This window comes from Copadichromis virginalis, linkage group LG22, assembly GCF_057382275.1.
Source record: "Copadichromis virginalis isolate Kocher_CV1m ecotype Utaka linkage group LG22, C_Virginalis_male_GT1.1, whole genome shotgun sequence".
Classification (NCBI taxonomy): Eukaryota; Metazoa; Chordata; class Actinopteri; order Cichliformes; family Cichlidae; genus Copadichromis; species Copadichromis virginalis.
In genome coordinates, this window is record NC_140638.1 from 6,015,411 (window position 1) to 6,501,631 (window position 486,221).

Here is a 486,221-nt window from a genome sequence, read left to right on the forward strand (position 1 = left end):
GTTATGCTCCAATCACTCCATATTGTGGCCAATCACATGCGAGGATATAGGATAATATCATTATGTGAAAAACAGAGAGGGTGAGAGACGCGACAGTCAAGTGGAGCATCTGGCTGTGCGAAAGCAAAAACACATAAATATGCCTGACACCCGTAAATGAAGCAGCATCTGGCTGCAGTTTAAAGACTTTTTTTGTCTCGGTCTCGGTCTTGGTCTCGTCTCGACTCTGTCTCGGTCTTGGTCTCGTCTCAACTTGGTCTTGGTCTTGTCTTGGTCTCGATACCCTCTGGTCTTGGTCTTGTCTTGGTCTCGGATTAGGCGGTCTTGACTACAAGTCTAGTGGCACAAATAATTTGTGTGGCATCAGATTTGATGCAGAACAGCTGATTGTTCTGTAAATATTTTGAAATGTTTATTTGAAAAAACACCCTGGCTGCATTTTTAGGTAAACAGCTGCAAAAAACTTTGCTGTTTGCATAACTCAGTAACTTTTTTGAAGAAGTAACTATATAATTAATTGCCCAACATTGGTCATTATTAGAGATGGCACGATACCACTTTTTTATGTCCGATACCGATATCATAAATTTGGATATCTGCCGATACCGATATGAATCCGATATAGTGTTTTTTAATCAACAAAACTGTTTTTTTAAATATCTTGCTGCATTTTGTATAAGTTCATATTCAAGTTTAAGACAACAACTACACTAAAGCTATTCTGTTATACCTGTATGCAAAAAAAAATATTTCATAGTTCAGCAATACTGATCAATCTAATAAACTTAAACCTACACCATCCTCCCTATTCTGGTATTTTAAAGAGTACTTAGCGTAAATATTAAGCAACCTAACTAATAGGGTTCCAACTCCCAGCAACAAAAATAAATAAATAAAAAATAGGGAACCACCCCTCACGCTCCACCTCATGATGCTTAATCGACGTAATCAACCTTAATTTGATGCAGTGTGAAAAAAAATGCACAGAAATCAATTATTTTTCAAGAAATATTAAATAGATTCAACATCTTTCTTCAACAAAATTGCAGACTGCACAGATGGTACCTTCCCAAAGGAAAAAGTACTATAGCTTACTAGGTGTATAAACATATATAAATAAAACCATGTTTTTTTGCACAATTTTATATTGTTGTTAATAACAAATTAATTAAAGCAACAAAACAACCTGAAGATCCGGTTGGGAGCCGAAAGAGCCGGTTCTCTAAAAAGAGCCGGAAATCCCATCACTACGTTATACATCAGCATCGTTGTTTGTGAGCAAATCAAAGTCTGCTGCTTGTTTAATTACTTTAGTTTTTCAATGACACAGTGTGTGTGTGTGTGTGTGTGTGTGTGTGTGAAAGAGAGAGTGTTTACAACTGAATACTAATTAAAAACAAGAATTTTTTGACCTTCACTGAGGAGGAGAAACTATTTTTTTTTTCAGAGTCTTTGTCTGAGAGCTACTACAGTAAAACTAAAGGTTTGCAGTGCAAACACTTTATGTAAACTGAATTTGACTTGCAAATTAAAACCAAATAACTTTTTGTATTATTTGCAGTTTCTCCATCTTGTTGCAGCAGAAAGGTAGAGGAAGAACATTATATGTAATATATACATTAGGTGAATGTGCAGTAGTAGCATGCATGCAGAAAGCAGGTGAATTCTGGGAGAGGCTCTCTTCATGCAAAGCTGAGATGGTTGAGCGATTCTTTCTAAAGCTGCACTGAATCACACACAGAGAAATCTTTTAAACATCTTAAGTCTCAAACAGTTTAAATAAGCATTTAAATTTGAGATTTTTTTTTTTTAAATCCAGTTTGAACATGTAAAATACTTACTTTCAGTACAGCTCTGAAAAAACAGAGACAGTAATACATTTATTTATTCAGAACATATGAAGCACATGAGAAAAAAAAGTAGCCATTTGCACCACTTGCAAGAAACATTTCAGCTCATTAAATATCAAATATTTACACTTTATGAACTTTATCACATGGGAAGCAACAGACATGAAACATATCAAATTATAAGAGCATAAACATCAAAATGTTGGAAACATGTTGAAGGTAAATGTATTTCATATTTCTCACCTTTATATTTTCTCCTCCAGATGAAGATTCCAGAGAAGCAGACAGTCAGGAGGAGCAGGATTCCCATAATCTGGACAACAAAACCAGCAGGGAAGACTGAAGAACCTGAAACCAACACATTTACATTCTGTAGTTCATCTCACTGTTAGACCAACATTCATTAAGACCACAACAGTCCTAACCAAACTGTATTACAGTTTGATGTTTAGCAGTTACACTGAGCCAGTCATAAACAACAGATGAATGAACACAGTATCACAGCAGGTTTGATTCTTCCATGTTATAAACAGATCACATAAAACCAGAAAAAAAAATCAGGGTCACAAAAACCACATTAAAATTAAAGTTTGTAGTTTTTACCTCCAAGTGATGATGATGAAAGACGAAGATCAGTGTAATCTGAGCTGTGTGTGATCCTCAGGCCTGCTTCTGTTTATTTTTTCTTTATTTGCTCTTGTGTGATTGCCGAGGGCTCCCTTTGCTCTCTGTTTATTGTCTGATCTTTATTTTCACCTGTGCTGCGTTAGTGGATCCTTCAGACCTGTTTGTGTTTTAGTTCTTGTTAGTGTTGTAGTCACAGAGTGTTATTGGTCCTTGAAGGGTCCCTGTTTCTGTCCCTGTGTTAAGTTCACTCAGTGTTTCATCCGTTTAGTTTTACGTCAGCATTGTCTCGTCACAATCGTGTTTCCCATTCTCTGATTACCTCATGTGCATACAGTCTCCTATCCCTTCAGTTTTTGTTTTAGTGTCTGTTTGTCTTCACTTGTGTGATTTCTCTGAGTGTATTTTAGATTTACCAGTTTTGTTTTGTTTTTGTTTTGTTTTTTTACCTTTTTTAGGTTTTTGTTGAAAGTTTTGAATCAGCAGTTTAACTTTGTACTAAAGCCCAAAAATTAAAGTTTTTTTTTTGTTGTTGTTGTTTTTCACTCCTACATCCTCCATTATTGAGATCAAGTACTGAATGATTAGTCCTGTTGCTTCCTAATCTCTATCAAACACCTGGTTTGTTTTAAGCATGTGTGAAAAGGGCTTCTTCCAGTTTCCTCCTTTTACGTGGAGCCAAATGGAAAACCCAAATAAGATCAAATAAAGGTGTATTTATAAAAGTTTTACTCACTTCTTTTTCCAATTTTACCCTCATTGGTCCTGATCGCTGCTTTACCCAGTTTGGTGACGATGTCCTCGTTCACACCAGAGAGCTGAAACACACATCTGTATCTGTGCCAGTCTTCAGGTTTGACTGATGAGACATCCAGGTCAACACTCATCTGGAAGGTCCCATCATGGTTGGAGAGGATCTCTCCTATGTTCACACCTTCATGAAGCTCCACTCCATCTTTTTTCCAGATCATCTCGGCTCTGTTAGGATAGAAACCTGTAGCATAGCAGCTGATGGCAGAGGAGGAAGACTTCTGGAGGAGAGACACTGATGGAAGCTCTGAGGGATTGTAAAAAAAAAAAAAAAATCACCGTTCATAACAGCATACTGAGTTTACCATTTTCATTTGATGTATTTTGAATGTTTTAGACACACAAATTAACATAAATGCCATTTAAAGAATAATTAAGAAAATGGTGGAATTACAAGAAGTACAGAACTGAGTGAAGGGAGTGCTGTAAAAAGCTGCAGCGATGGTGATTAGAAAAGTTAAATAAACAGAAATTGGGAAAAATGAAAAGTGTAAATGTGATAAAGTGGTAATAAATGTATGAGAAGATCAGGATGTGGCCTGTTAATTAAAAGTATTACAATAAATCAGGTCATGTGATTTTACCTGTCCTCATCAGAGAGCTCCTCCCATAGTTCACGTACTTCTTCAGCCACTCAGGACAAAGCTTGGAGAGATAGTTCCTCAGATCACCTGAAAAAGATCTGTCACTGTCCCACTTGTGTTTGGTGATTACAGCCTGCATTACTGGAGCGATCCATGTCTCTGTCCTCAGGTCAAATAATAGGAAATCTTCTCCATCATAGCCATACTGATGATAGCCGTTAACTTCAGCCGTTTCATCGTCCCATTCACAGCCGTACATCAGCTGGTTAATGTGAACACCTGAAACCAAGAGGGGCAGGAAATAGTTGATATTTGCCCACAGATGAGGGAGTTAGGTTGAAGAGCTTCAATAAAAACTACATAAATAGACATAATCAGCTTTTTAAATTTGGCTGGTTAAGCTTCCATTAGGGCGCTAACAAGCTAGCTTGTGTCTGTAATAGAGGTGGATGCCTCGAGACCACTTTTACGTGGTCTTGGTCTTGTCTTGGTCTTGCTGTCTCTGTCTTGCTGTCTCAGATCGACATAGTGATTGTGTACCCATGACACACAAACCAACGTTCGATAATGTGTCGTGCACAAAAGCATCAGCCCTAAGAGCCGTGCTTAGAGAGTGCTTTGTAGTGAATCAGAAGAGTCGACTCCCATTGAGCGAGAGCCGGCTCCTCACTTAATTTCCTTTCGCTGCTCAGCTCTCACACAGTGGCTCAGCTATGCTCCAATCCCTCCATATTGTGGCCAATCACATGCGAGGAAATAGGATAATATCATTATGTGAAAAACAAGAGAGGGTGAGAGACGTGACAGTGTAAAGACTTTTTTGTCTCAGTCTCGTCTCGTCTTTGTCTCGATACCCTCTGGTCTTGGTATTGTCTTGGTCTTGGTTTAGGCGGGCTTGACTACAAGTCTAGTCTGTAACAACAAAGGTCTTTAAAACCTGGAGAGATTTTATTCAGTGTCAGCAGCTGGGTTAATAAAAAGCTTCATTTTAAGAGTAAAAAAGTGAAACAGAAACAAACCTCCAGTTTGGTTGAATCGCTGCTTCAAAGTGTCGATGTTGCCTTTAAAGACCTGCTGGGTGTTCATGAGCCTGTTAGTCTGGCGGGACAAATACTCTGGATCATCTTCTGCAGCTTTCTCCATCCACTGCTGCTTAAACTCTGCTTTCTCTGTGTTGCTGTCATAGTGAATCATCTGAACATCATCAACCAAACCAACAGCTACAAACTCTGGAAAGTTTGAGACTCCAGAGGAAGAAGTGTAGAAATATCTCAGAGAGCGAGTCACTGTAAGAAAAAATTACTGTTTCAGCTTTTAGACTCAACAGAAACAGTGCATGCAGTTCATATTTCATCTAATCATCCTATTATCATTCTAACAGTGCTGAGTTAAGGGCAGTTTTTATAAACAAAACAAAAACTATGGCACAGTCCAACACAAAGGTTTTTTTTTACTATGTTTGAGACTAATACCGATGTAATTATGAATCAAATAATCAATAACTCATTATTGGCTCTTTTCAAATGTTGTAAAATTAGAAAATATCAGATTGTATTTTTGTTCAACTTTATTTTGAGAGTCTAAATTGATGTGATTAATAACAGATGATGAGTAATGGATCATGTTACACTGTTAATGATGTTGCCGACACACCCTGAACTGTGCAGGAATCAGGAAGTCCTTTGGTGTCACTGATACGTTGGTGTGATTAAAACTCACAAACCTTTTTGGTGTTTGTGACTTGAAAGTGATGCTAATCAAGCTTCCTGAAGCATTTCCCCAGAACTAGCAGAGATATTAATGGCTTTTATTTAAACGTGGGCAAACGCACCTATTAATAGCCTTTTTAAAAATAATCTTAAATATGTCCTTCTTAGCAAAACAAAGTTTAAAAAACTTTACTGTAAGTGATACAAATGTCTAACTCACGTCCCACCGTGCCGTGTATTTCCAGGAGAAGCAGAAAAATAAACAGTTTCATGGTGACCTCTCGATAATCTAACAGCTAATATCTTATTATCTATGTGGGTCTGCATGGAGACCCAAAGCTGAGGTCAAAGCTGCATCATCAGCCAATGAAAACCATCCTCAGTGCCAACGTCACTAATATCTGGGTTAAAATAAACCACTGATGTTATCCGCAGAACTGAAAGTAAAGTCTGCCAAATGTGATGAAATAAGGAGGCGGGGAGAGGCCGGGTGTTTCTGCCTTTGCTACAGAAGTATGTTTAGTTTATGAGTCATGCTGCTCAGACTTTTTGCAGGTTAAAGTTTCTATTGTTTCTATTGTGTCTGTGTTGTTAGGCTCCCTTTAGAGTGAAAACATTGCCAAATAAAATGTCACCAGAGGACAAACACAGTGTTTTTTTGACACTACAAGGACTAAAACTGTGGTGAAGTGCTTCCCTCAGTGGTTCAAAAGGAAAACAGGTTATACATATACACTGACCGGACACTTTATTAGGTACACCTGTTAAACAGCTCATTAACACACATTTCTAATCAGCCAATCACAAAGCAGCAATCTGATGCATTCAGTTGTGTAGACACGGTTGAAACGTCCTGCTGAAGTTCAAACATGGCATCCACCTGTTTTAGGGCGGAGCCTTTAGTTACCCAACCCAAGCGAAGACTTGTTAAAGAAGTTAAAGAACTATTTGTGGCAAAGCAGAAAAGATAAGAAACAGTATTTCAGTCTCTTAACCACAGAGGCTTCCACCAAATCATCAAGTACTTTAAGTGGCGTTATTCAGTACTGGAAAATCAGACACTGGAAAATCACGCTGCCACTCCACAGACCAGTGCGTGAAGCAAACTGGTAATAGAGTTGTTTCGTATTAATATTTCTGAATTCATCGAACCCTCCCTTTATCATGCAAACACAGTACAGGGCATCATGTACTCCAGTTTTATACGTGGAGAACTGATTTGTACTCTGTCACATCGTTGTAGTGGCAGCCATCCTGTTCAGCCATGTTTGGAGTGAATCCTGTAAAATGCTGCTATTCAAACCAATATCCCTTGTTCAGAATGTCCACTGGCATGTTTTACGTGTGCTACTGGAAAACAAAGTCTCCATGAAATACATAAAAAAACTAATTTTGTTTTTCAGCTGCCTTCGCTGTCTGCTCCCTCAGTCTTCCTGTTCTTATACAACCTCTCTGTCCTCTCTCTCTGCATCATCCTCACTCAACTAGGAACAAGAAAATAACAAAAATATCATCTTAGAACAATTAAGATAAGATTATTATTATTATTATGATAAGGGCAGGTTTATGATCCATAATTGATAACAGTATAACACACTGCTTTATACTGAAGCTACAACTTTATGCTGTTCGGTGAATTTGACCACATGTCCACTCTGTTTCTTTTTGCTCTCTACTGTCTTCATCCTGCTCTCTCAAAAGTTAAACGTTACAGTGAATAAAAGATATAAACTCATCCATATACGTTTATAGTAATATTCAAAGTGAATACAGACTGATGCTGGACACTGACAGGTAACATCATTTTGACCTACTGTCACTTGGATCTGAAGCCCAATTCATCCAGAATTGGAACAGAAATCTTTAACAAACTAAAATTATAAAGTACATCATCTCCTTGGCTGAAAGTAGTGATGCACCCACCTTTACATACTCAGTAATTCAATATTTGTGGTGTCAGGTTGGAACATGACTCATATTCACAAAGATTCTGTTCACTCATGTTATTGTACTCTCCTCTCCACACTCTGAATAATCGACATTATGCACGACCACAACGTTAAACTTTTATTTCGATGTTCAAGTGTAGAAACAGTGCAGTAGTCTAACAGAACAAAGACTCTTTCCCCTGATTCTGTAGATCAAAACACAGCTGACCTGAAACATCCAACATGTTTCAGGTCAGCTGTAATCTTTACAATAAATCCCACATGAGGCACACACACACAATGTAAACCTGATTTTTGGCAGCTGCATTGACCATCTAACAGAACAAACAGTAATAAAATATACACATACATTTCTGTGTAGTATATATGATACAGTTACCATTAAAGTCATGACTGTTCATCACTGTCACATGTACCAGGGTTTGAACAAAACATAGAAATGGCAATAATAGAGTACAGCTTTTCTTTGCAATACCTTAATTATAGCTTTCATCAGCGTATTCATATTTTTATTAAAGATGAAACAAATTATTTATGACAACTTTTATAAATCTTAAACTCAGTATTTCAAGACACCTCATGTTGATGCTCATAAAAAAAACTGTGATTGTAAAGTGACTGTAAATGAACTGATCTGCAGTTAGTTCAAAGCACAGCAAATCACAGAACTGATATTTTCAACTTATTGACCTTAGATCACGATGCCTGCAAAGGTGCAGTGGTTAGCATTCTGACCTTGTCAGTAAAAGGTTGATGGTTCAATTCCAGCTGAAAACACAAATACCGTTTGAGGTTGTGTCAGGAAAGTCATCCAGAGTTAAACTAAAATCAAACAGGCAGAACTAACTGCTGTAGCAAAGCAGCATTAAAACTGCATAATGTTAATACACACTCAGACCCAACACTGAGGAAAATAAACACATAATTCCTACAGATGTCGTTTTTCTTCTTCAGGACCATCTTTACTTATTATTGCATAAAAGAGACCTGCAGTATAAAATTATACTTAAAAAATTTAAATTGTTTTTTATGTTTTTTTCAGTGTTTTTATTTATGTAGTTTTATTTTTATGTGTTTATGTTATTGTTATGTTATAATTATTGTTAATATTATTATAATTGTTGTTGTTGTTGTTATTAATGAATTAATTATTTTATTTTTTCATTTTTATTCTGTTCTCAATTTTAAGCACTTTGTTCAGGACTTGCTGTTTTAAAGCACTTTATAAATAAAGTTAGTTTGGCTAAAAAGTATTTTTTCTCACAGAAAATAGTAATTCTCTTTTTTTCCTGTGACATAAAAGTAAAAATTTGATTCCTTTGTGTTGTTTGTTGTGTATGTTTCAGTCACAAGTTGTAAATGGACTGATTCTTATATAGCACTTTTCTACTCTCCCAGAGTACTCAAAGCACTCTATACAACAAGCCACATTCACCCAATCACACCGATTCTCAAAAGCACTTTATCTGTACTTAGTGCTTTTCTAACTACAGTCACACTCCGATGGATGCATCAGAGAGCAACTTGGGGTTAGTATCTTGCCCAAGGATACTTGGCATGCAGACTGGAAGAGCCTGGAATCGAACCACCAACCTTGCGATCAGTAGGTGACCTGCTCTACCTCCTGAGCTACAGCCCCCCCAGCCAGCCTGTCCTGGCTGGAAAAAAAAATGTCCATTACAGTAGAAATGTTTTCTCAGGAGTTCAGTGATGCAGAATCCTCATCAAGTGAAGTTAGTCCACCTGATCAAAGTGTCTCCTGTTCAGAGAAAGATTCAGCTTTCATTAACGAGGAGTGAATGAAAAATTCTTCATGCATCAGCAAATGCAGTCATTGTGAAAAATGAAGGATTTCTTTAAATGCATTCAGTACAACACAAAGATGTGGCACATGTGATGTGTTCAGAGACGTCACTTACCTTTGTTGCAGATTTCACTCTTTGTCAGAATTACTCTAAAGAAAAAAACATTCAGGTCAAAAACTCAAGATGATGGAAGAGCTGTCACACAAACACATGGTCATGACCATCTCCACACAAACTTTCCTCGTCTATCATGTCACTAGTGATACAGTTTAACTAGTTACTTGTTCCTCAGTATAATCTGTTAGATGGCCTCATTATTCTTCATATATGAGGTTTTAGTGGAAGCGACTGGTTCTTACTAAGATAAGAAAGAGCATAAAAATGTCTAGTTTGTTATATCTAGATCTTTGCGAGTGGTTGCCATGTTCAGCATGTATGTTGCTCCCTCTGAGGATGTTGTTCTGTTTGGATATGAGCATTTCAAAACAGTAACCCGAAAACAATCGACTGTAGGAGAAGAAACGTGTGATATGATGGTGATGGAATCTACAGCTGGTGAGTCAGACCAGCTGAACAGTTCAGAAATGTTTTTAATAAAAAACATTTCTGATAATAATAAGTATAAAACTCCATGAGTAAAAACCTGCAGTACCACACAAAGATTAAGACTGTGTGTCACATAGAGCCTGTACTTACTTGTCATCAGCTCAGTTTTAATGGTTATGTCTGAAGAAGGTTTTGAATCTGAGGAGGAAAAATACAAAATGATTATGTTCAACTAAAAAAATAATATGATCTGTTGATGTTGATGATAGTGTTTAATACAAACAGCATGAACACAAACGCAGGCACGAGGAGAAAGTTTTCTCAGTTGCAAGAGGGTTTATGGTTCTGTTTCTGTCACTAGAATATTTAACTTTTTAACATATGTGAGCACTGTTTCATTGTGTAGGTCAGAAAATTTTGCAGTGCTTATAAAATATAATTATGTGAGCACTACAGAAATCTCAGTTAGTGAACATGGAGAAAAGTTTATTATGCAACATCCAGGAAGAAGAAGAAGAAGAATGAGGATGTGTGGTGGTGAAAAATGACAGAGAACAGAATAAATGAAGATCCTGAGGAGTTCAGGGAAACGTTGAAGCTAAGAGACGGATGAGCATTTGCAGACAAACAGATTAAAGTAACAGGACCTGCAGTGATACACAGATTTAGTTTGTTACTGTAGAATATTACTGAACATACTGAACAGAGACAGGGCCGTCTATGTTTCCAAGGTACCTGTTTTTAGTACTGATGCTTTAATTATTTTGTTCTGTTTAGTGCTGTGTAACTATAAACAGCAACTATTATAACTGACTATGAACACATGGTCTGAATATCTAACCTTCTGCTTTCATATTTAGAAAATGTAAAAAATAAAGCCACTACGTTACTATTTTTATGAGGATGCAAACAAATCCTCCAATCCAAGCACAGACACACCTGAAGGGCTCCTTTCAGGATCATCTTCAGGTGAAGTCTTCATGTCTACAAAAATCAGACCAGACAGACAAAATCAAAACATAAGAACTTCAGCAACCAGCTGAGCTGCTCTGTGGTGATGCTGTTGTTAATTTCCAACATACTGCCTTGTTTCCATGCATTTAATTTTAGTCTCTAATTCACATTCAGTGAAACAGATTTTAATGTGAACAGGTTTCAGCTCAAAATGTCTACATGGGAATTTTACTTACAAGGTTTAGAAGGTTTAGCTGTAAATAAAAGAAAGAATCACATGTCAGTGATCATAGCTGTAAATACAGGAACACTGATCCCTACACCACTAACTCAAACTGGTTTACAAAGCTCTCTATGTTACTTTACCTTTTACTTTATTTACTATTGGTTCCTTCTCTCACTGTGATAATACTGTTACAGTCTCATCACTCTGGGGCTTTAAGCATCATTGCTGTACCAGGACCTGAAGCTTGTTTTAATGTGCAACCTGGAAAAACACTAAAAATACTGAATTCATCACTTTGGTTCACTCACCAGTTTTCTTTTTGTAAATAATGAATCCGATTAGTGCAACACCAGCAAGAACAAGAGCAGCAGTGACAATGGGTACGCTGATGGGGACGGCAGTGGGGCTGGAGCTGGGGCTGATCGTGATGCTGGGCACTTCTGTCGAGGCTAAAAACAAACAAACGGAAAAAAAAAACGAAGAAGAACAGTAAACAACTGATTTATTAATTTTAAATATTGTTTTGCAAAAAAAAAACCACTAAAATTTTTGTTCAATGATTAACAAAAAATGTTGAATGAAAATAAAGAGAAAGACAAAACTGAAATTTGTGTCCTTAATGTCTTTAACTTCTTTGACTTATACTAATACTAAACTAATATTATATTAAATCCAAACATTTAAAGTGTCAGTGCTACAACTGCAAACCATGATTGATTAGTTTATTATATATAAAAATTATTTGTGTTTGTGGGTTTTTTTCTGTTTTAGACTGTTTATATATCATGAGTTCATACAGGAGGTCCATTCTGGGCTATAAAATGAGTAAAATTAGATTTTGAAAATAAAGTCAATATTTTATGACACCCATCAGCTCAAACACAAAACAATACAAACAACACATCTTCATCATTTCTGATAATTTTCTTACCTTCATTTGTCCTGATGGCTGTTTTATCCAGTGTGGTGGTGATGTTTTCATTTATACCAGAGAACTGAAACACACAGTCGTACCTCCTCCAGTCTTCAGCTGCAACAGATCTCAGATCCAGGTTAACACTCATCTGGAAGGTCCCATCATTGTTGGTGAGGATCTCTCCTATCTCCACACCCTCATGAGTCTCCTCTCCATCTTTCCTCCACATCATCTCGGCTCTGTCAGGATAGAAACCTGTAGCGTGGCAGCTGATGGCAGAGGAGGAAGACTTCTGGAGGAGAGACACTGAGGGAAGAACTGGAGAGTAAAGCGACACACAGGTCACAGTTTCTGTATTAACAGCATGCTAACACATATTAATGTACATATAGTACCATGTGAAGGATATTACAGAGTCAAATAAAGACTCTGTAATATAAAAATAAAGAAATAAGGAAAATATTTGAAGGGAGCGCGAAACACATTGTAAAAGGCTGAAGGGATGGTTTTGAAATTTAACGAATAAATTACATTTTGATTATTGTTTAAAAAAACACACGAGATTAGCAGACAGAGGAAGAGAGAAAATACACTGAACTTAACTATGTTGGTCATAAAATAGTTGTATTACTTAATAAAAATGAGGTAAATTATCACACTAAGTCTGGTCATGTGATACCTGTTCTCATTAAAGAGCTCCTCCCATAGTTCAGATACTTCTTCAGCCACTCAGGACAAATCTGAGTGTAATAGTTCTTCACACTGGTTATAAAAGCTTTGTTACTGTCCCACTTGTGTTTGGTCACCACAGCCTGTTGTTTAGGAGCGACCCACGTCTCTGTCTGCAGGTCAAATATTATGAAGTCTTCTCCATCATAACCAAACTGCTCATATCCGTCCACCTCATTCGTCACATTGTCCCATTCGCAGCCGTACATCCGCTGGACAATGTGAACACCTGAAAGAAGAACAGAGACGAAGACGACAGTGAACCAGAGTGAGATCCAACATATAAACACAGAGACACAAGTCAACAGAGACTAAAACACCTGACCTGATTCAACACAGCTTCCACAGAAGGAGGGTTTCAGGACAGAGAAGCCTGTTCAGCAGTGAGTTGCTACAACTGGTTACAATAAACATAATGATAAATATCCTTAAAGACAAGCTATGTAAGATGTGAGCTCAGTACAAATACTGTTTTCAAAATTTTAATGAAAGAGAAAAACATCATTTGACTTCACAATTCTTCATTTCTTCTTACTCTTTCGGTCACTCTCTTTTTATTTTTTTTTTTTATTTTTTTTTGGCCAGGCCCCGCCAGGTAGCCACCGGGAGCGAGCTGGTACATACCTGAGTGCCCAGCCCCGGACACCAAGAACCACCAATGCACCGACCCCTGAGGGCATCAATCACCGGCAGGGAGTGTGGTGAGGGGAGATAGGCCTTGGAGGGCCTGGGAGTTCCCAGAGAGGTGGAGTCTAAGACCCGACCTGACATATAGACACAGACAAACAGGCACACACAGACACAAACATGCATTCCCACCCTCATGCACACATATACAAACACTCAGCACTCACCCACGGTCACTCTCTTTAAGGGTCGCCACAGCAGATCCTCCTTCTCTACATCCATGAACTTCCTCCAAGGTCTTTCTCTTCTCAGCTCCACATTCAACATCCAAACCATCTCAGTCTTGCCACTTGGTCACTCCCAATAAAATCATCCTCAGCTCTGTTACCTCCAACTCGGTGCCTTCATCTCCACACCATGCATCGCAGCAGGTCTCAATACCCTCTTGTAAACCTTCCCTTTCAGTCTTGCTTCTGTCTTTATGCAACAGATCACACCCTGCACTTCTGTTGTGCTCTGCCTGCTACTTTGGATGGTTGACCCAGGCATTTAAATTAATAATCATCACTGTTTCTGCTTCTTGCATCCTCTCTGTAACACTGTTCTCCCTGTCATTCACACACATGCACTCTGTGTTGCTTCTACTGATTTTCATTTCTCTTCTCACCAGCGTATAACCCCACCCCTTCCACCTGCTCCCTGCTCTCACTAGAGATCACAATACCTTCTGGAAACATCATAGTCCATGGAGACTTCAGTCTGACCTCATCTGTTAACCTGCCCATCCCCATTACAAACATGAGGGGGCTCAGAGCAGATCCATGATGTAATCCCACCCCCACCTTGAACCCAACTGTCACTCCAACCACACACACCACTGTCCAGATACATGTCCTGCACCACCCTCACATACTTCTCTGTCATCCTTGAGTTTCTCATGCAGCACCACAGTTCATCTTTTGACAACTTATCATGTGCTTTCTTTGCAACACCTTCTGACCTCCTCTAAACTTTTCCATCAACACTGAAAGAAACATCACGTCTGTGATGCTCTTTCTCAGCATGAAGCCATACTGCCGCTTCCCAGTTCCCCAGACGTTAAGCAGTCTGGTTAAAAAGTCCACTGCTGTCTCTCCTAAACATCCCCATAACTCCACAGGGATGTGATCTGGACAAACTGCCTTTTCACTCTTCATCCTCTTACAGCTGCCCTCACGTCTTCTTTACTCATCCTCTGCACTTCCTGATTCACTAGCTGCCCTCCATCTGCCCTTTACATTCATCGTGAGTCATCCTGTATTTAAATCTTTAATCTGAATGAAGTATTTTTAAAGTGTATGTATGCAAATCTGTTTATGACTAAAATAAATGCTGAAAACATTAACAGCAAATATCAGTAAAAAATACAATAAAACATGAACAAACCTCCAGTTTGGTTGAAGCGCTGCTTTGCGATTTCAATGTTGGCTTTGAACACCTGCTGGGCACTTACAAAGCCCCCAGTCTCTCTCTCCCAGTACTGCTCATCTATATTTCTGTTCATCCAGTCCTGTTTGGGCACAGCTTTCATGGTGTTGCTGTCAAACTGAACCATCTGAACTTCATCAACCATCCCAACAACCACAAACTCTGGGAAGTTTGGGACTTGAGAGGAAGCAGTGTAGAAATACTTCAGAGAGTGCTTCACTGTAAGAAATGTTTAATGTAGTGAGACACGGCTTTAAAAATCAGCATATTTTCAAAATAAAAAAACTATAGTGTCTCCTCTATAAATACAAAAAAAAATATGAATCAATGTTTTATCTTTTCTGATCATCTTATTTTAAAAACTTTTACAATTTGTTTTGTAAAAACTGGTGTTTGTGGGTCATTTTGATTTTTGATTTTTGATTTTTTTTTTAAATATTGTGCAGATTACAACTGTTTCTTTCCCTTTTTGCTAATATTACACTTCTATACCTTACACCATAAAACATTATGAGCAGCTTAAAATTTTCTTCTTCTACAATTAGAAATTTAATTTCCACAAAAAGTAATTTGTAAACCATCACTCATTTAGGTTTTGATGTTTGTAGCTGTTTGTAGGCTTTCTGCAAACAGCTACAAACACCAGGGACCCAAACCAGCCCTCTCACAGCCTGTTTTCCCTCCAGCATCTGGAAAGAGGAGACGGAGCATCAGCTGCAGAACCAGCAGGATGCTGGAAGGCTTCTTTGCACAAACTGTGGGACTGATAAATGTACTTTGGCCCCTCCCTTTACAAACCATAAACACACACTTAATCTGACCTAATTTAATCCCTCTCTGTGAGAGGACTGCTGCTAGCTGAATCAATCTGATTATTTACACTGGAGTTTGCTCAGAGTCTCTGCAATCTGCTGCTTCATTGCTATTTATCCTTATTTTAGATTTGTTATCGCTGTATTTTATTTGTTTTACTGATCATTGTACTGTAGATGCTGGTGAGAAGCAACATCTTGTTGAAGCATGTGTATTTCTGTTAAAAACAACAACAACAACCCTGCGAAATAAAAATAAACCTTGACTCTTGAATATATGCAAGCCGCGAGTCTGTTTACAGTAACACCTGAGCCACCTGAGAGCAACACTATCTCTAAAGAACAGTTTCATTTTTATGAAGCTTACCTGCAGACACAGACGCTGTCCAGTAAAGAAGCAGCATCATAAACGTCCTCATTTTCAATTCAATACTCGCAGTATAAGAAGAAAAAATTAATACAACCGTTTATTGTTTGAATTTTGCCACAAAATGAAACTACAGCCTCTGAGTCCGCACGTGCAGTGACTCCTCTCTGACCAATAGGAATTCAAAGCTGGATGCGCCTCACCAGTAACCAGGCAAAATGAGAGAACCGAGGTTTATTTATTTACTAATTTATTTTGGAAAGTGGAGAATGACAGAAACAAAGAGCTAGTAGCGCCTAATCTGTGATTTTGATCAGAGACCTAAAGTGACGTAATGATTAAAGACACATACCAATCATGTATATTTGTGTCACAGCTGTTATCACATATTTTCTGGAGTTATTTGTACTTAATCATATTCTTACTAATGCCATTTTAAAAGTAGTTATGCTCATGTTTACACAACTATGCAATTAACTTTGAGTTCCCAGAGTAATCCAGATACAATTATTCATCCACCCACAAATTTAGCTTGCAACCTTTTCCACCTGATTTGGGACAAGAGATAAGGTACACTCTAACAGGTCTCGCCCAGAGAGAGAGAAAGAGCAACCATACACTCTCACATCCACACCTATGCTTCATTTAATCACCAGTTAACCTAAAATGCACATTTTTGGACTATAGGGTCAAGTCAAATTAAGTTGTAAGAGGTTATTGATTTGTAAGCAGTATTAATACTGCGTTATGTGGTTGAGGTCCATCAAATACGGTTCAGCAGTTTAAAGCTTGGCCAACCACAGGGGTCACCACCTCTGTGTAACCTGAGAGTTTGTGACATGAAAGCCTGCACACTGAAAACATGAGAAGAGGTCAAGATCAGATACTGCTGACTCTTTAACTAGAACATACTCAGAGGTGTCATGTTCTTGTAACTGTTGTATTTCATGAGCTTATAATATGATTTAAAGTCTAGAAAAGTCAACAAAGCTGTCAAATATAAAAACCAAAGCAAAAAAGAAAAGATTTTATTTCTAAAATATTGGGATAGACAGACCAGAGAAAAACACGTAGTGATGAAAAACGTATACACTTAATAACTTTGGGTAAGGTTAGACACTAAATGCTGCAATGTGAGGAGAAAGCAGTCAGAGTAAAGGTGTCCAATATTCAGAGATTCTCATATTTTATCTCAGAAAAGCAGCAAAGTAACCAGTTTAACCAGATTACAGAGGCTGTTTTCAGCATTATAACATGATGATGATGAACTAGAGCTTTAATTATGTAGAGAAAATGAGCAGGTTTTTCAAATGAATTCAGAGAATGTGAAATGTCAAAGAACAAATGAACAAAGTCAGTGATCTCATTTAGCTTCCAGCAACATCACATCTTTTAAATTTGAGATTTGCCTCTTTATCTTTTCATTTGCCTGCATATGTAAACTTACAGCTTCTGTCATTCTTTAATTTCTCCTGTCTTTAAAGTGGGAAGAAGCATATTGTTTTCAAACCAGAACAAAGGAATCCACCTAAAATCAGACAGAGCTCTGATGCATTTCCTGTTTTTATTTTGAGAGGTTATAAAAACACAACACCCTTCTGAAGCATGAGTTTGTGTTTCTTTGTTACCTTCCTAAACTTAGATTCACACAGCATCACCCTCACACAGATACATGCTGGTGTGTGTTGTCACTGTGACACACCCAGCTGGTGCTCTTCTGGGCTGTGACTTGCAAACAAAGAAATGACATAAGTTGAAGCTCCAGCGGAAAACTTCAGCAAATCTGATCATTCACGGTGTTAGAGCGCCACCACTGGACTCAAACAGCACTCCATCTGTGCTGTTCTGAGAAACCACGTGATGACTCTGTTAGGTTTTGTTTTTGTGTTTATGAAGCTGGATCTGGTTTGATTTGCAAGCGTTGGCACACAAACAAAGAGGCTGTTATCTAATTTAAGCGCCAGGTAGTCAAGGCTTTTTGTCTTCCTGGTTTTGCAACATTGCTGCAATGATAAAGAAATGAAGCTAATAATGATTAACATCAGAAAAACTTTAGCAATGTAGAACTATGTATGAAAACACATAAAACCACAATATTTAAGTATTATTGCCTGAATCCAAGGGTTACAGACATAATATTATACATTTGGAATATAAAAACAAAGTTGTATGTTTGTGGATTTTAAGACTTTTTACTAGTTCTGTTTCTCTTGTCCTCGTCTGATATTTTTTATTTGTTTTTTGAGTAGGATTTGCCACAATATCCAATATATTTATCTCTCTCTCGCTCTCATTTATAAGATTTGGATTTTTGAGATGTGAGTCAGCAGCAGAATTCAGTGGGTGGTGTTAATACACCTGACTGTAACAAAGAAGGAAAAAATGTCTGTTTGTTGTTTAGACTCCGCCACACTCAAAATAAAACTGCCGCATGCGCAGTAGCTCCTCTCTGACCAATAGGAATTCAAAGCTGGCTGCATCTTAACAGTAACCAGGCAAAAAAAGGGAACTAAGGTTTTCTCTCGAAAGTGAAACCTATCAGGCAGAATGACCTCAGAAACAAAGAGCCAGTGGTGTGTAGTCTGTGGGCCTCGTCTTCAACCACTACCTCACTGTAGGCCGTCTATTTGCTTCACAGCTGTTATCACATATTTTCTGAAGTTATTTATATTTAATCACATTCTTACTAAATCCATTTTAAAAGTAATTTAAATTATGCTCGTGTTTACATTCATATACAAATAACTTCCCCAAGTAATCCAGATACAATTATTCATCCACCACAAATTCATCAGGAAACCTATTCCAGCAAAATCAGCTGGAATAGCTGTGTGTTCTTCTCTTTCTGCAATGTTGCTGCAATGATAAAATAAGGAAACGATCAATTCCTAAAATCAGAAATGTTGAATTTTTTTATGTATAAAAACAAATAAAGATCAATATTTAAGTATTATTGTCTAAACCGAAGGTCTACGACTGAATATTATGTATTTACATATAAAAATTTAAATATAATGTTGGATTTTAAGACTTTCTGTTATTTCTGTTTCTCTTGTCCTCATCTGACCTCTGCCCTCACAGACTCTTTCTCACAACTTGCTGCCTCTCATATGAACTCACTTCAAGCTATAATCCCACTTTTCATGATTAAACCACAAATTCTGCACATAAACCTGTCTAAGCATCAAAGACTATCATTAAGCTCCGCTGCAGGACTTCTTTTATTTTTAAGAGTAGGTTTCTCCACAATGTGCTGCTGGGTTTGGTTTGTCAGATGGCGCCATCTAGCAATGGGATTGTAGTACTGCTGAATATAAAAGTAAGCTTTGTCTTTAAGTGTTTTCTTACCCCTAAATATATCTTTGATCAAATCCCTTCAGGCATATAGGAAAGTCAGCTTTTGCAGATGATACACTCATCAGGAAGAAGAGAGGAAGAAGTGTGCAGACTGTTTAAAAGCAGCTGCAAGAAGCAGTGAAGTAGGTACAGATATGGGCTACTACATGAGGATTTCAGCTCTCCATAGAAAATAAAACAAAATCATGTATGTAAAAAGGAAACATATAAGCAAAGATTGCTTCATCTATCTGCATGTCATTGGAATTTTTAGGAGTGCACTTTGATGTAAAGCTTACATGGACACAGCACATTAACAGGAATGAGAAGAAAATGTAAAAAGAGTTTAAATATAATACCTGGTGGAAACGCAATGGGAATCACAAAAGGTCATTTTAAAAAATGTATATGCATATATATCAGTGATAAGATGTAGTTTGGATTATGGAGCTGTAACATTGGGTTACTATCTGTTTGTATTGAGGCACAATCAGTTTCGCAGCCTTTGGTGAACCGAGCAGAGATCATAGACCTGGACTCTTCAGATTTAATGGTTCTGTTTCTGTGAGCAGTCACATCATCAGTAAACACTAGCGGTAGTTGCTGTGCTTTCAATCATGAGCTGTTTTTCTTTTCCAAGCTCTTCATTTCCCATCATTGTTATAACATTTGTTTCATTTTTTTAATGATTTATTTATTAATTCATTTTATTGTTTACATTTCTGTGTACGCCGTTTTAGATGTTTTCTGGGAAAGTCTTCCTGTTCTTGAGTGTAACCAGTGTTTTGTACCATGTTGTAAACTCTCTGTATTTACATTAAATAATGGTTCTCATGACTGTAGACCATGACAATGACATACATACTCATCCAGTGTTACTGGCTTCTTTCTTGTAACCATGTAAATAATTCTGCCATCATTCACTTTAGTTGTCTTCTGTGGTCTTTCAGGCCTTTTGTTGTTGCCGAGCTGGTCAGTGCATTCATTCTTTTTAATAATCCATCCATCTTCTTCCACTTTATCCGGGGCCGGGTCGCGGGGTCAGCAGCCTAAGCAGAGAAGCCCAGACCTCGCTCTCCCCAGCCACCTCCTCTATCTTATCCTGGGGCATTCCAAGGAGTTCCCAGGCCAGCCGAGAGATATAATCTCTCCAGCATGCCCTTTTTAATAATGCACCGGATTATTGATTTGGCCACTTGTGCGTTTTTGCTCTCTCTAAAACGTTTATTTGGGTTTCTCAGCCTAGTAAAGTCGCCATAACTTGCACCAACATCTTTTTGTGCTCACATTTAAAATTGGAGTTATATTATCCATGCTTAAATAAAAGCTAATCAAAAAAACAGTAGTTTGACTTTTCAGTACACTGCAGACCAGCTCCCACCAGGAACAAACCTGACAACAATCTGCTGGCAAAGCTAAAGCTACATGATTGTGTGTGGAGCAGAAACAACTAAGAACAGCTGCGGCTAAACACACACCTCAGGGCATGGTCATGTAAAGTTAACACTTCTTTTGAGAAGATTTTTAAGCCAGTTGTTGGACAGTCACATCAGCAGGTGGAGTTTTCTAACTTCCAGGAGGATCAATGTTTCTTGGATTATAACCTGCGTTGTTGCAGCATCTGCTCTTCATGTGAAACATCCAGCACACAGAGCAGCTGTCTCAAGTAGATCCAGTGACATCTCCACCGAACTTCTAGTATGAACGACGGCCTCCAAGAGTTTTGCTCTTTAAAATGTCTGAGTTCTCACCCTCCTCTGACGTATCACTTTCATGTAGGACTCATGGCAAATATTAAGTGAATGAAGTTTCATTTATTAAAATTGCACAAGTGGAATTGGATGCTTTTGACTGGAATTCCCTGAGATCCCGAAAACGTTATATTTTTTAAAGGACTAACCAAAGTAGATGCAGAAAACAACGATGTGACAAAATCATTAGAAAAATTTAATGATTTTTTTAAAAGGGAAAAACTGTGAGATATGACAAAAAATTACACCACTGTGGTCTAAAAGAATCTCAGTCAGTAGGATTCAGTTTAAACATGTCCTCAGTTGCCTGATAAAATGATTAAATAATAATAATTAAATAAATAAATATAACATAGAATCCCTCCACTGTTTACTGTTCCACGAATGATTTTATATATAAAATCTGTACAAGTTCTGAATATTATATCATTAATATCATTAATATCATTAATATCATTGTGCAAGGAGTTCATTAATAATCCCAGCTCTATGATGTCTGTAATCACAGAGCTTAACAAAATGTGTCAAATAAATTAATTTGAAGGAGAACGTTCTTGAAAAGAAACTCTTAACATTATAAAGTTTATAAATTATAACAGATCCAAAACAAAATGACAAAAGAAGCATAAAAAGAAAAAAGGAACCAGCTTCTCATCATAGACAAATGTCCCAAAAATGTCCTTGTGTTTAAATAATTTAGGATCTACATCTGTGAATGTTGCAATTTCTGAGTGAAAAACACAAAATGACTGATTCTGTTCATCTGGACGAAGCGTTTTCAGTGGGAGAAACGTTTCGTCGCTCATTCAAGTGACTTGTAAACTTATAACCTTATAAACAGAACATTTGCATAATGACTGGAATTAGCACCACTGACTAGCAATGGGCCACAAGGTCAGTTTTATGATTGCAATTAAGTCATGACCTTTGATCTGTAGTCACGAGCACCATTCACAGAGAGTCGGGGCTGCAATCACACCCTTAGGTCCTTCCTCAGTTCAGAGATGGTTGTCTACTCTTTACTGCTCTCCTGTCAGAACAGAAATATTGAGTCTGTTTAATGCAGTCATTCATTTTTTGCTTCATACTTTTTGGATTTGGAACATTTATTTTACATTTATAGACATTTATATAATAATAAATAATATTTAAAAGTTTTTAGAGATGATATTAAATAGTGTAGTTTGGTGTGCTGTACTTACATTAGGATTTAATTACTTTTGAGTCTGAATCTTCAAGTCACAGTATCAGAAGCTTAAAAAGAAGAATTATATTTTCAGATGAATAACAACATTAGTTATTTCTGTCAAGCTGACGTCAGTGACTCTACAAGTCTTTTTATATTCAGTACACAAATCACATCCAAATATCTTTAAACACATTTAAAAAATACTTACAGTTTGCACGATTAAACCCTGAAAACAGACATTACCACAGTTATTTATTTAGAAATTAATCAGACAATAAGTATTTTACATAATTTAATTAGTAAGTGCTATCTAAATTATTAAATATTCCCAATTTATGATTTTTTATATCGGAACAGGGCATGAATTATATTAATTTATTAGAATATTAATACCAAAAAAAGTAAATATTTTACATGAATATCATTCATAACGCATAAAAATATATTTTGCTCATTACCATTTTCTCGTAACTTGAAATAGATTCCGATACAGACGGCCAGGAGAAGAACCGCAAGACCTCCGATAACACCACCAACATGAAACCCTGAAGGACCTGAAACCACAATATTTACAATATTTCTCTCACAGACCAGTGAGTAATCAGACTATGTTCATTACATTTACATGACATTAGTCCTTTGATTATTTTAAAAGTATTGCAGGACTTAAACAACCTGATATGTTCTCAGTATAGATCAGTGAATAATGAGTTTTAGGATGAGTTTAGTCAGAATAACTGAATCACAGTTACTGTTTGATTCTCAGCAGATACATCATAATGACTGACCCAGTGAAAACTGTGTTACAACTAGGGATGGGGTTCTGACATAAACGGTAGTAACCAGACCGAAAAGCAGCGCACATTTCGGTGCTTTATTTCGGTGCTTTTTTTTCCTGAGCTGTGATACACTTCTAGCCAATCATTTTACGTTTCCGAGGATAGTAGGCGGGCCCAGGTACGTACGTTCTTTTAGAGCAGAGCTACAGATTAAAATGCCCAAGGCGAAGCGGTCAAAAGTCTGGCTGTACTTCACAGCAAAAGATGCAAACTCAGCAGCCTGCAACAAGCGCTTTAAGGTGATACTGTGATACTGTCAAAGGAGGTAACACCTCAAATCCGATGAAACACCTGGCGACGCATAGCGTTTTTTTTAAAAGCCCAGAAATGGACCGTATTTGATAGCTTGCTGCGAGAACTCACACCGAGCACATCTACTGCGGGTGTGGTGCCTGTTATCGGACCCGGAGTTAGCAACATCCCCCAAAAACCCGAAGAGGAGAGTCCTGGCCCCTAGCCCTGCCAGTGTAGCAGAAATGATGACGGATGATGATGCAGCAGCAGCCGTTCTTCTCTGCGTGAGTAGCTTAATGTTGTTCGTGTGTAATTTACGTTGAGTAGGCTAACCACGTTATTACATTAATGCAGTAAGGTGAACTAGCAAACATCATCATAGCTACATGCGGCTGTCTTCTTGTTTGATGGCAGATTCTCCCTTCACCCTGGCCAAAAAGGCTAAAATGACCAAAGAAAAAGTGGAAAACAGTTAAACATGAGAGGTTTTTGGACAAAGTTTGTGTTTTTTCCATTGTTTAAGCACTGCTTCCAGCCAAGAGTGATACCATATATGACCCATAGCTGCAGAAAAGGCTAACATTGTTATCTTTTTACAAAAAAACAGCTGAACATGAGAGGTTTTTGGACCAATTTTGTGTTCTCCATTCTTTAAGCACCGGTTTGAGCACCGTTTAAGCACCGGCACCATTTCAAAAGTACAGGTTTGGCACCAGTATCGGATAAAACCTAAACGATACCCATCCCTAGTTACAATACTGCATATATTTTTTCATGCTGTGAGAAAACAAGTTATACATAAACATCATGGAAAGTTGATCCTTTATGTAAAATATCAGCATCAGATCTAACCTGTGCACAGTTTAGGATCCTTTGTGAACTTGATGAGAAACATACTGTGAAAATACTAAAATACACAAATGTAAAAAATAAAAATAACATTTTCCCAAAATGCATAGTGAGAATTACAAAATAAAGCTGTGTATATATTATTGGATCTTGACCTTTTGTCCCATTAACTCTGAAATTATTTATTTAAATCAGATTGTAATTAAATGGCTGATTAGTTTTTGTGACCATTTACTGAACCACTGTGGTGATGACAGGTTACAGTGTACATGGAATAACAAAACAGGCCAGAAGAAAGATAAATATATTTTTAAAGATTAATAATCTCCCTTTGAATTCAGTCTTACCTGTATTGGTCTTGATTTTTGTTTTGTCCAGTTTGGTGACGATCTCCTTGTTGACGCCACTGAACTGAAACACACATTCGTGCCTCTCCCAGTCTTCAGGTTTGACTGATGAAAGTTTCAGATCAACACTCATCTGGAAGGTCACATTGTTGGGGAGGATCTCTCCTTTGTGCACACCCTCATGAAGCTCCTCTCCATCTTTCCTCCAGAACATCTCAGCTACGTTAGGAAAAAATCCCGTAGCGTGGCAGCTGATGGGAGAGGAGGGCGTCTTCTGGAGGAGAGACACTGAGGGAGGAACTAAAGAGTAAAGAGGTTTTTAGTTTGTTATGTCTTATTAACTGTACTTTAATATTACTGTTTCTGTTGTCATAGGGAAAAAGACAAGGAACACCCCAGATATGATGGATAGATAGGCTGCCAGAAGCCAAGTGTGTCCACAAAGTTCATACTAGAAAGTGTAATGTTCAGACAAGTTCTTTATTTAGGCTGATAAGAGCCTAAGAAGAACAAAAAAAAGAAAGAGTACTAAGAATACAACGAGGACACCAAAAATTAGTAAGGAATAAAGAGTTCCCAGAAACAGTACAAGACGATAAACAATAAACACAACAGAAACTGGAACTAAATTCAGGGTAGAAAACATGAAGGAAACACACAAAGATGAAAACTTAAAAAAAGCCGACTAAGAATCAAACTGAAGACATTTAATAATAAACAGAATTTGAAAGACCTTCTGGGTCAAAGACCCAGGACCATGACAGTTTATCCAACATAAGCTGCTCTGCAACCCTGGAGCCGATCCTAGCTGTCAATGTGTAAGAGGTGGACAGCTCACCAGTGTATCACGAGAGTGCAGAGTAATAAGGAAGAGATGGAAACTGAAAATAAAAGCATGAAATGAAACTAAGAATCTTAATAGAAAGGACTAAGATGATGTTAGTAGAAAAACAAAGAACAAATAGTCATGAATGTAAAAAACAAAACACAGTGGTAAATATATAGTGAAGAGAGGTGATGAGAAAAATTAGAAAACTTTTTTTTAAAATTATTATGGACACCGACATTGAGTCATATGAATATTGTGTCCATTGCTCTAAATCTGGTGATTTTACCTGTTTTCATCAGAGATTTCCTCCCAGAGTTCACAAAGTTCTTCAGTTTGTCAACACACTCCTGTGTGAGGAAGTACTTCTTGTATAATATGCGAGTTTTGTCTCTGTCCCAGTTATGTTTGGTTATAACAGCCTGAGGTGCTGAAGCAATATATGTCTCTGTCTTCAGGTCAAATGCAACATAATCTTTTCCATCATAACCAAGTATCTCAAATCCAGTCACCTCTTCTGTGTCTTCGTTCCACTCACAGCCGTACATCCACTGCAAAATGTGAACACCTGAAAGATAAAGAACTGTAGTAAATGAGAGATATTCGATCTTTAGATGCTGTTCAGCAGACAGCAAACCTCAAACTGTTGTAAAGAATCAGTCCTTTTTATTCAATGTTAAGAGAGCCTCAGTGTTTTTAATATAGACAAAAAAGCACTGAGCTACCCTATGTAAGGAATAATCAAAGACACACAACAAAACACATCCTTTTTATGAAGTCAGCACATCAAATCAGTGTTTCTGGAGCTGCTATTTAGTCCACAAGACACTCAAAACACCTCTGAGAGAGCATGCTCTTGGCAACTGGACACTCTAACGTTTGCTTTAATTGTTTTGATGCATACTCAATCAGCCAGGTGATGAAATTATTTCAGTGTTTTCCGTGGAAGAAACATTTCTTCCAGATGAACAGAATTAACTTTTTAGGTCTTGCTTTAATTAACTGTGTATAAAGATTCACTGTGGTCTGGGTCAAAGGAACCCAGCAGCAAACCCTTTTCTTTCCCATCATTATCTTAGCTGCATTCCTACAGCCACCACAACCAATTTTAGGGTTTTGCCACCTGCTAAATCCCATTTCAACCCAGTCTCTACTCTTTTTCCTGCTTGGAGGCAAAGTCATCCTCTACAATGTAAGAACAGAAAATAGAGATATTTTTAAGTTTCTCTTCTTTTTCTCTGCTCATTTTTTACTTGACTCATTCAAGCTAAGTGCATTTATTAGAATAAAATTTTAAACTAAAGTTTGTTTCTCATTTATTAATATTATTTTATTATTACATTAATATAACACAATGTTCAGGTAGCTTTGCACAAAAATAGAAATGTTCTCCAAAGACCTGCTTTTTTACTTTCTTACTTTAAGTACATTTCACAGTCTTTACGTTTTTACTTTTACTGGAGTATTTTTAACACTCGTATCTGTACTTCTACTTAAGTACTGAATGTCTGTACTTTTGCCACCTCTGCCACAGAGACCCTTAACTGTTATCACCTTTGTGTTAACATTATAATATCAAAATTTAGCTGAATTTTCAAATTCATGCTATGGCTGCACCAGTGAAAATTCACAACAAACCCATCAATCATAGAACATAGAACATGCCCTGAAAGCACACTTGGGTTACACAGGTGGACAATGATCTAAAACATACCAGTAAGTCTGCCACTGAATGGCTAAAACAAAACAAAAAAAATAACTAAAGGAAGGTTTTAGAGTGGTCTAATCAAAGTTTGGACTTAAATCTGATTGAGATACTTAAAGAGGTCATTTGTGCTCAAAACCCCTCCAATGTGACTGAGCAACAAACAAATGATTGATTCCAGTCGTTGCTGCCATTTAGGGATGGGAATCAAGAACACTGGTCCCAGTAATCCAATTTGGATTTGTTGGTCAGCTTACCTATTGATCCTGCCAGTTGGTTTCATTTGCACTTGTGCTACAATCAGCTGATTTCAGTGTGTAGGAGGAAGAAAATGGCAGCCTGCAGAATGGATATGGACAATCTTTTTTTTTTTTTTGCACAAAAGGACGTGTGTGATGGTAAAGTGCAAACTGCCTCCAGGACAGAAACAACTGCATTATGCTGCTAACACAATTTCAGCTCTTTGCAAGCATCTGCATGGACACCATGCTAATGCTAAGCTAGCCAGACAGCATGCTAACGCTAAGCTGTCCAAGATGTTAAAGCTGAATGCAGAACTCAGCCAGAGCCTGAACTTCAACAGTTAACAAACTGGTGAGCAGTCAGACTGCAGCCCCGTTTTCTACCTGTTCATCTTTAGCAGAATCACCGTGACGATCACTTTGAAGTCGCTGTGTGCTGGTTTTCATCTTTACTTTGTGTTCATGCCCAAATTACTAAGACAAAGATCACGTGTGTGTTGTCATTAGGATAGTGATTTGTGTTGGTGTGTGACTGTAACCTATAGGTTTATACTATTAACTGATTATTATATGACAGCATGTTTCAGAACATTTTACAGAGTAACACGAATGGACTGTAACAAGTAGTATAACAAATTACTTTCTCCTGTGAGTAATTAAATAATGTACTGCATTACTGTGTAATATGTGTAATACATTACTTTTTAAATAAGGACCACAACTCTGATCACAACAAATAGGTCAAATACCTCGAACATGCACAAACAGTTCACCACACAGCCTGCAATGAATTTGTATGACTGGAATATCTTTGAGAACCCAATGAGAATCGATAAGGAACTGAACTGATAAGTGATATCAATGATAAAATCAGAATCACTACATTCTCATCAAATCCCCTCCTTCCTGCCAAGGATTGCACAACCAGTTATCCAGTTTAGGAGACAATGACTTTTTCAGGGTCGTAGCTTTTTCCCCCCTTAATATATGAAATCATCATTAAAACTGCAGTTGTATTTGCTCGGCTTATCTTTGTTTAATATTAAAATTTGCTTGATGATGTGAAACATGTAAGTGTGAAGAATATGCAAAAACAAAAAAATCAGGAAGTGTGGATTGTGTACACACACAAACACACACACATATACACACACATCAGCACTACATAACATTATATCTTCCTGAGAATCAGCCTGTCCATTTATGTCCTCTCCAATGGACATTTGTTTTTGATCTATATTTTTTTACTTATTTGAGCTGCCCCACTAAGTCCTGATGCTCTTAATAGAGGACATCATGTGCTTTCCATTGATATCTCATGTGTTTAAGTGGCCTCATTTAGCTCCAAAAGGGAAAGGAAATCACCAAAAAAGTTATTTTATCTCAGGAGGATCTTTAGGTTTCAGTGTTTTTACTCACCGCTAGTCTGATTCAAACGCTCCATTAGCCAGACGACGTGTGCTTTGATCGCTTGCTCATTGCGTATGTTTCTCTGTCTCTCTCTTTCCCAATATTCAGGATCTACAGTTTTCTCAATCCACTCAGTCTTGGGTACCATCTTCTTCAAGCTGCTCTTATAATGCACAAACTCCTGACCATTTACAAATATGACTTCAGTTAACTCAGGAGATTCATTCCAACCAGTGGCTGCAGTCTCAATGTATGTCATAGTGTGTCGCTCTGAAACAAACAAACAAAAAGCAAGTTGCCTTCAAGTTAAATTTGTACTTAAATATTTCTGACTAATAATTACCATTCAGCTGGGAAAAATGCAACAAGATGCATTCAAACACTCTGAGAAACATTTCAGACAACACATATTCTTTTGTTGTTAAAGTGGATATAAAACTGCACATATAAAGACTAGTAATTTTCATCACGGAGTTCTCAAAAACTGACATAGATGTAACTGTCTGTGGAGCTGGATTTAAGCAATAAGCGCTTAAAGTTAAACTTTTTGGATCATGTTTAGCTGTACCTTTTTGCCAGCACAGAACGTGACATCACTGAGTTGGTTGGTCGGTTGCTGCTTACATTAGTTTATATTAGCTAACTAATGAACCAGTAATTCAGTGGGAAACAAGTGGAATAAAAATAAAAAATAAAATAAAACTGATAGAGATTATCATTAAAATTAAGTGAACACATCCAGAGGATAGCCACACTAACACCAACAGGTGAATCTGAGAGATTTTGTAGGTCACTTTAGATCTCTAAGTCAGCTTTTGGTGGGACTCAACTGAGGTGTCAGTCAGTTGTCTCCTCATTGCTCTCTATTTAGCTACAGAGCAAGTGTTCCAAGACATCCACCAGTGGAGACTGTGTACCAGTATGAACCAGCAGATGCCTTTACAAAAAAGGGTGTGAAGTTTAAAACAAACATAAATCTGGGTTTTACTTCTTTCATTTCCCCTCCACCTTTATTATCCTATGATCACTGGACTGATGTTCTACTGATAAGGCTCAAGGACAGTTGGCCATCCACAGTGACCGGTTGCGGGTGAAGGAAGGGAGACAGGACAAAGGAATGCTGTGGAAGAGATCCAGAGATTAATAATAACTGATAATAAATGTAGAGAGGTGTATAAATACATAGAGTGAAAAGAGATAAGTGAAGAAGAAACACTCAGTGCATCATGGGAAGCGCCCAGCAGCTTAACCCTATTGCTGCATAACTAAAGTAGGATTAGTTAGGTATCTGTCTCCTGGATCCAAGTTGGGAGCTGTTTCCACACCAAGGCAGACATTTTGAGAACAACTTTGCCAAAAGTGTGGCATTGAGAAAAGTCACACCATCCCTCACCATCCAGTTGGTAATGGTCAGTGTGAGGAATTTAATCACACTGTGCACAGTGTACTATGCACCCTTCCTTCCACAGAGAAAAGAGACTGTCTCTGTTTTCTACCACAGGTTACCACATCAGTTGCCTGATAAGTCACCATTTTTCTTGATTTTTAGATCAATTGCCTGTTACGAAGGATTCATGAGCCTGTGGGCGGCAGCACTCATGACTGGATTGTGGAACACCAGACCCAGTGTAGCCATAGGTTTTAAAGGTGTCACTAAAACACTGCAGCTAACACGCTGATCAGCATGTAAGGAATCATCTAAATTCCCCTGCAAGACAGTTTACCTTAAAGGGTTGGCATTAGAGACCAAATTTGGTTGCAGATGGCCGAGGTGGTCACAGGTATGTAAAAAATTAGGTTGGAGCACATCTGGGGATTCCTTTTCTGTTGTAGTGTGACGACCCTGGTGCTCATGGACCAGATTCACTTCCCCTGGTGGTTGTTTTGCTGTTTAATGCTTATTGGTGGTAATTAGGATGGGAGCTGTAATTTGGAGTCTGGTGGAAACTCAATAACACTTTTTCCTCCGTTTTGTTAATTCAACTATATCATCTTTCATATCTGTTTCTATAACTGGGTTTATTGGCATCTGTGGAGAATTGAATTGTACAGGGAAACATGTTTCTTTACTGTGCGTATGACAATAAACACTGAACTTGTAAGAGATGGGAAGGTATGCTGCGTTTTGGATACATTAGACTTCATCACACAGAGAGTCGCAGGAAGTCGCTAAACACAGAGACAGGTCAGTACTGTCATCCTGACATCTTGCAGATGAGCAAACTACATCAGCGCTACTTAACGCCTCTCACAGAGAGAGGAGGAAAAGCAGCAACGACCTCGTGCTAATGAGCAAAGACGCATCTCTGGTATGTACCGGATACCACGACCCACAGCGATCTATACCATTACGTCGCTGTGCTCTGCGAAGGGTTTTCTGAAAGTAAACATGAAAACTTTGAAAGCACCGCGGATTAGGAGCCATAAGACACACAGACTGAGCTTGTTTACCTGCTGCTGTGCTGTATGTTCCCACGACAACGAGAAAAATGAGTGTTTTCATTCTGGGTTGTAGCGATGAAACTGTGTTTTTTGTCTGCACCGAGCTCGGCAGTTATGACTCAAGTAGGAAGAATGTAAGAGGCGTGAACATCTGCCGTCTTCAGAGCCAATCAGAATTCTCCTTGAGCAAAACATCCTCTGAAGCTGTGACTGATAGTGAAACTAAAGTGTTTATTTATTTGCTTGATTGTTAATTTGTTTTACGGGTAAAATAATGAAACCTTCAGGCTTCATATGGGTATTATATACATCATAATATATATACTGGATCAGGTACATGGGTGGATATTGTAATGTGTAAGGAATCAGCAATTTATCTTGTTTCACAATCTCTGGCTGTTATTTGTAGCTGAAGGGAATAAATACAAATAGAATAAATACACAGCTGCTTAAGACTGAATGTATTCCTTATGTGTTGGAACTGGAGTCAACCAGTTCATTTGGAAGTCTGTGGCTGCCATAAATGCAGCTCACCACTTCATGTTACTGGTAGGGCCTTTCTGTGAGGCTTTGAAGCTTCTAATCTTTTTTTGGTAAAATCAGGAAGAAGCCCAAAGACATGCAGCTTGTGGGGACAGGTTAATTGGATAATCCAAATTGTCACTAGGTGTGAATGTGTGAATGAATGTGAGTGTGAATGGTTGTCTGTCCTTGTGTGTTAGCCCTGCGACAGACTGGCGACCTCTCCAGGGTGTACCCTGCCTCTCGCCCTATGACAGCTGGGATAGGCTCCAGCGCCCCCCGCGACCCTGAAAAGGATAAGCGGAAGCGAATGGATGGATGGATGGATGGATCAGGAAGAAGCCTCAAATACTTCATAAGCCCTCATTAGTTCATCTCTAGCTCCTATCCATCCCTCCATTCGCCTCATTTGTTATCATCCCATTCACAGCTGTACATCCATTGGAAAATGTGAATACCTGAAGGAAGAACAGAGAGAAAGACGGCAGCGAACCAGAGTGAGATCCAGCACCGTCTTATGTTAAAATAGAAACACACCAGTTAACAGAGGCCAAAACTCCTGACCTGCACCCAGTGCTGGAGGCCAACACAGTGTGGATTTTAGAGAGACTCTTGGAATAAAGAATAACACAGGTCAAATTCTCTGTCACCACAGCTGGACAGCACAAAAGCACCTCCACAGAAGGAGTAGAGTCCTGTTCAGCAGAGAGTTTTTAAATGGTGTCATTAAACCAGAGACCAGCAGGACCAGGACACTCTGAGTCCTCATCTAATCTTTAGATTTTAAATATATATTTAGTTCCTCTGTTATATTAAAGAATATTTTTGTTTGTTTTAATTATCCAGATAAAAATTTTACAGTGTAAATGCAAATTCCTTGTTGACAGTTTAACCAAAAGGCATTTCCAGTTGAAATTGGCTGATATATCCTCAGCATAACCATGTATAATATCCACAAAACTTAAAAAGAGGTTGTAAACCAACACTCATTTAGGTTTTGATGTTTGTAGCTGTTTGTAGGCTTTCTGCAAACAGCTACAAACAAACATCAGGGACCCAAACCAGCCCTCTCACGGCCTGTTCTCACTCCAGCATCTGGAAAGAGGAGACGGAGCATCAGCTGCAGAACCAGTAGGATGCTTGAAGACTTTGCACTAACAATCCTTATTTTAGATTTGTTATTACTGTATTTTATTTCTTTTACTGATCATTGTAGCGTAGAGGCTGATGAGAAGCAACATTTTGTTGAAGCCTTCGTACTTCTGTAAAAAAACAACAACAACAACAAAAAACAAACAAACTGCGAAATAAAAATAAACTTTGACTCTTGAATATGTGCAAGCCGAGAGTCTGTTTACAGCAACACCTGAGCCACCTGAGAGCAACACTATCTCTAAAGAACAGTTTCATTTTATGAAGCTTACCTGCAGACACAGACGCTGCCCAGTAAAGAAGCAGCATCATAAACGTCCTCATCTTCAATTCAATTCTCTCAACATAAGAAGAAAAAATTAATACAATCGTTTATTGTTTTAATTTTGCAACAAAATGAAACTACAGCCTCTGAGTCCGCACGCGCAGTGACTCCTCTCTGACCAATAGGAATTCAAAGCTGGATGCGCCTCACCAGTAACCAGGCAAAATGAGAGAACTGAGGTTTATTTATTTACTAATTTATTTTGGAAAGTGAAAAGCTTCAGGCAGAAACAAAGAGCTAGTAGCGCCTAATCTGTGATTTTGATCAGAGACCTAAAGTGACGTAGTGATTAAAGACACATACCAATCATGTATATTTGTGTCACAGCTGTTATCACATATTTTCTGAAGTTATTTGTACTTAATCATATTCTTACTAATGCCATTTTAAAAGTAGTTTAAATTATGCTCATGTTTACACAACTATGCAATTAACCTTGAGTTCCCAAAGCAATCCAGATACAATTATTCATCCACCCACAAATTTAGCTTGCAACCTATTCCACCTGATTTGGGACAAGAGATAAGGTACACTCTAACAGGTCTCGCCCAGAGAGAGAGAAAGAGCAAACCATACACTCTCACATCCACACACTCAAAAAAATCTGTTGTTGGATGAACACAATTTAATCATGGCACCCTTTTTGCACACAATTTAACCAAGTACAATAAACCCTTTTCGATCATGTCAAACCAACACATTTAGCATTTGGTGGTTTAATGTAATCAGATTACGTTGGATCAACATACTATACTTACATTGATTTGAAGTGATTTATTTAAGTATGTAGAGTGAAATTTGTTTTAATTCATTCTACACAATTTAAAAAGTTTAGGAAAACAGAATTAAATCTTGTTGTTTCAACAACTACTTTGTTAATCAAGGCAATGATTTCACTCATTTCAACCAAATTATTTCAATTAGATTTGTTTACATTTGTTACACATTTAGAAACCCACCACTTTACAAAAAAAGTCACAATCAGATTATGATAACATTATCTTTATTAACTGGATTTAGTGGACAATATAAAAGCTTACCATTTTTGTACACCTGCAAGCATATACTTCAAAAGGTAAAATGTTAGAATACTTATTTACATAGGTAATATGTTGGAACCAAAGCTTCCACAACTAAAAACAGATGCAAAATTTGCTCAATATATCGACTGCATTTTAAAAAATTAAACTAAAAGATAAAAATACATCTCCCACTTGGCAAGTTAAAACATGTGACAAAATCGAATTGTGTGAATTTGGAAAAATAAAATAAAATAATTAGAAATATTTTGGGGGCAATACAACAACAACAAAAAATTCCATAGGTGATGAAAATCTATATTTGTTTGGTGTATCTCATTGAAATAATTATTAGTTTGACCAATTTTTATATTTCTGTATTTATTTTTTTAATTTTGGTTGCAGTCCTCCACAGCTAGCAATATAGTTTTGCTGTGTTTTAAAACATGCTAGCAAGCAAAATGGAAACAATAATACAGTGAACTTAACAGGTGGCAGTGGTCTTAAACTTTACAGGACCTTGATACATAAACACAACATAGTACTTCTGTCAGTACTTCTGATCCATTTTGAGCCATCTATATAAGGACAAACAAAAATCATCTGCAGTGCTGTATAAAAGGTGAATTGCCCAACAGAGAGAATCCAAAAACTTAAAAAAAAAATGTTTTAAATGAAAGAAAAAAAATATAAACAACTCAAATATTAACATTATATATTGGAAATCACCATTGCACCAATGAACCATTCAAGACCTATCAGTCATTTTCAAGTGCTCTCACCCCATAAGCTTGTTTTTCAGAAACTGTACCTTTGAAGACAGCTTTTGTCCATCAAGATTTAAAAGTATCTTCTGGAGGACTTCAAAGGTGCATTTAAGTTCTGGTGGGTAGCTCAGGTTCAAACGGTATATGAGTCCAAGCAACAGAGCACATGCTTGTGCAATGTTACCCAAATCAGTGTTAGCCTCCACACCCTCAATCACGACACCAACGTCCTCTGGGTCATCTTCAGGTTCAGCACCCTCCTTCTGGATGACGTACACCCCCATCACAGTTTGCTCCATGCAGCTTTTTGCCTCGCTGTCCGTATCGTACATGAAAAAGTATAAGACAACAAAGTAAAATTTAAGAGATTGTTTAAACAACTGTTTCTATGCTGTTCATAAAATCCAAGTAGTCAAAGTAATAAACAGAAAATTACACCACTAAAGTAGTTGTTAGTAATTACTCCAATACATAAATTATAAAATACACCTCTCATGTCAAAAGAGGTGGCATAATTGACCTCTCACCGGCCCCTCCCCCGAAAGGGCCATTGTCCAATTACACATTATAGCAACCGTTACTGTGTCTGACAAACATTAACCTCAAGCAAGATGGAGAAGCGGTGTGCCCACCGATACGCCGAGAGATTGTGTCTGGAGGAGTTGTGTTCTTTCCATTCACAAAGTCAAAAACAACGTGAATGGATTAAACAGTGTGTATGGCCCCATTCCCAGGTAAATGTACCGAACATTATGAAGCATGTCTGCTCGCACATTCGGGTACCCATTGGTGCGCAGAGGAAACCATTTGTTTGTCGGACGTAGCAAGAGTAACTTAGGGGGACAGGACTCGAGAAAAGGCTAACTCAGCTGCTAAAATAAAACAGGTATAGAAGTGTTAGTACTAAACAGCTCAAAGTTCATAGACATTTCTATTTACAAATACTGATGACCATAACAATGAAAAAACAACAGGACTTGTTTTAATCCAAGTACAGATTCAAAAGCAATATAGTCTTGATGCATGTTAAATGCATTGTATGTTTGTGTATCAAGTTTAAGTAGGCATAAATTTCTTTCCTTCCAATACCAAATTCCAGAAATTCTTTATTGCAACGCTTAATACTGTTTGGTATTCAAGACATCCTTTCCCCAATACCAGGTGTCTTGTTGCTAATCTCAAAATTTTAATTTTAATGATTTGCATTTGAGGCAACGTCACAATTTGTATGAGAATGTTACAGACAACATGCTGTCACAATGGCTCACCAAGTACTCCTTTATTAACTTCTCATAGTCTTCGTTTAGGTGGATGCACAAAGACTTCAAGATGCATGCTCGTCTGGTATGGATGTTGTCATGCTGGAGAGGAGGAGGAGATAATATGAGCCAAAACCAGTCTGTTTTTCTTAAAGCTAGGGTAATCAGTTAACTTGCATAATTATTCTTTAGGTTAGAACCTGGCATGTACCACTTGTTAAGCAAACAAACAAAATTGACAACTTCATCTCCAAATAAAAGTTATTTTTGCTGCCTATGACAAAGTCTACTCAATCCTAATACAAACCTTGGAGATGGCAAGCATGAGACCTCTTATTTTCTTTCCACGTGTCCCTCCTTTGGTCAGAAAGATTTCCATTAAGCGTGGCGCGTATTGGTCAAGCTCGGCAAAGAAAGTAGATAGCAGAGGCTTTGTGGTGATTCGCAGAAACTCCTTCTCAATCTGCAATAGAGAACAAATACATTGATTAAAAACGCAACTGTATATTTCACTCACTTCACATCTAAGCTGACTAAAGCTGCTTTTAGAAGACCATGCAGACATCAGTGCTGTCTGTGTAGGACATGAATCAGTCTGTGTCAGATACTGAATTTGAAATTTCCACTAAAGTCACAAGTAAGAGGCAAGTGGAACCAAGATCTAGGCCATTTGCTTTTTGAAGTTTGCAAAGACTGCTAAATTGCACCAGTGGTAGTTCACTCTTTGCAACACAGTATGCTGTTCTAAACAGATTTTTCAGGTTTATTTTTAGTATATTATTTGCAATTGGTGTTTGTTCTGGGAAAGATATTGCAGACTGAGCAATAATCCATTTCTAATGGGGGCCTTTCTTAAAATGACTGGTCCCAGTAACAAAGGCGCTTGTCGACTCAGAAATCGAGGGAAAACCAACAACACACCCGGCAGAACATTATGTTATTTACACGGGTGCACATAAGTGGTCCGCATGTGCGCATTCGCTGTCAAAATAAAAGACGCGCAACAGATAAGAAGTTGCAACGCACGTTTGCATCCATATAAAAGGCACTGTTTTTGTCCGCTAGAGTGGGATTTTCACGGCACATTCTGCACCACATCTGTGTGTTCATCATTTGTTTGAAGCCAGCTCACCTCCTGCAATCACTTTTGCGAGAATACGCGCTTCTTTTGTGGTTCGGACTCCTTCTGACATTTCTTTGGAGGTGGAGGAAAACCAAAGCAATTGCTTAAAGGAGCTTCTTCGACATATTTAAGAGTTCTAAACAAATATGTCCTCCTCCAGAAAATCTTATGTATGCAAACACGCGTTGCAACTTCTTATCTTGTGCGCGTTTTTTATTTTGACAGCAAATACGCACTTGCGGACCACTTATGTGCAGCCCCGGTTATATAGCTCGTCATGTTGCAGCCACAGAAATTCTTTTGTCCATGAAACCATAAAGCTGCACTTTCTTTTTGCCTTATAGTCTGATTTGTCATAACTTTTCCGTTTTGTGGTAAGCTTTTCTTTGGCTGTCACTTCTTCACCCTGACCTGTCTTATTTGGCTAAGCAGAACTACAATTAATATCCTGCTGCTTTTACACACGCACTCACATAACACTCAGCGATTGTCTGCGCGATCAACCTCTCACATGTTTAAGCTGCGGGAGATTTCACTTGTCATGTTTGCATAGTAAGCTAACGATTGATAAGACGATGTCAGAGGAATTGGTGCACAAATTATCATCACTCACAGATCAGTGCTGTCGCTCTCTATACACAGGTCGCGCTATTGCAAAGTGAAAGCAAAAAACAAGCGCAAATTCAAACGCGATTTCAATATGTCACATATTGACAGTGGCTCACCGATGCCAATGACATAATTACCCAGCTACATTTCCGAAAGAATGCAGAAGCATTGACATATATTTTTCCTTCTTATGACAGCCCGACGGGCAGGGCAGAGATAGATTTTGGTAGCCCGACTGGAAAAATCGCTAGCCCTGGGACGTCGGGCTAGCCATTTTGCGAGCCCTGTACAGTGTTTCAATAATTGTACCTACTACTCTCCCTGATGGAACAACGCTTGCACTGCCACATACAAGTCACTGAAAGAAAAAAAGAAAAGCAGTTTTAAGGATAGTTTTATTGGCACCTTTTTTTCATTTTGATTAAATCATAAAACTATCATAAAAAATATATGATGGTAAAAGGCTTACCATGTATTAAAGAGGAGGCACAAACAATCAGAAAAAGGGGTCAGCTTTCTTTGTGGTGTTACTATGGTAAAGAAAACAGAAAAAATTATTTTATAAAAATTCCACAGTGGATTTTTTTTTACTTTGTTGCAAATGTATAAAAAAAATACAAATACATATAAATACCTCTTGCAATATAAAATTCACAGATAAATATCCAATCTGTTGCTAAATGTAATAGCAGTGTTTCACACTATGCAATAAAGATGCTGGTAGTTGCGGTAAAGGTCCCACAGGCAATTTTCATAACTATCCGCCATTGCCTTTTCCTCTGACCTCGTGTTTATGCTCTTTTTCCCATGCACTAGCATCAAGTCAATTCGAAGGATGCAGCCCCTGAATCTGGACACAGCTAATATTTAGCAAATCGCGCATGCTAGTTTAACTTGCATTACTGTGAGAGGCCGAATGCTTAAAATAAAAGGAGAGAGAAAGAAAGAAAGAAAGAAAAAATGCAAATGATAATAAAAAAAGTGAACAAAGACCATGTCTTGCAATAACCGTCATTTAAAACCAAAGTGAATGCTAACAGAGCTAGGTAGAAGTTCAATGAGACAACCATACTAGCTTTAGCTAACTTCATTTACTTTGAAAGTGAATTACAAACGTGTTAAATATTGAATTAAACATATCAATAACCGCTAAAAACACTATAAGACTAACTGCAAAAACGGGTAAAAAAAAAAAAAAAAAACAATGAAGTGGAAATGCTAATAATAGTATAAATATACCCAGAGCGGATTATAAATCAGGTATTAGACGGTACCGATTGGCACCGTCTAATACCAGATTTTCACTGTATTTGCTCCACTCCCGCTGTCTAATGACAACTTACACATTTGGAATTAAAAACATTGTTAAACAATTAATGGACAAAACAACTTCGTTTGACTAAGATATTTTGAGTTATTTATTACTTACCTGTATTGTGGAAGATTCCGCAGAGGGAAATGGCAGTCCACTGAACACATATAACTTCTCCGCGTTCCCGCCTCTTCACTTTTGGGAAGTTTGAGCATGCGCACTAGGCATCGGTTTTAGAGTTGTTGATTTAAAATAATTACATTTAATTGAACTGAAGAATGCAAATCTAGTTCATTAAACTTTTTGTTATTTTATGTTAAACCAACAACTGATAATGATTTAAAAACCTAAACTCAATATGTTCATGTTAAATAGACAAATGTCTATTGAATTAATCAAACAACTGCCTTAGTTGACTTTTTTGAGTGCACCTATGCTTCATTTAATCACCAGTTAACCTAAAATGCGCGTTTTTGGGATCAAGTCAAAGTGAAAGAAGTGTAAAAGAATTGTTCCACAAACTAGCATCCAACAATATACCAAAGTAAAAACACGTTTTTACAGGTAAAAGTCTTGCAGTCAAAATCACGCTTAAATAAAAGTCACAAAGCACCAACATAAGTAAAAGATTTATATTTATTATAATTGAAGTTTAAGAGATTATTGATTTGTAAGCAGTATTTATAGTACAAATACTGCTTACAAATAAATTTTAGACAGTGTTATCTGGTTGAGGTCCATTAAATACACTTCAGCAGTTTAAAGCTTGGCAAACCACAGGGGTCACCACCTCTGTGTAACCTGAGAGTTTGTGACATGAAAGCCTGCACACTGAAAACATGAGAAGAGGTCAAGATCAGATAATGCTGACTCTTTAACTAGAACAGTCTTTCTCAAAGAGTGGTAAGCGTACCACTATGGTCATAATTGTCGTACTTCAAGAGCCATATATTTTATGAGGTGGTACTCACTGTGAAAAGTTTAAGAACCACTGAACTAGAACATACTCAGAGGTGTATGTGCTTGTAACTGTTGTATTTCATGAGCTTATAATATGATTTAAATTCCTGAAAAGTCAACAAAGCTGTCAAATATAAAAACCAAAGCAAAAAAGAAAAGATTTTATTTCTAAAATATTGGGATAGACAGACCAGAGAAAAACACGTAGTGATGAAAAATGTATACACTTAATAACTTTGGGTAAGGTTAGACACTAAATGCTGCAATGTGAGGAGAAAGCAGTCAGAGTAAAGGTGCCCAATATTCAGAGATTCTCATATTTTATCTCAGAAAAGCAGCAAAGTAGCCAGTTCAACAGAGGTTGTTTTCAGCATTATAACATGATGATGATGAACTAGAGCTTTAATTATGTAGAGAAAATGAGCAGGTTTTTAGGATGAATTCAGAGAATGTGAAATGTCAAAGAACAAATGAACAAAGTCAGTGATCTCATTTAGCTTCCAGCAACATCACATCTTTTAAATTTGAGATTTTCCTCTTTATCTTTTAATTTGCCTGCATGTGTAAACTTACAGCTTCTGTCATTCAATAGTTTCTCCTGTCTTTAAAGTGGGAAGAAGTATATTGTGCTTCTGACATGCTTTTCACACCAGAACAAATGAATCCGCCTAAAATCAGACAGAGTTCTGATGCATTTCCTGTTTTTATTTTGAGAGGTTATAAAAACACAACACACCTCAGGTTGTGTTTCTTTGTTACCTTCCTAAACTTAGATTCACACAGCATCACCCTCACACAGATACTGGTGTGTGTTGTCACTGTGACACACCCAGCTGGTGCTCTTTTGGGCTGTGACATGCAAACAAAGAAATGACATAAGTTGAAGCTCCAGCGGAAAACTTCAGCAAATCTTCTGATCATTCACGGTGTTAGAGCGCCTCCACTGGACTCAAACAGCACTCCATCTGTGCCGCTTTCTGAGAAACCACGTGATGACTCTGTTAGGTTTCGTTTTTGTGTTTATGAAGCTGGATCTGGTTTGATTTGCAAGCGTTGGCACACAAACAAAGAGGCTGTTATCTAATTTAAGCGCCAGGTCGTCAAGGCTTTTTGTCTTCCTGGTTTTGCAACATTGCTGCAATGATAAAGAAATGAAGCTAATAATGATTAACATGAGAAAAACTTTAGCAATGTAGAACTATGTATGTATAAAACACATAAAACCACAATATTTAAGTATTATTGCCTGAATCCAAGGGTTACAGACATAATATTATACATTTGGAATATAAAAACAAAGTTGTATGTTTTTGGATTTTAAGACTTTTTCACTAGTTCTGTTTCTCTTGTCCTCGTCTGATATTTTTTATTTGTTTTTTGAGTAGGATTTGCCACAATATCCAATATATTTATCTCTCTCTCGCTCTCAATAATAAGATTTGGATTTTTGAGATGTGGGTCAGCAGCAGAATTCAGTGGGTGATCGTAATACACCTGACTATAACAAATAAGAGAAAAAAACATGTCTTTATTGTTTAGACTCCGCCACAGTGAAAATGAAACTGCCGCATGCGCAGTAGCTCCTCTCTGACCAATAGGAATTCAAAGCTGGCTGCATCTTAACAGTAACCAGGCAAAAAAAGGGAACTAAGGTTTTCTCTCGAAAGTGAAACCTATCAGGCAGAATGACCTCAGAAACAAAGAGCTAGTGGTGTGTAGTCTGTGGGCCTCGTCTTTAACCACTACCTCACTGTAGGCCGTCTATTTGCTTCACAGCTGTTATCACATATTTTCTGAAGTTATTTATACTTAATCACATTCTTACTAAATAAATTTCAAAAGTAATTTAAATTATGCTCATGTTTACACTCATATACAAATAACTTCCCCAAGTAATCCAGATACAATTATTCATCCGCCACAAATTCATCTTGAAACCTATTCCAGCCAAATCAGCTGGAATAGCTGTGTGTCCTTCTCTTTCTGCAACGTTGCTGCAATGATAAAATAAGGAAACAATCAATTCCTAAAATCAGAAATGTTGAATTTTTTATGTATAAAAACAAATAAAGAGGCAATATTTAAGTATTATTGTCTAAATCGAAGGTCTACGACTGAATATTATGTATTTACATATAAAAATTAAAATATAATGTTGGATTTTAAGACTTTCTGTTATTTCTGTTTCTCTTGTCCTCATCTGACCTCTGCCCTCACAGACTCTTTCTCACAACTTGCTGCCTCTCATATGAACTCACTTCAAGCTATAATCCCACTGTTCATGATTAAACCACAAATTCTGCACATAAACCTGTCTAAGCCTCAAAGACTATCATTAAGCTCTGCTGCAGGACTAGCTTTCTCCAGAATGTGCTTCTGGGTTTTGTTTGTCAAATGGCGCCATCTAGCAATGGGATTGTAGTACTGCTGAATATAAAAGTAAGCTTTGTCTTTAAGTGTTTTCATACCCCTAAATATATCTTTGATCAAATCCCTTTAGGCATATAGGAAAGTCAGCTTTTGCAGATGATATACTCATCAGGAAGAGAGGAAGAAGTGTGCAGACTGTTTAAAAGCAGCTGCAAGAAGCAGTGAAGTAGGTACAAATATGGGCTACTACATGAGGATTTCAGCTCTCCATAGAAAATAAAACAAAATCGTGTATTTAAAAAGGAAACATATAAGCAAAGATTGCTTCATCTATCTGCATGTCATTGGAATTTTTAGGAGTGCACTTTGATGTAAAGCTTACATGAACACAGCACATTAACAGGAATGAGAAGAAAATGTAAAAAGAGTTTAAATATAATACCTGGTGGAAACGCAATGGGAATCACAAAAGCTAATTTTAAAAAATGTATATGCATATATATCAGTGATAAGATGTAGTTTGGATTATGGAGCTGTAACATTGGGTTATTATCTGTTTGTATTGAGGCACAATCAGTTTCGCAGCCTTTGGTGAACCGAGCAGAGATCATAGACCTGGACTCTTCAGACTTAATGGTTCTGTTTCTGTGAGCAGTCACATCATCAGTAAACACTAGCGGTAGTTGCTGTGCTTTCAATCATGAGCTGTTTTTCTTTTCCAAGCTCTTCATTTCCCATCATTGTTATAACATTTGTTTCATTTGTTTAATGATTTATTTATTAATTCATTTTATTGTTTACATTTCTGTGTACGCCGTTTTAGATGTTTTCTGGGAAAGTCTTCCTGTTCTTGAGTGTAACCAGTGTTTTGTACCATGTTGTAAACTCTCTGTATTTACATTAAATAATGGTTCTCATGACTGTAGACCATGACAATGACATACATACTCATCCAGTGTTACTGGTTTGGTTAGATGTTTTAAATTATTTCTTGTAACCATGTAAATAATTCTGCCATCATTCACTTTAGTTGTCTTCTGTGGTCTTTCAGGCCTTTTGTTGTTGCCGAGCTGGTCAGTGCATTCATTCTTTTTAACAATCCATCCATCTTCTTCCGCTTTATCCGGGGCCGGGTCGCGGGGGCAGCAGCCTAAGCAGAGAAGCCCAGACCTCGCTCTCCCCAGCCACCTCCTCTAGCTTATCCTGGGGCGTTCCAAGGCGTTCCCAGGCCAGCCGAGAGGTATAATCTCTCCAGCATGCCCTTTTTAATAATGCACCAGATTATTGATTTGGCCACTTGTGCGTTTTTGCTCTCTCTGAAATGTTTATTTGGGTTTCTCAGCCTAGTAAAGTCTCCATAACTTGCACCAACATCGTTTTGTGCTCACATTTAAAATTGGAGTTATATTATCCATGCTTAAATAAAAGCTAATCAAAATAACAGTAGTTTGACTTTTCAGTACACTGCAGACCAGCTCCCACCAGGAACAAACCTGACAACAATCTGCTGGCAAAGCTAAAGCTACATGATTGTGTGTGGAGCAGAAACAACTAAGAACAGCTTCGGCTAAACGCACATCTCAGGGCAGGGTCATGTAAAGTTAACACTTCTTTTGAGAAGACCTTTAAGCAAATCGTTGGACAGTCACATCAGCAGGTGGAGTTTTCTAACTTCCAGGAGGATCAATGTTTCTTGGATTATAACCTGCATTGTTGCAGCATCTGCTCTTCATGTGAAACATCCAGCACACAGAGCAGCTGTCTCAAGTAGATCCAGTGACATCTCCACCGAACTTCTAGTATGAACGACGGCATCCAAGAGTTTTGCTCTTTAAAATGTCTGAGTTCTTTCATGTGGGACTCATGGCAAATATTAAGTGAATGAAGTTTCATTTATTAAAATTGCACAAGTGGAATTGGATGCTTTTGACTGGAATTCGTTGAAACCCCGAAAACGTTATATTTTTTAAAGGACTAACCAAAGTAGATGCAGAAAACAACGACGTGACAAAATCATTAGAAAAATTTAATGATTTTTTTTAAAGGGAAAAACTGTGAGATATGACAAAAAATTATACCACTGTGGTCTAAAAGAATCTCAGTCAGTAGGATTCAGTTTAAACATGTCCTCAGTTGCCTGATAAAATGATTAAATAATAATAATTAAATAAATAAATATAACATAGAATCCCTCCACTGTTTACTGTTCTACGAATGATTTTATGTATAAAATCTGTACAAGTTCTGAATATCATACATTGTGCAAGGAGTTCATTAATAATCCCAGCTCTATGATGTCTGTAATCACAGAGCTTAACAAAATGTGTCAAATAAATTAATTTGGAGGAGAACGTTCTTGAAAAGAAACTCTTCTTATAAAAGATAACATTATAAAGTATATAAATTATAACAGATCCAAAACAAAATGACAAAAGAAGCATAAAAAGAAAAAGGAAACCAGCTTCTCATCATAGACAAATGTCCCAAAAATGTTTAAATAATTTAGGATCTACATCTGTGAATGTTGCAATTTCTGAGTGAAAAACACAAAATGACTGATTCTGTTCATCTGGACGAAGCGTTTTCAGTGGGAGAAACGTTTCGTCGCTCATTCAAGGGACTTGTAAACTTATAACCTTATAAAGAGAACATTTGCATAATGACTGGAATTAGCACCACTGACTAGCAATGGGCCACGAGGTCATTTTTATGATTGCAATTAAGTCATGACCTTTGATCTGTAGTCATGAGCACCATTCACAGAGAGTCGGGGCTGCAATCACAGCTGCACCCTTTGGTCCTTCCTCAGTTCAGAGATGGTTGTCTACTCTTTACTGCTCTCCTGTCAGAACAGAAATATTGAGTCTGTTTAATGCAGTCATTCATTTTTTACTTCATACTTTTTGGATTTGGAACATTTATTTTAGATTTATAGACATTTATATAATAATAAATTATATTTAAAAGTTTTTAGAGATGATATTAAATAGTGTAGTTTAGTGTGCTGTACTTACATTAGGATTTAATTACTTTTGAGTCTGAATCTTCAAGTCACAGTATCAGAAGCTTAAAAAGGAGAATTATATTTTTAGATGAATAACAACATTAGTTATTTCTTTCAAGCTGACGTCAGTGACTCTACAATTCTTTTTATATTCAGTACACAAATAACATCCAAATAACTTTAAACACATTTTAAAAAGTACTTACTGTTTGCACGATTAAACCCTGAAAACAGACATTACCACAGTTATTTATTTAGAAATTAATCAGACAATAAGTATTTTACATCATTTAATTAGTAAGTGCTATCTAAATTATTAAATATTCCCAATCTATGATTTTTTTATATCATAGGAACAGGGCATGAAGTATATTAATTTATTAGAATAATAATATATTAGTAAATATTTCACATGAATATCATTCATAAAGCATAAAAATATATTTTGCTCATTACCATTTCCTCGTAACTTGAAATAGATTCCGATACAGACGGCCAGGAGAAGAACCGCAAGACCTCCGATAACACCACCAACATGAAACCCTGAAGGACCTGAAACCACAATATTTACAATATTTCTCTCACTGACCAGTGAGTAATCAGACTATGTTCATTACATTAGTGCTTTGATTATTTTAAAAGTATTGCAGGACTTAAACAACCTGATATGTTCTCAGTATAGATCAGTGAATAATGAGTTTTAGGATGAGTTTAGTCAGAATAACTGAATCACAGTTACTGTTTGATTCTCAGCAGATACATCATAATGACTGACCCAGTGAAAACTGTGTTACAACTAGGGATGGGGTTCTGACATAAACGGTAGTAACCAGACCGAAAAGCAGCGCACATTTCGGTGCTTTATTTCGGTGCTTTTTTTTTCCTGAGCTGTGATACACTTCTAGCCAATCATTTTACGTTTCCGAGGATAGTAGGCGGGCCCAGGTACGTACGTTCTTTTATGCAGAGCTACAGATTAAAATGCCCAAGGCGAAGCGGTCAAAGTCTGGCTGTACTTCACAGCAAAATATGCAAACTCAGCAGCAACAAGTGCTTTAAGCTGATACTGTGATACTGTCAAAGGAGGTAACCTCAAATCCGATGAAACACCTGGCGACGCATAGCGTTTTTTTTAAAAGCCGAGAAATGCGCCGTATTTGATAGCTTGCTGCGAGACCTCACACCGAGCACATCTACTGCGGGTGTGGTGCCTGTTATCGGACCCGGAGTTAGCAACATCCCCCAAAAACCCGAAGAGGAGAGTCCTGGCCCCTAGCCCTGCCAGTGCAGCAGAAATGATGAGGATGATGATGCAGCAGCAGCCGTTCTTCTCTGCGTGAGTAGCTTAATGTTGTTCGTGTGTAATTTACGTTGAGTAGGCTAACCACGTTATTACATTAATGCAGTAAGGTGAACTAGCAAACATCATCATAGCTACATGCGGCTGTCTTCTTGTTTGATGGCAGATACTCCCTTCACCCTGGCCAAAAAGGCTAAAATGACCAAAGAAAATGTGGAAAACACTTAAACATGAGAGGTTTTTGGACAAAGTTTGTGTTTTTTCCATTGTTTAAGCACTGCTTCCAGCCAAGAGTGATACCATATATGCCCTATAGCTGCAGAAAAGGCTAACATTGTTATCTTTTTACAAAAAAAACAGCTGAACATGAGAGGTGTTTGGACCAATTTTGTGTTCTCCATTCTTTAAGCACTGGTTTGAGCACCGTTTAAGCACCGGCACCATTTCAAAAGTACAGGTTTGGCACCAGTATTGGATAAAACCTAAACGATACCCATCCCTAGTTACAATACTGCATATATTTTTTCATGCTGTGAGAAAACAAGTTATACATAAACATCATGGAAAGTTGATCCTTTATGTAAAATATCAGCATCAGATCTAACCTGTGCACAGTTTAGGATCCTTTGTGAACTTGATGAGAAACGTACTGTGAAAATACTAAAATACACAAATGTAAAAAATTAAAATAACATTTTCCCAAAATGCATAGTGAGAATTACAAAATAAAGCTGTGTATATATTATTGGATCTTGACCTTTTGTCCCATTAACTCTGAAATTATTTATTTAAATCAGATTGTAATTAAATGGCTGATTAGTTTTTGTGACCATTTACTGAACCACTGTGGTGATGACAGGTTACAGTGTACATGGAATAACAAAACAGGCCAGAAGAAAGGTAAATATATTTTTAAAGATTAATAATCTCCCTTTGAATTCAGTCTTACCTGTATTGGTCTTGATTTTTGTTTTGTCCAGTTTGGTGACGATCTCCTTGTTGACGCCACTGAACTGAAACACACATTCGTGCCTCTCCCAGTCTTCAGGTTTGACTGATGAAAGTTTCAGATCAACACTCATCTGGAAGGTCTCATCATTGTTGGGGAGGATCTCTCCTTTGTGCACACCCTCATGAAGCTCCTCTCCATCTTTCCTCCAGAACATCTCAGCTACGTTAGGAAAAAATCCCGTAGCGTGGCAGCTGATGGGAGAGGAGGGCGTCTTCTGGAGGAGAGACACTGAGGGAGGAACTAAAGAGTAAAGAGGTTTTTAGTTTATGTCTTATTAACTGTACTTTTATATTACTGTTTCTGTTGTCATAGGGAAAAAGACAAGGAACACCCCAGATATGATGGATAGATAGGCTGCCAGAAGCCAAGTGTGTCCACAAAGTTCATACTAGAAAGTGTAATGTTCAGACAAGTTGTTTATTTAGGCTGATAAGAGCCTAAGAAGGGAAAAAAAGAAAGAGTACTAAGAATACAACGAGGACACCAAAAATTAGTAAGGAATAAAGAGTTCCCAGAAACAGTACAAGACGATAAACGATAAACACAACAGAAACTGGAACTAAACTCAGGGTAGAAAACATGAAGGAAACACACAAAGATGAAAACTTTAAAAAAAAGCCGACTAAGAATCAAACTGAAGACATTTAATAATAAACAGAATTTGAAAGACCTTCTGGGTCAAAGACCCAGGACCATGACAGTTTATCCAACATAAGCTGCTCTGCAAACCTGGAGCCGATCCTAGCTGTCAATGTGTAAGAGGTGGACAGCTCACCAGTGTATCACGAGAGTAATATAAATGCAGAGTAATAAGGAAGAGATGGAAACTGAAAATAAAAGCATGAAATGAAACTAAGAATCTTAATAGAAAGGACTAAGATGAAGTTAGTAGAAAAACAACAAACAAAAAGCCATGAATGTAAAAAAACAAAACACAGTGGTAAATATATAGTGAAGAGAGGTGATGAGAAAAATTAGAAAACTTTTTTTTAAAATTATTATGGACACCGACATTGAGTCATATGAATATTGTGTCCATTGCTCTAAATCTGGTGATTTTACCTGTTTTCATCAGAGATTTCCTCCCAGAGTTCACAAAGTTCTTCAGTTTGTCAACACACTCCTGTGTGAGGAAGTACTTCTTGTATAATATGCGAGTTTTGTCTCTGTCCCAGTTATGTTTGGTTATAACAGCCTGAGGTGCTGAAGCAATATATGTCTCTGTCTTCAGGTCAAATGCAACATAATCTTTTCCATCATAACCAAGTATCTCAAATCCAGTCACCTCTTCTGTGTCTTCGTTCCAATCACAGCTGTACATCCACTGCAAAATGTGAACACCTGAAAGATAAAGAACTGTAGTAAATGAGAGATATTCGATCTTTAGATGCTGTTCAGCAGACAGCAAACCTCAAACTGTTGTAAAGAAGGAGTCCTTTTTATTCAATGTTAAGAGAGCCTCAGTGTTTTTAATATAGACAAAAAAGCACTGAGCTACCCTATGTAAGGAATAATCAAAGACACACAACAAAACACATCCTTTTTATGAAGTCAGCACATCAAATCAGTGTTTCTGGAGCTGCTATTTAGTCCACAAGACACTCAAAACACCTCTGAGAGAGCATGCTCTTGGCAACTGGACACTCTAACGTTTGCTTTAATTGTTTTGATGCATACTCAATCAGCCAGGTGATGAAATTATTTCAGTGTTTTCCGTGGAAGAAACATTTCTTCCAGATGAACAGAATTAACTTTTTAGGTCTTGCTTTAATTAACTGTGTATAAAGATTCACTGTGGTCTGGGTCAAAGGAACCCAGCAGCAAACCCTTTTCTTTCCCATCATTATCTTAGCTGCATTCCTACAGCCACCACAACCAATTTTAGGGTTTTGCCACCTGCTAAATCCCATTTCAACCCAGTCTCTACTCTTTTTCCTGCTTGGAGGCAAAGTCATCCTCTACAATGTAAGAACAGAAAATAGAGATATTTTTAAATTTTTCTTCTTTTTCTCTGCTCATTTTTTACTTGACTCATTCAAGCTAAGTGCATTTATTAGAATTAAAATTTAAACTAAAGTTTGTTTCTCATTTATTAATATTATTTTATTATTACATTAATATAACACAATGTTCAGGTAGCTTTGCACAAAAATAGAAATGTTCTCCAAAGACCTGCTTTTTTACTTTCTTACTTTAAGTACATTTCACAGTCTTTACGTTTTTACTTTTACTGGAGTATTTTTAACACTCGTATCTGTACTTCTACTTAAGTACTGAATGTCTGTACTTTTGCCACCTCTGCCACAGAGACCCTTAACTGTTATCACCTTTGTGTTAACATTATAATATCAAAATTTAGCTGAATTTTCAAATTCATGCTATACCAGTGAAAATTCACAACAAACCCATCAATCATAGAACATAGAACATGCCCTGAAAGCACACTTGGGTTACACAGGTGGACAATGATCTAAAACATACCAGTAAGTCTACCACTGAATGGCTAAAACAAAACAAAAAAATAACTAAAGGAAGGTTTTAGAGTGGTCTAATCAAAGTTTGGACTTAAAGCTGATTTAGATACTTAAAGAGGTCATTCGTGCTCAAAACCCCTCCAATGTGACTGAGCAACAAACAAATGATTGATTCCAGTCGTTGCTGCCATTTAGGGATGGGAATCAAGAACACTGGTCCCAGTAATCCAATTTGGATTTGTTGGTCAGCTTGCCTATTGATCCTGCCAGTTGGTTTCATTTGCACTTGTGCTACAATCAGCTGATTTCAGTGTGTAGGAGGAAGAAAATGGCAGCCTGCAGAATGGATATGGACAATCTTTTTTTTTTTTTTGCACAAAAGGAGGTGTGCGATGGTAAAGTGCAAACTGCCTCCAGGACAGAAACAACTGCATTATGCTGCTAACACAATTTCAGCTCTTTGCAAGCATCTGCATGGACACCATGCTAATGCTAAGCTAGCCAGACAGCATGCTAACGCTAAGCTGTCCAAGATGTTAAAGCTGAATGCAGAACTCAGCCAGACCCTGAACTTCAACAGTTAACAAACTGGTGAGCAGTCAGACTGCAGCCCCGTTTTCTACCCGTTCATCTTTAGCAGAATCACCGTGATGATCACTTTGAAGTCGCTGTGTGCTGGTTTTCATCTTTGCTTTGTGTTCATGCCCAAATTACTAAGACAAAGATCACATGTGTGTTGTCATTAGGATAGTGATTTGTGTTGGTGTGTGACTGTAACCTATAGGTTTATACTATTAACTGATTATTATATGACAGCATGTTTCAGAACATTTTACAGAGTAACACGAATGGACTGTAACAAGTAGTATAACAAATTACTTCTGTGAGTAATTAAATAATGTACTGCATTACTGTGTAATATGTGTAATACATTACTTTTTAAATAATGACCACAACTCTGATCACAACAAATAGGTCAAATACCTCGAACATGCACAAACAGTTCACCACACAGCCTGCAATGAATTTGTATGACTGGAATATCTTTGAGAACCCAATGAGAATCAATAAGGAACTGAACTGATAAGTGATATCAATGATAAAATCAGAATCACTACATTCTCATCAAATCCCCTCCTTCCTGCCAAGGATTGCACAACCAGTTATCCAGTTTAGGAGACAATGACTTTTTCAGGGTCGTAGCTTTTTTCCCTTTAATATATGAAATCATCATTAAAGCTGGAGTTGTATTTGCTCGGCTTATCTTTGTTTAATATTAAAATTTGCTTGATGATGTGAAACATGTAAGTGTGAAGAATATGCAAAAACAAAAAAATCAGGAAGTGTGGATTGTGTACACACACAAACACACACACATATACACACACATCAGCACTACATAACATTATATCGTCCTGAGAATCAGCCTGTCCATTTATGTCCTCTCCAATGGACATTTGTTTTTTATCTATATTGTTTTACTTATTTGAGCTGCCCCACTAAGTCCTGATGCTCTTAATAGAGGACATCATGTGCTTTCCATTGATATCTCATGTGTTTAAGTGGCCTCATTTAGCTCCAAAAGGGAAAGGAAATCACCAAAAAAGTTATTTTTTCTCAGGAGGATCTTTAGGTTTCAGTGTTTTTTACTCACCGCTAGTCTGATTCAAACGCTCCATTAGCCAGACGACGTGTGCTTTGATCGCTTGCTCATTGTGAATGTTCCTCTGTCTCTCTCTTTCCCAATATTCAGGATCTACAGTTTTCTCAATCCACTCAGTCTTGGGTACCATCTTCTTCAAGCTGCTCTTATAATGGACAAACTCCTGACCATTTACAAATATGACTTCAGTTAACTCAGGAGATTCATTCCAACCAGTGGCTGCAGTCTCAATGTATGTCATAGTGTGTCGCTCTGAAACAAACAAACAAAAAGCAAGTTGCCTTCAAGTTAAATTTGTACTTAAATATTTCTGACTAATAATGACCATTCAGCTGGTAAAAATGCAACAAGATAAATTCAAACACTCTGAGAAACATTTCAGACAACACACATATTCTTTTGTTGTTAAAGTGGATATAAAACTGCACATATAAAGACTAATTTTCATCACGGAGTTCTTAAAAACTGACATAGATGTAACTGTCTGTGGAGCTGGATTTAAGCAATAAGCGCTTAAAGTTAAACTTTTTGGATCATGTTTAGCTGTACCTTTTTGCCAGCACAGAACGTGACATCACTGAGTTGGTTGGTCGGTTGCTGCTTACATTAGTTTATATTAGCTAACTAATGAACCAGTAATTCAGTGGAAAACAAGTGGAATAAAAAAATAAAATAAAACTGATAGAGATTATCATTAAAATTAAGTGAACACATCCAGAGGATAGCCACACTGTTAAGTTTTGTATTGTTGATTGTCATTTATGCTTAGAAATATTTAACCATATATGCTTAGAGGTGTATAATCAATTGTGTAGTGATAGGATGTGTGATCTTTAGCAGGCTGCAAAGGCTTGGTGTGTATTCCACACTGGAATGCACACCTACATCCTGGGAGCATGAGAAGAGGTCGTACCTTGTTTTATTGTTTTATGGCAGGATAAACGTGGCTGTATCTGTTTTAGGCTAAGTGCCTTTTGTTTAGATGAACTGTTGGACTTCCAGACTAGCAGGTTTAGGGAAGTCATTTATGGGGTCACACTCTGACACCCCCCCCCCCCCCCCCACACACACAGTATTCTTTGTTCACATGTATACCTATGTAAGATGTTATATGTTAATGACCCTATGCATATTCATGTAACCACAATAAAAGGAGTGCTATGGGGAACCTGGCTGAGAGTCTGACGGAGGTCAAGTGGTGGAACGACACTTGGCTCCAGGCAGGTCTCCCTCATGCATGAGTAACAAGAAGAACTTTGCCTACTTCGTGTCTTGCTTGCTGTGTAATTATATTGTCCTCAACGTTCCAGCGAATAGGTTCAAGCTACAAACCTATCACACACTAACACCAACAGGTAAATCTGAGAGATTTTGTAGGTCACTTTAGATCTCTAAGTCAGCTTTTGGTGGGACTCAACTGAGGTGTCAGTCAGTTGTCTCCTCATTGCTCTCTATTTAGCTACAGAGCAAGTGTCCCAAGACATCCACCAGTGGAGACTGTGGACCAGTATGAACCTTTACAAAAAAGGGTGTGAAGTTTAAAACACACATAAATCTGGGTTTGACTTTCATTTCCCCTCCATCTCTATTATCCTATGATCACTGGACTGATGTTCTACTGATAAGGCTCAAGGACAGTTGGCCATCCACAGTGACCGGTTGCAGGTGAAGGAAGGGAGACAGGACAAAGGAATGCTGTGGAAGAGATCCAGAGATTAATAATAACTGATAATAAATATAGAGAGGTGTATAAATACATAGAGTGAAAAGAGATAAGTGAAGAAGAAACACTCTGTGCATCATAGGAAGCACCCAGCAGCTTAACCCTATTGCTGCATAACTAAAGTAGGATTAGGTATCTGTCTCCTGAATCCAAGTTGGGAGCTGTTTCCACACCAAGGCAGACAATTTTAGAACAACCTGTTTCAGCAACTTTGCCAAAAGTGTGGCATTGAGAAAAGTCACACCATCCCTCACCATCCATTCGCTTATCCTTTTCAGGGTCGCGGGGGGCGCTGGAGCCTATCCCAGCTGTCATAGGGCGAGAGGCAGGGTACACCCTGGAGAGGTCGCCAGTCTGTCGCAGGGCTAACACACAGGGACAGACAACCATTCACACTCACATTCACACCTAGTGGCAATTTGGATTATCCAATTAACCTATCCCCACAAGCTGCATGTCTTTGGACGGTGGGAGGAAGCCGGAGTACCCGGAGAGAACCCACGTAAACACGGGGAGAACATGCAAACTCCACACAGAAAGACCCCGGCCTGATGGTGGAATTGAACTCAGGACCTTCTTGCTGTGCGGCAACAGTGCTAACCACCGTGCCACCATCAGTGGCGTGTCTAGAAAATTTTTGTTGGGGGGGCCAGGTAGGGGCACAGATTTGGAGAAGGGTGGCAGATAATGTTTAAAAAAAAATTCTACCAACCGTTAACCATAATTCAATAATCCTATAAACCTAATAACCAAATGCACTTTTAACTCTTATTAGAATGAGATTTTAACCACTACGGTGCAAAGTTTTTAGATACTGCGTTGATAAAGTACAAGAGATACAATCAGTGCTTTGTCAGTGTTTACTCAGCAGTCAAGGACAGCAATATTTGCATAGTATTTTTACTGACATATAGTGCACATATGTTTTGGGCAAAAACATTTTTGAATATTAAAATACGAACACTTGTAACAAACAATTGACAAATTAGCCAATGCCAATGCAAAACTTTATCTGCCTGTTAAAAAAAGAAGATAATCTTCTCACAAACTGGTGTTTGATTTTGAAACAGGAAAAAAGTGGGGAAACAAATGAAAAGACTAACATTTGAATAAAACCTGAAAGCAAGTAAATACTTTCTATGCTGCCTTATGGTAAACTTTGGTAATATTGATAAAGAACAACACTGGCTGATGATGAAATACAGTCAGCTGGCATGGTGACACTGCCAGTATTAACCTGCAGGGCTGGACTGGGACAAAAAAATTGGGCATTTTTACTACAGACCGACCCACCAGGTATTAAAGCCATAGAGACTTTGAATGAAAACAAACCCTGTTGTGACAGTGATGTACAGTCTTTTTGGTATATGTATGATTTCTATACATTTTACGTCAGATAAAAACTTTGGTTGTAAGATTTAGATAATTATTTAATAAAAGCGAGATATTTTAAATGAGAATAAGAAAGAAAAGTATTTCTTTGTGCCCACCTTTCCCTGTTAAAGCCCTACCTGGCCCCCTGGCAAAACTTTCCTAGATCCGCCCCTGCACAGTTACCAGCTGTCAGCTACATAAAAAAAGGATCCTGGTGTTATTTGTCTCTCAGAAACAGTTCATAACTTCAACTCATTCATGTCACCTAAAAGGTAAACCTGTTTCTCCATCACCTGTTCAGCTCTGATGATTCAGTAAGGACATCTCCTGGTTTCATCTTCATGTTTCCCTCTCACCACATATCTAAACAGACATCATGACCAGCAGCTTTACAGCTGTGGCTCCAGCAAACATCAGCTGATACTAGAAATTAATATTAAATACATTCTAACAACAGCTGATCAAGCTTAAACGTGCTGCTGTTGTTTAGCGCAATATCTGCTGGTTTCCTCTTTCTGGCGCAAAGTGAGCGATAAATAAATGAGAGAGAAAAGCCGATCAGCTGATGATCATTGATCAGTTTAATGATTGAAGTAGCAACAGGAGAGGGAGGGGGAGAGAATGAGAGAAGAGGCAGCTGTGCAGCATAAAGACAGAATAACTCCAGCTTTGTGTCTTTTTTCCATTCTAGCTAAAGTCCGGGACAAACTGCGTCTCTTCTCAGCTCAATACAAAACGTGTAATATTTTCTCTGAATGAGGGACCATTCCATTTTTTAAGGAGCCGTTGGCAACTCTACTAACCTTATGAATAAAATAAAGTTCACTATCAGTAACCTCATAGCACCCACCCAGCTGTATATAAACTCCGTCAAGCTGGCTAGAACGCAGTATGAGTTATTGCAACTGACAGTAAAAAGTCAGCACAACGAAAATAAACTCCACCTAAACTTGGTTTATATCTGACCCAGATAGACTGCAGGTCATAACTTCTTACCTGAAGTTCAGTTCACCTGACACTCGGACTGACGGCTGCCTCGGGGCTCTCCTCCTGCCTCCCCTTCCCTCATCCACCTGCTGGCCTCTGTGGAAGCCCCGTCATAGCCACCATCATAGCCCCGTCATAACTGAGTTATTTTTACACATCGACCTGCATCTGGCCAATCCACCACCTCTCATTGTTCATGCCATTACAAAAAAAATAAAAAATAAGTCACCGGGCATATGCCCGATGGCCAGTCCAGCTATGTTAACCTGCAACCAAATTTGCAGCTCCATACAGCAATGTTACGACTTAGATTATATCTTATAACTCATAACTCTTATGTTAGCTCCCCTCTGTAGCATACTGTCTGAAATATTCCACGGCTGCAATAATTCTTTAAGTGTTATTTTTTTCCTTGGTATTCTAATTTCACCGAAGTTTACTAAACTCAACAAACTTAATATTACTTACCGGGACATTTATTCTGTCCTCATTTTCTTTCACCGAAAAATTGTTTCCTGCAGTGACGTCTTTCGCGCTTGGCTCTCCTACCTTTGCTAACGTGATGCACATAGCGCAGAAGCCGATGCTGCATTCACTTACACTCGGATATCTGAGCTTCACCGTGAAAACATAATCGGACATTTGATATTTGATTGAAGTTTATTGTTTTGCCTTTGGGGTGGCACCTGGGGTGGCCAGTCTGGTTGGGGGGGTGGCCTGTGCCCCCCCAGGCCACCCCGCCGGACACGCCATTGGCCACCGTGCTCCCTCACCATCCAGTTGGTAATGGTCAGTGTGAGCAATTTAATCACACTGTGCACAGTGTACTATGCACCCTTCCTTCCACAGAGAAAAGAGACTGTCTCTGTTTTCTACCACAGGTTACCACATCAGTCGACTGATAAGTCACCATTTTTCTTGATTTTTAGATCAATTGTCTGTTACGAAGGATTCATGAGCCTGTGGGCGGCAGCACTCATGACTGGATTGTGGAACACCAGACCCAGTTACGCCATAGGTTTTAAAGGTGTCACTAAAACACTGCAGCTAACACGCTGATCAGCATGTAAGGAATCATGTAAGTACCCCTGCAAGACTGTTTACCTTAAAGGGTTGGCATTAGAGACCATTACAAAATTCAAGATATTTGGAGTCCAGTAGTCTTTAAAGTGCTTAAAACCCAAGGAAAGGGGGGATCAGTTTATACAGTCACCACTGTGGATGACCTTGTCCTAGTTCCCTATCAAAGCCTGATTATGAGGGCTTGCTCCAGGCATTTTCCACAAAATTTAGAAATACACATAGTTGCAAAAAGTTCAGTGACCAATTACCTTTCCTAAATGACATATGCAAAAAATAAGAGTATTGTCAATAGGGACCAATTCCCAGTTTTTACATGATCAAAATTATTCACAAAAGGCTTCAATAAACAGAAAATGTGTGCCGACAAGAGAACAGTGCACAAAAATGAAAAGATATTTGAGCTCGACGCTTTAATGGGTTTAACATGACTTAGTCAGCACTCCGCACCATACAGGTAGTACAAGCACACCTGAAAACACTGACCAGCTAACAGTTTTAAGCATTTGGGCGCAACCTCGGTAGTTCACCAATTCACCTATTGCAAACGTCCAAGTTTCTATCAAGTTTCATAAATCCATCGGCAACTATTACCTAACTAGTCTTTTGAGTCTCCACATTCATAGATATTGACATTTTGTCTTAGCATTTGAATGAAAATATCCTGGTAGGGTAGCTTAAAAGTCAAAACAAACAGTAATAAGAATGTATTTCGGACTTCTCTCGAATAAGTGCTCAGAGAAACTACATGATAAAGAGTAAATAAAATAAAGAGCTATACAAATCTACAGGTATCATTTAGCATGTTACTGTACATGTTAAGGTTTATGAGTACAATTAGAGAAAGACTGAACAAATATGGTATGTTTGGTTAGTTGTCAGGTGAAAGTCTCCTCCTCCTTTCTAAATTCCAGTGCAGATTAAGTTTTAAAGTTTCAACAGAAAATACCAAAGTGGAAATGTTTGGCCTTAATGCACAGCACCATGTTGAGGAACGAATAAATAAACACAGCATATCACTTGTCAACAGGGTGGTGGAGGAATGATGATGCCAGCTTGTTTTGCAGCCATGGGAACTAGACACGTTGCAGCACAGACAACTATATGTTCACAACCACATCATGTCCAATTACGAACCACAATCTAACTTCTTTAGACTGTAGAAAGAGGGAAAAACCATATAATTAAATCAGGTGATTTGAACATGGAACCTCACAGTCAACAGTGCTGAGCACTGTACCTCTGTGCTTTCAAACTGGAAAATCACACAAATTTAATAATTTGTTTGTCTTTTGTCTGCGATTGTAAATGTGAGTTACCAGAAAAAGCAATCCATTTAAAAATAATCCTGATGGACATTTTTGACGGATATGCTGCAAGAAAAATGCTTTGGGTGGCAAACAGTCTTGGCCTTTGCCTACAGCAAATTATTGAGCTGATGTACAGATGGTATGTTACTGTTTTTGTGTTATTTGTTTTTCACAAAATTAAGTCAAATCTTTACATAGAGCTGTGGTTTTAAGTCGTCATGGTCTTGAACGAGGGAATTTAAAATATATGGGCCTACTGTTCTACTGCATGTTTCACGTGGAATTCCAATAAAATTGATTCATGTTTGTGGCTGTAATGTGACAAAATGTGGGAAAGTTCAAATGGGCCGAATACTTTTGCAAGCCACTGTATATTAAAAGATTACAGCTATTTTACTCATACTTATATAAAAGTTATTCAAAATAATAATAGTTTGACTTTTCATTACACTGCAGACCAGCACCGACCAGGAACAAACCTGACAACAATCTGCTGGCAATGCTAAATTTGTATGATTGTACACAGACCAGTAAAATCTAAGAACAGCTTCAGCTGTTCTACAGGCAGTTATAGCATAAAGCTTGATTCATGCTTTCCTCATGGCATAGTCACATAAAGCTAACACTTCTTTTGAGAATATTTTCAAGCCAAACGCTGGACAGTCACATCAGCAGGTGGAGTTTTTCCTACTTACAGGAGGATCATTGCTGCTTGGATTATATCCTGTGTTGTTGCAGTATCTGCTCTTCATGTTTCTTGCTGGGGTTAATTTTTCTCATCTCACTTTTTCTCATCCTTGAATTAGTTTGTGTTTTCTTCAACAATTTGAAAATATTGCTCGCAGGTGGTTTCTTAGCCATATGTCATACACATGAAGTATTCTATATATTGTTTAGAATAAGTAGCAAGTATATTAAGGATGCAAGCTGATCAAACTAACATGGTCTAACTAACATGCATGGTCTCACCCTGGGGTGAATTTGCAGGGTGAACTGTCCTTGTAAATAATGTAAAGAACAATAGCTACTCTATTATACAATACAAAATTATACGAGAGACAGATACACAGTTCAAAGTTAGGAGGAAATTTCAATATCGTGTTAAATTCTTGAGTCGCCCTTATTCTTATTTCTTTATATTTTCCTTTCAAAGAGCCAGACTTTGTTTTAATTTTTAACTAGTCTTTATCAGTAACTCTCCAGGCTTTTAGAAAGTCTTTCAAAGTGTTTCTTCTTATTCCCAAAGAGCTATGAGCTGAAAACTTACATCTCAGAATATCTTAGCATCATGTGCAGTGTGCCTAAAAAACTGTCTCTAGTTTATGGTCTATAGTCTCTGTGTAATATCTTCACAGAGAACAGAAAAATCAGCTTTTAACATCCTTATAAAACCTCATAAAAGAAATGACAAGAAAGCTGCCCAGGAGTCTTTGTTAAAGACGAGCATACCGAATGTTCACTTTCACACTTGTTAGAATTATACAGACTCTCTTTTTGCCTCATATACTGAATTTATACTTTTGTTTGTATGTTTGTTCATTTTTCCATAAATCATTGCACCTATTCCTAATAAAGTATTTTAAAAAATGACACATAGCTCATGACTTTTTCAGAGTTCTTTATATTTTGAGATGAAATGTGAGATTCATCATTCATAGTGTGATTTCTGTCAAATTGCTCATATTTTTAAGGACAAAGCCATGAAAGGTGTTTTAAATAAACAGATAATGAACTAACATATTATAACTACTTGTAAAGTGGATGAAGCATTCAACACAACAAAGAGTGAACCAAGGGCAGATCTGCAAAATGAATGTACATCAGCATCTGAACTAACCTACAGTATTTTTAGCAGTCACATACAGTGGTATGCAAAGGTTTGGGCATCCCTGATCACTTCCATGATTTTTCTTCATAAATCTTTGGTTGTTCGAATGTCATGGTCCTGGGCCATGTTGGCCCAGTATTCTTAGTTTTCATGTATTTTTTTATTTTTTTCCTTATTTAGGCCATGCTTCCTGGGTTGATCTGTTACGTTGTTCCTTATGTGTTTTCCCCTTGTGACTTTTATCCCCTGTGTGCCCCTCTATGTATCTGTGAGCCCTCGTCTCCCCTCCTTGTATTTCATTCTATGTTTTCCCCAGCCCGTTATGTCTGTGTTCTCCCCGTGCTCTCTCTCCTCCTGTTTGAACCTCTGTACTTCCTGTTTTACTTTGGGACTCCCGCGCCTGTATACGTCATGTTATGTTCACCCTGCCCTGTCTCGTTATGATTATCAGTGTCACCTGTGTTCCCCATGTGCTCCCACTTCCCTCGTTAACCCTCGGTGTATTTATGTCTGCGTCTCCCTCAGTTCTGTGTCGCGTTCTCCCTCATGCTGCGTGGATTTCCCTGTGTCTCTCTGCGAGTGTTAGTTTATTGTTCCCAGTTTAAGTTTTGTATTTCCTGTGATCTGCCTTCCAGCATTAAAGCTGTGGTTTTGAGTTTATCCCCTGAGTCCGTGAGTTTGCATTTTGGGTCCTCATCCTGCCTGCCACACAGCGATCATGACATTGAATCAGCAATTTCAGTTAAATATATCACACAGCATAATAACACAATGATATTTGAGAAGTGAAATGAAGTTTTTAGGATTTACAGAAAGTGTGCAATATAGGTACTTAAACAAAATTAGGCAGGTGCATAAATTTGGGCACCCTTATTGTTTTATTGATTTAAATACCTTTAGCACCGATTATTGGAACACAAAGTTTGTTTGGTGAATCCAATCATGAGAGAGAGTATTTATGGCGGCCAATTGCAAGTTTTTCTCCTCTTTGCATCTTCTCTGAAGAGTGGCAACATGGGAGCCTCAAAACAACTCAAATGACCTGAAAACAAGGATTGTTCAACATCATGGTTTAGGAGAAGTATACAAAAAGCTATCTCAGAGATTTAAGCTGTCAGTTTCCACTGTGAGGAACATAGTGAGGAAATGGAAGACCACAGGCACAGTTCTAGTTAAGGCCCGAAGTGACAGGTATTAAACCCCGATTTTTTTGTCCCCATGATAGAACAGAGAAAACCGACTCATAGTGTATTAAAACATTTATATTTCTTTTTATTCAATCATCTTCCAGAAGAGAGAGACCCCTGCACAGCCCAAATGCCAGTTGCAGGATCTCTAACATTAGAATCATAAACTGTGTCTCATATAGGTATTATTTTGGTTATAAGTCCAAAGTTTTATGCCCTGGAGGCCAAGAGTTGTGTGTAGAGAAGAACATTAGCTATGCTTGGATTGCTGCGTCCTTATATTTGTACTTTGGTCACAAGGACAAATAGTGGTTCTTACTCCTTGCGTTCAAATGATAAGTTGCTGCTGTCTGTTCCCCTTGTCCGCACAGAGCTGGGTAAGAAAGCCTTTGTCCACTCTGCGCCTTCTTCGTGGAACATGTTACAGAAAGACTGGAAACTGACTGAACTGTTGTCTTTAAATGTTTTTAAAACTAAACTCAAAGGCCTACAGACTGCCTCAATAATGTGTAATTGTTTTGTGTAATTTTAATTTTGTTTGTTCGTATGTATTTGTTTTGAAATGTGCTGCCACTTGGCCAGGACTCCCTTGAAAAAGAGGTTTTTGATCTCAATGGGACATTCCTGGTTAAATAAAGGTTAAATAAAAAAAAAAGACTTTATGTTTATCCTGCAACCTAGACATCTGCATTACTCACACTCTCACATAACACATACATATAGGGCCTTGGGGGTGGGCACGTTTTACAGCATCCAGAGGATGGTCTGTGTATTCAAACCCACCTCTGGCACTGGTGCCCTATCCTCAATTTTAAATGCATATAGACACTGAGGGTTTTCGGGAGGAGCCGTGCTGCTCTCTGGCAGGAAGCACCATGCCCTCCTATGTTTTAAATGCACTTTAGAACAGCACACAGCAACACTATATATGAGCAGTGTTGGTTTGAGGTCTTCACTCAGCCCCGTTCTGTTAGCCGTCAGGGCTGGGGGGCTGGGAGGAGGTGCTGGCCGTCAGACTGGGGTCTGGGATGCGGGGCCTCCCTGCTACTGCAGATAAGGAGGCGGTCCGCTTGCCTCCACCCCAGAGAGAAGGGTTACATCTCCTGGGTCTAGGTACGGCTTGCTCCTCTGGGGGCGGGGGTACCTGGACCTGGGATATAGAGTATGTTTGGGGAGTGCGACTGTCTGTGCAGTGTCTATTTGTGTCTGTCTACACGTCAGGTGAGTGTCGAGTATTTGGTTGTGTATATGGGGGTGGGAAAGCACGTTTGTGTCTGCGTGCGCCTGTTCGTCTGTGTCTATATGTCAGGTTGGGTCTTGGACTCCACCTCTCTGGGAACATCTCAGGCCCTCCAAAGTACGGAGGCCTATCTCACCACACTCCCTGCCGGTGGCTGATTGCCTCAGATGTTGGTGTGTTGATGGTTCTTGGTGTCTGGGGCTGGGCGCTCATGTATGTACCGGCTCACTCCTGGTGGCCGATTGGCGGGGCCTGGCGCCTGTGGCCCGGCTGGGCCCCTTCCAGGGGGTGGGATGCCCTCAGGCCTCTGGGCCTCAGGTGACCTCTCGTTTGGGTCTCTACTCAGCTCTTCCCAGGAGGGTGGCACGGTTCCCCCCCCTTTGGTGGTCCTCCTCGGGTCCTTGTACTCTGGGGCCTCTGGATGTCTGGGGCCTGGATCTCCTCCATACCTGCTTCATACCCTGGTGGACAGGGCTATGGCTCCCCACACTCCCTAGCAGATTGTTACATGGAGAAACCTTTGGAATACAAGCATGCTGATCCACACAGGTGTGCACAGACACAAACTGCACCTTTCTGGTGGTGCTGCTACCTCAAAGCACATTGTGTGCTGTCTATCTTGCGTGCTGCACAATAACATTTAATATTTAGTATCTACTGTTATCTACTGTTAGCAAGTTTATTGTGATGGTGTTGTATTTATTATTTTGCTCTTTTTTGTTTGTTTTCTCTTCTGTTTTTTTTTCTCCATACAGGTGATCCAGGTGTTTTGTTTGTTTTTCCTTCTTTTTTACCCCCTTTCTCACCATCTCTTCTCCCCTCTATTTTTCTTTCATTCTTTCTCCCTGTCCTATCCCCCGGTCATGTCTGTCCCGTCTGTAACAACCGAAAATAAAATAAAATAAATACATAATTACAATAAAGGTCAATCAAGGTCAAGGACCAATATGGAAAGGACATGATGATCCACTTGGTAAAGTAAATCCACTTGGCATCTTTCTTGGCCTTCAGACAACAATTCTGATGGCTAAAGATCCGAATGGGACAACAACAAAAAAAAAAAAAAAGAAAAAAAGAAAAAAAAAAAAGAATGCTATGCCGTTGTCAGAGCTTTATCAGTGGGATTGTACTAGTTTTTAATGTGAAGGTTTTATATTAAGCTGAAGTTCATAATTTCTGGTGTGTAAATTGTTTCAAAGTCATATTATGTTTTATACACACTAAAACACACTATTGTGAAGTTTTACAGTCACAAACATATTACAATAATGCAGATTTTCAACCTTAATTCTATTAGTTAGAGATATAGTTATGATAATGGAGTTTTTTTTAATCATAAAATACTTTCAAAGCATTAAAAAAAAAAATTCAATTTCTCTCAGAGTTGGAGTGGAAACAGGTGTTGCCAGCCTTTTTTTCAATCTTTGGAATATTTGTTCTGTGTCAGTGATGTCAAATTTTGTTGACTTCTCATTTATGTTTTAGATTTAATAATTAGTTAGCATTAGATGATATTGCGAATTATTTAAAGCAGTTTATAGTTTTAAAACATGGACTAAAAAGTATTTAAAGAAAAACTTAAGACTTATATATTTAATTAATATTCTTATATTTTGATGTTTTTAATTTATTTCTTGGGTGTTTGACATTGACTACTTAATGTTTTAGTGAACAGTGAAATGCACAATATTATATTTTTTCAACTCAAAATACTAATTGGGTTACCAAACTTGCTAAAAATGCTTGAAAAGAGTTGCCTTTTTTAAGTTGGAACTAATTAACAGTTTTTACAGCTCACAACTATTCTCTTACACAGCATTTATTTATTTATATATATAAATAAATAAATAACTCAAACTGGGTTTAGGAAGCACTTTATTTATCAGAAGTTAATTTGTCCAAGTTGCAACAAAATAGGAATGTCATACTTTCTACAACAAAGAATCAAATAATCCTAACCCAGCACACAAACTATGATTAACAGATCTTAAGGAAAAATATCAAAAGAAGCCAATAAAATAACTATGAGAGGAATGGAGTGGGAAAAATTCAAACAGTTATCTTAATAGACTAGATTATGTCATTTTAAATCATTTTAGGATATATACACACATTGTAATTTGTAAGAGAAGAATACATTTAATTTAAACTCACACCCTTTTAAGAATATTTACACACCAAAGAGAGATTCAAACTGCTATTTCCCACGTGTGGGACTAATAAAGCTTTTCTTACCTTATCTTATGATAGACTCATATTCTACATGACCTGTGTGGTGGAGCTGTGTATTTTTTACTTATCTGTGACAAAAGTTGAGAGTATTAACTCAACAACATCAATTTTAACAAGGTTAACAAACAGGAAAAACAGCTTTTTCTATATATTATCTTCATGTCTACCACAGACAAAGTCTCAGAAACCCATTGAGAGAACTGAATCATGTGCCTAGTTTAACTTTACCAATGAGGATTAAACAAAATATTTAATTTGAAATATTTCTGGAGATAAATTTAAAGAGATTATCTGATATCTAATTTTTTTAAAATTTAGTTTATTTTTTACGGTGGACTCAAATTATTTTCATGCTGTGGAGTTGATCATTTTCTGCTCTTCAGCAGGCACCTGTCAAGTCAGAAAATGACAGAAAAAAATATTGATTAAATACAGTGCAGTCACTCTGTTTTTACTTCATATTTTAACAGAGATCTTTTTGATTTAGTTACAGAAGATGTGTTAGAGTAATATCTGTTCTGAAAATATCTAATGCTGACTTTAATTAGTACCTAGAGAGCCTGCAGCAAAAAAAAAAGTGATGCACAGGCACGAGACAACAACAAGAATTTCTTTAACACAGTGATGCATCAGGATTAAATGGTGAATCTGAATGTTTTATGTTGTTCTACATATTGTAGAGGTCAGCACTTACACCCAGGTTTCAGGTTTTTACAGTGGAATGAAATACTACAACAATGCAACTGTCATTTTTTTCATTAGCTCATTAGGTAGTAGATTATCCACAGAGCTTTACCCTACTCCTACTAGTGTATATTTAGTACATCTGCCCTTGCTCTTTTAAAATAATTTTTTCTGAAAAACTAATTTGAGAAATGATAGTTTGTGCTGTATTTATGTGATGTTGAACTCACTTCTTAGTGTCTGAACCATCAGATGATGAAGATGAAGTGTCTGAAACATCAGATGATGAAGATGAAGTGTCTGAACCATCAGATGATGAAGATGAAGTGTCTGAACCATCAGATGATGAAGATGAAGTGTCTGAATCTAAAAATAAAATTAAAATGATATTTTAAGGAAAAACAGTGATTTCTGTCAAATTTCTCAAGGGATATCAAAATTCTTAAATGAAGCAACAATAATGAAAATATAAAAGAAATCAAATAACTGTAAAAGTATAAACTTTGATATTTAAAATACTTACTGTTTGCAGGTTTGAATCCTGAAAACAAGAAACAATATTAGTTATTTATTTAGGACTTATTGAAGGACACAATACAAATCGATCATAAAACAATGTATCAATTATTTGTTATCTAAACTATTAAATATTAGTACTTTATGAAATTATAAATGTTCATCGTGAAGTGTGACAACATCTTTTTCTCCTCACCATTGTTTGCTTTCTTGAGGCACTTTATGTAGACTACAGCAGCGAGTCCCAGGATGACCATTATGCCAACAACACCACCAACAGCAGCAGGAATAAGGAATGCTGAAGGACCTGAATCCAAAACATTTGCACTGTTTATCTCACTGTTGGACCAATGAATTATCAGATTCTTCATTAACACTACTTAAGACATTTCATTATTTGAACAAGATCACAGAAATCAAACAAATGTCAGAGATATTAAGTGTAACATAGGAATCCCTTGATTTTCAGCAGTAACATGATAAAAAAAAAAACTAACCCAGTGAAATTAGGTTTACAATACATTACAAAATATATTTTGAGATTTGAGAAAGAAATCATAAATAAAAAATAATAACAAACAAGCCAGTTTCCCTTCACCACACTTTTCATATTAACACTTTCATGCATAGTGGTCACTACAGTGGACAACTATTCAAAGGCTGTTTTCTTGTATTTGTGTCAGTATTGATGGTATACTTGCACATAAACCACTACACTGGACACTGATGTGTCACTCCATAGGCAGGGTTATATTTGTTACATATATTCTTAAAGTGTTATAAAATATATTTAAAGTATATATTACAATTTTTTGTTATGTTATAGTTTTTACACGGTGTATATTATTTATTTGTTTATCAAATTCATAAGTCAAAGCATATGTTGTCCACTGGACAAAACCCTCTTTGACAAGTAAATGTTTAAAAAAACGAAGTTCAAAAACTTTTTTTTCATGCCTACAAATAAATAAAAATAAGAAAAAAAAATCCTGATTGAGGTCATAATTCATGCATGAAATGGTTAAACACAACATAAAGGTTAAAATATCAGCCTCAAATCTAAGCTGTACAGGTCTTAGGATCACTTTTTATTATATATTATTTTGGTTTTTGTTTTAATAGGATGAACTTCCCAGCAGAGACAGTAGTGAAATTAAAAGATCATCTTTCTTTCAGCCTTGGAGCAGCAACTCAGAAAGTAATGATGAAAATGAGTGAGAAAGTCTGAAGAACATAACAGGGCCAAGCAGTAGTATTAGTAATGCAATTATATTTCAAAGCAACTTCACTACACTAACAACCGGTTTTGATCTCCTTGCTTTTCCTAACAAATTGGAGCTAATCAGAAAAATGATGGAACAACAAGGAACACCATCTTTAAAATAAAGTTTATTCTCCTCTGATACCAGTCTTACCTTCATTGGTCTTGATCTCTGATTTGTCCAGTTTGGTGACAACGTCCTCGTTCACACCAGAGAGCTGAAACACACATCTGTATCTGTCCCAGTCTTCAGGTTTGACTGATGATACATCCAGGTCAACACTCATCTGGAAGGTCCCGTCATTGTTGGTGAGAATCTCTCCTTTGTTCACACCCTCATGAAGCTCCACTCCATCTTTTTTCCAGACCATCTCGGCTCTGTTAGGATAGAAACCTGTAGCGTGGCAGGTGACCAGAGAGGAGGAAGACTTCTGGAGGAGAGACACTTTGGGGACAACTGTGGAGTAAAGACAAACAGTTTGTTCTTTCTGTATTATTACTATTACTTGTATTTGAGCTGGAGAGGTGCATAGTGCAGACGAGACGTGAAGAAGAGAGTGCAGACAAGGTGGAGTGGATGGAGACGAGCAAGAGTGGAAAGGAAGGTTTAGAAGATGGCAGTGAGACCTGCTGTGATTTAACATCTGAGGATGGTGGCACTGAGACAAATACAGGAGACAGAACTGATGATATTAAAATTATCATAAGGAGTGAGAAGGATTAGAAATGAGTATATCAGAGCTAAAACTGTGGAAGATGATCTGCTGTGACGACCAGGAGCAACTTTAAAAGATTATTATTAATATCATTATTATTATTTAAACCATACCAATTTCTTTTGATGTGATGTAGTTTATAAAATTAAATTAAATTTGAAATATGTATCAAAAGGCCACGCAAAGTGCAATTATATTAACCCTTTCACACATAGAGGTCACTACAGTGGACAACTATTCAAAGGCTGTTTTCTTGTATTTGTGTCAGTGTTGATGGTAAACTTGCACATAAACCACTACATTGGACACTGATGTGTCACTCCATAGGCAGGGTTACAGTTGTTATAGTTGTTATATATATTGTTATACTGTTATAAAATATTTTTAAAATATATTTAAAAATATATTTGTTATGTTAGTTTTTACACAGTGTATATTAATTATTCATTTGTCAAATTCATAAGTCAAAATGTTTGTTATACAACTAAGTGGACATGTAAAAATACTCTTTGAAAATGAAAAGTACATGTTTAAAAAAATGAAGTTCAAAAATCTTTTTTTCATGCCTTAAGATGAATAAAAATACTCAAGAAAAAAAAGCTCTGATTGAGGTTTTCATAATTCATGCATGAAAAGGTTAATTTAATATCATATTAAGTAATAAACTGAGACATATAACTTTTGGTTAACAATCTAATTCTGGTCATAGATTTTACCTGTTCTCATCAGAGAGCTCCTCCCATAGGTCACATACTTCTTCAGCCAATCAAGACACTCCTGGGTGAGGTAATTCTTTTCCTGAGCCATCCAACCCCTGTCATTGTCCCACTTTTGTCTGGTGGTGAGAGCCTGTTTTTTTGGAGCGACCCACGTCTCTGTCTTCAGGTCAAAGCTGATGAAGTCCTCTCCATCATAGCCGTATTGTTCATATCCATTCACTTCACCTGTTTCTTCATCCCATTCACAGCCGTACATATTCTGGACAATGTGAACACCTGACAGAAACACAGAGACAAAGACTGCAGTGAACCAGAGAGAGAGAGGCTGCACTAAAGTCTTATACTGACACAGAGACGTGATCAACATATAGAGGATCTACATTTATGGCTGTTTTTGTCTCAGTGGAAGATTTTTAAAACCAGTCATCATTAACAATGTAGATTTTAGAAAAAGACACTGGGAAAAAACAGAATTCATTTTCTCCCGTTAGCACATCTACGTCCTGCCTGCAGAGATATCACTGCACAGTTTATCTATGCTGCTGTAGGTGGAGCAACTTCCTGTGAGCTGCAGGATCAGACAAACACACTAAGCTGGATCCTCAGCAGCCGACACAGATCCTGATTCTGGATTTAAATTTCCATCCTCTGAAACTCTGCAGCCGTCATCAGTCCTAAAAAATCCTTCCTGTGAGAAACTAAACACCAGACTGTCCTGAGCTTTTTCTAGAGGTGTCTCTGTTTAATATGATCATGTGACATTAATCTAATCTGGAGTTCTACTTACAGCATTTCAGGCTCCAGCAAATGCTTCATGTCATCATTGATGACGATGCAAGAAATAATTTTTGATAAATCAGTTAATTTCTTGTGCTGTGACCTGACAAAAAGGTGAAAAAGGTTCCTCTAAGATTTTACAACCATGTTGTCATTTTTATTACATTTACTAAGAGCAGAGGACTGAAACAATAATTCAGACCTTGAATTTGACTCCATGCTGGGACACTTTGGTGTTTTTCAGCGCTGTGACCAGATCAAGTTTTTCCTCTAAAAACATCGAAACATTCACACTGAGGATATTATTGGATGTGTAGCACAGAGATCTGTGAGCGTCGCTGATGCTGTGGTGAGAGCAGACAGTCTACAGATGAGGATGATATGAGGCCTTTTATTTATAACGTCGCTGCTCTCAAAGCCACGAGAAACGCCTCAGTGCATCATCAGATATTTTCTTTATGTCAACATGTAGAGTTACGAGCCACACAGGCTAAAAATTGCCACTTTTCCAACCCCTCTGGTAAAGAAATGATGTAAAAATCGCTGTTTAATAAATCAGGACGCCCTAAAAATCAACGAAAACCACACCAGGACTCCTGCTTATGAGCGGTGAAAAAAAACGACGGATTTTTTCGGTCATTGAACGCCCCTTTGTAAGTCATGTGGAAGCGAACAAAAGCAGAACGGTCTCTGTGAAACAAACAGTCCAAAAAGTTGATGCTGTTCATCTGGACGTCGTGTTTTCAGCGGGAGAAACGTTTCATCGCTCATCTAAATGACTTCTTCAGCCTCAGCTGACTGCAGGTTTCCCCAACGTTGAAACAGGACATCTGCATAATGCCTGATGCTAACACTCCGACTAACAACGGGCCGCGAGGTCAGTGTCTGATCATAAACACGCAAACTGTCACGATCATTGATCAGTGGCCCTGAGTAACACGTACAGAGAGTTGAGGAACGGCCTCACAGCCCATTGTTAGTCAGTGCTGCTGGTGATCAAATAGGCAAACTTAAGCGATCACTTTACCGGACTGAGGGATGAGTTGGTGTCTGCGCTCCTTCTTCTTTGATTGGAGTTAAACTACAGTGGATGAGAAACATGAGGAGGCCCCGCATAGTTTAGGAAAACGCCTCACAGCTGTCACTGAGCGCCGGGTAAAGCAGCTCAGTGACCGAGCAAGAGCGCTGTTTTTTCCGCAGCTCTTAAATGTCGCGCACACCCGTGACGCCTAATGCAGCGTTCAATGACCCCGCCAAAATGTTGTTTTTTCGCTGCTCACATGAAGGCTTTCAAACACCACCCGCTGGCGCTAAATATGGTGTCCTGGCGGGGTTTTCACCAACCTTTACTGCGTCCTGATTTATTAAATGGCGATTTTTACATCATTTCTTAACCAGACGAATTGGAAAAGTGGCGAATGTTGGCCTAGACGACACCACATGGCTGTGGTCATGTAATTATGTCTGTACTGTGGATGATTTTGGAGATGAGCGTCAGTATTTTTAATTCAGTTCGTCTCATTTATTTTGTACGAGGTTGATTAAAGTTTTTTTACTTGAGGATTTAGTCGCTGTGAGTTTTGTGGGTTAAAGTGAGGAAACATGTCGAGTTAAAGAGGACGTGAAACAGCACATTTTACAGCTTTGACACAAAATTAAGAGCGTTGTGATTTATTCTGAGTAACGTTGGATTCAAAGTGATTCTTGTTTATAGTCATTTTCCTGCTCGCTGATTTGTGGTCGTTACAGCACTCATTACGTCACCAGGTCGGCTGGTTGGGCAGCGCTCCCAGGAGAGGTGAGCTCATCAGAAACTATAAAATGGCGGAAGAGGTGAGCTCATCAGAAACTATAAAATGGCGGAAGAGGCGAGCTCATCAAAAACTATAAAATGGTGGAAGAGGTGAGCTCATCAGAAACTATAAAATGGTGGAAGAGGTGAGCTCATCAGAAACTATAAACTGGCGGAAGAGGTGAGCTCATCAGAAACTATAAAATGGTGGAAGAGGTGAGCTCATCAGAAACTATAAACTGGCGGAAGAGGTGAGGTCATCAGAAACTATAAAATGGCGGAAGAGGTGAGCTCATCAGAAACTATAAAATGGCGGAAAAGGTGAGCTCATCAGAAACTATAAAATGGCGGAAGATGAAGCCGACAGCTGTTTTGATGCCCCGCCCACACACCTTACAGCTCACGCTTTGGAGCCAGTGAGGAGGAGAGAGAGAGTGACCACAGGAAGCAGCTGAGAGGATCAGCAGGTGGAGCGACACCACCTGTCGCGTGCGTGAACGCTGCAGGGAGACGGCGAGCGAGTCGAGCTGCTGTCAGGAAGCTGCTGTGGATCCAGCAGGTGCTGACGGTCTGACATCTGAACGTCACAAAGTCGTCTCTAACCTGTCGCCTCCTTTTCTTTATGAAGTCTGACAGAAGGTTAGAAAACGAGCAGCTGCACCACCACGACTCAGAGGTGAACTACACCGACTCAACCTGACAAAGATCATTTACTGATCGACTGTTAGCGTCCAGTTTGTTTCTGCTCTTATCGTAGCTGCAGAACAACGATGATGCTGGACTCAGTTATGCTGGACTCAAAGCCTTTGATACACGGAGCATCGTTTCATCTTTCAATCTTTAAACTAATTTAGTTTCAGTAATTATTTCTCTACATCAGTCAAAACTCTACACAAACAGTAGCAGCTGTAATAAACTGATGGCTGCTACATCCACAGATTTAACCTGCACGGAGGAAGAAGACGAGGCGGCTCCGCCTCTCTGCACCTCTTCCTGTTAGTGTTTTATCAGACGAGTAAAATCAGGTGATGTAAAAGGATCTCCGTCACTGGCAGAGAGTTAATCGCAGCACAGCTGACGACACCGCTCTGATTTAGACAAATGAAGGTCAAGTCTGAGCTGCTGCAGTGAACAGTTTCTCCAAAGCTTCCAGATTTTACCTGAATATTAATAAACGTGAACTCATCACAGACGCTCCAAATCTGACCTTTGGAATATCTCCATGAAACAACAGCTTCCATATTTAAGGATGTGAATCACTGAGGATGAAAAGAATGACTCTAAGTCTGATCCCTCCTACAAAAAGAGTTAAAAACAAATTCAGCTCTCTCACTGAGAGGAAGAGTTTTGACTAAAGCAGGAATCTCTGGTGTCCCTGAGGCAGCGCTGGCTCGACGCCTCCATAATAAACCATCAAAGACACTGACAGGCTGCTCTTCAGCTTCATGCTTATAAACAGTACATTTGCATAATGACTGAGTAACAATGGGCTGTGATCAGTTTCATGATCATAACTTTGTCATGATGATTGACCAGTGACATCAGTACCATTCGGAGAGTTGGGGAACGGCCTCACAGGCCATTGTTAGTCAGTGGTGCTGGTGTCAGTAGATAAAATAGACAAACTTATGTGATCACAATGCTCAAAGTGAAATTCAGTCTCCTCTCCTTCTTTGATTGGAGTTTAAACCACCAGGAGGCCCTGAAAACGCTCTCAGCTGTCACAGAGCTCAGTGAACGGCCAAGAACGCTGTTTTTTCCGTCATTCATAAACGTTGCGTAGCCTCAAGTGGAGTTCAATGACTGAAAAAAAAATCAGTGGTTTTTATTCGCCGCTCGTAAGGACGTTTTCTGTCGGGGTTTTCGTTGAGTTTTACAGCGACCTGATTTAAAAACGCCGCCTTAAATAATCAACCTTCAGCCAGTTTATGGGAAATTTAAGACATTTTAACGCTTTAATTTCCCCATTATATTTTCAGGCTGTTGTCTATTAGTAAAAAATTTAATAAATCTGGGACCAAAAATATTCAACATAAACTGAAAGTCAAACTTAATGTCATTTAAAAATGAGACAAAAATCAGTTTGAAATTTTAAAAAAATCAGATTTTCATGTCAGATCTCAGCTTGTATCGTCTGTCTGTTAGTTTGTGTTTCTTATTTTTGGTCTAATTCTCACTAAACTCTTGTGCTATTAGACTCAAACTGAAAGTTAATATTTGTTTATTTTCCACAGAGTAACTTTCATGTATTTATGGAACTTCTGCTAATGAAAGATAATCTTGGGAACATTTCCTCATGAAAACAGGCTGAATGTTTGCTCCATTTTCACAATGTTTGATGCATTTAGTTCAATATATTTAGTTATTAATGAGGATGTTTGCTGGTTTACAAAATCATCTCAGAAAACAGTGAATTTCCTCATAAATAACTTAAATATAAGTGACAGTGATCTTCAGCACATTAAAGTGTTACTCTCACATGAATGTTCATTAAGATGATTCATAAAGAGGGTATGTTCAGTGAGCCGTCTCTACTTTCACTTTTTTCCATTTTTATATTAAATATAACATCAGTTTGTGTTTAATGGAATCTGAAAATATTATCTGAGGCAAATGTAAAAACTGTGACGTCCCAGCACATTTACTATCTGCTCTGGATGATAAATTATGTGTCTGACATATTTCCTTTTTTATAATTTATTACAACATGTGATTATTTGTAAGGACGATTAAACTGAGACACGGAGCGACTTCCTGTGAGCTGCAGGAACAGACAAACACAGTAAGATGGATCCTGAGCAGCAAACTCAGATCCTGATCCTGGTTTAAGTTTCCATCCTCTGAAACTCTGCAGCCTCCTATCGTTCTAACAGAATCGTCTAACTGGGAGAAACTACACACCAGACTGTCCTGATGTCTTTCTAGAAGCTTCCACTGAAGGAGAGTTTCAGTCCAGGATTGTTTTTATTAAAAGTTAAATATCAGTTCACAGTAATTGTAAAACAAATAAATCTCTGATTATTTAGATCCTGCAGGAGATTATTTTCTGATTAATCAGTTCATTGAGAAATTGTAGCAAAAACAACCATCAAAGTTTCAGAGACAAAAATCCTAAATATAAACAGAAAACTTCAAATATAATTAATTTTTACTTTATTATTTTAATATTTTGATCAACTAATCAGTTAACTGACAGTTTATATCATTTCATACAAACAAGATTATTAAAGCTGTTTGGATTAAATGAAAGTTTCCCAGACTGTAGTTCTACATTCATTATGAATTATTATGTTAATAATTTTAATCTGTAATCTGAATGAAACATTTAATGTGTGCAAACCTGTTTACTACTGTAAACAAAACACACTGAAAACATTAACAGCAAATATCAGTAAAAATGAAACATGAACAAACCTCCAGTTTGGTTGAAGCGCTGCTTTGCAATCTCAATGTTGGCTTTGAACTCCTGCTGGGTGCCCAATAAGCCCCCAGTCTGACTCTCCCAGTACTGCTGATCTGTGTTCCTGGCAAACCAGTCCTGTTTGGGCCCAGCTTTCTCTGTGTCGCTGTCATAGTGAACGACTTGAACATCATCAACCATCCCAACAGCCACAAACTCTGGGAAGTTTGGGACTTGAGAGGACGCAGTGTAGAAATACTTCAGCGAGTGGGTCACTGTAAGAAACAGTTAATGTTGTGAGATCTCAGGAACACAGATTTATAAATCACATTATTTCTAAAATAACACAATAAGAAAAACTACAGCACATTAAGGACATCCTGTGATAATCCTGCTGTCCCTTCAGTAAACACAAAATAGATTTATGAACAGATATTCAGTGTTTGTCATTTTCTGATCATCTTTTCTTCAAAACTGTAATTTTGTGTTTTGCAACAGATTCTAGTTTGAACCTGATTTACACAGAAAACTTTAAAGTTTTAAAACTGGTGTTTTTATCCTTCAGTTTAGTTTAATTCAGTTTTCATGATTAATGGTTTGAACTCTTTATAACTTTAATTTGACTATATTTTTTATTTTCAGTGTTAAAGAAAGTGCACATTATTTTTAATCTGTTTTGCTTTTGTTAGCCGCTGTATGAACCGTAAAGTTTCTTCTTTCCTTTTTCTGAATCAAGCAGCAGGACTTCTAAAGTGAGTTGTTTTCTTTTTTGTTTCAGTTTTTTATATTATAAATTATATGAGTTCATTTCATTGTTTTGATGTGACTGTCCAGACTTTTTTTTTTCATAATTTTCTGGGTTTCCCATGCTTCTTCTTTGTTTATATTATTTTCACAGACTTTAGTCAATTAATGCACATTCAAAATTGTTACAGAAACTTTCCAATATGTTTGATCAACAATATTATCAATAAAAAGCTGATGTTAAGTTAATATTATTGGGGGAATATTATCTTAAGCATTTTGAGTTTATATTTTATTCTGTAATCAGGTTTGCAGGAGAGTTTTCATTTACATGGATTTGTTTGTTTATTACTGACCAACGCACACAGTAGTTTAAAACGCTTCTCATTAGCGCCCCCTGGTGGAGGAGCGAGTGTGTTGCAAAACCTTTCAGGGATTTCTCACCTGCAGCTTCTTATTGATCATTCAGCAGTGATAACAAAATTAGTTCATGATGGTATGTGTAGTGTACTCACACTTTACATACATAAACTATCTGATATTATGAAGTAATAATGATTTAATTTGCATCTCAATTCAGTTCAATTGAATTCTATTTTATTTTATTTATAGACGTCACAACAAAAGTCACCTCATTGCGCTGTTAATTAAGCAATAACGCCAGAAAAACAGTGAACTTCATATCCGGGTGTAACTACTCGTTAGTTACGACATGTGTGCGCATGTTTGTCAAACAGAAAGTATACACAAGCATAAAACTGGTGAATAATACTGAAGACACTACAAAGCAGGAGTCTTTTAACTTTTAATAGACTACATCAAATGACATGTGGCTCTTCATATACTGAACAAATATTTTTTAAATAATAATAAAATAAAAATAAAGATACTTAAATGAACTTTAGTTAACTTTAATGAGCAGCTGTTGTGTGAAAATGTTTTAAACTCTCATGAAAATTAAAATGCTACTTAGTTTTTAAAATAAACGTTTTAATTACTGTCACCAGATTATCATCAGACCTCCTCACTGATGTTTTATTTGTTGGACTGTTTGGAGAGACAGCAGAGTCACAACGCTTAAAAATGCGTCACGAACGGTTTAAACCCGGAAATCATCAAATAGTTTGGGACATAAGTCGCCTTGTTTTAATCTTTGCCTTCATCTAAACTTTAATGTTTATTATTAGGTATTGAAAAGATAAACAGACGATTTAATTACCTGTATAATATAATCGATTGTTTCTAAACATTGACATTTTCTACTAGGATCCATTACAACTAAATGTTTAGCGTACAGGAACTTTCAGGGGAGCAAACAGTCCGTCCATTTGTCTTTCAAATTACATAAATCTGACATATAAAAAGACAAAAATATAACAGTCAAACTGACCTGCCGCTGCCCCCTGTATTCCCAGGAGAAGAAGGAAGATGAAAGTCTTCATTGTGACCATAAACATCCAAACCTTTAACAGACTTTATGCGCTCGCTTGTCCAGAAAAAGCTAAAATGGAGAACCAGGAGAAACGTCACCATTAGCCTCGATCAGAGCCAATAGGGATTTACTCTGAGAGTAAACGTCACTGAAATCAACGAAACTGAAAGTAAAATATCTTCATATGAACCAGTTTATCACGAAGGGAAGTTTTCATCTGGTCTTTATAAATTTTTATGTTATGACAGGTTTAGTTCATGTTATGTCGCGTATACACTGTATAATTTATTTTCTATTCAGTGGATAAAACCTTCTTAAGTTTCTCAGTGGAGTGATTTGTATTAATTTTAAACGCACACACTGATACACACTCATCCCCCCTCCCTTTCCAAACGCCTTCGATGCTTGTCCCCTCCCGGGACAGATAACGGGTCGACTGGACCAGCGCAGACATGCTGAGGTAGGATGGATTCCCAGAACACCGGCTCCTCGTCAGCCCGGGCTAGTAATCAGGTCGTGACAAGTAAGCGCTTTTGCTTCCCCGTACACTGACACTCATCTCTACTCTCCTTTTTCCGTAGACCGTTCGAGCACTTCATCACGGCGCCGGAATTGTGTTGTTTGTGTCACTGTAAGTATAACCCCCTGCACTGTGTCCAAAACATGTCTGTGTGTTCTGCTCCCGTGGTCATCGTGTCATAACAAAGAGACAACTCATTTTAAATTGTATTTTTAAGAAATTTGTTCCTAGCAGCTCCTCACAAACAAACATTTGCTGAAGTTGTTGAAGTGGACTGAAAGAGGAACAGGAACGGTAACAAACAAGGTAAAGTACTGAGAACAGTAACTAACAGGTAACTGACAAGGTCACGACAGAAGTACAGCACAGGAATCCTGAGTTTGTCTGAGTGACTTTCCAAGAGAGAGAGTGAGAGAGAAAATCTGTGGATCAGTTTGTGCTGGCACCCTGGACAGCTAGCAATCATTCCTTTTGTTTGTAACCCTGTTTTGCCTTCACTGTAAATAAACACAATGTCACTGAACCTTTGAGTCTCACACTCTTGAGTCCAATTCTTTCCAGTGTCCATGACAGTTTAATCGATTAACTGAGAAATTGTAGAAAAAACAGGAACCTGTAAATATTTGGAGTTTAGTTGGATGAAATACTTTCATCATGATTTAATCATCAAACCTGCTGTTGATTAATTTTCCTTTGACCATCTAATTGAGTATTTGGTTCAAGACTAAGCCACTGTGGTCAAGGCAAGTTAATACCATCTAAACAAGAGTTCGGACTGTGATCTAAATGACAAATTTTCAATGTACTGCAAAAACAAACAAAAAAACATTAACAGCATGTGTCAGTAAAAACATCAACAAACCTCCAGTTTGGTTGAAGCGCTGCTTTAAATTATTAATGGAGGAAGAAACGCAGTGTTCCTCTCCCAGTGCTGTGTATCTGCTGCATCGTTCATCCACTGCTGTTTGGGTTCAGCTCTCCTGGTGCTGCTGTCATAACGAATCATCTGAACTTCATCAATCATCCCCGTGGATCCGGCTCTGGGGACTCGGGGTCCGTGAGCAGTGTGGGCTATTATTATTATTATTATTATTATTATTATTATTATTATTATTATTTGGTGTGTGTGTCGTCTGCACTGCTGCTGTTCTCTGTCCACATTTGTATGTAGGCAGGTGTGTGTGTGTGCATGTGATGTGTAGCTGTTTTCTGTGGCCAAGTCACAGCCACCTGGCCACACCCGAAGTCCTTGCCACACACCTGCTGCTGATCTGGGCTCGTCGGGGGAGCTGTTTAGGAGAGCGATGGAGCTTCCACCGATGTGGGATTATTGCGTTAGACTTCACGTCAGTCTTCTAGTTTAGTTTAAAAGTCAGTGAGTGTATGTCTGCTGGGATTAAGTGTTTTATATTGTTTTCCTCAGGAGGAGTGTGGGACGAGAGAGAGCAGTGAGCACGGGGAGTGCAGAGACACAGGAGCAGAGAGCACTAAACAGGGACTTTTTGGGAAGAAGACACGACACGGGAGTAAAGGGAGAGCACGGGGATTTATTGTCATTTTTGCACTGTAAATAAACGCACCATTTGCAGTGAAGAGTCCAGCGTTCTGGGTCCTCCTTTCCCCCACATCCCCACGGCTTTGCCTGGCAAACCGTGACAATCCCAAGTGTAGAAATACTTCATAGAGTGGGTCACTGTAAGAAATATTTAATGTAGTGAGAAACAGCTTTAAAAATCAGCACATTTTCAAAATAAAAAAACTATACCCACATAGCAAGCAGGTGTGCCCCGGATCTGGTGTGAAGCCGGCACTGCTGGCTGACTTCTGGCATGATAAGACGTATGTCATCCAGGTATGGGCCAAGCCTGGCATAGATGGCACTGTTTATGTGATGGCATGCCACATCTGGCCCAATTGTGGTTTGGTGCATGTGGCCCAGGCTCACAGAAAACGGGTCTGGCCCGGATCCGGCATCAAGCTGGCACTTCTGACTGACTGGTGTCATGGCAAAGTGTATGTCAACCTGATGTGGGTCAGGTCTGGCAATGATGGCACTATTTATGTTCCTATTTTCCTATTTTAGTTAGGAGACCCAAATGCCATGTTGCAATACTATACTGCTATGGTAGCCAACGTTTCAAATACAGGTTTGACAGGTTTGTAGTGTACACTTATACAAAACCTAGTGACGGTTTACTCATTTCTGCCAGTGGGTGGCTGTAACTCAGGAGGTAGAGCAGGTCACCTACTGCTCAGAAGGTTAGCGGTTTTATCCCTGGCTCCTCCAGTCTGCATGTCAAGAGTGTGAATGTAGTTAGGAAGCACTCAGTTTAGAGAAAGCGTGTGGTTGGGTGAATGTGACATGTTGTATAGACCACTTTCAATAATCTGGGAACGTGAAAAGCGTTGTATAAGAATCTGTTCATTCACTGTCTGAACAGAGTTTTGTCATGTTACTTTTGCACTGTTATGCACATGTTTTTATTACATGGCTTAATTAAGGTACACATTAGGCTGACATCTGGGGCCAGAGTTGAAACTCTTCTGGGCCAGCAAAGGACCACCAGTGTGTCTGCAACTGGCCTTGTGCTGGCCCATGTGTGGGCCACCTCTGGCGAACCAGATCTGGGTCACCAAAGCGCCGCCATCCTTTGCGGTATGTGGGCCACGTGTAAGCACATTGTGTGGGACAGATCCGGGCCACACCAATTTTGCTATGTGGGTAGTGTCTCCTCTATAAATACAAAAATAAATTTAAGAATCAATGTTTTATCTTTTCAGATCATCTTATATTAAAAACTTACATTTTGTAACTACAATATTGTTTTGTAAAAACTGTTGTTTGTAGGTCATTTTGATTTGGTTATACTTTCATGATGTATCAGTAATGATTTACAGTCCTTATTATGGCATTAACCCGACCATAGGCTGCCAGTAAATTATTATTATTATTTTTTAAATATTGTGTAGATTACAACTGTTTCTTTCCCTTTTTGCTAATATTACACTTCTATACCTTACACCATAAAACATTATGAGCAGCTTAAATTTTTCTTCGTCTACAATTAGAAATTTAATTTCAACAAAAATCATTTGTAAACCAGCACTCATTTAGGTTTTGATGTTTGTAGCTGTTTGTAGGCTTTCTGCAAACAGCTACAAACAAACATCAGGGACCCAAACCAGCCCTCTCACAGCCTGTTCTCACTCCAGCATCTGGAAAGAGGAGACGGAGCATCAGCTGCAGAACCAGCAGGATGCTTGAAGACTTTTCACTAACAATCCTTATTTTAGATTTGTTATCACTGTATTTTATTTCTTTTACTGATCATTGTAGCGTAGAGGCTGATGAGAAGCAACATTTTGTTGAAGCCTTTGTACTTCTGTAAAAAAACAACAACAACAACAACAAAAACAAACAAAGTGCGAAATAAAAAATAAACTTTGAATCTTGAATATGCGGAAGCCGAGAGTCTGTTTACAGTAACACCTGAGCCACCTGAGAGCAACACTACCTCTAAAGAACAGTTTCATTTTTATGAAGCTTACCTGCAGACACAGACGCTGTCCAGTAAAGAAGCAGCATCATAAACGTCCTCATTTTCAATTCAATTCTCTCAATATAAGAAGAAAAAATTAATACAACCGTTTATTGTTTTAATTTTGCCACAAAATGAAACTACAGCCTCTGAGTCCGCACGCGCAGTGACTCCTCTCTGACCAATAGGAATTCAAAGCTGGATGCGCCTCACCAGTAACCAGGCAAAATGAGAGAACCGAGGTTTATTTATTTACTAATTTATTTTGGAAAGTGAAACGCTTCAGGCAGAAACAAAGAGCTAGTAGCGCCTAATCTGTGATTTTGATTAGAGACCTAAAGTGACGTAGGGATTAAAGACACATACCAATCATGTATATTTGTGTCACAGCTGTTATCACATATTTTCTGCAGTTATTTGTACTTAATCATATTCTTACTAATGCCATTTTAAAAGTAGTTTAAATTATGCTCATGTTTACACAACTATGCAATTAACCTTGAGTTCCCAGAGTAATCCAGATACAATTATTCATCCACCCACAAATTTAGCTTGCAACCTATTTCACCACATTTTGGACAAGAGATAAGGTACACTCTAACAGGTTTCGCCCAGAGAGAGAGAAAGAGCAACCATACACTCTCACATCCACACCTATGCTTCATTAAATCACCAGTTAACCTAAAATGCGCGTTTTTGGGATCAAGTCAAAGTGAAAGAAGTGTAAAAGAATTGTTGTTAAAGAAATGAAGCTAATAATGATTAACATGAGAAAAACTTTAGCAATGTAGAACTATGTATGAAAACACATAAACCACAATATTTAAGTATTATTGTCTGAATCCAAGGGTTACAGACATAATATTATACATTTGGAATATAAAAACAAAGTTTTGGATTTTAAGACTTTTTACTAGTTCTGTTTCTCTTGTCCTCATCTGACATTTTTTGTTTGTTTTTTGAGTAGGATTTGCCACAATATCCAATATATTTATGTCTCTCTCGCTGTCTCATTAATAAGATTTGGATTTCTGAGATGTGAGTCAGCAGCAGAATTCAGTGGGTGGTGTTAATAGACCTGACTGTAACAAAGAAGGAAAAAAATGTCTGTTTGTAGACTCCGCCACACTCAAAATAAAACTGCCGCATGCGCAGTAGCTCCTCTCTGACCAATAGGAATTCAAAGCTGGCTGCATCTTAACAGTAACCAGGCAAAAAAAGGGAACCAAGGTTTTCTTTCGAAAGTGAAACTTATCATGACCTCAGAAACAAAGAGCCAGTGGTGTGTAGTCGTTGGGCTCTGTGTCTTTAACCACTACCTCACTGTAGGCCGTCTAATCAAAATCACGTGTGTTTGTGTCACAGTTCTTATCACATATTTTCTGAAGTTATTTAATCACATTCTTACTAATGACATTTTAAAAGTAAATTAAATTATGCTCATGTTTACATTCATATACAAATAACTTCCCCAAGCAATCGAGATACAATTATTCATCCACCCACAAATTCAACTGGCAACCTATTCTACCTGATTTGGGACAAGAGGTCAAAGCTTCATGTCTTTCTCTTTCTGCAACGTGATAAAATAATGAAACGATCAACAATTAAAATCAGAAAAAAATTAGCGATGTTAAATTTTGGACGTATAAAAACAACATTTAAGTATTATTGTCTAAATCGAAGGGCTACAGACTGAATATTATGTATTTGCATTCAAAATAAAAATGTTGACTTTCTGTTATTTCTGTCCTCATCTGACGTCTTTCTCATGACTTGCTACCACCCACTCATATGAACTTACTTTAAGTTATAATCCCACTTTTCATGATTAAAGCACTTATTCTGCACATGTCTAAGCATCAAAGACTGTCATTAAGCTTTCTCCAGAATGTGCTGCTGGGTTTGGTTTGTCAGATGGCGCCATCTAGCAATGGGATTGTAGTACTGCTGAATATAAAAGTAAGCTTTGTCTTTAACTGTCTAGTTTCAGTCAACTAAGTTGTGTTTTCTTACCCCTCCCAATCCAAATGCATAATGCTAGTACGGTGGCTGTTATAGGACAAACAAGTTTTATTCAGCGAAGACTAAAATCATGAAACTGCCTCCATCTGGCAGCAGAGCTCTCTGCTGACAAACGGGCCATCTCTGACTGCGAATGTGCTACCTCTTGTTGTTAGAACTGAAGAAGAGGTGAAAACGACTAAAACTACTAAAAACTCACAAAGACTTAGAATCGGAGAAAAGGGAAAGCAGCAGTGAATAAAGAAATAGACAGCAATGTTTTTGGATATAGAAAATAAAACATGATATGCTGTGGAAATAGGGACTATTTATTCAACTTAAAAATAGGTGTAAAAGCTAGATTATTTAATTGGGACAGAGACCTTCTAGACAAAAGATGAATAAGAGTTTGTATAAATGGTACGCAATCTAATAACTGAGAATGGAACTCCTCAGGGCAGAGTGTTTGAGCCATTAGTAATTTTAATTAAGATTAAATATATCTTTGATCAAATTCCTAGGCATATAGGAAAGTCAGCTTTTGCAGATGATACAGTCATCTGTAAGAGAGGAGGAAGTGTGCAGACTGTTTAAAAGCAGCTGCAAGAAGCAGTTAAGCAGGTACAAATATGGGCTACTACATGAGGATTTCAGCTCTCCATAGAAAATAAAACTAAATAGTTTATTTAAACAGGAAACATATAAGCAAATATTGTTTTATCTATCTGTCATTTTAAAGTTTTAGGCGTGCACTTTGATGTAAAGCTTACATGAACACAGCATGTTAACAGGACTGAGAAGAAAATGTAAAAAGAGTTACAAATATAATGCAGTGGTGGGGACACAAAAGGCAATTCTAAAAAGTATATATGCAAGTTTGGAATCATGGAGCTGTAGCATATGTGTCAGCATTGTGTTATTATCTGTTTGTATTGAGGCGCTTTGCAGCATTTAGCTGAACTGAGCAGAGTATAGACGTCTTCACTTCAGTATTTTTTCTGTGAGCTGTCACTAGTGGCACTAGTTAGATGATGTGCTGTGATCATGAGCCGTTTCTCTTTTCCTTTCCCATCATTCTGGTATAACCATTAGTTTATCTGTCCAATGATTTATTTATTTTATTTTCTACATTTCTGTGCACGCTGTTTTACATGTTTTCTGGGAAAGTCTTCCTTTTCTTGAGTAAAACTAGTGTTTTGTACCTTGTTGTAAACCCTCTGTATTTACATTAATTAATTACATTAATGGTTCTCTAGACTGCAGACCACGACAATGATCTACCTAACTCATCAAGTGTTATTGGCTTTGTTAGATGTTTTGAGGTTATTGCATTCATGCACTTTAGTTGTCTTCTGCGGTCTTTCAGGCCTTTTGATGTTGACGAGCTGGTCAGTGCATTCATTCTTTTTAATAACGCACCAGATTGTTGATTCTCCATGATGTTGTTTCTCTCCATAACTTGCACTAACATCACTTTGGGCTTTATATTAAAAAATTACAGCTATTGTACTCATACTTATATAAAAGCTAATCAAAATAATAATAGTTTGACTTTTCATTACACTGCAGACCAGCACCGACCAGGAACAAACCTGACAACAATCTGCTGGCAATGCTAAATTTGTATGATTGTACACAGACCAGTAAAATCTAAGAACAGCTTCAGCTGTTCTGCAGGCAGTTATAGCATAAAGCTTGATTCATGCTTTCCTCATGGCATAGTCACATAAAGCTAACACTTCTTTTGAGAATATTTTCAAGCCAAATGCTGGACAGTCACATCAGCAGGTGGAGTTTTTCCTACTCACAGGAGGATCATTGCTGCTTGGATTATATCCTGTGTTGTTGCAGCATAACTACAGCTAACATGCAGTAGAACAGTAGGCCCATATATTTTAAATTCCCTCGTTCAAGACCATGATGACTTAAAACCACAGCTCTATGTAAAGATTTGACTTAATTTTGTGAAAAACAAATAACACAAAAACAGTAACATACCATCTGTACATCAGCTCAATAATTTGCTGTAGGCAAAGGCCAAGACTTACTGTTTGCCACCCAAAGCATTTTTCTTGCAGCATATCTGTCAAAAATGTCCATCAGGATTATTTTTAAATGGATTGCTTTTTCTGGTAACTCACATTTACAATCGCAGACAAAATACAAACAAATTATTAAATTTGTGTGATTTTCCAGTTTGAAAGCACAGAGGTACAGTGCTCAGCACTGTTGACTGTGAGGTTCCATGTTCAAATCACCTGATTTAATTATATGGTTTTTCCTTGGTTCAGTGTTTTTTTTTTTTTTTCTACAGTCTAAAGAAGTTAGATTGTGGTTCGTAATTGGACATGATGTGGTTGTGAACATATAGTTGTCTGTGCTGCAACGTGTCTAGTTCCCATGGCTGCAAAACAAGCTTGCGTCATCATTCCTCCACCACCCTGTTGACAAGTGATATGCTGTGTTTATTTATTTGTTCCTCAACATGGTGCTGTGCATTAAGGCCAAACATTTCCACTTTGGTATTTTCTGTTGAAACTTTAAAACTTAATCTGCACTGGAATTTAGAAAGGAGGAGGAGACTTTCACCTGACAACTAACCAAACATACCATATTTGTTCAGTCTTTCTCTAATTGTACTCATAAACCTTAACATGTACAGTAACATGCTAAATGATACCTGTAGATTTGTATAGCTCTTTATTTTATTTACTCTTTAACATGTAGTTTCTCTGAGCACTGCATGGTCTCACCCTGGGGTGAATTTGCAGGGTGAACTGTCCTTGTAAATAATGTAAAGAACAATAGCTACTCTATTATACAATACAAAATTATACAAGAGACAGATACACAGTTTAAAATTAGGAGGAAATTTCAATATTGTGTTAAATTCTTGAGTCGCCCTTATTCTTATTTCTTTATATTTTCTTTTCAAAGAGCCAGACTTTGTTTTAATTTTTAACTAGTCTTTATCAATAACTCTCCAGGCTTTTAGAAAGTCTTTCAAAGTGTTTCTTGTTATTCCCAAAGAGCTATAAGCTGAAAACTTACATAGAAAACTGTCTCTAGTTTATGGTCTATAGTCTCTGTGTAATATCTTCACAGAGAACAGAAAAATCAGCTTTAAACATCCTTCAAGAAGTCTGGAGAACTCTTCCTGAAGACCTCATAAAGTAAATGACAAGAAAGCTGCCCAGGAGTCTTTGTTAAAGACGATCATACCGAATGTTCACTTTCAAGCTTGTTAGAATTATACAGACTCTCTTTTTGCCTCATATACTGAATTTATACTTTTGTTTGTATGTTTGTTCATTTTTCCATAAATCATTGCACCTATTCCTCACATATTCTCACATACTCACATATTCCTTTTTTTTTTTCTTTTTTTTTTTGGCCTGTCCCGTTTGGCTCTTTTGCCATCAGAATTATTGTCTAAAGGCAAAGAAAGATGCCCAACGGATTTACTTTACCAAATTGACCATCCCAGCCTTGCCATAATGGTCCATTTGATTCAACCTTTATTGTTTATTTTATTTTCACTTGCTGAATACGGGACAGACTTGACTGGAGAAAGAAGGAGAGAAAGAAAGAGGGAAAGAGAAACAGCTGAGAAGAGGGACGGGGGAGAAGGGCAAAAAACAAAAACCAACAGAATGGGCAGGAAAAAAATAAATAAATAAATAAAATAAAAAAGCATATATCGATCACCTGGATCACCTGTTGAGAAAGAAAAAAGAAAACAAGCAGAAGAGAACAGGAGTAATAGAATAAACAACATCACAATGATATATGGGAATATAACAGTAAATACTAAATATTAAACATTATTGTGCAGCACATAAGATCAACAGAACACAGTGTGCTTTGAGGTAGGAGCCAAAAAGGGTGTAGTTTGTGGGTGTGATCACCCGTGTGTACACCTGTAAGCATGGACGCGCTTGTTTTTTTTTTTTTAAAAGGTTCCTTCATGTAATGATCTGCTAGAGGGTGTGGGGGGGCCACAGCCCCGTCCTCCAGGGCATGAAGCAGGTATGGAGGAGATCAAAACTCCAGACATCCAGAGGCCCCCAGAACACAAGAGACCAAGGAAGACCAACAGAGGGGCAGCCGCGCCACTGTCCCAGAAAGAGCTGAGGAGAGTCCCAGGAGGGTTCACCCAGCAGCCGCGGAGCAGAAGCCAGGGGGAGTTGCAGTGACGCGCCCGTGAGCTCCGCCGGCAGCCAGCTGTGCCTGAGTGACCGAGCCCCAGGCCGAGAGGCCGGGGGGCACCCCACCTCCGAAGTGGCCCGAGCGAGCCCCAGGCTCCAGGCCCCGATAAGCGGCCGCCAAGGAGTGAGCCGGCGTGTACCTGGACGCCCATCCCCAGACACAAAGAACCACCATGTCTGAGGGAGTCCGCCACTGGCAGGGGAAGTGGTGGTGGGGGGAGATAGGCCTCCAAACCTTGGAGGGCCTGAGATTTCCCCAGAGAGGTGGCGCCTGACACCCAACCTGACATATAGATACAAACATCCATTCCCACCCTCATGCTCTCATATGCACTCCTCACATATTCCAAATACTTTAGCCACTCATGGGTGAAGCAGCTGCTCTAACAAAGCTTTGTTACTGTCACTCTTCAGAGCACATGGAAATTAGTTTTGCTTGTAGGACGAAGGAGCATTTAGCTCAAAATATAAATAATTTCGCAGCACTTATTGTCCTCTCATGTTTTGAATGTGCAAAGTCTGTTTCTGAATGAATTATATATGTGATATATATGTAAAGCATAAATACATATAAATGTAAACTTCACAGGACTAAATCTGAATCATTAAATTGTTATCAGTTTGCTTTTTGTTTACAATCATATTTATTCATACTGTGGATCTACTGGCTTGAAGGGTTCAGTGTAGATTTTCTGCTAAACTATCAGCAACTAAAATAATCTGAGACATGTGGCTGAGAGCATCTCAAGCCTTACACTGTTAAAACACCAAACAGTGGCTATAGATGTAACACCTTTTGGTTTTAAGAAGCCTTGATTATTAATGTTCGGCAAACATTATTTCAAAATCTCTGCACTAACAGTTCTTTTAAACTCCGTCAAGCTGGCTGGCGGTCATGTGTCAGTTCAAACAAAATGGCACGAGGCTGGAATTAAATTTTGCCATCAACTGGTAGGCTTTATTAAATAAAGTATGAGTTTACGTGCCAACACACGCCCAAGTTCCCAACCCCTCTAAAAGCAACTGGCTTCCTTTTATACTCTACCTGATTCAGGCGACCATTCTGGAATAGCACAAGTCTATAAAGTGTGAAGGTTGATTCTGTTCATCTGGACGTAGTTTTCAGTGGGAGAAACATTTCGTCACTCATCCAGGTGACTTCTTCAGTCTCAGCTGACTGCAGGTTTCCCATAAACAGTGCATTTGCACAATAGCTGAAACCAGCCCACTGAAGGAACAATGGGCTGTGAGGTCAGTTACTTCATCATATGCAAATTGTCAAGTCTAGTGTTGGTAAACCAAATGAAAAAAATAAACATCCACAAAAGCAAACATCGAACCACAATACAACACACACACAATACTTTTGTCACAAGGACACTTAATGGACTGGAGCTGGCATCATTACACCTAAGCTTACTGAGCTACTATCACAAGTTAAATTGTAGCTAATCCATTAATATTTGGGCTGGATTCATGAAACTTTAGCCAAGTGTACATTTTATTAAAAAAAAAGTCACAGAAATTTGGATTATTGAAAAGCAAAAGTACAAAAAGGAGAGAAAGAGCAATGCAGTTTTACTGATATATAAACAGAAACAAACCCACCAATGTGTTAAAAACATAACCCACACAACCCTCCAGAATCTCAACTTGAACTAAACTCTAAAATCAAAAACACTCAAAACATATCTTAAATCAAACAACAGAGAATAAACATAATCTTTATTAATTAAGAAATAAATCAGATATAAAGTAAAATCTTTTAAGGTCTCCTGGAATTCAACACAAGTTTGTCTTTTAAATCAAATTTTAAGTAAACGTACAAGATTTAGAAATATATTATTATGATTCCTTTATCACTGAGAGTGAGGGAATCTCAGCATTCATGAGTGATTCAATAATTTACAAGAAAACCAGAAACACTAAACTAATATATGTTTTAGTGAAGATGAACATACAAAGGTTTAATTATGATTGTATTGAGACTGCTGTGATGCTTTCATTGTTTCATATTGTTTTTATTGTGTTTTACGTCTCTCCAGGTGGTCACATCTTTGTTAGATCTTTTTTTTTTAAATTGCCTTTTTTTTTTAACTGAAAACAAAAAATGATAAATGGCCTGTGTTTGTGTAGTGCTTTACACATTCAGTCATCCACCCATTCACACACACATTCACACACACATTCACACACTGGTGATGGCTACATTGTAGCCACAGCCACCCAACAACATATTCAGAATAATTTAATGCCACCATTATGATGTATATGTTAAACATTTGCCAACTCATTTTCAAACTCCTTTCCATTAAATCTTGACTAATAAGCATCTGCAACTATATTTTAGATCTTTTTAACAGATTTTATGATGTGAACAATCAACGAATTCAATGAATTCCAGTTTATGGAGAAGAACGAGCTGACACGTCTTCTCTCAGGTTCTCTGTAGAGATAAAAAAGAAATAAAATAAATGTTAGGATTAATCAAATCCACAAATAACATATTTACAGTTTCATTAAGATCTAAAATTCTGATTCAATCGAGTATTTACTTCATATGTTTCTGAATGGAATTAACACATTTGTTTTAATTTTGTTAAATCATTTCATGAAACGTTATTTTGAAAGCATCTTTCTCTTAATATGATGTAAAGTTATACTAAAGCACTTTTTTGGATATATTTAAACAGGAGATTTTACTACAGCCACTATTTTACATAAGTTTTAAAAAGAAAGCTAAAACATGAGACACAAATATGAAGTAACTCACTGTGTGCAGAGCTGTTTGTGGTTTAGGCTTGAGGAAGCATTTGCTCCTGGCTCTCTGCAGCTGTAGGTCAGAAACACAATGTTAGTCCACATCCTGCTCACATCTGTCACTTTTACAACAATCGAACACAACAGGAAACAGCCCTGAAAGACTGTTTAGATTAAAGTACAGAAACCCTTTTTAATTTAGTGTAGACAAGAGATTAGAGAAAAGGGACAAAGTTTAACTTACGAGATGGGGGACGTTTCTCTGAAGTAAAAAGGAAAAAATGCATCATTTTAATAATTTGTTATAAATGTTAACACAATTTTTTTCATGTATTATACAAGGCATCAAACATAATTTCATATTTTCATTTTGTAATCTGGACAAACGCATTAATTTAATGTGTAAAATTAAAAACATAGACACTGGGCTTACTCACTAATGTGTTTATAGATATATTCTGACTTTTCCCACAAAATGTGCTCATGTTAAATTTATAAGTAAAGCGACTGAAGGTAGAGAACGTACACATTTCTAATGCAGGTAAAGGTGTACCTTAGGATGTGTTTGTTTGGCAGAGTTGATGGTTAAGAAAAGAGAAATAATGTTTGGGTTTCAATAACTGAGTTGGTGGTTATTTTGTTCATAGACAACCAAACTGTAGCTCTGGGGTCCGTTCTTCGTACGTCGCTTACTACATCCAAGACCAAACCATCGCGCTAACCGTGAGCTCGCTAATCCGGTTCTCCGAACACACCTGCTGTTGACGATTACTACAGCTGGACGCAGTAATGTGACATCACTGGGTGTCGTAAAAGGGGCTACGCATCGATAGTAGAAACATTGATCGGCAACCCGCTGATTGGTCGGCGAAAATGTCGAAGGAGCGCGCTCGGTATTTTTGGCAGCTGAGCAAGAACTCTTGAGTGAGGGATTTCAGGAGTTTCAGAGTTCAATCAAAACGCAAGGGAACACTGCAAAGGCTGCAAAAGCAAGGAGAGAGGGCTGGCAGAAAGTTGCTGACAAATCAAACTCGTAGGTAATTTAATAATAATAATAATAATAATGGATCGGGTTTATATAGCGCTTTCCAAGGCACCCAAAGCGCTTTACGATACCACTATTCATTCACTCCCACATTCACACACTGGTGGAAGCAGCTACGGTTGTAGCCACAGCTGCCCTGGGGCAGACTGACAGAAGCCAGGCTGCCATATCGCGCCATCGGCCCCTCTGCCCAACACCAGTAGGCGGTAGGGTAGATTTATTATATGACACTATATTGTCCAATATTATATTACATTATATTATAATATGTTATATTATATCCCCTTTCACATTAGAGCCACAACAGGACCCACAAGAACATGGGAACAAGTAAAAGTGGAATATAAGAATATTCTATAGAATGGTAATATTTATCACTTATATTGCTTTTCGTCTCTTGGAAAGAGACCCTGAAATAATCTGTTTGTTTGTTCATAACAGCAACCAGGAAAAGGGCAGAGCAAAAAAAGACAGGTGGTGGTCCTGCACCCCCTCGTCAACAAGTTGGTTAAGTAAATAATACCCTCACGGGAAAATCGATATCTCTCTATGAGCACACTGTCGCGCTGAGCTAAAGGATCCTGTCTATCCCGCAATATACGCTGGATTCTGAGGACTCTCCTTATCAATCTTGCACCTTCCACAATGGGTGGCTCGCGTATACGGACAGGACATGGCTGCGACAGACTTCCCACATCCACCCTCGCTTTTATAGCCGTGGTCTCTCATCTTGATTACACGAAGTAATTTACAATTACAACTCTGAAATATGAATTACATCTGTAATAATCACATACATGTAATAGAATGTTAATAGTACATTTCCCTTTTTTAGGAAATGACCTGTGTGAAATCAATAAATGGATCAGGTGCTGCATTATCTTTAGTTACAGTGATGTTATTTATTTATGGTGAAACAGTGGTGGAATATCGCTGTTGCTTTCGTATAAATGAAGCGGACATACCTGCGTGGCCGCGATCTAATCCTGTTTACATAAAGTAAGCCTGCTCCCGAGCAGGTTTACGCTTACGGCTCTGTTGCTATGACAGCAAGTCCCGGATGAGCTTCGGGGAACCGAACGATCCAAGATCACGCGAAATCGTCAACAATCTAATCCAGCTAACTTACTTAGCGAGGTACGAAGAACGGGCCCCAGGTGTAAAAAACAAAATAAAAACAATGCAGGTAAAGGTGTACCTTAGGATGTGTTTGTTTGGCAGATTTGATGGTTAAGAAAAGAGAAATAATGTTTGGGTTTCAATAACTGAGTTGGTGGTTATTTTGTTCCCTGACACAAACTGTAGCTCAGGTGTAAAAAACAAAACAAAAACAAAAAACAAACAAAACACAAAGACAGAAAGAAAAATGATGCAGAAAAAAGTAAATAACAGACAAGAAGAAAAAGTGAAGTAACTGGACAAAAATCTACAAGTGCAGAGAAATGAAGGGGCAAGTTATGAAACACAACGAGCATGATTAATGAATATTGTTGTAATATATTGAGGATTTAAAAGAGTCTGATCATCCTGCTGGCAGAGAAAGTGTTAAAATACATTAATATTAACCTGAAGACTCAGCTTACACTGCTTTTGGTTGTTACCTGTTTAATCCTGTGTGCATTGTTTGTTTTCTTTTGAAAACTGTTAATAATGACTTCAATTAAGTCATATTACTCTTACTATCATTATTATTGTTTGCACTATGTCATCATTGTTGTTGCATTATACAAGAAACATCCAGGAAGTTTGTTTCTCACCTGTCCTCTTTTTGTAAATAATGAATGCGATCACAGTGATGACAGCAAGAACGACCACAGCAGCAACAACCACAGCAACAACAACAGTGATGATCAGCTTAATATCTGGTCCAGAGAAGGAATTTCCTGTGGATCACAGAACAAACAAAAGGTGAGAACAAAAAGTTTCCAATCAGATAACAATCATGTACAACAGCTTCGTTTATGGTCACTACATGTTTGTCTCACTAATTTTTGTTTTCATCCCAACAATAAAAGTTCTGCCATTAAATTAAATTTCAATACATTGCTATGTTCAAATTTTTTGGCAATGTTTTCAAAAATACGTTTTCCCCCATTTACTATTTAATCTTCTAAAACTGTCCATTAGTCAGATAATCAGTGGCCACACATGAACATGTTTTATATTCATCAATGTTCAGCAGGAAAAAATGTGGTGGAAAAACACAACTTGGTCTAAACTGATTTAGGTCTTAAAATTATTCTGACAGAAGCTGACAGAAAGAATATCAAAGATACTCGCAAATATAAAAAAAACAGTGAAAAGACAGCAAAGTGGGCAATAATTTGAATCAGAGCGCTCAAAACTTTAAATGTTAATATTTATTAAGAAATTAACAAATCAGTATCAGTATTAAAAATATTTAATAAATCTGTATACAACGGGGGAGGAATTAAACTTTTCATCAAACTCAAATAAAACCACATGAACTGCACCATTTTTACAGTAAACTAAATGCATGTTTCCTACCTTCATCACTTTTACCCTTGTTGGTTTTGACCTCTGATTTGTCCAGTCTGGTGACGATGTCCTCGTTCACACCAGAGAGCTGAAACACACATCTGTATCTGTGCCAGTCTTCAGGTTTGACTGATGAGACATCCAGGTCAACACTCATCTGGAAGGTCCCGTCATTGTTGGTGAGAATCTCTCCTTTGTTCACACCCTCATGAAGCTCCACTCCATCTTTTTTCCAGACCATCTCGGCTCTGTTAGGATAGAAACCTGTAGCGTGGCAGGTGACTGGAGAGGAGGAAGACTTCTGGAGGAGAGACACTTTGGGGACAACTGTGGAGTAAAGACAAACAGTTCATTCTTTCTGTATTATTACTATTACTTGTATTTGAGCTGGAGGGGTGCATAGTGCAGACGAGACGTGAAGAAAAGAGTGCAGACAAGGTGGAGTGGATGGAGACGAGCAAGAGTGGAAAGGAAGGTTTACAAGATGGCAGTGAGACCTGCTGTGATTTAATATCTGAGGATGGTGGCACTGAGACAAATACAGGAGACAGAACTGATGATATTAAAATTATCATAAGGAGTGAGAAGGATTAGAAATGAGTATATCAGAGCTAAAACTGTGGAAGATGATCTGCTGTGATGACCAACAACCAACAAGATTATTATTATTATTTAAACCATACCAATTTCTTTTGATGTGATGTAGTTTATACAATTAAATTTTAAAACTGTCAAAATGCCACACGAAGTGCAATTATATTAACCCTTTCACACATAGTGGTCACTACAGTGGACAACTATTCAAAATCTGTTTTCATGTATTTGTGTCAGTGTTGATGGTAAACTTGCACATGAACCACTACATTGAACACTGATGAGTCACTCCATAGGCAGGGTTATAGTTGTTATAGTTGTTACATAAATTGTTATAAAATACTTTTAAAATATATTTAAAAATATATTTGTTATGTTATAGTTTTTACACAGTGTATATTAATTATTCATTTGTCAGATTCATAAGTCAAAATGTTTGTTGTACAACTAAGTGGACATGTAAAAATACTCTTTGAAAATGAAAAGCACATGTTTAAAAAAAAAATGAAGTTCAAAAATCTTTTTTTCATGCCTTAAGATGAATAAAAATACTCTGGTTGAGGTTTTCATAATTCATGCATGAAAAGGTTAATTTAATATCATATTAAGTAATAAACTGAGACATAACTTTTAATCTAATTCTGGTCATAGATTTTACCTGTCCTCATCAGAGAGCTCCTCCCATAGGTCACATACTTCTTCAGTGACTCAGGACACTCCTGGGTGAGGTAGTACTTATACAGAGCCATCATAGCTCTGTTATTTCCCAACTTCATCTTTGTCTTGACAGCCTGTTGTTTTGCAGTGACCCACGTCTCTGTCTTCGGGTCAAAGCTTATGAAGTCCTCTCCATCATAACCATACTGCATATATCCTTTCACTTCACCTGTTTCTTCATCCCATTCACAGCCGTACATCTTCTGGAAAATGTGAACACCTGACAGAAAAACAGAGACAAAGACTGCAGTGAACCAGAGAGAGGCTGCACTAAAGTCTTATACTGAAACAGAGACGTGATCAACATATAGAGGATCTACATTTATGGCTGTTTTTGTCTCAGTGGAAGATTTTTAAAACAAATCATCATTAACAATGTAGATTTTAGAAAAAGACACTGGGAAAAAACAGAATTAATTTTCTCCCGTTAGCACATCTACGTCCTGCCTGCAGAGATATCACTGCACAGTTTATCTATGCTGCTGTAGGTGGAGCAACTTCCTGTGAGCTGCAGGATCAGACAAACACACTAAGCTGGATCCTCAGCAGCCGACACAGATCCTGATTCTAGATTTACTTTCCATCCTCTGAAACTCTGCAGCCGTCATCAGTCCTAAAAAATCCTTCCTGTGAGAAACTAAACACCAGACTGTCCTGAGGTTTTTCTAGAGGTGTCTCTGTTTAATATGATCATGTGACATTAATCTAATCTGGAGTTCTACTTACAGCATTTCAGGCTCCAGCAAATGCTTCATGTCATCATTGATGACTATGCAAGAAATAATTTTTGATAAATCAGTTAATTTCTTGTGCTGTGACCTGACAAAAAGGTGAAAAAGGTTCCTCTAAGATTTTACAACCATGTTGTCAAATTTATTACATTTACTAAGAGCAGAGGACTGAAACAATAACTCCGACTTTGAATTTGACTCCATGCTGGGACACTTTGGTGTTTTTCAGCGCTGTGACCAGATCAGATTTTGCACTAAAAATATTAAAACATTCACATTAATGATATTATTGGATGTGTAGCACAGAGATCTGTGAGCGTCGCTGATGCTGTGATGAGAGCAGAGTCTACAGGTGAGGCCGACACGAGGGACGCCTCAGTGCATCATTACAGGTATTTTCTTTATGTGAACATGTGGAGTTACATGTGTGAGGCCACAGCCCAAGATGTGATCATCTCTGTAATGAGGATGATTTTGGAGTTAAGCGTCATTATTTTTAATTCAGCTCGTTTATTTTGTACAAGGGAAAGTTGTTTTTACCCACAGCAGGATTTAGTCACTTAGATTTAGTTTAACGTCAGATTAGTGTCTGAAACTGGACAGAGCAACATTTAAAACGCTGAATGAAACCGCGCCATTCATTCAGCTTAGTGCTCAGAACTGCTACATGCTGCTGTAAAGGAGGAGCTGCTGATGAAGATTACACACTTTTCCTAAGTTTATGCTGAAATTTAAAGCATTTTAAATCATTACAGCATTTTTTCAGACATTGAATGGAGGAAAACAGCGTTTTAGACCCGAACAAAAGTAAATCTAAATAATCTGAATACTTTCAGCCAAGCATTTTAAGACCTTAATTTCATTGATGATAATTTCAGCCTGCAGGAACTGTTAAAGTGAATGTGTCTGTTAATAAAAACTTAATCAAATGTGGGACTAAAAAACATTCAACATATATTGAAACTGAGATTTACGTTCATTTTAAAATGAGAGAAAATGAGTGAAATGAAGAGAAATGTGATTTTCCTGTCAGATTGTCTGTTGGTTTGTGTTTCCTACTGTTGGTCTTTGTGCTTCTTGCCATGACTGTTTTATTGTTATGAGTCATTAGATATTTATAAAATGTATTTAATTTGCTGAAATCCAGGTTTAGACTGAAACAATCATTCGCGCCATGATTTTGACTCTGGGCCACTTTGGTGTTTTTCAGCGTTGTGACCAGATCAAGTTTTTCCTCTAAAAACATCGAAACATTCACACTGAGGATATTATTGGATGTGCAGCACAGAGATCTGTGAGTGACGCTGATGCTGTGGTGAGAGCAGACAGTCTACAGATGAGGATGATATGAGGCCTTTTTTTATAACGTCGCTGCTCTCAAAGCCACGAGAAACGCCTCAGTGTATCATCAGATATTTTCTTTATGTCAACATGTAGAGTTACGAGCCACACAGGCTAAAAACTGCCACTTTTCCAACCCCTCTGGTAAAGAAATGATGTAAAAATCGCTGTTTAATAAATCAGGACGCCCTAAAAATCAATGAAAACCACACCAGGACTCCTCCTTATGAGCGGTGAAAAAAAACGACGGATTTTTTCGGTCATTGAACGCCCCTTTGTAAGTCATGTGGAAGCGCAACATTTCAGAGTGGAGGAAAACAGCGTTTCAGACCCGAACAAAAGCAGAACGGTCTTTGTGAAACAAACAGTCCAAAAAGTTGATGCTGTTCATCTGGACGTCGTGTTTTCAGCGGGAGAAACGTTTCATCGCTCATCTAAATGACTTCAGCCTCAGCTGACTGCAGGTTTCCCCAACGTTGAAACAGGACATCTGCATAATGCCTGATGCTAACACTCCGACTAACAACGGGCCGCGAGGTCAGTGTCTGATTATAAACACGCAAACTGTCACGATCATTGATCAGTGGCCCTGAGTAACACGTACAGAGAGTTGGCCTCACAGCCCATTGTTAGTCAGTGCTGCTGGTGATCAAATAGGCAAACTTAAGCGATCACTTTACCGGACTGAGGGATGAGTTGGTGTCTGCGCTCCTTCTTCTTTGATTGGAGTTAAACTAAAGTGGATGAGAAACATGAGGAGGCCCCGCATAGTTTAAGAAAACGCCTCACAGCTGTCACTGAGCGCCGGGTAAAGCAGCTCAGTGACCGAGCAAGAGCGCTGTTTTTTCCGCAGCTCTTAAATGTCGCGCACACCCGTGACGCCTAATGCAGCGTTCAAAGACCCCGCCAAAATGTTGTTTTTTCGCTGCTCACACGAAGGCTTTCAAACACCACCCGCTGGCGCTAAATACGGTGTCCTGGCGGGGTTTTCTCCAACCTTTGCTGCGTCCTGATTTATTAAATGGCGATTTTTACATCATTTCTTAACCAGACGAATTGGAAAAGTGGCGAATGTTGGCCTAGACGACACCACGGGGCTGTGGTCATGTAATTATGTCTGTACTGTGGATGATTTTGGAGATGAGCGTCAGTATTTTTAATTCAGTTCGTCTCATTTATTTTGTACGAGGGAAAGTTGATTAAAGTTTTTTACTTGAGGATTTAGTCGCTGTGAGTTTTTTTGGGTTAAAGTGAGGAAACATGTCGAGTTAAAGAGGAAGTGAAACAGCACATTTTACAGCTTTGACACAAAATTAAGAGCGTTGTGATTTATTCTGAGAAACGTTGGATTCAAAGTGATTCTTGTTTATAGTCATTTTCCTGCTCGCTGATTTGTGGTCGTTACAGCACTCATTACGTCACCAGGTCGGCTGGTTGGGCAGCGCTCCCAGGAGAGGTGAGCTCATCAAAAACTATAAAATGGCGGAAGAGGTGAGCTCATCAGAAACTATAAAATGGCGGAAAAGGTGAGCTCATCAGAAACTATAAAATGGCGGAAGAGGTGAGCTCATCAGAAACTATAAAATGGCGGAAAAGGTGAGCTCATCAGAAACTATAAAATGGCGGAAAAGGTGAGCTCATCAGAAACTATAAAATGGCGGAAGAGGTGAGCTCATCAGAAACTATAAAATGGCGGAAAAGGTGAGCTCATCAGAAACTATAAAATGGCGGAAGATGAAGCCGACAGCTGTTTTGATGCCCCGCCCACACACCTTACAGCTCACGCTTTGGAGCCAGTGAGGAGGAGAGAGAGTGACCACAGGAAGCAGCTGAGAGGATCAGCAGGTGGAGCGAGCAGGTGAGGAGAGGGCGAGTGACACCACCTGACGCGTGCGTGAACGCTGCAGGGAGACGGCGAGCGAGTCGAGCTGCTGTCAGGAAGCTGCTGTGGATCCAGCAGGTGCTGACGGTCTGACATCTGAACGTCACAAAGTCGTCTCTAACCTGTCGTCTCCTTTTCTTTCTGAAGTCTGACAGAAGGTTAGAAAACGAGCAGCTGCACCACCACGACTCAGAGGTGAACTACACCGACTCAACCTGACAAAGATCATTTACTGATCGACTGTTAGCGTCCAGTTTGTTTCTGCTCTTATCGTAGCTGCAGAACAACGATGACGCTGGACTCAGTTATGCTGGACTCAAAGCCTTTGATACACGGAGCATCGTTTCATCTTTCAATCTTTAAACTAATTTAGTTTCAGTAATTATTTCTCTACATCAGTCAAAACTCTACACAAACAGTAACAGCTGTAATAAACTGATGGCTGCTACATCCACAGATTTAACCTGCACGGAGGAAGAAGACGAGGCGGCTCCGCCTCTCTGCACCTCTTCCTGTTAGTGTTTTATCAGACGAGTAAAATCAGGTGATGTAAAAGGATCTCCGTCACTGGCAGAGAGTTAATCGCAGCACAGCTGACGACACCGCTCTGATTTAGACAAATGAAGGTCAAGTCTGAGCTGCTGCAGTGAACAGTTTCTCCAAAGCTTCCAGATTTTACCTGAATATTAATAAACGTGAACTCATCACAGACGCTCCAAATCTGACCTTTGGAATATCTCCATGAAACAACAGCTTCCATATTTAAGGATGTGAATCACTGAGGATGAAAAGAATGAATCTAAGTCTGATCCCTCCTACAAAAAGAGTTAAAAACAAATTCAGCTCTCTCACTGAGAGGAAGAGTTTTGACTAAAGCAGGAATCTCTGGTGTCCCTGAGGCAGCGCTGGCTCTACGCCTCCATAATAAACCATCAAAGACACTGACAGGCTGCTCTTCAGCTTCATGCTTATAAACAGTACATTTGCATAATGACTGAGTAACAATGGGCTGTGATCAGTTTCATGATCATAAATTTGTCATGATGATTGACCAGTGACATGAGTACCATTCGGAGAGTTGGGGAACGGCCTCACAGCCCATTGTTAGTCAGTGGTGCTGGTGTCAGTAGATAAAATAGACAAACTTATGTGATCACAATGCTCAAAGTGAAATTCAGTCTCCTCTCCTTCTTTGATTGGAGTTTAAACCACCAGGAGGCCCTGAAAACGCTCTCAGCTGTCACAGAGCTCAGTGAACGGCCAAGAACGCGTTTTTTCCGTCATTCATAAACGTTGCGCAGCCTCAAGTGGAGTTCAATGACTGAAAAAAAAAATCAGTGGTTTTTATTCGCCGCTCGTAAGGACGTTTTCTGTCGGGGTTTTGCTGAGTTTTACAGCGACCTGATTTAAAAACGCCGCCTTAAATAATCAACCTTCAGCCACTTTATGGGAAATTTAAGACATTTTAATGCTTTAATTTCCCCATTATATTTTCAGGCTGTTGTCTATTAGTAAAAAATTTAATAAATCTGGGACCAAAAATATTCAACATAAACTGAAAGTCAAACTTAATGTCATTTAAAAATGAGACAAAAATCAGTTTGAAATTTTTAAAAAAAATCTGATTTTCATGACAGATCTCAGCTTGTATCGTCTGTCTGTTAGTTTGTTTCTTATTTTTGGTCTAATTCTCACTAAACTCTTGTGCTATTAGACTCAAACTGAAAGTTAATATTTGTTTATTTTCCACAGAGTAACTTTCATGTATTTATGATATATTTATGGAACCTCTGCTAATGAAAGATAAGCTTGGGAACATTTCCTCATGAAAACAGGCTGAATGTTTGCTCCATTTTCACAATGTTTGATGCATTTAGTTCAATATATTTAGTTATTAATGAGGATGTTTGCTGGTTTACAAAATCATCTCAGAAAACAGTGAATTTCCTCATAAATAACTTAAATATAAGTGACAGTGATCTTCAGCACATTAAAGTGTTACGAGTGTTACTCTCACATGAATGTTCATTAAGATGATTCATAAAGAGGGTATGTTCACTGAGCCGTCTCTACTTTCACTTTTTTCCTTTTTTATATTAAAGATAACATCAGTATGTGTTTAATGGAATCTGAAAATATTATCTGAGGCAAATGTAAAAACTGTGACATCGCAGCACATTTACCATCTACTCTGGATGATAAATTATGTATCTGACATATTTCCTTTTTTATAATTTATTACAACATGTGATTATTTGTAAGGACGATTAAACTGAGACACGGAGCGACTTCCTGTGAGCTGCAGGAACAGACAAACACACTAAGATGGATCCTGAGCAGCAAACTCAGATCCTGATCCTGGTTTAAGTTTCCATCCTCTGAAACTCTGCAGCCTCCTATCGTTCTAACAAAAATCGTATAACTGCGGGAAAACTACACACCAGACTGTCCTGAGGTCTTTCTAGAAGCTTCCACTGAAGGAGAGTTTCAGTCCAGGATTGTTTTTATTAAAAGTTAAATATCAGTTCACAGTAATTGTAAAACAAATAAATCTCAGTCTGATTATTTAGATCTTGCAGGAGATTTTTTTCTGATTAATCAGTTCATTGAGAAATTGTAGCAAAAACAACCGTCAACGTCTCAGAGACAAAAATCCTAAATATAAACAGAAAACTTCAAATATAATTAATTTTTACTTTATTATTTGATTATTTTGATCAACTAATCAGTTAACTGACAGTTTATATCATTTCATACAAACAAGATTATTAAGGCTGTTTGAATTAAATTAAAGCTTCACAGACTGTAGTTCTACATTTATTACGTATTATTATGTTAATAATTTTAATCTGTAATCTGAATGAAACATTTAATGTGTGCAAACCTGTTTACTACTGTAAACAAAACACACTGAAAACATTAACAGCAAATATCAGTAAAAATGAAACATGAACAAACCTCCAGTTTGGTTGAAGCGCTGCTTTGCAATCTCAATGTTGGCTTTGAACGTCTGCTGGGAACCCTTTGAGACATCAGTCTGACTCTCCCAGTACTGCTGATCTGTGTTCCTGGCAAACCAGTCCTGTTTGGCCACAGCTTTCTCCGTGACGCTGTCATAATGAACGACTTGAACATCATCAACCATCCCAACAACCACAAACTCTGGGAAGTTTGGGACTTGAGAGGATCCAGTGTAGAAATACTTCAGCGAGTGGGTCACTGTAAGAAACAGTTAATGTTGTGAGATCTCAGGAACACAGACTTATAAATTCTTTTATTTTTTAAATAACACAATAAGAAAAACTACAGCACATTAAGGACATCCTGTGATAATCCTGCTATCCCTTCAATAAACACAAAATAGATTTATGAATAGATATTCAGTGTTTGTCATTTTCTGATCCTCTTTTCTTCAAAACTGTAATTTTGTGTTTTGCAACAGATTCTAGTTTGAACCTGATTTACACAGAAAGCTTTAAAGTTTTAAAACTGGTGTTTTTATCCTTCAGTTTAGTTTAATTCAGTTTTCATGATTAATGGTTTGAACTCTTTATAACTTTAATTTGACTATATTTTTATTTTCAGTGTTAAAGAAAGTGCACATTATTTTTAATCTGCTTTTCTTTTGTTAGCCGCTGTATGAACCGTAAAGTTTCTTCTTTCCTTTTTCTGAATCAAGCAGCAGGACTTCTAAAGTGAGTTGTTTCCTTTTTTGTTTCCGTTTTTTATATTATAAATTATATGAATTTGATTTCATTGTTTTGATGTGACTGTCCAGACTTTTTTTTTTCATAATTTTCTGGGTTTCCCACGCTTCTTCTTTGTTTATATTATTTTCACAGACTTTAGTCAATTAATGCACATTCAAAATTGTTACAGAAACTTTCCAATATGTTTGATCAACAATATTATCAATAAAAAGCTAATGTTAAGTTAATATTATTGGGGGAATATTATCTTAAGCATTTTGAGTTTATATTTTATTCTGTAATCAGGTTTGCAGGAGAGTTTTCATTTACATGGATTTGTTTGTTTATTACTGACCAACGCACACAGTAGTTTAAAACGCTTCTCATTAGCGCCCCCTGGTGGAGGAGCGAGTGTGTTGCAAAACCCATCAGGGATTTCTCACCTGCAGCTTCTTATTGATCATTCAGCAGTGATAACAAAATTAGTTCATGATGGTATGTGTAGTGTACTCGCACTTTACATACATAAACTATCTGATATTATGAAGTAATAATGATTTAATTTGCATCTCAATTCAGTTCAATTGAATTCTATTTTATTTTATTTATACACCTCACAAAGTCACCTCATTGCGCTGTTAATTAAGCAATAATACCAGAAAAACAGTGAACTTCATATCCGGGTGTAACTACTCGTTAGTTACGACATGTGTGCGCATGTTTGTCAAACAGAAAATATTCACAAGCATAAAACTGGTGAATAATACTGAAGACAATACAAAGCAGGAGTCTTTTAATAGACTACATCAAATGACATGTGGCTCTTCATATACTGAACAAATAATTTTTAAATAATAATAAAATAAAAATAATATTTATAAAGATACTTAAATGAACTTTAGTTAACTTTAATGAGCAGCTGTTGTGTGAAAATGTTTTAAACTCTCATGAAAATTAAAATAGTACTTGGTTTTTAAAATAAACGTTTTAATTACTGTCACCAGATTATCATCAGACCTCCTCACTGATGTTTTATTTGATGGACTGTTTGGAGAGACAGCAGAGTCACAACGCTTAAAAATGCGTCACGAACGGTTTAAACCCGGAAATCATCAAATAGTTTGGGACATAAGTCGCCTTGTTTTAATCTTTGCCTTCATCTAAACTTTAATGTTTATTATTAGTTATTGAAAAGATAAACAGACGATTTAATTACCTGTATAATATAATCGATTGTTTCTAAACATTGACATTTTCTACTAGGATCCATTACAACTAAATGTTTAGCGTACAGGAACTTTCTGGGGAGCAAACAGTCTGTCCATTTGTCTTTCAAATTACATAAATCTGACATAGAAAAAGACAAAAATATAACAGTCAAACTGACCTGCTGCTGCCCCCTGTATTCCCAGGAGAAGAAAGAAGATGAAGGCTTTCATCTTCTTTCTTCTTTCTTCATCTTCGTCATTGTGACCATAAACATCCAAACCTTTAACAGACTTTATGCGTTCGCTTGTCCAGAAAAAGCTAAAATGGAGAACCAGGAGAAACGTCACCATTAGCCTCGATCAGAGCCAATAGGGATTTACTCTGAGAGTAAACGTCACTGAAATCAACGAAACTGAAAGTAAAATATCTCATATGAACCAGTTTATCACGAAGGGAAGTTTAGTTTCAACAAACAAGTTAAAGTACTGAGAACAGTAACTAACAGGTAACTGACAAGGTCACGACAGAAGTACAGCACAGCAATCCTGAGTTTGTCTGAGTGACTTTCCAAGAGAGTTTTCTCGAGAGAGAGACTATCTGTGGATCAGTTTGTGCTGGCACCCTGGACAGCTAGCAATCATTCCTTTTGTTTGTAACCCTGTTTTGCCTTCACCGTAAATAAACACAATGTCACTGAACCTTTAAGTCTCACACTCTTGAGTCCAATTCTTTCCAGTGTCCATGACAGTTTAATCAATTAACTGAGAAATTGCAGAAAAAACAGGAACCTGTAAATATTTGGAGTTTAGTTGGATGAAATACTTTCATCATGATTTAATCATCAAACTTGCTGTTGGTTAATTTTCCTTTGACCATCTAATTGAGTATTTGGTTCAAGACTAAGCCACTGTGGTCAAGGCAAGTTACCATAATACCATCTAAACAAGAGTTCAGACTGTGATCTAAATGACAAATTTTCAATGTAGTGCAAAAACAAACAACAAAACATTGACAGCATGTGTCAGTAAAAACAACAACAAACCTCCAGTTTGGTTGAAGCGCTGCTTTAAATTATTAATGGAGGAAGAAACGCAGTGTTCCTCTCCCAGTGCTGTGTATCTGCTGCATCGTTCATCCACTGCTGTTTGGGTTCAGCTCTGCTGGTGCTGCTGTCATAACGAATCATCTGAACTTCATCAATCATCCCCGTGGATCCGGCTCTGGGGACTCGGGGTCTGTGAGCAGTGTGGGCTATTATTATTATTATTATTATTATTATTATTATTATTATTATTGTTATTATTATTATTATTATTTGGTGTGTGTTTCATCTGCACTGCTGCTGTTCTCTGTCCACATTTGTATGTAGGCAGGTGTGTGTGTGCATGTGTTTTCTGTGGCCAAATCACAGCCACCTTCAGGCCTGGTGGGTGTGGCCCTGCTAGGGGACTGGCCACACCCGAAGTCCTTGCCACACACCTGCTGCTGATCTGGGCTCGTCGGGGGAGCTGTTTAGGAGAGCGATGGAGCTTCCACCGACGCGGGATTATTGCGTTAGACTTCACGTCAGTCTTCTAGTTTAGTTTAAAAGTCAGTGAGTGTATGTCTTCTGGGATTAAGTGTTTTAACGGCTGTCTCTATTGTTTTCCTCAGGAGGAGTGTGGGACAAGAGAGAGCAGTGAGCACGGGGAGTGCAGAGACACAGGAGCAGAGAGCACTAAACAGGGACTTTTTGGGAAGAAGACACGACACGGGAGTAAAGGGAGAGCACGGGGATTTATTGTCATTTTCGCACTGTAAATAAACGCACCACTTGCAGTGAAGAGTCCAGCGTTCTGGGTCCTCCTTTCCCCCACATCCCCACGGCTTTGCCTGGCAAACCTTGACAATCCCAAGTGTAGAAATACTTCATAGAGTGGGTCACTGTAAGAAATATTTAATGTAGTGAGAAACAGCTTTAAAAATCAGCACATTTTCAAAATAAAAAAACTATACCCACATAACAAGCAGGTGTGCCCCGGATCTGGTGTGAAGCCGGCACTGCTGGCTGACTTCTGGCATGATAAGATGTATGTCATCCAGGTATGGGCCAAGCCTGGCATAGATGACACTGTTTATGTGATGGCATGCCACATCTGGCCCGATTGTGGTTTGGTGTATGTGGCCCAGGCTCACAGAAAACAGGTCTGGCCCGGATCCGGCATTAAGCTGGCACTTCTGACTGACTGGTGTCATGGCAAAGTGTATGTCAACCAGATGTGGGTCAGGTCTGGCAATGATGGCACTATTTATGTTCCTATTTTCCTATTTTAGTTAGGAGACCCAAATGCCATGTTGCAATACTGCTATGGTAGCCAACGTTTCAAATACAGGTTTGACAGGTTTGTAGTGTACACTTATACAAAACCTAGTGACGGTTTACTCATTTCTGCCAGTGGGTGGCTGTAACTCAGGAGGTAGAGCAGGTCACCTACTGCTCAGAAGGTTAGCGGTTTTATCCCTGGCTCCTCCAGTCTGCGTGTCAAGAGTGTGAATGTAGTTAGGAAGCACTCAGTTTAGAGAAAGCGTGTGGTTGGGTGAATGTGACATGTTGTATAGACCACTTTCAATAATCTGGGAACGTGAAAAGCGTTGTATAAGAATCTGTTCATTCACTGTCGAACAGAGTTTTGTCATGTTACTTTTGCACTACTATGCACATGTTTTTATTACATGGCTTAATTAAGGTACACATTAGGCTGACATCTGGGGCCAGAGTTGAAACTCTTCTGGGCCAGTAAAGGACCACCAGTGTGTCTGCAACTGGCCTTGTGCTGGCCCATGTGTGGGCCGCCTCTGGCGAACCAGATCTGGGTCACCAAAGCGCCGCCATCCTTTGCGGTATGTGGGCCACGTGTAAGCACATTGTGTGGGACAGATCCGGGCCATACCAATTTTGCTATGTGGGTAGTGTCTCCTCTATAAATACAAAAATAGATTTAAGAATCAATGTTTTATCTTTACAGATCATCTTATATTAAAAACTTACATTTTGTAACTACAATATTGTTTTGTAAAAACTGTTGTTTGTAGGTCATTTTGATTTGGTTATACTTTCATGATGCATCAGTAATGATTTACAGTCCTTATTATGGCATTAACCCGACCATAGGCTGCCAATAAATATTTTTTTTAGTATTGTGCAGATTACAACTGTTTCTTTCCCCTTTTGCTAATATTACACTTCTATACCTTACACCATAAAACATTATGAGCAGCTTAAATTTTTCTTCGTCTACAATTAGAAATTTAATTTCAACAAAAATAATTTGTAAACCAACACTCATTTAGGTTTTAATGTTTGTAGCTGTTTGTAGGCTTTCTGCAAACAGCTACAAACAAACATCAGGGACCCAAACCAGCCCTCTCACGGCCTGTTTTCCCTCCAGCATCTGGAAAGAGGAGACGGAGCATCAGCTGCAGAACCAGCAGGATGCTTGAAGACTTTGCACTAACAATCCTTATTTTAGATTTGTTATTACTGTATTTTATTTCTTTTACTGATCATTGTACCGTAGAGGCTGATGAGAAGCAACATTTTGTTGAAGCCTTTGTACTTCTGTAAAAACAACAACAACAACAACAACAACAAAAACAAACAAAGTGCGAAATAAAAAATAAACTTTGAATCTTGAATATGTGCAAGCCGAGAGTCTGTTTACAGTAACACCTGAGCCACCTGAGAGCAACACTATCTCTAAAGAACAGTTTCATTTTTATGAAGCTTACCTGCAGACACAGACGCTGTCCAGTAAAGAAGCAGCATCATAAACGTCCTCATTTTCAATTCAATACTCGCATTATAAGAAGAAAAAATTAATACAACCGTTTATTGTTTTAATTTTGCCACAAAATGAAACTACAGCCTCTGAGTCCGCACGCGCAGTGACTCCTCTCTGACCAATAGGAATTCAAAGCTGGATGCGCCTCACCAGTAACCAGGCAAAATGGGAGAACCGAGGTTTATTTATTTACTAATTTATTTTGGAAAGTGAAAAGCTTCAGGCAGAAACAAAGAGCTAGTAGCGCGTAATCTGTGATTTTGATCAGAGACCTAAAGTGACGCAGGGATTAAAGACGCATACCAATCATGTATATTTGTGTCACAGCTGTTATCACATATTTTCTGGAGTTATTTGTACTTAATCATATTCTTACTAATGCCATTTTAAAAGTAGTTTAAATTATGCTCATGTTTACACAACTATGCAATTAACCTTGAGTTCCCAGAGTAATCCAGATACAATTATTCATCCACCCACAAATTTAGCTTGCAACCTATTTCACCACATTTTGGACAAGAGATAAGGTACACCCTAACAGGTCTCGCCCAGAGAGAGAGAAAGAGCAACCATACACTCTCACATCCACACCTATGCTTCATTAAATCACCAGTTAACCTAAAATGCGCGTTTTTGGGATCAAGTCAAAGTGAAAGAAGTGTAAAAGAATTGTTGTTAAAGAAATGAAGCTAATAATGATTAACATGAGAAAAACTTTAGCAATGTAGAACTATGTATGAAAACACATAAACCACAATATTTAAGTATTATTGTCTGAATCCAAGGGTTACAGACATAATATTATGCATTTGGAATATAAAAACAAAGTTTTGGATTTTAAGACTTTTTACTAGTTCTGTTTCTCTTGTCCTCATCTGACATTTTTTGTTTGTTTTTTGAGTAGGATTTGCCACAATATCCAATATATTTATTTCTCTCTCGCTCTCATTAATAAGATTTGGATTTCTGAGATGTGGGTCAGCAGCAGAATTCAGTGGGTGGTGTTAATAGACCTGACTGTAACAAAGAAGGAAAAAAATGTCTGTTTGTAGACTCCGCCACACTCAAAATAAAACTGCCGCATGCGCAGTAGCTCCTCTCTGACCAATAGGAATTCAAAGCTGGCTGCATCTTAACAGTAACCAGGCAAAAAAAGGGAACCAAGGTTTTATTTGGAAAGTGAAACTTATCATGACCTCAGAAACAAAGAGCCAGTGGTGTGTAGTCGTTGGGCTCTGTGTCTTTAACCACTACCTCACTGTAGGCCGTCTAATCAAAATCACGTGTATTTGTGTCACAGTTCTTATCACATATTTTCTGAAGTTATTTAATCACATTCTTACTAATGACATTTTAAAAGTAAATTAAATTATGCTCATGTTTACATTCATATACAAATAACTTCCCCAAGCAATCGAGATACAATTATTCATTCACCCACAAATTCAACTGGCAACCTATTCTACCTGATTTGGGACAAGAGGTCAAAGCTTCATGTCTTTCTCTTTCTGCAACGTGATAAAATAATGAAACGATCAACAATTAAAAATAATAATAATTAGCGATGTTAAATTTTGGACGTATAAAAACAACATTTAAGTATTATTGTCTAAATCGAAGGGCTACAGACTGAATATTATGTATTTGCATTCAAAATAAAAATGTTGACTTTCTGTTATTTCTGTCCTCATCTGACGTCTTTCTCATGACTTGCTACCACCCACTCATATGAACTTACTTTAAGTTATAATCCCACTTTTCATGATTAAAGCACTTATTCTGCACATGTCTAAGCATCAAAGACTGTCATTAAGCTTTCTCCAGAATGTGCTGCTGGGTTTGGTTTGTCAGATGGCGCCATCTAGCAATGGGATTGTAGTACTGCTGAATATAAAAGTAAGCTTTGTCTTTAACTGTCTAAGTTTCAGTCAACTAAGTTGTGTTTTCTTACCCCTCCCAATCCAAATGCATAATGCTAGTACGGTGGCTGTTATAGGACAAACAAGTTTTATTCAGCGAAGACTAAAATCATGAAACTGCCTCCATCTGGCAGCAGAGCTCTCTGCTGACAAACGGGCCATCTCTGACTGCGAATGTGCTACCTCTTGTTGTTAGAACTGAAGAAGAGGTGAAAACGACTAAAACTACTAAAAACTCACAAAGACTTAGAATTGGAGAAAAGGGAAAGCAGCAGTGAATAAAGAAATAGACAGCAATGTTTTTGGATATAGAAAATAAAACATGATATGCTGTGGAAATAGGGACTATTTATTAAACTTAAAAATAGGTGTAAAAGCTAGATTATTTAATTGGGACAGAGACCTTCTAGACAAAAGATGAATAAGAGTTTGTATAAATGGTACGCAATCTAATAACTGAGAATGGAACTCCTCAGGGAAGATTGTTTGAGCCATTAGTAATTTTAATTAAGATTAAATATATCTTTGATCAAATTCCTAGGCATATAGGAAAGTCAGCTTTTGCAGATGATACAGTCATCTGTAAGAGAGGAGGAAGTGTGCAGACTGTTTAAAAGCAGCTGCAAGAAGCAGTTAAGCAGGTACAAATATGGGCTACTACATGAGGATTTCAGCTCTCCATAGAAAATAAAACTAAATAGTTTATTTAAACAGGAAACATATAAGCAAATATTGTTTTATCTATCTGTCATTTTAAAGTTTTAGGCGTGCACTTTGATGTAAAGCTTACATGAACACAGCATGTTAACAGGACTGAGAAGAAAATGTAAAAAAGAGTTACAAATATAATGCAGTGGTGGGGACACAAAAGGCAATTCTAAAAAGTATATATGCAAGTTTGGAATCATGGAGCTGTAGCATATGTGTCAGCATTGTGTTATTATCTGTTTGTATTGAGGCGCTTTGCAGCATTTAGCTGAACTGAGCAGAGTATAGACGTCTACACTTCAGTGAGCTGTCACTAGTGGCGCTAGTTAGATGATGTGCTGTGATCATGAGCCGTTTCTCTTTTCCTTTCCCATCATTCTGGTATAACCATTAGTTTATCTGTCCAATGATTTATTTATTTTATTTTATAGATTTCTGTGCACGCTGTTTTACATGTTTTCTGGGAAAGTCTTCCTTTTCTTGAGTAAAACTAGTGTTTTGTACCTTGTTGTAAACCCTCTGTATTTACATTAATTAATTACATTAATGGTTCTCTAGACTGCAGACCACGACAATGATCTACCTAACTCATCAAGTGTTATTGGCTTTGTTAGATGTTTTGAGGTTATTGCATTCATGCACTTTAGTTGTCTTCTGTGGTCTTTCAGGCCTTTTGATGTTGACGAGCTGGTCAGTGCATTCATTCTTTTTAATAACGCACCAGATTATTGATTCTCCATGATGTTGTTTCTCTCCCTAACTTGCACTAACATCACTTTGGGCTTTATATTAAAAAATTACAGCTATTGTACTCATACTTATATAAAAGCTAATCAAAATAATAATAGTTTGACTTTTCATTACACTGCAGACCAGCACCGACCAGGAACAAACCTGACAACAATCTGCTGGCAATGCTAAATTTGTATGATTGTACACAGACCAGTAAAATCTAAGAACAGCTTCAGCTGTTCTACAGGCAGTTATAGCATAAAGCTTGATTCATGCTTTCCTCATGGCATAGTCACATAAAGCTAACACTTCTTTTGAGAATATTTTCAAGCCAAACGCTGGACAGTCACATCAGCAGGTGGAGTTTTTCCTACTTACAAGAGGATCATTGCTGCTTGGATTATATCCTGTGTTGTTGCAGCATAACTACAGCTAACATGAAGTAGAACAGTAGGCCAATATATTTTAAATTCCCTCGTTCAAGACCATGATGACTTAAAATCACAGCTCTATGTAAAGATTTGACTTAATTTTGTGAAAAACAAATAACACAAAAACAGTAACATACCATCTGTACATCAGCTCAATAATTTGCTGTAGGCAAAGGCCAAGACTTACTGTTTGCCACCCAAAGCATTTTTCTTGCAGTATATCTGTCAAAAATGTCCATCAGGATTATTTTTAAATGGATTGCTTTTTCTGGTAACTCACATTTACAATCACAGACAAAAGACAAACAAATTATTAAATTTGTGTGATTTTCCAGTTTGAAAGCACAGAGGTACAGTGCTCAGCACTGTTGACTGTGAGGTTCCTTGTTCAAATCACCTGATTTAATTATATGGTTTTTCCCTCTTTCTACAGTCTAAAGAAGTTAGATTGTGGTTCGTAATTGGACATGATGTGGTTGTGAACATATAGTTGTCTGTGCTGCAACGTGTCTAGTTCCCATGGCTGCAAAACAAGCTTGCGTCATCATTCCTCCACCACCATGTTGACAATTGATATGCTGTGTTTATTTATTTGTTCCTCAACATGGTGCTGTGCATTAAGGCCAAACATTTCCACTTTGGTATTTTCTGTTGAAACTTTAAAACTTAATCTGCACTGGAATTTAGAAAGGAGGAGGAGACTTTCACCTGACAACTAACCAAACATACCATATTTGTTCAGTCTTTCTCTAATTGTACTCATAAACCTTAACATGTACAGTAACATGCTAAATGATACCTGTAGATTTGTATAGCTCTTTATTTTATTTACTCTTTATCATGTAGTTTCTCTGAGCACTGCATGGTCTCACCCTGGGGTGAATTTGCAGGGTGAACTGTCCTTGTAAATAATGTAAAGAACAATAGCTACTCTATTATACAATACAAAATTATACAAGAGACAGATACACAGTTCAAAGTTAGGAGGAAATTTCAATATTGTGTTAAATTCTTGAGTCGCCCTTTATTCTTATTTCTTTATATTTTCCTTTCAAAGAGCCAGACTTTGTTTTAATTTTTAACTAGTCTTTATCAATAACTCTCCAGGCTTTTAGAAAGTCTTTCAAAGTGTTTCTTGTTATTCCCAAAGAGCTATGAGCTGAAAACTTACATAGAAAACTGTCTCTAGTTTATGGTCTATAGTCTCTGTGTAATATCTTCACAGAGAACAGAAAAATCAGCTTTAAACATCCTTCAAGAAGTCTGGAGAACTCTTCCTGAAGACCTCATAAAGGAAATGACAAGAAAGCTGCCCAGGAGTCTTTGTTAAAGACGATCATACCGAATGTTCACTTTCAAGCTTGTTAGAATTATACAGACTCTCTTTTTGCCTCATATACTGAATTTATACTTTTGTTTGTATGTTTGTTCATTTTTCCATAAATCATTGCACCTATTCCTAATAAAGTATATATTTTTTAAAATGACAGATAGCTCAAGACTTTTTCAGAGTTCTTTATATTTTGAGATAAAATGTGAGATTCATCATTCATAGTCTGATTTCTGTCAAATTGCTTATTTTTAAGGACAAAGCCACGAAAGGTGTTTTAAATAAACAGAAAATGAACTAACATATTATAACTACTTGTAAAGTGGATGAAGCATTCAACACAACAGAGAGTGAAAAAGGGCAGATCTGCAAAATGAATGTACATCAGCATCTGATCTAACCTGTTTTTAGCAGATAACTCCTCACATATTCCAAATATTTTTGCCACTCCTGGGCGAAGTAGCTGCTCTAACAAAGCTTTGTTACTGTCACTCTTCGTTTCACTTTCAAAGGCCTGCTGTTCTTGAGTTATTAGTATTTGCATGTAGTGATATAGTCTTCTCTGTCATAGACTGATCATAACTGTTAAGTTCTTCACTCGCACCATCCTATTCACAACTGGTCTCTGTGGGACACAGACTGCAGTCAACAGAGTGAAATCCAGGACAGCCACATACAGTGGTATGCAAAGGTTTGGGCATCCCTGGTCACTTCCATGATTTTTCTTCAGAAATCTTTGGTTGTTTGGATCAGCAATTTCAGTTAAATATATCATACAGCAGACAAACATAATGATATTTGAGAAGTGAAATTAAGTTTTTAGGATTTACAGAAAGTGTGCAATAGTTACTTAAACAGAATTAGGCAGGTGCATAAATTTGGGCACCCTTATTGTTTTATTGATTTAAATACCTTTAGCACTGATTATTGGAACACAAAGTTTGTTTGGTAAGCTTATTGACCCTTGACCTACATACACAGGTGAATCCAATCATGAGAGAGAGTATTTATGACTGCCCATTGCAAGTTTTTCTCCTCTTTGCATCTTCTCTGAAGAGTGGCAACATGGGAGCCTCAAAACAACTCAAATGACCTGAAAACAAAGATTGTTCAACATCATGGTTTAGGAGAAGTATACAAAAAGCTATCTCAGAGATTTCAGCTGTCAGTTTCCACTGTGAGGAACATAGTGAGGAAATGGGAGACCACAGGCACAGTTCTAGTTAAGGCCCGAAGTGACAGGTCAAGTAAAATCTTAGATAAGCAGAGGCAAAGGATGGTGAGAACAGTCAGGGTCAACCCACAGACCAGCTCCAAAGTCCTGCAACATCATCTTGCTGCAGATGGTGTCACTGTGCATCGTTCAACTATTAAGCGAGAGCAATGCAGGAGAAGACTTTTCTGTGCACATGCCACAACCAGAGTCGTTTGAGGTTTGCTAAAGCACATTTGGACAAGCCAGCTTCGTTTTGGAATAAGGTGCTGTGGACTGAGTTATTGAGTTATTTAGACATAACAAGAGGCGGTATGCATGGCGGAAACAGAACACAGCATCCCAAGAGAAACACTTGCTACCCACAGGTAGTGGTGACGGTTCCATCATGCTGTGGGGCTGTGTGGCCAGTGCAGGTACTGGGAATCTTGTTAAAGTTGATGGTCGCATCGATTCCAGTCAGTATCAGCAGATTCTTGAGAACAATGTTCAAGAATCAGTCACAAAGCTGAAGTTTGGCCGGGGCTGAATATTTCAACAAGACAACGACCCTAAACACTGCTCAAAGTCTACTAAGGCATTCATGCAGAGGAACAAGGACAATGTTCTGGAACGGCCATCTCAGTCCCCAGACCTGAATATTATTGAAAATCTATGGTGTGACTTAAAGCGGGCTGTCCATGCTGGGAAACCATCAAACCTGACTGAACTGGAGATGTTTTGTAGAATCCAGACTCTCATTGGAAGCATTTAGAGGCTGTTATTTCTGCAAAAGGAGGATCTACCTAATATTGATGTAATATTTCTTTTGGGGTGCCCAAATTTATGCACCTGCCTAATTTAGTTTAAGTAACTATTGCACACTTTCTGTAAATCCTATAAACTTCTTTTCACTTCTCAAATATCATTATGTTTGTCTGCTGTATGATATATTTAACTGAAATTGCTGATCCAAAAAAATCAATGATTTATGAAGAAAATCATGGAAATTATCAGGGGTGCCCAAACTTTTGCATACCACTGTACTAACAGCTAATATCACATCTTTACCACAGATAAACTTAGACAGACAGCAAAATCAGGTATTTACATGTATTGTTTGTTTCATTTTTTATTAATCCCAGTTTAACTCCATCTGAGAAATACACTGGGATGAGATGGAGTGAAACCAAGAAGCGAGCTCTATATGTAGTACTAACGCAGACACAGATTTTGCTTTTTTTAAATAGTGACCTCAGGCTGAAAAATCCTATCCAATCAGAGCTGACCCGAGTGGTTTTACAGAGAGTTTTGTCAGTAAGCACTGACACATTATTACACTTCCTGACATTCTGGATGAAAAGTGTTTGAATTAAGTCATGTGAGATGAGAAATGAGACCTCAGAATATAAAGTACTTTCTAATTTTGTACATTTTTACAGTTTCTTTTCCTTAAATATTAAAATATTGTTCCAGGCAAGGTCATCATCTTTGGATACTTCAACGTTTAAGCATAATGTAGATTTATCTACAGAAATGTTTTCTTAAATAATTTTAAAAAGTTTCTTTCAGAGTACAAATAAATAAATTTGATTATAATAAATGTTTTAATTTCTAATATAGCTGCTTTTTTTAATGCAAAAGATTTTGTTAGCCAGAACAATTTAGAGTTTACAGAGATTTAAAATAACAGTAAAAAAAATTTCCGGTGCTTTAAGAATGATTTTTTTTTTTTTTAAGCTTTGGTGCAGCTCATGTGCTCAGGGTTGTTTTTTTGTTTTGTCATTCAGCTTTTGGATTTAGTTTCTCCTGGACCTCAGCCTTAAACTCAGAAACGCATACTAATCTAACCTGACAGTTTTACTAACATTAAACATAATACTACCATTTTTGAAAGAAACACCTTTTAAATCTCACATTGGAGTTCAGAGCACATGGAAATTAGTTTTGCTTGTAGGACGAAGGAGCATTTAGCTCAAAATATAAATAACTTCGCAGCACTTATTGTCCTCTCATGTTTTGAATGTGCAAAGTCTGTTTCTGAATGAATTATATATGTGATATATATGTAAAGCATAGAGACACAAATGTAAACTTCACAGGACTAAATCTGAATCATTAAATTGTTATCAGTTTGCTTTTTGTTTACAATTATATTTATTCATACTGTGGATCTACTGGCTTGAAGGGTTCAGTGTAGATTTTCTGCTAAACTATCAGCAACTAAAATAATCTGAGACATGTGGCTGAGAGCATCTCAAGCCTTACACTGTTAAAACACCAAACAGTGGCTATAGATGTAACACCATTTGGTTTTAAGAAGCCTTGATTATTAATGTTCGGCAAACATTATTTCAAAATCTCTGCACTAACAGTTCTTTTAAACTCCGTCAAGCTGGCTGGCGGTCATGTGTCAGTTCAAACAAAATGGCATGAGACTGGAATTCAATTTTGCCATCAACTGGTAGTCTTTATTAAATAAGGTATGAGTTTACGTGTCAACACACGCCAAAGAACCCAACCCCCCTAAAAGCAGCTGGCTTCCTTTTATACTCTACCTGATTCAGGCGACCATTCTGGAATAGCACAAGTCTATAAAGTGTGAAGGTTGATTCTGTTCATCTGGACGTAGTTTTCAGTGGGAGAAACATTTCGTCACTCATCCAGGTGACTTCTTCAGTCTCAGCTGACTGCAGGTTTCCCATAAACAGTGCATTTGCACAATAGCTGAAACCAGCCCACTGAAGGAACAATGGGCTGTGAGGTCAGTTACTTCATCATATGCAAATTGTCAAGTCTAGTGTTGGTAAACCAAATGAAAAAAATAAACATCCACAAAAGCAAACATCGAACCACAATACAACACACACACAATACTTTTGTCACGAGGACACTTAATGGACTGGAGCTGGCATCATTACACCTAAGCTTACTGAGCTACTATCACAAGTTAAATTCTAGCTAATCCATTAATATTTGGGCTGGATTCATGAAACTTTAGCCAAGTGTACATTTTATTTTAAAAAAAGTCACAGAAATTTGGATTATTTGGGACTTTATTGAAAAACAAAAGTACAAAAAGGAGAGAAAGAGCTATGCAGTTTTACTGATATATAAACAGAAACAAACCCACCAATGTGTTAAAAACATAACCCACACAAACCTCCAGAATCTCAACTTGAACTAAACTCTAAAATCAAAAACACTCAAAACTTGTCTTAAATCAAACAACAGAGAATAAACATAATTTTCATTAATTAAGAAATAAATCAGATATAAAGTAAAATCTTTTAAGGTCTCCTGGAATTCAACACATGTTTGTGAAGGGGGGCCGGCTGCTTCCAAATAGAGCCCATTTCATTCATAATGTTGTAAATCCAAGCCCATTATGTATTCATGATCTGAATCCTGGGTTGTGTGAAATCCCAGAAATACACCTTAGACAAAGTGAATCTGTGAACTAAGGTGTAGGTCTGTTAGATTATGTTGTGGTGATCCTCGGGTTGGTGGATTTGTGTTCATACTGCAGTGCAAAATTAAAACCAATGGAAGATGGACAAGAAAAGTTCAAAGCCATCAGGTGCTCAGTTTAGAAAAATAGAAAAGAAGAGGAGGAGAAACGAGCAAAAGATACAGGAAGCAAATGTGTCATGTATCCTGAAACAATCAGAATCAGAATACTTTATTAATCCCTAAGGAAGGTTACAGTTGCTCAAAGAAGAAATGGTAAAATAGTAACAGTAAAGACTAAACTCCAAACAATACATTATGTTACAGATTTTAATATTAAGTCATTAGTTATTGTCAATTGTTGATTTGTCCAGTTCTCATTGTATGACGAATTATGATGGCTGTTTGGTAGCAGTTTGTATACTATGCATACTCTCTCTCTCTTCATATGTGTGTGTGTGTGTTTCTCCGGTGAAATTCAGCATGGTTCCAACGAAGGTTTTCTGTTCATGTACAATCCTTAATGTTTTATGTGCGTGTGTGTGTGGTGGTGGTGGTGTTGGTGTGGAGGGGGGGGGGGGGGGGGGGGGGGCAGAGGGAATGTTGGCCCGAATGCAATATATCTCCATAAACCTGCAGACAAAAATTAAACAACATTAAGATTTTGTTAAACAGTGATTTAGAATAAATATCTGCTACATATTTACTGATAAAATCATTTACACATAAAAGAGCTCTGGTTCAGTGAAATATTTGATTAGAAAACTTTGTGAGCATAAACATTTGTTTTAATCTGGCACAGTTTTATTATACATTAGTTAATAAATAGTTCATTAATGTTGTGTTGTCACTGTTTGTACTTGATACAACTTTAAAGTTTAACTGGCAAACAGATGTGAATTTTTCAGAAAAACGTCTTCCTTTTAATAATATAACTTACTATAATTTGACTTTTAGACACTTTTGATGAAAAGTAATTGAAAGTGTTGGTGGAGTTATAGTGTGTTGCAGCAGTTTACAGAAATAAAGAAACAGTTTAACAGCTTTGTTTAAAGTGAAGTAACTCACTGTGTGGAAGGTTGTTTGTCATTTAGAATTTTGGAGCAGGATTCAGTGGCTCCTTAACCACAGGATCCTTCATAGCTGTAAAAGTTCAGAAACACATTGTTAGTCCACATCCTGTCTGAACTTACACTTGTTCAGAACCCTGAAAAAGTTATTTACCATAAAATACAGAAAAATACTTTGTGATCTACAGAATGTTTAAGATATAAGAGAAAACAGACACTAGTTTTACTTACGAGGCTGGGAGCATCTGCCTGAAGTAAAAGAGAAAATAAAGATAATTTAAACTCTTATAGTTATAATATTTCATGCATTTCTTTTGTCATATTATCATGTAATCCATATTTCCATGACACTGTGCCTGTGCTGCTTATACACTTTTGTATAAGAGCATTAACTAAAAATTATTTTTTTTATGTTTTTCTCCCTCACTTGTTTTCTTTTTGTAGACAATGAATCCAGTCACAGTGCCGAGGACAACAACCACAGCAAAAATGGCAATGATGATGGTGAGATTATTTTCTGTAGATCAACAACAACAAACAAATAACAAACTGAGGCAGTAAAGAGAATAATCAGTTTCACCTAGATAAAAATAATGGAAAAAATATTAAGAAAATAAAAGACCAGCAGCTGCACGACAAACACAGAATCCACTTTAGCATATCACAGACTTGCAAACTTTGTCTCTATAAGCACAAAGTAAAGAAATATTTAAATACAAAGCTCAACAAAAAAGCATGTTGATGAGGTTCTGTATTCATCAAAGCTCAGTAAAGAGTGAATAGACAACAATAAAGAGCTATGCTAGATAAAAAAATATCTGCTTTACAGCTTTCAAAACATTTAATTGGGAAAAATATTTTTAGGAAGTGAGCACTCACACGATGATCCATGTATGTTTGTATAACATATCAGTGTTACAGACTGAAGAGGAACTTAACAGATAAAACCACATGAACTGCAGGACTCCTAAAATTTATATTTTTCACTATTATCACTTCTGATTCCTGTGTTACCTTCATTGGTCCTGATCACTGCTTTGTCCAGTTTGTTGATGATGTCCTCGTTCACACCAGAGAGCTGAAACACACATCTGTATCTGTGCCAGTCTTCAGGTTTGATTGATGAGACATCCAGGTCAACACTCATCTGGAAGGTCCCGTCATTGTTGGTGAGAATCTCTCCTTTGTTCACACCCTCATGAAGCTCCACTCCATCTTTTTTCCAGACCATCTCGGCTCTGTTAGGATAGAAACCTGTAGCGTGGCAGGTGACTGGAGAGGAGGAAGACTTCTGGAGGAGAGACACTTTGGGGAGATCTGTGGAGTAAAGACAAACAGTTGATTTCTGTGTCTGAGAACTGCACATGTCCAGATTCAGGACAGACTAAGAAACCCACTATTTCAGATCATCTGTGATCATTTCTTAGGGAGAGCTGATGAGACGGTGGTTCCACTCCTGATGATACACCAGGAGAAATTCAGCACTGCATGAGGACGAGGAGGAGAAAGAAGAGCCAGCACCAGCTGAGATATGGAGCGAGCAGGAGAAAATGTTCTCTCTTTGTGAAGGACTGGTAGAAAAGTTTAAAATAACTATCTCTCCTAAATCCATCTTTTTTAGTTAATCAGGGCTCTAGACTAACTTTTTGCCATGGTTGCACTGGTGTGCCTAACTTTTTTTCTTAGGTGCACCAGCACAAAGGTTAGGTGCACCCAAATTTTTTCAACCGCATCGCTTAACACCGCAGCTTTACATGTTCACTTTTTAAAAAAAATTGCTGTCCATACAGACAATATTGATTTGTAAATGATTAACTCACAAGCTTGTCAACACAAAGTTCTTTATTTGGAGCACAGTTCTACAACAAACAGAAGCTACCATATTTTTTTAGATCATAAGGCGCATCCGATTATAAGGTGCATTAAGCGAAACAAAACAGTCAAATAAGTCAAACTTTACTCATCAAATTCTTCTTGTTTCCTCCACTTCTGTACCATTGATCCATTAATGTGGAATTCTCTTGCAGCTGCTCTATTTCCATGTTCTAATGCGTGACTGATAGAGTTTGAAATCCGCTTCGTAAGCATGTCTCTTAACAGGTGCCATTTTGGGGTCCTTATACACACACAATATGGTAATATTATGTTGAAGCACAGTACGTATTACTCTGCGATGCTCCTGACTACAGTAGCCGTAATGATCCAACAATCCATCAAGCGGTGCAGCTTCATAGCTTACCACTAAAACATACTAAAACATTTTGACAGATTGACCAGAATTCATACATAGGGCACACTTTTGAGGAAATGAAAGGATTTTAGTTGCGCCTTGTAGTCCGAATAATATGGTACTGAAAAAGGTCTTGTGCTTAAAGTGCTTCACTGAGCTGACATTTAAACTTAAAATAATTTAAGATATATAAAATAAAAATAAAGTCAAAATAAAAAGAGCCTCAAAGGCTTTGAACTGAACATCTCAATATCTGAACATCTTACCTTGGACATGAGCATCTGAGAGGTTCCGCCCTTGACTATCTCTGATTGGTTTTGACCATAATATGGGCATAATGTGTGTCTGTTGTTGACCACACAGAGACTTTGAGTTGCAGAGACTTTTTTTTACTCAAAGGGCTGGTCGCACCGGTGCTGTCAAGGCTTTTTTTTTGTCACACCATTGAGAAATTATTTGCGACCAAATTGGTTGCACTCTAGAGACCTGTTAATGTTAAAATAATTTTATTATCAAGTTTTTTCAGTGTGGGACAACGTACTCAGGTCCTTTAACAAAAAGTATAAAAGTAAGCACCCAGAGGGAGAGAGATGAGTTAGACTCTAGCCCAATGAAGCAAATGGAGGTTTTAAGAAAAGAAATGAAAATGATATTAATGGTATGGTTTAGTGTGTCAATACAGGTCACAAATAAATAAAGGTGGACTTTTCTCAAACCATAGATTAACATAATTGGGAGAAAACAGAGTTTTAAACTAAACAGCCAGAGTTTGGTTTAACATTTTACAGCTTGACCTCCCACTTGTCCCGATCCTGAGAAGAAGCTCAAAGGACAGTTAATCTCCTGATGAAGACCGACAGAACATCGTGGACTTGAGAAGAATTAATAGCAGGCAAAAGTCAGTGCTTCTGAACCATTGACACTGTCAACTGAGGACACCAGCAGCAGCATGTAAGGAACCACAAGATGGAAACATGCACTGTGAATTACAGGCTGGGCAGTTGAACTGTGGAAAAGCACTGGACACTGATTGTCAGATTTGCCATGCGTGGAGTAATTTTGAAAGACAATACTGAAAAGAAACAGAGAAGAAACAGATTGTGTTTGCTGGAGATTCAAGACAACAAAGGACACTTTGAGAAGGGTACAGGGGCCAGTGGGAAGGTGAAGCCCAGAGGAGTATAATTGGGTTGAAATTGAAGCCTGAACTCATGATGGTGTTTAGAGATGTCCACCAGATCACAACAAAGAGGTAAACAAAAACACAAAACACACATATACAAATTGTTACATGTGAAATTATTTTTGGAAAGAATCAGAAGAACAATAGTTTGAATCAGACCTCAGTGAAAAGATGCATGAATTGATGCAAATGAACCCATAGATAAATCTGTCAGAGAGACAACTTTAATAGAAGGGAAGGCAAAAGTAGTAGAAAATAGGGATATTGTTTTGAACTGCCGTGCAACGCTTCTCCAGTCTCTTGCAGATTAAAGCCAGGCGATTGGGTCCTTATACGAATACTCCAGAGAAAGAATTGGAACTCACCCCGTTGGGAAGGACCATATTAAGTACTCCTGACCACACCAACAGCGTGCAAAATTGCCGAAAGACCCTCTTGGATTTATCAGAGCCACTGTAAAAAAAGTGAGTGACAACATAGACTAAGAGACGCCGACGCCCCTGCCTGTAGGTGATCTAGGAAGGTGGAGAGAGGGCTGTTTGGGTAGAATCCCGCCCTTGTTCTTCTCGCCCCTAGTCTACTCACCTATAGGACTTGGTGCGTCTGGTCATCATGAAGACGCTCGTCCTCCTAGTGGCTAGTATTGCACTCCTGGTGAGTTTATTAACACTCACCCGAAAAAAAGATGTAAAATCGACGACGCACAGAATCAAGAAATTGACGCTCTGCGCATTGCGGTGATGCAACACAGAGTAGCATTGGACATGATTCTCGCCGAGAAAGGAGGACTATGTGTCCTCTTTAACAACACATGCTGCACATACATTCCAGATAATGTACATTCATCCAATATGACCAACGCTCTGAAAACACTCAGACAACTTCGGGATGTACAACAAAAGGACTATGTTACAAACACAGAGGATTGGCTCACGTGGCTCTTGAGCGGCTCATGGAAGTACCTGCTGATTAAAGGACTTGTTTTTGTTGGTGTTCTACTATTGTTACTATGTCTGTTTACTTCATGTGTCATACCTTGTTTGAAGAACATGGTGTCGAAAATGGTAACGGCTTCAATTAATATGTACATTACCCTACCACATGATGTAGAAGAGGACATTGACTGGTATGAAACTTCAATGTAATAAAGTCACTGCTTAAGTCCTGACTAAAAATGTTCCAACAAGTGGCCATGGACTGATGTAGATGATGTGACTCGTTGTATATAATAAAGCCTTAGCATTTAGAAAGGCTCAATTAGGAGCCACTGTAAGGTTGCTAAATTGGTAAAAACAGGAGGGAATGTCATGGGATGTTTATGTTGGCTGATGCCACTTGTATTTCTATTTGTATTTTACTTATTTAGCAAAGGCCCTCCTGTGACTGGAAAAATACTGTTTTCATCTTCTTTGTAAGATGTGTTTGCTCTTAAATAGAGAAGTTACGCTATACTAGCTGTGAAAGTATAAACAGGAAGCCTGGACCGGCACAGTTCTGCATTTTATCTTTTCTGTGTATTTCTGAGAATACATGCTGCTCAGACATATTTGACTATAAATAAAGAGTGACAACTGCTGCAGTGGGTGAGTCTCTCTCGAGCTCTCACCCATGTGCACGTTAAAATTTGCAGACCTGTCTGAGTGCCATTTATTCTGACCTGAGTTGCATTACAGGAAAACTCCTGACAGCAGTGAAGGTTCTAAATTCAAAAACTTAAATATGTTAGTATGAGCACCAGAATGTACCCAAAAATAAATTTCAGTATTTCTTTCTTCAGTTATATGCCTCAGACTAAAAGTGTAATGATTATAACTGTCATGATCCGGAGTTTATGTTTTAGTAGTTATTATTATTCTGGGTTTTGTTTTCATGTTCCTATATGTTCCCCTGTCTGTGTGAAGTTTTTGTGTTGTGTCATTGCGTGTATGTGTTTCCTGTTTTATTTTGAAGGTCTGCGTCTGTTACGGGTCCCAGATGTGAAGACCACAATAACAAAAAGAATACAAATCTGTAAAAATAAAGGTAGAGTCTCAGAGAAAGAATCACAGGAGCACTCGTGTCTTTTCCCGAATTGCATCTCTTATTTCAGATCAACAAATATAATTTACATCCAGTGCTTTCACTTGTCAGATATGCTCAATAACTGTAAAAGGTAAATAAAAGGCATTTGGCAAATATATGCATCTATGGTCATTACATTTCTCCAGTTTACACTGTTAACCTCACTATTCCTTCACTCATTTACATCAGCAGTGCAGATAGCATATAATGCCTTAAACGTCTTATTGCTCTTTCTCACATATAGGGCAAACTCAAAATAGCTTATCCACAAATCTGATATAAGTGCATAAATCTTACTAGATTAGACAAAACACACCTGGATGTATTACTTTGCAATGTAACAACATAAATGTACATTCATCCTTAGCTTATTCTTAACATTTCCACATCACTTGAACCATAAAGTATATATAAGATATTTTAATCTCGAATAATCTGATGTCAGGGCCTTTACAGTTAAATTGGAGCACCACACACACATATTTGCTTGTTAAATGGAGTTTACCAAGTTTAAATACATCCCGCGGGCTGGCGAACTCTCGCGATAACTCGCGGTAACTCTCGCGAGACTTGGGGCTGCGCGGCTCGGCTTTACCACCGCTGCGGTGCCGCGCTTCAGTAATTTTCAACTAAACCCCACTTAAGGTTACATCGGCGGTGTCAACATAACTCTCAGTAAACACCGAAGTAGAACAAGGCACAAAACCCTCATACACTGTATTTTTAAGACGATACTGACCTGTAAAAATAAAGGTAGAGTCTCAGAGAAAGAATCACAGGAGCACTCGTGTCTTTTCCCGAATTGCATCTGAGAGGACAGGAAGTTGGTCCGCTCTAGGCAACCGCGGGCGAACGACTACAGTGTCAACAGTTCCGCTTATTATTTCTCACTTTTACTCTCCTCAATTGTTATGGACTACACGTAATGAATGTAAAATAATAATTGTCTTAATTGCTGACATATGTTTTTCTTAAAAATATTAAAATTTCCCAAAATGTGGTAGCACATTTGTGTTCACCACACGCTCCCCAACAGCAAAAGTGGCTCCTGACACTTATAAAAAAAACCTTTAAACTAACAAAGTCTCTTTACAGAAGTCCCTGGAATATTCCTCTTGCCCAGGTGTCCTTAGACTTCAGGCATTCTTCTTCCTGAGATTTCTGTTCGATTCAATAGCAAGGAACAACATATGAAACAGGTAAGTAAGGGCTAAGGGTGAGGGGAGAGGGGTAGGGGGATTGGGAGTAGAGAAGAGGGTAGTAGAGGGAAGGATATGGCGAAGGTTGGACGTTGATGGTGTTCACCGCAGGATGAGCCTGATAGGCTGGTTGACCCAAGGATGGGTAGGTGAAGAATGTGGTGGGACGTCTCTGCCTGCTGGACTGCCTAAGATGAGATGGTGGCTCTGGATGGATGTCATCCCCTGGCTCCACCCTGGGTTCTGGCTCTGGGTCAGGAAGCTCTACTGGATCAGGACTGGACTCAGTGACGTCAACTTCTTCTTGAACCTGAGGCATCTCCTGATCGTCACTTAGTTGAGGTAGGTCTGGGTCTCTTAACACAATTAGATCCTCTTCCGGAACCATGGCACTTTTTTTTCTAGGTTGGACACGAGCCCTTAAGACTTGTCCTAGTTCACTTGGACCGGAGCTCCGTTGCGCTCCACTTGGAACTGGTGTGACTGGAGATTGGCCCCCTCGAGGGTATCTGGGTACACCAAGCCAGTACAATGGCTCACCCTCTTCAGAGTCAGTTGTGTCAGGGTTCGGCTCTGGTGTCATTGGTCTTCCGGTGGACTTCTTGTTTCTCTTGTGTGGTCTTGTAGCCTGACTTTGGATAATGTCCACTGGCAAGTCATTCACTTGTAGCAACAAGTTCCTGTGCAAGGTGCGAACAGGACGGCCTCCCGCCTCTGGACTCACTTTGTAGACGGGGTTGTCGCCCACTTGCTCCCTCACAATGTAGACCGTTTGCTCCCAGTAGGGTCTCAGTTTGCCAGGGCCCCCCCTTTCACTCAGGTTTTGTACCAGTACTCGGTCTCCTGCCTGTAGCATTACTCCTTTGCATCTTTTGTCATAGTTTGCTTTGCCTTTGGAACTTGACTGTTGACTGTTTGCATTTGCAATGCGGTATGCTTCTGTCATCTTCCCTTTCCATCTTTCTGCATACCCATGTGGTGTCTCAGTGTTGTTTTCTGCCATGAGACCAAAGAGAAGGTCTACTGGAAGACGAGGGTGTCGACCATACAAGAGGTAGTACGGAGAGAAGCCAGTCGATTCATGCTTGGTACAGTTGTAAGCATGGATAACATGGGGTAGATGTTCCTTCCAATTTTGTTTCTCCTTTTCTCCCAGTGTACGCAGCATCTGTAACAGGGTGCGATTCAGTCTTTCAGTAGGGTTGCATTGGGGATGGTAGGGGGATGTCCTTGAGTGACCAACGCCTGCGAGTTCTCTTAGGGACTTGAATAACTGATTCTCGAACTCGCGACCCTGGTCGTGGTGGAGCTTGGAGGGGTAGCCGAATTTGGGAATGTAGTCATTGAAGAGGCGGTCTGCCGCGGTCTTTGCGGCCTTATTCTTGGTGGGATACGCTTGTGCGAACCTGGTAAAATGGTCTACAACAACCAGTATATATTCAAACCCACCTTTACAAGACTCTAAGTGCAGGAAGTCAATGCAAACAAGCTCAAGAGGGGAGCTGGATGTTATGCTACCCATGGGTGCTCTCTCGTGTGTCGTCGGCTTCTTCTGCTTGATGCACTGACACTTCCTTGTGACGTACTCTTCAATTTCTCTCTTCATGAAAGGCCAATAGAACCGCTCTCGAGCCAGGTTCAAGACTTTCTCCACGCCGACATGGCCCATGTTGTTGTGGAGGTGTGTGAGAGCTACCTGTCTGTAGAGAGTAGGTAGGACCAGCTGCTTGCGTCCTGTAGTCTTTCTATAGAGAAGGTCATTCTCCATGTGCAGCCGACTCCACTCTCTCAACAGTCTCTTTGTGTTAGTGTCAGCCTTGTCATCTTCTGTTGGTCTTATGTCCTTCTCTACCATGTCAATGACTTTTCCGATTGCTGGATCTGCTCTCTGCGATTGTACAAGTTGGTCATGACTGATTGACTGTAGGGGTTCTTTGATGGGTAGGTTTGGTGCGGTGAGGTTAAGGGCTGCAATCCATGCTACGTCTCCTTGCTTCGCTCTTCTGCTCCCTTCCCAAACTGCACATACGGCTTCCTCCGACAGTTCCTCTGAGCACTCTCCCATGAACCTCTCAATGTCAAGTGGGCAACGTGACAGCACATCTGCATCAATGTTTACTTTTCCCGGCCGATATTTGATGTCGAAGTGGAAATCTGCCAATTGTCCGACCCAACGGTGTCCAACTGCATTGAGCTTTGCTGTGCTGAGGGCATATGTCAAGGGATTGTTATCTGTAAAAATGGTGAAATGTGGAGCATAGTAGAGGTAATCCTTAAACTTGTCACAAACTGCCCACTTGAGGGCGAGAAACTCTAGTTTTCCGCTGTGCAAGTGGTAGTTTTGTTCAGCAGGTGTGAGCGTGCGAGACCCATACCCAATCACTCTCATCTTGCCTTGTTGGTTCTGATATAGGACGGCACCAAGGCCCCTCTGGGATGCGTCCGTGTGCAATATAAAAGGGCGGGTGAAATCAGGGTACGCTAACACTGGTGGCTGAGTGAGCATGCCGATCAAGCGCTCAAGGATCTCTTGGTGTTCTTTGTTCCACTGTATCAGGGCTCGAGAAGGCTGCTGAGTGTGTTTTGCTCTGCCTCTAGTTGGCTTTGGTGGCAGTGTGTTGGACGGGACTTGGAGCAAGTCATACAACGGTTTGGCTATGCGGGAGAAGTCCTGCACATACGTCCGATAGTAGCTTAGGAATCCCAAAAGCTGCCTGACTTCTCCGACGGTCTGTGGCCTTTTGTGTTTGAGTGCCTGTACTGCCTCGGTATCTTTGGGGTCCACCTTTACTCCATCTGCAGATACCAATCGGCCGACATAGCGAACCTCTTTACGGAACAGCTCACACTTCTCGGGTTTTAGCTTTACACCATGCCGTTGTAGGGCTTGGAGGACTTTCTGTAGCACTTGGACATGTTCGTCAAACGACTTGGAAAAACAAAGCACGTCGTCAAGGTAAGGGATACAGCACTCGTCTCTGAGGGTGTCAAGCATTTCTTCCATGCTCCGTTGGAAGGCTGCTGGGGCATTAGACAGTCCAAAGGGTATCCTCACCCATTCATAGAGGCCCCACGGGGTAGTGAATGCCGTCAGGTACCTTGAGCCTTCTGCGATGAAACCTTGATGATAAGCTTTACCCTGATCCAGGATCGAGAACCAGCTGTAACCACCTAGCGAGTCTGTGAGATCCTGGATCCGGGGGAGTGGGTGTCTGTCTGGCACAGTCTTGTTGTTTAAGAGACGATAATCGATGCACAAACGTAAAGACCCATCCTTCTTCCTTACGCAAATGACTGGAGCAGCATACGGCGACTGTGACTTCACTACCCATCCCTTGACAATCAGCTCTTGAATATACTCCTTTACTTCCCTGTAGAGGGGTTTAGGGATAGAAGCATAGGCCCTCTGGACTGGTGTATCATCTTTGAGCCTGATTTCCATTTGTAGTGAAGGGATACAGCCTATGTCTGTGCTGCTACGAGAGAACGCCTCACACTCTTCCCTTAACACCTTTTCAACTGACTTCTGTTGGTCCGGACTCAGGTGGCTAAGATCAACTGGGGGTAGCCATGACTCAGTGGACAGTTCAGAAACAGGGGTGGCTGCGCTTACCTCAGCTATGGTGATGGGGCTCTGTGTGGGTTGAGTCAGCTCTGATGTGTTTGTGGGTCGGTCTGCCTCAATAACTTTAGCGACATGTTGAATAGTACCCAGGGCTGTTCTCTTCGGTAGAATTATTTCGTGTTTGGAGTGGTTAGAGATGGGGACCTTAACAAATGGCCTTTGAGGGTTGTTGATCTCAAGGAGCCCTTCCCCAACACTCAGGTGTCTCAAGGCAGTGTTCTCGTCGGGTTCGTACAGCACCAGGGGGTCACAAATGTCAAAACTTTGGGGTACTCTGCACCACACTTGGACTGCTTTTCCAGCAGGAATGGTCACATTGCTCTTCCCAATTCTCACTGTGGCTGGGTCACATTCTGCTCTTTGTGGTACTTGTATGAAGTTTACCATAGCCATCACTTGCTCTTCGTCTGTACCAAAAGCTTTGCGTAGGAGACTATACAATAGAGCACTGGCCTCTCGGTCTGACTCTTGTGTTTGGATAATGGCGCCAAGCACGTTCGCTCCCAGGAGGGGCTGAGGGAGTGACAGCTTACTGACAAGGAAAGGGGCTTGCACAGTAAGATTGGGATCTTCGTGACCAGCGAGAGTGACTGTAAGTTCAACCCACCCATCATAAGGAACTGCTTGTCCGTTAACCGCATAAACTTCAAGTCCATCATTTAACAGCTCTTGGAGGGGTCGCACCTGATAGTTAGGAATAAACCGCTGAACCCACTGTCTGTCCACTAAACTCACTTGTGAGCCAGAATCAAATAACACTGTCACTGGATAGCCACCAATCAAACACTTGAGGAGGCTTTTCTTTCCAACTAGGGGGACTTTACAGCTGTTTGGTGTTAAACTTTGACAAGAGGTTACCTGTTGCTTTCTCTGGTCTCGCTTTGGCTGCTTTCTTTTTAGCTTACTGCGACGTCTTGCACACTCAGTAGTAAGCTGTGCAGAGGAGGACCTTACTGGCTGGGACTGTGACTCTGCGCCGGCCTCTGGCTGTCCCTCGACAGAGACCGATTCCAGTTTCCCTGAGTTTTGGTCCGCTTTAAACATCCCACCGCTCGGTGTCCTGACTCGCAGCATACAAAGCAATGACTACAGTCCTGCAAGTTCTGTTCAGTACACTTTGGACAAAGGAACGCTTTCTTTTGAGGAGGTCTGTTGGGGTTGGCTGGGGTTTGGAAAAGCGGGTTGGGAGGTGGTTGTGGGGACAGCTGGCAAGGCTTTGCCTCCTGTTGTTTAATTAGGCTGGCGACCATGTTAGTTAGAGTCTCTACTTGGGCGGCAAGTTGTTTGATTGTTGGTGAGGATTGTTCTTTGGCTATCTTGTCGTTTGCTTCGATCCCAGCACTTTGGGCTTGTGCACTCTTTTGGCGGGCGACTTGGCCTAACCTTCGCTGGTGTTCATTTTCATCACTGATAATCTTTGTGACCTCACTAAGAATCTCTTCGTCAGTGACATTGTTGTTTGAGGTGAGAGGTCTTAGTCTTTGTCGCAAGTCTGCGTACTTAGCCCCCAGGCCTTGATAGATTGTGTGGAGGAAAACTTCCTGGACAGTTCTTGGGTCATAGGAGATCTCAGTGTTGGCCTGCTTCGACTGAAAAATAAGCTTCTGTTTAAGTCCAATCATGCGATACAGAAACTGCTGGGGCGTCTCTTGTTCACTTTGTCTAGCACACATTAACTCCTGGAGCATTTCAGTTGTCGCTTTTTCTCCGAGATGAGACCTCAGAAAGCCCTGAAGTTCATGGAGAGACAGGTCATCTTTGAGCATTAACATGTCCCGGAAAGTGCCAGGCTTCACAATTCTCAACACACCTCGAACAATTTCAGCCTCCACAAATCCTTCTTTAACTCCTTCATTAATCTGCTTGGTGAGACTGTTGTAGCTGATTTCGGAACTGTTGTCTCCAATCTGTCCCCCAAAAACTTTGAATTCTCTGCGTGGTAAGTACGAAAAGTCTCTTACAGTGACTGGCTGCTTAGGGCTAATCTGTATGATTGGTTGTGGTTGCAAATTGCTCTGCTGGCGTGCTACAGCAGGTGACTGGGCCCTTACAGTTCCACATAGTCTTAGCCTCTCACCCAGTGTCTCATACGCTTTCCTCAACTCCTCTAACTGTTGTGTTTCTGCGTTTGCATAGGGGTTTGGTGATATATCTGGTGGATCTTCCGGCGGTTGTGGGTCTAGCACGGTATTGGATGGTTGTGGACTGGGCATGGCATGTACTTCATTCTCACCAGCTGTTTGCACGGCAGGATTACTTCCCTGGATGACTAGATTAATCAAATCATTCAGCGTCAACAAATGACTCATGCCCTCATCTTCAAGTTGCAGTAGTGTGTTTGACTGTATGTAGGAGGTGATATAGTCCATACAACCTTCTTTATCATCCTGACTGAGCTGTGTAGTGTCTTTGTTTTCTGATGCGAGGCTCTTAGCGAGTTCGAAGAGGTCTTGATCTTGGAGTGAAAACAAGCGTCTCCTGATATTCCAGGCGAGTTCCTTTCTCTCGGTCGACATGTTGTATGTATTTCTGATTATCCTTCAGCTCGATAGTGACTAGGATGCGTCACACTCCCCTCACTGAAGTACGGTTCCACGTTGAGGCAAAGGTCCCCTTTTCACCTCACTACCTGGACACCTACTCGCTGGCTTGGCTGGAGTAACGGCCTTGTCACGATTGTGTCGTGGTTCTGGTATCACTGGATCTGCCCTCGACGACTGTAGAGGAGAGATCCCGGACGAGCCCCCACAGTTTGTTACGGGTCCCAGATGTGAAGACCACAATAACAAAAAGAATACAAATCTGTAAAAATAAAGGTAGAGTCTCAGAGAAAGAATCACAGGAGCACTCGTGTCTTTTCCCGAATTGCATCTCTTATTTCAGATCAACAAATATAATTTACATCCAGTGCTTTCACTTGTCAGATATGCTCAATAACTGTAAAAGGTAAATAAAAGGCATTTGGCAAATATATGCATCTATGGTCATTACATTTCTCCAGTTTACACTGTTAACCTCACTATTCCTTCACTCATTTACATCAGCAGTGCAGATAGCATATAATGCCTTAAACGTCTTATTGCTCTTTCTCACATATAGGGCAAACTCAAAATAGCTTATCCACAAATCTGATATAAGTGCATAAATCTTACTAGATTAGACAAAACACACCTGGATGTATTACTTTGCAATGTAACAACATAAATGTACATTCATCCTTAGCTTATTCTTAACATTTCCACATCACTTGAACCATAAAGTATATATAAGATATTTTAATCTCGAATAATCTGATGTCAGGGCCTTTACAGTTAAATTGGAGCACCACACACACATATTTGCTTGTTAAATGGAGTTTACCAAGTTTAAATACATCCCGCGGGCTGGCGAACTCTCGCGATAACTCGCGGTAACTCTCGCGAGACTTGGGGCTGCGCGGCTCGGCTTTACCACCGCTGCGGTGCCGCGCTTCAGTAATTTTCAACTAAACCCCACTTAAGGTTACATCGGCGGTGTCAACATAACTCTCAGTAAACACCGAAGTAGAACAAGGCACAAAACCCTCATACACTGTATTTTTAAGACGATACTGACCTGTAAAAATAAAGGTAGAGTCTCAGAGAAAGAATCACAGGAGCACTCGTGTCTTTTCCCGAATTGCATCTGAGAGGACAGGAAGTTGGTCCGCTCTAGGCAACCGCGGGCGAACGACTACAGTGTCAACAGTTCCGCTTATTATTTCTCACTTTTACTCTCCTCAATTGTTATGGACTACACGTAATGAATGTAAAATAATAATTGTCTTAATTGCTGACATATGTTTTTCTTAAAAATATTAAAATTTCCCAAAATGTGGTAGCACATGTGGTAGCACTTATGTGAGTGTTTTCAGTTTGCCTCCCTAGTCTCGTCACGTTAATCACTCCCAGCTGTGTCCCCCACCTGTGTGTGATCTCCCTGTGTTCTCTGAGTGTTTTTAAGTCTTGTCTTCTGTCTTAGTCATTGCTGGTTCGTCTGTGTTGTTTCCCCTCGATCTCCCTGCGTCTCTCCGTATGTATTTCCCCGGACCTTCCTTCATCTTCGTTTTTGTTTTGTTAGTTTTACCCAGTTTAGGTTTTCCTGTTTCACCTTCACCTAGTGATGGGCAGATGAAGCCCCATGAAGCACTGAAGCTTTTCATCCAATTGGTTCACCCCAACGCGAAGCTTCTTGAAGCTTCATTTGCTCTAGTAGGACACCTACTGTACGTAAAAATATTAGTTGGCATGAATTTGAAGAGTGTGGTCTTTTGCACACAGCCTGTAAATGTCAACAACAAAAGGAGTGTGTAAAACATCTATATTGTAGTGATGGCAGTATACTGTGTATATTTATACTGGCAGTATGGGAAATGATTATTTGGAAATGCATAAAATGGAAATGATCATATACTGTGAGGTGAGGTGTGGACAGTGGTTGTGCTTTTGTAACATTGAGGCAAGGACAGTGATTAGTGTTTAGGGGACACATCATTGGTTTTTATTTAAAAACAACAGTTTCTCCACTGTGGCAGGTCGTAGGCGATTTTTTTTTTCCTAAACTGTCTCTAACTCTCACTAACCGCAACTCTCCATCAAACACCCACATTTTGAATGCAGTCTGAGGGGTTTATATCGCTGTCATAGCTCGCGGCAAAGTTCGAACCACTTCATGAACCAGTCACGTGGTACAGCCGGGCAGCGAGGCTTCGGACGTCATCATTTTCAGCTCCTCCCATAAATGAAGCAAGCCTCGATACGCGCATCGTGGAAACGCCCCCTCAGTTACTCGACACAAGCTTCGAAGTCTCGATACAGAACGTCACATCACTACCTTCACCCACCCCAATGCTGTTTGTATTTTCTTTTGTTAAATAAATACTTATCTACACCAGAGCTGCCGCATTTTGGGATCTCCAATTCCACACGTCTGCCACCGGACGTGACAATAACAGTAAGTTTGGGACCCCCAATACCCCATCGAACTATATAACTATATGATATAATTCAGTAATATTAATGCTCTTAGGTTGTTAAAGAGAAGTTTGACCACCTTGCTTGGATGATTACAATACACAGAATAGAAAGCGTCACTCTACCATGTCAAATGCTTTCTCTACATCATGGGAGAGGGCTATAGCTGGAGAAAAGTCACCTGGGGGATTTATTTTGGGCTGCCCAGATAATATCAATTAGGCGTCTAATGTCTTTATCCTGTCTTCCTTCTCTCACCCCAACCGCAGCCGATGGCCCCGCCCCTCCCTGAACCTGCTTCTGCCGGAGGTTTCTTCCTGTTAAAAGGGAGTTTTTCCTTCCCACTGTTGCCAAAGTGATTGCTCATAGGGGGTCATATGATTGTAGGGTTTTTCTCTGTATCTATTATTGTATGATCTACTGTACAATATAAAGCGCCTTGAGGTGACTGTTGTTGTGATTTGGCACTATATAAATAAAATTGAATTGAATTGAATTAATGTTATTGGCAGAGCTATGAGTCTGGATAAAGCCAACTTTTTTAGGGTGTAAAATTTTGCAGTTACAGTTAATCAGTTTTCTTGGTCTGTAACTATTACATTTAAGTGGGTCTTTGTTTTTCTCTTAAAGAAAAACAAAGACTTAAATGAAAGGGAGATAAAAGCTTCTGAAAGCTGCTGTCCTTGTCCAGAGCCTCACCAAACATTTGTAGGAGTAAAGGGAAGTGCTCTTTAGCAAAGTTTGTGTAAAATTCTATTATAAATCGGTCTAATCCAGAAGACAAACAGGACACTGAGACAAGAGTAGGGTATGAAAAGGGACCTAATAACAAACCAGAAAACCTACAATAGGAATAATATAACTTAACTAGGAAACAAGTCACACAGAGAAAACAATAATGAATGAACAAAAATCAAAGAACCAGAATCCCAAAACACTAAGTTGTTGACCAAGGGACACTACCACCTTCAGACTGACAGGTTGGTGGAGCGGCTGAATAAGGCTTTAGAGTCCATGATTTCTTTACGAGGATGAATGCAACTGGGATTGCTGGTTAGACCCTCTGCTGTTTGCAGGGCAGGAGGTGCCCCAGGCCTCCATGAATTTTTTTCCCCTTTAGTTATTGTTCAGCAGGAAGCGACGGGGGCTGTTGGAGCTTTTTAAGGAAAACTGTGAGGAAGGTCCAAGCCCAGCTAAGAATGATATTCAATATGTTTTGGACCTGAGAGCAAAGCTTCACAATTTGGGGTCCAGGCCCAGGAACATCAGCAGCACCTGTACAACTGAGCAGCTAGCCTGAGGCAATTGTCATTGGGAGACAAAGTGCTTGTATTGTTCCCTTCTTCCAGCTCAAAGCTGCTCGCCAAGTGGCAAGGACCCTGCGTGGTTACATTGCGAGTGGGGGACGTTGACTATGAAGTGTTAAGGTCTGACACAGGAGGAGCCACACAGATATATCACCTCAGCCTCTGAAAGACTGGGAAGAGGCTTAAAGCACTTCTCTGGTAAGCCTGGTTAAGGAGAGAGATAAGTTTAGGATGGAGGTGCAAAATTCCACAATTCCCACCTCCCTCTATTATGATGACAATCTCACACAGGTCCAGAGAGCCTATGTTGCTGCATTGCAACAGCATTTTGTAGATGTGTTCTCCACCTTGCCGAGCCGCATATTCAAATTCAAATTTTATTTGTCACACACACACACAGCCATACATCTCTCATAGAGCATCATTTTGAAACGTGCCCAGGAGTCACAGTGCATTTACAGCCCTAGAGGAAGCTGACCTTAAAAGACACATTGTTAAAAGGTAATTGGCTGAAATGCTAAAAATGGGAGTAATAGAAGAGTCACACAGCACGTGGTGTAGCCCCATAGTTCTTGTGGTGAAGAAAGATTGGTCTATACAGTTCTTTGCAAGTTTCAGCGCAAGGTGAATGCAGTGTCACAGTATGTGAGTCCCTGACGCAGACATTGTTCCACCCTTCCAGAAGAAGCGTGCGGTTGGACAGAGGTAGGCAGAGTATCTGGAGTACCACTTGGGAGGTGGGCAGGCGGACCCTCAGATGGATAAAACAGCTGCCATAGCATCCTGCCCGCCTCCCAGGGCCATAAAGGAGGTGAGTCAGTTCTTGGGGCCGGCTGGTTAAACACCCAGTTTGTGCCAGGCTTTGGAGAGCTGACTAACCCCTTAACTGATCTCACCCGAAAGGGTGCCCCAGATCTGGTCGGGTGGACGGAGCACTGCCAGGCGGCGTTCATGCAATTGAAGGCAGCCCTGTGTAGTGTGTGTAAAGCCCCTCTACACATCTAACTTTTTCCTCCTTTCATTCTACAGACTAGTAGGAGTAGGCTAGCTCCGATTGCTGGGGTCTAAGTCCGGCGCTGGGAGTATGTGGTGAGGTGTGGTTTATGGCTCAGCTGCAGGGGAGGGGTGACCTACATGACTGATCCCCCATCATCTATTCATGCCTCTCCTTTCTAGTAACCCAGGTCCTGCTGGGTGTGTGGTGTGTGCCGCATACTGTGCTAGAAACATCAGCTGCAAAGCTGCACAGCCAAGAGTGGAGACAAAAAAAAACTATAAACATTGAACCATCGTGCAACGCTGTGTGCATTGGGTCCTCTGTCACAGGATACTTGATGAACCTGAGCTCTCACTATGACACCTAAGCGTACTGAGCTACTATCACAAGTTGTATTGTACCGAGTCCATTAATATTTAGGCAGTATTCATGAAACTGTACCTAAGTGTGCATTTTATGACAAAGTCACAGAAATTTGGATTATTTGGGACTTTATTGACAACCAAAGTATGAAAAGGAGAGAAATAACAATGCCGTTTTACTGATACATATTCTACTAATTAATTTTTTAAAGTTTACAGACGAATGAGGAAAACCTTAAAATCCTGAACTATAAACAGAAACACACCCACCAATGTGTTAAAAACATAACCCACACAACCCTCCAGAATCTCAACTTGAACTAAACTCTAAAATCAAAAAACTCAAAATATATCTTAAATCAAACAACAGAGAATAAACATCATCTTCATTAATTAAGAAAAAAATTCAGACATAAAGAAAAATCTTTTAAGGTCTCCTGGAATTCAACACAAGATTGTCTTTTAAATCAAATTTTACGAAATACACAAGTAAACATGTACAAAATTTGAAAAATATTATGATTCGTTTATCACTGAGAGTGAGGGAATCTCAGCATTCATGAGTGATGCAACAATTTACAAGAAAACCCCAGAAACACTAAACTATTGGATTTTTGAGTTAAGATGAACATACAAAGGTTTAATTATGATTGTACTACAACTGCTGTAATGATTCCATTGTTTCATGTCGCTCCAGGTGGTCACATCTTTGTTAAATCTTTCAAATAAAGTGACTTCTTTTTAAACTGAAAACAACAAATTCAGAATAATTTAGTTTCACCATTATGATGTTTATGTTAAACATTTGCCAACTCATTTTCAAACTTCTTGATTAACCAGCATCTGCAACTATATTTTAGATTTGAGATCTTTTTTTAAAAACAGATTTTATGATGTGAACAATCAATGAATTCTAGTTTATGGAGAAGAATGAGCTGAACCACATCTTCTTTCAGCTCCACTGTAGGTTTATCCATAAACCTACAGAGATAAAAAAGAAACACAATAAATGTTAGGATTGTTCAGATCCACAAATAACCTACTTACAGTTTCATTAAGATCTAAAATTCTGATTCAATCGAGTATTTACTTCATATGTTTCTGAAGGGAATTAACACATTTATTTTAATTTAGTTAAATAATTTCATGAAACTGTTTTCTGAAAGCATTTTTCTTTTAATATGATTTAAAGTTATACGAAAGCACTTTTTAAAATATATTCAAACAGGAGATTTTACTACAGCCAGTATTTTACACAAGTTTTAAAAAGAGAGAAAACATGAGACAAATATGAGGTAACTCACTGTGTGCAGAGCTGTTTGTGGTTTAGGCTTGAGGAAGCATTTGCTCCTGGACTTCACGGTTCTCTACAGCTGTAGGGTCAGAAACACAATGTTAGTCCACATCCTGCTCACATCTGTCACTTTTACAACAATCAAACACAACAGGAAACAGCCCTGAAAGACTGTTTAGATTAAAGTACAGAAACCCTTTTTAATTTAGTGTAGACAAGAGATTAGAGAAAAGGGACAATGTGTAACTTACGAGATGGGGGACGTTTCTCTGAAATAAAAGGGAAAAAAATACATAATTTTAATAATTTGTTATAAATGTTAACACACTTTTTTCAAGTATTATGTAAGGCATGAACATAATTTCATATTTTCATTTTGCAATCAGGAAAAAAGCATTAACTTAATTTGTAAAATTAAACCACTTAAACATAGACACTGGGCTTACTCATATGTTTATAGATATGTTCTGACTTTGCCCACAAAATGAGCTCATGTAAAATGATATTATTGAATCAGAATCATTTTATACTCGTAGGCAGTTTTTATAATGAGCTTAGTGACAAAATCAATTTGTGGTTAATAAAATAAAGGAATTGAATAAAGGAAATGCTGTTCTAAAAGAGAAACCTGGCTGCTAAGAAAGAAGAGAGGAAAAAAAGTTTTTTGTGAGCAAAGCAACTGAAACAATTGTGTCCGAGGAGGAAGCTGGAGAAGGCACACCTTCCTAATGTAGGTAAAGGTGTGCTTAGGTTATGTTTGTTTGGCAGAAAGAAAGATGATGCAGAAAAAAAGTAAATAACAGACAAGAAAAAGTGAAGTAACTGAACAAAAATCTACAAGTGGGATATTGCAGAGAAGTTATGAAATAAAATAAACATGATTAATAATTAACAGTTTAATATATTTAGCATTTAAAAAGTGCTAGCAACCTGCTGGCAGAGAAAGTGTTAAAATACTTAAATATTAATCTGAAGACTCAGCTTACACTGCTTTTGGTTGTTACCTGTTTAATCCTGTGTGCATTGTTTGTTTTCTTTTGAAAACTGTTAATAATGACTTCAATTAAGTCATATTACTCTTACTATCATTATTATTCTTTGCACTATGTCATCATTGTTGTTTGCATTACATAAGACAAATCCAAGAAATTTGTTTCTCACCTGTCCTCTTTTTGTAAATAATGAATGCGATCACAGCGATGGCAGCAAGAACGACCACAGCAACAACAACAGGGATGATCATGTAGATGGAATTTCCTGTGGATCACAGAACAAACAAAAGGTGAGAACAAAAAGTTTCCAATCAGATAACAATCATGTACAAGAGCTTCGTTTATGGTCACTACATATTTGTCTCACTAATGTTTGTTTTCATTCCAACAATAAAAGTTCTGCCATTAAATTTAATTTCAATACATTGCCAAAAAATTTGAACATATGTTTCAAAATATACATTTACAAATACAAATATACAAATATACAGAAAGAATATCAAAGCAAACAAACTTTCTCATCCAACATGAACCACGGGGCTATTGCAGTAATTTAAGTGTGTGTTTCCCATGTTTATCACTCATCTGATCCTGATTCCAGACTCACTTTCATTGGTCTTGACCTCTGATTTGTCCAGTCTGGTGACGATGTCCTCGTTCACACCAGAGAGCTGAAACACACATCTGTAGCTGTCCCAGTCTTCAGATTTCACTGATGAGAGATCCAGGTCAACACTCATCTGGAAGGTCCCGTCATTGTTGGTGAGAATCTCTCCTTTGTTCACACCCTCATGAAACTCCACTCCATCTTTTTTCCAGACCATCTCGGCTCTGTTAGGATAGAAACCTGTAGCGTGGCAGGTGACTGGAGAGGAGGAAGACTTCTGGAGGAGAGACACTTTGGGGACAACTGTGGAGTAAAGACAAACAGTTCATTCTTTCTGTATTATTATTATTACTTTTATTTGAGCTGGAGAGGTGCATAGTGCAGACGAGACGTGAAGAAGAGAGTGCAGACAAGGTGGAGTGGATGGAGACGAGCAAGAGTGGAAAGGAAGGTTTACAAGATGGCAGTGAGACCTGCTGTGATTTAATATCTGAGGATGGTGGCACTGAGACAAATACAGGAGACAGAACTGATGATATTAAAATTATCATAAGGAGTGAGAAGGATTAGAAATGAGTATATCAGAGCTAAAACTGTGGAAGATGATCTGCTATGATGACCAACAACCAACAAGATTATTATTATTATTTAAACCATACCAATTTCTTTTGATGTGATGTAGTTTATAAAATTAGATTTTAAAACTGTCAAAATGCCACGCGAAGTGCAATATATTAACCCTTTCACACATAGAGGTCACTACAGTGGACAACTATTCAAAATCTGTTTTCTTGTATTTGTGTCAGTGTTGATGGTAAACTTGCACATAAACCACTACATTGGACACTGATGAGTCACTCCATGCCTTGCAGGGTTATAGTTGTTATAGTTGTTACATATATTGTTATAAAATACTTTTAAAATATATTTAAAAATATATTTGTTATGTTATAGTTTTTACACAGTGTATATTAATTATTCATTTGTCAAATTCATAAGTCAAAATGTTTGTTGTACAACTAAGTGGACATGTAAAAATACTCTTTGAAAATGAAAAGCACATGTTTAAAAAAAAATGAAGTTCAAAAATCTTTTTTTCATGCCTTAAGATGAATAAAAATACTCTGAGGTTTTCATAATTCATGCATGAAAAGGTTAATTTAATATCATATTAAGTAATAAACTGAGACATAACTTTTAATCTAATTCTGGTCATAGATTTTACCTGTTTTCATCAGAGAGCTCCTCCCATAGTTCACGTACTTCTTCAGCCACTCAGGACAAATCTGGGTGAGGTAGTTCTTTGTCTGTGTGATCAAAGCTTTGTTCCTGTCCAACTTCATCTTTGTCCTGACAGCCTGTTGTTTTGCAGTGACCCACGTCTCTTTCTTCAGGTCAAAGCTGATGAAGTCCTCTCCATCATAACCATCTTGTTGATATCCGTTCACTTCACCTGTTTCATCCCATTCACAGCCGTACATCCGCTGGTAAATGTGAACACCTGACAGAAACACAGAGACAAAGACTGCAGTGAACCAGAGAGAGGCTGCACTAAAGTCTCATACTGACACAGAGACGTGATCAACATATAGAGGATCTACATTTATGGCTGCTTTTGTCTCATTGGAAGATTTTTAAAACCAGTCATCATTAACAATGTAGATTTTAGAAAAAGACACTGGGAAAAAACAGAATTAATTTTCTCCCGTTAGCACATCTACGTCCTGCCTGCAGAGATATCACTGCACAGTTTATCTATGCTGCTGTAGGTGGAGCAACTTCCTGTGAGCTGCAGGATCAGACAAACACACTAAGCTGGATCCTCAGCAGCCGACACAGATCCTGATTCTAGATTTACTTTCCATCCTCTGAAACTCTGCAGCCGTCATCAGTCCTAAAAAATCCTTCCTGTGAGAAACTAAACACCAGACTGTCCTGAGGTTTTTCTAGAGGTGTCTCTGTTTAATATGATCATGTGACATTAATCTAATCTGGAGTTCTACTTACAGCATTTCAGGCTCCAGCAAATACTTCATGTCATCATTGATGACGATGCAAGAAATAATTTTTGATAAATCAGTTAATTTCTTGTGCTGTGACCTGACAAAAAGGTGAAAAAGGTTCCTCTAAGATTTTACAACCATGTTGTCATTTTTATTACATTTACTAAGAGCAGAGGACTGAAACAATAACTCCGACTTTGAATTTGACTCCATGCTGGGACACTTTGGTGTTTTTCAGCGCTGTGACCAGATCAGATTTTGCACTAAAAATATTAAAACATTCACATTAATGATATTATTGGATGTGTAGCACAGAGATCTGTGAGCGTCGCTGATGCTGTGATGAGAGCAGAGTCTACAGGTGAGGCCGACACGAGGGACGCCTCAGTGCATCATTACAGGTATTTTCTTTATGTGAACATGTGGCGTTACATGTGTGAGGCCACAGCCCAAGATGTGATCATCTCTGTAATGAGGATGATTTTGGAGTTAAGCGTCATTATTTTTAATTCAGCTCGTTTATTTTGTACAAGGGAAAGTTGATTAAAGTTGTTTTTACCCACAGCAGGATTTAGTGACTTAGATTTAGTTTAACGTCAGATTAGCGTCTGAAACCGGACAGAGCGACATTTAAAACGCTGAATGAAACCGCGCCATTCATTCGGCTTAGTGCTCAGAACTGCTACATGCTGCTGTAAAGGAGGAGCTGCTGATGAAGATTACACACTTTTCCTAAGTTTATGCTGAAATTTAAAGCATTTTAAATCATTACAGCATTTTTTCAGACATTGAATGGAGGAAAACAGCGTTTTAGACCCGAACAAAAGCAGAACGGTCTTTGTGAAACAAACAGTCCAAAAAGTTGATGCTGTTCATCTGGACGTCGTGTTTTCAGCGGGAGAAACGTTTCACCGCTCATCTAAATGACTTCTTCAGCCTCAGCTGACTGCAGGTTTCCCCAACATTGAAACAGGACATCTGCATAATGCCTGATGCTAACACTCCGACTAACAAGGGGCCGCGAGGTCAGTGTCTGATCATAAACACGCAAACTGTCACGATCATTGATCAGTGGCCCTGAGTAACACGTACAGAGAGTTGAGGAACGGCCTCACAGCCCATTGTTAGTCAGTGCTGCTGGTGATCAAATAGGCAAACTTAAGCGATCACTTTACCGGACTGAGGGATGAGTTGGTGTCTGCGCTCCTTCTTCTTTGATTGGAGTTAAACTACAGTGGATGAGAAACATGAGGAGGCCCTGCATAGTTTAAGAAAACGCCTCACAGCTGTCACTGAGCGCCGGGTAAAGCAGCTCAGTGACCGAGCAAGAGCGCTGTTTTTTTCCGCAGCTCTTAAATGTCGCGCACACCCGTGATGTCTAATGCAGCGTTCAAAGACCCCGCCAAAAATGTCGTTTCTTTCGCTACTCACATGAAGGCTTTCAAACACCACCCGCTGGCGCTAAATACGGTGTCCTGGCGGGGTTTTCACCAACCTTTGCTGCGTCCTGATTTATTAAATGGCGATTTTTACATCATTTCTTAACCAGACGAATTGGAAAAGTGGCGAATGTTGGCCTAGACGACACCACGGGGCTGTGATCATGTAATTATGTCTGTACTGTGGATGATTTTGGAGATGAGCGTCAGTATTTTTTAATTCAGTTCGTCTCATTTATTTTGTTCGAGGGAAAGTTGATTAAAGTTTTTTACTTGAGGATTTAGTCGCTGTGAGTTTTGTGGGTTAAAGTGAGGAAACATGTCGAGTTAAAGAGGACGTGAAACAGCACATTTTACAGCTTTGACACAAAATTAAGAGCGTTGTGATTTATTCTGAGAAACGTTGGATTCAAAGTGATTCTTGTTTATAGTCATTTTCCTGCTCGCTGATTTGTGGTCGTTACAGCACTCATTACGTCACCAGGTCGGCTGGTTGGGCAGCGCTCCCAGGAGAGGTGAGCTCATCAGAAACTATAAAATGGCGGAAGAGGTGAGCTCATCAGAAACTATAAAATGGCGGAAGAGATGAGCTCATCAGAAACTATAAAATGGCGGAAGAGGTGAGCTCATCAGAAACTATAAAATGGCGGAAGAGATGAGCTCATCAGAAACTATAAAATGGCGGAAGAGGTGAGCTCATCAGAAACTATAAAATGGCGGAAAAGGTGAGCTCATCAGAAACTATAAAATGGCGGAAAAGGTGAGCTCATCAGAAACTATAAAATGGCGGAAGATGAAGCCGACAGCTGTTTTGATGCCCCGCCCACACACCTTACAGCTCACGCTTTGGAGCCAGTGAGGAGGAGAGAGAGTGACCACAGGAAACAGCTGAGAGGATCAACAGGTGGAGCGAGCAGGTGAGGAGAGGGCGAGCGACACCACCTGTCGCGTGAACGCTGCAGGGAGACGGCGAGCGAGTCGAGCTGCTGTCAGGAAGCTGCTGTGGATCCAGCAGGTGCTGACGGTCTGACATCTGAACGTCAAAGTCGTCTCTAACCTGTCGCCTCCTTTTCTTTATGAAGTCTGAAGGTTAGAAAACGAGCAGCTGCACCACCACGACTCAGAGGTGAACTACACCGACTCAACCTGACAAAGATCATTTACTGATCAACAGTTAGCGTCCAGTTTGTTTCTGCTCTTATCGTAGCTGCAGAACAACGATGATGCTGGACTCAGTTATGCTGGACTCAAAGCCTTTGATACACGGAGCATCGTTTCATCTTTCAATCTTTAAACTAATTTAGTTTCAGTAATTATTTCTCTACATCAGTCAAAACTCTACACAAACAGTAACAGCTGTAATAAACTGATGGCTGCTACATCCACAGATTTAACCTGCATGGAGGAAGAAGACGAGGCGGCTCCGCCTCTCTGCACCTCTTCCTGTTAGTGTTTTATCAGACGAGTAAAATCAGGTGATGTAAAAGGATCTCCGTCACTGGCAGAGAGTTAATCGCAGCACAGCTGACGACACCGCTCTGATTTAGACAAATGAAGGTCAAGTCTGAGCTGCTGCAGTGAACAGTTTCTCCAAAGCTTCCAGATTTTACCTGAATATTAATAAATGTGAACTCATCACAGACGCTCCAAATCTGACCTTTGTAATATCTCCATGAAACAACAGCTTCCATATTTAAGGATGTGAATCACTGAGGATGAAAAGAATGAATCTAAGTCTGATCCCTCCTACAAAAAGAGTTAAAAACAAATTCAGCTCTCTCACTGAGAGGAAGAGTTTTGACTAAAGCAGGAATCTCTGGTGTCCCTGAGGCAGCGCTGGCTCTGCGCCTCCATAATAAACCATCAAAGACACTGACAGGCTGCTCTTCAGCTTCATGCTTATAAACAGTACATTTGCATAATGACTGAGTAACAATGGGCTGTGATCAGTTTCATGATCATAAATTTGTCATGATGATTGACCAATGACATGAGTACCATTTGGAGAGTTGGGGAACGGCCTCACAGGCCATTGTTAGTCAGTGGTGCTGGTGTCAGTAGATAAAATAGACAAACTTATGTGATCACAATGCTCAAAGTGAAATTCAGTCTCCTCTCCTTCTTTGACTGGAGTTTAAACCACCAGGAGGCCCTGAAAACGCTCTCAGCTGTCACAGAGCTCAGTGAACGGCCAAGAACGCGTTTTTTCCGTCATTCATAAACGTTGCGCAGCCTCAAGTGGAGTTCAATGACTGAAAAAAAAATCAGTGGTTTTTATTCGCCGCTCGTAAGGACGTTTTCTGTCGGGGTTTTCGTTGAGTTTTACAGCGACCTGATTTAAAAACGCCGCCTTAAATAATCAACCTTCAGCCAGTTTATGGGAAATTTAAGACATTTTAACGCTTTAATTTCCCCATTATATTTTCAGGCTGTTGTCTATTAGTAAAAAAATTTAATCAATCTGGGACCAAAAATATTCAACATAAACTGAAAGTCAAACTTAATGTCATTTAAAAATGAGACAAAAATCAGTTTGAAATTTTTAAAAAAAATCTGATTTTCATGTCAGATCTCAGCTTGTATCGTCTGTCTGTTAGTTTGTGTTTCTTATTTTTGGTCTAATTCTCACTAAACTCTTGTGCTATTAGACTCAAACTGAAAGTTAATATTTGTTTATTTTCCACAGAGTAACTTTCATGTATTTATGATATATTTATGGAACCTCTGCTAATGAAAGATAAGCTTGGGAACATTTCCTCATGAAAACAGGCTGAATGTTTGCTCCATTTTCACAATGTTTGATGCATTTAGTTCAATATATTTAGTTATTAATGAGGATGTTTGCTGGTTTACAAAATCATCTCAGAAAACAGTGAATTTCCTCATAAATAACTTAAATATAAGTGACAGTGATCTTCAGCACATTAAAGTGTTACGAGTGTTACTCTCACATGAATGTTCATTAAGATGATTCATAAAGAGGGTATGTTCACTGAGCCGTCTCTACTTTCACTTTTTTCCATTTTTATATTAAATATAACATCAGTTTGTGTTTAATGGAATCTGAAAATATTATCTGAGGCAAATGTAAACACTGTGACGTCCCAGCACATTTACCATCTGCTCTGGATGATAAATTATGTGTCTGACATATTTCCTTTTTTATAATTTATTACAACATGTGATTATTTGTGAGGGTCGTCTGAACTGAGATGAGCGACTTCCTGTGAGCTTCAGGAACAGACAAACACACTAAGATGGATCCTGAGCAGCAAACTCAGATCCTGGTCCTGGTTTAAGTTTCCATCCTCTGAAACTCTGCAGCCTCTTATCGTTCTAACAGAATCGTCTAACTGGGAGAAACTACACACCAGACTGTCCTGATGTCTTTCTAGAAGCTTCCACTGAAGGAGAGTTTCAGTCCAGGATTGTTTTTATTAAAAGTCAAATATCAGTTCACAGTAATTGTAAAACAAATAAATCTCAGTCTGATTATTTAGATCTTGCAGGAGATTATTTTCTGATTAATTAGTTCATTGAGAAATTGTAGCAAAAACAACCATCAACGTCTCAGAGACAAAAATCCTAAATATAAACCGAAAACTTCAAATATAATTAATTTTTACGTTATTATTTTAATATTTTGATCAACTAATCAGTTAACTGACAGTTTATATCAGTTCATACAAACAAGATTATTAAGGCTGTTTGAATTAAATTAAAGTTTCCCAGACTGTAGTTCTACATTTATTACGAATTATTATGTTAATAATTTAAATCTGTAATCTGAATGAAACATTTAATGTGTGCAAACCTGTTTACTACTGTAAACAAAACACACTGAAAACATTAACAGCAAATATCAGTAAAAATGAAACATGAACAAACCTCCAGTTTGGTTGAAGCGCTGCTTTGCAGTCTCAATGTTGGCTTTGAACCACTGCTGGTCACCCAATAAGCCCCCAGTCTGACTCTCCCAGTACTGCTGATCTGTGTTCCTGGCAACCCAGTCCTGTTTGGGCACAGCTTTCTCCGTGTCGCTGTCATAATAATCAACCTGAACATCATCAACCATCCCAACAGACACAAACTCTGGGAAGTTTTGGACTTGAGAGGATCCAGTGTAGAAATACTTCAGCGAGTGGGTCACTGTAAGAAACAGTTAATGTTGTGAGATCTCAGGAACACAGATTTATAAATCTGGTTATTTTTTAAATAACACAATAAGAAAAACTACAGCACATTAAGGACATCCTGTAATAATCCTGCTGTCCCTTCAATAAACACAAAATAGATTTATAAACAGATATTCAGTGTTTAATGTCATTTTCTGATCATCTTTTCTTCAAAACTGTAATTTTGTGTTTTGCAACAGATTCTAGTTTGAACCTGATTTTCACAGAAAGCTTTAAAGTTTTAAAACTGGTGTTTTTATCCTTCAGTTTAGTTTAATTCAGTTTTCATGATTAATGATTTGAACTCTTTATAACTTTAATTTGACTATATTTTTTATTTTCAGTGTTAAAGAAAGTGCACATTATTTTTAATCTGTTTTGCTTTTGTTAGCCGCTGTATGAACCGTGAAGTTTCTTCTTTCCTTTTTCTGAATCAAGCAGCAGGACTTCTAAAGTGAGTTGTTTTCTTTTTTGTTTCCGTTTTTTATATTATAAATGATATGAGTTCATTTCATTGTTTTGATGTGACTGTCCAGACTTTTTTTTTTCATAATTTTCTGGGTTTCCCATGCTTCTTCTTTGTTTATATTATTTTCACAGACTTTAGTCAATTGATGCACATTCAAAATTGTTACAGAAACTTTCCAATATGTTTGATCAACAATATTATCAATAAAAAGCTAATGTTAAGTTAATATTATTGGGGAAATATTATCTTAAGCATTTTTGATTTTATCTTTCACTCTATAATCAGGTTTGCAGGAGAGTTTTCATTTACATGGATTTGTTTGTTTATTACTGACCAACGCACACAGTAGTTTAAAACGCTTCTCATTAGCGCCCCCTGGTGGAGGAGCGAGTGTGTTGCAAAACCCATCAGGGATTTCTCACCTGCAGCTTCTTATTGATCATTCAGCAGTGATACCAAAATTAGTTCATGATGGTATGTGTAGTGTACTCACACTTTACATACATAAACTATCTGATATTATGAAGTAATAATGATTTAATTTGCATCTCAATTCAGTTCAATTGAATTCTATTTTATTTTATTTATACACGTCACAACAAAAGTCACCTCATTGCGCTGTTAATTAAGCAATAACACCAGAAAAACAGTGAACTTCATATCCGGGTGTAACTACTCGTTAGTTACGACATGTGTGCGCATGTTTGTCAAACAGAAAGTATGCAGAAGCATAACACTGGTGAATTATACTGAAGACAATACAAAGCAGGAGTCTTTTAATAGACTGCATAAAATGACATGTGGCTCTTCATATACTGAACAAATAATTTTTAAATAATAATAAAATAAAAATAATATTTATAAAGATACTTAAATGAACTTTAGTTAACTTTAATGAGCAGCTGTTGTGTGAAAATGTTTTAAACCTTCATGAAAATTAAAATAGTACTTAGTTTTTAAAATAAACGTTTTAATTACTGTCACCAGATTATCATCAGACCTCCTCACTGATGTTTTATTTGTTGGACTGTTTGGAGAGACAGCAGAGCCACAACGCTTAAAAATGCGTCACGAACGGTTTAAACCCGGAAATCATCAAATAGTTTGGGACATAAGTCGCCTTGTTTTAATCTTTGCCTTCATCTAAACTTTAATGTTTATTATTAGGTATTGAAGAGATAAACAGACGATTTAATTATCTGTATAATATAATCGATTGTTTCTAAACATTGACATTTTCTACTAGGATCCATTACAACTAAATGTTTAGCGTACAGGAACTTTCAGGGGAGCAAACAGTCCGTCCATTTGTCTTTCAAAACACATAAATCTGACATAGAAAAAGACAAAAATATAACAGTCAAACTGACCTGCCGCTGCCCCCTGTATTTCCAGGAGAAGAAGGAAGATGAAGGTCGTCATTGTGACCATAAACATCCAAACCTTTAACAGACTTTATGCGCTCGCTTGTCCAGAAAAAGCTAAAATGGAGAACCAGGAGAAACGTCACCATTAGCCTCGATCAGAGCCAATAGGGATTTACTCTGAGAGTAAACGTCACTGAAATCAACGAAACTGAAAGTAAAATATCTCATATGAACCAGTTTATCACGAAGGGAAGTTTAGTTTCAACAAACAAGTTAAAGTACTGAGAACAGTAACTAACAGGTAACTGACAAGGTCACGACAGAAGTACAGCACAGGAATCCTGAGTTTGTCTGAGTGACTTTCCAAGAGAGTTTTCTCTCGAGAGAGATCTGTGGATCTGTTTGTGCTGGCACCCTGGACAGCTAGCAATCATTCCTTTTGTTTGTAACCCTGTTTTGCCTTCACCGTAAATAAACACAATGTCACTGAACCTTTGAGTCTCACACTCTTGAGTCCAATTCTTTCCAGTGTCCATGACAGTTTAATCGATTAACTGAGAAATTGCAGAAAAAACAGGAACCTGTAAATATTTGGAGTTTAGTTGGATGAAATACTTTCATCATGATTTAATCATCAAACCTGCTGTTGGTTAATTTTCCTTTGACCATCTAATTGAGTATTTGGTTCAAGACTAAGCCACTGTGGTCAAGGCAAGTTAATACCATCTAAACAAGAGTTTGGACTGTGATCTAAATGACAAATTTTCAATGTACTGCAAAAACAAACAACAAAACATTAACAGCATGTGTCAGTAAAAACATCAACAAACCTCCAGTTTGGTTGAAGCGCTGCTTTAAATTATTAATGGAGGAAGAAACGCAGTGTTCCTCTCCCAGTGCTGTGTATCTGCTGCATCGTTCATCCACTGCTGTTTGGGTTCAGCTCTCCTGGTGCTGCTGTCATAACGAATCATCTGAACTTCATCAATCATCCCCGTGGATCAGGCTCTGGGGACTCGGGGTCCGTGAGCAGTGTGGGCTATTATTATTATTATTATTATTATTATTATTATTTGGTGTGTGTGTCGTCTGCACTGCTGCTGTTCTCTGTCCACATTTGTATGTAGGCAGGTGTGTGTGTGTGTGCATGTGATGTGTAGCTGTTTTCTGTGGCCAAGTCACAGCCACCTGGCCACACCCGAAGTCCTTGCCACACACCTGCTGCTGATCTGGGCTCGTCGGGGGAGCTGTTTAGGAGAGCGATGGAGCTTCCACCGACGCGGGATTATTGCGTTAGACTTCACGTCAGTCTTCTAGTTTAGTTTAAAAGTCAGTGAGTGTATGTCTGCTGGGATTAAGTGTTTTAACGGCTGTCTCTATTGTTTTCCTCAGGAGGAGTGTGGGACGAGAGAGAGCAGTGAGCATGGGGAGTGCAGAGACACAGGAGCAGAGAGCACTAAACAGGGACTTTTTGGGAAGAAGACACGACACGGGAGTAAAGGGAGAGCACGGGGATTTATTGTCATTTTCGCACTGTAAATAAACAAACCACTTGCAGTGAAGAGTCCAGCGTTCTGGGTCCTCCTTTCCCCCACATCCCCACGGCTTTGCCTGGCAAACCGTGACAATCCCAAGTGTAGAAATACTTCATAGAGTGGGTCACTGTAAGAAATATTTAATGTAGTGAGAAACAGCTTTAAAAATCAGCACATTTTCAAAATAAAAAAACTATACCCACATAGCAAGCAGGTGTGCCCCGGATCTGGTGTGAAGCCGGCACTGCTGTCTGACTTCTGGCATGATAAGACGTATGTCATCCAGGTATGGGCCAAGCCTGGCATAGATGACACTGTTTATGTGATGGCATGCCACTTCTGGCCCGATTGTGGTTTGGTGTATGTGGCTCAGGCTCACAAAAAATGGGTCTGGCCCGGATCCGGCATTAAGCTGGCACTTCTGACTGACTGGTGTCATGGCAAAGTGTATGTCAACCTGATGTGGGTCAGGTCTGGCAATGATGGCACTATTTATGTTCCTATTTTCCTATTTTAGTTAGGAGACCCAAATGCCATGTTGCAATACTATACTGCTATGGTAGCCAACGTTTCAAATACAGGTTTGACAGGTTTGTAGTGTACACTTATACAAAACCTAGTGACGGTTTACTCATTTTTGCCAGTGGGTGGCTGTAACTCAGGAGGTAGAGCAGGTCACCTACTGCTCAGAAGGTTAGCGGTTTTATCCCTGGCTCCTCCAGTCTGCATGTCAAGAGTGTGAATGTAGTTAGGAAGCACTCAGTTTAGAGAAAGCGTGTGGTTGGGTGAATGTGACATGTTGTATAGACCACTTTCAATAATCTGGGAACGTGAAAAGCGTTGTATAAGAATCTGTTCATTCACTGTCTGAACAGAGTTTTGTCATGTTACTTTTGCACTACTATGCACATGTTTTTATTACATGGCTTAATTAAGGTACACATTAGGCTGACATCTGGGGCCAGAGTTGAAACTCTTCTGGGCCAGTAAAGGAGCACCAGTGTGTCTGCAACTGGCCTTGTGCTGGCCCATGTGTGGGCCACCTCTGGCGAACCAGATCTGGGTCACCAAAGCGCCGCCATCCTTTGCGGTATGTGGGCCACGTGTAAGCACATTGTGTGGGACAGATCCGGGCCACACCAATTTTGCTATGTGGGTAGTGTCTCCTCTATAAATACAAAAATAAATTTAAGAATCAATGTTTTATCTTTTCAGATTATCTTATATTAAAAACTTACATTTTGTAACTACAATATTGTTTTGTAAAAACTGTTGTTTGTAGGTCATTTTGATTTGGTTATACTTTCATGATGCATCAGTAATGATTTACAGTCCTTATTATGGCATTAACCCGACCATAGGCTGCCAGTAAATTATTATTATTATTTTTTAAATATTGTGCAGATTACAACTGTTTCTTTCCCTTTTTGCTTATATAACACTTCTATACCTTACACCATAAAACATTATGAGCAGCTTAAATTTTTCTTCTTCTACAATTAGAAATTTAATTTCAACAAAAATCATTTGTAAACCAACACTCATTTAGGTTTTGATGTTTGTAGCTGTTTGTAGGCTTTCTGCAAACAGCTACAAACAAACATCAGGGACCCAAACCAGCCCTCTCACAGCCTGTTTTCCCTCCAGCATCTGGAAAGAGGAGACGGAGCATCAGCTGCAGAACCAGTAGGATGCTTGAAGACTTTTCACTAACAATCCTTATTTTGGATTTGTTATTACTGTATTTTATTTCTTTTACTGATCATTGTAGCGTAGAGGCTGGTGAGAAGCAACATTTTGTTGAAGCCTTTGTACTTCTGTAAAAAAAACAACACCAACAACAACAAAAACAAACAAACTGCGACATAAAAATAAACCTTGAATCTTGAATATGTGCAAGCCGAGAGTCTGTTTACAGTAACACCTGAGCCACCTGAGAGCAACACTATCTCTAAAGAACAGTTTCATTTTTATGAAGCTTACCTGCAGACACAGACGCTGTCCAGTAAAGAAGCAGCATCATAAACGTCCTCATTTTCAATTCAATACTCGCATTATAAGAAGAAAAAATTAATACAACCGTTTATTGTTTTAATTTTGCCACAAAATGAAACTACAGCCTCTGAGTCCGCACGCGCTGTGACTCCTCTCTGACCAATAGGAATTCAAAGCTGGATGCGCCTCACCAGTAACCAGGCAAAATGAGAGAACCGAGGTTTATTTATTTACTAATTTATTTTTGGAAAGTGGAGAATGACAGAAACAAAGAGCTAGTAGCGCCTAATCTGTGATTTTGATCAGAGACCTAAAGTGACGCAGGGATTAAAGACACATACCAATCATGTATATTTGTGTCACAGCTGTTATCACATATTTTCTGGAGTTATTTGTACTTAATCATATTCTTACTAATGCCATTTTAAAAGTAGTTATGCTCGTGTTTACACAACTATGCAATTAACCTTGAGTTCCCAGAGCAATCCAGATACAATTATTCATCCACCCACAAATTTAGCTTGCAACCTATTCCACCTGATTTGGGACAAGAGATAAGGTGCACTCTAACAGGTCTCGCCCAGAGAGAGAGAAAGAGCAACCATACACTCTCACATCCACACCTATGCTTCATTTAATCACCAGTTAACCTAAAATGCGCGTTTTTGGGATCAAGTCAAAGTGAAAGAAGTGTAAAAGAATTGTTCCACAAACAAGCATCCAACATTATACCAAAGTAAAAACACGTTTTTACAGGTAAAGTCTTGCAGTCAAAATCACGCTTAAATAAAAGTCACGAAGCACCAACATAAGTAAAAGATTTATATTTATCATAATTGAAGTTTAAGAGATTATTGATTTGTAAGCAGTATTTATACTATAAATACTGCTTACAAATACATTTTAGACAGTGTTATCTGTTTGAGGTCCATTAAATATAGTTCAGCAGTTTAAATTTGGCAAACCACAGGGGTCACCACCTCTGTAACCTGAGAGTTTGTGACATGAAAGCCTGCACACTGAAAACATGAGAAGAGGTCAAGATCAGATACTGCTGACTCTTTAACTAGAACATACTCAGAGGTGTCATGTGCTTGTAACTGTTGTATTTCATGAGCTTATAATATGATTTAAAGTCTAGAAAAGTCAACAAAGCTGTCAAATATAAAAACCAAAGCAAAAAAGAAAAGATTTTATTTCTAAAATATTGGGATAGACAGACCAGAGAAAAACACACAGTGATGAAAAACGTATACACTTAATAACTTTGGGTAAGGTTACACACTAAATGCTGCAATGTGAGGATAAAGCAGTCAGAGTAAAGGTGCCCAATATTCAGAGATTATCATATTTAATCTCAGAAAAGCAGCAAAGTAGCCAGTTTAACCAGATTACAGAGGTTGTTTTCAGCATTATAACATGATGATGATGAACTAGAGCTTTAATTATGTAGAGAAAATGAGCAGGTTTTTAAGATGAATTCAGAGAATGTGAAATGTCAAAGAACAAATGAACAAAGTGAGTGATCTCATTTAGCTTCCAGCAACATCACATCTTTTAAATTTGAGAGTTTCCTCTTTATCTTTTAATTTTCCTGCATATGTAAACTTACAGCTTCTGTCATTCTTTAATTTCTCCTGTCTTTAAAGTGGGAAGAAGTATATTGTTTTCACACCAGAACAAAGGAATCCACCTAAAATCAGACAGAGTTATGATGCATTTTGTGTTTTTATTTTGAGAGATTATAAAAACACAACACACCTCAGGTTGTGTTTCTTTGTGACCTTCCTAAACTTAGATTCACACAGATACTGGTGTGTGTATAGTCACTGTGACACACCCAGCTGATGCTCTTCTGGGCTGTGACTTGCAAACAAAGAAATGACATAAGCCTCAACAAATCTTCTGATCATTCACGGTGTTAGAGCGCCGCCACTGGACTCAAACAGCACATCCATCTGTGCCGCTTTCTGAGAAACCACGTGATGACTCTGTTAGGTTTCGTTTTTGTGTTTATGAAGCTGGATCTGGTTTGATTTGCAAGCGTTGGCACACAAACAAAGACGCTGTTATCTAATTTAAGCGCCAGGTAGTCAAGGCTTTTTGTCTTCCTGGTTTTGCAACATTGCTGCAATGATAAAGAAATGAAGCTAATAATGATTAACATCAGAAAAACTTTAGCAATGTAGAACTATGTATGAAAACACATAAACCACAATATTTAAGTATTATTGTCTGAATCCAAGGGTTACAGACATAATATTATACATTTGGAATATAAAAACAAAGTTTTGGATTTTAAGACTTTTTACTAGTTCTGTTTCTCTTTTCCTCATCTGACATTTTTTGTTTGTTTTTTGAGTAGGATTTGCCACAATATCCAATATATTTATCTCTCTCTCGCTGTCTCATTAATAAGATTTGGATTTCTGAGATGTGGGTCAGCAGCAGAATTCAGTGGGTGGTGTTAATAGACCTGACTGTAACAAAGAAGGAAAAAAATGTCTGTTTGTAGACTCCGCCACACTCAAAATAAAACTGCCGCATGCGCAGTAGCTCCTCTCTGACCAATAGGAATTCAAAGCTGGCTGCATCTTAACAGTAACCAGGCAAAAAAAGGGAACCAAGGTTTTATTTGGAAAGTGAAACTTATCATGACCTCAGAAACAAAGAGCCAGTGGTGTGTAGTCGTTGGGCTCTGTGTCTTTAACCACTACGTCACTGTAGGCCGTCTAATCAAAATCACGTGTATTTGTGTCACACCAATTATCACATATTTTCTGAAGTTATTTAATCACATTCTTACTAATGACATTTTAAAAGTAAATTAAATTATGCTCATGTTTACATTCATATACAAATAACTTCCCCAAGCAATCGAGATACAATTATTCATTCACCCACAAATTCAACTGGCAACCTATTCTACCTGATTTGGGACAAGAGGTCAAAGCTTCATGTCTTTCTCTTTCTGCAACGTGATAAAATAATGAAACGATCAACAATTAAAATCAGAAAAAAATTAGCGATGTTAAATTTTGGACGTATAAAAACAACATTTAAGTATTATTGTCTAAATCGAAGGGCTACAGACTGAATATTATGTATTTGCATTCAAAATAAAAATGTTGACTTTCTGTTATTTCTGTCCTCATCTGACGTCTTTCTCATGACTTGCTACCACCCACTCATATGAACTTACTTTAAGTTATAATCCCACTTTTCATGATTAAAGCACTTATTCTGCACATGTCTAAGCATCAAAGACTGTCATTAAGCTTTCTCCAGAATGTGCTGCTGGGTTTGGTTTGTCAGATGGCGCCATCTAGCAATGGGATTGTAGTACTGCTGAATATAAAAGTAAGCTTTGTCTTTAACTGTCTAAGTCGACTGCAGATTTCAGTCAACTAAGTTGTGTTTTCTTACCCCTCCCAATCCAAATGCATAATGCTAGTACGGTGGCTGTTGTAGGACAAATAAGTTTTATTCAGCGAAGACTAAAATCATGAAACTGCCTCCATCTGGCAGCAGAGCTCTCTGCTGACAAACGGGCCATCTCTGACTGCGAATGTGCTACCTCTTGTTGTTAGAAGTGGAGAAGAGGTGAAAACGACTAAAACTACTAAAAACTCACAAAGACTTAGAATCGGAGAAAAGGGAAAGCAGCAGTGAATAAAGAAATAGACAGTAATGTTTTTGGATATAGAAAATAAAACATGATATGCTGTGGAAATAGGGACTATTTATTAAACTTAAAAATAGGTGTAAAAGCTAGATTATTTAATTGGGACAGAGACCTTCTAGACAAAAGATGAATAAGAGTTTGTATAAATGGTACGCAATCTAATAACTGAGAATGGAACTCTTCAGGGAAGATTGTTTGAGCCATTAGTAATTTTAATTAAGATTAAATATATCTTTGATCAAATTCCTAGGCATATAGGAAAGTCAGCTTTTGCAGATGATACAGTCATCTGTAAGAGAGGAGGAAGTGTGCAGACTGTTTAAAAGCAGCTGCAAGAAGCAGTTAAGCAGGCACAAATATGGGCTACTACATGAGGATTTCAGCTCTCCATAGAAAATAAAACTAAATAGTTTATTTAAACAGGAAACATATAAGCAAATATTGTTTTATCTATCTGTCATTTTAAAGTTTTAGGCGTGCTCTTTGATGTAAAGCTTACATGAACACAGCATGTTAACAGGACTGAGAAGAAAATGTAAAAAGAGTTACAAATATAATGCAGTGGTGGGGACACAAAAGGCAATTCTAAAAAGTATATATGCAAGTTTGGAATCATGGAGCTGTAGCATATGTGTCAGCATTGTGTTATTATCTGTTTGTATTGAGGCGCTTTGCAGCATTTAGCTGAACTGAGCAGAGTATAGACGTCTACACTTCAGTATTTTTTCTGTGAGCTGTCACTAGTGGCGCTAGTTAGATGATGTGCTGTGATCATGAGCCGTTTCTCTTTTCCTTTCCCATCATTCTGGTATAACCATTAGTTTATCTGTCCAATGATTTATTTATTTTATTTTCTACATTTCTGTGCACGCTGTTTTACATGTTTTCTGGGAAAGTCTTCCTTTTCTTGAGTAAAACTAGTGTTTTGTACCTTGTTGTAAACCCTCTGTATTTACATTAATTAATTACATTAATGGTTCTCTAGACTGCAGACCACGACAATGATCTACCTAACTCATCAAGTGTTATTGGCTTTGTTAGATGTTTTGAGGTTATTGCATTCATGCACTTTAGTTGTCTTCTGCGGTCTTTCAGGCCTTTTGATGTTGACGAGCTGGTCAGTGCATTCATTCTTTTTAATAACGCACCAGATTGTTGATTCTCCATGATGTTGTTTCTCTCCATAACTTGCACTAACATCACTTTGGGCTTTATATTAAAAAATTACAGCTATTGCACTCATACTTATATAAAAGCTAATCAAAATAATAATAGTTTGACTTTTCATTACACTGCAGACCAGCACCGACCAGGAACAAACCTGACAACAATCTGCTGGCAATGCTAAATTTGTACGATTGTACACAGACCAGTAAAATCTAAGAACAGCTTCAGCTGTTCTACAGGCAGTTATAGCATAAAGCTTGATTCATGCTTTCCTCATGGCATAGTCACATAAAGCTAACACTTCTTTTGAGAATATTTTCAAGCCAAACGCTGGACAGTCACATCAGCAGGTAAAGTTTTTCCTACTTACAAGAGGATCATTGCTGCTTGGATTATATCCTGTGTTGTTGCAGCATAACTACAGCTAACATGAAGTAGAACAGTAGGCCCATATATTTTAAATTCCCTCGTTCAAGACCATGATGACTTAAAATCACAGCTCTATGTAAAGATTTGACTTAATTTTGTGAAAAACAAATAACACAAAAACAGTAACATACCATCTGTACATCAGCACAATAATTTGCTGTAGGCAAAGGCCAAGACTTACTGTATGGCACCCAAAGCATTTTTCTTGCAGCATATCTGTCAAAAATGTCCATCAGGATTATTTTTAAATGGATTGCTTTTTCTGGTAACTCACATTTACAATCACAGACAAAATACAAACAAATTATTAAATTTGTGTGATTTTCCAGTTTGAACGCACAGAGGTACAGTGGTCAGCACTGTTGACTGTGAGGTTCCTTGTTCAAATCACCTGATTTAATTAAATGTTTTTTCCTTGGTTCAGTGTTTTTTCTTTCTTTCTACAGTCTAAAGAAGTTAGATTGTGGTTCGTAATTGGACATGATGTGGTTGTGAACATATAGTTGTCTGTTCTGCAACGTGTCTAGTTCCCATGGCTGCAAAACAAGCTGGCATCATCATTCCTCCACCACCATGTTGACAATTGATATGCTGTGTTTATTTATTTGTTCCTCAACATGGTGCTGTGCATTAAGGCCAAACATTTCCACTTTGGTATTTTCTGTTGAAACTTTAAAACTTAATCTGCACTGGAATTTAGAAAGGAGGAGGAGACTTTCACCTGACAACTAACAACTAACCAAAATACCATATTTGTTCAGTCTTTCTCTAATTGTACTCATAAACCTTAACATGTACAGTAACATGCTAAATGATACCTGTAGATTTGTATAGCTCTTTATTTTATTTACTCTTTATCATGTAGTTTCTCTGAGCACTGCATGGTCTCACCCTGGGGTGAATTTGCAGGGTGAACTGTCCTTGTAAATAATGTAAAGAACAATAGCTACTCTATTATACAATACAAAATTATACAAGAGACAGATACACAGTTTAAAATTAGGAGGAAATTTCAATATTGTGTTAAATTCTTGAGTCGCCCTTTATTCTTATTTCTTTATATTTTCCTTTCAAAGAGCCAGACTTTGTTTTAATTTTTAACTAGTCTTTATCAATAACTCTCCAGGCTTTTAGAAAGTCTTTCAAAGTGTTTCTTCTTATTCCCAAAGAGCTATGAGCTGAAAACTTACATCTCAGAATATCTTAGCATCATGTGCAGTGTGCCTAAAAAACTGTCTATAGTTTATGGTCTATAGTCTCTGTGTAATATCTTCACAGAGAACAGAAAAATCAGCTTTAAACATCCTTCAAGAAGTCTGGAGAACTCTTCCTGAAGACCTCATAAAGGAAATGACAAGAAAGCTGCCCAAGAGTCTTTGTTAAAGACGATCATACCAAATGTTCACTTTCAAACTTGTTAGAATTATACAGACTCTCTTTTTGCCTCATATACTGAATTTATACTTTTGTTTGTATGTTTGTTCATTTTTCCATAAATCATTGCACCTATTCCTAATAAAGTATTTTAAAAAATGACACATAGCTCATGACTTTTTCAGAGTTCTTTATATTTTGAGATGAAATGTGAGATTCATCATTCATAGTGTGATTTCTGTCAAATTGCTCTTATTTTTAAGGACAAAGCCACGAAAGGTGTTTTAAATAAACAGAAAATGAACAAACATATTATAACTACTTGTAAAGTGGATGAAGCATTCAACACAACAAAGAGTGAAAAAGGGCAGATCTGCAAAATGAATGTACATCAGCATCTGAACTAACCTATTTTTAGCAGATAACTCCTCACATATTCCAAATACTTTAGCCACTCATGGGTGAAGCAGCTGCTCTAACAAAGCTTTGTTACTGTCACTCTTCAGAGCACATGGAAATTAGTTTTGCTTGTAGGACGAAGGAGCATTTAGCTCAAAATATAAATAACTTCGCAGCACTTATTGTCCTCTCATGTTTTGAATGTGCAAAGTCTGTTTCTGAATGAATTATATATGTGATATATATGTAAAGCATAGAGACACATAAATGTAAACTTCACAGGACTAAATCTGAATCATTAAATTGTTATCAGTTTGCTTTTTGTTTACAATCATATTTATTCATACTGTGGATCTACTGGCTTGAAGGGTTCAGTGTAGATTTTCTGCTAAACTATCAGCAACTAAAATAATCTGAGACATGTGGCTGAGAGCATCTCAAGCCTTACACTGTTAAAACACCAAACAGTGGCTATAGATGTAACACCATTTGGTTTTAAGAAGCCTTGATTATTAATGTTCGGCAAACGTTATTTCAAAATCTCTGCACTAACAGTTCTTTTAAACTCCGTCAAGCTGGCTGGCGGTCATGTGTCAGTTCAAACAAAATGGCATGAGACTGGAATTAAATTTTGCCATCAACTGGTAGTCTTTATTAAATAAAGTATGAGTTTACGTGCCAACACACGCCAAAGAACCCAAGCCCTCTAAAAGCAGCTGGCTTCCTTTTATACTCTGATTCAGGCGACCATTCTGGAATAGCACAAGTCTATAAAGTGTGAAGGTTGATTCTGTTCATCTGGACGTAGTTTTCAGTGGGAGAAACATTTCGTCACTCATCCAGGTGACTTCTTCAGTCTCAGCTGACTGCAGGTTTCCTATAAACAGTGCATTTGCACAATAGCTGAAACCAGCCCACTGAAGGAACAATGGGCTGTGAGGTCAGTTACTTCATCATATGCAAATTGTCAAGTCTAGTGTTGGTAAACCAAATGAAAAAAATAAACATCCACAAAAGCAAACATCGAACCACAATACAACACACACACAATACTTTTGTCACAAGGACACTTAATGGACTGGAGCTGGCATCATTACACCTAAGCTTACTGAGCTACTATCACGAGTTAAATTGTAGCTAATCCATTAATATTTGGGCTGGATTCATGAAACTTTAGCCAAGTGTACATTTTATTTTTTAAAAAAGTCACAGAAATTTGGATTATTTGGGACTTTATTGAAAAGCAAAAGTACAAAAAGGAGAGAAAGAGCAATGCAGTTTTACTGATATATAAACAGAGACAAACCCACCAATGTGTTAAAAACATAACCCACACAACCCTCCAGAATCTCAACTTGCACTAAACTCTAAAATCAAAAACACTCAAAACTTAAATACTTAAATCAAACAACAGAGAATAAACATAATCTTTATTAATTAAGAAATAAATCAGATATAAAGTAAAATCTTTTAAGGTCTCCTGGAATTCAACACAAGTTTGTCTTTTAAATCAAATTTTAAGTAAACGTACAAGATTTAGAAATATATTATTATGATTCCTTTATCACTGAGAGTGAGGGAATCTCAGCATTCATGAGTGATTCAATAATTTACAAGAAAACCAGAAACACTAAACTAATATATGTTTGAGTGAAGATGAACATACAAAGGTTTAATTATGACTGTATTGAGACTGCTGTGATGCTTCCATTGTTTCATATTGTTTTTATTGTGTTTTACGTCTCTCCAGGTGGTCACATCTTTGTTAGATCTTCAGAATAATTTAATGCCACCATTATGATGTATATGTTAAACATTTGCCAACTCATTTTCAAACTCCTTTCCATTAAATCTTGACTAATAAGCATCTGCAACTATATTTTAGACTTTAGATCTTTTTAACAGATCTAAAGTCTGTGAACAATCAACGAATCAACGAATTCAATGAATTCCAGTTTATGGAGAAGAACGAGCAGACACGTCTTCTCTCATGTTCTCTGTAGACATAAAGAAATAAAATAAATGTTAGGATAAATCAAATCCACAAATAACATATTTACAGTTTCATTAAGATCTAAAATTCTGATTCAATCGAGTATTTACTTCATATGTTTCTGAATGGAATTAACACATTTGTTTTCATTTTGTTAAATCATTTCATGAAACGTTCTTTTGAAAGCATCTTTCTCTTCATATGATTTAGTTATACTAAAGCACTTTTTTTTGGATATATTTAAAAAGGAGATTTTACTACATCCACTATTTTACATAAGTTTTAAAAGAAAGCTAAAACATGAGACACAAATATGAAGTAACTCACTGTGTGCAGAGCTGTTTGTGGTTTAGGCTTGAGGAAGCATTTGCTCCTTGACTTCACGGTTCTCTGCAGCTGTAGGTCAGAAACACAATGTTAGTCCACATCCTGCTCTCATCTGTCACTTTTACAACAATCAAACACAACAGGAAACAGCCCTGAAAGACTGTTTAGATTAAAGTACAGAAACCCTTTTTAATTTAGTGTAGACAAGAGATTAGAGAAAAGTGACAAATTTTAACTTACGAGATGGGGAACGTTTGCCTGAAATAAAAAAGAAAAAATACATCATGTTAATAATTTGTTGTAAATGTTAACACAATTTTTTTCATGTATTGTACAAGGCATCAAACATAATTTCATGTTTTCATTTTGTAATCTGGACAAAAGCATTAATTTAATGTGTAAAATTAAAAACATAGACACTGGGCTTACTCACTAATGTATTTATAGATATATTCTGACTTTTCCCACAAAATGTGCTCATGTTAAATTTATAAGTAAAGCGACTGAAGGTAGAGAACGTACACATTTCTAATGCAGGTAAAGGTGTACCTTAGGATGTGTTTGTTTGGCAGAGTTGATGGTTAAGAAAAGAGAAACAATGTTTGGGTTTCAATAACTGAGTTGGTGGTTATTTTGTTCCCTGACACAAACTGTAGCTCAGGTGTAAAAAAACAAAACAAAAACAAAAAACAAACAAAACACAAAGACAGAAAGAAAAATGATGCAGAAAAAGTAAATAACAGACAAGAAGAAAAAGTGAAGTAACTGGACAAAAATCTACAAGCGCAGAGAAATGAAGGGGCAAGTTATGAAACACAACGAGCATGATTAATGAATATTGTTGTAATATATTGAGGATTTGAAAGAGTCTGATCATCCTGCTGGCAGAGAAAGTGTTAAAATACTTTAATATTAATCTGAAGACTCAGCTTACACTGCTTTTGGTTGTTACCTGTTTAATCCTGTGTGCATTGTTTGTTTTCTTTTGAAAACTGTTAATAATGACTTCAATTAAGTCATATTACTCTTACTATCATTATTATTGTTTGCACTATGTCATCATTGTTGTTTGCATTATACAAGAAACATCCAGGAAGTTTGTTTCTCACCTGTCCTCTTTTTGTAAATAATGAATGCGATCACAGCGATGGCAGCAAGAACGACCACAGCAACAACAACAGGGATGATCAGGGAGAAGGAATTTCCTGTGGATCACAGAACAAACAAAATGTGAGAACAAAAAGTTTCCAATCAGATAACAATCATGTACAAGAGCTTCGTTTATGGTCACTACATGTTTGTCTCACTAATGTTTGTTTTCATTCCAACAATAAAAGTTCTGCCATTAAATTAAATTTCAATACATTGCCAAAAAATTTGAACATATGTTTCAAAATATACATTTTCCCCAATTTACTATTTAATCTTCTAAAACTGTCCATTAGTCAGATAATCAGCGGCCACACATGAACATGTTTTATATTCATCAATGTTCAGCAAGGAAAAAATGTGGTGGAAAAACACAACTTGGTCTAAACTGATTTAGGTCTTAAAATTATTCTGACAGAAGCTGACAGAAAGAATATCAAAGCAAACAAACTTTCTCATCCAACATGAACCACAGGGCTATTGCAGTAATTCAAGTGTGTGTTTCCCATGTTTATCACTCATCTGATCCTGATTCCAGACTCACCTTCATTGGTCTTGATCACTGCTTTGTCCAGTTTGGTGGCGATGTCCTCGTTCACACCAGAGAGCTGAAACACACATCTGTATCTGTGCCAGTCTTCAGGTTTGACTGATGAGAGATCCAGGTCAACACTCATCTGGAAGGTCCCGTCATTGTTGGTGAGAATCTCTCCTTTGTTCACACCCTCATGAAGCTCCACTCCATCTTTTTTCCAGACCATCTCGGCTCTGTTAGGATAGAAACCTGTAGTGTGGCAGGTGACTGGAGAGGAGGAAGACTTCTGGAGGAGAGACACTTTGGGGACAACTGTGGAGTAAAGACAAACAGTTCATTCTTTCTGTATTATTACTATTACTTGTATTTGAGCTGGAGGGGTGCATAGTGCAGACGAGACGTGAAGAAAAGAGCGCGGACAAGGTGGAGTGGATGGAGACGAGCAAGAGTGGAAAGGAAGGTTTACAAGATGGCAGTGAGACCTGCTGTGATTTAATATCTGAGGATGGTGGCACTGAGACAAATACAGGAGACAGAACTGATGATATTAAAATTATCATAAGGAGTGAGAAGGATTAGAAATGAGTATATCAGAGCTAAAACTGTGGAAGATGATCTGCTATGATGACCAACAAGATTATTATTATTATTATTAATGGATTGGATTTATATAGCGCTTTTCAAGGCACCCAAAGCGCTTTACAATGCCACTATTCATTCACTCTCGCATTCACACACTGATGGAAGCAGCTACAGTTGTAGCCACAGCTGCCCTGGGGCAGACTGACAGAAGCGAGGCTGCCATATCGCGCCATCGGCCCCTCTGGCCAACACCAGTAGGCAAGTAGGGTAAAGTGTCTTGCCCAAGGACACAACGACCAGGACAGAGAGCCCAGGGATCGAACCGGCGACCTTCTGGTTACAGATGCGATTCCCAACCCCCTGAGCCACGGTCGCCCATTACTATTATTATTAAAACCATACCAATTTCTTTTGATGTGATGTAGTTTATAAAATTATATTAAATTTAAAAAATGTGTCAAAAGGCCACGCAAAGTGCAATTATTTTAACCCTTTCACATTAGGGGTCACTACAGTGGACAACTATTCAAAGGCTGTTTTCTTGTATTTGTGTCAGTGATGATGGTAAACTTGCACATAAACCACTACATTGAACACTGATGTGTCACTCCATAGGCAGGGTTACAGTTGTTATAGTTGTTACATAAATTGTTATACTGTTATAAAATATTTTAAAAAAAAAAAAATATATATATATATATATATATATATATATTGTCAAATTCATAAGTCAAAATGTTTGTTGTACAACTAAGTGGACATGTAAAAATACTCTTTAAAAATGAAAAGTACTTGAAAAATCTTTTTTTCATGCCTTATGATGAATAAAAATACTCAAGAAAAAAAAGCCCTGATTGAGGTTTTCATAATTCATGCATGAAAAGGTTAATTTAATATCATATTAAGTAATAAACTGAGACATATAACTTTTGGTTAACAATCTAATTCTGGTCGTAGATTTTACCTGTTTTCATCAGAGAGCTCCTCCCATAGTTCACATACTTCTTCAGTGACTCAGGACAAATCTGGGTGAGGTAATACTTATACAGAGCCATTATAGCTCTGTTATTTCCCCACTTCATCTGTGTCATGACAGCCTGTTGTTTTGGAGCGACCCATGTCGCTGTCTTCAGGTCAAAGCTTATGAAGTCCTCTCCATCATAACCTTCTTGGTGATATCCATTCACTTCACCTGTTTCTTCATCCCATTCACAGCCGCACATCTGCTGGTAAATGTGAACACCTGAGAGAAAAACAGAGACAAAGACTGCAGTGAACCAGAGAGAGGCTGCACTAAAGTCTTATACTGACACAGAGACGTGATCAACATATAGAGGATCTACATTTATGGCTGTTTTTGTCTCATTGGAAGATTTTTAAAACCAGTCATCATTAACAATGTAGATTTTAGAAAAAGACACTGGGAAAAAAACAGAATTCATTTTCTCCCGTTAGCACATCTACGTCCTGCCTGCAGAGATATCACTGCACAGTTTATCTATGCTGCTGTAGGTGGAGAAACTTCCTGTGAGCTGCAGGATCAGACAAACACACTAAGATGGATCCTCAGCAGCCGACACAGATCCTGATTCTGGATTTAAATCAGGGGCGGAGCGTGGGGGTGGCTTACGGGGCTTAAGCCCGGGTTGTTTTGTCAGAAGCCCGGGGTATTTTGGAGTGTAATTTTTTCATAGTTAGATGTCTGGCTGACAACTGTATAAAACAAAAAGTACACACAATATTCGAAGCACATAGTGCACACTGTGGGAATTTACGACTGTGCGTGAATCCCCCCTGATATTGGTATGATCCGAGCTCAGGCACTAAGCGACTGAGCGAGGGGGCGGGGGGAGCTGCTGCCCGTGAGTGCGCTGTTGGAGAGACGGAGCCAGCCATACTAAGGAGAGCTTAAGTTTGAGCAGGTACCAAAGCAAATCATTCGTACCGTACAAATAATGTAAATATGACGGTGCATCACGAAAGATTGATATGAAACTGATCACTTGACCAATATTATTTTACTTGCTCTTCAAGTGAATCAACAAATGGCGAAATGAAAAGCCGAACAAATGCTATTTTTTTAGAGAGTCTTAGCTTACGTGTGTTTATTTCATATTTTCAGTTCTTACCCTCCCCGACTAAATCGGTTTCAGTTATGTACTGAAATATAAGAATGGACATTAGAGGCTTCTTTCAAAGAAAAAACTCAGGTAAATGTTATTTTATATATTATGCTTTGTATGTTGTTCAGTATATTTCTATGCAAAACAAGAGGGATTTCAGTACACAGCAGGATATTCACATTTGTAACCAGATATTTACACTTTAGGGAGAAAACATAAAACATTTTTACTGTACAACATCAATTTAGAGTAAACTTTTGTTTTAGATAAATATTGAAATATATTTTGAATTAGTTAAATGTCAGAATAAAGAGAGACAGAGCTGTCTATTTTTTTATCACTTTCATCATATTAAGGAGTACATGTACACTAAGTTTATTGTTAATTAATAAGAAAACTCCAGACATTCCATTCTGAGCTGAAGAAGCTTCTGATAGGTTAGTAGAGTCCATGTGAGTAAATTGGTGGCACAGCTGTGGATGCATATAAGGCAAAACACAGAGCCTGTTTCTTTGACATGGGAACATCAAGAGATGTCAACCAAAACACCAGGAAAAGAATCGTGGAGCTCCATAAGTGTGGCTCAGTATGAATACAATTTGGTGCCATTTGCAATTAAAAAACACAGACAGTTTCTCTCTTTACTCTTAAAGTTAACAAATATGTTTTTATATTTATCAATCTAAAAAAATAAACATTTAGTCTGATTTGATGTTACAATTAAAAAAGTGTTTGTGTTTTGATCTGAAGAGTATGTAAATATCTGGTTTCAACTGTATATTTGATGATTGTCAGCACAAAGAGGGAGAGAGAGGAGCAGAGATTGAGATGGAGAATGAGGACAGAACAGAGATGAACAAGAGCAGGTGAGACACACATGTTAGTCAAATGGTTGCTTACTAAAAGTATCACTGTATCATAGGTCCTCATGTATCTCGTACCTAGTGTTTCTTTTTAGGTTTGCTATTTTTCAAATTCTATATTTATTAAGTTATGCAGGCTTGTTTGCACAACAAAGCTAAATAATTATATAAACTTTTCTCAATCTAAATATTGTACTTTGGTAGAATTAAATAAATAAGTGTAGTGCAGGTCTATGATGATTTTTAGTGCTACTATCATCTAGTTCTGATTGTGGTTATGTCTTGGTTAAGTCCTCAGTAGTCCTGATTTTGAACTGTTGTAGTCCTGTTTTAATTCTGGATCAGTTCTGGGTCTGGTTGAATTGGGGTTTAGTCCCTGTGTCTTGATACAGCCCCGACTTCGTTCTGTCTTGCTGCTTAATTAAAAAACTAGTTTAAGGTGTCCTGCATGTGTGATATATATATTTCCCTATATGAAGTCATTCTTTTTTGAACAAAACTCAAAACAGAGCCTATTAATCTTTCAGTCATTTCTACACCCCCCCCCCTCAAAACAAAAAAAAAATCCCACATGCACACTACCCTTTAGGGCTAAGCCCCGGGTGTTTCAAATGTCTGGCTCCTCCTCTGATTTAAATTTACATCCTCTGAAACTCTGCAGCCGTCATCAGTCCTAAAAAATCCTTCCTGTGAGAAACTAAACACCAGACTGTCCTGAGGTTTTTCTAGAGGTGTCTCTGTTTAATATGATCATGTGACATTAATCTAATCTGGAGTTCTACTTACAGCATTTCAGGCTCCAGCAAATGCTTCATGTCATCATTGTTGACTATGCAAGAAATAATTTTTGATAAATCAGTTAATTTCTTGTGCTGTGACCTGACAAAAAGGTGAAAAAGGTTCCTCTAAGATTTTACAACCATGTTGTCATTTTTATTACATTTACTAAGAGCAGAGGACTGAAACAATAACTCCGACTTTGAATTTGACTCCATGCTGGGACACTTTGGTGTTTTTCAGCGCTGTGACCAGATCAGATTTTGCACTAAAAATATTAAAACATTCACATTAATGATATTATTGGATGTGTAGCACAGAGATCTGTGGGTGTCTTTCAGTAGGAACCTGAGCGCCACTGATGCTGTGATGAGAGCCGACAGTCTACAGGTGAGAGCGACACGAGGAGTCATTCCTGCTTTTATAACATCGCTGCTCTCAAAGCCAACAGAAACGCCTCGGTGCATCATCACAGGTATTTTCTTTATATGAACATGTGGAGTTACACACCACACTTTTCCAGCCTGTTTGGTTAATAAATTATATTACTATTATTATATTACTATATAATTGCTAATCAATAAATCAGGACGCTGTGAATGTCCATGGAAATCTCGCAAAAACACCTCCTTATAGGCGGCAACAAAGTGAATGTGGGATGAGCTGGTGTTGTCTTTACTCCTTTGATGTTTTTGTTGAAAGTCCAGGCAAGTATATACATGTTAAATGACAAGATATACGTGTTCAAATGGCGTCAATTAACTCACAACTATATGACAATTCTTCATAACTAAACAATAAGAACAAGTAGTCTGATGTCCTGTGATCATTATGAAGCTATAATTTGAAATACAATAACACGTTAAGTTTTTGTACAAAGTATCAGTATCGGATCAGTATTGTTGATACCACCCTGAATATTACATCACTAGTCACTGAGCGCTGGAAAAAGCAGCTCAGTGATCCGCCCAGAACGCTGTTATTTTCCTCCGCTTTCTGGAAATTTCTTGCTAAATTTTACGGCGTCCTGATTTAACGACACCACCTTAATAATCAACCTTCAGCCAGTTTATGGGAAAAGTGAGACATTTTAACACTTTACTTTCCTTGATTATATTTTCAGGTTGTTGTTTATTAGTAAAAAAAAACAAACATTAAATTTTAAATCTGGGACCAAAAATATTAAACATAGACTGAAACTCATATTTACTGTCTTATTTTTAAATAAATAAAGAATAAATAAAAATCAGTGTAAAATTTAGAGAAACTGTTAGCTGTTAAACGTCTGTCTGTTAGTTTGTGTTTCTTATTTTTGGTCTATCTACTTCTCACCAAACTGTTGTCCTATTGAAGTGAAACTAAAAGTTAAATATTTATTTATTTTCCACAGAGTAGCTTTGAGTTTGTCACCGATTCATTTATGGAACCTCTGCTAATGAAAGATAATCCTGAAAACATTTCCTCATGAAAACGGGCTGAATGTTTTATTTTCATGCATTTAGTTAAATTCATTCATAAAGAGGCCGTGGACAGTGAACGGGTCATTGAGCTGTCTCTACTTTCAGCCTGTTACAAAGTCAACCCTGCTTGATTCTACTGTTTTGTATTAAATATAACATTATTATTATTATTATTATTATTATTATTATTATTATTATTATGTGTTTAATGGAATCTGGAAAAACTGCTGTCAAAACTGTGCCATCACAGCACATTTAACATCTCAGCTAGATGATAAAGTATTTCATCCTAAGATGCTGTTGATGGTGTCTGACATATTTTCTTTTTCTATAATTTATTACAACATGTGATTATTTGTGAGGGTCGTCTGAACTGAGACACGGAGCGACTTCCTGTGAGCTGCAGGAACAGACAAACACACTAAGATGGATCCTGAGCAGCAGACTCAGATCCTGATCCTGGGTTTAAGTTTCCATCCTCTGAAACTCTGCAGCCTCCTATCGTTCTAACAAAAATCGTATAACTGCGGGAAAACTACACACCGGACTGTCCTGAGGTCTTTCTAGAAGCTTCCACTGAAGGAGAGTTTCAGTCCAGGATTGTTTTTATTAAAAGTCAAATATTGGTTCACAATAATTGTAAAACAAACACACTTCAGACTGATTATTTAGATCCTGCTGATTCTCTGGAGATTATTTTCTGAATAATCGATTATTAAGAAATTGCAGCAAAAACAACCATCAAGGTTTCAGAGGTAAAAAATCCTAAATATAAACCGAAAACTTCAAATATCATGAATTTATCTTTATTATTTGATTATTTTGATCAACTAAACAGTTAAATTATGGCAGTTCATACAAACATGATCATTAAAGCTGTTTGGATTAAATGAAAGTTTCCCAGACTGTAGTTCTACATTTATTACGTATTATTATGTTAATAATTTTAATCTGTAATCTGAATGAAACATTTAATGTGTGCAAACCTGTTTACTACTGTAAACAAAACACACTGAAAACATTAACAGCAAATATCAGTAAAAATGAAACATGAACAAACCTCCAGTTTGGTTGAAGCGCTGCTTTGCAATCTCAATGTTGGCTTTGAACCACTGCTGGTCAGCCCTCCTTTTTGCAGTCTGACTCTCCCAGTACTGCTGATCTATGTTGCTGGCAAACCAGTCCTGTTTGGGCACAGCTTTCTCCGTGTTGCTGTCATAATAATCAACCTGAACATCATCAACCATCCCAACAACCACAAACTCTGGGAAGTTTGGGACTTGAGAGGACGCAGTGTAGAAATACTTCAGCGAGTGGGTCACTGTAAGAAACAGTTAATGTTGTGAGATCTCAGGAACACAGACTTATAAATCTGGTTATCTTTTAAATAACACAATAAGAAAAACTACAGCACATTAAGGACATCCTGTAATAATCCTGCTGTCCCTTCAAAAAACACAAAATAGATTTATGAATAGATATTCAGTCTTTAATGTCATTTTTCTGATCCTCTTTTCTTCAAAACTTCAAATTCTAGTTTGAACCTGATTATTCACAGAAAGTTTTAAAACTGTTGTTTATCCTTCATCCATCCATCCATCCATCCATCCATCCATCCATCTTCATCCGCTTTATCCGAGGCCAGGTCGCGGGGGCAGCAGCCTAAGCAAAGAGGCCCAGACCTCCCTCTCCCCAGCCACCTCCTCCAGCTTATCCGGGGGAACACCAAGGCCTTCCCAGGCCAGCCGAGAGATATAATCTCTCCAGCGTGTCCTGGGTCTGCCCCGGGGCCTCCTCCCGGTGGGACATGCCTGGAACACCTCACCCAGGAGCCGCCCAGGGGGCATTCTTGTCAGATGCCCGAACCACCTCAGCTGGCTCCTTTCGATGTGGAGCAGCAGCGGCTCTACTCTGAGCCCCTCCCGGATGGCCGAACTTCTCACCCTATCTCTAAGGGAGAGGCCAGCCACCCTTCGGAGGAAGCTCATTTCTGCCGCTTGTATCCGCGATCTCGTTCTTTCGGTCACTACCCACAGCTCGTGGCCATAGGTGAGGGTAGGGACGTAGATCGACCGGTAAATTGAGAGCTTCGCTTTTACACTCAGCTCCCTCTTTGTCTGTTTATCCTTCAGTTTAGTTTAATTCAGTTTTCATGATTGATGGTTTGAACGCATTATAGGTTTTAATTTAACTATATTTTTATTTTGTTTTCATTGTTAAACAAAATACATATTCTTTTTAATCTGTTTTGCTTTTGTTACGCAGCATGACCTCTGAAGTGAGTTGTTCTCTTTTGCATTTCAATTTTTGATTACAGATTATATGAATTGATTGAAGCATATCGATGCTTCTTCTTTGTTTATATTATTTTTATAGATTTTTTAAAGCTTAAAATTGTTACAGAAAGTTTTACTTCCCATATCTTTGCAGCTTCTTATTGATCATTCAGCAGTGATACCAAAATTAGTTCATGATGGTATGTGTAGTGTACTCGCACTTTACATACATATCTGATATTATGAAGTAATAATGATTTAATTTGCATCTCAATTCAGTTCAATTGAATTCTATTTTATTTTATTTATACACGTCACAACAAAAGTCACCTCATTGCGCTGTTAATTAAGCAATAACGCCAGAAAAACAGTGAACTTCATATCCGGGTGTAACTACTCGTTAGTTACGACATGTGGCTCTTCATATATTGAACAAATAATTTTTAAATAATAATAAAATAAAAATAATATTTATAAAGATACTTAAATGAACTTTAGTTAACTTTAATGAGCAGCTGTTGTGTGAAAATGTTTTAAACCTTCATGAAAATTAAAATAGTACTTAGTTTTTAAAATAAACGTTTTAATTACTGTCACCAGATTATCATCAGACCTCCTCACTGATGTTTTATTTGATGGACTGTTTGGAGAGACAGCAGAGTCACAACGCTTAAAAATGCATCACAAACGGTTTAAACCCGGAAATCATCAAATAGTTTGGGACATATTATGGGCAGAAATCTGTGCCATCAGAAACTGAATTTGAATAAGTTAAATTTGAATTGCTCAGATTGAATCTGAATTGTAACTTGAATAAATGCTTTTGAAAACTGAATTTGAATTAGTCTAATTTGAAATTGAATTTATGGTTTGAAAATGATCATCACTAAATTGAAATGTAATTTTATATTTTGAAAATGAATTGATTTGCTTTGAAACTGCATTTTATCCTTTAAAAATTCAGCTCTTGAATAATTTCAGTTTCACTTCTCACCATTCAGTTTCAGTTCTACAATTCAATTTCAGTTCCAAAATTCAGTTTTTGGAACTTACATCCGGTTCCGGTTCAAGCGCAGATTAATAGAACTACGTTTTACTAGCGGACCGAAAGTGCTACTGACGGGAATGTTCAGCATCTTGAGCTGAATTAAGACTTCAGAAGTCATTCGTCATGTCGAATGACCAGCGGATAAACTCTCAGGTTGGTAATAAATGTATTACATGTATAAGAACAAGCGTCATGTTAACAAATGATAGCCGTAAGGTAACTTTTATGCTTATTGTAGCTGTTAGCTAAAAACGCTAATTTAGCGTAGTTTGCCCTGAATTCAGCTTTGACAAACAAATATGATCGACTGTTCCTAGTAGAATTCCAAAGTTGTCATCTTGGACCCTCTCAGAGTACCCCCCTCTGTATGCTTGTATGCTACAGTAGGGAAACATGCAAAACAGTGTCCAAACCTTTGTATTTTAGCTTTATTTATGTCTTACACAGCATCACAACTCTTTGGCTAACTTAATAACTTTAGCTAAAGTGAATAGTTAGTCTAATTCATTAGTGTAACATTACTGGATCACCTCTGTTTGAAGTGATATAATGTGATATACAACTATCACTGTGTTTAACTACCATAATAATTCTTAGGGTACTGAGTGCATGCTTAATTAGATTTTGTTTTTTAAAGCATACTGCTCCATTACTATATTTCACAGGCTGAAGTTGTCGGGTCACCTCCTAAATCGACCATCTTTTACAGGTGTTTTGTGCCAGAAATGGAGTGTCCACTGAAGACTGAAGATACTGAATGTCTACGCCTTGCTATTGATCCCTTTTGTGCCTTCATCTAGACAAGAGACATTAACTTAACCACTCTCATATGCTCTGTACCTACATCACCTTCCCTGACAGTTGTAGCTTGGCTCATCTGAGGGTGAAATTATAAGAATGTGTTATTTTGCAAAGTGCTCTCTAGGGTTCCTAAATAAAATATGGCATTGAGGTCATTTCTTTTGAATTAATCCCTCCTTCTGAAATATAAGAACCTCTCCTGGTTTTAATGGCACTTTGGATTTCCTTACTTTCTGTTCCACTTCCAAACCCAAATAGATGCTGACAAGCTGACACAGTAACATGGAAGAGGGGAAAGAAGTTGGAAAGGACTACTAAAAATAAACCCAATGCCTAACAATGAAAAATGTAAAATAAGAACAATAATAATAATAAAGATAAAAGATGAAGTAACAAGTTTTTAGTTTATTCCAAATGATCATCCAGATGTCTGTGACATGTGATGACAAACACCATAATGGAAGGCCTTAGTCATCACATGCTTAAACTCATCATATATTTTTGCATATGCTGAACAGGCAGTCAGACATGCTGTAACTGTGCGGTAGAAAACTGCATGAAACTTCAGAGTCTTCATACAGTTCAACCACACCTGTCATATTCCATATGACAGGGGCCTCAAACTCCAGTCCTCGAGGGCATGGAAAAGTTGCATGACACTGGCCCTTGAAGACTGGAGTTTGAGGCCCCTGTCATATGGAATATGACAGGTGTGGTTGAACTGTATGAAGACTCTGAAGTTTCTCTTCTCTTCTGGCAGGACAGGAATGTGGCCTTGTCCTGTGAGCCACTGTAAGGGTGTACTTGGAGTAGAACTGGACTGTCACCGGCCTCAGGCTCTTCACCCTTTTCAAAGACAAAGCATTCATTTAGATAAAATATTAGATATTGTTTACCTGTAAATGCACAAAGTAAATTTTGAAATGTAATGAGTGTCAAGAGTGAACAAGCACTGATAGTGTAATCTACAGCTGTGGCCAAACGTTTAGAGAATGAGAAGTGTTGTTTGCTTATTTACAAAGTTTGCTGTTTCAGTGATAGTTGTATATCATATTATATCACTTCAAACAGAGGTGATCCAGTAATGCTGCACTAATGAATTAGACTAACTATTCACGTTAGCTAAAGTTATTAAGTTAGCTAAAGAGTTGGGATGCTGTGTAAGACATAAATAAAGCTAAAATACAAAGGTTTGGACACTGTTTTGCATGTTTCCCTACTGTAGGGGTCTCTGCAAGCATACAGAGGGGGTACTCTGAGAGGGTCCAAGATGACAACTTTGGAATTCTACTAGGAACAGTCGATCATATTTGTTGTCAAAGCTGAATCCAGGGCAAACTACGCTAAATTAGCGTTTTTAGCTAACAGCTACAATAAGCATAAAAGTTACCTTACGGCTATCATTTGTTAACATGATGCTTGTTCTTATACATGTAATACATTTATTACCAACCTGAGAGTTCATCCGCTGGTCATTCGACATGACGAATGACTTCTGAAGTCTTAATTCAGCTCAAGATGCTGTACATTCCCGTCAGTAGCACTTTCGGTCCGCTAGTAAAACGTAGTTCTATTAATCTGTGCTTGAACCGGAACCGGATGTAAGTTCCAAATGTAATGGAGAAGGCTTTAGGACCCAGGGGACTCAATGGAGGGCATAAAAGAGGGAGTAGTAACAGGTGCTGATGATCCCCACTGACAAGCGGCTGTGAGTAATGGATGCGTGAGTAGGTGAAGAGCCGAGAAGTTTAATTGCCTACGACGCAAACTGTGGTTTTAAACCTCTAGATGAGGTTCAAGGTACAGGCTGTTTGTCTTTTAGTGTCCTTTCTTAAATTTTGTTGAAATGTATTTGATGTTTATTATAATTTATGTTTTAGTAGTGATTTCTGTTGAAGAAAAGGCCAAGACAAATCAGGTGTGCAGCAAATACAGTTGCCTACTCGAGGTATGTTAATTTAATAAATTTGACCTTTAAAAAAAAAAAAGGAAAAAAGTCTATTATGCATTATAATTTAACTTATATTGTATTCCCTCCTGTAGGGCAGGCTGCACATGTGAACTTGTCACTGTTTTTTCCTCCTCCTCTGTGTGGTTGTGTTTTTGTTTGATTTTAGCAGGGTCACCGTTTTTAATTATTTTCGTTGTTTTATCCCGGGTTTTGTTTATTTTTATTGGGTTGGTGTAATACTAAGCGGGCAACGTGCAATCCCTGAGTGGGGCTCATACCTTGGGGGAATGAGGATTTTTTTAGAGGTGCTCTGTGTGTGGGTTTGCCGTGATTAAGGTTTATTAAGAGTGCTTTTGTATTACCACCGTTATTGCCTGAGCTAACACTTAGTGCATGCTATAAGTGTTCGGTTGGGCCTGTATATGTTTGAGGTGGAATTGTCTCTTTTAGAGTGATGAGCACCTGGGACCGCCAAGGAGGAACAAACCCTCAGGTGATAGTCGCGTTGCTGTCTGGTTGCACCAATACTACCTCTTTTTGTTGTAGTGATGTTTTAGGTTTTTTTTCTTTTTCTTAAAACTTTGGTGTCTTGTTATATGAATAAAATTTTGAACATCTTTTACTGATATTGACCCTCTGGTCCCGTTTATTCTGGACTCGGTCCTGTGAGAGTTTTGGGCCTGGAAGTTCGTACCAGTCATAGTAGAGGCCCACAGCGGTTACTTGGTGGCTTACGCCACGCTACACAAAAAACTGAATTGTAGAACTGAAACTGAATGGTGAGAAGTGAAACTGAAATTATTCAAGAGCTAAATTTTTAAAGGATAAAATGCAGTTTCAAAGCAAATCAATTCATTTTCAAAATATAAAATTCAATTTCAATTTAGTGATGATCATTTTCAAACCATAAATTCAATTTCAAATTAGACTAATTCAAATTCAGTTTTCAAAAGCATTTTTTCAAGTTACAATTCAGATTCAATCTGAGCAATTCAAATTCAAATTTAACTTATTCAAATTCAGTTTCTGATGGCACAGATTTCTGCCCATAATATGTCGCCTTGTTTTAATCTTTGCCTTCATCTAAACTTTAATGTTTATTATTAGGTATTGAAAAGATAAACAGATGATTTAATTATCTGTATAATATAATCGATTGTTTCTAAACATTGACATTTTCTACTAGGATCCATTACAACTAAATGTTTAGCGTACAGGAACTTTCTGGGGAGCAAACAGTCCGTCCATTTGTCTTTCAAATTACATAAATCTGACATAGAAAAAGACAAAAATATAACAGTCAAACTGACCTGCTGCTGCCCCCTCTATTCCCAGGAGAAGAAAGAAGATGAAGGCTTTCATCTTTCTTCTTTCTTCATCTTCTTCATTGTGACCATAAACATCCAAACCTTTAACAGACTTTATGCGTTTGCTTGTCCAGAAAAAGCTAAAATGGAGAACCAGGAGAAACGTCACCATTAGCCTCGATCAGAGCCAAAAGGGATTTACTCTGAGAGTAAACGTCACTGAAATCAACGAAACTGAAAGTAAAATATCTTCATATGAACCAGTTTATCACGAAAGGAAGGTTAGTTTCATCTGGTCTTTATAAATTTTTATGTTATGACAGGTTTAGTTCATGTTATGCTGGGTATACACTGTATTTATTTAATTTATTTTCTATTCAGTGGATAAAACCTTGTTAAGTTTCTCAGTGGAGTGATTTGTATTAATTTTAAACGCATACACTGATACACACTCATCCCCCCCTCCCTTTCCAAACGCCTTCGATGCTTGTCCCCTCCCGGTGTTGTGCCAAAAAGTGATTGCCGGTGTTCTGAGAAACCATCCTACTTTGACGTCCTACCCGTATTATGATTTGACGGTGACTTGTGACTAAACCTAACCCTACCCTTAACCATAACCCTAACCATAACTTTTAAGAAGTATTGCGGATGGGTGAGAGAAAAAGAAGTTAATTTGGGTTTGGTGTTCTGCACATGCGCGGCGGCTGCGCAGAAACATTGGGTAGGATGTTTTTTGAGGTAGGATGGATTCCCAGAACACTGGAATTGTGTTGTTTGTGTCACTGTAAGTATAACCCCCTGCACTGTGTCCAAAACATGTCTGTGTGTTCTGCTCCCGTGGTCCATCGTGTCATAACAAAGAGACAACTCATTTTAAATTGTATTTTTAAGAAATTTGTTACTAGCAGCTTCTCACAAACAAACACATTTGCTGAAATTGTTGAAGTGGACTGAAAGAGGAACAGGAACGGTAACAAACAAGTTAAAGTACTGAGAACAGTAACTAACAGGTAACTGACAAGGTCACGACAGAAGTACAGCACAGGAATCCTGAGTTTGTCTGAGTGACTTTCCAAGAGAGTTTTCTCTCGAGAGATCTGTGGATCTGTTTGTGCTGGCACCCTGGACAGCTAGCAATCATTCCTTTTGTTTGTAACCCTGTTTTGCCTTCACCGTAAATAAACACAATGTCACTGAACCTTTGAGTCTCACACTCTTGAGTCCAATTCTTTCCAGTGTCCATGACAGTTTAATCGATTAACTGAGAAATTGTAGAAAAAACAGGAACCTGTAAATATTTGGAGTTTAGTTGGATGAAATACTTTCATCATGATTTAATCATCAAACTTGCTGTTGATTAATTTTCCTTTGACCATCTAATTGAGTATTTGGTTCAAGACTAAGCCACTGTGGTCAAGGCAAGTTAATACCATCTAAACAAGAGTTTGGACTGTGATCTAAATGACAAATTTTCAATGTAGTGCAAAAACAAACAAGAAAACATTGACAGCATGTGTCAGTAAAAACATCAACAAACCTCCAGTTTGGTTGAAGCGCTGCTTTAAATTATTAATGGAGGAAAAAATGCAGTGTTCCTCTCCCAGTGCTGTGTATCTGCTGCAACGTTCATCCACTGCTGTTTGGGTTCAGCTCTGCTGGTGCTGCTGTCATAACGAATCATCTGAACTTCATCAATCATCCCTGTCATGGACTCTGGGGTGTGTTTCATCTGCACTGCTACTGTTCTCTGTCCACATTTGTATGTAGGCAGGTGTGTGTGTGTGCATGTATTTTCTGTGGCCTAGTCACAGCCACCTTCAGGCCTGGTGGGTGTGGCCCTGCTAGGGGACTGGCCACACCCGAAGTCCTTGCCACACACCTGCTGCTGATCTGGGCTCGTCGGGGGAGCTATTTAGGAGAGCGATGGAGCTTCCACCGATGTGGGATTATTGCGTTAGACTTCACATCAGTCTTCTAGTTTAGTTTTAAAGTCAGTGAGTGTATGTCTTCTGGGATTAAGTGTTTTATATTGTTTTCCTCAGGAGGAGTGTGGGACAAGAGAGAGCAGTGAGCACGGGGAGTGCAGAGACACAGGAGCAGAGAGCACTAAACAGAGACTTTTTGGGAAGAAGGCACGACACGGGAGTAAAGGGAGAGCACGGGGATTTATTGTCATTTTCGCACTGTAAATAAACAAACCACTTGCAGTGAAGAGTCCACCGTTCTTTGTCCTCCTTTCCCCCACATCCCCACGGCTTGCCCTGGCAAACCGTGACAATCCCAAGTGTAGAAATACTTCATAGAGTGGGTCACTGTAAGAAATATTTAATGTAGTGAGAAACAGCTTTAAAAATCAGCACATTTTCAAAATAAAAAAACTATACCCACATAGCAAGCAGGTGTGCCCCGGATCTGGTGTGAAGTCGGCACTGCTGGCTGACTTCTGGCATGATAAGACGTATGTCATCCAGGTATGGGCCAAGCCTGGCATAGATGGCACTGTTTATGTGATGGCATGCCACATCTGGCCCGATTGTGGTTTGGTGTATGTGGCCCAGGCTCACAGAAAACAGGTCTGGCCCGGATCCGGCATCAAGCTGGCACTTCTGACTGACTGGTGTCATGGCAAAGTGTATGTCAACCAGATGTGGGTCAGGTCTGGCAATGATGGCACTATTTATGTTCCTATTTTCCTATTTTAGTTAGGAGACCCAAATGCCATGTTGCAATACTATACTGCTGTAGTAGCCAACGTTCCAAATACAGGTTTGACAGGTTTGTAGTGTACACTTATACAAAACCTAGTGACGGTTTACTCATTTCTGCCAGTGGGTGGCTGTAACTCAGGAGGTAGAGCAGGTCACCTACTGCTCAGAAGGTTAGCGGTTTTATCCCTGGCTCCTCCAGTCTGCATGTCAAGAGTGTGAATGTAGTTAGGAAGCACTCAGTTTAGAGAAAGCGTGTGGTTGGGTGAATGTGAGATGTTGTATAGACCACTTTCAATAATCTGGGAACGTGAAAAGCGTTGTATAAGAATCTGTTCATTCACTGTCTGAACAGAGTTTTGTCATGTTACTTTTGCACTATTATGCACATGTTTTTATTACATGGCTTAATTAAGGTACACATTAGGCTGACATCTGGGGCCAGAGTAGAAACTCTTCTGGGCCAGTAAAGGACCAGTGTGTCTGCAACTGGCCTTGTGCTGGCCCATGTGTGGGCCGCCTCTGGCGAACCAGATCTGGGCCACTAAAGCGCCGTCATCCTTTGCGGTATGTGGGCCACGTGTAAGCACATTGTGTGGGCCAGATCCGGGCCATACCAATTTTGCTATGTGGGTAGTGTCTCCTCTATACATACAAAAATAGATTTATGAATCAATGTTTTATCTTTTCAGATTATCTTATATTAAAAACTTACATTTTGTAACTACAATATTGTTTTGTAAAAACTGTTGTTTGTAGGTCATTTTGATTTGGTTATACTTTCATGATGCATCAGTAATGATTTACAGTCCTTATTATGGCATTAACCCGACCACAGGCTGCCAATAAATATTTTTTTTAGTATTGTGCAGATTACAACTGTTTCTTTCCCTTTTTGCTAATATTACACTTCTATACCTTACACCATAAAACATTATGAGCAGCTTAAATTTTTCTTCTTCTACAATTAGAAATTTAATTTCAACAAAAATCATTTGTAAACCAGCACTCATTTAGGTTTTGATGTTTGTAGCTGTTTGTAGGCTTTCTGCAAACAGCTACAAACATCAGGGACCCAAACCAGCCCTCTCACGGCCTGTTCTCACTCCAACATCTGGAAAGAGGTGACAGAGCATCAGCTGCAGAACCAGCAGGATGCTTGAAGACTTTGCACTAACAATCCTTATTTTGGATTTGTTATTACTGTATTTTATTTCTTTTACTGATCATTGTAGCGTAGAGGCTGGTGAGAAGCAACATTTTGTTGAAGCCTTTGTACTTCTGTAAAAAAACAACACCAACAACAACAAAAACAAACAAACTGCGAAATAAAAATAAACTTTGAATCTTGAATATGTGGAAGCCGAGAGTCTGTTTAAAGTAACACCTGAGCCACCTGAGAGCAACACTATCTCTAAAGAACAGTTTCATTTTATGAAGCTTACCTGCAGACACAGACGCTGTCCAGTAAAGAAGCAGCATCATAAACGTCCTCATTTTCAATTCAATTCTCTCAATATAAGAAGAAAAAATTAATACAACCGTTTATTGTTTTAATTTTGCCACAAAATGAAACTACAGCCTCTGAGTCCGCACGTGCTGTGACTCCTCTCTGACCAATAGGAATTCAAAGCTGGATGCGCCTCACCAGTAACCAGGCAAAATGAGAGAACCCAGGTTTATTTATTTACTAATTTATTTTGGAAAGTAAAACGCTTCAGGCAGAAACAAAGAGCTAGTAGCGCCTAATCTGTGATTAGAGACCTAAAGTGACGTAGGGATTAAAGACACATACCAATCATGTATATTTGTGTCACAGCTGTTATCACATATTTTCTGGAGTTATTTGTACTTAATCATATTCTTACTAATTTCATTTTAAAAGTAGTTTAAATTATGCTCGTGTTTACACTCATATACAAATAACTTCCCCAAGTAATCCAGATGCAATTATTAATCCGCCCACAAATTCATCTGGAAACCTATTCCGGCAAAATCAGCTGGAATAGCTGTGTGTCCTTCTCTTTCTGCAACGTTGCTGCAATGATAAAATAATGAAACGATCAATTCCTAAAATCAGAAATGTTGAATTTTATTTAAAAAAACAAAAAAAAAAAACAAATAAAGAGGCAATATTTATGTATTATTGTCTAAACCGAAAGGCTACAGACTGGATATTATGTATTTACATATAAAAATTAAAATATAATGTTGGATTTTAAGACTTTCTGTTAGTTCTGGTAGTCTTTATTAAATAAAGTATGAGTTTACGTGCCAACACATGCCAAAGAACCCAACCCCTCTAAAAGCAGGTGGGCTCCTTTTATACTCTACCTGATTCAGGCGACCATTCTGGAATAGCACAAGTCTATAAAGTGTGAAGGTTGATTCTGTTCATCTGGACGTAGTTTTCAGTGGGAGAAACATTTCGTCACTCATCCAGGTGACTTCTTCAGTCTCAGCTGACTGCAGGTTTCCCATAAACAGTGCATTTGCACAATAGCTGAAACCAGCCCACTGAATGAACAATGGGCTGTGAGGTCAGTTACTTCATCATATGCAAATTGTCAAGTCTAGTGTTGGTAAACCAAATGAAAAAAAATAAACATCCACAAAAGCAAACATCGAACCACAATACGACACACACACAATACTTTTGTCACAAGGACACTTAATGGACTGGAGCTGGCATCATTACACCTAAGCTTACTGAGCTACTATCACAAGTTAAAGTGTAGCTAATCCATTAATATTTAGGCCGTATTTATGAAACTGTAGCTAAGTTTACATTTTATAACAAAAAAGTCACAGCAATTTGGATTATTTGGGACTTTATTGATAACCAAAGTACGAAAAGGAGAGAAAGAGCAATGCCGTTTTACTGATACATATTCTACTAATTAATTTTTTAAAGTTTACAGACAAATGAGGAAAACCTTGAAAAATCCTGAACTATAAGCAGAAACACATCTACCAATGTGTTAAAAACATAACCCACACAACCCTCCAGAATCTCAACTTGAACTAAACTCTAAAATCAAAAAACTCAAAATATATCTTAAATCAAACAACAGAGAATAAACATCATCTTCATTAATTAAGAAAAAAATTCAGACATAAAGAAAAATCTTTTAAGGTCTCCTGGAATTCAACACAAGATTGTCTTTTAAATCAAATTTTACGAAATACACAAGTAAACATGTACAAATTTAGAAATATATTATGATTCCTTTATCACTGAGAGTGAGGGAATCTCAGCATTCATGAGTGATGCAACAATTTACAAGAAAACCCCAGAAAAACTAAACTATTGGATTTTTGAGTTAAGATGAACATACAAAGGCTTAATTATTATTGTACTACAACTGCTGTGATGATTCCATTGTTTCATGTCTCTCCAGGCGGTCACATCTTTGTTAAATCTTTCAAAGAAAGACTTTTTTAAACTGAAAACAACAAATTCAGAATAATTTCGTTTCACCATTATGATGTTTATGTTAAATATTTGCCAGCTCATTTTCAAACTTCTTGATTAACCAGCATCTGCAACTATATTTTAGATTTTTTTTTAAACAGATTTTATGATGTGAACAATCAATGAATTCTAGTTTATGGAGAAGAATGAGCTGAACCACATCTTCTTTCAGCTCCAAACCTACAGAGATAAAAAGAAACACAATAAATGTTAGGATTGTTCAGATCCACAAATAACCTACTTACAGTTTCATTAAGATCTAAAATTCTGATTCAATCGAGTATTTACTTCATATGTTTCTGAATGGAATTAACACATTTGTTTTCATTTTGTTAAATCATTTCATGAAACGTTATTTTGAAAGCGTCTTTCTCTTATATGATGTAAAGTTATACTAAAGCACTTTTTTTTGGATATATTTAAACAGGAGATTTTACTACAGCCAGTATTTTACATAAGTTTTAAAAAGAAAGCTAAAACATGAGACACAAATATGAAGTAACTCACTGTGTGCAGAGCTGTTTGTGGTTTAGGCTTGAGGAAGCATTTGCTCCTGGCTCTCTACAGCTATAGGTCAGAAACACAATGTTAGTCCACATCCTGCTCACATCTGTCACTTTTACAACAATCGAACACAACAGGAAACAGCCCTGAAAGACTGTTTAGATTAGAGTACAGAAACCCTTTTTAATTTAGTGTAGACAAGAGATTAGAGAAAAGGGACAAAGTTTAACTTACGAGATGGGGGACGTTTGTCTGAAATAAAAAGGAAAAAATGCATCATTTTAATAATTTGTTATAAATGTTAACACAATTTTTTCACGTATTATACAAGGCGTGAAACATAATTTCATATTTTTATTTTGTAATCTGGACAAAAGCATTAATTTAATGTGTAAAATTAAAAACATAGACACTGGGCTTACTCACTAATGTGTTTATAGATATATTCTGACTTTTCCCACAAAATGTGCTCGTGTTAAATTTATAAGTAAAGCGACTGGAGGTAGAGAACGTACGCATTTCTAATGCAGGTAAAGGTGTACCTTAGGATGTGTTTGTTTGGCAGAGTTGATGGTTAAGAAAAGAGAAATAATGTTTGGGTTTCAATAACTGAGTTGGTGGTTATTTTGTTCCCTGACACACAAACTGTAGCTCAGGTGTAAAAAACAAAACAAAAACAAAAAACAAACAAAACACAAAGACAGAAAGAAAAATGATGCAGAAAAATTAAATAACAGACAAGAAGAAAAAGTGAAGTAACTGGACAAAAATCTACAAGTGCAGAGAAATGAAGGGGCAAGTTATGAAACACAACAAGCATGATTAATGAATATTGTTGTAATATATGGAGGATTTGAAAGAGTCTGATCATCCTGCTGGCAGAGAAAGTGTTAAAATACTTAAATATTAACCTGAAGACTCAGCTTACACTGCTTTTGGTTGTTACCTGTTTAATCCTGTGTGCATTGTTTGTTTTCTTTTGAAAACTGTTAATAATGACTTCAATTAAGTCATATTACTCTTACTATCATTATTATTGTTTGCACTATGTCATCATTGTTGTTTGTATTATACAAGAAACATCCAGGAAGTTTGTTTCTCACCTGTCCTCTTTTTGTAAATAATGAATGCGATCACAGCGATGGCAGCAACAACAACCACAGCAACAACAACAGGGATGATCGAGGAGAAGGAATTTCCTGTGGATCACAGAACAAACAAAAGGTGAGAACAAAAAGTTTCCAATCAGATAACAATCATGTACAACAGCTTCGTTTATGGTCACTACATATTTGTCTCACTAATTTTTGTTTTCATTCCAACAATAAAAGTTCTGCCATTTAATTTAATTTCAATACACTGCCAATAAATTTGAACATAGCAATGTTTCAAAATATACATTTTCCCCCATTTACTATTTAATCTTCTAAAACTGTCCATTAGTCAGATAATCAGTGGCCACACACGAACATGTTTTATATTCATCAATGTTCAGCAGGAAAAAATGTGGTGGAAAAACACAACTTGGTCTAAACTGATTTAGGTTTTAAAATTATTCTGACAGAAAGAATATCAAAGATACTCGCAAATTTAAATAAACAGTGAAAAGACAGCAAAGTGGACAATAATTTAAATCAGAGCGCTCAAAACTTTAAATATTAATATTTATTAAGAAATTAACAAATCAGTATCAGTATTAAAAATATTTAATATAAATCTGTATACAACGGGGGAGGAATTAAACTTTTCATCAAACTCAAATAAAACCACATGAACTGCACCATTTTTACAGTAAACTAAATGCATGTTTCCTACCTTCATCACTTTTACCCTTGTTGGTCTTGATCTCTGATTTGTCCAGTTTGGTGACGATGTCCTCCTTCACACCAGAGAGCTGAAACACACATCTGTATCTGTGCCAGTCTTCAGGTTTGACTGATGAGAGATCCAGGTCAACACTCATCTGGAAGGTCCCGTCATTGTTGGTGAGAATCTCTCCTTTGTTCACACCCTCATGAAGCTCCACTCCATCTTTTTTCCAGACCATCTCGGCTCTGTTAGGATAGAAACCTGTAGCGTGGCAGGTGACTGGAGAGGAGGAAGACTTCTGGAGGAGAGACAGTGAGGGACGAACTGGAGAGATATTAAAATTATCATAAGGAGTGAGAAGGATTAGAAATGAGTATATCAGAGCTAAAACTGTGGAAGATGATCTGCTATGACGACCAGGAGCAACTTTAAAAGATTATTATTATTATTAAAACCATACCAATGTCTTTTGATGTGATGTAGTTTATTAAATTATATTAAATTTAAAAAATGTGTCAAAAGGCCACGCGAAGTGCAATTATATTAACCCTTTCACACATAGGGGTCACTACAGTGGACAACTATTCAAAATCTGTTTTCTTGTATTTGTGTCAGTGTTGATGGTAAACTTGCACATAAACCACTACATTGGACACTGATGAGTCACTCCATGCCTTGCAGGGTTATAGTTGTTATAATTGTTACATATATTGTTATACTGTTATAAAATATTTTTAAAATATATTTTAAAATATATTTTTGTTATGTTATAGTTTTTACACAGTGTATATTAATTATTCATTTGTCAAATTCATAAGTCAAAATGTTTGTTGTACAACTAAGTGGACATGTAAAAATACTCTTTGAAAATGAAAAGTATATGTTTAAAAAAATGAAGTTCAAAAATCTTTTTTTCATGCCTTAAGATGAATAAAAATACTCAAGAAAAAAAAGCTCTGATTGAGGTTTTCATAATTCATGCATATAAAGGTTAATTTAATATCATATTAAGTAATAAACTGAGACATATAACTTTTGGTTAACAATCTAATTCTGGTCATAGATTTTACCTGTTTTCATCAGAGAGCTCCTCCCATAGTTCACATACTTCTTCAGTGACTCAGGACAAATCTGGGTGAGGTAATTCTTATACTGTGTGATCGTAGCTTTGTTACTGTCCCACTTCGTCTTTGTCATGACAGCCTGTTGTTTTGGAGCGACCCACGTCTCTGTCTTCAGGTCAAAGCTTATGAAGTCCTCTCCATCATAGCCGTCTTGGCGATATCCATTCACTTCACCTGTTTCTTCATCCCATTCACAGCCGTACATCCGCTGGACAATGTGAACACCTGACAGAAACACAGAGACAAAGACTGCAGTGAACCAGAGAGAGGCTGCACTAAAGTCTTACACTGACACAGAGACGTGATCAACATATAGAGGATCTACATTTATGGCTGCTTTTGTCTCAGTGGAAGATTTTTAAAACAAATCATCATTAACAATGTAGATTTTACAGAAAGACACTGGGAAAAAACAGAATTAATTTTCTCCCGTTAGCACATCTACGTCCTGCCTGCAGAGATATCACTGCACAGGTTATCTATGCTGCTGTAGGTGGAGAAACTTCCTGTGAGCTGCAGGATCAGACAAACACACTAAGCTGGATCCTCAGCAGCCGACACAGATCCTGATTCTAGATTTACTTTCCATCCTCTGAAACTCTGCAGCCGTCATCAGCCTGTGAGAAACTAAGCACCAGACTGTCCTGAGGTTTTTCTAGAGGTGTCTCTGTTTAATATGATCATGTGACATTAATCTAATCTGGAGTTCTACTTACAGCATTTCAGGCTCCAGCAAATACTTCATGTCATCATTGATGACGATGCAAGAAATAATTTTTGATAAATCAGTTAAGTTCTCTGGTAGCACGGTGGCACAGTGGTTAGCACTGTTGCCGCACAGCAAGAAGGTCCTGAGTTCAATTCCACCATCAGGCCGGGATCTTTCTGTGTGGAGTTTGCATGTTCTCCCCGTGTTTGCGTGGGTTCCCTCCGTGTGCTCCGGCTTCCTCCCACTGTCCAAAGACATGCAGCTTGTGGGGATAGGTTAATTGGATAATCCAAATTGCCACTAGGTGTGAATGTGAGTGTGAATGGTTGTCTGTCCCTGTGTGTTGTCCCTGCGACGGACTAGCGACCTCGCCTCTTGCCCTATGACAGCTGGGATAGGCTCCAGCGCCCCCCACGACCCTGAAAAGGATAAGTGGAAGCGAATGGATGGACAGTTAATTTCTTGTGCTGTGACCTGACAAAAAGGTGAAAAAGGTTCCTCTAAGATTTTACAACCATGTTGTCATTTTTATTACATTTACTAAGAGCAGAGGACTGAAACAATAACTCAGACCTTGAATTTGACTCCATGCTGGGACACTTTGGTGTTTTTCAGCGCTGTGACCAGATCAGATTTTGCACTAAAAATATTAAAACATTCATGTTAATGATATTATTGGATGTGTAGCACAGAGATCTGTGAGCGTCTTTGAGTAGGAACCTGAGCGCCGCTGATGCTGTGATGAGAGCCGACAGTCTACAGGTGAGAGCGACACGAGGAGTCATTCCTGCTTTTATAACATCGCTGCTCTCAAAGCCACGAGAAACGCCTCGGTGCATCATCACAGGTATTTTCTTTATATGAACATGTGGAGTTAAACACCATCTAGGTTCAAATTCCACACTTTTCCAGCCCGTTTGGTTAATAAATTATATTAAAATTGCTAATCAATAAATCAGGACGCTGTGAATGTCCATGAAAATCTCGCAAAAACACCTCCTTATAGGCGGCAACAAAGTGAATGTGGGATGAGCTGGTGTTGTCTGCACTCCTTGATTGGAGTGTAGATTAAGTGGAGGAGAAACATGGGGAGGCCCTGCATGAGTCAAGAAAACGCTCACAGCTGTCACTGAGAGAGGTGGGCGGATCGATCCAAATATCGATAGTATTGATACCAACACTAGTATTGGTTACGGATCAATACTAGCATGACTGGATTGATACTTTGCTTTTATCCTTCAAGTTCAGTATGTAGCCGCTGAACTGTGTTAATTATTTCTGTAGTGGGGATTCCCTTTGTCCAACCAAACATCCTACAGCTTAAAATTCACAAGCCACTGCTGCACTGTGGTAATGTTTTGTATGCAGGCAAAAGACGTCCAATTATCAAACTCGAAAGTTGCATTTTATTGTTTATTTTTCCAGTTTGGAAAACAATAACAAAGATCCATCTTTGTTCCTCCCCGCTGCTTCTCCTGCTCTGGTAAAAAACCATAGGCCCACCCCAGTGCATCCTGGTCCTATACCAGTCCCTTTATTTATATATATAAAAAAAAGACCTTACAGTTCTTCCTGGCTGACTTAGCAAGATAAACAACAAAACAAAACAAAGCAAATATTAACCTACAAATAAACTTGCAAATAACCCAAAAATATAAACAAACCAACAACAAACACCAACAAATTTCAGAATAACAAAAATAAAGAATAAATAGCTCCAACAATTTCTTTGGAAGAATAAACCTCAAACATGCACTATGAAAAATGTCCAAACCTTTTTGTGTGCTTTAGAGACAGAATTTACATCACAGGTCTCCAAAAAACTGAGTTTCAAAAAGCATGAAAAGCTGAAAAGTGTGTTTTGTTGTGTCAACTAATTATTGTGGAAAGTAACAATCACAGTGATATAGTGGTCATGGCTCACTACTCTCCCCCAATTAGCTGCCTGAATAACTTGAAATTATTGGAGCTGATATCGACAATACTGCGCCTGTTGAAAGTGTGAATGTTGAATGTTTTTGTTGAAATGTCCAGGCAAGTATACACATGTTAAATGACCAGATATACCTGTTCAAATAGCGTCAATTAACTCACAACTATATGATAATTCTTCATAACTAAACAATAAGAACAAGTAGTCTGATGTCCTGTGATCATTATGAAGCTATAATTTGAAATACAATAACACGTTAAGTTTTTGTACAAAGTATCGGTGTCGGATCAGTATTGTTGATACCACCCTGAATATTACATCACTAGTCACTGAGCGCCGGAAACAGCAGCTCAGTGATCCGCCCAGTACGCTGTTATTTTCCGCCGCTCTTAAATGTTGCGTAGATGAGTGACCAAAGCTGTGTTTAATGACCAAAACAACCGGTGGGTTTTTTCACCGCTCATAGGGAGGCTTTCTGGAAGGATTCTTGCTGAATTTTACGGCGTCCTGATTTAACGACACCACCTTAATAATCAACCTTCAGCCAGTTTATGGGAAAAATAAGACATTTTAACACTTTACTTTCCTTGATTATATTTTCAGGTTGTTGTTTATTAGTAAAAAAAAAAAACCATCAAATTTTAAATCTGGGACCAAAAATATTAAACATCGACTGAAACTCATATTTACTGTCTTATTTTTAAATAGGACAAAAATCAGTGTAAAATTTAGAGAAACTGTTAACTGTTAAACGTCTGTCTGTTAGTTTGTGTTTCTTATTTTTGGTCTATCTACTTCTCACCAAACTGTTGTCCTATTGAAGTAAAACTAAAAGTTAAATATTTATTTATTTTCCACAGAGTAGCTTTAAATTTGTCACCGATTTATTTATGGAACCTCTGCTAATGAAAGATAATCCTGAAAACATTTCCTCATGAAAACGGGCTGAATGTTTTATTTTCATGCATTTAGTTAAATTCATTCATAAAGAGGCCGTGGACAGTGAACGGGTCATTCAGCTGTCTCTACTTTCAGCCAGAGGCGGAGGCAGACATATGATACACCCGGGGCTTAGCCCTAAAGGGTAGTATGCATGTGGGATTGGGGGGGGGGGGTGTTTAGAAATGACTGAAAGATTAATAGGCTCTGTTTTGAGTTTTGTTCGAAAAAGAATGACTTCATATTGGGAAAAATATATATCACATATACAGGACACCTTAAACTAGTTTTTTAATTAAGCAGCAAGACAGAACAAGGTCAGGGCTGTATCGAGGACTAAACCCCAATTCAACCAGACCCAGAACTGATCCGGAATTAAAACAGGACTACAACAGTTCAAAATCAGGACTACTGAGGACTTAACCAAGACAGAAGCAGAATCAGAACTAGATGATAGTAGCACTAAAAATCATCATAGACCTGCACTACACTTATTTTTTTAATTCTACCAAAGTCCACTATTTAGATTAAGAAAAGTTTATATAATTGTTTAGCCTTGTTGTGCAAACAAGCCTGCATAACTTAATAAATATAGAATTTGAAAAATAACAAACCTAAAAAGAAACACTAGGTACGAGATACATGAGGACCTATGATACGGTGATACTTTTGGTAAACAACCATTTGACTGACATGTGTGTCTCACCTGCTCTTGTTCATCTCTGTTCTGTCCTGTCTCCTCTCTCTCCCTCTCTGTTCCTCTCTCTCCCTCTTTGTGCTGACAATCATCAAATATACAGTTGAAACCAGATATTTACAAACTCTTCAGATAAAAACACAACACTTTTATAATTGTAACATCAAATCAGACTAAATGTTTATTCTTTTAGATTGATAAATATAAAAAACATATTTGTTAACTTTAAGAGTAAAGAGAGAAACTCTGTATTTCTTAATTGTAAATGGCACCAAATTGTATTCAAAATTGAGCCACACTTATGGAGCTCCACAGTTCTTTTTCTTGTGTTTTGGTTGACATCTCTTGATGTTCCCATGTCAAAGAAACAGGCTTTGTGTTTTGCCTTATATGCATCCACAGCTGTGCCACCAATTCACTCACATGGACTCTACTAACCAATCAGAAGCTTCTTCAGCTCAGAATAGAATCTTTGGAGTTTTCTTATTAATTAACAATAAACTTAATGTATATGTGCTCCTAAATTTGATGAAAGTGATAAAAAAAAATAGACAGCTCCCTCTTTTTATTCTGACATTTAACTAATTCAAAAGATATTTCAATATTTATTTATCCAAAACATAACAAGTTTACTCTAAATTGATGTTGTACAGTAAAAAAAAAAATGTTCTTGTGTTTTCCCTAAAGTGTGTGTAAATATCTGGTTTAAACTGTGAATATACTGCTGTGTATTGAAGTTCCTCTTGTTTTGCATAGAAATATACTGAACAGCATACAAAGCATAATAAATAAAATAACATCTACCAGAGTTTTTTCTTTGAAAGAAGCCCCTTATGTCCATTCTTGTATATCAGTGCATTACTGAAACCGATTTATTTAGCGTGGAGGGAAACAACTAAAAATATGAAATAAACACAGACTCTCTAAAGAAACAGCATTGTTGTTGTTCGGCTTTTCATTTCGCCATTTGTTGATTCACTTGAAGAGCAAGTAACGTAATATGGGTCAAGTGATCAGTTTGATATCAATCTTTCGTGATACACCGTCATATTTACATTATTTGTACAGTACAAATGATTAGCTGTGGTACCTGGTCGAACTTCAGTTCTCCTCTGTCTGCCTGGCTCCGTTTCTCCAACAGCGCACTCGCAGGCAGCAGCTGCCCCGCCCCCTCGCTCAGTCGCTTAGTGTCTGAGCTCGGATCATACCAATATTAGGGGGGATTTACGCACAGTCGTAAATTCCCACAGTGTACACTATGTGCTTCGAATATTGTGTGTAGTTTTTGTTTTATACAGTTGTCAGCCAGGCATCTAACTATGAAAAAATTACACTCCAAAAGACCCCGGGCTTCTGACAAAACAACCCGGGCTTAAGCCCAGTAAGCCACCCGCTCCGCCACTGCTTTCAGCCTGTTACAAAGTCAACCCTATTTGATTCTACTTTTTGTATTAAATATAACATTATTATTATTATTATTATTATTATTATTATTATTATTATTATTATTATTATTATTATTATGTGTTTAATGGAATCTGGAAAAACTGCTGTCAAAACTGTGACATCACAGCACATTTAACATCTCAGCTAGATGATAAATTATTTCATCCTAAGATGCTGTTGATGGTGTCTGACATATTTTCTTTTTCTATAATTTATTACAACATGTGATTATTTGTGAGGGTCGTCTGAACTGAGACACGGAGCGACTTCCTGTGAGCTGCAGGAACAGACAAACACACTAAGATGGATCCTGAGCAGCAGACACAGATCCTGATCCTGGGTTTAAGTTTCCATCCTCTGAAACTCTGCAGCCTCCTATTGTTCTAAAAAAAATCGTATAACTGCGGGAAAACTACACACCAGACTATGTTGAGGTCTTTCTAGAAGCTTCCACTGAAGGAGAGTTTCAGTCCAGGATTGTTTTTATTAAAAGTCAAATATTAGTTCACAATAATTGTAAAACAAATACATCTCAGACTGATTATTTAGATCCAGCTGATTTTCTGGAGATTAATTTCTGAATAATCGATTATTAAGAAATTGCAGCAAAAACAACCATCAAGGTTTCAGAGGCAAAAAATCCTAAATATAAACCGAAAACTTCAAATATCATGAATTTATCTTTATTATTTGATTATTGTACTGTAGTTCTACATTCATTATGAATTATTATGTTAATAATTTTAATCTGTAATCTGAATGAAACATTTAATATGTGTGCAAACCTGTTTACTACTGTAAACAAAACACACTGAAAACATTAACAGCAAATATCAGTAAAAAATTAAACATGAACAAACCTCCAGTTTGGTTGAAGCGCTGCTTTGCAGTGTCAATGTTGGCTTTGAAAGACTGCTGGGAACCCCAACAGTTTGCAGTCTGACTCTCCCAGTACTGCTGATCTGTGTTCTTGGCAAACCAGTCCTGTTTGGGCTCAGCTTTCTCCGTGTTGCTGTCATAATAATCAATCTGAACATCATCAACCATCCCAACAACCACAAACTCTGGGAAGTTTGGGACTTGAGAGGATCCAGTAAGGAAATACTTCAGCGAGTGGGTCACTGTAAGAAACAGTTAATGTTGTGAGATCTCAGGAACACAGATTTATAAATTTTTTAAATAACACAATAAGAAAAACTACAGCACATTAAGGACATCCTGTAATAATCCTGCTGTCCCTTCAATAAACACAAAATAGATTTATGAATAGATATTCAGTGGTTAATGTAATATTTCTGATCCTCTTTTCTTCAAAACTTCAAATTCTAGTTTGAACCTGATTATTCACAGAAAGTTTTAAAACTGGTGTTTATCCTTCAGTTTGGTTTAATTCAGTTTTCATGATTGATGGTTTGAACGCATTATAGGTTTTAATTTAACTATATTTTTATTTTGTTTTCATTGTTAAACAAAATACATATTATTTTTAATCTGTGACTTCTGAAGTGAGTTGTTCTCTTTTGCATTTCAATTTTTGATATTTCAAATTATATGAATTGATTGAAGCATATCGATGCTTCTTCTTTGTTTATATTATTTTTATAGATTTTTTTAAGCTTAAAATTGTTACAGAAAGTTTTACTTCCAATATCTTTGATCGATAATATTATCAATAAAACCAACGCTAATGTTAGGTAACTATTATTTGGGGAATATTATCTTAGCAATTGTTATTTTATGGTTTATTCTGTAATCAGGTTTTCAGTTGAGTTTTCAGTTATCAAAAGTCAACAATATTTGTTAGTTTAAAACGCTTCTCATTAGCGCTCCCTGGTGGAGATTGTTTATAAATTGCAAAACTTTTCTGGTATTTCTCACCTGCAGCTTCTTATTGATCATTCAGCAGTGATACAAAAAATTAGTTCGTGATGGTATGTGTAGTGTATTGGCACTTTACATACATAAACTATCTGATATTATTAAGTAATAATGATTTAATTTGCATCTCAATTCAGTTCAATTGAATTCTATTTTATTTTATTTATACACCTCACAACAAAAGTCACCTCATTGCGCTGTTAATTAAGCAATAACGCCAGAAAAACAGTGAACTTTATATCCGGGTGTAACTACTCGTTAGTTACGATATGTGTGCGCATGTTTGTCAAACAGAAAATATTCACAAGCATAACACTGGTGAATAATACTGAAGACAATACAAAGCAGGAGTCTTTTAACTTTTAATAGACTGCATCAAATGACATGTGGCTCTTCATATACTGAACAAATAATTTTTAAATAATAGTAAAATAAAAATAATATTTATAAAGATACTTAAATGAACTTTAGTTAACTTTAATAAGCAGCTGTTGTGTGAAAATGTTTTAAACCCTCATGAAAATTAAAATGGTACTTAGTTTTTAAAATAAACGTTTTAATTATTGTTACCAGATTATCATCAGATCTCCTCGCTGATGTTTTATTTGTTGGACTGTTTGGAGAGACAGCAGAGTCACAACGCTTAAAAATGCGTCACGAACGGTTTAAACCCGGAAATCATCAAATAGTTTGGGACATAAGTCACCTTGTTTTAATCTTTGCCTTCATCTAAACTTTAATGTTTATTATTAGGTATTGAAGAGATAAACAGACGATTTAATTACCTGTATAATATAATCGATTGTTTCTAAACACTGACATTATCTACACTGTAAAAAAAAAAAAAAAGTAATATAAAAGTATCTTACTGTATATTTTACAGTTTTGTACTGTTTTTCTGGAATATCATTAAATTTACATAAGTAGACTGTGATTTTACATGTCAAATGTAAAATAACATAACATCACTGTAAATGTAATAAAACACAATTTTCTTGTTTTTTAAATATATTTTTTTGTACATATGCATTCAGTGGGGCAAAAAAGTATTTAGTCAGCCACCGATTGTGCAAGTTCCCCCACCTAAAATGATGACAGAGGTCAGTAATTTGCACCAGAGGTACACTTCAACTGTGAGAGACAGAATGTGAAAAAAAAATCCATGAATCCACATGGTAGGATTTGTAAAGAATTTATTCGTAAATCAGGGTGGAAAATAAGTATTTGGTCAATAACAAAAATACAACTCAATACTTTGTAACATAACCTTTGTTGGCAATAACAGAGGTCAAACGTTTACTATAGGTCTTTACCAGGTTTGCACACACAGGAGCTGGTATTTTGGCCCATTCCTCCATGCAGATCTTCTCGAGAGCAGTGATGTTTTGGGGCTGTCGCCGAGCAACACGGACTTTCAACTCCCGCCACAGATTTTCTATGGGGTTGAGGTCTGGAGACTGGCTAGGCCACTCCAGGACTTTCAAATGCTTCTTACGGAGCCACTCCTTTGTTGCCCGAGCGGTGTGTTTTGGATCATTGTCATGTTGGAAGACCCAGCCTCGTTTCATCTTCAAAGTTCTCACTGATGGAAGGAGGTTTTGGCTCAAAATCTCACGATACATGGCCCCATTCATTCTGTCCTTAACACGGATCAGTCGTCCTGTCCCCTTGGCAGAAAAACAGCCCCATAGCATGATGTTTCCACCCCCATGCTTCACAGTAGGTATGGTGTTCTTGGGATGCAACTCAGTATTCTTCTTCCTCCAAACACGACGAGTTGAGTTTATACCAAAAAGTCCTACTTTGGTTTCATCTGACCACATGACATTCTCCCAATCCTCTGCTGTATCATCCATGTGCTCTCTGGCAAACTTCAGACGGGCCTGGACATGCACTGGCTTCAGCAGCGGAACACGTCTGGCACTGCGGGATTTGATTCCCTGCCGTTGTAGTGTGTTACTGATGGTGACCTTTGTTACTTTGGTCCCAGCTCTCTGCAGGTCATTCACCAGGTCCCCCCGTGTGGTTCTGGGATCTTTGCTCACCGTTCTCATGATCATTTTGACCCCACGGGATGAGATCTTGCGTGGAGCCCCAGATCGAGGGAGATTATCAATGGTCTTGTATGTCTTCCATTTTCTAATGATTGCTCCCACAGTTGATTTTTTCACACCAAGCTGCTTGCCTATTGTAGATTCACTCTTCCCAGTCTGGTGCAGGTCTACAATACTTTTCCTGGTGTCCTTCGGAAGCTCTTTGGTCTTGGCCATGGCGGAGTTTGGAGTCTGACTGTTTGAGGCTGTGGACAGGTGTCTTTTATACAGATGATGAGTTCAAACAGGTGCCATTCATACAGGTAACGAGTGGGGGACAAAAAAGCTTCTTACAGAAGACGTTACAGGTCTGTGAGAGCCAGAGATTTTCCTTGTTTGAGGTGACCAAATACTTATTTTCCACCCTAATTTACGAATAAATTCTTTACAAATCCTACCATGTGAATTCATGGATTTTTTTTTCACATTCTGTCTCTCACAGTTGAAGTGTACCTCTGGTGCAAATTACTGACCTCTGTCATCATTTTAAGTGGGGGAACTTGCACAATCGGTGGCTGACTAAATACTTTTTTGCCCCACTGTATTTAGATTGTAAAAATACATTCAGAAATGTATCATAATTTCACAAATATTTGTCTGTTATTTGAGAGATTGATCTGTTAAATTCAAATGTAATACTATGGAAAAATATATAAAATGATTGACAATTAATGAGAATAATTAATAATTAAAGGAGTATTTGAATTATAATTTTGCTGAAAATTTCATGTCATCTAGGTCTGTTTCAATAATTCAGAGGTAACAAGTGAAAATATAATTAATAGGAATAAAAACTAAAAAAAACATAAAACATTGCACGGCCACGCTGTGCTAATTATATATTTAAAAAAATAAATGTAGAGGTAGGAATTGCAATTAATATAAATCTCAAAGTATTCACAACATTCCTGAACAGAAATAGGCCTCTGCACCTGGGGTGAGGGCGTGGCCATGAAAACAATGTTACATGCCATTGGATGTTGGGACACATAATAACATGACGCTAAGCATCGGCCAATGAATGTGAACTAACAACCACAAGGTCGCGGGTATGGCTGTGGAAAGTAGTGATGGTAAACTTGATTATTTTTGCTGAATCGAGTTTGAATGAGTCACTCACCAAAGTGAATCGGGTTTTTTGAGTCATTTGAGTCACTGAGTCAGTTGACCAGAGTGCAAAAAATGTACATTTTCACTCAAACTTAATTTGTTTCTCTTGTCATGTATATCCTACTGCTAAGATGAGTGATTGAAAAAGAAAAACAACTATTTTTATGGAGCAAAAAAGAGCAAAAAGAATTCTAAAGGGAACATTTATTTTTATTTTATTTTAGTAGTATTTTCCTCAAATGTGTCAAATATATATTTTCCCATCTAAATGTCCACTGAGCTGTGAGCCAGGGGGCGGTAATGCGCCTTAACATTGGTTGCCAACCAAGAAGAAGAAGAAGAAGCTGCGAGCCAGGAGGGAGGGGGTGAGTGAGTCCTGAGTGATTCGCTTACGCTATGATTCAGCACAGGAAGGGAGGGGGTGAGTAGCTCAAATGTGTTGTTAGCATGTTAGCAGAGCGATGCTACTGTGAACCGAGGAGCTATTGTCTTGATGTGAGCTTCTACTCAGGGTTTTTTCTTCCAGTTCAGAGCAGAAATGTTTTTGTTAAGAAACTGGCTGTTGTTTTTTTCCCCACAGTTTTAATTATAAGCTAGATATATTTCTACTAATGAAATTAGTTTGCTAAGAGCAACAGGGATGAGTCAGTGAGTCAGTTGGGCTTGTGAATCATGATTCACGAGTCAGTAAAGTGATTCTCGAGTATTGAACGATTCATTCATGATTCGCGCATCACTAATGGAAAGCGCGCTGGAAGAGATAGGTTGGTGAAAGATCATCCATGCAGTGCTGCAAGGCAAGTATATCAAACTCAGCTTAGTAGATTTAACTTGGAATTGCTTGACCACTATGAAATCAAATTGTAATAGGCTATACACTGACACTTGTGGTGCTTGCTCTGCAAACACAGTCCCATTCGTTCAGTTATTTTGGTAAAAGTTTGTGTTAAAGTGACAACTTACAACATATCAATACTTATCAGTTAAGTATAATCAGCATAACAATGAGGCTTTTGTTTTACTCGAGTTGTTCTTTGCATATGATTACTTTGCAAATTTCTCCAAGGGAACCCAAATGGCCAGCAGCAGCCCTGAATGTGAGACTTTCAGAAAGCTAGAGCTACTTCTAAACCTGCAGGTTATGTGCCTCAAATATACCCCTTTTCGTTGCTCCAGATGTGGGGAGGCAGATGAACGTTCGAGGTGGCATCGTCCCCTTCTTTTGTGCTCAAATGTGTGTTTGCATTACATTCTTTTTTCTACGTGCTTTTGTTTATGCATAAGTGTTAGTTGTTCTTGGATTGTTCCAGGAAGGGTTATCTTTTTGTCAATAAAATCCATGTTAATGATTGAAACAATGTCTCATGTCTTATAAGTAAAATAAACATCTACAAACTGCTCAAACACAACATATGATCAAGAACTAACATAATCTTGATGTAATTATAATCAGGGGTTTTGTTTAATAAGGGTTCTTTGGGTGTTTTGTGACAGATAAAACCCACAATCTTACAGGGAGCACACTTAATTCAAACTGAAAGTCCAGTAAATATTCAGGAAATTTATGTTAAATTACACTTCAAATCTAAATTTACATGTGATATTATGTAAAATTAACAGTGAATTGTAATTTTAAAGCCAATATCTAGTTTTTTGACATGTTTTGAAAGATAAATCAAATTATTTTGTGCTGTATAATGTAGTATTACATCAAATATAATTGAATATATAACTTTTTTACATCAAATAATGTTATTTAACCCAACTGTTAACTGTATATTTCTGTAAATTTAAGCATTATTATTCATATTGCCACATTCATTGACCTTGTTTATAGGAAATTTCATTGTTTAATCACATTAAAATGTTCCTAATTTAATGTTTAAAAGCACTTGAAAAAGGCAAAATCCCATGTAAAATTAGGGCAACAAATTGTATTTTCATTACTGAAAATAACCGTATTTTTATGAGGAAGTTATTTTCTGTTATTTTACGGTATTATTTTGGCGCCCCAGCTGCCGGAATAGTACTGTTTTTTTAAGATGTTTTTTTAACAGTGTACTAGGATCCATTACAACTAAATGTTTAGCGTATTTCTGGGGAGCAAACAGTCCGTCCATTTGTCTTTCAAATTACATAAATCTGACATATAAAAAGACAGAAATATAACAGTCAAACTGACCTGCTGCTGCCCCCTGTATTCCCAGGAGAAGAAAGAAGATGAAGGCCTTCATCTTCTTTCTTCTTTCTTCATCTTCTACATTGTGACCATAAACATCCAAACCTTTAACAGACTTTATGCGCTCGCTTGTCCAGAAAAAGCTAAAGCTAAAATGGAGAACCAGGAGAAACGTCACCATTAGCCTAGATCAGAGCCAATAGGGATTTACTCTGAGAGTAAACGTCACTTAAATCAACGAAACTGAAAGTAAAATATTTTCATATGAAAAAAAGGTTAGTTTCATCTGGTCTTTATACATTTTTACGTTATGACAGGTGTAGTTCATGTTATGTTGGGTATACACTGTATAATTTATTTTCTATTCAGGGGATAAAACCTTGTTAAGTTTCTCAGTGGAGTGATTTGTATTAATTTTAAACGCATACACTGTAAAAAAAATCAAACTTGCAATTGCTGAGCTTACAGTCATTTCTTTCACAATTCAACAATAAAAGCTGAGTTGCCCCATAAACTCAAATACATTAAGGGTTTCAACTAATCCTTTAACGTTTTGGAGCAAAAGTTGGTCTCAGATGAAATTTATTGCTGTCAAAATGAATGAATTCAAGTTTTACATGAGTTGAAGCTGTTGGCGCCTTTCTGTGCCTGAGCACGCATGCGCATCTCATATTTTTGGATACTACGGGGTCTACTTTGCACTTTTGCAAGGACTGAAAGCCACCTGGCCGTCTGCCTTAATGCGAACACGAGGCTTTTTACACCAGGAGCTGGATGCTAGTGATGGGATTTCTGGCTCTTTTTAGAGAACCGGCTCTTTCGGCTCGGATCACTAAAAAGAGCCGGCTCTTTTGGCTCCGAACCGGCTCCTCAGGTTGTTTTGTTGCTTTAATTAATTTATTATTAACAATAATATAAAATTATGCATAAAAGGAATTACTAATGTAAAAAAAAAAGTGGTTTTATTTATATATGTTTATATATAAATATATGCGGTGGCCCCTAGAAACAAAGCACGTGCAAACTCCAAAACACATTTCTAGTGTTAACTGAACTTCCAAAACAGAGCTACCTAGATCACTTAAATCACACAATTGAAAGCATGTGTGTATTGTGTATTGTTTGTGTATTTATACACAAGCACTCGTAAATATTCAAATAATTTACCTTTTACTACCACACACCAAATCCGGTCGTTGGTACTTCCTGGCTTGTGTAGCCACTACACTGCGCCTAGCATCCTGGAGCACTTCTGTTGTCTTTTGTACGTGTTTTGGAGTTTTTATGTGTTTTGGAGTTTTTACGTGTTTTGGAGTTTGTACGCGCTTTGTCTCTAGGGGCCACCGTAAATATACTTTTACTTATTCGCTCCACATAAAATGTAAGAAATAAATCATATAATACAAAAACCACCTATTTATATTTCAGCTTTTAACTATTTAAATTTTCAGCTTTTTCCTTTTAAACAACACAAAACACTGCAAACCACAACACAATTAAATATAAATTAAAATATGAAAACAAAAAGAAGATGCACATTCTCTGTCATATGGACCTGCATGAATAAACTTTCTGAATTCTTTATCATCCGCAACTGAAAATAGTTGTGGATGATTACTATACCTTTCAAATGTGATGTTGTTGTCCCTGCCTTTCTTTCTCTCTCTCTCTCCCTCCCGCTCTGTTCCTGTGCTACTGCGAGTGTAACTACCGCCCCTCCCCCCTCTTCCCAGCGCAAAGCACAAGGCTCGCGTGCGGAGTGAAGCGGAAAAAAGGTGCGAGAGAGAGGGTGAGAGAAAGAAAAAAAAACAACCCCACGGCTCCCAATAAGGAGCCGGTGTTCTGAGAAACCATCCTACTTTGACAAATCGTCCTACCCGTATTATGATTTTACGGTGACTTGTGACTAAACCTAACCCTACCCTTAACCATAACCCTAACCATAACCATAACCTTAAGAAGTATTCCGGATGGGTGACAGAAAAAGAAGTTAATTTGGGTTTGGTGTTGTGCGCATGCGCGGCGTCTGCGCAGAAACATCGGCTAGGATGTTTTTTGAGGTAGGATGGATTCCCAGAACACCGGCTCCTCGTCAGCCCGGGCTAGTAATCAGGTTGTGACAAGTAAGCTCTCCAATTCTCACCCTCTTCCCTCGTATTATCCTTGCTTTTGCTTCCCTGTACACTGACACTAATCTCTACTCTCCTTTTTCCGTAATAAATGCTAATTATTGGGAATTAGCATGAAATGCAGGATTTGTTTGTTTTATGCATTTATGTATTCACCTCACACATGAACAATCCCCAGTTCAAGACCAGGAGGAGACACAAACCCAGACTCAGGGAGTCATGAGAAAGTCTACTCCTTGTTTCAGTCCAAGCAGGAATAAATGGGAGGCTTGTGTCAGGAAGGATATTCAGTGTAAAATCTGTACCAGTTAAAGCATGAAGATCGGTCCACATTGGCGACCGTTTGGGAAATAAGATGAGAAGTACATTAAGGTTATAATATAATTATAATCTACAGGGATTTATTGCAGCGGAAACAGGCTGCAATTCTCTGGGGATCAAATGATGCAGAAAAAGGCTGCCACAAAAAAAAAGACAAAAACATAAAATTCCTAGATAACCTGTCGTCACCTCCTGTATTCCCAGGAGAAGCAGGAACATTAAGACCATCAACATGTAAACGTTTAAGAGACTTTATTAGTTTTATTGTCCACAAAAAGAGACTCAGTGCTTCCTGCTCAGGTGTCAAAGGTCCATCAGAATAAATAGGAATTCATCCTGAGAGCAAACGTCAGTTATATCTGGTTTAAACTCACACATTGAACCGGTTTTTGATGGCATCATAAAATCTGTTCTTTGTGGCTCATGTTGAATTGGAAACAAAAATATCACAAATGAATTCACTGAATTTCTGTCATGTGGCGCACTGTGGAGGGTAGAGCAATAACTGTGTGATCACAAATTTGTGTAGTTATTGAGTCGTGATATTATATTGATTATATGTAATTATATTGTCGAAAGCATCATATTCTTTTATTCATGTCTTCTGTGGTAGTTATGTGTTAGCATTTTAAGGTACTTATTTAGTTTCAGTACAAGTCTAATATTGGACCTACTTTCAGCTCAGCCTGCTATCTACTGTTATCATTCTCATGTAACACGCTATTACCTCTGTACTTCTCAGAAGTGAGACCCAAACAAACAAAGGATAAAGAGTCAAACAATGTTCTTAAACATAAACGTTAGCTCCTGTCAGCTTTTTTCTGCAGCTTCAACACTGAAAACTGTTTGACTGAAGAGAAATTTAAAACCCCTGCAGATGTTTGAACACCTGATGCTGTTCTTTTCATTTCCTTTTTTTCTTGGTACTTTTAATATTTAAGTTCTAGTTACTTCATGGTTTAGTGGTCAACACGTTTTCTTTACACAGAAAACATCAATACTTTTAGACTTGAAGGTGACACAAAAACCAAATCAAACACATGGATCCAAAAACATAGTATAACACAATAGAAATGTGTTTGAGCAGACAAATTACAGCCGCTTATAAATTAAAGTGAAAGCAGCATTTAACATAAGAAATGTTGAACAAAGGATAGAAATGAAAGAGCATCGTCCAGCCTGTTTTTAGGAGAGAGCTGTTCCCATAGTTCCAACAGAGGTGGAGCAGCTGCTCTAACAACATTTTTTTTGTTTCCGTTACACTTCATTTTAGTTTTAAAGGCACATTATTTTGGAGTGATCCATGTCAGTGTTTGTATGCAATGCTATGACGTCTTCTCCAACATAACCAGATCATTACTGGTAACTGTTAACCTCCTTAGAGACTGCACCAAACCAAGTGAGATTCATCTAAGCTGATATCACATTTTTTCCATCATTTTTTTCATGTGAAAAGTCAGATCTCCCCTTTAGTTACATCATTTTATAGTTTATAGTTTAGTTTATACAATAGTTTATAATATTAAAGCAAATATTCATGAAACTGTAGCTACAGTCACATAGGAAGAATAAACTCAATGTGGATTCACAACAGGACAAAAATTAAGAATATTGTGGATTTTATTAAAAAGTCATCATAACAAACATAGAAAATAAATTAACAGCAATACTTACATTTATCTAATAAACAAACACCAGATATAAAAAATTGTTTACAAGAGAGAGAAAAACACCCTTAAAGTACTGAAGTACGAGAAGTATTTCATCAGCATTCATTAGTGCTGAAAACACACTTCAGTCTCAAAACATTTGAAATGACATTTGAAAGAAAACTAAACAGGTTTATATAAAAAGGTGATAAATTTGTCCAACAAAATAAGAATAAAGGTAGAAAAAAATAATAAAAACTAGGAAAACCAGACAATACAGGAGGCAAAGTCAGTGAGCACACAGGGAACAAAAGGAATGAAAAATGTGTTCACAGCATTATTGAAAAGCTACTAAACACAGTGACAAAGAACTCCATCCATCCATTTCCTGTCCTGCGTTCTCACTGAGATAAAATAAGACAAGAGTGGAGCCAGTCCTCACACACCAGGGCAGAGACGAAGTAACCTTTATCATCAGATTTACAAGTTAAAAAATAGTTTACTCTAATAAATTCGGTGATTTAAAGTCTCCAGTTAAAAATGTGAAAATCCACAAATGTTACGTTAAGGGAAATAAATCACCAAACCCTGTGAGTATATACCGTAAGTGTCATAGATGTAGGTGGACCTGTGTGTTTCTCTTTATGTATATTTACATTTATACAACTGATACTGGAAATATTTAATTTAAATTAAAGTCAACAAGCATGATGGAAAAACAATGATTCACAGTTTAGAGGTAACGAGGTAACAGTCCTCGTTTCAGCGCAAAAATTTACACAGAAATTTAAAAAGAAAAAACAAGAAAACATTATTTTCATTTCTGCAAATCAGCATATTTACATTGTAATACATTAAAGTCATTAAAGCAAAAGAACTGCAAATTGAGAATTTACCCACAATACTGTTAAAGCAAAAACATTTGTTCTAACTTTGTCAGCTTGGTGTTTTTGTAAACATTCTTATTGGTGTTAATATTTAATATTTATCCAAACTACAGAAGTGAGACATCTGTCCTGTTCTCTTAAAAATCTCACCTAAACTTACATAAAACAGCAACAATTGTAAAACTAAATAAAAAATACCTTGTGATTTTTTTTAACATCAAATCACACACAAAAAACAGAGATAAAAAAAAACAGAGATAAAAAAAACAGAGATAAAAAAAAAACCAGAGAAAAAAAAACAGAGATAAAAAAAAAACAGAGATAAAAAAACAGAGATAAAAAAAAACAGATTAAAAAAACAGATAAAAAAAAGGGGGGAAAGCGGAACACATTTTATGAAAGCTTTACAGTTTCTGGCCAACAAAAGTCACACTAATGTTTCACTGAACTGCCTTTAACTTTGATGATGGCATGCATTCACTTCATTAAGCTTATACTGTTTCACATATTTATTTTAGTGGACAGTAGATGTGTGAAAATGATGTTTCATGAACCACTTCAATAGAAACTTGAGCCTGATGACTCCTGGCATCAGGATCTTGTCCGTGTTATCAGGGAAGACAAAATGTATTAATGGAAAAATCTGTTCATTCAGTGTAGTCAGGTAGCCAGCTGACCCCACGTTGACCTCCAATACATTTGAAGGCTGTTACACTACCCAGGAAAAAGTCCATTTAATGTATGAACTGACTGTGAGCAGTGATGTCTGTCATTTAGGCTTCATAAGGAATCATTTTCTCTTGGACCTCATGGTTTTCTACAGCTGTAGGTCGGAAACACATCGTTAGTCCACAACACTTTTACAAACAACTGACAGATCTGAAAGACTTTTTAGTCTACAGAGTGCACATATAACTCAAAGAAAACAGATCAGAAACATTTCACTTACGAGATGGAGGTCGTTTGTCTGTAATGAAAGAAAGTAAAAAACAGGGTTTGTTAAACATTATGTATTTAACTCTGTGATCTTGTCTTATTATCCAACAGTCATTCTCAGTAAACTCTGGCTCTGAGCCTTACTGTAATAACTGCTGGATGAAACAGTGTGATAAAGTCATGACAGACTCGACCACATCTGTATGCTTTTCAGCATCATTTTATTCACACGGTTGCTGTTAACACGCAGTTGCGGCTTTCCAGTTGCTCGCGAACATACACACCAACAACAACACTGAAATCCAGGACCCAGCACACTTTTAACCCGGCGAGGCATCATTGCAGATGCCCTGCAGGTGCGTTCACCTCCCCTGCAGCAGCACCACCAACCACACCCCGCCACAAACAGATTTAGTGTTCAATGTGAATAAAAGAAAGCATCAACTCAAAGTCCTACAAAATCTGCTTTGTCCTCTCACTTGTCTTCTTTTTGTAGATAATGAATCCAATCACAGTGATCACAGCAAGAACACCCAGAGCAAGAATCATGTGGATGATCATGAAGAGGGAATTTCCTTTAGATCAAAGAAAAACAAATCAGAACCTGAACAGATGAAACAGGATAGAGAAGATCACCAATCAAAACAGATAACAGCACTGATTATAGACAATAAGTCTGTCACTATATGCTTTACCTGTTGTTCATATCTGAATATATTCACTGTGTCTGTGCTTATTTACCCACATTTAACTCTGATGTCTTTGTGTCTCTTGCCCACTGAACTTCTGAGAATAAAAATATCCTTTTTAATTTAGTCAGTAAACTTGATTCCAAAATCAAATCATTACCTCTACTCCTTTTATAAAACTGGAGTAACTATACTCTGTTAACTGTGGCTGCTCATTCACAAGGTAAAACGTGATTTTGGAAAAAGCATTAGTGTTTGGTAAAGAGTCTTAAATTCCTTTTATGTTCTTAGTTTGGAAATACAACTCACTTTTATTTTCAGCAGGTTGATGGGAAGATGGGAAACATGTCCCAGTCTAGACTTTAAGTGTGAAATAAACTGACAAAATTGTTCTATTTTTAACACATAAAACTGCATGAACTGCTCTTTACTATGCACTATTATATTACAGTAAACTAAATGTGTGCTTCTGACCTTCATCACTTCTGAGTGCAGACTCACCTTCATTGGTTCTGATCACTGCTCTGTCCAGTCTGGTGATGATGTCCTTATTCACACCACAGAGCTGAAACACACAATCGTAGCTCCTCCAGTCCTCAGGTTTGACTGATGAAAGATCCAGATCAGCAGAAATCTGGAGGGTCCCATCATTGTTGGGCAGGATCTCTCCTCTGTTCACACCCTCATCAAGCTCTTTCCCATCTTTCCTCCACAACAGTTTGGCTTTGTGTGGATAGAAACCTGTAGCGTGGCAGGTGATTGGAGAGGAGGAAGACTTCTGGAGGAGAGACACTGAGGGAAGAACTGTTGAAAAAATATAAGTGTTCGTTATTGTTATTATTACAAATTGTATGTTTGTTGACAATCAATCAACCTATAGCTGATTGATTGTCTTTCCAAGTCCAGTTAAAATCCAGTGTTATTGCACCTGTTCTCCTCAGAGAGCTCCCTGAATAGTTCAGATACTTCTTCAGCCACTCGGGACAAATGTGAGTGAAGTAGTTCTTCTGTCTGGCTGAGAGAGCTCTGTCAGAGTCGTACTTTTGTTTAGCGATGACTGCCTGTTGCTTTGGAGCGATCCACGTCTCTGTCTTAAGGTCAAACGCCAAAAGGTCCTCGCCATCGTAACCCAGCTGATCATAGCCGGTCACATTATTTGTTTCAGTATCCCATTCACAGCCATACATCTCCTGATAAACATGCACACCTGAAAGACAGAAACAGTACAGTGAACCAGAGCAAAGCTGCAGCACAGTCTCATCTCAATACAGACACATCAACCAATCGACAGTCACTGAAACAGAGGATCTACTGTTTCTCCTGCTGTTTACTGGTTCAGTGGAAACTAATTAAAACAAACTCTCATCAACACAGTTTAAACTTTACAGAGAAAAAACAGAAACAGACTGAGATGCTACACTCTGAGTCCCTATCTAACCTGCACTTCTATAGACATATATAAATAGGACTACAGGTTACACGCCTATATACATAATATAGGCACATACAGTATTTAAAGCTTAAACTAATCATGACAGCACGGTGGTTAGCACTGTTGCCTCACAACAAGAAGGTCTTGAGTTTAATTCCACCATCAGGCCAGGGTCTTTCTGCATGGAGCTTGCATGTTCTCCCTGTGTTTGCGGGGTTCTGTGGCTTCCTCCCACAGTCCAAAGACATGCAGTTAGTGGGGATAGGTTAATTGGAAACACTAAATTGCCCATAAATTGCCGAATGGTTGTCTGTGTCTATGTGTTAGCCCTGCGACAGACTGGAAACCTGTCTCTTGCCCTAAGAGAGCTGGGACAGGCTCCAGCAGCCCCTGCGACCCTGAAAAGGAGAAGTGAATGGATGGACTAATCGTGCTCTTTATGATTTGAGAGATGGGAGCTGCTGATTGGTTCCCATCATCAAGTGGCCGCTTTAAAAACCCTCTGCAGCAGTTGTTCCCTGGGAGTAACTGACATCAGCAGCAAACCTGTCCTTGGCCTCCAAACCCTTAGCGACAAATTGTCATGTGTGTCTTCAGTGAACTGTTGGGTTTGTATATAGTGTTGTAGATACTCTTTTAGTGAAAGGTACTGCCTGAATGCTAACAGAGGTCTGTGGTCACATCTTGTCATTTTGTCTGTGTCCTGTTTTCCTTCTCTCACCCCAACCGGTCGCAGCAGATGGCCCCGCCCCTCCCTGAGCCTGGTTCTGCCGGAGGTTTCTTCCTGTTAAAAGGGAGTTTGTCTTTCCCACTGTCGCCAAAGTGCTTGCTCATAGGGGGTCATATGATTGTTTTTCTATCTATCTATTATTGTACGATTTACTGTGCAATATAAAACGCCTTGAGGTGACTGTTGTTGTGATTTGGCGCTATATAAATAACATTGAATTGAATTGAATTGAATTGAATTGAATCTCAGAGCTTACAGTTTATTTGACCAATAGGAGGGGAGCAGAGAGAAAATCCTCCATCCAACTTTTTGTCTACTAAAAACTGACATGTGAAAATAAAATTGATAACAAACCAAAAACCAAATAATAAGACAGCATCCAAAGTCCTAATCAGGCCCCATCAAATCTGAAAGCCCTCATCATATCATATTATCGTCCTTCTCACACTACAGGCTTACTTGTGGTAGCAGGCCGAGCTTTAACCTCACTACTATAGGAGCGTTCCCAGTTTGGATTGCAGAGAAAGACCTGCTCTACTTTTAAGATTAGACTTCCTCTGTTTTTATAAACCACTTCTGCACCTCATTAAACTGTCTCCTGTGTGTTTGGTCCCTCAAAGTCACTGCTGCTGTCAATTAGTGCTAAACAATTAAATTAGTGTGAATGGAACATTTTTAAGTTTTAGTGGTTGAAAGTTGGATTTTATAGAAACTGAATCACAAAATCCCAGATGTTTCTAAACGCCTGTTCATTACTCACCCCCTGTTTCATTTAGGCGCTGCTTCACAAATTCAATGTTCCCTTTGAAGATCTGCTCATCCGCGATGGATGCCCGAGTCTGTCTGTCCCAGTACAGAGCTCCTTCACTCTTTGCCATCCACCCAGTGTGTTAACCAGTTTACCAGCAAAACCAAGACGCTGGCTGTTCCACTCATCTTAAACTAACTTTTATGGTTTGGGATTATAACTTCACCCACAGCTGAATTAGTTTTTTGTTTGTTAAATATAATTTTGATATTTTGTTCTTTTCTTCAATGTTTTGACCGCCTTGGAAGAGGTGTTTACGTATTTGCTGTTAGTTTTTTAAATTGTAAATACATTTTTTTTAAAGTTGTTGTTGTTGTTTGTTTGTTTTTAAACTTGCCTCTGCTTCCTTGGCTACACACTGCTATCCACCTGTTCAGAAGGTTTTTCCCTTCACATAAACACAATGCTGGTTCGGCTGTTATTATAGAAGATAACTACATGGGTCAACTCACCTGCTGCTGCTTCGGATAGTCCAAGAAAAATCACACTCAGAACAAGGAAGGTCTTCATTTTTGCTTAAGAGCTGGTAGATGGACAAATTGGGAATAACTTAGAGCATCGATCTTCCAAGATCAACCTCTACTCATCCAATAACAATCAGGCAGAGCGGAGCGTCACTTAATGCAGAGGGAACGTGTTCAAGAAGATCGTAGATAAAAAATGAAAATGAAAGTAGTTTATAGCTTGTTTTTTTTTCGTTTTGTGGCCAGAGACAGTTGAGGTGTTATTATCATCTGTGACAATTTGCGCAGGTCACACGTTGTAAAATTCTTGGTCTTGTGTTTATCATCATCTCAGTATGTTTACCACAGTTCTGATAAAATATCACATTTCGACATGCACTGAAGTGTGACGTCAGCGATTTCAGTGACTAAATTTGAAAAAAGCTCCGCCCGGTGCTAAAAACCTGAAGTGCAGTTTCTGGAGGCAAAGCTTATATCAAGGAATTATTTCATTCCCAAGCTCGAGTATTGTTTGGCCCATTTCTACCGTTGGCAAACTGATAATGTTAATCACACGCAAAGAAAGAAAGAAAAAGAAAAAGAGGTGCTGTTGTGTCCAGGTCATTTCAGTTCGTTGCTAGGTGGTTTCCAGGCAACGTGGTGGCGCCATAATGTTTAACATTATTTATGCTTTTTTGGATATTAATTTGACTGTTACTCTCCTGAATTAAAATACGATGTTCAGTAAAACAACAATAACCTAACATCGATCATAGTGTTTTCTGTTGAGAGGTTGCTGGCTGATCTGTAGACAAGAAAACATGGTGTGTTCTACTTTTCTGTGTGAAATGTTCATGTAGTTGATGGGAAATCACCTAAACATGACACAATTAACGGGTGCTGAATCAAATTTTTGGGAAAGTGCACTACTGTTTGGTATAATTTTTTTAATTGAAAAATGGATTGAATATGAATGTGTATTATGGGTAGATAGAAAGCACTTAACCAAGTGCTATAGCAGTAAAGCACCTAGTCCATTTAACAAGAACTTAGTCCACTTAACAAAATGTTTCGACTTGTTATTACACTGACATTTGATGCAGTTTTTCCTTGATCATCTCATTTGCTCACATCAGGAACATCATTCTCAGCACTCTCCAAGCAGTTCTAAAGATAGTTAAGCTATTGTTTAGACTAAACTGTGCAAAAGAAACTGAAAAAAATCTAAATCATTTTCAGGTAAAAACAAAAAAAAAATATCAATGATAGGATTGGAAAAATACTGTGGCGAGCTCAGACAAGGAGGAGACGGAGGTATCGTTTGGTCTTGCTTCCCGTGAGCTAGCCAGGGAGCACAGCCGTTTATTAACATTTGCAGAAGAACACACTGCCGCTAGCTAACTGCTCAGCGCGGCAACAACAACACATAGGGCGCCCTCTGACCCCGGAAGGACACACCGTCGCAGCTAGAGGGCGTCACCCGTCACTATGGCAACATACACAAAACATAACTGTACAAACAGAACCCCGAACAGCCCTGACCCGCTACATAGCCCCCACCTAAGGGGTCAGTCGTCCCCGACGACCCCATTACCCCACACAAAGTCCTGCAAATGTCCAGGTGCCTTCTTTTGGCGCACCGGCCGGTCACGACCGGCGGGGGAAAAGTCACTTGGGTCAGAATATGGGGTGCCACCATCATCCCCTGCCCCGGCGTCTGCCGGAGCGAGCTGTCGGTACGGTGAGAGCCTGTCCCGGTGCAACACCACCATGCGCCCCGGGCCCGGCATGCGGATACGGTACACCACGTCTGTTAGCCGCTCCACGACCTCCGCCAGCCCTTGCCAGTGACTGCAGAGTTTGGGGGACACTCCTCTCTTGCGAACCGGGCAGTACACCCAAACCTTGTTGCCAGGCAGGAAAACCCCCCCTCGGCACTTGGTGTCGTGGGCTCTTTTCTGTCATACTCCGGCGCTGGCCTGGGCCTGGCGGGTGTAGTCATGAACCACCTGCAGCCGCTGCCTCAGCCTCCTGTAGTGTTCCATCTCTGGCCCACCATCAATCTCAGGCTCGGGGGGGGGGGACCCGAACACCAGATCCGCAGGCGTCCAGAGCTCCCGTCCAAACATCAGAGCGGCAGGTGTGCACTGGCGGGACTCCTGCACCACAGTCCGATACGACCAAAGGACCAGGGGTAGATGTCGGTCCCAATCCCGCTGGTGGAGGCTGGTGAGAATGGTGAGCTGGGTGGCCAGTGTGCGGTTGAAGTGCTCAACCAAGCCATCGCTTTGTGGGTGGAGCGGTGTGGTTCTCGTCTTCTCCACCCCCAGTCGCCGGCAGATCTCCCCGAAGACCTTCGATTCAAAGTTACGCCCCTGGTCACTGTGGAGTTCAGCCGGGACCCCAAAACGGGTGAACATCTCCTCCACCAGCTTCTCAGCCGTCGTCGTTGCGCTCTGGTCCGGCACCGCGTAGGCCTCTGGCCACTTCGTCAAATAGTCCATAGCCACCAACACATACCGGTTCCCTGACTCTGTGACGGGGAAAGGCCCTAGGACGTCCACTCCCACTCTTTCCATTGGGGCCCCCACCAGGTACTGCTGAAGGGGGGCAGTGGAGCGTTGAGTTGGGCCCTTCTGTGCCGTGCAGGTGTCACAGCAGTGCACATGAAGTTCCACATCCCATCGACAGCCAGGCCAGTAGAACCGTCCCCTGAGGCGGCGGAGAGTTTTGGCGTTCCCATAGTGTCCTGCCCCCACCGAGCCGTGGACCAGCTCAAGCACCTGCGACCGCAGCGACCGAGGCACCAACAGCTGCAGGAGATCTCTGCCCTGACCGGGGGCCCGCCATCTCCGGTACAGGAGGCCGTCGTGGGTCTCCAGATTGTTGTGCTGGGAGTAGTAGGCCTTCACCTCGGGCTCCTGTCCCGCCACCCCCGTCCAGGCGGGGCGTTGCGCCGCCTCCAGCCAGGCCCCCACCTGAACCAACGTCACGTCGGCCTCCTGCTCTCGCTTCAGCTGCTGCGTTGTCAATGGCAGCCACCCCCCTCCGCCGGCTGTGGCCTGAGCAGTAGCCACCCCCAGCACCTCCTGGGCCCGCTCCTCCTGTCGCAGGCAGTAGCGGCACTCGACGGCTACGCAGGGCCATCTGGAGAGGGCATCAGCGTTGCCATGCTGTCGACCTGCCCGATGCTGGATCTCGAAGTCATAGCCCTGAAGGATCTCCAGCCAGCGGGCCACCTGCCCTTCTGGGTGTTTGAAGTTCAGGAGCCAAGTCAGAGATGCATGGTCAGTGCGCAGGAGGAACCGGCAGCCATGCAGATATGGCTGGAAGTGCCGCACCGCTAGCACTACGGCCAGCAGCTCCCGCCGGGTCACGCAGTAGTTCCTCTCGGCTCGCCCCAAGGCACGACTGAAGTACGCCACCACCCGTTCTCCAGCCTCGTCCTGCTGGGAAAGGACCGCCCCGACTCCTACATTGCTAGCATCAGTGTCCACAATGAAAGGTTGCCGGGCGTCGGGGTAGGCCAGGACCGGGGCTCTGGTGAGGGCCTCCTTCAGCTATGCAAAAGCCGCAGCACAGGCCTCCCCCCAGCCAAACAGCTGTCCCTTGTCAGTCAGGCGGTGGAGGGGGCTGGCCATCGTCGCGAACCCCTTGATGAACCAACGGTAGTAAGAGGCTAGGCCCAGGAAGCTCCGCAGTTCTTGGACGTTCAAGGGAGTCGGCCAGTCCCGGACCGCAGCCACTTTTGCGGGGTCAGTGGCGACACCTCGAGCGCTGATCACATGGCCCAAGAACGTGGTCTCCCTCGCCAACAGCCGGCATTTCGCGGGGTTGAGCCGCAGCCCAGCTCATCGGCTGGCACTCAAGACCTCGCTCAGGTGAGACAGTGCACTGTCGAAGTCGCCACCGTGCACCAACAGGTCATCCAGGTACACAACACAGCGGCTACGAGGGATATCCACGAGCACCCTCTCCATCAGCCTCTCAAACGTCGCTGGCGCATTGCAGAGCCCAAATGGTATGACCCTGAACTGCCACAGCCCCTGTCCAATGGTGTGACTTGCAAACAAAGAAATGACAGAAGTTGAAGCTCCAGCGGAAAACTTCAGCAAATCTGATCATTCACTGTGTTAGAGCTCCACCACTGGACTCAAACAGCACTCCATCTGTGCTGTTCTGAGAAACCACGTGATGACTCTGTTAGGTTTCGTTTTTGTGTTTATGAAGCTGGATCTGGTTTGATTCCAAGCGTTGGCACACAAACAAAGAGGCTGTTATCTAATTTAAGCGCCAGGTCGTCAAAGTTTTTTGTCTTCCTGGTTTTGCAACATTGCTGCAATGATAAAGAAATGAAGCTAATAATGATTAACATGAGAAAAACTTTAGCAATGTAGAACTATGTATGAAAACACATAAACCACAATATTTAAGTATTATTGTCTGAATCCAAGGGTTACAGACATAATATTATGCATTTGGAATATAAAAACAAAGTTTTGGATTTTAAGACTTTTTACTAGTTCTGTTTCTCTTGTCCTCATCTGACATTTTTTGTTTGTTTTTTGAGTAGGATTTGCCACAATATCCAATATATTTATCTCTCTCTCGCTGTCTCATTAATAAGATTTGGATTTCTGAGATGTGGGTCAGCAGCAGAATTCAGTGGGTGGTGTTAATAGACCTGACTGTAACAAAGAAGGAAGAAATGTCTGTTTGTTGTTTAGACTCCGCCACACTCAAAATAAAACTGACGCATGCGCAGTAGCTCCTCCACATTCTTACTAATGACATTTTAAAAGTAAATTAAATTATGCTCATGTTTACATTCATATACAAATAACTTCCATCCATCCATCTTCATCCGCTTTATCCGAGGCCGGTGTTCTGAGAGATCGGCACAAGATCGGGGTAGGATGAAATAATAGGCGTGTACTATTTACACCGGAAACATGGCCGTTTTGAATTGTGCGCATGCGCAGTAACAACAAGTAGGGCAGCTTGATGGGTAGGACGTTTTGTCAGAACACCGGGTCGCGGGGGCAGCAGCCTAAGCAAAGAGGCCCCAGATAGCAAGGAGACATTGAACAGATGTTGATTTTCCATCTGAACCATCAGAATCGTCAGGATTGAAATGTCAACACAAAACCAATGTTGAAACAACATTGAAATACTGATGAAACCTGACACTGACATTGAAATAACATTTCAATGTTGTTTTGTCATCGTTGATTGTTGATCTATTTATAGTTGACAAGGTGACAACAAACAACAAGCACGCATGCTACAAACTTTACCCGAGTCATTTAGACAGCCGTTAGCAGCACATGATTCTCCTTATGGGGACCTAATATGTTTAATATGCTGCTGAGAATATAGCCCAGAAGAAGCTATAGTATAGCTTTTATTTTGGAAAGAGATATTTTTCTGTAATAAACTCTCTTTTCCAAAGATGAGTGATTTCTCAATTAGATTTATTATTTTATTACTTTGTTTCAGCAACATTAAATTTAAAAACTGTACTTTTAAGTTAAAATATATATATTTATAATTTTAATAAATGACAAATTAAAAAAGCATGAACATTTTTTGTATCGAAAAAATATCGAACCGTGACACCAAACTATGGAACTGAACCGTGAATTTTGTGTATTGTTGCACCCCTATGAGCTACTATCACAAGTTAAATTGTAGCTAATCCATTAATATTTGGGCTGGATTCATGAAACTTTAGCCAAGTGTACATTTTATTATTTTAAAAAGTCACAGAAATTTGGATTATTTGACTCTTTATTGAAAAGCAAAAGTACAAAAAGGAGAGATAGAGCAATGCAGTTTTACTGATATATAAACAGAGACACACCCACCATTGTGTTAAAAACATAACCCACACAAACCTCCAGAATCTCAACTTGAACTAAACTCTAAAATCAAAAAACTCAAAACATATCTTAAATCAAACAACAGAGAATAAACATAATCTACATTAAGAAAAAAATTCAGACATACAGAAAAATCTTTTAAGGTCTCCTGGACGTCAACACAAGATTGTCTTTTAAATCAAATTTTACGAAATACACAAGTAAACATGTACAAAATTTAGAAATATATTATGATTCGTTTATCACTGAGAGTGATGCAACAATTTACAAGAAAACCCCAGAAACACTAAACTAATATATGTTTGAGTGAAGATGAACATACAGAGGCTTAATTATGACTGTATTACAACTGCTGTGATGATTCCATTGTTTCATGTCTTTCCAGGCGGTCACATCTTTGTTAAATCTTTCAAAGAAAGACTTTTTTTAAACTGAAAACAACAAATTCAGAATAATTTAGTTTCACCATTATGATGTTTATGTTAAACATTTGCCAACTCATTTTCAAACTTCTTGATTAACCAGCATCTGCAACTATATTTTAGATTTTTTTTACCGGATTTTATGATGTGAACAATAAATTCAATGAATTCTAGTTTATGGAGAAGAATGAGCTGAACCACATCTTCTTTCAGCTCCTCTTTAGGTTTATCCATAAACCTACAGAGATAAAAAGAAACAATAAATGTTAGGATTGTTCAGATCCACAAATAACCTATTTACAGTTTCATTAAGATCTAAAATACTCCTGTTTCAGTAAAAAAATATTTACTTCATATGTTTTTGAAGGGAATTAACACATTTGTTTTAATTTAGTTAAATAATTTCATGAAACTGTTTTTTGAAAGCATTTTTCTTTTAATATGATTTAAAGTTATATGAAAGCACTTTTTTAAATATATTTAAACAGGAGATTTTACTACAGCCACTATTTTACATAAGTTTTAAAAAGAAAGCTAAAACACACAAATATGAAGTAACTCACTGTGTGCAGAGCTGTTTGTGGTTTAGGCTTGAGGAAGCATTTGCTCCTGGACTTCACGGTTCTCTACAGCTGTAGGTCAGAAACACAATGTTAGTGTTCATTGGTTCATTCCACTGCAGGGCAACCTGCCACTGCATGTGGCGAATAAAATTTGAACTAGTCCACATCCTGCTCTCATCTGTCACTTTTACAACAATCGAACACAACAGGAAACAGCCCTGAAAGACTGTTTAGATTAAAGTACAGAAACCCTTTTTAATTTAATGTGGACAAGAGATTAGAGAAAAGGGACAAAGTTTAACTTAGGAGATGGGGGACGTTGCCTGAAATAAAAAGGAAAAAATACATCATGTTAGTAATTTGTTATAAATGTTAACACACTTTTTTTCACGTATTATACAAGGCAGGAAACATAATTTCATATTTTTATTTTGTAATCTGGACAAAAGCATTAATTTAATGTGTAAAATTAAAAACATAGACACTGGGCTTACTCACTAATGTGTTTATAGATATATTCTGACTTTTCCCACAAAATGTGCTCATGTTAAATTTATAAGTAAAGCGACTGAAGGTAGAGAACGTACACATTTCTAATGCAGGTAAAGGTGTACCTTAGGATGTGTTTGTTTGGCAGATTTGATGGTTAAGAAAAGAGAAACAATGTTTGGGTTTCAATAACTGAGGTGTAAAAAACAAAACAAAAAACAAAAACCCCACAAAAACAAAAAACCACAAAGACAGAAAGAAAAATGATGCAGAAAAAAGTAAATAACAGACAAGAAGAAAAGGTGAAGTAACTGGATGAAAATCTACAAGTGCAGAGAAATGAAGGGGCAAGTTATGAAACACAACAAGCATGATTAATGAATATTGTTGTAATATATTGAGGATTTAAAAGAGTCTGATCATCCTGTTGGCAGAGAAAGTGTTACAATACTTTAATATTAACCTGAAGACTCAGCTTACACTGCTTTTGGTTGTTACCTGTTTAATCCTGTGTGCATTGTTTGTTTTCTTTTGAAAACTGTTAATAATGACTTCAATTAAGTCATATTACTCTTACTATCATTATTATTGTTTGCACTATGTCATCATTGTTGTTGCATTATACAAGAAAAATCCAGGAAGTTTGTTTCTCACCTGTCCTCTTTTTGTAAATAATGAATGCGATCACAGCGATGGCAGCAACAACAACAGGGATGATCAGCTTAATATCTGGTCCAGAGAAGGAATTTCCTGTGGATCACAGAACAAACAAAAGGTGAGAACAAAAACTTTCCAATCAGATAACAATCATGTACAAGAGCTTCGTTTATGGTCACTAAATATTTGTCTCACTAATGTTTGTTTTCATTCCAACAATAAAAGTTCTGCCATTAAATTAAATTTCAATACATTGCCAAAAAATTTGAACATATGTTTCAAAATATACATTTTCCCCAATTTACTATTTAATCTTCTAAAACTGTCCATTAGTCAGATAATCAGTGGCCACACACGAACATGTTTTATATTCATCAATGTTCAGCAAGGAAAAAATGTGGTGGAAAAACACAACTTGGTCTAAACTGATTTAGGTCTTAAAATTATTCTGACAGAAGCTGACAGAAAGAATATCAAAGATACTCGCAAATTTAAATAAACAGTGAAAAGACAGCAAAGTGGACAATAATTTAAATCAGAGCGCTCAAAACTTTAAATATTTATTAAGAATTTAACAAATCAGTATCAGTATGAAAAATATTTAATAAATCTGTATACAACGGGGGAGGAATTAAACTTTTCATCAAACTCAAATAAAACCACATGAACTGCACCATTTTTACAGTAAACTAAAAGCATGTTTCCTACCTTCATCACTTTTACCCTTGTTGGTTTTGATCACTGATTTTTCCAGTTTGTTGACGATGTCCTCGTTCACACCAGAGAGCTGAAACACACATCTGTATCTGTGCCAGTCTTCAGGTTTGACTGAGGAGACATTCAGGTCAACACTCATCTGGAAGGTCCCGTCATTGTTGGTGAGAATCTCTCCTTTCCCCACACCCTCATGAAGCTCCACTCCATCTTTTTTCCAGACCATCTCGGCTCTGTTAGGATAGAAACCTGTAGCGTGGCAGGTGACTGGAGAGGAGGAAGACTTCTGGAGGAGAGACACTGAGGGAAGAACTGGAAAGAGATAGGAAGTTGTTACATTCTCTTTGAATTGTCATTTAATTTTTTTATTTTTTTTACACCAGATTCTTTAATTCTACCTGCTGTCTGCAAAAAGCTCCTCCCATACTGCACATACTTCTTCAAAAGCTCAGGGCATTCATGGATGTAAAAGATTTTGTTGTATTCTAATCGTTCTTTTTCATCATCCCATCTCAGTTTGGTGAGGAAAGCCTGTTGTTTTAGAGCAATCCATGTCAGTTTCTGCAGGTCCAATGTTAGAAAATCTTCTCCATCATAACCATATCGATTGAACCCATTAACCTCTCCAGTCTCATCATCCCATTCACAGCCATCCAACTTTTGCAAAATATGAACACCTGAAAAAAATACACAATAACAACAGGAAACCAGATGTCAGCATTACAGACACAAAAACAGAGGAGCATACTGTTACTAGCACACACAAAAAACAGTCTATTAACTTATGTGGAAGGCTCAAATTTTTTCCCTGCTTCTTTCACTGTTCTTCTTTTATTTTCTTCTTTTCTTTTCAGTTGTCAGTAAAGTAGCTCATCACATTATCATATTTTACATTCTATATCTAACCTACTCTAAAAAACCAAACCACGATGAAAATAAATTCTGCTGCAACAAATGAAACAAATTCATACCTTCAGTTTGGTTGAAACGTTTCCTCAAAGTCTCAATGTAATGTTTGAATGAGTGTTGGAAATCCAAAGATCGATAGGTGTACCACTCCAGGTGCTGAGGATCATCCTTCATGAGTTTTTTTATCCATTCTGTTTTGGGTTCTGGTCTTCCTGTCTTGCTATCATAGTAACCTCCTTGGACTTCATCAAAAAGTCCAACCACCACAAACTCAGGGATGTTCTGGACTCCAGATGTTTGAGTGAATAAAAACTTCAAGGAATGTTTCACTGTAACAATGATGAGACTTTGAATTAGATGACATTGCTGTTATATAGATTAATTTCTTACAAGACTGTCAGTATTATATTCAGTGATGTGAGTTAATGTCATATTTAGCATGTTAACATTAAAAAATATATAACTGCTGCACCACGGAGGACAAGAGAAAACTGCAGCGGGTGGTGAGGGCAGCAGAGCGGGCAAGCGGCACTTCACTAACCCCCTTCAGAGACATCTATACTGACAGACTTCAGCAGAAAGCCAGCATCATCATTAAAGACCCCTCACACCCTGGACACTCACTCCAATGTGCAATATCACCCCCCCCCACCACACACACACACACACATACACACACACACTCAACGTGCAATATCGCTGACCACACTGCACCTCTCAATGCACCTGCTAGTTAGATGGCATGTATGTGTATGTATATAGATGTAAGCGTGTATGTGGAAATCTCTGTGTGTATGTATGTACGGATGCATATATGTATGTATTCATATATGTATGTATGTATGCATATATGTATGTCGGTGTGTGTATGTTTTGCAGGTGTATGTATAACTTGTACATATCTTTCATGTGTAAATGTAAATTTGTCTGTTATTGTGTAAATAGTTTCGCTATTGTGTACTTCACACACATGGAGAGATGCCAAACTGCGTTTCATTGTTCTTGTACCAGTGACAATAAAAAAGCTATTCTATTCTATTCTAAAGATGAATAAAAATACTTAAGAAAACAAATCTTGTTTGAGGTTGTCATAATTCGTGCATAAAAGGGATAGAAATGACTATGACTGCTGTATACCCTATATGTACGATATCATGAAATCTTGACAGAAATCCATTTATTAATAAAACTAATTAACTAATAAATTAATTAAAACTTATATTTTTGCTTCTAAGATTTTCAGAAATATGACGAATATGCGACTAGGAAAAGTTTCTTATTAGGGGTTGACACTTTGACAAACATCGCCAATTAATATGAAAACCAGTCAAACTAACACCAGTGATGTCTCAAAAAGCAGTGACGAAGTAGTGTGGCAGTTTGTTTATAACCATATATTAAACACAACATTAAAGACAGAGCGACGGATCAGTTCAAATTTAAACCTTCTTTATCTCATCTATACTTCCCATCGTCACTCTGACTTCTATTCTGTGGAAACAATGTCAACATTAGTTCGTCTCTAAAGAAAAGTTTCAGACATTTTGTATTAAGCTTACCTGCAGACACGGACACTGTCCAGTAAAGAAGTAGTACAATAAAACTCCTCATTTTTTAATTCACCACCGAACTAAGAAGAAAAAAAATGAATACCTCCGTTTACTGTTTTGACTTCGCCATAGTAGAAATGAAACTGCCGCTGAGTCCGCATGCGCAGTAGTTCCTCTCTGACCAATAGGAATTCAAAGCTTGGTGCGCCTTACCAGTAACCAGGTAAAATGAAAGAACAGACGTTTTTTTGGAAAGTGAAACTTATCAGGCCAGAATGACCCCAGAAACAAAGAGGTAGAGGTGTCTAGTCTGTGGCCCTATACCTTTAACCACTATGCCACTCTAGGTTGTTTAATCAAATTCATGTATATTTGCAACACAATTGTTATCACATATTTTCTAAAGTTATTTATACTTAATTACATTCTTAATAATGCCATTTAAAAAGCATTTAAAATTGCTAATGTTTACACTCCTATGCAATTAACCTTGACTTTCCTGAGCAATCCGGATACAATTATTCATCCACCCACAAATTCAACTGGCAACCTAGTGAGAGACCTAGTGAGAGATAAGATACACCCTAACAGGTCTCAAGTCCAGTAGAGAGAGGGCAAACCATACACTGTCACATCCACACCTATGCTTCATTAAATTACCAGTAACCTAAAATGCACATCTTTGGTATATAGGATGAAATTAATATAAAAGAAGTGCAACATAAGTGTTTCACTAACTAGTATCCTGCTTTATGACAGAGTATTAAAACAAGACACTTTTATGCTTTATAGCTAAAAGTCCTGCAGTCAAAATCACACTTAAATAAAAGTCACGAAGCACTAATGAAAGTAAAAGATATATATTTATTATAAATGAAGTTGTAAGAGATTACTGATTTGTAAGCAGCATTTACAGTGGCTTGCAAAAGTATTCGGCCCCCTTGAACTTTTCCACATTTTGTCACATTACAGCCACAAACACGAATCAATTTTATTGGAATTCCACGTGAAAGACCAACACAAAGTGGTGTACACGTGAGAAGTGGAACGAAAATCATACGTGATTCCAAACATTTTTAACAAATAAATAACTGCAGTGGGGTGTGCGTAATTATTCAGCCCCCTTTGGTCTGAATGCAGTCAGTTGCCTATAGACATTGCCTGATGAGTGCTAATGACTAAATAGAGTGCACCTGTGCGTAATCTAATGTCAGTACAAATACAGCTGCTCTGTGATGGCCTCAGAGGTTGTCTAAGAGATTATTGGGAGCAACAACACCATGAAGTCCAAAGAACACACCAGACAGGTCAGGGATAAAGTTACTGAGAAATTTAAAGCAGGCTTAGGCTACAAAAAGATTTCCCAAGCCTTGAACATCCCACGGAGCTCTGTTCAAGCGATCATTCTGAAATGGAAGGAGTATGGCACAACTGTAAACTAGTGATGGGCAGATGAAGCCCCATGAAGCACTGAAGCTTTTCATCCAATTGGTTCACCCCAACGCGAAGCTTCATGAAGCTTCATTTGCTCTAGCAGGACACCTACTGGACGTAAAAATAATAGCTGGCATGAATTTGAAGAGTGTGGCATTTTGCACACAGCCTGTAAATGTCAACAACAAAAGGAGTGTGTAAAACGTATATTGTAGTGATGGCAGTATACTGTGTATATTTATAGTGGCAGTATGGGAAATGATTATTTGGAAATGCTTGAAATGGAAATGATCATTTACTGTGAGGTGAGGTGTGGTTGGGGTGTGGACAGTGGTTGTGCTTTTGTAACGTTGAGGTATGGACAGCTACACACTGAGGCTTTGAGCCTCAGTCCTGCCTGTTCACATTTTATTCTGTAAAAACTAAATTTTCACTGCTTTTATGACCTTTTTAGTGGGGAGAACATAGCTAGGATTTAATGATTTAACAAATCTTTTGAATCCTTTGTCCTCCACAATGCTAAATGGCTGGGAGTCCTCAATCACCATGCTAACCAGGTCTTCATCTATTTGAGATTATTCTCCTGAGGAAAGACAATAAAGATAAAGCACAAATATAAATATCACATACGTAACTTATAACAGTTGTATAATATTGTTATATCATTTAGTAACATTACTGCATGCTATATTATCATGGCATTTGATGGCTCACCTGGTCTTGCTCCACAATCGGTGTCCCCCTTATTCTCATGCAAAGCTCTGTAGTGCCTAAGCATGGATGAGGTGTTGTTGTTATATCCCAGCTCCCTGGCACATAGAAAACACTTCACCTTGTACAAAAGTCAAGACAGCTCAACATAAATTGTATTGCACCATCAGTATCATGAAAATACATCTTCTGTAGAAATTTACATACCTTGTTGGGAGGAATAAGATCAAAATGTTCCCACACAGGGGAGGACATCCTCCTCTTCTTAGCTGGCTCCATTCTCTCCTGACTTTCTCTCCTGACTTTCTCTCCTCACTCTCATAAACCTCCAAACGGTCTCCAAACTCTCACTAACCGCAACTCTCCATCAAACACCCACATTTTTGAATGAAGTCTGAGGGGTTTATATCGCTGTCATATCTCGCGGCAAAGTTCGAACCACTTCATGAACCAGTCACGTGGTACAGCCGGGCAGCGAGGCTTCGGACGTCATCATTTTCAGCTCCTCCCATAAATGAAGCAAGCCTCGATACGCGCTTCGCGGAAACGCCCCCTCCATTACTCGACACACGCTCCGAAGCCTCGATACAGAACGTCCCATCACTACTGTAAACCTACCAAGACAAGGCCGTCCACCTAAACTCACAGGCCGAACAAGGAGAGCGCTGATAAGAAATGCAGCCAAGAGGCCCATGGTGACTCTGGACGAGCTGCAGAGATCTACAGCTCAGGTGGGGGAATCTGTCCATAGGACAACTATTAGTCGTGCACTGCACAAAGTTGGCCTTTATGGAAGAGTGGCAAGAAGAAAGCCATTGTTAACAGAAAACCATAAGAAGTCCCGTTTGCAGTTTGCCACAAGCCATGTGGGGACACAGCAAACATGTGGAAGAAGCTGCTCTGGTCAGATGAGACCAAAATGCAAAACGCTATGTGTGGTGGAAAACTAACACTGCACATCACTCTGAACACACCATCCCCACTGTCAAATATGGTGGTGGCAGCATCATGCTCTGGGGGTGCTTCTCTTCAGCAGGGACAGGGAAGCTGGTCAGAGTTGATGGGAAGATGGATGGAGCCAAATACAGAGCAATCTTGGAAGAAAACCTCTTGGAGTCTGCCAAAGACTTGAGACTGGGGCGGAGGTTCACCTTCCAGCAGGACAACGACCCTAAACATAAAGCCAGGGCAACAATGGAACGGTTTAAAACAAAACATATCCATGTGTTAGAATGGCCCAGTCAAAGTCCAGATCTAAATCCAATCGAGAATCTGTGGTGAGATCTGAAAACTGCTGTTGACAAACGCTGTCCATCTAATCTGACTGAGCTGGAGCTGTTTTGCAAAGAAGAATGGGCAAAGATTTCAGTCTGTAGACGTGCAAAGCTGGTAGAGACAGACCCTAAAAGACTGGCAGCTGTAATTGCAGCAAAAGGTGGTTCTACAAAGTATTGACTCAGGGGGCTGAATAATTACGCACACCCCACTTTTCAGTTATTTATTTGTAAAAAATGTTTGGAATCATGTATGATTCTCGTTCCACTTCTCACGTGTACACCACTTCGTGTTGGTCTTTCACGTGGAATTCCAATAAAATTGATTCGTGTTTGTGGCTGTAATGTGACAAAATGTGGAAAAGTTCAAGGGGGCCGAATACTTTTGCAAGCCACTGTATGTTACATCATGTTAAGCAGAGATTAATTTGAATTTAGACCGATGATACTCAGATTCATTCACTGAATTCAACCTTTATACCAGCTACGAGTAACAAATAGAAATCAGCCAAGATGGCTAAATTCATACAAAGCAGTAAACCTCAGAGCAACAGCAAAGGTCAGTTGATCACAGCCTGTACACGGAGAAAATCTACTAGAGCTCAAAAGAGAAATTATTCTGAGTTTTGATTCATTTCCTCACACTGAGCCACAACAACCAATCTAAAGGTTCCCCCACCTGCCAAATCTCACTTTTAGCCCTCACTCTACTCAAGAAGAAGATGAGGATGGGTGACTGCGTGACACCAGAAGAGGTGTAAATCCTATTCAGTTCCTAACTTTGCCTATATTTATGTGGTCTTAACTTTGACTTGCATTTTCTGGTAGGGGCCCAGGGGATGATGTCCATCAGATAACTATTCTTATCTGCAAAAAGACATCTCTTGTGACTCCCTGCTGTCTTGCTCCCTTGATACCTGAAAAAGACAACTGACTTTTAGTTTAAGCCTATTCATTAAATCCATTACACTTTTTAGTAGCTTGTTTCTCACAGTCCTCTATCTCTGTGTCAAGTTTGGGCACGGTATGTTGTCCTGGAGCTATCAGTAAGAAACAAATATTATTTATTCTGATCGTGTTGTTTCATGTGTGCTGAAGACAGGAGTGCACTTTTTACTGGCTGTGGATCTCAGAGTTTGATCACTACTTGCAAGAATGGCAGATTTTATTCTTTAAAGTTACATGCAACAGTTGACAACTATTTGAAATGTATTGGTAACTAGATTTGGTGTCACCTTGTATTTAACTGTGATGTGAGTACGGATGAGAACAGAATTACCCCCCCCCCCCCCCCCTTAAAAAAAGTTTTAGTATTTCCAAATTGCTGGTAAACAGAGCAAGAAAAGTATTATTTTTAGATGCTTATGGTATTTTACTTGGCAAACAGAAACAAAAATTTCAGAAAAAACAAAAACTAGCAGGTTCACTGCCCCCCATGCTTAAAATCTGAGACTCTCCTCTATTTGATCTTAGAACTAAAGAAGTTTCTCGGATGAGAGGTGAAATGTCTTCAAGCAACTTAAAGAAGTCCAGACGCTTTTCTTTCCAAGCTCCTTAGACAACATTAGCCTGACAACTTCCCCATCATCAATTGTCAGGCAGATTTCAGTGCAAAAGTTTTTTTTTTCTTCTTCAGAGGACAAAAGACATTGCACTGAGACTGGATTCGTCCAGTGTGAAATAATGGGTAGACATGGAATGTAACTGTGGTTTTGAATATTATTTGAATATTTGATATTCTACTTCTAGCGTATAGTAAAAGAAGGCAAAGTTTAAAAAAAGAAAAAGAAAAGAAAAACACTAGGTAATAATAGTATAAAAGAATCTATACCATTTGACCAAATACTCCATCTTGTTAAAGACAGCTGCAAAAAACAAATGAGAAAATGTGCTTTTTCCCCACTTAAAAGCACAAAGAAAATCATCACTATTATTTTCTTGAAAACAAAAAAAAATGTGCTAAGGACAGTACCTGGGTACAATAGACAGTAGGCACAACCACCTGATAAACTGCAGACCAGTCTGAATCTTCTGAGACCTCAGCCGTCCATCTGTGCATCAGTGGACCTTCATCTGAAAAGTAAGCCAGCTTTTTCTTCTTGGCATCCTGCTGACTGAGGACAGAAGAGTGACACTTTGACAGGGTTACGTCATTTTTCTGTGCTGTAATTAATTCTTCTCGGGAGACTGGCAAATGCAGGGCTGGTTGTGCTTTATCAGCAGGTGGAATTTTTGCCTGACCCTTAGATCCAGACTTAAATGTGACAGCATCACTGGAGAGATCTGACCTCAAAGGAATCAGCCAAGTCAGGACATTACTTTGATGGAGCCCTTGTAACTACACAAGCTGGAAGAATATCAGGCTGGTCATGCTGAGGTAGACTCCAGATTCAGCTCCGGTCTGTCTAACACTTCAGGAATGGGCATGACTTTGCCTCCAGCAAGTCAATACCTTTGATAGGCAATGCAGAATGAACAGCAACTTTAACAATCCCACTAACTAAGGAAGACTGGATGTGAACCGTGTGCAAAGAGGCAGATATGAATCTGTGTTCTACTCCCTGGACAATGACACTAGATTGGCAGAATGACTCCTCTGAAAATGGTAAGATCTCTTCTCTAATGATGGACTGAGAGGCCCCCGTGTCTCAGTATTTTTACTGGCTGCTGACCTTTCGGATTCCCAGTCAGTGAAACTACTCACTCAAGGATGAAGGGTTTGAAACAGGGATCAGGGTGGTGATAGTCAGGCTGCAATGTCATTCCATTCTCTGTAGCTTTAATCAGTCCCACACTTTTGTTTGTGAGGAGAGTTGCTGTTTGCGCTTTTATGCCAGACACTCTGCAATGAGATGACCCTCATGCGGAGGTGAGCTCACGGGGAGGTCAATGTAGTCTCACTGGCCTAGCAGCGGAGCGACCAGACTCAAACCGTGCAGGGTGCAAGGCTGTGGGTTTGTCTGGATGAGCTTTAGGGGTAAAAAAAACCCAAAAAACATTCCTACGTGTTGTTTGACATTGACGTCACCTTCTGTTCATTTAAGAACATTATGACTCTCTCAGGTAATTTTTTAAATCCTCCAATAGCATTAACTCGTGCAGTGATTCATAATCATCACCAACTCCTTTAACAGCACACCATTTATCAAAAAGATCCTCTTTTCATGTGCAAACTCAATGTATGTTTGGCTGCTAGACCTCTTGTGATTCCTAAATTTCTGCCTGTAGGCCTCAGGTACCAGTTCATAGGAACGTACAATTGTTTCTTTCAACACTTCACATTTCATACTCTGCTCTAAGGAAAGTAAAGCTACCACCTCCTGAGCTTTGCCCACTAGTTTACACTGAACTAAAATACTTCATGTCTATTGGCCAGTTCATAGCAGTAGCCATCTTTTCAAAAGCATTAAAATATGAATCTACTTCAGACTCAAAAAAGGTAGGTACTAATGCAATGTTCTTGCTCACTTCAAAACTTTTGTCAGACTTTTGGGGTTTCTTCAAGTGGCATGCGTCTTCTGCCCTGAGGATATCTTCAATGCTTCTACTTGAAGCTGCTTTAACCTTATTTCCTTTTCAGCTTCTATCTCAAGCCTACGGATCTGTAGCCGGAAATCATAATCTGCTTTTTGCACCTTCTCCTGGGCCTCTATCTGTAAATGAAGTAAGTGAACCTTAAGCTTTGCATCACTGCTAGATTTCTGGGGTTCTGGAGAGAAAGGCTTAAAGCGAGACAGGGTTTGTGGAGCTGCATCTGGCTTGACTTGGGCACCCGGAGGTGTAGCAATTATAGCTTGTTTTTCCGTTCTATCTGAAAAAACAGTATAAGCAGAGGTTCCAGGGGGAGCTAAAGAGTCTTGAAAGGGGACCTCAATCATAGAAGGACTAATTAAGATACCCAACTCAATTAACCCCTCCAGCAATGCCTGCTTAATGTCCCTTTTTACACCATATTTTGGTACCAAAAGTTTATAGTGAGCAGCAACACTTCATGGCACAATTCAATCTTTTTAACAGTAGGTTGATTAACAAAATCAAGCAGGTCAAAACTCATCTTTGATGGCAGCCATGAAACAAAACCACCTTAACTTGCACCATTTCATCAATTTAGATCCTCTGGAAAAGAGTAGAATTCTTAAAACTGAGTTTATTAAACAGTGTTATATGCACAGCAAAACAGTACAATACCGCACAACAGCATATAGCAAGCCCGCAAAGCGAAGGGTGTAGAGCCTTTAAGCATAAACAGCAGAGACACATAAAATGACAGCCAGGAAAAAAAGCTGCCCGGGGCATATCCAACCTTCCTTTATATGGGATCAGTGATCCCTCTTCCTGCTGTTTGGTAACTTTCCTTCCTTGTTTTTTACTTGGACCATATTAATTTGAAACGAATAAATACCTTTTTAACACTATAAATATCAATATTACCCCAATTATTGATGTAATGTGTTTGTCAATCCTTTCCCCCCAAGCGGTTGTCAAACCCACTTGTACTTTGTAGCTTTTTTAATCTCCGACACTTGTGTCACTTAACCTTCTGGGCTACTCCGTAACTTTTCCGAGCCCTATTCCCAGCATCCATCATTTTTAATTGGGTCCCTTTGTCAGTTTTATGGCCAGAGTGAGTCCAAAAGTCTACAAATCTCACAGATAACAGTTAATCATCCTGACAACCTTGGCAAACTCTGGTTTGAGGTGGGCCACTATATTTGATAAAGAAAGGTTTTTCACAACTTTGGGAGAAAAGAGTCGAGTCTCAGGTGCCTCCTCAGCAGTGCCAAGTTGAATTAACCCTATGTTTGGATGGGGTTGGCCATAACACTATCAGAGGTTACTTATTGATCCCAATTATTACATTTCAAACAGTATTCATCAGCATGTGCTCATACAACAAGTGGCACAAACTTTATTAGATGTAGATAATATTTGACCTCAATTTATGGGTCTTGTGATTTCGAGCATGTAGGTTAAATGCTTAACACAGTGATTCCAATATATAAAACACTACAGTATAGGTGTGTATGGTGTATACGAATATATGTGATTACATAGTATATATGTGAGTATATGTCCAGTGTATACAGGTATATATGTCATAAAAAAATCCACAACATAACTAGATCTTAACACTTCATTTTATGATGTGAATGATGAACAGCTGATGAGGTCACAGTTTATGGGGGCAAATGAGGCTTGTTGATGCTTTTTTGTTTCAGTCCAAAATTTGTCCATAAACCTAAAAAGACAAAATAAGATATATTAACATTCCCAGTTCAATCAAGCAATGATCTTGTGATTTTGAAGCACAAAAAAGAAGTAAAATAGTAAATGTAGTAATCTCACTGTTTGCAGGGCTGTTTGTCATTTAGGCTTTAGGAATCATTTGCTCTAGAGACTCAGAAAGTCACGTCACAAACACACTGTTAGTCCACGTCCTGCTCTGATCTGACATTTTCTCAAGAATGATCCTGAAAAAGTTATTTAACATAAAATACAGAAAACATTTTATTCTACGCAGGGCATAAGGGATCAGAGAAAACAGAATAGAAACAAGTTTTACTTATGAGATGGGGGACGTTTTTCTCAATTACAAAGAAAAAATAATTTCAGTTACATTTATAAAATGTTATATATCGTATCTTTTCTCACATTGTCACACAGCTCCTATTCTTATGGAACGGTGACTCTGGCCCTTGTGGAGCTTATTCTGTTTTGGATAAACCATCGAGTAAAAGGGATTTCTGTTTTTGTCTCTCACCTGTTCTCTATTTGTAGTCAATGAAACCAATTACAGCAATCACTGCGAGAACCATTGTTTCATGGTCGCAAAGATCCTGGCGAGGAAATTTCCTGTAGATGACACAACAACAAATAAACCATAACCTGAACAAATGAAACACGTTAAAAGAGACAAACTTCAGTTTGGCAATTAAATAAAAATACGGGGAAAAAAGATACTCGCAAATTTAAATAAACAGTGAAAAGACAGCAAAGTGGGCAATAATTTGAATCAGAGCGCTCAAAACTTTAAATGTTAATATTTATTAAGAAATTAACAAATCAGTATCAGTATGAAAAATTTAATAAATTTAATAAATCTGTATACAATTAAACTTTTCATCAAACTCAAATAAAACCACGTGAACTGCACCATTTTTACAGTAAACTAAATGCATGTTTCCTACCTTCATCACTTTTACCCTTGTTGGTTCTGATCACTGCTTTGTCCAGTTTGGTGACGATGTCCTCGTTCACACCAGAGAGCTGAAACACACAGTTGTACCTCTCCCAGTCTTCAGGTGTGACTGATGAAAGATCCAGATCAACACTCATCTGGAAGGTCCCGTCATTGTTGGTGAGGATCTCTCCTTTCTCCACACCCTCATGAACCTCCACTCCATCTTTCCTCCAGACCATCTCGGCTCTGTCAGGATAGAAACCTGTAGAGTGGCAGGTGACTGGAGAGGACGGAGTCTTCTGGAGGAGAGACACTGAGGGAAGAACTAAGGAGAGAAGAGAAAGATATATATATGCTATATTACTATTATGTGCATACTAATGTAATTCCTGTGGGATGTAATGTAATTTCAATGCCTTAGTTAAGCCTTTTAAAAAGCCTATGAGCATATGTAATGACAAAGAATGGAGGCTGGGAGAGACTGGTTATAAATGTCAGAGTGTAGATGGTGGATAAACTGGGCCAGAGAAAATTGGGGCAAAAGGAAAATATGATAAATAAAAAAAACCCCAATTGTAATTAATAGGTAAGAATGACAGAGAAATCAGGAGAAAGGTAGAAAGAGAAAATGTCAATGTGTGAATGGAAATGAGAGAAAGAGAAAATTTAACTGTGATGTTTTTTTGATGGGGCGAGGGTGTCAATGCTTTTATGTTTTAATGGTCAGAAAAAGAAAAATATTAAGATTGTTCTGGACAAAAAACAGCATGTTATATGATTTCACCTGTTTTCATCAGAGAGCTCCTCCCATAGTACAGATACTTCTTCAGCCACTCAGGACAAATCTGGGTGAGGTAGTTCTTCCTCTGTGCGATGAAAGCTCTGTTACTGTCCCACTTATGTTTGGTGATGACAGCCTGTTGTACAGGAGCGACCCACGTCTCTGTCTTCAGGTCAAAGCTTATAAAGTCCTCTCCATCATAACCAAACTGCTCATATCCGTTCACTTCACCTGTTTCATCATCCCATTCACAGCCATACATCTGCTGCACAATGTGAACACCTGACAGAAAAAAAGACTTTACATTAGGAACAACTGTAGAACACAGCATACATTAAGAATTGACAATATCTTTACAAGAAAACACTGATCCACGGTCATTTATTAAGAGAGGATATTAACATCTGTTGTTTTTGGCTCAATGGAAGCCACTTACAGATAATCATCACTGAACAGTGTGAGCATCTTAGGGAGATAGACACTGGGGAAACATTTCTACATACTCTCTTTATCAAAGAAAAACAGCCTCCATAAAGACCAACACACATGTGCCTGTGCCTCGGAGCGACTGAGGGACCCTTTTCTCTTCAAGCAAATCCAAGAGTGTCAGTACTCACTGACTGGCTAGCTGGAGACTCGTGCCAGCCCTCCTGTATGCAGATTGCAGTGTGTCAACCCTCAAAGACAATTGGCTGCCTGGGATCCTGTGATGCTCCAAGAAGCAATGACTGGTTGATTGTACTCACCTGTCGCTGCAAAAGGCTGGAAATTGTTCACTTAGTGGCTGCTGCTTAGGAATAAACATGCAGTTTGTCCTTCGTGCCTCCCTCTTTGAACTTTGTTTGTTAACCTTTGTACATGGTTCACTTATCCTGATCCTGGGTATTAAGTTTCCATCCTCTGAAACTGCAACCAGTTATCCTTCTAACAAAATCCTCTAACTGTGAGAAACTACACACCAAACTGTCCGGAGGTTTTTCTAGAAGCTTCCACTGAAGGAGAGTTTCAGTCCAGGATTGTTTTTAATAAAAGTCAAATACTAGTTCACAATAATTGTAAAATATTCAAACCTCAGACTGATTATTCTGATCCTGCAGATTTTCTGGAGATTATTTTCTTATTAATCAATTATTGAGAAATTGTATCAAAAACAATCATCAAGGTTTCAGAGACAAAAAAAATCCTAAATATGAACAGAAAACTGCAAATATTGCAAATCTATCTTAATTATTTTGATCAACTAACCAGTTAACTGACAAATTATATCAGTTTATACAAACATGATCCTTAAAGCTGGTTGAATTAAATTAAAGCTTTCCAGACTGTAGTTCTACATTCATTATGAATTATTATGTTAATAATTGTAATCTGTAATCTGAATGAAACATTTTCATTTGTATACAAACCTGTTTACTACTGAAAACAAAACACACTGAAAACATTAAGAGCACGTGTATCATTAAAAAAATGAAACATGAACAAACCTCCAGTTTGGTTGAAGCGCTGCTTTACAATCTCAATGTTGGCTTTGAACGTCTGCTGGGAACCCCTGGAGATATCAGTGTTCCTCTCCCAGAATTGTGGGTCTACTGCACCGTTCACCCAGTCCTGTTTGGGCACCTCTCTCTCCGTGTCACTGTCATAATAATTAATCTGAACATCATCAACCATCCCAACAGTCACAAACTCTGGGAAGTTTGGGACTTGAGAGGACGCAGTGTAGAAATACTTCAGAGAGTGGGTCACTGTAAGAAACAGTTAATGTTGTGAGATCTCAGGAACACAGATTTTTTTGATTTTTTTAAAATAACACAATAAGAAAAACTGCAGCACGTTAAAGACATCCTGTAATAATCCTGCTGTCCCTTCAATAAACACAAAATAGATTTATGAATACCCCGCCTCTCCCCCTATGACAGCTGGGATAGGCTCCAGCGTCCCCCGCTGCCCTGGGTGAATGATTTGAACTCATTGTAACTTTAATTTGACTATATTTTCATTTTCACTGTTAAAGAAAGTACACATTACTTCTAATCTGTTTTGCTTTTGTTAGCTGCTGAATTAACCATAAACTCGATTAAGTTTCTTCTTTCTTCTGAATAAAGCAGCATGACTTCTAAAGTGAGTTGTTCTCTTTTCTATTTCCATTTTTTATATCACAAATTATAGGAACTGATTTAATTCTTTTGATGTGACTGTCCAGACTTTGTTTTTTTGTTGTTGTTTTTTCAGAATTTCAGTGTTGGGTTTTCTAAATATCAATATCGATGCTTTTCTTTGTTTATTTTATTTCTCATGGATTTTGTTAAAGCTTAAAATTGTTACAGAAAGCTTTAATTCCAATATCTTTGATTGACATTATCAATAAAAAGCTAATGTTAAGTAACTGATATTCTGAGAATATTATCTTAAGCATTTTGGATTTTATCTTTTATTCATTCATTAAGTTTGCAGGTGAGTTTTCAGTTATCAAAAGTACATGGTTTTATCTGTTAGTGTTAGTGACCAAGGCACATAGTGAGTTTAAAACTTCTCATTAGCGCTCACTGGTTGAGGTTGAGTGTCTTTAAATTGCAAAACTTTTCTGGCATTTCTCACTTCCAGCTTCTTATTGATCATTCAGCAGTGATACCAACATTAGCTCATGCTGGTATGTAAAGTGTATTGGCACTTTAAATACATAAACTGTATTCAATTATAAAGAAATAATTATTTAATTTGTATCTCAATTCAGTTCACTTGAATTCCATTCAATTTTATTTATACACCTAACAACAAAAGTCCCCGCTTGTGGGGATAGGTTAATTGGATAATCCAAATTGTCACTAGGTGTGAATGTGAGTGTGAATGGTTGTCTGTCCCTGTGTGTTAGCCCTGCGACAGACTGGCGACCTCTCCAGGGTGTACCCCGCCTCTCGCCCTATGACAGCTGGGATAGGCTCCAGCGCCCCCCGCGACCCTGAAAAGGAGAAGCGGGAGCGAATGGATGGATGGACAACAAAAGTCACCTCATTGCGCTGTTAATGAAGCAATAACATCAGAAAAAAACATAAAGTATTCACAATAAACTCCATTTAATGACATGTGGCTCTTTATATACAGCTTATGCTGAACAAATAATTAAACATCTAAGTTTTTTACAGATACTTTGTGTCAAATGAACTTTAGTGAACTTTAATGGTGAGCTGTTGTGTGAAAATGTTTTAATTCCTTGTGAAAATTAAAATGGTATTCCGTTTTTAAAATAACAGTTTTGATTATTGTCACCAGATTAGCATCAGGCCTCCTCCCTGATGTTTTATTTGTTAGAGTGCTTGGAGAGACAGAAGAGTAACAACGTTTAAAAATGCGTCATGAACGATTTAAAGACGGGACTCGTCAAACAGTTTTCGACAGAAATCGTCAGTCAAACTGACCTGCCGCTGCTCCCTGTATCCCCAGGATAAGAAAGAAGATGATGACCTTCATTGTGACCATAAACACGGAAACCTTTAACAGACTTTATGTTTCAGTTGTCCAGAAAAAGCTAAAGCTAAAATAGGAGAAAAGGAGGAGAACTAGGAGGTACGTCACCACTGGGCTCCATCTGAGCCAATAAGAATTTACTCTGAGAGTAAACGTCACTTAAATCTGGGGTAAACGCAGCCTTTAGGGTTATCAACGAAACTGAAAGTAAAATATCTTCATATGAACCATGAATGATGAAGGGAAGGGTTAAAGTTTGGTTCATCTTATCTTTATTATTTTTTATGTTATGACAGGTGTAGTTATGTTGGGTATACAATGTATAATTTATTTATGTATTTTTAATCTGGGGTTAGCTGTTTGGTACAGATTGCCTCTGGGGTCTGTGAGGTTACAGCGTCTTTAAAGGCACAGAACAAATTTTAAAATTTGTTTTTGTGCAACTGATGAGGAATACATATCAAATATGATTTCGCCGAGCTTCACTGAATCGTGGTGGTTTGGGCTCCCTCCAGTGGATAAAACCTCGTTAAGTTTCTCAGTGGATTGATTGGTATTAATTTTAAATCAATATGTGTGGCGAGGGCCGCCTGTAAGGGGGAAAATGATGAAAACTTTCTATTAGTACGTAAAAAAAAAAAGAAAAGAAACCATAAAAAATGCTTCACAAAGTACTTATAAACGTGTTTGTTTCCTAGCATTAGTTTTGTTTTGTTTTTGGCAACACAGAATAATTCCAGTCAGCCTCTGGCCCCGCCCTCATTATTTCACGGTTTGGTTTGGTCCAGGTGTACGTTCCCAGCTGATGAGCTGGAGGGGCATGATGGTGGCTGAGTTGAGAGCACAGCTGGACTGGCCATCGGGCTGTGGGCAGACAAACAGAAGAAAAAGGTATTGAGGTGAAAAGGAACACAATTTGTCCCGTACTTCTGCTAGAATGAAAAAAAGACACAAAGCTGGAGTTATTCTGTGTCTTTACGCTGCACAGCTGCCTCTTCTCTCCCCCTCCTGTTGCTAATTCAATCATGAAACTGATCAATGATCAGCTGATCGGCTTTTCTCTCTTGCTTGTTTATCGCCCACTTTGCACCAGAAAGAGGAAACCAGCGGATGTCGCGCTAAACAACAGCAGCACGTTTAAGCTTGATCAGCTGTTGTTAGAATTTATTTAATATTACTTCTTAGTATCAGCTGATGTTTGCTGGAGCCACAGCTGTAAAGCTGCTGGTCATGATATCGGTTTGGATATCTGGTGAGAGGGAAACATGAAGATGAAACCAGGAGATGTCCTTACTGAACCATCAGAGAGCTGAACAGGTGATGGAGAAACAGGTTTACCTTTTAGGTGACATGAATGAGTTGAAGGGAAGTTATGAACTGTTTCTGAGAGACAAATAACACCAGGATCCTTTCTACATAGCTGACAGCTGGGTGATTCTCTTTTTGCAGCAACATTTCATGTCCTCATATGAATGTGCCAAATATGTAAAACAAAGTAATTCAATTATGTGTTTAAGTGTTTGGCATTATTGAAACATAATTTAAACATAAATAGGTTCAACTCTGTCCCAGACTATTTTCTGCATTCTTTTCCCACTTTCCTCTCACTTTCTGCACTGTTCTATCCACACATTCTATCTACTTTCAACTGAAGGCCAATTTCACTAAAACCACTGACAGTGTGTAACTGGACTTGTTCTCTTACACATAATGCACATAGTTCATACAAAAAGTTTGAATTAATCTGATTGAAAAGACAAAATCCAGTGCTTAACAGTATCTAGGTAAGTGAGAAATCTGCAGTTTTGAGTGACAAAAGTACAAACTGCTTTGATGAGCTGTGACATTCATATGGAAAATTAATTAACACAATAGTGGTGTTTACAAAAACAATGAGAAAGTCTGCTGTGGATGAGGAAATACGTCACTGATTTGAGAACTGCATTAAGAGTGCTGCGTGTGATGCTCCTAATGGAAGAACTGTCATGGAGCAGCTGTGTGAAGGCAGGAATAGGACCCAAATGCAAACTCGTGGAGGCGGAACTTAAACTCAAAGACTTCAGCTTTATTGCTGGCATAAGACAAAACAGAAACTAAACTGGGAAGGCTAGAAACTGAGCTTGAAACAGAACACAGAGACAAGTATGAGGGACGACGCGATGACGAACAGGAACACACGCAAACACTAAATACAGAAGGGGAACGGGCAAAGAGCAAACACCTGGGAGACATGGCTGACACTAATTACAAAGACGAGATGGGGAGGAAGCAAAACAGAATACATTGACCTTCAAAGTAAAACAGGAAACAGTGGGCACAGAACTAAACCTATACTTAACAGAAGGGCACCAGAACAAAACCTAAGAACTAGAATACAAAAACAGAAATCAACACTACAAGTCATATAAAACAGAGAAATCACAGAATAACAACAACAACAATAATAATAATAATAATAATAATACACAAAATACTTGGGTCACCAACCTAGGACTGTGACAAGAACTGCATCAAATCAGTGAAGAAAAATTGTTAACTTCTGTTGCAGCAGAAACTTTTTCTCAGAGGTTCAGTGTTGAAGATTCCTTGGTGAAGCTCACAGGCTGATCCAAACTGTTTCTGTCTTCTGTTCAGATAAAAATCAAATATTTATTAATGAGGAGGGTTTTGAAAATATAAAATACATCATGAAATGAGTGAAACCTACTGGTAAAACTCGTTCATCGTGCACATAATTAATGTTTATTTTAAAATCAGTCAATACAGCACAAACCTGACTGAATGCAGTACTTGTATCACTTACCGTTGTCACAGATAATATCTCCAGCAGAATTACCAGGTGTCTTGGACACTAAAGAAAAAAACGAAAAACATTCAGATGAAGGACTATAAATAAAAAACTGGACAAGATAAATAAATAAAAAGATACAGTTACTTGATCACTAGTAATATGTAACATATATAATGATATGCAGGATTCACTTTAAAGCCATGACTGTGACTGCTGTAATGCCTGAGCTTTATGCCAGTACTTCTTAGCAAGATAAGAACTGGCAGCTGGAGAGGTGTCCCTGATGTCTAGAGCTGGTGGGTCAAACCAGTTCCAGTGAAAAATGCAGAAATATTTTTAATTAATATGTATCAAAAAAAAGATTGCAAAAGCATTCTTAGAAAGATGGCTATATGTAATGTTAACAGTTAATGTGTGAGCAGAGATCAAGTACACTTAATTTTAATAGTTTGTGATTTGCTGTTTATATTTTCTCTAGAAGGATGATCAGAAGAAGTCTTTGAACCTGGGGAGAAAAAAGTAAAAGACCACGACTGTTGTTCATGTTTTTATCATGTCAGTGACTTATTGAGGGGCATTAAAACTTTAAAAAAAATGCATTTGGTTAAGTTTCTGTCTTTTACAGGTTAGCTATCCTAGTGGAGGTGATGAGTAACAGATAATAAAACAATGCAAAATTGACATATAAACATTTTTGACATGTCAAAAAAAAAAAAGAGTGACCAATATAGCCACCCTTCTTTTCAATAACTGTCACAAGCTTTGCATTCATGGAGTCTGTCAGTTTCTTGATCTGTAACTTTTTGAGCAGCAGCAACTACAGCCTCCCAGCAGTGGCGGTCCTAGCCTGTTTGGCGCCCTGGGCGAACACTCCCTCACCACAACATAACCTAATAGACCTACACCTTAGTTCACAGATTCACTTTGTCTAAGGTGTATTTCTGGGATTTCACACAACCCAGGATTCAAATCATGAATACATAATGGGCTTGGATTTACAACATTACGAATGAAATGTGCTCTATTTGGAAGCAGCCGGCCCCCCTCCCCTTTCGACGGGTTGTGTGTGAGACTTTAAATCATCAAACTGTAAATTATAAATTTTAAATTGTTATTGATCCCTTTACCCCTAGTCCTAAAGTGTATATTTATTTTCTTACTCTTCTTATATATATATTGTTTGTTTACTTGCACTGCTGTAACTGGAGCCTCGTCGTCTCGTCTCTCTATATGCTGGACTGTATGCAGCGGAGATGACAATAAAGTTTACTTTGACTTCAGCAGCGAGCAGGCGCACCGAGGGCTCTCGCGCTCACTTTTCGTGTATAGAATTTCAAAAAAACATCGGTGCAAATTATAAGTCTGTATCATAATGTCTGGTGTTTTTGTGTTTGTTGGTTTGTTTTTATTTTGTTTTATTTTGCGAGTTGGTTATTAGATGCTGCTCCAGCCGGCCAGAGAACCCCCCGCCGCCCCGCCCTCTCCTCCCAGCTCCCAGTGCCGCAAGCAGCAGGCGCACCTCGCAAACGGAGGGCGCCCTTACTCCCAGCAAATGGGCGATCGGTGCCTATGCCATTCCCAATATGCGCTGGCTGACGTCGGGGCAGCATGAGTACGAGCAACTTTTTTTTTGCCAATGCCAGTGATGCTGCCCCGGGCAACCGCCCGTGTCGCCCGTATCTAAAACCGCTACTGCCTCCCAGACACTGTTCAGAGAGGTGTTCTGTTTTCCTACACTGTAAATCTCCCATTTAAGAGGGCCCATAGTTTCTCAGTAGGGTTTAGGTCAGGTGAGCGAGGGGGCCATGTCATTATTTTTTTTATCCTTAATAGGAGTCCCAGGCTTCTACCTTTCTACCTTTAAAACCCGCCACCAGCCAAATGGCTGGTAGGCTTTTAGCTAAGCTTTAGCTTCAGCCAAGTGGAAGCTAAATTGGCTAGTCATGCATATGTAAATTAGGTTGTTAGCTGGGAATTCTGGAGGGAGGGGAGTGGGGGTGTGTGGATGAGGGGGTGGGGGAGCTGCTAAAAGCTGTGAACTTCCTTTTGTGTTTCATCTTGATGCATTCTCAATCATCCAGGGAAATAAATCTCCAAAAGTCACCAACTTGGAGTGTTTCAGTTTGCCATCTTAGGGAGAAATCAACACACATGGGTGTAGGTCCTTTGTTGCTGAGATTTATTGATAAAAACAGTACAAAAAAACCAACCATTTGTACACATATTTACAAATAATAATAAAAAGTGAGTGAGTACATTTCAACATTATACCAGTGGTCTGATTGATGCCACAATGGAGCAAATCGAGCAAAGACTGATAAGTTCGCTGCAATTTCCAGTGTGTGGGGATCATTGGTCACCAACTGCATCACGTGCTACAACCCTGGTCTACATATCACCGTTGATGAACAGCTTTTCCCATCAAAGACTCGGTGCTGTTTCCTGCAGTATATTGCAAGTAAACCTGACAAGTTTGGGATCAAGTTTTGGGTGGCTTGCGACCTAAAATCCAAGTACATTTGCAATGTCTTCCCATATCTTGGCAAGGACCCCAATCGTCCCAGTGGGGAGAGACTTTCTGAAAATGTAGTAATGAGGCTGATGGAACCATTCCTAGACAAGGGCAGAAATGTTACCACGGACAATTTTTTCACATCGCTTTCACTTGCACAAAAACTTCTTAGACGGAAAACCACCATCCTCGGCACAGTCAACAAGATTCGCAGGGAAATTCCTCAATCCACTAGTGGATTGGCTAGTCATTCATATGTAAATGTGGTGGAGCTTGCAAGAGAGTTGGCTCACTCTCATGTAGCTGAGAAGAAGGCAAGAAAAGAACAGTTGCTTCGGACACAACCCTCCACACCTAGTCCTGGAAAAAGAGCCATGTGTCAGGTCAAACACAAATGCAAGAACAATCATGCCACTGTGCGATGTGTTCACTGCTACAGATACACATGTGGTAAATGCAGACTACAGATACCATGGCAGTGCCAGGATTGTGAGTGATTGCTGAAAATGTTGAAATGTACTCACTCACTTTTTATTATTATTTGTAAATATGTGTACAAATGGTTGGTTTTTTGTACTGTTTTTATCAATAAATCTCAGCAACAAAGGACATACACCCATGTGTGTTGATTTCTCCCTAAGATGGCAAACTGAAACACTCCAAGTTGGTGACTTTTGGAGATTTATTTCCCTGGATGATTGAGAATGCATCAGCAGCTCCCCCACCCCCTCAATCACACACCCCCCACTCCCCTCCCTCCAGAATTCCCAGGTAACAACCTAATATACATATGAATGACTAGCCAATTTAGCTTCCACTTGGCTGAAGCTAAAGCCTAGCTAAAAGCCATTTGGCAACTCTCCGGGTTTTAAAGGTAGAAAAGCCAAATGGCTGCTCTCCGGGGGTTTAAGGGTTTAAAGCCTTTACTGGCTAGCCATGCAGCTAGTGCTCCATGCATATGATGGAGCATTGTCCTGCATAAAAATCATGGTCTTCTTGAAAGATGCAGATCTTTTCTGGTACCACTGCTTAGAGAAAGTGTCTTCTAAAAACTGGCAGTAGGTGATTTTGAGGCCATCTTCAACCCGAAAAGGTCCAACCAGCTCATCTTTAATAATACCAGCACATACCAGTACCCCACCCCCACCTTGCTGCCGTCTGAGTCGAAGTGGAGCTCTGTGTTCGTTACTGATCCAGCCACAGGGCCCTCCATCTGGTCCATCAAGAGTCACTCTCATCTCATCAGTCCATAAAACTTTTGAAAAATCTGTCTTCAGATATTTCTTGGCCCAGTCTTGACGTTTCAACTTGTGTGTTTTGTTCAGTGGTGGTCGGGTTTCAGCCTTCCTCACCTAGGCCATGTCTCTAAGAACTGAACACCTTGTAAATCTGGACACTCCGGGTAGGCTGCAGTTCTGGAATATGGCAGCAGGAGGATAATGGGTTCCTGGTAGCTTCACGTTTGATTCTTCTCAAATCTTTGGCAGCTAATTTTAGTCTTTTTTTCTCAAAACGTTTCTTGCGACCCTGTTTGCTATTTGCAACAAAACGATTGATGGTTCTGTGCTCACACCCCAATATCTTATCAATTTCAAGAGTGCTGCATCCCTCTGAAAGACTGAGAAAGAGAAGCTGCCTAACAATTATGCACACCTTTATATAGTGGGTTAATCTCCTTAGGCCACACCCTCACTCATTATGCAAATACAGATCACCTGATATCCTTAAATCCAATAAGCACTCAAGTTTATACAGCTTGAAGTTGGAAAATATGCATAAAAATTATGATATGGCCAAAATTCCGTAAATGGCCTGCATTTGTATAGCGCTTTTCTAGTCCATAGGACCCCAAAGCACTTTACACTACATTCAGTCATTCACCCATTCACACACACATTCACACACTGGCGATGCCAAGCTACATTGTAGCCACAGCTGCCCTGGGGCGCACTGACAGAGGCGCGGCTGCCGGACACAGGCGCCACTGGGCCCTCTGACCACCACCAGTAAACGGACTAGATATTACAATCCTGCATTGCTTTAAGTGGAAAAAATCTTGAGGGATGGCTGTTATTAGGAAAGGCAGCCCAGAAACTTTAACAGCGGGTCCCATCGTTGTGTGCCTCAATTTCACAGGCTTGAATTGAGATTTACTCATTACTACAAATCTCATTATAATACGGTCATTAAATTAAGTCAGGTTTTCAAAGAAATTTAAAATGTACTTATAAGTTTGAGGACATTTGGCTGTAAAAACAAGAAAACACATGTCAGCTGTAAATACAGGAATACTGATACCCAATCCTTCCTACACTACTGGTTACCTTTGACCATATAAATAATTATATAATTATGACACTGGTGCCCTAAACATCACTTTTGCTTCGGATGTTGCTGTGTCTGAACCCGAAGCTTATTTCAATTTAGAATCTGGACAAATAAGTAAAATGCTTAAGCCATGAACTTTTTTGTCTCACCCGTTTTCTTTCGATAAATAATGTGTCACGGACCCGGCTCTGGAGGACTCGGGGGTCCGTGAGCAGGATGGATGATTATTATTATTATTATTATTATTATTGTTGTTGTTGTTATTTGGGGATGTGTGTTTTTCTGCACTATGCTGTGTTCGGGTTTCCACTCATATGCAGAGGCAGGGTGTGTACATGTGTGGCTGGAGGATGGAGAACAGCCACATGCAGGCCTGATGGGTGTGGCCCTGCAGGAGGACTGGCCACACCTGAAGTTCCTGCCACACACCTGTTGGTGATCAGGGCTCGTCGGGGGAGCTACTTAGGAGAGTGTTGGAGCGCCCACCGGTGTGGGATCATTAAGCTAAGACTCCAAGTCAGTGTGTAGTAGTAGGAAGTGCGGATCGTGCACGCGCGGGTTCAGTGTTTAACGGCTGCTTCTGTATTGTCCTGCAGGTGGAACGAGGGACCAGAAGGGCAGCACGCACAGGGTGTGCAGAAACACAACTGCCGGGAGCACGAGCACGGATGTCGGAGGGGAACACACACATGGGAGTCTAGGGAGCAAAGGGGATTTATTGTGCATCTGTTACCTTCACTGTAAATAAAGTGCACTGTTTGCATCGCAGAACCATGCGTTTTGGGTCCTCATTCCCCCATATCCCCACGGTCTGCCAGCCAGACCGTGACATAATGAGTCCAGTTACAGCAAAGAGGACAACAAAAGCTTCAATGACAATATAGATGATCATGACCCTGGACCATCCTGGTAAGGCTTAAAAATAGAAAAAGAAAACAAATATGTTCATTTTTTTCAGAAGAAGCGTCATAAATGATTGTTTATTGGTTAAAACGTTTTTCTGTTATGTCAAATATGTGCTTTTTAACTTACATTTACTGAAAAATATTCATATTTACCACATAAAAATAAAAGTAAATAGGAAACTGTCAAATAAAATTTACACTTATCTTTAAATTCCCACCCTCTTTCTAAAGGTTTACTTATGAAGTTTTTCTAATGAGATTTACTGTTCTTAGACTGGCTTATACCCAAAGTCTACAGCTTTTGAATCAGACCAGTAAGAATTAAGCCTTACTTTCACTGGTCCTAATCACAGCTTTGTCCAGTTTGGTGACGATGTCCTCCTTCACACCGAAGAACAACACCAAGTAAAAGAGATTTCTGTTTTTGTCTCTTACCTGTTCTCTTTTTGTAGACAATAAAACCAACAGCAATCACTGCGAGAACAAGCATTGCAACGATGATCGGGATGATCATGGGGAGTGAATTTCCTGTAGATGACACAACAACAAATGAATCATAACCTGAACAAATGAAACATGTTAAAAGAGACAAACATCAGTTTGCTAATCAGATAATACAAAAAAAAAGATGCTCGCAAATTTAAATAAACTGTGAAAAAACAGCAAACTGGACAATAATTTAAATCAGAGCACCCAAAACTTTAAATGGTAATATTTATTAAGAAATTAACTAATCAGTATCAGTATGAAAATCTTCTTAATCATGTATACAACTTACACTTTTCATCAAACTCAAATAAAAGCACATGAACCGCATGATTTTTACACTAAACTACGTGCATGTTTCCTATCTTCACTTTTACCCTCGTTGGTTTTGATCACTGCTTTGTCCAGTTTGGTGACGATGTCCTCCTTCACACCGAAGAGCTGGAACACACAGTCATATCTCATCCAGTCTTCACGTCTAACAGATCTGAGGTCCAGATAAACACTCATCTGGAAGGTCCCATCATTGTTGGGAAAGATCTCTCCTTTCTCTACACCTTCATGAAGCTCCACTCCATCTCTCCTCCAGAACATCTCAGCTCTGTGAGGATAGAAACCTGTAGCGTGGCAGATGACTGGAGAAGAAGGAGTCTTCTGGAGGAGAAACACTGAGGGAAGAACTGGAGAGACAGAGAAATTTTACTGATTCTCTTTTTAAACAGTTATAATAATAATTATTATTACTATTACATTGGAATATGTACAATGCTGGTATTATGATTACATTTAACAAAATAACCCTTTTTTTCACATTTTCAATTTTCCACAGCGATCATGCCTAAAACCAGAATAAATTTCAAATACAACATCAGTTGACCAGGTTGTGAAACAAAATTCGAACTTCAAATACAAAAACAGAATATCATGTGCAAACAAAACACACTCAACCACAAGGTACCCAGCTTGTGCTCAAGAAAATGTTATAATAGCAATTCCAATGTTTCTCTGTATTTATGAAAATATTATAAAAGAGATTTCTTACTCAAAAAAACACACATTTAAGATGAGTTGTATTCTCCCATCTCCTTCTGCATGTTTCTTAAATGCAATTAAATATTATATTTCGCTTTATAATTACAAAAATGTAACATTGCATTACCTAAATATTCCCTCCCAAAACTTGGAGAAGACGTGGCATGAAACTAAATCAGTTCGAGTGAAACCTACCTGTTCTCTTCAGACTTTCCTGACCATAGTTCACATATTTCTTCAGCCAGTCAACACAGTCCTGAGATAAGTACTTTGTCCTCTTCGTATTCCAATCTGCATCACGATCCCACTTATTTTTGGTCATGACAGCCTGAGGTGCTGGAGTGATCCATGTCTCTGTGTTTACATCAAATGTTATGAAGTCTTCTCCATCATAGCCGTACTGGTGATATCCTCGAACATCTTCAAACTCATCATCCCATTCACAGCCATACATTAACTGGACAACGAGGATACCTGTGTGAGAGAGAAGCAAAATCATAGTGTGTTCCAAAGAAGTATTGATCCACAGACACCAAAACAGAAGAGCTGATTACTTCTTAAACAGCCAGCCGTCATGTAAGATGCAGAATGAGACAAAAAGACAGTAGCTGGGGTTGGCGAGCATAAATTTATTCTGATTTAATCTATGGAGATAACATGTCATTTTCAAACATTTAGTGATTGTTTATTATTGAGTCAGAAACACTGCAAATGAGCAGCATCTGATGGTCTCTGACTCTTCAGTGTGTGTGTTGAATCAGACTGTTCTTTATTCAGGTGTGAGTTCAGACATGAGTCCAACACAGAACAGACATATAAATAAAATGATGTTATTTACAAAAACTGGAGTAATGCAGTTGGAGAACATGTGAGTGCTGGTTTACAATGAAGATGAAAAGATAAGATTAATCTTAAACAAACCTCCAGTTTGATTGAAGCGGTGCTTTGCAATTTCAGTGTTGTTTCTGAACACCTGCTCAGCATTACTGAACCCTCTACTCTCTGTGTCCCAGTACTGTGGATCATCTTCTGTGACTTTGCTCATCCAGTCCTGTTTGGGCACAGCTCTCCTGGTGTTGCTGTTATAGTGAATCATCTGAACATCATCGATCATCCCAACAACCACAAACTCTGGGAGGCTTGGAACCTCAGAAGATCCAATGTAGAAATACTGCAGAGAGTGAGTGACTGGAAAAAAGTTATTGACAACTTAAAATCCCATGTTTCATTTCATTTTGTATATACACAATACACAGTACACTTCAATAAACAATATAAAGCTGAAAATAAACCTAATAATATATTCTGAAAACATTTTTTATTCAAACTGACAGAAAAACATCCAGCAACAATTCACTTAATAGCTCAGTATGAAACGTAAATATAAACAAAACCCCAAACTTAAAACACGAAACTGAAAAACAGCTCAATTTGGGTGTTTTTGTACAGAAATGCAACCTTTGATAGCAGCATTTACAGAAACACAGAAGCTGTTTCGTTTCCACATAAGTCAAAGTATTTAGGCTATGATTAAATTTTCAAAATCCCTTATATAAACATATTTGTAGTTTATACAATGATTTGAGCTACATTTGTTTTTAGATTACACCAGGTGGGCTACATCATGTTTCTCCTGTGGAAATACATAAAAAAGTACAGACTAATGAATGTTTGCAAAGCAAGCTATAAATACACAGTTGATAGCCAGCACGCGATTACTTAATGAATATGTGACAAACTACAGCTCTGCTCTTATTCTTTGAGAAACATTAGGCCAAGATCAATCTGTGACGCCTGAACAACCCTGTTTTCCGCTTCAGCACCCAACACCTACCTGCAGACACACACTGCGCAGCCGAAGAGGAGGAGCAGAATAATCGCCCTCATTTTTAATGTGAAACAGAAATGAGAAGAGAAAACGAACAGGCTCGGTAATTACTGTAACTTCTCCATAGTCGAGAAATTTCTTGCCAAACGTGGTCGTCTCAGAAGATGGCTGTTTTAGGGGGGCATGTACGTTTTTCAGTGTGCCTTTTGCAGGTTTACGTTTTGCACGTACGTCACGTGGGAGATGTTTTAATGATTGTATGAAGAAATATACCTCACGTGGGCTGTACTCCAGTAAGCAGATTTAGCTAACAACTCTGAGATGAGGGAAAACTCTGAGTTAGTTACAGTGGTAACAGACTTTATGTCTTAAACTTGCTAGCGGACAGATTTTCTTAAACTAACTCCCTCTGACTCCTCCCCTCCTGCCGCAACTGAACTGCGTGACTGACACTCCGATTCATTTCCTTATTCATAAAGTCGCTGTCAAAGCTAAATTATTCCACTGAAAAAAATAATTCTGCCATCTGTAAGTGAAAATTCAAGGTTATTTCCCATAATTTCAACTTACTTAATCAACATTGTGAAAAAATCAAAAACAGTCAAAACAGAACAAATGAATCTGCAGCAGTTTCAATTTTTAAAAACACTGAAATCCCAGTGAGAGGTTTGTTTGCTATGAACACTTTTCAAGCCTGTGTATCTCAAATGTCAGGACAGTGATGGTGATTATGTACATATGATCAGCTAAGAATGAAATCTATGCTGCTAACTGCTTGATTCTATGGATAGTAATGCAGCTGTCAAACAGCCAGGCAATCCTCTGAAATATTTACCATACAACTCATCTGTATAAGGCTTTAGACACAGAACATACTCATCAATGTTCGATCATGTGTCATGTTTAATTTGTCAAAGTGATGTAAAAATCTGTCACAGTTGGAGATACGGTAAATATTTGAGTCACTTTGAGGCTGAAATTACTTTAAAATTCTGAAACTGAACAATATGTTTTTAAAGTGACTTTTTAAATGCAGCATGCAGACACTGACTAGATTTAATTGTGAAGTGTGCACACAGATTCCTTATTTAAAATTACTTTAAATAGGTCATCCTCTCAAAACTATGCTGAAAAACATCTCAGAGCTGGCTGTGTGGCAGGGTGTGAGTAGGGAGTATCTTTGTTGACTGCTCAGATTGCTACTCCCATCATTGCAACAATTCAGTTTGTGATGTTTCCTGCCTATATTCCACAGTCAACTGTAAATGCTGTTATTGTTATTGTTATTAAGTGGGAGCATTTAGGAAACACATAAGTCCAAAACCTCCTTTATGGCATAGGTTTCCATGGCAAATGCATGTCCTGTAAGTGTAACAGCATGTCCTATAAGCCTGTACTTTTGTCCACACAGCAGTGGGATATAAATCAATATCCATCCAGCCATTCTCTTCCAATTATGATCACATTGTTGAAAATATTTAAAACATCTCTTGCAAAATACCTCATATCCTTTCTCATGAAAAAAAAATGTACATAGGCTGCAGAACCAGCAGGATGCTGGAAGGCGTCTTTGCACAAACTGTGGGACTGATAAATGTACTTTGGCCCCTCCCTTTACAAACCATAAACACACACTTAATCTGATCTAATTTAATCCCTCTCTGTGAGAGGACTGCTGCTACCTGAATCAATCTGATTATTTACACATGAGTTTGCTCAGAGTCTCTGCAGGCTGCTGCTTCATTGCTATTTATCCTTATTTTAGATTTGTTATCGCTGTATTTTATTTGTTTTACTGATCATTGTACTGTAGAGGCTGGTGAGAAGCAACATCTTGTTGAAGCCTTTGTACTTCTGTAAAAAAAATAAAAATAAAAATAAAACCCTGCGAAATAAAAAATAAACCTTGACTGTTGAATATATGCAAGCCGAGAGTCTGTTTACAGTAACACCTGAGCCACCTGAGAGCAACACTATCTCTAAAGAACAGTTTCATTTTTATGAAGCTTACCTGCAGACACAGACGCTGTCCAGTAAAGAAGCAGCATCATAAACGTCCTCATTTTCAATTCAATACTCGCATTATAAGAAGAAAAAATTAATACAACCGTTTATTGTTTGAATTTTGCCAGAAAATGAAATTACTGCCTCTGAGTCTGCACGCGCAGTGACTCCTCTCTGACCAATAGGAATTCAAAGCTGGATGCGCCTCACCAGTAACCAGGCAAAATGAGAGAACCGAGGTTTATTTATTTACTAATTTATTTTGGAAAGTGGAGAATGACAGAAACAAAGAGCTAGTAGCGCCTAATCTGTGATTTTGATTAGAGACCTAAAGTGACGTAGTGATTAAAGACACATACCAATCATGTATATTTGTGTCACAGCTGTTATCACATATTTTCTGGAGTTACTTGTTCTTAATTGTCATGAATCGCTGTGCGGCAGGCAGGAGTTGGACCCAAAATGCAGGACTCACAGACTCAGGGGATGAACTCAAAATCACAGCTTTATTTGCTGGCAGGGAAAAAACATACAAACTACACTAATCTAAACTGGGAACAACAAACTAAAACTCACAGGGAGATCCACACAGCATGAGGGACGACGCGACACAGACTCAAAGAAACACAGGGTTTAAATACACTGGGAAGTAACGAGGGGAATGAGACACAGAAGGAGAGCACAGCTGGGGGAAATAAGAACTGACGAGACAATGAAGCGTAACCTAAACACATTCACATAAGACACGGACCTTCAACGTAAAACAGGAAGTATGACACAGAGACGCGAACTAGACTAGGGGAGACAGAGCAACTAAGAAACACAGACAACATCAACAACAAAGAGACACAGAGGGCAGCTACTAAATACTCAGAGAACTAAACAGAATACAAGAAAACCAAACTAAGACACTACATTAAAGAATAAGCTGGGACAACAAAGAGAACTAAGAACATAATACAAAAAACTCAGAGGCACAAGAAACTCAAAACACTGGGTCACTGACCCAGGACCGTGACATTAATCATATTCTTACTAATGCCATTTTAAAAGTAGTTTAAATTATGCTCATGTTTACACAACTATGCAATTAACCTTGAGTTCCCAGAGTAATCCAGATACAATTATTCATCCACCCACAAATTTATCTTGCAACCTATTCCACCTGATTTGGGGCAAGAGATAAGGTACACTCTAACAGGTCTCGCCCAGAGAGAGAGAAAGAGCAACCATACACTCTCACATCCACACCTGTGCTTCATTTAATCACCAGTTAACCTAAAATGCGCGTTTTTGGGATCAAGTCAAAGTGAAAGAAGTGTAAAAGAATTGTTCCACAAACAAGCATCCAACAATATACCAAAGTAAAAACACGTTTTTACAGGTAAAAGTCTTGCAGTCAAAATCACGCTTAAATAAAAGTCACGAAGTAAAAGATTTATATTTATCATAATTGAAGTTTAAGAGATTATTGATTTGTAAGCAGTATTTATATTATAAATACTGCAGTATAAATTTTATACTGTGTTATCTGGTTGAGGTCCATCAAATACAGTTCAGCAGTTTAAAGCTTGGCAAACCACCGGGGTCATCCACCTCTGTGTAACCTGAGAGTTTGTGACATGAAAGCCTGCACACTGAAAACACGAGAAGAGGTCAAGATCAGATAATGCTGACTCTTTAACTAGAACATACTCAGAGGTTTAAGATGCAAGTGTAATGTGCTTGTAACTGTTGTATTTCATGAGCTTATAATATGATTTAAATTCCTGAAAAGTCAACAAAGCTGTCAAATATAAAAACCAAAGCAAAAAAGAAAAGATTTTATTTCTAAAATATTGGGATAGACAGACCAGAGAAAAACACGTACTGATGAAAAACGTATACACTTAATAACTTTGGGTAAGGTTAGACACTAAATGCTGCAATGTGAGGATAAAGCAGCCAGAGCAGAGTAAAGGTGTCCAATATTCAGAGATTCTCATGTTTTATCTCAGAAAAGCAGCAAAGTAACCAGTTTAACCAGATTACAGAGGCTGTTTTCAGCGTTATAACATGATGATGATGAACTAGAGCTTTAATTATGTAGAGAAAATGAGCAGGTTTTTAAGATGAATTCAGAGAATGTGAAATGTCAAAGAACAAATGAACAAAGTCAGTGATCTCATTTAGCTTCCAGCAACATCACATATTTTAAATTTGAGATTTGCCTCTTTATCTTTTAATTTGCCTGCATATGTAAACTTACAACTTCTGTCATTCAATAATTTCTGCTGTCTTTAAAGTGGGAAGAAGTATATTGTTTTCACACCAGAACAAAGGAATCCGCCTAAAATCAGACAGAGCTCTGATGCATTTCCTGTTTTTATTTTGAGAGGTTATAAAAACACAACACCCTTCTGAAGCATGAGTTTGTGTTTCTTTGTTACCTTCCTAAACTTAGATTCACACAGCATCACCCTCACACAGATACTGGTGTGTGTTGTCACTGTGACACACCCAGCTGGTGCTCTTTTGGGCTGTGACATGCAAACAAAGAAATGACATAAGTTGAAGCTCCAGCGGAAAACTTCAGCAAATCTGATCATTCACGGTGTTAGAGCGCCGCCACTGGACTCAAACAGCACTCCATCTGTGCCGCTTTCTGAGAAACCACGTGATGACTCTGTTAGGTTTCGTTTTTGTGTTTATGAAGCTGGATCTGGTTTGATTTGCAAGCGTTGGCACACAAACAAAGAGGCTGTTATCTAATTTAAGCGCCAGATAGTCAAGGCTTTTTGTCTTCCTGGTTTTGCAACATTGCTGCAATGATAAAGAAATGAAGCTAACATGAGAAAAACTTTAGCAATGTAGAACTATGTATGTATAAAACACATAAAACCACAATATTTAAGTATTATTGTCTCAATCCAAGGGTTACAGACATAATATTATACATTTGGAATATAAAAACAAAGTTGTATGTTTTTGGATTTTAAGACTTCTTAGTTGTTTCTCTTGTCCTCATCTGACATTTTTTGTTTGTTTTTTGAGTAGGATTTGCCACAACATCCAATTAAAAAAACATTTCTATTTATCTCTCTCTAAGATTTGGATTTTTGAGATGTGGGTCAGCATCAGAATTCAGTGGGTGGTGGTAATACACCTGACTGTAACAAAGAAGGGAAAAAAAAATATGTCTTTATTGTTTAGACTCCGCCAAAATCAAAATGAAACTGCCGCATGCACAGTAGCTCCTCTCTGACCAATAGGAATTCAAAGCTGGCTGCATCTTAACAGTAACCAGGCAAAAAAAGGGAAATAAGATTTTCTTTGGAAAGTGAAACTTATCAGGCAGAATGACCTTAGAAACAAAGAGCTAGTGTTGTGTAGTCTGTGGGCTCTGTGTCTTTAACCACTACGTCACTGTAGGCCGTCTAATCCAAATCATGTATATTTGTGTCACATCTATTATCACATATTTTCGGAAGTTATTTATACTTAAATATTAAAATATTGTTCCAGGAAAGGTCATCATCTTTGGATACTTCAACAGTTAAGCATAATGTAGATTTATCTACAGAAATTTTTTCTTAAATAATTTTTAAAAAGCTTCTTTCAGAGTACAAATAAATAAATTTGATTATAATAAATGTTTTGATTTCTAATATAGCTGCTTTTTTGTTGCATAATATTTTGTTAGCCAGAGCAATTTAGAGTTTACAGAGACTAAAAATAAGAGTAAATTTTTTTTCCAGTGCTTTAAGAATGATTTTTTAAAGCTTTGGTGCAGCTCACTGTGCTCAGGGTTTTTTTTTTGTCATTCAGCTTTTGGATTTAGTTTCTCCTGGACCTCAGCCTTAAACTCAGAAACACATACTAATCTAACCTGACAGTTTTACTAACATTAAACATAATACTACCATTTTTGAAAGAAACACCTTTTAAATCTCACATTGGAGTTCAGAGCACATGGAAGACATGTAGCTGAGAGCATCTCAAGCCTTACACTGTTACAACACCAAACAGTGGCTATAGATGTAACACCATTTGGTTTTAAGAAGCCTTGATTATTAATGTTCAGCAAACATTATTTCAAAATCTCTGCACTAACAGTTCTTTTAAACTCCGTCAAGCTGGCTGGCGGTCATGTGTCAATTCAAACAAAATGGCATGAGACTGGAATTAAATTTTGCCATCAACTGGTAGTCTTTATTAAATAAAGTATGAGTTTACGTGCCAACACACGCCAAAGAACCCAACCCCTCTAAAAGCAGCTGGCTTCCTTTTATACTCTACCTGATTCAGGCGACCATTCTGGAAAAGCACAAGTCTATAAAGTGTGAAGGTTGATTCTGTTCATCTGGACGTAGTTTTCAGTGGGAGAAACATTTCGTCACTCATCCAGGTGACTTCTTCAGTCTCAGCTGACTGCAGGTTTCCCATAAACAGTACATTTGCACAATAGCTGAAACCAGCCCACTGAAGGAACAATGGGCTGTGAGGTCAGTTACTTCATCATATGCAAATTGTCAAGTCTAGTTTTGGTAAACCAAATGAAAAAAATAAACATCCACAAAAGCAAACATCGAACCACAATACGACACACACAAAATACTTTTGTCACAAGGACACTTAATGGACTGGAGCTGGCATCATTACACCTAAGCTTACTGAGCTACTATCACAAGTTAAATTGTAGCTAATCCATTAATATTTGGGCTGGATTCATGAAACTTTAGCCAAGTGTACATTTTATTTAAAAAAAAAAATAACAGAAATTTGGATTTGGGACTTTATTGAAAAGCAAAAGTACAAACAGGAGAGAAAGAGCTATGCAGTTTTAGTGATATATAAACAGAGACAAACCCACCAATGTGTTAAAAACATAACCCACACAACCCTCCAGAATCTCAACTTGAACTAAACTCTAGAAGAATGAGATTCAATATGTTTTGGACCAGAGAGCAAAGCTTCATATTTTCTGGGGGAAAATTTGCTCCATGCCCAGGAACATCAGCAGCGCCTGTACAACAGAGGGGCTAGACTCAGTCAAATTTCATCAATTTGGTTTGTAGTAATTTGTCACACTTCTGTTTTGAATGGAGTCCCTGCCACCTTCCAGCACCTTTTAGACTGGGTGCTGCGGCCTCACGCTGCATATTCTGTTACTTTTTGGATGATGTCATCATACACAGTGACACCTGGGCAGAGAATGTGGAGCAGGTGCAGTCCTGGAGTCCCTGAGGCAGGCGGGTCTCATGGCCAACCCAAAGAAGTGTATGGTTGGATGGAGGGAGGTACAGTATCTGGAGTACCACTTGGGAGGCTGGCAGGGCATCCCAAGACCAAAAAGGAGGTGAGTCACTTCTTGGGGTTGGCTGGTCAATACCCCTGGTTTGCTGTACACTGTGCTAGAGACAGCTGCTGCAAAGCTGCACAACCAAAAGAGTGGAGACAAAAAAATATATAAACATTGAACCATCTTGCAACGCTGTGTCCGTGGGGTCCTTTGTCACAAGGACACTTAATGGACCTGAGCTGTCACTATGACACCTGAGCTTACTGAGCTACTATCACAAGTTATATTGTATCTAGTCCATTAATATTTAGGCCGTATTTATGAAACTGTAGCTAAGTTTACATTTTATAACAAAAAAGTCACAGCAATTTGGATTATTTGGGACTTTATTGACAACCAAAGTACGAAAAGGAGAGAAAGAGCAATGCCGTTTTACTGATACATATTCTACTAATTAATTTTTTAAAGTTTACAGACAAATGAGGAAAACCTTGAAAAATCCTGAACTATAAGCAGAAACACATCTACCAATGTGTTAAAAACATAACCCACACAACCCTCCAGAATCTCAACTTGAACTAAACTCTACAATCAAAAACCCTCAAAACTTATCTTAAATCAAACAACAGAGAATAAACATCATCTTCATTAATTAAGAAAAAAATTCAGACATACAGAAAAATCTTTTAAGGTCTCCTGGAATTCAACACAAGATTGTCTTTTAAATCAAATTTTACGAAATACACAAGTAAACATGTACAAAATTTGAAAAATATTATGATTCGTTTATCACTGAGAGTGAGGGAATCTCAGCATTCATGAGTGATGCAACAATTTACAAGAAAACCCCAGAAAAACTAAACTATTGGATTTTTGAGTGAAGATGAACATACAAAGGCTTAATTATGATTGTACTACAACTGCTGTGATGATTCCATTGTTTCATGTCTCTCCAGGCGGTCACATCTTTGTTAAATCTTTCAAAGAAAGACTTTTTTTAAACTGAAAACAACAAATTCAGAATAATTTAGTTCCACCATTATGATGTTTATGTTAAACATTTGCCAACTCATTTTCAAACTTCTTGATTAACCAGCATCTGCAACTATATTTTAGATTTTTTTTAAAACAAATTTTATGATGTGAACAATCAATGAATTCTAGTTTATGGAGAAGAATGAGCTGAACCACATCTTCTTTCAGCTCCTCTTTAGGTTTATCCATAAACCTACAGAGATAAAAAGAAACACAATAAATGTTAGGATTGTTCAGATCCACAAATAACCTACTTACAGTTTCATTAAGATCTAAAATAGTCCTGATTCAGTCAAGTATTTACTTCATATGTTTCTGAATGGAATTAACACATTTGTTTTAATTTAGTTAAATCATTTCATGAAACGTTATTTTGAAAGCATTTTTCTTTTAATATGATTTAAAGTTATACTAAAGCACTTTTTTTGATATATTTAAACAGGAGATTTTACTACAACCACTATTTTACATTAGTTTAAAAAGAAAGCTAAAACATGAGACACAAATATGAAGTAACTCACTGTGTGCAGAGCTGTTTGTGGTTTAGGCTTGAGGAAGCATTTGCTCCTTGACTTCACGGTTCTCTACAGCTGTAGGTCAGAAACACAATGTTAGTCCACATCCTGCTCACATCTGTCACTTTTACAACAATCGAACACAACAGGAAACAGCCCTGAAAGACTGTTTAGATTAAAGTACAGAAACCCTTTTTAATTTAGTGTGGACAAGAGATTAGAGAAAAGGGACAAAGTTTAACTTACGAAATGGGGGACGTTTCTCTGAAATAAAAAGGAAAAAATGCACCATTTTAGTATTTTGTTATAAATGTTAACACAATTTTTTTTCATGTATTATACAAGGCATGAAACATAATTTCATATTTTAATTTTGTAATCTGGACAAAAGCATTAATTTAATTTGTAAAATTAAAAACATAGACACTGGGCTTACTCACTAATGTGTTTATAGATATATTCTGACTTTTCCCACAAAATGTGCTCATGTTAAATTTATAAGTAAAGCGACCGATGGTAGAGAACGTACACATTTCTAATGCAGGTAAAGGTGTACCTTAGGATGTGTTTGTTTGGCAGAGTTGATGGTTAAGAAAAGAGAAACAATTGTCATTGACATTGTGGAGGACTATAAATACCTTGGAGTTCATATTGACAATAAACTGGACTGGGCTACAAACACCACAGCACTTTACAGGAAGGGCCAGAGTCGTCTCTATTTTTTGAGGCGACTGAGGTCCTTCAACATATGCCAGAAAATGCTGAGGATTTTCTATGAGTCTGTTGTGGCCAGTGTGATCCTCTATGCTGTTGCATGCTGGGGGAGCAGGCTGAGGGTCGCAGATGCCAACAGACTCCATAAACTGATCCGTAAGGCCAGTAATGTTGTGGGGATGGAGCTGGACTCCCTCAAGGTGGTGTCGGAGAGGCGGATGCTGTCCAAGATAAAGACAATGTTGGATAACACCTCCCACCCACTCCATGACATGCTGGTCAGTCACAGGAGCTCGTTCAGTGAGAGACTGAGATTACCGAAAAGCACCACTGAATGACACAGGAAATCTTTCCTGCCTGTGGCCATCTCTCTGTACAACGCATCCACTTAACACACTGTTTGCTGCTACAACTACACATGTTTCTTTTCCAACTATTTATTTATGAGTGACTTATGTATGTATGTATATATATGTATATATTGTACTATTCTTAGTTAGCGTATTGTCTGTCTTGTCTTAATGTTGGTTTATAATGGAGCACTGTAACAAAAAATAATTTCCCCCAGGGATCAATAAAGTATTCTGATTCTGATTCCTCTTACTATCATTATTATTGTTTGCACTATGTCATCATTGTTGTTTACATTATACAAGAAAAATCCAGGAAGTTTGTTTCTCACCTGTCCTCTTTTTGTAAATAATGAATGCGATCACAGCGATGGCAGCAAGAACAACCACAGCAACAACAACAGGGATGATCAGGGAGAAGGAATTTCCTGTGGATCACAGAACAAACAAAAGGTGAGAACAAAAAGTTTCCAATCAGATAACAATCATGTACAAGAGCTTCGTTTATGGTCACTACATGTTTGTCTCACTAATTTTTGTTTTCATTCCAACAATAAAAGTTCTGCCATTAAATTTAATTTCAATACATTGCTATGTTCAAATTTATTGGCAATGTTTCAAAATATACATTTTCCCCCATTTACTATTTAATCTTCGAAAACTTTTCATTAGTCAGGTAACTACAGAGATTATAATTGCTTAACAGTGGCCACATATAAACATGTTTTATATTCATCAATGTTCAGCAAGAACAGAAATGTGGTGGAAAAACACAACTTGGTCTAAACTGATTTAGGCCTTAAAATTATTCTGACAGAAAGAAAACCTAAACAAACAGATTATCTCATCCAACATAAACCACAGGGTATTGCAGTAATTCAAGTGTGTGTTTCCCATGTTTATCACTCATCTGATCCTGATTCCAAACTCACTTTCATTGGTCCTGATCTCTGATTTTTCCAGTTTGGTGACGATGTCCTCGTTCACACCGGAGAGCTGAAACACACATCTGTATCTGTCCCAGTCTTCAGGTTTCACAGATGAGACATCCAGGTAAACACTCATCTGGAAGGTCCCGTCATTGTTGGTGAGAATCTCTCCTTTGTTCACACCCTCATGAAGCTCCACTCCATCTTTTTTCCAGACCATCTCAGCTCTGCCAGGATAGAAACCTGTAGCGTGGCAGGTGACTGGAGAGGAGGAAGACTTCTGGAGGAGAGACACTGTGGGAAGAACTGAAGGAGAGAAGAAAGAATTTTAAAGTCTGATCACATTTTACCTTTTAGACTCTACATCACAGAAGGTTCAAATCAAGTCATGTCATAACTCCACCTGTTCTCTGCAGAAGACTCTTCCCATAATCCAAATACTTCTTCAGCCACTCAACACACTCCTGTGTAAGATAGCGCTTCCTGTATTCTTTGTCACGTTTGTTATTGTCCCACCTCGACTTGGTCATTTGAGCCTGTGGTTTTGGAGAAATCCATGTCGCTGTCTTCAGGTCAAATGCTATGAAGTCTTCACCGTCATATCCAAACTGTTCAGAACCATCTGTGTCTCCAGTCTCATCATCCCATTCACAGCTAGTCATCATTTGTAAAATGTGGGTGCCTAAAAAACAAAGAGATAGACAGAGAGACACATGGGCGTGAGTAAGAGTTGAGAGCAACGTCTCATCTGTACCTGAACTGTACAAGAAAAAATTTAATGAGAAAATTTCTGTCATTAATTAATCCGTTTTTTTAAATAAATGTGTTATATTCTGTATACTTGCCTTACTAAAGCCAACAAAAATCCAACTCATATGAAATAGCACACCTTTACAAGAGCAGGTTCAAAGTCACACTGACCAAGAAAACTGTTAAAGGACGGAACAGGGATCCCATATTTATATTTGTTATGATTTGAGTTGTAATTCCGAGAAACTTGAATGATTCAACCACAATGGGTAAAGTGAGGGGAGCTGTGTTGTCCTAAAGCTTCCAAAAACAGAAAAAGGCACAGTTTTAAAACTACTTTGGAAGAGTCTGCTAAAAGCTGACGTAAGATGCCACACTGCCAGCTGTAACTTAAAAAACACTCCATTGCTGTTAAAACAGACTTGCACATCCTGTTTTCCTCTAAAAGTATGAGTAGATGGAGTGTTTCCCCATTGAATCAATGAGATTGCTGTGCAAAGCCATTGGTGATGCAGCTTCATAACACACCAGCATACTTCACCTATCTGTGAATTTCAAGGTTTGTGAAAACTGGTGAAAAGCTATCTGGCGTGAACTGTCTGAAAGTGATCAATCTGAGCAACTAATCACAGAGAGAATAAACAAAGACTGCTGCAAAGACATATACTCAGGTTGACCAGTGTCACAAAGTTTTGTTTTTTTCAGTGTCCACTACTGACCTTTTCACATGGTTAACGAAACACCTGACCCCCATTCCTACAAAACTGCTCAAAGAAGTCCTGCCATTAATTAATTCTTCAATCTTAAATGTTATCAATCTATCTCTAATAATCGGCTATGTACCACAGGCCTTCAAGGTGGCTGTAGTTAAACCTTTACTCAAAAAGCCATCTCTAGACCCAGCAGTCTTAGCTAATTATAGGCCAATCTCCAACCTTCCTTTCATATCAAACATCCTTGAAAGAGTAGTTGTCAAACAGCTAACAGATCATCTGCAGAGGAATGGTTTATTTGAAGAGTTTCAGTCAGGTTTCAGAGCTCATCACAGCACAGAAACAGCTTTAGTGAAGGTTACAAATGATCTTCTTATGGCCTCTGACAGTGGACTCATCTCTGTGCTTGTCCTGCTAGACCTTAGTGCAGCGTTCGATACTGTTGACCATAATATCCTATTAGAGCGATTAGAACATGCTGTAGGTATTACAGGTACTGCGCTGCAGTGGTTTGTATCATATCTATCTAATAGACTCCAATTTGTGCATGTAAATGGAGAGTCCTCTTCACACACTGAGGTTAATTATGGAGTTCCACAGGGTTCAGTGCTAGGACCAATTCTGTTTACATTATACATGCTTCCCTTAGGCAGCATCATTAGAAGACATAGCATAAATTTTCACTGCTATGCAGATGACAGCCAGCACTATCTGTCCATGAAGCCAGGTAACACACACCAATTAGTTAAACTGCAGGAATGTCTTAAAGACATAAAGACCTGGATGGCCGCTAACTTTCTGCTTCTTAATTCAGATAAAACTGAGGTTATTGTACTCGGCCCTGAAAAGCTTAGAAATATGGTATCTAACCAGATTCTTACTCTGGATGGCATTACCTTGGCCTCCAGTAATGCTGTGAGGAACCTTGGAGTCATTTTTGACCAGGACATGTCCTTCAACGCACATATTAAACAAATATGTAGGACTGCTTTCTTCCATTTGCACAACATCTCTAAAGTTAGAAATATCCTGTCTCAGAGTGACGCTGAAAAACTAGTTCATGCATTTATTACTTCCAGGCTGGACGACTGTAATTCATTATTATCAGGATGTCAAAAAAACTCCCTGAAAAGCCTTCAGCTGATCCAAAATGCTGCAGCAAGAGTCCTGACAGGGACTAGAAAGAGAGAGCATATTTCTCCTATAATGGCTTCCCTTCATTGACTTCCTGTTAAATCCAGAATTGAATTCAAAATCCTGCTCCTTACATACAAGGTCTTAAATAATCAGGCCCCATCTTATCTTAATGACCTTGTAGTACCATATCACCCTATTAGAGCACTTCGCTCTCGCACTGCAGGCCTACTTGTTGTTTCTAGAGTATTTAAAAGTAGAATGGGAGGGAGAGCCTTCAGTTTTCAGGCCCCTCTTCTGTGGAACCAGCTTCCAGTTTGGATTCAGGAGACAGACACTATCTCTACTTTTAAGATTAGGCTTAAAACTTTCCTTTTTGCTAAAGCATATAGTTAGGGCTGGACCAGGTGACCCTGAATCCTCCCTTAGTTATGCTGCAATATGCCGGGGATTCCCATGATGCATTGAGTTTTTCCTTTTAAGTCACTTTTTTCACTCACTATGTGTTAATAGACCTCTCTGCATTGAATCGTACTTGTTATTAATCTCTTCCACAGCATGTCTTTATCCTGTCTTCCTTCTCTCACCCCAACCGGTCGCAGCAGATGGCCCCGCCCCTCCCTGAGCCTGGTTCTGCTGGAGGTTTCTTCCTGTTAAAAGGGAGTTTTTCCTTCCCACTGTCGCCAAAGTTTCTCTGTATGTATTATTGTAGGGTCTACCTACAATATAAAGCGCCTTGAGGCGACTGTTGTTGTGATTTGTTGTTGTGATTATAAATAAAATTGAATTGAATAGAGAATGTTAGTTTTGATCAAAATCTTTCCATGTCATATTAATGAATGAATAAAACAGTTGAAGTATGAAGACTCTAAAAATATCTTAAAATCTAAGCCATAAACAAACCTCCACTTTGGTTGAAGCGTTCCTTGGCAACTCCCATGTTGACTTTGTAGACTTGTTGAGAACTTACAAAGTTCGCCGTGTTCATTTCCAAGTAGTCTGGGTGAGCTTTAGTGACTGTATGTGCCCAGTCGTGTTTGAGTTCAGCTTTTGTTTTGAGGCTGTCATAGTGAATCAATTCAATCTCATCAACAAGCCCAGCAGCAACAAACTCTGGCAAGTCTGGGATTCCAGAAGATGCAGTGAAGAAATACTTCAGCGAGTGAGACACTGTAAGAAAAAAAATCAGTTTTTAGATTTAACAAAAAATACTACAGTAGAGTAATGATAATGATAAAGTCTGATGCATAGTATACAAAACAGTAGATAATTTGATTCATATTTATTATACAGAAATATTATATCTTTACAGATTTTCTTATTCTGAGATAAAAATGTACATATACAAATATTTAAATAGCAAAATACAACTTCAGCACCACTAATTTTAAAACACTTTGAGTTTTGGCACTAATATCTAAATCAGTTATGCACATGATAACTTATGTATGTTCTCCCTAATTACAAATTGTGAGTATTTCAAGCAATAATATAGACTAGTTCCGTTTCTGTTACTTAAATGTGGGTCATTTTTATATTTTCATTTTTATTCTGTATTTTTCATATTTGTATGATAACTGATTTATCTATTTCTTGATGTAACATGCATAAAAATGACACAAATATGTTTATATATGAAAAACTGAAATGTGTGTATATGTATTAAAACCATGGTGTCAAAAGTGTTTTATGATTTAAAAACATGGGTGGTGGCACATGCTAGAAGTGCTTTTATGCAATCTGCCCTGTGTAGATGTGATGTGGTGCTATATTCCTGTTTAATACTAAATTTCTCCACAGGCAAGGCACAGAAATTCCTGTCTCTGTCACAAAATGTTTTCGGTTTTAATATTTCATTTTTAAACTACTAAGTGAGAAAAGTATTTCCCAAACAAATATCCTGTTCTCATGATGAGTGTGCTGAGTTATTATACTCAGCTGACATCATTGATAGTAATCTGTCACTCTCATTCTTTCACCTGTAATCCATTAAATCTGTCAGTAACAATCCTTCTGCCTCAGAAAGTTGACTGTTCATCTGAACGTAGCATTTTCAGTGGAAGAAATATATACTGTGACAAAACTTTCCTCCCACAGAAAACACAACTCCAGATGAACAGTCAGTTTTCTGGGTTTTCCTTGCCTTGGTGGTTGAGCACGCATGAAGACCATGTTGAGTTATAATGGGATTATTAAAACCACACATGAATAAATATTGCGAAATATTTTTTATTCTATTCAATTGAAATGCAATAAATTATTAAGTTGTGACTACTATTAAATAGCATACAATGATGAAAAAGATAATGAGCATTTTATTATAATTATCAAAGACTGAGCTGAGTACACTTAATTGTGGTATTAAAAACTATTAACTGCATTTATTTACTACTAATTACACTAAGAATTTATGCCCTTTAACTAATTTAATTACGTAAATTTTTTTTATTGTATTTATGTAACACAAGAACAATGTGAATTTTAATGGAATCTGGTCAAATTAAATTTACTTGATTGGTATACATTCAGTTTATAGAAGCACATTAATTTTATTTTTCAGCTGCATTATACTGAAAATTATTACTTCATGTGTAATAAGTGTTAAGATAAGAATAGTTTTTTCTCTGAGTGTACCAAAAAAATTAGAAGGTTACATGAAGGTTACATGAGCCACGTGACAAGCCACATTGTGAATCGCGACGCGACTTGAAACTGATGGTTCTGAACTGGGAGCGGCTGCCGCCCTTGTTGACAGACTTTACTTTCAAAAGGAGAAACGCACCATTTAATAACACTTTTTAGAAGTTCAAAAAAATAAAAAAGAAACAACAACTTACTGATCAACTACTGATTTATAAAGAGAAACCCCTTTTAGGTAAAGTGTTTACATTTTTTTAAAGAGTTTATTCAAGAGGTTATACCAGGAAGTCTTAAAACTAAACTTCGAAGTTTAAGAGACGATCAGTAAAAAAAAACTTTAACTGACATATATTTGACTCACCTCCCACCACCCCGTGTATTTCCAGGAGAAAAAGAAAAATAAACAGCCGCATTGTGGACCTTTTGATAAACTAATAGTTTACGTATTTTATTCTGGTTATTCTGTAGCCTTTCCGACCTCCTCGCGGAGTATCCAGTTTCAAACTGAGGATGAAAAAAAGTTCAGCACTAATGTCATTCTCTATGTGAACCAATGACAATGTATCCCCAGTTCTTACGTCACTTACATCTGGGTTAAATAACTCGGAGGAGGTTATTAATGAAACTGAAAGTAAAATCTGTTTCAATAACCAGTAAACATTACTTATTGAACAATGTTGATTAATTTACTGTGCCACAGAATAAAGGGAACAGTGACATTATGTATAATTATTGTTCCTGTTTTCTGTAGTGCTTTATTTTCATTGAAAACATTTCTTATAAATTAGCCGCAGACAGCAAATACAAGTCCGGTGCTTTTTTTTCTGGGAAACCACGTGATGACTGTGTTAGGTTTCATTTCCGTGTTTATGACAGTGTTCTTTGATTAGCAAGTTGTGGAGAAAACCAAACACAAAGGATACGCTGTTATGTGTGATGGGGCGTCACAGCTTCTTGTCTTCCTTGTTCTGCAACATTCCTGCAATGACAAACAAAACAGTAAAAGATTATCATCAGTAGAACTTTAGCCATGTCAGGCTGATGTATTTCTTTTAAACTGTACGTGCAAAAACAGTTGTAGTTACACTAAAACAAAAAGAAAAAAAAGAGAAGAAAGAAAAGCTGTTTGTTTGGGTTTAAAACTTTTTACTTTTTCTGTTTCTTTTGTCCTCATCTGACCCTTGTCTGGATTTTCTATCTGAAAACATGCTACCTTTAATGGCAGATTACACTTTATGCTGCACATAAACAGGCATCGACTCTGTCCGAGCATCCAAAGCTATCATTAAACTGAGTCGCACAACATTTTTTTTTTTTTTTTTTTGCAGAAGAAAGGCCAAGGAAGCAAATGAAGGCTGCATAAAGACTGCATGGTGTGTGCAGTTGGGTCATTGTTTGGCAGAAGACACCATCTAGCGGTCACAATGGCAGTACTTTAAGGCTTTGTTGTTGTTTTTTAACCGCTACTGTAACCGCTTTGTTTTAAAGCTTTCAGTTATTTTAAATTTCCAGATACATATTCATCTTATGACAACCAAATCCTCATATATTATAAAATTGTTCTGTTTTTGTGTTTTTTTCCCTGGATAACTGGCGGACTCCTGTGTATGAGAAAGTGAAACTAAACTTGATCTCGGACTTGAAGGGGAAAACCAGCCATCTAAACCTTGTTTAGTCCGTTAGATTGCAGCTAGACAAAGAAACACGGATAAACATGACGGAATTATTTACCATTTATAAACTGTCTCTAATACCTGCTTTATTCAAAGTAAGCTAGTCGAGCTCATTTTTGCTCTGCTGGTCTGGCACACAAAAATACATGCTGTATTACTAATAATGAAGGAAACCCTTTTGTGTATGCATACGAGTCATCTATCGGTTTAGTAAGACCGGAAAGTTGCAACACAGCTGGTTGAAAAAGTCCAAAACAACTGGACTATAACATCAAGTTTAATTCTAATTAAACATAGTGAAGTTCATATTTGATGACCCATGTACAAGCCGAATTTAAAATAATGTCCAGATGCGTCTTAAAACATGTGAATGTTATAACCAGTGTAGGGACTAACGCGTTATTAAGTAATGCGTTACAGTAATTACGTTATTATTGTGGTAACGAGCACGGTAACTAGTTATTATGCCAAAATCAGGAACGCGTTACTCGTTACTGGGATTTAGATAGGGTCGTTACTCGTTACTTCGTGTGGTGGCTATGGCGGAGCTTCCACAGATTCAGTAACATTAGCAAGTGGTGGAGCCCAGCAGGTGGATGAGGGAAAGAGGAGGCAGGAGAGACCCGAGGCGCCCCGGTCTGAGTGTGAACTGAACTCCAGGTAAGAAGTTATGACCTGCAGTCTATCTGGGTCAGATATAAACCAAGTTTAGGTGGAGTTTATTTTCGTTGTGCTAACGTTTTACAATCAGTTAAAATAACTCGTACTGCGTACTAGCTAGCATGACAGAGTTTCTATACACCTGTGTGGGTGCTATGATGTTACTGATGTTGAGCTTTATTTTGTTCATAAGGTTAGTTAGTAGAGTTGCCAACCATCCCGTAAAAAACGGAATCGTCTCGTATTCAGAGAAAATATTACAGTTTGAACTGAAAAGGAACGCAGTGGCCCTTTCTCAATTCTAAGTACACGAGTCCGTACTCGCGTTCTCGGCCAGACCGGACTTGCCGAGAACACGGGAGAGGGGGGAGGGGCGGTAGTTACACTCAGTAGCACAGGAACAGAGCAGGAGGGAGAGACAGAGAAAGAGAGCCAGGGACAACAACCACATTAGAAAGGTATAGAGATGATCCACAACAATTTTCAGTTTCAGATGATAAAGGATTCAGAAAGTTTATTCATGCAGGCCCATATGACAGAGAATGTGCATCTTCTTTTTTGTTTTCATATTTTAATTTATATTTAATTGTGTTGTGGTTTGCAGCGTTTTGTGTTGTTTCATTTTAAATTTGTTTAAAAGGAAAAAGCTGAAAATTTAAATAGCTAAAAGTTGAACTGTGACTAGTTGGTTTTTGTATTCTATGATTTATTTATTACATTTTATGTGGAGTGAATAAATAAAAGTATATTTACGGTGGCCCCTACAGACAAAGCACGTACAAACACGTACGAACCCTGAAGCACGTACAAACTCCAAAACACGTAAAAACTCCAAAACACGTACAAACCCTGAAGCACGTACAAACTCCAAAACACGTAAAATCTCCAAAACACGCACGAACCCTGAAGCACATACAAACTCCAAAACATGTACGAACCCTGAAGCACGTACAAACTCCAAAACACGTAAAAACTCAGAAACACGTAAAAACTCCAAAACACGTACAAAACACAACAGAAGTGCTCCAGAATGCTACGCCCAGTGTTGAGCTTTTGTTACCCAGTGGCTACACAAGCCAGCAGGTACCAACGACCGGATTTGGTGTGTGGTAGTAACAGGTAAATGAACTCTTTTTTTTCCTTTTTAATTATTTGAATATATATGAGTGCTTGTGTATAAATACACAGACAATACACATATGCTTTCAATCGTGTAATTTAAGTGAACTAGGTAGCTCTGTTTTGAAGTTCAGTTAACGCTATAAATGTGTTTTGGAGTTTATACGTGCTTTTTGGAGTTTGTATGTGTTTTGTCTCTAGGGGCCACTGTATATATTTATATATAAACATATATAAATAAAACCACTTTTTTTTTACATTAATAATTCCTTTTGTGCATAATTTTATATTATTGTTAATAATAAATTAATTAAAGCAACAAAACAACCTGAAGAGCTGGTTCAGAGCCGAAAGAGCCGGCTCTTTTTAGTGAGCCTGTCATGGTCCGCGGCCCGGCGTCCGGGGTGCTGCTGGGATGTCCACGCCCACGAGCGTGGCTGCTAACCCCACACCTGCATCCCATCCCAGGCGATCACCAGGTGGACTATTTAATCCTGCCCTACCTGCTGCTCCACGCCAGTCCGTAGTCGCCTCTCAGCGATCACAACTCGGCGTGTTTTTTGAGCCACCTGCCTGTCCACCTGTCCGCCTGAGATTCGGTTCACATTCAGCTTCGCCGTCTCGACCCCTTTTGGAGCTCCACCCCCCTCTGGTTCTCTCGGCCCGGCTATTACAGCCTCTCACAGCCCCGCTCTCGGCGTTCCCTGTGCGGTCCCTCGGTTTCATCTGGTTTCACCCGTTGTTTTTCTGGCTACCCTCACGGGACACCTTTAGTTTCAATAAAAAATTACTTTCTTTATTCGCTCATTCCCTAGTGTGTGTGTTCTGCTACTGGGTCCTGCCTGCGCTCGGAACTTCGGTTCATGACAGTACGGACTGGCCAGTATGGACCCAGCAGATCCACTCCGCTCCGCTATTAATAAACAGGGCGCTATCCTCGGTCGCCACGATCAGCAGCTCCAGTCTCTCCAAGACCGTTGTCAAGAGCTCAGTGACACTCAGAATAAATTACAAACTAGGCCGTCCGACCCCGTGCACCGCGGCGTGTCACCTCCGCCGCTGGAACCCTTCCACGGGGAGCTAGACCTGTGTGGGGGGTTCCTTTTCCAGTGCTCCTTGTTTTTCAGTCGCACGCCTGATGCGTTCCCCACGGATACTGCTAAGATCTCCCACTTCGTGGGATTGTTACGGGGGCGTGCTCTAGCATGGGCTGAAGCCTACTTAAGTTCTCACCCCATTCGTGATTGCGAGTACGATGACTTCCTGGAGGAGTTCCAGGCTACGTTTTCCCCTCCGGTATCGGAGGACGATGCCGCGCAGAAGTTGCTGGGGCTCCGTCAAGGGCGGCGCAGTATTGCGGAGTACCTAGTTGAATTCCGTACTCGAGCGGTCGCCGTGGGTTGGCCCGATTCGGCTCTTCGTGGGGTTTTTTTACGGTCGTTAAATGACCAGATGAAGGACCAACTGGCTTTTCACGAGGAGACCAGATCCTTTGATGAATTGGCCTCCCTCTCCCGTAGGATTGACAGACGCTTGCGGGAGAGGGATGCCGAGCGGCGGTCTAAGCCTATGGGCTCCGTATTGCGCCCCGGGTTTCGCGTTTCTCCGCCCCCGCCCCCAGCTGCGTGTGCGCGCTCTCCGTCGCCGCCCCCGCCTGAACCCATGCAGATCGGACGCTCTCGGCTTTCTCCGGAGGAGAGGGAACGCCGATTTCGGGCTGGAGAATGTCTGTACTGTGGGAGGCCCGGTCACCGCATCGCTGTTTGCCCGGTCCGCCCAAACGACCCGGCCCACCGGTGAGTCCGGGGATACGGGTGGGCAGCACTCTAAGCACTACTAGACCCCGATTGTTACTGTCCGTTACTATCGTGACTTCTAATCAGACTTTTACATGCCCCGCGTTAGTGGACTCCGGGGCGGAACAGAACCTTATGGATGAGAAGCTGGCTAAGAGGCTAGCTGTGTCTCTTACTCCACTCGAACCGCCCATCCCTGCGTCTACATTAAACAACCAAGTGTTTGCATACATAACTCACCAAACCGCGCCTGTACGGTTAATCACATCAGGTAACCACCAAGAGCAGCTGTCCTTTTTCACTTTTCCTGCTCCTGACACCCCGCTTATCCTAGGCTACCCCTGGTTACAGAGACATAACCCACACATAGATTGGGCCGGAAAAAGTATCGCGAGCTGGAGTGTGTTTTGTCTGGCGAACTGCCTGAGGTCAGCCGTTCCCTCCGCCTCAACGGAACGGAGGCCCGCCCCGCCACCCGCGCCGGACCTCTCTTCCGTGCCCCCCGATTATCACGATCTCCAGCAGGTGTTCAGTAAAGATGAGGCGCTCTCACTCCCGCCTCACCGTCCATATGACTGTGCTATCGATCTGCTCCCGGGAGCTTCGCTGCCCTCTAGCAGATTATACAACCTGTCTCGCCCCGAAAGAGAAACCATGGAGAATTACATCCAGGAGTCGCTAACTGCAGGACGTATTAGGCCGTCATCCTCTCCCGTGGCTGCAGGTTTTTTCTTCGTGGGAAAGAAAGACGGGACGCTCCGCCCGTGCATCGATTACAGGGGGCTGAATGACGTCACCGTCAAAAACAAATATCCCCTCCCACTCATTAGTTCTATTTTTAGCTCACTCCAGGGAGCTACGGTCTTCACCAAACTAGATCTGCGGAACGCCTACCACCTGGTACGGATACGTGAAGGCGACGAGTGGAAGACCGCCTTCAATACCCCACTAGGGCATTTTGAATATCTAGTGATGCCGTTCGGGTTAACGAACGCCCCGGCGGTTTTTCAAGCCCTAGTCAACGACGTGTTACGGGATTTCCTGAACGTGTTTGTTTTTGTTTACCTGGATGATATTTTGATTTTCTCCAAGACGCTCGAGGACCATCGCATCCATGTGAGGAGCGTGCTACAACGGCTGCTCGAAAATAGACTGTACGTAAAAGCGGAAAAGTGTGAGTTCCACGCCTCATCCATCTCCTTCTTGGGCTACATCCTCGCTGGTGGGCAGGTGAAGACCGACCCGGTGAAGATCAAAGCCATATTGGAATGGCCGGTTCCGGAGACACGAAAGAAGCTTCAGAGCTTCTTGGGGTTTGCGAATTTTTATCGCCGTTTCATTCGAAACTACAGCCAGGTGGCCGCGCCTCTCACCCAACTCACCTCACCCAAGGCGTCTTTCACATGGTCCCCTGAGGCCCACGCAGCCTTCGCTAAATTGAAGCGATTATTCACATCCACACCCATTCTAACCCATCCTGACTCTTCTAAACAGTTTGTTGTTGAGGTCGACGCATCTGACGCGGGAGTCGGGGCGGTTCTTTCCCAGCGGTCTGGGCCCCTGAACAAACTCCGGCCATGCGCCTTTTTCTCACGCCGACTCACCCCCGCAGAAAGGAATTACGACATCGGCGACAGGGAACTCCTAGCGGTAAAACTCGCATTGGAGGAATGGCGTCACTGGCTGGAGGGGACCGAACAGCCCTTCGTTATATGGACGGATCATAAAAATCTACTGTACCTTAGAACCGCCAAGAGGTTAAATCCCCGTCAAGCTCGCTGGTCCCTATTCTTCGCCCGTTTCAACTTCACACTCTCCTATCGTCCCGGGTCACGAAACATCAAACCCGATGCGCTCTCCCGTCTGTATTCCCCCGACAGCGAGGCGCCCCCCCCCGCCACCATCCTGCCTGCCTCCTGCGTGGTGGGTGCTCTCACCTGGGAGATTGAGGAGACCATTCGTCAAGCGCTCCCAGGGGACCCTGACCCAGGGACCGGACCGCCGGGACGGCGCTTCGTTCCCGCCGCCGCCCGGGGAGCGGTCATCCACTGGATCCACACAGCACGATTCGCGTGCCACCCGGGCGTGAGCAGAACGGCGCGCCTCCTCAGCAGACACTTCTGGTGGAAATCGCTACTACGGGACGTGAAGGACTACGTGTCTGCCTGTGCCGTCTGCGCTCGTAATAAACCATCCACGAAACATCCCATGGGCCAGCTCCACCCACTCACTACTCCCCACCGGCCCTGGTCTCACATCTCGCTCGACTTTGTTACCGGTCTCCCCACCTCTTCTGGAAAATGTGTCATCCTCACCGTTGTGGATCGGTTTTCTAAGGCCGCCCACTTCGTCCCGCTAGCCAAGCTGCCCTCGGCTGCTGAGACTGCCCAAGCGTTAGTCACGGAAGTCTTCAGGCTCCACGGAATTCCCCTGGACATTGTCTCCGATCGCGGTCCCCAGTTCACCTCACAAGTGTGGAGGACCTTCTGCTCCATTCTCGGCGCCAAGGTCAGTTTGAGTTCCGGTTTCCACCCGCAATCCAATGGGCAAACTGAACGCCTTAATCAGGAGCTGGAGACTATGCTGAGATGCGTAGCCAGTCAAAACCCCTCCTCCTGGGTTACTTACCTGCCCTGGGTGGAGTACGCCCACAATACTCACACCTCGTCCTCCACCGGCTTCTCTCCTTTCGAAGCGTCCCTCGGGTATCAGCCTCCGCTCTTCCCGGAAGAGGACCTGTCCCTCTCCGTCCCGTCGGCCCCTCATCACCTCCGGCGCTGCCAACGTGTGTGGCGCTGCGCTCGCCGCGCCCTCCTGCGCGCAAAGGAACGACAGGCGCACTACGCCGATCGTCGCCGCACCCCAGCCCCTGACTACCAGCCGGGACAGAAGGTTTGGTTGGCTGCTGGGAACATCCCGCTCCGGGGCACGTCCCGCAAACTGGCTCCCCGTTTCATCGGGCCGTACGAAGTGGACCGAGTCATCAACCCGGTGGCAGTCAGGCTCCGGCTTCCGGCCTCTCGGCGTGTGCATCCCACGTTCCATGTATCTCAACTTAAGCCGGTCCGCCTCAGCCCCCTGTGCCCTCCTTCCGAGCCCCCTCCTCCCGCCCGGCTCGTCGGCGGCCATCCGGCCTATGCGGTCCGGCGGATCCTGGATGCGCGCCGGCGCGGGCGCGGCTGGCAGTATCTTGTGGATTGGGAGGGATACGGCCCCGAGGACCGCCTCTGGGTCCCGCGCTCCTTCATTCTGGACCCTCGTCTCATCTCTGCTTTCCGTGCTTCTCTCCGCAGGCGGGGTCCCGGCCGGCCGCCTGGGGGCGACCCTTGAGGGGGGGGTACTGTCATGGTCCGCGGCCCGGCGTCCGGGGTGCTGCTGGGATGTCCACGCCCACGAGCGTGGCTGCTAACCCCACACCTGCATCCCATCCCAGGCGATCACCAGGTGGACTATTTAATCCTGCCCTACCTGCTGCTCCACGCCAGTCCGTAGTCGCCTCTCAGCGATCACAACTCGGCGTGTTTTTTGAGCCACCTGCCTGTCCACCTGTCCGCCTGAGATTCGGTTCACATTCAGCTTCGCCGTCTCGACCCCTTTTGGAGCTCCACCCCCCTCTGGTTCTCTCGGCCCGGCTATTACAGCCTCTCACAGCCCCGCTCTCGGCGTTCCCTGTGCGGTCCCTCGGTTTCATCTGGTTTCACCCGTTGTTTTTCTGGCTACCCTCACGGGACACCTTTAGTTTCAATAAAAAATTACTTTCTTTATTCGCTCATTCCCTAGTGTGTGTGTTCTGCTACTGGGTCCTGCCTGCGCTCGGAACTTCGGTTCATGACAGAGCCGAGCCGAAAGAGCCTGTAGCGGCGGATGTGTAAAGCTGGCCCACATTCACGTAATGTAACGTTTGTGCTTTTGTTTTGGTAACTTCCTGTGGGACCGGAAGTGAATGTTTTAACGGTAAACGGCTTGATGTGCAGAAAGACGGAAGAAGGTGAAAAATTAATGCTAACGGAGAAAAGGGAGAGAGGGATATAGTTAAATTGTACGAAGACAAATGGTTCTAGCTACAGTCGACAGGGGAACAAGGTTTGTAATGTATAAGATTTAATTTGAGCAATCTGAAATGCATAATATGTATTATATAGTTTAATAGATAACGGTTAGACCAGCGTAATGAGCGGTTAAGATGCTGTACATGAATAATATGGTAATTGTTTCATTTGTTTGTCTAGCTCTTACGTTGGTTCGTTGTCTGATACACGGCAAGGAATAATAAAGGTCATTCAACAACCATCAGTTCTGGCCTTCTCAGTTCGACTGGATGCTACAGTAAGAGCTTGACGGCCGCCATTTTGCTACACCACGAGGGCTCAAGGTTTAACGGCAATTCCCACAACGTCCAGCAGATGGCAGAAGCAGGTCAGAGAACAAAACGGCGAAAGGCATAAGGAAAATAAAGTTAAAATGGAGGATTCAGAAGAAGACATTAATGAACAGTTTGCAAACAAAGAACAAATATTAAATGAGCCACAAGATAAAGCTCAAAGTAACTCTGCGATTCCAAGGCGTTCAGAAAGAGCCAAGGTGCCAACCGAAAAAATGCTAACTTATCAGAAAGAAGAGATAAGTAAAAAAGAAAAAAGACTATTAACTCTTTATGAACAATGGAAAATACGAGTGCGAGAAACAAGAGAAAGATTAAAGTTGGACATTTCAGAGAAAGAAATGGCAGATCTTGCAGATGATGTAGAGCAAAGAAAAGATGAACTGCTAAAGTTGTACACTGAAATGAGAAGTCACATTGCACCTTCATCAGACATACGAAGAAAAACCGATGCATGTGAAGCAGTTACTCATGACATCGTGAAAGTCATCCTGGAAAGAATAAGCGGTGTAGATGGAGATTTTGATGGAGAATATGAAAGAAAACGTCTACGCAGACTATTAGAACATGATTATGCCCAATCCATCTATGGTTCAACTGCAGCATCGAAACGTAGCCAACTGTCTTCAGCCTCACATCTTGCTTCAAAACGAGCAGAGGCAGCAGCAGAACTAGCAGCAAAGGAGGCAGAGTACAAGATTGTACAAGAGGAACAAAGACAGAAGGAAAAGATAAAGGCTCTAGAAGAGGAGCATAAGAAACAAATGGCAGTTCAAACATCAGAGTTGGAACGCCTGAAAGCCGAAAGGGAGGTGGAAGCCGCTCGCGCCAGGTTGGACGCCTACAACAGAGAGTTGTCGCAACTTGATGATGCATATTCAGTTAAGATGGAAAAGGTGAACCCAGAGCACACACCCAAACACACTGTACCATCATACTCCATACCGGCGCCAACAACCCCTCCTAGTGTCAGCCAGCTTGCACAGGCGGTACAAGACAGCATAAGAATAAATAGACTCCCCACGCCAGAACCAACGATGTTTAGTGGTGAGCCAATAAAATTTATTGAATGGAAATCCACTTTCATGTCACTTATTGAACAAACTGGCATGTCAGCAGCAGATAAACTGTACTATCTGAAAAGGTATGTAACTGGCTCAGCTCGCAAGTGCCTTGAAGGGACTTTCTTCAGAAATGATGAAGAAGCGTATAACGATGCTTGGGCAAAGTTAAACCAAAGGTATGGCCAGCCTTTCGTGCTACAAAGGGCATTTAGAGAGAAGTTATCTAGTTGGCCTAAAATACAGTCGAGAGATGCTGATGGGCTAAGGAACTTTGCTGATTTTGTGAATGCATGCACACTTGCTATGCCTCACGTGAAAGGACTGCAAATACTCAATGACTGTGAAGAAAATCAGAAACTGTTGCATAAATTGCCAGACTGGATAAACACAAGATGGAACAGGCATGTAACAAAGACACTCATGGACGGTGGTGAATTCCCCAGCTTCAGTGAATTTGCCTCCTTTCTCTCACTTGAAGCAGAAGTAGCATGCAACCCAGTCACTTCCATACATGCGCTTCGCTCCACGGAAATAAATGATGACAAAAGAAACACAAGAGAAGTCAAAAGAAACAAGGCAAGTGTATTCAACATTAACACAACTGAACGAGATGCAAAGACTAAAATATACAACAGTTCTTCATGCACACTGTGCCAAGAGTCGCATCCACTTATAAAGTGCCCAAAGTTTCTGCAAATGACCCTGGAAATGAAAAAGAAACATGTAAAGGATAATAAACATTGTTATGGTTGTTTAAAGCAAGGTCATAGTGCCAAGGACTGCAAACGGCGTCTCACTTGTGAAACCTGCTCTAAGAGACACCCGACCTGTCTTCACGATGAGAACTACAGCATCAGTCTGCAAAGAGAAAAGCAAGCTCAAGTGAGTATAGACATCGCAACACAAGGGAACTCACCTGAAAGTGCAACAGCCATGGCGTTAAATGTCGCTAGAGCAGAACACACAGTCAGCACCTCCATGATAGTCCCAGTATGGGTCTCAACGGCTGCTAATCCACAAAGGGAAAAACTAGTCTATGCGCTACTAAACACGCAGAGTGACACTGTTTTTATAGATCAGGATGTAACACAGAAACTGCAAGCAAATGTGTGCCCTGTGAAACTCAGACTTACCACAATGATGGGTAAAAATGCAGTAGTAAGCAGCGGAAAGGTGTGTGATCTTCTAGTGAGAGGTTACAATTCAGCAACTGTGCTAAGGCTCCCAACTGCTTACACAAAGGACTACATACCTGCAAATAGAGAACACATACCAACATGTGACACGGCAAAACTGTGGAGTCATTTGTCGTCCATTGCAGATGAGATCCCACCGCTCCTCAGTTGTGAGGTGAGTCTCCTGATAGGTTATACTTGTCCCCAAGCTCTGGCGCCTAGACAAGTACTCTTAGGTAAAGACAATGAGCCATATGCCATCCAAACTGATTTAGGATGGAGCATAGTTGGCAACTCAGTGCCATGCAGTGCATCAGAGACAACAAGGAGTCTCTGTCACAGAATAACTGTTAAAGAAATGCCTCCATGTACTCCCGCAGATGCAATACGTGCACTAGAAAGGGACTTTAAAGAAAACGAAATAAACGAAAAGACGGTGTCTCAAGACGACCTTAGGTTTCTTGAGAAACTTGAACAAGGCATAACACAAGCAGAAAAGGGACATTATGAAATGCCATTGCCATTTAAAGAAAGGCTACAAATGCCAGATAACAGACAACTCGCCGAGAGCAGACTCAATCAGCTCAAATGTAAACCAATGCGTGATGAAAAATACAAAAGAGACTATGTCACATACATGAATGACATTATACAAAGGGGTGATGCCAAAGAGATTGATGATAATGGACCTGAAGGCGAGACACAAAACAATACTACACCACAGCAATGGTTCTATGTACCGACGAGTGAAAACCCCGCTGACATAACTTCAAGGGGCACATCAGTAGCAGAGCTGCTATCATCAAACTGGCTCACAGGCCCTCAGTTCTTATGGGAAAGGAAGTTAAATCTTCCAACTAAAGAGTCTATTGAACTTTTGGTGGGAGATCCAGAGGTGAGAAAAGTGCAAACACTCAACAGCCAAACTACAGAACACAGGAGTCTCTGTGACCGTCTCACAAGGTTCTCATCCTGGTCACATGCTGTCAGTGCCATAGCACGTCTCAAGCGGTTCCTACTCAGAGACAAATCAAAGTCACTCAGCACTGTAACTGAAAGACAAAACGCTGAAATGGTGATTATCAAAAACCTACAAGGACTAACATTTTCAGATGAGATAAAGACATTAAGCAAAGGAAAGGCACTACATGAGAGCAACAAAATTTACAAGTTGGATCCTTTCTTGGACGAAGACAATGTGCTCAAGGTGGGAGGAAGGCTACAACACTCATCGCTTCCTAACACATTCAAACATCCAACTGTCATTCCAAGAGACCATCATACTACAAAACTCATAATCGCTCACTGTCACGAAAGAATAAATCATCAAGGAAAGAGCTTCACAATGAACGAAATACGGTCCAGCGGTTATTGGATTCCCAAGCTAAGTCAAACAGTATCAGACTACATCCGTCAGTGTGTGACATGTCGGAGACTAAGGAGAGCTGTGGAAGGACAAAAAATGAAAGATCTCCCCACAGAAAGAGTCGAGCATTCTCCGCCTTTCACATACTGTGGTATGGATGTTTTCGGCCCGTTCCTAACCAAACAAGCAAGAAAAGAAAACAAAAGGTACGCTCTCCTTTTCACTTGTTTCTATTTACGAGCAGTACACGTAGAAATGTTAGAAGACCTGACTACGGACGCTTTCATTAATGGACTAAGGTGCTTTATAGCTCTGAGAGGCTCTGTCAGACAAATAAAATGTGATCGAGGTACTAACTTTGTAGGTGCCAAAAATGAACTGTGTGCAGCACTGAATGAAATAGACACCGAAAAACTGACAATCTTTCTATCTGAGAAACAATGTGAATTCGTGTTTAACACACCCCATGCTAGCCACGCAGGTGGAGTATGGGAACGACAAATTCGGACTGTGAGAAACGTCCTCAACGCCACACTCGCTCTCGCAAAGAGACGACTCACCGATTCATCGCTCAGAACCTTTCTCTATGAAGCAGCTGCAATAGTAAACAGCCGCCCATTGACGACAGACAATCTCAATGATCCAAACAGTTTGAAACCAATAACTCCAAATCATCTCCTAACTATGAAGACCACAACAGCCTTGCCTCCTCCAGGACAGTTTGTTAAAGAGGATCTGTACGCCCGGAAGCAATGGCGTCAGGTGCAATACCTAACGGAGCAATTTTGGAGCAGATGGAAGGGAGAATATCTGCACAACATCAGGGTCCGGCAGAGATGGCATGTTGTTAAAAGGAATATGCAAGTAGGTGACATAGTGATGGACAAGGAAGAAATACTGCCACGATCCCAATGGAGACTTGGTAGGGTTGTGGACACCATAACAGATGAAGATGGACTTGTGAGAAAGGTCAAAGTAACCTTTGCAGACAGAAACCTTAGTAAAAAGGGTGAACATTTGCATAAGATGTCTACAGTGGAACGCCCAGTTCATAAGTTGGTTCTACTGCTGGAAAGTTGTGAAAAACAAGATGCACTAAGCAGTTAAAATGCGATGAGAATTTGTTGTTGCATATACAAAGGTATTATCATTGTTAAGTTACCTGTTTAGAAATTATTTGTGTTTTATTTGTTTGTAACAGCAAATAATTTGGTGGGAGTGTAGCGGCGGATGTGTAAAGCTGGCCCACATTCACGTAATGTAACGTTTGTGCTTTTGTTTTGGTAACTTCCTGTGGGACCGGAAGTGAATGTTTTAACGGTAAACGGCTTGATGTGCAGAAAGACGGAAGAAGGTGAAAAATTAATGCTAACGGAGAAAAGGGAGAGAGGGATATAGTTAAATTGTACGAAGACAAATGGTTCTAGCTACAGTCGACAGGGGAACAAGGTTTGTAATGTATAAGATTTAATTTGAGCAATCTGAAATGCATAATATGTATTATATAGTTTAATAGATAACGGTTAGACCAGCGTAATGAGCGGTTAAGATGCTGTACATGAATAATATGGTAATTGTTTCATTTGTTTGTCTAGCTCTTACGTTGGTTCGTTGTCTGATACACGGCAAGGAATAATAAAGGTCATTCAACAACCATCAGTTCTGGCCTTCTCAGTTCGACTGGATGCTACAGAGCCGGTTCTCTAAAAAGAGCCGGAAATCCCATCACTAACGGGAGTACGGACTCGCGATTTGTACAATTGGAACACCAGCGTACTTGATGACGTCACAGGTCCGGAGTTTTTACTGCCGTCCCCTCTTAATTTAACTGTGAGTAATATGTTATGAAGCTTAACTTTAATCTCAGCAAACCGATTTACTCAGGAACAAATAAAACACTGAAATAAACCAAACATTAACATTTAGACTTATCTAAGTGACTTATATGTCAGGTTCAACCTGAGTAGCGAAGGACCGCGGAGAGGAGGGGGGAGGTTGAAAACGATGTGCGGGAGTCCGCTGCTCTCGCCGGGCTCTAGTGTTCCTTGACCTCCCGCTTTGCTATCAGGGTGGTGGTTAACAGACGTCTCCGAAAACATTGGAGCACGTTTAGAAATATATGATATCTTGATAAACTGAGCAGATATTTGAAGTTTACACAGCTACATTATCGCCTGAAAATATCTTATAAGTTTATTTTGTGACCCAGAAAGAGTAATATTTAAAAGTTTTTAGCCGCGCTCCTCCACCATTGCCGCGTTTGAGTTTTGGACGAAATGCATTCTGGGATATTTAGCTGTACCAAGTCCACACAAGTCACCACCGATGCATGCTCGATAAAACGGGCGGAGCGAGAACACATCCGGGAATTTTTTATATTCTCGGCTTGATGCGTACTTCGAATTGGAACAGTACTTGGTCTCCGACTGATGACGTATCACGAGTACACGAGAACGCAAGTACACACAAGTACAAATATTGAGACAGGGCCAGTTTGTCCTGGACTTCAGCTACAAAAAGACACAAAGCTGGAGTTATTCTGTGTCTTTGCTGCACAGCTGCCTCTTCTTCTCTCATTATCTCCCCCTCCCTCTCCTGTTTCTACTTCAATCATGAAACTGATCAATGATCAGCTGATCGGCTTTTCTTTCTTGTTTATTTATCGCCCACTTTGCGCCAGAAAGAGGAAATCGGCAGAGGTCGCATTAAACAACAGCAGCACGTTTAAGCTTGATCAGCTGTTGTTAGAATTTATTTAATATTAATTTCTAGTATCAGAGCTGCACAGCACAGAGGAAAGTTCCAGCGCTCCTGGAATCCCTCTGTGATGGACCGCCAGTCTCCAGGTGAAGGCGCAGCCATGAAGTCTCCACTAGACAGTCCCAGATGGCCGTCGCAACCTGGGGGATGATCTGACACACCAACTCTGAAACTGAACGCTTCGTCCTGAAGGAGTCCCCGGTGACAAGGAACCTGGACAAAATTGTTCAAAATCAGTATTATGTGTACTGCAGTTAAAAAATACATTATTCAAATTCCAAAATACTTTTGTGATGTCAGATTTAAATCACAAAACTTAAATCTTACATAAAACATTTTGTAATTATAAGGATAATTACAAAATGTATATTAGATAATATCTAAAACAGTTGTGTTTTGTTTTAACTTTAACATATCATAATTTGATTGGTAGCAACTTTCACAACTACAGTGAGCCAATCACTCATAATTCCTAAACATGTCAATCAGGTAGGAATGAAGTAAGACATTAATAGAAATAAAGAGTTGTATGTTGACATGTAGCCCTTTCCTTGCTTAAATCATTAATATTTTTGAAAAATTAATCTGTGATAAGACAGCTTATCAAGATAGAACCATGTAACTAAAGATGAACCAAACTGTTCAGTTTTATCTAACTCTGTTTTAATAAAGGCTGGTGACCCCTGTTATAGAGTCTGACAGCTGCAGGGATTATATACAAATATTTAACTATCCCAGAATTAAACCAGGTCTAAATAAAAAGGAGTATCACTAAAGGTTAACTCAGTGGTCCTAATGCTACAGTTTGATATCAGCAAACACCGAGCGCATACATTGATGTGACACCACAGCCATGCTATCATCGCAAACACTGATAACAGCATAAATCGAATTAAATCGGGACTTGATGAGAGCTTCTGAGTATCACTAGAAATATTATAAACAGTCGTCTCTGTACCACAGTTTGCTATCAGTAAACACCGACGGCATTCACTGTTAGCATAGCACATCCATGTTAGCAGTCTATAAACGATAGCATGTTAGCATATTAGCACAGGTATCAATAAATGACTACCGTATTAAACACTTTTACTAACCTCAGGCAGATGGACAGGCGCTCTGCAGGTGGGATTGAGCGCCTGTAATTGGTGTTCAGGCGGGCGATGCTGGGACCGACGCCGGAAAAGCAGGTCCTCAAACTGGCCGCGTGAACGACGGTGATAGCGCTGGAATCCGCCGTCATCCAGGCGCAGCTCCTGGAGCAAGTGGTGAAACTCACCAAACTGCTCACGCCTCTGGAGGACCTGATGGACCCAGGTACGGCGAGGACGTCTTTTACGCTGCTGCTCTGCTCTCCACAGTACATAGAGAAGGGAGACTCTCTCTTCAAGTGCTAGCTCGACAGCTGCGATCTTGCAAAGATACCGGTCTGGCACAACTTCCTCCCACATCCCTCCCACATTTCCGGTTCACACGCGTCAAAATATGATATTTTGAGGTGCGATGGATTTTTCTTGGACACGCGTAGAGGTGCGAATGTGCACCCGTCAAATTAGGGGCGTTTGGGGCGTTTTGTTCGCGTCCATCGCGTTCGGTGTGAACACACCGTAAGTAGCTGACAGCTGGTAACTGTGCAGGGGCGGGTCTAGCAAAGTTTTGCCAGGGGGCCAGGTAGGGCATTAACAGGGAGAGGGGCACAAAGGAATACTTTTCTTTCTTATTCTCATTTAAAATGTCTTGCGTTTGTAACCATGTTTAACATAGCTGTCAATAAATAAAAGCCTTTTAGTAAAAACAGTCAGAAGAAATATATTACAGGTGACAAATAGTCAATAAATAGATCATAATGGTTAAGAAAATTCATTACAAACATCAGCAATGATATAATTCATGGTATAGGATTTCATTTGTATTTAAAAACATGTTAAAAGGTTAAAAAACTTGCTAATTCATGGTGTTTTTATGTTAATTCAGGTAAAATGGCTAAAATATGTGTTGAGACTCTTATTGTGAAAGGGCACGCTGCAGCGTGACTCCAGCCACACCCAATCGGGTTGTTCCTTCTTTTTGATGCTTGAGAGGGAGAAATGCAGACAGTCCTTGCAGAGCTGCTGCCTAAATGAGTGAAAAAAATATTAAAAACAAGCAAGAAGTTTACATAAAGCCATTTTTGTACTCTGGAGAATATATTTTTGTTTTTCCGACCTGTCCTTGCCTTCGTGACGTTGTAAACATAACCGAACGGGACTTGGTGAGTTCAGAAATTGTTTTTTATTTCATGCAAGAAATGTTTTGTTGTATTATATTGCTCATTTCATGCAAATGGAAAGTCAAGGTAGCAGATTTATGTTGTTTTATGTTAAAAACGGTGGATTGGTGCTTAACTGACACACAGGCTGCAGTTCAAAGGCCTTTGACGGTGTTTCAGCGCGCCATATTGGCGTCACCTCATTTACGGCTAAATAAGCTGGAAAAAACTGACTTTTACTGTTATTTAAGGGCTACCCGTGTGTTATTTTCGAATGTTTATGCACTTTATTTTGTTGTTATGGTAGGCCATTAAGGTTTGGATCGGGAAATGCCGAGCTAGAATCGGAGTTTGATCCGCTGAGCGAGAAACAAGATGGCGAGCCACCCACGGACCAATTGAACTGTACCGAGCAGGAAAAGGGAAAACGCCCCCTGCTGGACGTTGAGCTCTTTCGCTAAAAAAAACTGGTAGGATTTATCCATACACCTCTGCAAAAGAACAGCAGACTTTCAAAGCACTGGATAATCATTCGGAGTAATTCCAGGATTAATAGTTAAAGGACACAGAGACAACTTTCTTTTGTTTGTTTGTTTGTTTGTTTAAGGGATTTCTTCAGCCTTTTTCTGAATTGTTTTCAGTTTTTACATGTTTTTTGGAATTTATTTTGGTCAACCTTACATTTTAATGCTGTAATGGTGTTAATGGAAATGTAAATAATTTTGTTAGGTTAAAACAAAATAAGAACTGGTTGAAATTTAAAGGTGAACCTAGACCAAGATTAAATTAAATCTTGGGCCTAAAGAACTGATTACAGGCACAGACGCTGATGAAGCTTTAAAATACTTTTTAAGCAGATATGGTCAAACAGCGAGAACCCTTAAGATAGATGACCCTAACGGTGTGTTCACACCGAACGCAATGGACGCGAATAGAGCGTCAGGTTTACATGTAAAGTCAATGGAAAGGCGCGATGACACGCGATTGCGGGTCCCGCGAAAATTCGGAAGCAGATTTGCGTCGCCAAAACGCCAAAACGCGTGAAACGCGCGTCAGTGTAGCGCGTCTGGCGCGTTTGACTCGCGAATAAAACCACGCGCGTGAGTTTTTGTGTTGCATTTTGTGCATACGCGCGTTTCGCGTCTACCGCTCGAGTTGGAAAAAGCTGAACTCCAGCGTCAAATCGCGCCGCGACAACCAATCAGGAGCCTGGTGACGTGGCTGTGACCTAGGTCAAAGGGGCAGATCCAGCCAAATCCCTTCATACTTCAATGGAGGGAAGGCTAATCAATGCGGTAGCAAACAACTCGGAGCTGTACGACACCAGCTGCTTTCTGTACCGAGACAGGAATAAAAAGGACCGAGCTTGGAGGAAGATATGTGAAGAGATCGGGCAACCTGGTAAGGTCATTCATTTCTCTTTTGAAAGTTTTCACTGACCTGGGGAAGCCGCACAAAAGCTAGCAAGCCACCGCTATTCTCCCACCGACGTACAAATACCGTTCTGCTTTTATGCATGTTGTCATATAGGAATATATTTTGTTTATTATTAAACAGCACACAGTGGTCCCGCTCATCCGTCACTGCTTCGCTTTTTCGCTGATTTTTTTATTGCACAGTACAGCATTGCATTCTGCAGCCTGATTGACAAATCTGCTCCGTGTCGTGTCTCCTGCGCTTGCCAAATTTATCACGTTTGGTTTTGATAACCATCACGTTCAATAGAAAAAACAGCACAAAGACACCCATAACTGTGACCCTCATTCGGAAATAGACACCTGCACCGCAAGGGAAAAAGGCGCACGAAAGCGGCGGGCAGATGAAGACAAACCGCGGCATAATAATACTTTTACGTTTTGCAATCTACAAAGGTTTGCACTTTGAGAATCAATTGTGAGAACTGTGACTAATGTTCATGTGTGTGGGGAAAACAGTGTATAAAGTGCGTGACCAGGGGCTAGTTATTCTGAGAACCCCTGCTGCAATAAATGAGGGACCACTGTCTACTCTACGATTATTATATTCAACCTGTTAACATTTAATACTGTATTGATAGAACCAACTGATTCTGCAGCAGAGCATCCCCAGTCCCTGAGCTCCTGCTGCTGCACCCACAGATATGTACAGCAAGCACTGATACCTTTTTAGTCGGTGGGATTGCCTTGTGATGACCTTTACTAAATATCTACAACCAATCTGATCATATCCTGTTTTTGGTTTTTTCAATGTTGAAATTAAAATCTAGTAGCAGCCTTCTCATTTCTTTGTGTTTTGTGCTGTTTTACAGGCCCAAAGGGGAGGACGGCTCCGAGGCAGATGAGGGACGGGTCCCAGGACGGTCCATCTGCGCTGGAGCTGGCCATCCTGGAGTCCCTGAAGAGGCCACACCAGTCTCCAATGGAGCATTTCCTCCTCAGCCTTGTTCCTGCTCTGGAGAGCAGCTGGGTCCTTTTTATTCCTGTCTCTCTGTAAATTCTTATATTTTATATATTTATGTTTAATGTTTTTCTGTTTGAGAATTTTAATATTATTTCAAATAAATGTTTATAATGACTAATGTCTCAGTTCTACTACACAGCAAATGTTGGCACACGACTTGACACATGTAGAATTTATTTCATATTATACTAATGACAAAATATACTAATACAGTGGGATGCAAAAGTTTGAGCAACCTTGTTAATAGCCATTATTTTCCTGTATAAATCGTTGGTTGTTACAATAAAAAATGTCAGTTAAATATCATACAGGAGACACACACAGTGATATTTGAGAAGTGAAAAGAAGTTTACTGGATTTACAGAAAGTGTGCAATAATTGTTTAAACAAAATCAAGCAGGTGCATAAATTTGGACACCACAAAAAAGAAATGAAATAAATATTTAGTGTATATCAATGTGTGTGTCTCCTATATGATATATGGGGTGCCTTTGTCTGGACGTGCTTCCCATCCAGAGCTGCACAGCACAGAGGAAAGTTCGAGCGCTCCTGGAATCCCTCTGTGATGGACCGCCAGTCTCCAGGTGAAGGCACAGCCATGAAGTCGTCCACTAGACAGTCCCAGATGGCCGTCGCTACCTGGGGGATGATCTGGCTCACCGTGGACACACCGACTCTGTAACTGAATGCTTGGTCGTGAAGGAGTCCCCGGTGACAAGGAACCTGGACAAAATTGTTCAAAATCAGTATTATGTGTACTGCAGTTACAAAATACATTATTCAAATTCCAAAATACTTTTGTGATGTCAGATTTAAATCACAAAACATAAATCTTACATAAAACCTTTTGTAATTATAAGGATAATTACAAAATGTATATTAGATAATATCTAAAACAGTTGTGTTTTGTTTTAACTTTAACATATCATAATTTGATTGGTAGCAACTTTTACCACTACAGTGAGCCAATCACTCATAATTCCTAAACATGTCAATCAGGTAGGAATGAAGTAAGACATTAATAGAAATAAAGAGTTGTATGTTGACATGTAGCCCTTTCCTTGCTTAAATCATTAATATTTTTGAAAAATTAATCTGTGATAAGACATAGCTTATCAAGATAGAACCATGTAACTAAAGATGAACCAAACTGTTCAGTTTTATCTAACTCTGTTTTAATAAAGGCTGTTGACCCCTGTTATAGAGTCTGACAGCTGCAGGGATTATATACAAATATTCAACTATCCCAGAATCAAACCAGGTCTAAATAAAAAGGAGTGAGTATCACTACAAAGGTTAACTCAGTGGTCCTAATGCTACAGTTTGATATCAGCAAACACCGAGCGCATACATTGATAGGACACCACAGCCATGCTATCATCGCAAACACTGATAACAGCATAAATCGAATTAAATCAGGACTTGATGAGAGCTTCTGAGTATCACTAGAAATATTATAAACAGTCTCCATACCACAGTTTTCTTTCAGTAAACACCGACAGCATTCACTGTTAGCATAGCACATCCATGTTAGCAGTGTATAACTGGATGGTTTAGCATATTAGCACAGGTATCAATAAAGGACTACCGTATTAAATACTTTTACTAACCTCAGGCAGATGGACAGGCGCTCTGCAGGTGGGATTGAGCGCCTGTAGTTGGTGTCTAGGCGGGCGATGCTGGGACCGACGAGGGAAAGCAGGTCCTCAAACTGGCCGACGGTGATAGCGCTGGAATCGGCCGTCATCCAGGCGCAGCTCCTGGAGCAAATGGTGAAACTCACCAAACTGCTCACGCCTCTGGAGGACCTGATGGACCCAGGTACGGCGAGGACGTCTTTTACGCTGCTGCTCTGCTCTCCACAGTACATAGAGAAAGGAGACTCTCTCTTCAAGCGCTAGCTCGACAGCTGCCATCTTGCAAAGATAACGGTCTGGCACAACTTCCTCCCACATTCCTCCCACATTTCCGGTTCACGCGCGTCAAAATATCATATTTTGACGCGCGTGATTTTTCTTGGACACGCGTTGAGACGCGAATGTGCACGCGTCAAATTAGGGGCGTTTGGGGCGTTTTATTCGCGTCCATCGCGTTCGGTGTGAACACACCGTAAGTCTTCTTACCACAAAAATGCTATTGTAGAGTATGAGAGTGGAGCTGCTCTTTCGACACTTGAACCCTTACTACCCTACACACTTGAATGTCCGAATGAAGTCACTTATCAGATACGAGACCTGTCACCTGAGTACATCGCAGCTGTTACCAACGTCGCCACCAACAGTTTTATCAATGAACTGCAAAGCATTGCTAGACTTAGTGGCAAATCTTTTGAAGCTGTTCTGCATGAACACCTTTCCCAATGTGCTCAGTCAGTCACACACAGCATAGAAGCTCCTACCCCAGTCGCACAAAGTGAACTAACAACCCAAGTACAAGCAAATGATCAACCTATCCAAAGTGAAACTGCAGAACCAATCAAAGCTAACGAACGCATCAGCGATTTTCAGTTCGTCAACCAGACACAACCAGATCTACAAACTACCATTCCACAGAGCTTTATAACACACCCTGAGGTGCAAAAGGTTGTAGTAGAGCACATAGTGCGAAGTGAAGCTCTTGTCTCACCAGTGAGCGCCTCCTTCTGCCTCACAAATTTTTCAGGCAAACTGCCCTGTCCTAGTCATGAGGTGGACTTTGATACATGGCGCCACAGTGTAGAGCTCATACTTCAAGATCCCAATCTGTCTGACTTGCACCGCTCGTGGAAAATCTTAGACAGTCTCGTACCGCCTGCTGCCAATGTGGAGAAACCTCTGGGCCCTGAAGCCTTGCCTTCAGCTTATCTTGAACTACTCCATTTAGCTTTTGGCACTGTCGAGGATGGCGATGAGCTTTTCACCAAATTTCTCAACATGTTACAAGATGCAGGTGAAAAGCCTTCACACTACCTCCATCGCCTGCAAACAGCTCTCTCAAAAGCTCTGAAAAGAGGTGGTGTCGTAGCTGGTGAAGCAGACCGACACCTTCTGCATCAATTCTGTCGGGGGTGTTGGGATAATGCCTTGTTAACAGATCTTCAGCTCGAAAGAAAAAAGGATAAACCCCCCTCATTCACCGAGCTGCTGCTACAGTTGAGAGTAGAAGAGGACAAGCATACTGCAAAAGAAAGCCGAATGAAAAAACATTTTGCTGCCACCAGACCAAAAGTAGCCTCTCACTCTATTGCTGCAAATGCTGACTTTCCTGCGCTCACCATGCAAGACGATCTCACTGAAATGCGAACACAAATAACTGCGCTGCAGAGTGAACTGACAAGATTGAAACCCCAGAAAGTAGACCCACCAGTAGATCCTCAAACAGATCTGGTCACAGAACTAAAAGCACAAATCAGTCAGCTTCAAAGCCATCTCGCAACATTAACCCCGAACCCTCCTAGGAAAAAGTCTAACCCTCCAAAAGCTACTGTTAAGACCAACTCTAAAGTACCAGAACGAACCCCTTTGACACCCCAAGCTGCGAAGCGTAGGCCCAAGCCTGGATACTGTTTCCAGTGCGGCAAAGATGGCCATATTGCCTCTGTGTGCCCAAATGACCCAAACCCGTCTTTAGTCACTGACAAAAGGAAACAGTTGAAAGAAAAACAGTTACTGTGGGATAGACAAAACAAGCAAACACAGCCTTTAAACTAAAGGGAGCCCTCATTGCGGGACAAGTGGGTGCTACGGATAAAACCAGTCCCACCGAACCTTCACATAAACCCAAAAAATGATTCTCAAACAATAAATCAGCCACTGTGAAACTACCCAAGGGTCTAATTGGAGCTAAGTACACTGCTCAAGTAAAAATCAATGACCAAGCTTGCAACTGCCTTCTTGATACCGGATCGCAAGTGACCACAGTGTCCCGATCGTGTCACTCTGTCAGGGAAAGAGCCTGAAGTCATTCCTGCAGGCCAAAGTCGAGTCTTAGAGGGTTTAGTCCACGCGAAAACTGAACACTCAGGCAGGTGGGTAGTAGTCGAGACCCCCTCTACATCCTCCTTTCCAGGTGGTGTCTTGGTCACCAACTGTCTACTTACCCTTGCTGAGAAACCCTCACAAAAGCTTCCAGTGGTCCTGCGAAATGAAAGTAAGCATGACATAGTTATCCCTGCGAAAAGTGTCATTGCTGAAATGCATGCTATTCAAGAGATCATACCAAACAGTCAGATCACAGAGCAGTCCAAACAGACTCCCAGCTCGAACCCTGCTGAGCTTAATCTTAACTTTGCTGATTCTCCAGTCCCTGCTGGATGGAAAGAACGAATCACACAAAAGTTAAGTGCTATGTCGGAGGTTTTCGCACTACACGATACAGTCTTTGGTTGCACTAACAAACACAGACCCCGCCCCGTACAACCACAAGATCTTGATGCTGTATGGAGGCATCTGCAGGAACTAAGCGATGCAGGTGTCATTCGCGAATCCGAGTCGCCATTTTCCTCACCAATAGTGATGGTAAGGAAGAAGAACGGAGACGAAAGACTCTGTGTAGATTACCGTAAGTTGAATCTGAACACCATCAAAGACGCCTATGCGCTTCCTAATTTGGAAGAAGCATTCTCCGCCTTAACAGGATCGAAGTGGTTCTCGGTCCTTGACCTCAAAAGCGGGTACTACCAGATTGAGGTCGATGAGGCAGATAAGCACAAAACAGCCTTCGTATGTCCGATGGGGTTCTTCGAGTTCAACCGGATGCCCCAAGGCATAACAAACGCTCCCAGCACATTTCAAAGGCTGATGGAGAAATGTATGGGTGACATCAATCTTAAGGAAGTCCTGGTCCATCTAGACGACCTTATAGTTTACTCTGAAACCCTCGAACAACATGAGACTCGCCTTCTCCACGTGCTTAATCGTCTCAAAGAATATGGTCTGAAGCTATCGCCTGAAAAATGTATGTTTTTTCAGACGTCAGTTCGGTACTTAGGCACATTGTCTCCCAAAACAGTGTAGAAACAGACCCCGAAAAAGTAGCAGCGGTAAAAACATGGCCAAGTCCCAAGAACTTGAAAGAACTCCGCTCCTTCTTAGGGTTTGCAGGGTATTATAGGCGGTTTATTAAGGACTTTTCTAAGATCGTAAAACCCCTTACCAACCTAACTGCCGAATAGCCCCCACTGCGGAAAAGCAATAGCTCTAAGTCCAACTACATCCAATACTTTCAGCCAAAAGCTCCTTTCGGGGAGAGATGGACAGAGAGTTGTCAGAAAGCGTTTGAGACTATTATAGACAAACTGACTTCTGCCCTTTTAGGCTTTGCCGATCCCAAGTTGCCTTACGTATTACATACAGATGCAAGCACAATCGGGTTAGGGGCAGCTCTTTATCAAGAGCAGGAGGGAGAGTTGCAAGTAATTGCATAAGCAAGTAGAGGACTATCAAAAAGCGAAAGCCGTTATCCTGCTCATAAGCTTGAGTTTCTTGCCCTCAAATGGGCTGTAACGGAAAAGTTTTGCGATTACTAATATGGCAGTCCTTTCACAGTAATAACTGACAGTAACCCTCTAACTTACATTTTGACCACCGCTAAGTTAGACGCGACGAGCTATCGCTGGTTGTCCGCCCTGTCCTCTTTCGAGTTCCAGCTTAGGTACAGAGCAGGCAAACAAAACATGGACGCAGATGGCCTATCTCGTCGTCCGCATCTCGAGCCATTAAATGACCTTGTCTCCCTGATGGAACAGGAGCGGATCCGTCAGTTTGTGCAACACCACTTGCCTGGCACCGATCCTTTCACTCACGTTCCCACTCAAGCTGTCAGTGCAATCTGTGAGAAACATCTAGTCCTCCAGTCTCTTGACACAGACCATGCTCTTGCCTGCCCACTCGTAACATCCCTGTCTATGTCCGTTGATGCTGTTCCTGACAGTTTCGACCAGTGTGATGCTTTTCCTGTCATTCCAAGCTTGTCAGAAGAAGAGATAAGTCAAACAAACGATCCTGCTATCAGTGAAATCATACACCAGCTTGAAACAGGTGAAACATCTCCTCCTACTGTATGCAACGAGATCCCACAACTTAGCATCCTTCTGCGTGAGTTAAACAAACTTGAGTTGCAGAACGGGATTTTGTACAGAAAAAGGCAAGTACACTCAGAAAAATTATGGTTCTTAAATGGTTCTTCAGATGTCTTCATGGTTCTTTAAAGAACCATCATACGTCAAAGAACCTTTTTATTTTGTGGATGGTTCTTCAGCTATTACAAATAGTTCTTTAAAGAACAAAAGGTTCTTCATCCTTAGCAATCTAAGTTTGATGGTGTAAATGGCATAAATATTTATTCACTATAACGAGGCTGTGAATTATACTGTGTGTGTTCTTTGTGTGCATGTGTGTGCGAAGGGGGAGGGCGGGATACCTTGCAATTACCTTTTAAGAGAAGATGGTAGGAAACTGAATATTCAAATAAAAGTCAGAAATATTTGCAAACAGTAGACACAATACACACATTCAAATACTGTACTTTAGTTTTAAATTTTAATAAAGCATTACTATTTTCTACTCCAAGGCATTACTTTTGAGATTATTATATATTTTTGAAAATATAGCATAATGATAATACTAGTTATTGTAAACTTTACAAACCACCCAGCAGTATGTAAAGTCAAATTATAAAATACAAGTAAATAACAATTGCAGAACAGAATGTCAGTGTAATGAACACACACTTCGTTTTGACAAAGCACACTGCTTAGGTAAATGATCTGAGTAGTTGTTCATCACTGAGCAATTTGTTAATATGTGTTTCGAGCCAAATAAATGACAGGGAGAGAGAGAGTGACGTCAGAACACGTCATACTATAACCTCCCGGGAGCGGACGGAGGGGGTCAGTCGTTGGGATGCACAAGCGCAGACAGAGTGCGCGAGCGGCGGGCCTTGACCTTTCGGGGAGAAAAACTCTTTCTCACTGACGGTGACAGCGAAACGGTTAACAGTCTTCAGTACCTGCTGGACTTTGAAGCTCTGGATTCTGGGAATGTTGGAAAAGGTAAAACATTTTCATTAAAACCTTATTACTGTTTTGTTTGTGTTACTCGTCATTGTAGCGTGCTGTTAATGTTGTGCTAACAGTAGCGATTAGCTAGATACGTTAGCCGTTGACGTCAGCGCAATTTAGTATCTGGTATACAGAAACTGTTTTCCTAACAAAACCACTGTTATAATTAAGTGAAGGTGCTCCCAGCTAATTTGAACCTTTGGCTTCTAAAATATGTGGTTCAATTGCGTGCTGCGTACATAACCTAATGTCAGCTAGACCAAAATTAAAATTTAATATATTGTTAAAGTCACTAAAATGGCGCCTGAAGCTTGTTGTGGCGTGAGCTCTGTGTCTGCTCTAGAAACTCTGAAATTCTGTAGATCTGAGCCGTACATTAAATACTCACATGAACCTGTACTTTGAATTCTGTAAGAGCTGTATAAAATACAGCTATGCATGAGTGTTTTGAATGAATAATTAGATTAGATAACTCTTTATTGTCTAGTCTAATTATATAGAAATGAATAGAAATGTGACATGAGAAGGTGTGTCTTTGACTGTTCCTGCATAACTTATTTTCGGACTAGTTGACAAGTTATGCTCCGGTCATTTGATGTTTCCAAGATAGATGTTCTTTTGTAATATAGTTAAATTTTCTTTGTATATTTCATTTATCCACCATCATACATCATACATACAAGCTAAGAAGAGGTCGTTATACTAACAAGAGGTATCAACGCTGGGCCAAAGTTCAGCACATGGTTAAAGTTTGTAATCCAGCCAGGGTGTAAATATCACTCAGCAGCCAGAGCTGAAGCAGGTAGCATCAACACGTAAATCTACTCTACCCGGCTTAAATCACAAGAGCACCTCTGACCAAAAAGCTGTAGATTTTTCTTGTTTGCACAAATTAATCCAGATTCACATTAATTGTGTTCACAGCTCCAACAAAATGAGGAAGAGGAGGGGGAGAAACACAATTAGGTTGAATTACAATTGGATGGAAGGCAAGGACAAGGAGAAGGAAGCTTAGGATGAGGAGGAAGAGAAGCAGCAGGAGCATCTTTAGGGATCCCTATGATGTCATTGAGGTTTGTTTCATTAATATGGTCCTCTCACAAAGAACGATGATTTGTTTTAGTTCACCTACTTCCTGTATTAAATAGTGATGTGCAAAATGTTGTGAAAAACCATGGAGCAGGTACGTATAGTGCATCTGCAGGTAAATGAACCTCAAATCTCTAAGACAGACTGAAATCTGTATATTTATCACCCTTATGATAAAACCCACATCAGCCATTGGTTTATGGACTTTGTATTTTGAAGCCTCAACATTTGCATTATTGCTGTTGCTATGTTGGGACCATATTAGGATGAGGGATCAGAATCTGGAGTCATGCACACTATTGTTTCATTTAGTGTGTATCCATAAGATTCGTACAGCAGATCCAAGTTGTGCCTTGAAAACAGGAAAGTCGTCTGCATAGAGGAGAACTTTAATAGCAGGCTTGTACAAAGTGAGGCTTTGTGCTCTCGTTTTACTTCTGTCACCCTGTTTTGATGCAGATTTCACTTGAAATCAGGCAAGAACTGGACTTATTTTTTATAATGTGTTCTTGTGAATTGATTGTGTATCGCATATGTTTTATTTGACTTTCTGCAAGACAACAGTCGTCCACTGGCCAAAAAAGTTTTCCAAATACCTCCACTTGATCTAGCCTGGATTTAGAAAAGAATAGCAAAAAAAATCTGCACCTCCTGCTTCAGATGCAATTTGTGTTTCTGTGTTCAGAGGCAGCGGTGAGAGGGGAGACCTCGGCTCATCCAGCTGGAGAGCCTGACCAGGAGGAGTCGAACATTAACTCAGCTCTTCCAGGGCACCCTGCAGACTCGGCTGTTGGCATCGACGAGGGATGACGTGAACGCCAAACTGGAGTCCATCACAGGTCAACTGCAGGTATGCGAGTCAGACCTTCTGAGGAGGGTTTCACTTTTCTCTCTTCTTTATAATTGACTCTTTTCTCTCTCTTTCAGCTCCTTGTCTCAGAGTGGGAGGGGTTTGAAGCACAAAGGGAGGAACTTGTCATTTGGTTGGCTGATATGGATGTCCGCCTGAGTGAGGTTGACCAGCTGACAGGAAACACCAGTGAAAAACTGAAACAACTGCAGGTGTGGGCTTGTTTTGATATGACATATATTTGATATGAAACATACGTCAGCGACATTATCCTAAACTGGACTAACAAAGGACCATGAGTACAACATGAAACGTACATTACATAGCGTAAGGCTGAAGTTCATTGATCATTTTAATCATAAACTTTTTGTTGAAATGTTTTTACTGAACATGCAAACATCTGCTGATGAAAATGTGTTGATTTATTGGTCTGTTATGAAGCTATTGCTATTTCTAATGTGTTTTATCACTTTCTGATGTTTTATTAATTAAACAATACATGTATTATTTGTTGTGTTATCTGTAGCTATAGTATTTATATATTTATTTATAGTATAGCAAATATATTTAATTATTACTGTTTAAAACACTAATATGTGACATGTATTAGTAGTGATGTTGTGCTGAGGGTTAAAATGCCTTTTTGTCTTTTGGTATACTACAAAATGACAATAAACCATTAATATATGTCTATGCTGTGCTCGTATTTATTTTACCCTACTCAAATTCAATTTATGATGCATTTTATTTTGAAAGATTTAAAATGGTTTTTTAAAGAACCACTCAAAAAAGGTTCTTTAAAATGGTTCTTTTAAAGAACCTTTTTGAAGGACCTTTTTAAAAATGGTTCTTTAAAGAACCATTTTTAAAAAGGTTCTTTGAAAAACCATTAAAGGTGCCCCAAAGAACCATTTCTTGATGGTTCTTTGGGGCACCTTTAAAGGTTCTTCAATGAACCACTGAAAGAAATGGTTCTTCAAAGAACCATTGTTTGAAAGGTTCTTTGTGGCACCAAAAAAGGTTCTTCTATGGCATCAGTCTAAAGAACCACTTTTGGTTCCAGTTGGCACCTTTATTTTTCTGAGTGTAGGTGAAGAGACCCAGTACCAGCTGGTTCTTCCTGAAAGTCTAAGATCTATGGTGTTCAAAAGCCTTCACAATGACATGGGTCATTTCGGTCTAGACCGGACCCTTGATTTAACCAGAACCAGATTTTTCTGGCCAAAAATGGCCTCAGACATAGAGCCAAAGATCAAAAGCTGTAGCAGGTGTGTTTGCAGAAAGACCCTGCCAGAGAGGGCGGCGCCCCTAGTAAACATTCAAGTCACCAGACCTCTGGAGTTGGTGTGTATTGATTTCTTGACAATTGAACCGGATCGCAGCAACACTAAAGATGTCTTAGTTATTACAGATTTCTTTACGAAGTATGCTGTAGCAATGACTACTCCCAACCAAAAGGCTAAAACTGTAGCCAAGGTCCTGTGGGAAAACTTTATAATCCACTACGGTTTTCCCAAGAAGTTGCATAGCGATCAGGGAGCAGACTTTGAGTCAAAAACTATCAAAGAGTTATGCGACCTAGCTGGGATTCAAAAGGTCAGAACTTCGCCCTACCATCCCAGGGGAAATCCTGTGGAGAGGTTTAATAGAACCCTGCTAAACATGTTGGGTACACTCAAAGACGAAGACAAGAAACATTGGCGTGACTTTGTTAAGCCACTCGTTCACGCGTATAACTGCACCAACCATGAAAGTACAGGGTTTACGCCGTATGAGTTAATGTTTGGCAGGCAGCCTAGGTTACCCATTGATCTTGCCTTCAATGTCCCCCTGAACCATCGCCAGCAGCAATCTCACTCACAGTATGTTAAAGCCCTCAAATCTCACCTTCAGCAGAGCTATCAACTGGCTACCAAAAATGTTAGCAAAGTTGCTGAACGTAACAAAACTAGATATGACAAACATGTAACGGAATCTGTCTTAGGCGTTGGAGATCGCGTGCTTGTAAAGAATGTTCGGATTAGAGGAAAAAACAAATTGGCCGATAAGTGGGAGTCCATCGTCCACGTGGTTGTAAGTCAAAAAGACAACTGTGGTGATATGTAGGTGTTCATGTAATGATAAGGTTTACCAGCAGGGGGCGCTGTATTTAAGAAAGCTCATAAATGCCTCCAGGGGAGCACATAAAAGAAGACTGGTCTGTGGTGTGAGAGGATGAATGGTGTCAATAAAATGTTTGGAGCAGTAGCTCGCAAGGCATAAGTGGATGCTGTGTTATTTTTAACAAGCGCTACGAAGACAACACAACAACCTCCCAGTATACACAGTCAAACCCGATCATCACCATGGTCCCACTAGAACTCTCCACAGAGACCTTTTGTTACCTTGTGGGTTTTTGCCAACTTTTGGAGAGCTGAAAGATTCTATGGTTCGTGATCAAATTGTGTATGGGATCCATGATAAACGAACTAGAGAACGGCTGCTCAGAGATTCCAAGCTAACTCTGGTTGAAGCAGAAAGACTGTGTCATGCAAGTGAGTTAGCCCTGCAGCATGCAAAGACATTTAATGAGACAAGCGTCGCTGCAGTACATGATGGTGCAAAAATAGCTGTGGTTAAAAAGAAAATGAGGAAGAATATGTCGCGAAAGCCCAGCAAAGAGGATACAGTGTACTCCTGTAAGCGATGTGGTAGCAGACATGAACCTAGACAGTGTCCAGCTTATGGTAAAAGATGTTTGAAATGCGATGGAAAAAATCATTTTGCCAAACAATGTCTGTCGAAAGCCAAACCCAAATCAGTGCATGTAGTTGAAGAGACTGACTTAAGCAAGACTTTCTTTGTGGGCATGGTGTCACTTGGGGATGTAAAAAGTGAGCATAACGAAGCAGAAGACAGTGAGCGACGCTCAGATTATGAAGACACGTGGATTGTTTCACTCCCAATACAAGGAACTTTGGTGGCACTAAGGATTGATACAGGTGCACAGGCAAACCTAATCAGCATGACAGAGATCCATGCTATGAAACCAAAGCCCAAAATAATAAAGAAAAGAGTACCTCTAAAAGACTACAATGGAAAGAATATTGAAAGTAGTGGTCAATGCAGGCTTAAAGTGACAATAAAACATAAAGATTATGATGTATTGTTTAATGTTTTTCCAGAAGGTCGTGAATCACTGCTGGGTGGCATGACATCCAAAAGATTAAACCTAGTAGAAGGAGTGTACCACATCAGCTGCAGAAGCAGCAAGTGGACAGCGAGGAGCAGTTGACTCCATTGTACAGTATTATGAGGATGTCTTCAAAGGTTTGGGATGTCTACCATGCACTTACAGTATCCAGCTGACAGAGGATGCAAAGCCAGTGATCCATTCACCACGTAGAGTCCCAGCTCCACTGAAGGACCGTTTAAAGAAAGAACTGGACAGGATGTCGCAGTTGCAGGTCATTACAAAAGTGGAAGAACCAACTGAGTGGGTAAACTCAATGGTGTGTGCGGATAAAAGGAATAAAAACAATGATTTGAGAATATGCATGGACCCTGGCGATTTAAATCAAGCCACAAAACGTGAGCACTACCAGATACCAAAGCGTGAAGAGATTGCAGGTGAAATGGCAGGCGCCAAATACTTCTCAAAGCTGGATGCAGCACAGGGTTTTTGGCAAATAAAGCTAGATGAGAAAAGTTCAAAATACTGTACTTTCAATACACCTTTTGGCAGGTACAGATTCCTCAGAATGCCATTTGGCATAATCTCAGCATCTGAGATTTTTCATCGTGCCATGGACAACATGTTAGAGGGATTACAGGGTGTTCGCTGTTATGTTGATGATGTGGTTATTTGGGGCTCCACCTAGGGCTGGGCGATATGACCCAAAATTCATATCTCGATATTTTTTAGCTGGATGGCGATATAAGATATATATCTCGGTTTTTTTTTTTAAAGCCATAAGTTAAGAACAAAAAGAGAGTTCTTAGTCACACTGTGTCCCAGATGTCACGCGGGCACTTTTATTTACATACAGCGTAGATGTACATGAAAAAATTACTCAAAAATAAATTATCAGCATAAATAATCATGGTCCATAAATAAAAGAAAACAATGTTTTTGTGCATAACAAAAAGCTCACAATTGTGCAGTCAAAATTTAAACTAATAGATGCTGAGTATAATAACAAAGACAGATTTCACAGCTGCACCACGTCTCTGAACAGGTGCCATTTGTGGTCCTTATACACACACAGTACGGTAATATTACGTTGAAGCACAGTACGTATCACTCCGCGAGGCTCCTCCTCGGTAGCCGTAATCCTCCGACAATCCATCAAGCGCTGCAGCTCAGTAGCTTAGCAAAGTCATATTAAAACATTTTTTGACAGATTGCTGAGCGCAGTGTATCACATAAAATCGGTTTGCGGTCAGTAAGAACAACCAGAATTCATACATAAGGCGCGCTGTCAATTTTTGAGAAAATGAAAGGATTTTAGGCCGTGCAGCCCCTCCGGGCTGCATGTCGTTAGCGCGGTTAGCTCGTTAGCGCGGTTAGCTCACTAACACGTTGACGCCGTCCAGCCCCACGCACGGGGCGATCCGCAGTAACTCACTAACGGAGATTTTCCGCTTTCATCTTGTCATTGCCTGCAGGTGAAGCTATGGGGGAGGGGGAGTTGTGTTCAGTGAAGGAGAGGCGAGGCCGAGTAACGCAGCGTAGAGACAAAAGTGGACGAAAGAGAGGCAAACCTGCGGCTCCACAAGTATAATTATAACGTAACATAGACTATATCGATATAAATGATATTGTCACATCTTACATCTCGTATGAAAATATATCGATATTTTTAAAAAACTCGATATATCGCCCAGCCCTAGCTCCACCCTACAAGAACATAATGAAAGACTGGTGAAGGTGCTGCAACGGGTGAGGGAGAATGGATTAAAGCTAAATCGTGACAAGTGTCATTTTGGTGTAAAGGAAATAACATTTTTGGCAGACAAATTCTCTGCTGAAGGTATTGAGCCAGATGAAAGAAAAATAAAAGCCATCGCAACAATGCCACGCCCGACAGATAAGAGAGGTGTGCTCAGAGTGATAGGAATGATAAACTTTGTAGGAAAATTCATACCTAACTTGTCAGTGAGAACATCAGCACTAAGGGAGTTACTTCGTGATTCAATAGAATTTAAATGGACAACGAAGCATGAACAAGAATGGAATGATTTAATAACCACACTGACAACGCGCCCAGTGCTTGCATATTATGATCCAACTAAGAGTCTGAAAATCTCAACAGATGCCTCAAAGGATGGGCTTGGAGCTGTTTTACTTCAAGCTGAAGAGGGGAGCTGGAAACCAGTTGCTTATGCTTCTAGATTCATGACTAAGTCTGAAACCAGATATGCTCAGATTGAGAAAGAATGTCTTGGGCTGGCATATGGACTTGATATTTTTCACTGTTATGTTTATGGTCTTCCTACCTTTACAGTTGAGACAGATCATCGTCCTCTTGTGTCAATCATTAAGAAAAATCTGAATGAGATGTCGCCGAGGATTCAACGTCTCATGATGAAACTGCAGAGGTACAGCTTTGACTTGATATACACACCAGGCAAGCATTTCGCTTTAGCGGATGCACTGTCGCGAGCATCAGAGGTGTGTCACGCAAGCTCCACTGAGAAAAAAGTAGACGATCATGTTAATATGATAGTGGAGTCTCTGCCAGTGTCTGACGCAAAGATAAAACAAGTATGTGAGGAGACAGCTGCAGACAGGGAGCTGCAAATGGTGATGGAAAATATCCAAGGAGACTGGCCCAGAGGGTCTTGTTCAAAATATTATGTTAGATCAGAGCTCAATGTGGTAAATGGACTGCTGTTGAGAGGCAATAGGATTGTGATACCACATAGTCTGAGACAGCTGATACTTCAAAGAATACATGAGGGACACCTGGGAATAGAAAAGTGTAAAAGGAGGGCTAGAGACACTGTGTACTGGCCTGGTATTAATAAAGACATTGAGACCATGATCGGAAAGTGTGAAACATGTAACAAGTTTCAGAGCAGACAGGCAAGAGAACCCATGATGATTCCTGAACTTCCTACAGCGCCTTGGAGGAAAGTAGGAACAGATCTATTTCATTTTAATGGGAAAGACTATCTGTTGGTGATAGATTATTACTCTAACTTTCCTGAGATTGCTCTGCTTACAAGTACAACTGCTAATAATGTGATCACACATGTGAAGTCTATCTTTTCCAGGCATGGAATACCAGAAACTGTCATTAGTGACAATGGTCCTTGCTATAATTGCAAAGAATGGCAGAATTTCGCAAGAGAATACGGCTTTAAACATGTCACATCAAGTCCTCAACATCCACAGGCAAATGGCAAGGCTGAAAAATGAGTGCATATCATCAAGCAGCTTCTGAAGAAGGCTACAGACAGTCAATCAGATCCTTATTTAGCTCTGCTGAGCTACAGGACTGCTCCTCTTGGCTGTGGTTTATCCCCTGCAGAATTGCTGATGAATCGTAAGCTACACACAACTTTGCCCTGCTATGCAGAAAGCAAGCAGAGTGAAGAAATTATAAAAAAGCAAGAGCATCTGAAATGGAAACAAAAACGGCAATACGACAAGGGAACAAGAGCACTTGGATTGCTTGCAAAGGATGATGTAGTGAGAATCCAAGATCAGAATGCATGGAGCAGGAAAGCCATTGTTCTTCAGGAAGCAGGTCCGAGATCATATGACGTAAGAACTGAAGAAGGTCATGTGTTCAGAAGGAACTGTCGCAACTTGCTGAAGACTAAAGAGACATTTCAGGAGGAACAATATGGTGAGGAAGATGAAAATGTTGATGTGTCACATGCAGAGACAGTGTCTGATTTGAAACCACTGGATGGACATGAGTATGTGGAGAAAAGTGCAGTGGTTTCAGAACCTGTATTGAGGAGGTCAGAGCGTAAGGTCAAAAGACCAGTTAGGCTTAATCTGTAAAGCTACAACTGGATTTGTTTTTATCTTATATTCTGATGATGATCGCCCACTTTGCGCCAGAAAGAGGAAACCAGTGGATGTCGCACTAAACAGCAGCACGTTTAAGCTTGATCAGCTGATGTTTGCTGGAGCCACAGCTGTAAAGCTGCTGGTCATGATGTCGGTTTGGATATCTGGTGAGAGGGAAACATGAAGATGAAACCAGGAGATGTCCTTACTAAATCATGGTAAATGGCCTGTATTTGTATAGCGCTTTTACTAGTCCCCCCTAGGGACCCCAAGGTGCTTTACACATCCAGTCATCCACCCATTCACACACTGGTGGAGGCAAGCTACAGTTGTAGCCACAGCTGCCCTGGGGCAGACAGAAGCGAGGCTGCCATATCGCGCCATCGGCCCTTCTCTGATAAAACATTGGTCCTTCTGGCCACCACCAGTAGGCGGTAGGTGAATTGTCTTGCCCAAGGACACAACGACCGAGACTGTCTGAGCTGGGGCTCGAACCAGCAACCTTCCGATTACAAGGCGAACTCCCAACTCTTGAGCCACGATTGCCCCCCCATCATCAGAGCTGAGCAGGTGATGGAGAAACAGGTTTACCTTTTAGGTGACATGAATGAGTTGAAGGGAAGTTATGAACTGTTTCTGAGAGACAAATAACACCAGGATCCTTTTCTAAGTAGCTGACAGCTGGTAACTGTGCAGGGGCGGGTCTAGCACACCTACCAGGGGGCCAGGTAGGGCATTAACAGGGAAAGGGGGGGCACAAAGAAATACTTTTCTTTTTTATTCTCATTTAAAATGTCTAGTTTTTAATAGATAATTATCTGAATCTTACAACCAACTTTTTTATCTGATGTAAAATGTATAGAAATCATACATATACCAACAAGATTGTACATCACTGTCACAACAGCGTTTGTTTTCATTCAAAGGCTTTATGGCTTTAATATCTGGTGGGCCGGTCTCTGGTCAAGCCCGGGCTGTTTTTTTGTCCCAGTCCAACCCTGGGCACGACACGCAGTGAATTAATCTGAGAAGGTGCATCAAAGAATAAATGGCCGCGCCAGCGGTGCACATCGCAAATTGGGACTTTCAGGTGTATGGACCAATGTTTTATTTTCTGATCAAACCAGAAATCTTTAATGAGCAGCTGGATTTGTCTCGCATTAACTGGCTGAGTTAATGCCAGTTAATGCAACATCGAAGCAGCTGGAATCCATAGATGTGCGTGTTCATGGAGCTGCATTTTTACCTGCTGGACATCACTACCTGACAAGTTTAACTGTCTTCAGAACATTGCAGAGGCCTTATTGACAGTATTTGGCTCTAAATATCTGTGTGAGCAGATTTTCTCTCACATGAGTGTCCTCAGGTAGCCGTCTGAATGCTGGACACTCAGAGACCTGTGTCTCTGAGTGGGAGACCAGAGATCACATTAACATGTGTGTCTCTGTATTAACAAACATGCCATATTGGCTTAGTTTATTTTTCTTATCATTGTTGTGAGGAGACCATAAATAGCATTTGTATTTTCTGTTGTACAGTTCTTGTTATGGATAAAAAGTGTCTTTTTTGTTTCAAAATAGCTGATAACTATTCGCTGATAGCTGCCAACATCTGCAAACAAATATAATTTTATAATATTGTGTAACTGTTCATATAGAGCGTTATTAAATTTATTGCTTATGCAATCATATGGCACACTGACTTCTGAGGAAATTTTAAATGGCACTCGCCATCAGAAAGGTTGCCTACCCCTGATATATACCATCAAAATTGTGTACATCACTGTCACAACAGCGTTTGTTTTCATTCAAAGGCTTTATGATTTTTCCTATAATGGTGGGCCGGTTTCTAGTCAAAATGCCCGGACTGTTTTTTTGTCCCAGTCCAGCCCTGTATGCAGCTCATCTGCAGTCTGGCGTTCTGCCACCTATTCGGAAGGCAGAATTTCTGAGTTCTGAGTACACTCACACCTGAAAGAAGAACAGAGAGAAAGACGGAAGTGAGATCTAGCACCGTCTTATGTTAAAATAGAAACACACCAGTTAACAGAGACCAAAACACCTGACCTGCACCCAGTGCTGGAGGCTAACAGAGTGTGAATTTTAGAGAGACTCTTGGAATAAAGAATAACAGGTCATATTCTCTTTCACCACAGCTGGACAGCACAGAAGCACCTCCACAGAAGGAGTAGAGTCCTGTTCAGCAGAGAGTTTTTAAATGGTCTCATTAAACCAGAGACCAGCAGGACCAGTGGGGACACTCTGAGTCCTCATCTAATCTGTAGATCTTAAATATATATATTTAGTTCCTCTGTTATATTAAAGAAATTTTTTGTTTGTTTTAATTATCGAGATGTTAAATGTTCAAAGTAACCAGCACATGTTTCAAAGTTTAATTGCTAAAAGATTGAAAGCATTATTTGATCATTAAAGTTGCTGCTGGTTAATTGATTCATTGCTTACACATCAGGTTTATTTGAGCAGAAACAGAAACATGTTCATGTAAAGTTACTGTAATCTAATCTGTACTGCATAATTAAGGCTGATAGGGAATGATAAATGATGAATTACCTAAAAGTGCACGTTTGGACTATGGGAAAAAAAAAAAATCTAACTAATATCCTACATTATAACAAAGAAAAAGCACATGTTTACAGGTAAAAGTCCTGCAGTCAAAATCACACTTACATAAAAGTTTTATGTTCATTATAAATGAAGTTTTAATTAGACTTGATAATTTGTAAGCAGCATTTATACTGGTTGAGGTCCATCATATACAGTTCAGTAGTTTAATGCCTGGCAAACCACCGGGGTCATCCACCTCTGTGTAACCTGATGGTTTGTGACATGAAAGTCTGACACTGAAAACATGAGAAGAGGTCAAGATCAGATACTGCTGACTCTTAAACTAGAACATACTCAGAGGTTTCAGATGCAGGTGTAATGTGCTTTTAACAGTAAGTTGTATTTCATAAGCTTATAATATGTCTTAGATTGCTGAAAAGTCAATAAAGCTGTCAAATACATAAACCAAAGCAAAAAAGAAACAAATTTATTTCTAAAATATTGGGGTAGATGGACAAAAGGAAAACATATAGTGATGAAAAACGTGTATACTTAAGAATTTCGGCAGAGGTCAGACACTAAATGCTGCAGTGCCAGGAGCAAACAGTCAAAGCCTAAATGAAGGTGGCAAGTATTAAGAGTTTATATCAGAAAAGCAGCAAAGATCCAGTGAATAACAACATTATGTGTTTCGATCAAGCGAAAAGTCACGTCCTTAAAAAAATAGAAAAAAATCTAGCAAAGAATTGACACATGACCAGAGAGATTCATCTAGACCTTCAGTTGATCCATTCACTGTTTATTGAAGCCTCAGAAGAAATAGTGTCAGTGGGAGGGAAGCTGTCAAGAAGCCATTCTTAAACAAGGGAAACAGGGAGAAAATTGAAATTACACAAGAACTGGACTGAAAATCAGTGGCAATAGATATTATTAGGGGCAAATAATAATATCTTCACAGAGAACAGAAAAGTCAGTTTTGAATATCCTTTAAGAAGTTTGGAGGGCAGCATGGTGGCACGGTGGTTAGCACTGTTGCCGCACAGCAAGAAGGTCCTGAGTTCAATTCCAACATCAGGCCGGGGTCTTTCTGTGTGGAGTTTGCATGTTCTCCCCGTGTTTGCGCGGGTTCCCTCCGGGTACTCCGGCTTCCTCCCACCGTCCAAAGACATGCAGCTTGTGGGGATAGGTTAATTGGATAATCCAAATTGTCACTAGGTATGAATGTGAGTGCGAATGGTTGTCTGTCCCTGTGTGTTGGCCCTGTGACAGACTGGTGACCTGTCCAGGGTGTACCCTGCCTCTCGCCCTATGACAGCTGGGATAGGCTCCAGCGCCCCCCGCGACCCTGAAAAGGATAAGCAGAAGCGAATGGATGGAAGTTTGGAGAACTCTTCCTTAAATTTCAAGAAAAGCTGCTCAAGAGTCTTTAGTGAAGAATAAGGGTGATTATACCAAATATTCACTCTCAAGCTTGTTAAAATTGTACAAACTCTGTTTTTGCCTGATATACTGAATTTGTACTTTTGAATGTTTGTACATTTTTCCATAAATCATTGCACCTATTCCTAATAAAGTATAAAGACACAAAGGATAGCTGAAGACTTTTTCTTTATATTTTGAGATAAAATGTGACATTCATCATTCCTGGTGTGATTTCTCTCAAATTGCTCTTATTTTTAAGTAAAAAGCCACAAAAGGTGTTTATAATTAACAAAAAAGGGACGGTTTGTATGAATAGGCTGAATCGGGCCTTCCTTATCCTTTTCAATAATAAATACATACATATACATATAAAATCATCTTAGAAAATATTTTTTTAAACACTGATGTGATGAAGTGCAGCAACAACAGTCAAAAGGGAAAAAAATGGAAAAACACAGGACTTAGCTACATGGCCTTATTTTCCGCAGCCCATGCATGGTAGTGTCATCTACCATTCATCTTTATAGGGTAGTGAGTGACAGGTGTTGATTTGCTGACCATTTGGGCTAAATTAGTTCAGCGTTAGCATGAACAAAGTGGACAGCTGAACAGCCCAGAAATCACACACACCACTCTGATCTGCTATCCTGCCAAACGATGTTCAAATAACAAAACGGGACAAACGACAGAATCGTAAATTTTGTGTTATGTGGTTTTAACGAAAGGACTGGTTAACGGCAAGTGTAAGTAGGAATTCACTTTACTGTTTCCCATGCCTGCTTTTTGGAGGAGACACAGCTTGGACTCAAGGAATTGTGCATTTGAAGTATTTATCTGACAATATTAGGAAACATGAATGCAGCACAAGTCACATTGGAAATAGTGTAAAGCTATCAAGTATGAAGGACACTGCATTGCTATACAGAGAAACAACAAGCTGGTAAAAAACAAAACAGGCATTCACTATCACGGATTGTAGATTATTCAATTTTGTGGAGCATATGAGCTAGCTTTGCTCCAGCTTCCCTTCAGCGAGGTGTGTTTTGGACCTTGTTGACCAGTTCTCTTGTTTGGACACAGGTTGCCAAGTACACATCTACAAATAGTCAGAATGAGTTACTTGATTGTATGTGGGCAGTTTATGAAGAAAGAATTGCAGAGGAAAGTTTTCAAACACCATTTATCGCTGTTCAAGCTGATGAGACAACGGATGTGGCATGTGTAAGCCAGTGTGTGATTGTGCTCAGTTACATCACTGAAGAAATCTCCACTGTGGAGAGATTTCTGTTTCGCCCCATTAGTGGACAGAACTGCTGGGGGACTCGAAAAACTCCTGATGGAAAAGCTGGAAAACAAACTCAGTGCAGACATGATGGGGCAGCTGTAATGCCCCCTTTTAAAATAGGTAACATGCTTCTTTTGCCTGTTACTCTTCTTTAAAGATCAATATTGTTTGATGTGGATGTCAGCTCCTTTTATGTTTGAGTCAGTATGTTGTAAAATAGTTGTGATATTGCAACTGTAGTCTATTGGCAGATTGTACAGTTGGAACACATTTTTAAGTACATCCCTGGCTGCATCAACAGAACCTGAATAGATTTCTGGCATTCTGATCATTCAGCCATTATTCCACTATTCTTGTATATTTTGTTTTTGTAAAAACAAAAAATGCATGTGCTAATGCGGACAGAAACAACTAGTCAAAAGGTGCGTGAGAGTGTGTGTGACTGGCATTCTGGGTATTCCTCTATATAATTTTTTTAGTGTTCCTATGAGAAGGTGGTATTAAGAATATGATGCTGCTGCTACTAATGTGAACTATATAATGCATTTGTTAGCCCACCCACTACTAGCACAGCATAGAAGAACCACCTCAACGGGACAAGACTCAGCAGTCCATCTGCATCTAAAAGTCAAAGGTCACTCTTTCCAGGACACCAATGTTCACATTTTGGACAGAGGGGACAGATGGTTTGAAAGAGGAGTGTCCACTGTGAACGACCATCTTTGAACAGAGGCGGTGGCTTACGACACCAACTGTCTGCCATCTGTAATCCAATTTTGAGATCCTTTCCCAGATGCCTTAATGCCCACTCACATCCTGGGCCTTTTGACCTCAGGAAATCACATGATGGGGTGGGACTCCACACCAATTGCTCTTAGAACTGAACACTTCTCGGATGAGAGGTGAAATGTCTTCAAGGAAACTTAAAGAAGTCCAGACTCTTCTCTTTTCAAGTTCCTTAGACAAGAATAGACAGCTTCCCTGTCATCAACTGTCAGGCAGATTTCAGTGCAAAAGTTGTTTTTTTTGGGTGGGGTGGGGTGGGGATTGCACTGAGACTGGATTCATCCAGTGTGAAGTCATGGGTAGAAGCGGAACGCAACTGTGGTTTTGAATATTGTTTGAATTTTTAATATTCTACTTCAAGCATACATTAAAAGAAGCCAAAGGTAAACAAACTAAGTAATTATGGTATAAAAGGATCTATACCCTTTGTCACGGTCTGGGGACCCTGGGCTCGAACTGACGATCCTTGCAGGTTATCCGTCTCCCTGCCTATGTTTATGTTCAATCCTGGATGTTCTGGGTTGTTGAAGGGAACGCGACCCTGGAAGTATTCTCACACTAGAGGCTCCCACACCTGCTGCTCGTCAGCCGTCACTAGTTGCAGCTGATGGCCTCGTTAGGAGCGCCCTACTTAAGAGTGCGGCTGTGCCCCAGTCGGTGCAGGATTATACAGTGGCTACTTGAGCTGGGAATGGAGTCACGGTGTGGAAGAGGAGTTTGGAGTTGCTTTTGTCCCATTTTGGACATTCTGCACCGTGTGGGGAGGAATCACCACGGGGACCACAGTGTCTGGGAATGTACATAGTAGTCGTTTCACTGTTCACTATAAATATCTGCATTAGAGTCCTGTGTTTGAGTCCAATTTTCCAACAACTCCACAGTCTGCCATCGCAGTCTGTGACACCTTTTGACTAAATAATCCATCATGTTATAAACAGCTGGAAATCAGAAATGAAAAAATGCTATTTTTTTCACTAAAAAGCATATCGAAGAAAATGTATATTATTTTCTTGAAAAAAAAAAAGCCTGTAGTTATGAAATCACCAGAAGCACAAGTTCTTGACATTTACCGTAGGCTCTTCAACTTACAATATAAAGTTCTTTGAGGCAACTGTTGTTGTGATTTGAAGAATAGAATAAAACTTTATTAATCCCTTGGGAAGGTCCCCTCAGGGAATACAAATAAGGACAAATACCAAAAGCGTACAAAAAATTAGGAAACAAAATATCAGCAGCAATAAGAATTTAAGAGGTAATAATTAAAGGAAGTCCATGAATAAAAGTGTAAACAATGGCAAAGTATCAGTTTGTTTAGTTTAGCTTATTGCACTTGGTCAACATTATCCACTCCTCCCCTGCTCCTGCTGCTCCTCCCCGTCTCCACATGTTGGTTCTACTCCTGGGGAAGAGCAGCTTGTCTGTGCGTTGATGACAGTGTGCACAGGGTGGCTGACATCATCCATGATGCAGTTTGTTCAGACTTTTTCTCGGCCACTGTCGCCAGATTCAAGCTTCATGTCAACCACAGAGCCAGCCAACCTGATAAGCTTCTCCAGCCTGGAGAAGTCCTCTTTGGATGTAGCATTTGTAGTATTGTTCTGTTTAATGGTTGACACATCCTAAAATATATCATTATATCACCAGACTCTAACAGAATATATTTATGTGAATCTCTCTCTTAATGTATATCTACATTTGTGTTATCAATATCTATGTGTGAAAGAAAACCCAACACCATAAACTAAGTATAGTGGATCTATTTAAGTGGAACACAAAACCTTTAATTGAATTAAGACTGCTGTGATGCCTTCATTATTAAATATTTTTTAAACTCTGCTCTGCTTCTCCTCTGTTGGGCGTCCTTGTTAGATTTACACCTTATATTAATTACAACTGGAAACTAAATGAAATAATTAAATGTCACTATTATGTTAGATTTGTTGAGCAGACTTATTTCCCGTCAATTTCAATCAATAAGCATCTACAACTAGATTCTCAACACTTCATCTTATGCTTTGAATGATGACCAATGAGGTCACAGTTTATGGGGGCAAATGAGCTGACACTGCTCCTTGTTTCAGTGCAAAATTTGTCCATAAATCTAAAAAGACAAAAATAAAATATATTAACATTCCTAGTTTGATCAAGCAATTACCTCTTGTGTTTTTGAAGCACAAAAAAATAATAAAATAGCAAATGTAGTAAAAACTCACTGTGTTCAGGGTTGTTTGTCACTTAGGCTTTAGGAATCATGTTCTCTAGAAAGTCAAAATTTGCTGTAGAAAGTCAAGTCAGACACACATTGTTAGTCCACATCCTGCTCTGATCTGAAATTTTCTCAAGAATTAACCTTGAAAAAGTTATTTAACATAAAATACAGAAAATGTTTTATTCTGCACAGGGCATAAGCGATCAGAGAAAACAAAATAGAAAGAAGTTTTACTTACGAGATGGGGGACGTTTTTCTGAATTACAAAGAAAAATTATTTCAGTTGCATTTATCAAATGTTATACCTCATATCTTTTCTCTCAACCAATTGCATGACAATGCTCACATTGTCACACAGCTCCTATTCTTATGGAACTGTGACTCTGGGCCTTGTGGAGCTTATTCTGTTTTGGATAAACCATCGAGTAAAAAAGATTTCTGTTTTTGTCTCTTACCTGTTCTCTTTTTGTAGTCAATAAAACCAATTACAGCAATCACTGCGAGAACAAGCATTGCAACGATGATCGGGATGATCATGGCGAGTGAATTTCCTGTAGATGACACAACAACAAATGAATCATAACCTGAACAAATGAAACATGTTAAAAGAGACAAACATCAGTTTGCTAATCAGATAATACAAAAAAAAAAGATGCTCACAAATTTAAATAAACTGTGAAAAGACAGAAAATTGGGCAATAATTTAAATCAGAGCACCCAAAACTTTAAATGGTAATGTTTATTAAGAAATTAACAAATCAGTATCAGTATGAAAATCTTCATAATCATGTATACAACTTACAATTTTCATCAAACTCAAATAAAAGCACATGAACCGCATGATTTTTACACTAAACTACGTGCATGTTTCCTACCTTCACTTTTACCCTTGTTGGTTTTGATCACTGCTTTGTCCAGTTTAGTGATGACGTTCTCGTTCCCACCAGAGAGCTGAAACACACAGTCGTACCTCTGCCAGTCTTCAGGTCTGACTGATGAAAAATCCAGATCAACACTCATCTGAAAGTTCCCATCATTGTTGGTGAGAATCTCTCCTTTCCTCACACCCTCATGAAGCTCCTCTCCATCTTTCTTCCAGAACATCTCAGCTCTGTTAGGATAGAAACCTGTAGCGTGGCAGGTGACCGGAGAAGAGGGAGTCTTCTGGAGGAGAGACACTGAGGGAAGAACTGAGGAGAGAAGAGAAAGATAGATGCTATATTACTATTTAGTGCATACTAATTTAATTCCTGTGTGATTTTATGTAAATTAATGCCTTAGTTAGCCTTTAAATAAGCTTATTAGCCTTATATTATTTAATGATAAAGAAACGGAGGTTGGGAGAGACTGGTTATGGGGTGCTCCGGTGGTAGAGCAGGTCACTTACTGATCGGAAGGTTGGTTAGTTCGATTCCTGGCTTCCCCTAGTTTGCATGCCAAATATCTTTGGGCAAGATACTAACCCCAAATTGCACTATGATGCATCAATCGGAGTATGAATGTGTGTGAATGTTAGCTAAAAAAAGCACTTAGACAAATGTGCTTGTGTGAATGGGTGAATGCACAAGTTGCTCAGAAGAGTAGAAAAGCGCTATATAAGAACCAGTCCATTTAACATTTACCAAAGGTCAGAGTGTAGGTGGTGGATAAATTGGGGCAAAAGGAAAATATGATTAAAAACAATTGTAATTAATTTATTTAATAATTAACAGGAGTGACAGAGAAATCAGAAGAAAAGTAGAAGGGGGTAAATGTCAATGTGTGAGTGGAAAGTAGAGAAAGAGCAAATTTAACTCAACTGAGGCACAGTGATGTTTTTTTGGAGGGGGGGGGGGGGGGTTGTAATGCTTTTATGTGATGTTTTAATGGTCAGAAATAGGAACATATGAAGATTGTTCTGGCCACAAAACAGCATATTTATTTTTTATTTAAGTATTTATTGTCACTGTCAGAGAACAATGAAATTGCGTTTGGGGCTTCCGTACAACCCGTAAAAAAAAGCATGTGATATGATTTCACCTGTTTTCATCAGAGAGCTCCTCCCATAGTGCACAAACTTCTTCAGCCACTCAGGACAAATCTGGGTGAAGTAATTCTTTTCCTGCGCAGTCAAGGCCCTGTCATTCTCCCACTTGTGTTTGGTGATGACAGCCTGAGGTGTTGGAGCGATCCACGTCCCTGTTTCCAGGTCACGTGCTACAAAGTCTTCTCCATCATAGCCAAACTGATCATAAGCTTTAACTTTTCCAGTTTCATCATCCCACTCACAGCCATACATTCTCTGAAAAATGTGAACACCTGACAGAAAACAAAACAAAACTTTGCATTAAACCCAGGAACATTAGCAGCACACAGCATTAAGAATCGACAACATCTTTACAACAAAACACTGATCCACGGTTATTTATTAACAGAGGATATTAACATCTGTTGTTTTTGGCTCAACATTCTTGCTTTTATAACATCACTGCTATCAGAAACGCCTCGGTGCATCATCACAGGTGTTTTCTTTACGTGAACATGTAGCGTATGAGTCCACAGCCCCAGATGTGATCATGTTGTTATCTCTGTACTGTGGATGATTTTGGAGAGAAACTGGAGTATTTTTTATTTAGTTTGTCTTGTTTATTTTGTACGAGGGAAAGTTGATTAAAGTTGTTTTTACCTGCAGGAGGATTTGGTTGCTGTGAGTTTTGTGGGTTAAATTGAGGAAATGTGTTGACTTAAAGAGGATATGAAACAGAACATTTTAGCAGCTTTTACCCCAAATTAAGATAATTGTGATTTATTCTGAGAAAAATGTTGATTAAAAGTGATTCTTGTTTATAGCATTTTTCGGGCTCTGTGCCATGTGGTCGTCAACATCACTCATTACGTCACCAGGTTGGCTGGTTGGATAGCGCTCCCAGGAGTGCGGTACTAGTGGTGAGCTTATCACCACTTAAAGTCCTCATTTATAAAGAGCTCCTCAATCCCAGCATCACGGCCAACAGCTGTATTCTCTTGTTTAGTTTCCTTGTTTTCCATCAAGTTGTTGCTTCTGTCTCTAGTTAGCTGATATAAAATGATCCAGCCCTGCTCACAGCAACCAGCCAACCAGCAGTGACGTCACTGTGTACTCAGACAAGATGGCACTGCACGCGCTCTAAAAACTTTATTTTTTTAAATCCAGTTTTAGACGGTTTTAAACCTGTGACAGTTTTTTAAAAGTAGGCGTCCATGTTGCGCTCTGCTCTGAGTTAGGATTTTACACATGCTGTGACCTTTGACCTTTATTACACATGTAAAGAAACAGGATTAAAAGTTAGCAGAACTATGAAGAAGTGACACATGTTTAATCAGCCAATCAGCTGAACATCTCCAGGTGAAAGAGCACCAAGTCCCAACATTTACCTGGTGCTCTTTCACCTGGAGATGTTCAGCTGATTGGCTGTCAGGTCAGCAGTGATTGGCTCTCACTGAGACGCTGGCTGATGTGTATTTTACTTCATGCTGGAAATGAAAAATAAACTCAGACCTCAACGTCTCCATCGTCCGGCTGAGTGCTCGGACCTGCTACCTGCTGCTGTGAAGGAGGAGCTGCTAATGAAGATTACACACTTATGCCGTAAGGTAAGCACCCCCTGTGTGTCCGTCCATGTAACTACATCTTATAATAGATGAATGAGGGCGATCACAAAGAGACAACATGAATTTTATGAGACAATTTTTTTAAAAAAATCAGTGTTTAGGGTTATTATTGGTTTCTAACAGTCCTAAAAATACCAGATGTGAAGTTAATACCGTTTAGAAAATTTGAGACATTTTAAGGCTTGAATTTCCTTGATTATAATTTCAGGTTTTTTAAAGACCTGCAGGATGTTTGTTAAAGTTAAATTTGTCTGTTAATAAAAACTTAAAGAAATGTGGAACCCAAAAAACATTCAACATGCAATGAAACTCAGGTTTCTTTCATTTAAAAATGAGACAAAAATCTGTATGAAATCCAAAGAAATATGAATTTCCTGTCAGATCTCAGCTTATGTTTCCTTCTGTTGGTCTTTGTGCTTCTTACCATAACTGTTTTATAGTTATTAGTCATTAGATACGTTCATATTTATTTAATTTGCTGAATTTCAGCATTGGACTGAAACAATAATTCAGGCCATGAATTAGCTTTGGACCACCTTTGGTGTTTTTCAGCACTGTGACCAGGTCAGATTTTTCTTCTAAAAATGTTAAAACATTCACATTAATAATATTATTGGATGTGCAGCACAGAGATCTGTGAGCGCTGCTGATGCTGTGATGAGAGCAGACAGTCTGCAGGTGAGGACGACACGAGAAATGCCTCCGTGCATCATCACAGGGTATTTTCTCTGAGTGAACATGTGAACATGTGAACATGTGGAGTTACGTGCCATCTAGGCCCAAATGCGACCACTTTTCCAGCCTGTCTAGTTAACAACTTTTGGAAGGGAGGGGCAGGTGACCCCTCCCTGGGGCCAGCTCCCCCGCTGACCCCAGTAGGCACTCCCATACTCCGCGACCCGCCAGGGAAAGGGGGGCCCAGGCCCATCCAGACCGGGGCCCAGCGCAGCAGCGCCCCCCGGCCCCACAGAGCCCGGGACAGTCCACCCAACCCCACCACAGAGAAAACTGCACCCACCCCACCATCCACTCGTCTTCCAGACTACATGAGACAATAGACGCCCAGGCTGAGATCTTCCTCCACCTCTCCTGTATCTCCCCCTCCTGCAGAGAGTTCCTGAGGGGAGGAAAGCTCCTGCAAGGTGTGACAATCTCCCCCACCGGTTGAAGAGCCCCACGGGCGACTCGACACACCGCAGATTAATAAATCAGGACGCATGAATGCCTCTGAAAATCCTGCCAGAACCCCTCCTTATAGGTGGCAGCAAAGTGAATGTGGGATGCATTTATATGGTCTGCGCTCCTTCTTTTACTGGAGTTTAGATTAAGTGGTGGAGAAAACCACTGGGAGGCCCTGCATGAGTCAACAAAACGCTCACAGCTGTTACTGAGCACCGGAAAACTCAAGATCAGTGACCAACCAAGAAAAGCGTTTTTTTCTGCCGCTTGTAAACGTTGCCTAGATGCTTGAAGTATGAAGCGGTGTTTTAGGACCAAAAAAAGCCCCCCCCCCCCAAAAAAAAAAACTTTTTTTTTCGCCACTCATTCTGGTAGAGGTGATTTTATGGCGTCCTGATTTAAAAACACCATCTTAAATAATCAACTTTCAGCCAGTTTATGGGAAATGTAAGACATTTTAACACTTAATTTCCTTTATTATATTTTCAGGCTGTTGTCTATTAGTAAAAAAACATCTGAACAAAAAATATTCAACATAAACTGAAATTCAGATTTACTGTCATTTAAAAATAAGACAAAAATCAGTGTGAAATACAGAAAAATGTGATTTTCCTGTTAGACCTCAGCTTGCATTGTCTGTCTGTTTGTGTTTCTTATTTTTGGTCTACCTACTTCTGACCAAACTGTTGTGCTATTCGACTCAAAGTTAAATATTTATTTATTTTCCACAGAGTAGCTTTGAGTTTGTCACTGATTTATTTATGGAACCTCTCTGCTAATGAAAGATAATCCTGAAAACATTTCCTCATCAAAACAGGCTGTAATTTAGTTAAATTCTATTAGCTATTAATGAGAATGTTTGCGGGTTTACAAAATTATCTGAGAAAACAGTGAATTTTGTCTTAATAACTTAAATACTTCCAGTTCTTCAGCCATATTAAAGTGTTAGTAGTGTTACTGTCACATGAATGTTCATTAAGATGATTCATAAAGAGGCCTTGGACAGTGAGCGGCTCACTGAGCTGTCTCTACTTTCACCCTGATGCAAATTCAACCCTCCTTTGTATTAAATAAAACATCAACATGTGTTTAATGGAATCTGGAAAATATTATCTGAAGCAAATGTTATCAAAACTGTGACGTCCCAGCACATTTAACATCTCAGCTGGATGATAGATTATTTCATGATAAATTGCTGTTAATGGTGTCGGACATATTTTCTTGTTCTATAATTTATTACAACATGATTATTTGCGAGGGAACTCTAAACTGAGAGGAGCGACTTCCTGTGAGCTGCAGGAACAGACAAACACACTAAGATGGATCCTGAGCAGCAGACTCAGATCCTGATCCTGGGTTTATCTCTCCATCCTTTGAAACTCTGCTGCCTCTTATCATTCACAAAGTCCTCTAACTGTGAGAAACTACACACCAGACTGTCCTGAGGTTTCCAGGATTGTTTTTATATAAAGTCAAATATTAGTTCACAATAATTCTAAAACAAATACATCTCAGACTGATTAATTTAATCCTGCTGATTTTCTGGAGATTATTTTCGGATTAATCAATTAATTGAGAAATTGTAGCAAAAATCCCCATCAAGGTTTCAGAGACAAAACATCCTAAATATAAACAGAAAACTGCAAACTGCTGGTGACCTTAAAAATCATAATATGCAGTGACAGTTTTTGCAAGCCAGCAGCACAGAGGTAGACAGGAAGAGACTGCAGAAGGTTTACCACTGCCCCCCGCCCTCCTTGTCTGCCCATTGCCTCAGCAGGGCCAGAAACATCTTGAAGGACATTAACCACCCCAGCTACCATCTTTTTAACCTACTGCCCTCTGGCAGGCGCTTCAGATCCATACGGGCCAGAACAAACAGACTCAGGGATGCTTCTTCCCCAAAGCTATCACCATACTCAACTCAAACTTGCACAAAAAGTAATCTGCACTGAAATATCATCAATTCTCTTCCTGTCTGTCTCTGTCTCTGTATGTATATATATATATATATATATATATATATATATATATATATATATATATATATATATATATATATATATATATATATTGTATAGTTTTTATAATGTGCTAAATCACATGTGCACTTTTATAGAGCGGTTTCTAATCTCGTTATACTATGAATATTGACAATAAAGGCTTTCAATTTCAGTTCAATTCAATTCAAATATCATGAATTTATTTTTATTATTTGATTATTTTGATCAACTAATCAGTTAACTGACAAATTATATAAGTTCAGACATGATCCTTAAAGCTGTTTGAATTAAATTAAAGCTTTCCAGACTGTAGTTCTACATTCATTATGAATTATTATGTTAATAATTGTAATCTGTAATCTGAACGAAACATTTAATGTGTGCAAACCTGTTTACTACTGAAAACAAATCACACTGAAAACATTAACAGCAAATATCAGTAAAAAATGAAACATGAACAAACCTCCAGTTTGGTTGAAGCGCTGCTTTAAAATCTCAGTGTTGGTTTTGAACCACTGCTGGGTGCCCCTCCTTTTTGCAGTCTCTCTCTCCCAGTACTGCTGATCTGTATTCCTGGCAATCCAGTCCTGTTTGGGAACATCTTTCTCTGTCCTGCTGTCATAATAATCAATCTGAACATCATCAACCATCCCAACAGACACAAACTCTGGGAAGTTTGGGACTTGAGAGGACGCAGTGTAGAAATACTTCATAGAGTGGGTCACTGTAAGAAACAGTTAATGTTGTGAGATCTCAGGAACACAGATTTATAAATCACATATTTTTTAAATAACACAATAAGAAAAACTGCAGCACGTTAAAGACATCCTGTGATAATCCTGCTGTCCGTTCAATAAACACAAAACAGATTTATGAATAGATAGATGTTTATTGTCATTTTTCTGATCATCTTTTCTTCAAAGCTGTAATTTTGTGTTTTGTAACAGATTCTAGTTTGAACCTGATTTTCACAGAAAACTTTAAAATGTTGAAACTGGTGTCTATCTTTCAGTTTGGTTTAATTCAGTTCTCATGATTAATGGTTTGAACTCATTATAACTTTAATTTGACTATATTTTTATTTTATTTTCCATGTTAAAGAAAATATTCATTATTTTTTAATCTGTTTTGCTTTTGTTACCCGCTGCATGAAACGAAAGTCGATTAAGTTCCTTCTTTCTTTCTTCTTAATCAAGCAAAATGACTTCTAAAGTGAGTTGTTCTCTTTTGTATTTCCATTTTTCATATTATAAATTATATGAATTGATTTCATTCTTTTGATGTGACTGTCACGTGTTTTGTTGTTGTTCTTTCAGAATTTCAGTAATGGGTTTTCTAAATATCAATATTGATGCTTGTTCTTTGTTTATATTATTTTTCACTTTGTTGAAGCTTAAAATTGTTACAGAAAGCTTTACTTCCAATATCTTTGATTTATAATATTATCAATAAAACCAAAGCTAATGTTATTGGGGGAATATTATCTTATAAGCATTTTGGATTGCATATTTTATTCTGTAATCAGTTTTGCAGGTGAGTTTTTCAGTTATCAAAAGTCAACAGATTTGATATTTGTGTTAGTGACCAAGCCACATAGTAAGTTTCAAACTCTCCTCATTAGCGCTCCCTGGTGGAGATTGAGTGTCTTTAAATTGCAAACCTTTCTATTTCTCACCTGCAGCTTCTTTTTGATAATTCAGCTGTGATTCCAAGTTTAGCTCTTAATAATAATACATTTTATTTACAGGCGCCTTTAAGACCCTCAAAGTCACCTTACAATAGCAACAATACAATGTAACGAAACATTGCAAAAAAAATTAAACATAAGGTAAATAAGAAAAAAAAAGCATGAAAGTATAAAAGCAAGTATAGAAGCTGGGCAAAGTAAAAATGGACTAAGACGGAATCAGGTGTATGCAATTCTGAATAGATGGGTTTTGAGACGTGATTTAAAAGTAGTGAGAGAGTTTGTGGTCCGGAGATCTGGTGGAAGTGCATCCAAAGTCTCGGGGCAGAACAGCTAAAGGCTCTGAGTCCCATGGTAGTCAGGTGAGCAGGTGGAAGAGACAGAAGGGAAGCTGAGGAGGAGCGGAGTGGACGAGGGGGTGAGTATGTATGCAAAGTGTACTGGTACTTTACATACATAGACTGTATGATATTATAAAGAAATAATGATTTATTTTGTATCTCAATTCAGTTCAGTTTAATTCGATTTAATTTTATTTATACACCTCACAACAAAAGTCATCTCATTGTGCTGTTAATGAAGAAATAACACCAGAAACACAGTGAACTTCATATCCGGGTGTAACTCAGTAGTTATGATATGTGTGACCATGTTCTTCAAACAGAAAGTATTCACAAGCATAACATTGGTGAATAATATTGAATACATTACAAAGCAGGAGTCTTTTACCCTTATTGAACTCTATGGAATGACATGTGGTTCTTCATATACAGTGTATACTGAACAAACAATAAAACATCAAAGATTTTTACAGATACTTTGTGTTAATTACACTTTAGTGATCAGCTGTTGTGTGAAAATGTTTTCATTCCTCCTGAAAATTAATGGTTCTCATTTTTATTTTTGGACCTTACAGTCCTGGCTGAATTAATGAGATAAACAGCAAACAAAACAATGAATTGAATGAGTTTAATAATAAAACTAAAGAACAAATAACTCCAACATAAACTTTAATGTTTATTATGTAATTATTTTTAAGGGATTGAAGAGATAAACAGGCAATTTAATTATGTGTATAAAATAATCAGTTGTTTCTGTTTAAATGTCCATTTGTATTTAAAATGACATAAATCTGACCAGCCCTTTCTCACTCTGGGGGAATCTGACATATAAAAAGACAAAATATAAAAGTCAAACTGACCCGCCCCTGTCCCCTGTATTCCCAGGAGAAGAAGGAAGACGAAAGCCTTCATTGTGATGATAAACATCCAAACTTTTATCAGACTTCAAGCATTCGCTTGTTCAGAAAAAGCTAAAGCTAAAATAGGAGAAAAAGAACCGGGAGATACGTGACCATTGGCCTCGATCAGAGCCAATCGGAATTTACTCCCACAGTAAACGTCACTTAAATCTGGGTTAAACGCACCCTTTAGGGTTATCAACAAAACTGAAAGTAAAATATCTTCATATGAACCAGTGTATGATTAAGGGAAGGGTTACGGTTATTTTCATCTGGTTTCTATTATTTTTATGTTATGACAGGTGTAGTTCATGTTATGCTGGGTATACATTGTGTAGTTTATTTTTTATCCAGTGGATAAAACCTCGTTAAGTTTCTCAGTGGAGTGATTTGTATTAATTTTAAATTGATATGTGTGGCGAGTGGCAATAGAAGGAGGGAAAATGATGATAACAGTCAACAGGTGGGGTGCTCCCGGCCTCTCGGCCTGGGGCTCGGTCACTCAGGCACAGCTGGCTGCCGGCGGAGCTCACGGGCGCGTCACTGCAACCCCCCCCCCCCGGCTTCTGCTCCGCGGCTGCTGAGTGAGCCCTCATCCGGGACTCTCCTCAGCTCTTTCTGGGACAGTGGCGCGGCTGCCCCTCTGTGGGTCTTCCTTGGTCTCTTGTGTTCTGGGGGCCTCTGGATGTCTGGAGTTTTGATCTCCTCCATACCTGCTTCATGCCCTGGAGGACGGGGCTGTGGCCCCCCCACACCCTCTAGCAGATCATTACATGTAGGAACCTTTTAAAAACAAGCGCGTCCATGCTCACAGGTGTACACACGGGTGATCACACCCACAAACTACACCCTTTTTGGCTCCTACCTCAAAGCACACTGTGTTCTGTTGATCTTATGTGCTGCACAGTAATGTTTAATATTTAGTATTTACTGTCATATTCCCATATATCATTGTGATGTTGTTTATTCTATTACTCTCGTTTTCTTCTGCTTGTTTTCTTTTTTCTTTCTCAACAGGTGATCCAGGTGATCAATATATGCATTTTTTTTCTGCCCATTCCGTTGGTTTTTGTTTTTTGCCCTTCTCCCCCGTCCCTCTTCTCAGCTGTTTTTCTTTCCCTCTTTCTTTCTCCCCTTCTTTCCCCCAGTCAAGTCTGTCCCGTACACAGCAAAATCTCCAGAGTTAAATTAACAGCACTGCTCAGTGTTAGCCATTGTTAATCTTCAAAACTGACTAGGTTACTTTTAAACATATAACACTGTCAAAAGTGTTAATTTAACACTCAACAGTGTTGTATTTAACACTCAGATGTGTGGACCCATATAGACACTCTCTAGTGTTAATTTAACACTGGAGATTTTGCTGTGCAGCTGTATAGAAACTCCGTCATGCTAGCTAGCACGCAGTACGAAAAAGTCAGCATAACGAAAATAAACTCCACCTAAACTTGATTTATATGTGACTCAGATACACTGCAGGTCATAACTTCTTACCTGAAGTTCAGTTCACCTGATACTCGGACCAGCGGCTGCTTCGGGTCTCTCCTCTTGCCTCACTTTTCCTTCATCCACCTGCTGGCTTCCACCACTTGCTAGTGTTATTGAATCTGTGGAAGCTCCGCGATAGCCACCACACGAAGTAACGAATAACGAGCCTATTTAAATCCCAGTAACGAGTAACGCGTTCCTGGTTTTGGCATAATAACTAGTTACCGTGCTCGTTACCACAATAATAACGTAGTTACTGTAACGCGTTACTTAATAACGCGTTAGTCCCAACACTGTTCAGCAGTGATACCAAAATTAGTTCATGATGGTATGTGTAGTGTACTCGCACTTTACATACATAAACTATCTGATATTATGAAGTAATAATGATTTAATTTGCATCTCAATTCAGTTCAATTGAATTCTATTTTATTTTATTTATCCACGTCACAACAAAAGTCACCTCATTGCGCTGTTAATTAAGCAATAACACCAGAAAAACAGTGAACTTCATATCCGGGTGTAACTACTCGTTAGTTATGATATGTGTGCGCATGTTTGTCAAACAGAAAATATTCACAAACATAAAACTGGTGAATAATACTGAAGATAATACAAAGCAGGAGTCTTTTAACTTTTAATAGACTGCATAAAATGACATGTGGCTCTTCATATACTGAACAAATATTTTTTAAATAACAATAAAATAAAAATAATATTTATACTTAAATGAGCTTTAGTTAACTTTAATGAGCAGCTGTTGTGTGAAAATGTTTTAAACTCTCATGAAAATTAAAATAGTACTTAGTTTTTAAAATAAACGTTTTAATTATTGTCACCAGATTATCATCAGACCTCCTCACTGATGTTTTATTTGTTGGACTGTTTGGAGAAACAGCAGAGTCACAACGCTTAAAAATGCGTCACGAACGGTTTAATCATCAAATAGTTTTGGACATAAGTTGCCTTGTTTTAATCTCTGCCTTCATCTAAACTTTAATGTTTATTATTAGGTATTGAAGAGATAAACAGACGATTTAATTACCTGTATAATATAATCGATTGTTTCTAAACATTGACATTTTCTACTAGGATCCATTACAACTAAATGTTTAGCGTACAGGAACTTTCTGGGGAGCAAACAGTCCGTCCATTTGTCTTTCAAAACACATAAATCTGACATAGAAAAAGACAAAAATATAACAGTCAAACTGACCTGCCGCTGCCCCCTGTATTCCCAGGAGAAGAAAGAAGATGAAGGCTTTCATCTTCTTCTTCATTGTGACCATAAACATCCAAACCTTTAACAGACTTTGTGTATTCGCTTGTCCAGAAAAAGCTAAAATGGAGAACCAGGAGAAACGTCACCATTAGCCTCGATCAGAGCCAATAGGGATTTACTCTGAGAGTAAACGTCACTTAAATCAACGAAACTGAAAGTAAAATATCTTCATATGAACCAGTTTATCACGAAGGGAAGTTCAGTTTCATCTGGTCTTTATAAATTTTTATGTTATGACAGGTTTAGTTCGTGTTATGCTGGGTATACACTGTATAATTTATTTTCTATTCAGTGGATAAAACCTTGTTAAGTTTCTCAGTGGAGTGATTTGTATTCATTTTAAACGCACACACATACACTGATACACACTCATCCCCCCTCTCTTTCCAAACGCCTTCGATGCTTGTCCCCTCCCGGGACAGATGGCGGGTCGACTGGACCAGCGCAGACATGCAGGACCGGATGCGCTGCCTACACCGGCTCTCTCTCACCCTTTACCCACCCCTGTTACTTGTCTTGTGTTTCTGTGGTGTATTGACTGTCATGTGCTTTTTGTGCTGGGGTGTTTTTTTTCTGTTTTCAAACTGTTCTACCTGTTAACCATTCCTCGCCGTCAGTCCCCTGACCGTAGTCGGGAGACGCGAGGGGAGATGCTTCCTCCAGGGCCGAAGTTTGTCCTCCTTCGGGGTTAACTCCCTTCACTTTTGTGGAGTAGTGAGGCAGACAGAAATCAGCCGAGGCACCGGAGAGTACTGAAGAGATGAGGCTTTAATAACAGTACTGCACACTTCAAAAACACACTGCATAGCCTGTAGCCTGTTAGAACGCTGCTCCCGGTCGGCCTCTCTACCCATGACACACTCTCTCTCTCTTTTTCCTCTTTCGCTCCCCGCGTTTCCTTCACGCGCATGCTCACACACACATCACATACACTCCTTACTGCACCCAGTCACACACAAGACGGCAATTCCTGCAACATACCATTAGGAGCTCAGTCTGAGTGGAGGTTTTTTTCTCCTCCTCTCACCTCATGTTGTGTATTTTTGTTTTTTTGCTTTTTCTATCAGCCTACCTCTCTGACATGTCTCCCCAATGTGATGTTTGTGTAAAGCAGTGGTTCCCAAACTTTTTTTGTTAGGCCCCCCTTTGTTTTACAAGAAAAATCTTCGCCCCCACCACCACCACCATTTTTGAAAACGCAGCTGTTTCGTCCACACGTAAACGCCGTTTCAAATCACCGAAAACTGAGATTTTTTTTAAAACTCCTTTTTTGCGTTAATGTGTGGACGAGGAATTCAGAGTTCATCACACCACGTCAAAGGTATGTGCCTTTTTTCACGTCACGCTGTGCGCCACAAATGCGACCAAATTTTTCAGTGGTGGGACTAAAAAAAATATTTGGTTGCACCTGTGCCACCAACTGTTCGGTAGCAAAAAAAAAAAAAATCTGCAACCTTCCCTGTGGTCAGCAACAGACACACATTATGCCCCTATCGTGGACTAAACCAATCAGAGATAGTAAGGGGTGGGACCTCTCTGATTGGCCGTGGTCCAGTTGAAAGTGCAGGTGGAAGTGGGAGGTGAGTAGCTTGAATAAAGCGATATCAATTAATTAAATCCTGAATCGACTTTTAAATATAACTGTGTTTTGCCAGAAACGCCAGATTCTCAGATTAAATAGAATAGAATAGAATTCAACTTTATTGTCATTGCACATGCACAGGTACAGGGCAACGAAATGCAGTTTGTATCCATCCAGAAGTGCTTTAGTGATATACACTCAACAAAAATATAAATGCAACACCTTTGTTACTGCTCCCATTCCCCATGGGATGGACGTAGAGACCTAAAATTCATTCCAGATACACAATATAACCATCCCTCCCAAACAGTGGTCACAAATCAGTCCAAATGTGTGGTAGTGGGCACATCTGCCATATTGAGATAATCCATCCCACCTCACAGGTGTGCCACATCAGGATGCTGATCTGACATCATGAGTAGTGCACAGGTGTACCTCAGACTGCCCACAACAAAAGGCCACCCTGGAATGTGCAGTTTTTTGCGCTATTGGGGGCCTGGGGACCCAGAACCGGTCAGTATCTGGTGTGACCACCATTTGCCTCATGCAGTGCAACACATCGTCGCATGGAGTCTATCAGATTGTCAATTGTGGCCTGTGGAATGTTGGTCCACTCCACTTCAATGGCTGTGCGAGGTTGTTGGATATTCGTGGGAACTGGTACACGCTGTCGTATACGCCGGTCAAGCACATCCCGAACATGCTCAATGGGTGACATGTCCGGTGAGTATGCTGGCCATGCAAGAACTGGGACATTCTCAGCTGCCATCTGCCCTGAACAATGTGAACCATGATTCATCCGTGAAGCGCACACCTCTCCAACGTGCCAGACGCCATCAAATGTGAGCATTTGCCCACACAAGTCTGTTACGGCGACGAGCTGGAGTCAGGTCAAGACCCCGATGAGGACGACGGGCATGCAGTTGAGCGTCCCTGAGATGGTTTCTGACAGTTTGTGCAGAAATTGTTTGGTTGTGCAAACCAATTGTTCCAGCAGCTGTCTGGGTGGCTGGTCTCAGACGATCTTGGAGGTGAACCTGCTGGATGTGGAGGTCCTGGGCTGGTGTGGTTACACGAGGTCTGCGGTTGTGAGGCTGGTTGGATGTGCTGCCATATTCTCTGAAACGCCTGTGGAGACGGCTTATGGTTGAGAAATGAACATTCAATGCACGGGCGACAGATCTGGTTGACATTCCTGCTGTCAGCATGCCAGTTGCACGCTCCCTCATTGCTTGTGGCATCTGTGGCATTTTGCTGTGAGACAAAACTGCACATTCCAGGGTGGCCTTTTGTTGTGGGCAGTCTGAGGTACACCTGTGCACTACTCATGATGTCAGATCAGCATCCTGATGTGGCACACCTGTGAGGTGGGATGGATTATCTCAATATAGCAGATGTGCCCACTACCACACATTTGGACTGATTTGTGACCACTGTTTGGGAGGGATGGTTATATTGTGTATCTGGAATGAATTTTAGGTCTCTACGTCCATCCCATGGGGAATGGGAGCAGTAACAAAGGTGTTGCGTTTATATTTTTGTTGAGTGTATAATCATAGGTAGCACATATGTTTTCATCTATTTCCTTGTGTCTATCAAACAAACCCTGCTGCGGCTTTTCTGGTGTGACTTGGATACAAACAATGAGGAAATCACATCAGTTAAAGGTACAGTGGCAAGCCTCACTAATTCTGTTGGTGGTGTTTTGCAGAAAGATCAGTCACAGTGTTAGAGCGCCACCACTGGACTCAAACGGCACTCCATTTCCACCTCTTTCTGTGAAACCACGTGATCACTCTGTTAAGTTTCGTTTTTGTGTTTATGACACCCGATCTGGTTTGATTTGCAAGCGTTGGCGCACAAACGGAGAGCAAAGAATAGGCTGTTATCTAATATATGTGCCAGGACGTTAAGGCTTCTTGTCTGACTTGTTCTGCAACGTTCCTGCAAAAATAAAGAAGTGAAACAATCAATTGACAAACAATGAATTATTAACATCAACATTTTAGACAGGTCAGAAGGACATACATTTAAAAATAAAGTGTACAGCTAACTTCTAATCTGTAAAGAACAAGTTACTAAACTCATACAGAGAAGTAATTTATGATGAATTCTGTATGCATTAAAAAACATAAATAAAAAAAAAGAACTTCTATTACTAAAACCAAGGCTTATACACTCAGTATGCTGCTTTTACAATATAAAAACAAAGGTTGTATGTTTAGATTTAAGACTTTTAATTTTTTCTGTTTCTCTTGTCCTCATCTGACCCCTGCCCTCAGACTGGGTTATCTTTCTGATGCCTTGCTGCCACTGACGTAGCAAGTTACTCCACAATTTGCCTTTGGTTAATTTTTAGTCAGAGGGCTCCATCTAGCGGCGGGATAGCAGTACTCCTGAATGCAATTTTGAAGACGTATTCTTCTAAGCTACTGTAAAATCTTTGTTTTTAGGCTTCCGGGTACTTTAATTTTTCAGATACACATTCACTCTTATGTCAGCTAATCCTGATATATTATAAACTTATTGCGTGTTTTTGTGTTTTTCCTGGATAACTGTCGGACTCGTCTGTATGTGAAAGTGAAACTGAACTTGATCTCGGACTTGAAGGGGAAAACCAGCCAACTAAACCTTGTTTAGTCCGTTTGATTGCAGCTAAACGAGGGGACCTGTCTGTGAGGAAACACGGATAAACATGACGGAATTATCTACCATCTATAAACTGTCTCTGATCGCCGTTACCTGCTTTATTCAAGGTAAGCTAGTCGAGCTCATTGTTGCTCTGCTGGTCTGACAGACAAAAATACATCTATGCATGCTGTATTACTAATATTATAAACCGTACATGTAAGAAAAACCTTTTTTATATGCATGGAAGTCCTCTATCTGTTCAATAACATATAAAAGTTGAAAAACAGCTGGTTGGAAATGTCCAAAACAACTTGGACAATAACGTCAAGTTTAACTCTTAAGTAAACATAGTAAAGGTCATATTTGATGACCCTTTTACAAGCTGAATTTAAAATAATGGCCAAATGCGTCTTAAAACATGTAAGTGAATGTTATAGGTGTATGCATGATTACGTTTAACAAAAATAACATAAATTTAATACGTTTTTAACATGGAGTTCTGCGTGAAACCCCGAGCGAGTGGTGCACGCCTATTTTCGTGCCCAAAACGTGATCGTCTGTCCAAAAGTGATTTCCGGTAATTGCCGAAAAGTGATCATCCATATTTAAACTGCTGTAAATGACATGTTGACCATTAATATGTGAAAGAACGTAGAAGCTGCAATCACTTTCTGGCAAAGTTATCCTACATTCAACCAGTTAAAAAGTGTCACGGACATTAAAAACGTCTTCTTTTAGAGGTATATGGCCATATCGTATATGGAAACTACAACAAATATAACAGGAGTTCAATAAAGATATTTTAAGAGGCCAAAAAGGTCTGAATTGGTTAAGTAGGTACAGTAAAGCAATAAAAAAAATAAGAGTCATAAAGACACTCTTTGTTTTACATGTTACCCCTTTGTAAATCCTGCTGACTATAGTCTATTTACAAATACAATCACCAACACCTGAAATCACAAATTGAAGCAGTGCTGTCTTCACTTTAGTGATTTAGACTGTGCGATATTCACAGTAAACAGCTGGAGGCTTCATTTTCTGGGAAAGGTAGACGGGCTGCTGCCTGTTTGCTAAATGAAAAATAAAAAAAAAAGCAGGGGAGTAAACCAAAAGCAAAACACTGAAGGGGTGGAAACAGCTAAGTACAATATTTATGGGTCGCCTGACAGAACTGGACTTTTACTTTTAGCTGTCATTTTAAACTGGACCTCATGAAACATATTACGCTTGATTTAACTTTCTGTTTCAATAATAATTCCTATAAGTGCCTTGTTTATTGGTTGAGCTTGAAAAGACAGTTTGCACAACAATAATTTTCTGAGTGGATGATGTCGGGAAACATAATGGCATAATATAATGTGGTCTGATATTTACAAAGTTTTCACTACCCATTAATCTCCTGTTAAACTTTTGTCTGAAGCCTGCAGCAGCAGCTGTCCGGTGTTGGAGTGCTGGTTTGTGCAGGAGAAGGCGGGACGAGGAGGAGGTTTAACTGGAGCTACGACCCAAGAAAAATCCCTGCTTCACATCAGAACCGACGGCCAGAATGACGAGTCCCAGCGCGCTCCTAAAGACATCAACCCTGAAAGAGTCTACTCTGTGATCGGTAATGAGTAAAATACAATCCAGCTTAGTTAAATAAGTTCTGCATCTCGATAAAAGTCATATTTTATCAGAGTTTACGTCCACTTTTTCTTCTCCTCTCTCTTATCTGGATGCATTTACATCTGTTTGAGTCCCAGTATGTCTGAACCATGGCTAGCAGATTTTACCGCTGCTAAAGCCTGAGGCAGATACTTAACGTCCAGCATGACAATAAAATTGGCTCAGTTAACAGAAAGAAGTCTATTAGGCATAAAAATGATTGAAAACCATAATTATTTACATGAGAACATTTTAGATGATCTGTTGAAAATAAATGAAATGGTTCGGCCGAACTAACATTTCATCATCTATGATTGCTCCATTTCTTCGCTGTAGCGTCATTTTGATAAGTCACAGCAAAAATCCCACTGATGGGAAAAACAGTCATTCAGTAATAGTCAGGTGATCAACTGACCTCGTATTCGTGAACACACAGGGTCGCCAAACCTCCAGTACAGGGGAAGGCTCTTACCTGTTTCCTTAGTGAAGTCCAGGTGGTGACTTTCTTTGTCTGGCAGTGTGTAAGAAACATATAGACCAAATGCTCTTCTATAAAAAATCCCAGCTGCTCGTTTTAGTCACGAAAATGTCCTGGTGTTTAAAAGTTACTGCACATAAAGTGTGTATTTAGCACATTAGGTCTGGAAAACATGTATTTCCTAGGTTGTTAGTTTGACTCCATCATCATTTCTCTTTGAGTTATTAAATATTATGATTACATAACAATTTAGATAATAAATCTAAACATGTATTCATAGCAGCTCTGCATGTTTCTATATTTTTCTTTTTGTATTTTTATGGATTCCATCATTGACCAAAGCATCTCTTTTTAAGATTTATTTGTTATGTATTTTCACATGTGTAGGTTTAAAGGCATATTTGTTTAGGGGCAGGTATGTAACACAAACCACCCTCCACAACATTTACAGCATAAAATAATTTGCCATATCTGTCCCATGTGGGCCTCTGAATAAGTAATTCTGAGCAACACGTACAAAAACTATACAAAAAATATAAAATGAAAAGCAAAAGAAGAAAATAAAATTAGGTAAAAATTGTAATTCCGCAAACTGTGTTACTATGTGGGTTAAATTATTCAATTAAAATTATTTACACACAGCTGTTCATCTTATTTTCTTTTATTTATAAACAGATCGAGTGTCTCAGACATCTTACATGTTGTATAAGCGTGACCTTTGACTCCTGTTTCTCAGACCCAGCTGGCACCCTCTGCCACCGCTCGCTCAACCCTCCCAGAGGCTCTGTGACGAAGCCCCAGTGTGAGATCAACCCCTTCCTGCCGCAGCCCTCCAGCCTGGACTGGGTTTCTTCGCTCACAGAGTCTGGCCTCAGCCCCGTGTACCTGCAGGCTGAGTGGTTTTCATCTGCATTTCAGGGCCTCAACGAACAGCTGGGCATCTCTACTATCACCCGCGCCCCCACAGGATCTAAAGAGCACAGTGGTAAAGATTTGATTTTAACCAAACACATTTATATCTGGGGGTTCACAGATCAAAAAATTGATTGGCCAACAATTATAAAAGTTTATTATCTCACGTGTGTCGGTCTGACTCTGTTTCCTCAGTGATCCTGAGCGTGACGACTAAAACGGTCTCAGTAAAGTCCAGACTCGGGGAGCCCGTGCAGCTGGACTGCGGCTTTTGGATCAACCCTTCCTCTCCTCTGTATGGGGCTGGATTCGCCGTCGAATGGCGGTACCAGTTCAGAGGCCGCGGACGGCTGATTCTGGCTTACGATGGGAAGACTGACCGCCTCGCCGACACGCAGGAAGAGGGAGCCACGCTGGACTTTGAGGCTTTGCACGAGAAAGGAAATGCATCCCTGCTCCTGCAGGAGGCTAAAGTGCTTCACTCTGGGACGTACATCTGCACGGTGTATCTGCCACACCTGCTCGCTCAGGTGGCGCTGGACCTTGAGATTGAAGGTGAGGAAAATGTATTTCTGGAGCATTACGCACATGTTTGCATCACTGAAATAACCAGATGTGTTTAAAATAAACACTCAGCTCTGTAAAAACTCCAGATTTAACTTTTAACCTCATCTTGTTTTTCTGCTCCTCTCTCCACCCAGAACCGCCATCCCTCTCCATCCACCCCTCCCCCCTGCCCCTCGCTGTTCCAGGTCAGACTATAAACGTCCAGTGTGAAGCGTCCGGCTTTGCGCCCCTCCCCGTGGAGTTCAGCTGGGAGATTAAAGGTGCCGACGGGAAGTCCAAGACCCTGGATTCATTCAGCGTAACGGGCCACAGGCAGGCCTGGGACCGCACCTTCAGCCAGACCTCCCGGCTCGAGATCGACACCTCTAAGCTGGACCTGGGCAGAGGAGGGGAGCTCACCTGTGTAGCCGCCCACGCTGGAGGCACGAGACGGACCAGCGTGACCCTCAATGTCATCGGTAATGTGAAGCAAACCTGGAAGACACGCAAGCAAACAGCTCAGTTTATAATAATAATAATAATGGATTGGATTTATATAGCGCTTTTCAAGGCACCCAAAGCGCTTTACAATGCCACTATTCATTCACTCTCACATTCATACACTGGTGGAGGCAGCTACAGTTGTAGCCACAGCTGCCCTGGGGCAGACTGACAGAAGCGAGGCTGCCATATCGCGCCATCGGCCCCTCTGGCCAACACCAGTAGGGTAAAGTGTCTTGCCCAAGGACACAACGACCAGGACAGAGAGCCCTGGGATCGAACCGGCGACCTTCCGGTTATGTTGAGTTAAAGCAGTTTTTATACAGTTGGAGAAGGTACTAATGATGAAATAGAGAAAAGAAAGGTAGAATAGTATAGAAGTGAAACTGATATAAGAAAAGATATTACCACTAACAAAACACTTTCCTTTAAATGTGGCTTATTAGGTTAGTATCACATATAAATGACTAAATATTTAACTAATCTTGAAACACGTTTACCTGGATAACTTTTGAGTTACTGTAGTTTGACACATTCTTAGATTTAAGTAAACAGTTTGAATCACCAGCTTCTGGATTTAAAACAGTTTGATTTTGTTAATCACAAAGTAACCATGTGGTACCATTTATGACCCACTGTGATATTTTATTTCTAAAAAGATTTACTGCATCACAAACCTTCAGACTAACCTGAACTGTTGCATTTAAGTAATATTTAATGGCATTAGAACATTTTAGTATATCTGTTATAGATGAATGAAGCAGCACAGATATGATAAACACCATGAGAGCCATTAAAAATTGACTCCTGTTAGTACCTGAAATGGCTCAGTTGGTGAAATAACTCTTAAAGGTTTAATATTGAAGTATATATAATACTGTGCAAACGTTTTAGGCAGCTGTAAACAAAGAATGCTTTTAAAAAAGTGATAATTATCTATTTTTATCAATCAACGAAATGCAGTGAATGAACAAAAGAGAAATTTAAATCAAATCACCTTTGCCTTCTTCTACACTTGCACAGTTTTTGAAGGAACTCGGCTGGTAGGTTGTTCCGAACATCTTGGAGAACTAACCACCGATCTTCTGTGGATGTTGGCTTCCTCACATCTCTCTGTATCTTCATGTAATCCCAGACACACCTGAGTATGTTGCTATCAGGGCTCTATGGGGACCGGACCATCACTTCCAGCACTTCTTGTTCTTCTTTACACTGAAGATGGTTCTTAATGACTTTGGCTCCATGTTTGGGGTCATTGTCCTGCTGCGGAATACATTTGGGGCAAATAAACAATCATTTATATTTTTCAAAAGCATCTTTGTTTACAGCATTTTTTCACACCTGCCTAAAATGTTTCCACAGTACTGTAATAATAATTTAACTGACAAACCTGTTCAGATCAGATGAATCCTAACGATCTTTTTTCCTTTTCAGGTTTCAGTTCTCCGTCCATCGAGGACTCTATGGCGATGGTCGGCGTGGCGCTGGTGCTTTATGGGCTCATCAAGTTTGTCTCGTGGACATTTACCAGCTCAGGTAGCAAATATTGATGCAAAAATATCGTCCAACAGTTTTAATGTGTATTGAAGGTTTTTTTAATCATTTCAAGCTGGAAAAAATCTTGTCACCTTTTGGATCAAATAAAAAAGAATGAGTAATATGTTTCAAAAAGTAAGATGTTTATTAAACTCTGTGTCTGACTTTTTGTTTTTTCATTTGTATTTTCTCTGTAAACAGGCTCAGCTGAGGCTGATAAACAAGATAAGGTAATGTCACTGTAATATTTACTGCAGACAAACATATAAATGTGTTTACAGAAATCTCTTATTAATTGATTTACCTACTGTATGTTTCATCACCCTGGACGTGGTGCTTCTTGGTGTTTCCTTTGAATTTAATTTTACAATTTTTTCCCATCACAGAAAGAGAAGTGAAGATGAAAGAAGGCAACTGACCATCAGTGGCATTGATCCACTCGATATGTTTGATGGGATTTCAGGAGGGGCTTTCCACATGTTCATGGGACAGATTTTTTCTTTTTCTTTTGTTTTTTTTACTGCTCTGGTTTGAAGGTAAACTTGTATGTTTTATGCTTGTTTTTATCAAATTTGTTTATTATAAAATGTTTGGATTCAACTTTTTGTTCTTTAGAAAGGGACAGGGATATCTCGAAGACGCTCAGTTCAAACACGTTTTTGTGATGTTTCTTTAATCTTTCTTTATAGAGCTGTGTGGTTTTGCCTTCCTCTGTTTATGGTTTATATGTCGTCACAAACACTGGAAAGAAAAACAATGAGAGGAAGTTGGGAGGGATGTGTTGAAACATCAGCTTCTGTTTTTTAAAGGTTAATCCTTCCATTCGATGTTCCCGTCTGTCTAAAAACCTCATTAACTCACGCTTTTTGGAACCAGAGATCGGACTGTATTTGTTGGTTTATAAAGAAAAGGAAATGCTGTTTTAATTAAGTAAAAATAATTCAACTATTAATAGACTCATTATTTTAAAAATAATATTTATAATAATAATAATAGACTGTTCAAATTGTCCGTCTTATTTTTGTTATTTTTGTAAATATGGAGATTGTATTTCTGTTTTCATATTATTTTTAGGTGTGTTTGTCTTTTTCTTCATCACATGCTTGCCCGGGATAATAAACATTAAACCTGTGACTGAAATGGAGATTTTACAAACAGAGCACAAAATTCTGCTGTAAGGAAGATTTTAAATTAGCAAATGATTTAAATGGACTCTGAATTTTAATTAAATAAAAAAAATCTCTTGAAACACACCAAATAAGTCCTCTTCTTGTTTAACACTCTGCTCTTATACACGCTTTAAACCACACATTCACTCACACTTACTGGTCACTTCATTAGGTACACCTTAATAATACTGGGTTAATACTTTTTTGTCCTCAGAGCTGCTTTCATTCTACATGGAATAGATTCAATAAGGTGCTGCAAATATTCTTTGGAGATTCTGGTCCATATTTACATTTAGAATCACACAGTTTCCATGGCATGTCTCTCTCGTTCTGCTACATCCCAGAATTGCTCTATTCGATTGCAACTTGGTGACTGTGGAGGCCATTCATGTACAGTAAACTTATCCTCATGTACAAGAAACCAGTTTGCAATGTTTTGAGCTTTATGACATAGTGCATAAGTCTGCTGGAACCAGCCATTTAAAAATGGGTACACTGGTAACAAAGGGATGGACATGGTTAGCAACAATACTCAGGGAGCCTATGGTGTCTAAACAATACTTTGTAACAAGGGGCCTGAGGTTCATCAGGAAAATTATACCCCATCACCAGCCCGAACTGTAGACAGACAGGATGATCCATACTTTGATGTTGTTTACCCTAAATTCTGATCCTACCATCTGAATGTTACAGCACAAATCAAGACTTGTCAGAGCAGAAAACGTTTTTCCAATCTTCTGCTGTGTAGTTTGGTAAAGCAGTGTGGTAAAATCCAAGCAGATCAGCATTTTCTAAAATATTCAGAGTCAGACTGGCTATAACCCCCTACGACGTCGAAAGTAGCTTAAACCATCTTTCCTCACCATTCTGAATCTCACATTGAACTTAAACACAAAATAACGGTAAATCTGATAAAAGTTCAAAATATAAAAGTACTAAATGTAAAACAATTAAAGAAGCTTTATAAAGTCAATTAGGTACATTCAAAGAAATAATAATAATAGTAATAAAAATTGACATCAACGGTACACGTCAGCAGCTGTCCAATGGGAAATGGCATTACTCATCGTCACGAATCTGTCGTCCAATCAGAGGCGTTGATGTTGAGCGGAGTTTAGCGGGTACATTTTCGATCTCGATTCGATAGCACAGCTAAGTGAAGGGGCATTGTTTTGATGAAGAAGATCCAGTCTGATAAAAACGAACGAGATTAGAGGTTATCTCGGGTTTGTTTACCCGGTTCACGAGGCGATGAGAGCGTAACTCGACTTTTTTTCTGGCAGGTTATTTTTTTACTTAGAAAAGTCCGAATGCTAACTAGCCTCCAGAGCTAACGTCAGCTAAGTAACTGGAGTGTTGTGATGTCCTGCGGCGGTGCAACGTTTTCTTGTTTCGTTGTCAACTCCAGCGGCTCGTAAAGAACAGGTCGGTGTGTATCCTACTGTCGCATTATTACGGTGTGCGTGGGCGTGCTTTATTTAACCTTTTGTCTTAAGTTTTCCACCTGTAATGTGCTGTCTGTGTCATCGTGATTAGTTTCACTTTCATGTGTTTGGAAACTGCTATCTCCTGTTTGTTTTCCTATTTTCCGAGTAAACACAGCGGAACGATAACACTGATCAGCCGGCTTCTGTAGCCCTAAATGAAGCATCAAATTCACAAACTGTCGATGCTTCTGTGTTAATGCTGTAATATGGACGCAGGAGCCTGCCTTCCAGTTATTGAAGTTTAACTGATGATAGAAAATGGTGGCATGCAAATCACAGGTTCACACATCCTCAGGTGAATTGTCTAGGCAACGGGACATTGTTGAAAGCAGTCAACTGACATGACTTTGGAGACTTCTAAGACTTCTGAGGGCCACAGAATGTATTTTAGCAGTTATTCCAGAAATCCATTACCCAGCTTGGGAATTTGAGTGATCATGCCCCTGTTTTAGGAAGCTATTTGCTCAGATTAAACTGTTTTTTTTAATCCAGAGGTGCTTCATCTATTATCAGGTAACTATGCTGATCCACAGTAGGTTGTGTTAAAGAAGAGTAGCATACATGTATAAAACCAGTACCTACTGACCAATCAAACCGACCATCATTCTGATGCCCTGGTGAGCATCAGTAAAAAATATGGATTTTTATACTCACCTTTATTCCTGCTTTTTCCCTTTTCACTGCAAGCAATGTTTAAATTATTTCATTCCTTTATATGTGGGTGCAGCTGAAACTGTCTCACACACATCTGCACACTATAGTGTTTATTTTACAAACTAAAAAATTGTAATTATACTTCAGATCCTCCTGTGTCTTTATGGTGGAGCTGTGAAAGTGAGAGCTTTGTTAATGCGCACAAATGCATGTGTTCAGCTTTCATTCCTGACTTTAAATTGACTTTTTTGACATTGGAGGACTTTTCCACACATTAATGTAGCACTTTTGAAACATTTCCTCGTACAGACACACAGTAATTTCATCTGGCAGCTGTGGTGCTTTCAGCCTTACTGTGTGTTACTCTTCATTTTGTGTTCTGACATCATAGTTTGTAAAGGTAGCCACTCTGCAGTCATTAGACTTGTCTATGTTTCAGATCTTTCATGTGAATATGACCTGAAACTGGTTCTCTTTGAAACCAGATAAAAATATCCTGGGTTTGTTGAACTCTGTTCACAGAGCAGGTCCCTGCTTTGGTATTTAAATAATCAGAAGTGCCCACATGGCCAGAATTTGTCACCTTTTTTTGTGCCAATGTAAATATTGTACAGATCATGAAAACACTGAAGTTCTGATGCTTGTGTGTCATCCTGTTCTGGTCTCATTCTGCCTGTTTGTATTTTAGAAAGCCGGCGTTTTGAATGGCGGTGGCTCCTGCCTCGATGGCAGATAAAATCATTGTGCTTGATGAGGAAGGCGAAGAAGAAGAGAGTCCTCAGCCCTCCTCCTCTGCCTCCAAATCAAGCCCTGACCTTCAAGCCAAAAATGTCTCGCCGCTCAAAGCTCAGCTGCCAGTGCCCACACACATTACCCAGTCACCCTTCGCTACAGCGAAGAAGACCACGCAGTGTCTGCAGGCAGAGAATCAGAAGTTGTTCACTGAGGTGAGTTTATATGATGTTCCAAAGTTCATGACCAGAACTTAAAATAATGACATTTATGCAGAAGTATTTCATGTGTATCAGACTTCAGATTGCTCTAAGTGCTCAGTTTTTCTGTCTGGGTGACATTGACTTAAAATCTTATCTGTGTGTTTTTAGGCTAATTGTTGAAACATGATATATTTAAATGTTGACTTTTAAATTAAATTAACAAGTAAGATGATCCATGTTTCCCAAATAATACTGTGGGAAACTCAGTGGTGTCATCAGTTAGTTCCTCGTTGAACAGATCAACTCCACTCTTCTAGACTGCAGCTGGTGGTCTTTACCACACTGGGGGCCTGACCAGCCTGCCTGTAGGGGAAACACAGGAAGGTCCACAGCTTGCTGGTCACCAGTAACTCAGCTTTCAGAATAAGAGGGGATTGTATGGTGTTTAACCTGTTATATGTTGTCTCATAGTGATTCAGTAAATGCAAATTCCTGAGTACCGTCTAGTTTTGCAGAACATCGTTCCATGGAGTTTATCCCAGCATGAGGCGAAGTACATCCTACAGCTCTCCTCCACTGGGTGCAAAACAATTTTATTAAAACAGTCATTAAAAAAAAACACGTTTAGTATTTGAAAGTTGGTAAGACCATTTTTGTATATTTCATTTTGATATATAAAAAACAACAACTATAATAAAATAACAATAAAATAACAAAGAAGAAAAAACTATAATAAAAATAACATTCAATTATTATTTTTAATTTGGCTTGTATGACAGTCTCATTAATAGTGACGGTTTTTTGTGTTTGTTTAAGAAATGAACTGATGGGTGGGTGAGGTTGATTTAGTTGGAGAGTGTACTGTGAGAGGATATACCCACTAGCATTAAATATGTATGTAATATTAAACTTTAGATCTAAACTTCCTCATTTAAATTACCTACTTATTTGAAAATATACAGATACACCCTATAAAGTCAATCCTGGGCCACTTTATACTGCAGATTTGTGTTTGTGTTAAAAAAGCACTGAAACCAGTCTTGCAACATCTGTCTTTTTCACTCCCTTGTTGTTCTCTTTGGTTCCTTATCTGTCATACTTTCTACTTTATCTCATCCTTTTTTTCTGTTTTCTTCCCTCCAGTTTGTGGAGCACTGCAGGCCCCTCACAGAGGACTGCCCGGAGGTCTTGACCTTCCTCCAGACAAAGCACTCAAAGGCCTGCCCGGACTTCCTGTCATCAGTGGAGTTGAGGAACACTTTGGGACGATGTTTGACTCGCACTCAGGCCAACCGCTCTAAGACATTTGTCTACATCAATGAACTGTGTACTGTGCTCAAGCAGCATGCCATCAAGAAGAGGCAAACCCTCTTCAAGGTTGACCCTGGGCCTTCTACCTCAACGTCGAGTGATCTTCAGTCTACCTCCGTCACGCTCAAAAGTACAAGCAAGAGTAAAGGTAACCTGGACGAGGAGGAAGAAGGTGTGCAGCCGGCAGCAGATGAAGAGCAGCCTTCCACCTCAGGACAGCAAGCGAACAGAGAGGCAGACCGAGAAGAGGAGAGAAAAGCTAAAAGAGCCTCCAGGAAGCAGGTTAGTGTGGATTAGGTGTTGCTGTTGAATGAATCTTGGGATTATAATCAAAGTTTTATTTGTATACTGTATATTATATATACAGTTTTATTTGCACAGCACAATTTGCCTCAGTGTTTTTAAAATTACTTCAATACAGTCATTTTAAAAGGGAAAAAGAGTAAAGCAGATCAAAGCACACTGGTTAAGGCAGCCATTAAATATAAACTATTAAAAAAATGAAATATCCCTCCTTTTTTATTTTTCAGCAACAGTAAGGGTTTGACACTTTTGTAGGAAATGATCATTCATGTCTGTCCTGTGTGTTCCTCTCAGATAGCGTACCTGGAGAACCTGCTGAAGGTGTACAACGAGGAGATCTGCCGCCTGCAGCAGGCTGAGCTGAGTCTCACTGACATGGAAGCGGAGGACTCGTTATACATCCAGGAGCACAAACTCAAACGCAAGGTCAGCCTCCAATGTGGTGCAGCTCGGTGGCTTCCACTCTCTAATACAGACATTAAAGCTGTAAAAAGTAAATGTTTACGACAGCCTGTGTGGCAGCTGCTCACACCTCCCTCACGTGTCCTCCTCCTTTTTTTCCAGATGATGAAGATTTATGAAAAACTGTGTGAACTAAAGGGCTGCAGCACACTAACAGGCCGAGCCATTGAACAGAGAATCACCTACAAAAGCACTCGTTACCCTGAGATCAACAGGAGGGTGAGCTGCACGTTGTTGGGGCTACTTTCTAACCCGAGGGGTGGATTTTGACGCATCTGCAACAGAACCAGGCTTTTTTTGCATTAACTGCCTCATTGAAACCAAATACAGTTATGATGACTGTGGTTCTAAACTTTGTCTGTTAACTCTGGTTTTACACTTCAGTCTCTGCGCATGCTCACGTTTATGTGCTGCTTTACTCGTAGAAAATTCCATGCAGACATTATCAGCAGAAGGTTAAATGGCCGTAAAGAAATGTTAAAATCAAACAAAAAACATTAAACAGCAAAGGCAATGCCGTGTTTATACACTGTTGAAAAAACATGACAGTAAAAAAGCAAGGGGATGTCCAATAGTCCCGGTATAACACAAAGTCACTAAGGCCTCCTCATGTAACAGCTCGTCTCCCATGATCTCCTCCATACTTGAACCTATGCTGGGAGATGAAGCAAGCCTCCTTATGACTGCATGTGTGGATGTGACATCATGGAGAAGCTGGACTGCCTGTGCAGCCTGAAGGTGCTGCTTCAAGCTGCCACCAGTGACAAAAAGCAAAACTAGAGAAAAGTCATTAAGGATGAGGAGACGGTCTGTGGCACCACGTCCTAAACCCTCACATCTCAGTCAGCGTGTTCAGCAGTTTTATTTATACAGCGCCAAATCACAAAGACAACAGACAACCCTAACAATCATATGACCCACTGAGCAAGTGCTTTGGAGACAGTGGGATGAATGCTATAACTCAAGAATGCAGTGACGTAGGATTTTAACATTTTTATAATAGGTGAAGTTAATAGGAGGCTGAGTGGGAGCTCTGATGGCCGTTAGTATTTTTCCGATTGCCTGAAAAGATGCCTCTCCAGTCCTCCGGTTGACACTTTCATTTGAAATAAAGCAGTTGAAATGGATTCACATCTGGACTGATTGATATTCCTTAATTTAAATGACTTGATCTTACATTGCAGTGATTCAGTGTTCCCTTCATTCTTTGAACATTTGTTGTTCTGCTCTGTGTGCTCTCAGGACTGCTGTTTATTTTGAGCTCTTCTGAACTCTGTAGCATTTAAACTTGATTCTAATTCAGGTCTGATGCTGTCGTATAATCTAATGAAACATTTGGGTTACATTTTAGTTCGTGACTAATTCAGATTTACTGCTAAAATATTCTTGGTTAAACTGATAAGGTTTCTAATTTAACATTAACTGTGAGCATCAGTGTAAAAGATATTAGGCCACAGATCAGGACCAAGCATAAAAACATTATTGGTTTCTTGCTGCTATTAATGGTTTCTGTCTGAGGTTTCTGAACTATTTGAAGTTCTTTATAAAACACAAACTGGCAGAAACACACAGCGATCACACAGAAGAGATTTGTATCTGTGGTTATTTAATTTCATGGAGCTATATTTTCATTCGAGTTTTGTCCTCTGTGTTCCTCCCTTTGTCAGATCGAGCGTTTCATCAACAGTCCCGAGGTACGACAAAACCCTCCTGATTACCAGGACATCCTCCAGCAGGTGTTGCGTGCCAACGATCGCCACAACCTCTGCTTGACCAGGAAGCATATAAACCAGATCGCCCAGGAGGCGTTCAGAGAGACCGGGAGCCGCATACAGGACCGCCGTCACCTGGACCTCGTCTACAACTTTGGCTCTAGCCTCACCGACACCTATAAGCCTGGTAAGATAATAAAGAGAAATGCTGCTGCTCGTGCGGGGCTTCACTGTCTGACTGCACACTGAAGTGTTTCTACTCACAAATCTGATCGTCGATTTGAATTAAAATATGAATATTTGTTCATTAATTTACTTTAACGTTTGCTCCACACTTTCATTTCCTCACTGCTGACATTTTTGCTCTCATCCTCTTGTCTCTCCGCCTCCCTCTTTAGCCACAGACCCGGCTCTGAAGGACCCATCACTACTGAAGAAACTGCGGTTGAACCGAGAAGTTGCTCTAACTAGCCTGGAGGAGGTCATCAAGAAGTACGCTGTGAAACAGGACGACACGGAGGAGAAGGAGAGGAGCAAACGACTGCAAAAAGACAGGAAGGACAAAGAGGTAACAGAGGAACATCATCACAGTGATAGGTTTGTAGCTTAAACCTATTCGCTGGAACGTTGAAGACAATTTAATTACACAGCAAAGTAAGACACGAGTAGGCAAAGTTCTTTATGTTCCTCGTGCACGGGAGAGAACTGGACAAACGCCGTTCCTTCGCTTGACCCCAGTTGCTCTCGTCCGCTCCCCCGTAACACTGCTCTTTTATTGAGGTTACATGAATATACATAGGTTCATTAACATATGACGTCTACCTACACACAAAGAGTACCTTGCCTGTGCGTTGTGTAAGTAAGTGTGTGTGTGTGTGTGTGTGTGTGTGTGTGTGTGTGTGTGGGGTCAGAGTGTGACCCGATAAGCGACTTCCCTAAACCTGCTGGTCTGGAAGTCCAGCAGTTCATCTAAACAAAAGGCACTTAGACTAAAACAGACATAGCTACGTTTATCCTACCACAAAACAATAAAAGAAGGTACGACCTCTCCCATGCTCCCAGGATGTGGGTGTGAATGCCAGAGCACTCTGGAATGCACACAAGTCTTTGCAGATTATTAGCTATTAACACTATTAACTATGACATTGATTATAAAACTCTAAGCATATATGAGTAGATATTTATAAGCATAAATGACAATCAACAATATAAACCTGACACACAGCTGTTTGGTTTTATTTTTATGTGTGAAAACATTAGATTTTATGTCTTTCTGTTTTTCTGAGAGGTCGTTCTCCGTCACGATGGGAAAATATTCCTCTTCTTCTGCCCGTCTCCGCTGTGGTGTGCCCCAGGGCTCGGTACTGGGTCCTGTGTTGTTTTCTCTGTATATGTTGCCCTTGAGCTCCATTTTTGAAAAACACAATGTCTCTTTTCACTGTTACGCTGATGATATTCAAATCTACCTTCACCTGACTGGGGATGTTTTGTCCTCACCACATCCTCTGTTTGACTGTCTGAGTGATGTCAAGGACTGGTTATCACGTAACTTTCTTACTTTAAATGGAAAGAAGACAGAAATTATTGTTTTTGACCGAAATATGCCTCTGGGACAATTGACTGACACATTTGGGCCTGTTGCTAACTACCTTACTGATACTGCCAGGAATCTTGGAGTTTTCATGGATAGTTCCTTCAAACTTGACAAACGGGTCTCTACTGTGGTAAAAACTAGCTTTCATCAACTACGCCTAATCTCTAAGGCTAAACCCTACATACCACACAAAGATATGGAGAAACTCATTCATGCTTTCATTACGTCAAGTCTGGACTATTGTAACTCACTCTACTTGGGTCTACAATCTTCTCTTCTGCAGCGTCTGCAGCTGGTCCAGAATGCCGCAGCACGTCTCTTGACCGGCACTAGAAAGTTTGACTCTATCACCCCTGTTCTGAAAAATTTACACTGGCTTCCTATCAAATATCGAATTGATTTTAAAATTCTATTGTTTACTTATAAAATTTTAAACAATATGGCACCTGACTACTTAGCTGATCTCCTCTGTCTGTACAGCCCTCAGAGAGCACTAAGATCATCGGGCCAACTGCTCTTGGTGCAACCTAGGTCTCGGCTGAAGACCAGAGGAGACCGTGCCTTTGCCGTTGCTGCACCCAGGCTATGGAATACTCTCCCTCTTCATATTCGCGCGTCAGATTCCATTCAGTCTTTTAAATCACGTTTAAAAACGTATTTGTTTGATCTGGCATTTAAGGCGAATTAGGGTAATTTACATCTGGCTCTGTATTTAGATTATGTAATTATCTTATATTTTATATATTTGTAATTTATATTTTATTGTGATTTTATTTGTACTGCGATTTTACCGGAAAGCACTTTGGTGTACTTTGGTCTTAAAAATGTGCTATATAAATAAATTTTGATTGATTGATTGAACATCAGTCTGCTTTATTTCTTAAAAAGAATTAAGGTCAAAATTTGTGGTACATCTTGTGTATTGAATAGCAATATATTTTACAGTTTAATCTTATAAAGCAGAGGAAGAAAGTATTTTAATCACACAGGACTGTAAAAGTACCAAAGTAAAGAAGTAAAAATTTAACTCAGGTTTTACCTTTTCTATTTATTTATGTTCTGATGAGGTATGTTGGAGTTAATAAATAAAAAAATTGTCAATGTCAGTAAAATTTGCTGGCTCAGAAATATAAAATACATAGTGGGGAGGAAAAATTGTAATGTGACAAAGAAAAACATTTATAAACCTGTGAGTCGTGTTTGGGGGAAAACAAAGAAACTGGAGTGTTTATTTGTTTCACTTAATCCCAAAAGTTTTGTCTCATATTAATCTGAAATTATGAGACTATAAAAGATTTTAGTTTTGTGCTTGTTTGTGCGATCGTGCCTCAAGAGTTGGCAGTTTGTCTTGTAATCGGAAGGTTGCCGGTTCGAGCCCCGACTCTGTCGTTGTGTCCTTGGGCAAGACACTTCACCCATTGCCTACTGGTGGTGGTCAGAGGGCCCGGTGGCGCCAGTGTCCGGCAGCCTCGCCTCTGTCAGTGCGCCCCAGGGTGGCTGTGGCTACAATGTAGCTGCCATCACCAGTGTGTGAATGTGTGTGTGACTGGATGTAGTGTAAAGTGATTTGGGGTCCTTAGGGACTAAGTAAAGCTCTATACAAGTTCAGGCCTTTTACCATGTGTTTGTGTTCTGAATCTTGTTTAATTTCCTTTGCTGCGTTTCAGGGCCACACGTCAGGAAAAAAAGTGGAAACTGAAGAGATGAATGGCGTGTCTGAGGAGGAGGAGGAAGAGGATGAAGATGATGAATCCTCAGATCCAGACATAGAGGAAGAGATCCAGGCCAGCACTCAGCAGGATGGACCAGGTTAGACCAAATAAATGTGGTTATATTGAAGCAACATATTGGCTGACAAGCATCAAATTAGATATAAATCTAATTTCATTGTTCACCACAAAAGCTGCATGTATGTGTATCTGTTCACACAAATTATTTGTGCCACTCTGAAAACTAGTTCCTGTTGCCCACAAGACAGAGGGGCACATCACAGGCCTGACAACAGGATGTGTATCACTCCTCCTGTTGTCCACCTGGAGACGGTGTTTACATTGAAGGCTGCCTTTGGTGTTTTTTTTTGTCCAGCTGTAGCTGCGTCGTTGTTTTGACAGACACAGAAAAAACCCCACTTCACTCCAAACGAGCTTAATGCCACAAATCTCAAAAATTGCTGTTCTCGCAGCCATTTTCTCAAAACCTTCGTCTGTTACTAAGCAACCAAATGGTGTGTTGCCATATAATTTTGTGATAGGCTGACAAGGTGAATTTTTCCATGAATAGTAAAGGGCGTTGAAAAGCATGGTGTGAATTATCATAACTCTGGTGTTATTTGGCCTCTCAACACTAAAAACTGGAACGTAGTTGAAGTCTTCACTTTTAACACAAGTTAACAACTGAGGCTCAGCGAGGGTGCGTCTTGTTGCCACATTTTTGCTCTCATCCTCTTGTCTCTCCGCCTCCCTCTTTAGCCACAGACCCGGCTCTGAAGGACCCATCACTACTGAAGAAACTGCGGTCGAACCGAGAAGTTGCTCTAACTAGCCTGGAGGAGGTCATCAAGAAGTACGCTGTGAAACAGGACGACACGGAGGAGAAGGAGAGGAGCAAACGACTGCAAAAAGACAGGAAGGACAAAGAGGTAACAGAGGAACATCATCACAGTGATAGGTTTGTAGCTTAAACCTATTCGCTGGAACGTTGAAGACAATTTAATTACACAGCAAAGTAAGACACGAGTAGGCAAAGTTCTCTATGTTCGTCGTGCACGGGAGAGAACTGGACAAACGCCGTTCCTTCGCTTGACCCCAGTTGCTCTCGTCCGCTCCCCCGTAACACTGCTCTTTTATTGAGGTTACATGAATATACATAGGTTCATTAACATATGACGTCTACCTACACACAAAGAGTACCTTGCCTGTGCGTTGTGTAAGTGTGTGTGTGTGTGTGGGGTCAGAGTGTGACCCGATAAGCGACTTCCCTAAACCTGCTGGTCTGGAAGTCCAGCAGTTCATCTAAACAAAAGGCACTTAGACTAAAACAGACATAGCTACGTTTATCCTACCACAAAACAATAAAAGAAGGTACGACCTCTCCCATGCTCCCAGGATGTGGGTGTGAATGCCAGAGCACTCTGGAATGCACACAAGTCTTTGCAGACTATTAACTATTAACACTATTAACTATGACATTGATTATAAAACTCTAAGCATATATGAGTAGATATTTATAAGCATAAATGACAATCAACAATATAAACCTGACACACATTTTTATGTGTGAAAACATTAGATTTTATGTCTTTCTGTTTTTCTGAGAGGTCGTTCTCCGTCACGATGGGAAAATATTCCTCTTCTTCTGCCCGTCTCCGCTGTGGTGTGCCCCAGGGCTCGGTACTGGGTCCTGTGTTGTTTTCTCTGTATATGTTGCCCTTGAGCTCCATTTTTGAAAAACACAATGTCTCTTTTCACTGTTACGCTGATGATATTCAAATCTACCTTCACCTGACTGGGGATGCTTTATCCTCACCACATCCTCTGTTTGACTGTCTGAGTGATGTCAAGGACTGGTTATCACGTAACTTTCTTACTTTAAATGGAAAGAAGACAGAAATTATTGTTTTTGACCGAAATATGCCTCTGGGACAATTGACTGACACATTTGGGCCTGTTGCTAACTACCTTACTGATACTGCCAGGAATCTTGGAGTTTTCATGGATAGTTCCTTCAAACTTGACAAACGGGTCTCTACTGTGGTAAAAACTAGCTTTCATCAACTACGCCTAATCTCTAAGGCTAAACCCTACATACCACACAAAGATATGGAGAAACTCATTCATGCTTTCATTACGTCAAGTCTGGACTATTGTAACTCACTCTACTTGGGTCTACAATCTTCTCTTCTGCAGCGTCTGCAGCTGGTCCAGAATGCCGCAGCACGTCTCTTGACCGGCACTAGAAAGTTTGACTCTATCACCCCTGTTCTGAAAAATTTACACTGGCTTCCTATCAAATATCGAATTGATTTTAAAATTCTATTGTTTACTTATAAAATTTTAAACAATATGGCACCTGACTACTTAGCTGATCTCCTCTGTCTGTACAGCCCTCAGAGAGCACTAAGATCATCGGGCCAACTGCTCTTGGTGCAACCTAGGTCTCGGCTGAAGACCAGAGGAGACCGTGCCTTTGCCGTTGCTGCACCCAGGCTATGGAATACTCTCCCTCTTCATATTCGCGCGTCAGATTCCATTCAGTCTTTTAAATCACGTTTAAAAACGTATTTGTTTGATCTGGCATTTAAGGCGAATTAGGGTAATTTACATCTGGCTCTGTATTTAGATTATGTAATTATCTTATATTTTATATATTTGTAATTTATATTTTATTGTGATTTTATTTGTACTGCGATTTTACCGGAAAGCACTTTGGTGTACTTTGGTCTTAAAAATGTGCTATATAAATAAATTTTGATTGATTGATTGAACATCAGTCTGCTTTATTTCTTAAAAAGAATTAAGGTCAAAATTTGTGGTACATCTTGTGTATTGAATAGCAATATATTTTACAGTTTAATCTTATAAAGCAGAGGAAGAAAGTATTTTAATCACACAGGACTGTAAAAGTACCAAAGTAAAGAAGTAAAAATTTAACTCAGGTTTTACCTTTTCTATTTATTTATGTTCTGATGAGGTATGTTGGAGTTAATAAATAAAAAAATTGTCAATGTCAGTAAAATTTGCTGGCTCAGAAATATAAAATACATAGTGGGGAGGAAAAATTGTAATGTGACAAAGAAAAACATTTATAAACCTGTGAGTCGTGTTTGGGGGAAAACAAAGAAACTGGAGTGTTTATTTGTTTCACTTAATCCCAAAAGTTTTGTCTCATATTAATCTGAAATTATGAGACTATAAAAGATTTTAGTTTTGTGCTTGTTTGTGCGATCGTGCCTCAAGAGTTGGCAGTTTGTCTTGTAATCAGAAGGTTGCCGGTTCGAGCCCCGACTCTGTCGTTGTGTCCTTGGGCAAGACACTTCACCCATTGCCTACTGGTGGTGGTCAGAGGGCCCGGTGGCGCCAGTGTCCGGCAGCCTCGCCTCTGTCAGTGCGCCCCAGGGTGGCTGTGGCTACAATGTAGCTGCCATCACCAGTGTGTGAATGTGTGTGTGACTGGATGTAGTGTAAAGTGATTTGGGGTCCTTAGGGACTAAGTAAAGCTCTATACAAGTTCAGGCCTTTTACCATGTGTTTGTGTTCTGAATCTTGTTTAATTTCCTTTGCTGCGTTTCAGGGCCACACGTCAGGAAAAAAAGTGGAAACTGAAGAGATGAATGGCGTGTCTGAGGAGGAGGAGGAAGAGGATGAAGATGATGAATCCTCAGATCCAGACATAGAGGAAGAGATCCAGGCCAGCACTCAGCAGGATGGACCAGGTTAGACCAAATAAATGTGGTTATATTGAAGCAACATATTGGCTGACAAGCATCAAATTAGATATAAATCTAATTTCATTGTTCACCACAAAAGCTGCATGTATAGAACACAGGAGTTTGCATCTAGGTAACTGCCCTCTGCGGTCTGTACCAGGATCTAAATATTCTTATTTTATGAAAACATAACTGAGTTTCTGAGATTTTAAGACACCGCTAGGACTGCTGCAAAGGTTAGCCACACTGTGCTGATAATGTGTAACGTATGATTTAATCATTGAACAGAATGATTAACAATTTAATGTGACTCATAAACACACAGAGAATTCATACAGACAATGTTTAAACTCATCCGTCAGATTGGGCTCAATTAAAGACTGTTTTTCTTCCCTTTAGGCTGTTATTTAGTCTGTTTTTTTTCTCCCTTTTAAACAACGAATACATTCATACAGTCAAATAAGTGTTATCAGATTTCAAAAACTGTGACCAGATGAAGGGGGCAGAGATAAGAGAAGAAAATATTTATGTGCCTTTTTTGCTTCTTTCTTTAGATGAAGAAGACAACGAGGAAGACGACATTAACGAGGTGGAACAAGCGAGCGAAGGCACCAACAAGGAGGATCAGAACGATGATCAGATTGCACACGTTTCTGCAGGCGAAGAAGGAAGCTTGAAAGATGAGGACGAGCAGGTTACGAGTCCTGCTTCTGATGAGACAAAGTCCCAGATCTCGCCGCTGTCTGATATCCCCTCCCCCGCAGAAAGCCCCAGCCAATCAGAGCCCATGCAGACTGATGACCAGAGGACGTTATCGAATGGTGACCACAAGAGCTTACAGGAACCTGCAGATTCTTCCAGTCATGAGTCAGTCGTCCTGTCAAACTACAACCAAGGCAAAACGGGCCTCACAGCAGCAGCCAATGGGAAAGCATCTCCGTCATCGCCAGAAGACGGCGTGGAAAGGTGCGGCACGCAGACAAGCAATGGCACGTCTCCACCGCCCAGCCCCAGAACCACGAGGAGCCAGAAGAGGAAGTGGGAGGAAAGGAACTCGCAGAGTAGAAAGAACCTAATCATCCACGACAGGTGAGGCTGTCGCTGAGAGGTCAGGAGTCCACGATGAAAATGTGTTTGTGAGATAATTAATAATACAAACAAACAAATAATGACTTATTTCTCAAAGTCAATGTGAATGTATTTGATGCTCTTTAGCTTTGTAACTTTTATAACTGTTCAGAAGGCAGAAGCAGGTGTTATAATGTGTTTATAGTAATATTTAAAACTGTAGGAGAGCAGCATGGAGGCCTGCTGCTCTCAGGAGGAACAGTTTTACGCCTCCACCGTGAAAAGCTGATGAGGCTTTGTTTCCACTCTGCCGGGCGGCGTGAACACGATAGTTCAAGATCGACGCAACGGAGCATTTTCAATTTGAAACCATCAGTGCGTCTACTGGGACGCTGAGGCCTTTCACCTTTTGAATACGATGAACTTAAATAGTTTTAATAAACAGAATGTGAAAGGTTTGACTAGTTTTTAATTAAATAACCAAATTTGTGTCAGGATGAGAAATTCAGGCTTAATTAAACTTCTTGGTGGTGATTTGACCTCAGAATAAGTGTGGCAGTGTGCAAACACTCATGTTTAATTACCAGTGAGGTAACAGTTGAACTGGAAATTAATAATGGTATCCTAAGACGAGCTCTAAAATCATTTCTCTTGCTTGTATCAAGAGTTACCATCATTTCTGTTGTGTTCATCACTTCATAATCTGAGACTCTCACTGACTGTGTCTAATAGACGAGGCTGCATTGAAATGTGTGACTTCTTTGAAAATGTCCAGTTATCGAAAATCCTGCTCTCATTTAAATTGTAGTTTCAGCTCTTTGAACTTGAGTTCATGGTTTTATTTCTCTGGGTTCATTTATTCTCTGTATGTTTGTTGATCTTGGCTCTTTCATTCTCCTCAGTGATGCGGACATCCCTCTGGATATGGGCGTTGTGAGCTGCAACTCTCCAGAGACCACTCGAGCAAACACGCCAACGCAGGAAGTGGTCAGCAGCTCGCAGTCGACACCGCCACCGAAGAAAAACAAGGTGGGGCAAATAGAGTCATACCAGAGGAGCTGAGTTTCAGGATAGAAACGATGCAGTGAGGACGACACTTTGAATAAAACACCTCACGTGTCTGAATTTACAGTTATTTTGTCATTTTGACAAACTGTATCAACACAATGGACCTAAAATAACACACAAAAATAAAACCTCAAAGTGGTGAAAAGTGAAATAGGTTTTGCAAAATATATTTAAATGTTTAACAAATCATTTTTATAGCTTGAAGTCTAAATATACATACATGTAAAAAAAAAAAAAAATTTCTTTTACAAATTTTGTAAACAGGTTTATCCAACTACTTACATTCAGAAGTGTGTATCTGTTCACACAAATTATTTGTGCCACTCTGAAAACTAGTTCCTGTTGCCCACAAGACAGAGGGGCACATCACAGGCCTGACAACAGGATGTGTATCACTCCTCCTGTTGTCCACCTGGAGACGGTGTTTACATTGAAGGCTGCCTTTGGTGTTTTTTTTGTCCAGCTGTAGCTGCGTCGTTGTTTTGACAGACACACAGAAAAAACCCCACTTCACTCCAAACGAGCTTAATGCCACAAATCTCAAAAATTGCTGTTCTCGCAGCCATTTTCTCAAAACTTTTGTCTGTTACTAAGCAACCAAATGGTGTGTTGCCATATAATTTTGTGATAGGCTGACAAGGTGAATTTTTCCATGAATAGTAAAGGGCGTTGAAAAGCATGGCGTGAATTATCATAACTCTGGTGTTATTTGGCCTCTCAACACTAAAAACTGGAACGTAGTTGAAGTCTTCACTTTTAACACAAGTTAACAACTGAGGCTCAGCGAGGGTGCGTCTTGTTGCCACGTCACCTTAAATTGGTCATGTGATGTGGGCACACCGGTACGTCTGTCAACAGCATCAACATGTTTTTAAAGATGTTTTTATTCTGCTGATACTCCGAGTGTTTCTCCAGAAGAGTAAATACTTTATGCTGCTGTCTGTGTGATTGCAGGTCAACGTGGCGACACAGTGTGACCCAGATGAGATCATCGTCCTGTCAGACTCAGATTAACCTTTAACCTCAGAACTCTGACTAGTCATTTACAGCAGAGGAAGTCTGAGGTTTGAAGCAAATAAAAGCCAACACAACTGTTTTTGTAAAGAACTGGAATGAAATGTTTGTGATTCAATGTGTATAAACGCCAGCTGAGGCAGCAGGTTCTGGGATGCCCCTGCTGTGCACTACAGAATAAAGTTTTCATTTGATCCGAGCAGGGAAACTCGAGCTGACGCTGACCTCGGCTGCTTCTTGCACTTTGGGTACAGAAACTAACCGCCACTCATTGTGTCGCTAAAAATAGTGAAATACATTCTGTTTTTTTACTCCTCTGAAGCTGAAAATACTTCACTGGGATTCTTTTTACTCGACCTGAACGCTGATTTGTGGTTGGTGTGTTTTTAGGTAACAATCAGTGCCTGATTAAAATTGAACTGAGCAGTCAGACGTGAGGCCCAGATGTTGAATTTCACTGGACATGGCTGCTCTGGCAAACTTCCAGTTTGTTTACATTTTTATATTTCAAATCTGTTTTCTTGACAGAGCAGGCGGTGAGGTGATGTTCTCTATTAAAGTCCTTCTATTGATGATGTTTTATTTGCTGCTATTTATGATCTGAGCGAGCTGTGCTGCGGTTTCAGTTGCAGCAACGACAACAGGAAAACATTTACACTGCTTAGATGTTTCCTCTCACAATTTCGATTCAAAATGAATTCGGTTAAAAGGTTTAAAATAAAGTAATTTACCTACTGAGGCAGGTGCTGGTGAGGCTGCAGGAACAGCTACAGGAACGGAAACGCTGAAAGTTCTCTTAGCAAACCCCACAAAAAAACAATCCCCCACCCCCCCAAAAAACTAGCAACAAAGATTTCCTGCTTAAACATGTTGTTGTGCTGCATCACTCACAGGAGACAAAAGCATTAATCTGAACTAACCAAATCACTTTTGAGTCATTTGTGGGACTTTTGTTGATTTAAAAACTAAAACACACCAGTGAGCCACAATTTTCAACCTTTTGAGGATTTTAAAATAATGCTACACTCACAGAATGTATTAATCCTCGTCTGAAAAGTAGTTCTAAACAAATCCGCTCCTCCTTTTGGAGTAGCGTATGCTGAAAACTACATGCCCAGCTGTTTTAAGAAATAACTGCATATTTATGAGCCTCATTTCCAGCCGTCTCTAATCATAACCAGCAGTAAAGCGCAGGAAGTTATGACGCGTACCGCTTGTCGAGGGGTCTGTTGACACTGAAATATAAATAACAGCAGTCTTATCTTTAAAGCAGTCAAATTTCATCCCAAGACAGACGAACTCTACCTCTGCCCACAAGTGTGCGTAAAAGATGGATGTAGTCGACATCATCCATTTGTTCCTTAAGTCCTCATATGTCGAGCTGAATGTTTTGGCGAGGTCACGCTGAACCCCCTTTAGGTACTGACCTGTCAATCATGAAGTAGGCCTGTTTTTCACCGGGTGCATTTGTTTGTCCTCGTTTTTCTAACGAGGATCATAATTTACTAAATAAACGTCAAATTCAAGAAGACCCAAAAGCAGCGACTGAGGCCATAAAGTCTTAACAGCTCATAGGTCGATGCAGATTTCTATAGGCTGACATCTTTGCAAGTAATCGCTCCCTGCTGGCCGTTAGAAAGATTACATGGTGCTTCCACGCTGGCTTTACTGTTATTATACAGTAATAACAGTCTGAGCGCCTCTGCGGGATAACCACGTTCTTTCTTCCTGCTGCCAAAGCTCACCTCAGCCAAAACTAAACATGAACACAAAGATCACTGCAGGTCTGGTGACTCTGCGTTTGGGTCCTTTTAGAGATCCTGAACACCTTTAATTATAAATACATTCTGTACTTTATTCAAGGTTTGTTTTGTGTTTTTGTTCTCGTGTCGGTGCACTGGGCATTGCGAAAAATTGAGAAATACTTTTTAAAAACCTTTGTTGGGTTGTTTTTTTGTTTGCTTTATGCAGGCTTGGAGTTCAATTGTTTTTCTTTCTTTTCTTTTTTTGTAGTAGCAGATCGCCTCACAGGTGAAACGATGATATTTTGGGGTAAAAGCTCTTTTCAGAGTTAATAAAATGCCTGGAATGTTACCTTTGCTGCGATCTATTAGACCTCATTTATGCAGAGGAACGTTTCGTCATTCACTATGAATTTGTTCTTTTTTTTTTTTCATTTTTGATATTAAAATAAATACTTTTGTCATAAAAGACTCTGCTTCTGATTTTTACTTGTAGAATTAAAATATTTTAATGTCAGTTTTTCAAAAGCTGCAGATTGGTTTGTATGTCTTTCTTTCAGGTACTTTATCAGCTGGTTTATGTCATGGCGTTAGCTCAAACCCACAGATGTTGCTTCATGTTGTTTGCCCCTTGAATAATTTACAAAAATCAGAATGTTCCATTTAGTCTTTAACAGCTTCACTTAATTATGAACGCAGTGCAAATAATTGTTCTGTATAATGTTTCAGAGGAGTGGTGTAATATTCAATGTAAGAAACAAATTATTAAATTATTATTAAATTATTAACGTAAAGCAGCAGAAAAAACATGAAAAGAAAGATCGAGAGACAAACGTCTTCTCCTGGACAGGTGAGCTGCTTCCTTTTCCCATGATGCCTATTGTTACACCCTACTTAAAAGCAAGGTTGTATCTGGGGTGGGGTGTGACACAAAGTGAAAAGAAAACTATTAACTGCCACAAAGTTAACGTGGCAGTTAAAACTATTTCACAACCAAACGACCCAATGAGGCCCAAAATCCACTGTGGTTCACAATTATCTCTGTAAAGGCACACCTTTTTTGCCCGAACCACTGTAGCACATCCCAGAGAAAAGCAAAGGAAAAGGGGGCGTGGCATTTTGAGGCGGCAGTCTTGATGCAGTGCTGACGAGCTGCACCACATCTCAGCTGCAGCTTGTGAGGCAGACCTGGAACACAGGAGGAGGAGAAAGAGCTCTCTCACACGGGGAGACCCCCGGTCAGCGACCAAAACACCTATCAACAAACTTATCTTTGCTGTATGTGGCTAATAGCTTAGCATTCTGCTAACTATGATCACTAGAGTCTCGAGCTTCACTTGTACAGAGACGCCAATAATAAAGTTTTTCCTCAGCTGGTTTCTCGCCATGTGGGGAAAATCGATTTAAAACATGAACATGTTGGTGGTGCGCAGAGAACTTCTGTTTCAGATGGAGTTTTGTCCTCACCATCACTGTGAGGAAAAATTATATCTCAGGATGTGAAAAAATAACACAATTTAGTTTCATCTTTAGGAGAAAAGTGAGGGAGCCGGACCCTAGATAAAGTGTCTCAGGTACATGGATGCAACGAGTCAGTCATACGAGGTAGTGGTGTAGCTGGTGGACGGTTTTGTGTCTATGTTAAAATGAGACCAAACCTACACCCTGTTTAGCTCCTGGTTGATTCGGAGCTTCATCAGTCTGCGGAGCAGCTGATGTTCTTTCCTGTGATAAATGACTTTCTCACGTGAGTCGTCATGTGCTTTTTCACATGTGTGACGTTATAAAATCTTTCCCCACACAGCGAGGAGCTGAAGGCTTTCTCTTCAGCGTGACTCTTCAGATGCTGTTTGAGACTCCGGCTGTGAGTAAATCTTCTCCCACACTTGGAGCAGCTAAAAGCTTTTTGTCCCGTGTGGATCAACATGTGAGAATTGAGGTCAGCGTTGCGGCCGAATGTTTTGCTGCACCTGGAGCAGCTGTAGGGTTTTTCTCCCGTGTGGATGCACAGGTGTTGTTTCAGATTCCCGCTGTGTGTGAACGTTTTACTGCAGAACTTGCAGCTGAATGGTTTCTCCCCCGTGTGAGTCCTCCGGTGGTTTATTAGCGTTGTCTTGTCTTTAAAGCTTCGTCCACACTCAGAGCAGCTGAACGGTTTCTTTTCCGTGTGAATCCCCATGTGTCTCTGCAGGTTTCCACTGTCCACAAATCTTTTTCCACACTGAGAGCAGCTGACAGGTTTCTCTCCTGTGTGGGTTCTCAGGTGTCTGCTCAGATTTCTGCTGTGACCAAATTTTCTCCCACAGACAGAGCAGCTGAATGGTTTCTCATCAGCATCACCTGATGCCCGAGGCACTGCAGGTTCACGGCTCTGCTCACACTCATCAGAATCACTGACGTCTGTGTCTGAAGAGCCTGAAGTTTTCCCGTCAGGCTGTAGATCTGGATCAGGCTCTGGTCCTCCCACAGAGTCACTGACCTCCTCAGTCCGTCTGTGATAAAGCTGTAAGGATTCAGGTTTCTCTTCACCCTCCTCACTCTTCACAGGGGCAGGGCTGGAAGTGAGCTGGGCGATGACAACCTCCTCCTGTTCGTCTTTAATGTCTGGGTCCTCCCGGTCCACACTGGAGCTCCACTCCTGCTCCTCTTTTTCACCAATGACCACTTTTTGGACACCCAGAGGTAAACCTGAAACACAAACATTAATATTGAGTTCATTTTGTCCTGAAACCAGAAAATTTTCACAAAGTGACAGTTACTTTTTGTGGATAATGAACATATTTTTACATGACCATGACAATTAATATGACTTTTAGGGGTATATATATATATATATATATATATAGCTCGTATTTATTCAGGACTTGTTTTCAGTTGATCAGCTTTTCTCCTGTCTCCTCACCTGCTCTGTGCGCTGGTGGGAGGAGCTAAGTGGAGGTGACATACCATCAGAGAGAAGCTAGCGTCATGCTAGTGTTAGCTTATCATCAGCAGCGAATCTGTTTCCAGCAGCAGCAATAAAACTCACCTTCTTTTCTCGGTTCCAGTTCCATCTTTAAATCAACTTCCGGTGGTTCACAGTGTCGGGCCACCTATATGTGTACTTTTAAGCAAAAAACGACACAGTAGGAGTAGGTATTGATTTATAAATACTACTGTGTTTATAAACTAAGCTGTAGTGTTTGCACAAACCAAACACTAAATAAGAACTCATCACTGTGCAATAGACATTTAGCGGAACCTAGCTAGTTCTATCTAACTGTCTGTATGTCTCTAACTAACTTGGCAGCCTGTTCTCTTTGTCTTGATAATACTTTCTTTAACGATTGAAGACATTTTGGGGTCAACGTAAAAGAAAGGCAGATGTGAAATGTAAAATTTAGGTCAGAGGTTAAATGTGACAAGGTTTCTATTTATTGACAACAAACACTTCCAAGAGTCATAGTTTCTGAGTTATAAGGCTTTTTGTCAGTTGTTTGTCAGTCCTTTAAGAGTCTCTAAAAAAGCCGATGTTTCAAGACTTCCCCCGTGTCTTTAGACATGTTTTAGGTTTCATATCTTTCAATATCAAAACCAATCCTACAATGTCAGTAGGTAATGAATCAGTAAAACATTGTGTCTTTTACAACAGGATAGCAGTGTGTTCACCCTGCAGTGTTTAGTCATAAAGTACATTTTTGTTATGTCCTGTCCAGCTTTTGAAGGACATATTTTGCTCATCATTAGGCAAGATTAATTTATATTTTCTGAGCTATTAACTGGAATTACAGGTTCTAGAACAAAGTTGTAGTTTATTTTGTGAATACAGCAAAGCAAAAATGTGCTCAGTGTCACTCTTCAAAACACCAGGAGGAAATATTTAACAAATTAACCAAGTCAAAAAAGTAAGCTCTGTGCAGTTTGGAAAGGCCCAGAGCCAAAACATTTGTCACTAACTGAGAGAATCATCACACAGATGCTACAGGCAGGACCTTTCAAAATAAAGCTCCAAGTGGCAGCACTACCAGGTAATCCAAACTCAAAGAGATTCTAAGAGTCAGAACAGGTTCATTAAACATTGAAAGAGATTAAATAATTTTAATTATTTTCTATTAAATAAAGAATCAAAAAACCTGATAGTCTGTCATCATCAGTCCACCTGACAGGTGTCTGACTGCAGTTCCTGACCCAAGCGCCCATAAATAACAAGTAAGGAGAGAGAATGTGCTGGTTTCTCAGTGAAAAACTACATTTTTTCAGTAAAATAAATGAATAAAAGCCTCCACCAGGACCTTTGAGCGTGACGAAATATTTTATGGAAGAAAAGAATCTACACCAGGAGACCCCAGAGGAGCGGACACTGAGGAGTACACGCCCTTCACCTTCAGCTACAGGGACTAGCTGCTACTGGCAACTGTTGTCCGGATTCAGTGATTCACCTGCTTATTACTAGGGGTGGGTTTTTATAATCAATTTATCAATTAAAATCGATTCTGGCTTGGATAACGTGAAATCGATTCATTAAAATCCTGAATCGATTTTTTAATATAAATTTATTTTGCCCGAAATGCCAGAATCTCACGTGAAACCTCACAAAATTTCAACAACCACCAAACAGCTAAGACAGTAAATGAGAGCAGAAACACGGATTCTGCACAAAGATGTAAACACACAGCGCGGAATCGTGGATCGAATCGATTCTTTCCACGTAGCACTCTTAATTCTTATTCTCATGTATATCTCATGCACATATCTTTCTACGTAGCACTTTTAATTCTTATTCCTACTTTTATTTTTTCATGTCTATTTAAGTGCTATTTATGACACTATGTTTGCACTGAAGCACCGCAGCAATTTCCTAATGTTGTAAACCTGCTCAACATTTGGCAATAAACCCCTTTCTGATTCTGATTCTGATTCTGATTCGGGACCTTGTGAATCGGAAACGAATCGATTCTAGAAATGAGTGACGATACCCAGCCCTAGTTATTACTCAGTTATTTGATTACAGGTGCTTCATACGGTCTTGTTAATGTTTTATTTGTTTACATGTTTAGATGTGTGAACGAAGCTGTTTGCATGACCTTTGGCCTCTGAGAAAAACATCTTTACAAAAACCGAGTCGCCGTTTGTATTCTTTTTTATTTTTTAATTTAATGCATGTTGATCATTTATTTATTTATTTTTACAAAAAAAAACTCGTGGTATTTAGTCAAGGGTTTTGTTTTTGGCGATCAGCTTTTCTCCTGTCTCCTCACCTGCTCTGCGCGCTGGTGGGAGGAGCTAAGTGGAGGTGACATACCATCAGAGAGGACCTAGCGCGATGCTAGCGTTAGCTTATCAGCATCAGTGACTCCGTTTCCAGTAACGGGGAGTAAACTCACCTTCGTTTCTCGGCTCCAGTTCCGTCTTTAAGTCAACGTCCGGTGGTTGACAGTGTCGGTCCAGCTCAGCTCTGTCCACAGAACCGGACTTTGGAGGACTTTCTGGATCCATCTGCTAACCGAGCGCATAATCAAGTCCACTAAAATAAGCGCTGCCACTTCCGGGAAACATTTCAAAATGAAATGATAACAAGCAGACAGATTTACTTCCGATATGCTCCATCAAAATAATTTTTTTTATTTTGGAGTCAATCCCTTAGGTAAATTACTTTTACCTAAATGCAAAAGTCATATTTGCTCCACTCTAGCATCTACAGTCCTGTCCTATTACACTGCAGTGCTCCACTACCTGGTTTAGTCACTCGGGTAGGTAAATCAGAATCCCTAAATGTTCCTCTGACACAATGAGATAGAGAGTCACACATTTCACCACTCTACCACACACAGAAACCATAATTCAAGTGAAAAATAATATGATTTTTGCAAATGTAATGAAAGTTTTTTTGCGTTTGTTAGTGTCCAAGAATAATTCAGAGTGAACAATCAGAGATTTCAATCTAATCCACCCATTTTAGGGCGAATTCTTTAGTTATCAAACATGAGGCAAAGGCTCGGGCGTTAAAGGAATTAAAGAACAAAGCATCTGTGACAAAGCAGATAAGATGAAAAACATCGAAACATTATTTATTAATTAATATTATTTCAGTGTCTTCATCACATAGAGGCAGCTCACCAATTCATTCAGCCCTTAAAGTAGCATTATTCAGTACACATACTAGAAAATCACATTGCTACTACACCGACCTGCACACAATGCAAACTGGTAATAGAGTTGTTTTGAATGGATCGTTAATATAACACCACTTGACAGCCCCACATGCGTGGCACTGTGTAAAAACTGATAAAAGCAGAGCCATTGTGGTAATGACACAATGAGAAAGTAAAAATTATGTGGGATGTTGTGAAATTGTGATGTGCTCATCATTAAGAAAGATTAATTTATATTTGCTGAGCTTTTAACTGGAATTACAGGTTCTGATAAAATCTAGTTAATGTTTACAAAGTGCTACATCAATCAACTATTCTTAAAATATTTAACCCACATAAAGTGAGTTAAAGAAGAAGCAACATTACTCGTGACTGCAGGATTGAGTGGTTTAACACAACAAGATAGAGAAGAGGAAAACTTTCCTGTGCACCAAAACAACACTGATCTCAGTCGATGATGTTCCAGATGTCTAAGGGTAAGGGGAGAGAGACTGCAGCATTACAAAAGCATCCTGTGAAAGTCTAGAACAAAGTTGTAGTTTATTTTGTGAATACAGCAAAGCAAAAACATGCCCAGTGTCACTCTTCAAAACACCAGGAGGAAATATTTAACAAATTAACCAAGTCAAAAAAAGCAAGCTCTGTGCAGTTTGGAAAGGCCCAGAGCCAAAACATTTGTCACTAACTGAGAGAATCATCACACAGATGCTACAGGCAGGACCTTTCAAAATAAACCTCCAAGTGGCAGCACTACCAGGTAATCCAAACTCAAAGAGATTCTAAGAGTCAGAACAGGTTCATTAAACATCGAAAGAGATTAAATAATTTTAATTATTGTCTATTAAAAACAGGATCAGAAGACTTCCTGATAGTCTGTCATCATCAGTCCACCTGACAGGTGTCTGACTGCAGTTCCTGACCCAACGCCCATAAATGACGAGTTATTTATAATATTTTGTAGTAAAAAATAAATAAATAATTACCTTAAGATTGAAATCAGGTGTGTCCGGCTGTTTTTCTTCGAATGATCCTGAAATAAAAATAAGCCAAAGTTAGAAACATTGATGTTGATGAAGTAGTTATAGGCAGAGGCGGAGCCAGACATTTGAAACACCCGGGGCTTAGCCCTGAAGGGTAGTATGCATGTGGATTTTTTTTTCTTCTTTCTTTTTTTTGGGGAGGGGGGGGGGGGTGTAGAAATGACTGAAAGATTAATTGGCTCTGTTTTGAGTTTTGTTCAAAAAAGAATGACTTCATATAGGGGAAAAAAGATATCACATATACAGGACACCTTAAACTAGTTTTTTAATTAAGCAGCAAGGCAGAACAAGGTCAGGGCTGCATCAAGACACGAGGACTAAACCCCAATTCAACCAGACCCAGAACTGATCCGGAATTAAAACAGGACTACAAGAGTTCAAAATCAGGACTACTGAGGACTTAACCAAGACAGAACCAGAATCAGAACTAGATGATAGTAGCACTAAAAATCATCATAGACCTGCACTACACTTATTTTTTAATTCTACCAAAGTACACTATGTAGATTCACAAAAGTTTATATAATTATTTAGCCTTGTTGTGCAAACAAGCCTGCAGAACTTAATAAATAAATATAGAATTTGAAAAATAACAAACCTAAAAAGAAACACTAGGTACGAGATACATGAGTACCTATGATACGGTGATACTTTTGGTAAACAACCATTTGACTAACATGTGTGTCTCACCTGCTCTTGTTCATCTCTGTTCTGTCCTCATTCTCCTCTCTCTCCCTCTCTGTTCCTCTCTCTCCCTCTCTGTTCCTCTCTCTCCCTCTTTGTGCTGACAATCATCAAATATACAGTTGAAACCAGATATTTACAAACTCTTCAGATAAAAACACAACACTTTTATAATTGTAACATCAAATCAGACTAAATGTTTATTTTTTTAGATTGATAAATATAAAAAACATATTTGTTAACTTTAAGAGTAAAGAGAGAAACTATCTGTATTTCTTAATTGCAAATGGCACCAAATTGTATTCAAACTGAGCCACACTTATGGAGCTCCACAATTCTTTTCCTGGTGTTTTGGTTGATATCTCTTGATTTTCCCATGTCAAAGAAACAGGCTCTGTGTTTTGCCTTATATGCATCCACAGCTGTGCCACCAGTTTACTCACATGGACTCTACTAACCTATCAGAAGCTTCTTCAGCTCAGAATGGAATCATCTGGTTTTCTTATTAATTAACAAACTTAGTGTATATGTACTCTTAAATTTGATGAAAGTGATAAAAAATAGAAGCTCTGTCTCTCTTTATTCTGACATTTAACTAATTCAAAAGATATTTCAATATTTATCTAAAACAAAAGTTTAATCTAAATTGATGTTGTACAGAAAAAATGTTTTATGTTTTCTCCCTAAAGTGTATGTAAATATCTGGTTACAAATGTGAATATCCTGCTGTGTACTGAAATCCCTCTTGTTTTGCATAGAAATATACTGAACAACATACAAAGCATAATATATAAAATAACATTTACCTGAGTTTTTTCTTTGAAAGAACCCTCTAATGTCCATTCTTATATTTCAGTACATAACTGAAACCGATTTAGTCGGGGAGGGTAAGAACTGAAAATATGAAATAAACACGCGTAAGATAAGACTCTATTAAAAAAAAAAAAAAAAAAAGCATTTGTTCGGCTTTTCATTTCGCCATTTGTTGATTCACTTGAAGAGCAAGTAACGTAATATTGGTCAAGTGATCAGTTTGATATCAATCTTTCGTGATTCACCGTCATTTGTACGGTATGAATGGTTTGCTTTGGTACCTGGTCAAACTTAAGCTCTCCTTAGTATGGCTGGCTCCGTTACTCCAACAGCGCACTCACAGGCACAAGAGCACCTGGCTGCAGCCCCGCCCCCTCGCTCAGTTGCTTAGTGCCTGAGCTCGGATCATACCAATATCAGGGGGGATTCACGCACAGTCGTAAATTCCCACTGTGTGCATTATGTGCTTCGAATATTGTGTGTACTTTTTGTTTTATACAGTTGTCAGCCAGGCATCTAACTATGAAAAAATTACACTCCAAAAGACCCCGGGCTTCTGACAAAACAACCCGGGCTTAAGCCCAGTAAGCCACCCCCACGCTCCGCCCCTGCCGGTGACAAACATTTACCTGAACGATCTGACGGCAAGTAAGAGACACTTAAGAAAGATCTGTTTGTTTTTGCTATAAACAGTGGTTTTACATGGTTTTACTTTGATTTAAGGACATTTGGCGACAGTGTCCAAACACCAGTTCTCTACTAAAACTGAATCAGACAGTTTGGGAACACCAAAACAGCAAAGGTGAGTAGTGACCACATTTGAGTCTTAAAGCCTTTATTGACGATTTTACAAGCGCTCTTTAAACGACTGTAACTCGGAGTTTTATATATCCTTTATTAATGCAGTTAGAAAAAAGTCCAGGCGGCTTAAATGATGCTTGGTCAATAAAGGGTTAATTTTATTTAAATAAATTAACTTTAGTCTGACATTTGAAGTGTCTCATATCAAGCTCCAGATGTGGACACCTGTCCATGCAAATCAGGGTCAGCTGATGTTAAATCACACAGTCAAAGATCTTTTGGTAACAGCCAGTTAAATATATTTATTTTTCACAGCAAAAAGCTCCGGTTTGAATGAGAAGGCGGCATTCTTCTTTCACTTTAACCCAAATCTCAGCATTGATTAGAAGGATCTATACACATGTTTTCATTATGTTTTTACTGTGTGGATGATAAATGAACTACTGATGGTGTATACAGATTACTGAGTGAGTGAAGAAAAGCTGATGTGAGAAACAGCCTGTGTAGATGTCAATAACTCTGCTCTGTTAAGAAACTCTGATTGCAGACGCCCCTTCTCTGGTGGATCACTATGACGATGGTCTTCAATCTGTCTGCTGGAAGTTTGGCTGTAATAAACCAAAAGAAGCTTGCAGAACTTATTGAACAGATAAGCACAAGTATCAAAGACAGGTAACTAAGCATCCTCTACAGCATGCCTATTCAACTACGAAGTTAGTTGGGCCAGATTTTCAAACCGAGGAATTTATCTGGGCCAGATATTTTTTTTAAGCCAGTAAGCAGCAGATCATGATCAATTTCAAACCCACACAACTGTACTGAAAAACAAGTATTTTTTTTATTCCTTTTCCCCTATAAATCTGGTGGTGACCTCTCACAAATGCACACCAAAAGGTCCATTTAAAAAAAAGGGAGCTATAACTAAACTATTTTTTGCACATTTGAAATAATAATAATAATAACAAAAAACATTTTGATAATTCCCTTTCAAATTAAAATAAATATTTCGCTGACCACTCACTTTTCCTGCCATGGATGGAGCCCCATCCGTCACAGACACGCTTCATATCCAGACCATTTTCCTCAAAAAGAGCTTAAATCTCCTCAAACATCATTTCGCCAGCTGTGTGTCCCTCTAACGGTAGTAAACCGAGCAATTTCCCATCCAAAAAACGGACATATACGCACAACTGTGCATTATCAGTTCTGTCTGTGATCTCCTGCTATAGACATTACATCAGTTTTCTTCAGGTCATCTAACAGCATTTCAAACTCGTCTGACGCCAGAACTTCAATTCTACGAATATTTGAACTGTCCTACAGGGGTACGTTTTTAATAGCAGATGTCACACTCACTTTTCACCGCATCCACCACGGCCAGCATGCAGTACTTCATTGTTTCAGAATCTGTGAAAGGCCTTTTCTTCTTCGCCAAGAAGCAAACACGAAGGGAAGCTGCTGCAGCTCTCTCTTGGGCTGTACAGGACCCTCACCATGGTAGTACAACTCCTGTTGTAAGATTATTAAACTCGGTAAAATGAATAAGTATTTGTCAGTCCAGGCAGGGTTAAACCGACAGTTTTCATTGTCAATTTTGCGCTTTTGGAGTGAGAAAGACATGCTGTTGTCGCATCATATATTACGATGATTGTTTAATATGTTTACATTACGGTGCATTGTGGGTTAAATATTGCTAGGCTACTAGGAGTGTTGCATTCAAAGTCTACACTACGCTGTAGGAATTTTTTTTTTTTTTTAATTAATTAATGAATTCATTTTTTGCGTTTTCTCTGTGTTTCTGCCAGGACCACAGGCAGGGCCACTCGCAGGTTGCTTCTGGGCCGCCATTTGAATAGGCTTGCTCTACAGTCTCTGAAACTAAACATTTTTTGTTATTTGTTTTCATATGAATTCTGTTTGATAAGCTCGGCAGAGCTGAGCTATGTAATAAGGTGGTGACATATGGTTACAAGCAGCGTTATTATAGTTAAAACTAAACTAAAAACTAAAACCAAATGTGGAAAAAAACTAGTTAAATAAAATAAAATAAAAATAAAAATAAAGAACTTCACTTAAAAAAATATCACTGAAATGATTTTGTGAATTTGGAAAACTAACTAAGATAAAAATCAAAATATGGAGCATTTTAATCATGTCCCTACATCCTCCATACAATAATAACTAAAAACATTAGATCACCATGTTGCATGTAATGATGTGTCTCTGTAACTATTGTTGATCTGATAATGAATTTATCCTCTCTCAGTTCTTATTTCCTGCTGCTCTTTGTCTTTTCACTCTGCTTTCTGTAAATATATAAAGTTCTACATAAATAAAGCTGATATAAGAGAGCAGTGATGTGGAGAGGACTACAGCTCCATTACTATCCAGTCTAGCTTTGTTTCTGAGGAAATGTTCAGTACCTCACCTTTCTGAACTGAATGATATAATTCTATAATTATTATAATGATATATTTATATCTAAACTTTGTATCACTTAATTCTTGTTATATTGTTCTTTATGTAAAGGGGATTCCCCATAATAATGCCATCAATAACAACAGTATACATGTAATAACATACATCTGGTATGTTAGCCATCTTTATGAGCTGTCATTAAGCCCTCTATACACAATTTTAATGTGTATATTTGTGTGTGTCTGTGTTTATTCTTTCTTGTGACAGGTACAACATTGAAGAAATGTATGCAGTGGCCACAAGTGTTCCGAAGGATGAAGACCAAGTTTCTTATGACTTCACAAAGGTGACGCCAAACCAACAGACAGAATTGAATGACGGCATCCTCAGGTCTCCGAGACTTGTGGTAGCCACAAAGAAAAAAATCTACAATAAAAATGGGGACTGTCTATATACTGAACATGCAGAGTGGCGTGTTCTTCAGAATCTTAATCTTGAAGGTCAGGATGGTGATTTGTTGGTCTTCTTCTCTCATGCCAGTCCATGTGCCGAAAAGTGTGCAGATCCAGATGGAAAATACAGGATCACAGATCAGCTCAGACGTCTCTTTAATGGATGTGAGTGGGGTGCAAAGGCGTTTGTATTTAACGTTTTATTCAGGCCACCTAGGCAGGACATTAATCCAGACAGGATAAATTTTGCCCTGACAAATATTGGAATAGCCATTGATCACGAAAACTTATTTCGCTGTAACGAAACTAATAATGGCGATTTCCATTGCATCAAATGCTTTAATGGTAGTCAGATAAACCCAAATGCCTACAAAAGGAGCTGGAACAGGAAGCTCCAGGCGGTGCACCGTTGGTCAGATGAACAGTCAAAGTCTACCCAAATCATCAACCACATGGTCCTGGATACGATACACCCCCTCCAGTTTGCATACCGCCCCAATCGATCAGTTGATGACGTAACAGCATTTGCCCTGCACCACAGGGCATTAGCATTAGCCCTGCACCACACTCTGCAACATCTGAAGAGTAGCAGCACGTATGTCAGGATGCTCTTCCTGGACTACAGCTCTGCTTTCAACACCATCCGCCCGGGCAAGCTGATCGAGAAACTGAGTGACGTCAACATCCCAACTCTCACTTGCAACTGGATCCTGGACTTTTTGACAGAGAGACCACAGGTGGTGAGAATTGGAGGACGCGTGTCTGCTGAGCTCACCATCAGCACTGGATATCCACAGGGCTGCTGCCTCAGCCCTAAACTCTTCACCCTGTACACCCATGACTGTGTCTCCACCCAGGAAAACTCCATCATCATCAAATACGCTAACAACACCACCATCCTGGGGCTCATCAACAGGGGGTACGAGTCTGGGTACAGAACTCTACACTGTTCCAAAAAATATTAATGTCAAACTATCTTACTGTATATTTTACAGTTTTGTACTATCTTTCTAGGATATCATTAAATTTACATAAGTAGACTGTGATCTTACATGTCAAAGGTAAAATAACGTAACAGCTCTGTAAATATAGTAAAACACAATTTACTTGTTTTTTAAATATATTTTTTTGTACATATGCATATTTAGATTGTAAAAATACATCCAGAAATGTATCATAATTTCACGAATATTTGTCTGTTATGTGAGAGAATGATCTGTTAAATTCAAATGTAATACTATGGAAAAATATATAAAATGATCGAAAATTAATGAGAATAATCAATAATTAAAGGAGTATTTGAATTATAATTTTGCTGAAAATTTCATGTCACCTAGGTCTGATTCAATAATTAAGAGGTAACAAGTGAAAATATAATTAATAGAAATAAAAACTAAAAAAAATCATATTGTGGCGTGTTGGGGGAACAGCTAGTTCTCTCCCATCATGCCTTGAGACATGTGCTGCTGTTTAGATGTTCTTGTTTTATTGTTTATGGTTACGTTACTTTTAACTGTTATCTTGAATGTTGTGTTTACGCCGTGGTGCAGCGTCACTGACAGCTGTTGTTTTGTAGAGAGAGTGCTGTACCATGAGGGACTTCTGTTGTGCTGTTGTTCAAGCTTGAGGCACATCGTAGCAACAGCAAGTGTTTTAATAAAGAGCGCTCCCTTCCAGCTTGGGGTTGAATAACAAGTTCAATCTGTCTCTATAAGCTTCTTTGTTAAGATTCCTTTGCATGCCACAATGTGCTAATTATAAATTTTGAACAAAGAAATGTAGAGTTAGGAATTGCAATTAATATAAATCTCAGGACAGAAATAGGCCTCTGCACCTGGGGTGAGGGTGAGGCCATGAAAACAATGTGACATTCCATTGGATGTTGGGACACATAATAACATGACGCAAAGCATCGGCCAATGAATGTGAAATAACAACAACCAGGTCGCGGGTAGGGCTGCGACCGTAGGAAAAAATCCTAATATGAAGGTATATTTTACTGTGCATTTTACAGTAATGTTCTGTTCTTCTAGAATATCATTAAAGTTACGTAGACTTTGACTTCACATTTCAAATGTAAATTAACGTTAAATCACTGTAATGTAATGAAACATAATTTTCATGATTATTAAATGTATCTGTCTGTACATATGCATATTTAGATTGTTAAAATACATTCACAAATGTATCACGGTTTCACAAATATCTGTCCGTTATTTGAAAGATTGAACTGTTGAATTCAAATGTAATGCCATGGAAAAGCATATAACATGATCCCTATAAGCTTGTGTTACATCACATAAGTATTGTTATCATTGCTATTTAGGGCGATCGTGGCTCAAGAGTTGGCAGTTCTCCTTGTGATCAGAAGGTGTCCGGTTCGCGCCCTGGCTCGGACACTCTCCGTCGTTGTGTCCGTGGTCAAGACACTTCACCTACTGGCGATGGCCAGTACAGTAAAGTAGTGCAATTCATCCTGATCGGTGATTGGTCTAGAGTGAAAGGAGAGGCTAATGATTGGTGGAAAATGTGCAATGAAGAAGACTTCTTTTATTCATTCAGTCTGTTGTCTGTTTTTTCTTTATCAGGTGATGTTTCCAGCTCTGGTGCGATATGACAGCCTCGCCTCTGTCAGTCTGTCCCAGGGCATGCAATCCATTATTATTTAAACCAACGGTTAACTGTATATTTCTGTACATTTACGTATTATGATTCATATTGCCACATTCATTGACCTTGTTTATAGGTAATTTCATTGTTTGATCACGTTAAAATGTTCCTAATTTAATGTCTAAAAGCACTTGGAAAAGGCAGAATCATGTAAAATTAGCGCAACAAACTCTATTTTCATTACTGAAAATGACCGTATTTTTATGGGACAGTTATTTTCTGTTATTTTACGGTCGTATTTTGGTGCCCCAGCTGCCGGAATATTACCGTTGTTTTAGGATGTTTTTTAACAGTGTAGTAGACAACGTTCTTGTCTATGGTGAGGAAAACGACCTCATCCTCAACACGGACAAGATCAAGGAATTAATACCGGACTTTAGAATAGACAGAATAGACAGTAGCCAGTAACAGTCTTTTACACATATGTAAACTGCTCAGAAGAACACAGAAATAATTATTCCTTCTTGATGAAAATGCATCACTGCGTTTCTTTGCAGGTCTGAATTAATTTGATGTTTCTTTAAAAAGTGTCTGTCAGACACAGCATTTTATTCAAAGACACAAACACTGCTCTGCTGCTCAGCAGCTTGAAAGTTGACAAGTCATCAGCTGAAGTTGTTGCAGATTTGAGCTACACTGTGTATTTTTTAGCACACGATGGCAGCTCTGCCACAAAATTGTTGTAAAGTAAGAACAACTGAGAGAAGGCTGCAAAAACAACACAAGAGTCAGAGAAGGAGGACAGTGGAAATTTCACTTTGAGCTCTGTTTGCATGTTTTTATTTGATCTGCTTGTACTGGAATAATAGAAACACTCTGAGAGTGCAAACCTCCACCGAGGCCGCTCAGTCTCTGGGCAGTATAGGGAAACATGACAGAGTAGAAGTATGTAATGAATAATAGGTATTGATTTATAAATACTACAGTATATTTTTAAATAACTAGGCAGCTTATTCTTCTTCTCCTGACAATACTTTCTTTCTTTAAAGCTTTAAGACATTTGGGGTCAACATAAAAGAAAGGCAGGTTTGAAATGTAAAATTGAGGTCAGAGGTCAAATGTGACATGATATTTTCTATTTATTGACAACACACAAACTTATAAAAGTCATAGTTTCTAAGTTATAAGGCTTTTTGTCAGTTGTTGCATATAAATCTTTACGTTGACATGAAGCATACGCTGGATGTAAGACAAACTTTGATGGATTGTTAACATGACACCACTCGACACCCCCACAAAGTTTAATCAGGATTCATTCACAGCTTTTTAAGTTATTGTGTTTAGAGTCACAATGACTTACATCTATGCAAACACACAGACACAAAATATAATTATCACTCCTACATTTCAACCACAGGTGCCAGGTTGCAGCACTGATGGAGTCATGAAAACAGAAAATGATTAGACATGTTGTGGTGTGCTGTTGTTGAATACTGCATCATTATAAAGGAGGAGCGTGTCCCTCTGACTGCTAATGTCAGTCCAAATCTTTAGTGAAATAAAGAGTCTGGATTACTTTGGATTCTTCAGATGATTAAACTGCTTGCTGATAAATTTCTGCATTCTTCTGAGCAGCTCACAGCACCTACATGCCTGCATATGTATAAAACACTGTAATTGGTTACAATTTATTCTGCACAGGATTATTTGCTGAAAAGCCTCTTGTTTTGTAGCTGAGCCACCCGGGGAAGAGGAAGTCAGACCAGTGGTTTAAGCCTGAAGTCGTCCATTTTGCAAATGTCTTGTTTTATCTTATCAGCACACAGCAGAGAGTTCACAAGAAATATAGAGGAAGAAAAACCACTGTGGAATTTCCACTATGATATCTTTGTGTATGACACAATTTTTATATTATCCGCCTGTACTGGAATAATAATAATAATCATCATTGCTACATGTAAGTACACATGACACGGCATGAAAACAGATCAAATGTAGAGTCACTGTGGTAACGACACAAGAAAAAAAAGAAACCTGAAACCCTGAAGTACAGCTGCCTTTAAGAGCAGACATTTCAACACTTGCTCCTTGTTCTTAGACATTTTTAGGTTTCATATCTTGAAACATCAAAATCCGTCCTTGAATATCGACAGATATTGAAATTTGTATAAACAACCACAATCTATTTTCCCTCTTCCTTTTGTTGCAATAAAACAAACCCAAACGGCAATAATAATAATAATAATAATAATATCTCCTGCTCACGTGTAAACTCAGGCACGACTTCTCTTATAATCTCCAATAAACATAATAAAGTTGGTGGCTTTAAAGAAACCAAAGGAAGGATTCTTAAATGTATGAGAGGAGATTTCCAGACAAAAATACAAAATAAAAACAGACTGATGAAGATGTTGTGACCAAGGTGCTTTGAGAGCCACAAAAATGTCGTTAAATGAACAATAAAAAAGACACACACTAGTAGCAGCTTTTTTCTAAATAAGATCATGAATACCAGAATTAAATGTAATTAAAACATCATGTTAAACAAAGAGGGACGTGTGGTCACGTGAATGAGCAAAGATGGCTGTCTTCCTGTGAGGAGACACTGCACCAGTGTAACGCACACTGTACAGACAATAATGACAAAATTAATATAATTATTAGATGACTCACTCGTGTTTGAAATCAATTAATGCAGCTTTAAATGTTCCATAACAGCAGAAAAGAAAACGACTTAGAAAGGCTGGTGGTGATGCAGCACGTCTGTTTACATGCAGCCTGATGAAAGTCATCAAAGAGAAGGAGTAAAATGATCCGGTCGTCAAACAAAGGTTGTTTTCACCAAATAATTTATTAATCCATCATTTCGTTACAAGGTGGAGGACAATACTGATGTACTGTAGTTTAATACATTATTAGTACCACTCAGGATTTACACGTCATTTTCTGTTATCACTGTTCAACAATCAGCTGGTCAGTCAGAGGACACCAAGGAAGTTTCATGTATGAAAATAACAAAAATACTAAAGTCGGGTTTTCAGCAGCAACTCTGAGATTCTTCCATCGTTTCTTTTCTCTCAGTAAAAATATTTTGAGCTCCTTTTTTTCCTGTGATGGAGACTGATGGTTTTTAGTTTCACTACAGTTTAACGGTGAAAGCTGCAGGAAACAGAATAATAACATCTACACTCATCATTTCAACCCAGGCAGTAAAGGCATCGAGATCTGCTCAGACCCGTCACACACCGGAGGGTCGAAGCTGATAAATACTGTGAACCATCTTTGGTCTGGAACCTGTTTTGTTTTCAGAGGAAACAAATCTGCATTTAAAGATGTTCAGGTGACAAAAGAAGCTCAAATTATCACAGCGGTCTGAGCAGCTTTCAGGAACAAACACGTCCATGCAGAAAACATGTTCTTCAGGTTTTATCTTCTTCTTTGTCACATTATGAATTATTTTCAAAGCAGCTTTACCTTTTGTTAAAACACACATATCTTATTTAACACATACTTTATCAGATACACACCCATATTTGACCTTCCTGTATCAGTTTACACCACATGGAAACATTAACTCTGACGTCCTGAACATAATCCAACATCAACGACTCCCGAAGTAAAAATTACCGTCAGTACAAACAGGTTTAAACAGATTTAAACAGGTTTAGTTTCTGTGAACATAAAACTGGATGAATAAACAAACAAATGAACTACTTGTTTTGGTCACATGACCATCGTGTGTAAAGTGTTCAAATGCATTAATCTCCACATTTAAGCATGAAATCATTATATTTAGACGTCTCTCACACAGTCGCTGAGTTTTCTCTGCAGCCGTTCAGCAGTTGACAAAAACAAACAGGATCAAACCCAAACAACCAAATCTGAGTCATACAGGAAACTCTGGAGGTCAAAGGTCACTGTACAAAAGCCAACAGTCTGCACCGAGTCTGAGCTCCAAACCTGCGTATAAAACATCTAAGCTGAGCCTTCACAGAAGGTAAAACATTCACTCTGAATCTCTTTGAGCTGGAAAACATCTCTAAAGGCTAAATATTCATGAGGTCACCAATAACTGCTCTGTGCTGCACGTCTGATTTTCATAAACACACACAACTATCACACCGCTGCAGATGTGTGTAACAGTAACACCTGTATGACCAGAGGGCGGCACAGCTCTTTGAAAGGAAAGTCACTCAGAAAAGAATGACTTATTGATACACATAATAACACACCTCCCGTCGTGGAAAACGTTTCTCTTTAATTGCACTCATTTTGTATTTATCACTGTAATTTTCTCTTTTATCTTCACTCTAGCACAGACCTGAAAACCTTTCAAAATAAACTAAACGATCAACAGAATGTGAATAAAAAGCTTCAAAACATCTGGGCCTAAAACATCTGCATACTCATCCTGCAGACTGGGCTGTTCTTCAGTGCAATACCGATTCGTACCACAAGATGGCGCACTGACTCAACATTAACTTTATTTGGGGAGGTAAGCCATAAAGATTCCGTTCTTTTTATAATAGTGGTCAGAAAAAGGTAAAATCTTCGAGGGTAAATGGGATTCAGGCTGAAGAACTGCTCACCTGTGGTTTAATACACCTGTCTGTGTTCTCAGCAGTAATAATTAATCAAATAATTATTTTTTTAATAATTGCATCAAACCAGTTAGTAACATTTAAAAACCACACTGAGGAAAATATCCGAAAATTAAAATGAAAGCACGACTCACTGCAGACCTCTACATTATGTTTTAAATACTATTAGGTTCTTCTACATATAGAGACCCACCAAAGATGTAAAGTAAGTATATATAGATCAGCTTCCTCCCTATGAGCTCAATAACAACTAATATTATTATGTTTTTATGGTAGCCTGTTAACTTTAAGGGTTAAGCAGTACAGCAATGATGTCATTGTTCCCTCATCAATGTGCAACATTTTTAGAATGAAGCTCCAAAATCTAATCGTCTACTCCCAAAAACAAAAATTATTAAATTATGTTTTATAATTGTGCATCTCAGAACATTTGAATATCACGACTATCAAATTTTCATATATTCCATGTTCATATTCATTACACATAAAGTGAAATATTGGAAGCGTGTTTTCAAACTGTGATGATTATTATTAAAGTTCAGGCTGCTTTGCTGGCGCTCTTCAGCTCGTGTGTTTCTCATCTTTCTCTTGATGATTCTCCATTAACGCTAAAGTCAGGTGAGCTCGAGGACCAATCAGAGAACAACGTGGTCATCAAATCATTCGGGGCTGCTCGAAAAGAAAACTGACATCGCCATGAAGCTCTTCATCAGATGGAAGCTGACGGCTGTGTAGATGACAGATGACATCATTCCTGGTAATATGCTTCCATATAGGCATGAAACATTGCATGTAATGAATACAGAATATGTGAAGATTTTCCCCATTTGAATTATGAAAAAATAAACTTTTTAATAATATTCTAATTTTTTGAGATGCACTGGTATAACGCAGTCTACTAAAACCTTCATTTACAAACTTTCCTCAAAGAACCTTTAAAGAAATTTTAAATTTAATTTAAATTTTAAAAAGGCAGAAAAAGTGTGATAATAATAAAAATATAATTAAAGACAGAAATCTCTCTTCATAACAAACAGAATAAGGATATTTGACTCTCAGTGTGCAGAACAGCTGCTGAAGATGAGGTTCAGTCTTTACCCGCCTCCATAACTTTATCTAAATGTGCTGTGAGACACTCAGAGGAGGTACACTGTGTAGCTTAGATAAGACCTCAGTGAACTAAACATTACTGAACAGATGGCTGCAGGGTAGGAGGGTAGAGAAACTCTCACAGACTTTGTCCTCTGAAAAATCAGATCAAACAACATCTGCATCTAAACGTCGCTCCTGGCCTGATGAATAGATGATGTATATTTCTATATATTTACAGCAACAAGAATATTTTATACTCCTCAAAGCCCCAAAACTCTGCAAACAACAAAGTAATAAAGTGAAAGCAGCAGCAAAACAGTAAGTTAGTCGCCTCCAGCTATAAAAGCTCCAGAGGGGAAGTGATCAGTTACAGGTAGTGTTTGTGTTTGTGTAGAGCTGAAATAAATTTAGCTTCGACTTTTGAACTTCTACACGCGAACATGTTCGAAAGTCACTTCAGTCAGGCTCGAGCTGTACACGTCAATAAATGAGCAGCCTAACGAAATATTCCTCCCTTCATGCATGACTGAGATCAACGGGCTTCCCTTTGTGACGGCGCTACTGAAGCTTCAGCTAAAATAAAGAACCACGTGTAAATCCAACACAGGCTTAAAGTCCAGTTTGCATTTTGTTGCTACAGACTTAAACTTTAATGGTGTAACTGTGGTTTGTGCTGGATGTTTCAAAGCTTTTATTTTGTAGTGTATTTGCTGATGTTTGCTGAGCTTCAGTTTGAGGCCAGCAGGTGTTTTACACTCTGAGCCCAGTGATCTGCAAACTATGCAAGAGCACAGTTTATTGTTTATTATCATTTATACCAAACGGAAAAGCCCGGGCATGAAATGCAGGTTATTTCAGAGATGGAATAAACATGTCAAGGCCATCCACCCATTTTTTGCTGCCTACCTGGGTCTAAGCTGAGTTCAGTCACCTCCTCAAGCTCATCTGGTTCTGCCCCGAGGCCTCCTCCCAGCTGTTTGAAGCCTGGTACAAAGTTATCTTGCCCTCTATTAATATTTCCCCCTTCATATCAGTTGTACTCCATATAACTCCCTTCATTAGATTTTACAGTCCCAAAGTTCGATGTGTCTCCCTAAACTGACGGTACTGACTGTAGCTTACAGGCCTCACATCATCTGAGTGAACTGTTTGTGAAGCATTTTTAATGGAAGCATCAGAGAATTAAATAATTTATCGTATCTTCAATTATTAGTCTGTTATGAGTCTAACTAGCAGAAATCTGTGCCTATTTATATATACGGTTTCCTGGTGTATGGTGTGTTCCATAGTCAGTAGTTGGAGTAGCTAGAACATGTCATGGTGGCTGTGTCCATCTTCTACATACAGTCTATATGCTACACGTGGCTCTTTGTTTTCTCGGAGCTGAATCCTCAGGCTGGGCTTCAAACTGGTGCCAGCAGCATCATCTGAAACAACATGGCAGTGCTGAGTTTGGTCTGTTTTGTGGGTCTGAGGCAGGAAAGACTGCAGGGCTGCTGCTGCTGTGAGGAAAGTTTGAAAAAACACAAATCTGCATTTTTCTTGGTTCAAACAAACGTTTAGCATCTGATTAAGTCAGCTGAGAGTTTCATGAACCCCGGAGCTTTAAAAAAAACACATATTTTTTTCAGGTTCAATTTGTTTTTGCAGATTTATGTTTTTTACTCCAATCGTAGCAAATATATCACAAAACAATATTGCAGAAAGTCACAGCAATTCAGAACAGCCATTTTTCTACTCTACTGAGACTATAATGTCCCCACAGAAGGTAACGGTTAGAGAAGCGCTGTCTTTTAGTTTTTGGTTTCCTCCGGACGCACGCGCATATTCTTCACTCAGAATAAACTAATCGTCTCAGGCGTTTTAAACAAATACTCAGAGACAGAAGGTCCGCTTCTACCAGGCCACGATTCAGAGTATTGTGAACTGTGGACAACAACAAGTTTCACACGTTTGTCTCAGAAACACCACAGCAGATGAGTGGAAGTCAAAGTCTTGTTTTCCTGGAGGTCCTTCAGGTTGTGCGCGTCCAACGGGAGCCTCGCCTGTTTTTTACTCGACCTCTGTTTGAAACCTGTCGGCAGTTAAAAGAGTTTCAGAGTTTCTCACTGAGCTTCTTCTTCTTTTCAGAGCAGCAGCAGGAACCAGCAGCTGTTTGCTTGGAAAGAGGCGCCCGTTGGATTCGACACACATTTTGGTTTAAGTCACGCTACTTTCATTGGCACTGACCTCGCACACGTCTTCCTCACACGCACCCCGACCCAACCCCAGACCGCCAAACATCACAGATCCCTGACCCTGGCTCTGGGAGATCGCCCCAAGGAGCGCCCCTGCAGCAGCGGCCATGTTGTTGCTCAGAGCGGCACTGCTGCTGTTACTCATGCTGCTGTTACCGCCGCCACTTCCTGCGGCTGAGAGGCCGCCGTGCTGCGGGGACAACACTGACGTTCCTCCCCTCGCGCCACCTCCCAGGACGCCTCCCTGCCCACCCTCACCTGCAGACAGGAGGAGGTGAGGGGAGGAAATCAGATCTGGACCATCCTCGCCTCCTCCTCCACCTCTCCTCCCTCCGTCGCTGCCGCTTCCACCTTCGCCGCTCTCTCCCAGCCCGCTGCGCCTCTCGCAGTGCGAGCGGTGCCTCATGAAGCTGTCGCGCCACATGAACTTCTTGCCGCAGCCGAGGCAGTCGTACGGCTTCAGGCCCGTGTGCGTCTTCATGTGCTCGGTGAGGTGATGCTTCATCTTGAACTTCTTGGCGCAGACGGGGCAGTGGAAGGGCCGCAGGTCCAGGTGCATGTTAATGTGGCGGTCCCTCATGCTCTTGTGGGTGAACGTCTTCCCGCAGTGACACATGAACACTTTCCCTGAACCCCCAGAGCCGCCGCCACTGTTGCCGCCTCCGCCTCCGATTCCTCCGCTCTCTGCGCCATCCACCCCCAAACCACCCTGCACCGACAGGTGGACCGCACCGTGCTCCATACTGGGACCTTTGAAGGACGACCCTCCGATCATACCGCCTGCCATCCCCAGAGGCGGCGCGCTAGCATCCAGCGGGAGTCCGGAGGCCTGGCTGTACAGCAGGATCTGGTTTCCCTGCATGTCCAGTGGGAAGAGCTGAGCCCGGGCCGAGGCTGCAGACTGAACCTGACCCAGCAGCGCCGAAACCGCCCGGTTAGCGTTCTGGTTCTGACCTGCAGCGCCGTCGTGAAGGTGTTGCGCTAAAGTTTGGTCCATGAGACTTCCTTCAAACTTGAGGTAGTCCTCTGAAGACTGGCAGTAGTCGACCTACACACAGGGAAACGTATTAGAGGTTAAGATTATATAAAAATATCTGTCAATCAAGTTTATTTGTAGAGCAGATGCACAAATCAAGAAAGTTTTCAGTTAAAAATTAGGTTTTTTACACATTCTGGTTGCTGTAACTTATTTCAACTAAAGATAGAAATTTCTAAGTTAGAAATTCTTTGTGTGACGTTTTAGCGCCCTCTACTGGTCATATGCAAAACCACCACAGCACCAGCTTACAACAGGTCTGCGTCATTATTTCTACAAAGCAAACCGCCCCTCAGCTGTCAGGATAATTAAAGCTGTAATCTGATTACACTACAGTTCCAGCTCACCTGTGACTCCATATCGTTCTCCGCTCTGCCCCCGAGCTCGCCTGAAAGGCTCCTGACGTTTGAGATGTTGAAGTTGCTCCTTTCCCGCTCTCGTGCCAGCTCCATCTCCCTCTCATCCTCATCCTCCTCGTCTTCTCCTCCTTCCTCCCCGGAGACCACGATCAGGTCGTCATCCTCTCTCCGTTCGGTTTTCACCACCACCCACTGCTTGCGAGGCATGATGCTGGGCTGGCTGTAGGTGGGACGCTTCTGCAGCGGCAACGCAGAGTCCTCTCCGTCCTTTTATTGAGATATTTCACATTATGTACAGAAAACACAGGATACAAACAAACAAACTGTAAACACTAACTCGATTATTAAAGTTCAACTTTTCTTTCAAAATAAAAGCTCTTCATACAAATTAAAGGTCGACTATCTTCAGGTTGCTCAGACCTCACCTGATAGGATGAAACCCCAAAGCTGTCGCTGACCCCGACCTCCTGCTCTGACACTGAGCTCATCTTCTTCCTCCTCCCGCTGCCTCCTCCTCCTGTGCTTCCTCGTTTCCTTTGATGGTACAGCACCTCCTCCTCTTCCTCCTCGGCTTCCTCTTCCTCCTCAATAAGGAAGGCTTCTTCGCCTCCTGATGGAGTGCAGTAGCTGGGGGTGTTGTTAGCCCCGCCTCCATCTCCAGAAGCTCCCGTTGCAGCCGCGCCACCTCCCCCAAAGCTGCTCCCATCCCTGGGGCTGAAGTAGTTGGTGCTGCTGGGTGATTGGCTCTCGCTCACCGACGGGCGGCTGGGAGGCTGGGAGGCTCGCGGGGGCTCGTTAGACTCAACAACCTGGACTTGACCAACACTTCCAGCACCAGCAGCTCCATTACCACCACCTGCTCCACCGTCACCATTGCTGCTGCTACAGCCAGAGTTGGCTGATCCTCCAGCTCCACTTATTCCATCCTGCACAGCCCCACCTCCTCCACCTCCGCCGCTCCCTCCTGCCGCCGCGGCTCGGCCCTCCTTCAGTAGCTCCGTGCATTTGTCCACAATGTGCCACATCTGCAGGACGCTGCCCACTGTGAGGTAGTTGACGATGTCATCGCGGAGCATCTGGAGCTGACCCGTGTAGGCGCAGCTCAGCACGCTCTCAAACGCCAGCGGGTCCATCACTGCCGGGATGGAGACCGTGGACATGTTCTTCAGTAGTACCTGGAGGCGGATGGAGATCACAACATCACAGTAATGAAGCTTTTTCATTTTGTAACGATCCCTCCTGCCTCCTCCTCCTCTCCCTCATCACACTGCAACATTACCCACATGGTCAGAGTCCAGCTCCAAGTGATTTTCTGGTGTACACAGGCAGTAAATCTGTCTGCCAGCCCCTCAGACAGGTAACAGGGGTCTGATGAAACCTCCCACCAGTTTCACTAAGCAGATATTTGGCAGATGACTGAGGCTCTCTCGAAAACCAATTATTACAGCATAAAAAAGCACAAGTAACGTGTTTGTGTGAGGCTGCTGTCACACAGTAGGTCTTTATTATCTTCTAACTCTGAGCTCCCTTAAAATTAACCTGCGTGACTGTTCACATCTATTCTGTCTCGCCTCGTTTATTCTGTTTTTCTGAGGTAGAAATAAGAAGCGGCAGATGGCTTCAAACCCAGATTCACATTTTATGTCTCCGGCGTGTCAAAGACACAGATCTTGTGTTAGCAGAAACTGGGAGAAAATGCAAACAAGCTGCTGATTACACAACCGACTGAAAATATCTGTAAGACCAACTAATCCTGTCACCTGTCTGTCTTTCTATAGGCAATCTAATGTTCTAAAGTTTTGCTCAGGCACAAACTGCGACAGCTATTCTTGTCTGACGCTAATAAAGATCCAAGGCTGAGTGAGAGTCAGTGTGTTCATCCACCTGGTCGTGGAAGTAAGGCGAGGACGCAGCCAGGACGCAGCGGTGGGCCTTGAACACTTGTCCCTGGACATGGATGGAGAGGTCGCAGAGGCTGCCGTCCTCTCTCTGCCGGTTCAGGCTGTCCAGCACCGAGGTCTGAGCGCCGGGGAAGCAAACCTGAACCACTGAGCCGCTGCCGCTGCTGCTTCCCACCTCCATGGGCACAGACTGCATCTGTGAGGAAGAAAAACCTTCATGACTCCCACAGCCGGAGGTTAAACTCTGACTTTAGATTCATGGCAGTCCTTCCTGGTTTGTTACTGCTGACTGGCAGGTTGTGGCTTTAAATCTGAGGCTTTAAATTACACGAACAGTGAATCTATTCAAGTATGGAGGAAGCTCTTTGAATGGGTCACATGACTGCACCTCTCAGGTAATTAGGTATCAAATAAAATATCATGTTAAGAAAAACGGCTGTTTTATTTATGAAAACAACCGTGACCGCAGTTTGCAGTTTATTGGGTTACTGGGTTGTTGGAACTAGAGCGGGACAACAGCCCTGCAACAAATCTCCACCTCGCTCACGGCAGAGGGTTCAGATCTTTCTATAAAACGTTTGCAGCTGTGCTGAAACAATCAACAGTTATTTTCCATTTAAACAAATCTTTTTTTTTTTAAATTTAGTTTCTTTCATTTTAATAAATATATAAAGAGAAGAGATTGAAACTTCAAATAATTACAAAACAATTACAGAAAAGCTGAAAATCCTCAGAGTGGAAACATAATTTTAGCTGTCTCTTTAAAATTACACAAAATTAATGATTAAATAATCGTTACTGATGTAATTTCTGTCAATCAGCTAATCAACTAATCGCCGAATCTCTGATTAAATTTATGATAATTTTAGAGGTGAAGGGCTTTAAACTCAACTATGCTGGATTTCAAACAAAGTGCATCACAGAGGAATGTGACTGTAGGCAATATAAATGTAAACTTGAAGATATTTATCAGTAATTAAGGTAAACTAAGTAACATGTGATAAAACTTGTAACCTTTATAAAAGTTTTGGTAAACATATTTATGGAAAATTTAAGGAATGACTGCAGACTCACTGATGGTGCTTATACAGCTCAGAGTAACGCTGGTGCAGTCTTACATCATCACCTACACCTGTCAGTCTTTTCTGATGTAATGATATGTAGGGAGGTTATTTAAATAATTACTATAAATTTAACGGTGACGCACTTTCTTTGAACATCAGAAGTAATATTTTCCTTTAATCTGACCTTTTCATTCCAAAATTAATTACATTTAAATAAATTAAATGGAAAAAAATAATGTTACCTGAAAACTCAAAGCTATATGTTTCAGTTAAAATAGTTTAAGTTTATATATATAATCATGTTGAACTCATTGATGATGACAGAGGCAGAGAAACTGACTTCATTAGAGATGTTAATGCTCTGAAAGGATTTGAATTTTACCTCAGAAACACTGGAAATCTGTCCCGTCATTAAGGAAGCAGATAGCCTCAGTTAGAGGACAGTGACAGCCTGATTTTATCCGCCTGTCTGTGAGCCTGACATCACTGACAGGCTGCACATCACACACAAACTAAACTTTATTAATCCCAAAAGTTACAGCAGCCAAAAACCATCAACACAACCTCTGACAGAAGAGCTGCAACCAGAACAGCTCAGTAACATAAACACGATTAAAACCAAAACCAGAACAAGTTAAAAACACACAAAAAAATCAAAAAGTGAAATAAAAATAAATACTAGAGTTCAATAACAAACCTAAACGCCCAGTTATAATCAGCTGCTCAGTTTATGCAGCACATCAAATATTTACTGTAGTTATGACAGCTGACATCATCGGTGTCATTCTGAACTTCACATTAAACTGGAGCAGCACATCTGTGCAGAGCCTCCTTCATTAAACTCATTAATTAATCATCAGAAACCCGCACAGTCCACGCCGGACATAACCGGCAGACTTTATGGGGAGAAAAAAATCAACAGCTGGACTGCACACTTTAACTTTACCGCTACAAAAGCGAAGCTGCTGGTTGGAAATGCAGCTGTGCTCGCGGTGCAGATGTTTTTTCCCCGGTGGCGGTGTTCTCCGTTCAGACGGACAAACGGCGGCATCTGGAAAACCGTCAGAGCTCCGGTCTCCAATCACAGCCGCACAGATGTGACGTTAGCCTGCTAGCTAGCCCCGTCGGGCCGCCGCCGACGTTAAACTCACCGTTTTCAGTTGACACCTGAGCCCGTTACAGTCCGGCCTCTGACCGAGCGGAGGGCGGCGGGTCCTGCCGGTTCATCCAGGCCCTGAAGTTTGGGGAGCATTTTTGAGAAAAAGCTCCTCGCAGCTGATCTCCGCAGCAGCAGACAGCCACACGTCGCCTTTAAGAGCGACCCAGACAGACGAGCCAGACTTTGGCCGACACAAAATAAACTAAAAAAAAAAAGCCTGAAAACACTCAAACATGCTGCTCATACATCACTCCTGCTGAAAACTACCGTGTTACAAACAAACAACTATATCTGACTGCAGGCTGGGTTTAAACTTTAACTATTTAAATACAACACAGAAGAAACTTTAAAAACATTAAGGTTCATTTGAAAGAATAAGAATATGAAGTTCAAATTTACATTTTGTACTGGACACCGAGGAAACCTTAGCCCTTACATATACTTCTGTCGTGCCTTCACAGTATGGACCAGGACACGAATTAGATCATGATTTAAAATTGATAATTTAATATTTAAAATGTATAAATAGCTCACCTATCTAATAAATGGATGATTAATCATATATAACTTCATATAATCATTACAAACGTTATACATCATTAAAAAAAAAATCCTCATAGTTAACATTTACAAATATTAATACTGAAGATTACAAAGATCAACATTAAGACCAGTCTGCATTCAAAGCAGTGATAGAAAATAGTGTGGGGCATTTCCCCACACTCACTGAAATGGCATCCAAGATGCCTTCATAACTTTAAGAAAAGGAAAGAAAAAAGGCAATAAAATGCAACAGCCTTTAAATTTGGTTTTATTTGTAAAGTAGATGTCATAGCATACATGTTAAATAAACATTTAATTAATACATACTAATGATATGGCATCCAAGGAAATGGGTAAAAGAAAACTAAAAATCAGTAAGTGATGTAGACTTGTAAAATAGCCATTATACAGTATATACAAACATAATCTAACATTGGTGAAAACACTCAATGTTACTGTCATTCACTTCCAACAGCAGGTAAACACAAGAGTTACATTAGAAACTGACTAATGTCTGAGTTTACCGCTCACTTCATGCTAAAACAGCTGAAAGAAGAGAAAAAAAAAAAAAAAACAGCCCACTTAAAACTCTTAAATGTGTTAAATCTGGAGTGAAAATTTTTTTTTTTTTTTTCCTTTTTATTGAAATGCACAGCAACTCCTTTTGTGGTGAAGCTAGCATTACTACACACAAGTACAGATATATGGAAGGTTTGAAGCATATTAGATTCAGACAAGTTGTTTGAAGTACTAATTAGAAGAAATGACATTTTGAACCTGAGATGAACCTAAAAAGTAGAAAACTCAGGATTTAAAAAAAAAAAATAATTTCTACTTTTTGTTTGCAGTCGCTGTCCCTATGACGCAGTCGTTCACCTGCGGGGGAGAAAACAAAACAAAATTGTCAAAAATGTTAAAGTTACAGTGAAACTTCAAATCCTTGTACACTTCAGTGGTATTTATACTGTAAACCTAATCCCTATGCTGTAAACTGGCATGTAACTCTAGGAATCACTCATTTCATCCACTTTTGCCACCATTTTCCACATTAATTAGAAGAAAAAATGAAATAAATGAATCGATTAGCTCAAAGAAATTCCACTGCAGACGAGTGTTTGTGGTTAAACTGCAAAGCAAGCCACGCACATGGTGCAGGCCACTTCTGTGGGCTCTATCAGGGATTTATGTGACTAGTCGACTAATTGTCACTAGTCTGTATCAGACTTACCAGTCGTTCAATCTAATTGTTAAAATTTTAATTGATGCCCAATGCTGGTACATTGTGTTCTAAATGTTAGGCAGCGATCTGCCACCAGATGGCGCACTGTTGTTGAGAAACACCATAAATCTATTAATCTACCCTGATCTTCTTGTTAACACTGAGATCGCAGATACACGCAGAGGAAATTAGTTTTCTCAAAGGTGGAAAACCTCTCCTTTAGGAGAGCAGTTAAGTCAATGGGAGAGGGGCTCAGAGTAGAGTCACTACTTCACATCAAAAGGTGACAGCCACCTGGGCAAGGTGTTCCAGCTGGGCACGTCCTACCAGGAGGAGGCCCCAGCATCCTTGGTCATGCTAGCCAGTTTACATCTATCAGCTGTGGTCAGGAGTGGTCCTTCCTGCTGCCCCCACAACCTGACTAGAAAGCGGCTGTATAATGTATTACTTTGTTACTAAATTTCTGCTTCTATTGAAAAGGTTGTCATTAATTTTCAGCAGCCTGAATCATTCGCGCCACACTCAGTCGTACTTTTAGATTCTCAAATGATTGTCATATTTTAATAGAACATCTTTTGTAGTAACGCATTTTCATTTGTATTTAACAGAATGTGATAAATGGATAAGATACATCTGCGTCTAGTTTGACAGTTTCTATTAATCAGTTCTGAAAATTAACTCAATATCTGAATGTTCCTTAGTTTTACTTTAGTTGGTTAGTCTAATTATTTCCCCCTCGATTAGTCGACTAGTAAATAAGACGCCAGGAACATCCCTACTCTTCAGACAAAACGTGAATATGAATTACACATAGGGCTGCTCGATTATGGCAAAAATGATAATCACGATTATTTTCACTGAAATTGAGATCACGATTATTTGACGATATTTATTTAACCCTTTAAGACCTACTATAGAACCAAGTCCACCAGAGCTTATATTATTTTTTTTTTTACATGCTGTAGTGCCATTTGTGGGAGCATTTCAAGTTGCTATACATCAATACAACTGTTATAGCCCATATTTTAATAATATGTATGCATTAAGTCCATAGTAATTACATAAATTGCAAAAAAGTGCAATAAACTACAAAAAAAAAAAAAATTGAAAATCGCTTTTGTTTTGTTTACATACATTTCTACTTGGAGAAATTTAAGAGGCTTATCCCTCAAAACTTTAAATACAATAAAGTTGCAAAAAATAGTTTACAACAACAGGACATTTATTTTGAGTGTCTTCATAGTTTTATTTTGGAGATACAGCAATTTTTATATACTGCAGGAAAAACAAAAAACAATCCTATGATGCAGATTTGCAAAGAAAACAGCAGGTGCATCATTTCACTGTGGGAAGTGTTACGAACAGCTGATAGGAACGGCAAAGCGTGTTTCTGGAATATTATGTTTTTGTTCCTGCAAGCGCTTTTTATGCAATTTTTGCAAAGCTATATGTGGAACGAAACCGTGACCGAGGACAAGCTGATGGCATCAGATGTAAGTACAACTCCTCCGGTTTCATATGCAAAACAAATTATTGCGCTAGCTTACACGGTTCAGGTTCTACAGGGATTTAAAAATAGTTACGCAAAACGGAGCGTGCTGCTCTGACTGGCTTTAAAGGGTTAACAATGACTTTAAAAAAATAATATAAAATAGTGTGCAACACCACTGAAGTTTTTTTTTTTTTTTTTTTTAAACTCTTTTCAACCAACGGCAGTCACTCTCCTCTCCAAATAACTTCTGCTTAGCTTTCCGAGCTTCCCTCGGGTCCTCTTAATCAGCGGTCTCCAACCTTTTTTGCGCCACGGACCGGTTTATGCCCGACAATATTTTCACGGAACGGCCTTTAAGGTGTCGCGGATAAATTAGGGAGGGGCTAATAATCGGCTCAGTCATTTTTAATGATCGTTGAAAGCCCAGATCGTAATCGTGATTAAAATTCGATTAATTGAGCAGCCCTAATTACACACCAAGGTATTAAAATGGATATGGAGTATGGCTTTGGTTTACCATAAACAGCTAATGTAAGGACATCATTAATGTACTCTGTCCAATGAACACTGGAAACAAGACTGCACTGACCTTGCTGGCAAACCTCAATGAGTTTAGAGTTTCCCCAAAGCTGTCGGGCTCCGGGGCGATGTTAACAAACATCAAGCTGCAGATAAAGACATCCAAAATTAGCGCCAAAGAATAAACAGTCACAATCTGAAGTGATGGGATCAAACTCTGTTAAATATTTATTGGGGATAAATTCCTTCAGTTTTATGTATCGTCATTATAAAGATTTGTGATGTCAACAAACTCACGTTTTGCTGTTCCCCCCCAAACATCCCTGCAGGAGGTAGGTGAGCTTCGAGTTCCTGTAGGGAACGTAACTCTCCTGAAACACAAAGGCCAAAAAAAATCATTAATACTGTAAACGTAAAGAAAGCAGGTGTGACATCTAAGACTACAGAAACTGCAGCTGCAGACCTTGTTGGCCAGAGCGGCGATAACGATGCCCAGGTTGGACAGCGAGCCGTTGATGGCGGTCATCTCTTTGAAACGGTCACCCTGAGACTGGCTCTTCACCATTCGCTCACTGCCAGCCAAGTCCACCAGGCACAGAGTGGCTACATCAGAGCAGATTTTGCACTGGTTACAGTAACAATAACTAACCAGACTCAATATTATAGATCCAAAAAGAAGAAACCACATTCCTGATGCTGGTACTTCCAGTGGGATTATACTCACATTTGCACTTGACATCCCTGCCGGCATTGACTCCCTCAATATCCAGCTGGAAGACTGAGTGGGAGCGAGACGAGCGGTCATTCTGGGCTGTCTGGGCAGTGGAGCGATTCTGATTGGCCAAAGCAATGAGACCGAGAACCTGAGAGGACGAGGGGACGTTTTAAAACACAGAGCACTGATAAAAGTTTGGTAACAATTTGTCAGCCGATTTGAAATTAATTTTGTTCTGAGCTACAGATGTCTGTCTGCTGTACCTGATCCTCATTGGAGACCCGCTCATAAGTGAGATTAGTGATTGTCACTTCGTTGCTGGTTGTCTTGCGGATCTCATGCTCCGGTCTCTTGCTGGACTTGCCGGTGTACAGAAGGTCCCTCAGGGTCTCATTGTAAATTTCAACAAAGCTTGCTGTGAACGTGAACTGAAATAAAAACTAAAATGAGCACATTCCCTCATAAACGCACCACGAGGGCACACAGCAGACTGCAGTGTGAAAGCCCTCTGACGCTGAGGAGCAGAAGCAATTTAACACTAATGTGAGACTTTTGTGGATAAAAAGAAAAGCACAACATTAACAGTGCGGCAGATTAATCATAAAAGCTCCACTCATCTGTATGCTCAAAATCATCTTTGGTGCTTAAGGAAATATGGCCGACTGTGGTAGAAAAGCAGTCTGGTCTTAGATGAACAACCTATAACACTAACTACTCAAGTCTTTCAGATAGTCTGCAGTTTAAAAGCTGCTGCTCTACCACCGTGTAAAGCTGCTACCACTGACCTTCTCTTCAGACATTCAAACACAAACCAAACCAACCTCCCAGCCTTGTTCTCCCAGTTTTCCTGCAGCTTTAAAGATCTGTTGCACAGCTCTGGGAATGACACCTCTGGTCTCGTCAACCTCGTCCCCCTCCATGGTGTACGTCTTCCCGCTGCCGGTCTGACCGTAGGCAAAGCAGCAGACATTGTAGCCGTCCAGTGCTGACTGCACCAGCAGTGAGATCTCCTCAAAGACCTGAAGATAAAGACAAATTTATACATTTCCTCCACGCACAAGCGGGGACCGCAAAATGAAAAACAGTTTATTCTTTGATATACTGTAAAATGTGATATTCACCTCCTGCTGGGAGGCCCGAGGACCAAACACACGGTCGAAGCTGAAGTTGTAATTCTTCTGAGTGTCAGCAGTTTTGCCCGTGTGAGACTGAAAAGCACAAAAACTCAGTTCAGTTGGTTGTTTGTGCTTCCTCTTTGGGTTAGGGTTCATCTACGCTGACACTGAATTACACGTGTTAACTCACACAGAACTCAAATTCTCTGCAGCCAACAGTTTCTTTAAACATGCGTTAAGCGGTCCTCATTCTTACCTCCTCGGTTTTAGCCAGCGTTATCGCTTTATTGTCGCTTGTGGCGAGTTGTACATGTTTGGGAAGGCCTCCACCTACCAGAGGACGCACTCTGCAGAACACTCTGATATTACCCTGCAAGAGATACAAGAGTGAGACTGAAACTTAATATTTTATTGGTTGCAGCAAAATCCGAAGGATGATTGGACAAATGTGACCAGCACACACCAAAAACAACCAAAGAACAGAGAAAACATTCACATTTTGTGCACATGAAGAGGCACTTTTATTGGTAACAGAGGCAAACTTGCCTTGAGCTCTTGTATGGTGTTGTGGAGCCGTCTGCGCTCCATCTCTCCAGCGTAAAGTTCATCCTTCTGCTGGGCCACAGTTTCTTTCAGAGACCGAACCTCCTCCTCGAAGTCTCTGAGGTTTACCTGCACACGGGCCAGAGTCGACTCCTGCACAGAGAGCTTCATCTGGAGCAGAAAGAACAAATGATATTAAGGTTTGGCAGGTCAGCCCATCTGTACGTTTATCTAGTGATAATAAACAAGCACGGCCATTCTCAGCTGCTGCTCAGTCAATCTTTTACCTTCAGAGTCTGCAGCTCCGTCTCTTGGCTGTCTCGGAGAGTCTCCATCACTCTGTATTTCCCCTCCACGTTGGTGAGCTCCTTCTGAAGAAAGTTCTTGTCACTCAAGACTTTCTCCAGCTCATCCTGGACTCCAGCCAACACCTGCAGCTTCATCTCATACTCCCTAAAAATCCCAGAAGATAAAAGCAAAGTCAAGTTGTCAATGGTTAACACGACAATTTCAGGAGTAAAATTCCTAACTGAACGTTTATTTTCCAAATGAAATAGTCCTCATACCCATTCTGGCTCCTCTGTATCTGAAGCTCCTTCTCCACTTCCACAATTTTTCTGTGGCTCTGGGACACAGAGTCTTGGAGAACCTCATTTTGCTGATTCAGAGTCTTAACTTTTATTTGGTAGGTACGGACCTTATCCTCCATGTCGCTGACCTTGCCCTTCAGATCCCAAGGGTTTCGTTTTTGTGTTCCACCTGTACACAAACGCAACATTTTCAATTTGTTTTTTTCCGGTCTGTTAAGAAAAACTATTCTACAGAAGCAACCTTTAAACTTCAACTTCCATTTAGGTGCTTCATGCTTATGGTCGTGTTTGCACAAACTCACTCAGAATCGTGGCTTATTTCAATGTACTGGGTCACTTTTTTCACACTTTGAAACATTTTCAAAAGCATTTAAAATTTATGGAGGGTTATTAACAAATCAAAGCCCCAAAATATAAACGTTTAGTTGTCAGAAGAAAAGAAATGAGCAGAATTCATTTCTCACCTGTTTTTGTGCCGGTGGATGCAACGGGTTGTTTCATGTTGCCTCCCTTTGATGTAGTTGAAGCTACAGACTGCTTAATGACACCTAAACAGTAAATAGATGCATTAAATGATCACATGTTCATCTGGGACCAAACTACGTACAAGATATGACATTGTCCATGAACAAATTTAATTAAACTTTAAAACTGCTTAATCACTGCTCCAGATGAAGGTTTGTGACCACAGTGTCTAAAGTCCTGCCACATATTTAGCATTTCTTACCTCTAGACGGAGCCGCAGCTACAGTGGCAGCTCCTACAGCTCTAAGAGGCCTAGCTGTGTTGGAGAGAGTGAAACAAAGAAGGACATTTTTATCAAAATGATAAGAGGACAGAAGCACAATATACAATGTGAAAACGTGTTTTACTCAATGATTTTTTTAAATAAAGTTAATGCAGTTTTAGTTTTTGACTGGTTTAGTTTGGGGACAGCCTTTTAATGAAGTGCTTTACTAAGATAAAGTAGTTCTCCGACATAAACCAATGTAGTTTGGAGTAAAACAAAAAGATTTCAACACTCAGGATTGAGACGTTACTTACAGATAGGTGCTCGGGTTGCTGCGAGAGCAGGTCGCTTGGTACCAATGACCGTAGCCGCTGGTTTAACCGGATCTGCATCCTTACGGAGTCTCTTCTGCAAAACAAAAGACACCATTAGCATACAGTGAGAACAAACCTGAGTCTTGCGCAGGTTTTCAGCTGTGGTTTACTAGCCTTCTAAGATACCTGCATGTGCATGTGAGGATGACTCACCTCCAGCAAAAATTAAACTCACAAATACTTAACAGTAATCTAAAAGTCAGACAGTAGCAGTAAAAAGGTAAACAGAAGGGTTTACACAAACCTGTGCAGGTGCCAAGTCCTGGGCATTCTCCGCGAGTACCCTCTTACTTGACATTACTGGCAGGCGGGACATGCTCTGTTGTGGGCTAAGAGGTGAATTATTGTTAAAACAGATACAAAGAAAAAAAAAAAAACAAACTTGTTTCATCATCATGAACAGCCACATATTGAGTATATAAACCATTATTCTTAAATTGGGCCTTTAGTGGTTGACTACAGCTGTATGCAAGGCAGATCTGTATATAGTAATGGCAGAAATCTGCCTTTTCACACATTTTTTAAACCCTGTCATGATATTTAAGTTGCACTTTTGTTTTTTCCTAATAATAAAACCAAAAGAAATGTTTTCCTCACTTCAAAGCTGTACTGCCACTCAATAAATCATTTTGCGTTTAAAACCCACTCGACATTTTAACACTCTGTCCTCTGTAGTAGTAATCCTTCGTCAAAGGAGCTTGCAAAGAAAAGCGTCTGGACTTCTTTAAGTTCTTCTTCGTGTTACCCGAGTTGCAGTTGTATTTACCATTAAGCACACCAAGAACAACAACAGTCACTTGCATATCATGTGCCACATTTATTTTGACCAGACAGTAACAACGTGGTAAAGCCAGGTTTTATTAAGTAGCTGTTAAAATAACGTTGGCGTCTCCGATGAGACTTGGGTGTACTAGTAACCAATACAATGGAGACAAACTAGGGTGTTGCACGGTGATCCACACCTGCTTGGACATAACACTCATATAAAAGTGCCTGCTAATAATGAAAATCAATCACACGAAAACGTAATATTTACGTTTACAGTGAAAATCACACGATTTAGCGTTAACTCAACTCAGATAAACTTTTAATAGACCCCTATAACAGAGGTCCGACTTTAGTAACTTACCGAGTATGATGTGAGCCTAAACAAAGCCACTGTGTCCACAGTTTTTAGCATTTACATTAAAAAAAACTTAACTTGCGTAATTATCGAGTTAAACCAAGATAGAAAATCTTACTGGGACACGCTAATTTTTAAATCAGCTTCGATTAAATTACATAAAGACATCACCGACACTAAACCCGTTCGTATGATCGCTAACGTTGACGGCAGATACCCTTAGTACGAAAAGGAACTTCTACATTAAATTACAAAACTTTGCTCTTACGGTTTAAGTCGAGTTCCGCAACACAAACTGCAGATTAAAACACACACTTCACTGTAATATATGAAACAATTACCTTATAAACAATTTCCGTGTCCGCGGGATCTCCGTCCTCGACCGTTTAAATTTGAATTGAACTACCTTGGTGAGCGTCTTGCCGTGATTGGCCGAGATAGCCCGAACCCCGCCCCGTACGTGTGTATGCGTGTTTTGTCTTTCGGAGTTTTCTGCTTGGGCGGGATATACCCTGTTTGAATACTTGTCTCCAGTGCTAAAGGCCAAATTCTAACTGACTTATGATCAAACGAAACAATTAAAAAAAAAAGTCGTATAATTTTAGTATATACGAATCGCTTTCTTTTTCAAGTACATTAATTAAATATATATATAATTGTTATAATCAATTTTTTTTAGCTACATTGTTTAAAATAAACATCGTACGGTGGCCCGGAGGTGCAAAAGGCAACTGTTTGGGGGAAAAACGCGCATTGACTTATATTCTTATCATTTCTATTCCAAAGCTTAAAACACAGCTTAAAACGCCTGAAAGAAGTAGTGTAAAACATTAAATTACATGCTTTGATATGGTTTGCTATGTTTACAGAAATATAATCTGTTCTTTTTAATTGTTTTGATAAATAATTGTTATGACAGAAACCTTTGGACTGCTTCTGGTAAGACACACGTACACTCTATAAAAATCCATGTGCAGTTTGTATATGCTTTCCTAGCGAAAGCATTGTTTTTCTATAAATGGAGCTAAAAGAAACACATCACGTTGTAGGTCTTGGTGTAGACAGTCTTCTAAGCATGTGAATCCTTTTCATACCATTGCTAAGCCTTTGCAGCATAGTCCACTGCAATTTCCAAACCACGTGGGGATGGTAGAATCACAGATTCCCTGAACCTGAATCAAAAATTCACCTTCATTAGTTTTGAGAAAAATACCCCCTGATCTTTACCCTGGGTATCTAGGATACACTGACCACGTGGAGCTACATGCTGTAGCAAAAGAGCAGCCAAAACTTTCATTATAAATGTTCATTAATAATATGTACTGTTGATTTTAATAAAATACCAATAAAAAATGTAGTGCTTTCATCATAAACAGGTTTTGAACTTTATTCTCCATAAGGGAAGAAACAGTCTGTTCAGATGAGCAAGAGGTGTAACTGTGCATACAGTATGAAGAGTGTAGCATAAGAGGGCAGTTAACTGTATTATCAGGAGCATTGGTAATAACATTAACAAGAATATTGAGAATGGGTTATTTCTCATAAAAAGACACAATGAAATACAAGGAGTATACATGGAGACAATCAGCCGTCTGTATGGGCATCCTGAACATTTCTGATTGGTTAGAGACGGCGTGTGCGGTGTCCCAGGTCACCAAGGTCACAGCTTCTCATAATCATGCTTTAATTATTTGCAGATGTATCATGGATACGTTAGCTTTAAATATCATATGGTTACAGTATTAACATGGTTCTCTGAGTAATTGAGACCATTTTTTCCCATAAGTTCAGGAATCAATCCCCAACAGTAAACTTAGCACAACAACACCTGTACAGATGTGGAATTACATATTTTAGCCAAACTGCACCTCTGGGAAGCCTCAGTGGTCCCTGTTTATAATGTATTAGGGATCCACCAATATTGGTACATATTCACCATCAATGTCACTGGGATACTGATAAATATAAGATTTGGCTAATTATCTGTTGTGTTACAATTATATGACTGAGTAATTGGAAATGGGAATAATTTAGGAGACTTGAGAATGCCATTTTAGCTCATTGATAATTAAGTTTTTTTCATTTCCTTAGTACAAAACTTGTTACTTTAAAAATCTGTATAAATTCATCCACACTGTTGCCCCAATTTCCATTAGTCCAGGGAACAATACTCAAGTCCTGCCCTACAGTGAACCTATATAACAAAAGCATAAATGTGGAATTACAGATAGTTTTACCAAAGTGCTTCCCTTATGCCCAAAAATATTTTAAATGACTAATTAAAGTCCCTGCTAATTTTCTTCTTGCATTTCACTGATATTGGTACGATATCTGCGCCGTTGCCTGCCATTGGGATTAAGTTATGAGGACAGACTTTAGAAAAGTATTTATATGATTTAAAAGGCAGAGCTTTAGAGTTCACTGACATCAAAAGGGAACAAATAGATACATCCTAATTCTTTGCCTAATTATCACACATGAGGTTTAGTTAACTCATCTCTGGTTACGTCCTAATTAAGATCAGTTTCACAGTCTGTAGATGGTGGCTGTGGTTGTGATAAAGGAAACAATTATTCTCCTGTCATTTCCTCACTTTGCTGAGCGTGACGATCTCACAGCCCGTCAGCTTTAAAGTTGACCTGGGACACTGCCAGTGATTTGGTACATGTTAATTTGATTTCCTTTAGTTTTCATAGATGCTTTACACAAGACATACTTCCCTTTTACAGATGAAAAAGTCTTTTCTATGTATTTTATGTACAGCATACTGCAATATCATAATGCCTCAGATTGATAATAATGTGGATAACATTTGCAATACAGTTATAATGGAAGTAGTAATAATATGTATGAAAAGTTCTTTAAAAAAAAGAGATTAATAACAGTACCTGTCAGCCATTTTCATCACACAATCATTATTTTCCCAACAACCATCCTGACAATAACAAACTGGGCTGCCTTAGTCATTCGAGGACAGTAAACAGTTGAATAGCAACAAAAAAAAAGGAAAAAAAAGGGACCAAGACGTTCTGTTAGGACTTTTCTCTCTGTTCCATCACATTCATGCGCTCACGTTGCTTTCTGTTTGATCACACATTTCTCTGTTGGTAGAAAAATACATACATATGATATATAAAAAAAAGGTAAAGGATGAAAAACATAGGCGTGAAGTAAGTTTCATCAAGTGCTTTCGTTATGACCCCTCCCACCCCCGTTTTTCTCTCTTTCTGTCGTGGTTCCTGCTGTGGACTCCTTACATTTAGTGCATTCTCTGACCGATCGCGCTATCTTATTTAATACTTTGGGAAATGTTTCCTCGCTCCTCTGAGAGGAGGTGGGTGTAAATAAGGACATCATGATCTGTGAAATGTACACTTTTGAGATTCGGCTGCAGGCTTTAGCGAGACTTCCCAAACGCACGCTTCATTTTTCTTCCTGCTGCTCTTTCCTTTGTAGCTCCAATTCAGTGTTTCTGATGTAGTCTGTGACACCTGACTGTGCCTTTCAGATGCTGTTTAAACATTTCTGCACCGCTGCTTCAGATGCTCTCATGAATCTCTACAGTCTCCCATCATTCACTCCTTTTTTGTTTTGGCTTGAACTAATAAGTGATGAATGTTCAGATTAATGTGATCTGAATGTCTTCAACATTTACACTATTCTTTGGACCATAACTGCTCAAAGAATAGTGAAATTAGTTTTTTTAATTTTACAGATATTTTACACCTTTATCCTCCAAAGATCCCTCAGTCAGGACTGAGAGATACATGGCAAGTGGGCTCAGGAATCAAGAAGCACACTGTAAAATATCTGTGTAAGTAATTTATGGTTGTACTCAGCATCAAAGCTTCTTAAGTGGGTGAATTCAAATTTACTTCTATCCATGATTGTATTGCATTACCCGACTAACCGCTTTTAAAAAATAATCTCACTGAAAGCTACAGAAGTCTAAACTGAAAACACTAGTGTTTTTACACTTTCAAATTCAGTGATGTGTCAATAAAATAGAAGATCTGAATTATAGAAATTCACCCAATCAGCTGTTTTTCCCCTGATTTTAAGAAGGCTCTAATACTGAATACAGTTAAATTACTTGTACATATGGACCATTTTTACTCGACTAATCCCTCGAGCAGAGCAGGAAGACGCAGCCTATGAGTTCATGTGCTCCACCTGTATGGCTGATGTGGAGACGGTTAGGCAGAGGTCTTTGTGGGTCACTGGCAGGTCTGCCACAGTGACTGGTTTGTACTGGATCTCGCTGGCTGACACTGTCTTGTACTGGTGTAGATCAAATGGGCAGGGGACCACAGATTCTGTGGGTTGCTGTTGTGGCTGGTAGCTGCCTGGGGGTCCGGGGTTTGGGTTCTGGTTGTTGTTAGGGTTCGTCTGGTTTTGGAGCTGGCTCGCTCTGCCCGCACCTCTCCCTCGACCGCGGCCTCGGCCCCTGCCTGGTGTCAGACCCTGGGCCTGCTGAGCAGCTACTGTTGCTGCCACTGTTAATGGGTCGGGGTTGTGCTTCTTCATGTGTTTCATTAGATACGTCTCCTGGAGAACGGATGACAGAAGTAGAACACATGATGTCAGGAAAGAAAAACAGGAACAATGTGTTTTGATTTTTTTTAAACTATTAATATAGCTTTGTGGTTGTATGGCATCACTAACCAGCCATTTAACCCTCTCAAGGCAGGGGTTGCCGATTGGCAACAGTTAAAAACTAACAACCTCATTACCCCACATACATATTTTATGAGTTTTTTTTACTCAGAAGTACCACTGCAGGACTTGGTTGTGCATTAGCAACAAAACGTTTAATTTGAGCCTGAGAGCGTTAATATTTATAGTGAATGATTTTTGAGTTAATGAGTTTTGCTGCTGGGCAGAAAAGTGCTGCAAAACATCTGGATGTGAAAGTGAAGCTAATCTTTTTTTAGCTTTTGGGTAAATAATTTAATCCACATTAGACATTTGTGCCATCTGAAGACTAAATGAACATTTGTGTTCAATCTGAAGAAATATCCTTCACACACTCCCAAAATATCTATGAACAACTAGGGCTGAGCCATATCATACCGTTCACGGTAATACCGGTATGATGTTGGGCAACTATAAGAAAATGAAATAGTGTCTTTGTTTACATACGCACATGGCGGCGACGGAGAATAAGAAGGGCGAAAGCGGATCGTTGAATGAAACGGATGAACCAGAATTGGTTTGTAAAAATGCTGCAACGTCAGTGGTGTGGAACTGGTTTAGCTTTCGTCCGTCAGATACACAACAAAGCACTATTTTTGGTAGAGCATGCTAGCGGGCCGTCGTTATTACCGTGTTTTTTGGAAAATACGGCACACTTAAAATCAATCCTTGGATTTTTGTGAAAATCGACAGAGCCCCTTATAATCCCGTGTGTCTTATGTATGAATTCTGGTTGTGTTTACTGACCTCGAAACGATTTTATATACACGGCGCTTGAAAATCTGTCAAATGTTTCAGTACGACTTTGCTAAGCTACGAAGCCGCACCGCTTGATGGATTGTCGGAGCATTACGGCTATCGTAGGCAGGAGCCTCGCGGAGTGATACGTGCTGTGCTTCAACATAATATTACGGTATTGTGTGTGTATAACCTCTTTTTAAGTTTTGTGGATATTATACATGGTTATGCTGAGGATATGTCAGCCAGTTTCCACTGGAAATGCCTTTTGGTTAAACTGTCAGCGAGGAATTTGCATTTGCACTGTTAAATTTTTATATAACTTTAATGCACATAAAAAACAGCTGCTTGTTTAAGTGAAAATACATTGATTTTTTTATTATTATTTTTTTGCACAAATAAAGTTGTGGACTTGTAAAGTATTTTGTCTAGTGTCAATTATATCGTCACTTATATCGTTATCGCAAATTTTCAAATGTATATCGTGATAAATATTGTTGGTCATATCGCCCTGCTCTATGAACAACCCAAAGACACAATGCCTGTGCCCATTGATGATGTATGTGCATAATTATATAATTACTAGATACATTAACAGTACCAGCTGCTATACAGCATCTGGCTTAAACTGCACGAACAATGATTTTGGCAGAGAGGGATGATCAGTGCTTTGCAGTAATAATCATTATATTATTCTATTCTAAGACCTGAGATCAGAACAAAAGGCTCATTAGAGCTCTACATATAATGCATGTCAGACAGACTCATGGATTGTAAACAATAGTGTATTAACAGTAAAGCATCTGCAAACCAGCAGTACAATTCCTGCCAACTCTCTCCTGTTACGTCTTCTCTGTTGCAGTACAACCAAATCTACACTTTCAGTAAACTGCATGTCAGATACCAGAAGTCTTACCGAGGTATAGGATCGGTTGCAGAGGCCACAGGAGAACAGCTTGGCGTGTTTCACGGTGTGTGTGGACAGGTGAACCTCTAGACTGGCAGCATCTGTGTAACCACGGTTACAGTTGTGGCACTTGTACGGCTTGTCTTTGTTATGCTGCCGACGGTGAGACTGTGATGGAAAAATAAATAAATAAAAGAGGCATGTAAAAACTAGTAATATGTAATTTGATCTTGACTACAATAGAAAAGGCAAGAAAATCACTCTTTTCAGACTAGAGTCCAGCTGATATATCAGGCAATATTTGCTAAAATATCAGCATCGGGATTAAAGCTGATAAATGAAAATGAAAAAGGAGACATTAGTAATTCATGACCTGTGACAATAAAACATAATTATTTTTAAACTTCACTGTCCCATTATCTCAGGAAAGCCTGATAATTAACTTCATATAACAATTGTTAGGGAGACCTGTTTGTGCTTTATATGTCTCTCAAAAAAAATATTGGCCAACATGTTGAATTTTTAAATCTCTTTTTAATTATTAACAATGAAAAATGATCCAAAATAAAATTTCTGTGAAAAAAAAGGTAAGCATCAACATATCTACTACTCCATCACACTTGGTTGTACATTTTGTCTACAAAACCCAACCTGTGGAACCTGGATGAGTATGAGAACCACTGGCTTGCAAGTAAATATATGCTAGTAGCACTAGAGCCTTAGTAAAGTAATGATCATGTCAGTGGCAAAGAGAAAACCTGTAGATTCAGTACCTGGAGGTTGGACAACTGAGTGAAAGCTTTTTCACAGCCAGGATGATTACACTTGTACGGCCGGTCACCGGTGTGAATCCTGGGAAATCACAGTCAAAACAAAACAAAGGTGATGTCAAGTTTGACGTACTGACAAAGTTAAGATACTTCTAGATCAGCTCAGCCCCTCGCTTCCTCATGTTGCAGTTTCTCAAACTTCTACTTTCACTTCCTCGAGAAGGAAACGGCTTTGGTAAATTTGAATAGTGTGACCTTTGGTTGCTATTTGTGCACTTTAAAATCACATCCTTTTTTCAGCACATTTTATCATGAAGTGTCTTGATGCATGCTCAATCATCCAGGTAAGAAAATCCCAAAAAGTCGATTCTGTTCATGTGGACGTAGCGTTTTCAGTGGGAGGAATGTTTCGTCACTAATCCAAACAACAAAACGTTTCTCTTTTTTGGGATTTTATGATGAAGCAATAAGCTATGAAATAAAGTTTTATAACAGATAAACTAGGCTGCTAATACATGCCAGTGATCACACATCAACCACATTCTTCTGTCCTTTCAGGTGGTAGTGCCTAGCTTTGTAACAGCCTTTCGCCTTCCATTAGGTTGAGCTAATCTGTGGTTTGATTGTTTCTATCATCCGCTGAAAACTATTTTTTATGGGTCACTCACCCTTAACATTTGAATCTGGTTTACACCTCAGTGTATGTTTGTAGTAAAACATAAATATGGATTATTTTGAACTTTGAGGCATGCTGAGCTACTCCAGTAGCATCTAAGAGTTAAAATATGGAAGTGGGCAGAACAGATCCATCTTATAAAAGAAAAAAAGTACATGTCAGATTTGATAGATACTATAAACACACAATAACTCAAAAAGAAGGACACAAGCACAGTGACATAACTCTCCATGCACCTGCTCCCATACATGCACACATTCAAAACCCGCCCGGCCCAGCCCAGCTCGGCCCAGTACCGTGTGTGCTGCTGTAGGTGACTGAGCTGCCTGAATGTTTTCTGGCAGTAGGAGCAGGTGTAGGGCTTGGCCCCGGTGTGGATGCGGATGTGCTGGGACAGGTAGCTGGAGTTGGCAAACGACTTGGAGCAGTGGGGACACTTGTGGGGCTTGGCCTCAGTGTGGTTTCTAACACGGGAAACCGGGATTGGAGGGTTAAGGGGGTGGGAGGGAGAGAGAAACACAGAGAGAGAGAGAGAAACAGCGAGAGATTTTTAAGCTACAGCATGACCAAACTTCATAATGAGCCGAAGACCAAATCATGCATTTAAGCTAAAAGGATCTGATCGATCAAGTATTGATCACAGATTACTAAGTTTGACAGTGTGCTCTTTGTGCTGTGTCTGAGTTGTGAAAACACAGAACGAAACATACAGCAAGCACAGTCACGCTTTTCTCTTTCTCTCTCTCTCTCTCTCTCTCTCTCGCAGTCTCTCTCTCCTTTTGGTGTGCACTACTTTGAGTGAAGTGTGAGTGTAGTGTATCTATGAATGTCTGAGTCTGCTGCAGTCAAACCAAAATGTAAATTCAAGATGAGTGCCAGGCCAGCGGAGCACATCTTCCTCTTTAAAATTAATGGCCTGAAACCCACAGAGAAAACCCAGTGCATGGAAATGAGGGAAATGAAAGCATGAAGGTGAATGACAAGGTCAACATAAAATTAACACATTTATCAGAAAGGTGACAGCCTGGATGGGAGATAGATTTATCACTCATATTGTCACAATTAATGAAATATAGTAAAATGAAAACTAATTTTAGTGTCCGATTAGCGCCTTTACCACAGTAAAAAGGGGTGTAAAACATGCAGGTTAAAAACTGTATATCAGGATGTATTTTTTAGGCACAGCACATACAGTTAGTATGCAAAGTGTACTTAGACTTGTATCGTGCATTCTTAAAAAATGTTTTCGTTTTTATCTTGCTGAGAATGAAAGGAAAATGTTTTAATAAAGACATCTGAATAACAGAGACATCTAGAGAAGATGCTGAAACAAAACAAAAAGGGGATGCCTATTTTGGTGAAACCTGAGTGACAGACGGGTGTGTTGGTGAGAAAAGGCATTTAAATATAACTCAATCATCCTGTCTCACTTACTGCTGGAATACTGAGTATCTGAATCTCTACATATATAAGGAAACAAATGACATTAATCTGACTAAAGCCTGGGTTATACTCCAGTTCAGACACGGACAAATGGAGACCTGGTGCCTGGGTGCATTTGAACTTGTTTTTTCTCTTGTTTAAATCACTAGTAAATTACTTGCCAGGGAAAAAATACTTTGACTGAATGCTGGGAGAATTAAGGAATTTCAGTAGTAGTATGCCATGTGATTGGCTGATTAAATATTTGTGTTAACAAGTGGTTGAACAGGTATATCTAATATAGGAATATGGATATGTTGCCCCCATACCTGATGAACCTCAGGTAGCCATTGTAACTTAATAAATATTGCAGCTGTAAGTGAGACTGTGTAGGAGTTGTATTTAATTACCTTTAGATACCGACTCAGGAAACTGACTTCCCATTCTCACAGTGGGTCCCAGTTTTTAGAAAAGAATGAATGGTCAAAGACAAGTACTTAAAAATAACAGGTTAAGAGGCATGAAATAATTTAAGTTTTGGGGACTTTCAAAGATGATACTTTGACTGTGCAGAAAGAGCTTTACACTGTCAGCACTCCCCAAAACAACCCAGACAAGTCCCAAGCTCACCACTCCTTCTTCCCTTTATCTATCACCACACAGATGTTCACATGCACACATTTTAACACACGCACACACTCAGGCCCAGTACCGTGTGTGCTGCTGTAGGTGACTGAGCTGCCTGAAAGTTTTCTGGCAGTACGTGCAGGTGTAGGGCTTGGCCCCGCTGTGTATACGAATGTGCTGGGACAGGTAGCTGGAGTTGGCAAACGACTTGGAGCAGTGGGGGCACTTGTGGGGCTTGGCCTCGGTGTGGGACTTGGCGTGGATCTGCATGTCTGACTTGCTGAAGAACGTCACTGCGCACATCCGACACCTTGGCAGGCAAGGAATGAGAGGAGAAGAGAAGAAAACAGTTATGATAAACAAAGCACAGAAAAAACTGCAAGTATCTAAAACATCATTAATATTTTCCTAAACTTAACGCACTTTATCCTACCTGTAAGATTTGGGTCCGTCTTTGTTAGTGTGATCATCCTCATCATTTGACAGATCATATGGGTCGCCACCGTGATGCTACAATACAATAATAAAAAAAGTACTTATGGTTGTAAAGGTAAAATGCCTCACAGTTGGTTTTATAAAAGGAAACAAGGAAAAAAGAAAGAACATAGAAAATTCACCTGTCCACCAGCAGCAAGGTGTGCCAGTATTAATGCATCACTTCCTGGAGGGAGGACCCCACCCACTCCAGCCACCCTGCTCATCACCTGTCTGCTTTTCCTGCCTCGTTTTGATGGTGCCGGCATGACAACAGCAGGAGCAATGTCATCCTTCTTATCTAAAAATGAGAGAAAATTAAGAAAGAAAGAAGGGAAAGGAAACAGGGAGTGTTGAGTGAAAACAGGGACAGTTTGGAAAAATTATGATGCACAGCTCAACACCAAACCTTACATAAGACAGATACACAGATGTGTTTGATTGTGTATGGATGTAACAGTGCAATTGCAAGAATACATTTGGGTGGGAACAGGAATCAAGTGTCTAAAATAAAATGGTAAAAAGAAGCCCTAAGCCTCATCATTTTTTTTTACGTTGAAATTATTAAAATGATGGTGACCTGCACCTGTGTATTACCTGAATTTGAGGGGTGCACTGCTGACACTATCATGGTGGTGGCAGTGGGGTGTCCAGCTACAAAAGACTGCGTGGAGGCGGTGGGGACCAGTGTGCCCTGTGGGGTGGTGATCACTAACCCCGCTAAGAGGAAAAGAAAAACTGTGATCTGGCTGTCCAGATCTCACTCTGTTAGGCTTTTATTCTAACTAACAGTTAATGGATGATGTAGTGATAAAAGAACTTTAATTTTCAACCTTGCAACTTGAAAGCCACACAATATCTTATAAAGGACAAAGCTACAGCACTAACACAAGACTTGCTAAGGTTTATACAAAAGATTTTAACGAATATTTTTATACAAGCTGTGCATAAAAAAGGGATAAAACTGCTAATATTAACACTAAGTACTACTACTAACACCTAAATGGAAACTGAAAAAGAACCCTGTTGAGATTGTGATTAGTAGCCACTGTAGATTAATATGTACAGTGTCATTCACTCCTATGCACATATCTTGTGACACCAACAAATATGGGTAGAGTTCAAAAACCAAAAACCTTACCTGGTTTAAATTTGGCTGAACTCCCATTTGAGATCATCTTTTATGGGATCTGCAGACAGCTTCCAACATGGCTGCTCTTTTTGTATTGCTCTCATTCTGATTATTTACACGGTATGCACTGTGTATAACCGCAGGAAATCAAACTGTGTCAGAAAGCAAACATCAGTTTCAAGCTGATCAAGGTACATGCTTGGTGATGAGACCTGGGTCCAAGCAGTCCACAGCTAACCGGTTTTTATACGAGTCCACAGTTCCAAGTATGTCTGATGAGGAGTGAGACCACGAGCAAGCCTGGTGTGTTTTTAAACATACGCACCATGATATCGTTCTCCAGGGTAAGACATGATGAGTGTCTCCACTGTGATGTGTCTGGCACACTTTTAAAGCATTTCAGAAACAACACATTTAGTATGCCTGCTGGGTTTTATTTTAAAAACTGACTAACTTTCAACTCTGTTCCTTTGTCTGTTACTTCCTGCCCTTCTCCTATGCTCTGTGCTGCTACATGTTGCTTCTGTAAATAAAAAAAGAACTGTTCGCTTTTTCTAGAGCAACTTCTGATGGAATTGCTACCATTGTCTCGAGTGGGTGTCAGGAAGCAGCCGTGCCTGCTGCACTCCCAGGATGAGTCTGTTAATGTGAAGTTCCAATATGACATCCTGAGGAGTCTGATGAAAAACATAAAAGTGCAAACAACATGATCTGTGGTGCGTGTCATCACGTCATCGCGTACTGTTTGATGGGGCCAGGTTTTGGGCCAGTATTGGGAATCTGAAGAACACCTGCATCCCAAACTTTTTTCAAATGACTGAGCATAACATAGCAGATTTTTGACCGTCTAGCTTCACCTGGGGACATTTACATGTTCTCACTGCCATTTCCTTTTTAAAAGAGGTGCTGTAGTTAATTTTAGCTTCATGTTTCTCACATTAAATGGTAAATGGCCTGTATTTGTATAGCGCTTTACTTAGTCCCTAAGGACCCCAAAGCGCTTTACACTACATTCAGTCATCCACCCATTCACACACACATTCACACACTGGTGATGGCAAGCTATATTGTAGCCACAGCAGCCCTGGGGCGCACTGACAGAGGCGAGGCTGCCGGACACTGGTGCCACCGGGCCCTCTGACCACCACCAGTAGGCAACAGGTGAATTGTCCTGCCCAAGGACACATTAGGACAGCATGATCTCATCTCATATGTTTCCCTTCAAAAACCATGGAGTTAGTAGCTTGTTTTTCTTCTAGTTTTTTTAATAATCACTTACAGACACCTTGAAGGTGCATTCATGCAGTCTTGTAGAATTATATTAAAATACTACCAGTTACTGCCATAAAGTAGGGAAAATATATATTTTAAAATTAAAATACATTTGGATGAGTTTTTCCTTTTTTTTTTCTTTTTTTTTTTAAAATGGTCTTTTAAAAATTCTGTAACACTGAAGCACACATGCAAACAGACATAACAGGGATGCCACCAAGATCAAATAAACATCCAGAGGTGCACAAGAAGATGATCTTGAACAGGAGACTGGCCAAATTTAAATCAGGCAAGTTTTTTTAATAGACCTTTTCAGAGAATTTTTCTTTCACAATTTGCAAAATAAGAAAAAAGACAAACTGAAAAATCATCTACGACTCAGGTTGGTGAAAACATCAGAGCTGCTCACTCACCTGCAGTCATGATACCCGTGGAGGGAACAGGCACAACGGTGACGTTCTGGGAAGTGTGCGACTGGTGCAGGTGTGCCCCCACCGCACTCAGGGGTCCGCTGTTTCCACCACCACCCCCTCCTACATTGCCTCCGCCTCCTTCCTGTTTAGGGATCACACGTACCCCAGCCGCTCCATCCACTGAGCTGGGGATGGCGAGTACGGCCGTGGGGTAGTGGGGGGAGGAAGTGGAAGACGCAGAAGAGTGAGGAAAGGAGGGCGCGCTGGCCTTCTCTGGACCTAGTTGCTCCTTCGCCTTGTTCAGGAACATGGCGTTCTCAATCTAGACAGAAGTGTGGAGTGGAGAGAGGAAAGAAGGAAGGGTGTAGGAATTAGGGGGCAAAGGAGTGTGATACAGTAAGGGAAGGAGAAAGGAGACTTGCCAGAGATGAAGAAGGCAGATTGAAAGAGGAAATAGGATGAGGGTGTTTGGAAGAAGTTGAAAAAGAAATAAAAATACAAAAGACAGGAAGAAAGAGAAAGATGTGAAGAAGAGTCATATGTTTATGCGGGAAAAAAACAGGATGACCCAGAGATGACACAAGCAGAGTGGCGATAAACGTAGTGTGTGTCATGAAAGGAAAATGGAGAACAAATGAGACAGAAAATGAGAGGTTAACGACAGTAAAAACAGAAGGAATTAAAGAAGAATAAAGGAGGAAGGAATGGGAAGATTGGGGAGAGTGAAGGGTAGGAGTTAATGGGTTAGATAAGAGCAGACAGAGGAAGAGGAAGAAACAATGGAAGAGAAGAGAAAACGAAGGCATGGTGAGATGCAAAAAAAGCAAATGAAAACAGGAACAGAAGATTGAAAAGATGAGAGAGGAGAGGGACAGGAGTGATCATGTGAACCCATCAATAAGTCAAATAACTTCATCAACGTTGCCAGCATTATTTAGTGGTGTTAAAAACAACATGTTCAGGTTGTGATGTGCTTCTGGGTATTTTTTCCAACAGCACAGACCACTATACCATGTGTAATTCAAGACAATTCCAACAATAAGGTTGTGTCTACCTGTCCTTGTACAGTGGGGACGGGAGACCAAAAGTATGATGAGTTGAAATGGGAATCGTCCATTATTTCTGTAATTAAAAAGCAACACACTTAGAAAACACCTGTCCTGCTCCTCCTTTTTTCGTTCCTTTTCTTTTAAATGAGACCATGCATGGCTGTATTTCAGTCATCTTAGTCCGGTTCCTTTCTTTCTCCTCCGCACGCTGACACACCGAACACGTCGGTTTCAGGATCAGCATGCAGCACTAAGACTAAATTTAGTCCACTAAATCGAGCCACTTTTCTACACAGCTAACCTTTGTTTTTAGGGATACCAATCAAGATGTCTGTGACAAATCTGAGCAGTTTAAGCTTACTCTGTTGTGGCTATTTCTTGAAATAATTAAGATTTGTACAGAGGAGGATGTGAAAGGAATCAGGCAAAGATGGTCAATCCCAGAAGGGAACCAGTGGTTCCAAATGCTGTGTCAAATCATACTGATGTACCCTCTCAGCCCAGTAAACATTATAACTGAAACTGCACAAAAACATAGTAATTGAGATTTAATTTTCTCTATTATTCCACATTAAATACCCTTGGTTTTACAAAAAAGAACTGACAGGCAAGACGATAACATTTAAGAGGAGATAACACTGATCTCTTTACTGTGTGGAATAAGTCAAACAAACTACCTAAAGAAACAAAAACTGTTATTAGAAATTACTTAAAAAACTGTCTGCAATTTGATGCGAGGAGATAAAAAAAATGCTAAAACTGTACCTGCAAACTAAAAATTCCCTTCCTGAAGAAACACCGCCCCCTGTTAAAGAGCTTGGGATCTCAACCATATCCAGTGGGAACATTTGTTTGAATGTATGGAAGTGCCTGGTAAGGCTATGGATCGCTGTTACATGCTTGCTGCAAAGCAACATACACATGCTCAAAAGCACAATTGTCACTGACCTCCTTCCAGATAACCTGTTTTCTGCAAACATAAATACAGGTCTTGAATTTGTCTTGCTTTTTACTTTTCTTTGACCACATAAAGTTTGAGAACCACTGGTGTAGAGGGCAGCAGAAGCAAGAATTAAGAAAACACTAATGATAATCAGTTTTTGAGAATTTAATGATTGTCTGTAACACAGCACATGCACTTGTTTACTACTCCCTAACACAGCATGAACAAATTGCACAATCTTAGAGTGCGTGTTTTATCAGCAGCATGTCAGTGAGGCTAGTTTTGCAACAAAATTGGATGTGGGTGCACCATTAGGTGAAAGTAACACCCTCTTCAAGAGTGCACACAGCTTCTTGACAGTTGAAAAAAACCCAAAATAAAAACCCACTGTCAATCTCATGAGTAATCAACCTGTAATCTTCCGTTTCCTGATTATGTCCCACTAACAGAGGCAAAGAAGGAAGTTTCATTGTTCTATGTTGGCATGCATTTGCACTTTATTTTAGCTTTCTGAAACATTTTGAGACCGTGAATGCCATGTATAATCCTGCTCACATACCATTAAAAGCATGCAAGTAATTACATGTTAGTAAAGCCCAACTGCCATTTAATAATTTATAACAACTGATATTCAGTAAGCCCCGCAAAGGAGTATGAGAGGCCCATAAAAAAAAATCACAATAACAATTGAGGTAACGCCATATTTCATGCAAAACATTTGCAATGCATAACTCATGAAATGTTTTGCATTGTTTTTCATGAGCCTCCTCTCCCCTCTGCAACTGCAAGGTCTATAAATAAATGAAAAGAAATGCTTTCAATGCAATTTAATCATTTTCCCTGATTCTGCAGCAAAGCATCAGATGCAAGGGGCCGTTATTAGTGCAGTACAAAGTCAATGTTTCAGTGTTCTGAGAGACATTTGTTTCTTCCCCCCCTCTCTTTTTCTTTTGGACGAGAGGGTGCAAGCTGCCTCCAAAAACTGTGGCATGGCTAGCGCCGAGCTAACGTTAGCTGTGCTTTATGAATTATTGCAAAAACAAATTTGCCACAAATCGTTTAAGTCAGGGTGCTTTTTTGGAACTGAGTCTGGACAGATGTGTTAAACTGCACCCAACCGGCTGACAAGAGCGTAATAACATATCTGGGTTATGCACAAACATGGCTAACGTTAGCTGAAAAACGCAACAAGACGAGAGGAGCTAGCTAACTTGCCTCCATTAATTTTCTCCTTTTGTTCGCTGGCTTGCTCTAGCTACAAGGAGGCCTGTATATTCAATATGCTTAACTAGCCCGCCGCTTAGTAAACACAAACATCCGTGCTCTCCCTACGCCTCCATTCCTCACTCCCTGCTCATCTCGCTGAGAGAAAATAAAAAAAGAGAAAAAAAAGTCTCGAATAAAAAAAAAAAAAACGAAGACAGGAAAAAAAAACGTCGACGCCGTTGCCTCTGTAGGAGACGCAGCTTCATGCAGACTTCCGGCGGTTGGGACGACGGTGCTCTCAGACACACTGAAAAAAACACTTAATTAACAACCGACTAATAAGTCCTGCGTTAATTACCGGTGAACTCGACTCCCCTTCAACCCCCCCGGAGCTTCCTCGGGTCGGGACAGTTGGAAAACTTTGTCCAAATCCGCCCCTCAAACCCCTCAGATATGCCTTTTTTTTCTTCGTTTTTTCCTTTTTTTCCCTCCAGCTCTTCTCCGAGGAGTCAAGGCAGGCTGAGTTAAACAGCTTCCGGCCACACTCTTCAAAATAAAATCAAAGCGCGATTCTTTTAAAGTATATTTCTTTGTGTATTGCGTTTGATTAAAAGCGTAATAATCGATGTTAACACAATTAACTAAAACTAAACTAAAAGTAGGTGTAAAATATGACATTTTATGCACCGAAATAAAATGATTATTAATTATTTTTTTAATTAAAAAAACGAATTTAAAACAATAGTGTTTAATCACAAAACCAGCAAAAAAGTATATTTATAATTTTATCAAAAACAGCCTAATGAGGTTTTGGTGCTACATGACTTAGAGTCAATTGTCTTCAAAAATAGCTGTTTTGTATAAGAATATTTATTCAGAAACTTATCTTATGTATTTTTCATAATAATAATTAATACTAAACCACAAATAATACCGAAAACTAATAAAACCGAAGTAAAACCAAACTTACAAAAAACAAATACAATTTAAATCTAATCGACCGAAATCCGCTCTGAAAACTCAGTGAAACTTAAGCGACCTGAAAACAAACGCCATATAATCTAAAAAAGAAAAAAAGGGGTTCCGGTAGGAAAACCTTCTATACACAAGTCAAATAATATAAAACAAGAAAAACAAACTAATAATTGTGCAATAACTAACAGCCATTTACCCATATGTTTGCTCCGCTGAGAGTTTTGAATTAGACTTCCTGTACTGGTTTGGCGTTTTACCAGCTAACTTGACACACCTGCCAGCGTCTATGCAGTATCTTCCGGTGTATTAATTATCCAGTCAGTGAGGACGTCGTATCAGTTTCTATGTATATTTCATTTCTGAATTAGCTGAATGGTTTTCTCATTTTGTACAACAGCTCTCAGGTTATGCGGACATGTGAGGCTATTAAAAGGTAATGAATGCTTGTACTTATAATATCCACGTCACTATAATTATTATCGCCCATTTAGCTTGAACTATGTCCATCATATAAGATGGACCTAAGCTACTTTTGTCAGCATTTATAATGCAAGGAAAGAACTCTGTTTGTTGCAAGTTTAATTCCTGGTGCAACATCAGCAATTCATTCTTGGGAAAAGCACCATGTACCATGAGCATTTTATTGAAAGATCAATGACAATAAAATGATGATGAAAACGTTTATTGGGATCCCCTTATGCATGTGAAAATTGTTTATTATGCAGTGACAATTCAAGACCTCACAGATGGAAAAAAAAAATAAAAACTGAAAAAAAAAGAAGCTAAAATCAGATTATTTTAAACATCAGTTAGCCAGGACTACACAAAGATTAATGAGCACAACGGTTAGGGGTATAAGACTGTGGAATTCACTTCATTATAATTTAAAGAATTGTATAAATCTACAATGTTTTAAAAAGTGTTATATGTTTAAAACGATAACTCAGTATGAAGAATGCGAATGAATGTGATGTTGGTTTGGGATTCGACCGGAGAGAAATGTCAATATTAGTTTGTTCTTGATTTTTGGTGCCCATCGGTGATATAAGTTCGATGGTAGATAGGGGGCAGGGTTTAATAAGAATATTTTCTTCTTCCTGCTCCTTTTCACACATGGTTGTTGTGTTTTGTTGATAGAAGATGTGGTTGTTTTGTTTGATTTGTAGTACCAAGTGTGAAATAAATAAAAATGAAATGAAATGAAATGTGTAAACAGGTGAGTAAAGAAAGACAGCAGTGGAACATTTGATAGCTACAATAAATCTTTTTTCACAAACAGTAAAGATTTAAGTCGTTTCCCCTTTTGCATTTAAATGACAAGGATTTTGTGTATAGAAGAGCAGAACGACGTTTTCCTAAAGTACACGGAAGAAAAATAAAAAGCAAACATCCACTTTGGTCAAACATCACGAATGCAACACAACAGGGTCTGAAACATCACAGAAAACTAATAAACTGGATAAAATACATTTATAATGAATTAGTCAAGCTGTTAGTGGTGATGCAAACAGTGCTTTACACTGATACTGTATCAAATATAAATTGTATAAACACATACACATATATCCATATTTAGTGCTGATCCAGTAACGAAAGCACACTTCCATTTCTATAGCTGGGTAATCTCCTACTTTGGTAACTCCACAGTGAAGCTGCACACGCCTACTGTGTCCTGACTTCAAACATATGCATTTGCAATATTACTTTACAGTGTAAGAGTGACAGGTGTTGATGCATGCATAATAACAGTAGTACTCATATATGAAAGAAATAAAATGTACCCTCAGGACACTTACAGCACATATGGTTGTGCTGTAATCAGGAGTGCAGAGAAGTCACAAACAGTGTTTAGAGCTGAAGACAAAACTGCTCAGTTAAAACAAAACCATATATCCATCTTCAGTGTTTAAATCCCTTCTGATGTATTAAAACATGTCCATAAAGATATTTTCCTAACTAGCCCCAGAGGGTAATGGTGAGGTAGAGGGATACAGTTTGATTGGGTGGTGACAAAAGGCAAATCAGGATACTTTACAGTTACTACCGTAATACTTTAGAGCTAGTATTACACCTTCAGTGGAATATAAAGCACAAACTACAGCAAGCAAACGTAAAGAAAAAATAAAGAACAGAACAGCAAACACCCCTGCCCTCACTTAACAATTGAAATATTTAGCTTCACATTACGCCAAAGCGTTATATACTAACAAATACTTAATGTTATGAATACACAGGGATATTCTCATTGCTACTATGAAAAGCAAAGCTGTATTTCACACATTTAAATTTAGTCTGACTGGCTACACCTTTATGAGAGCTGCTACATAACTGCTATCACTAGGAACCACTTTACTTAAGATTTGTAATACACATCATGTATTAGTGGACTGAGGGTGGTACAGACTTAAGGCAGTTGAAGCTCCTGGTTGGGAAAAACAGAATCCCATTTTGTTTCCTGTAGCTGATCTAAAGCTAATATCTCCAAGCCGAGGCTCAACAGGAAAAAAAGAAGATTCACCGGCGCATCAGTTTACAAATAAAGAAATAAAGAATAATTAACTTAATTAACTTATTAAGTACCAAGGATCATAAAATATAAAACAGTAAGAAAAAGAAAAAGAAAGACAACACCTTTTAAAAACCCTATACATATTAACGCTGAAGTTTACAGATAATATCAGAAATATTCACCCTGAACCTTTATACACCAAATTTATTTCAGAAATACATGTAGAGAAAAGACTGATGGGTTAAAATGCATGTCAGTGAATATATGATAATATGCAATATTAGTAAATGAAGGTTTTGGTTGCATGTTTTAGCACATGCTCATGCTAAGAAGCACTTAAGGTTTGGCAGCAAGGCAGTGCGGACACACACACACACACACACACACACACACACACACACACACACACACACGAAGGAATTATTAATGGTAAACAGGAACACAGACAAAAGTGTGACATATAAACACAGAAAGGGACAAAGACAAAGATCAGTCATGTAAAACTCAAAAAGTAAGAAAGCTCATCAAACCATCATAGAATACATGAAATATGATTATATTATCCTCTGCTTCTTGTTACCTGTGACCCTGAACTGCATAAGCAGAAGGTAATACAAGGATGGATGGAGGCTAAACGAACGCAGTACCGCTAAGCACAAAGTCATAACATGAAATAACATTCGTAACTGTAATCAGACTATTTTCACAACAGAGAAACATCACAAACCAGCTGAACCAGCCACACAGCAGAATGACGCCGTGATGAGAGAATCATGCAGGGAATCCAGACAGCTGATTGGACACTGGGAGGAAGAACTGCCTGGTCATCACATGGCTGATTGTCTTCAGCCTGTATGAGAGGCCATCTACAGAAAGGAGAGATATGATATTATGATGTCAGCAGACTCCAGAGAATACACAGTCCTAGTCTTGTTAGACCTTACCTCAGCCTTCGATACAGTCAACCATACCATCCTGATAAACAGACTGAGAGACCTGGTTGGGATGTCTGGCTCTGTTCTAGACTATTTTTTTTATCTTATATATCTGAAAGAAACTTTAGTGTGTCTGCAAACCAGAATCTACAGAGTTGTTGTGTGGAGTTCCTCAGGGCTCTGTGCTGGGACCTATTCTGTTTTTAATATACATTCTTCCTTTAAGCCAGACAATACAGCAGTTTCCTGAAGTATCTTATCATCGTTTTGCTGATGATATTCAGCTATATTATTCTTTTAAGCCTGCTGAAGCTCATAAGCTCTCCAATCTGATTGACTGTTTAACCAACATTAAACAACGGTTGAACAATAATTGCTTACAGCTAAACCCGGCCAAAACAGAAACTTTCATTATTGCACCAGGCAGTGCAATACCCGATATTAAACGGCGAATGGGTGACTTAGGTTCCTCACAGAAACATAACCTTAGAAACCTGGGTGTTATTTTTGATGAAGCTTTTTCTTTGGAGGGACATTTATATCAGATCATAAGAAGCTGCTTTTTTCACTTGAGGAACATTTCTAAACTTAGATCCATCGTGTCAACAAGTGAACTCGAGATGATAATGCATGCTTTTATCTCTACAAGACTTGACTACTGTAACAGCCTGTTCACTTGTCTAAACATGAAAGGGCTAGCCCGCCTACAGGTTGTTCAAAACTCTGCAGCGAGGCTACTGACCTGCTCGAACAAGGGTTCTCATATGACCCCTGTTTTAAAGTCGCTGCACTGGCCAACAATCACATTCAGGTTCCATTTTAAAATTCTAGTTTTAACTTTTAGAGCATTACAGAGACACCCCCCTCCCCCCTACATTGCTGATTGATTCATACACATACCACCACTCATCCCCTATTTCTACGGGGTTTGGACTCAGTGGAGACCTTCAAAAAGCAGCTAAAGACATTTTTATTTCAAAAAGCTTTTAATTAGACCAGGGTTTTTATGATGTATTTTATGACTGTATTATGCTTTTACCTTGTAAAGCACTTTGTGACATATGTCTGTGAAAGGTGCTATATAAATAAACTTTACTTACTTAGAGAAAGGTGGATGTTTTAAAGTTTTGTTATATTTAATGCTGAATTTAATTATTAATAATTAAATTTGATTGGTAGCAGCTATAAGCTATAGATGCATGAGTGCAGGTAAGTGTAACATAAACCGAGTTACCTGGGAGATGTTCACGCCAGTCATTTTCTCCAGCGCCTCAGGCAGCTGGGTCATGATGTCCAGCACCTCTCCTGAGAGTTTGGCCACGCCCACATCTCCACCTCCGCTGGATACCATGGTAACTTTTTTGGCTTCACACAGAGGCCTGCTGATCTCTTCTGCCATCTGGTGGACAAATGACATTACAGCTGTTAAAATTGTAACAGGTGAATGTAATAATGTAATCCAGAAGTAAATGCACACACAACACTCATGACTAACAGGCTTCAAATTCTGTTTTTTTTATCAGCACAATTCTAAAAATAAGAGCAGGAGCTAGAAATGCTTGTTATGATGATGTTATCGCTCACCAAAGGCAGTTTCTCCAGCAGCATGTCCACCATGGCGCCCTCCTTGTACTCCTTGAAGGCCTCGGCCTTCTTCACCATCTGCTCAGCCTCAGCACGCCCCTTGGCCTCCACTGCAAATGCTTCAGCCTCACCTTTAACCTGAAGAAGAAATGAGGACGGACTTACTGTACCAGAAAACACTGAATCTCACCTTGTACCTTAATGGTACATAAATTAAAGTGAATTACAAAAGACATTTACAAATGTTACCTCATACAAAGCGATGGTAGTTTGAAATGCCTCCTCTAATATCTTGTGGATTTTTCCCTCATCCATATTCCATTCATTTCCGTTTTTTTATTGCTAGATTCAGAATTATAGGCATCATATAAGAGGTCTCACCTGGGCTGCATATTAATACTCTTATTAACATAAATCATCATGACTGATTTAGCTCTTTGCCTTCTATCTCCTTATATCCTCTTCTAATTTGGAGTTCAGAGACCCCAAATTAATACTGCACGAGTGTGACAGATTTTTTTGTATATGTACACCCAAATAATTTACTGAATACTCTGAAGATTAGATTTTTAGATAATATCTTGTATTTAAAAGCAAGGAATTGTATCCTTGATACATTAAGTTGGTAGTCAGATAAAGAGCCATACTGAGCTAGATAATTAATCGGTTTGGAGAGGGATAGGAAAGGCTGCCCAGATAATTCAAGATGACATTTGTGGAAAATGCTTTTGTTTTTTCCCCAGAAACAGCTTTGACTCACTCTTATGGACTCAGCTTCAGCCTCTGCCTCCATGATCAACTTAAGACTGGACAGACAAAAGAATCACAGTCAGCTGGTTAGCAGAGAGATAAATGATTTGACCAGTACAAACATGTCAGCCATGCTCTTAAAATATAAAATGATAGCTCAATTGTTATTCTAACATAAAAAGGAGGATTTAAGTGGACGGATGAAAACTTGCCAAATTACAAACAAAACAAAAACACACACACACACACACACACACACACACACACACACACACACACACGAGGGATTTTCCATGTTTCTTCTTCAGACATATAAACAGAGAAAACATACCAGAAAAACCTAACAGACTATCTGCTTACTGTCGTTCCTGCAGTTCAGGAGGTGAAAATGAACCCACAACTCACCGCTCAGCCTCAGCCAGCTTCTCCAGCCGGTATCGCTCAGCCTCTGCAGGTTTCTTCACCTTGGCCTCCAGCTCTTTCTCCTTGCGGGTGATCTCCTGCTCCTGCAGCATGATCTGCTGCGCCCGCTCAACCACCTGCACCTGCATCTTCTCACTCTCAATACACTGCTTCGTCTTCGCTACCTGCCAGAGGAAAACAGATCATACATGTATGTCTGTACACATAATATTCTTCATTTAATATCATGAATTGTAAAAATGTTGTTGATTTGTAATAAGTTTAAAACGTTTGGCCTGCAATTATAATTAAAGAAATGCTGTGCACTGTATTTAAAATATATATTCAGCTTAGAGATCAAATAGCAAAATGAGCTGCTTCCTGTGCACGCCTGTGTACCTGCAGCTGGTAGGCCATCTCTGATTCAGCCCTCTTAGTGTTGACTTCAATGTCATAGGCTGCCTTCTTCAGCTCATAGTCCCTTTGAGCCTTCGCCATGTCAATCTCATTCTTGTACTGAGCCGATATTTTCTCCTGCATGGCATGAGCTTCCTGCAGAGAGAGTGTCAAAGAGGGATGGAGAAAGGATGGAGGTGATCAGGATCAATGGGAACAGATGTCTAAAATAAACAGGATGAAGATGCTAAAAATACAGACAGAGTTTAGACAAATGGCACCAGTGACGAGGCGAAGACACACAGTGAAGTGCTCTGTAAACAACCTTCTAGATGATTTAAATGCAGCTTCTATTATTAGCAAGATAAGTATTTATCCAAGTGTTTCTAAAAATAAAGAAAGATCTTCAAACTACATCAGCAAGCCCCATTGACACCTGTTGCAAAGAGAGATCTGTGTAAAAAAAAATAGCTTTATAGTAATACAGTATTAAAAAAAATAAAAACAGCGACAAAGTGACAGATCTCACCCTAATCACAGCATCTCTCTTGTTTTCGGCCTCTCCAATGCGAGCATCTTTCTGAACCTGCGCTGTTCGGCCTTTCCCCAGAGAATGCAGGTAATCCTGTGTGCCAGCAGGAGAAAAAAGATCTGATGTGCGTTTACTGGTTCAATTTTTAATTCCGAGAATCTGCAAAAATGTACTGAGATCATCTATGATATGATTCTTATAGCGCAAAGAGATACCTGGTCATCATGGACATCTTTGAGGGTGTAGCTGACCACGCTGATGCCCATGTTGACCAGGTCAGAGGAAGCCACCTTAAAAACCTGCTCTGAGAACTTCTTACGGTCCTTGTAGATCTCCTGTAACACAAACACCTTCGCTGTGATGCAGAAGTTCGCTTTTTGAAATGTACTCATCACACTGAGGTTGTGAATACTGAAGGTGTATTCTAATAATACCTGTTCTATAATTCAGTTGGATGGTAAACTCCATTTATTTACTTTAACTCCTTACCTCAACAGTCAGATGGGCGATGATGGCTCGCTGATGACCTTCAAGCGTCTCCAAGGCGATCTGAGCAATTTCAGCCTCTGACTTTCCCATGAACATCTGGCAGGCTGCAGCTAACATCTGTTTATTCTGACCCTGGATCTTCATCTGTAGGAAACAGCTGCTTGTTTATTATTTAGACAAACACTGACATAAACATTGGGTTCATTTCCTCGATGCACAGTGAAAAATAGCAAATCGGGAGCTGGGTTTCACGTGCAACTACATGGCACTGTCAGTGTACCTGACCCTAATATTTACATTGGCCTGCTTTAATTAATCAACAGATACAATAACATGCAAAAATAAATAAACAATGAAGCAGCAACAAAGTTTACTGTAAACAAAAAACAAGTAGGAAAAAACATTCTGGTTGCTACGAGTAACTTTATACACCACACAAAATGAATCTTATCTGCTACATGTTAATCTTCTAGTTTACACCTGTCCTTCTGAGAAAGGCCTCCCCTGTTTTGCCAGCAGCAGCACCTGATTCATCTGCAGTGGTGCACACTGACCTGGGCGATCCCGGTGACAGAGATGGGCACTCCGTGGCGTGTGTAGACTTTATCGCTCTTCACATTCAGAGTCAGAGTGTTCAGGGAAATCCTGGAGAGAGGCCACGTGAGAGATATAATGGGACATATGATTATTGATTCATTTTCATTACTCTAATGGTACATTAGGTGTAGCAATTTCCTCCTTGCTTTTGTTACACTGAGTTGCAAACACAGAGTGTATATCAGCGGTCCCCAACCTTTTTTGCGCCACAGATCGGTTTATGCCCGACAATATTTTTCACGGACTGGCCTTTAATGTGTCGCGGATAAATACAACAAAATAAAACTAGTACCGGTATCGAAAAAAAGAAGATTTATTCATAACACACGTGAAAAGACCCAGGAAAACAGAGTTAACGATCAAAACGATAACAAAATAACGCTGAAAACTGATAAAAACCCTGAAAACCAGACATTTCACACCTGAGCCTCAACTCTCGCGGCCCGGTACCAAACAACTCACGGACCGGTACCGGTCCGAGGCTCGGGGGTTGGGGACCGCTGGTGTATATAGTAAAGGGGATTTTTTTTCCTTTAATGTTGGTACTAGACCCAAATGTGGCCTGTGTGGAAGCTAATGTCTTAAATTCAACAGGAAGATGGAGAGAAAGGACTTAAAAAGTAACAGTTTATGAACAGCAGCTGGATGCTTTACACACATTTATTACTAATGACACAGATGTATATGCCCTGTGCTTTAAATGTGTCCCCAAAAGAAATCCTTCATTACTATAAAATTAATTTAAAATGAATTTGTTAATCTTTTTCCCCCTTTTTATCCATTTTTGCTGCTGAAGTGCTGTTTGCCTTCTCATCATGTTATTCAATTTGTCACTTAAAATATAAAATATATCGGCCAAATGTCAACAGTGTTTGCAGAAACATCAGGAAGTAAACTAATGGGATACAGGAGAACATAAATAAACTTTGTGGTTTGTTTACCTCTGTATCTGCTGAACGCAGGGGATGATGAACACTCGGCCTCCGGCTATCATGAGAGGTGGAGAACGGCAGAAACCTGGGAGAGATCAGAGACCGCGCTGAGCATCACAGGGAGAGTTTAAACATTTACTACTTCATGATAAAAACAAATTCAACAAACTTCCATCACAAATCAAGTTCTGGTTTATGTTTGTGTTCAGAACTACAGACCCATTAAAAAAAATTTTCTCTCCTTTGGAGAAGTCTAGGGCACCAGCTAAAGGTTTTGGAACATTTTGTTTGCCTTGATGTGACAGCCATCACATGTGCGTTAATTAATGAAAGGCAACAGTTATGTATTAGTTTGATGTTATAGTTTCTTAAGTTGTTTAGATTTCAACAAAGCAGTACAAGGCATCATTTTACCTGATACCACCATAGCCTCGTTGGGACCACAGGTGTAGAACATGTTTGCTGATCCTCCTTCAGACTAAAAAAAACAACAAAAATGAAAGAATTATTTAACAAAAACACTTTTATAAAGGACTTGTTTAGAAAATCCATCAACAAACGCATAAGGCCGGAATCGTGAAGAGTTATTATACGAAATATAATTTTAAAAACACTTTAAATATTTTATTAGTTTCTTTTCAGAGGCTAAATATGCAAGCATCAGAAATCACAATGATCAGCTCACTCCCAGAAGAAAAGGAGTGGATGTGATGGTGGTGGCCAGACAGAGGAGCAGCAGACCAGCGGAAAAAATCTAATTAGCGCAAACATTGCGCAGTAAAAAGCCCAAGAAAAGCTGCAACAAACGCAAAACCCCGAAGCTCACAAACAAGATCAACAGAGAGATCAAGATTTTAAAATATGTGCAGCAAAACAAATATGAAGTGCAGGCTGTTTATCTGTTAGCTTAACTCAAACAATTTCAGCTACATCTGTGTTTACACTCGATGAATGTGGATACAGAGAAAATATGACGACACACTCACCGATTAGTGTACAAACGACGTGGTTTAGGTGGAGTAGAGTGAAAAGCGATGAATAATTGGCCACTCAGATTAATGAGTTTTCATCCCAGGTGACGTTTTCTCTCGTTGGATAAGAAATGATGCGGTTAGTGAATAATAAGGCTGCAGCTCAGTGGCTCCAATAGAGCACGCCCATTCAGCAAACTTTGTGCTTCCGCCATCTAGTGGCGAGGTGGGGAAACGTCATTTTTCAGGTGGAAAGCAACTAAATACATTTATTAAAGTACAGTTAATAGTTCAATTTTCTACAACTTTGAATTTTATTATTAAACACTATTATTATCTTGTATATCTCTCACTTCTGATTTTAATTCATTTCCATGGTGGATTTGCTTGTTTCAATCTAGCTAAAAGGTGCGAGATGGGAATGTATTATTATTATTATTATTATTAATTATTTTTTAAATTATTATTAATTAAAAATATTTTAAAATGCCTCTTCAAATGACAAAAAGCTAAAGTCATTTTCTTGTATGCTTTTATTTTCTTGTAGGCAGTTCTTTAAGTTTTCTTGTTTGTTTTTTATTTTAGTTAACTAAAATGTTTTTACACCAACTAGCTTTGGTATAATGTCGCTTATGCATATGACTCCAAATTATTCAAAAGTACATTTAAGAAAATTGCACTGTCAAAGAAATATAGTTTAAAATATTATCTAACAGTAGCAGCATATATGTGACTCCTCAATCATTGCTGGAAAAGTATAACACTTTAACATTAAATCTTCCTTTCAAAACACAGACTACTGAATTATTCTAACAACTATATCTATATATCATAATAAAATATATATTATTAAACGTGATGCTCTATTGGATTCCGATCCAGTGACTGTAGAGGAGATTTGAGTACAGTGAATTCATTGTCATGTTCTCAAATTCCACCTGAATGCCACAGCAGAAATCAACACTCATCAGACCAGACAACAGTTTCCCAATCTTTTAATGTCCAAATTTGGTGAGCCTGTGCAAATTTTATCCTCGGTTTCCTGTTCTTAGATGACAGATGGCACCCAGTGTGATCTTCTGCTTCAGTTTGATGAGCTGTTACATTCAGAGATGCTCTTCTGCATACCCTGATTATTTAAGCTACCATTGCCTGCCCAGCTTGAAGCAGTCTGGCCTCTGATCTTTGAAATCAAGACACTCTCCCCTAGAGAGCTGCTGCTCACTGGAACATCAGCAGATTGTCTTGATCATGTTTATATTCCTAAATGCACTCAGTTGCTGTTGTGGTTGACTAATTAGATATTTTGAATTTCTCAGTTGAACAGGTGTACCTATCAAAGTGGCTGGTGAGTGTATATATTTGTGTTCATACTATTAAAAACGTCAGGACCTTACATTTAATGTGACGCTAACGCCTGGGTCCATTATCTCCTTTATTCTAACTGGATGATGGATGCTGCTGATTATGGTGTAGAAGGTGTAACTTTTTACTCTTCATATACAGGCTTTAAAATTCACATTAATGTTCTGATGAAATATTTCCTTCTGAAAACGTAGAGGAGCAGAAAAAGGAAATACTCGAGTAAAGCATCTGAAACCCACTACTTCGTTACTTTCCAGCTTTTGTTTGGAGTTCCAACGAGGCAGTGATGACAACACCCGGCACTCCTTCTCCTCTTCCGGTCCTTGCCTCAGAGGGAAGGAAACCCCTTTGGGGAAAAAAAGCTCAACCTTCAGCCAATCAGCTCCAAAGCCGCAGACAGAATAACCAATCATTAGCCTGGACTAAGCTATGCCCCACCCCCCGAAGCCAGCTGGACTCAGCGCTGCCACAAACTCTCCACAGTCAGTAGGTCAGCAGCCTTCACTTACTTCCAGCGCTCTCTGCACCATCACCAACTGTCCATCCATCATGAGGGAAATCGTGCACATCCAGGCCGGCCAGTGCGGGAACCAGATTGGTGCTAAGGTAAGAAAAGCTAGTGATGAAAAAAAAAACCCCACCTTTTCTCTTCTTTTTTGTCGTTATTTATTTATTTACCAGTTTAATAAAGTTTTTGTTCAAAGTTTTTCATTTTTAAATCATTTAAATTGCTGCTCTTTTTGTACAGTTTCAATACATACTTACTCTGTATTAAATCACGAAATTACATAGAAATAAACTGATTAATTCCTGTAATTTACTAAGAGGATTTTTGTTTTTTATTTTTTTAAATGTACAAACCTTTAACTGGACCCAGAACAATTGAGAGTTCCATTGTTTTCCCCCACTCCCCCTCCCCCTGACCATTTAAAAGTTACAGTATTCTTTTATACTTTAGCTAACCTCTTTGTAACCTACTTTCATCTAAAGGGGAATGTGCATATTTTGTGTTTTTATCATATGTTACATGAGTCTTGGATTTTTTTAGGTAAAAGATTGACAGAGCTGATCTAATCCTTTTATTAATAGATTGAAGCACTCTTAGGCAGAAACAATAAATCAGTGTAACAATAACTTTGCTATTACATATGATAATTTTTAATGAAGTATTATGAAGCTGTAGGATCTGACAAAAGAATGTAATACATGGCATATTAATTACAGCAATATAATAAGACTTCTGTCTAGCAGTAGTCTTTCATGCTTTCTCTGCACATGAATACAGTAACATTTGCAGATTTTTAACTGCAGGCAAAACAGTGACTCCAGTCACTGAGCTGTGATTAATGAAGCTGGCCAGACCGGAGCCGACTCACAGGGCCAGCTGCTGCCTTGGCTGCCTGTTGAGCTCGAGTCTTTGTCATCGAGGAGAAAGAAAAAAACAAGAGAAAAAAGGGTGAAAAGAAAGGAGAAATTTGCTGAGGCAGAGGAGAGGAACGCAGCAGGAGGAGGGTGAAGGGGGAGGAAGATAACAAGTGGTTCAGTGTCTACGCTGAATGCACAGATGAGGTCATTTAAATGGCTGCCTTTTCCAGGCAGTGTGACACATGCGCACGCCCCAGACCCCCCAAACCAGCAGTCCTCATCCCTGTTTACCCATCGGTAATAGTAAGGGTTCTCTATTTATCTGCATTTTGTTGGAACAGTTTAAAGGATTTCTTGGAAATCTACAGCTACTTACCTCGAGCTGCAACAGTTAGTGGATCAGTCAAGGGATGCAAAATGAATCCAGTGAAATACGGTTGTAAAAATCCCCCCAAACCACAGTTCATGATTTTTAGGCCACAGTTTCAGAACATATCTCAGTTTTTCTTCAGATGGATTAAAAGAAAGAGAAAAGACAAATGCTTCGAGATTTGTCCTGGATGCTCTTTGATCAGAAAAAAAACCTTTATAAATGCTGGTCCAAGGAGAAGAATAAACTCCATTATTCTCCTTTTCGCATGAACTAAAAACACTCAGACATTACAGCTTTTAACAGCATGCTTTAACTCTACATTAATATTTCAAGCTGCAATCAGAGTATAATTTAATTTGTAAGGTTATTCTGCCTCCTTTATGGAAGTGTCCCAGTAAATTAATTCAGCAATGAATTGTTTCAGCTATATAAAGGAGACATTTTCTTTAAAAACAAGCATGCAACCCTTGCTTTCCTTAGAAATTACGGATTTTTGTTACTTTTTTGGAGATTTTAGTGAGTGATTAGTTAATTAAGAAGATAATACACAAGGTAAAGCTTTAAAATATTGTACATGCAGCCATACAGTCACAGTTTTATCAACTAGTCAATAAACTCTACAATTAAATAAGAATCACTTATACAAGAACTACTTTAGATATCATAAAACAGCTTAAACATTGCGTGCTATGTAGCAGCATAACAGCCACCAGGTCATGTGATTTTAAGAATGTGATTCTATATATAACTTGAATTTTATTCGTACATTTGGCCTGTTCTGCCCTCGTACAGCTCAGCACAACAGCGGGTGGGGCAGCAGCATATGGGCTGACTTAGTCTCTGCTACTCAAAGGTCCTGATCGGTGAAGACAAGTGTATTTACAGCGGACTTAGTGAGGCTGAGGTCATTTCACAATGGATTAACTGTGCCTGAATTCACCCGCTTACCCAATCCAACCCAAATCTGCTGAGCTTTCCCACGTTTCTGGATAACTTCTCATAGATACGACTGAACAGAGGCTTAGGTTTTCAAATATTGACTTCAAACCTGCCAGCTCACATGCGGTTTGCAGTTTCAGAAATCCTGAAGTGTATGTTTTTGCCTTGGACAAACCAACCTTTCCCCTGCTTATCTCTTTCCCTTAGACACACACGCACTCTCACAGATTAGGGTCACTTGACTGAGCTGGTGTGACAGTCTGTTGATGTTTCAACCCGTGAAACACAAAATCCTCTGAGAGAGTCCTGACCCTCTGACAGCAAATAGAACAAAAAGTTTTACTACTTTAAGCTGTGGGCAACTTTTTATGAGTCTGTGTATGATTCACTGAACCAGCTGGAAAAATCCAGGTGGGGGTAATTACACGACTTCCTCCCTGCCTTTCCTTTCTAAACTCAAATCATAGCTGAACTACAGAGTAGAGCTGAAGATAAGAATGTCCAGTTTTCAATTTTAAAGAGACACATTTATTCCCACATGACACTATAATTTATACGTTTAAATTTCTGTCTCTCAAGCAGATCCAGTGAAGGCTTCATCCAATGAAAGACAGATTTCTTTCTTTTCTAAAAAACACATTAAAATATTTTCATTCAGCCAGATTAATGTGCTGTTAGCCTTTTAAATAGCCGCAAAACTTTAAACTTCAGGGTAAAAACAGCTCATAAAAAGAACATTATCTGGTATCAGTTTATCTTTGAAGTCTTTTTTTAAGCAAACATGTTAGCTCTAGCTTTCAGATATAAATATTTGTTGCCTTTTTCGCAGTTTTCTATCATTAAACTCACTGAACTGTATCGGAAGTTGTGAATTTCTCAGCATTTTTAATCTAAATGACAGATTATGTATTCATCACGTGACTGCGTGATTAAAATAAATCGGAGCTGCCGGTGTGCTCGCTCTTGTTTGCTTCTTTTATGCTCGTTTCTCATCAGCCTCCTGTACTTCCTCCTGTTTTCCTGTCCAGGTGTCAAAGCTTTGAAACTGCTTTGGCTTGTGCTTCTTCCAGGAAGTTTCACTCAGAGCAGAAACCAAATATATCCACAAGACGTACCTTTGATTATTTACTGGCATGAGACATAAAAGGACTGAGTGTATTTTGTTACAGTCAGACCAGCTGTGGCAGACCCAGAGTTTGTCTTCATATCCATCTATTTTCTTCACCACTTATACTGTTGGGAGTGTTTGTAAAACATGTTTTTACAGGGAGTTTCCTTGAAATCAAAAGAGGGCTGTTTGCACTGTTATCAGATTGTCTCGTCCACCCTCTCCATGTGATTTGCAACGTTTGCAAACTTGAGTCACATGCAGGCATCTTCTTTACTGTTTCTACACTGTGTTCACACTCAGAGACTTAAGCTGAAAAAACTCTGTAGCCTGACATCTTCTGTGTAGGAGATTTATTGAGGGACTCAATAAGAAATCTGAGCTATAAGTGAGAATCAATACTGCCACTGATATTGAGACATTATTAAAAGCATTTATGTCTAATCTAAGAGCTCCACAGCATGTTCAGCCAAAATTAGTTTAATGGTTGGAATGGAACCACGAGGTGACTGTTTGTCGCAGGAAATCCTTCCTGCGGTCTTACAGAACACGTCGCTGTTTTTAGGTGATCTTGTGAATGCTAACTGTGATCATATGTCAGTGAGTCTTTGGGAAGCACAGAGGTCAGAAGACTCTTGTTTTTCTTCTAAATTTGTTTGCAGTTATGTCCTAAATAACACCACAAAGACACCTCTTTGTGAGATGTTTCCTAACTTTGAAAAACCTTATTGAGCACTCTGTTAGCTCTTTAGTTATGATGACACATGGATGGTACAGGGGTTAAAAAAAGTGCTTAGTATTATGCTTGCTTCACATCATTAAGTGTATAAAACACTGACATGTGGATGCTTTCTGTATTAGTTCTTGCAGTAACAGCTTGTCCACCTTTATTTAGTTCTGGGAGGTGATCAGCGACGAGCACGGCATCGACCCGACAGGCACCTACCACGGAGACAGCGACCTGCAGCTGGACAGGATCAGCGTGTACTACAATGAAGCCACAGGTGAGTTCATCCCGACTACAGCGAGGTCTGTGTTTGATAAAATGAAAGAAGACATCTCCTCCCTGTGGAGACACCGGCTCACTGCAGCAGAGAAGCAGAAGATGCAGATAAAAATAAAGCAATGAAGCACTAATTTTTGGTTCGCTGGTTTCACATTGTTACAGGTGAGGATGTGTTATCTTCACCTGTTCTCATGATGACGTTTATTAGGGGGGCATGTTGCCTTAAAATGCCAGAAACACTAAACAAGCATGCATTAAACAAAGGTAGTTTATCCTGAAAAACATTTGTACCAAACTCTGTTTGACACAGTGATAGTGGACTATGTCAGCCTTAATTATTCCCAGTCAGAGCCTCAAATGTAGCCCAGGAGCCAGAAGGAGCCTGCCAAAGGCTTCATCCCACTGCTCTGGATGGCTTTAAACATTGCAGTGGAGTCAGTAATTACTCATTTAGTTTCAGTAGCATACATTTTCATGGCGTGGTGATGCCAGCATTGGCTTACTACTACCAGTAAAAAAAAAAATAGAGAAAGTTAAAAGTATTTCTGGAACCAGACGAGTTGTTCAAAACATAAAAACATAAAATACTGTTTCTGTTTGGTTCTGAAAACTTAACGTCTGCCTTTTACTTTGGTCTAAAAATGATATTGAACATGTTACGCTCTCATAAAAAGGTCCTAAAAAGTAACAACAGGGGTCCAGGTTGAAAAAGGAGACAAGGAAGCAAAACTGTTAAATTAAAGGGTTTTATTAATGTTTCTACTACTAACTAAACTAAAAGAGACGAACAAGCCGACATCACCTTAATTAAATTAAATTAGTTTTTCACATCCTTGCTTGTTTTTTGTTTTCCTAGTTTAGATTGTTGTTAGTTGTTTGCTTGCTGTAGTGCTGTCTCAACAGGACCTCATAACATAGTTTTATTCCCTCTTGTGCTTCTTGTCTCCTTTCTGAACAACAATAAATCTCTTGAACCTCGAAAACCTCTGAGGGCTGTTTGTTGTAAATATAACTTGTTATGCAGAGGTTTAACTTGTCCACCCTCTTGAGATCAAACTCGACTGTTTGCGGCCCGTGAACTAAAACGAGTTTGACACTTCTGCCTTCAGTTGTTGCATAAACCTAATTTAACCTGACAGCCTAAAGCAGCCCAAAGTAAAGCTGAAAAATCACAGGTTGACTCAGGAGCTAAGAAACTAAATAAAATGGGCATTTTATTTTAATGAATGAAAATGAGCTGGATAAGCTTAGCGGAAAGCTCACAGGAGTAAATGGTCTGTTAAATATGCAGTTTAGCCTCAGTGTGTTGAGTCTAGACATCCTGTAACTTTGCAGTAAATGTCTCCATCTACTGGCTACATGAGATACTACAATCATCGTTCAGCTTTCTTTCTTTTTACACTTACAGCTCCTACAGGTTTACATACTTTTTGTTAATCTTTTATTTCATCTCTCTTTGTGTCTATTTTAATATATGCAGGTGGGAAGTACGTGCCCAGGGCCATCCTAGTTGACCTGGAGCCAGGAACCATGGACTCAGTCCGTTCTGGACCCTTTGGGCAAATCTTCAGACCCGACAACTTTGTCTTTGGTAAGAACACCACCTACTGAACAGGATGGGCTGCACTCGCTGAACACATGAACTGTTTACACATGAACTTTGGTCAGTTTTGGGACAATCAGGTCAGATTGTCCACTGTTTTTTTCCTCACATGTAGCACGCAGCAGGTACTGGTCTGCTCCACATGCACTCACATCACTGACTGTGTTATTAAAGTGAAGGAGCTGCCTGGATAGAGTGGGCAGGAGGGAGCACATTTGACTCCCACTCACTAACTGGGCAGGTAGCTGCTCTATGGGCACATCATCACGATCAACAGTCACTTGGACATGTAGAGTGGGGAGCTGGGCGGTTAAAAACCAGCTCATGTTTGACTGGACAGCACTGGACATTTGCATTATCACATGCGCCTCTTTCAGGTCATCTCTAGAAAAGTTCAAGCCTGTGGTGCATGTGTGAAAACAGCTATAAAGTTAAAAAGTATCAGATGGTCTGGAGCTGTCAGGGTTTAGACTCCTGATGAGTATCTGTGCTGCTCTATTTTGTGGCTAAAGTCACATCGAGTCCATCGGTCAAATTTAGCTCAACAGACTGTCCTACATGGCACAAACAAGCTCACTCCTGCCATAAAATCCCAGCATGAAACCCTCTGGGACCTGAGCTGACTGATTCTGACTCAGTACGATGCTTCAAAGCCAGGCTCACTTTCCTTTGTTGCTCTTTCCTTTCGCAAACACTGGGAAAAATGTTTTCTTAAACAGTTTGACTAAAAACTGAAACAGTATAATCAGCTTCACTTTTGTTTCCCAGGTCAAAGTGGGGCAGGAAACAACTGGGCTAAAGGTCACTACACGGAGGGGGCCGAGCTGGTGGATTCAGTCCTGGACGTGGTGAGGAAAGAGGCCGAGAGCTGCGAGTGCCTGCAGGGTTTCCAGCTCACGCACTCTCTGGGAGGAGGCACCGGCTCCGGCATGGGAACCCTGCTCATCAGCAAGATCAGAGAGGAGTACCCCGACCGCATCATGAACACCTTCAGTGTGGTGCCCTCCCCTAAGGTAGAGCATTGCCCCACAGGATGCACTTTTTAAAAATGACCTTTCAGTGCTTACTTATGGTAGTTTTAGAAGTCTGAGCAAAGGCTGCACAATAAAAGATCAGAAAAGTGAAGCCGTAAATCTGTGTTCGCTCTAATAATCAGCACGAGGCAAAGTCTGTAAGACCTCAGCACCTCAGTAAACACTTTCTTGATGACTTTGTGTTTTCAGTTGCTAGTTTTAAGTCATTTTGAAAATAATATAATGTCCATTTTGTAAATTATGTCCCAACAACAGTCAGAAATGAAGATAAAGCTGAGTATGAGTGACAGGTTGGCATATTTCAGTGCCCATATATCTGTGTTCAGCACTTTGAACTATGGGAAATAAATCTACTGCACAATAAATCGCCTGTTTGTTTATAATAAATGTTTATGCTATTTCTGCATCAGCCATGAGTATCGACGTTTCCTCTCGCTCTGTCTTCAGGTATCAGACACGGTGGTGGAGCCCTACAACGCCACGCTGTCCGTTCACCAGCTGGTAGAAAACACCGATGAGACCTACTGCATTGACAACGAAGCTCTTTATGACATTTGCTTCCGCACCCTCAAGCTCACTACGCCCACCTACGGCGACCTGAACCACCTGGTTTCGGCCACCATGAGCGGCGTGACCACCTGTCTGCGTTTCCCCGGGCAGCTGAACGCCGATCTGAGGAAGCTGGCCGTCAACATGGTGCCCTTCCCTCGTCTCCACTTCTTCATGCCCGGCTTCGCCCCTCTCACCAGCCGGGGGAGCCAGCAGTACCGCGCCCTCACCGTGCCGGAGCTCACCCAGCAGGTGTTCGACGCCAAAAACATGATGGCGGCTTGCGACCCTCGCCACGGACGCTACCTGACGGTGGCCGCCGTGTTCCGTGGGCGCATGTCCATGAAGGAGGTGGATGAGCAGATGCTGAACGTCCAAAACAAGAACAGCAGCTACTTTGTGGAGTGGATCCCCAACAACGTCAAGACGGCCGTCTGCGACATCCCGCCGCGAGGCCTCAAGATGGCCGTGACCTTCATCGGCAACAGCACGGCCATTCAGGAGCTGTTCAAGCGCATCTCCGAGCAGTTCACGGCCATGTTCCGCCGCAAGGCCTTCCTCCACTGGTACACCGGCGAGGGCATGGATGAGATGGAGTTCACCGAGGCAGAGAGCAACATGAACGACCTGGTGTCAGAGTACCAGCAGTACCAGGACGCCACCGCCGAGGAGGAGGGGGAGTTTGAGGAGGAGGTGGAGGAAGATGCCTAAGTGAAAGCAAGAAAAAATGATAAAAGGAGGGAAAAGTTAATAATCAAAAACAAACAAAAACATAGAAAAAAATAAAAAATGATGTGAAATGAAGGAATGTAGGAGAGCAGATGAGGAAGGTCAGAGGAGGGTGGAGGTCTGAATCGGTTAATAGGACAGAAGAAGAGCGGAGAATGTAGACAGCAGGAAAGATGATGTCATGACCAAATTAATGTGCCATGGTTTACTGTTTCGCGTGACGCCACGTAAGCTGGTTTGATCAAAACTAGTCTCCCAAAATCTTTGTTTTTAATTCTAAGTGCAACAGACGCACTTTTTATTTCACTACATTCAAGGATTTTCTTTACTGTGAAGGATTCAGCTGCTGTTACACTGAGGTTAAACCAAACCCTGCTCCTACATTCAATCAAACAAGCTTAGTGTTTGACCTGCGATCAAAAACACACTTTCAGCCTCAGTGGAAAAATCATCTTCGGACTTCTTTGCTGATTTTGTGCAGAAGAGGTGGAAAGTGTATCTGTGACGCCTGATTCAAAACAAATAACTGAGCTGTGCAGTCGCACTGGGCGGCCTCTTCATGTTTGGCATCAGCTGATTGTTGGTTTTGGTCTTTTCATTGAGTTTGTTGAACAAAATTAGAAAATCATGTCGGCGTAATCAAGGTTATCACATTGAGTGTTGAGATAGTTTCAGGTGTGTAACCTTGTAGTCAGTTTAAGTAATAATAAATCATTCTGTTATCAGTGTTAATGCCTTTTATCAGTGTTATTTACCGTTTTGTCTCAGCTTTCAAGATCAACTCTCAGTGATAAATGTGATTTTGGGCAGCAGGTGAGAAAACGTTATCAGTATTTCTTCTTCTGAGGCAGATATGCTTAATTAGCTGGATAATCTCTCATTTTTGACGCTTTTGTCGCAACCTTTTTAAGACTGCATGAGATAAAGAGTCCTGTGTGAGTCAGTCTTACGCTTGCAGAATATATTTTTTCTTTTCCGGACATCAGGGTTTGCACCTTTGTGTAAACGTCTCTCCAGCCTCTGTGAACTCAGAGAGTTGTTTTTCTACAGCGTCGTGCTGTCATTAGCTTTTGTGGGGAAGAGGCATTCTGGTCTTACTAGACTGAAGGGAGCCATCAGTTATAATCAGGCCATTAATCTTTTCTTTTTCTTTTTTTAAAATCAAAGCACAAGATTGAAAGTTAATGTCAAAGACGGGAACATCTGTTATCTTCTAGTAAATACAGATTCTTGGAAGTGGTTAACCACAACAAAAGTCACATTTAGTAAAACGTCAAAGAAAATGATTTGCTTTCCTGTGATATATACATTGGCAGAGCGTTCATAGCAGCAGGATTTTTCTCAGACGCCAGCCAACGTTTTGAGGAGAAACACACTGCACATGCTCAGTGTCCATTATACTAGTAAGTACAGATCCCTTGAAGTGATTAGCCACAACAAAAGTCCCATTCAGTGGATTTCCAAGAAACAAATTCATTTTTAGATATATATTTATTACCAACCAATGTTAGAGGAGAAGCGCACTGCACATAACAACTGCTCTGTTTTCCTTTCATACCACATCTCAGGCTAACAGAGCCTTCAGCTCCTCTGTGTTAAAAGCATGTCGGCTGTTGTTGGATTAACCAATTCAACGGGACATTTTCCAATAAAAAAAAAGTATTTAAATTCAAGCAAAGAAACATAAATCTGAGTGTTTAAAAAGTCAGAGTGACAGGAAAGATCAGCGTCTTTGAATTGTTAACGTTGTGGATAAAAGTTGAAAACTTCCCTCACTATTATTATAACCTCACTATTCAGGCCAACATCTGAAGATCTGAAGTCTAACCTTAACATTTCCTGAAACATGTTTTAAAAATAAAATGGCCAGGTGCTTTTATTTTGAAAGACAAACCCCCCAGCTGCTTTGCAGTTTTATATTTCGTCCTTTAACATATTAATTTAATTTTTCATTCTCCTAAATCTTTTCACACTGAGCCACTACAGTATTCACGTGAACTTCAGCCATGTTTTCTTTGTGTTTCCTCTGTGCTTCATGTTGTTTGTACTTTTTTTTATTTTGAAGCTCGTTTGAAACTGTTTCATTTGGTATCCTGTTGACTGTGAAACATTTGGGAGAAATAAAAACACATTTATAGGAAAAAAATCGCCTGCCGTGTCAGTCATTATTAATGATCAGCTTTTAGTCTGCTTGTAAACAGCTTTCAGCGTCAGCTTTCAGGAAGTTGGTACAATATTATAACAGCAATAAACCGAGTGAGAGCTGCAGGCAGAAGCAAACATCCAAAACATATTTTCCCATCAAAGCAAAGTTAGATTTCTTGAGCTGAAAAGTGTTTTTAATCTCATTTTTTATTTATCTCTGTATTTCTTTAAGATTAAGTTAGTATTGAGTTTATAACATGTAAGGAAATTATGAAAGATTTTAATCTGATTTCCACAATAACTTAAAGTCGTCTTCCCAACAAGCTAAAACATAAATATCATACGTTTGCTATAGTAACTCATTGTGTTTAACAGATGGCTATTTTATTATACAGCAAGGTTTTAGGTATCAAAGTGGGGATGCTTTCAGAAATTTTTAGCTATATTTATTAGTTAATATGAAATAAGCAGGAACTGTGAGTGGATAGGATAGTGGGGGTGAGAGCTGATCAGTTTTAAACAAGCAGGTCTGAGAGCATTTGCTACTTAGACAAGAGTAGACTTTAAATTTTGGGCAGAAGGTGGTTTCCAGAAGATTTGGGACGTGTTTCCCAACGTGAGGGACATAGCAGAAACCACATAGTCTCTCAGTCTTTGCTCATTTCCTCATGGTGTAACATGTGGGAAACTGGAAATCAGAGAACAATCCAACAGGAGTGGGTGAGAGTGAGCCAGCCAGACTTTCTGATTGGTTTAAGGTGAAAGGGGAAATTGGAGAATATAATGAAGTGCAGGGCAGAAGTAACAAATTAGCAAACCAGAAGATACTGTGGCTTGAACAGGAGGAGCAGGGCCAGGTTTAAAGATCTCCCATCTATACTTAAACTCCTGTTTTTCCTTTCACCTTACACCAATCAGAAAGTCTGGCTGGCCCACTCTCACCCACTCCTGGTGAGAGTGTGTCTGCCAGAGAGCTCCAGAGAACAGGGAAGAAAAAAGGGACAGAGGAGGCCATAACAGCTACACAGGTAAGAAACAAGGGATTAAATACAAATAACCAAAACATAGTCAAACAGGGTTAAAGTTGATCCTGTTTTCTGCTAATGTACATCTTAAATCTGGGTACCTATACTGTATACACTGCAGGTGCATATACTTAAAACATGACACATCAGTAAATACATAGATCAATAAGCACAAACACAACTGACTCAATAAAAATTAGCAGGAGTGATCCCTTTCACTCTGTGGGGGGAGGAGGTTACCATCTGCTGCAGTGCTCGTTGCTCTTTGAAGATTTTCATTATAACTCCTCTGTGTGTTTGGGGTCGCTGTGCTGCTGCAGAGCAAATCTGAGGCCCATCAGAGGCTCCCCTAGTGATGAATGAGCATCTAAACATCTTCAGCACGTATGCACGTCAAGTCTGGACAACTAATTCAAGTATAATAATGTCCAGACTCCACAAATAGGCAGATAAATAGCACTTCTACAGGGCCTGCACCTCCGGCAGGTCGAGGCTGTGATTCAGTCGAAGGCAGTGACGCTGGGGGCTGGCATAAATCAGGACCTTGGACAGCATCAACAGAGAAGTACAAGTCAGGAAATCGGGATCTTGGTCAGCACCTCCTCAGTAAGCCGGGAAGATGAAAGACCGCACTAATTTACATCCAACATAGATCTCTTGTTGATTTATTGCTAACAGTGTAAAACAGAAATGACCCTCTGGGTCAGTCCAGATTTTTGCATCCATTCTAAGACAAATAAATAAATAAATAAAGTAGAATAGTACAGTGCATTAGACTATGAAAATGTTTCAATAAAGTAAAGTCTTTTTCTCACATAAATGAAATGTGATGAGTCAAAGTGGGTCAGTTAATATTTTTTTTAAATAAAATTAAAATATAATATTGTAAAACAATTATTTTTAGAAACTGACAACAAATGTGTTCAATCTAGTAAAATGCAATAAAAAAACAGAGATTCTAAAAACAGCCCAAACTTATTGGAGAAGAGTGCTGTCAATCATTCTCTGGCACAATGACAAGAGCTGTTCCAGTACTGCTTTTACTACTTTTCTGCTTGTGTTAAGATGCTGGTGCAGTAACATTAAGCACTGCTGCTTGTAAACAGTTGTTCCACATTAAAATGAATTTAAAAACACCTACAAACAACCATGACTGATGAGCACCTGTGGCCTGGTATACAGAGGTCTAGTATACCTCCAAATTACATCGATGAGTTTATTCTACTATTTAGCAGCAAACAAAAAGAGAACAGCTGTTTTTTAAAATGCTGTTTTAAAGCAGAGCTCACCCAGCTGGGTGATGGCTTAGAATGGGAAGAAAGGATGCATATTAAGTTACTCCCACCTCATGTATGCTTTTCTAGCTGTTGATCACACATGTATGCAATAAATTAATCTGATGAAACACAGAAGCACAGTCTAACAACTTGTTGTTATTTGGCTACACATCTGCAGGGAGTTATTTTCAATACTTTTGTGATTTTAGACTAAAAAGAGATAACTATACACAGTTAGAAGTTGCTATGGTAACTTGCCAGCCCCTTACGTTACAGCTCAATAAAAACTGGAAATTGGGTCTTTGCACCTCATACTGACATTACTCTCTGCGAATACATGATCAGACTTTATTACAGGATGCCAGCTTAAACTGAGAAACTTGATCTGATTTGCACCAGCTCTCTTATATTAATAACTAATATGCCAATCTGCTTTCTATTTTTGTCTGCCCTACATCCATTGGTTAATAATTTTCTGCATTTGCAATGCACATTAGCATCATGTTATCTGTAGATCTTTAGGATATCTGTTGAATTTACTGTAGATATGCAGCATATTAATGCAAATGCTGAATATTTGCATTAATACACAACAGAGGAACTTTTATTATTGCAGCACTGGAGCTCTATGTGTGCACTGTGACAGTTAACAGTACGAAGCTGCCTAATGTCTTCATTAGAACATAATGCAAATCTTTTTACCGACTCAGCAAAATGCGTTTTAATGACACTGCAAAAGCTTCTGCATGTTTTATACAGCTTAAGGGGTTTTCTTTTTTTGCAGCGTGTTAATCAACTTGTGCTTGTGATTAACAGGAGACCATTCACATGCCACTTATTGATTTTGAAAGGTGTGCCTGTCACTTCGTGTAATTGGCTTTCTTCATTTTTGATTTGTAGTTGTCCACTTCATGGGTTAAATATGTCTGTGTTTTTATGTGAATCTTGTTGATTGCAAAGGAACAAAGCTCTTTAATCTTACTGAAAAAAATAAGAGACGAGCACATGCTGTTAGAAATAAATACTATAAAATAATAATTATGTTAAAAAAAATTATGTAAATGTACGAAAAACGTTAATGCAAAAAAAAAAAAAAAAAAATTAACCTAAAATAGTTTTCGATGGTAATTTTGAACAACAGGCTGGAGAAATCGTGCATGTGTGATGGTGGCCTGAGGTTAAACTGCAGAGCGGTTTCTTGTGGCTCCGAGCCAGAATCGACGCTTTCTACCGAAGCTTTCCGAGCAAGGCCGAAATGAAATGGTCCACAAACCCGACATCAACCGAAAGTCCTCAGCCCACTCCCGAATCGGCCTCATTGAAGTCTCTAGTTGTCGAGTTGGGGGGTGATGGGGTGGACGAGATTGGTGAGATAAAGAAGGAAAAACATTTCCATCACTCCTGAGCCCCTCCCTGTCCAGTGATTTTCGGATCTGAGGCTTGACAAAGGTAATTACCCTCATCCATTTATAATTGCATATTACAACGACTGGTCTTTTTTTCCTCGTGATTTCGCTCAGTCAGGGAGGTAGTGGGTTAAATTCTGCAGTTTTTCTTCGCTGTTTTGACTATTTGCTTGTGTTGAGCGCTCGCACCGGTGATGTAGGGCGTGTAACCACCGGCGGCAGCAGTTACAGGGATTTCCTTCACACAATAATAAAGCAATTAACGCTACATTAGGGGCAAACTTTCTGAATTTCCCGGGAAAATTGCAAATTCCACAGCATTCAGGCAGAAATCAAAGCGCTGCGTTTGTTTGCATGGTGCCACTGCGCACAGTGGCCTCCTCCATTCTCCTAATTTTGGCTTAATTCTGTAAATTCATTCGTGTTTCTGCTGACGCCACTGAAAAAGCAGAGTCTTTGCACTCATGCTGATAATCAGATCGCCAAGTGGTTTAACGCTCGATATGCTGTATAGCGTATGATCCCGTGCTGCCCCTGGCTGTGGTGCATTATCGTGTGCTGTGTTCGGGAAATACCCGTCTGAAAACAGGGTATTTTCCAGGCAGAAACGGTTATGCAATGCACTAAAGCACACACCACAGCCTCCCGCTGAAGGGCTGAAGTATTGGTCACTGAAAAGTCATTTACATTTTATTAAGAAAATGGATGGATGAATAAATGCTGTGGTGAACTGTGGGAAGCCTTGCTTTTATTTTGTGGTAAATACATGAACCAAGCCACCGGTCTGTGCGTCATATTTATGAAAAATGCTTCTTATTAGGGTTCGTTTTGCTACAAATCTCCTCTAAGTGACGTGCCAATATTTGATTACTCTTTACTTAAACCATAAATTGATGGTTTACTGTTACTCCTCTGACATCTGTGAATTAATGAAACAAAGAGAGTCTCCATTCATGTTCACTCTGTCCCTTTACTCCCCTCCATTTTATCTGGACATCGACAAATTGGGACCGGCCCATTCATGCTGGTGTTGGTCGTGACACACCCTTGGCTGCACTAGCTGCTGCTTCTGGCTTTGTGAGCTGTATAAGGAGGGGTTAAAGGGGGGATGGGGGTGGAGGTGCAGAAGAGAGTACATGCAAGTCCACAGAGTGGAGCCAATCTTGAAGGTGCAGCATCTTTAGATTTGAAGCTCCACTGCTGATCACTCTGACTGGAAAATGGACACAAGGGAGAAGCTTTGGATTAGCATTCTGAACATCAGTGATGTTCAGCATTTTCAGGTGGTGCAGAAGGGACCAGGTACCACTTAGGTGTGGCAGGTAGGAAATAGGAAAATGCTTCTAGGAAAAAATAGCACTTGAAAATTGAAAAGTCATCGAGTTATAACCATCACAGCTGACCTCCATAAACATGCATTACCAGCATTGTCAGTATAAAACATGCATGCAGCCACCATCACTCATTAGTAAGGGAAGTGTCAGTTAAGCATTTTCTCTGTTCCCATCTTGGTGTTTTGAAAGTGGATGTCAGGAGTGCACATCAACTTTTACCTCTAATAATGACCAAAGCTTAAAAAAAACCCCCAAACTTCAAGTTTCACTCAGTATGACCTGAAACCACTGAGAGAGCCTATGAAGTCATCAGGAAAATGTCTACTGAGATTGTGGAGCAAGCTAACAGAGAGCTGTTTTTACAAAGCCTTCTTTGGAAGTTTAGATGAGTCGCCCCCTGCTGGCCATTAAAAGTAATTCAGGTTTAAGGCTTTTCTGCACTTCTGTGGAAGCTACTTTTATCTTTTATAGCATCTTAAGTTAATTTCTTGCAAAGTAAAGGAGTTGGAGAATAGTAGATCATAGATCAACCCCCCCCCCCCCCCCCCACCCCACCCCACCAATCACCACCTTACAGCAGTGAAAGGGGGTTGACGCCATCAGGGGTAGGGTTATAGCAAATTGGTCTCAGGGGAGGAATCAGACAAAGAGCGATGGAAAACCCTAACAGAACAGCGTTCTCTGAGTTGGTTAACCTCGGCTGGAAGTGGGAAATTGGGGCTCTCTCTCTCAGAGCCAGGCCTGTAAGAGGTGTCTGGTGACCAGGTCAGTGTAGATGGGGCCTGTTTGGGCACAGCCAAAAAAAGATAACGTGGTTTAGCCCCCCTGTGGACCCACCACTTGTGTCGGCGGGCACTGGGGTTCGAGCATGTGGACCCTCAGCATCACAGACTGGTTTCTGGAACACTGTGAGGCATATGAAGGTGATTTATCGTCTCAAATTCATATTTAAAGATTTCAGTGCATATGATTATATTACCTTTTATTATATAGTTATATATGATGCAGTGTGGAGGACAACACTGTGTCCACCTCTTATTTCCACCTGTGCTTGCACTCGTGCGACAACACAGTTTTTGAGAGTCGAGGTACCCCAAACCTTCACTTCTTCTGATGTTATTGAGAAACTGTCACTGCTGTCTCAGTACAGGTGGAGGATATTTGACATTAGTGCGCTATCATCACAGCTTATGAGTCAGACTAACCTTGAAAGGAATCAGAAGGATAATTAATGAGAGAGAAGACAAAGAAGGGAAAGTGTTTGAAGAGAAGATTAGAAGTACAGAAAGACAAACAGGAAACCAGAATCAGATTGAAGGTGGGAGATGAGAGAGCTGATACTGAAACAGGAGGAGGATGGAGGCATGATGCTGCTGCCCTCCGTCTTGTGTGGGAGAGCAGCGATGAGGTGGAAAAGGCTCTTAAATCCGTCAGTCACGATTGATGTCAGACTGATGAGATCAGCCGGGAAGATGTACCCTCCGAGCCTCTCACCGCGGGGCGGCTGCTGGACGTGTCATACGCACTTCACTAAATGCTATGCCTTGTATAGTTTGATTGATCCTTTTAGTTATAATAGGAGACATGAGAGCTGTGACCCCATTTAGACTCAGCCTCTATAAATGGACACGAGAGACTCAGCCAAAGGACAACGATTACATCTGTATAACAGGCCTCTTAGCTTATTATGACTTTCCTCTGACGCAGCGAGTGAGATGTTTAGAAAACCAGAAACTCTGGAAAATGCATCATCATACCTGCACTTGAAGAAATCCAAACCGGTGGTGTCAGGTGTGAGTTTTGTTTCATGCACAGCCACTACTCCCACCGCACTTCACTGAATAGATATTCCATGTTTTTAAAGTGGATGTGTACATTTATGTAATCAGCAGCAGTTAATTTTCCCGTCAGATGCATGCTTCCTCTCAATCAATGACTCAAACCTGTGATTTATGTCTTTGCTGCAGCCCAGCATGAGCACTCACATATGCAATGAACTAATGCCACTGTAGAACATTAAAGTGAGATGATTTAAACCTGCTTCAAAAGGGCGGCGATTAGAAAATATGCTATGATTACTGTGTTTTCTGCAAAGGACTAAGAGCCTCTGGAACAGTTTTCCTGCCCACAGTAATGCTAGGGTGTCATTTTGAAATGTCCTCACATGTGTTGATGTGCTGAAGGAAAGTGCATGGGCTGTCACCTCTTTTTTTCTTTCTTTAAATAGCACTCTAATCCCTCATCTGAAGGAGCTGGCAGAAACGCAGTGGCATTTTATTGTTCTCTCAGTCTGAAGATGCCGTGATTCCCTCTTTTCCACCATCCTGAACTGGATCCAGGCAGGAAAATAAATTATACTTCCAAATATGCTGCAGAGCTCTGAAACCTGCTTTAAATTTAATAACCTTTTGCAGGCTGAAATCTGTAATCAGCAGGAAGAACCACTTTATTTGAATAAAAACTGAATTATCAGCAGGTATTTGGCATTCCTGTTCATTTCGTCTTTGTTGTTCAGAGTTATGTGGAAGGTTCAGTAAGTTTCAAATTAAAAGCGGACATATTTAGCCCACGCCTGTTTGTGTGTTTTGTTTTGCTGAGCAGGCGTTTTGAAGTCGGTTGTGTCAGCCGCCCCATTAGAGCAGCGCTGTCGAAACAATGCCAAGGATGGAAGCAGGTGGATTGATTATTGTCATCCAAGTGTCAGCCTGATTGCAGGTGTAGTGTTAGGACAGTGGATTTGTGTTGTAGATGAATGCAAGTCTTTGATGTGAATCTGCAGTTAATTTAATACTTCGACAGTATGTCAGTCTTTTACACCCACATGTCGTCGTGTTCCCCGACAGGATTATTACTAGCTTTTATAACAGGGTTGTGCGTATAAGATGGACACAGACGGCTGTAGACACGAAGAAAATGAAGTAGTGACTCCTGTAATGCTTCTTTGACGTTCTCCTGAATACTGCATGTGTAGCTGGAGCTCATAGTGCAGCACCTACCTCTTGTCTGTGAGGGGCATTTAGTTAGAAGAACGGTGGCTTAAATGAAGTTTGGTCTTAAAATTAAAGAAGCTGAAGCAGCTGGTTTTAGACAGTGAATATAATGGGGCGCTACACCAGCATAAGATGATAAAGGATTATTTTGACCTGTGAATAATGTAAGGGATGTTGCTTGTTTTTGGACTCCACTCGAATTTAAAAAATGAGTATAAGGTGCTGGAAATGAGCATTCAGACCTACTTTAACGACAGCTACTCTGAGTACTTGACTACTGTTTTTTAGCATTGATTTACAATAATGGGGGCCTGCTCAACTGGTCAGTAATACTTGTAGTAGTCCATGTGGAGATCAGAGTATACACCTCAGTGGCCACATCATTAGTCACACCTTACTGTATCAGGTTAGACTCATTTTTACGTTCACAACTGCCTGTATTATTTGTAGCAAACATTCAACAAGGTGCTGGAAAGATTCCTCAGAGATTTTGATCTGTGTTGGCATGAAAGCATCACACAGTTGCTCCTGATTTGTTGTCCGCACATCCATGATGTGATCCTCCCATTTCAATACACCCCAAAGGGAAAGATTGAGATCTGGCGACTGTGGAGGCCATTTAAGTAGAGTGAGCTGGTTGTCATGTCAGTTTTGTGACATGGTGCATTCTCTGGCTGGTAGATGGGTACACTGTGCTTGTAAGAGATGGACATAGTCAGAAACAATACTCAGGGAGGCTGATAAGGCTGATAAGAAACTATAATCCCCACCACCACCCTGAACCACAGATAAAAGACACGATGGAAACCGTGGTTTCATGTTGTTCATGCAAAATGCTGAAGCGAGCCGACTGTCAGAGTTCTTCTTCATTCTGATTCTCAGTTTAAGCTTCAGTAAGTCGTCTTGATCGTCTCTACATCCCTAAATGTTCATTCGATTTTTGCATGAACCAGTTTAAGTTGTTAATCTTTCTACTCCTTTTTGTTTCTAGCTGTTTCATCGTGTCTGTCTTAATCTTTCATCTAATTATCCCACCTTAATAACTATGCTACTACTGCTTAGTGTAAGCCGGTGCAGTTGCAGGTAAATGTCAGTCCCCTCGTGCCAGCTGGCTCCTGTCCAGCTCATCATCCCAAAGTAGTGGCTGTGCACTCTTGCATTTAAATATCTCCTACTTTCTCTTCATTTACTCTTCATCTTTTTTCTCCTCTTGATTCCTCCCCTCGTCCTCCGTTGCAGTTTGTGATCCTGTGTCGTGAGTGGAAAGCCGATTATCTCCCAGCACCACGGGAGACACGAGGAGCCGCTGTTCAGCTCGCGCAGCACAACATCACGTTTTTGTCTTGAAGACACTTTATCTATAAAACTTGACTTAATAATATATTTGACTTTGCAACAGCACTATAGGTTTTCTTGCCAAAGAGTGTTGGCGGAAGTCTACTCTTAGATATTTACCGAGCTAATTTGCGAAAAGCTCCTCAATGCCGCACAGCGGTGTAGAGAATTTAGGGGTGGGCGGGGTTGGGTGCTTCTCCTCAACTTGAGGACAAAAATTGAAGTTGGCATGCTTCTACCTTAGCGAGGGGTTTCTAAATTAAACACAGAAGCTAACAAATATATCTTGTCAAATAAAATTACCATATGGGAAATGTTGCTTTTTTTAAAAACCTGGAGCCACGATCCTGCTATAAAAAGCCTTTTTTAATTTGTTTTGTATTGTCTGTGGGTTTCTCTTCTCTTTTGTGTACAGATCAACTGTTCAAGATGAAAGTAATCGGCGCCGCAGTGCTCAGCGTCCTGTTCTGCACGGGTAAGCAAGAACATAATCAGTCACCAGGGAGAGAGTTTAGATAGATGAACTGTTGAAACAGACTTCCTACAAAACCACATTTGTTTTAACTGGGTGATTAGCATGGATGCTGTGAAAGCCTCACCAAAGAAGCTAAAACACATTGTGATCTAGTTAATTTCCACTTATTTCCTTTCATTTCGCCTGTAATGAAGAATCTGGCTCTTTGTTTTTGTATCCAGTCTATTGTTAGCTGTCATTATTGGCGGCATTTACATTTCAAATGCTTTAATGCTTTCTGCGGAAGCTGTGTGGTTTTTCACTTGGAACAAAGGAAATGATTTAAAGGTTTTTGTATAATCCAGCAGACTAAAAAAAGATGCACATTAAAATAAACTCATTTTAAACTAATCTTTTGTTGTTTTCCCACAGTCCTGCCAGCATCTGCAAAAGGTAAAAATGGTTGTTTGGATGTTAATGCACGCCTGAGAACGCTCTTTGAGGATTATTATATTATATACATGACAAAGACAGAGTGTTTGTGCTTTCAGGTTAAAACCAAGTCTAAAAACTAACAAAAAGAGTAATTCAACATATCTAATAAAAACATCTTGATTGCTTCTACCAGTAAAAACAGAACACAGGACAGCTTTCTTTGGCGAGGACGTCCACATCGATGTCCCACGCGGGAATGGCAGCGAGGTCATCTTTAAATCTGCGACCAGCGAGTCCTACGACATGCCGCTGATCACAGCGGGGAAAGTGGTGAATCACAACATTTCCTATTCCAACACTTTGGGCTACCTGGTGCTGGAAGACGTGCAGGAGCAGAACGAGGGCACGTACATCATCAAGGACACAAACAATCCGAACACTGAAAGGCACTTCAAACTCATCGTCAAGGGTAAGCCTCCCTCTGTCTTCTTCATGTGCTTTAAGTTAGATTTTTTAAAATGTGGTTTGGAAACAGGAAAAATGCTGGACACAAGAGATACGAAATATGAAAGAGACATTCTGTGCAGGCCGGCAGTATAACCGTGAAAGAAATTATAAATGTCCTCTATGATCGGTCTTGATTTTTTAAATTTCACCTGTCTTACAGCAAAGATTGTTCAACTCAAACACACAAAGAAGACCAGGTTTTACTTGCAGGAAGCCAGAAAATACAAATTAGTCACCATCTTAAAAGGAAACGCAACACGTCATGTTAGATGACTCAAAAGCGCTTTGGGGCATCTCATTTTTAAAAATGTGCTTTGTAAATAAAAGTGACTTTACTTGACATAAGCTTGATAAGATACACACTGTGCTTTACGTACATGAAGATACAGGACCCATGTTGACAATAGTGCAGAAGAGAGGCGAGAAGAGAGCGCTGACAGGGTGGAGTGAAGGGTGAAGACGAGTGTCAGGAGTGATTATGACTAAAGGATAGCAGCAAGAGTGAAGATGATAGCGAGAGGTGGTGTGTTTGCTGGGTTTTGTTTGGAGCTGACAAAAAGACAAAAGCCAGAGGTGGAGGTGGCACAGATGGAGATCAGTGGAACAGCTCAGGTTAAGCAGGTGGAGACAAAGTCAGAGAAACAAGAGATGGTTTGTACACGTGCAGAAGTCAGATAGTAGATATGCTGGACAGACAATGGTAAAGATGGAGCTGCCAGGCAGGAGGAAAAGAGGAAGATGACACCGAGCATTCATGGATGTAGTGAAGGAGGACATGAGAGGGTTGGGCTCACTGAGATTTCTCCTGAGAGTTTAATATTTACACTGAGGTGACTTTCGCCACAACATGACAAATTTCTCATCTTTGACTGTTTGTTCTGTGTGTCGATGATCAGACTGCGCTTTGGAGCAAATTGTCAAATACGGAGAAACCTACTACATCCATCTTAGCAACATTAAAGGACCCATCACCCTGGAGTTCAGGTATGGTCATCAGAGTGAATCAGTACCAAAGCTGGAATCATTTTCTTTACAGATTGTTTGAATGTTTTGAATGTGTGATGAGAAGATCCTGGAAATGGTTAAAAACAAAAGCCATAAAATCTAGAAAAAGGGAACACAAAGCAGAAATCTAGAGATAACAGATGGGTGGGTGACAAAGGCCAAAGGGCTGTATACACAGAGGACTGATCACACATTAGGAAACAGGTGGGAACATCCAGGGAAACATTAAGTAAAAGCACAGAAGACATACAAAGAAAAACAGTTACCAAAAATAAACCAGAAAGACACACATGACAGAGAGAGGGGATGACTAGAAACACACAAAGGAATAACAATAAAACACATACAGAGGCTGCTCTCCAGCTCCTTCTGTGTTACATCTATTGCGTGTTGAAATAAGCCAGAAATGAATTAATAAAGAGAAGAAGAAACAGGGCGGTTAACATCTCTGGAAACATCCTTAATCGCAGTCACTGTGTTACTTTATCTGTTCTGTATTATTCTGATTTTTCACAATTTTTAGGCCCAGTCCGTCTCAACTTAATCAGTCAGAGACGCAGTACACAACCGAGCCTCCACCTGTGGTGCTGTACGACCAGACGGGTGTGTTGGCAGAAGAATACATGAAACGCCTCAGCGTGTCGGAGAAGCGTGTGGTGCTGCACTCGGTCAGGATGACAGATGAAGGCAGCTTTACAGTAAAAGACAGCGAGGGCAAAGTCAAGATTCGGACCTGCCTGAATGTCAGAGGTAAGTGAAGATCTGAGCTTTACAGCATCCTGTCGGCTTTAATCGATCACTCGGTGTTAAAGTGAGTCATTCTGTGTGCGTGCAGATGCTTTGTGCCTCTGACTTCCTGTCAGTCAGTAGCTCTTTTCTTTGTATTTTACTTAAATTCTACCACAGCTCTTGTTTATTTTCCCCGAACGTATTTGCACTTCATGTATTATTTTTTCTGCTTGGCCCACCTGCAGTAACTCTGCCCCCAACTGGGGTTTGTGTGTGTAGTTCTTAACCACACAAGCCTAAGGCTACACTTTTAAAATTTTGCCTGAGGAGAAAAAAATCCAATTTAGTCAATAAAATAAAGTGTCAGGTAAAAATAAGTAACCTTGGGCTCTATGCAAGAAAAAAACTGTTGATGCACAGTAAGGCTAATTTTAAATATTGTTAGTTCAGAGTGTGATTTGAAATAGAGATTATAAAGTTTTTGCAATATTTTTCTACCTAATCAAAAGTGACAAAAAAGCCACGAGACAATCATTCAGCTGGTGTTACTGAACCTGCTTTTAATCAAGTCTTAACTTCAGCTCTTCTGATATGTTCCTGAGGAAATAAAAAGCACTCAATCCTGTGTTTACTGCAGTCACAGTAGTAACAGATGGCCTCCTCAGTTATTGTGTTGTGATTGGCAGTCTCCAATTTTCTCTTAATAAATATGTCCTGGAACCAGAAAAAGGGTCTCTAGAGGTTAAGTAGCTGAGTAGCTCGATGTGCCCGTCATTTATTAAAGCCTCCATAGTTTTTAATAAGTGATTTGCTTTTTGTGCTTTTCAGGTTTTCCTAGATTTTCGCTAAATGGTCATGTTGGCTGAGTGCCACTGTCTTAAAATCCTTAATCTCAGAAAAGGTCAAAGTCTTTATTAAATATATTAAAAAAGGTTAAACCCACCTATAGGGATTCTGAGCTCAATCAAAAACACATTTACTTTGGTGAAGGTTACAGAGCCAAAATATTACAACTGAAGACTGATAAATATCACTGAAATTAAAACACCGCTGAGTTTCTACAGCAACACAAGAGCTTCTGTGAGGCTGGTCTTTGAGCTAAATGCCAACATTTGCATACTTTCATGCAGATAATGTAGTTATGTACCATTTTAATGAACTAGTATTATAACAATATACGGCTAAGCCTCGTGGGAGACTTTATTATGAGTAATATAGATGTTCTTTTTCATAACTGTGTGGTTTTGTGTTTCAATGTCATGAGTAATTTATCTCATTGGGAGGATGAATGTCCACCAAATTTCATTAACCAAACTCATTAACCTCTAATCAGTTCATCCCATGTTTCAGTCCAGCCTCAGTGCAGCAGACTCATTGAATGAATGATTGATATGTTGCTTCATACTCAATAGTTTCTCCGTGCTCCACCAAGTCAGAGTGGGGTCCTTCCTGCCCACTGCTGTTTGTCGGGGGTGTGAAAGAGAACTGAAACGCAGGACTCACAGACACAAAATAATAAAGTGAAAACAAATTTTTTTATTTGGAGGAATGTCATAGTTCATAAATGAGGCTCAAAATGCAAAACAGATGTTCAACACACTCAATTGCAGGAACCTAAGAGGGAAAATTAACAGTTGCTGATACAAAGGACGAAGGGAAACTGGGGCTATATAAACACAGACACTGAGGGTTAATCAGGGAGTTAGACACAGCTGAGCCTCAAAGCACAGGTGAAAGTAATCAGGAGAACGACACAAGTGAAGTAAAACTAAATTTAAAACACAACTAACTAACTAAAACAGAAAGGAACTAAACTGGGAAACTGAAGACACAACAGTAAACTCAAAATGAGAAGTCAACAAAAGAAGAACCCGAGGAAACTAATACTTTTGTACGAGCAGTAACTGTAACTAAACGTAAGAAACAAAAAGATAATGTAAGACATAAAGACTCAAACAGAAAACCAAACAGATATTAATCTCTGGCTCTCTGCCACTGCATGTCTTTTATCCTGTCTTCCTTCTCTCATCCCATGCAGCAGATGGCCACGCCCCTCCCTGAGCCTGGTTCTACCGGAGGTTTCTTCCTATTAAAAGGGAGTTTTTCCTTCCCACTGTCGCCAAAGTGCTTGCTCGTAGGGGGTCATCGTTGTTTTTTTCTCTGTACGTATTACTGTAAGGTCTGCCTTACTGTAATAGGTACAGCGCCTTGAGGCGACTGTTGTTGTGATTTGGTGCTGTATAAATAAAATTGAATTTAATTGAACTGAATATTGTTTAATAAGATTTTAAAAAGTCCAAAAGACATACAACCCTGGGTCTCACTGGCCTAAAGATAATCTGGGAAAACATCCCTGTTTTATTATTATTAAACATTTCCACATGTTTACATGTAATTTTCACCAGTGCAGCACAATGGTCTGTTTTAAAGACAACTATTTTGCTGACCCCTTGTCTTGGTTTAGGACAGCAGGGCATCCACAGACCCCCACTAATGCAGGCTGGCTTAGAATCATATGATTACGTTTGTGGTGACACATTTATATCCTGTGTTTATGCTATTGTGGTGAGCAGCATCAGATTTAAGTTTTATATTTGCTGCATTTAGAAAAATTAGTCTTCCAACAGGTTAAATCAAGTTTAAATTTCTCTGAACACACACACAGAACTATGTGTGTTTTTTGGTCTGCCACAGATCACCTGTATTTCAAGCACCTCGCTTATGGAGACAACTTCAACATGCAGCTCCACCTGCCCTACTCCAGCGTCAACGTCGTCTTCAAGCCCAAATCAGACAGTCGGGGCCGAGCCATCGTGGACGAGGGGGTTGTGGTGACGCCGACGGACCCGCTGCTGGAGGGCAGGGTGAACGTGGAGGGTTCACATCTCACCTTGAAGAAGGTCCAAGTGTCTGACTCGGGTGTCTTCAGTGTGACAGACCTGGCTGGGCATCTTGTAGCTGCTGTCTACATAGATGTAGCCCGTAAGTGAAAAAACACACTTAAATAAACAACATGCTCTGTATTGCTGTTGGCTAACAAGCATAATAAACTAATTAGCATAATTTTTGTATTGTAAAAATGCAAATAAAGACACAGAGGGCTGCTAGCATGTTTGCAAGTCAGTGTAATACAACATGAACTACATGAACAAAGGCTGGAAGCAAAGAGAGACAGAGCACCGGGCTTACCATCAAACTTTTATCGTATTCAAACTCACGCTGAGAAGTTGGAGCATCAGAATCAATACAGAGAGAGGAAAGTACCTCTGACTGATAAATGAAGGACAAATGATGCCTGAAATCATTTCCAGCTTTTTTGCAGCTAATGGGACCGTAGATTACAAAAGAACCTCGTGTTGTATTAAATAAGACTTGAAGCTAGCATTTCAAATCAAAAACTCATTAGGAAAGTGTTTGCTGAGTCATAGATGAACTGAGCTGTGAGATAGTTTCCTCAGCCAGAGGAGTCGCCCCCTGCTGGAAATGAAAAAAGCATTTTTTTCTGCATTTTTTGCAGCTTAGCATTTCAGGTCCAGAGGCTACATACAGCTGTTATACATTCATTTCTGATTTTCCCTTTTTTAAAGAGCAGACACTGAAGCTGGTCTTTCTGTGTCACAGTGTAGTCATAAATATTAATAATTTAAGCAATAACATGCTGAAGGATGTACAACACTGCAGGCTGCTGACATTTATGTGCCTGCGTGCCCTCGATGTATTTCTATTTTTATATAAAGTGTAATACAAAGGGAGTCAGAAGAGCAGAAACCAATGAATAATAAATAAATTAGTGACATTTTACTTTAATACTTCCAGTTTAACATTTGTGAGTAATATTTATAAATATAATAAATGCAAGTGGATAAGAGCACCTTAAATCCCCACATCGGATCGTTTAATTCCTGCTGAGGAGAAAACGCATGATATTTATCATGGCTCTGCAATTGTGTTTTTCTGTATTATAGTTCACGATGTTAAATGCTTATTTATTTCTTATCAGTTTTATGCGGGCACATGTGCACATCCAGCACATGTGCACGGATGACTGACGTGTTAACAGCAGAAAATGATGAGATTTAAAGGAGGCAGAGATGAAAGCTGATATCTGTTCTTTCAGGATTTTGAAGCATCATTCCTGTTGTCACAGAAGACTCATTATTACTCGCCATGGTTGTTTTTTCCTTACCCGTCCTCGTCTGTCTCGCTCAGCTTATAAGCTGCCTCCCCTGACTCTGGCCATCCTCGCGCTGCTGGGCCTGGTTGCCCTCATGCTGCTGGCGTGCCTGCTGTCCTGCATCTATAAAGTACATAAGAGGAACGAGAAGAACAAGAAGTTGACGCTTATTGCTCAGCAGGCTGGCAAGAGTGACGGCGAGGCTTTCAGACAGGTAACCCCCATCTTTAGTTCTTTATTTCTCTTGGTGGTGTAAAAGAAAGTGAGCAGCAGGACAGTGATGTCTGTGATGGGAGGGAGAGGCAGACGGTCCTGCTCCTGCTGTGGGAGTGAAGATGGTCAGCTGGTCAGCTTCTTCCCCTCCAGTGCTGCACCAGGCAAACATGTTCACACCCAAATTAAACAGATCACCGTTGCTGAGGATGACTCAGTGGAATTGAACTACAAAGGAACATTCCCAAAACTGATATCCAGGGATGCTGACACAGACAAAAGGACCCCGAATTTAAATAACATAGAAAAAAACATGCACACCTTTTTTATAAACATAAATACACATACACACAAAAACTAGTTTTGATAAATTAAGACATACATAAAGACATCGGACCATGTATACACATGATTTTGGAGCAAGTAGCAAGTCAAGCCTGATACTGCAAAACTGTGATTTTTACTTCCATTTCTTATTATCATACGATTCTTATTCTTATTCACTGATGAATTCTGGGTACTGCACACAGCTGTAGCTTACATACTTACCGACCTCTGCCAGAGTCCTTTGCTCTGAACTGCACAGTTGCAGAAGTGAGACCAGCGAATCCACATCTCCTTTTCTCCACCTCTTCTTCTTCAAATGATTTTTTAATTGCTTCATTAATAGCTCGAGGTGCAAAGAGTGACTTTTATATGTTAATGATGAATTTATTGCTAAAGACCAGAACCAAAATGAGGCTTGTGCATGTGCATAACTTTTCATAATGACTAAGAATGTAAAAGAGCACAGATGCCTTTATAAATATGCTTTTCTGCTGTGGGCATTCACACAGTTTTATTTGTGAGTCTGCACAGAGTTTTATGCCTCTGGGCTGTGGTATTTTTTTAGAGACTGCACTGTGCAGGATACTCATGATTAGTTTCATTTTAATAATTAAAAAAAAAAGACAAATCCATAATAAATGTCTCTTAATTGGAGCAGAAATTGTTTAGAACCCACCAGGTAAAAAAACTTGATTTTCAGTTGATTTGTTCATGATTTATAGTAATTTAGTGCCGTTAATCAGCCTTTAGAGAGTCTGTGTTGTTTTTAAAAAGTAGTTATAACACAAAGCCTTTTTGAGCTGTGGTTATTATTTTGTTTCTCATTCTTGAAATGTCAATTTTGAATAAAATATATTTTAATTATGCTGAGCCTGCAGAGACAAAAACAAACTGGTGACTGTTTTCCAATCAGCTCTTTAAAATCCTCGCTTTCTTTGATTCACCTGCTCATTACCGGCTGATCAACTGACGGATTGGATGATTTAGAAGAGTTGACAGTTAACCCCGGCTGCTCACCCGGCGTCCCCAGGAGGCGGTTTGTTAATCAAGTGAATTTATGGATTCCCATTAAAACCCCATTACACACCAAACAGATGACTCGCCTATAGAAAGCACCTAAACATCACGCTCAGAAATTGATCGCTGTGCCGAGGGGACGCCGGTTCGATATGAGCAACCAAACTGTTTGAGGAAAATGTTCAGATCAATTTTATGAGCATTTAATAGAAAAGGCAGTGAATGCTTAAATCAGTCTGCCTGATAAATGAAGAAATAAGAATTCAGTCTTTTGATGTAATCAAAAATAGTTGGCAGGGATAATCGTTCAGCTTCAAACTAATTTAGACAGAAAATAACTGTTTTTCACTGTTTTAACTAAAAGCTGACTGTGAGGTCATTAAAACTAGTAGAGCGTTAACACTTTGCTGCCCAGAATCCCCATTAAATGATCCTTTACACCGATTGGACCAATTAAAAACCTGCTGCAGGCAGATGGCTCACTCATTGTAAACAAACCAGCTACAGCCACAGAGACTGATGGCCCTGCAGATCCTATTAGAGGATACCAAATGTTTACAATAACAATATGTCACATTAATTACTTAATGGAAAGGCTAAATTCACAGTTGTGTCACGATGGATGGATAATTAATGTTTCGGATTTTGCATTTTAAGCTGGATTCTCATCAAAAATCTAAATGTTTTATGGCTTAGTCTTAGCGCTGCTTCACATTTCAGTTACTTTTTTTATTTGTAGATTAGGTGACATGTCTTTAGCCCATGTAGGCGGGGTTTTTTTGCATTTACTGCACGATCCCCAATCCACAAATACATTTTAGCTTTACTAACCAATGACAATGTGACAAAAATAAAAATATGAGGTATCTTCCAGTCATCACAGAAACATAAATGCACGCACTGGTTTTTATGCTCTGTGTTTTTTAAAATATTTAAGATGTTAGATTGAAAACTGTTATGGTGCATTAATGTTGTTTATCTTGCTTCAGCTTCATGAGTGTTTAGTGAATTGAAAGTATGAGCGTGAATAGAGGCCTTCATGCTCTCAGCTGGATGTCTCTGATTTCTTGGCCCGGCTAACGCTGATGCATGTGCGTTGCGTTTTCTCCCTCTTACTTTAAGGAGCCTCACACGGAGCCTCTTCTTGGTGAGAGAATTGCGTTCTGGCCTCTTTTACTGCTGCTCCCCCTTCTTCGTTTTGGTGTCTGAACAGATGTGTTGCTTTTGTGGCAAATAAGTTCCTTGATCAACTGGCTTTTGTGCGACCCGACCATTGGTGACAGTTTCAAAAACGACGTGTTCAGTGTGTTTGAGATTGTATGAAGCCATTAAAGATATTGAGCACTGGCACACTCGATAAATCCTGGACACGAGAGAAACTGCTATCAATCCTAATGAACAAGCAGAGGTTGATCGAAGACCTAATTTGACAAAAAGTCGATAAATTACCGTAAGTGGATCTGGCTCTACGACTTGGAACAAACTGTTTCTGTGATCCTTGCAGACTTTCAGTAGTCATGTGACTGAGCTGCATCCTTTTTAATTCACTTTATAAGGTTATTATGTGGATGGAGTTTGATTGCTCTACATTAATGGGGTAAAGAATGCAATATTCCACAGTGGTCGTACAAAATTAGGCAGTTCCTCTGTTTTTACTGTCAAAAAATGAGATTTGAATTAGGAAAATCAGTTTAGATGTTATATCTTATTCAGGTTTCACAGCTCAGCCAACTTTAGGAATTGTCTTGCAGGATTTCAGTCACAGTTTTGAGCCAGGTCGGGGTGCAAACACCAGAAATGCCCATTTTAACAAGTCATTTAATCCATTATTAAGTCTCAAGTTTTTTAAAACAAGTAATAATCTCAGTTGATGAAGAGGAGGGCTGTTTCTGCTTGGCTCCATCTGAGTTTGGGAACAACAGAAACAGCTTTACTTGCTTTAACAAAAAAAAACTTTGATTTTTTTAAAGTTTCCCTCCACTCAGAAATTTTATTTTCACTAGTGGCTCTGCCTCCAGTGTTCAAAGTTTGTCTGGAAATATAACTTTAAGGTGTTCAAGCAGGAATGATGATGCTACACTAGAAGTTAGCTGTGGTTCAATAGATGACTTTCACTAGCATGATGTGGAAACTTGAGGTTTGATTTGCACATATATTGAAAATAACCCTTCAGTGGTGTATAGGAGACACCTTATAGGCCAAAAGTATTACAATTTTGAAGCGGAAGACATTTGCGTATTCATAAATTCAGGATTTCCCATTAAGACGGAGGGCGACTATGTCATTAGGCATTTCCAGGAGGCTAATTAACCTTTTTTTAAGGGAAAAACTCGGACTCGAATCATTCTTTTAAACAGAGTCTGCACACATGTCTGGAGGGGATCTTTAAACTTCAGTATAGTGATTGAATGACCTGTTGAGATGGCTTTAACCTCCTCAATATTGGCGTAACTTCAGCTGGGAATTTCTAACTTTGAGAAAGTCACGCTGATATCACGTGTGGCGCTTTGGTTCCAGCATCAGTGAAATATTCCCGCTCCTTCCCTCCGCTTCTTCTCTCCCCCACTGCTGGTAAAACCTCAGAGCACTGCAGTTACTCATAAACAGTGTGGTTATGATAACTGCTCATACTGAAGCTTCACTGCTAGTGTAAAACCCAGCCAGCTAAGCGTGCACACGTTTCTTCTTCTTCGGTGGTGTTTTATAGTGTGGCGTGAATCACAAGGTAAATATGCAGTGTAATATTTGTGGCTGTACGTGCTGTTTGTGTGTTTTAGTCGCTAACAGAAAGGCAGTGTTGAAGAGTTGTGTGCATTGTATGTGTATTTTGTTTGTTTGTTGTTGTGTAGAGAATTTTACCTGTGCAGCCAAACAGCCCAGAAAGTGTGTGTGTGTGTGTCAGTTGTTTCCTTTTAATGTGTGCGTGTTTATCTGCATTCAGTGTTATGTGTTCATTTTTCTCGAGTGATGCAAAGTAATAAATTAAAATGTGACATGATGTGAGACACCCCCCATTTATTTGCTGCTTTTACATTTACTCCTTAATGACACCAGTCATGAAAAATTAGTCTATCACTTGATGCCCGGTCGTTATTCTTCCAGTTGCTTACCGTACATTATTCACAAGTAAGTTTCTTATTTTCACATTAAACTGTTGTTATAATTTGGCTTTGACTTTTGTTTTTCATTATAAAATATTAAATAATCCATAACACTTCTTACTAATAGAGCTCGGTCTTATACATACATTTTCTTAACTGCTCTGGTCTGTGGGCGGCTGGAGCTGATCCCAGCTGTCACAGAAGTTTTTTTTTTTAACTTTATGGTAAATGGCCTGTATTTGTATAGCGCTTTACTTAGTCCCTAAGGACCCCAAAGCGCTTTACACATCCAGTCATCCACCCATTCACACACTGTTGATCGCAAGCTACATTGTAGCCACAGCTGCCCTGAGGCGCACTGACAGAGGCGAGGCTGGCGGACACTGGCGCCACCGGGCCCTCTGACCACCACCAGTAGGCAACGGGTGAAGCGTCTTGCCCAAGGACACAATGTCCAAGCCGGGGCTCGAACCGGCAAACTTCCGATTAAAAGGCGAACTCCCAACTCTTGAACCACGATCGCCCAATATTTATATTTTTACGTAGTGAAAATGGAGGCTGCTCATAAAGGTAACCCAGTAGCTCTAACACATAAATCAAACCAAAAAGTGACAGAAAAGGTTAAATGAAAGAGTTCTTTCTATCCCCTCAACTCCTTCTGGAGACCCTGCCTTGGTGCTGTCTCCTGCCTCTCTCCTGATGCAGTTTTTTTCTTATAATTCCCTGTGCATCGGAAAAATCTCAACAATCATATTTGCCCTGGTTAAAAGTTCAATAAAAAATGGATTCCTGTATCAGGATGTGACAAGCTGTAAATTAGAAAGTGTTTTCAAAGAGACACAAAACTGCAATACAGTGAAAAAGTCTGTAATTTTCCAGGTCACAGGTAAATCAAGTTAAGCATGTGTTTGTGTGCTTATTGGGTAATCTATCAGGTTTGTAAAGTGATCTGATTTAAAGTCTTATTAAAAAACATTGTTTTATTGTGTAACATTCTGCTCATTTATTTATGTATAACAAGTTTAAAAATGGTTAAATGCTGTGTTCTGGATCCTGTCGGGGGAATTCCTCCTTAGAAAGAAAGAAAGAAATCTTACAAGCGTGAATCAGGTCAAGACTTTTCCTTTATCACATATTTTACATGCACAGGAAATGTGATTGTAACAGGATTTCACACAAAAAACCACAGCTGTGATTCTCGGTCTTTCTACAGTCTTACTCCTCTTTATAAGTTCAGGCTATGCCTCGAAGCCAAGCTCCTAAAGGGATTAACTCTCCCCTGGTTTTAACAGATAAATAGCAGGCTGCTGGCCTGAACCCTCCATTTTCCAAGAAACAAATTATGTGGAACATTCAATTATGATTTATTATCTAACATCTAACAATCCTTCCAAGAAATGTTCTCATGTAAAACTGTTTCAAGTCTCAATTTAGGCTTAAAACAGTAAAGTTATGCATTACAAGAACATAGGTTTTCTAAAAATATGCTACATATTACAAAAACTCACTCTCTTTATGAAGCAATATGTAATTTCAACTAGAATATGTTGGACACTTTTTTCATCCAAATTGGGGAAACTCGTTTCCCTCCAATTCAAAAAACAAGAAATAGTTTCGACGCTGTTCACAGTTACAACTTAAAGCTGCAAAAAGTCATTTGAGACTTTACAGATTTAAGGCGCTATGGAGCAATATCACTTCTTAAAGTGTTAATTAAAAAAATCTGTCAGCTGCTTGGACAAAAGCTCTGAAGTTGCTCACCAAAGATGGCTAAAAATACCGCGTCATGGATGCTTTTCAAAATAAAAAAACATCCTTAATTTAGCCTTAATTAAGTTTCCATCAAAGGGTGATTCTTCTCACTCTGTTTATTTTAACTACATTTACACTACAGTCACTGTTACAGCTCACTACTGTTAAATAAATATCAGCTGCTGTTGCTTCAGTTTTAATCAGGACGTTAAAACTTTGAGTTGCTTTTGAGTTTGGATTTCTTTGCTTTCCTTGTGTTTGACGTTTTTGATTTTTGTGATTGTGTTGTTGTGTTTGTGGTTTATGACTTGATGATGTTATCGGTATTTCCCTGCTCTTTCCTTTCCCTCAGTTTTGTCTGTGTCTTCAAGCCTTCTGGGTTTCCCTCTGCCTCGTTCATTCAAGTTTAGAATATTATTTCAAAGTTTTAGCGTTAGTTTTTTATTTTCTATTTATCTTCACCTGTATCTTATCTCTGTACTTATATAGTCGTGCCCTCCCTTTAGTCTTTATCTCAGCCCCTCTCCCCTGATGTGCTCTCCTGGCCGTCCTGCATTTATTTCCCTGCACCTTTTCTAACAAATATTTACCAATAAAACACATCCTGACCTGTGATTATTTCAATTTTTCATGATTACTGATGATTGTGGGAGAAATGTTAAAGCAGCAGAGCCTTCCAGCCCTCACTGTATTTGTCTCTGTGCGGTTACTTTTTCTGAGTGTATGTTTGTGAGTCCTAACGTTTTGTTTGTGATCACCAGTGATGTACTGTACATTTGTGTTAATCTCTAATGTGTGTTAAAGCTGTGGTGTTGTGTGTGAGCTTGATGTGTGTTTGCGTGTTGACAGCCGAGGTTGAGATGACAGCAGGCGGCCTCGCTGTTATGGATTTTCTTGTAGCTGTTAGATCTCAGACGTGCGTGAGAGGATGTCAGCAACCTTTCGAGACTTAACCCAAGAGACCGACATGAAGCTCAGATCAATCACGCCTGACTCATCACCTCACCTGACCGCCTGTCTCATCCTTTGCATTTTATTACATCCATCTCACCGTCCTGCTCTCCTCTCTACATCTTCACTATCTGCTGATTATTTCTTCCACTTTAAGTCTCTTCTGTCACATTTACTGACGTTTATCTTACTCCTGCTTGCTGTCTGTCAAATACCATGTTTATCTTTCCAGCCCCCTCCTCCCCCTCTATTTGTACTACTTCTTTGCTTCCCTCGCTGGTAAAAAGACATCAGATATGGAACTTCTTGCTAACATATCAGCTGCATTTATTCAAAAAAAGTTAAAAAAAAGTCAAAGTTTTCATCCTTTTTATGTTTAGCGGATATTTTAAAGGAATTTTTTTTTAAAATTTTGTAAACTGGAGACAAGCAGTGTGCTCCTTCAATCATTTACCCTTCAAACACCACAGAACAAACAACAGTAAATTTCCATGCATGATAAAAAAGTTCTGCGAGTCCAACCATAACAGTAACTTTTAAAGCAATAAAATTTCTTTATACTCTTGAAGGTCATGTTCTCATACATTTCTAAACTGTTTCGATGAACCATGAATTCCTCGAGTCACACTGTGCCACGTCACGTCATTGCTGACACACAGCGCAATAAAAAGGTGGAAATGTTTAGTCCTCCATGTTTAGCCCGCCCATTGCTCTTGGCAGATTTGGCTTTTTGCAGCTTTGCATCCGTCTCCCAGATTTTATTAGAAGAGATACGGTGCACACTATAAAACCACAAGTTGAAGTGATCAGAACAGGTGTTCCTGTGGGAGCTGAAAAAATAAGCAAAAGAGTACCAGCTTTACCAGAAAGACTACCTTGAAGTGGATGCCAACCAAGTTTTAATCAAGTATGATTTTATTTAATTAATAAAGGATCTTGAAGTTAATCTTTTTTATCTGCACAGCCTCCTCAGCAGGATTCTCTCTCTAAGCACAAAGTCAGTCGTTTGCTTAATGCCGACTGTAATCCACACCGTTCCCTGTCTGTGTCCTTATCCCTCCACTGTGCTGACTAATGGACAGTTTATTTAAAATGCACAGACCTCTCCTGTTTACGCCTTCACACTTTTCTTGTACACATCTCCACTCATCCCGATTTTTCTTGCTTTACCTTCTTTTTTAGCACATCCATCTGGCTCTTTCTTGTCCTTTTTAAAACTTTCAGAGTGCACCTTGAGTCCATCTACTGTATCTTCAATCTGCCCCCATGCTGTCTTCCCTGCAGTTGAAGTGAATAGGCACTTGTGAAATATTGTAACTCCCCCCTGGGCTCTGTTTCCTCTCAACCTCCATCCCTGACATGAAGACAAAGAAGTGCTCTCTGTCATGTCACACAAGGATCCTTTTTAATCTGTTTAGGAGCTTTCTGTGCAGTTAAATGTAGCCTGTGTATGTGTGTCATTGTCCTGTAGTAACGTAAAACATGTATGATGAAACGATGTGTAAACAGCTGCTGTTGAGGGTCGATTTTTACATGCATCCTGCATGTTTGTATGTGTCTTTCTGTGTGTGTGTCTGCAGGTGGTTCGTGAGGCTTACAGCAGGTTCACCGAGGAATCGCTGACACAGTCGATGTGTGATAAACCCATGGAGAGCACAGAGGTCACCATCAAGGTCAGTGGTGGAAACAAAAAGCCATTAAAATGCAAAAACATGTTAAAATGATAAATAAAACATAGCAGAAATTAAAAGATCACAGCTTCAAACTTGGTTTTTTAGCTGCAAATTCATAGATATTTTAATAACCATGCATCAACATAGTAACACATAATCTGAAAGACAGATGAAGAGAAAGATGATTCACATCTTGGCTTTCAATGAGCAAGTTTGTTGCACAGCTGAGCTTTATTCACTCTCATGGTTCTTACGTGCTCATAAAACTGTACAATCCCCACGACCAGCTGGAGAACTTTGTGGCGTGTTAACTTTTTAACTTTCATATTCAAAGTTTGAGCTATATTAGATTTTATAGACCAACACTATAAAAAATATATATATGAGACATTTAACATGATGGTCTGTGGATGTGAAGCAAGCAGTCAGCCATCTGTGCAGTGCACAAGTGTAAGGATTAGCTGCTAAGGAATTGCTCTGCATTCCTGGGTATAGCCTGCAGCTGTGCAGTGGTCATTGGTTGTGGCTGCCAGTGATGATTACATCGACCCTGAGTATCTCGGGCCTTTTCTGCTCTGACAGTGTTTCCAGATTTTCCTGGGATGCAGCTGTATGGCTGGCAGAGAGGTACAGGTTGGAGCAGCTGATCTTTGTCTCGTCACATTTTCACCAAGTTCAGACGTGGTGCTCTCAGGGTCATGTAAGGCTGCAGCAACAGTTCAGACCTGCACGCCGGCATCTGGCATGCAAATAAACTGGCCTGGAGCAGCTTTGTCATTTGCAGCATGATGACACTGATCACAGTGTTGTGCACACACTGATTATTTGTATTTTTGAGACCACTGGCATAATAATGTAGTAAACTGAACCTTTTCTAAGGAGTTGAAGTGAGCGTATTTGTACTCGGTAAACAAATTACGGCCCTGCCATTGACTAAAATCAACAGGAACCAACAACTACTCAAGTTTGTGTTATGTAAGGGTTTAAAATTATATGCTGAGAAATGGATTAAAACAAAGACGGAGAACATATTCAAATATTCATGATATAAAACTCATGTTGCTTGTTTGACTAGTGTAAACCTAAAACTAGATGCATTTTTGTTCAGCTAATAAAGGATAATAAGAATACTGGTGTGTAGCCAGATGAATAAGCATTTTTGGGCTCCAGCTTCTTATCTTTGTGCGATGTTGTTTGGTCCTGGCGTGAAAATCAGGCTAATAGGTCAACAGAAGAAGAGTTTCACCATCAGCTTGTATAGGTTACATAATTGTTAGTGATAAGAGCTGTAGATACAAGAACGATTAGAGCAATATCGTCTGAGACTGAAGTCTTGATCTTGATTATGAGAACAATCTGAAGCTTAATAATGTCCAACACCTGGTGTACTTTTGGAAAAGTTTGCGCTCAAAGTAATATATTAATCAAAAAAAGATTAAAAAAGATTTAAAGACAGAAACATCATTGCCCATCTTTGTGTTTGAGATTGCTCAGAAACTACCTGCTATAAAATGTCACCTCAGTGCCAAGAGTAATTAAAATGCAATCGACCTTACACGCTGCACTCGGCAGTGGAACAAATTAGACTCAAGTTTATAACTGCAATAAAGGAGTAAAGAAAGTGAAGTGGTCAAGGTTCAGGGAGTCCTTTAAAACGGTTGATTCAAGCTCCCGCAGGAATTCTTGCTCTCCAACGTGGAATATCACAATAAAACTACAGTTCTTTTCTAAATTTGTTGTTTCAAAAATCAACGCAGCAGCATCTGGATAAAATTTAAATAAAATTTAGTCTATTGTTACAAACATGTCTTACAGTTAATGTTAAATTGAGTTTTGTTGTCTTACATCAACATGCATGTGACAACAGAGAGCTTTGAATCTCAGGAACAACAACAATGAAAATGTGATTTCTACATTTAACACTGAAAGCAGGTGTAGCCCACATCTTACAGGCCAAACATTTAGTATAACTCTGATTTGATCTATTCGGGTGTTTTCTTTATCATTTTGCTGCACCTCTTTGTTTGTGTCCATGTAACATAAGAGTAGGGATGGCTGCAGGAGATGGTGAGGTAAGTCTATAAATACGGTTGGAGAAATGTACATAAATTATTCACTTTTTTCCTCTGACCTAAATTTTAACCACTTGTTTTTCTTCCGTTCTTCGATCCTATATCACCTCCTTCCTTCGTCTCCTACGCCCTGTTGGGGGTATCTGTTTTGTACTCGCTTCGACTCCTGCTTCTTTTGTCTTTTCATCTCAGCCCTCTGTCCCTGTATAATATTTTCCTCTTTACCCTTCTACCTGGCTTTCTTTTGCTTTATCGCCTCTCTACTTTCTAGTTGTTGTTTTTTTCAACTTTACTTTGTCTTACTTTCATCTTTTGTTGGGTCCTACTTTCTCCTCTTTTACTCTTCTTTTCCTCCTTTATCTTTCCTTTCATCTTACTTTGCATCCTAACTCTTCTTAATTGTATATTTATCTTGCCTTTCATCTTCTTCTGCCTCTTTTTATGCAGGGCCTCGAGGTGTCCAAACCAGGCCGCTACCACACTCTCAACTCAGATAACTTTTTGGAGATGAGTGACTCCGGAGTCGAGTTCACCAGCTCTGGCCTCCCACTGGACAGCGACACAGATGCTGCGATGACCTACGCTTCCCACAAGCCCCTGCTGAATGCCGCTTCCCCTCCAGCCATCTCTGAAGGATCGCACTCCGAGGGCTTGGAGGCCACTGTGGTCCCTGATGGCGACCTCAGCGCTAGCCAAACCCCTGACTCTGCCTTGAGCCCCATCTCTAATCCTCACTCGCTCGCAGCTGCGACCCCTGATGGAAGCCTCCGTGGTGCTGCATCGCCGGGAACCGCCTCCAGAGGCACTGCTGAGTCAGATACGGCCAAGTCGGAGGGAGGGGCTGAGAGTGGAGAAGGTGAGCAGAAGGAGGAAACGGCCCAGAGCACCTGAGAGGGAGTACCAGGGTGTATTTTTTTTTAAGCTCACCTCTCCCAACATATCCACAGTCGTCTGGCAGGAACTTATCATATCTCACACCATCAAGTCCTTCGTCACTGCATTTGAAGCAACATCACAGACAAACGTTAAAGCTTGGATCCAGATGTCTAGCCTAGCCTAGAAGAAAATAACTAAAGCAGCAGATGCTCAAAACGCACAATGCAAAATTTAAAGCTCTGAAAAATGAAAGGTAAAAATAGAACCCCCCCCGAGCTGTATCAAAAGCAGCTCCGTGCATCTGGAAAATGCATGCATTTAAATTAAACATTAGAGTAGCTATCATAGTTCAGATCTACAGGACATTGCTGACATTAGAGTAGACTGCATGCCTGCTAAAGAAGCATAGGCTCACAAAAGAAGCTGTGATGACACGAAAAGGGTAAAAAACATTCAGCACTTTTAGGGAAACGGCTGAAGGGGATCAAATGATTATGATTCCTGTGAAAACTGGTCAAAAAAAGGTGACAGCAGTGTGACAGTTTGACAGGTAGAGCCAGCGCGCGTCAAGGAATCAGACATTATTTTCTAGGACCAAGCCTACTAACGACAATAACAGCAGAGAGCGTCTCCCTTTCCAATGGCGAATCTCAATGCGTTGCCTCTGACAGCACTTTTGTCTGCTCTCACTGCATCAGACAAACACAGTGATGATTGCATTTCAGCCCACCCACACGCAGCCTCTCTATTATTAACAGTACAAGCATGTCGGAGAGCGCCTCCACATCTCTGACAAAAGTGCTTGTTTCAGCAGTCATTTACCCAGAGAAAAATCTACTCGAGGTATTATTTCTCAAAAACCTGCAAAGTGAAACAAGCTAGATTAGATTGAGTACCCTACTACTAGATGGCTGTTTCCCTTTCTCTTATATCCAGTGTGTCAAATCTGCCAAATTCAAGGCATCATCTGGAGAAAACCGCCTAAACGTCCACTTCATCTCACTCGCACTAATGATAAAAGCTAAAAAAAAAGAGGGGAAAAACACCCAAAAGAGCAACAACTAACTGCAGAAACTGTCCTCATCTGTTTTACCCACCCAAGGGAGTTGTCACAAGCCCTGTCAGAGGAAAATAAAATCCAGAGACTAGCGTTCAACACGTCTGGGGCTTTTGGAACGGCTCCTGAGAACGTAATTGGATTCTCGGTCTCTTTGCAGACGGACCAATTCACGGACACCGTCGAGTGAGGAGCGGTGATAAAAGAGACGACAGAGATGGAACAGTGTTCTATTCGGCGAACAGATAAATGACTTGCATGATTTAAAGCCCCCTATTTTCATCTCAGCCCCAATCCATCTCACGGTGCTCCAATTATTGTAGCCCGGTTGTTTGCCAAAATGAAGTGAGTGGAAAGGCACAGTTTGGATCAGTCTGCGATAACGATGCAGCCCGCAGCCTCAACAGAAGGAGACTGAATAAGTCGTGAGAAGTGTAAATGTGTGTGTGTGTGGAGGGGGTGGTTCGTGTAAACCGAAACAACATTATTAGACACTCAGTGCTTCGTATGGAGGAATGAGTCAATTCAACCCATTAAAAACAGGAAATTAAAAAGAGGAGAAGATACAAATCACAAATTAAGAGTTAAACTTGTTGCTTGTGCTTTATGAATCCCAACTTATCACATAATTCACTATATGATAGTCCAGTGTTGTTGACTTAGCTGTTACAATGTTACAATGTTACAAAGGCATCGCTCAAAATCTGTTCAATCACTGAAGTAAGAGCAATATTTAAGTTTAAGTGCTGCACGGCCACCTTTCATCCATTCAAGGGCATTCGAATTGTGAAATTGTGCTGCAGATTTGAGCTTAAAAAGTGTGATTTTAAAAAGAGGCCACAGAATGGGCTGGAGATGTAGTCAAATCTCTTTTAAATTACATCCTTGAATAAAATCAGCTTTTTCTTCTTCTTTTGAAGGGGCTTCTTTTCACATGAGGAGGTTTGGTAAATTAGCGGTCACTTAAGAGCAATCAAAACATTTTGTGGGAGAACACACACAGACGCTACAGGTGAGAAATGGAATAAGTGACGGCAGATAAAAAGTTTTTTAAAAGAAGCATGAACAGAGTCAATTAGATTAAGCTCTCTCCATCCTAACAACTGCTTCTGACTAATTGGTTCCCCTTCCTCGCTGTGAAAGGAGCTCGTGGGCTAATCCAGGTCACTGGAAGCTGATTTACACCGCAGTACGAGGCATCTCACGGCGCTGACGAAACGGCGTCCAGGCATGTCCTGTCCTCCGCAGGGCCTGACAGTCCGTGATACCACCAGGGTTGTGTCACGGAAACATCAGGCACACGCTCCACCCTCTGAATCACACCCGAACCACGCTTATCTTCATCATCGAGTCCACATTTCGATATCACTATTATGGCTGCCATTGACAGCTGTTAGCAGTACGGCTACCTCATGCTGTAACCGAATCAATGTCAACTGGAAAAGAGAGATTTACGATCCAAACCTCCCAGGGTGACTAATAGCGGTCAGACAGGTGCAGATAATCGATGCCTGGCAAAGAAAAGCACAAAATTTAACAAGTAATCTCTTTTTTTAAATGTTAAAAAGGGTCCATACTGTATTTAAAAAGGGTAAAAGATAAGAAGCAGCTATTGTAAATACAGTAAGGTGATTAGCAAACACATAGACTTTTTATTAGCTCGTTCCCTTCTTATTCAGGAAAACTTAGTTTGAGTTGCGTATTTCAGTGTCATGTGTTTACAATGACTTGTGTGCCCTACATTAATGTGACTGAATGATTTTATATGGCTGTTTTCTATGGATGTGCTTTTGCTCATGTGTAAACTGAGGGGCTTCCAAAACTCTTGTTAGGTGAGCAAATTGATGGTCAGTGGAGTTTCAATTAATTCTAAAGCAATATTAGTATTATAGCACTTACACATTACTATCACCCACAGGAAAGAGGAATCAGGCGTAGCACATCCTAACATGATCATGTTCACTTAGGTATCCTTTTTTCACAGTTGTAAATATACAGATATGTGATCTGCATGTGTATAGTGTGAAAATACTAACATATTTCTTACTGCAAGGCTTATGCAAGATTTTATACTATTAAAAAGCTGCATTTATCCTTTAACCACACATTGACAGTAAGCAGAAAACTATGCCTTTAGCTGGGAAGACTCGTAGCTCATGCCATGTTTGTGTGTTTGGGCCTCGGTCGTGATCTGTGAAGTCCTTTCATCAAAGCTGATGTCAGCAGAGACTCTGCCGCCTCTGGGGTGCAAAGCATCAAGAGCGCTGTTGATTTAACCTCGCACTGCCTCCGAGACCGGGGCAGGAATGTCGGATTCACATAAAGTTCCAGAAATCCAACCAAATGCAGGCCAGTAGGATATAGTTACAGGATAATAAATTGATGATATGTAAAGAAACGCATCTGTTTCTCATAAATACGCGCACGCTTCTTTGGTTTCTTGCCCAAATTTGTAACTCCAGGAAAGTCCCAGGTGATTCTGGTCGTGCCTGAAATCATTCACTCATTCGTTATAAGCTGATGCCTGTAAAGGAAGTTCTGTGGAGACAGCTGTCTGTGATCAAACCTTCTAATATCAGTCAGGTGACTCTCTGCTGCTGTCACAGAGTTAAAACATAACAGCATCAGCTTAATAAACTGGCAGTATTTTGGGTATTAATGCTGATTTTCTCAGTGTCATAAACAGAACATTTTACCTTTCAGCACAGCGTGCGATGGCATCTTTTGTAGTAGTTGTACTTACACTATTTAGTAGAGCATTGTAGTATATTTTAAGTGCACGATAGGGAAAAAGGATACCAGACACTTAGACGTAGCATATATATTCACTATATATACACAATTCACTATATTCATATATATGGAGAGAGAGAGACATAAAATTGTGAATGATTTCTGATGCATCGTTTGCTTGCATGTTTTATATAATTATTAACTAGTAGCAGAGTTGGGATTTTTTTCTAAGTTACAGAGTGTCTGAAGGTTTGTGATAAGGTAACATGAAGTGCATCCTGTACCAAGGCCAGGGCTTATCAACTTTAAAGCATCAGATACACGTTCCTCTTGTGATCATGCTGCACGTAACCACCAAGATTCAGATAATTCAGCCTGTTAATTTACAGGCTAACCTTCCTTAGAGACAGCTTAAGCCATTTATCTGGCATCTGCAAAGCTAGCAGCTAGATGGAAACGATGCATCTTAACTAGGATGCTGTTCTTGTCGTGCTGCCAGACGTGTTGCAGTTTTACTGTGGCACAAGAAACTTAATTAGCATATTATTCAAAATGTTGCTGTATGCTAAGTCGAATTTTTAAAAAAAGCTCCATTTAACCACAGCGGGGTATATCTGCTGCACAGGCTGCCAAGATATTCAGCAGATATATGGAGTCCTTTGTGGAGCCCCAGATACTGCTCAAGACAAATATCTGCCTGCTATGCTTACTGTTCGGTCTGAGCTGTTATGAAGTTATCACATCAGAATATCTGAGATGCATTCATCAGGAAGATTTAACATTTACGTGCAGATATTTCAGATCCTGGTTGACGTTTTATTTTGTGTACTTCAATTTTGAGAGCAGCATACTTTCTCAAATGCGTTTTACTTCATAAAGATGAAAGGTTTCAGATTGAACATGCATCGTAAAGCCTCTTTTGGAGGGCACTTTGTGCTTGGCAGGGTGAAAGGACACCGCCCTCCTTTGGATTGCAGCCTGTGCCTGCTGGAATAATAAAACTTTAGGTTCAGGCAATCACGGCTGACATAGGCTTTATGAAAGGATTTCACTTGCTGTCATTCATCCTCAGTCTGATGTTTTCTCTTTCATTACACATCTGAGCTGCTATTCACAAAGCCTCTCAGAACAGAAGTGTTGATCCGTGTGTGGGTAGGGGGAGATTTAATAAAATGTTCTTTCAGTTCTGGTAGATTCGCTCTCCTTTTAATCTACTATTCTCTGTAAATCCAAAGAATGTAATAAAAAAAAACACGAAATGATGTCTGCAGTGTGGCAGTGCGCTAATACCTCTGATCATAACAGAAATACGCTCTCGCACGAAATATCCACACTACTGTTCACTGCAGCTTCTGACTCTCACATCAATTAAATTTAATTCACTCCAGTTCAAATCAGTGGCTTTTGTGATTGAATTTAGTCTCATCTCTGATTCATGACGGATAATTGGAGAAACTAATTGGAAAGCACTTATCACTCCGTCACTCTGAGTGCAATATTTTACCACGCTAATGTTGCCGGTAATCTTTTGGACAAACTGATCCCGGTTCGGCAGCACTTTGGCTCTGAGCAGCATTGTGAATTATTCAGAAATGCGGTGTACCATTTTCTGCTTGAAATCTGTTTTGTAGTCAAACTTCTGACCTATCGCGAGCCTCCCAGCACCTGCGGATGTTTTTCATGTAAGAAAAGGTTAATAAATGTACGTATGAAAAAAAATCATATAATAAATGTCTTTACTTTGAAATAAATGTACTTGATCTCAGAGGAGAGAAGTGGATATGCTTAAAAACTCACCTCCTTTGAATGAATGACTTTCATTGTCTGGGCTTTTTATAGCATCACATTGAGCACCAAAAAACTAGTCTATCTGTGCTTAGTATTTCTCCTTACTCTGATATTATAGCCTATACCCGCTGTCCGAGTATACCTAAGAGTTAGTGTAACTGCAGCATGCCGACCAGTAGATTGCTTGTGGGACAGCAGACGTGACCTAATATTGATAATAATAATGTGAACTGCACTTTTCTGTACAGCCGGCCACCAGAGTTCACTGTGAACTCGTGGCTGTTGTTTCCCATGATCCTCCTTAACCTTACAAAACAAAGTCACCTTTCACTGCAGGGATTCAGCTGCGAGTGTGAGTTGAGGATGAATATCAGTGCTTTTTCACATGTACTTTTCTGCCATATGTTCATAAAATAGATTTTCCTTCAGAAGTGGATGTTTGTTGCATTTATTAACACCCAGTATGAAATAAATGATAAACGTGTAAAATATTGAAGAATTTTGCCTTTATTTGATTTAGTCTTGAAATGTGTTTTTATCATATTTAACTTTTTCATTTTTGTTTTTGACAAAAATAAAATGGCATGCATTAAAATGAGATTGCCTTTGATCTGGTGTTCTCCTTTAACACACAGCTGAATGTGCATAGACTGAAATTCTTAATTGTCAAGTTGATGTCTATTTCAAATCTGAAATGCATGATCTGACTCTAAGTGGCATTAAAATTTGTATTACAGATGTTTAGTTTATGTGACTGGATATTACACTGACACTGGGTGCACCTTTCATCATGCCCGGTCTGTTTATTAAGTCTACCTGTGTGTTTATCTCCTTGGCTTAAAAGGATCAGGTAGTCAGGGTGGTTCTTGAAGCTTAACTGGATCCTCCTTGTTGTTTTAGCCCATCAGAAGTATTGTCATTGTCGATATTACCGTAGCTTTTTCTGCAAAAACACATCTCTAATGTTTTATTTAGGACTGTGTTTGAAGTTGTTTTTTTTTAGCGTGCTGGGATCGTTTCACTTTCTCTTTCAGTTTGATCGCCCCGTGATCTTTTGTCTCCGTGGACTTTACACTAAAAAGCTAGAAGGTGACTGTTTTTTATCAGCTGATTTGAAAGTGAAGTGTCTCTCTTTATGCTGAGCAGTGGGGTTAAACGGAGAAAGTAATTGAATGGCAAGCCTCTAATGTCTGATGCAAAACAGTCTTTAAGCAGGTTAACTTTTTTAGCCTGCATTTTGGAGGAAAATGTGAGAAATATGCAGGTTGTGCTGAGTTCTGACTAATTTTGTGAAGAAAAAACACTGAAACATAGAAATCTGTGTTAATATTGTGAGTCTAGGTCACAGGAAGTGAGACAGAACGATTCAAGGAGACATGATTGTACCTGTTTGAATGATACCAGGAATTCTGGTCCGATTGCTTTCCTCTGTTTTTTCTTTTCTGATGAACATCTTGCTTTAATTTGAAAAACAAATCAGGTCTTTCAGGTCTCACATGTAGTCATTGACTCTAACAATACTTCAGTGTACTGCCATAAACAAGCCTGGTTTGCTTGAAGGAACAACAACATGTGCTTATTTGTATTACCTTTGAGACCTTTTGGCATAATGGCACATACTTTTGTAAAGCTCCTCTTTTTTTCTGTAATGAATGAATAATTCCAATTAAATGAATTTTCAACCCAGAGCGAATCACGAGATTTATATTTTTGTCTCGCTGCTTTTTTAGGTACTCTTTCCATTTCCTTCATTCAACTCAAGTATTTTTCATTTGAACTTCAATAAAGGATTAGCACGCATTTCCAAAACATATCAGAAAAGCCACATTATATATAAATGGTTTTAATCTGTAAAAGAAGGTAACTACTTTCCCGAGAAAGCACAGAGCACATTTTGAATTCTTTAAGTTCACCTAAATATACCCAGAAGTAATAGGAAGTAGTGATGAAAGCACTCCAGTTGATTGTGCAGTGCTTGCCTGTAGACATCGGTGCCGCTTAAGTCCTTTTGCATAATATTATCTCAGTGCTTTAGAGGTTGTAGTGCAGACTTTTAAGAAACATTATCCCGAATCATAGATAATGATAAAAGGCAAAAACACACCATCAGGAAACATATTTCCTTATAAATATAATCACTGTATGGGTTCCCTCTAAACAGGCACTAATAATAAACAGTTAAATGAGAATAAATGCTCCCTCTGACTCGCTCCTCCTGCTGCATCAAATTAACAAAATTCCCATTAACAGAATCACATAAAAACAACACAAATACAAATGAGGACTATTAATGTGCCTGCTGCTACTATTGACATCCTGCATTCGACAATGTCTCACTTGCCGTTCCTTCCCCTTGATGTTTGTGTTTGTGCAGAATAATAGCGTTTAGCCATGACTGTGAGTTGACCTGAAGACTCTTTTGTGTCTCTTTTCTCATCTTAAATCAGACTTTATGATGTGTGAGTGTAAATAAAATCATTTCAGAAGGCTTGTGTAAGTTTTTCTGAGGACTTGGCACAAAAGGTGTTTGAAGCATCTTGGAGAATTTACTGCAGTTTTTGTGGGTTTAGTTTGTTTCACAGACTTCTGTCCATCGAATCCCAGATTGAGACCCACATGCAGGCACTGGGAAAACATGCAAACTCCACGCATCAACATCCCGACAGCCTGAGGGTGAAACCAGAAACCTTCTTGCTGTCAGGCAACGCTGCACTGCGCTACCACCGTTTTTCACTTTTATGCTGTCTATACTTATTTATGCTGCATAGAGCTACTGGGTGTGTACAGCATGAATAAGTGTGCTGCAACTTTGAGGAAACCACTCTGTTGGATAAACTCAGTTCTGCTGTATTGAAAAGCCCTCTAGACTCAGTTTATAATTCCAATTCGATCAGACCACCAAACAAAGGCCTAAATGAACACAGATTTTTCTAGAATATCTTAAAGACTACTCGACAACATGAGGAATACTTTCTTTTTCAGTTGTTCTTCTCATTTACAAAGAGACCCATTTATAAAACAAATGAGAATAAAGAAGATAAATAAGCACAATTTTAAGAAAATGCATCAGTTTTACCACATTGATTGAATCTATTACATTATAGTTTATAACAGTGGAAAACCACAACACCTGCACATGTGGAGTTTTTGGAATGAAGTATTAGTATTTTATATTTTTATCATTTAAATAAGTTGTCTAGCTCTGGAAATACTTTTAACTTTCTATGCGCTTCCACTCCTGTGTAGCAGGCACATGGAAGCTCCACCACATGGGAATAGCAGTTCATTTTATTAGAAAATTAGAGTAATTTTGAACTTCAATTCAATTTTCACACTTTGCAAAGCCAGCGGGCTGAACTGGATTCGTCGGCAGGGCAGTTCTGGCAGGCCGTTGTCATCCGCTGGGATGGCTGTGGCTCAGAGCGGGTCATCCACTAGCAGGAAGGTTGGTGGTTTAATTGCCGGCTGCTCCAGTCTGCATGCCAAAGTATCTTTGGGTAGAATACTGAACCCTGAGTTGTGCTTATTGGAGTGCGGATGTTAAATATAGAGTTTAAACGTAGAAAAGGTGCTTGTATTAGTGTGCATGTATATGGGTGAATGAGATATAATGTATAAAGTGCTTCATCTCATTCATGCTATAAAGTGCACATAAGCTGAGTCCATAAGTGCTTTAGAGACAAACACATTTCCATTTCAGGTTTTTACAGAACCCTGTTTCAAAATACAAGAAAATGTCAAAATCATAGTGTGGTTATTAAAATGTGTTCAGAATTTGCAAATTGACAATGAATCGTCTCATTAATTATGACACTGCTCTTATTAATAACCTCTGGCCCTCTTCCACAGTGTGTGTTTTTTATCCTGTCTTTCTGCCATCACCCCCAAATGGTCGAAGCAGACGGCTGCCCCTCCCTGATCCTGGTTCATCCTGTTAAATAGGAGTTTTTCTTTGCCACTGTCATCAAGTGCTTGCTTGAAGGGAATTGTTTAATTATTGGAGTTTTCTCTGTTCTTGTTGGGTCTTCACCTTGCAATAAAGCACCCTGAGGTGACCGCTGTAGAGATCTGGCGCTATATAACTAAACTTATTAAGTTTATATTATTGCCTGTACAGGCATACACAGTATATTGCTACAGCGCTCAGTTATTATACAGCTTTACTTAGATTTAGTAATCAGATCTATACCAAACTTTGTAGTGCTGCACAGCACCAGCATCTACCGCACTAACAGTATTTTCCTCGCTTTTTCTTAACTTCAGGTCCTGTTTACAGCTCTTTGTGAGAACAGTTTAAGCTGCTTTTAAATATGTTGCTTTGTTGTTTGCCCTGTGTTTGAGTTTAACCCTTATTTGTCTGTTAAACTTCTGTAAACTACTTTTACTGCTCACTGTGCGGCAGTTTGGCCTGCTGAGCTTGAGTAAAGTGGCTAGCCCAGCTGTGACACTTGCGTCGGGCCTCCTCCTCCGGCCGGGCCGCTCCTGCTCCCGCTGAAGGCGCCCTGGCCCGCAGCCAATCGGGGCGGGGCAGGACGTGACGTCGCTTCTCGCACAAGGAAGCTCCCGGAGTGGCGCGCCAAATTTCAAAGGACTTCCTCCTGGGAGGAAAGACGGCGAGAAGACCCACCGAAGTCCGGCAAACAGCGGCGACAGAATACCGCAGAAAAATAAAGCTAAGCCGGTGTTTTATGGGTGAAACCCCCCCGCTGAGCCGTGGAGTGAGTCAATCTGCGTGGATCTGAGGATTTAAAGACATGAAGTCGGTGCGCAGCTTTGTCATTGTTGTAAGTGGCTGCTTTGACTTTCACTCCACCTACAAGGAACTAACGTCAGCTAGCTTCAGCCTGCTTCTGATCGGCAACCACTGCTTATCTTAAACCTCATTTTAACGCCAGGCAATCAGGGCTTCGTCAAATATGCGCATTTAAACGAGAATATATTGAGTTTTTATTTGAAAAAGCGAGTTTTTTGTGTGAATTTGTTTCGGTTTGTGTGCTTTGCTTTGTGTGCTGATCCCGTGATTGTCAAGGAGTCTGCAGGCAACTGATGCACGATGCAGCCACCTCTTAAAAAAGTGCAGCTGACAGGGTTTTTCTGCTCTGCTGTACAGTTAACACAAGTGTGATATCCTCTTACTTCACCTGCTGCACCGTGTGATGTGACAAAAGGGGTTTTAAGCTTTTCTGTCCTCTCTAAGTGTCAGATAAGTTGTATTTCTCAGCTGTTTTTTTTCCTCCTTCAGACACAAAGTGGAGCAATTAAGAAAAAGCACCTTACATCTGAGTGACTTTTCTCTTGTTTTCTTTCAGATTAGACAGTCCCCAGCTGGTGCACCCTGTCAGGCTTCCCACATGTGAGTCGGCTCATGTCAATTGATGTCAGCGAGCCTGGGATTTTAATCTCCTCCACACACACACACACGCACACAGATCAGGCCTCTGCTGACAGCTGCTCAAACCTGAAAAATATTAGTTTTCCAGCTAAAAGTCACACCTGTTACCACCAGGTTTACTTTTCCGGGGTTTAATATTTGCGGTACATTAGCGTGGGCTCGGTCCGCATCACAGCAGCTCTTTATTCTTGGGCCCACCGTCTTCTAGCCTCCACTCCACGGGGGATTTAGTCTGTTTAAACTGGGCCTCATAACAGAGTGTGGGAGCTCATTTCCACACTTCACCGGCTTATATGCTACTCTATATCCTCATTACTTATTCATGTATGCACAGGAGGACACAAGAAGACATCAGCTTTCCATACTAATGCAAACACCTGTTGCTCAAAGCGGCTGCACCTGTCTGTAACTTTCACACTCGCTGCTTTCTGGTGCATGTCAGGAATATTTTATCGTCAAGTATAGATCGCTGGTAGCTGTCAGTGCTCTTGGGTCGAACGCAAATGGCTTCATTTTAGCTCTTCTTCACTAGCACAGGTTTGTTCAAAAATGGATCGTAACTTGCTCTAACTCAGGGCCTGTCACAGATCAGGGGTGGCCTCTGGGTGGGGCAGGTTGGGGGGGGTTTCGTGGTGGCAGACAATCGCAGGCTTCAGCCATGCTGGCTGGGGTGCAGCCGTGCTTCCAGCTGCTTCGGATCGGGTCGTCGGCAGGCGAATCTGCGCGGGACCTGTACACCTTCAGGCCGGCGCAGAACCACTCGGTGTTCCGCCTGGGTCGAGCGGCGGAGCTGTGCGACGTCACACTGGACTCGCCGTCGGTGTCCCGCATCCACGCTGAGCTCGAAGCCGAGAGGGAGACGGGCGAAGGAGTCGAAGCTCAAGAGGAGGAAGGATGGAGGGTCCACATTAAGGACAGGAGCAGCCATGGTGAGACACGAGGGCTGAATCACACACAGCATCACAGTCAACCTGAGATTCTCACACTTTCACACCCTCCCTCAGTCATTGTGGAAGAGAATGAGGTAAAAACACACCTGTTTACAGGAATAACACCACTTCTACTGAGAACGGAAGAAGTATTTTATTAAAGTCAGGTTGAAATGAGTGTGAAAACACATTTCAGTGAACTGACATGAAAAACAGTCCTCAAAAAATTCTAAGAATACAGTAAAAAATGTCCTTTAATTTGAAACTTTGACAATTTATTCAAAGTTATCAATGAGGCTTCAGCACGTCTGCAGGACTCTCACTCAGCAGCCTTCAAAATGTGTCGCATCTTCTCTGGAAATATAAAAATCAAACTAAAAAAAATGAAACTAAACTGAAACAGAAATCTTAATTAACCCTCCCCTAAAGCTCTGTTGTGCACTCGAGCAGTGAAAACATTCTTCTTCTTATTTACCGACCGAATTATCAAAACGAAGTGAGCCATTACGCTCCTGAACACAGCTGTAGGCGTGCAGGTAAAGACTCGCGTGCATCACGAACAAAGAGCATCTCTGGAACCTCAACTTCAAAAACTTTTCTTATCGCTGCCCCCAGAACTTTTATTTTATCGGAACCGTTACAGTTACAGAATTTTTCAGCCCACCGAGAAGCATTTTAGTTTGATTTGTTTAAAAACAAACAAACAATCAAACTCAAATTAAAGCGTGTTGGTGATAAGGAATTAATTAAACTCAGTTGTTCCTGATCTTTGACCCTGATTTTACCATCCATGCAAGTGTGAGCACGAAGCATGACGTTAGCTTCAAATGGATTGTGTACACGTTTTATTTGTAATTATAAATTTGAATGCATGTATTTCTCCTCTGCAGTGCTGCAATTCCATCTGTTTTAAAGATGCTGCTTATTTCTGTGCTGTAACTGATCTAAATGGCAGTCCCACTGTTTGGTTTCAAAACACCAAAAAATTTGATAAAAAAAAACAAATCAGCAGCCGTGTCCTTCTTACACAAATCCTCACCTGGTTCCTCAAAAACATCCACAAACCTTGTTGTGAGCAGTTTCGTGTAGGAACTGTTTACTACTCTGTTACACCTGCTAGCGTATCATTCTGAAGGAAGTAAATGGGCATTTAGCCGTGACGAGGGGCTCCTGCTAATGACAACGTGACAGGATGTAAACACTGACGGGGTTGCCCCTCAGCTGTGCTGTAATGTTGGTGCCATGGTTTGTTGTTGTAGTTTTTAGAAAGCAAATTGTCCTAATATGAAATGATTTAAAACAAGCTCACGATTTTTGCAGATGTATTTATTTCTTTTTGGGGTAACTGTGCATTCTGGGAAGAGACTTGGCTCCACTTTTGGTACTGCAAGACAAGTTGCCATCTGGTTCAGTTAAATTCAAGTGAAAGCAGCATCTCTACAGCAAACCAGCAGAAGATAAAATATGCATTTAATATAGGGGAAAGTTCCTCTTTACATAACGTGTATCAGCTTTGAGGTGCGCAGTGTAAGACACCTGACCTGTGAGTGTATGTTTCAACACCTGTTATAGGTGTTGATTAAAGAGCACAGGCTTGGACTCTTTCATCCAGAGTGCTTTCTTCCAGAACCTCAGAGCAGTCCAGCGTTTGGAGGAGTTTCTGGATTTCTTCTTAGCAGCTGCTCTCTTTAAGCATCGTTTGTTCAGTCGTCTGCTCAGGTCTATCTGGAGATCTATGAATATGATCTAGAAGCAATTACCTGTAAAGGTCAGAGGTAAATGAGCATCCTTCTGTCTGGTCTTCTTCCTTCTAGCACTGACTTTTAGCCTGACATTCTCTTCAGCCAGCTTTCGTTTTCTTCTTCCTTGATGTATTTTTGTAAGTACGGCTCCCGGCAATCAACTCCGAGGCATACTTGACCACACTGCAAGAGCACTTTTTACCCCATTTGTTTCAAAGGCCGGCCTGCATCACAAAGTGGTTTAATACAGCCTCTTTCCTGTTCGGCACGTTCTCTGCATTTTAGACACTTTACTGTTTTTGAACAGGAGAGAGAAATTTCTAACTGAAGTCGTGTTTTTGTAGCAAAATTCGAGCCAAAACACAGAATCTCTCTGAGAAGTCAGAAATCAAACAAGCATAAAATTCAACCACTGAAACAAATGTATCTGCTCAGGAATGCAATTAAATAGTTTGGAATTTGACATCTTAACTAAAAAAATAATGATGCGTGTTACTTTTTTGTAAAGCAGTATATTTGAAAATTCATGGATAACAGTAACAACAATGATGTTTTAGCATTGAAATGATGAACTGACCAGTACAGAAACATGGAGTGATTTTGGTAATTACCAATACTGTGGTATAAACCTGACACTGGGTAGTGATAAATATGATAAATTTGTCAAGCTTCTGGTTGTCAACTCAAATATCTAACGAGCCAATCACACGGCAGCAATTTATTTAGTCACATACATGTGATCAAGTTGATCTGCTGAAGTTCAAGCTGAGCTTCGGGTGAAAGGTGATTTAAGTCAGCGGTCCCCAACCCCCGGGCCTCGGACCGGTACCGGTCCGTGAGTCGTTTGGTACCAGGCCGCGAGAGTTGAGGCTCAGGTGTGAAACGTATGGTTTTCAGGGTTATTTTGTTATCGGTTTTTATCGTTTACCGTTTTCCTGGGTCTTTTCACGTGTGTTATGAATAAATTTTCTTTTTTTCGGTACCGGTACTAGTTTTATTTTGTTGTATTTATCCGCGACACCTTAAAGGCCGGTCCATGAAAATGTTTTCGGGCATAAACCGGTGCGTGGCGCAAAAAAAGGTTGGGGACCGCTGGTTTAAGTGACTTTGATGATGTTGGACATCAGAGGACACCAGACTGCTTTATACAAAGGAAACGGTAGCTTAAATAACCGTTTGTTACTAGCAGTGTCTGCAGAAGAGCATCTCTGAATGCATAACATATCAAAGCAGATGGGCCGCAGCAGCAGAAGACCGCACCACCTGGGACGCCACTATAAACAGGAAACTGAGGACACAGATCCAATGGGCTGTATCCTCAGAACTGCACTACAGAAGAGACTAGAAAGGGAAAGGATGACTCTATCCTGGCTCGTATCAGTCGTTGAGGCTGCTGGTGGAGATCTAACGGTGTAAAGGATATTTTCTCTGTACACTTTGGGCTCCTTAGTACCCACCGAGCCTTCATTAAACACTACAGCTTACCTCAGTGTTGTTGCTGAACATGTCTATTCCTTTATGACAGCAGTGTGCCCATCATTTGATGGCTGCTTCCAGCAGAGTAATGCACCGTGTCACAAAGCTCAAACTGGTTTCTTGAACATGACAATGAGTTCACTTTACTTGAATGGCCTCCACAATCACCAGCTCACCTTCAGGATGTGGTGGAACTGGAAATTCACAGTGATGCGCAGCAGCTGTGTGAAGCTGTCCTGTCAACATTGACCAATATGTCTGATTAATGTTTCAGCACCTTGTTGAATTTGAACCAAAAAGAAGGCAATTACTGGTATTAACGAGGTGTACCTAATAAAGTGGCCACTGAATGTGTGTATGCATTTCTTCACACCATCCAGTGAGGTCGCAACACGTGATTCTATATTATTAACAGGATATATATCTGATCAAAAGATTACCTTTGTTATTAAAATGTCAGAGTCTATGAATATCTGTGGCGGCGTTATCAGATGATGCCGACCGGTGTCAATGCGAGAATGCGCGCAGGCTCACCGTATAAAAGAAATGTTACGCTTAAGAATAGAGCTGACAGAAAATATTTGATTAATTGTTCAGTTTTCAGACGGAAAATAAATTAAATGTCAGGCGTTTCATAAATGGATTAATCAGCGATGTCAGTTTACAAGCAAACATGCCAAACATGTCTCCGTTCCACATCTTTTTCTACTTACAAATCACATTTGGTTTGATTACAGCTGTTGGTCATGCAAATAAAAAGAAAAAAAGTTTATAAAATCCTGGCTGATTCTTATAGCCCGGTAAAATAAAAGCTTTAACTATTGCGTATCCGAACAGTCGGGGCTGACACGAACAGATAGATGCATAGATTTCTGTCAGATGCCGTAATGCAGAAGCATCATCTGTCACTGAAAATGGACCGACTGTGTTTGCTGCAGGACCCCAAAAAGCCCATTCAGAGCCTGCAGGAAAGAAAAGAGCCATCAGCTTCAGCCTCAGTTAGAAATAATAGGACAGCCTGATGGATACAAAATTGTGCAAAAAAGGCACCACAAAAACAGGAGTTTAAGACATTTGGTTTGAAACTTAACAATACCTGCCGCCAGGTGCATTCTGCTGTGAATGAAGACAATTAACATGTTACGCGTTCACACGCCGGCTTTGAAAAGCAGTCGCACCGAGGAGGTCCATTTCATTCGGTCTCAACGGGTCGTTCACAGCTGAGAGTGTGAAATGGACCAGTAAACTCAACTTTCAGGAGAACAAATAAAAGCAAATGTACAAACAGAAGAACCAAACAAAAAAATTCATGAGTAATTCAGGACACAAGATAGAGTCTGAACCTCAGGTTGCTGAGAGTCGTCAGTGCAGTCTGAAGTAGACAGGAAGATGCACGGAGTGAGGAAGGGGGAGATTAAGAGTGAGCGTTGCGTCTTCATTCAGTCGCTGTCCGACAGGCTCAGAATCTAAACTGCACCCTTACTGCCTAATTTTTCAAGTAATTTCACAGTCTGTTTCCCACATTTTTCATTTTTGCTATTAAAGTTACATTTTAGTATTCGCCCCGCATTTCTCATTTTGTGCTGTGCTGTCATGGCCGTGTGATTGCCTTGTAGCCTTCCAGCTCCTCAGTTCTGGGTCCATCTCGCAGACTGTTTTACATTTCTCCTAGATTCTGAAAGCTGTAAACACACAGTCACCGAATGACTTTATTTCAGGGCTCTGCTCTCATGATTTATTCTTTTTTTTTGCCCCTGTCAGATTCATATATTAAAAAGCTCTGTGAATATCTAGCCTCCGGTAACGTCGGCCTTCAGTTGTAAAACTGTTGCTCGTTTGTGTCTTCAGAGAGTTTCCCACTACTTTACATGTCAGTGTGACCTCCTAGAAACCTCTAAAACGTTTTATTTTGAGGGCTGATCTGTGCCCGGCAGTGTGTAGTTTAACATTTCTTCAAATCTTCTTGGTCTTGTGTTTCTAGGCACATGGGTCAATGAAGTCCGCCTCCAGCCGGGCATACAGTGGGAGCTCTCGGACGGCGACACGCTGATCTTCGGAGGCCAGACTGATCCAGGGAACCCGGAGTTCTACTTCCTCTTCCAGAAGGTTAAAGTTCGCCCGCTGGACTTCGATGCAATCACGCTTCCAAAAGTAAGTTCGTGGTTTGGAATCAACTATTTACATTCAGTATGAAGCCAGACTCATGGTGACACTTTTCTTAAAAAATAAAGATATCGAAGGTTCGTGTTTCTCACCAAGTCTGGGGTCAAAGGATAAATCTGGACATGTTCTGTCTGCTGCATGAGTAAATGCACCATGTGACACTGCTAATGTCCATATGTCAACATTACACAGTTCAGACATTCCTCAATATTATTTTTAGCAGTCTGCATTGATTATACAGGAGGGAGAAACTTACTAATCGACAAGTCTATTGTTGTATTGTATTGTATCTTTATTTGTTTCAGACATATAAAACAAAAAACAATATATACACACTACATATATTTTCATTTACAGATACGAATATATATGTAGATATACACACACACACGTATGTGTTCAGATAAACAAAAAATATATAATGAAAAACAAAATCGTCTGACATAATGTAACAATGTTTGGTCTGAAAAGGAGTAGGAAGAAGTATGAACATACTTATTAATTCCTACCCCTGCTCAACATCTTATTGATCCCACATAATTCACCTAATTCCCATCATCACATACTCCACACGATACACGAGGAGAACCTATATAAACTTGGCTACCGTGATTGATATAATTTGGATATAATTTGATATTTTTATACATACAATGGGTGATCATCTTTATCGGTATCATATTCTTCCAAAATCAGTTTTCGAAGTATTTTCATGAACTTACTAATTCCTGAGCATTGCTGTAGATCTATAGTAAAACTATTCCACAGTTTTACCCCATAAATAGTGACACAAAAGGATTTAACCTTTGACCGTGCTTTAAGAATCCTTAGATTCAATTTCCCCCTCAATTCATAGTCTCCTTCTCTGTCATAGAACATCCTCTGTATATTTCCTGGTAACATATTGTATCTGGCCTTGTACATAATTTTTGCAGTTTTATATTTTATAAGATCCATAAACTTCAGTATTTTTAATTTCAAAAACATGATGTTAGTATGGTCTCTAAATCCTGCTTTATTAATCATCCTGATTGCTTTTTTTTGAATTTTACATATTGGTTGAAGTGCAGTTTTATATGTGTTTCCCCAAATTTCCACACAGTATTCCAAATATGGCAATATAAGTGAACAATAAAGCACCCGGAGTGATTTGGAAGGCAAAAAATATTTAACTTTACTTAGTACGGAGATGCTTCTTGACAGTTTGGCTTGTATATGCTTTATGTGAGGTTTCCAGCAGATTTTGTTATCTATTATCACACCCAGAAATTTTGTATCCGAAACTTGCTCTATTTCAACATTGTTTACTAATAATTTTGCTCCTGCATCTTTTTTACAATTTCCGAATAACATAAATGTAGTTTTTTCCAAATTTAATGATAACTTATTTCTATCAAACCATGTTTTCAGTTTAATCATTTCTTGTGTGACAATTTCCAAAAGCTGCTGTAAGTTCTCTCCAGTACAAAAAATATTTGTATCATCTGCAAATAGAATAAACTGTAGTATATCTGATGTTCTGCATATATCATTGATATAGAGGATAAACAGCTTTGGTCCCAATACTGACCCCTGCGGAACTCCACAAACAATGTCCATACACTCTGATTGATATTCCCCAATTTTCACAAATTGCTGCCTGTCTCTCAAATAACTCTTTACCCATTCTAACACCACTCCTCTAATGCCGTAGTACTCCAGTTTATCAAGTAATATGTCATGATTAATTGTGTCAAAAGCTTTTTTTAGGTCAATGAATACACTAACTATACATTGTCTTTTATCTATATTGTTGGTGATATTTTCGATCAGTTCCATTAATGCCAATGATGTTGATCTATTTGATCTGAAACCATACTGACTATCCATTATTATTTTGTGTTTATCTATAAATTTGTCAAGTCTATTACTAAAGACTTTTTCCAGTATTTTTGAAAAGTATGAAAATTTAAAAACTCAAGCCAAGTTCAACAGACGAGGTTAAACAGTGAGTTTACAGATATTTTGTGTCTATTTCAGTCATTTTAAACCTTTCTTAAAAAGTTAAATTGTTCTGTTGAGTAAATCTCTAGCCTACAGAGCCACTGTTAACAATTCACTCCTGCATTAGATTAACGGGTGCTTGTAAATCAGCTGTAGGTGTGTATAGTCGTGTGGCAGCCAGTCCAGAGTGTGCCGTCCTGATACTCTGTGACAGACGGGCTCCAGCTCCTCTGCAACCCTGAACTGGAAAAGCTTTAAAGAAAATGGGCGGATAGATTCGGGTAGTGGGCTCAAAGTCTTTTTCCAGCCTCTGTACTATGTTTGCTAATGTCTGCAAATGTTAGAGGATTTCTGAATGAATAGTTTGCAGTAACATTAACGGTAGAATGACGGCCTCAGAATTGTGGTGCCCATGGATCTGTAAGCTTGTGTGCTTGCTCTGATTCTCCGTTATGCTAAAAATACAACAAATATTCCTGAAAGTTACATCTGAGTCTCGTTTTCTTAATGCACGTAAGAGTCAGATTCTGTAGCACCAGCAGCCTTCTTTGCTTGCAGGCTAACGTCCCCCAAGGCAAAAGATCACGTGACCCATGATGTAGGCTACCAAAGTAGCAGCATTAATGTAGAGGCTGTATATGGGGGAAGAAAACGAATATTCCCCAGTTGCGATAAGGACATTAATTTTAGATGCTTGTCAGAGACTGTTATTATAGCTTCTTGATTTGGTCCCTCACAGCCCTGCTGCTCTAAATACTCACTAGGAAACCAAATGTCTTTCAACAAATGCACTTTATGTGTTTCTGTTTGAAGGATTTGTTAGAAATTACAGTGACAGCTTAAGATGGGATTTCTTACAAAGATGAAAGATGTCAGTGGTTTTTAAATTGTTGTCTTTGGTCTGAGTGCCACAGACAGGTGAGTCGATACAGAAACTAATGAAAGGACTAACATGCCTTCTTCTACCTTCTTTTTTTCCCTGTAATATGTTGACAGTAATGAAAATGTTGATGTCGACTCTACCCTGTAATTTTCATCCCACTCCTGTGTCAAAGTGTGTGCAGCCATCGTTCATTAGGTGGTGCTGGGCACTATTTGTATTCAGAATGCCAATAAAAATGTACCACAATGTCTGGTAAACAATAACAAGCCCACAGAAAATCCCCAAAGCATTTTATCTATGAAGACATGGAGGCATACTCTCACTAAATGAAATTTGAAGATTAAATCATGTGCAATCGTACTTTTCTACTTCAATTAAAAAAGTGCTGATGCATGGAGTTGATTTGCAGCAAGAGGCAGAAGCAGATTTATTATCTCAAAGGTGCCATGACTTTTCTGGAAAGAAATGCATCAGCCAGACAAATTAGACTCGCACCTCTGGATATTGACATTTGGCCTACGCTTCGTGAAGGTTTAAATGAAATATTTATATCTGGTTTCCTAGGCGGGAACCTTCTCGTCCGACTTGCAGAACAGGATTAGGACCAGCTTGGACCGCAAGGTAGCTGCCAACCTGGACCTTTCGAAGCTGTCCATCAACAGAGCCACGGTCATCCTCAACTCCATCGGCAGCCTGAGCAAGATGAAGGGCAGTGCCTGGACCTTCAAGAGGAGCCACAGCCACGAGGGAACCGTCTCTGACCCCGGCACCTCGACCTCGCCTCCTCTTGCCGTGGGCTTTTCCTCCCTGCTCCCACACTCCACTCCTCCATCATTCACCTCTGCAGCTTCACTGCCTCAGACGAAGGCCCTCCCGCAGACCTCCAGGAGCAGGAGGAAGTCGGCTCACACGGTGCTGCTGGAGGACGACAGCTCTGACGAGCCCAGAAGTCGAGGAGGTAAAGCACAGCGGCGTGCTGCAGAATGACACTGCTTACTCTCTGGAGCTTTTTGACATGAAGCTGCAGATTTTTACCATGAAATTGTTTTTAGCAGCTTTTAAAAAGACTTAATATTAGTTTATGAAGTTACTGCTTTCTTTTCAAGGATTTTACTTGCAAAAAAAAGGAGGGAAAAGAACAAATTAGTGGTGTGATTAGCTTCTGTCTCCACTTACATTACCTTGCTCTCTTTCCGTTGATCTTAGTTTTGGCAGGAGTTGTGGAGGATGGACAGAGAGCACGGGGGAAGAAGAGGCGGAGGCTCTACAAGTCTGAATCTGAAGGTTTCAGCTCGCCGCCTCCTCCTCAGCTGCAGCCCAAAACTCACAGCGACATCCGCAGGCCGCTGGAGGCCAAGCCCTTCCCCGTCGGTATCAGGACCATCGGCAGCTTCCACGGAGCCATGACAAACAGCAGACTCAACGAGCACCTCTTCCAGGCATCCTTCACAAGCAAACAAGAGGCGGAGAAGGTGAACAGAGTCAAGACGGTGGTGCACGGAAACATCGCGGCCTTCCGCCAGCAGAAGCCTGCCCATTGCTCCCCGACCGCAGCGAGAGGGAGGCGGAGAGCCAACAGCTCCCCCGTATTCTCCCCATTGGTGGTGGGAGGGGAGAACTACAACCTGGCCTCGCCGTCGGTGAGGATCCGCGCAGACGAGAGAGTTAGCGTGCAGTTCAACCGATTTCATCATCCAACAGGGTGAGTTTGGAAGGTTTTTCTAAAAATTCTCTACAAAGCACAGCCCTGTATGATTTTCTGTCATATATACAAACTGTACAATGTTGGAGCTTCATATTAAACAAGGCCTGAAGCTCCTCTGTGAGGCATGGAGTGGCAACAGTTTAAAAAAAACAAATGTATTTGTTCCTCCTTTTTTTTTGTGATGTCACCTCCAAGCCTTCTCATTTCTTCCTGTTTATGTTTTCCTTCCTTGAAGTAAGCGACGCGGCCGCCCCAGGAAACACCCCCTTCCCCCACGGCCTTCCCTGCCCTCTCCGTCCTCCTCGTCTTCATCCTCTACCTCCTCGGCCTCCTCCTCCTCCGGCTCCTCCTCTTCCTCCTCGGACGAGGACGAAGACGACGAGGAAGAGGACGACGTGATGGTTGGCACGGTGGAGCCGTGCGCGGCGCCGCGGTGCCGGCTGCCCCAGCAGGACACGGTGCAGTGGATCCAGTGTGACGTGTGCGACGCCTGGTACCACATAGACTGTCTGCACGTCGACCGCAAGAAACTCCTGATGGACCCCAACGCTGACTTCCACTGCGGCTGTCGCTGACGGCAGGGAAGCCAAATTCTGGATGATTAAATGAAATCAAAAGCCTCACTTTGAACTTTAAAGCTGACACTTTCCCCTCCTTAAACGCTTCTTTTCCTTCAGTCATAAAGTGGAAATTAAGATTTTTGCCTTTGAAGACAGGCTGCGACTTCATCTAATGACCGCTGAGCCGCTCTGCGCGAGCACGCGGCGCTTTTCTCTCGCCTCAAACACGGCTGTTAATTCAAGAAAAGAATTTCCTTTGATATTTTTTACATCCTGATTTTACAAAGTTTGAGCATTTGTGACCCGACAGTAACAGAGTTACTCCACGAACCTGGAGCCCACTCAGCCTCAGAGCGTAGGCTTTTGGAGGAGGAGGCAAAACTCTAATGAAATGTCTCAGTTTGGATTTCATTATGGCTTTGACTACCTGGAGAGGCGCAATCAGAGCAGGAAAACACAATGTTTGAGCACATCTCCAGCGTGGCTGTCCAGGGAGCAAATTGCATTCAGGAAAATTCAGGCCATTGCTGGACTCTATAAAAAGCTCTTTAACGTCCTAAATCTTGTTCCGCTGCCACCTTCACAATTTCAAAGCCATTAAAAACAATGTTGCTAGGTAATCAGACTTCATTGGAGATTTGAGTGCGGCTTTCTTGAGTGGTAGCTGCTGTGTAGGAGTAGATCTGTAATCATTCGACGTGAAATGCCAAGAAATGTCTCGTGTTGACGCTGCTGATGAGAAGTGCTCCTGGGATGCTAATCAAATGTTTGAAGGCACTTCTGTAGCAGCAGCTGCTGGTTTCTGGGATGTGTTTGTGACTGAGTGCAGGCTGGCAGTGTGGCTGCTGCTGAAGGCAGGACTCATTACCAGTCAGATGTCATGTCGTATAATCCGCTGATGTAACAGGAAAAAACAGACTCTGACTGGTGGGATGAGTTTTGATGTCACAGATGATTTTTAGGGTCGTCTCTTCAGCTCTGCTTCCACTTTCAAAAGACTCTTCACACTACTGAACTCTGTGGCCAAAATGGGTGCTTCAGTCCTGAGTGAAAAGTGCTGGACCTGACTGAACTGTCTCTGAACAGCAGTGCTTCGGTGCTGCGTGTGAGTATGAAATCAAAGTGTGGAACGCCAAAATCTTTCTCAAGCACCTTGCTTTTTATTTAATTCCAAATTTCTACATGTTCTGGCTCATCTGGAGTGGAAACGTCCTCTTTTTCCCACTCAAATCTGCTCCACTCTTACAGTCTTTATAATGGCTCCATCTCTGTTCACATGCGATATGATAGTGTTGTAATGAAAAGTCTGTGCTGGTGTTGTATGTGTTTTTTTCCCCCCTTTTATTGTATCACAAATGGGAGCGCTGCAGCGAGCTTAAACTGGGAAAATTTCATTTTTTTGAGCAATAACATCAAAAACAGGATGATAAAAATACAGAAATATATATATATTACATGCTAAAGTCGATAAAGGTTGATGTGGAGTGCAACATTGATTGCTTGCAGTTCACTTAACCTGGATTTAGTCAGTTTCACTGGTGCTTGGACGCTGACACAGCCTCTCTTGCTGCTTTGCTAATTGTCAGAAATCCAGCAGATGGTTGAGGGAAAAATATATTTGTGTTTGTATATATTAAAAAAATCTGTGCACTGATTTATCATTTCATTCTCAATTCAGTGGATTAGTTAAAAAAGAAATCCAAGCATCTTAATGTGCGCAAACTGTTTTTAGTAGTTTGAGTATTTTTGTCCGTTTTAATGTTCAACAACATATCACAATAAAATGAGTTTCTGAAAGACCTGAGGTTTTTTCACGCTGCTGCAATAATACAATATTAGTTATACACAGATTAACAATATGACCTCGTGTGAAATGCAAGGTTTTTGTTTAACAGTCTTAAAAATAAAAGGTTTGTTCTTTCTCTGCAGATCTTCAGGCAGTTTTGCTTTCTGGGGTCTTAAATTGAGTTTGTTTGCAGTTTTCTCTCTCTCTCGATATTTAAACGTCTGTTTACGCCTTCATGGCTTCTCTTACACGTGTGTCGTCTCCACCTGTTCGGCGTCGTGCTGCTCTGATAACGGCACCTTGGCTTGCACCTGTTTTTCCGCTTTCATGTGGCTCACCAGACAGTTAGAGGTGTCTTTAAAAGGATGCTTGTGTGACCCTCGCAGTTACAACTGTTTTAAAATGAGCCGTCAGTGAGGGCGTGAAATGTTTTAATTGCTGAGAAGTTAAAACGTGACACAGACTGTAAGTTTTAAATGACATAAATAGAGACTCAAAATGTGGCAACGATGAAAGTGTCGACTGAAGACACTTTTAATCTTTCTCTTCTTCTTTGAAAGCAGCTCATGGAAAAGGTGAAAATGAAGCAGACACAATTCCCCTCATAGATGTTAAAATTTACTCTAATGTATGACGGATGTGCTGTTGTACTGTAACTAATGTAACTAATTGTTGCCTTTACAGCGAAACCTTCCTGATGTAAGTTTGTTGCAAATTTTGTGCAAAAATTGCACTTTTAGGTTTATTTTTAGGAAAATCTGTTTCCTTTGACTTGCAGTGCTTTTTACGGCTGTTACTGCGCATGTTTTCACGGTGAAGCAGCTTTAGAGACGAGTGCCTTCTCTTTAATATAATGGGCCTAGATGGCCTTTGCCTCGCAGTTCTCACTGCAGCGAAAATTCAATCCGAAAAACTCCGCGTGAAATCATAAACCAGTTACTCTGGGAAAAATCCACAGACGTTGTCACGAGCCGTTTCATGTAGAACTTATTTTCTCCTGCTGAGCTGCATCCAAGCATGTGGCTGACTGTCATTACGGCCCACAACACGGGGATACCTCTAATATTTACATCCTGTTGAGCCATCTCAAGGACGAGCCTTTTGTTGTGCATATTTTTTGTACAGTCATGGTCAGCGGATGTATTTCTATAGAAAGAAAATAGTTCCCGTATCAAGCTGCTCACAGCACAGAGTGTGGATTTGTTTGAAGGAGCTGTAAAGGGACGTTGGCGTATTTTGGTGCTGTGAGCCATCAATAACTGACGCTACAGGCCAGAGGAGAGGTGCTTAAACCTGCTCGGATTCATCGCATCTTTCAGATCCGCAGCAAAATGCTCTGATTCAGTTTCTGAGTGACGTTTATAAGAAAAAACTAAAGGATGAAAGATGAATTCTTGATTTGACTGATTTGGGAATCCTTTTTAGACAAGCAGAATAAAAAGGGAATAGGAGATAACATCAAGTACAATTAGGAGCTCAGCTCTTTGCCACCGAGGATATTTTAGCACAATCAAAATATGAGTTCTTTAAATATTCAGTGTTTACTTCCAACATTATTCTTTTTTTTTTTTGTTAGCGTCTCTTCAACAACAACAATCGCCTTCATACATGTTTAATGTGAAAATAAAACTTCCTCGGTTTCTTCTCTGTGGTCAGGAAGCAAACATCATCGAAGCCACGAGGGAGCCGCATAAGTGGCTGTTTAATAAATTAGCCTCGCGTATGCTAAACACATCAGAATCAGTCCTTTATTTTTTCCATTTGTGGTGCTTCGCAGATAAACACGTCGCTCGTATCGCCTTTCGCAGATTAAATGAAGTTTGTAGCAGGCAGACTTTCTGATCATTACGCCGCTGTGGTCGCCTCATTGTGCTCAGTGTTTCCTTCGTGCCATCTGCTAAAACTGCAGCACAATCAGGCGCTGGCTTTCCCCCCCTTTTCTTTAAATTGAGTTAATTCTGGACGGGACTCTTGAGGTGAAGCTCCATTAGCAGCGAGTGCAGTTGTACTCAATCAAAAGCATTGTTTTGCATTACACAAACTGGTTCGTATGAGAGCTTCATAGCCCTGTTTTACGCTTTTACCCTGCCTTCACTTTAATGATCACATTAAAATACGGAAACGGTTTGACTTTATTTGTTTTCTGTCGGTCTACAGAGTTAAACCATTCGTCATTATTCTCTGAGATGCCGTTGACATCAAAGTTAGCTGGAAAGAAATAAAGAAAATTCACAAAATCCTGTTTGCATTGTCTGTTTTATCCTAACAGGCTCGACTTTTTTCATGTTCCCACAGAAATCGTTCCCCTTTCTTTTGGGAAGAAAGAGGCTGTGATCTGAAACACATTTGGTTTATTATAAATTCTTATGCATCCGGCTCAAGTCGTGACTGATGAAACATTGATATTAGGAATTTACATTTTGTTTTCCTCCGGTCTTTTGTGTTGTTAGAAGGAAAAAGGAAAAACTTCTGATCTCAAGCAGAGATGTGAAATATGTGGTTATTATTTTCATTGTTGTTGTTTCCTCTGAAACAATAAGAGTGCGATTCAACACACAAAGGAAACATCCTCATAATTGAAGCCCATTATCTCACATATTTTAATTTTTTTTGTTGCTTTGCTTCATAATGGAGGGGGTCTTATCTGAGCTACCCATGCATGAAGTTACATTTATTCGCAGAATTACTGCTTACAGTGACGCCGGTTTGGTGGCTCAGATGAGATGAACGTGAAACGTGGGCAAACATACACACGGGTATTTAAATATTTGTGATGTACAGCACAAGGATCCAGAGTGTTTGGCACCATCACAGGAAGTTGGCTCTGGATTTCAGCCTCCAGGTCCTCAGGCTTCCTCCCGCTGTAAGGTTATTGGTGAATCTGGGGAGGCTGGGGATCCATTTACTCCTAAAGACCAAGGATGAGCTAAAGGACAGACCAGTGTGAAGTGTTGGGTCAACATGTATTATCAGTGCTCTGTATCGGTGATTGTCCACTGGATGGGTCGTGAACCTTTTTCCCCAAAGAATATTCCCTCACACTTGATGGTGGTGGAATGCCAAACTCATTTTACCTCGCAGGCCACGTGCAGACAACACTCCCCTCTCTGTCTGTGTAAATGCCTTTAAGTAAACATTTAACTCCCAATTTTCTGAATTTATAAAAAAAAAAAGTGCAATTTTAACACAATGTCTCAGATTTTCTACATGATAAATGTGTAAAATTACAGAAAAAGTCCTGATAGCTCATTGCCCGGGCTTTTCTGTTCTGGTTAATTTACTTAATTTATTTGAAATTAAAAACCTTCAAAATCTACGTCCTCTTTCACATTTTCCAAAAATTTTCAGTTGGCCAGTTCAGAGTCTTTGCCTGGCTGATTCTGGCCTCAGGGCCTTATGTTTGACACCCAAGGTGTAACACATTGATTCTACAATGGCCATGACCCACACCGACTCTCCAAAAAATATTTCACCGGTCAGCCTTTAGCCTTGAGGATTCGCCATGGTATCGTTTCGACAACTTTATGCAATATCACAAGTTTTATTTCTGTCCAGAGTTGCATTAATTTTTCACCAAGGTCTTCTATTGATGGTGGACGAGTCAGACCGCTGTCCAAAGCCTTCCCCAGCACATCGCAAAGCTCCTCACTGGAGTTAAATTCTGGACTCTGTGGCGGCCAATCTGTGCATGAAAATAATGTATCATCCTCCTTGAACCACTCAGGGAAGGAAGAAAATCCACTGAAGCAAAAACCTGGTCATTTAGTAGCATCGCTGAAGCCAGACCTCCAATCCAGTGGAAATGGGATTGGAGGCTTATTTAAATTGAGGTGGTGAATGTTGATTTTTTTTCCCCCTTTTGTGAGGATTTTGTGATTAACAGCATTTCCATATATTCAGTGTGCATATAGAGACATTGCCATAATAGAAAAAAATGCTTCCAGCTGGAAAGAGTTGGCCATTACATGTCTTTGAAGGAAGAAGTGAACCCAAACCATAGCAGACAGAAAAATGTCCCCTCAAAGCGTAACCTTCCACATGTCCCCTTTTGTGGTATCCTACAGAAACATGTTTAAGGAGGAGTTCAACATATAAAATCCCTCTAAGAGTCAGTGAGTGGCAATCACCACAACCTCAAGCATGTAGGACCAAGACTGTGGTTTGGGGAAGTCCTTACTGAGGATCGACGGTGGTTTCCGGGTCAGGCAGATCCTCTTGGTGCCACCGAGACGGGCCGATAAACCGAGAAAGGAGGAGGGAAGCTGGGGCATGGAAACGACAACAAACTGGCATGTAGGGCAGGAAGGGCATTCATAAATAATACAATCACAAGCAGAGGTTATAAGCTGTGGTCCGACTCCTGAAATTGAAGTAAACTATCTCCATATGAATCCTCATCAAACAGTAGAGAAACAAATGCACACCTGCTATACATGACTGCATGATTATGCAGTCAGCCAGTTGTGCAGCCGGAGTGACACAGATATAATCGTGCATTATTGCAGCCGGAGTGACACAGATATAATTGTGCATTATTGCAGAATTGTTTTGTCACAAGTTTATCCATCCAGTCAGCTAAGAGCAGAGTGTGGGGCTGCAGTGGCTACACTCATACCAAACACTCACAGTGGAAGTCTGGAAATAAAGCCAAGCCTGATGAATGTTTGCTTCAACAGCATTAATCCACGGATCCAACCTGTCTCGTGTCAACAGTCCAGACTGGCGGTGTAATGATGTGGGGAAGGTTTTCCTGGCATGCTTTGTGCCCGTTGAGATCAATAAATCATCATTTTAAACCCACAGCCAATTCTGAGGATTGCTGCTGACCAGGTGCATCCCTTTATGGCTCCGGTCCCATCTCCTGAAGGATGCTTTCAGCATAATGATGCGCCATGTCACACAGGAAAGTTCAATGGCCTCGTCAGTCTCCAGATCAGAATCCATTAGAACACCTCTGGGGGGATGGGAGAAATTGGATCATTCTCCAGTGGGTCACACAAAATGAATTCACAGATGCCACAAAGAGGTGCGGCAGCTTTGAAAGCAGTGGGAGGCCCTGCACGGTTTGATGTTCCTACTAAAAGAGCTCAGTGAGTCTAAATTTGCTTGGGGGAGTTGAAATAAATGTAAATCATCAATATATGTAAACAGCCTTTCAATATACTGCGTGATCCACTTCAATAGACTACTCCCAAAGTTCAGCCTCACCATTCACACAAAGATGGACTCAGCAGAGCGACCTCAGTAGCTTGTAAACAAACGCATCAATCAGTGTAGCTGCAAAACTCCACTGCAAACTGTCACAAGGACACACACAGCGCAGAAAGTCGTGAGAAACGGTTTGCAGTTACAGCTTTGGAGCCAGAGACATCTTTTCCATTTTACATGACTTTGTGTGGAACAGTGGTGAGCCTTAAACATAAACTGCGTGTTGTTTCCCCGTATCAGTCAACACATCAGGAACCAGGATACTTTTGAGCAAAATGAGCTGTCACACCCGCCTGCTGGTGTTTTGTTGTGACAATCCACGTAACAAGGACATGAAAGATTAGTTATGTCCTCTTCTCCGGTACGGCTGCAGGAGAGGCTGCTCAGATTTGTTTGCATTTTTCATTGGTCACAAAGCTTTTTGTAATCTCTTCTCATTCCAGGTGTTGACTCTTCACTCGTTAACCTCAAACTAATTGGATTTGCTGCACAAGCTGACTTTAGGAACACTTAAAGTCTGTTGTTTCACCATTAGTCTGTGTTGTTTGTCAGTTATAAAGCTCTTCTAAGACCGCAGTTTCTGTCTGAGTTATCAAAAACACCTGCTGGTTTGAGAGTTTGACTATTGCTCTGTAAAGAGCCATCATATGGTGCCAACTTGAATTCACATAATCCATCATTTTACAAAAGAAACCACGCGCTGATTTTCAAATAGAACTGAAAATAATGACCTCATCTATATTTGAAGCTAATAAGAGACATTAACAAGGACATGCAATGATGTAATGCAAAAACTGAGTCAGCTAATGGGGTCATTTCTAATAAAATGTCCTTCAGTATCTTTAAGATTGTGATAAGTGGATGATGAAAATAAAAATGAAAGTTTTCCTGTTTAACGGAAGTGAAAGGTTTCTTCTAATGTCACCATGCAAAGAGGCAGTAATAGAGCACGCACACATGCACATGCACACATTATGAAATCACCTTATGCATCACTCAGCTTATTTGTAGCTCACGACTCCAAAAACCCTATTATGTGCTCATAGGCCAGTGGGCAGATGGAGAGGCGATGGAAAGATTATAGAGCTGAAATGTCCACTGCCTTGACCTGCAAAGATGGAGGGAGACAATTACATTTGTCTGAACTGTTTCCATAGCAACATTTTCCCTCTCTCTCCCTGTCTTTCTCTCCATTCCTTCTTATTTATTGGAAATTGAAGAGTTGCAGGAAATCAGTCAGCCTTCCATCCTTTAATAAGCGCCGACACCTTCTTTGCCTCGATGATGCATGGCGCGAGGCAGAGGGCGCACAGCTGATCTGCTCATTTGAAACTGTGGTAGAGGGAGTGGAGGCGCATGTGTGTGCGCTGGATCCAAATCAGTAATAAGCGAGTGCGCTCCCATTGTGTTTTGAAGCTGGCAAAAAGGAGAGGTCACGTCGAGATGAAAGCAGAAGCAGAAACTGTAAAGTCCATATTCCTCTTCCAGCAGTTTTCCAGCCTGTCTTTCATGCTCACTCACACGGTCATTTTCCCTCTCTCGGTCATCAGAGCACAGCAGAAACAAGCCAGCACTCCTGGGCTCTGGGTTGAATGTAATGCTGGCATTGTGAGATTCTGCTCCTACACTGATAGTGCAGTGTCACTCTGACTTGTAGTGCAGGTAGATTGCACCATTTCTACTGGATTCAAATCAAATCCATGAAAGAAAAGTGCTGAAAATGTAAAAGTTTTCAGCCTTTTTTTGTTCGCCAAGAGTCAGAAACTGCTGCTTTTCAAAGTCACCGGTGTTTCTAAATTATGAAGAAGGTGTCCCTTGGCATCAGCGTGTAAGCACTCCAGGTTCAGACAATAATGAGATGGGTGTCTCACTCTCAAAACATCCTG

General features: G+C 39.5%; 24 protein-coding genes and 5 long non-coding RNA genes across 42 annotated transcripts; 9 read left to right on the forward strand and 20 right to left on the reverse strand.

The window, feature by feature from the left end:
* Nucleotides 1–2,004: 2,004 nt before the first annotated feature.
* On the reverse strand, nt 2,005–5,916 carry LOC146682544 (BOLA class I histocompatibility antigen, alpha chain BL3-7-like). Of its 2 annotated transcripts, none has more exons than XM_085446231.1 (5): nt 5,798–5,916; nt 4,888–5,154; nt 3,869–4,147; nt 3,229–3,531; nt 2,005–2,198 (listed from the first exon to the last, which is right to left on the reverse strand). In XM_085446231.1, the coding sequence occupies exons 1-5, from the start codon at nt 5,847–5,849 to the stop codon at nt 2,023–2,025; spliced, it is 1,077 nt and encodes a 358-aa protein (XP_085302357.1). In that variant the 5' UTR covers nt 5,850–5,916; the 3' UTR covers nt 2,005–2,022. The 2 variants fall into 2 exon arrangements, with proteins under 2 accessions (XP_085302357.1, XP_085302356.1); XM_085446230.1 differs by having other exon boundaries at nt 3,211–3,531.
* Nucleotides 5,917–9,549: 3,633 nt separating this feature from the next.
* Nucleotides 9,550–16,131, reverse strand: LOC146682545 (class I histocompatibility antigen, F10 alpha chain-like). Its single transcript, XM_085446227.1, has 9 exons — nt 15,976–16,131; nt 14,755–15,015; nt 12,653–12,931; nt 11,989–12,291; nt 11,366–11,506; nt 11,068–11,085; nt 10,817–10,861; nt 10,028–10,075; nt 9,550–9,792 (listed from the first exon to the last, which is right to left on the reverse strand). The coding sequence occupies exons 1-9, from the start codon at nt 16,025–16,027 to the stop codon at nt 9,758–9,760; spliced, it is 1,182 nt and encodes a 393-aa protein (XP_085302353.1). The 5' UTR covers nt 16,028–16,131; the 3' UTR covers nt 9,550–9,757.
* Nucleotides 16,132–21,475: 5,344 nt separating this feature from the next.
* On the reverse strand, nt 21,476–31,231 carry LOC146682546 (class I histocompatibility antigen, F10 alpha chain-like). Its single transcript, XM_085446240.1, has 8 exons — nt 31,155–31,231; nt 28,713–28,973; nt 25,636–25,914; nt 24,521–24,820; nt 22,710–22,805; nt 22,460–22,477; nt 22,265–22,316; nt 21,476–22,092 (listed from the first exon to the last, which is right to left on the reverse strand). The coding sequence occupies exons 1-7, from the start codon at nt 31,204–31,206 to the stop codon at nt 22,297–22,299; spliced, it is 1,026 nt and encodes a 341-aa protein (XP_085302366.1). The 5' UTR covers nt 31,207–31,231; the 3' UTR covers nt 21,476–22,092; nt 22,265–22,296.
* A 2,899-nt stretch (nt 31,232–34,130) lies between these two features.
* Nucleotides 34,131–37,403, reverse strand: LOC146682547 (uncharacterized). The gene is made up of 3 exons (XM_085446335.1): nt 36,497–37,403; nt 36,202–36,291; nt 34,131–35,259 (listed from the first exon to the last, which is right to left on the reverse strand). Exons 1-3 carry the CDS (start codon nt 36,752–36,754, stop codon nt 34,942–34,944), a joined length of 666 nt encoding a protein of 221 aa, XP_085302461.1. The 5' UTR covers nt 36,755–37,403; the 3' UTR covers nt 34,131–34,941.
* Nucleotides 37,404–44,952: 7,549 nt separating this feature from the next.
* Nucleotides 44,953–52,311, reverse strand: LOC146682548 (class I histocompatibility antigen, F10 alpha chain-like). The gene is made up of 7 exons (XM_085446248.1): nt 52,008–52,311; nt 48,942–49,220; nt 47,817–48,119; nt 46,024–46,119; nt 45,774–45,791; nt 45,578–45,629; nt 44,953–45,405 (listed from the first exon to the last, which is right to left on the reverse strand). Exons 1-6 carry the CDS (start codon nt 52,255–52,257, stop codon nt 45,610–45,612), a joined length of 966 nt encoding a protein of 321 aa, XP_085302374.1. The 5' UTR covers nt 52,258–52,311; the 3' UTR covers nt 44,953–45,405; nt 45,578–45,609.
* A 12,292-nt stretch (nt 52,312–64,603) lies between these two features.
* On the reverse strand, nt 64,604–77,097 carry LOC146682549 (class I histocompatibility antigen, F10 alpha chain-like). Its single transcript, XM_085446222.1, has 8 exons — nt 76,977–77,097; nt 74,857–75,117; nt 68,871–69,149; nt 67,593–67,895; nt 66,374–66,484; nt 66,185–66,202; nt 65,892–66,027; nt 64,604–65,367 (listed from the first exon to the last, which is right to left on the reverse strand). Exons 1-8 carry the CDS (start codon nt 77,041–77,043, stop codon nt 65,343–65,345), a joined length of 1,200 nt encoding a protein of 399 aa, XP_085302348.1. The 5' UTR covers nt 77,044–77,097; the 3' UTR covers nt 64,604–65,342.
* A 157-nt stretch (nt 77,098–77,254) lies between these two features.
* On the forward strand, nt 77,255–79,024 carry LOC146682550 (uncharacterized). The gene is made up of 3 exons (XR_014917677.1): nt 77,255–77,478; nt 77,600–78,884; nt 78,962–79,024. It is a non-coding gene; the product is annotated as an uncharacterized LOC146682550 (long non-coding RNA).
* Nucleotides 79,025–89,650: 10,626 nt separating this feature from the next.
* LOC146682551 (class I histocompatibility antigen, F10 alpha chain-like) lies at nt 89,651–104,121 on the reverse strand. The gene is made up of 8 exons (XM_085446219.1): nt 103,935–104,121; nt 101,817–102,077; nt 94,846–95,124; nt 93,603–93,920; nt 92,852–92,977; nt 90,294–90,311; nt 90,063–90,122; nt 89,651–89,735 (listed from the first exon to the last, which is right to left on the reverse strand). The coding sequence occupies exons 1-7, from the start codon at nt 104,104–104,106 to the stop codon at nt 90,085–90,087; spliced, it is 1,212 nt and encodes a 403-aa protein (XP_085302345.1). The 5' UTR covers nt 104,107–104,121; the 3' UTR covers nt 89,651–89,735; nt 90,063–90,084.
* Nucleotides 104,122–116,927: 12,806 nt separating this feature from the next.
* LOC146682552 (uncharacterized) lies at nt 116,928–118,931 on the reverse strand. Its single transcript, XR_014917671.1, has 4 exons — nt 118,837–118,931; nt 118,641–118,658; nt 118,408–118,482; nt 116,928–117,972 (listed from the first exon to the last, which is right to left on the reverse strand). It is a non-coding gene; the product is annotated as an uncharacterized LOC146682552 (long non-coding RNA).
* Nucleotides 118,932–136,476: 17,545 nt separating this feature from the next.
* Nucleotides 136,477–148,837, reverse strand: LOC146682553 (class I histocompatibility antigen, F10 alpha chain-like). 2 transcript variants are annotated; one of them, XM_085446235.1, is made up of 8 exons: nt 148,714–148,835; nt 146,588–146,848; nt 140,483–140,758; nt 139,258–139,560; nt 138,820–138,915; nt 137,910–137,927; nt 137,669–137,737; nt 136,477–137,345 (listed from the first exon to the last, which is right to left on the reverse strand). In XM_085446235.1, the coding sequence occupies exons 1-7, from the start codon at nt 148,778–148,780 to the stop codon at nt 137,691–137,693; spliced, it is 1,068 nt and encodes a 355-aa protein (XP_085302361.1). In that variant the 5' UTR covers nt 148,781–148,835; the 3' UTR covers nt 136,477–137,345; nt 137,669–137,690. The 2 variants fall into 2 exon arrangements, with proteins under 2 accessions (XP_085302361.1, XP_085302362.1); XM_085446236.1 differs by lacking the exon at nt 137,910–137,927 and having other exon boundaries at nt 148,714–148,837.
* An 11,081-nt stretch (nt 148,838–159,918) lies between these two features.
* On the reverse strand, nt 159,919–199,233 carry LOC146682554 (class I histocompatibility antigen, F10 alpha chain-like). Of its 4 annotated transcripts, XM_085446226.1 has the most exons (11): nt 199,091–199,233; nt 192,688–192,948; nt 186,050–186,328; nt 185,001–185,303; nt 170,164–170,424; nt 164,845–165,123; nt 163,308–163,610; nt 162,724–162,819; nt 161,855–161,872; nt 161,615–161,683; nt 159,919–161,291 (listed from the first exon to the last, which is right to left on the reverse strand). In XM_085446226.1, the coding sequence occupies exons 1-10, from the start codon at nt 199,140–199,142 to the stop codon at nt 161,637–161,639; spliced, it is 1,899 nt and encodes a 632-aa protein (XP_085302352.1). In that variant the 5' UTR covers nt 199,143–199,233; the 3' UTR covers nt 159,919–161,291; nt 161,615–161,636. The 4 variants fall into 4 exon arrangements, with proteins under 4 accessions (XP_085302352.1, XP_085302351.1, XP_085302350.1 ...); XM_085446225.1 differs by lacking the exons at nt 185,001–185,303; nt 186,050–186,328; nt 192,688–192,948 and having other exon boundaries at nt 199,091–199,204; XM_085446224.1 differs by lacking the exons at nt 185,001–185,303; nt 186,050–186,328; nt 192,688–192,948; nt 199,091–199,233 and adding an exon at nt 176,490–176,604.
* A 15,650-nt stretch (nt 199,234–214,883) lies between these two features.
* Nucleotides 214,884–216,288, reverse strand: LOC146682555 (uncharacterized). The gene is made up of 2 exons (XR_014917672.1): nt 215,979–216,288; nt 214,884–215,653 (listed from the first exon to the last, which is right to left on the reverse strand). It is a non-coding gene; the product is annotated as an uncharacterized LOC146682555 (long non-coding RNA).
* An 11,827-nt stretch (nt 216,289–228,115) lies between these two features.
* LOC146682556 (major histocompatibility complex class I-related protein 1-like) lies at nt 228,116–234,217 on the reverse strand. 2 transcript variants are annotated; one of them, XR_014917524.1, is made up of 7 exons: nt 234,095–234,217; nt 232,163–232,423; nt 230,682–230,960; nt 229,905–230,222; nt 229,478–229,569; nt 229,063–229,187; nt 228,116–228,955 (listed from the first exon to the last, which is right to left on the reverse strand). XR_014917524.1 is itself a non-coding variant. In XM_085446246.1 (6 exons), exons 1-5 carry the CDS (start codon nt 234,153–234,155, stop codon nt 229,517–229,519), a joined length of 972 nt encoding a protein of 323 aa, XP_085302372.1. In that variant the 5' UTR covers nt 234,156–234,217; the 3' UTR covers nt 228,116–228,955; nt 229,478–229,516. The 2 variants fall into 2 exon arrangements, 1 of the variants encoding a protein (XP_085302372.1); XM_085446246.1 differs by lacking the exon at nt 229,063–229,187.
* Nucleotides 234,218–236,193: 1,976 nt separating this feature from the next.
* LOC146682557 (class I histocompatibility antigen, F10 alpha chain-like) lies at nt 236,194–248,088 on the reverse strand. Its single transcript, XM_085446958.1, has 7 exons — nt 248,037–248,088; nt 245,119–245,385; nt 244,393–244,671; nt 243,543–243,845; nt 243,115–243,207; nt 236,947–236,994; nt 236,194–236,769 (listed from the first exon to the last, which is right to left on the reverse strand). The coding sequence occupies exons 1-7, from the start codon at nt 248,086–248,088 to the stop codon at nt 236,705–236,707; spliced, it is 1,107 nt and encodes a 368-aa protein (XP_085303084.1). The 3' UTR covers nt 236,194–236,704.
* Nucleotides 248,089–253,678: 5,590 nt separating this feature from the next.
* Nucleotides 253,679–314,557, reverse strand: LOC146682558 (putative HLA class I histocompatibility antigen, alpha chain H). Its single transcript, XM_085446210.1, has 10 exons — nt 314,297–314,557; nt 309,041–309,319; nt 307,909–308,211; nt 260,354–260,620; nt 257,257–257,535; nt 256,857–257,159; nt 256,257–256,352; nt 255,107–255,124; nt 254,867–254,935; nt 253,679–254,538 (listed from the first exon to the last, which is right to left on the reverse strand). Exons 1-9 carry the CDS (start codon nt 314,544–314,546, stop codon nt 254,889–254,891), a joined length of 1,842 nt encoding a protein of 613 aa, XP_085302336.1. The 5' UTR covers nt 314,547–314,557; the 3' UTR covers nt 253,679–254,538; nt 254,867–254,888.
* Nucleotides 271,198–277,031, forward strand: LOC146682559 (uncharacterized). Its single transcript, XM_085446914.1, has 3 exons — nt 271,198–271,421; nt 271,568–275,530; nt 276,920–277,031. Exons 2-3 carry the CDS (start codon nt 271,800–271,802, stop codon nt 277,029–277,031), a joined length of 3,843 nt encoding a protein of 1,280 aa, XP_085303040.1. The 5' UTR covers nt 271,198–271,421; nt 271,568–271,799.
* LOC146682560 (uncharacterized) lies at nt 289,740–292,524 on the forward strand. 2 transcript variants are annotated; one of them, XR_014917527.1, is made up of 4 exons: nt 289,740–289,801; nt 290,735–290,883; nt 291,585–291,749; nt 291,827–292,524. It is a non-coding gene; the product is annotated as an uncharacterized LOC146682560 (long non-coding RNA). The 2 variants fall into 2 exon arrangements; XR_014917526.1 differs by lacking the exon at nt 289,740–289,801 and having other exon boundaries at nt 290,466–290,883.
* An 8,912-nt stretch (nt 314,558–323,469) lies between the features above and the next one.
* On the forward strand, nt 323,470–330,612 carry LOC146682561 (tapasin-like). The gene is made up of 8 exons (XM_085446390.1): nt 323,470–323,868; nt 325,164–325,349; nt 326,602–326,850; nt 326,973–327,332; nt 327,479–327,802; nt 329,259–329,360; nt 329,562–329,590; nt 329,747–330,612. Exons 1-8 carry the CDS (start codon nt 323,808–323,810, stop codon nt 329,756–329,758), a joined length of 1,323 nt encoding a protein of 440 aa, XP_085302516.1. The 5' UTR covers nt 323,470–323,807; the 3' UTR covers nt 329,759–330,612.
* LOC146682562 (uncharacterized) lies at nt 327,775–329,286 on the reverse strand. The gene is made up of 3 exons (XR_014917582.1): nt 329,215–329,286; nt 328,822–329,087; nt 327,775–327,818 (listed from the first exon to the last, which is right to left on the reverse strand). It is a non-coding gene; the product is annotated as an uncharacterized LOC146682562 (long non-coding RNA).
* A 1,010-nt stretch (nt 330,613–331,622) lies between the features above and the next one.
* Nucleotides 331,623–347,775, forward strand: daxx (death-domain associated protein). The gene is made up of 13 exons (XM_085445518.1): nt 331,623–331,954; nt 333,359–333,617; nt 334,749–335,198; nt 335,514–335,645; nt 335,784–335,900; nt 337,349–337,580; nt 337,792–337,961; nt 340,655–340,796; nt 341,456–341,625; nt 344,277–344,418; nt 344,967–345,501; nt 346,383–346,509; nt 347,503–347,775. Exons 2-13 carry the CDS (start codon nt 333,375–333,377, stop codon nt 347,560–347,562), a joined length of 2,520 nt encoding a protein of 839 aa, XP_085301644.1. The 5' UTR covers nt 331,623–331,954; nt 333,359–333,374; the 3' UTR covers nt 347,563–347,775.
* On the reverse strand, nt 347,657–354,840 carry LOC146682564 (uncharacterized). Of its 2 annotated transcripts, XM_085445529.1 has the most exons (3): nt 354,668–354,726; nt 352,333–352,407; nt 347,657–351,992 (listed from the first exon to the last, which is right to left on the reverse strand). In XM_085445529.1, exons 2-3 carry the CDS (start codon nt 352,355–352,357, stop codon nt 351,001–351,003), a joined length of 1,017 nt encoding a protein of 338 aa, XP_085301655.1. In that variant the 5' UTR covers nt 352,358–352,407; nt 354,668–354,726; the 3' UTR covers nt 347,657–351,000. The 2 variants fall into 2 exon arrangements, with proteins under 2 accessions (XP_085301655.1, XP_085301654.1); XM_085445528.1 differs by lacking the exon at nt 352,333–352,407 and having other exon boundaries at nt 354,668–354,840.
* Nucleotides 354,841–358,887: 4,047 nt separating this feature from the next.
* On the forward strand, nt 358,888–363,555 carry LOC146682565 (uncharacterized). The gene is made up of 2 exons (XM_085445527.1): nt 358,888–359,445; nt 361,459–363,555. Exons 1-2 carry the CDS (start codon nt 359,345–359,347, stop codon nt 362,606–362,608), a joined length of 1,251 nt encoding a protein of 416 aa, XP_085301653.1. The 5' UTR covers nt 358,888–359,344; the 3' UTR covers nt 362,609–363,555.
* Nucleotides 363,556–367,085: 3,530 nt separating this feature from the next.
* On the reverse strand, nt 367,086–377,855 carry zbtb22b (zinc finger and BTB domain containing 22b). Its single transcript, XM_085445519.1, has 5 exons — nt 377,695–377,855; nt 375,463–375,675; nt 374,004–374,753; nt 373,567–373,845; nt 367,086–373,231 (listed from the first exon to the last, which is right to left on the reverse strand). The coding sequence occupies exons 2-5, from the start codon at nt 375,673–375,675 to the stop codon at nt 372,146–372,148; spliced, it is 2,328 nt and encodes a 775-aa protein (XP_085301645.1). The 5' UTR covers nt 377,695–377,855; the 3' UTR covers nt 367,086–372,145.
* A 1,008-nt stretch (nt 377,856–378,863) lies between these two features.
* kifc1 (kinesin family member C1) lies at nt 378,864–387,105 on the reverse strand. Of its 3 annotated transcripts, none has more exons than XM_085445520.1 (17): nt 387,007–387,105; nt 385,787–385,871; nt 385,483–385,576; nt 385,166–385,219; nt 384,903–384,986; nt 384,415–384,607; nt 384,136–384,301; nt 383,852–384,019; nt 383,562–383,675; nt 383,312–383,398; nt 383,012–383,209; nt 382,454–382,618; nt 382,200–382,338; nt 381,939–382,078; nt 381,773–381,846; nt 381,546–381,621; nt 378,864–379,121 (listed from the first exon to the last, which is right to left on the reverse strand). In XM_085445520.1, the coding sequence occupies exons 2-17, from the start codon at nt 385,856–385,858 to the stop codon at nt 379,077–379,079; spliced, it is 1,869 nt and encodes a 622-aa protein (XP_085301646.1). In that variant the 5' UTR covers nt 385,859–385,871; nt 387,007–387,105; the 3' UTR covers nt 378,864–379,076. The 3 variants fall into 3 exon arrangements, with proteins under 3 accessions (XP_085301646.1, XP_085301647.1, XP_085301648.1); XM_085445521.1 differs by lacking the exon at nt 387,007–387,105 and adding an exon at nt 386,934–386,991; XM_085445522.1 differs by lacking the exon at nt 387,007–387,105 and adding an exon at nt 386,672–386,744.
* A 931-nt stretch (nt 387,106–388,036) lies between these two features.
* On the reverse strand, nt 388,037–403,513 carry znf384a (zinc finger protein 384 a). Of its 4 annotated transcripts, XM_085445523.1 has the most exons (11): nt 403,348–403,513; nt 400,846–400,913; nt 399,792–400,113; nt 397,572–397,694; nt 397,118–397,275; nt 396,934–397,010; nt 396,586–396,810; nt 394,748–394,915; nt 393,779–393,857; nt 393,015–393,173; nt 388,037–391,213 (listed from the first exon to the last, which is right to left on the reverse strand). In XM_085445523.1, the coding sequence occupies exons 2-11, from the start codon at nt 400,906–400,908 to the stop codon at nt 390,818–390,820; spliced, it is 1,770 nt and encodes a 589-aa protein (XP_085301649.1). In that variant the 5' UTR covers nt 400,909–400,913; nt 403,348–403,513; the 3' UTR covers nt 388,037–390,817. The 4 variants fall into 4 exon arrangements, with proteins under 4 accessions (XP_085301649.1, XP_085301650.1, XP_085301651.1 ...); XM_085445524.1 differs by lacking the exon at nt 397,572–397,694; XM_085445525.1 differs by lacking the exon at nt 394,748–394,915.
* A 1,117-nt stretch (nt 403,514–404,630) lies between these two features.
* Nucleotides 404,631–414,253, reverse strand: flot1a (flotillin 1a). The gene is made up of 13 exons (XM_085445926.1): nt 414,077–414,253; nt 413,505–413,568; nt 413,100–413,175; nt 412,116–412,206; nt 411,562–411,705; nt 411,288–411,407; nt 411,070–411,165; nt 410,544–410,696; nt 410,148–410,329; nt 409,753–409,798; nt 408,993–409,130; nt 408,643–408,807; nt 404,631–407,339 (listed from the first exon to the last, which is right to left on the reverse strand). The coding sequence occupies exons 2-13, from the start codon at nt 413,545–413,547 to the stop codon at nt 407,319–407,321; spliced, it is 1,275 nt and encodes a 424-aa protein (XP_085302052.1). The 5' UTR covers nt 413,548–413,568; nt 414,077–414,253; the 3' UTR covers nt 404,631–407,318.
* Nucleotides 414,254–415,888: 1,635 nt separating this feature from the next.
* Nucleotides 415,889–426,280, forward strand: LOC146682570 (tubulin beta chain-like). Its single transcript, XM_085445664.1, has 5 exons — nt 415,889–416,032; nt 420,107–420,215; nt 421,698–421,808; nt 422,589–422,833; nt 423,302–426,280. The coding sequence occupies exons 1-5, from the start codon at nt 415,976–415,978 to the stop codon at nt 424,112–424,114; spliced, it is 1,335 nt and encodes a 444-aa protein (XP_085301790.1). The 5' UTR covers nt 415,889–415,975; the 3' UTR covers nt 424,115–426,280.
* Nucleotides 426,281–429,835: 3,555 nt separating this feature from the next.
* Nucleotides 429,836–462,194, forward strand: LOC146682571 (uncharacterized). Its single transcript, XM_085445791.1, has 10 exons — nt 429,836–430,028; nt 436,060–436,119; nt 436,531–436,551; nt 436,727–437,002; nt 437,937–438,024; nt 438,569–438,795; nt 441,469–441,756; nt 442,984–443,162; nt 451,890–451,982; nt 454,502–462,194. Exons 2-10 carry the CDS (start codon nt 436,074–436,076, stop codon nt 454,943–454,945), a joined length of 1,662 nt encoding a protein of 553 aa, XP_085301917.1. The 5' UTR covers nt 429,836–430,028; nt 436,060–436,073; the 3' UTR covers nt 454,946–462,194.
* A 4,306-nt stretch (nt 462,195–466,500) lies between these two features.
* Nucleotides 466,501–479,269, forward strand: tcf19l (transcription factor 19 (SC1), like). Its single transcript, XM_085446351.1, has 5 exons — nt 466,501–466,829; nt 472,029–472,198; nt 475,641–476,034; nt 476,283–476,778; nt 477,017–479,269. Exons 1-5 carry the CDS (start codon nt 466,559–466,561, stop codon nt 477,354–477,356), a joined length of 1,671 nt encoding a protein of 556 aa, XP_085302477.1. The 5' UTR covers nt 466,501–466,558; the 3' UTR covers nt 477,357–479,269.
* Nucleotides 479,270–486,221: the final 6,952 nt, after the last annotated feature.

Coding starts and splice junctions, on each gene's coding strand:
- LOC146682544 (XM_085446230.1), bottom strand. CDS start 5,849: ATGAAACTGTTTATTTTTCTGCTTCTCCTGGAAATACACGGCACGGTG. Junction 5,155..5,797: donor AATACACGGCACGGTGGGAC/GTGAGTTAGACA, acceptor TTTTTCTTACAG/TGACTCGCTCTCTGAGATAT. Junction 2,199..3,210: donor GGGTAAAATTGGAAAAAGAA/GTGAGTAAAACT, acceptor TGTTGGTTTCAG/GTTCTTCAGTCTTCCCTGCT.
- LOC146682545 (XM_085446227.1), bottom strand. CDS start 16,027: ATGAGGACGTTTATGATGCTGCTTCTTTACTGGACAGCGTCTGTGTCT. Junction 12,932..14,754: donor GCGCTTCAACCAAACTGGAG/GTTTGTTCATGT, acceptor TTCTTCTTTCAG/GTGTTCACATTGTCCAGCGG. Junction 12,292..12,652: donor GAGCTCTTTAATGAGAACAG/GTATCACATGAC, acceptor TTTACTCTCCAG/TTCTTCCCTCAGTGTCTCTC.
- LOC146682546 (XM_085446240.1), bottom strand. CDS start 31,206: ATGAAAACACTCATTTTTCTCGTTGTCGTGGGAACATACAGCACAGCA. Junction 28,974..31,154: donor AACATACAGCACAGCAGCAG/GTAAACAAGCTC, acceptor TGTTTGTTTCAG/AGCGACACACTATGACATAC. Junction 24,821..25,635: donor GAAATCTCTGATGAAAACAG/GTAAAATCACCA, acceptor TTTACTCTTTAG/TTCCTCCCTCAGTGTCTCTC.
- LOC146682547 (XM_085446335.1), bottom strand. CDS start 36,754: ATGTCTGCATGGTCTTCTAAAAGCAGCTTTAGTCAGCTTAGATGTGAA. Junction 36,292..36,496: donor TCATGCTTGCCATCTCCAAG/GTTTGTATTAGG, acceptor CCTCCTCTCCAG/CATGACAACATCCATACCAG. Junction 35,260..36,201: donor AGAAGTTAATAAAGGAGTAC/TTGGTGAGCCAT, acceptor TACTTTTTCATG/TACGATACGGACAGCGAGGC.
- LOC146682548 (XM_085446248.1), bottom strand. CDS start 52,257: ATGACATACATTGAGACTGCAGCCACTGGTTGGAATGAATCTCCTGAG. Junction 49,221..52,007: donor GCGTTTGAATCAGACTAGCG/GTGAGTAAAAAA, acceptor TTTATCTTTCAG/GTGTTCACATTTTGCAGTGG. Junction 48,120..48,941: donor GAAATCTCTGATGAAAACAG/GTAAAATCACCA, acceptor TTTACTCTTTAG/TTCCTCCCTCAGTGTCTCTC.
- LOC146682549 (XM_085446222.1), bottom strand. CDS start 77,043: ATGTTTATGGTCACAATGAAGACTTTCATCTTCCTTCTTCTCCTGGGA. Junction 75,118..76,976: donor AATACAGGGGGCAGCGGCAG/GTCAGTTTGACT, acceptor TGTTTCTTACAG/TGACCCACTCGCTGAAGTAT. Junction 67,896..68,870: donor GAGCTCTCTGATGAGAACAG/GTAAAATCTATG, acceptor TTTACTCCACAG/TTGTCCCCAAAGTGTCTCTC.
- LOC146682551 (XM_085446219.1), bottom strand. CDS start 104,106: ATGGTGACGTTTCTCCTGGTTCTCCATTTTAGCTTTTTCTGGACAAGC. Junction 95,125..101,816: donor GCGCTTCAACCAAACTGGAG/GTTTGTTCATGT, acceptor TTTTTCTGTCAG/GTGTTCACATTTTCCAGAAG. Junction 93,921..94,845: donor GAGCTCTCTGATGAGGACAG/GTAAAATCTATG, acceptor TTTACTCCACAG/TTGTCCCCAAAGTGTCTCTC.
- LOC146682553 (XM_085446235.1), bottom strand. CDS start 148,780: ATGTTTATGGTCACAATGACGACCTTCATCTTCCTTCTTCTCCTGGAA. Junction 146,849..148,713: donor AATACAGGGGGCAGCGGCAG/GTCAGTTTGACT, acceptor TGTTTCTTACAG/TGACCCACTCGCTGAAGTAT. Junction 139,561..140,482: donor GAGCTCTCTGATGAAAACAG/GTAAAATCTATG, acceptor TTTACTCCACAG/TTGTCCCCAAAGTGTCTCTC.
- LOC146682554 (XM_085446226.1), bottom strand. CDS start 199,142: ATGAAGGCCTTCATCTTCTTTCTTCTCCTGGGAATACAGGGGGCAGCA. Junction 186,329..192,687: donor GCGCTTCAACCAAACTGGAG/GTTTGTTCATGT, acceptor TGTTTCTGTCAG/GTGTTCACATTGTCCAGCGG. Junction 165,124..170,163: donor GCGCTTCAACCAAACTGGAG/GTTTGTTCATGT, acceptor TTTTTCTCTCAG/GTGTTCACATTTACCAGCAG.
- LOC146682556 (XM_085446246.1), bottom strand. CDS start 234,155: ATGGTCACAATGAAGGTCATCATCTTCTTTCTTATCCTGGGGATACAG. Junction 232,424..234,094: donor GATACAGGGAGCAGCGGCAG/GTCAGTTTGACT, acceptor TGTTTCTTACAG/TGACCCACTCTCTGAAGTAT. Junction 230,961..232,162: donor GCGCTTCAACCAAACTGGAG/GTTTGTTCATGT, acceptor TTTTTCTGTCAG/GTGTTCACATTGTGCAGCAG.
- LOC146682557 (XM_085446958.1), bottom strand. CDS start 248,088: ATGAGGACGTTTATGATGCTGCTTCTTTACTGGACAGCGTCTGTGTCT. Junction 243,846..244,392: donor GGAAAGTCTGAAGAGAACAG/GTAGGTTTCACT, acceptor CTGTCTCTCCAG/TTCTTCCCTCAGTGTTTCTC. Junction 236,770..236,946: donor AGATATTATCTGTGACAACG/GTAAGTGATACA, acceptor TTATCTGAACAG/AAGACAGAAACAGTTTGGAT.
- LOC146682559 (XM_085446914.1), top strand. CDS start 271,800: ATGGAGGATTCAGAAGAAGACATTAATGAACAGTTTGCAAACAAAGAA. Junction 275,531..276,919: donor GCAAGAAAAGAAAACAAAAG/GTACGCTCTCCT, acceptor TTGTTTGTCTAG/CTCTTACGTTGGTTCGTTGT.
- LOC146682558 (XM_085446210.1), bottom strand. CDS start 314,546: ATGAAGTATTTCTACACTGCGTCCTCTCAAGTCCCAAACTTCCCAGAG. Junction 309,320..314,296: donor GCGCTTCAACCAAACTGGAG/GTTTGTTCATGT, acceptor GTTTTCTGTCAG/GTGTTCACATTTTTCAGAGA. Junction 260,621..307,908: donor AGTGATCAAAACCAACAAGG/GTAAAAGTGAAG, acceptor TTTTTCTTACAG/TGTCTCACTCGCTGAAGTAT.
- LOC146682561 (XM_085446390.1), top strand. CDS start 323,808: ATGACGGAATTATCTACCATCTATAAACTGTCTCTGATCGCCGTTACC. Junction 327,333..327,478: donor GCTGGACCTTGAGATTGAAG/GTGAGGAAAATG, acceptor CTCTCCACCCAG/AACCGCCATCCCTCTCCATC. Junction 327,803..329,258: donor CGTGACCCTCAATGTCATCG/GTAATGTGAAGC, acceptor TTTCCTTTTCAG/GTTTCAGTTCTCCGTCCATC.
- daxx (XM_085445518.1), top strand. CDS start 333,375: ATGGCGGTGGCTCCTGCCTCGATGGCAGATAAAATCATTGTGCTTGAT. Junction 335,199..335,513: donor AAAGAGCCTCCAGGAAGCAG/GTTAGTGTGGAT, acceptor TGTTCCTCTCAG/ATAGCGTACCTGGAGAACCT. Junction 344,419..344,966: donor CACTCAGCAGGATGGACCAG/GTTAGACCAAAT, acceptor TTCTTTCTTTAG/ATGAAGAAGACAACGAGGAA.
- LOC146682564 (XM_085445528.1), bottom strand. CDS start 354,779: ATGGATCCAGAAAGTCCTCCAAAGTCCGGTTCTGTGGACAGAGCTGAG. Junction 351,993..354,667: donor ACTGGAGCCGAGAAACGAAG/GTGAGTTTACTC, acceptor TTTGTGTTTCAG/GTTTACCTCTGGGTGTCCAA.
- LOC146682565 (XM_085445527.1), top strand. CDS start 359,345: ATGACGATGGTCTTCAATCTGTCTGCTGGAAGTTTGGCTGTAATAAAC. Junction 359,446..361,458: donor AGCACAAGTATCAAAGACAG/GTAACTAAGCAT, acceptor TTCTTGTGACAG/GTACAACATTGAAGAAATGT.
- zbtb22b (XM_085445519.1), bottom strand. CDS start 375,675: ATGCAGTCTGTGCCCATGGAGGTGGGAAGCAGCAGCGGCAGCGGCTCA. Junction 374,754..375,462: donor CGCCTTACTTCCACGACCAG/GTGGATGAACAC, acceptor ATCCGCCTCCAG/GTACTACTGAAGAACATGTC. Junction 373,232..373,566: donor AGAACGATATGGAGTCACAG/GTGAGCTGGAAC, acceptor CCCTGTGTGTAG/GTCGACTACTGCCAGTCTTC.
- kifc1 (XM_085445520.1), bottom strand. CDS start 385,858: ATGTCCCGCCTGCCAGTAATGTCAAGTAAGAGGGTACTCGCGGAGAAT. Junction 384,987..385,165: donor AGCTGCGGCTCCGTCTAGAG/GTAAGAAATGCT, acceptor TTTACTGTTTAG/GTGTCATTAAGCAGTCTGTA. Junction 383,676..383,851: donor ACACCATACAAGAGCTCAAG/GCAAGTTTGCCT, acceptor TATCTCTTGCAG/GGTAATATCAGAGTGTTCTG.
- znf384a (XM_085445523.1), bottom strand. CDS start 400,908: ATGGACGATTCCCATTTCAACTCATCATACTTTTGGTCTCCCGTCCCC. Junction 397,011..397,117: donor ACCTTGCTGCTGGTGGACAG/GTGAATTTTCTA, acceptor ATTGTATTGTAG/CATCACGGTGGCGACCCATA. Junction 391,214..393,014: donor GCAACCGATCCTATACCTCG/GTAAGACTTCTG, acceptor TCCGTTCTCCAG/GAGACGTATCTAATGAAACA.
- flot1a (XM_085445926.1), bottom strand. CDS start 413,547: ATGTTCTACACCTGTGGTCCCAACGAGGCTATGGTGGTATCAG. Junction 412,207..413,099: donor TGCGTTCAGCAGATACAGAG/GTAAACAAACCA, acceptor GCCTCTCTCCAG/GATTTCCCTGAACACTCTGA. Junction 409,799..410,147: donor AAGCTGGCTGAGGCTGAGCG/GTGAGTTGTGGG, acceptor TTGTCTGTCCAG/TCTTAAGTTGATCATGGAGG.
- LOC146682570 (XM_085445664.1), top strand. CDS start 415,976: ATGAGGGAAATCGTGCACATCCAGGCCGGCCAGTGCGGGAACCAGATT. Junction 416,033..420,106: donor GGAACCAGATTGGTGCTAAG/GTAAGAAAAGCT, acceptor ACCTTTATTTAG/TTCTGGGAGGTGATCAGCGA. Junction 420,216..421,697: donor GTACTACAATGAAGCCACAG/GTGAGTTCATCC, acceptor TAATATATGCAG/GTGGGAAGTACGTGCCCAGG.
- LOC146682571 (XM_085445791.1), top strand. CDS start 436,074: ATGAAAGTAATCGGCGCCGCAGTGCTCAGCGTCCTGTTCTGCACGG. Junction 441,757..442,983: donor TGTCTACATAGATGTAGCCC/GTAAGTGAAAAA, acceptor TGTCTCGCTCAG/CTTATAAGCTGCCTCCCCTG. Junction 443,163..451,889: donor ACGGCGAGGCTTTCAGACAG/GTAACCCCCATC, acceptor GTGTGTCTGCAG/GTGGTTCGTGAGGCTTACAG.
- tcf19l (XM_085446351.1), top strand. CDS start 466,559: ATGCTGGCTGGGGTGCAGCCGTGCTTCCAGCTGCTTCGGATCGGGTCG. Junction 466,830..472,028: donor TAAGGACAGGAGCAGCCATG/GTGAGACACGAG, acceptor TTGTGTTTCTAG/GCACATGGGTCAATGAAGTC. Junction 476,779..477,016: donor CGATTTCATCATCCAACAGG/GTGAGTTTGGAA, acceptor CCTTCCTTGAAG/TAAGCGACGCGGCCGCCCCA.